General features: G+C 40.1%; 8 protein-coding genes and 2 long non-coding RNA genes across 21 annotated transcripts; 3 read left to right on the top strand and 7 right to left on the bottom strand.

Annotated features, from left to right (window-relative positions):
- Positions 1-20,868: 20,868 nt before the first annotated feature.
- Positions 20,869-54,335, bottom strand: ARFGAP3 (ADP ribosylation factor GTPase activating protein 3). Its single transcript, XM_061359460.1, has 16 exons — positions 54,179-54,335; positions 49,026-49,144; positions 47,770-47,842; positions 43,948-44,079; positions 41,924-42,007; positions 39,595-39,676; positions 39,140-39,196; positions 37,847-37,893; positions 35,543-35,688; positions 31,929-32,054; positions 31,231-31,353; positions 28,096-28,233; positions 26,840-26,963; positions 25,719-25,809; positions 22,656-22,777; positions 20,869-21,993 (listed from the first exon to the last, which is right to left on the bottom strand). Exons 1-16 carry the CDS (start codon positions 54,245-54,247, stop codon positions 21,976-21,978), a joined length of 1,551 nt encoding a protein of 516 aa, XP_061215444.1. The 5' UTR covers positions 54,248-54,335; the 3' UTR covers positions 20,869-21,975.
- An 8,850-nt stretch (positions 54,336-63,185) lies between these two features.
- Positions 63,186-119,736, bottom strand: PACSIN2 (protein kinase C and casein kinase substrate in neurons 2). 4 transcript variants are annotated; one of them, XM_061359434.1, is made up of 11 exons: positions 119,529-119,736; positions 88,680-88,791; positions 77,742-77,898; positions 76,759-76,994; positions 75,891-76,046; positions 74,621-74,796; positions 72,611-72,731; positions 70,323-70,447; positions 69,486-69,599; positions 68,384-68,580; positions 63,186-65,019 (listed from the first exon to the last, which is right to left on the bottom strand). In XM_061359434.1, exons 2-11 carry the CDS (start codon positions 88,737-88,739, stop codon positions 64,907-64,909), a joined length of 1,455 nt encoding a protein of 484 aa, XP_061215418.1. In that variant the 5' UTR covers positions 88,740-88,791; positions 119,529-119,736; the 3' UTR covers positions 63,186-64,906. The 4 variants fall into 4 exon arrangements, with proteins under 4 accessions (XP_061215418.1, XP_061215409.1, XP_061215432.1 ...); XM_061359425.1 differs by having other exon boundaries at positions 69,486-69,602; positions 119,529-119,734; XM_061359448.1 differs by lacking the exon at positions 69,486-69,599 and having other exon boundaries at positions 119,529-119,731.
- A 7,301-nt stretch (positions 119,737-127,037) lies between these two features.
- On the bottom strand, positions 127,038-147,651 carry TTLL1 (TTL family tubulin polyglutamylase complex subunit L1). Of its 3 annotated transcripts, none has more exons than XM_061359405.1 (10): positions 147,511-147,651; positions 141,940-142,072; positions 139,719-139,927; positions 137,754-137,934; positions 136,476-136,610; positions 136,240-136,348; positions 132,882-133,025; positions 131,047-131,133; positions 129,711-129,874; positions 127,038-128,219 (listed from the first exon to the last, which is right to left on the bottom strand). In XM_061359405.1, the coding sequence occupies exons 2-10, from the start codon at positions 142,050-142,052 to the stop codon at positions 128,090-128,092; spliced, it is 1,272 nt and encodes a 423-aa protein (XP_061215389.1). In that variant the 5' UTR covers positions 142,053-142,072; positions 147,511-147,651; the 3' UTR covers positions 127,038-128,089. The 3 variants fall into 3 exon arrangements, with proteins under 3 accessions (XP_061215389.1, XP_061215397.1, XP_061215378.1); XM_061359413.1 differs by having other exon boundaries at positions 141,940-142,056; positions 147,511-147,604; XM_061359394.1 differs by lacking the exon at positions 147,511-147,651 and adding an exon at positions 142,989-143,009.
- A 20,324-nt stretch (positions 147,652-167,975) lies between these two features.
- On the bottom strand, positions 167,976-170,121 carry MCAT (malonyl-CoA-acyl carrier protein transacylase). Its single transcript, XM_061359366.1, has 4 exons — positions 169,635-170,121; positions 169,377-169,464; positions 168,890-169,107; positions 167,976-168,665 (listed from the first exon to the last, which is right to left on the bottom strand). Exons 1-4 carry the CDS (start codon positions 170,079-170,081, stop codon positions 168,243-168,245), a joined length of 1,176 nt encoding a protein of 391 aa, XP_061215350.1. The 5' UTR covers positions 170,082-170,121; the 3' UTR covers positions 167,976-168,242.
- Positions 170,122-170,269: 148 nt separating this feature from the next.
- TSPO (translocator protein) lies at positions 170,270-182,540 on the top strand. Its single transcript, XM_061359373.1, has 4 exons — positions 170,270-170,405; positions 178,019-178,219; positions 181,163-181,301; positions 181,759-182,540. The coding sequence occupies exons 2-4, from the start codon at positions 178,032-178,034 to the stop codon at positions 181,933-181,935; spliced, it is 504 nt and encodes a 167-aa protein (XP_061215357.1). The 5' UTR covers positions 170,270-170,405; positions 178,019-178,031; the 3' UTR covers positions 181,936-182,540.
- Positions 182,541-184,265: 1,725 nt separating this feature from the next.
- Positions 184,266-211,411, bottom strand: TTLL12 (tubulin tyrosine ligase like 12). Its single transcript, XM_061359358.1, has 14 exons — positions 211,162-211,411; positions 205,025-205,200; positions 202,760-202,958; positions 200,845-201,004; positions 200,084-200,217; positions 196,898-196,974; positions 192,422-192,538; positions 192,118-192,312; positions 190,444-190,555; positions 189,455-189,606; positions 189,289-189,370; positions 188,770-188,838; positions 186,705-186,843; positions 184,266-184,791 (listed from the first exon to the last, which is right to left on the bottom strand). Exons 1-14 carry the CDS (start codon positions 211,279-211,281, stop codon positions 184,640-184,642), a joined length of 1,884 nt encoding a protein of 627 aa, XP_061215342.1. The 5' UTR covers positions 211,282-211,411; the 3' UTR covers positions 184,266-184,639.
- A 4,622-nt stretch (positions 211,412-216,033) lies between these two features.
- SCUBE1 (signal peptide, CUB domain and EGF like domain containing 1) lies at positions 216,034-430,781 on the bottom strand. 3 transcript variants are annotated; one of them, XM_061359341.1, is made up of 23 exons: positions 430,594-430,781; positions 427,694-427,816; positions 397,291-397,419; positions 374,315-374,449; positions 323,815-323,940; positions 315,093-315,209; positions 312,112-312,201; positions 294,760-294,876; positions 273,278-273,400; positions 247,569-247,685; positions 243,939-244,061; positions 240,552-240,671; positions 238,845-238,937; positions 237,162-237,278; positions 234,709-234,867; positions 233,464-233,667; positions 231,906-232,067; positions 228,623-228,790; positions 227,610-227,771; positions 225,943-226,140; positions 224,917-225,069; positions 223,808-223,887; positions 216,034-222,707 (listed from the first exon to the last, which is right to left on the bottom strand). In XM_061359341.1, the coding sequence occupies exons 1-23, from the start codon at positions 430,679-430,681 to the stop codon at positions 222,555-222,557; spliced, it is 3,057 nt and encodes a 1,018-aa protein (XP_061215325.1). In that variant the 5' UTR covers positions 430,682-430,781; the 3' UTR covers positions 216,034-222,554. The 3 variants fall into 3 exon arrangements, with proteins under 3 accessions (XP_061215325.1, XP_061215304.1, XP_061215314.1); XM_061359320.1 differs by lacking the exon at positions 231,906-232,067; XM_061359330.1 differs by lacking the exons at positions 231,906-232,067; positions 312,112-312,201.
- A 71-nt stretch (positions 430,782-430,852) lies between these two features.
- LOC133215339 (uncharacterized) lies at positions 430,853-451,377 on the top strand. Its single transcript, XR_009726388.1, has 3 exons — positions 430,853-430,982; positions 444,394-444,454; positions 449,372-451,377. It is a non-coding gene; the product is annotated as an uncharacterized LOC133215339 (long non-coding RNA).
- A 38,642-nt stretch (positions 451,378-490,019) lies between these two features.
- LOC133215323 (uncharacterized) lies at positions 490,020-491,163 on the bottom strand. The gene is made up of 2 exons (XR_009726385.1): positions 491,032-491,163; positions 490,020-490,378 (listed from the first exon to the last, which is right to left on the bottom strand). It is a non-coding gene; the product is annotated as an uncharacterized LOC133215323 (long non-coding RNA).
- Positions 490,376-551,940, top strand: MPPED1 (metallophosphoesterase domain containing 1). Of its 5 annotated transcripts, none has more exons than XM_061359276.1 (7): positions 491,712-491,856; positions 505,824-506,089; positions 511,216-511,401; positions 524,988-525,209; positions 543,009-543,124; positions 547,759-547,872; positions 551,473-551,940. In XM_061359276.1, the coding sequence occupies exons 2-7, from the start codon at positions 505,938-505,940 to the stop codon at positions 551,589-551,591; spliced, it is 909 nt and encodes a 302-aa protein (XP_061215260.1). In that variant the 5' UTR covers positions 491,712-491,856; positions 505,824-505,937; the 3' UTR covers positions 551,592-551,940. The 5 variants fall into 5 exon arrangements, with proteins under 5 accessions (XP_061215253.1, XP_061215260.1, XP_061215267.1 ...); XM_061359283.1 differs by lacking the exon at positions 491,712-491,856 and adding an exon at positions 492,274-492,415; XM_061359302.1 differs by lacking the exon at positions 491,712-491,856 and adding an exon at positions 492,686-492,957.
- The last annotated feature ends 10,845 nt before the right edge of the window (positions 551,941-562,785 follow it).

The following is a 562,785-nucleotide window of genomic DNA, read 5'->3' as shown; positions in this document are numbered from 1 at the left end:
AATCAGATTTGAAGATTAAATCAATTTCAAGATATTCTTGTCTGCCCCACTGAGTAGAATTTGGATTAACAAGACAGAGTTGCTACTGAAGGTGTCAATACTCACTCACTCTCTGTGGAGTAAGGGTTTGGACTATATGGCCTCCTGGTGGTCTTTCCTACCCAGTGTTTCCCAGCTGCAAGGGCAGCATCCTCAGCAGCCAGTGGCTGAGTCCAGGGATGCTGTTCCTCAGCTGATCCCTGGGTGAAAGCAGATGTTGGGCACAGGGGAAGACACAACGGGGTTTGTGAATCTGGGCTAGGTGCATTCAGGGGCAAACAGCCCCATCCTGGGAGCTGGCAGGGTGAGTGCAGAGCGAGCACAGCTCTGGTGATGCAGATACCCTGTGGGATGGTAACAATGTAGGGAAGGAGGATCAGAAACCAGAAGATGTCTCCAGAAGATTGCCTGAGCCAGGATTTAGCCCCCACGGGGCTGCTACAGCAGGGATGGTAATAGAGTCTTGATCTCTGGACATGGAGATGTACCTAAGCAGCAGAACTTGGATCATCCACATGCCTCTGGGCTACTTTATTATTAGTTCCTGAACGGCCACTGGCTTGGTCTGGATTTGCCTTATAGCACTGATGTGAGGGACCTGGTGAGTAACACAAGGATGCTAGCCTGCCCTGGTTGTAAAGCAGATCTTGAGTATGCTTGGTCTCAGGGAGCCAAGACAGGATGCAGAAGGCAAATGACCTACCGCCAGCCACCGTAAAGAACATAGCACCATGCAAGTCCTCCTCCAAAGCACCTAGCAGAACAGAGCAGCATCATCTGTGAGCTAATTTCGCAGCTGAAAAATCACTTCAGTAAACAGATTTCAAATACTTTTAGCCTGGTTTCGATTTGATGAGCAGTTTCCTACCTGCTCTGTAAGCCAGAGAGGTGGCTTCGGTTTGAAATGGGAGAGGAGAGCTGCTGGAGCTGGTTGCTATGACATTACAGGTGGCTTTCATCCTCACCCCTGTTTCAAAATAAGCCAGCAAGCAGCCAACCAAGGCTGAGACCAGCTGCTGGAAAGGTCTGTATGACAGCCACTAAGGTGCTGGTGCTGGAAAGAGCTCACGCAGAAACTGTTCCTATGAAAGAGGTGTAATCGCAGCACTGGTTTCAGCCTGGGAAATCAGTAAGTGACTTATCAAAAGTGGGTAGGGAGAAGGGTGTGGCATGGCTGTGATTAGATTATAATGTCCTACAACTTGGGCAAGGTGGGAGGAGAAGGTGGAGGAGAAAGGACATTTGTTCATTCATGCAGAGGAAGCACATACCAGAGGCTTTGGACTGCCTGCATGCAGTGCAGGAATAAGGAAGAAGGCCAGCAGCATCATTAAGCCCTTGTAGTATCGGTCTCTCAGGTATTACACACGCTTCACTGCCGTTATATGTACCTTTTCCTTGACAGGCATAACCGAGAGCACAGTCTTGCTCTTGGGGCAGTTTTAACCTGCCTGAGGGCCACCTCCTGCAAGCACTGGGACATCTGGTGCAGCGCTGCTCCTTTTTCTCGCTTTTCAACCTCAGTTGCTGGCTTCGCTCCTGCTGTCTCTCCTGGCATTGGCTTTAAGCAAACCCTCTCTTCAGAAAAGCAGGTCAAACCCTTTCAAGATTCACCCACCAGCCCTTATCCAGTCTTCTGAGAAGAGCCAGATTGGAAACTGAGGCCCTTAAACCACGTGCCATTTTTGTGCTACAGTGCCAAAGAAACAGTATTCCTGATCAGCGCCATGCCATCAGAACTGGAGCATGCTCCTGATGCCAGGTTTTCTTTATCCAATTTCTGTGAGAGGAAAGAAGAATAAAAAACCCTAAGTGGTTTTGCTAGCAGACACCCCGTGAGGTGAAGCTGCTGAGCCTCTACCAAGAGATCTTTTTTTTAAATAAAGTTGGCAGATAGGATAAATCTTTTCAGAAGCATTAGCTCAGTGCTGTTAGGACACTGCCATATGTATTGATCAGTATGCACCAACAAGGGATGCACTCTGTCTGATAAATCTGGCCAATTGAGCCAAGCATATTGATAGGTGCCATATCCAGCAAGTGGATTAGAAATGAAGGTATGATAAGAGGGGAATTGGAACAGCGTGGTACTTTCAGGCAGAAGGCAGGATGTCTGCTACATAATTCAAACCCAGAGATACGCTGCCACAGGTGTAAGAGCTTTCAGCTGCACTAAAGACCAGGAGCCATCTGCTTTGCACAAGAGCAGGCCAAGTGTGTCTCCAATGCAGCTTTCTAGCAGCCAAGCTCACTTGAGACAGGAACTGGTAAGGGTGACCCCCATGTATCTGCAGCTGGCAGCAGGGGAGCTGCAGGAAGATCTGGAAACATTGGAGTACGTGGAAATCAAGGATGTTTTTCCCTCTCTATAGGAGCCTGAGACAGCAAAAGCTTTCCCTAGCCCAAGGCCAAAGTAAAGGAGTACTGAATTAATAATCACCACCAAGCTGGGTTGGAATATAGTTAAAAGTTTTGTGCTGATTGTACTGACTAATTTTAATTTCTATTGTATTTAAAGAACTTGAAATTCAAATAATGTTTCAAAAGCAATAATCGCTTTAATTTGGAAGAAAAACATTTGCTAAGAAAGTGCCCAATTTGGAAATCTTTTGTCCCCCTTTATTTCCCCCCACCATATTTTCTTTTAATCTTGATATTCACTAAAATTTACCCCTTCCTGCCAGAAGGCCATTTGGAAAATCCCAAACTGATTCACCAATTATAGCAATGATTTCTAGGACAAATTTTGTAGCTAATAGTGAGGGCCCTAATGTGTAAAGCAGTGGTCGGTAAGAGTGCCAGTTCCCAGAAATCAAGGGATTCTGATTTGGGCACTGAGATTAAGTTACAAACAGACAGTGTCTGACTCTCCCTTGTCCCTGTGCTTACATATATTTGTTAATCAATTATCAGACTAATACTACTATCCACGAGCATAACGTGGAGTTTTCCTAACATAAGGAAAGCAAATGCCGCATTTCACAGCTCCAGTGAAGTATGCAATGAAATACTGTTTTTTAGACCTTAACCTACTTTGGGGTGTACTTGTAATTAAGACAGCAAGGATAGTCCTAAAAATAACTGACCATTGTGTTCCTACACAAATAAAGGTCATCCATAAAGTCCTCTGTTGCTGCTTGTTCAGTGAGATCTTTAAGGATATTCATTGAGTTAAATATTACATTTAAAATGAGAAACAGTCTTTACTCTGAGGCTATTTGGAAGTAAAATACGTTTAAGACTACAAACATAGGTGGACCCAGAATGTCCATTTTCAAAATATCTGCCTGGCTTGTTACTTGATCTGGGGCTGCTCTCTCAAGGTCCTGATGCACCTTCCACAATGAGGATGGTCTAGTCTGAGTGGGCATTTCCATTCAAGTAGAGGTACCATTCATATGAAGTAGATGTAGTGTTTTGGTGTGAAACTTTAAAAGCAGCATGTGAGCGTCTGAGATTTCTGAGCCACTGAAACTAACTTGTGAAACAGGCAAAAAAACCCCTCAAGTACAAGAATAGGTGTGGGTACATTCTCACTCATCATCCAGCTCACAGAGATATTGTGTAATAGAGCACACTTTCCACTTCTTTGTGTGTCGAAAAGGGTTTGACATTTGTCCGGGCCAATTTGTCTGTTTTTCCGGTTGCTGGTATCTCTCCTTGGTCCCACCTTGATCCCTGTTGATCCAGTTGAGCAGAGCTCCAGACTCCTAAGTATGAGGCCAGAACCAGAGTCCAAAGGATTAGCAGGTGCTTAAGCACTGACCTAGCCAAAAAAGCCCACTACACTTACACAAGTCACAAATTAACGGCTCCCAGTGAAATCTATCCAGCTCCAGGATGGGGTGTGACAGCAGGGTTAACAGAACCACCGAAATGCCAGGGAAAACCACAGTCACAGAGGATTTTTCACTCCCCCCAAGACAACCAATGCCAACACACTTCACTTATCAGGCCAAAGTGTTTAACTAGTGAAATAGAGTCCTTTTGTTCATACACAGAACTGCTGCTGTTTCTTGAGGGTTTCCGGATCTCCAGCAGGTTGTGGGTAGCTGGTGTTGATTACATAAGGTTTTCTGCAACTCATCCTCTCTTTCAAATTTAATGGTCTTTCAACAACCCCAGTGTCCTTCCTGGGCATTGTGTCAGGCTCAATTTTGTTTGGTTTTAATTTGAAAAGTAGAATTGCTAGCACATGCGTAATGTTTGCCATTTCCTCTTATCATTCATCCTATCCACCTCTGGATTGACAAGGAAGGAGGAGCGGGCATAAAAACCAGAGTAGCTATCTGCAGTAGTCATGCAGTCAGTAAACATGTCAGGATCACACTATTCCTCCTCCTGACTGGTGCATAACTTGTATATTCACTCATAACACCAGGTAGGTCTGCCTTAAGCCCTTGATACAACAACAGAGAGAGAAAGAGAGATTTTGCTTTCAGTGGCAGGGGTGGACTAGGTGTTAATCACACCTCCATGACTGCAGGACTCCCAGTCCTGGGAAGACAGGCTCTCCCTGCCTTGGGAAAATGTTTTCCAGGATTAAGAGCCTGGAGCAGGTGCAGCCTTGGGGTCAGCTTAGGAGACCCTTGCACGTTGGATGTCCAACAGGACACCAGGAGATTGGTGCAAACAGGAGGAGCCCACACTTTCCCCAAAGCTGCTCGTGCTCAGTGCTCGCCCACTGCAGACAGCTTGCCTGGGGAACTGCATCAGGCAGGGAAGCCTTGATAAGCAGTGCACATTTTTGCTTTCTCTGGCTTGGGAATGAAAACACCATCCAATCTGCAGCAAGTTAACTGAAATAAAATGAACCCAAAATAAAGCAAAGCTAAAACCAGCAGAGCTGAGCGCAGTGATGCTAGCAGTGCGGGGATGGTCAGCTGGAGAGGCTACGCTTGTGTGTGTCATGAGGAGGTGAGGTTCAAAGGACTCAATGAGGGGGTGTAGAAGCTCGTACCCTCCCCATGTTTTCCTCAAGAACACCTAAGGCAGAAAATGCTAGTGTCACCATGAGGCACAGCTCTAGAGATCCCCCTGGAGCCAATGTCTGCCGAGAGCATGGTCTCTGTGCCTGCCTCTTCCCAGCCCTTTTACTCCATGAGTAAAGGCACAGGCCCTAAAAAAGGCACCTTCAGCTCTTTCCAAAGTGGAACTCATTCCATGGCAATATGCCTGGTGCTCATGGCAAGCAGCTGCAGCCCAGCCAGGTCGGTCTCTCCTGCTGCATTCTTCTTATGCACTCCCTGCACCCTAAGGGCTTTCAGGGCTCCTCTTCACAGAAATGTCACAGGTACCAGGCAAAGTGTCTGTGTGTGTTTTATGCCCCTTCTGCTCTGTTCAACTCCAGGACCAATGCTGTGGCCAGGCAGTTCTTGCTGCCCATGGCCAGTGCTCCTGCCTGGGGAATGGTCACCCAACAACATCCCTGTTCCTGCAGCTGGAAATGGCCCTGCCAACCTCCCTATGACTGAGGAGCCATCCAAAACCCCTAATATTGCTGCACACAGCTAGCAGTGAGAGAGCCAGGATAAGTAATGGCACAAAGACCAGCAGCAAAGCGAGGGGTTGCTGACTGCCATTGCATGTGATCTGAGTGCTCTCTTCCTGTAGACCCAGCCCTTGCATTCATGCCACCTGCTCCTGGCCCCTGTGCTGAACAGGGACGTGCAGACCCTAGGAAGCAGCTCCCAGGAGAGCAATCTATTAAAGCAAACATGAGCTGACCCAGGGGAGCTTCTGAACATGCCAGACTGTGAATCACAATGGCTCAAAAGGGGATTCCCAATGTGCATGTCAGCTGTCCCTGAGGTGGCTGCCATCAGGTTGGGTGCAGGAGCCAGTGCTGTTAGTCATGGTCACTGAGGCCAGAGCTGCCTTCTTGTGCTCTTACATGCTCCACAAATGTGTAAAAATAACAGCCAAGACCCCTTCTAGGGCTCTGAGGATACCTACGTCATTCCAGGTGCACAGGCATCTTTGGATCCTAGCTAGCAACTTCCTATCAATAGGTCATTACTGTAAAGAAATACATGTTTGGATTCATGCAAAATACTTGGTTATTCTGCCAGGCCACCATGCTGCACTTAGTGCCCTGGGTTCCTGCAGTCAGCTCAAACCTGCTGCACACCTGTATGATGCACCTTGCTAATTCTGCTTATCCCTTCTGCTCAAGATCCTGGGTCTCCTCACCTTTCCAACTGGCTGTCCCTTCTCAGTGGGGTAACATCTACCCACTGGAGCCTGTCCACTGACCTGATCTGGTTGCTCCGAGGTCTTTCTGTGCAGGCAGACATACCTCACCGACCCCTGCAGTGCACCTCAGCAGCACCCCTGCATGCCCAATGCCATGTCCCAGGCACACTGCTCAGGGACAGGACACCCTGTTTCAGACAACTTGGTCCATCACCCCATGAAGCACATGGTTCCTTGTGTGGATGATCCTGCTCAGCGCTTCCCATGGCACCCCATTTTCCAGCTCTGCCTCTCACTCTGTCCCCACAGCCAGCCCAGCCTGCAGGGATGATGCTGAGTTCCTGGGGAAGCCAGCCAGGAGCTTCACGGCACGCTTGGGTGATCCTGCTTGTTCAACTGTGGGCGGGAGGCAGATCGCTTCATCTGAACAACTTCATGGCAGCTAATGACAGCATGGTCCGCTGGCGCTGCCTGGGCAGGATGCTCCTTCCAAAGGCCTTGAAAATACACAGTGTTTTGAACCTCTATGGTAGCTTGTAAATGCCTGCCTTGAATAGCTCTTCAAGAAACTAAAAACCCCCAAAACTCATAATAAGGAACAGCAGCAGCCATGTTTTCAGTTTCTTAATGCTCAAATCCCCCCACACCTTTAAAGAAAAGCATTTTTCTGAAGAAAAATGAAGGAAAGGGTAAGGGGAGAGGGGAAGGCAGAAGAAAGGCCACCCACTGCCTTCTGCCTAAGGGGGGTTTTTTCAGCATACGGGTTTCGACTCTTGGGTCTCAGCCAGGGGATTGTGAATTGTGTCAAAATGTGGGGAGTGGGCTCTTCCTGTTCTATCCTGAGAGCAGGGATGGACCTGAAATGATTTTTAAGTTGCTTGTGAAATGGTATGAGGGGTTTGCAGATCACATTCTTTTCCCTTTTCTAATGATGCCAGGCGATCACCTCGCCCATAAACATGAGATCATCTGGGAAATGTCATCCAGCACGTTATTCCCTGTGCCAGCGGGATATTTATAGATAAAGTAAATCATGTTGTCATGATTGAAACAAATAAGGAAAAGTTGCACAGGGGTGGAATGCCTCTGCCCCTGTTTCTGTGCATGGCTTTGCCCAACAAGGGGCTGCCAATGGCTGGTGGCCCATCCATACCAATGGGGTACCATCACCCCCCAGAAGTTGAGTGTTCCCACCACTGGTGCAGGACCAGCCAGACACGTGTGCCCAGATGCAGTGCAGAGTGCAGGGTGCAAGACCATGCACACTGAGGCACTCCTGTTGTGGGCAAGCCATAGTCCAAAAGACAAGGGAGACATTGGCTCTCCCAATGCGTCTGTGGGCGACCCAGCCTCTCGCTCCCACCTGCATCCAAAATGGGCTGACATACATCACCGGCTCATGTGCAGCCCCACCACCTGTCATGAAGGGGGCTACCAGTGGTTCCTGCACACCACCACCACCACCACCGAGTTTCCTTACCTTCAGTGATGTGTGTGCTGATAACAGAAACCCAGCAACTTCACTTGGTCTTCATCCATCCTCCAAAATCCTGTTTTGATGCAGCAAGCTGAGGAGCTGAAGGTTTAAATCTCCAGAGGTCATCAATTTTGAAGAGCAGATGGGACCGCTTGAAGTAGAATCACAGAATCATAGAGCAGTGTGGGTTGGAAGGGACCTTCAAAGCTCATCTAGTCCAACTGCCCTGCAGTGAGCAGGGACATCTTCAACTAGATCAGGTTCCCAGAACCCCGTCCGGCCTGGCCTTGAATGTCTCCAGGGATGGTGCATCCGTCACCTCTATAGGTAACCTGTGCCAGTGTTTCACCACCCTCATTGTAAGGAATTCCTTCCTCATGTCCAGCCTGAATCTCCCCTCTTTTAGTTTAACACCATCACCCCTTGTCCTATTGCAACAGGCCCTGCTAAAAAATCTCTCCACATCTTTCTTATAGGCCCCTTCAGCAGATGTGCCCTACTGTGACCAAGGTCCCCCTCAGCCCTGCATCAGCCCTCTCTGCATCAGCTGGGACGCCCATTAGTGCAACCACAAAATCCTGTACAGCTCAGAAGCATGTGTCTTTTGACGCAAAACAAGGTAATTTCAAAGGAGTTTCTCACAAGAAGTAAACCCCTTCCCCTCAGCTAAGCAGTTCGGTGTATTATTAACCATTTGAATGTAGCCCACTTAATAAAATCCTGCCTTTGCCTTCAGGAAAATACAACCCATAAAGTTCAGGCCAGGTCTCATTACAAGCTTCCTAAATTTATCAATGGACACTTAAATACTCACTTTAGATAGGCAGATATTTTTACATGCACTTCTCCAAAATGTTTTCAGGCTCTCTACTTGTAAAACTTATCAATAGCATCATTTTTGCAGCGCTATCTAGAGTGGCTCCATGATGCAATGTTATAGTCACGGAAATGACATGACAAGAGCATATGACTGACCTACCACAGCTCATGTCTGCCTTCCCAAATGCCTCTGCGTGGGGATCACCAAATGTCTCTTTTATCCTATATTTCCTTCCCATTGAAGGTTTACCTCATTATTTCCAGGAGCGTAGGAAATTGTGTGGCAACACAGCCCATACTGGCCCACAGAGCCTACGTGGGAGGGAGGACAGCACTAGTTTTTTGGGGGTTTGCCCTAGGAAAAGCTGAGTGGCAGTGCTGAAAACCTGCCACAACCCATGTACAGGCAGCAGCGAATCCATCTGTGCCAGGATGCTCCAGCCAGTGGCCTTAACTGGGCGCTTGCCATGGAAAAACTAGCAGGGAAATAAGTCTCTCTTAAAAAATCCCACGGAGATTTATCCCTGTGAGAGTCTGTACCCAACGCCACACAAACCAGCTCTAAAAATCCCAAACCACCTCCTGTGTACCCAATAGCTGCTTGTGCCCAGCATGATGCACTTTCCTTTGCCGTCCTGGCACCCATTGCAAGTGCAGGGCAGCTCCCGCAGCACATGGCACCCCAGGCTCCTTCTACAGCCAGCAATTAGCCACAAGTGATTGAGCACTTGGATCTCTTTTAGAGTAGGGACACCCTGTGTGAGGAGGCTGAAATGAGCCAGCGGTGGAACCAAGCGCTGCCAAGAAGCAGTGTCCGCCGCTGCCCTCCCGGAATGCCAAGGAAGCAGGCAGGAAGGGGTCTCCGTGGGGACATTCCAGGGGAGAGGCACACCAGCAGGTTACAACCACACACAGACACCTGGAGCTCGCTGTGGCAAGCCGGGACTCACCAAGGCAATGGCTGAGGCAGCTCATGGCACTGTCAACCGCCGCAGTGGGATGATGGCAGGAGCAAGGCCTCTGGCAAGCCGCCAACAGGATGTTAATGATTAAATGCTGGTGGGAGTGGAACCCGTGGCCCTGCAGGGGCATGGACACCCCCCACCTGCCCCCTCTCTAGGCAGAAGCATGGCCGTGCCCACCTGCAACAACACATGGGCGGCCCCAGGTCAGGTGACTTCAGCTCCCACCCACAGGGGTGATGGGGAGGTTTTAGGTCAAACCACTCCATGGCTGGGGAAAATGAAGGGGAGAGAAAACGGGGTAATTTGGCAAAGGAACCGTGGGGCACTCCAGCTAAATAGGGCTTCCATTGAACAGGTAGCCAGGCTGAGATGAAACCTGTCTGTGCTTCCACAAAAACATGGATATCTTATTTCTAAGATGTGCAAACCAGGAATATCTGGTTTTACATGAAAATTTCAACATAAAATGCGTTTGATGAGGAAAATATAGTCTTTGAGTCATGGCACTCTGCGAATTACAGAGAAACAGTGATGACCCCCATGCTGGGCAAGGAGATGTTACCCATCATTCAGCGCACAGAGATTTCCATCTGCCTGCCTGGGGAAGCTGCTGCTTTATCAAAGTGCTGAATTTTCTCTCCCCCATGACCGTGTATCACACACGCTGCCTATGCAAAGCGTCAGCAGTTTCTGGTATCAGAAAGAGGAAACAGCGCTGCAGCTGCAACACAAGTCTTTGCAGAGATGTGGTAAAACCTCGGACCCAAATGAGGAGCACAAGCCATTTTACACAGGGCACTGCAGCGGTGTTGTGCTCCTCCCAACAGACCTGCAGCTAACACAAGCAGCCCACAGACCTTCCTAAGCACGCTCCCAAAAATCAACCCCATGCAAAACCTGCCTGGGCAGACCTTGCCTGTCACTGACCACTGATTTCTGGAGCAGAGTAGGCCCCTGACCAACCCCAGCAGCCCAAAGCATGGCACTTACTCCCCAGAGACCCAGTGGTAAGGTCCCTCTGTGGCCCTGGTTAGGGGTGTGCGGCCACTCTAACCCTGCCCAGCTCCATGGACCCTTCTCCTGCAGGCACCCAGGTTCAGGCACAGCTTCCTCATCCTGCACTGCTTTGGCCATGCCACTGCCTTTTGGCTGGAGGTGCTTTCCTGTGGAGGTGTCACTCACCTCACTGCTGAGGGCAAGAGGATTCTGTCAGAAATCACACCAGGCCCACTGATGAACCTCCATGGCAGGACACCCTGCTGTTCAGGTGAGCTATGGTGGCCATGTCCCTCTGCTAGAGGCTGGAGGTCAGAGCCGGTCATCCTCTTACCTGGAGATGCTCACAGCAGGCAGGTGAGGAAGAAGCTTAAAATTGCCCTCCATCTGCCCACTCCGCTGATGGAAAGAAAGGCAAAAAAGGAAGAAACCCGACCAGGCATCTGCTGTGTCAGTGGCTGGTTGCCCCCCTCACCTCTCTTTACCATCTGGGATCCCATGGGGCATCCAGGCTCCCTGGTTACAGCCACTGCAAAAAGGGGAGCAACTCATCACCTGGACAGCGGGAAGAGCTGTGGGGAACCGGGACATTATCCTTGCTGCTGCAGGTTTTGTAGGTGCTCAGGCAGAAGTAAGACCTACTTACAAAGATCTTGAGTTATTTCCCCAGCTATGAGTGCAAGGGTAGGGGTTTTTTAATTAATTTTTAGTGAAAACTTAGATTTTGCACAATGTGAATACTCTCGTGAAAACAGGAATCCCCCTAAAGATGCTTTACTGGATGCTTCTGTTGTGTAGCTTCACCATATTCCTCGAGCCTGAATTTCTTAAGCATTAGTTTTGTTGTCAAAAAGGATGCCTTGAAATACAAAATGTAGGAGGTGAGGTTACCTTTATAACATACTCTCTCAAATCAGGTTTGTATTACCCTTCACTCTCCAAATGCCCTGCTGAATGTTCTGGCAACTCAAACATAATACACACAAAAAAAGCCTTAGGGCAGTGGTGGGCAATGCATGGAAAAGCTGCCAGTGCTGCATGAGCAGCCTTTCAGGTCGGGGTGCGGCGAGCTCTTTATATCCAGTAACACCAGCTCACCTGGGCACACTGTGGACACTGTTTGGCCTGAGCTGAAAGCAAACAGAAACTGCCAGCGCTGTTGACCGGTGCAAATAAAGGCTGGCTTTAATGTGCCAGGGAATATAGGTGTGTGCACACAGGCCAGCCGCACCTTGGCACAGGGTTCTGAGTCCTCCTGCCAAGGTCACCTCTGGGGCTGAGGACTTGCGCAGGCACTCGACCTTGCACCAGCCTGGGTTGAGATGGAGGGATGGGATTTTCTCTATCTGCTTCTGAGGGAATGGCTAAATCGGTGCATGTCTGAGGCACCCCGGTTATTTTTCTCCTTCACCCATCTCTAATGCTCTTTAATTAGGTAAAAGACTTTTTTGGAGCAGCATGTAGGCTTCCATCCTGACCCAAGAAGGCAGGAGCAGAGCATAGGAACCCAGCCTGGATGTCTTTTAGGTATGCCTCCGTGTTTCTACATGGGGATACTGGGCTTCCTTCCTTCCCTTGCTTCCCTGCTTCACTCCAGACAACCCCAGTGAGGAGATCTCTCCTCTCCTACACCAGTGGAGGAGGAGGGCTGGAAGCAATTTGGGAAATTGGCTGAGGGTTATCCCACGCACGTAGTGAGGGAGAGGCCAGGGAAAAATAACAAATTAACCAACCAACAACAAAACCCAACCCCAGCAAACCCAGAAGAAGCTTTTTGCAGCATGAAGTACAGATCTGATGCCAACAAAACATTTGGTGGATTCCAGAATCTTTATGCCAAAAAAACAAATGGAGAAATACTAGGGAACAGTCAGAGAAAAGAGAATTCCTTCCTGGCAGTTTTGATCACTCTTTTTGATTTTCATTTAAGTGATACGTCTTTCAACTGAAAGGTCTCCGACTTGAAAGAAAACATTGTCTCGCAAGCTGAACATCACATTTAGTTTAATACAAAACATATTTCTCTGCTTTGTTTTGTTGTTCTTCTTGCCTGATATTTTTTAATTGCTTTGGGTAAGAATGAAACTTTCCTTCTCTATTTTTTCCCCCCAAACTAATGATAAAATGGAATTATTCACATGGCTGCATATACACTGCTCTGCACCACGGACCCCCTCATCTCCACAAAAGCCTGTACTCACTCGTATTTATTAGCATTTCCATCACAGTTTTGATGCTTTCCCAAAGGGATGCCCCCTTTTGGTTGAAATTCCATGAGGTTTCAGAAAACTCCTCCCTTTGCCCAGTATTAAATCTACCAAAGGACAGGCTGCAGCTGGAGTAAAAACACCTGCATATGTGCCCTCATTGCAGATAGGCTTCTCGTACAGCCCGGGACCTCATTCTCTGCCTGCGGTGCAGTGGGGGCTGCAGCTCTTCTCCCACACACTCATGGCATCCCATTGACTCTTTGAAATCAGTGAGGTGGCTTTTCCTCTCTCATGGATGAAGACAGGCCAGTGTGTCCTGGGGATGAGTCAGAGCAGATAGCATTTTTTCACTGCCTGAGGTGTCTTGGATTTCATACCACCCATCTCCCTTCAGGGGAGCATAACGTGAATCAACCCAGAGAGGTGCAGAGCCAAGGCTGGGGACACCCCGGCTGCAACCCAGGCCTTACAAAGCTGAGCTGCTTTGCATTCTTGCACACTTGCTGCCTTCACTGCTGCTAAAATCCACCTCCCGGGCTGCAGAAACCCACTGCAACCTGGGGATACGTGCACAGATCCAGCCGGCTGCCAGGTCCTGCAAAAGGTGAAGCACCGCAGCTTTCACTGAGGGAAAGGGGAGGTGAAAGTCTTGAACTGTATTTCCATGGATGTTTTGAAAGCTTAGGATAAAGAGAAAGAAGCCAGAGGGTGATGTTTGAGACAAGGCAAAAAGCTAAATACCTGCTATTGATTGGCTGTGTCAGCTCTCCTCTATCAGCCACATTTGATCACAGCAGTTGTCACTCAGTTATGCATTTCCACAAGTGATGCCTTCCTTTACATTTCTGCCCACTCCCTAGTGTCTCCAGCCTTGGGTGCATGCACTCCCGCCTCGCTGGCCCATCATGTCTCATTTCAAGCAAGCACATTGTATTTGCATTTGAAGCCTGCAGACTGCGTTTGTAATAGCTTCCAGAAGCCACCATTGTTTTCCATCAAAGCCAAGGGAATGAGATCCTGAGTCTGAGTGGCTTCTTCTCTGCCCAGCTTGGCCAGGAAAGCTTTCACACTTAATGCCATGGCTCCATTCCTGCACACTGCATCGGCTGTAAAACAAAGCTCACACGGTCTCAGACAGCAGCAAGAGCCAGTGTACATACCGTAAAAGCAATTACCGGGGGGTAGAAGAAGTACGGGCAGGAAGAAGACAATAGCAGCAGAGGGATGCTGATTTTGGGAGATGGGATGCAGCAAGCAGCAGCTTATGGAGCTGCAGCATGTCCCAGCTGCACTTAGACACACACTTAGTCTCATCGTGGCCAAAACCACGTCAGTGCCAGACACCCCATTTATTAATTCCTCATGGAAATATTTGCTGTTCAAAGCAGTGCAATTTAATGGCTGTGCAAGAAGAAATAAAGGCGTGTGGGGAGTGGGACTTGGGGCAGATGTGCCCAACCTCCTTCTCCATCCACAGACATCCAGGCAACACCAACCAAAAGCTCACCAGATGCTCCCATGGGCCCAGCATTAGGGTCTCTGCCAGCTGCGAAGGGAGCTCAAACATGGACTGGAGGTGTCAATCTCAAACCAGATCCCAGCAGCAATGCCTGGTCCATGGTGCACATCACCATGAATGATTCCTACAGCCACGCTCTCCAAGAGCCTCAGCTCTCCATCCATCCCCAGCAGGTGGAGGAGCTGGAACTGGTCATCTGGGAGCATAAACTTGAATTGAACTTGAGTTGGTGCTGCTAGCAGGACTCGCACTGTAACATCAAAATAACCAGCAAAGGGCATAGGAGAGGGACGAGCTGGTGTTCTGCATCAGGTCACACCTACATCTGTGCCACCAGCTGAGGCACCAGCCTCAGCGGGATTTCACCCTACACCAGCCATGTGGGTGACAGAACACATCATATCTTTAGAACGGAGAGCAGGGGAGGGAAGGCACTATGACTAATACATGCTGGAGGTTGCCTCCTGCCGCCATGGAAACAGCCTTGAGGGTTATGAAAACCTGTGGATGACAATCTTCGTGAGGCTATTTTGCACTCATCTATTAGGTCCAGGGAAATGAAGAGAAATCGAGCACAGAACTGAAACCATGTAAGTGGTATTAATGTCATTAGAAATGGGAGAAACCAAACCACCACTCTAAGTACAAACAGTGCCTTAAAGGGTTGGGTTCATGTTGTTAAAAATAGCTGCAAAGCAAATCACTTGAGGGGAAGGAAACAAAGCAGAAAGGGATGAGTGGTAGAAGCACTGAGAACAAGAGGTCAGAGGCTACAAAAGCTAGCATTGCCTAACTGGAAAAAATGATTGCTGAGAGAAGGGCGCAGGCAGATAGCTCTAGACAGAAAAAAGACATGGGGGGAGAGGAGGAGGTGGTGATGTGGGTAAACATGACAGAGAAGGTAAAATTTCCAAGGGACACGGGACATAGTTAATACTGTCCCGCCAGGAAGGATCAAGAGCTTGCAAAGTAAAGATGGTGAGCAAGGAAGCTTGTAGAAGCCATTTTTTGCCCGTGATGGTGTTTCTGGACTTTCTGCTTCTGGAGATGAGGGTCTAGTTTGGGGGGGCTGGTGCCTGCCCCTTATTTCTGCCCATGTGTGCACCTCCCACATTTCTGCTCAGTCACCCTTTCAGCAGCTTCTGGCAGAGACTGGTTGAAGCCCAGAGGCTCTCAAGCCCCAGTCTGTGTTTCCCGGGCAAGGACGGTAAAATACTGGTCTTTCCCTGTCTTGCCACCCTGTCCTGGTTTCTAGCCACGGTCTCTCTTCTTGCTGTGACAGAAAGCCCAGGGCAGGGATGCAGGACACAGGCTCACAGTGGCTGGGTGAGAGCTGCCAGAGAGGCTGTAAATGACTGCCAGAGCACAAAGTCCTTGCCTCTGAGGTCCTCCCACTGCCTGGCATCAAGCCAGAAGCTCCTCTGGGGAGCTCCCATGACAGGCACCCCCTGCATCACCCCAGCCAGACACAGGGATGATGAGGCGCATCCTTCTAGTAGGGGTTTCTTCCCTCCAGCCCTGGCAGCCTAGAACGGCCCAGCCACCTCAGCACTGCAGGCCTCTCCCGCCAGGGCCATCACATCCCAGCACTTGCATTTAGAAAACAAGCAGCTGTCAAGAACCCAACCAAAACAAGAGAGGTTCCACAAACCTCCTCCCCTACCAGGGAAGAACACGAGGAGGATACCGGTAACGCCACGTGGTGACAGAGAAGTGTCTTGGGCAGGAAAAACATTGCACAATAGGATGAGACATTCACCAAGCAAAAGTGGGGTGCCAGAGCCCAGGCAAGCATCATGCATGCCTTTTAATCAAGTATTGTCTCACCTTGGGCAGGTGAACTGCTTGGCGGTTCGGTAGAAATGCCAGTAGGATGAATGACACAAATAAGGTGCATCTTGTACAGAGAAAAAATAAAATTAAAAATCAAACATTTGCTTTTATGTATTTTAAATCATTTTCCCCCAATGTAACTGATAATGCCTCACAAATCATAAAGCATTAAAAAATGCCCTAGGTATTTGCATGCTGCTAATATATTTTGTTTCCTTTATTTCTTCATCAGAGCAGACTGGTTTCATTTCGTGGTTTCCATGAATTTGCATGGTGTTTTTAACAACTTTTTAACCTCAAATCCTACTCCAGCAAGGGGACAAAAGTCTTAGCCCATTTCCCAGGTTCAGCGCAAACATCTCTGTAAGGCTTTAATTCACACCGTCAGCTCCGGAAAATAACCACTGGGTAACTTTGTGATTGGAAACTTCCTTTAATTTTTTAACGTGGTTGGATACATGTAGGTAATACTGCTGGGATTTAAATAATTATTTTTGGCAGCTGACTTAGTGCTTCAAACGACCACAGCAGGTTGTACCACTAACCTACAACACGGCAAACACAGGCAAGATTACCGAAGTCGACAGTTTCCAGAAAGCCTTTTAATAACCTTAGCTGTAAGAACAAAACCAACCACCACAGCACCACCTCCAATCTCTGAAGGTCATGCAGAGCAGAACCACCTGGTGCATGGTGACCCTTCCCTCCCTAAACAAGCACTCCTGCCACCCCCAGCAGTATGTGACACACAGCTCTGGTTCCAGTCAGGAACTGGGTCTGAAGGATTTAAGGCCTTTCACTCAACAAAAAGAAAAAATGAATCATTTCAACATTCTTCTATCCAGGGGTACTCAAACCCTCTTTTCTTCCCCCGCATTTTCCTTTCAGATATGCCTAACTTCACAGAGAAGCAGCATTTTCAGTATAAACTCAAGGGTAAGCAACTTTTATTTTTTTCCCCCAAAACAGGATGTTTGGGTTCATTTTATCATTATCTGCCTTAATTCTGCCCCTTTCACATCCATAATCACAGGTTTTCTTCACATTTCACACTCGCTGGAAAACATTTAAGGGTTTGGGAATACTGTGGTGGCCTGTGTAAGTCTTCATCTGGCCTTCACAAAGCAGGTAATGGTTGTGGTGCTTACCTTCAGCACTGGTCTTCAGGGATGAACTGGAGCTCTCAACATGTTTCAAGAGAGATTTCTCTCAGTGCAGAGAAATCCTGTTTTCAGTTGCATTTATAGAAGTGGTACAGCAATGTGCACATTTCCTTAGATCCACTGGACAACAGGACGTTGCTGCTTCAGGACCCCCAATCTAATCAGCCTAATAGAGAACAGACCCTGCAGGCTAGGGTATCTGAAAACTTCCCCCAGACACGATGGCGGCATTTTGTCTCCATGGCCCTAAGAGCTGCCAGCCAGCTCCTCACAAATACAGTACAGCCCATTCACTTCCAATTGGTCAAGCTTCTTGTAAACTGCATGTCTCCAAAGCACCCTATTAATCCTGCTGGATATCCCAGCATTGCTCACATTTGTAATCAAATTAATCATGAATTATTACTGCATCAAATAATTTTGATATAAACAGGAAAGAGCTGTCAGACAAATAGGAGACATTACAAGATTACATACTACCAGAAAAGAATGCAGAAATTCACATCAATATAATGAGAAAACTGAAAAAGCATGTGCTTCTTCAATGGTTGGCTGCTACACTTCAGGAATCCAGTTTTACATCAGCTTATAAAAGGGATTTCCATGTGGAGTTAGAAGTTTTATCCCATGCCCAAGCACTGTGAGCTTCACAGGCTGCCTTCCACTGGGGCCACTGCTCAGTCAGAGATTGCACAGAGTGTGGGGCATGTTTGGGTAACAAATGAAATCTTTCTCTGAGGAAAGACTGGCAATCTCTGTTCCCTTTCCATTTTATCATTTTGAGTAATGGGTCCTGGATATTTCCCTGCTTTTCTAATGGCAACTGTCTGTAAGTAGGAATTGGTTTGAACTCTCATTAGCTAAGATACAGAAATAGCTATCTTTAAGAGCAAAACATGTTCTTATGAGATAACTGAAGACAACAGAAAGGTCAGACTAACCACACAAAATTCAAAGGTACAAATGAAGGAAGTGTTACAGTGCTTCAGTTCTGCAACAATTCTCCCCATCTTCAGCTGCAAACCAAGCTGCAGGTGGGGAGAAGTTCCAAGTTCTCTGTTGCTCCTCTTTTTCTAAGATCAGGAAGACTGTTGATAAAGGTGCACCCTCAGAGGCTTGCAAACCACATACTGAACTGTTCTTGCATAGTTTGCAAACAGGACAGACACAACCCTCTACTTACACTCCAAGCACCACAAGGCTTTCTGGACTGCGTCAACAGGGCTATTCTCTATTTTCATGTCTCCTTGGGAAGAAAGCAACATTGGACATTGCTTATCACATAAATGGAAGGAAAAGGCACACAGAAATCGAAGTTCAAAAAGAACCATGAGATTGTATTGCTTTGTGTGGGAGACCACATTGACAGACTCCCTTTGAAGGTTTTACATAGTAGACACCAAGAGCAAATTTAAACTGGAAGCACTGAAATTAGAAGTAACATACTCTGACAGTTACAGCTGATCCTGCAAGAAGACACTGGCAGCGCTAGTGTTTGTTTTTCAACTTGTGAGCAGCAGAACAAAGGACAAGTGCAATTTTTTCTGCTTGGTATCACATCAGTGCTTTCCAGGTCTGTGTGACACCAGTTTGACTGTTACTGATCAAAGAGAACCCAGTCTCACAGGCATGGATGTGCAATGAGGTGTGGAAGTCTCTCAAACCCAAGTCAAGCACACACCGTTTTACGTGGTCTTCAGCTTCACCCTTGCTTTACAATGACAGCTACACTTCTTTGAGACTCAGGAGCAGGGCAAGAGCAGTGTTAAAATACATGTAGCTACAGCAACATTTACAGGCTCCTATACTAAGGAGTCGCTCGGCCCACTCTTGCACTTCTAAAACAAAAAGCTTAAATGAGCACCAGAACAGCTCTGGAATTGCTTCTCCCAGCAGTGGAACAAACTGATGTGAAGCAGGGCAGAATGACAGCACTGAACACTTTCCACTTTGCAGAAAGCTACAGGAGCAGATAGTTACAAGATCCCCTTCAGACTTTACTCAGGAAAAGAGAATACAGGTCTCTGCATTGAATTAATGCTGTTTGTGGTGTTTTAACAACTAGCTACAAACATTTTTCTAACCTTTTCAATTTAACCTGCAAAATAAACTCTCAGAAATACAAAGTATTGAATAATCCTCTTTCTCCTCCCCTGATATGCAGTGTCCTTACTGGACTTTAACAGGAAGGAAGTTTAACTTGAATGGTTCACAGTTGCTGCTGTCATCATTCAGTTCCATTTTTGAAAAAGGAAGATGTATAAGGGTAGTAAGAGAGGATTAAGGGAAGAAGAACTGCAGCAAAACACAACTGGTAACCAATGCCAAGTTTCACTTGGAAACTTGTTGCAAAACCAGATCCAACACACGGTTTTATCGCACATTCTAAAACCTGTGATGCTTGCAGCAGCATCAGCCATTTGCCCCTCTTACCAGAGACTGACAGATGTGTTAGCAGGCAAAGGATACACAAGAAAGCAGGAACAAACCTGGTTTTGAGACATGTTCTCCCTTTGATGCAGTACCATCCTGAAGAATCAGAGGTGCCATGGTATGCTGAATTCCCAGGAAACTAGAGGAGTTAAAGCTGTCTCTTCCAGCATACATGGAAAACCCTCCCTACCGTAATTTGATGAAAATCAGTGAAACCTCACGGATTTATTAAAGACACAAAAAGGTGTATGGGGAGAGGGCATTCAAGACCTATTCATCCAGATATACAGCTGTTAGACAGTTGAACATACTTTATGGCATTTAAGATAACCCCATACTTGTTTTCTCTTACAATTTCTTCTTATTTTGCACTGAAAATCTCCTTTTTTTGGTATTTTTCCATCTGTGAGTGGTTCACTCTATTGCAATGACATAAAAAATGCACACAACTATTATTCAGTGTAGGTGATCTCCCATTCACTGTAACATATGAGAAAACATGGGATGGGACAGAACTACATTTTGTTATATTTCACTGCCTTAATTTAAGCAACTGCATCCATACATAAACGTCTAAATATGCAGCCCAGTGACTGGAGGAGCAGCTCTTCTGCAAGTCACTGGATGTTGTTGGTATCTGAAAAATCAGACCACTTGTTACTTGCAATAAATTTACTTCTTTGTGTACACATAACTGAAAGAGCAGTCTGAGAATCATTACCTGTAATTGGAGAAAACTGAAGCAAGCCCTGACCAGTACATCTGCTTTTTATATTAGCAAAATCACCTCTTTAGGGTCAGAAAGGAGAAATCAAAGCAAGACTTTTACTGTAAAGCTCTACAGTTAAGCAAAAGAAATTCTTTTTTAAGAGTAATACAAAACAAGCAAGATCATTTTTGGATTAATAAATCTAAGTGTAACATCCTCAAGAGAAAGTTACCAGAACTGAGAGGCAGATGTAAAAGGCAGCTAGAAATTCAAGAGTAAATACAGCTATACAGCTATACTGTATAATGTATACTGCATTTCAACACAGTATTCATAGTATTTTAATACAGTAGCTTATTTTCTACCCCAGCCTTAGTGTTTTGATTTCTGAATCATTGTAGTAATTTAATAAGAAAGCTAATTTCACTAATTGAAATTAAAGGTTAATTCTACCAGAACATTGTATAGACAGAATACAGATGGCAGTATTTAAAAAGCTGGAGGCTCATGTCTGCACATAGAAATTTAATTTTAAAATGAGTTTATAGCTATTATTTTTATTAGACAGCAACGTTTACAAATTTGAATTAAGGAATAAAGTTACAGAATGGAATTATCTTGTGCTCATTCTTGGTTGTGATGGTTTTTTCTTTAAGGTCACAATCATTTTTATACAGAATGTCATCAGCAAAAAACTCTAGACTGTCTAAAACACAGCCCCACTATTTCCTCATTCAATATTTCATAATTTAACAAAAAATCTATGCTTGTTCTAAACATTTTAAACAAGTATTTAATTAACTACTCTACTGGGCCCTTTATATATTTAGATTTTTTAGTTCAATTTGTACACAATACAGATTTTTAAAAAGCACTTAAGGATTCTATATTGCAATGTTTTGTAACTTTCAAAAGTACGAATAAATAGCTTGCTCCCGTAACAAGATGAAATCCACTATTCAATATACCATGTCCTGTCTTCTCCATACGTCTCATCTAAGCATACAATTTTCTAGCAGGAATATTGTTTTAAAACACTTAATTCCCCATCATTTTAATGCACAACCATTTATGACTGCAAGAGCTTCTACTTCCTGGTAAGCGCAGGTTTAACTGAACCCTGTATTTTGCAACAGTCTACTAAATAACACCTCAGCATGTACTTCATTTACATTTTCTTCCCCACAGCTTGTGAGAGTCGGAAGACAAGCTACATCTGGTAAGGATAAAACTGCACTGAGGTTTCTATTAGGAACCCTCATTTTCAATTTTCATTCATCCTTCTTTCTCATTCCTGCCTCACAGCTGAAACCAGTAATAAAATAAAGCTTCCTACATCTAACATTGAGGTTGCTAACAAATGCAAGACTGTAAAGGAGGGGAAATCAAAAAAGTACATGCTACGTAACAAGTTGCCGCAAGGTTTCTCCTCTGTAGAGATTGAACAGGAGTAAGAAGAGGCTGAGCCAGAAAGCTGCATAAGGAAAAAATATGCTGGAACAAGTAAAAATATCAACAGTCTTAAGGCAACTTTTATTCCAATCAGCAGTGTGATCACTTGTGTATCTGAAGAGAAATCCTTCTTTAGGGTACTTAATCATGTTGATACAAAAGATGTCACGAACCATATCGATCCTAGAAAAGTAAAAAAATCAGACAGACATGAATATGTTTTCCATTGCAGTAAATCTGTTTTAATTAATATTTGTACATAAAGCCTAGTTTAGTTCTTAAAGACTTAAAGAAATTTGACCAGCGCTTCCAAGAACTGCAGTTTATGGCTAAACTCCAGGATAATTAGCTTGATTTTCAAACATCCAAGAGCTCCCACTGACCTCATCTAGGAAATGCAAACTGAAGCATGAAGCATGCTTTACACTATTGAAACAAGGATATCTTAATTTTCTGCACAAACATGGATCAAAGGTATTTATGTCAAGTTAATTAAAGAGCCAATATAAGAGTTGGGCCAGATGATTGCTACAGATTCCTTCCAACTAAACTATTATGTTCTGAGTTATTATTACTTTAAAAATTAAGTGACAGCAAATAACTTTGTTATGGAAATTTTGTTTCAGTTGTAAGAAAAGAAATAAAGTATATAAGGAAAAGGCAAAAAAAGTTATTCTACAGCTACAGATTTCTTTTTAGAAAGACTACTGTCTACCATGAGAGGTATACAAAGCTCAAATTCATTCTTTCCTCCCCTAAGATGATTCAATGGCAGCATCCATGATACTAAATCCTATAAAAAGACTTTAATAGATGATTAATATATTGTAAATATTTTTACTAACCTGTATAGATGTCATGACCCCATTAGCAAGTACAGAAAGTTTTCCAGCCACTGACTTTACTCCTTGTTTAAACTGAGCTATATCAGGAGCTGAAGGCAAGACATTTGTAATATTGTAGCTTCCTAAAAGGACATGCACACAAGAAGAAAAGAGAACTTTATATTAAAAGTAGCCTTTCCTCCCCTGGAAGTACAAGATACTACTAGGAGCACTAAATACCAATGTCTGGTTGACACTGTAAAAACCACTGAGCACACATCTCAAATTTCTTAAATATGTCTCAATTTTTTTCAGTTGTTCAAAATTTCACCCAGAGTTGCATCTTCTACACTCTATATTCCCAGCTAAGCAATAAAAGTTCAGATAATATATAATTTATTCTGCACTTTCAATCCACTGTGATGTTAATTTGTCTGGTATCCTAAACAGATTTATTACATTGCTATTAAAATATGAATGCACTTCTGTCATTATGTGCATGCACAGGTATGCTTTGCATGCTGTATAAACACACATTTTGCATTACTACATCTGAGGCTAGGAGAGCTCTATAGAAATTATAGCAGATGTAATTAAGTTTTAAAACTCCAAGGCAAAACTGGCAACGCGGCCTTTGTTAAAGCCAATATAGTGTGGCCACTGTTAGCTCTACTATTGTGAAAAGTATAGTCCTGAAGATAGTTTTGAAACATCTTTGATTTCTATTAACTGCATGATAAGTATTAACATGCTGACAACTACAATCACCCACTCATTTGCAAAAAGAATTACTGGCAGGCCTTAATATTAAATACCTGATACTGTAAAAAGCACAAATGTCAGTAAACCAGCATCACAGGCCATGATTTTGGGAATAAGTGGGGCTCCTGAGAAGAAGCATCCCAAAACATACCTGTATCAAAATGGAGACTGTAATCTGTAGCCTTCATTTAAGACACACAGTCAACAGATAATCATGACCAGTCAGGACACAACTAGTAACTTGCAAACAGTTACTGAACCTTGGACAAGCTCGTCCAGCCTCAGACTCCCCAACCTATACAACTATAACTGCTTTTGACAGGAGCTCCATAGTGCACGTTGATACCCATGGGCAACCCATTCTTCTCCCTGTTTTTGTTTTGAGCAGGGGTGGAGGAGGGAAAGAGAGTGAACCTGCAGCTCCTCCTTTCATGGGAAATTAAAGGCACCTGCCTCATTAGCAGGCTGATAAAACATTACTGTAGACAATGTGATTTAGCTAAGCTAATTGGCTGGTTCATCGTGGTATATGCTTCCCACTCCATTCTTTACGGCCTGCTATTAATTGTTCCTACAATGCATGGGCATACTTTTTAATAGGTTATTTTCAAAAATTCCCTGTTACTGAGAGAGCCCTATTTCTGAACTGTAATTTTGACAAACTGTTCCACTTAACAAAAATGCTGAAGCGTTTGATATTAGAGTCAGAGTCATGGAAATAAAATTTGCAGATATAAATAACCTGGGAAAAGCTCTAACCACTTCTCAGCCACATTAATTTTCTCATGTTTTCCTGGTTATGTATGGTTGTCTGAAAAACTTGTAAATGAGACAGGAAAGCAACTCCTTTTCTTGTGATTTCCTTCAAAATCAGCATCTACACTTCAGCTATCCAACATGCTATCTTTCATAAGCAACTGGTCCGAAATAATGCAAAGTAAAAGTGTTTACTTGTAGCCCTCTTTTTGGTAAATGGCTCCTACAGCTTTCTGTACAAATGAAAGCATCCCAAAACTGTTCTACCCTAAATCTCAGCAGAGCTCATAAAAACAACTTTAGATTCAAAGGACATTTTATTCTGGCAAGGACCCCAGAATTACAGCAGTGTTTTTGTTGCCAGCCTCTGGTCTCCTAATTACCTTTATTTTATGGAACTAATGATGCCCTTGGCAAGCTATCAGTAGAATTTCTCCAAGATGGACCACTGTCAAAAGATAGTCTTTGGGGTAGGAGGTGTAACAGGAATGCAGGAAAGGAAGATTTTTTTAGATTGAATATAGCGTGAATTTACAATATACAAAATAATTTCCGGTCTATCTTTTCCTCACTATTATCTTAGAGCACTTAACAACCCACAAAATCTAGCAGAAGTTTAGTCTCTGCAACATAAAACTTTAAATTTACTGTTGGGTTGCACACCAGTCACAAACAGTAACTAACCTCAAATCACAGGCAGGTATTTTCATCCCATTATTAGGAATCTCTGCATTCCTCCACAAGCCCCAAGAACCTTTCCAAGTGGCTAGTGATGAATAACAGTGTGTGCATAATTCATGTACAGCTACTAAACACTGTATAATTGCCTATCTTACCCTTCTTCAGAACAGGGTGAGAATTTTACTACCTATATATACGCATGTGTACATAAAAAGACACATTCATACATATATAAACACAGAGATATGTATTTCACATCAATTTGCCCCATCTTTAACTTTGGCATTCCAACAAACCCTTCACACAGACAAAACAACAGAAAATTGTCCTTAATAATTTGGCAAGACCAGTTTTAGAAGCAGATACTATGATGAATGGATATGATATGCCATGCAACAGATTAACATGGGAATTTCAAGGCCACTAATATTTTATTAAAGACTTTCCTTAGACTCCAATATTATTATGACAGCTATTTTCACATATATGAAACGTAAGTTGCTTAAGGTCACTTATCAAAAAACCTACCTAACAGTCAGTGTAGGTGTTACCTCATTTGGTTTTATAACAAAATATTACAATTTCCCTTCGATAAAAATTTACAACATAAAGTCTATTATTTTCAACGAGTCATGTAAAAACCAACATAATACACTGAACTCAGTGAACTGAAAACACGGAACTTGAAATTTAAGATTTATTATATTTTTTTTAATAATAAATACATTGGCTATGCTTGCTTGACCTATTAGCAATACTAACATGTACTGCACTTTGTACACTTCTGGCAGAACACAGTGACAGCTAGCTGATAGTGGAACTAGAATCAGAGTACAGGAGCGTATTCACTCCATAATACAGTTTCTCACTCTGTTCAATAGGTACCTGTTGGTTGTTTTTTCTGATCGTCAAACAAGTCAGATGAACTTATAGATGAGCTTCCAGAAAGTCTTTCTAGTCGAGCCCTTGCTTCATACTAGAAAAGAATTGAGAAGTGTTGTAACAGTGTGCTGTCATCTTCTGAGGTCATGTTAGATAATTCATGAGACAATAGGTACAGTTTTAGAACACAGAAATCCAGCTGAAGTTGACCCTTCTGCAAGTTGCTCCCATTTTGTACTTTTCACATGACTTATACAGTGTGAGTATGTCATATTCTCAACTCATTTCTGAGTTCATCAGAGTGACATTTACTACTGCAACACCAAGAGGCCTATTCACTGTTAGCTACCCTAAAATTGCTGAAAAACTACGCAACCATTAAAAGCAACTAAAAATTGTGAAATGGAGTGATTAGATAGGATAAGATAAGGAAAAAGCACTGCAGCTAGCATCATGGTAACCCTTCTAATCATACCATGCTTTTAATTCAACTTTTTCTGAGTTCCCTGGAAACATAATAATAATTGATGATGATTATTATTATAATAAATTAATTATATTTTTACATTCCTCATTACATTGCTAATTTTTCATTAAAAGTATGTTTTCAAAATGACCCCCCACCTCTAAAATGAAACATAATATTAATCTGTGTTTTATTTCTAGGCTGGATCAATTACATGTCATTTGTTGAATAATTCATCACTCAGTTGGCCTTACAATAGTAATAATGTTTCCATGCAACAAACACAGACAGGACAGCTGTTTTAACAACAGTTTGTTGGCATCAATTTGGGTATTAAGAACAAATGAAGTAAGCCTACATCCAGCATCAGGCTGTTTCTTTCAAAAATAAAGACTGCTGACTACTTCTATCAGGGAAGAATGATGTTGGAGGTAAGGTCCTATTTGCAGTGGCAACTCCTTAAAACCAGATGATAAACTATCAGAGTTATCAGAAACGCCTACATCTCTATCAGGCAAATATTCAACTGGACATAATTCTATAAGCTTACTAATTCTACCAATTTTAACTCTTTATGGCCTTCTCTGTATAAGAACACTGTGTTTATAGTCAAAGATTATTTTAATATTAAAAAATATTTACCACTGCTTCTACTTACATCAGCATGATCTTGCCTTCCAAAATACATGTCTGATGAAATTGCTTTTACATTGCCAAATTTCTTTTGTGCCTCATCTGTGTTTAAAGGTGGTTCATATTCAGGCTTACGACGAGACGCAGGCCTAAAAGAAAAATAAACTGTATTTGTGAGCCTCACTTTTATTTACGTTGCAACAAAAAATAAAATCAGTATCAACCCAGGACAAAGAAATTCAGATAACTAAGTTGACAGAGCAGCAAATAAAATTTCAGTGACAGTTTTACAAGATGGTGAACAAACAGCATTTCAAATTCCTCAATCTTGTATCTTTGTTTTCAAAGTTCATTTAAAAAGCAAGCTAAATTACGTGAACAAGGACAGAATATTTCTACAAAATGTCAGAACACACAATGTCAGTGAAATTCAGATTTAAATGTAACAGCACAAAAACGTTTAACATCCTTTAAACTGTCACTGCCTTCCACCTCAAACATACATCTTCAAAACAGTCGCTTCCCTTTTTCTCCCCTCCAACTTTTCCAAAGTAAATGTAAGCAAATAAGGAAGTAACAGTATTATGGACATAAACCCCTATTTTGTGTAATATGCATCACTGGTCCACTAGAGAGGAAGAAGCAGAACATGCTTGTGTTAAAGAAGTTGTACTTACATGCACGAACTGTACTTTACAGGTAAATGAAAAAAACAGTTTTAAGTAAGAACAGAAGGAGAAAACACCAACCAAGCACACAAAGCCCCACATTCTTACATTTCCTACTTGATTACAAAGATAAAAATGCAGTTGTCAAAGAAATATTCATTTTTTATCATCATAACAATTAGACGTGTTGTTTGTACCTGTCTTCAATACTTTCATCCTAAAAGCTGAATACCCTACAGTTTCATTCACCAGGTAACTGGGTTCTCTTTGGTTCACTAGGCAATAAACAAAGAAGTAAAGCACCTATGCTCTCAGAACAGTACAAATATTTGAGTTTCTCTCAACGTCTTTTGTCTACTCCTTTTTTGCTGAAACGCTTTGGAAATTACCTCCAGTACATACACTGTGCAGCACCCAGCAAAACAGCCAAGTGCTTAAAATATAAATAGGAAATTCAGCTTGCAAAAAAAAAATAAAAAAAAAAAAATCTCTTGACTGCTAATGAAAGTTGCAACTAAATTCTCCTTCTAGATTGAAAAAAATCCCACTACTCTGACCAGAACTCAAAGCTTTAGCTTTCTGTACAAAAATCAGTTAGGTTTTCTTGGTATACCTGTCTGAAAATCCTGGACTTTTTGAAGTTAACATTATATCAACATCTCTACTACTGTTTTCTTTCTTCCAAAAGGAATCTGAATTGTCGTCCCATTTAGAGAAAGTGCTGCTCCTCAAATCTGAAGAATCATAGTACCTAAAATAAAGGAAGTAAAAATAACTATTGAAAAAGTGGGAACTTTATATTGCTGAATAAATATTGCTATAGTGAGTGTACACTGGCAAGTTTTCAGCACAATGATAGCTGTCAATGAATAATCAGGACTTCATAATATTGGTTAGAAGCTTTGCAGAATTGAATTCAATTGATTTTTTTTGTTTTTACGCATATATCTGACTGACTAGAAAGTTCAACCTTTCTTTTGGCTGAATATGGCCATGAATTTGCAATATATCTTTGCCTGAAAGACACGGTCCCACCAAAACCAGCAAAGTTCTCATTATTTCAAAGTATTACGTCTTTCTTAGTGTCAGGCAAAGCACTGGGAAAGACACTGTCAAGATACTTGGCTGGTATCATTTCCTTAAGAAAACTTAAGGACAGACTCTGCAAGCAAGGCACCATGACGACACTAAAAAGCAGTCTGCTCATAGAGGCCTCGTGCTAAGATACCAGCTACAAAAAAAGTCACCGTACTTTCAAGGCACTTTGAACACTCAAGAGATCCAAGAACACAGAGCTAACCCATGGCATCCAGGTGTGCTCTGGTTCCACATGAGGCAGTGTTTTCACTAAGGGGCTGATAGCAGCTAATCTCACAGATCCAGACAAGTCAATCTTTAAACTATACAGGCAGAGAATCTGGCCTCATTTTCTAAGGCATCCACAAACAGTTCAGAACAGTAAAGATAGCCCTTGTCTTTGGTTCTGTGTGTTATTTAAATAAATTTTTATTTACATAATTTTTTTGTATTTTTTTAATACAAATATTAAGTACCTCTCAGTTTTGTAACGTTTTGTTAAAATAACACATAAAAACAAGTCTTAATACAATAATCTTCTCTTGCATATCAAAATTGCAGGGAAAACCCAAACAGAAAGAAAAGAGGGGAAAAGAATAAGCATGTTTTTCAGTTCTGGTTGTATGTTATCTTGACCTATTCCCCTTTGGTTAGCTACATTTACCTGAACATATATGGAGAATACTTGAAAAAAAACCCCAACCTATTAAAATACCAAAGATTAAGAATTTCTTTTTGTAGTTAAATAGACTTTTTTAAAGTTTGGATTCGACCAGGGTAAGGAGCAAAATGATCAACAAGAGGCTAGCAGAATGGAATGATTCAGTAGAACAAGCATGGGATATGAAAGTCTGCAGCTGTGTTTTTTGAAAAGCACTCTTAAAAAACCCCACCCACAACAAGGTCCTTCATGTTTGTGTTATATGAATAGTCAGGACACTTTGTTTTTGCAGTTTATGAGAAATGTGACACCTTCAGCAGCAAGGCCTCCACCTCTGCACATGGAAAATAGTAGGGACAGATCTGGAATGAACTATAAGAAGCAAGAGTCTCTAGCCTTCCCTTCTGACAGACAAAAAGAACCCACAACAATCTTTCGAAGTTTTATATGGACATGTAATAACAAGGTGTTCATATATATATATATATACACACACACACACATATATATATGTATACTTATGTGTATATGTATACACATAAGGGCTACAAGAGCTGATTTGAATAACATTGCTTACTAATCACAGGATTGGACAGGGGCTACAAGAGCTGATTTGAATAACATTACTTACTTTCTTTATCCTTCCCTCTCAGATTTTCTTAACTTTGCAAAATAGCATTCTCAGTATTCAGGGAGTGTGGGAGGGGTGTGAGTGGAAGGAGACAGAAAACCAGCATTGAACAGAAAATAAAATTTAACATTGTTATGTTAATAGATTTTATTAATTGGAGCGAAAAGAAAAATCAAAATCCAAGGATTTTGTGAAGCTTCAATTATATTTCTAAATCTTCAGATATTTAGCTTGATTAATTTACAGATATTTGTCAGAACTCTGAGTGCGATTATTTTGCTTTTGGGCCTATATGAAGATGATGTTAAATTCACCTCTATTTCAAAGCCAACCTTTGGAATTAAGGCTAATAACCACCTTACAAACCTTACCAAGACTAACAATCTGACTTTATAATTTCTTTAAAGAGAATGAATTTGTACACCAACTTGAATTAGATTCTACTGTTGCTATAACTAGAAGATGATCTGGGAGCAGCCAGGTTACAATTTATCCTCTAATTATTGAACCAAAACACATTAAAAAACCTCTTCCATAATTTATCCTTTGCCTGCTAGTAGGCTTATGAATAATTCGAGAGAGTAACAGTTCAAGGAACAAACAGAGAAGCACTGAAATGATACGTTTTATTTTACAAGACTTGGTACCATGTTTGCATTTCTGCCACTAGCGATTACACTACAAAGTAATGACAAAAGCCTTTGTGGTTTTATTTGCCTGTCTACAAGTAATTAGGTACAATTTTTCATGTTTCTGTGGCACCAATCCAATAAAGGCGGTTTATAAAAGCAACACCTGTTTCTATCTGTCAGTTCAGAAACAACTGTTTCATTGCAATTAGTACCTGCAGAACTAACTCATTTTTCCCTCCCTCCCAACAGTGGTATTTTGTAATTTGCACTGCATTCATACTTCGATCAAAAATTCATCAATTCATTTTTGCATTTTTTTTAATTTAAATATATAAAAGTCTATCAAGTAACACTGAAAGAAAGGGAAAAAAAAAAAAAGGAATAAACACAAATCATTCTGCCAAAAATAAAAAATCACTGGATTGGGTGCACAGCAATTAAAAGGTTACATGGCAACTGTCTGTGCAAACAGAGAGTAGACCCTGAACAAGACAAAACCTGTAAACACATTAATTCAGGCTATCCTCAGAAAAAGTAACTCCTCTTCTTTATAAATACATGTGTCATCAAGGTAAGGTCAACTATTCTACAACTTTTCTGATCCAGACGTCCCCTGAAAATATGCTGTGTAGACATGTCCAGTCATCTTCTGTTTTGATCTTAAGCTCCAAATATACTGTGCATATTTGAATACATAACTTGCATATATTTCTGCCCCCCACCCCAAGTAAAAAGCTTATAAATTACCTTGAACTAGCAGAGTAATATGAGTCTTCGACATCATCAGTGTATTTTTTCTTCGACTTTGCAATTACAGGTGTTTCCTGCTCTATTGTTTGCATATCTGAGGTGACTGAGTGAGAAATGCCACTGGGGACAAGAAGAAAGTAAGTATATAAGGAGATAACAAAGCTCCCACCTAAAAATAAAAAAAATTTAAGCCCAAATCTAGTTTCTGAAGCTTGTTGATAAAGCCCAAGCTATACAAACATTTAAGAAGAAAGGAGGAATTTAAAAAATAAAGGAACAAAGAAAAAGCACTGGAAAACTCAACTGCAATTATCTGAAGTAGGGACAGGACTTCTGAACACACAGACCAGTCCAACAGCTGGAAAACAGAGCAATTTCAGAGTTTTTGCTTGGAAAAGACAGAATACACTTGGGTTGGTAGTGTTCACTGAAAACATTCTACCCTCCTCACAGTCAGCTAATGGAGGCAAAAACCTTACAGACATCCTACAGTTTAGCTTAACACCTGTCTTGCAGGTTAAAACTTAATCAGAAGCAATTCTGATCCTTCCCTCGACAAATACTAGATTCTTTGATTATATTATTTAAGTTTCCATAACACACTTTAGTATGTTTTTTCATTTCCTAAGTAAAACAAAGGATAACTGCATAAAGCCACAGAGTATTTTTAATACAGTTTATAGAACTTCACATACCTCCTGTTGCTGCCGAATCCTATGCCAAGCCTCTCCAATTCAGTTTTCTTCTTACCAGACAGATTTAAATTTTCTTCTTTTGTTTTAATATCAAGATCTCTGTAGGCCAACCGTAAAGATGATACGCTAGAACAAAACATACAGTTAAAACATAACTGGAAAATGCTATACGATGTCCAACCCAATAATAATGGTAGAAAATTAGCAACATATATTGCAGCACTGTAATTTGCAGTTTACTGTGTTTACTGAAAATACTAATTGTTAATTGGATAAAATTCAAACTACAAGGATGGGAGAAAGTCAGTAGAGAAGGCTGTGGAAACAGTACCCTAGTCTGTGTATGAGCAAGTGATCTTTTTCAAAATGAATGTGAAACTTGCTGCTACTAAAGTTCAGGACAGTTTTGCATCACCTTTAAGTCAAACTGAAAGAGTTTTTTTTTCCACAGTCCTGATTCTAGGTGAAATCAAATAATTGTCAAAAAAAGCAACTCTCATGTACTACAGTACAGTGGTATTCATGATAAAATACTAGTAATATTTTCCCCTAATATCCAGCTTGGCCTTGTTATGTCTCACTCCACCCCTGCCTCATGCTGTCAGTGGTTTTAACACTTGCTATATATACACTCTTGAGACAAGTGCTCAAGGCAGACCATGATTCTTTATTGATACAGCCCTTCCTTATATGTCCAAAAGAGTATCTCAGGAGAGGGGAGGAGTCTTTGTACTCCCAAAATGGAATATATTCTGTATTATGGAAACTCTGAAGCATCCAAATATTGTAATTTGTTGCACAGCTGGCAACACATTTTGTCACTCGAAACATCCCCAGAGTTCAGACACTGTAAAATGTCATTCTGAGATACCACGAATTTCCTGTACCTCAAAGCAATTGCAACTATTTTCCAGTAATACTAGTGCAGCAGAGACAGGCTTTTAATCTTGACTACAGGATTGTAGAAACACTGCTTGCATTTAACTTGTTAGGTTAAAAGTGACAAAAATAGTAATTTTAATGAGCAATGCAGCAGTACTTTAATTCATAAGTTGTGACTGGCATAAAGTACGAATGAACACTATCAGAAGAAAGGTAAATGAGATTTAGGATGCTGCCGGTAGACATCATGCTGCAACTAGGGAGTAAGCACTTAAGCCTGAAAACCATTGTAACTTTCTATCAATTCTGTGCAGGAACAGGAATGAAACCAAGCTTTTGACCATGGAGTATTTTCTTCCAGTGTGTCTCCTAACTATTTGATTACTGAAACTTGCCAGCTCTTGCCAGCTTGATTTCTTCTGGTCCCATGCATACTGACTTAACCAAGAGTACAAGATGCCTCTACCAAAGTTCATGCCCTGCTGGTTAGCGCATCTCCTGCAAGACAGGAGCTGTGTGGCTGAATGTGTTAAAATGAAAAGGACAGAGTCTGGTCTTCTTTCAAAGACAAGGGATGTAGGTATCAGCCTGCTATAAGGTAGGGGAGGGACATCACTCCTCCACTGATGAGTCATTTCAAAAAGGAGAGCAATCTTAATCTTGGATGATTAGATATCCTTTGATTGGGGCCTTAAGAGGACTTAGAGCCATAACTAAAAAAAAAAAAATCCCTGTATCTTATGTTCAGTTGCTTATAACAATAAAAGATGATACAAAAAAGGATGCGTCTGTGGAATGACTTTTGAAACCAATAAAATCAGAAAAATATATCCTTAAAGCACAGAGTACGTTCAGGAACATTTTAAATTAATTCCTACAGTTTAGGACCTAGTGTTACACAGAAAATTAAAAATGTTCTTTAAAGTTCAACTTGAAACCACTACTGATAAAAATCTATTCAGCACTTTAAGTAGAAAGATTGGCAGCCCATCTTTATGAAATATTATTTATGAACACCAAAAATTTTATTTCCTGTTGATTAAAACAAGTAGGTTCAATTTAAAAGTAATTGCAGCTATCTAGTCTCTTGTCAGTGTACAGCAGAAAAAGGTGTATAGATTATAAAGTAACATTTTAAGTCTCAGAACTCTTTAACTTTCTAAATACTAGCCCATGAAAGAATTACTTCAGTTCCTGCCACATAACAAAACCACATCGAATTAATTTACTAAAACTCATTACTCAAGCTTTTAAAATTAAAGCTGCCACACAAATTAGTTGGAAGCAGATGCAATTTTAGAGGTATTCACCGTTGTTTAATTTAGGTATATACTGCCATCTACAGTTAAAAATAAAAAAAAGTTAATTTCAAGGGCAAAAAAGTTATCTTCGCCCTGCTCTAATCGGATCCATAAACTGAAGTGTATGTGCACCCCTCATGTTTGAAGACATTTTTAGAGGGTTCCGGCCACTGCAGAAAGATTACAGCAACCTTGTACTAAAGGTTGCCTTGAATCTATACAGATCTATGCATTTCTGACACAAAAAACAAATAGCTAAGTGAGATTTTCTTCCAAACTGAGTAATATAATTAAAGATACTATCGTTAAATAATAATAACAAATAATAATGAACAGTCATTTTTCTTGTTATTTAGTAGCCCACTCCTCCGAGTCACTCTACAGGTAGATTTTGTCAGCCACCGAGAAGCATGACTTTTGTGGTAAAAATACTTCAGGAAAAATGAATTATCCCCTTGCAATTAATGTTTTTGCAGCACACAAAATATCCATTTATGTGGAGGCTAAATAAAGTAAGCAAAATGAGCAAGGGAGGACATTATAGACCAAAGAGCTTGGTATCATGAGTTCCAAGTGATTTTTTCTACAGCTGATAAACATGATGCATCTTAGCACTCAAGAGAGGATGTTAAACTTTACAACAGTAAAAGCGTACACTAACCAAGTATTTAGCAGTCTAATTTTGATGACAACTAACAAAATGTTAAAACCAAAAAACATGTAGCAGAGAAATGCAGTGGAAGGAACCAGAATCACCACCCTCTGTCCTTTAGGTCTAAGTGTTTATTAAGTGAGATGGATTAACAGATTTCTGGCTTCAGACAAAAATATTCAAAGGGTTGAGGGGAAATGAAAGCAGCTCCAGTATAAAACAGCTGAAACTCAAGCAGACAATTCTAGTCATACTTAAACTATCCCCTGCCTTCAGCATAGAAACTCTTACCCAATAAGTACAAATAAAGCTGTGTATTTGTATGTTCCCCCTGCTCTTAGAAAGACTACTTTAAATAGTATTCAGTGCACTACCCAAAACAAACTAACGCGAGGTAAAGAAAGTTCAAGAGCCAAGAGTGTTCTCTGTAATACTTCAACATGTTTGGGGTTTATTTCACATTTTATTCATGTGTATCAGCAGAATGTCCCCTTATTTTCTCTGTTAAATAACACTAAAGTTATTTTTAAAGATAGCACTGGGCTATTTCTGGGGTAAATAATAAACTATAGAAACATACAGCAAAATGGCAGAAAAAAAGGGCAATGGGAAGACTGCCATTTGGCCCACCTCATCAACATCGGGGTTTTTTTTAAAGCAAGAACTGAAGTTTCATTTGCATGAGGTAATCTCCAGTAGTATTTAAAATGTTGGCAATTACTTCATTAACGTGAAATTAGGCTTTGTGGTTTACAACTGTATATTTAATTCATACTTACAGTGGCTCTTCCTTATCAGTTTTCTTACTGCCATGAAGATCCTCTTGTTCCTTTATTTTATCTACAGCTTGTGCTTGTTTTTCAATCTCATTAAAGCTTTGGCTGCTCACTTTTTGTGCCCCCAAACCACCTTTTTTGGCACCGAGCTTGTTTTATTGAAAAACAAAAAACAAAAGCCCCAGCATTATAAGGGAGACAATGACTTCAACTGACTTAACAGTAAGCTTGAAAGCAATATCAAACACTATACTCTGTTCAGGAGCATATGCAAACAACAATTAAAATCTGGAGCAGAGAAAATATTTTTTCATGTTTTGACCCTCTTCTACATGCTGCTCCTACTAACTCTTACAAATTTTGTTAGCTCTGCAGTCAAGCATCACAGGGTAATGAAACTATTATAGTTTTAATTGTTCAGAAGTCAGCATGTTCAAATAAATAATACATAGCACAACTTCAGTTTCTTAATAAAGAATTTTGTTGCATAGGATTAACATAGTAAAACTTGTTGCAATGGAACCATTTGGTGTTTATGCACTTAACTCAGATTTTACATTTAGAAGTGGCAAACATTCTTCAATTAGTTGTCCCTGTCCAGTGCTAGTGTGTTATCTTAAGATTAATTACTGACTTACTAATTTATGGTAGGAGAACAATACACAGGTTTTGTATATAAGTGTATGCATGATTAGCTTTTACATGTAGCAAAGCATTGTAAACTTTTTTTAAACATGTCACAGAGAGGTTCCAGTTTTGCACTCATTCTTTAAAAGAATTCTATTCCTAGCTCGTATTACTTCAATACAGCGATACACATTCTTTCATTCTGATTATTGAAGATTTAAAACCCACTAAACACTACAAATATAAATAGATACGATAACGCTGATTCAGACAGTGGCACAGCACTCAAATTGCTTTTCACAGTCCCCCATGTGTGTAATTCCTCATCTCCAACGCTGCAGCAATATTAATTTTCACAATACATTCATCCTAACATTTTGATCCTTTAATGTGTTCATATAAAAAGTTCTGGCCTCCATAAATACAGGGGTTTTTTACAGGCTCTGACACTACAGTTCACAAACTGTACACGCACCCATGAACCCAGACATGTTCTTCTTACTGTAAAGGGAACACACCCGCACATACCACTTAGAATTTCTTCTGTGTATTAGGGCCCTCTAGTGTGAACAAGAAAGAATAGGTTTCAATCTAAATATGTTCCAATAAACCTTTCAAATCTTTTTCCATAGAACAGCCCCAACTTAAAAGAAGTGACTCTCTGTAACACACTGTCATTCTAATAGCCTAACATTAGGCTATTTTCTTGGGCCTCAACAGCCATACATTCAAAACCTAGTTTTTCCTACCTGAGTTAACTTGAGCTCTCTTACTCATTTTTCAGGTTCCTTGAACACATCATTCTGAGATACTCAACTCTCCTCATGTCTTCTTGAGGGAGACCAGATGCCTAAGAAAGTGCTAAGACCCCATCCAGAAATAAGTCTGTAAACTATCTTGAAAGTATCTTAAATTGAATGCAGCTGCAAGCTGTCTATAAATACAACCAAATACCGTACTGCTGTGCGATACAAGATGAGAACTCCTCCAGAAATACAGATCTGAAGTCTCAATCTGTATTGACAGATTATGTCACACATGCATATTTAGCCACTCAAAGGTGTTACTGGAACTCCCTCTGTTTTCCAGATTTGCTACAAAAAGATCTCAATGCCCATTAACTTAGCTGAAAGCCTGAAGAAGCCCTGCAACCCAGTATCAGAAAACGAGACGAAATTTACATGGCATCAGTGGAGTTGCAGGGACAGTGGCTGGGAAAAGAACTCGGGAGAAATGGGATACAGACCTTGACATCAATATATGCTTTGTCATTTTAATTTTACATAATTTTGAAAAAATATGACCTGCTGCTCAGGCCCAGACAGCACAAGGAAAATGACACCCAGGTATGTATGTGGAAGCCTACACAGTTCAGTGAGCTACATACATGTAAACAGACTTTGAATATCTGAGGTCAGAAAACAACCCACAGATCTGAAGCACTCTACTACATGGAACAATAACCTGTTAGACAAATTCAAGTTAATAATAATCTGTTTTCAAACAGACCATTGGCTGTTTTGACACAGACATAGTTTTCAATTCCATTTTAGTTTCATCAGTTATTACTGACACAAGTATTGTTTAGTGCTAACTTACATGATTCATTTCCAAATTGCAATCTACATATTTCCAGAAATTTAGAATAGAGTTATAAATATGTATTATTTATATACTTACCCCTTTCTTAGCTTGATTTGGCTTCTTTTTTATGAAGGTGGTGTTCTCTGCAAGGATTAAACGTACATTACTTGACATGCAATTTTATTAATTCCAGAACTGCAGAAAATGGTTTGCGTAATACCAGCCTCAAAACTGAATTCCCAAAACTCTGAGAATTTATTTTAATGCCTTGAAGTATTACAATTTCTAAACTACAAGACTGAGATACTTAGCTACAGGGAACAGAGCTGTGAATATCTCCAAGAAACTGCCTCTGATTGAGGGCATGGAATCTCTTGCAAATATACAACAGGAATAAAATCACAGTCTTCAGCTGTAAATACCTGCTAGTAAACAAACAAGAATGCAGGACTTGCTATTCTGAATCTGACTAGAGGTCCACCTGATCCCTTATCACTTCCAAGATGAATTGCTTCCTGGTTAGAAAGGTATTGGCTACATTTAAGTCCACCAATGATACAGATAAAACGTGAAGTGAAAAAAAACAAATCCAAACCAACAAAAACCAAAATCAAGTGAATATACAAACAGCGACAAAGACCATACCTTCCTGAAGTACTGAGTTAGTCCCAGGCATCACTTCTTTACTACCCCTGTGCTGCTGAGAATGAGTAGTCTTGAAAACCTACCCCTGCAGAATGATCTCCGATATGACAAATCACTGATGTATTTTATTGTTTTCCTCAGCTTGTTTTTACTTGCTTACAGTATGATACGCTCTTCAGTGTTAAGTAAATTAAGATTCTGAACATTGAAGATATTCAATATTTTGAATATATCAATATTTTGAATATATTCTATATTTCGAATAAATCAATACAAATTTTTTCCACTCTGAATTTTTAACGTTCCACTTTCTGAAAAGGGAACAAAACTGTATCTAGATGGAAAGACTGAGCTATTAGTACAAGATGTGTTGGCTTAGCATTAGTAGCAGGCCATTAATCACAGCACAATGCTCTACTGCATCTGTGTGCTTTAAACACAGAACTTAAAGCAGTCTAACAGGAGGTGTAAAACATTAATGGTCACCTTTATTAGGTGTGACACCTGTAGCATTTAAATTCGTCAGGTTGCCTAAGATAAGATAGGTAAATATCAGAACAACACAGACTAAAATTTGTGTCTTAGGAGCAGTGCACGGTTTAACAGAAAAAGTTGTCATACAAAATCTGATGTTTCAACTTGTGCACATGGATATTAAAAAAAATTACGTCTCTTCCCAGTCATACATTCCCTGTACAAATGAATATATACTGGCTGCTACCTTCTTCTGCTTACACTCATTACCTAATGCAGCTTTTGGTGACGTACTGAGGCAATCAACACTTGGTCCGTGTTCTGGTCCTAAAACATAATAAATAACAAGGGTAAGAACATCAGAAGGCTCTTTAGAATACCTACAGTACCAAAATACAACTCACAGTACACAGGGTACTGTTTAATTCATATAGCATAATGTGTTATTTCTATCACAGCTTTACCGGTTACTAAAAGCAGCAGGCACCCAATGACTCACACAGTCTTTTGAATCTAATATTAGTCTGGATTTCTATTAAACATTCTTAAAGGAACGCGCAGTCCCACACATCTGAGCATAGCCCTTCTAAGTAGTCCTTCCTCTCCAAAATTCTTGCATTATTAGTAGACTAGGTTATTTTATTATTAAAGTAGGGTAAAAACCAGCATAAATAAAGAGAGTACCAAAAAAATGCAGCTTATTGTTAATGAAGAAACAGTCCTACCTTCATAGCAGTCCGGACTATTTTCTGGAGTTTTCTGTTGTAGACAAACTGGCTCTGATAACACCCGTTCTGTATGCTTTCCCTTGAAAAGAATTACAACAATCGAAAGCGTACACAAAATAGAATACAGCGAATAAATATGAGCACTGAGCTCAAAGACTGCCAAAGCATCACTGACTAGTTAATACTGGCACTGACTAGTTAATACTGGCACTGACTAGTTAATACTGGATTCTTATGATCACAGCTTCTAGGTTTAAACCTGTTCTCAGAAGGGCAGTTATTAAAGTTAGAAGAAATGCCTACTTTTATTAGAAGTGAGCTGGTTTCAAAACACTACTGAGCACCTGTATTTTCGTCTTAGCAATTTCAGTATGTTTACCATCCAAAAAAATAATATGCTTTATGTTTAATTATTGTATGTTGGCTATTAACTGTCTTAATTCATAACAGTAATACAGTACAGGAAATCTGGACCATTTATTTACATATAATCACCAACCCTTCTCCCCACACTAAGCTCTTGCACTTCCAGTTTTCTAACATTGAATTTTTGATTATGAGCAGTCCTCCCAAGTCTTCCCAGTGAGTCCTCCCACTTCCTTCAGAGACATTCTCCTTAACAGGCAGGTTTGTGACCTTGTCACAGTAATATCAACAATTATCTTTTCCATCAATGTTGAGCCACTGTTCTCAATGTTGAGAACATGCTTATTCTTCCTTAAAACCTCAATCTCAGAACTTCCCAACATCTCTGTCAAAATGTCCATACCCAAATAATCTCTTGCCCTGAGGTAAACAAATTGCTTTTCTCTACCTCTTGCCTTTGCAGCTACCTGAAAAGTCTGCTGTAAAGATTTACTTTATTCTACCCATACATCTGTATGAAGTTTCTACTTCTTGTCCTCAACCACAAAAATACAACACTTTTCTGCTTAAACTTCTTTTCTTTTAGCTTGCCTCAATTCATGCTTTTCCCACTCAACTGCAAGCATTCTTACAAGCTGCTTTTTTCAAACAGAAATACTCAGTTTCTTTTCTACTATGAAGACAGGTATCTTCTGGTGAAGACACTAGACTATAATTCATGACAACTGATTTTTTTGGGGGGGTCTTTGCAATAAGCATTTCTGAGTAAACAGCAATCCTCCCAGTGTGTAAAATATAAACACCTTTTCACGGTTATAAAGATGCTGAAATTTATTTTCAGAAGACATTCAAATATTGGCTGCAGTACGAATTCCTAAAATAAAACAAATAAATAGCAAAAAGGCTGAATTTCCCTTCAAAAACACCATTTTCAAAACCTCACAAATACAACAAAGTTACATTTTGAAATGTCACAACTGAATAACCAAAAGGAAAAATAATTCATTCAAGTTACATTTTTTTTTCCTTAAGCATCCCATATACACTAGAAAGTCACTAAAACGTCATGTCATTTTTACTGTGCTCTTCACCCAAGTGCAGATATGAGCAAATTGTACAGATTTTTATTACTTGCTGATAATGCACACGCACAACGACAATGTCATGACAAGGAAATTAACTTGCATGTGAACTGGAAAAGAGTCTCCACAATGGGCTAATTTGATATACCCAAGCCCTTTGAATTCTTCTCTATCCCAGAATATGCCTTGTGATTATACTTGTGTTTTATGTGTTACAGACTGTAACTGTACTAGAAAGCAATTGTACTAGAACACTTAATATTGTTGCAATATTTAAAGAGTACTAGGTGTAGGAATAACTTAATAGCTTTAAGTTGAAGATGACAATTGTTATCTATTTCTCAAATACCAGAGGCAAGAGAGTCTCTGGAACATTAATCTGTGAATCAAAACCAGCACCTATCACCTTAAGGACGTAGGATCAAATAAATGAAAACCAACAGGAGCAACAGTCTTCAGAAAGTTAACGTTTTCAAACAGGATGAAAAAAATTTGAGGAATAAAAAAGAATTGTTTAGCAAATGCTTTAAGAACTGTTAAACTTTACTGATTAAAAAACAAAATTATCACATAGTATATTTAAATCAAAGCACTCCCAATCAAGGAATCATAAGTCCAAATGGAATTGTATGCCTACAAAAAATATAGTTTCATTCCACATTTAGCTACTATTTGGGTCATTCTAAATTACCACCTTAGAAAGTAGTTCACATCCAGGAAGAATTTTGAAACCCACAGAAGGAAAAGCAGATAAACGTTAACTCACTGACCTACCCTTTCTCTATAACATTTTCCTTCAGGATTTAATCTTCATCATAAACACACAGTTAACCTAGTATTCAGAAAGCTAATACAAATGAAATACAGGTAATCTATACCTTGGGAGAGACATGGGATGCAAAAAAGTCTTCCTCTTTGTTTTGAGGTGACACAGGTGGCATTCCACATCCATCTGTCCACAGCTACAATTGGAAGAGAGAGAATTTTACATAAATATTACATGTATGTATTTTTTTTCCAAACACACTAATCTGAAAACTCCTTTTTTTTTTCTGGTACATAATTTTTCCTTACAAATTTATTCAAGCTTCAATACATGACATTCCTTTTTTTAAATTTCATACAACTTTGATATGTTCCTTCACATTACCCATTTCCTTCCTAACAAAATGCTCAATATAAGCTCTGTTGCAGTAATACTGTCAATATTTAATATCACTAGACCTTCATAATAAGTTTTTTCATATTCTCATATAAGGTATTTTCTTTCTAATACTCTTGTTTTGTCCAAAGCACGAAAGCCCAAACCAAAACTGAAAACATAACACTAGCAGTCACTGGAAACAGTTTTCAGAATTGTACCAATGTGGTCTTGTACTCTGATGAATTTTCCCACCTACTCTCAGAGTCCCATCACCTCTGCTAGAGTTAAAGCAGAGTTTTGCAAGATGCTACCAGCTTTGAGCAATGCCTGACCTCAGGGCAGGCTGACAGGTCCACAGTGCCACAGGTATTCTTAGCATTGTGCAAAACAGGTCTATAAGCTGTGATCTGCACTCCCACCTTACTCATAGGCAAATCACTTCTCATGATACATGACCAAAAATAATGACCACTGTTGAAAAGTTTACTGAATGTGCAACAAGCTTACCTCACCATTCAAAAATCAGTTCTATCCTTAAATTAGAGAAGAAATTTTTTACCATGTGGAAGAGGTGATGCTTGATACTACACCTAACTATCTGAATAAGTTACTTTAGCAACTTAGCACATAATCATTTCAGCTTGCATTACATAATTACAAAGTATTTTAATTAAAAAAAAAACCAAGCATAATTAATATTAAACAATTCGATGGAATCCATAATTGAAGGAAGATAAACACAGTTCTTCAAAGTGTCATTTGGGTAACTTATGATCAACTTAAATGCACATAGTGTATCTTACTTACTTGAACAGGTTTTGTATCTAAAGCTGTTTAGTAAGTAAAAAGACATATTCTCTAAAGTTAGTGATGTGAACTACTGTCTATAACATTTGTAACATAAAATTATTATAATCCATAAAATTTCATGCTATTTGATGCACAGATCAGGAAAACCCCCAAGCCTTCTTGTTTTTCTTTTAATTCCCACTCATCTGATCAACTTCAAATGAATCAGTCGCAGACTTTAACAAGCTGAAATAAACAATCAAAACATGTTTTCTGTGTATGCAGAAGAGAACTGTAGTCAAACTTGTCACTTCAGCAAACCAATTCTGCATACCTCGCTAAGAACGTATTCCTGTCAGCAACCTAACAAAGTTTTGATAGTATGCATGAACTCTTCCGGCATTTTTAATGGAAAACAGCAAGTTCAGGACATACATAGCCTCCTAAATTTTCAAATATTATTTTCGTAGGGCACAAACCCAAAACCACACATTTACCCGTTTAAATCACATCCCACTTAAATCACAAATATTCTGTAGTTACTTCTATCAACACTTTGACATTTTTACATGCTGTACTTCTCAATAAGAACTCCATTCCTGATAAGCAAAAATAAAAACATTTTTGTTATGCAATACCACTAAAATAATTTTGGAGCACACCTGCAAACAAAGAAGTTTCCATTCTGAAGGATACCTGAAGTTTCTGCCTGGAACCCACATACGTTACTGAAAATGTTAATGTTCTGAATTATCCAATTGAGCTCTAGCTCAATATTCTTTTTCCAGACAAAAAAAGGTATGCCACCAACAGTTTACTTCCCAGTTTGCCTATTCACTGTAATGTGTATCAGTACCCCCCAAAAACAGATTATCTTTTGCATTACTAATTGGAAACATAAAATTACTTCAGGGGAGAGAAGATCAAGATTTTCAGAAATCTTACAGGCACAGGATGCACACTACTCACATCAGTACCATGCTTTCTTGTTGCCTGTGTTGCAAGAGATTTAATCTTCTCCTTGTAAAGTTGAGCAACACGACTGTTGTACTTTGCATTGGTATCATTTGTTGTGCATCCGTGTTGATGGAAAAAAGCAGACTGCGAAGCAGAACACAGAAAATGCCATGAGAAATAGGTTTAAAAACTAATGCCATTTCATATAAAAATATACTGCAGAGCAGCAAAATATGCTGCTCTTCTACCTAAATCCAACCTTTTCAATTATGAAGTCTACATAGATCTCCAAAATGCAAAGAGAACTCAATTCTGGAAACCTCTTTACATATAAATAACATATAGGAAAATCAAATACATTAGTGGGATACTTCAAAAGCATCTACAAATGTAAGTTTGCCATCATATTAAAAAAAAAATCCTATTTCTGAAATTAAGTGTAGAAAGGAAGAGGGAATTGATTGCCAATACCTGTGTTTCAAAGGACATTCCTGATATTCTAAAAGGCATTGCTTGGCTTCATCTCTACAATGTATGTTCGATAGCATCAAAATGACTGTATAAAAACTGTCTTCCTTCAAAAGAAAAGTGTGCAAATGCACATATATATGTACCCATATGCATTTATATACTTGTGTATTTATATGAAAACATAGCTATATAAATGAAAAAATCTATTCCTATTTAGGCTCTTAAACCAAAAGCAAATCAGTACATTTACATTGGAGTTTCACAAGCTCTCTGGAAGATTAAAAAAGCCCACAAACAACTATTTTCTCAATATCTAGAATTGGCTAGCAAACCAAACCATATATTCCTGCACTGAAGAACAGAACAGACTGGTTTATGTTACCATAAAACATGATAAACAAGTTTCTGATAGGATCAGCAAGTCTAGATAACCTAGGGTTATTGGCCTCGCATGCTGGAACTGCAAAGCATAAATCTAGTAGTATACAAGTACCTGACTTTGTATAAAAAATAAGCAACAACCATGAAGGAGAGAGAAAAATGCCAGTCAACTGTGATTCCAACAGAAACAGCTGTAAACATCACAGATGCCAAAAAGACTGCGCATTTTTGCATTTAAATACAAAGAATCATAGAATAGGGAGGGTTGGAAAGGACCTTAGGATCATCTAGTTCCAACCCGCCTGCCATGGGCAGGGACACCTCACACTAAACCATGTCACCCAAGGCTCTGTGCAACCTGGCCTTGAATATCACCAGGGATGGAACATTCACAACTTCCTTGGGCAACCCATTCCAATGCCTCACCACCCTTACAGTAAAGAACTTCTTCCTTATATCCAACCTAAACTTCACCTGTTGAAGTTTGAACCCATTACCCCTTGTCCTATCACTACAGTCCCTAATGAAGAGTCCCTCCCCAGCATTCCTATAGCCTCCCTTCAGATACTGGAAGGCTGCTATGAGGTCTCCACACAGCCTTCTCTTCTCCAGGCTGAACAGCCCCAATTCTCTCAGCCTATCTTCATATGGGAGGTGCTCCAGTCCCCTGGTCATCCTCGTGGCCTCCTCTGGACTTGTTCCAACAGATCCATGTCCTTTTTATGTTGAGGACACCAGAACTGCAGGCAATACTCCAAGTGAGGTCTCATGAGAGCAGAGTAGAGGGGCAGCATCACCTCCTTCGACCTGCTGGTCACACTCCTTTTGATGCAGCCCAGGATACGGTTGGTTTCTGGGCTGCGAGTGCACACTGAAGCTGGCTCATGCTCAGTATCTAATCTACCAACACCCCCAAGTTGTTCTTGGCAGGGCTCCTCTGAATCACTTCTCCTCCCAGCCTGTAGCTGTAGCTGTGCCTGGAATTGCTCTAACCCATGTGCAGGACCTTGCACTTGGCTTGGTTAAACATGCACCTATGAACCTGATATTTAGAAGCTTTTTTTTTTTTTTTTTGTAAGCCCTGATTCCCATCATTGTAGAGATTTATTCTGAAAACAAAAGCAACTGAGAACACTTCAGATTTACTAGCAAACTGATACATAGCTATGAAGCACATCAGTGCTGTTCTCCAATATAAGGTATCATCAGACAATTACAGAATACAAATTATTAGTGTTAATCTGACAGTGCTTCTAAACCTCAGTTAGTAAAAACAGAATTTGCCATTTAATTTGGGACAAAAAGGGATTTTTTTTTTGGTGCAATTAGAAGAAAAAAACTAATTTTACTTTTTAAAATGTCCAAACAGTTTACTAAACCGGTCTTTAAAGTCTTGGGTATTAATCTTGCTAGGTATCCAAAACAGGCCATTGTGAATTTGAGGTATGTGAGGGGTGGCTGTAGGTATATTATACCCCTTGCTAAAATATATGATAAGAAACAGTGACATCCAAGCAGAAAGACAAAACCTCATAAAATTAAATAATAAAGGTTTACTGTTGTTCTGGTAATAAGCTTTCTAAGATTAACAAAAGTACTTTTCAAACTTTGCCATCTTCTTTCCAACTACCTTAAACTCTTTGTATTGCTAAGTTTATATAGTTGAACCAAAGCTTTTAAGCCTTTGCCTAAAATAGAAAATATTTTTCATGCAAAATCTCCCTCTTCTGATTTGTTGAAATTGTGGGGTTTATGTAGTAAGTGGCATAACAGAAACCCAATGAGTAAATTCATATAACAGCAGTATTAATATAGAAAGATGTAACTTAAGAGTAGGCAGAAGAGGGAGAAGACACCATGCAACTGTTCAGATTTGTAAGCCAGAGACAGAAACCTGAACGCCTAATACAAAGAAAAAGGTTTTATGGAAAATGCAAACGTGGGAGGTAATAATGATCCTAAAATCTTCTTCTTTTTTTTTATGGAAATACAAAAAAAAATAGCAGAGTATTAAACTGTTAGAAAGGAAAACAGATTGTTACGAAAATTGTTAAGTAAAAGCCTATGGAAAGCAAGTTTAGATGAAGTTTCTTCAAGAAACATTATGGGTAAAGCATAAATAAAGAAAGATAAGGGGAAGCTTTCAGGGAATTAGAAGAAAAGTAGAAATTTCTTAGGAAAGTTGCATGTTTCCACACTGGGTGGGTCAATTTAAGGAAGTAATCTCAGTTATTGGTGGTTGTTCTTTGAAAAAATATGGGAAAACAGGCAATATTGCAGAAGAGTTGACAAAGGAAGACATCCCCCTATGAAAATGAGATTGAGACCACTGCACCTGTCAACGTAACTTCAACTTACAAAAATATTGTATAACAAACTTATCTGTAATTACATAAAAAAATCAAACTGAAATAACAGCCAATATGAAATGGGCCACACCAAAACACTGCTATTTCCTCTCTAACATACATGTATATGTCAGTATAGCGTATCTTATCTTGGCTTCAATTGTACCTCCAGAGTAAGTCAGATCTTAACTTCAGTGTGACTTTTCACAATTACATGATTTTTGGCATGATATTTTCATAAACCATGTAAGGAAATACAGTCACAAAAAAATGACCATAAGGTAGGTTTACAAGCTGTTGGTAAGCCATCTTTCAGGAGCTGCCAATGTTTCCCTGCTAAAGTACAGTGACTTTTATTAATGATTTGTAAGAAAAAATAAAACATTTTGCAGATTATACCAAGAAGGAAAAGTTGCAAGTATGGAGGATGAAATCAGAAATCAAAGGAATTCTTAAAATACAAAAAAAAAAAAACCAACCAACCAACCAACCAACCAAAACAAAACAAAACAACAAAAAAAAAGAGGATAAATGGACTGGGAAAATAAAAATATCCCCAAGATATGAGCCAAGGGACATAGCTTCCAAGCCTAACAAGCTTCAATGTGCAAAGCAAATTCTCAGGAATACATACAGCGTTTGCATTTCCTCCAACTTGCATGCATCTCAGCTGAAACCAAGACCAATTGGAATCCAGTTCTGTAGATCTAAAAAGAAGGAAATGTTTTTTATGTTATCTCCCAAGCCATTTAAAATCTCTCTACCTTTTTTATTTGTAAAATGTTTCTCTCCCCCCTTTAAAAAAAAAAAGTGAAAACATGCATCTACACAAAAAAAATAAATCTGTGACAATACACAGTGTGCAAGAGAGGTTAATAAAGCCATGTAGAACTGACACAGTTTTACCAACTGTAAAAGCTTGGGAAAAAAAAAAAAGTACCCTCTGTCAGGCTTTCCCTTTTAGAAAGCACCAGTAAGATACATTTTCAGGGTAACATTTGAACTCCGTCAAAAGCAAATCACAATCACATGTAATGGACAAAGTAACAATTTGAATGTCATATCACAACAAAAATGAGTGACTATGAGGAGAATTATTACTGTGATCATTAGGAATGGACTCCTGAGAGGCCTTTTGTAACACTTGTATACAGTGAAAAGGCAGCAGAAGGAACATTTTAGTTGATGGAAAACAGCTACTTTTATCTGCAATCCACTCCTGGATGCATTGCTGTCATGCACTTCAAGCAGAACATTCATTACATTTCAGATATGTAATTATTTATGAGGCCAAAAAGGCCAACAGGCCATCAATTAGGATCCTCACCTGAAATGTGACAAGCTCAGGGTCCAGATTTACTGCACCAACTGATTAAGTGAGATAAACAGCTGCCGAAAGGGTTAGCCCTTTACACTACCCCAGTACTAGCACTCAGGTGACACCACCATGAACTATTTTAGGAAGTAAAGTTGGCAAAGTGCTACTTAGCTCTCTGACCTGGCTTGCTGGGGGTCAGATTATTTTTATGATCAATACACTGTAATACCTCTGATGATGGTAAATTAGTATTTGCCTCAGTCTCCATCTGAAGGAATGATAAAATACTTCAACATGCTCACATTGCTCTTCATTTTTCTTATCTTCACTGTAGAAACAGACCTGCCAACAGATGTGCACTACTAACACAAACAGTGCATGGTAAAAATTCTGTGAACCCTACCTAATTATCTAATTCCCAGCAGATGTCAGATATACCAAAGCCAATGCAAACATTAGAAAGGTCTGAATCAGTAGCCGAAAGAATGGGTTTTCCCCTCTGAGCAGGTATCTGAACAAACCGAAACATTAAAAGATGCAATGTTTACTACAAAAATATACAAGCTACTTACCGAATGAAACTCAAATGAACACCAAGTGATCGATGGGTCCCTGAACAATCAATACACAGAAAAACTCCATATGTTATGCTTGCCCAGCTAGGGTTCTTTGCTCCACAGTCAAAACATACCTTAAAGAAATAAAGATCAGTAACAGGACTTGAGCATAACCATGTGTTACAGTTGTGTTACAGGTCATGCTAACATCATTTCAGTGATCAGTTAATAAAGCATTTGTTGACATGATGACTTTTTATTATCCTAATTTTGCAATATAAAGAGGAGCTACACAATCTGCCCACACCTGTGTGTCAGGGCCCTAACTAGACAGGACTACATGCCCTCCCATTTTTCGACTACAACTAGTGTAGATGGGGACCACAGGTTGAGAAACAGGGCCGGAGAACCCACATCAGACTAGTTCACATACATGTTCAATGCAGTATTTCCAGCACTACTGACATAACAAAAGTGTTTTAAGAAATACTTCCCCAAGGGCAGGCTCTCTTTATGACATAGGACTGAGCCTCCTCTTTCCTCAGAACATACATGCAACTGCAGCTATCAGCAGAACTAATGACATGACAATCTACTTTTGTATATAGAATCCTTGATCCTTAGAGCAAGTGACTGAAACCCAGGTCTGTGAAGAAAGCATCCACTCTGCGCACTGTGTAGCTGAGCTCCCTCTGCCAGACATGACTATTTGCATGATGTATTTGCTGTATCAACCTTTTGACTGTCCATCATGAACTGGTTAAACAGCAAACATGTCCACAACTTCTGTACGGACAAAACCATGACCTTCTTATTCTCTGCCACCACAAAAGACTCCTAACAGTCAGAAATACAAAAGGTGTGTGTGTCTACATCTCATATGCCTTGCAGGTCTGCAGACCACAACTTTAAAGTCTGTTTCAGTTGTTCCGCATTTTGTGCCAAGGATAACAAGAACAAAAAATTTATCTCATGCAAATCAATTTTTCAAATGCAAGGAAGCCCTGGTCTCGCTTCTAGTGCAGGAGAGCAAAGAAGACTTCATTAGAGCAGAAGTCCTAAATCTTGTTGAAATTCCCTGGCATACAAATGAGAAATGAGAATCTTGAGTATCAGTGGGTGGTTAAAAGAACACAGGTTTAAAAAGTTCAGTTACAAACATCCCTAAGGATTCTGCTTCCCTCCCTGGTACAATTATAACTACTTCCTAGTTTCAACATCTTAGAAGTCCATTGCATCACCTTGGAAGCTAGCTGCCACAAAGCAGGATAGCTCACAATCTTCACTCATGCAGGATGCTCTATCAGCTATTTACCAGATACATGTGAAAGTTTTTCATATTAATAAAACCTGCAGCTTTTAAGATTGTGATGCAAGCAGGAGCATCTAATTGTCTTGTGGAAAGTAATGTAAGAACTGCCACTTCCAACACATTATGCAATAGAAACAGAAACAGAAGCAGGTTTCATTAACGTTTAGACTCATTTTGCTTAATTTTCTCAATTTTTAAAGTGATTCCTACCACATCAATTTTAACAAGAATTAAGAAAAAAAATCAAAAACCATTTCAGAGCCACTCTATGAAATTGTTTCCATTTTAAAAACAGATAGTGTATTTTCTGTACTGATCTAGGTGCAACTAAAATATCGAAATAATTATCTAGAAAATCTATTTGAAGGATATGCTTAAGTAATCTATTACATTTAAAATACACTTGCAATCTTTTTGCTTACTTTGTGTTAAAGCACTCAGGGCAGTAAAGGTGTAACAGTCACTTTGGGGAAAAAAAAAACAAAAAACAAAACCAGCAAAAGCCCTAATTGAGATATTTGCACAACAGCAAACACAAAGGTTTGGGTATAGCCCTCAGCAAGTAATCATTAGATCCTACAACATCCACCTTGCACAAGATGCCTATGTTAATAAATAAATATATAATATGTATTGCTATTGGACATGGAAATGTAATAATCTTTAGCCTATAGAAATGTTATTTTTGGCACTCTGAAGACGTGAGCAGGTTCAGCAAGCAAACCCTTTTATCCCTGAGGTCATGGTTAGACATTTTCAACCTCTACACAGACACTTTTAACCCCCCGTGTAGTGGGGCTGCTGCCACAGGGTAGCTCTGCATTTGCTTGTGCTTGTCACTCCAAGCATGCCAGGCCACAACACTAAACTCAGGAGCCAGTTTCACATTTGGTCAAAGGTGATCTAAATCCAAGCAGCTACTCTCTTAGTAATCAGCCACCGTACCCAGATATGCTTTCCTTCTTCTCTTGCATCAGCAGTAAGAGTCACACTTGTTGATCATACTGCACTGCACTGCTTTGACTTCGAGCAAAGGTAAGTCTAACTCACAGCACAGCCACATGACCAATAATGCCAATGTATGAGAGGGAACAGAAGTGTTTGCCCTTAGAAGACAGGACTGCCCATCTAGGAAGTGTTGTGGTCTTAAAATGACTGATGTGACGCATGATATACTACACTTCATGCTGATGCAAAAAACCTTTCACCCTCCAACACACACACAAACCACACCACAATGCACACGGTAATAACAAAATTGACAGCTGATAAACCACCACCACAACACCCATCCTTAGTCTTCAGTCAGTTCAGATCCTTGATCTAGGTGTCCAAGCAGGGACATGAATACTATCATCAACAAAAGAAAGAGCCAGAAAGAATGAAAGACTTAACAGTTTCAGAGGAGTAGAACTATGCCAGATTAAAAGTGACTATAGAGCCTCAGTATGCAAGTCTTCAAAACCAGGTGGGCTTTACAAGCACTCAAGTTAACAATATCTGGTAGCTTAAGGACTATGAACACTTGCATATGTACAAAATACACCCTATTTAATAATTTTAACATGTTTGTTGCCATCAGGCAGCTCTGTATTAAGTAATACTCAAGGACACACCAAGAACTGAAAAAGAAGCTATTTCTCATGTTATACAAAGGAAACTAAGATGAAATTACAGATGTTAATTTCAAGACAATTATTCAAATATCAGTTTAAACACACTATAAGCCACAAATTAAACTGTACATTTATTTAAGTGATAATTACCTTCCTAAACTCATGTGCACTAAGAACCACTGCAGAGCACTAGCACAGTGTAAATGTGGATGCTTGCTCGTAGCAGGCAGCCAGTAAACCCAGATGCTGCACAGAACAGACACCACTTCTTCCCAAACTGTATGTATAAACACCACAGCTAAGCAAATTATTAAGCTTTTAATACAGAACCTTTCCAGTATTTGCACTTCCCCACATTTATCTTTCCCAGCAGAAAAGCCCTACAAATAAAAGGGGCAGACTGTGTAAGAACGCAAGGGAAAGGAAACAAAACAAGATGTGCTCAAACACAAGAGGATAAACTGATGTCAGCAACTTTTACTTAAGAAGACTGGTTAGATACATGGGCATGGGGGAGTTGTGAGATCCAAGCTGTTTATTTCCCACTCCCTTTCCTCTGTCTTTACAGGTCAGAGACTGGGCTTCACTGCAGGGTAATGAGGTTTCTGTGCCTGAAGTCCTTCTTTCAAACTGACCCAGTGTGAATGGCAGCACACACTGTGCTAACACTGCTTTGTCAACATCAGCACTAACATTTCCACGTAGCACTAGGCTCGACTGCAAGGCGAGACAGATACGCCTGAGCAACCATAGGTACCACATCTACCTTATTAAGTCTAGCATGGTAACAAGGAGTTCAAAACAGGGGAACAGTTCAAGGCACTCCATCCTTAGGCTTTCCCCTCTCACTAGCTGTGGGCAATACTTTCTGATGCTCTTGTGATCTCAATTCAGAAGAAGCATCAGAATAGTATTACAGAACTACTCGTCCTCTTAAACGCAGTGCCAGTTAGCTTGTAAAAGATACTCTATTTGAGCTTCTGTTAGGACTAGGACCTTCCTTCGATGAACTTTCTATTCCATTGCAAAGGCAGGTTTTAGAAATACTTGTGTCAGAAACCAACTGGTGAGCGCTCGCCTCTGAGCTTTGCTCTCTGAGAAACCAGATGTGTTTCCATGGCCTGTACAGTCTTAATAATTGGTGTTCAAAGACTGGATGCCAGTTTTGAACCAAAGGCAGACCTCCAGATACATATTCCCAGAGAACAAAACCACAGTGTTCTTTCATAACGCTGATCCAAATTTTCTCAGTGTTATTTTTCAGGTATGTTTCCAGTGTATGTCCTAAAGCCAAGACAGTGGAGCAGATGGTACTAAAAAGCAGTGCAGGAGCACGTAACTCCTGCAGGTAGTCCCGCCTTCCAACACTTCTGCTGGGTCACCTTGCAGTCTGAGGCACCTGTCCCACTTCACAGCTAGCCACTGCACATCTTCATAGGTAACGGATACTAAAAACCAAACAGGGCTTTACAACTCTGACAAATTAAACCTGGCTCTGGATGAGGCCAGTGTGATAAGAAAACATGGAACTTTTATCACCACAGAAATGGCGGTGCCACAGCAGGCTTTATTTACTTCACAGAATCACAAAACAGTTTGGGTCAGAAGGGACCTTAGAGATCATCCAGTTCCAAACCCCAGCCATGGGCAGGGACACCTTCCACTAGACCAGCTTGCTTCAAGCCCTGTCCAACTTGGCCTTGAGCACTGCCAGGGATGGGGCAGTCACAGCTTCCCTGGGCAACCTGTGCCAGTGCCTCAGCACCCTCACAGGGAAGAACTTTTTTGGTTAAAAAAAGCGGGGAGAGAGGGTGGGTAGAAACCGACGTTCACCACTCTAAGTTGTCACTATTTTGGAACTTACTTTTTATTTTCAGCAGACTGACTCTCCTTCCAGCAATCCCTAGACACCTGGCAGCCGGAGGAGCTGCACTTCCCTAGTTAAGAGCTGAGCCCAGGACGCCCAGCAGACACCCGCCTGCCGACCGTCCGCCTGACAGCACCACTGCCAGGCCGACAGCGAAAAGGGCTTCCCCCACCTCCAGGCCGGCCGACCCCGGTGCCACCGCCCTGCCCGGCCCTTCCCTCCTCTCACCGGGTCCCCCGCCGGTGGACAGCCGGGCCGGGTCGCCGGAGTCCGGGCGGGGCGTGACGGGCCGCCGGCAGTGCGACGTGTCACAACGGCGGACGGCGGCCGCTGCGGGCTCCCCACTTCCTCCCCCCTGGCCGGGCGCCCCTACCTTGTTGGTGGGGACGGAGCGGAGCCGCTTGAAGATGGCGGCAATGTCCTGTTTGCTGGGCTCGCACATGGCGGCAGGTGGTGGCGAGGCGGGAGGGCTTCGAACCGGAGCCGCTACCGCCGGCTCGCTCGCTCGCTCGCACTGCCAGGACGCTTCGCTCCGCCCGGGAGGCGGCCACGCCACGCGCGCACCCCTTCAGCCCGGCGGGGCGCGGCCTGCGGTCGCCGGCGTGGCGCGAGGGGGCGACGCTTCGCCGCCTCCCGGTTGCCCTGGAGACGAGCGGCCCTGCTACGTCAGCTCCAACGGCCGGCGGCGAGCGGGAGAGCGGTGAGGCGGGTCCGGGAGCAGGGGATAGCACCGGCACGTCCGCCCCGCTTTCCGATGGGGAGAGAGCTGGAGGTCCGGGGAGACCACCGCAGGGACAGCACCTCCCGCTCCGTTCAGGGGGGTGGGGAAAGGGAAGCAGGCACCTTCCCCTCAAGAGAGGTAACAGCAGGTTGTTACGCTTGGGACTAGACCTGGTTTTGCTCAACAAGTGGGTTCCAAGCGCTCTGTAAAAAAGTTTAGTTAAAACCATCTTTTCCTCTTCCCTACAGCCAGGAACAAAGCCACAGAACAAAAAGCGTACAGGTTTAAATTGCTTTCGAAAGCAGCATGTTCAGATCATAGATCTGAAATCATGAATCTTCTCAGAACAGGAAACAATAATAGAAATACAATCGGGAAACGTGTAACACACTGGTAATCCGTACCTCAAAAGCCTAGAGTGCCTGAAGCATGCTGTGCTGAGTATGGTTGCACCCAGTGACCTTGTGTCAGAGCGTTCCCCCTCACACTCCACCTTACAGGAGCATTATTGCTTGAGGCACGAAGCTCAGCAAGGGCAGAGATGAACCCTCTTGCTAAAGTAGATACTTGCTGGAACACTGGCCAGGATGCTGCAGGGGTCCTACAGGAGCCACTTTAGGCCCCCTATGGCCAGCCCCATACTAAAGGTGCAAAGTCCCTAAGAGTGCCCCTCACAAAGCAGCACAAAGACAGTTTCGTGGCTGTACAGAACTCAGCTCAGCAGCGGTAAGATGATCCGTAACAAGATCTTCGAAGCTTGGCATCACAGCACTCTTTCTGAGAGATCATCAAATCTCACAAGGCTGTACTCCCTTCTCCCCTACTCTTCATAGACGCTTAAGACTTCAGTTATCCATATATGGAAAAAAACATTTTAGACCCTATTTCTGTAATTCTGTCATTTAGTTTAGAAAGTCTAGGTTGGAAGGGACCTCTGGGGATTGTCTGCTCTAGCATCCTGTTAAAAACAGGGCCACTGATTGAGGTATCTATCTGTCTAAACAGTCAAGGCGGCTACAAAGAAGGTGGAGTCACCCTTTTTACAAGGAGTTCTGTAGAAGATGAAGGGTGATGGGCACAAGTTACTCCTAAGGAGATTCCAACAGGACACGAGAGGAAAATTTTTCAGGACAGTAAGCTATTGGAATAATCTCTCCAGTGAATGGTGGATTCCAAACATTGGACACTTTTAAGATTTGGCTGGACAGGGTGCTGCAACATCTAGTCTAGGTGATGCTTTGCCTAAAAAGGTTGGACCAGGCAGTCCTTGAGGTCCCTTCCAACTGGGTATTCTATGATTCTATGAAGTTCAAAGCTTTGCATGAAAATCTAGCTTCAGCCCTTCAGCCTCAAACCTGCCTCATCCTCAGGGCCTAAAGTACAAGAGGTTCACCATCTCCCGCAGAAGCTAACAATCCCCAGTTCTTTCTGGTTGGTGGGGAAGTTATTCAGGGTGATGAGACCCATTACCACCCTGATTCTGGCCAGTTGGTGAGCACAGCCTTCTGCTGAAGCAAATTCCGTGTGCTATCCCCATGCTGGGCCCTCAGCACTTCAATTCAGAGGCATACCTTGCCCCTGCAGCACCTTGTTGATCACCAGGGGTCAGTCACTAGTTACCCTGACAGGCAGCTGAATGGCCAAACAATTTACTTTCATTTTCAGAGCATGGACATTTGCCAACAGCAGGCCAGCAACCTCTACTCTAGATTGATGCTATCACAGGCTGGGAACCTGATCGAAGTATAGGATAGGTGTCCAAAAATCTATTTATAATGCATATATCCAAGTAACACGGAGACCAGAGTTAAAACATCTGAACCTGTAGAAGCATAAATTGTTGCGTATTCCATCCAGCAATCACCCTCCTTCACAATCACTTGGGATCAAGAACGCCTATTAAGAGACCTCCCTTACAAATGAAGCTTACATTTCAGGAAAACGTTGCCCATGTCATTGTAGGTTGCTCCCTACAGTGTGATCTCCTCCAGAAACACTTTCCAGATCCCATCTGACTGCATGAGGGTTGCCATCCCAGCCTGCAGCCACTGGCCTCACAAGGAGAGAGAGTTGCCAAGGAGACATGCAACCTTGCCAGTTAATTGGAACAATTAACATCAGAAAAACAAGGTCATCCTGCAGATTCATCTGTCTGGCATGATCCTAAAAAAGTATGCTATTTGTTGTCCCATACTTCTCCCAGCTGCGCTGCTGCTTCCCCAGGCAATGACATGCAAAGGCAGCTAGCACCTGCCACTGCAGCAACCTGGGAGACCGAAAGCGCGTTTTTGGGAAGCACAGGCAAGTAACAGCACAAGGAGGCTGGTTCTTCTGTCTTATGCTGGCCTCCGATTTCAGGAGGTGGTATCTATCTGTCCCCTGAGCTGGGACATCAGAAAGTTCCTAGCTGCCCAGAGCCATCTTGTGCACACAGCCTCCATTCAGGCAGTAAGAAGTGTATCAGCCTTGATAGCGTTTAAAACCACACTGCACTGTTCCTACCTGGTCTCAAGCAGTGCCTCTATCCTAAGGCCATATTTTGCAATTCAGCTATGTGAATGTGCATACTAGACAGATTCCTGTTGCAGACTGCAAGTTCAGCTGCTCAGACATGAGTTCTAGACAAGATGGGAGAAAAACATTTAGCACATGCTTATAAACCTGAGGGAGGTAAGCAGGTGCTGTTAGAGGCAATCTTAGAGGAGCATGTAGGTTGTGGGAGAAAGGTATTATAGCGAAAGGAGATAACAGTAGAAGCAAGGGATAAGCTGATCCATCTCCATCAGGGAAAAGGCAGTACTTGTAATTTACTGGCTGTTCTGTACATTGAGTAAAATAGTAATAATAATAATAAAGAAAACCCTGCAAAAAGACAACAAAACTTACTTGCAAGGGTATTTATAGACTGAGCACTGGAGTATACTCTGCTTTGGTGAGCAGCCATTACATGCTGTGCAAGTCCTTACTCAAAGACCAGCACCATGAGCAAGACGGAGTCACGTGGCCAAACATGGCTTATGTCCTCGATCCTCAACAGATTTTCATCTTGACAAAAAAAAACCTGTCCAAGGAACATACTTTCCTTCCCTGGTTCCAATATCCACACCATGGTGTGCTGACATTTTCTTTGTCACTGAGAAAGAATGCTGATTTCTTCGAGAAATTTTGAAAGTAGCCTCCATATCCTACTCTACCCCACTAATGGTGATATTGCCTATCCCCAGAGGAGAAGCAATCTTGAATCTAAATAATGGAAACCATCATAATCAGCCCTGAAAGGTGACGGAATGTTTCCAGGAAATAGAAGCGGGCCTCTTGTTCTTCAGCACATTGGTGGTTTGAGTGGATTGCAGAAAGAGGGAAGGCATAGAAAGAGAATAGCAGCAGTGGAGACAAAGTGGACCACAACTTTGCTTTGTCAGTCATGCCTCGGTGTAGTAGTATCACACCTTACCTAGTGGTTTCTAAGAATGTCCAAAATACACATATTTGTATTCCCAGTGCACACAGAATCAGTTAAAAATTACTTCCATGACAGCTGGTCTGAAAAAGATATACACAGAAGTAGGCTGCTATAGGTGCACTCAGAAACAAGTGCCTGGCAAGTACAACATTCCCTGGAACTGCTGTGTGTTTTACAAGTTCTCTAATGAGGTGCAGATGCAGGGTGACTCACTGCCAGCATGCCAGAATATGACATTGGGTGTTGCCAATTTGCAAATAAAAAACCAAGGGATCTTACTAACAAACCAGAAGGGAGTTCCAATTTGATATGGAGGGAAGATTCTGGCAAGCACAACTACAGGCTAGGCAGAGAGTGGACTGAGAGCAGCCCTGAGGACTTGGGAATGCTGGCTGATGAGAAGCTGAACATGACCTGCTTGCAGCCTGGAAAGCCAACCATGTGCTGAGCCACATCAAAAGGAGTGTGACCAGCAGATCAAGGGACGTGATTATCCCCTTCTGCTCTGATGAGACACCCCTCCAGTTCTGCATTCAGCTCTGGGGCCCCCAACATAAAGACATGGACCTGTTCAAGCAAGTCCAGAGAAGCCCATGAAGATGCTCCAAGGCCTGGAGCACCTCTCATATGGAAACAAGCAGAGGAAGTTGGGCTTGCTCAGCCTGGAGCAGAGAAGGATCCAGGTAGACCTTAGAGCAGCTTCCAGTACCTGAAGAGGCTACAAGAAATGTGGAGAGGACTTTTTACAACAGCATATAGCGATAGGACATGGGAAAACAGCTTTAAACTGACAGAGGGTAGACTTAGATTACACATTGGGAAGAAGTTCTTCCCTGTTAGGGTGGTGAGGCACTGGAATGGGTTGCCCAGAGATGTAGCTGCCCCATCCCTGGCAGTGTTCAAGGCCAGGCTGGATGAGGCTTTGAGCAACCTGATCAAAGCCAGGCTGGATGAGGCTTTGAGCAACCTGGTCAAGGCCAGGCTGGATGAGGCTTTGAGCAACCAGGTCTAGTGGAAGGTGTCCTTGACCATGGTAAGGGCTTGAAACTGGGTGATCTTAAGGTTCCTTACAATCCAAACCATTCAGTGATTCATGAAAGCTACAGCTTCATTACCCTCCCAGTGCCAAAGGTTCCCTTAGGGCCAGAGGTATTTAAGTATAAAGTGTACTTGATGCCCTTTGCAAAACTTGGTCACACTGAACAATTTGTCGCTGCTCACAACTATATTGTGCATAATGAAAATATGTCACCTCATGACAGTTGTAGCTCAAAGTTTCAGGCCAGCCTCTCTCTGCAAATGATATCCTCAAAGACCCAACACAGTCCCAGACATGTATCATTCCAGTACAAATAATCTACACTGAAAATCTCTAGAACAGAAAGATCAAGCACCCAAATGTCTACTCCCACCATATGGAAATGAAATTTAGTAGTTACATCAAAACCTAGTTGAAACCAGTTCAACACATCAGTAATACATTTTTACTTAGTACTAACACATTGTTTGTACTGATAACATCAAGAAGCATAACCACTTCTAACAGGGGAGGTTTCTTGGAGCTTTCCATTCTTGAAAGCAGCCTACATCTCAAAAACATTGCTCAATACAAAGCCAAGAAGTTACTATGCTGGAATTTACATTCCTGCTGCACACTCAATCCTTACTGTGCTTAGGTAAGCCACTTGTATTAGCAACACAAGGCACTTGCCAAGCTACAGCTAGAAGTAGCATCCCATTGCAAACCCCACCTGTATTTGCTGCATGACAGCATTTCATTGACAGCAGGGCAATCAGATTTCAGTGTTTTCTGCACAGGGATTCTAGAAATATCTATTGTTGTAGTACTTCGCAACTGATATGGTTGTTTACCTCACAGAGTTGGAGATTTCACAGGTCATGAAGAAAGGTGATCCAGGTGAGGTGACTGGAGAGTTGGATTTTCAAAAGGTTCTTGCTGATGTCCCTCATAAAAGCTGAAGTAAACTGCTGTGAAATAACTGGTCATTTCATAAATCAGTTACTGACTACAGTAATAAAAAGTGAGAGATTACCAGTGTGTCCCCCAAAGGGATTCATGCATGGACTTGCAGATTTGAATATTTATCTACAAAACCAGTGAGTAGAAAGCTGGCAGTTTGTTGCTATTAAATAACTTATGATCACAGAAGTGGAAAATAGCTGCAAAAGGATCTGGTACAGTACTGATTGCCTAGATAAAGCAACAAGGGAATTTCAAACATCAAATGCCAAATAAAAATACAGTCTGAACTTCTCTAATGGGGTCAGAAGTAGCTGCTATTAAGAATGAACATTATTGGTTCCCTTTCTGGAATTGATCATGGGTTCTCTTTTCTGCAGTACTCATTTAGACCTGTATGAACAATAGTGTGGTGTTCAGTGAACTGAACTTCCAAAATTATGAGGAAAGAACTACATTTTTTTTTCTCATTTCATAGGACCAACACAGATTTTTTTGAAAGCTGAAAATAATATGTTTAAAATATCACTACGTGTTCTTACACTCTTCCCAAGGCACCCACTAGTCTGACCTACTATAGTCGTTCTCAGAGATGAGGTTACACCTTTTGAAATGTGGCCAGTTGTGCAGTAAAACTTTCAGACGTACGTAGGTACATGTAGCTTTCAAGCAAAGCAAGAGGGCAGTTTGGGGAGTGCGTTCAGCATCTTTGTGTCAAGGTTTCAGCCTCAGAAATAACGATCTACAGGGAATTTTAGTGTTACTTTGTATTATGCACACCTTCTCTAATAAAAACAGCCTCTTATTTTCCTGAAAAGATTCTCTTGATATTCCATCTTAACGAGATAAATTCATCAATGCTATCAATTACTGGCAAGTACCAATTTTACACTAAAAAGACAAAGCACCTAATTCATTCAGTGATCACTGCAGGTATCACTGTGGCAAATGTAGTTAACTCCAGTTGGCAGCTGGTCACAAGCGATGTGACTGGTTCTGTTTAATATCTTTATCAATGATCTGGATGAGGGGATCGAGTGCACCCTCAGCAAGTGTGCAGATGACACCAAGTTGGGCAGGAGTGTTGATGTAGGGAAGGCTCTGCAGAGGGATCTCGACAGGATAGATGGATGAGCTGAAGGTTGTGTGATGTTCAACAAGGCTTAATGCTGGGTCCTGAGAGAAAAGGGGACTTGGGGGAGACCATATTGCCCTCTACAACTACCTGCAAGGAGGTCATGGCAAGGTGGATGTACTTAATGCCTTTCTAACCTGGATGGTGGACAAAACACACTCTCAACAGCCTGCAGATGATACCAAATTATAGAGGGCCACTGCTCAGTGGGAGATCAACTCTTGAGAAACAGGATGACAAGAACCTCACGAACAAATGCAGAATGCAAAAATGAGCCTCAAAGGCAAATGCAGTGTCCTATACCTGCAGAGCTACTCCAATGCAGCAGGAAAGGCCAGATGCTGATAGGATAAAAAGAAGCTCTCCATAAAAAGACCAGAGTATCCGAGTGAACGACATGAATCAGGAGCATGTGCTTACAGTAGAGGTGGCCCACGGCACACCAGGTTGTATAAGCAAAGAGTATAGCCACCAGGTTAAAGCTACCTAATTGGAAAAGTGTGAAGATGGTATCAAACTCTGAGGTGTACAAGCTAAGTGCAAGAGGAAATGTGAGAAATTCCGATGCATGTAAGAAAAAAAATTCCTCACAATGAAAGCAAGGAACCATTAAAACAGGTTTCTTAGACAGATGGTGGACTCCTCTTCCTCAGAGATGTTCAAGACTCAGCTGGACAAGCCCTCAACAACCTGCTGTAATTGGACCTGCTTTGAGGTGCTTTGAGTGCAACCTGGCTGCACTAAGTAGCCTCCAGATGTCCCCTGCATTCCCATTCTAATTTTGGCTATGATGAGTATATTCAAACTCCATATACTACATATGAGATAACATTTATGTTCTTGAAGCAAAATTTTCAATTGAATTCAGCTGTCCATTCAAAATGAGGATGAAACTAGTTGTTTTCATTTGGCCAAGCTTAATTCTGTTTCCCAAAGTTCCCATTTAAGTGAAGTTTAGTAAGAGTATCAAAACACTTTAAATAGCCTATTGCTTATACTTTGTCAGCAGCAGTGTAAAAATACTTTACTATTTTTAAAATGTTTTATAAATTTGCCATTAGCTTCTGCTACTCAGCATTATGGAAGACTTTGTCCACTTTCAGACACCCTCCCGTCTACCCCCGCGCTCAGTACAAGAGCCTGATAAACTTGAGCAGGAGCAGTGGAGGGACGTCAGGGGATGGAGCACTTGCTCTGTGAGGAGAGGCTGAGGGAACAGGGCTTGTTCAGCCTGGAGAAGATATTAGTTTGGGGGTCCCATCAGCAGCCTTCCGGCACCTACAAGGAGGCTACCAAACACAGAGCCAGGCTCTATCCAAGCGTAGCAGAATGACACACAATAGTCATCAACTGCAATACGGCAGGTCCTAACCACAAATTAAAAGGGGAAAAATATTATCATTAAGCATTGTAAGAGTTTGAACAGAGAGGTTATGAAATCAGACTTTGGAAGTTTTCCAGACTAGCTCAAAGGCCTGAGCAAGCTGGTCTGAATGCAGAGCTGACTGTGCTTTAAATAGGAAACCAGACCAAAGACCTCCCTTGGTCCCTCCCACTTGGATTCTATGGTGTGCTGACCAAACTGGACATCCAGCATAAGGAACTGGTACTTTGTTTATATTAAAAGATGCAGAATTGATGAGAAAGACGAAATGCAACTTTCAGCTAGCCATCACAAACACTACTACATCAATCACTGCCAGTCAACAAGACAACTTGCAAAAGGAAGAAAATATTCAGATGCTATAAATAGCTTAACTGCTCACCCAAGTTCTACCAGATTTATTATACCACCAAAAGCAGCATCGTGATAGATTCTGCATACACATAAAAGATGTGGTCTCTCTTTCCATAAAGAGTTATGCTTCAGTGTCTTGCCAAGAGCCCCTTGCCCAGTGCACTGACTGCACCTCCCCTTTTTTGTTAACAATAGCACAATGCCACTGATATAATACTTCTCTTTATGGCCTGCTTAGACAATGCAGATTTTGTCACCTTGAACTGCCATAAACCGCAGAGATCATTTGATTCATAAGACCATTTCATGTACACTGAAATAGTAAAAGGTGCATTCTGTGTATTTAAGAGATAACAGATTTTATTGTTTTCTAAAATATTTTGCAATACAGAGACCCAAACCAATAATTCCTGACAATTTTAGTAACCGTCTTGTGGATGAACAATTATGTTGGTAAGTTTTCCTTGACAGACATATACATAACATCCACTTTCTAAGCTTGCACATTTTGGTTCATTGAAAAATGACGACAAAATATATCTATAAGCTCAAAAGCAAACAATAAAATCCAAGACTACCAACAGTGTTTTATAGTTACCTCAAAACAGATCTGTTAGCTTCATAACAGTGTAGCTTCCTAACATAGAATATATCTACTTACCTGATACTTGGGTTTTTGTTTTCTTTTTTTTAAACACAAATCTGCTGTAATTTTACAACCCAGTTTAAATGTAACAAATGCATACTATTTGACACAATTACAGATGGCCGAGCTGTAACTGCAAACAAATGTAGATTTTACAGTGTTCTGCTACAATAATCCATGTAAGGACTAAAGCTAGTTTATATTTTGACCCATAGATTTATCCACAAATACTGATTTTGAGTATGTTAGTGTATTTACTGTACTTCTGAAAATCTAATCACAGAATACTTTGTCTATGGTACAGTAATGAATATGGCAGGAAAGCAGATTTAAATATACCTATAATTTAAACTCTTAAAACAGTCTAAATCTTATTGACAAAAAAAGGCTTGATAACTAATAGCCATGCTCTTTATATTTTGGAATATCAAATTATATGTACATATACACAACATAGATAGGCTCTTAATAAAAAGCATTTCATATATTTTACAGTCTTCTCTGTTCAAAAAAAATTAGCCTTCACAGATTTAACATTTCAAATCACCCAAAAATCATTAGCAGTTTAAAGGAGATCATCTTTTTTCCCTGCAAACATGTGCAGGAAATACCTACTATTCTGGGGCTTACATATAATTTATCTTTTTTCTGAGTGCCATTTAAGGTCTAGATGGAAAACTCTTAGTTTAAACGTCAAACCACGTAAACAACATTCATAATAGAATCCCAACCCATGACACCTGCAGATAGCTCTGCTACAAATAACCTTCTGTAACAGATATTTATTACAATATTTTACAACTTCAAGCCATGCTGACAAGATAGAAAGATTACTATAACATGGAAGGAGTTTTCATTCAGTCAACTGGTGACTAAATCTATGTCATAATTTAAGTATTGATTGATAAATCCAAGCATACAAAAAAGGTGCTTAACTACATAGCATTTAAATAAAAAAATACTGCATCTTTCAGACATCGCTAAGAACAAATAGAAAATTAACTATAATAATCTTTAAAATTCAAGTTGCAAGTTACTGAAGGTCACTTAAAATAACTGATTAAACAAAAGTGAGCGTAAGCCACATACCTAGGGTAGGATGAGGCACAAGCATAGAAATGCAAAAATGTTTAGGATTCACAATAAGAGACCACATGGGAAGAAAAAGCTTAAAAATATATTTCCTATCATAGTATTTTTTCAACCTAACCACTCTCCTTTGCATTGTGCACAAGCTGTGAAACCAGTATCAAAGTTCAAACTTTTGTCTTTAAATCACCATGATTTCGGCATCAAGCTCTTGCCTTTTCATTAAAATATATACACTCTATACATCATTCAGCTTCCTCTTACTTTAAATATGTACTGTACAAGCCTATGAGCTTTTGTAACACTTCTGTATTAGAGCTGTCCTTTGTCACTGGATTGGTTCTACATAGTTTGCTGGGTATAAGCCAACTTGTCCGTTGTCCAGGCGTCCTTTGCACCAACCCTGCTCATCTTCATTCTCCATTTTAGTTAACTCATCCCCTGAAAAAAGAAGGAGCATTGTTAATAAACTGTAACCTTTTCAGTAATAACAGGTAGGTAATATGACAGTTATCTGCATGTCTACTGCAGACACCAAGATGCTGTATATGAGCAAATGAATGTCCACTTCAGCCAGGCAAAAGAGACCACACTTAGTAATAATTATTTCTTCATGTACAACTTATTTGTGTCAAATTTTTCCCCTAGATAAACTGATTCGTGTTTCATCTTAGTTAGCAGTAGGAAATACATGCTGAAGATATTACTAACCACAATGCAATCCCAAATGGCAATAAATATACAGTCTTGGTATCATTTAGAACAACATGAATTAGCCTAAGGACTATAAATTATTTGGTAGAAATGGACAAGCTTCACATTAAATCCTTGCAAGATATCAATCTCCCATAGCTCCTCTGTTAGATAAAAAAGTTAAAGCCTCATCTCCTCCAGTTTCTAAGTTCACCAGAGAGCTAATAGAAGAACATTAGGAAAGTGTTTGGCACTGCAGGCTGTACTTAGCTTATGGAGACATTTTACCACTATTTCTAGTGTGGCAGAACGAGAGAGTGTACAGTGCCAAGCATTCCCTCTACTTCTATGAAGTGTATGTTAATGCAGAGCAAAACCAGACTATCAAAAAGACACACTGCATTAACAGTAAGCCCCAATGCAGTTGCACATGTAGTAGCAGCTAAGGCTTGGAAGCTCACTGATCTTGGAGGTCTATGAAACTATTACCACTTTTAAGCATCTGTACAACAGTTACAGAAAACAGTCTAACAACTGCAATAAAGACGTTTACTTATTGTATAAATAAATATACAATAACACATTTTGGCAACACTGCATGGACTACATTTACTGTAGCTATTCATTCTCAAAGACAGAGACACAGTAGGGTGAGATGCACATCTAGTAGATGGTTGCATCCCATCCTGTTACATGATTATAAAAGCTCTCATAAGATAGGAATAAACAAAGTTACTCTTCCTCTTTATAAGCCTCCCACAGTCATTTGCCAAGAAAAGGAAAGAAAGGCAAAAAAAAAAAAAAAAAAGGAGGCAGAACAAATCACCAAAAGATGTATAAAGTATTCCACTAATAACAAGGAATTTCATGTATTAAAGTACATTCAATGGACACTATGCAGAATATATTTCTACAGCATGCACCCAGAAGTGATCACAAAAGCTTTGCAGGCAGATTCTTTGAATACCCAAGGAAATCCTATCTGAGAATATCCATGTACATTTAAACCAATCCCTAAAATGCATTAATCCTCTGTTGACAGCTGCTTAGGAGTCTACACGTAGTCTACATAGGAGCACAGGCATGAATACATTTTAAATTGGCTCCTGCATGACCTGGTGAGGTTTTTTTTTCCTTAGGCTTTTTAAGTTCAGTGTAAACCTAGTCACACTAATACTTCTGCCTCAAAACTAAGTTTTACTGCAGCCATTCTATAATTCAGTTTCTGTAAGTGGATTCTTAGCCTAGCATGTCATCCCTTCCCTACGAGTGATACAATCATGTAATTTGGTGTTACAACGTACTTTAATGCTCTTCCTTCAAATTAAGCTATTTTAAATTAAGCATACGTACATCTCAGAGTTCATACTCCATGTACTTCAGTTTTACAGACTTCACTCAGAGAACCACTCGGTTCAAACAGTTTGATGCAAAGTCACACAGCTGGTACTAAAGCACCAGAAAGCTAACTTTGTATTTAACCAGTACATCTCTGTGTATAAACACTGCATAATTTTGCTACTGAAAGGCTTGTTACTGTAAACCCTTGGAATGCCACCCTCTTGCTTTACAGGCACAATACATGTATTTCAAAAGGATTAGCATACTTCCATCCCCTGCTAAGGAAAAGAAGCATTAAAGGCTACAGAATGAAGAACAAACTTAGCTGCGTTCCAAAGAAAGCTCCAGATGTTTGCTTACTACTGTCGTGTCAGGGCAGAATTCAGCACAGTTAATGGACAAACCAACTCACTGCCCCTCTCTGGGAGCCTACAGTTATCTACAAAGAAGAAAAGTCAAATGGCTAGAGATTTCACTACTGAAAAAGGAGGGAGGCGAGTGGAAGGCAGGAGCACCAACACCTGAGTTGTGGGGCTTTTTAGTTTAAACCACACAAACTGCATTTATAATAGGCCCTGAAAAAACACTGCTGTGAGCACCAGCTTGCTCCATAAGCAGAATAGAAGCCTGGCAGTTCTTGATCAGGTACATCATTGGCTATTAACTTTCAGCTGTAACATCCAAGACTCATAGTAGATGGTGAAGTTCTGTTTGCTTTTGCTAAACTGCTCACATGCAATCTTGTTCTGGAATTCCTGGTCGGTAAAGTTTTAATGTGTGGTTCCGAGCAAGACAGAAGAACAACTGACTGAAATTAGAGCTTGAAGGCATAATCACGGCATAGATTTCACCTTTCATCACTAGAGGGTGCTGCATACGGGCTGGCCGGATCATGAAAAACGAAGTTTCCCACTTTGGGGGCTGAGGAAGCTGCCCGTGCACAGCAGCTGGCAGTGCTAGCCCAGGCAAACTGGAGGGCATCCAAGCATCCAGGGCATGCAGCCATCATGCCCTTGTGCCAACTTCGTATGTGTCAAATACTGTGGCATGTGTGTCTCCTGTCAGTTGCCTCTATTCTGTTCTCCTATAGCAGTAAGGTAAAAAAGGTAAAGGGTATATGGCTCAAGGGAAATACAACATCCTAAAAGGAAGATGTCTAGTAAGTGTAGCCTAATATAAGATGAAAACAGGTAAAAAGAGCTACTGAGCTTAACATTTACTGAGGGGGGTGGAAAGAAAGGAAAAAGTTATCTGTCCATGGTTAAGTATTGAACCTTAAAAAGTTGGCACTGTAGGAAGCTGGAGGCCAAAAAAGGGATGCTTCCAGTTTAAACAGAAAAAAAAAAAATCAGTTGATCAGATATTGTTTTAAAATTAACTGCTGTGTCTTTTCCTTTAAAAACAACAGCATTATAAAGTTGGGTTAACATTTCTAGACAGCTAAAAGCAGCAGCTGTTCCTGTCATCAAGAAAGAAAAGGAGAAGATAGGATTCTATTAGTTCGGCAACTCATTTTGTTTAATGTAGAACTGTAAGAATATCTCAAACAGATGCATCCAAACACATTCCAAACAGATCGGAAATCAGTGCTTCTGAATGGGGGATACTAAGCAGCACTATTGGGAGGGGGGAGGCTTAAGTAGGATATTGCAAGTTGCACATTCAGAGGACAGGTACCACTTCAGAAAATAAAAGCTGAAGAGAAAAAGTATTTATCAAAAAGGAGAAAGAGGGGGGGTGGGGATGATTTAAGTGAATGCTGTAAACTCACCAGCTTTGAAGCTGAGCTCATCTTGCTCTTGGCCCTCATAGTCATAGAGTGCACGTACTCTCACTTCCATTGCAGGAGAGGTATCTTCATCAAACGGATTAGTGTCTCCATTTGCATCAGTGGAAGAGAAGGGATTGTTGGACTCCTCATCAGACCAATCTGTAGGGTAGCCTTGGTTTTTCTCATAGCTGCTAACGCTGAAAACAGATTTTCAATTATTCTTTTTTGCTCTTAAAATAGGAGACTAGAAATACCACCAAGATACGAGTTCCCCTAGTTAAGCTTAACCTCCACTCTAAGGCAGAAAAGCAGCAGCATTCTTGCAATACATTTACAAAGTTAGAAAAAGGCAAAATTAAAAAAGGTATCAAAGACAACCTCCCCATGAACTCCAAAACCTTCTCTACCAAGCAGCCTGTGCAATCAACAGGATTATTTACTCTAGAAGGTTAAAGGTATGCAGGTACTAGATGACAGGAATAATCTATTATCTGGTTTAGGATAAGACATTTAAATTGCTTTGCAGAACCTGCCTCCCACGTCTCTATGCACCTCTACAGTAGCCTTCAACGCTTTTTGCATGTTGCAATCCACCAATAGAGAACTTCATTACACTGCAACAACTTGATCATTTAAACAAAAGTTCAGTGTTGAGCATGCACATGCCATTTAAGAGAGTGGTATGACACCCCCAGCGTGTACACTGAAGTAACAGGCAGCTGTTTGAGAAGGTCCTAAACAAAAAGAAAGCAACCGTAAAAGCAGATTTATACAGCAAGAACAGACAGAGCAGTAAAGCTCCAGAAGTAGTTGCAGTACAAAAACCTGTTGGTTTTAACAGTTTACAGGACTGGTAAAGGAAGGAAAAAAAGCAGCAGCAGTTCTGTTAGCAACTGCCATTAACCCCAGCAGTTTCAAACCATAGATCAAGGCAACAGATATGGCATCTGTTAGGAAAGACAAGTTAGGTTACAGTGTTGCTTACATAACCGCTTAAAAGGACTTCATGCACTGACCAGCAGTGTTACAGAAACCAAAACAGAAAACCCTGGATAGAGAAAGTGCAAGTGTGAAACAATTAAAAAAACAACATTTCACCAACTTTTTGATCTTATTGTCCTCCTTTTCACTGACAGTACTCCCAGTATCTTCTTCATCTTCAAAGGGATTGTAACTTGATTGTACTGACTGCACTGTGTTACTCTGGACACTAAGACTGCTAATTTGGAAAAGAAAGAGCATTATGGTGACCCTATCTGTTTTAGAGTAGAACACTGACATTGGTGTCCCACTATGCAGTTTCTTACCAGACCCCTTTCTCCAGGCAAAAACCAAAACCGTAACCAAACAGAAACCCAAATATCTATCAAGGACAGCTTAAGACTCAAGGAAGTTCACAAAATCTCACACACGATACATTTCTCCAGAATTACAATATCCTTCATGGACCATAATTTCTTTTTCCTACTGCCTGCAATAAAAGGCAGTGTGATTTTTCTAGCCAGTTACATTTCTTTCTACAGCAATTGGTATTAACAATTTTATATTAATCACATCCTAAATACTGAAGCGACTACATGTTTTGCAATCCAAGATCTTAAAGGTCTTTTCTAACGTTGTGGATTCTGTGATTCTAAGATTTCAAAGTTTAATTGTCATTTCTAGAGATGGAAAGAGAGCAACAGACTTAACTACCAGATTAGCTACAGAAAGTTCAGTTTCTCATTCAGTTTGAGCTCTTTTAATTACTCTTTGCTCTTCTTAATTAAAGAGAACTGTAAAGTGGAGAATAATTCAAAAAATGTTTTATAACCTGCAGAATCACATCACAAATAACTAACACTTGGTTGGACAGTGACTTTGATCCTATAGAGCTTAGTGTACTTGAAGATAACAATCCTTTCCAATTAGTCTTTTTAGGCATGAAAATATTAAATACCTGCTATGTTTGTTAGGCTGTGAAACTTGATCTCCTGTCTGATTAATACCAGTTAGAGTCACCCCATCAGAAGCCTTCTTTTTTTCTCTTCTACTGAGAGTGCGATTCAGATCTGCAGACCACTCCTGTCAATAAACGTAAAGCATGATTGAGAAATTTAATTGAACGATCACATTTAGTTTTCAGACTGAGTTACAGAACATAGATTTATACATATAACAGCACAATATGAAAAAGGTAAGTTACTTTAAGTGTTTCAGTTATAGTTCTCATCTAGTTCCTACCCTAGAAATGCAAAGCAGTATCTGTGCCACTCACAAAACCCCAATGTTACCTGTACTACCCTGCTTAGTATTCTGAACACCTTGAAAAGACTTAGAATACCAGACATCTGGCAGACAACTGGGGAAATAAAAGGAGTTGGCCAGTGCACCTCTTAAAAAGTTGTACTGAGAGGGCTCACTGTTTTAAATAAAGCCAAGACATGGCTTTAAAAGGTAAACCTTACATTTAATTTAAGAAGGTATTATAACCTAACTTAAAACAGGGCTTACTTCTCAAGAAGTGCTCCAAGAATGACCTATGAAGAAGCTAATTTTAAACTTCTGTATCACTTCTCCTGTCCCTAAGATTGGAGCCCTGAAGCTACTTCATTCTACATTTAGTGAAACTTACTGTCCTTAAAAGCCATCCATAAGAATTAAGGCTCAAACCAACACAACTGTTGACAACACAACTCATGATGCATTTGTAAAGTATCTCCTCCTTGATGTTCTGAGCCATTCAGATGTTTCAGAAGGCAGACAGACAGGCATGATGAAGCCTAAACACAACTTCTACCTATCAAATCAAATTAAGCTGCCTACTTATATAAAGCAGGAACCAACAGAGAACAAACTGGATTCAAGCAAATACCCTATGCTTAGACATGTTTGATCTCAGAAGCCTTGAAAATAAAAAACATACAGTCCAGAGATAGTTTGCTATACAAAAGATACCATTTAAGATACGTATTTTTAATACTTAATGGGACACTAAGGTTTTGCAAGTTGCTGTTACTATTGGTTTATTCATCTAGCATAGTCAGTCAGTCTTCAGTGATTTCTGGCTAACTTTTCAGACATACCTCATTATTTTAACTTTGTACAAATACATATTGGATTTCTGAGTTAGCATAGTTTAAAGACCACTGACCTAAGCATATTTGCAGTTTATAATGCAATTTTATATTCATTTGATCATGTTTTGTTTTTTTACTTACATCATCCTTGTAGCATGTAAATGAGAAAAACCAACTTGATTAGAAACACAGTAACAGTATTTAATCTCTTAATTATAATGTTTATAAAAAAGGATGGTAATTCCCCCACACAGAATTAACTGTTTTGGGCAAAGCAACTCTGCAGTAATATTACAAGTTTTATTTCTCAAACTTTCTAAACTGAAGTTGGTCAGTATTTTAAAAACCAACTGCTATTTTCCATTATGGTTAATAAGGGAACAGTGAACACTCCAGAACTGATGCTTCCGCTCCATTAATTTAAACCTAGAAATTATTGCAACTAAACCCATGATTCCGGTCAGACAAACTCATCTCAGTTACAGCTATGTGATACTCTGGTAACAAGTTCTGCACTGATACATTTTGGTACTTCCTTCCTGTAATAGTTAGCAGAATACTACTTAAAAAAAACCAACTCCTTTCTTTTGAAGATGGCATTCAGCAGTAAAATTACCAACTGGCTAAAGCTGTTCTAATATAACAACATCGAAAAAAATAGTTAAGATTTATAAATACCAATTTTCAGGACTGATTGAAGTATTTATTTCAAACTTTTTTACTTCAGGCTTTGCTGCCTACACTGTAATTATCTGCTAACAGCAAGGAGATTCAAACTGAAGACTGACACCCAAGGGGAGAAGTAAAACAGGGTAACGCATACAGCTGTCAGGGGTGTATCAAATAAACCATGGCATACTCATTACTTCAGTAAGTTTTTAGGTTAAAAAAAAAACAACCCAACAAAAAAAAACAAACCTCACTATAGGAATTTTCTGTTTTACCCCTTTACCTTTAAGTAGGTGTCTGATATAATTAACCTCAAAAAGCTGGGAGATAAGGAGAGCCCAACGGAAATCAAGAAATGAAAACTACTATGGCTTGTAAAAGCAACAACATTCACTGCCAGAAGCTTGAATGTAGTTGTTACACCAGAAAGAATATGACAGAGAGCAAAGAGAAAAAAAATAGACAAAACAAATCTGGGTTATAAGTACTGGGATCTTACCTCAAACTGAGGCCAGTTCATTGACATCCCTGGACCTTGATTAGCTCTAAACCACCGCAAGTCTTCAACAGCATCTGCTGTTTTGATATTCTGTTCCAATTCACGGTAGATGTTTTTGTAACTGCAAAACAAATTTGTCTTCAAAATTAGAATGACATTTAGAAACACGCCAAATCCCCTAGTCAGGTTTAAAAAAACAAGTTCGTATTTCAAAGTTCACGATAGTATTCAAAAAGCTTATAGCAAGACAGACGTTTTAAAACTAACAGACCTATCAATGACCTGCAAAAAAAGGAGTAGCCCAACCAGTAAGCTTGCTGAAAGTTCACAAAACCGTAAAACCCTTATTTGCCAGATTTTTGAATTCTGTGGACAATTCTTTAGAATTATGATTGTTGTATAAAGTAACTTCATTGGCTGTCATTAAATGTAGGATATACATAAGAATGTATTTAAATTACTGAATGCTAATCTTGAAGTTTTATGAATTTTAAAGATTGCCTACAAGACAGGAGAAACTGTTTTTGTGATAAGCCCCTAGCACTCTGAGAAAACTCCTTTTTAATCCAATGAATCCATAAAAATAAAAATCTCAAACTTGAAATTAAATGAGTTAAACAATTTTCCTTTGCAGGTATAATATCTGCTAACTGCTTTTATTATTTTAGCTACTCTCTGATTTTACTAACTGTGCTATGTCGACAAATACCAAATATTATAAAAAAGAACCTTACTACTTTTACTTATCTCTTAGTCTAATTGTTTTTCATTGAAGTTGAGTTCTCATAAGTAAAAAGTATTTTACAGAAGTCATGCTGGAGATGAAACTTTGATCCTCTGATCCTAAGCCATGCATGACACATTTGTTCTACAGACAATGACTACAAATACAATTGCATTTCATTACAACTGTATTATACAAAAAACCTCCCAGTATGCTGCAACACAGAGTTCAGAGTATAAAGAGGTTTTAACACAACAGCCCCAAAGCTTATAGTACGAGACACAGAACCGCTACCCTTTATTCAAGCTAGAGAAATCAGAGAAAATCCTTCTAGATGTATAGAACCAAGTCACTCCAAATTTAGAATTTGAATTCGTTAGTGCTACATGTCAAGGAGTCAAACTCTCTTAAAACATATTTCCGAATTTCTCAGATTCTATATATTGCTTGACTGCTTTAATATGTATACAGTATGGCTGTGCCCACCCTCCCCGTTCATGACTCTTTGAATGTATTTAAACAACAGAAAGTCTTGTATTTTTAGAGAGAGAATAAATCATTTCAAATGACTCACTCACCATCAATTAAATCAACAATAAAATGGAGATCTACATCTGTAGAAAACAGGGCAAGGCTATTTTCTGGAGTTTTGTTCTACATTTTTTTGTTTTGTTTTGGAGATTTGTCCTACGCTTTTGTTCTTTGGAAGAATAAAATACAAGATATGCTTTATACACATGACAGCATATGGAGAAGACTTTGAACTTAAGATGGAGAAGAGTTCAGCAATGGCCAACCAACAGATCTTTAACATTTATCTCCTAGTTAAGATAATTCCTTCAGACGGAGGTCTAATATTTTAACAATAAATGTGTTTATACTACAAAGGTCATGCTGTCTCGCACAAACAAATTCTAGATTGTTTTCCAATAAACATGCCAGATACATAATACTTCAAAACCCTCCTTTCCAATCTTTGATCCAACATTTTCTGATCCTAAGCTCTGAATCCTTTTGTGCAATGATTTTGGCACACGTTTGATTGTAAAAATGCAACAAGAATGAGGTCTTGGTTCATTTAATACTGTGTTAAATAAAACTAGCAAATGTTAGGGATAGATGCTAATCTGATCTTAGACAAAAGAAAGAATTATGCTCTTTCACTTACACTTCAAGCAAATTGTTGTAACACATTAGAAACAAACAGGTTCCAAACTCTACTTGAAGCATGGCTTACTTTTCATTGAAAACTATTGAGCATTAATATTGAAGTTTTGCAGTTTTACCTTGCAACATTAGACAAATCAAGATGTTTCTGCACTTCCAGTAACACTTCCCGAAAGAAACGTAAACGTTTTTCCTCAAACTGCTGACACTGTTCAAATACCTGCTCCATGTTTTCCATATACTGAGGAGTAGCATTATCTAATTCTTTCAGTGATTTTTCATACTTCTCTTTTGTCTAGGGGTGGAAAAACAAACTGTTAGCAATATATTTTATTACTATCCTACATAACAGACTTACCAGTGTAGTAATGGGTAAGATTTAGACCAGAAGTTCCCAAAGTGCATTTGCTTTTCATGACCACTGTCCCTATGCTAGGTCACAATAACAGTTATTTACCAAAAATGCAGAATAGTTACAATAAAGCTCTAAACCTCTTCTTGGCTTTTTAGGAGAAACCATGACAAATGTTAATGTAATATTAAAGATAAAAACCCAAGAATCCACAGAGCAAGTCAGCAGGCAGTCTTTCAAGTTACAGATTGCTTACTTAAAGTTCTTCAAATAACTCCCAAGTGTCATCTTTTCTCCTTCAGTATATTTACATAGTCCACTGTGAGTTGTGACAAAAACCCGAACACTGTATACATCCCTATGAACATAAATTGCATTTCTGCAAGCTCAGTTAACAGACAGAACATCGGATGCTACCTAATTTACAGAAATAAGTCAGACAGGCATTAAAAGACTCCACATGATACAACATCAGTCCTTTGGATCACAGAACAGCATCCTCAGAGGGAAAAGATGTCTTTGAAGAAAGTCACGCAAGAAAAGCCTCTCTGTACCAGCCTGCTGAGGAGAACGAATGCAATATAACAGCATGTCATAAAGTGTAGTTATTTATTTATTTAAATGGCTACCAGCTTTCCTAAAAACTAATGCATTCTGCAGTCAAGAATGGCTACAAGCTCAGATGCTGTCAGCAAATTTTAAGCAGCTATCTCCCAGCATCTCGAGTGAAATAACTCAACCCTCACTACTAAATGAGTACAATGCTGTCCCAGAAGTTCCCTGTCTTGCTCTACTTTGTTCCTTGCTGAAAGTATTAATATGAAATAGAGGCAATACACTATTAATTCTTCACAGAAGAACTTGGCAATAACATACACTTTGGAGAGAATACCATATTTTAGTAAAGAACTGTAACTGAAAGTGAGCTACACTGTAGTCCATGGCAAATTCAGGAAGGAAAAAAAAAAGGCTTAAATATGCACAAAACTATAGGTTAAAATGATTGCATACAAATGGTATGTTAGCATACAGTATACCTTTAGTACATCTTGTTTGCTTCTCTCCACTTTGTCTTGTAATTTCTTAAGTTGTTCAGGATTTAGTGCTGGATCAGCTTTGCTGTTTGTTTCCCTGGATATAGCCAGTTTCTCCTCTTTGCAGGCCGCATGGTACGCTTTCTTTGCTGCTTCCACCTACAAAGTCGATTTGATTATTTGCACCTGGGACAGTTTATACAACAACCATCAACTGAATCTTTTAGCCTTATAATCATGTTGCAATGCCTAAGTCTCAGGTTTTGTTTCAGGATGTTCTCTCTCTTTTTTTGGATACTTTTGTTTTTAATTTAGGCCAAGGAACAAACAGTACACAAGAATCAACATAAGGAAAGCACTGCAGTACTTATGAATTAGCATTCTCTCACCATAGAAAAATTGTCATTCATGCATGTTAGAGAAGTGTGGAACATTCTCAAGGAAAGGTTTACAGAGAGCCCCCACCAGAACGTTTTTCCTGATACCCATGTTCTCCTGCTTCCCTTCTTCTATAAACCTGTTATTTAAGAATAATATTATATGACACTGAAAAAAACTGAAAAAGAAAACCCAAACACAAACACTTTCCTCCTGCTCATTTCTTTGAGCAAATTTTAACTTTGAAATGCAGAAAATCAGATACTGTTAAAATGCTAACTTATATTCCACTTTTCCCAGATTTCCACTGAAGTCACCAAGATAAGGAAAGACCAACAGAAAAATACTTATTTTCAGAAGAGGACAGAAAGCAAGAGATCTTTTTAAGAAAGGAGGGTCCAGCAGAGAGAATAAGGAGTTTACTCCCTTGTAGAGATCTGAGACATGAATATACTGTAACAGAGGATATCTAATACATAATCTACTGCTGTACCTCTTTCAGCTTTTTTGCCCAAGGTTTCTGAGCTTTCCTAAATCCATCTTCTGCTTCTTTGGTTTCCTTAAATCCTCCCATCATTTGCTTATGAAAGGCTTCCTTCTGCCAGTTCTTGATTTTTTCAAAGTCTTCATTCATCAGTGAACCTTTTACTTCTAGATGTAGTTCACTCACTTTTTCAGCTTCTGACATAAAAGCACACCAAGCCCTTTCTACTGTTCCATACTGTGGGCCTAAACACAACAGAAAGTGTCATTCTCAGTAACCATCACCCACATGGAACTTATATTCCCAAGAAACTACCTGAAGCTATTGATTTATATTCACTTGTAAACAGCAATATCAATGCAAACCTAGAAAACAGAACAGTTGCTTTTGAAATAAATTCAGATACGAATTCAGGTACGAATTTTGACACCAGAACAATATTCGTTTAGCCTGGCCTCCTTCTCCCTGTACTGTGATTCTCAATATTCCACTTATTACCTCCTTAATGAGCTGCCTTCAGTTTCTCAACAAGGATAACCAGGAAAGGACAAACTATTTCAGAATATATTAAAATGCTATCAGATTAGTCTCCATTAGAGCAATGAATATGTCTTTTATTACTAGTCTTTCCCTCACAGCCACTGCCCCCTCATTATTCAGATACACTTTCAAACTATGTTCTATACCAGCAGTTACCAGTAGAAACAGCTGGCTCTCCAGCTATATTCCAGAACTGAATCTATCTGGATACCTCAACACTGGAGGCAAGATTCATCTGCTTCAGTAAGAAATAAGCAAACCAGCAAAGGAGCAGGGCTTTGTTTGTTTTAAATCAATAAAACCTTGGCCATTTGTTACATTATTAAGCCTTTTGCAAAGGCTCAATTACAGGCTAAAAAAAAGCACACAATTTATACATTGTACTTACCAAAATAAAGATATACAGAAACCACTTGAGAAAGGTTTCAGAGTTCAAAATCAGAATACATTACCTTTTTCCACAAGTTGTTTCCACCTTTTTGCCCATTCTGTAAGCTGCTGCGCATAGACCTTCTCTATTCGTGCCCGCTCATGAATACAGTTCATAAGATCATTGCAAAGTCTGTGACCGTCATCAATCCGTTTTACTGTCCGCTTGTAATTTCCAACCTATAAAGAGATAAATACTTAACAATTCCTGCTTAAAAGCTCTGAAAATAAATCTCCAACACAAACACAGTTACCTAGGAGAAGATAATCTAGTAGCAGGAATTAATCAATTAGAGCATAAGGTATTTTTTAATTAAACTTAAAACTTAACTGAAACAGTACTAGAGAGGTCACAAGTACTGTAAAAAAGTTCTTAATTTTAAAAGTTAAAACTTGTTTTATTAGTCCTGCAATGTAATTATGGGCAGTCATCACAATTGTTCTGCATTATTATTGCATGGTAATGTTTTAGATAATCAAGATAATTCAACACAAATACATTTCCCTCTTCCATCCTTATTACGAAGTACCTAATGCCTTACGTTTATGGGTTTAATCTTTCAGGGTCAATAAAACTGCAAAGACATGCAAAGGAGTACTGCAACATCTGTCAAGCATAATAATAGTTTCTGTTTTAAGAATGCAGTGTGAAAGAAGCATAACCACTCTATATACAGCAGATATTGGATATGCCCTTTGCTACAGCTGGGCTTCACTGCTGACAAACTAGATAGCAACTATTTCATAGAATCACAAAACGGTTTTTATTGGAGGAGACCTTAGAGATCATCCACTACCATGGGCAGGGACACCTTCCATTAGATCAGATTGTTCCAAGCCCTGGCCAGCCTGGCCTTGAACACTGCCAGGGATGGAGCAGCCACACCTGCTCTGGGCAACCTGTGTCAGTGTCTCATCACCCTCACAGTGAAGAATTTCTTCCTAATGTCTAATATAAGTCTACCTTTTTCAGTTGCAAATGTATACTGTAGTATTTAATGTGGGAAGATGGTCACAGCAATGACATGGAGCTCCTATACCTAGAATTAACTTGAGAAAGAGGGAAGGAGAGAGGGAAGGAGAGAAAGTTGCTCAAAGTACAAGCTACAAAGCACAAGCTACAAAGCATGAGGATATGGAGAAAAATGCACACTACATAATGAAATTTCAGTATTTAATTAACAACCCCCCTTTCATTTGTGCATACACACCAACATGGAATCGCCAACCTAGACAACTGAAGGGAAAAAAACCTGATACTGCTCCCAGAATAATATTTCTGCTCATTTCAAGGTCACTCGGGTTGACTTTGTAAACATTAAACAAGACGTAAGAACTTGGTTAACAGAATTTGCACAGCCTATTAAATATCACATTCTTATCTGCCCTAGCCACCTGACTGAAAAATAAAGATTAGCAATAAGGCCGCAGCTTAAGTGCTCAAATACTTCAAGCACGTTTGTAATTTTTACATTTGAATCATATCCCATTCACATCTTAAACACAGGAAACCACCCAACTTCAGGTCTGTATTTATTCAGAACTTTGTCAGCAGATGTAAGCTATCTGCTTGATGAAAAACTCCTCAAACTATATAGGGAAATACCTCTAAGAGGGGAAAAAGCCTGTATTAAGTGCTGGGAAAGCAAGTGACTGCTGATAAATACAGGCATATGTTAGGACACCTCATCAAAGCGAGGGGGAGGGAGGGGGGGAGGGGAAGAAATTGAAGCCTGTAATAACAGGACAAAACCAATTCCTCATTTTTTTTGAGAGTGGCCTCAAAGGATTCATTGGGGCATGTTTTTGGTTTGGGGCTAGATCCATTTCAACAAATCAAAGAAATTTAGGTAGCATCTAAGAAAAATGTTAGTTGACAGTCACTGATTTGTCTAAATATAACCCCCATTTTCAAGAAGGGGAAAATGGATGACCCGGGGAGTTACAGACCAGTCCGTCTCACCTCTGTGCCTGGCAAAATCTTGGAGCAGATGCTCCTGGAAGGCATGCTAAGGCACATGAAAAACAACAAGGTGCTTGGTGACAGCCAGCATGGCTTCACTAAGGGGAAATCCTGCCTGACCAATTTGGTGGCCTTCTATGATGGGGCTACAGAACTGATGGATAGCAGTAGAGCAGTTGATGTCATCTACCTGGACTTGTGTAAAGCATTCAACTCTGTCCCACACGACATCCTTGTCTCTAAATTGGAGAGACATCAATTTGATGGATGGACCACTTGGTGGATAAAGAACTGGCTGGATGGCCGCACACAAAGAGTTGTGGTCAATGGCTCAATGTCCAGCTGGAGACCAGTAATGAGTGGTGTCCCTCAGGGATCAGTGTTGGGACCAGTCTTGTTTAACATCTTCGTCGCTGACATGGACAGTGGGATTGAGTGCGCCCTCAGCAAGTGTGCCGATAACCCCAAGCTGTGTGGTTCAATTGATACACTGGAGGGAAGGAATGCCATCCAGAGGGACCTTGACACGTTTGTGAGGTGGGCTGATGCCAACCTCATGAAGTTTAACCATGCCAAGTGCAAGGTCCTACACCTGGGTCGGAGCAATCCCAGGCACAGTTACAGGTTGGGCAGAGAAGAGATTCAGAGCAGCCCCGCTGAGAAGGACTTGGGGGTGTTGATCGATGAGAAAATGAACATGAGTCAGCTTCAGTGTGCACTCTCAGCCCAGAAAGCCAACCGTAACCTGGGCTGCATCAAAAGGAGCGTGACCAGCAGGTCGAAGGAGGTGATCCTGCCCATCTACTCTGCTCTCAAGAGACCTCACTTGGAGTATTGTGTGCAGTTCTGGTGTCCTCAATGTAAAAAGGACATGGAACTGTTGGAACAAGTCCAGAGGAGAGCCACGAGGACGATCAGGGGACTGGAGCACCTCCCATATGAAGACAGGCTGAGAGAGTTGGGGCTGTTCAGCCTGGAGAAGAGAAGGCTGCATGGAGACCTCATAGCAGCCTTCCATTATCTGAAGGAGGGCTATAGGGATGCTGGGGATGGACTCTTCATTAGGGAGTGTAGTGATAGGACAAGGGGTAATGGGTTAAAACTTAAACAGGGGAAATTTAGATTGGATATAAGGAGGAAATTCTTTCCTGTTAGGGTGGTGAGGCACTGAATGGGCTCCCCAGGGAGGCTGTGAATGCTCCATCCCTGGCGGTGTTCAGGGCCAGGTTGGACGAGGCCTTGGGTGATATGGTTTAGTGCGAGGTGTCCTTGCCCATTGCAGGTGGGTTGGAACTTGATGATCTTAAGGTCCTTTCCAACCCTAACTATTCTATGATTCCAAATCATGTTAAGAAAAAATAAATGTACATACACAACCCCTGCTTTTAAACGTAATTCACAGTATAATTGAAGGTATACTCTGATTTTCAGGGTAAACAGAAATAAACTAGCACCATACACTAAGAAACATACATATGTAATCAAAGCATTAAGAAAATCAGGTACTTCAAAGAATACTTTCTAACCCAATCATTCATCTGCTCAAAATCACTCCAGCTGTAGGTTCACAGCCACGCAGACTGTTAAAACAGGTTATGCTAGCTTGGCACAACTACTGAAGCATAAATTTGTGTCTCCAGTTATGTGGCCAGGGATTTATGTCTGTAGCATGAACATTTCCTTTCATAAATCTCCACTATTAAATTAGCATTTTAAATAGTAATATTGAATGGGAACAGGCTGCCTCACAGTATTTTTAATGCTTTAATTTTGTGATGTCTGAGCAAATTCTAACCTCATGGTAATACCTAATAGCTGCCAAATTTCAGGCAGGTATTTTGAGAACTGAATTTAACCTACCTATCATGGCCCACTCACTATTGTCACATAAGGCCACACATAAGGCCAGGTCAAAAAGAGCTGCATGCAAACCACAGATAATTCACCCATTCTACCTCCTTCTCAGGAGAACTGAAGGAACTGGCATTACAGAACCAGTATAGAGAAGAACCAGGCCTACAATACTACAAAAATGACAACCCTGTATTCCAAACAACGCCTTTATACTAACACTTTCAAGCAGTTTCATACTGCTTTATGAAACAGTAGTTTAAAGCATGTTGGGCATCACATTCAACTTTCATGCCCTAGGAGGAACTTTGCTTGAACTCTGGAAATGCAGCATTTTCCTCTGTTTCATGACACAGAATATAGGTTATATCCTTTGCATTTAACATTTTAAAATGTTAAAATGTTAAATAAACCTAGTGGTTTATTTTAAAAATACATTTTAAAGGTATGGATGATGCACGGAGAAAAAACAAACACCAAAACCACTTTTTTTGAGGAGTGGAACGTGCAGCCTGCCACTGCAGGAGGCAGACTTGAAGGTACAAGTGCAGAAGGTATTTAGACCACAGAGCCAAGGGAAAAGAACTCAAGTGTTCATGCAGCTAAGGAACTACCAGATTAACTGTAGTTAAAAGAATTAAATTCAAAGCCTATAAACATACTAAAGATGCACTGGATTCTGAAGAAGAACATGACTTAATACATTGTTTTATTCAAGACTATTTGCTCCAATTCTTAAGGTAGACTGCAATCATTCTGTAAGACTTCCCCCTTCACAAGAAGTATGTGAGCTGAAGCAAAAATGACAGTCTTTTATTTGTAGCAAATGACCAGGAAAAATGAAAATAAGAATATCCTGTTTCAGTAAGACCCACATTCACATAATGCCTCCCAATTTCCACATTTCTCAACTAGCACTGTACATGAACATAGAATTTTGCCAGTTAGAATAACTTTCTGATCATTCTGAGCATTAGGCTATAAACAGGCAGCAGACAGCTTAAGATATAAAGTTATTAGTTTCCTTGTTCTACAAGTGAAACATTTGTTTCAGGAAGGTAAGTTGTAAGATTATAAACTTTTTTACAGTTTCAAGAATAAGAGTTATTTAAAACCTATATCCAGCTTTCATTTAGCATCAACACCTGACCCATCTGAAAGACATTTTATTACGCAGTATGACGTTCAGTTGCTGTTTATCCTTAGTTGACAGAAGCGTGTCAAAAGGAAACTGCCACAAGAGTTTATTTCTTCAAAATACCACTCTAATGGTCACTTTCATGCAATCAGGCAATTCTGTGAAAATTGTGATTCAGTTTTGTGTCAACCCCACACACACACACTTTGAGCTAATCACCAGTTTCCTCTTTTCCACTGGAAAAAAAACCAAACAACTGAGCTTTGATATTAACAAGCTTCAGTTGATCCTATTTTGCCCCATTTATTTCTCACAGACATTACAGATGCCTTCAGATCTCCATTTTGCTTAGTCAAGAAAACATCCCTTCTCATTTTGATATTTCCTCTCATGCACAAAGTGATGTCACCTCAAATCCTTTGTCAAATCTCAGATTTAGATAATCTAATAACCAGAATAAAAACACACAAGCACACTGTGATGAGGAATTCAGCATCCTTTGTGACCACCAGTGCAATACCATAACCAAGCACTGTTGCTGATACCATCTTCAGTGGGAATATTTAAGAGCTTACAACCTCGTTATTTTACAATTTCACAGCCCTAAACACAGGGGAGGGTAGTCTTAAATTATGTAGGCTCCTTTACCTCAACTAATAGACTTTTTTTTTTGGCATATGCATAGAGCAGAGTAAAAGCCTATGAAGAGTTAAACACACTTACCTGGTCTTCTGGTACACCGAATGAAAAATTACAATATTTCAATTTATTAGCAGCCCAGAAGGTGGCAAACATTCAGCTATTGCTAAGCTTCAGTCAGTTAATTCTAATATATCATGATAATCCTTATAACCACAAATATTTCAGGAGTTTCAAATGCCTGAAGAAATACATGATGGCACCTCTTTCTCCAAGCTTGTCTAGTTTATTCATAACTAATCAGTCTTTATGAACTGGAACCATGTGAAAGAAAGTCACCACAGCATACAACAGGGTTGGTTTTTTTTTTAGGGAGGCAAATATTCATAGGCAATAAACACAATAATGAGCTTTGAAGGCTCACAGACAAACCCATGAATACTGATGGCCAATATGGGGACACAGTAATTCCAGCATCCCATTTAACAATGAGCCCAATTTCTTTTGAGCTACATCAAACAAGGTTTCCAAACACTCCAACCAGCATTAACATCTGTAATACTGTGGGGTTTTTAATTAAACAGAATTATCTTCGTGCATAATTAGCCCATACACAGTCCAAGTACCTATGAGCACTATCTCTATGTACATTTTCCTCTATACATTCACCACTGATTGAAAGAAAAATCTTGAGGAAGTTCTTAAATCCACAAAATCTAAAGCCAAACATACTAGTAAGCAAACACCTGGCAATGTGAACAGAGAATACTGTTGCTCAATATTAGGAGAAAAAAAAAGCATATAGGAGATAACAGAAATCTACTATTGCAGAGTCCAAATATTTTTAACTGAAAAAGCAAAACAGAACAGTGTTTCACTAGCAAAAAGCATTTACTGACAAGTAACTGAAATTCCCCAACACAGGAATACCTTCCCAGTATTCAAGAGTGAGTTTTGGGAGCTTCTCTTTCAAATTCCCTGCATCTAATCGCACTCCCCCTGAGCAAACAGATATCCCATGTAGATACTGGCTGACAGCAGTATGCATTAAGCACTGGTAGTGGGAGTACCAAATAGGCAGGACCAAGACCATCTAAGCAGACAGCTTATAAGGCAGCCATAGGAGGCATGTCCCAGATCAGCCGCTTCTGCTATCCTGAGTTTTGGGCTTGGGCCTTGCTTTGGGGTTTGTGGGGGTGGGGGGAAGAAGAATGGGAATGCATGTGATGGCATCCATATAACTCATCCGAACTACATATGGGGCCAATTTCACCCTTCTGAATGAGATGAAAATCTTATCTTGCTAGTGAATATCTCAGCAAATACTCCAGAATTCAATGAAAGCCATGTGCTCAGCACCTCAAAATGCACACCAGGTCCTGTCCTCCAAGGGCCAAGTCACAGGCTTAAGTTCATAGAGCTAATGCCAGCTGTCAGTTTAGCAGCTATTCAGAATGGCTATTTTCATTTGAGTAAGTAGGTGTTTTCACAGGGCAGTTAAACACCCCTGCAATAAATTGAGGGCTCATGTTGTTGAAGCTAGCAGAAAATCAGGGAGAGTAAGGACGCACATCTAGGGTATGAGTGGCACGCAGCCTGTGAGGGACCTACAGCTCATTAGAAGTAAGTGCTTCCACAGGCAGGGTAGCTGCTCCTTTTGATGTCTTACTTTGCAGGATATGCATACACTTGTACTTTGATCTCTAGGAACACTTATTCTTCGTTGTTCTTACCTTCACTGGCATCTGAGTGAACAATAGCATTGGTCTCTGCTTGCTCAAGGCATTTTTTCTTTTAATATGACCATAATAGTGATCAGCAATCATAAGGCCAGAGCCAAACCAACCAAACACATCAGAAAATTGGCCTTCCATTCATTCATTAATATACCAAATTCTTTCATGTGCATTTCAAAACTACTTCAGTAGAACAAAGCCAATAGGGTTGTCTGTTTCTTGTGTTTTACCGAAGCAGTGCAATGCTGGAACCAGCAGTTCTGCCACAGTCTGTTTTCGGATGCAAGTGGCACAAATGATTATGATAAACCGACATGCATTTATGGCAGTCATGCAAATGCTTTAAGGGCCCATATGACAGATAAGAAAGAAATACAGGGGGTTTCAAATTGCATGCCAAGATCCAAATTTTCCACTTTCCCTTGGAAAAGTTGCTTCTATCCTGCTCCAGGCTACCAGCAATAATCTTTGATTACTCAGTCACCCTTGTCAGCTAAGCAACACAGATGAAGGTATTCTTTCTTGAAGTGTATCAACAAGACTACTTGGTTTTAAATTTCCACACTAAGAGAGAGCCGTAAGCTTAATCAGATACATCAAGATGCTTGGAGGCTTGTTAGGAAAATGAACAAAGAGAAAGAAATGTCCATTTTTTATGTTAAGTCATTACTACAACCCAACCAACTCCTCCACTGTTATGATGGCAATTATCTTTCAGAATGTCTTGTCTTCTTATTTTGCAATTCCTTGCTCTCTAACCAACCCTACGTGAGAACATGTTCTCTGTCTGCAAAAGTACTTTTATTTGGTAAACATTTGGACAAATTACAGGAAAATAAAATACCTGTCCTAAAAAAGATTTATCATCCTGCTAGAAGACAAAAAGCTTTTAGTAGTTGCTTGGGTTAAACTAAATACAGAAAAAATCCTCAATTTAATTGTGAAAGCTGCTTCTATTTCTGTTTCATGCTAAAGAACTACATATAATTCTGAAAGCCTGTTTTTTTCAGCTGAATCAGCTGTTCTGATCAAGATACTATTCATGCCTTGCCCTACCCATTTTTTTTGACATAGATCTACAGTAAGTCAACACCAAGAACACAAGTCCAAGGAATAACTTCTCCCATTCCCTTTCAACAAGACAACTATTTCCCAACCACAGATCTGAACCTGGTAACAGTATCTGTGCAGTAATAAAAAAATACTAGGATTTAAAGGGAACAAATTACTATTTGCATTGGATTTCAAGTTCTGATCTTCACCTCAATGCAGAACTGGAAGTTTCCACGAACAGCACTGAAAAAAAGGTGCTTCATAGATGAAGTAACCTGTATTGAACTGCTCCATGCACACTGTGAACATACGCAACCAGACAAGGTTAGAGCAGAAAGCTTAATACTACGCAACCATATAATATAGATTCACATTTGTAAGTGTAAGAAAACTGCTAGTAATTGTCTTACACTGAACCCTAGCAAAGGCAGTGATAACTTCAAAGGAAAACAAATGCTTCTAGAACTGGAAGCCTGATTAAAAACCAAGCGGTTTATTTGCTAGAGACAACATTTTATGAAATTTCTGTCAACCGCAATGGCAAAAACTTTGAAGTTGGTTCCTCAACATTTTATTAAGAACAGTTCTGATCAGCTCAACAGAACATCAACATTCAAGAAATACAAGCAGTTTAGTTTCAAAGATAAGCAGTGAGCAAGAAACAGTTTCCACAGTAAGCTCTTCATATGGTTCCGCATCCAGCCACCTCACCCTTTCCTAAATGTCTTTCAATAAAAAGATGGGGTTTGCAGCACACTCCAAAAGTAAATAAATTTGAGCTATTTTGGAGCCTTAGGGAACAAACTCAAAAAGAACACCCTGCCAGATTGTCTCTTCTGTGCCATGGCCAGGTTTAAATACATTCACTGCTTTCAGCTGTGGCAGTAAAACACAGCAAAGTGGCTTTCAAAAAACTGCAGGCTGTCTTTAAAAACAAATGAAAAACCTATTGCATCAGGCATCTTAAAAAAGATCTGGTGAAATGGTGAGAATGACAAAATCTCCGGTAACAATACAACTTCCAAATCGATTAAGAGTTCTTCATTTCCTGTCACCTGAGGCAGGAAGTACTGAGACTAGCATTCCAGAGACACCGCATCTTTTCTAATCAAGTCAGATAGAACATGTTGGTCAAAGCAGTTTAATTATCCATTATGAAAGATTAAGACTGGAATTCAAAGTTACAGTCTTCAGAAACAACATAACTTATTCAGAACCTATGGAAAAAGTACATGTTTTACACTAAAATCCAGCCCACCCAGAAAGCTGCCTCAGCATAAAACAAAACACACAGAATAGCTGAAGTTAGAAAGAACTTCTGAATATTATCTAGTCCTACCCCCTGCTCAAAGCAGGTCTGATAGGTCAGATTGCTCAGAACTATATTCAGCTGAGTCTTAGACACCCCCGTGAGCAGAGGTCCCACATCCTCTCTGCAGTCACACTAGAGTACCCCTAGAACAAAATGGGTTACAACTTAGAATTCAGTAATTTCTCAGTAATTCAGTAATATATCACTTTATAAATAGGATAGACACATTTAATACAATAGTAAATATATCTCCTCAAAAAAAGTTAGACATCTACTAAACAAGAACCTCACTGGCATTAGATCTTTTAGATAACATATCAAAAAATAACGGGAGATCTGCATCAAAACACAGTATGTCCTCACCGCCACCAACATAGGTTAGTGATCTAGGAGAGCCTTCATTTCAAAGGAAGCATAATGTAAGGTCACTAAACTCAGGTGTCTTACATCGGTCTCTGATAACAGAAATATTCAGACACTTTCCCCCTAGCCGTTTTCATGTTTGCTATAAGAGCTCAAAAGAGCTCCCAGTCACATGGCAGAAGTTTGCCCTACTGAATACAGTTCATCTGGACAGAACTGGTACTTGTCTCTAATGACAGCACTGACACTGTTACACACCTTTCTTTTTCTTGCAATAAGCTTCTTTTTTTTTGTAAAATGCTTCCTGTATTATGAAGTTTGCTCTCTTTAAAGTTTAATCAAATTATCATAACATCTGAAAGCCTTCTTCCGATTGGGGCAGCACAAGCTACTGATACTACAATGTGCTTTGTATTATCATTCTGCATGCATGCTCTTACATCGGGATAAGCATAAGATAACGCCTCTCGAAGTTTATACTTGTATCTAGACAAACAGGAGACATGCAGTACAGTCACACACTATATTTGTAATTTATGTATGCTTACAGTAGCCTTTAACAGTTAATTTAGATCTGACATTTATTAGTTAACCCTCTTGGTCATTTTAAAAACTACTTGCCCACAGCCCTCATCAACAATAAACACTGACAAAGGTTCAGTTCCGAATGGCATACCCTACCCAAACAGATGATTCTCAAGTTCGGGCCAGTTAAAAACCCTTGACAGAACTAGGCCAAAATCTAAAAGGTCGTTTCTACCCTGAAGGCTATTTCTGCAGATCACAATAACCAAAAGAGTCTTCTATTGCAGCTCTTCCCACAGTTTACAATGTATAAAAAAACATATTTTCTATAATAATAGAAAGAAGTAAAATAAAAATATTGTGATAAAATATTTGGGTTACCTCCCAGAAGCTATCACTGGAAACTTCTACTCCAACAGAATCATCATATGAGCCAGACATTTCTGTGTATGGAGAGCTTGTAAGTATTCAGATCTTAAAACACTTCCAGAATCTGTAAGGAGAAAAAAAAAAATATTTATGAGCATTATTAATGAAAAACAGTTATCAAAAGAGAAATGAAGTTAGGTAACATCCTTCAATTTCTTGATATCTAGGTATGCCAAATAAAAACAACACAGGGCACGCAGAGAAGTGCATTTTGCAACAGAACACTGTTCTACCACACAAGCTCTTGGCTCTTGCTATTGCATTTGTGGTCCAGAACGTGTTTGGTCCGTCTGCCTATACCACATTTCAAACTGATTTTATTTTGTCATAAAATTTCTTATTATAACAAAAGAAAAAAAAAAAGATTTGCAGCATGATGCTTACTCAGTAAGTATTCCACTTCAAAGCATTCCAGAAGAGGCAATCAACTGACCTTCACTACCGATACCATAGCCTGCACTGATTCCTATTCCTTTTTCAATCCTGTTCTATCATTTAACCAAATGCAAATACTTAAGGCCAAAACAACTTGCTGATTTAAATAAAGGTCCTCTTTCAGAAGGAAGATGTTTTATTTCTGTAAGAATTTTAGATTCAAACCATCCACTTGAAAGCCAAGGGCATCTACAAATACAAAACAGAGCTTCCTTCACACTGTAAAGCAAAACCAACATGAAGAGCATTGCAACTCTGTAAGTAGCAGGAGACAAGACCAGCCTCCTTCCCCAGTCTTAGTACAGTTTATGATATTCAGACAGCCTGTTATCTCACCCAGCCAGCTGTGACTAGATCTCTTACTGGGCTAGTAACCGAGCTGCTTGTCATCTTCTTGCCACAACTCTTGTGCATTTTAAAGCAGATAATGGACTGTAAATGATGGTACGATACCCTTATATACTGTTCCCACATGTGCAAGTGAAAGGTTAGCCTTTAAAGGCTGCATGACAGAAGCTCTCCTGGAAGCTGACAACTGCTTTGCCTAGAAGTTCAAACTTCCACATGCAGTTTTACTGAATTATGTAACATGTTACCATAGTATTTAATATTTATTTGAGCATTTACCTTTTAGTAAAACAAACAAATGGGGGGGGGTATCAAATCCAAATTCTGATCTTTATTAAAAGTCATTACTTTAACGATTCAGGCATTCTCACTTACACAGACACAGCTGCATGGAAGAAAAACATGATCTATCTTCACCAAAAGAGGTGACTGTTTGTAAAATACTGGGGGGGGGGGGGGGAGAAAGAAAAAATTAGGGCTCCCCTAAGCTAACATTTAAGGTAAGTATCAAACCCAGTACCAAGGCAAAAATTCAAGCATTTACATCCACAAACGTGGTTTGTGGAGTGGAGATAAAAATGTAGGAGAGGAAGGAAGCAGCTCCTTCCCACAACACACACATGCAAATCTCTGCCTCGTCTCTACAGATACTTCATCTGTAGAGTTCTCCTGTTCGGGTTTCTCTTACCAACTTTGCTACAGCTACTGCCAGGGTTAAGTAGATTTTAACACCCCTTCTAGGATGAATACCTTCAGTAGGATGTAAAGTGAAGCTCCCTCTTTTTTGCCTAATGAATTTCCTTAATGCCCCATGTGGTTTACCTTAGTGCAAAAGGAAGAGCAGAAAGCATCTACAAACCTGGCCTACCTTACAACCTAGTAGTTCTAACGCACTGCTGACAGAAACAGCAGTGAAAGCTTCCACGGCTAAAGAGAATTTAGCACTAAATTCTCATTTCTTGGACACTATGAAAATAACTGTGCCATAACTGTAGGCATACACTGCTTGTTTGTAACAAAAACTAGCTCCTGAAACAAAACAGTTGTTTGGACAGTTACAGCACAAACAGAACAAAACTGCTCAGGCTGAGAAGACAAGCTGTTTCTCCTGAACAGTTTTTCATCTAATTCATTTCCATAATGCAATTCACAGAAAGCTTAAATAACATGAACACTGCATACAGAACTGAAAACTACAACAGAAATATCAGTTGTTCTATTTTTATTTTGAAATGATAGTCAAAAATACAGGAATGCTTCTGCAAAACGGCACAACTAGAAAAGATGATCATCTATTGCGACAAGAGTTTTAAAATGCCAGTGTAACAGTCATCTGCTTGTTAGGTTGTTAGTAACTGCCAAAAAAAAACCCTTTTCCACCTGTGCTTTTATTGAACGAAGACTGTGTTAAAACACTACTCAATTGCCAGTTTCTCGGCATTACACCTTGACATGGAATGTGTTTTCCAGGTAAATGTTGGCCCTTGCAATTCTAACACCACACCAAAGTAAGCAGAGATCATGTTTGTAAGCATTTATATTTTCCAATAGCCTTCCTTTGACAGTCTTAAGCAGCACAAGGAGGAACCAAAAGCGTGATAAACTTCCAACTAGTTGGATGAACTCAAAAGAATAGTTTAACATTAAACAGCTTTTTCTAAGGGTTTGTTTATTTTAAAGTTTTCACAAAAATATAAAGTTAGGAAGTGGTATCTTTAACCATAATTTCTGGTGTTTTATCCGATCAAAGGGAGACCTCAAGTTTAAAGACAATTTGTTAGATCAATAAACACTGCTTGCTAGATTCTGTAAACTGTTTGTGTTTTCTTGCCTTTTTCCCATTAAGGCAGCACTAACACTCATACCACTCTCAAGCCAAGGAAGCTGTGGAAGCAAGTGTCTGACCAAGGCATGCCGTGCAGAACAAGGGGAGGAACGAGATGGAAGAGGTTCTCAGGAACCGTTACAGCTGCTTTTCTTTAGCACACCAAAGTGTTTACTACCCTTTGAAAGAGATCAGGCAGACAACTGTGGCATTCAGTGCCTTGAAAAAAGAAACCCTTATGCAAAAGTATAAAATTAAAGGAAAATTTCAACAAGTCACCCCATCCTCCTCCCCAAACCACACACAAAGTATTTTTGCCCCTCCAATTACAAAAACAAACTGGAGCAATAATACAGTGTCCACACACTACACCACTGCTGGAAATTTAATCTGAAAAGCTACATGGAAAAACTGGAAAAGCTGAAACAGAGGAACATTTTCTTAAGTGAGAGTACATGTTGTGGGGACTTTTTCTTAAACTTCCATTCCACCTCAACTAAAACTGCATAATACACAGAGCTATCCTTTTTTTCCATAAAAGCATGAAAATGATCAGCACTCAGGAAATTCTGATGGGTTTAAGGTTTTTAAATGCCAAATACTATGCTGTGAGAAAGTATGAGCAAGCGTATTTAGGGAAATATTATGAAGTCATAGCAACAACTGGCACAAAAAAAACACTATTTGTACAGCACTACTTAAAAATAAACTGAATACTGAGATAGGAACATTAAGCAGTATGAGTCATGCTACCCTCATGAAATAGAACTATTACAGCAGCCAGTCCTTTAGCACATTTTTTGTTAGGGCTTGGTTCTCCCATCCTTCAAGTGAATTTGTAGAGGTTTCACAATGAATGTTCCCTGCGCTTTGATTTGCAGGGTCTTCCATTTCACTGTAAGAAGTAAACCTATGAACTGAGGCTGTCAGTATAAAATCTGGGAAATTCAGACCAAGATTACAAAAGAGAAGTTCTGCACAGATTCCCTCTGCAAATGATCACCTGCATCTCACAAAGCTGGGGGCTCTTTGGTCAGCTACATTTAGGCAGAATCAAGCACTCCATTGGAAAGTACACTGCCAACACCTAGCTCCTATAGTTCCAGAGCAGTTTAGCCTCATCCACTCTGGCCTTTATGTACTCATTCCACAACTGCAGGCCCAACTCTTCAAGAGTATCTACACTGCCTTTTTGTTACCCCTCAACCACCTGGCTGAGCAAGCAGGAGCAGTGTGCTCTAGCAGTTTCCACCCACATTCACACTGACGGGTAAACCAGCTCATCAAGCAGGACAAATTATTACCAAGCCTGCATTAAGATTTACTTGAGCCAGTGTATCACTTTAGGTTTCTCTCACACAGCTGCCAATTTTCACAAAACTGGCAAGAAATGTGTACCTTTATTTCTGCTCCTCTTTAACATGTGTCTGAAACTGACCTTCTTTTCCTTAGAAGGCAGATTAAAGATCTTCAATGAACAGAAGTCGCCTCTGGATCATGCTTTGTGCCTTTTCTTCAGCATGCTCTTGGCCAACATGAATGAAATCTCGTAACTCGTACTTCTCAGGGTATTTTCTTTCCCCGTGTCAAAGAACTTTGGAATTTCCACTGAAGCCCAAATTCTCAATATTTTATTAATCATCAGGTCCAAAGGGGTTAAAACAAGTTTTTACCTGTGGCACCACAGGCACACAGTCCACCATAGGTGAAGCAGCAGAGAAAGCTTTACCAGTTCAGAGCCCTTGTTGCCTATTGTCATAGAAAGTCCCAGCACACATCAGCTAAGAGAACTTATATAGGCTAAAAATAACCATGAAGTCCAACTGGAAGAAGTAACTCTATACTAAGTGGAACATACTGTAATAGCTACAGAAACAGTGCAAACAAGCAAGGCTCAAGTTTCTTTACTTAGTGATTTTTAAGCAATTTTTGTAAATTAGGATACATTGATCTTGGACACAGGAAAATTGATCAGTAAATAAATGACAGGGTTTTTTTTTTTAATAAAGCTTCCTCTTGAGGAACATCCTAGCAATGCTATATGCTAGAGACCTTGAATTTCTTCTCTACTGCTAGGGTCCTACAGTGTGAAAAAAATTGCTATAAATATCCTGATGGCTTAACACATAAGGATTTTAAAAAAATATCAACTAATAATGAGCAAGCAGCCCTTCAGATACCAACACAAATATCTGTTTAGATCTGAATAGAATATGTTGACTCTACTCTCAAGAAGCTGGTTTTGCTGCTGTTACCTTGAAAGCAGCGTACAAAAATCCCTACTTCATTCATGTTGAACTACTTGATTTTGTTTTCACTCCCTTTTTCTTCATGTGTCAGGTGGTGGAGGTTACCACAACACACAACATGCAAAAATCTGCACAACAAATGCAGACTTTTAAAACGCTAAAATAATCCAGTGAATCCCAAAGCTTCTCTTAAAGTATTTTCCAACAGAAAGAGGAGGAAAAAACACTTAAAGAAATCCGTTTATGCTCCCCAGCTCCCAATAACAGATTAACTTGTTTGATGAACACTTACTGTGTTTGTTGAAAGACAGATTTTAAGATTCTGAACCACCCCTGGAAGATGCTTGTTTTGGTTAGATAATTCACTACAATTCAAAAAGACAGTATTAAAACTTTTAAAAATATACACCTAATTAAGGTCTCAGTTCTGCTTACTGAATCCTATGATAAGAAATAACAGATTAAAAGTCCAATATTCTAACACAAAGAATGGCTGCAGATAAAACACTACTTCAGTACTTGAAACCAGAAGACCACCACACAACTTTGACCTGCAGACCTGATCAACATTTCCCACTATGTACAACCCAGATGACAAACAGGAGGCACGATTCCTTGTTCCTTACTTCAAGAACGTCACACTTTCTAGAACAGAAAGAACTGACAGAAGTTCTCAGTGCCAATGTGACATAATACTTACCTCTTCCAATGAGTCTCTGCCGTACAATGGGCTTCATTAAAGCAAAGCAATAACTAGTACTGTGGGTCTAGGAGACAAACTGGTCTAATCACAGAATAACAGAATCATTCAAGCAGGGTCAGGCCAGGTGGCTCAGCATTTTATCCAGTCAGGCCTTGAAAACCTCCAAGGATGGGTGCTGCACAATCCCTCCGTACAACATATTTCTGTCTTTAACTGTCCTCAAGGTGAGAGACAGAAGAAAATTAATTAACCCACACTTAGAAAAATAAATGATGTCTCCAGCTATTAATATTATCCTTGTGTTGTCTCTAAGGACTCTACAAAAGCAAGATCACAGTCAGTCTACCAGCCTCTACAAGAGAAAAGCACCTGGTCACATTACCTTTTCAACTTATTTTTGTAACACCAGGACTTGTCAGTATGGATCTGACTCAGCAGAATTCCAAGTTTCACAACTAGGGAGTGAAATACTTATGCACAAGGACACCACTCAACTTGGATTAGCTGCTCATAAAAACTTTCAGCTACACTATTTTCCCTTATTACTCAATGAGGTCTCCGGTTTCGTTCCCTACAGAATAGGAAGGAAACAGGACTTCACTGTACAGAAACAAATATATCCTATGCTTTAAGTGCAAACTATTGTGGTTTGTTACAAAGTGTAGCTACCATGAATATGCTGTATCTTGTATTCCCTGTTTACATAAAGCAATTTGACACTGCTTCCGTATCTATTCTATCCACAGAACTTGCTCTATAAGAGTTCCCCGTTTCTTCATGGTTGCAATTTGTTTACCCTTTACATAGAACAAATTAAGTGACACAACTTCTTTAGCAATATTATGAAATCATGTACCAAAACCTGTTAAGAATCACAGCTATTGACACTGAGAAGTCCATAAATTAATAGAACAAATAACTATAGGAAAAAAGGTCACTTTGGTTTACACATTCACATGCCACCAAGGAATTCTAGCCCTTATGTGCACAGAACAAATGCATCAAACCATGATTATTCACCACTACTCAGTGCTGTGAACTCTTCTAATTGCAATCAGTAGACATTAGTGTATGTTATTAATAGTAGTCAGACCTTAGACTTTCAAAGGCAGAGTCTCAAACCAATTACTTTGGCCTAATTCTTACTCTCCAATCTATAAAATATGGAGAATAGCACCCTTTTTCAGAGATTTAAAAAAATCCCATAGTCTCCACCAAGAAAACAATTACAACAACAAGTACCAGAGAAAAGTCCATAAAAGGAAATTGAATCACTACTTTCTGGGGCATTCAGCCTGGATATTAAAGTTAACATATGCCAAAGGACTTTTTCAAAGCAGCTGACAGCAACCCATTTGTTGAACCCTGTATCCTGAGCACTGAAAGGAAGGAATCTAGGAAATACATGCTGTTACAAACTGTCTAAGCTTATTTCCTATTAGGCACACTCCTCTGAGAACTGCAGCAATATTTATTCTTATGCTTGCTAGTTCGAATCCTTGAGTATTTTGTCACCTGGGCATTTTTCACTTACCAAACAACATAAAATGACATTAAATAGTAATAAGCTACTAGACTGTACAAGTGATTCATAACTGTAAGGTAACTACAGATTTCTTGCACCTCTGTGACCTGGAGGCTGCAGGAAAAAGAACAAGCAGACAGAAGCTGATAGGAGGGGGGGGGGGGGGGGGGTATGAGCCACCAGGGCATAAAAACATGATGGGAGTGGGGTAGGGAAGGAATCACCTGGCTTCGACACGAGGACAGCATGCTTCTCGTGAAATCAAGCTTTCTTGATTAAATAGTTTGTGAGGTTTGTTTTTTTTTAATGACCATCACTGCACAATGTTAACTGGTTAAACTTGGAAGTTGATTCCCATGAACGTGTTCTGATACGATTTTTCCTGTGCCTTAAATGTCTGAGGAAAAATCAATTGCAAAGAAGTCTGAGGAATTATGATTCATGTCAACAAAAACGCAAATGACTCTTCAGCTTTATTCAGGCAGACTTTGAAGATTAAGTTCAGAGCCCTTAAAACTATTATTTCAGTGACAGAAGTGTGCACTATTTTCAACTCCAGCTGAACTACCACTGAGCAAATCCACAGCTTTGCAAATTTAGTTCCACAGGTGACTGGGTACTGCAGGAGATATATCAAACTACTGACTCAACAGTACAAGCATTTAAGAATAATAAAAACTTAAATTTCATTAAGCCAAAATTTTAGCATGCCAGAATTTCTTAAGTACTGTTCAGGGTTCCCCCCCCCCACCCCCCCCATATTCCCTCTTGTCTGCAGCAACCAATGAACTTTAAGTTATGGATTATTAAGTATCATACAAATGACAGAAAAAAGCCTGCAGAGATTACATGGAGTGCTACACAGAGACAATGAGTCATCTTTTGCCTTTCCAACCTAGTACCGAAGTCATGCTTGTTGCTAAAGAATATCTCCATGAATTTAAGTGTCATTAAAAGGAAAACAAGTTACTACTTCGAGTGTTTTAAAAAGGACATGCTTTTGTATGTATTCTTTACTAAAAACTGTGCACTTGCTTTCATATTTTGGGAGACAGAGATCTTCATTTAAAATACAAGATACTGTCTGAATACCATGTGATACTTACTGTGTCCTCAAGTAGTGAATAAGATCTCAAATTACTTAATACACTGCAAAGTACTTCATTCTATATCATTGTTAGGCCTATGCAGAAGGCGAAAACAGGACCTTCAACTCAAGATGAAGACAGAAATGAGGTGTATTAACCTTTTTTCTAACATGGGAGCATTTTCACCTTTGATTACAAGTTTTAAATTACAGACGGGTTAAGTAAGTTTCATCCATTTTCCACTTCTCAAAAATGGAGCCTGTTAATATTTTTGAACATCATTCTGTTTTAAAAAGGAAATGTAAACAACTTAAATGATCGTGTGTGCACACAGTTGCCACAAATGCTGTCAGAAGTATGAGAAGAATATGTAATTCAAAATAAAGGTTTTATGAAATATACCATATTCCCAGCACTTCCAGAAGCTTCAGATATTCATTTAAGATAAGCTTTGATGATCTCGCCTAACATTTGAATTCTGAAACAACACTACTCAGGTGATTCTTCTCACACAAAGGAACTCCAGTTTCAACCATTTTTAAAACACCTCAGTAGTATCAGTATTTACATCCAGAAACAGAGTAGAAGATCACCATAGTTAAGAATTCAACCATGTCTGCTAAAAAACAATCGAAATGTACCTTTTTGAAAACACACCTTTATGTTCTCAAGGGATAGCAGCAATACCATTTCAAAAGTGTAGAGGCCAGCTTTAATTTTCTGCTTTAAAAGACAAACACCAGTGCCAAGCTATGAAATGCATTTAAATTAACCTGCAAGACAGCCATTAGGGGTTCTGAGCAAATTTATCTAGAGCATCAGCAGCCAAAAAGCTTAATTTTCTTTTATAATTTCCCTCAGTAATGTATGTGATAAATACACAGTATAAAAGGAATTGTGAAATTATTACATATTAGACAATATAATTTGTTTCATAAAGAATTAACCCTTATTAAGTATTCCACATAGGTTTTTAAACTCTCACATTAACATTACTTAAAAAAAAATATCTTAAAATTAAGAGAAACCTGAACTCACTACAGAAATTAGCTAGAGCCAAAGGATCAGCTATTTCATTTTATCCAACTGGAGGATAAAAACTCCTCATCTGTTCGTATACTATGCTCTAAAAATTACTGTCTTCAATTTAGAGTAGCTTTGATAAGATACAACTCTGTATAGTGTGTTTCCTGAATCAACAGCACTTCCTGGCAAATTAATTCTCCCTACTGAAATCGTTCTTAGCAACACTTCTTTCAGTATTCTCCTGTACAAGAAAAAGGCAAACTTAGCAACACATCTGAAGCTGAAGTCAAGGTGACCTTGATACAAGAAAAGAAAGTAGTTACTAAGTCACGTGAAGAGGGCCAACCCATAACACTTATGTCTTCACTTCTGCATGTTGCAGAATATGTATCTTACCACAAACTCTTGTATATTAATCTGTAGCCACTGAAGGAAGATAACTGTTCCCCAAATTCTCTCTCCAAATTTTTCAGACTGGTTTCTATTTTAACTGTTCTTAGAAACATAAAGGAAACATTGTAAAATAATGGATTTTAAAATTAAAGTACTGTAATTAGGCTAAGGAAAAAACCAAACAACAAAACCCAAAATAAACTCAATTTTCAAAAAAGCATGTCACAAGATCACGTTATAATGAATAAGACTATTACATTGTTTTGCAAACAGACTGATCGTGGTTTCAATCAATATTTAGTTTTTCAAATAACCTTCAGAGGTGTGCTGTCCTGTTGAGTACCGAGTACTACTGCAGAGTCTTTGGGTAATAAGGAATGCAAGACAAAGTAGTTTGAATAGTATTCTTCATTGACATTAGGTACAAAATGTAACCATAAGAATTCTCCTGTTTCTGTTGAGAGGCACAGAAAAGCAGAGGCGTAAGAGAACAATTTCACAGTAGACTTGTCACAACACACTTGTGTTTTAGGTTTTAAACCTGCAACACTGGTTTGTGTTGGGTTGGGGCTTTTCATTTTTTATAAAGAAATTTCCCATTCTGAAGACATGCTGCTTGAATTTGAGATCCAGGAAAGGACCGTAAGGCCTACACATTATGTTATCTAGCATAACATTAAGTGGTTGTTCTCTAAATAATCTTTAAAATTTGTTTCTTTCAGAGCTTTAGGTCTTCCTAATCAAGGAAAAAAATCACATTAACATTTTCTTCACTGCAGAAAAAAAGGAATACCAAAATTGGCTTCAAGTAGATTTTGCCAAAGCAAACAAAAAGTCCCACCTGAAGAACTAAAAATTAAACAATTAAAATAACTTGAAAGATCAAAGAGGAGCTTTTTTTTTTTTTTAATTGGAGGTTTCCATTATTTCTATTTCAGCAATTAAAATGTAAAAGTGCAGGAAAAACTTCAGTATAATTTACTAATGTTCAGTTTCGTAGTGTTCATGACATCATCCACTAATTCACGAGTCAAGGCCTCCTAAAAGGAAACTAATCACAATATTCTGGCATCCTCCCCAAATAAATAAAATTGAGATAAATATGCCTTTAGGTTTGTTTCAAAGAAGCAGGAAGGGGACACAAGACCACATGCCTTCAATTTGCAAATTATACTCAGTAGTAAGCATTTAGTTAGCAAGTGTTGTGCAGAGGAGTAGTACTGATGTATTCTCCAGCAAACACAGAACAGCATTTACAGCTGCACTGACAGAGCAGCTGCATAGAAAAGGGACATTTATACAACTGCTCTAAAATGGCATATAATTAAGAAGTAAAATAGAATGTTAGAAGCAGCATTGCCTCAGACATCAAAACTTTCTCAAGATAAGAAGTGTCATGGTACTTATCTGTCCACAGAAGTACCACACAACATGAATGCTGGTGTACTTGAAAATAGAAAATCCCCCAAAAGTACATAAATAAAAAGTAATACAATAACCATTCTAGTAAGAAAGATGTGTTTAAACAGCAGACTGCATGAGCCCAGAAATATAATTTCAAACATGATCAAACACTCTTAAATTCAAATATCGCAAAATTCCACATTCACCTGGCCAAAAATACTCTCATATCATCTATGACATGGCATAGTAAATTTTTGGTAGGGCAAAAAAAGCAACTGCAAGAGTTCTCTGGGAAGTCACTCAATACAATGCTTGCAAAATACTTACCCTAAAAGACAGGCCTTAATTCACTGGCATTTTTTCTAAATACAGCGCTCAGCAACCTAACAGCGTGGATACCTGCACAGCTTTGCCTAACCTCAGTTTCCACAAACAGAATTCTCTCATCAGAGCATATTTCTTCATTTCCTGTAGGCTGATGAAAACCTTGTAGCTCTAGCTAAGGTCATTTATTACCCCCCACACCCACTGCAGCACTCAAACCAACACGTTTTCAGTCACACGCATCTAATGGTTCCATATAGCTGTAAAGTCAAACATTCAGATTTACTATAATCTTTAGGAAAGATCGCAGGTACTCCATATTAAGGGAAGGTATTTTTAGTCATACAGCTGGTTTGGTGAAGAACACTGTTTTTAAATACCTCAGTGAAACATGTAGGCACATTTTTGCAGATGCGTCACTTAGGAAACAGCTGTGGTGCTCCGGTGTCTCATAGTCAAAAGCTGTAATTTTCCATCTCAGGAAATATGGGGCTGTAATGTTAATTAATGAAATACTGACGTGCACTGAACAGAAGCACATCTAAACCCTTAAATTATGGTGAAACAAGACAGTCTTCCTGAATCTGAAGGTTGTACTGGGGAGCTACTGTTCTTTACTTCGAGAAAGAACCAGGCTAGAGATCTCATCTGAGCTAAACCTATCCCTGGGACTGTCTCAAACAGATATTTGTTTCCAGAGACTAAAGGACTATTACATATTGTAATATATGTATGAACAATCTCAGCATGTGTTACCTTGTATTATTATTAGCGAGATAGAGATGATTATGCTTGGCAGAAACTAGTAAGCCTGATTGGGGCAGGGGAAGCTAGTTGCACAGGTGGACCCAGACAAACCTGTGCATTTTCAAGTGTAAAGTTATTTTTTCTGTCACTTTTTTGAAATGTAAAGAAAAAACCAAAATGGGGAGTGATGGTTTTGTTACAATGGGAAAAGTAAAAGAAGGCACAAACAAAACTAGATCTTCCTATATAGTGTCTTAGATAACATTACTGAAGACAATAGAGGAAAAGACTACAAGACCTAGTAAAATAACTCAAGTTTCTCAGACCACAATGTGCTCACATTATACTTAACTTAAAACAGTGCCGAAGCATCACACTTCCACGTAGATATCTCTACAGCTGAATAAATTCCCTACTAGTCAAAACTGCCAGCTTTCTAGGATAGCTACTCAACACACATGTACAGTAAAAGAAGTAATATTAACACCAGAAATATTTTGTTAGTATAGCTTTTGTTCAAGGGACCAACCTAGGTTAGTACAGAACTATACCCTAGGACCCTTACTAAAGCGGAAATGAAATAATTGTTGGCTTAGTTCAGAGCTGTGAAACAGCTCTAAACAGTAGTTCCAATTACTACCAATTCTTTCTGCAGCCTTTATCCCCTCACTCTCCTGCCTCTGCTGACAAAAAGCAGGGCAAATCAGCGTGCAACATTGCTCAATTCTCAAAATACATCCAAGGGTAGTTTGAGTATTTGGAGAAAACACTACCAATGTAAAAACTGCTAATAAAGATACCCTTACAATTTAAAGCAAAATTTCTCTCTGTTATCACTGTCATGTAAGCCTTACACGTCAGCAGTGTCATTTCTGCAATTGATACAGAATTTATACACCTCTGCAGAATGCAATTCATAAATGCAGACGGAAAACAACAACAGGCACACTTAGCTTCAACTATCCTTCTTTCCTGTAAGTTAAACAACCAATTATTCTTTTAGGAATAAGAGAAGATCTGTTCAAGTGTTTCAAAATCAGTGGTATACTGTAACAGTACAAAAGACCATGTGACAGTATATTTCAGATTAAGTAAGATTAATTCAGATTTTAAAGCAAACTGAATCCAGCTTCTAAAGAACAGTTAGGAGCATTTAAATGGTTTGCTTGTCTTAAGGTGGAGGAGAAGGTTGCTTAATACTCAGTTTCATTAACACGGCCACTGAAAAAAGAAACTCTTAAATTCTGTTTAAACAGATTTTCAGCTCAGTGAATCTGAGGTAAACTTTAGCCAGGAATCCTCATGCCTCTAGGCAATTTAATTTTCTGGTCCTGAAATGGTAATTACTGCAACAAGGGCAGAAGACCTTTACTTACCACTTAGTAAACTACACACGAGGGGTTGCTAACCCATCAGAATTAAATATTCCCTAAAATTCATCTTAATAAATAACAAACTGACTCCTTACCATGTACTAAACTCATTGATCTAAGCTAGCTGGAAGTTTCACTTAAGTATTAAGGTCACTGATCTCATTTTATGGCCTTCCTTGTACACATAATTTGACAAGCTAAGCTAAAAGTTCTTTCTGTGTGTGTGTGGTCGGTTTGTTTTTTAAAATCACATGCAATGCAGTTAAACATATTTTAACCCTAACACAACTGAAAATCTATAAAGTTTTCAGTGTGCAAAACAAGGCGCTGCTTTAAAAAGCTCATATGAGATCGAGGTTAAGCAAAAAAGAATGTGGAAGTTTATCTTGAGAACCAAAGATTTCACTAATCTTATTAAAGGTTTAAAAAAAAAAAACCCAAACAACAACACACCCCAAAAACCCCCACACACAACAGAGTGGCCAGTCTTCCTCATGATTGTCAGAGATCTGGATACACATTATTTGACCTTACATAGCTCTCAAACACACAAATCACTCAAATGTAGAATCCCTAAATGCAATAATGTGAAGTGAATGCTTAATTTGGTCAACTAGCATCAGAAATTCTGACTGGTCTTTTCTACCCTTCTCCTGCTTTTCAAGAAAAGGAAAGCTTTTTATGCCGTTTTCAAGTAATGCTTGACTGAAGTACAAGTAGGTCAGTCATCTACTCTACAACCTAAATCAGAGTGAAGTTCAAGGAAACTGGGACAAGAGGCCCCAGTAGCTACCAGCTCTTGCACTTGCAATTACAGATGTGTTTTTTTATTTAATAAGGCTGTGCCATCACTGACTATGGAGCATTAAACAACAGCCTTTGACCTGCATCTCAGCAACAATTACAAAACAGATTTTAGCGCACTCTCAAAATTAGAGTCTGAAAAACCCTAGTGTCAAAAATTCAAACATACAAGACTACTTTTTAAAATACATACAGTCTAGATCCAAAGCAGATCACAGTGTTGAAGCCCAGTCAGTAAAAGCACGTAATACACAAATTACTTTTCTGTCATACATGCTCCTGAGCAGTTTCAGCATTTTAAATGGTTCCACAATTATTCTTAAAACCAGAATCAATTGCTACTAAATGTAGAATTATACACTTCTGCTTTATGCATTAACTTAATCAAAATTCATGTCAGTAACCTCTACACTCACAAACTAGTGGTATCCTAATAATCGTAACAGCTGAGGAAAGGCGGCACCATAGCTTCAGCATAAAGTGATCAAATTTCTCAAGCTATTTCATCTACTGCAAATCAGTCTACACACTGTAATCAAAATGAAAAACTGCATAACATTAGACTCCAGAAAGTCTGGAGTCACTACATTCAACTGCAACTTCCCATCTTCAATTAAAATAGAATTCAATTGCTATTTTTGCATGATGCATCGTAACATGAAGCAATCAAAACAGAAAAAGTTAGTATCATGGAATAAAATCATTCTGGAATTAAAATATCAAACTTGCACACACACAGAAGGAATGGCTAAGTGAAACCTCCAAAATGTACTCCATGCATAAACCATATCACTTATATGCACACACACAGAGAAAACCAGCCAGGAACGGAAAATTATTCTTCTCAGTACTACAGAGTTTTTGTGCCATTAGCCTAAAGCTACGCTTAACACATTGGATATTCACAGCAGTCTTATAAAAGGTGCCATCAGGGTCCACCTTCAACTCAAGATTTTACTAACTAGCTAGTGCTCTTGTGCTTATGAATTCATCTTGAATGTCTGAATAGATTACATACCACATTTGTCTTCCAAGATTTGAATGCACTGTAGTTTAGCCGACAGCTGGATGGTATCACCATGTTTATTTCAAAGCCTTGGGACTGGGCAGGGGGACAATGACATTCAGATAGAACTGCACCATGACACAGCAAAGGCAGGGCTCTGTGTCACTGGGCACACTAATATCACAGCTAGAGTTCTAGAATAGTTTGTGGTTACTGAAATGAGTCACCTGTCTACATATGACTACGTTTACAAAGCTGTATCTCCATATGGCTCGTCACTTAAGAGGTTGAGCAGCAAAGGAATCAAAAAAGAAAAACACTGAATGGTTAAACAGCTGAAACAGCTGCAAGTTGAAAGCTTCAATTAAGCAGAAATGCCTCAAAGGTATCACTAAAAATAAGATTTCTATTTGACCAAATATTCCCCAAGAATAAGAAAAGCAAGCTATGTGCTTACTCAATGAATAATAAATTTAACATTTAACTATCGTTACCATATGGTAGTGGGAAGAATGAAAGAGGTATATAGAATTCAAAGATACTGCAAGAAAAGTTTAGACAAGACTGTGAAGAAAGTGTGACAAGTTTATAAGCAAAATGTAATATTTACAAATAACATATAATGACCCTTTTCATAATCATACTCTTTAGTGTCACAGGTCAAGTCAAGAACTCAGCTGAGAGCACCTGTGAAACAAATACAGGCATTTTCCATTTCTGGGTCTGAAGGCTTAAAGCCTTAATATAATCATCTGATAGAAGCACCATTAGAAAAAGTAAACTTGCATCTAGAAAATGTTCCAAAACATCTTCATTTCTTACTTCTGAACACCATTTTTTTATTTTCATGACTTCAAAACACAATAGTTTTACTGGAGAGGCAGACATTCTCCCTGTAGTCCCTAGCATAAATCAGAGCAAACTGTGATCTGCCCAAATAGCAAAGCATACCAAATCCAGGAGGCTTTAGATTGACAAAAGTCCAGTTAGACCCAGAAAGCTAATGTCAGCTCTAGTAATAAACAGTATGCATGGTAACTCCTCAGTCATTCTTTGTAAGCTTTCTTAGGAAGGCCAGAAATTTCTCTAACTCACTAAAAGAATCCCTCCAGTAATTACAGCTATGAGCTCAGTAATATTTCTTTTTAAGAGAGGCAGCTCAATACCTAAAAGCCACCATCTCTAGTAACCCTGACACAGCCAAGACCACTGTTGTCTTAAAGAGCAATCAACTGTCTTGACTTCTAGAGCTTAAGGGTACAAAGCACTCAAAAGAACAAAGTAATTTCAAAAGTCTTTTTAAAAAAGACTTTGGGAGATGTATATTTTGATTTACTAAGGTTGTTTCAAAACAAGCAAAGAAGTTTTTCAGATATATGTATACTTTAAAGAATAAGAACACTATAAAGCAGATGGTGAGTCTAGCTGTAAGGTTTTTCTTGTCATTGAGTATTATTAACATCTGGTACAACAACCTGAAAGGTCCACACACACGTGCTCCCGTAGCAAAGTTTCCTTCTTTCCTTTTGCAAAATGAAGGCTGCCCTCCCAGCAGAAGCCTGAATACTAGTATTTATTTAACTTGAAATTTGGTTTATACTGAAAGAACCTGTACACTGCCCATATCTGAAAGATATGCTTCACTGAGGCAAAATATCTGTACATCTGATGCATCAGAGCCACCCAAAAAAACCCAGGTATTATACTTAATTGTATTTCACCACATCTAAAACCCCAGCATTAATAATGTGCTATACAGCACGTTTGAGATTAATAACCTTAAGCTGATTCCTTAGACAACATGCAATTATTCTGTACCTTGCAATTTATGAAACTGAAAATTAAATTATGTCCAATTCTAACATCTTAAAACAAATTGCCTACCTTTTCCCCTTGTAACTGCTAAAAAGAAGTTAAATATAAATAAATTAAATAAAAAGGTATTAGGAAGAAATTCTTCATTATGAGCATGGTGAGGCACGAACAGGTTGCCCTGAGAAATGGTAGATGTCTCATTCCAGGCAGTGTTCAAAGGCCAGGTTGAATGTGGCTCTGAGCAACCTGGTCTAGTGGAAGGTGTCCCTGTCCATGGCAGGGGGTTGGAACAAAACAGCCTTTTAAGGTTACTTCCAACCCAAACTATTCTGTGATTCTATGAACTATTCAGTCATTTCATAGGAAGAGAATGCTTTATTACCTAGTTTGCATTTGTCACACTACCTTAAAAAGCCTACAATTTCAACACAAAACAGCAATTTGAGAGAAAGGTGGCTAATGTTTATTGATCCCTTCATGGACTGGTGCCTGCTCATTTAAGCATTGGAAACACCTTGCTCCATTTGACTCAGACAATTAGTGAGCCACTTAACCATGACAGAGAACAGTCTACCAGACACTGTTTTTGAACAGGAAAGAAATCCTCTTCCTTTCAGCTTCCCAGAATATCAAGGTAAGTTATGTACACATTTTTAATGCTAGATTTTAATGGGAAGTCACTACAATAATTTAGTAGATTGGCACAAGATGAGGATTACAGTAATGGTCAGAGGGATCCTGAAAACACAACCAAATTGATGAGGCTGGACTACTCAGTATGTCAAACAGGTCTTCAAAGAGGGTTCAACAGCCACACTTCACTACAGTAATCAATTCCTGTAAGAAATACTTGAGCTGAGTCATTTGTCAATTTATAATGATCACAGAAATTACATAACAGCCCAGGTTAGAAGGAACCTCAAAAAAAAACATCCAGCCTTTCTTGGCAAATGGAGCCTAGATGAGATTGTCTAGTACCCTTCTAGTTGCATCTTGAAAATCTTGTGATGGAACTCTACAATCACCTATCAATTCACAAGACATCTTCAAACATTAGGCTTCCAAAAGACAAGAACTACATCAGTCACGAGAGCACCGTTCTCACAGCCAGTTACATTTCATTTGTTTACCTCCTGCGTACACACACAGTTGTAGCCCATTTTTCTTTTTATGCTAAAGTAGAAGGCTACACAGTTGAACCTTGCAGCCACAGCCATAGCCACAAAGCTATGAACTTTACTACTTGAAGAAAAATGGCACAGTAACTTAACATTTTGCTGGTACAACACAGAAAAATGTAAAGTATACCCAATTCATGTAATGATACAGGTTTTCCTTTATAGTCCATTTTGTATAATGTAAATTGCAAACAAACAAGTAACTAACACTTTTAAAGAACATTCATTTGGTAAATACTTATTCAACAAAACAGTTTTTGTCCTGAGCTTGTTATGTCTTGGTAGAACTGCTTCTTATCATATGAATATACTTTCATTGTAACATTCATTGGCATGAGGTTTGTTCTTTTTATTTCCCCTCTCAGTATTTGCATTGTTATTTCGTATTATTCTCACACAATTATTAGATATTCAATTATCTGATCTTGTGCCTAATCATAGGCAAACCAATATTACAATTCTCAATGCAAATCACAAGACTGCGGAGATTCCGTAATGATCAATTCCCAACTACATTCCAAAAAAAGATAAAGCTCTAAACCCCAAGTATTTCAGTTTTGGATTTCTACCACTGGTATCTAAAACTCCTTCCAAAGGAAGGCAGCTATTCTTTCAGAAATGTTTACCTGTTTATTCTGATTTTTAAACAAATTAAAGAATTCTAATGACATCAAACCAGTCTGAGCCTAGCCACTATTTTGTTACAATCCAATATCCACCCGTGGTTCAGCTTTGAGGGCCTTTTGTAAAAGAAGCTGCAGTAGTTAACACAAAAATCTTCTGTTGCTCTTCATTCTCAGGCTCCGACTAACAATGCCTGGCACTAACTGGAACAATTTTGAATTGCAACAGAAGTAGTGTTATGCGATACCAGAAAAGGGGTTTTTCTAAGTTCTCCCTGCTTGCTTGTATATAACCCTACTGTACTAATCAAATAAAGTAGTTACTAAAGATAGCCTTTTCAACCTAAAACCAGTGCAAAGAAGGCCATTCAAATGGATTTAGTGCTGACTCACAGCTTTGACTAAATCCTAGCAAAACTAGCACTGAAATTAGTTAGTAAAACGCTACATGATACCAAGTGACAGACAAAACGCAACACCACTGTCCATTTCTAGTCTCTGGAAAAGGTACAAGTCAACAGAGGTTAGCACCAATATAAGTAAAATAGGTAGAAAGGTAGAAATCGAGCACTTTTGCCTATAAAGGCACTGAAGCCCTATTCAAATTCTGAAAAACTCTACTCACCTTTTACTGTCCTCTATTTCAATAGTAATATTCCAACAATTTATTCAACAATTTCAGGATCTGGATGCAAGTTTCCATCTGAATTCATTTAGCTTAACACCATAATTCTATATCGAGTTTTAAATTCTACACAAAATCACAAAAAATTCAATAACAAATAAAGCAGATTTTCAAGTAGGTTAACTTATCACTTGCTTCAATATTTAAGTTTCAGTAGGCTAGCTTCAGACAAAATTTCACATTGTTTCATTTTCATTTCATGCATTTGACTAGGTATGCCAAATCCCTACTTGTACTCGTCTTTCACCCAAGATGGTGATTTTTCCTTCCGCCCCCCTTAAAAGAGAAAAACTTTGCTAAAGAAAGTTGTCCAACTCCAAAACAAGATTTAAAAATGTCTTTTTAAGCTTACGTAGTTAAGATTTCCCACATCCCTTTCAGTATTCACAGCTATGCAGAGCAGTTAAGCACTTGAAATTGGGTGATGGAAAAGTTAGGTGGAAGACATGACTTGCATTCCTTCCTCTTTTAGGGCAGATACTATAGCCAGATTGAGATTTTTCTCAGTACTCCAAATTTAAAACTTGCATGCTGACTCTGATGTAAATGACTAGGTGCAATATGCTATTCTTTGCATATCCCAATAATTCTCATGACCCAACACATCTGCATAACTAGAGAAAGTAGCTCAAATTTAATTCATTCTGGAAAACAGACCCATGCTTTAAAGAAGACTGCAGAGATTCCTGGAGAAACAAATTCAAGCACAAGCATCCTCTTACTTATTATATAAATATATAGGACAGACAGCAACTAACCCTCAACGAGTATGAGCTAGTGCTCCCTTGTTCAGAAATTTTAGACTATTGGTAAATAATGAATATAGCCTTGACAGTACTCACAACAGTGACAAAGCAATCAAACAACAGCCACAAGTTTTACATTGCATATTTCTGCCCATTTGCAGGGCTAAACACTGCCCAAATCAATTGCTATTGCATAATAAAGTGTTTCACAAGACTTTTATAAAAGCCTTTTTTTCTGAAATGAGAGTACAGAACTTTGCTCTCTACTTGCTGCAATAAAAATTTATTCATGTGATTTTTTTCATCAAATTCAACACACATACTTATAAAAGCATGTTTATAAGATCGTCAACTTTAAAGAGCCAATTCGTACAACAGCTTTTCAGATTATTTTTCTTACCTAATAAATTGAATTCCAAATGTAATACACTAGCCAAATCAGACACCAACACATCCCTGAAAATTAGAAATCTCATAAAAACTTTATAAACTTCACAGCTGAACTACTAACATAATTCACAACAACCTCAAAAGATATGATACTGGGAGAGCAGTATTCATTCAAAAAAAGTGGTATTTTATCCATAGGTATGAAATGACAAATAGACACTGCATATGCAAAAAAAAATGCATTAAATGTACACAATGAAAATACATTTTGATGTACTTGAAGACATCAAATCTGTTCAACTCTCTCTGTATTTCCTTGCTATGCAGTAAGATATCTTGGAAACAGCATAAAGCCTGCTAAAATTATTACTGTAAAACTAGTACTTTTGTTCAGCAATACACTGGTAAGCATTATGCACTAAATTTATCAGTTTGTCCTTAATTAAACGAAGTGTTTCTGCTATACCTAGTAACATGTAGAAGCACACGTGCTTCCTATCTAGCCTCTGATGCAAGAAAGGAGAGGAGTGAAAACGGGCAGAAAGATCACCAATCGCACTTCTAGTTTCTCTACAGGGCTAGTGAAAAACCTAAGACAATGGATGTTTTGAGAAAGCGAGACTATTTTATTATACTGATTAAAATCTAAAGCAAATAAGCTATACATTGACTTGCATAACCTAAAATAAATGCAGAATGCATGATATTTGTTTTATCTACTTGCACGTATCAGTCGCTGAACTACTTGTTACTGACGTACAATGATTAAAATTGCACAGCACAGATTTCCCTCACAATACCCACAGAACTCATGGGATTTATACTGCACCAGAAACGATGCAACAGCCTGATCTAAACCAAGTGCTAAAAATAATTAGATACAGACGAGACCCACATATTGTTCCCTGATACAGGGATACTACAAGCCAAATCAGAAGCAGCTGCTAATATGGACAATGGATTACTTAGCCAAATTCAAACCAATTTTAAGATCAAATTGAATTTCAAACCAATTTTAGGGTTCACCCTACTTTAGGTTTCACCTTTAAAACCGTACAGACTGACCTTTCATCTCCCTAAATTTGTGTTTAGGAACATAAATAACAGATTTGGTCCTACCTCAATGCACAGACAAGATATTCATGATATCCAGTGAATGACCTTTCACCTTTCCCAGTGCAGAGAACAAATTAAAAAAGCAAAGCAAAGCATAATGTGTTCTGCAATACTGCTCAGTCTGCTTCCTTGTGACACTGTTCTCTACTAGTCCATTTGCGTATCTATGCACCTCCTTCGAAAAAAAAGCCACCATCAGGTGGAACAGTGCTTTGCTGAGAATAACCAAGGCAGCAGACTGGCACTATCACAGAACAAAAGTAACAGGAAGATCCAACTAATTCTGTGCACTTACTTTTGCAGAACAAAAAAGCCAACCAAATAAAAAAAAATCACAAACAAACAAAAGGTTACAAGAAGGTATGTAAGCAGTTTCACTTGATTATTTCCACAAGACTGAGTTCATTTTGGAAATTAAATATTGAGTTGAAATTCAAAGCCAGTTCTTCAAAACCTGGTTGAACAATAGTGTTAACAGATTAAGCCTTCTGCTAGGAATTTAAAAAACATTTAGAACTTGATGATCTTAAGGTCCTTTCCAACCCTAACTATTCTATGATTCTATTTCATTACACAAGAATATATATCAGCAGTACACGTTAGAGATACACATAAAAGTTACTTACACATGAGTATTCTAGAAGCCAAAAAGCAAAGACTTGGAATCTGTTCAACTTCGAGAAGTATTTCAATTCTGTCTTTCAATTCAAGAAAGCAGCACATTTACCTTTAAATTTATTAATTGAAGATAATTTGATACTTATTACTAACCCAGCCATGCATTTAAAATTGGTAAAAATTGAGAAACGTAAGTTTAATCACATCTTCAATACCCTTAACAGTTTAAAGATAGTAAGTCTAGGCAATAAGTATTAAATCTTTCTCAGCTGTATTTCAGCAGCTCATGTAGCACAGCTTCAGCTGGTAGGATGAGCAACACTGTTCCATTTATATACACTGCATCTTCCTCACTTTATTACTTCTGACCATTTTTGGCATACATGGGATTATAAAAGCACTTATACGAAGACTTACTTATATCTGACACTCACTTTACAGCCTAACTTTATAGAAATTATTCACTGTACTGCTCATCTCAATACCTTGCCTGATCACTTTATTACAGTACAAACTTGTTCTGCCAACAAAGGTTGATCTGGTCTTCTCCCACATGCCCAGTCACTCCTCCTGACCTATGCCTTTGACTATATTCAGGAAGCCAGGTGCTAAGCTTTATCCAGCTGAAAATTACTCTGCCAAAAAATAAGAAGCTTCTAGCTGGACCAGGGAACTAACTCTGGTCACAGCACAGCCACATAAAGAGAGCCAACACACAGCATGTAGCAAGAACAAATAGCAGGGCATCAGGGAAACAACCTGACTTCCTGTTTTAGGAGAAACGCAGACAGTACTGGTTTTGAAGCTACTTGCTTCATCACCGTGAGTAGAAATGGCAACAAGCTTCAGTTTTAACAAATCACAGATGTTTTGCCAACAAAAAGAATAAGCAAGTATACATACAACACAAATTATGAGACCCTGAAAGTCAAGCAAAAATATATTTTCATTGTTTATGTGCAAGTGGCATGCACACAAGAGATAAGATGTTTGCATTTGGCAACATAAATCAAGCCCATTTAATATTACTGAAACCTCACTGTACAAGTCACATGGCTGAACAGCATGTAAGTGGTTATAATAGGTAGGTAGAGAGGATTAAGTTGTCAAGAAAGGTGTGGTGACACTCTTGCAATAATATTCATTAGTTGTTTGAGTTATTAACAACTTTAATGAATACTAACACTCCAGATATTCTAGAATATCTTTTAATAGCTCATGAACCCCATGGGAACTGATACCTACTGGAGATCACCAGAGCACACTACCTAACACAACATAGTCAGCTCCTTCTGCAGCAAGCTGATGTGTGAAGGAGAATGCAAAAAAAAACAAAACCACAACCAAAATCAAAACACTGTGGCTACAGAACTATCTATACCTGAAGCAGAAAATAGGGGAAGTTCATGGTAATAAATATAACAAAAGCTAGCTATCAGGGTTGTGGTGGACCCTACATCCATTCTTTATAAATGGGAAGTTTTCTTTGTGGCTACATCTAATTCCAACGGGGATTCATTCACAGAAATCCCATGGCTTGTCCTTTTCAGATAATGAGATCATTACAAATAGTTACTTTCTGGATTAAAATCTATTAATCATTCTTTTGCATTTGTACTGTGTACTACTAGCAACTGAATAATCAAATTACTTCAACAATAAGAGGAGCAGCAGTTTAAAAACTGTTTATATCAAATATCACTTATTTAGATGTCTATAGAACATTAAAGCGTTATCTACAGTTTAAAAAGTACCTATTCGCTAAAGTCATCCCCAAAACATGCTTCTGAGGAGCCCACACTGGAGCACATTTGCTTGCAAGACTTGCAACCCTGCGAGGGACCTATGCTGGAGCATTATGTGAAGAGCTATAGCCTGTGGGAAGGACTCACGCTGGAGAAGTTCACGGTGGACTGTCCCCTGTGGGAGGGACCCCATGCTGGAGCAGGGCAAGACTGTGAGGAGGAAGGAGCAACAGAGACTACTGCAGCCCCCATTCTCTGTCCCTTACACTGCCCCGGGAGAGGAGATAAAGAAAAATTGAAAGTGAGGTTGAGCCTGGGAAGATGAGAGGAGTGGGTGGAAGATCTTTCAAGATCTCATCACCCTACGGTGATTTGATTGGCAATAAATTAATTTCCCCAAGTCAAGTCTGTTTCACCTTTGACAGTAACTGATATGTGATCTCTCCCTGTCCTTATCTCAACCCATAAGCCTTTCATTACATTTTCTCTCCCTTGTCCAGTTGAGGACGGGAGAGCAATAGAGCAGCTTTGGTGGGCATCTAGCATCCAGCCAGGGTCAATCACCACAACCCATCAATCATACAGTAACACTATGCAACTTGTTTCACTAATCCACTTGTTTCCACCTAGGACTCTGTTCCTCAAGACAGCATGAAAATTTGCTTTGGGAGGTGGCACTATATATTGGTTGATCCATGCGTGCTGGTTCTTCCTACTTTCAAATGAACCAGCTCTGCTTTACTTAAACTGTATTTATCTCAACCCACAAGTTTTTTCACTTTTTCTCTTCCAATTCTCTCCCCATCCCACGGGGAGGAGAGTGAGTGGCTGTGCCATGCACACTTGTTGGTAGTGACCTACCATAATAGTAGAACTCATCAATGACATGGCAATACTCTCAGCTGTGGGCGTAAGAGTTTCCAAGAAATTTAATTGCCAAAAAAGAGGAACAGCTAGCCACTCAATTTATATCTCACTTTACAAATGACAAGATTGACAACATTCTTTATATGAAGCTCTCAACTAACACAAAAATTAAAGATAAGTTGTTGAAAGGAAATGGTTACCCAGTTTCAGTTCTTACACTTAAAACAGAGCTCACATTTTGGAAGGGAACCATCACCTCAACACAGCAAGAACTTGGGAAAACCACCTTCAGTTAAGTTTGCCCTTGAGATTAACCACGCTGTTCAAGATAAGCACAACTGTATGTTGACCGGATATTAGACTGGCTGTATTATTTCAGGTAAATGACATATATATATGTCATATATATAATATATATACACACATACACATATATATACACATCTGTTTGTCATCGATTTATCATTACTCCTGACAAGAAACCAGCACTATTCCACTCTGCAGTGATCCAGGTAACTGCCAGTCTGCCAAGGAAAGCTTCTTTAATGGAGACGATCAGAGGTGCAAGTTAAGCTAAAAAGATGCTCTGTTAGTCCTGTGACTCATGGCAGATCATTTATTGAAATCTGTACTTCACATTACCCCTTTTAAGAAGGGCACATTAAGCATACTCACCCTGCACCCTTTACTTGACCTATTAAGTCAGAAATTAATAAAAAAAAAACCCAAAACACATAAGCTTAAAAGAATAGTGAAGTATGCCTGCATGAAGTATGTATCTGCTACTGAGAACCAACAGACTTCTTACTCTGAGGTTCATCTACCATTACAGTGCTAAGTAAGGTTCTGTGCAAGTTGGTGTTGGAACTGAGAACCCCTGGCTACGCTCAGAAAGCCGAGTTAGAGATGCCACGTACGAGAACTCTGCTGGTTCTCTCAGAGCTCAGTCAATACACACCTTTTGTTACTACAATCACCAGCTGGCAGTGCATCAGGCTGATATATGGGGGAGATTAACATATTATCTTATATAAAAATCAGATTTATGAGTCCTATTTGTGGTACTCATATACAAAGCCACAATAATAACAAGACAGAAAGAAAGATCACACTTCTGCAAAACGACACTTCACAGTGAAAATTACAGAATACCACCATCATCCAGTTTTAATATTAGTAAACAACCTGCTACTTTATAATCAAAAGCTAAGAGCTTGCAAGTGCATCACGATTCTGCGATACATAAATCACAACAGGCATAAGAAGATATTTAAAATACATACTTGTGAACTCCTGAGTCACAGCGTCACTTAAAATTTGCATGGCACCCATTCTCAGGGCATCTCTATGTCACATCTATACATTTATGAGAAAATATTACATAAAATACAGCCTTTTTTGGCTTCAGTAAAACTGTTTGAAACAAATGTTTACCAACATGCTTTGACATGCTGTTCTTCACCATTTTTGCAGTTACATTGTACTCTGGTTTGTTATTCACTGGTATAGAGTACACAATAAAAGCCAAAGAAGCTTATTTAAAATTTCAGGTTTGTAGATGCCTTGGAATTAACTCTTACTTTAAAGCAGAGACCTACACAAGCAAAAAGTGTTAATAACATGCATTGGCCCAAAACCAAACAATGCGAGATGCAGGTTTCCAACACTATCAAAATATTTACAGTGTGTTGCATAAGCCAGAAGAGTTTTTAAACGTTTGCATATTCTAAAATGTTGAACCAGATCTCATCACTTAAAGCCTTCAGGTACTTGTTTTAGGTTTTGCTTCAAAGCTCATTACAGTGCAGCAGTACAATACCCATACTTGCTCTATCCCTATTTACCAATTAGGGCTGGGAACCTTCTCAAATATTGACACATCCTGTCCACCAAGATTCACAGGGCTCTACCAATGCATAACTGTTCACAGTGGCTCCAGCAGAATCACTCACAGCACGCATTAAAGCAGATTCTAGACCAACACCATTAAAAGAAATTTTGGCTGTTCCCTTCCCCCAAGCAAGGTACCTTGCAGGATAGCTTATAAAGGAATGACATTCAAGTCTTGTGACAAACTCAACTATGATTACAGACTGTGAACCGGCCCAGGATACAACAGCCTTTTTACTATCAACTTCAGATTATTCATTCCATCCTCAGTGAGCCAAATAGCCAAATAACATTCATATTAAGTACACCATTTTATTCAACCACAGACTCTGAATACTTAGCTCAGTTTATCTCAGCACAGTTATATCACTGTTATTTCCCACTTTCTTCCTTTTAATGCCCTGAGAACAATTCATCATTACATTAAGACAAGCCAAAAAACAGTAACTAGGTTTAGTTGAGAGGAACGACACTTCTTAAAGTTTTATGGATTCAGACAGAATTTGAATTAAATCCTATGTTACAAAAATTTGCTCATCTCACAGACTAGTCTTCAAGCATTAGAGACGTCTTTCCAGGTCTCTGTCTCAAGTCATTAGACTTTAGAATTTCTTTTATAAAGCAGAGATCCTAAGAACCAACAAAACACTACTCCAATGTATATTAGCTTACATGCATGTTTAAAGAGATGTATTGAAAGAACCCCTTCAATCTGCACTTACAATCCTCCTTGCTTATTGTATGAGAAGATGCAACTCTTTCCAGGACCTGCTACTCCCATATTGAGAAAACCATATATCATCTCACAAGAAGAAAGCTACCTTTTAGCTAATTTGTTTCACTCCCACAGATTCACAGAAGCACAGACAATTTTTGACTAGCAGCACTGCTAAGCATTTTATCCTTTGCATTCCTGTGACAAACATTTTTTGTCCCGCAGGCTACCAGTTCAAGTCACAGTAACCTTTAGGCTCATTTTAACTGTAATCAGGGAAGCACAGAATTGACATAAGGACATGTTTAACCCAGTAGTTCACTCAGCTCCAGAGAAGGAAAAGGTACCCATATGCTGGATGAACAGAGCATGAGAACAAAACTTCCCATGCCTACCACTATATCATCCAAACACGTCACCTGGTAAAAGCTGCAAGTCTACAATCCTGATTTTGAGACCAACATTCAAGTACCCTGATAGAGCAAAAGAAACCAGACATTTACCCATTAGAAATACATCTAGGCATTTTCTGAAATTATTACCTTACAAACGTTTACATATCAAGATGCTGTGCAGAATACCACCAGTCAGAAAGCCATGCTACTGCAATGGTATTGCAAATACTAAAGGAATAAAACATAAAAATTGGAACAATACAAGTAAATACACACTATAAAGTAAAATCAAGTTTTTATTACAGAGATGACTTGTGGAATACATAAAATCTCTCATAAACCTATGGCAGCTAAAGAAAAGTTTAAGAATACTTAAGACCATCACTTAAGATGTATACAGCTAACATCAAGCCCAGCAATCGTAACTGCCATCTAATTTGTCATCTTGGTATTACCTACTGCAACCACTTGCAGAGAGCACCCTCTTCAAAAGGAGAGAAAACAAACAAACAAAATCAGTAAAAAATTAATCCCAAAACAGTTTTGCCTATCAAACACTAATAAACTATTTAATCTCTAACTACAATTGTGCTATGTATCTTCCTGTTAACACTGATATTGTTGCTTGATATGTGGTATGCAGTTTAACCCCCAGGGCAGTTTTTAATGTTTATTAGACCCTGAGCCAAAGAAACCAACTCTGTAACTGTAAACTATGCACCAAGGGGAGTCTGGAGCCCTTGAACAGTGAACAGCCATGCCAAGGTTAACACTACAGAGGACAAGGTAGCACCTGCACTCCTCTCCTGCTTCCCGTGCCTAAACTGTGGTAGGGTATGATCAGAGATCTCTCAAATGAGGCTGCATTGTGCTAATTAGACATGCCCCGTGCACTAATACCCACTGCTGGTTAAGCTGATTCAGTCATAATTGGCAGAATGTAACCCTATTATCTTTGAAGGCAAATCGCAAGTTTGACAAAATATGATTTCAGGAAGGTACAGAGAAAGAGCAAGCACATTAGCCTTCGGTGCTAATAACCTTAATAGTCAAAAACACAATTAAGAAGTTTTCCTCATCCAAACTACAGCTGGCAAACTGTTTCAGTTGCGCTCACCTTAAAGCTGGAATATAAGTCTTCCCCCTGCCCAGTAAGGCAAACTGTTTTGGTTGCCTCTCACCTTAAAGCCAAAATATAAGTCTTCTCCCCACCTAACAAAGCAATGAAACAATATTTCTCTACTGGTCTTATCACAGACATATAAGAATGATCCTTTGGTTGCACTGAAAACAGGATGAAAACTCAGCCACTTACATAACACAGTCTTTGCTATGACTATTATAATAATGCACTGTTAATGGTTTTCACCCTTTCAAATAGGAGGAAAGGGTTTGTCTTTATAGAGAAGGCTAAACAAACTCTGGACTTAAATCCAAATTAGCAGAAGGAAAAAAATCCCTCCCTCCCCCATAGCAAGAGAAAACAGTCTTACGGCAACCTTTCAAGCAATCTTTTGTAAGGTCACACAGTGCAACAGAAGAAAACAGAAGTGTCTAGCACATTCAAAGGTTCAGGTTTTACCCCAGTCTGCATCACGTAGAAATGATCAAACTTACCGAAACAGGTAAAGGAAATGTGAGCAGTGGTGTACTTGTTATCCTAACTAATCTGTGGTTTTGATCAAAAACAGCTACCAAGAAAACCGAACATTTAAAACTGCAAGATTAAGTTTCATTTTCAAACGTTCAGTTTACAAAGGACAGCATATGGCACTCGCACCTTTCTGGCTTCCTTCACTGCTGGGGCACAGGGATGAAGGCTCAGAAGACCGAGCCTATCAGCTTCTGAGTCACTCTAACCCGAGACAGCTGGGCAGCTGGGAAAGATGGATGCAGCAAGCCAGGCAGACACTGTAGATACCCAGTCTTTCTCGAACCAGGTAGTCTCGACGCACATAAAGAAACTTCTGTCTATCACACAGACGTTACTCTGGGAGATGAGGAGATTCTTTCCGTGAGCCAAAAAAGGGAAAGTTAAGAAAGAAGGCGGCAATGGCAAAACCAATAAGCCTGACTTAGCTAGATCATTACTGGTTCTCGGGAGGCTGTTAGCTGCTTAAAACCTCGCTCGCCCCCATACAAACACCTCCTCCCACCAAACTAGCATAGTTACCTACCATCATCCCGGACCCCGAGATTTCAAAACTGGGAAGAAAAACCCAACCGCTCAGTTTTAGGCTTCCCTACCCTCCCGCCCCACAACCAAAGCCGTCGCCACCACCGAGTGGGTCACTGAATAGCGAGCAGCGCTCTTCCCCCCAACAGGAACCAAGCCTCCCCACAGCCCGTGTCGTCATCCCGCCGAGCCCCAGCCCTGCCCTTCCCAGCCGGCCGCCCTGCAAGGAGACCTTCACCTTCCCCGCGCTCGGGCGGCAGGAAGCCCCGACACCACCGCGGGGCGCACACATTCACCCGTCCGTCCGCTCCCGCTGCGCCTCAGCACTGTCACCGCCGAGCCCCCGCCAGCACCCAACAGGGCCTTCCCAGTACGGCACCCACCCCACGCGGCCTGACCCCGCCATGGGCAGCGCGGGCCCAGGCGCCAGGGGTGAGCCCCGTGGCGAACCCCCTTCCCCGGGCCCGCCGGTGGGACCCCGCCCGCCATGCCGCGCTCCCCCGCCAAAGCCTCTGACTGGGACCTAAACCCCAGCCTTCGCCTCAAGCCTCTCCTTTAAGGGTAGGGCCCAGGACGACGGCGCCGCCCTCACCTGAAGTGCCGGGATCTGCCCGTCTCCTGTGCCCGGCAGCAGCAGAGGAGAGGAAAGGAGGTGGCCGATGAGGCGGCGAGAGAGCGCGGAGGAACGCAACCCGAGCCCCAGCTCCCGACTCTCCTCCGCACCGACTACCGCCCGCCTCCGCCACCCCTCCGATTGGCGGACGCCCAGCCGAGAGCGAAGCTCAAGCTCCCGCCCCGCCGCCGCCCGTTGGCTCTCCGCAGCTGCCAATTAGCGCTGCTTCCTAGGCGAGGGCTGCAAGGGGCGGCGGAGGCGGCGCGGGGCTGCGTGTGCCCCCGCCTCGAGCTCCCCAACGGCGGGCGGCAGCCGTTAGCGCCGGGTGCCCCTAAGGGGGTTACTTCAAAAGGAGCACCTGACGAAGGGGCTGCGGCCGCTGTGCCCGCCGGCGGCGGCTGATGCAGCAGCGGCCAACCCCCACCTGCCCCCTCCGCCTGCCCGGCAGCTTGCCCGCCCCGACCGACCGGCCTGCCGAGAGGGCAGCCGCTGCGTACGGGTAGATAGGTGTGTACGTGGTCGGAAACCACTGGCGGTAACGCTGCGGGAAAAGGCAGGGCAAGACGTGATTGAAAACATTGTGTCTGTGTCCCGTTTACACTGCGGGGGACAAGTGAAGGGGCAGATTTTGTTTCCCGGAGCGGAATTTGACCGAGTCGATAGATCCGGAAAAGTGACGGGGAGTTTTTAAGGCCCCGAAAGTGGCGAGGGCTTTATTTTCTCTTCTTGTCCCGCGGCAGTAACGCAGTGCCCTCTCACACCCCAATGCGGCAGGGAGGGTGCTGCATTTATTACACTTCTCCCCTGGCTGCTGAATACGCGTCTTGCTGCGGGAGGGGCAGCGCGGACGTGGGGCTTTTCCGTCAGCTGCCCCGGGGACAGGGGTGTCCCAAGGACAGAGCCACCTCTAGAATAACACTGCTGCTCTGGTTAAACCTCGGTGTGCGGAGGTACGCGATAGCTGAATGCTATCACGGGCAGAACTGTTGTTCCAGCCCTTGCCTATCTTTCAAACTCTGTTTTAGAGGACTATTCCAAGTTCCAAGCAGCAGCCATCAGGGTATTTCGTCCCTTCAGCCTTTGACTTCTCCCCCACCAATTTCAGCATTTCCCTCCCATCTGCCCTTCTCATCACCGATCTGCCTCCAGCGTTGTCCCAGAGGACAGCTGGGTTTGAGGACAGCGAGAGCTTTGGGTCGTTGGGCAGGACTGCTAAAACAGTCCCGTGAGTACTTCCCTCTTGGCCGTGTTTCCTATGCAAGTCTGCATAGAAGCAGGACAGATGCCAGGTTTTCCTGTACTCTTTCACTAAGTGTGTGACTTATTAACTTAAAGAGTTTTAAATTCACTGAGAATTTAGATTAGCTCAGTAGGACTGTGAAACAATAGCACTGGAGTACATTTTACCTTCCAAAGAAACATCCCGGGGAAAAAAAATAAAAAATAAACCGATTTGGGCAGGGGTTTGGAACTAAATGATCTTTAAGGTCCTTTCCAACTCCAACCATTCTGTGATTCTGTCATTCTGTGAATTAATTGCAATTAATCTTACTGCAAAATCTGGTCAGGTTGGTAAGCTTTCTAAGCTTTAACACGGTGTCTCCCTTCCCTAATCTTCTCTCTCATGTGTTGGAAGTTAAAAGTTCACGTCCGAGAGAGGGAATCTTGGAATTATTTCTTCTCTCACTTGTGACCACAGATGTGGTTTTGTTGCCTACACAGTCTCTCTCGTTTCAATACGAAGTCAAACTTTGAATAACCCAGCTTTCTTTACAGGAGATTTTAAGTGGTACATATATATAATTGTAAATACAGTCCTTTCTGTATGGACAAGAATCAAGCTTCCGTTTTGCCTACAGCGTTGTCAAAGTTGGAAATTCTCCCTACCAGAACACTTAGACTTTCTTCAACCTCAACTTCAAAACAGTCATTCATCTCTTTGTATGGTCAAATAATGCTCAAACTTGTTCAAAGACTGAAGAAACAGAACAGGAATTCAGCATAAATCATAGTGCTCCCTGGTAGAACTAAGTTCACACCATGATGAAAGGGAATTCCATTTCTGCAGAGGACAGAAGTTCAACGTGTAACCAGTGGTAGACTGACACAAAAAACCCCGCAACTATGCCACACAGAGTTCACTGGGTACCACCTTGTGCCCCAAAAACCACGTCAGTGTGCACGTAAACAGTGCCAATATATGCTACCTCCTGTATAAAGCAGGGCTCATATTCTTGGCCAGTATTGGGACAGTGACTGGAAACAGAGCAAGAGATGTGCTCTCAGGCCTTGAGCCTGGTTGCAAAAACTATCAGATTGTATTTAGATACATATATTTACTATTATGTATATTATATATATATATATACACATATAGGTACCACAAATTTAAGTCTCATGTTGTTGTTTTGAGAGTCCTCTTCATATGAACTTGATCTGGTTCTGCATTCCAGAGGAATAGATGGTGACCAGAAATGAGTAATTTACACATTTTGTACTAACAACTGGATTCAGATTTTAGTGCAACTTGAGAAATAACAATTGTGTTTTCCAACTTTTCACTTAAGCATCTTTATAAATGCAATGAAATTATAAAGATTTTATAAATTAAAGATATTATAAAGAAATTAAAAATAAAAAGGTAAGGGAAGGAGTATTAATTGGGGAAAAAATAAAGTTCACCAAAAGCAATTTATATGAACATTTAAATTCAATATTTGGAGATTTCTCGAGGCACCACTTTAGGGAACAGTGTTTTCAAGCTGCTGAATATTCTCTTCTGGTTGCAAGATGTTTCCTATGCTTTTCATACTTAGATGCCTTTGGAGGGCAATAAGACAATAACAGTTATCAGATTTTTAAAAACACATTTTTAATTGCAAAGTTTTTGCCCCTTTTCCAAGTGTACCATTTGAAAGAATTCAGAAGCAACATTATTAAACTCATCTTGGTCTACTTTCTGTATGAACACTACTGTTCTTTCTGTGAATTACCTCTATACGTGAAAGCAGAATTTGTCTGCATTGGGGTTAATACACACCCTGGTGCAGTAATTTGACTTCATTACTTACAGTAACACAATTTAATGTATGTATAAATGTATACAGGCCTGAGGCCACATGCACTGAATAAATACATATATGCACTTGGAAACTGCTTGGGGAAATACACCTCAGTGGTTAATAAAGTGCTATTTTTTTCAATTTGAAAATGTAACTTTTATGCATATTCAAATGCTGAATTTTACTTGTAGTGAATTAAAAGACATTAATGGTCTAATTATATCTACCATCAGTCATGCAACCTCCCAGCGTGATGACACTATTATGATGCCCTAAATAATTTACTGATATAGTGAATCATACTTTAAAATATTCATCATTTTGATTTTAGTATTTTTTTCCCTAAATACTAAAATTCAGTTGGTCTCTGAACATTTTCAGTTATGTACAGGATGTGAATGAAGATTCAGAATTCCCTGATTCAGAATCCTTGGAAAGATTATCTCAATCTTTTTTTCTTAGAAGAAAGGCTACAATCCTTGCAGCCCTGTTGGTGAGCATTGGATTTAGGCTGTCAGGAACAGGACAGGAAGTTCGGGGGGGGGGGGGGGAGAAGAAATCCTCATTTTAGATAAGTATCCCACGGTTATTTTTAATTTTAATGCAGTCTATTTTTAAATATGCTTCTTGTGTCTTCTGCTGTCCTCAGAAATTCCGTGTGTCCTTTTAAGCACTAATTCTTTCTCTGTAAAGAAATTCTGTCTCTTGGCTTCTCTCAGTGTAAATTTTACTGGTGTTTCTTGACTCTTCCAATAACATTTCAGAATTCTCTTAAGAACGTTTCCCTCTAGCTAAGACAGCTCGAGTATTAAATATGTATTTATTTATTTACAATTTAAATCTAAATTTAAATCCTAAGCCATATTTTGATTGCAAATCTAATGCCATTAGTGATTATATATGCCAACCAATGACACAGAAGTTCAGAATATTAAATTTTGTTCCACTCATATCAATCAATTTCACTGTTTCACTGCCCAGCTTTCACTGGGAAAGAACTTTTTACATATAAGACATGTTCTTGTCTGAAATATCCTTTATTATTGCCTTGTTTTTCACATTAATGTTTTTAATTAATATTCCATACTGTCTAAACTTTTCTATTTCACAACAATTGTCTATGATTATCTCAGATGTGAATACCTTTTGTACTTTTTAATAGATGCAAAATTATTTCAGATTAAGGCACAGAAGTCTCTTTGTAACTGGTAAAGACATCTCTGTGTCATTGTAACAGCTGGAAAAGTTCTGGCTATGGGCTAGCTTCAAATATGGAGAGTTTCTTCAAGCTCTTCTAAGCTTTGATGGCAACTTTAGAAAAGCAGAAAAAATACAGCCTAGCACAAACAACTTCCTCCTAGTCAGTAAAACCAATCAGCTTTTCCAAGATACTAATTTATGTTCCTATTTCCTCTTAATAATCAAATTTTTAACAACATTGTGCCTAAAGTCAGCTTTTCCCAGCTATATGCATTTAATTTATTTTATGCACAGAATCCAGGAATTAAATTTTTGTATTTGTTAAGGAACCCTACAGGTTAGTATAACCAGCTACTGACACTGCTGTTACATCTGATACCTATGCACCAGCAGACATCGAGTCCTTCCCACTGACCTGAAGGCTTGAGGAATGTAATAAAGCAGGAAAAGAATGCAAGTTCCCCTCTCTTTTTTCCACCTAAGTAAACTGAACAGCAACTACTTCAGAAACAGCACTAGTTTCCAATGACAGAGTAAAGCCCTTCCTTTACTACAGGTAAATGAGCTCTGCCTGACATAGTCCTGCTTTTCAGTAGCAGAACACGTATCTTCTGTGAAATGTCTATTGTTTCGCTAAGTTTATAGCAGGAAGTGAATCAGGAGACAAGGACATTTTAGGTAGAAGTTCTATTGTGAAGCCAACAGCAACAAAGTGGCTTTAGGGATAATACTGTTTCTTTTATACTAATTAAGTTCCTAAAGCCATATAAAGAAGCTATTCTGTGAGAATCTTATTAATTCCTTCCATGTCAAAGAATTAATAGGGAGAAAGGCTAGTGCCCAGGAAGCAAGCCCCACTATTCAACTCTAGCAATAAGCTCCTTCAACACTGATGTCATTATAACAATTCCCATAGCTGTTTAGAGCTTGTCTATTTAATTCTTCATACAATACTGTCTTTATGCCAGTGATCACTTGAGCATATGAAGAACAGTATTTTAGGACTGAGATACACATTTATTTTGGCTCTGCCTGGCAAGTTACTACACTAGCTGAAGTCAGAACTTTCGAGAACTGTTATTTCTGATTTATTTTGCTCTACTGAAAGTCAAAACAGTTACTTTATCCAGAGTTAGATACATTTGGAGGATGGTTTGCCTGGGGCCACAGTTAGTTACTCAGAACTAATAGCTTGTCTGCTTGCAGTCACTCAGATTTAAGCCCACTCAGTCAAAGGTAAACCAGGTTTTAATCTTTTGGAGAATGAGGTTCCAGCAAAAAGAGCTACTACCTTACATTTGAATGAGAACACCCACACAAGGTTTAACATCTTTTATCATACATGTTAGCATCCTACCTTTAGCCAATTCCCCTTAACTCCTATAGTGTTAGGAGTTAGCCACTCCCCAAGTGGCTTACATATCCCCCTAATCATCTCACTTCCATCTGACAGCAGAACATGCCCCCAGCTGCTATCAGTTTGTACATCACTTTGTACCATTAGTTCTGCCCTACTACAGGAATAGATTTAGTTAAGGATGTAGAAATGAAAAGGAGTAAAAAGAGGTTTAATTGCATGAGCAGGCAATTTCAGTTTTCATTTCCAGTTTCTCTTCCTCCTTATCAGATTTTCACCTTTACCTTTCAAGGCCATGCACAAGCAAGCATCTCACAGGGTGATATCCACATACTACCCTCCTCCTCCCCCAGAACTATTAGCTATGACTGCCTTTTTTTTCCTCATCATCCTGCTGTTCCGGAGTCTGCAGACAAGCTGCTTCATGCACAAATGCTCATTCCAGCTAACACAGAACACGACCCTTTCCTTACTCAAATTCTTTCGGAGAACCACTGTGTTTTGCAACAGGCCTTACTCAGAAAAAGTAGCTATTATATAGCAATAGACATTCCTAATTTTGAATTTCCCAAGAACATTTCGCTTAGGTACATGAGGCCTCATGTTCTTCACAGAAAAGGAAGACTTCCTGCTTACTTACAGGATTTTTTGGGCTTGTTTGTCACTGCTAATCATAAAGTTAATCTTGCATTTCTCAATATATTCCCCATATAGTCACGCCAGTGTAGGCTGCATGAATAGGAAAGAAGTTAAAGGGAAGGAGTAATCATTCTATTGTAGCCATCCTTGCTAGCACAACTGTTATGATACAACAAGACTACAACAACATTATTTGTCAAAGCTACTAAAGAGAAGTGAGAGAAAGCTCCATTTCCAGCTATCACAGTATCCCTGTTGTGTTGCCTGTCTTGTAAGAAATGTAACTACTACAAAATACTACCTCCTACAGTCTCATAGTTCCCAAGTTTGTCACTACTTCCTACTTTACACCCAACAGGCAGCTGGGGGTAATATCTGACCACACATCTACTTAAAAGCCACTTACCTGTCAATGTTCAAATACACAAGCAAGACTCAGGAACAAAAAAAAACTAAACAAGCTCAAACACAAAACCCTAACCAAAACCTATGAGACCTGCACTAATCATCTTTTCTTAGCTTTATTTCAAAAACCAACTTGAATATGCTTCTGTAGAGGCCAGTGAGAAGTCTGATGACCAGAGAGTAAGTTATTTTAATGGAATATGCAAAATTAATCAAGATGAGGATTATACTTTGAGTGACTCATTCAGTCTACGCATTTCCTTCTGTATTGCAAGGATGAATCTCAGGTCATGTGTAAGGATACTGGTCAGCCCAGCCCACATCTGCCCTCCATCCCCAGCTCAAACTGCTCTTGCTGGATGGTGTTCAGACTGAGAGTCATCAGCACCAACTGTCCCAAAGGCAAGTTTGTGAGCAGCTGCCCTATTCTAGGAGGGACTTCAAAGGCAGAAAAAGGACCCACATGTTCTGTGGTAGAGGTGGTCTGTTTTACATGTTCAAGAAACTCAAAACTTCTGGGAGAGGTAAAGTTTATATTGCATGCACATTAGTAGCCTGCCACAAAGGAGGGCAAAGCACATGGCCTGCCCTGGCAGGGAAATTATTACTGTTCTGGTGGCTTCCAGATTAGAGTATGTTATGGTTACGTGGACATCTGCAACTCTTAGCCTCCTTCATCTTTCTCTCCACAGTGCTGCACCATCAAAAAAGAAAACCAAACCAAACAAAACCAAAAACAAGTGAGGGGGGGAAGGAGACCAAAGACGACCAGAACTGTGCCTTGGCATTTACAAATAACTGGTGGAAATGCAAGTGGAAGCAATAGCCAATCACACACCCAACTAGTTTATTTATATGCTACACTGTTAGAAGACTGAAATACCTATTTTTAAATTTTGCTCTATACATTCTGGTAGCTAATCATCACAACGTTCGTTATCATAGCTACCAGCAATACCATGTGCAACAATATTCTTGTTATAGTTCACACAAAAATATACATATATTTTACTTATATACAAGCACAATTACGCAAAGATATTCTCATGTTACTGGTGCAAATAAGGATTTCTCATCCGCTTCAAGCAATGAGATTTATTACAGCTTGTTACTGTTCTGTTTCTCTACAGGCATGCATCACCTTGAAATAAAAATTAATGGCTAGTCAAAAAGTGCATCAACATACCATTTGAAACACTCCCTCTGCCTATGAAACTTTCTACCTTTAAAGAGTTAGCAGCTCAAAACAATTAAAGGAAATTTAAAAACCAAACCAAAACCAAACCAAAAATCCTCAGCATATAAAGAATTGCTTTTCAGTTTATTACTACTAATTGTAAAGCATTAGCTGCCTTAACTGACAATAGCCTCAAGTCCAATACTCTTTTTCCTAGTTTCTCTTCTTTTACTAGCAAGAATCTAAACCCTCATGTAACAATATTAACACTCACCACACCACACTCTTACAGAATCCACAGCTCATTTATTATAGGGAGCTAGGGACAGGTTACAGAGGAAATAAATTATATTCGGAACAGCAGGGGGTTTCTTTCAGAATGCACATTTTGAGTTATCATCTTTATAAAGAAAGTTCTCAATCATTACTGGGAGAATATTAGTATATACAAAGTACGTATGTACAAAATAATCATATATACATACACACTATACATATAATTATTGGAATAATCATTAAATCAATGTATGTCTAGTACAGTTCCTGCTTTTAGATTGTTTGTTTTACTTCTTTTCAACAGCTGTACTGTCCTCTTTTAATAGTTCCCATATGCAAGGTAGCAAAGTAGACGAATCTGTTCAAAACCTGCATTTTTGTTCATGATGCCTTCCTACCACAACTGCAGCCGTTTCTCCTGTTATCACTTCCAGGTGGTCAGTACAGGCTTTCCTGAATCTCTTGCACGATTTCCTTTTACTCCAGTGGATTGCCCAGGACGACTTCGCAAGTCACGGTCAGGACCATCACTTTGTGCCATCTCTTCATCATATCTGAAAATAAGATAACCTCTTCAATGCCTTGTCCTGTTATTCACTACACAAACACGAGTGGGTCCTCTATATTTTATTTTGCTTAATATCTAGCACTAACATTTAAAACAAGCTGTTCTACACACAGCTTGCATTCTACACATGCACAGAAAGAAACACAGCTATTATTCGAGGAAATGTACTACCACATGATGTTGCAATACAGATCAACTGAAATATCTTCAGCTACTTTTTGAAAGAAACAAAACATCTGGCAGCTTTGGTTAAACTCCTGAGTCTGTGAAATTTTATACTTGTGAAATTTCCCATGTACTTCTGTATTTCTCCTCACTACACAGGTCTGTGGTTAAGCCAGAACGTCAGGCTGCTGGCAGTTTAATAAAGTCTTAAGCTATTGCTTCAAACAGGATTGTTAGCTGCCATGTTAAAAAACTCCACTGTTGCATCAGAGAGCAAGTAGGGAAAGAATGAGGTGAACAAACAACTGTGCTTAAATTAAATTTATCTGACGACATGCATTTTGTAACACTTAACCACAGTGACAAGTATCTAAGTCCACTATGGTCTCAGATAACCTCAATATATACTTACCTCTCAGCTGCCACACAAATTCCAAGCAGAAATTAGCTATAGATGTGTAATTATAATTATAAAAATACTACAATATTTTTTGAACAGTCATAATATATATTTAATCACACTATTGCATAGGTATTCACAGCTACCATGTATAAAACATCCATTCAAAGTTAAGTCATCATTCAGACATTTAACTGTCTTTACTAGAATATAAAGAGTATTTAAGATCAGTATAAAGCAGTGGATCTCCTATGTACATAACACATTCCTGACATACTGAACAACTGTACCACTAGTGCTAGAGAAACTACCCAAATATTCTCTCAAAAAATATGAGAAACTATTAAAAACATGGTATTAAATCAGTGTTTTTCTGCATAAGACCAATCAATCCTAGATAAATCCTTCACACACTCCAACATAAAGATCTGTCTCCTTAATTTCTCTCTTTGTAATCCAGATTAGGGAAATAAAAAAAGACCTGACAATGCATTACTATTACATCCATGAATTACAGGAGTCAAGAGGTGTCTTTTCTATGAAGTGAGAGAAAAATTGTATAAAATTGCTATTGTATCGATTTAACTACCATCTATATATTATACTAAATACAACTAAAGTTCTACACATGTAGAAGACAAAACAGTCTCTTAGCCTCTACCCCTCAAATCTACATGCTGAAAGTGCAGAAGGTGCAGAAAGTAACATTCTCTCTGGATAACGGGCAAGGCAGCTCTGCTTTAATGCACTCCCCCCCTCCAACATTGCTACTGCAACTCCAAAAAACCAAAGTGGTACTTTGTGTGCATTTTTCACAACAGAACGAAGTTCACCTTATCTCTACACTATACATTAAAAAAGCGAGGTGACTGGAAAACGTTTCCATTTATATAGAACATTGATAAAACTTACAGGACTTCATAATTGCCAAGAACTTCTTTTGGTGGAGATTTATTCCATTTACAGTCTGGAATTTCCCCATTAGGCACAGCAATGTTAAGTGTGTCATTAATAAGATTATACTTCAAGATTCGATCATTAGCAGTACTGGAAGTAAGAGAAGGGGAAGCATTAACCTACAAAAGGAAAAGAAAACCCAGTCAGCATCAGGTTTTGAGTGGTACATAGTTCTCCAAACAGCGTGTGTGATGACTACATGTACTATTTAGGAAATTAAGACTCAGCGTCTCAAAGCACATCTTTCAGTTCCTCAGACACTGGAAGGAATCCCCCACTGGGCATTTTTCTTTTTACTTAGAAAAAAAAAAGCCCCACACCACTAAATGTCTGCAGTGTCAGCCTGAAGATTTTTGTTGAGACTAGATGCACTAGGGTGAATCAGACAAAACACAGATTTTTGTTTAATTTTATAAGCCTACATAGATACAAACCCCATAGATTCCAGTGCTTACAGTTTGCCTGGTTCACTCCAGCAGCTGCTCTACACTTGAACCTGTGGGTTTCTTCTAGGTAAATAGCTTGTATTTATGTTCCTAATCCAAGTTCTCTCCTGTTAACTTGTGAGCTGGAGAAGCACACACATGCTCTCTATTCAAAGCACTACATTGCATCTTGTACTAATTAAAACTGGGATTCATTTTACGTATCTCTTGTGTGCCACATTTATTATGGAGAAGTGGTATCAGAACAATAAATGTTTGGAGTTTTTTTAATAAAGTTCATTCATGTTTGAACTTTCACTTTCAATCAGATTGAGAAGGAAGAGAGCTGGAAAAGATTTATGTTGAACACAGACCCAAAGTCAGTACACTAAAGAGTGTTATATGGGAGATGGTGGGGGGGAAACCCCTTCCAAATATCCCAATTACCCACCATCTACCCCTTTTCCTTCCTCACAGTCTGCAACATTAAGGCCATAACAGCATTTAAAACCTAAGTTTGATGTTATGCTCCGTTGAGCCAATGCTAATTTTCCAGCTACTGATACAGTATATAATAGGGCTGCTATCATTCAGGCTGCCACTGAATCCCAATTGCATGGACATACTGGATTTCAAAGACAAAACATAAATCCACAAACAAATAGAAACACCAAATAAACAGGAAACAAAAGCACATGCAAGCTCGGTCACTCAGACCGTTCTACTTTCCAACATTTTTCTTAGTATGCTTACCTGAGGAACAAAAGACATTGTTTCAAAAGAGGAAAGACTATATTGAAATCTAGCCAGTTTTACTTTGTGAAATGAGAAGGAAGTTTTTTTCCCTGTATTTTATGTAACTTTACCTCAATTAGCCATGGTTTAAGCTTGTCATCAATGATAATGTCATATCCATAACACTCAAAGCAGTGTTTATCATTATTCATTACAGGCTAAAAAAAGAGAAAAAGATATCAATATGTATTAAAATGAATAATTCACTATGTAACCTGAATGCATACTCTGTTTGCTATAAATCACTATGACCACTGTGACTACATTAGGAATATTCTACAAGTTTTCAGTGGTTTTACTCTAATACAAGTGTGCTAACTAGTAAGTTGAGGATTGCCTCTTTTTTTCCAAGCTGGAAGTAGTATTTCAATATTAATGATTGTATTAATGCCATTAAAATTAATACTAACATATTAATTTTCCATTATGTTATGAAAAGAAGCGTGTTTTCATATTTTGCGAAAGCAATAACAATATTTAAAGCCTGCATGCATCAGGAGACATAAGGAAGTTCTACATAACACAGCTTTGCATAATTGTGAATTATTTAAATTTCAGAAAAAGGATACTTATTCAAAGATGTTTCTTTCACTCTGCTAATATAAACATGTAGAGTAGAAATTTGAGGTCAAACAATTACCAGATACATTTAAAAACTGTAATTAGCTCAAGTCAACTATGAACCTGGAAGTCAACAGAAACCAAGGACCAAGTTGTGCTTGGATGTACATTCTCTAGAGAATCAGCAGTTCTCCAGCATCTGCTAACCATTTCTGGTGTGCATGGCAATACTTTTCTCCTATGGAAATCTCATCAGATCTTTTAAAGAAACCTTTATAACAGGTTAGTGAGATGTTTTCCCCTAGGCTAATAATGAAAGCTTTTCCATTCTTCAGGGAGTGAAAGGGACAGGAGGAACAAGCATCTCTCATTACACCTGCCATTGTCAGAAAGACAGAGGAGCAAAAGATTTCATGCTCAATAATTCTCAACACTTTTTCCTCTTCTAAGGTTCTTCTAACATTTGGATTAAACCCCTTTTCTTCTCACATCTGGTTTCAAATAGGATTACACAGCAGACAGTGAGTTGAGCCATGCCTCCTCACCTTCCAGTGACCTTAGCTTCATAACCTGTCCTTCTTTCTTGTGCTGATTCTGGTGTTCAGCTGGTCCTTCAGTGAGGCAATTTAGCTTATTACACTGGCACAATACTAACCCATCAATAAAGCAATAGAGTAATTGTCAGTTGGGCGAGTGAGCTGATTCAGCTCAAGAAGGTGCCAGAGAGATGACAGGACCATGTACTTGGGAACAGGATAGTCCTTGGCACTGGCGAGCTCTTAAATTACCCCAGCTGACTCACAGAGCAATACCTGCTCTCTACTGTAATCACAGGACATTACCCAAACACTAGAAAGTCACTTAAGCAGAGGATTGGTTTCTACTTTTTAAGTGAGAGTTCATGATAACTGTGACGCGTGAGGTGAAAGTAAGTTATGCAACTCTGCTGAACTAAAAGCCTCATGTTTGCTTTGACAGCTTGTCCTCCAGAGCTATTTTTTCTTTGACACATTTGTTATTGCTGAAATGGCATCATGTGCCTTGACAGAGCTTAATACTATTCACAAGAGCAGTATCATGTCATATTAGCTAGTTCACAGAGCCCTCAAGGAAAGGGATTCATCCACTTCTTCAGTATGCAGTCAGCTTACTCACTCACCCAAAATTCAAGTCCACTCAGAGAAGTCAGGACACAACAGAATTTTAGAAATCAGCATCAACACCATCACTCACATAGCAGGAAAAATACTTTAGGGGTTTTGATGGCAAACTCACTTCCATGGATATGAGCAGCCTGCAGCTGTAGTGCTGTCGCTGGCAGCATTCCAGGAACAACAGTACTCACCGCCACAGCCTTCAGTGACTGCACAATTATCCAGTGAATTTCATCAAATAATTTGTTTGTGACTTCCTTTCCACGTGTGCTTTCTAGATACAGGCGCAGGTTACTCACTGTCCACTTGCCTCCATGGATATGATTGTAATCATCCTGAAAAGTAAAGGAGTTAGTTTAGCCTAAGATTTTTAAGTTGTTCTGCAGTTTTGCTTCATTCACACAAAAAGCCCACTTACACTTACATACAAGTAGTGCTCTATAAAAACCTCAGCAAGTTATTTTTACTCTACAGCTTTATGAAGACTTCAGCTTTACTTTGAACTGCCCTCTATATAAACAACTGTTTTTACTATAGCTGTATATGTTTATATCACACATTGCAAATCAAGTAATAAATCTTTCTTCAGAGAAAGACACCAACCGGTACTTTGACAGCTTTATAGTAAAACATAATTTATGGTTTGGAAATACAACTTTTAAAATGTGAAAGGAAAGAATTGAACTTTTTCTTCCTCTGGGATAAGGGAGAAATAATTAAGTGAGCAACAGCTAAATTTCACTGAAGTAAGCTGTTTTAGAACAGAGCACTCGAAAGTGCTTGTTTCTGTTTATTCATTTAAAATGTGACTTGTCTGTTTCCCCAAAGGCAAACATGGTATCATCTTAATGGTAACCAACAGTTACATTCAAGAGGACAGTGAAATGACCTGATTTTTAAAGGTTAACTTTTCAAGTAATTCAGTATTTTGATATAGAAAAAAACACTAAGTGCTACTGAAACAGAACAGGGGGAAAAGGAGGTATTTGTCTTTTCAGAGGCTATGAATGCTCTGCACTACATTCTCTTTAAATGGGAACAGCAAACTGGGGGTGTTAGTACTGATGGAAAGACATGCATTAAGCCCTCATATAACTCTCAAGACACATGCTTTGCCCCTTTAAAAAGGTTCTCCTCAGAGTATTTGTAATGATTAATGATTGTATGCCTGCTAAATTATAGAACACAATGCAGAAAACAGTTCTCAAGTGAACGAAATCTGTGATCTTCTAAGATGAGGTCAGAGGAACCTCTATCTATATTTAGGCTTTTCTACAGCTCCCCCCTTAGTACATTTGTAAAACTGGGCTGTACAAGACCCTCAAACATGGTTCTCAGGACTTGCTGCACAGAAAAAATGTCTTGAGACCAGATTCCAGAGATCAAAGTTTCAACCTTCTTTGCACTGCAGAACAAGTACTCAAATCAAAACAGATTGCAACTGGGTAGAGCCTTACACAATCACAGCTGTTTAATTAAAAATATTAAAGTATTGCAGGCTATGCAGAAGATCACTAACTAAAAACAATAATGTTGAATTACTGTTGTTTTGTTTGTATTGCACATGCAGTGAATAACGACCTAGAACTATGTTTCCCAGTACCAACATTATAATGGGTATAGTGACTTAGTTTCCTTCCTGCATTTTACCATTTCCCTCTCCCAATATAGACTTGTACACTTTTCAAATTAGGGATGTTTTCCCATTACTTAGTACGATACAAACACACTGGAACACTGTGGTTCACACAGGGCTTAGAGAAGAGATTAACAGCTAGAACACAAAGAGTTTTTCTAAACTACATAATGATTTTGATAAATTACTTGACAGTTCAAATCAGGTTCATATAAAACTGTACAACCTAAGTGCCTCCAAAGTTAGACAATTTTAAAACACAAGGGCACATAGAAAGGATAGAGTGGCTTTGCATTAAACTTCTCACTTCTTTCTACAAAACAAATACTAGCGGTTCCAAAATTATATAGTTTTTCATATATTCCAGTAACGACTCTACACTTTTAAACTGCTACTTCTATACACATTTCTGTTGTCTTCTCTTCAGGTGACCTCACCACTACTGTCACATCTACTTTTATTTGGGATAGGCAACATATCACATGCCTCACCTCTTTACTACTGCAAACAGCACCATGATTTATGCTCTGAGTCATATGGGATCTACTTTCACCACAATCAATTATCAGTGAGCCCTGTCAGAACCATAATGTGTTTGAAGCACTTTACAAATCAGCACCTGGGCAAGAAAATGTTTGCAGTACTGAAAAATGCCATATTTTGACACTTACCCTAGTTTATAACTACCACCACAAATGACATGCCCCTGGAAGTGTTCAAAAACCATGTAGATGAGGCCCTTAGTAACATGGTTTAGTGGTGGACCCGGCAGTCCTGGGGTAACAGTTGGACTTGATTCTATGATTCTACAGAATGTCCAGATAAAAGCAGTTTTGCTATGCTGCACATCTTACAGAACAATAATAGACACATTTAGCATGGTTGGAATTTAAGATACATTAAATGTATCTTGTTGAGTGTTGGTGTATGCACACATGAATATATATGCATGAGTGTATATGTGTGTTTATGTACACACACATTTATTTTCCCTAAACTAAAAACTATGAAATTAGGAAGCACGGCAGTATAGTTTTAATTACTGTAACAGAGGCATAGTCTATAAATCACGGACATCCGCTAAAAATGCAAAAGGGACAGTCATCATCATCAAGTGTATTCCCTGAAGAAACAAAGCTTGGGCAGTCATAATGCATGTCCATCCGTGCATGTCCCCCCTGACCCACTGGCCTTTCCTCCCACTGGTGAATTTCAGCCTACAGTGACATAAGGAAGTCCTGTCAAAGCTATCAGGTTTCCACATGTTTTATGAACATCAATGGCAAATTACAGGACAGGACTGTTTCACAGGTAGAACTCTGTCCATTCAAAAGGAAGCCACCAGCTGGCCAGGCAGCAAACATCCATCTCCAAGCTCAGAACTGTGCATTCCCTTTCTTACCCAGGGAATGAAAGGAGGGGGGCGGAGCAGGGAAAACATGAGAAGAAGCTGGAAAGTATTGTGATGAGTAAGTGCTGAAAATAGGAAAGCTGAATTAACTTCATGGGAGAGAGAGAATGGGAAGGGAAGATCAGGAAGCTGATATTAAAATGCTATTATAAAATACAAATCTACAGGAACCAGGCTTCATTAATTCCGCTGCTCAGAGAACCAATTCCTAAATAAGCATATTAGCATTTAAATGACAGGAGACTTGGAAGGAAACCCCTGCTTTCAACTACTGCAAGTCAATACGGAAGATATCCCACTCTATTACAGAGCTGCAACTCATTATCTTGCATACTTTTGACCTGCAGTCTTCTAAAATTTATTTATTTAGAAGTTCAAGTTGAAGTATTTTGCAAGATGATGAAGAATATGACAAATAAAATCATTTTATTCCAAGGTTCTGGGACAATTTAAGAAAAAGAGTCTTGCTACAAAAGAGCACCTAAGAACTAAGTACACTTACCCCGTGTTTCTGAATGGCAACGTTTGTAAGATGTACAAACATGTTATCCAGTTCACTTGTACTTGGTGTGTATTTTACTGTGCAAAACCGGCAAAATCCAAGTTTATACCTTAAATGCAAAGTCATTAAAATGTGTTAAATCCCAACAAGAAATCAGAAAAAAAACATTATAGGATACTGATTTTGACTACATTAAATGTTCTGTCAAAGCAAAACACAAATACATACAATCTTACATGTAACATCTCAGGGGACGATATGTAGATACTAAAACATACAGACGAAGATCAAATTTCTTTCCACCAATAAGTAATGGATTGTTAATATAGAGAGAAATCACATAGGCTTCTTTGGAAGACTGAGATACAAACCTGAAAAACACAAATCATGTTTCAGAATGTAACAATTGCAATGATACGATCTGATAAATCTTTTTCTCCTTTAGTAGTCTGTACATTGTGGATTGGCTGAAATCTTTATCTTCTGCATGTACAATGTATAAAGCCATAGTGGTTAATAATACACACTTGGCATCAGGTATTACATACACAAAAAAATGTTTAAAATACTACTCAGATGACCAAGATCAATTAACCATTTAAACTCAGTTTTGAAGTTAACAGGGTAGCTGACTGCACCACGCAGAATGCAGCTCTACAAGCCAGTCTTTTCTTTGGAGAGCACTTAGAGCTTGGCACAGTTCAGACAAGCGAAGAGTACGCAGTACATAACCTTCATTAGTCAAGGTCATATAGAACATTTGTATTTATGCTTGGTGTGCATTGGCAAACCACTGTGAAAAGCTAAGATAACTTTCAGATTGTGACATTCTTCAGATTCAAAGTCAAAAAGGGGGGGAAGGCTTGAGCGATAGTCAACCAGTCACTTTAAAACAGTAAAAAAAATCAGTATTAGTTGTGTGATCAAAACCTTTACTAGTCAGAGAAAAAGGCAGATTGCTGAACTGCTTCATCCATATGGAAGTAGATCACCAACATTTTTGTGCTCCAAATGGATAATGTATTTCATAGAATCATAAGGGTTGGAAAGGACCTTAAGATCATCTAGTTCCAACCCCCCTGCCATGGGCAGGTACACCTCACACTAGACCATGTCGCAATAAATGCACTCTTCCTTTCTACTAATTGAAAGTTATTTAATATGTATTTAATAATGACTGAAATTGCTTAGGGAAAGATTTTTCTCATTTCCTGTTATTTAATGCTATGAAGCAGAACGATTTATTTTTGCACAGTTTTTGCCCCAACACCATTGAAAGCATTTTTATAAAGAATAGTTAATTGAACAGTGCTTTGTACCTCCTCATACCAAAACAAACTGCATTAAAACCTGCTTGAAGGAGGAAGCCAGATAACAACTGAGATTAAATACAAAACTAACTATATAATGACAAAGCAATAATAATGGAATACTTTTCCATGAATCAGATACTTAGCATACGGTTCACCTCATTACAGAAAGTACGCTAAAGGGTTTGGGTTTTAAGAACTTACGAAGACGTTTTGCTGTCTCGAGACCATTTTTTAATTTGGGAGAGTTTATTGATTAGAAATATTCCTTTTCCTTGAGCTTTGCCACAAGGTTTCATAATCCAAGTGCTGGAGGGATTTTTCCTGAATTCTTCAACGAAGAGATTATAATCGGCCGGAAGCATAAAAGTAACAGGAACAAAATCTGAGTGAAGGAAAAACAAAAAACCCACATAAGGTGCACAATTAAGGACACTGTGTCTGATAAAGCCATTGGCACACACAGACTAAAAAATTTCTGTATTTTCAGTTTTCCAGTCTGGCACTATCCACCTTCATTAAGACTTACGTTGCTTTTCATCTCATTTAAATTCTACATTTAGGTTTACACTTGAACAAACAATTGCAAAATATTGCTGCTAACTTCAGCTAAGTAGATTTTAATTCACATTCATTAGTTTTTGCATTCTGTTTATATGCTGTGAAATTAGAGTACTACATAGCATCCCAACTTAACTTTATCAAACTTCCTCAATTTCCTATGTCAGTTTTTACCATCCAATTAACCACCTTATCATCCTCTGTGCACCAAACGTGAATGCTGGTGTCGCTTCCCCTTTGGATGAGGTAATTTCTATTTCCATGTAACTCCCATTAGTCACTTACTTGCTCCCACAATCAGTATTACAATGCTTACTCAAATGTAAAGAAAATCATTTGTCACTTTTTGCTGTCAAATTATTTTCACTTCCATCCATACAGAACTGCTGCTCTTTTTCAGGGATGAACAGTGCTTTCCTTTCACTTTCCCAAGATGTAAATCAGTTCAACGTATCCCCACTTCTGTTTCGCTCCAATGCTTTCTGACCTCCAAAACAACTTCATTCTCCTCATTCCTGATCTACTGCTGGTTTGCCTTTTGTTTGTTTAGTTGTATTTCCTAGCAGTCATTACTTGTTTTCCAACTTCCCCCAAACTTCTCCTCTGAAGAGTTTGTTCATTCTGTTCTGCCAAGAGCCTCTCTGAAAAAGTTAATTTTAGTTTTTGCTCCAGTATAAGATATTCAGATAATGTTTTTTCACTTTTGAATTAAAGAAACTCCAGCCCCATCTCATGTGAAGTTCCAGAGGCCTTTGGTTTCATCACTAATCTTAATGCAGAGTACCTTAATCCCACAATTTTCCCTCTTCAAAATAATTTAAAACAAAGCAAAATCAACAAAAACACAACCAAACAACCCACCTCTCCCTCACCACCCCCCCAACCATAAAATGCCTAGTTACAAATCTAGTTCTATACCCTTATACTTAAAAATAGTAGTTTTATTATCATTTCATCCAATGTTGCTTCAGGTAATGCTGCACTGTTAAGTTCAGTCTTCTTTAAGGATCTTACTCCTAACAAAACATAGTCTAAATACAACTTCCATGCACACAAGCTGGATTTGTGCTCCTGTTTGAATACTGCTGAATACTGGCAAGTATACAGTGGAGGAATTGGGCCTTGGTGCTTTGGTAATACAAGAAAACAGAAATGTTCAGTCTTTTATTCCTACTTTTTCTCCAATTTCAACAAAGATCCTGAACAAGTGGCATCCCCTCTATTTCTCTCAATTTGTAAAATATTGGCTATTTTTCTTCAAAGGAAAGTTTGTGAAAAGCTTTGAAAATACAGTATTTCTTACAAAATATTCACTACAACAGTTTTTATCACTTTACCTATTCTCTGTTTCCTTCTGCTCTAGTTCAGACTTGAAGGGAGAGAAAAGGAGGAGAACACAGAGAGAAAAGGCTGTAAAGTTTGCAGAATACAGCAAACAATTTTAGGACAAAGTGCACTTCACTGACGGGGACAGAGCATTTCAAGATAGTTACTTTAATGTTCTAACACTTCAGGAGTTCGGTGCTTTATGCACAGAAAAGCTAGGTCAGTTCCAGGTTATTGACTGCACAGGAAAAAATATGAACGCTGATAATGAGAACCACATACCCAAATAAATATATTTCCCATTTTCATCCTTTTCTGCAAGAGGGCTTCCTTCTTTCTCAAGTTCTTTCCTGTATCGCTTGATATTCTTTACCATCAAATCTTTTCTGGTCAGTTCATAGTGGTTTGGGAAATGATTGACAATCTGGTCATCGGAGAGGCGGTAACCAGTTTCCACACTGAAAACATTTCTGATTGTTTGTACGCTCATCCTGCAAGCAAAGACAGATACCAAAAGACTCCACAGAATCATAGAGCAGTTAGGGTTGGAAAGGACCTTAAGATCATCTAGTTCCAATCCCCCTGTCGTGGGCAGGGACACCTCACACTAGATCATGTTGCCCAAGCCTCTGTCCAGCCTGGCCTTGAACCCTGACAGGGAAGGAGCATTTACTTCTCTGGGCAACCTGTTCCAGTGCCTCACAGTAAAGAACTTCTTCCTTATATCTAACCTGAACTTCCCCTGTTTAAGTTTAAATCCATTACCCAAGGAACACAATCCAGAAAGATAAAGTCGGTTGGGTTTTTTGGGGTGGTTTTTTTGTTACATACACTTCAACTTTTCTCCCTCATTTCTCTTTATACTCTAACACCTTGCTGCAGTGACAATGCAAGATGTGCTCACCTTCTATTAAGAAAATCCTGCCAGAGGTTTTATTGACCCCTCTACTACGACTAAAATTGGCATAAAAAGAGAGGAAAGGAAGACGACAACTTGGGCCTACTGGACTCTGCCTTGTTGATATCAGGTTAAGCCCCAGAAAGATCTAAAAATGCCCAAAACACCCCCAAGTGCTACAGAAGCAACTTCTGTTACTTCTCTTCCTGTAAACTCAGTTTCTCTCTTAAAAAAAGCCACAAAACCAACCTCCTACTGACTACCTTGCTATTCAGATTGTCAAGCATATGAATTCAAAACAGTGATTCAGAGAGCTTACTAAAATCACCCGTAAATGCCAGATCAGGGGCTGCAGTGACAATGCCATCACATATCTACTTTATTTTTCAGAGAAGATAAGAGTGGGACTGTAGATATGAAGAAAATTTTTATTGCATGTCTCATATTGGAAATTTAAGAATATTTTCTGACTGCTATCAATCTGCTACGTTATTATTTCAGGAAGAAAAAAACAAAACAAAACAACCAGTCACACAACAGTCTCTATGAGTGCCCTGTTCCACCACTTCCCCTCAACCACATTCCAAAAGCATGAGAAGATTACTAGATTCCTACCCATTTGAATAAGTGGTTCACACAGGGCACACTTGGCAGCACAAACCACCATTCTGTCATATTTGAAAGGGACAATATAAATTGTTTGGTTTACGTACAGAGTACTGTTTCTGCCAATTAATAGATTACTGCATTCTAGGACAGCATTTCATGGTCTTATATTACACAAATGCCAAAAGAGAAGCTAGATTCTTTACTCTCCTCCTTTCACCATTGTTCTGATTTAACTTCACATTCATTCTAAGTATTGAAATGCTGAATAATCAGTCTGTATATAAATCATTATCATGAAGAAGTACAGTCCTCAAAGCCCTTATAGAAGCCTGGACTCTGGTAACAGGGCAAGACTCCACCACACACATAAAAGAATATTTAATCATATATAGGAACTGTGTATTCTTGGATTATTTCATGTTGAGTTGCCAGAAAATTTGGGGAACAGATACATTCAAAGATTCCCCTCAGGCCACATATCCACTCCAACAGTAATGGAAAACTTCTGCTTACTGCATAAAAAAACCCAAAACAAACAAACCCAAAATCAAATAAAATCAGGTATCACAGTTCAAAAAACACTGAGCACAGCCTTCCCCCTGGGCTGTTCACAACTGGCATTCCCAGAAGTGATCGGTATCTTGCTAGGTCACTGACTTTCCACTCCCTGACCATCTCTTTGACAAACTGCAAAGATACATGCAATCAGTAGCATGGGAATGGATCCATGCAGATGGGACCTTCTACTCTGAGGAACCCCAATGACTTTAGCAGGCCTGCACATATACAGGAGTCTACCAGTGCAACTCTGAACAGAAGATCAGTGGTAGCCTAAGAAATTACAGAAACAATGTTATACTCTTAGGAGCACTGTGATAAATCAATGATAACTTCTGTATCTTTCACTTTTTAATATACATTTTTTTATATTATTGATGATACTAATATATTAAAATGCTTCATAAAATTAGAAATCGGTATTTTTAATGCACTTACCAGTAAAAATTCCAGTCTTCATTTTCTGCCACCTGAATCCAGCCTCTTTTTTCAAAGTTGTTTATTAGAACAGATTTTTCTATGTCAGTTACCCACTTTACTTTTCCTGCCATTATCCTAAAGCAGAATCAACCTATTAGTAAAGAAAAGTTTAAAGATGTGAACTTGAAAACAGGGGAGGACACAAACCAGGATGGTCAAAGTAGATGAAAAGTGGCACCTAGAAAGGCCAAACCAGGTTGCTCAGAGCTTTATCCAGCCATGTTCTGAAAACCTCCAAAGTGACATCTAGAAAGCATTCTAACGTAAAGATAAAAGTAGCAAATTAAATTAAAAATCAAGGAACAGGACTGCATTTGTGAACTGGACAACTGCAAACAAGGACACTAGTTACAAGGACCTTTCATGCTCCCCAGCCAATCCACCTTTTCTGAATGGGCACACAACTCACATCCCTCACTAAATACCTTAATGCCAGAAATCACTGTTGTACACTTATTGTATAATGATTACAGAACCAAACATAGAGCATAGACAGCTTTGGGGCCCACATCACAGGAGGGACATGGTTGTGCTTGAACAAGTCCAGAGGGGGCCACAAAGATGATCAGAGGCCTGCAGCACCTCTCCTATGGACACAGGCTGAGAGAGCTGGGCTTCTTCAGCCTGGAGAAGGCTTTGGGGAGACCTCAGAGCAGCTTCCAGTACCTGAAGTGGCCAACAAGAAATTTGGAGTGGGAGGATTTGTAAAGCCATGTAGGGATAGGACAAGGGTAAATGGCTTTAAACTGAAATAGGGTAGATTTAGATTTGACATAAGGAAAAAATTCTTTGCTGTGAGGGTGGTGAGGCACTGGCATAGGTTGCCCAGCGAAGTAGTACATACTCCATCCCTGGCGGTGTTCAAGGCCAGGCTGAATGGGGCTTTGAGCAACCTGGTCTAGTGGAAGGTGTCCCTGCCTGGGGCAGGGGGGTTGAAACTGGATGGGTTTCCAACTCAAACCATTCTGTGATTCTATGATTTCTAACCAAGACTTACATGCATATACCTTTTTGCTTTATTTTGAAGTAGGAGAGTTCATATGAATCACCTCATGACTGTAGAAGAAAATCCAAGAGAAAACCCTTACGTACTCTACCAAGAATCATGATTTCCTATACTGCAAGGAAGGGAACCAAAGTAACATTACCAACTTTGTATTGTCTTCTCTGTACTTCATGCAGCTCCGATTTTGCCTTCTGCTCTAGTGGGGAAGGGGGAGATGGGTAAATTGATATCATTAGCAAGGCCATAGGTGGGCACTGGGGACCCTGCCTACCTCTTGCTTTGCTTGGGAAAAGGCACCTCCCCAGGGGGCTGAAGAGGATGAAAGGTGGGAAATGTGAAATAGAGGTGAAATGTTGGAGACTGACAGACAAACTTGTTTGGAAAAGGCTGCACTGCAAGCAGGGTTTATTTCAAGGCCAGGTTGGGTGGGGCTTTGAGCAACGTGGTCTAATGGAAGGTTGCCTGCCCAAGGCAGCAGGGTTGGAACTAGATGGTCCTTAAGGTCCCTTCCAACTCCAACCATTCTATGATTAAAACACTGACAGCAGGATTTCTGCAGATTTATGGTTGCTTGGGAAGTGCTTATAAGCTGCATTTCACTTCATGACGCCTAGGTGTCACCTTCTACATTAGATCTCTCACATGTCCAGGTCAGCCTTTCCTGCTACGGCTGCAGGATTGTCTGGAAGTGACCTCAGGAGATCTCTTGTCTAGCCTCCTGCTCAATGCACGGTTAGCTATAAGGTCAAACCAGGTTGCTCAGCCACATTCTGAAAACCTCCAAAAATGGAGATAGCACAGCTTCTCTGGGCATCCTGTGTCGCTGCTTGACTGGTCTCAATGGGAAAAGGTGTTGGGTATTGTTTTTCCCTCACATATTGTCTCATATATTCTGGAACTCTTCTTTCAGCTTGTGCCTGATGTCTCTCACCTTCCCACCCTTCACCCTGCTAAAGAGCCTTGGTCTGTCTTTTTTAATAACCTCTTCACAGGCAGGCTGTGATCCCAGAGCCTATTCTTCTCCAGGTTGAAGAAACACAGCTGCTCAGCTTCACCTCACCAGACAAGTGCTTCAGCCCCCGACCATCTTGGTAAAGTCCCCGCTCAACTCACTCCAGTTTATTACTGTCTGTCTTGTTCTGAGGGCTTGCGTGACTTTGTCAATCCTCTGATATACTGTATTGCATCCTTGTCCTTTTTGTTTGAGAAAGACAGGCAAATCTAGCAAAGTAGGAATGCAGAACAAATGCACTGAAGAAGCGTGGATGAGCCCAGCACCCACGATTAGCCCCTTCTGTGAAGTGCAGGCTGAAGCTTTCTGAAAGCAGCAGGCACTCACCAGCTTACAAGGGCTGTTTGGTGAGATCACCTTTATACCGTCTTAAATTGTGCTTTAATGCAATACCAGTGAAGATGGGAGCACAGACGCATGAATTGAAGCATATCATCCTTTGCGCATACATAGTCAACAGCCAAAATTCTACAATCCAGTTGATGTGGACAGTACACTATATACCACAAAGAACTTATTTACCCCATCTCTAAGTAAGTGCTGATCCCAGGATCTATGCCTGATTGATATGTAACTTAAGCAAGCTAACATACATTCATGAGCAAATGATGATTGCTAAAGCTCTCATAAGCAGTTTCAATGCTGCTGCTTAGTCTTTCTGCAGTTCATTTCACAAATTACTTTTACAATTGCAGCCTAGTGAATCTTCATAGTTGTTTCACAGAAATCAAGTGCAGAAGAGTGCTAATTCAGAAGAAAATCTTAAGCCAAAAGCAGATTCTTTGGCATACCCTTCTTCCAGGGACAAAAACTGCCATGCAAGGGAGTGAGAGAGAGCAGATACACACACATGTAACACCCCCTACTGTTCCTTCTACATATAATTTTCCATTGAAAAGCCAATTAAAACTTCAAATCACCTTTACTAATGTAGTGGTGTAATTAATGGAAGTAATGAATGTAGTTAATACAATTTCTGCAACTAAGATACTGAGCTGGAATTCAAGGGGTCTTCAATTTTCAGGACTACATGTGGAGACATACACTTGTCAGCAAGCTAACAGCCCTACGATTTCTCTCTTCCTGGGAGGCATAGTCCCTTATATAGTGCTCCCATCTTCTCCTTCCTAGACCACTTAAATTGCCAAATTCCACAAGGCAGAAATGTTTACTATTAGACTTCAATTTTAAAGAGGTTTAGACATACTTATTTTTATTCATGATGATAAGACAAGTTGAAATCAAGCTTAAATAGACAAAAAAAGAGTGTATGAAGGCTCAGGGTCTGTCTTTTTCTGTGCTTAGACAACACCTGGTTCCACAAGGTCATGATCTTTCTGTAGGCCCTCCAGGTACTACCAAAACAAAAATAAATGAAACAAAGGGATTCATTTATTTGTACTCAAGTATGCATGATTCATCAGCAGTGACTCACTAGTATCACACACATGCTTGTTGTGGTTTTAAAAGTTCAGGGATTAGTCAGCTTGGAATAGAATTGCCCCTCCAAAAGGAAATGCTTTAAATAACACTAACCAAACACAACGTAAAATTTTCAAAAGGCCTTAAAACATGTGCTCCACATCTCCAAGCTACCCCTTAAGGTTACCAACATCCAGCCCAAACCCTATACCCATTTCTCTATTACCCAACTCCTTGATCCATCTCCCTACTTCCCCAGTGTGTCTTGCTCCAGCATCCTTAAGCTGCAACTGCCCTCAGGGCTTGTTCTTCCAGCAGTGCTGCATCAGACAAATGTAGCCACCTGGACCTCTGCCTTCATAGAAGCATGTAGCTGCTGCCTGGCAAAGATTAGGATACTGGGAGCACTGCCATAAGCAGGGCTGCTTTGCTAACACCTCTGATGCTGTAATCTCATTTTTACCCTTGGATGCAACAGCTGCTACAGCATCCTTTCTGTAGGATTCTTTATGAAGAGATTTCAACACATACTACATATCCTACAGCTAGGAACCCTGGAAGATTGCATGTGCTGATCCAGCAAGTGGATTTTGTGGTAGGTGGCAGGTGGGACTGCTCCATGACTAGTTATGCTATACAACTCCCAGAAATGGCATGGTTTGATTTCAGAAGCTAGAGACAAGTCAACAGAAGACTTGCCCACAGGAAGGTGAATAAAAATGAAACCAAAGCTAAAAATTGAAGATAACTTCTGCCACAAATATTCTTCTCCTGATTTGGAAACTTTAGGCCTTATAGGCCCATCACCTGGCAGGATGATTGAAAGGTTAGCAATACAACAGCAGACTAAAAATTAGTCCTTGGTTTATGCAGATGGTTTGACCATCTCAGATGATGCTTAACTGGCCTGTAAATAAAATCTTCTCATTTTGTGTAACCGACAAATTAGGAGTCGTATTAAGCTATATTATTGAAAATAAGAATTTTTGATACAATTTTAATACAACATAGTTTTCCACAGGAATCCTCTAATCTGCAGTTAGGTATGCCAGACAACCCGATGAGATTGCACAAGATAACAGTGTGTCCAAACTTCTGGTCAGCTGAGATCCTTAAAATGGCAAACAGCTGTATAACACAGCCCCAGCCTGCCTACTGCATATAGTAGGGTAATGGTTCATGAAGTCAAATCCTTCACAGAGCACCAGACCTCCTACTCAGGAGACAACACATGTTTAATATAGGTACAGCAGGCCTGACACTTCCCCAAAACACTGCCATTTCTGGTCCCAGGGACAGCAAGCAAACATAAGGAAGCTTTGGCAGCAGCCTAATCCCAAAGTGAGGGCCTCTTGCCCTGGCACAAATTCATGCAGTGACGGCAAGATCCAAAAGCACCCTGGTTGTCATTACTGCCACTATGGAAGCTACTCATGCTGACTGCAGAACAGCTTTTCACACTACAAAGATAAGCGTAAGCAAGTGGTGCCACAGCCTGCAGCATCTGATCTAGCAAGCTCTATTTGCTTCTAACAGTTGGAAGACGTAATTGTGTTTCATAATTATTACTGGAAACTCCAGTTCTGCTGATGCAGTTGCTCCTTTAAAGGAGACTGGGAGGGCCTGCCACAGGTATTCCCATAATGTTAGGGAAAAAAAGAAGACGAAGCCTGGAAGGGCTGCGTGGCTGAGCTGTGGGCAACGAGGACCCCGGGGAGCAGGAGGTCACCACACGCGCCAGGAGCAGACGCGCGTACACATGCTCCCGCAGGGAACCACAGTGGACTTGGGCCTTCACCAACATGTCGCGACATGTCGTGACAACCGACGAACATGCTGACTCTTGTCTAGCTTTGCCCTTGTCCCTGCCACGGACCCTCCGAGAGTGGGTCCGCAGGGTGAACCTAAGCGAGGTGATTACCTCACCCCTCCATCTCCGAGGAGGGGTCAGATCCCACAAAGATCTTCAGCTGTCGCGATAAGCCCGGTGGGGGAAGGAAGGCCGGTGATCTCCCCCAACGGCGGGTGGTTGCAGCCCGCACCGTGTGTCTGCGAGAGGGACGACACCCAGCCCGCTGCCCGCGCTCACCTGCCGGCGAGAGAGACGGCCGCGACTCCCCCTCAAACCCAGCCACACCCGCCGCTCGCCTCCATCGCCCCGGCCGGCGGCTCCACCAAACCGCGGGCCCGCCCTTCCGGCACCTTCCATAGCAACTGCGACGCGCCGGGGCGGGACTTCCGGGGCGGTGGCGGTGATGACGGCGGCAGGGAGAGCTCAGTTGCCAAGGAGATGCGCGGCGGCCGCCATCTTGTGTCTGTAGCGAGGAGAGCTGATGCTAGCAGGGGCTGTTGCGACAGGACGAGGGATGATGGTTTTAAACTAAAAGAGGGGAGATTCTGGCTGGATGTGAGGAAAAAACTACAACAAGGATAGTAAAATACTGTCACGGGTTGCCCAGAGAGGTGGTGGATGCGCTATCCTCAAAGGCCAGGCTGGATGTGGTTCTGGGCAACCCGATCTAGTTGAAGATGCCCCCGCTCATTGCAGGGGGTTGGACTAGATGAGCTTTGAAGGTCCCTTCCAACCCAAACTGCTCTATGATTCTGTGATACCTGTGATACACAGGGTCTCTCATGCCAAAGCTCAAGTCCTTGTCTGAGCACATCGGATGCAAGGAGGTTCATCACCACATGGCTGCAGAAGTATCTCCTCTTGTATTGATACTGTTCTGAGGAAACGTGAATTCTGCGTCAAATTACCACTAACTGTGTTTTGCAGTGAAAACTGGGTGAGAGAAGTAGTACCTAAGCAGTTATGCCATTAGTGCCTGTGCAAAGAAGTCCGGTTTACATACACAAAATTCCTTCCAAAAAGAGATGTACATTAAGGTTACTGACATCACGATAGGCTCAATGCAAAACGATAATAAGGTATTTAATGAACTCCAGAGATCTGAAGAGTCTCTATGGAAAAAACAAATTACTCATTCTGTAGGACAAATAGCTGATTTTAAAAAAAAATTAGATCCCTCAAGGCAGTAGCTGAATTAAGCAGTTTGCAGTGTGTTGGCATACAGCAAATAACTGATACGAACCTGTATTTCCTAAAAGCCTTAATTCCCCCAATAGTCTGAAGATAATAAATATGCTTTATGATTTACCAGATCATCCTATGGTAATAGTTTCAAGGATGCAACTACAAAGAAATAGTTAAATTTAATAATTCATATAACTGGAGCTATTGAATATTCCCTAGCTTAACTGTGAAAGAAGCCGCAAAATGCAGTGTATCTTCCTTCATTCACGTGCAGTGGAAATTTTCTGGCACCACAACACCTCTGACAGCAAAAGAGAACATGCTGCAGTATTCACAGCCTTCTTCCAACCAAGAAGGTATGTCTGCTGTGACATCCAGCAGCAAGAAAAGCAAACCTGATTCTTTTCCTTGCCATCAATCCTTTTTTTTGTCCTTGAATGCATCATACCTCAGGGGAAAGCTGAAAAAGTACCACTTTAGAAATATATTAAATAATTCATTAAGGACAGAAACAGGTTTTGTTGTTTTGGTTTTTTTTTTTTTTTAACATAAGAGTCTTTTAGCTTAGTTCAATAGTCCTTAATTGAAGTTACAGTTCCATGGCATAAAAAGCTGTTGTTTTGCCGTCTCTCTGACAATTACATTGACAGTGTTACATCAAACCTAATAATAGATGCTCTAGTTTTTAATGCATCTCCACTTTGTAACGTTATTGTTCCAACAAGGGAAGTCAGGGAGAATTTGAGAGCAGCTCAATAATGCTTATTATTTTATCAGGAAATGCTGTAGTAGCATCAATGCACTATCTTTGCAACAGAAATCACTCATATGATGACATTTGCTTGTTTTATTTTAAGCTTTAGTCAGCTCAATTAAACAAAGTTACCTGTATGTACAAAACTAAGCCTGGTGTCAGGAGGGGAACTATTACTGATGTGAAGCAAAGTAAACACTAAATCTGAAATATCAGAACTGGTAAATAGGACAAATCTTTGGCACAAAGTAATATTACCAAGGTTAATTTCCCTTTTATTGTACTCTGGAGGCAATTTTTATCTAGCCAATTGCATGTGTAAATGTAAACACCACCCTCGCAACACAGTCCTTGGCATGAATTGGAAGATAAGCACTGTCATGCTCGGAAGATGGGAGAGAAGGATGTTCCAAGGAGGATCATTATGCGTAGTGCAAAAAGAAGTGGGTTGTGTAAGTGTATGTACACACACACACTTTTCTCCATTTAGAAACTTAGCTACAAAAGTGTGTGGATATCGCAGCTTCAGTGGAGTGCTGTATGCCACCATTCTGCTCCTCCTGGTGTTTACCTTCCCTCATACTGACATGAGATCATACTATAAATAGAGGGCAAAGTCCACTCTGAAGCATTAACCAGTGATGTCTCCTGTTTGACATGACAATAAAGTGTGGAGCAACAGGGGGTTTGGGTTCTTTAAAGCTCTTCTAGGGATGCGGGTGATAGATACCAACTGAATCGCTCACAGCACTGTTATCAATAGCGAAAAAGAAAAACACTTGAAGTCCCCTGACCTCTCCAAACTTTTTTTGGCATGAGGTCAGTAGGATTTGAGTAAGTCTCAAAAAAGGTCTCTCTCTTTAACCCCTCAGGAACTCTGCTCTGGCTGCACTGCCATGGCTCCTCCTGCTTTCTGTCCCCCCCTCTCCTCCCCAAGCTCCCTGGGGACCGTTGCGGATGCCTGCTCATCGCAGTTGCTTCTGCTACACTGAATGAAGAGGAAAACCTGCTCCTCCCTGTTTAAAAGTGAACAGTACCACAGCATTCCCAACATTTTAAAGACTATCTTCAAATTATGATGTATTGAAGCCCAAAGGGATTCCTGAGCAGCACAGATCTCGCCGCTGAAACCAAAACTACCCCGAAGCCCACAACGAGGGTGGGCTCCAGTACGCTGAGGTGCTGAAAAAACGACACGGGCCCACCTACAGCCAGCCAGTTGGAAAAGGGGTCCATGGGCAAAAGGGGACGGTAGGGCCTGGTCCTGCACTTGGCATCTCCACCGGTGAGAGCACGAAGATCATTTCCCATCATCTCCCGTCACCGATGAGGGGCCACCGCACTACGGTGACTGTTGTCCCCCCGAGGGGCCTCCACCTCGGCGCCCCCAACCCCGCCGCCGCAGACGCGCCCGGCGGCGCCGGCGCGGCCCCGCTGCCTCCGAGGCCCTCCTCATCCGTCGGCAGCGGCCGGCAGCGGGTCCGGCCCCGCGGGGGTGGCGGGTTTCCCCGGCGGGGCGGAGCGGAGCGGGTCGGGGCGGGCGGACAATAGGGGCAGTCTGCGAGTGACGCCGCGGTGAGTGGCCGGCGCGGAGCGGCCGGGCCGGGGGGCGCGGGAACCCCTCTCTCCTGACGCCGGTCTGTGTGCCCGCAGGGCGGCGGTGGTAGCTTCCAGCGCGGGGCGCCGAGTGGAGCAGAGCCGAGCCGAGCCAAGGTGAGATGAGATGAGCAGCGGGTCCCGACGGGAGGAGGGACGACACGGCACGGCACGGCACGGCAGAGCCTTTGCCTGGGGAGGGAGGAGCGGGGAGGAACTAGCCGGGATCTCCCGGCAAGACCCGGCTTGTGGTGCGGGGACTGAGAGAGGCCGGCGGTCCGGACCCCGAGACTTCACCTGCGCGCCTGCCCCCAGGGTGTGGGGGTTATATACACCGGCCCTGGGGGGAATCCCGGCACGTTTTCACGGGCAGCCCGATCCCATGCACCTTTGCCGGCTCTGGCGCCGCAACATATTTTGGCCCTCGGAGGGGAGATCGGCGTCTTCTAGAGCATACGCAGTGCGGGGGGTGAACACCGTGAGCGAAGCGGGTGGCGGGAGCCGCCGGGTGCACCGGGCCTGGGGCGGGAGGCGCCGTAGCGCGAAAGCGCGCGTAGGCAACGAGCTACCTGTCCCGGCTGCTCAACCTCCGGGACGGACGTGTGTGTGTCCGTGAGCCCTTCCAAATGATGCTGTGGTGGGACGCTGCGTGCTCTGTGCTCGGCTGCTACCGTCTAAGCAAATGAGGAGCGAAGTACGTGTGCTTTCACTCTTAGCAAAGCAGGAAACAGCCCTCAAAATAAGTCTGAGGTGCACAATAGAATGTATAGCAGCATGTGCCACTGATAAACATTTTTAAATATTCCCGAATAACTCATTTTCTGTATACGTTCATAACAGTGCTACTGATAACAGGACTGATGTGCAACAGCAGAGAGGGAGAAAGAAATCTGTATGGCAGTATATGTAACGTTTAAGCAATTTCACAAGGAGTGATTACAGGCGCATCGTGAATTCCGTGATTAAAAAGATTTCTAGGTGCAGAGTGATTTCTAAATTGCAGAATATTAGCCAGAGTCTGTGCTAGGCCATATCAGAGAGACATATGTACACCAAGATGAGCGGTCTGCCATTGTAATTTTCTCTCATGGGTACATTGACAGATTTGAGTTTTGTGGTTATGATTATTTTTTTATTACTATTGAATGTATGTCAGTTGAACGGGAGTTAGGACTGAGTATAATGAAGAAGAAAATCAATGTTTATTCATTTGATCTGATGTCAGAATGTCACCTCTGTAGAGACCCTGCCTGTGAAAGAAGAAATTCAAGAAAAGTGCCTGCTTCACCTGGTCATTAGGTGTCTGGTAGCGCTTCTTAAGGATTCTTTGTATCAATAGGCCATTGACAGTAAGCCCATTTGGAGAGGAGTAATTAAAACTGAATGCGCTCAGCTTCTTCACGGTAACTGGCTGCTAGCCAAGGCCAGAGCTTGGTCCTGCCGTTACCAAAGGGAGTAATAAAACCCCTCCAAACGCAGTAAGGATCTGAAATGAAACTGGAAAGCGAAATATTGAAATCAAAATATGAGTTAGGGCTACAAATAGAAAATGAGTTCAGAACATAGCGTTTGAAGAAATACAGTGCTGCACTGGGGCAAGATGACTCCTGTGCATAAAACCTTACTTTGTTTGCTCTTTATTTGGTTTTATACATTTGCTTTATTTAACAAGACACCCTATATTTATTGTTAATTCCATTGTCTGCAAGATGTGTGGAATATACCTTACCAATGGCAACCTGGTAATTAATTCTATTATATAGTTAATATTATTTTACATTTATTATTTTAAATAGTTTTAATAGTCATTAATAGCTTTAATAGTTAATGTTAATCATTCTAGTATATTTTAATTGTAATTAATTAATTAGTATTTTACCACTAAAATATTGTAGGTGAACTATGATTATAAATCATAGTAATTTTATTGCAGTGTTTGACTGTTACTACTGTCAGTATTTTACCAATACAGGAAGCCTAAGTAAAACTGAGAACAGCATTCATTTAAATTCTTTATACAGACATACAGAACAAGAAAGACAGCATAAATAATGAGTTAAGTTTTTAGATTTAGGGTTACACTGTACCTGCGCATCAAGAGTTAATCTCATTTTCCCAATCTCACAGTAGTAGGTGGGATCGCAGAGGTGCCTGTAGGAGAAGACCACCAAAGGTCATAGAAGATGCTGAGTTTTCTGACAAGTCCAATTAGGAGTCCCTGTAGAATGGGACAGGCTGCAGGTGTGAGGTGGCACTACATGACAGCATGTGTGCTGTGCTGCGTAGTGCTGAGGGAAAATGGCAGCCCATAGCTATCTCAAACATGCCAGCTTGCTAAGAATATGAATGAGCCGGTTTAGATTAATGGTACTATTTGGTCTGTTGAAGCTAAGCATCTGCCTAAATATTTTATACATTATTACCTTGGCGATCAGCATCCTTTAATCCTGAATGAAGCATACAGGTATTAATTCTGTAATCTGCTTGCTGAGGATGCTGGCAGGCTCATTGCAGGCACTTCACCCTTCAAGTGGAGGGGATGGTAGAATGAGGTCTCTTAAGTACATCAGATTTCTGGTTTTATTTTTTTCCCAATTTGAATGAATGAATGTTAATGTCAGATTGAAGTGTTCCAATTCTATTATGTATCTGTATTAATAGTTACGAGCACTGCATGAATTTTTCTGCCTACCAGTAACAACTTTTCTATCTGCATCACTCTTTAAGAGATTTAAAACATAAAAAGTCTAAGATACAAAATGTTTGAATAAATGTGAACAAAGAAACATTTTCCATAGGTTTATGGTTCTTTCATGGATTATTAAACTATATACATAGTCGTATTTACCTCCTACAGCTTAGCCATGAAATTCAGGTAACAATTTTAAGGAAATTCTTATTTATCATAAAAGAATTTTGACCTCTTGGTGAGACAGAGAAGTACAAAGGTCAGAAGATGTTTTGAAAAGGAAATGTAAATGTTACAGCAGAAGCTTTCTGACAGAATCCAAACCTTAACTCTTTGTGAACAAGTAGAACAGAGGTGACATCCCTGAGATACGTGGTGCTGTCACAAAACAAAAATCTGAGTGTGGCAGAAAAATGTTTATTTTTTTAAATGGAAATGGTTAGTTTCAGTTTGGTATCAATAATATATTTCTCTTCAGTGTTCTTGGTTTTTCCTGTAAAACTTTGTGGAAGTTTAATGTTTTCCTGAAGACACCACCCTTACCTCCCCCCCATGTTTCTCTTGAGTATTTAGAGGTTGCTGAAATAAGCTTGGGAGCACTGAAGTAATCAATAGACTCCTCAAAGAAAATAATACTTAAACTATTTTGTAGGCTTATCAGATCACAGGTTTTTAATGTGGACATAACAGTACTATCTGCTTTCCAAGGTGGAAACCTTTTGTTTTTCTCCAGTCATATATTAAATGTCACCATGAGGACTGGTGTTTTCTGAGTGCTCCAGCAGACAACATGCAAATGTTGATGATGCATAAAAGTCTTGAGAGATTCTTGAAGTCTTGACTTAGAATTTCAGTCAGGGCCACTTAAACATTTTCAGCAGACTGAAACAGAAAATCCCTGTGCAAGATCTTTACTATAAAAGGTTTCCTCCATTTGAAGTTTGCTGTATGCATTTCTTTCTCATCTGAGGTTACAGGACTTACTTCAGGAATACATTTTTTTTTTTTTACTTTTAAATATAATCAAACGCTTCTTTCCTATCCTGTGTGAGGTAGCAAACCCTGTGTTAAGTTTCCAGTGAAGGAATTTTGACTTACTGAGCATAAAAACATAAATGAAATAAAATGCAAGAAATAGAGTGTATTTTGTAGATTTACAGAAGTGTGCCTTTAAATAGCTGTTTGAGGCAATATGAAGAAGTGTTTATGCATAAATAGTCTCCAAGGTCATTGATGTTAAGCTGACTGGAAACACAGGATGAGACAAAGAATTAATTTATCTTTGGTCCTTGACCTGATACTGCTTTAAGAGTTAATCCAGCAACCTGGGTTAACTAGCCTGCACTATCCAAAACCCAGTAACAGCAACTTAACCTTTCATCTTTGGAAGAGAAACTGCTGTTGCTGATGACTACCTTGCAGTGCTTTGCTCTCAGCTGTGGTCGTTCAGGAGGCTGGCCTGTGGAAGCCCAGGTGTCCCTACAAGAGAAGGGGCAGAGGTATCTTGTAGACATGGCTGGAGTTCCTAGTCTGTGTGCTGCCCATGGCTTACACATTGTCCTGCAAGGGAGGAGGAGAGTCAACAGGCAAGGGTCATAGGAGAGCCCAGAACTTAAAGAAAACAAACCAAAAACTTCCTGGGATTTTGGAGTGTATTTTTCCTCACTACAGCACCCTGGGAGTCCAGAATTCCTGTTTCTATGAGACCTCAACTAGCTCTTAATCTCTCAGTCATCTTATCAGACTTGTCCATGTGAAATGGCATAGAGATTTGTATTTGCAACAGGGAGGATGATGTCATGTTTTGAAGGAGTTTGCTATGGATTGGAGGTTATATATGCAAACAACCAAGCCTCTGTTTGTTTTTCATTTAAATTTAGTTTGCATGGGCAGCTGGTAGAATCTGAAACAGTCTGAGATACGCTTTGATGCCTTGAGAGGAAAAAGATGAGGGTCCTATGTGGCAATCCATATTTATGTATGTAGGTGCTTGGAATTTTGAGCCTGAACACCGACATTAGATTTCTGGTAGTTGTTCTATACTTTCAAAACCAGCTTTAAAACACACTAAATCACATACTGTAATTATTAACAGCTTTACTGTGTCGTGTCTGCATAAAATACTTAAGATTGTACATGCAGACAAAGTATACATAAATTACGCTATATGTAAGTCATAAAATACATAAAGATAATACATAAATTGTAATTAATGCATTCAGTACATTATACTTAAGTATCATTGTGTTTGTCTTAAAAAGTATTACCACAGCAAATCTAATTAAACTGACTACAAGTAAATTTCAGGACCATTTGTTTTCCCCAAATCACCTGCTGGCATCCCTGGTTTAGCAACATGCTCCTTTTTCAAGATTTCTGTTCTCTTTTGCTAGGTAAAAAAAGCCACAAATAGAAAAAACTGACACTGCAAAGTAAAGACAGCGTCAGCATACCTTTTCTACCAAAGGTACTTCATTATTCAGTCTTAATTCTGTTCATAAAAGCCATAATTTCCATCATATAATTGGGCATTTAGAGGGCTGTTTGGCTTTTGATATAAATTTGGATCTAGGCTTCTATTCAACAAAACATTAAGTAAGCATTTAGCTTGAAATACATTGTTTATTCTGCTGAAGGCATTTCATTATTGAAACTAAGCATTTAGCTTGCTTGGTCAAAGCCTTTCAGAGGAGCATAAGCTTTTTTGGTCTGGCTGGCTAATTCGGAAATGTTGTTTGTCACTCTCATAGGATTCTCCTGCCACCTCCTCAGAGGCATTGTGAGGACTCTGTTGTGATCACTTGCTTTCTAAATCACAAGCCACTATTCATGCAAATGTAAAACTTCTTGGTTTCTATAAACCAAAATCAGTTTGCCTTTCTTTCTGTATAAATGAGAGAAAGAAGGAAAGTGTGAGATGAGGGATAGAAGATCAACACATCCTGCTTTGGAGAATCAGAAGAGCCTGTGGAGTGTCACGCACACTCCTTTTGCCCAGTCCTGCATGGGTGCAGACTTGAGGAACAGAACAGGTCCATATTAATGCACCTTTTACATGCATGTCTGTATACACGTAGATTTTAAAAACAATAGCAGAAATCAGTAAATGGTCTTGATTTGTTGCTTTCTTGCCAGGAAGGCAATTGCTAAGCTTTGCTTTGAACCTAAGGCAGACCCATCTTGTACATCTCGAAGAAGTAGCTGTACCAGACTGCCTTTGCTGTATGTCTATCCTGTAAAATACATTCTAAATCCCCTCTTTGTTGGCTTGCCCTTACATCGAGACAACTTGTGGGCAAAGCCAGCATACCAGGCTGCAGCTGAATTGAGCAGAGCATGAGCTACAACAGTTCCTTTTTTAGCCTGTGGGAGAAGGTATTATCCTAACAGGTGTGAGGTAGCATATGTTGTGCTTTGGGCTTTTGTTGTGGCATTGTTTGTTTACATGTCTGAGTTCTGTAGTGCACTGACTTACTACAGGTCTTTTTCAGAAGACAGTTTTCATCTCATAGATACAGACATCTCCATTGTATGGGCCTATGAATTTGAAACTAGCATCCAGTCTAGAAATGAAATAAAAAGAAAATACCTTTTTTAGATGTTTTCTTTTCTTTACAATGCACAGTTGTAAAGGCTAAGAACAGTTAGCCTAGTTATGCAATAGACAATGGACTTTTTGTGCTGGGTTTTAATACATTTTATCCACTATAGTACTTACTTTACTAGACACCTTTAATGACTTTATAAGCTATGAAGAAAAAATGTTAATAGGTTTCCATTTGTTTGAGTCTCCCTGTGGTGCTCACAGGCTACAGGAATACATCACTTACATACTTAGATGTTTACTTTGTACGCGTGATCATACTGTTGGGTTGCTTAACCTCAAAAAATCCAACACTACATCCTTTGACTGTTTCTCTGTGCAGTCCACTGAGACTAATGTATCTAGAGAGCTGACACTTTGCATGTCCAAGTGAGTACTTTGCCCTCGCTCAGCCATTCCCAGTTTCTCATTCATGGATCTTCAAGACCCTCTGGAGCTCCTGCCTGAGTTTTGGTGGAGGTCTCAAACCAGGAGCTGCCCTGCGTGATCCAGTCTGTACTGCAATAGCATGTGTCACATCAGACCTTGCACAAAAAATGGACAGGGGCATGCTTGTGGGAATATGATTAGTCATTGACACCACTACATCCAGTAACCCAGTGGTCTAGATGATCCCCTGGGAAATAAGGAGTCAGTTCAAGTGCCTGCTCCAGTAAATACAGATGTATTTAAAGTGATAGAGCTTTACTGTGGGGTATGTTTTGAGCCTTTTCACCTGATTCAGAGCTACACAGTCTTTGGAGTGACTGGGTATCTGGGAATCAGGTATGGTGCTGGATAGCTCAAAGGCTGCCCATGGACATTACCTTCTTTTTCATGAATTTTGTTTGGACTGGGGAGAGAGACACAGAGCAAAAAAGGAAGTGTTTAAACCAGGACAGAGCGTATCTTGAATAAAATAAAGCATCTGAAACTACTCTCTTTTAAAAAATATTATCTTATTAATTAAGCATTTTAACTCACCTGTAAAACATGTTCAGTTTCTGGCACTCCTATGTACAGATCCATAGGTGCCCCCTTCAAAGAAAGCACTGTGGTATTTCTCCTCAGGAACAGATTTGGGTCATAAAACTCCCTCATAGCGGTTGCAGTAAAATACGGAGAGCCTGACCCCAGCTCATCTTTGGCACTGCTAAACTACACAGTTCTTCAGAAGTCTGGATATATTTAAAATCCTAGATTATAAAGTTCTATATGAGTAAAGCAGAAATGGTACAATTAGAAGGAAGAAAACAGAATATTAAACTACAAACTCTATGGCACATGACCGTTCCTAGCCAACAGAAATTAATCCATAGCATGCTTTTCCCCAGCCACATCAGTCATCAGTAAGAGGAACAGTTTACTTCTGTAGGACAGAGTGTGTTTTCATTTATTTAGTAACACATTTATGCATGTTTGCTTATGAAATAATGCATACACATTTATTATTTATACTTTTGGTTTGTGGAAAATGTAAATTTCATCTAAATATTGAAAGAAGATCAAGGCTCCCTCAGGGCATAAAAGCCCCAACTTCATCCCAAGTGTAAAGCTTAAGGAAAAAGAGCTTACAGGACTGCAGAAACATGGCAAACCAAATCCATGCCAAGTAGCGTTATGACAGATACCTTTTGCTTGGTTTAGCTCCATCTCTGAGAAAATTTTATGTGAGTTTTATTCATTTGACCCGCCGAGAGCGTGCTTAAAAGGAGAAAGGAATCCAGCCAGGAGGAATACAGCCAGGGGAAATCCCCTTTGTTGCTGTCCAGGATCACACCACTGACAAAGGGGGGTCAGTTCTCCAATGATGGAGCTGGAAGCAGAGATCATAAAAGAGCTGGCCAGAAACATGCCAGAGAAAAAGAGAGCATCTCCAGAAGATTGTCGTTAAATTCATTATCAGGCAGCCTTGGGACAACAGGCAGAGCCTGTCAGCACAGCAAATGCTTGAGGGGCAGGAGGAGTGTTACCTGCCCAAGGGCATGTGTGTAGTTCGAAATAACCCCTGTCTGCAGCCCTGATGTCATTTCTCTTGATAAGCCAAGTAAAACAACTGTAACAACTACGAAAACACCAGCTCCACTCCAAGCTCTGCTGCTGGTGAACTGCACCTCTGTAGTGCTGTCGGGGAAATGAGATGCGCCACCAATACTGAAACCTGTTAAGTTTTGCCATTTTTTTTCCGCTGAGAAGAGGACAACATCCTATGAAGTACTTAGGTGCTACAACCTGTATACTGGCTGTGAGTAACTTTCTCATTGTACAGGCAGGCAGCTCCACTGATTTTAGTGGTTCCTACTGTCTACTCTTCCATTTGGAAAGCTGCTCATCTGTTTAAGTCTTTATTGTAGTCTCTTTCTATGGTGAGCTATTTGTAATTTCCATGGTAGCAGCCTCTAGCTGAAGAAGCAGGATAAACCAGGAGCTAAGTTAAAGACTTACAAAAACCCATTCAAATTGTCTGTTTTCTACTTTGCTGCCCAGGGATCTTTTACTGACAGCCAGGTCATTGCAAACGGTGCCGGAAAGCGTCTTGTACTAAGTGAAACTACTGAGAAACTATACTTACCTACACTAGCTATATTTACCTAGATTTTCCAATTTCTAGGCTGTTTTGAGCCAATAGGAAGTGACAGCCATCTAAACAGTGCATGTCTGAATTGCTGTACATCTGCTGGGTCACCGAAACTTTCCTTTGACTACTCTCAAAATAGTTACCTTCGCAATGCTCGCGTTCTGACTGGGGAAGTAAAAGGGGCAACTTTAAGAGCGCATTAAACAATTTCCATCTAAACTGAAAAAAGCCCTTCTGTTACAAGAAGCCACAGGATTTTCTTTCATGACTCGTTGCAGAGTAAGATGTCTGAAACAAGGAGAGTCCCCGGGCACTTCATCCTTTCCAGCTACTCCAATGGAGCACCAGAAGAGGAAACCTACAGTAACCGCCAAACAATTCCAGACAGCACAGAGCAAATGGAGTTCAATATCAGGTATCATGCTGCATTAATACTTCTGTCCTTCCTGTCGCATATCTCTCCCCCCTTTTCCCCCCATATACAAAGCCCCAGACTTTCAAGAAGACTTTGCTAAGCCAAATAATCACAGTGTATACTACTGGAAATGGAATAGATGCAAGTGTAGATAACCTGTAGTGCTTAACACTGACCACACCAGATTATACTGCATTAAATGTCTGTAAATTTTTATCCTGCACAGGGACACAGATGTGGCTCTTCATTATAAACCCACCTGTTATAGCAAGCAGCTGAGGAAGCCATTTTTACATAATTCTCCAGGCGCCTCTCATAATGAACTGATGGTGCTGCTTTGGGTTTTTCTTAATCCCATACATATTTTCCAGTTCAAGAGCCAGGGGCTGCCTTTCACCCATCTGTGAAAATTCCTTTCTGTGTTTTGTTTGTAGTTGGACTGACCAAACCAAGCCCAAGTTTTTTTAAGCAGATCTCTAGAATTAAGCTCCTAAGCCCACTTACTATTCAGCAGATCTCATAAACAGATCTCAGCAGAAATTCAAGCTATAATAAAAATGCATAGTCATACTATTTTTTTACCAAAACAAAAAATCTGAATTAGCCAAGTCAAGTTTGAAATTTTCATCAGGAAAGTGTAGGCAGTTTTTGGCACCAGCATGTACCACAGACATTGTAGTTCAAGGTTTTACACACTCCAGGACCTTCCTGAGAGCCTTTAGGTTTTGGTCAGTTCATACCCTGGTGCCACCCATTAGCTGGAGACCCACACTGCATTGTGGAAATCACTGGTGTAAACCTGTTGGATGACGAAGCCAGTGGCTGTGTAAGATGAAATATTTTCAAAGGTCTGATGTGAAGGTTGTTTCAGTATCTTGACTTTAGGGGGACAGAAAAACAAAACAACCACCCTAAACCAGAATTCCATTGCCTTGTATAAAGAAATGAGGTGCCTAAAAAAAACAGCATGTTTTCTCAAGAGCTCCAGATACGCAGCTTTTTATGAAAACAGCAAAGCACTTCTGTATGCTTCTACATAGAGGTGTAAGATGCCTCATCAATAAACCCATAAATAACAGGGAAAGAAACCCCGAACATTTCTCTTTTACATGCCCAGTTTATTCCAGCTGCTAGGGGAGCAACTGTGTCAGATGTTTACAGAGTGCTTTTTAGAGAACTGCAGTTGCAGTATTTTCCCCTAATGTGCCCATTCCAAATGCCTTACAGCTCAGCTACCCAGGTTGGCCGTCAGCTAGCCCTGATTGGGGATGAGTTTAATAGGAGGTACCACAGGAAGTTTGAAGACACGCTGCTTCACCTGGCACATGGGTAAGTTACTTTCCAGGCACTGTCAAATCCTTTTTAAAAGCATGTGAGATAGAGAGATAGATAATTCATACAGTTTTGTTACATAAACAATACAGTTTCTGTACACAAAGTAAAAAATTTTATTGCTACTACTGCTGCTTCATACAGCAGCTAAACCACCAAAACAGGTACTGCAGCTTGTTTTTACAAGGAAGAGCTTTATAATGCAAATTGTTGCCACAGACTACAGCCATTTACAGTCAAAGGCTTAAATGTAGTTTCTGGGTATTTAAAGTTTCACAGTACCACAGTAGTTTTCTAGGTTAGACAGTGTCTTTAAGCACAACTAAGCAACGAGAGGTCTGCAGCCTAGTGTGATGCTTCAGGAACAAACATGTTACTGCATGCACTACAAGGAAATGTGGCTAGAGTAGGTTGAATTGCCTTTTATCTGCTGTGAGCTGACATGCTTGTCAGAGTCATTAACTGCCAGTTAACTGCCTTGCAGTAACATCCTAACCCAAGATACATAATCTGTGCCTGAACCCCCAAGTACTCACATGCAGTTCGACCTCTTCTTGCTTCAGAAAGATGGTGGTCACTTCTGGCAGACTTACAGAGAATGCAGTTCTCTGCTGTCTGCTGCCAGTCCTACGCCGCTGCCCCGAAGGTCAACAGCTCTCTCTGGGTTGCGCTGTCCTCGGTTTGAAACAATGGCAAAGGCACAAGGTTGCATGTTTCCTTGTCTGATGTTACTGCTTATTTAATTCTGAAACCAAATTATCTCTAGCTTTCAAAGCCCTACGAAGTTGCCAAGTCTTCTTCCTAAGTACTGAGAGAAATATACATGTACATATAGACAGGAACATACTAGAGTTTTAGATTTCTTCTTGTAGCTTTCTAAACCTTGGTGTTTTATTTGCAAATTTTTAGAATAAATTTTCTATCCCTGTGGGTTTTTGTTTTTTTTTTAATCCTCAGGGTTGCTATCAGTGTTTTCCAGACATGGAATATTGTTAGAAGTGTTATAAGAGGCTTTGGAACTCTTTTGAATAATAACTGGACAAAGAGGATCATGGATTATGGAAGCTGGGTATGCGCTCTCCGTTTTCTCCCACCTTTTGGTTGACAAGTAGGTAACAGCAATGCCTGACTTCCATGGAAGCGTCAATGAGTAAAGCGTACAGTGCTGCTCTAGTTTTGGGGTTATTCCTTAGCTTGTTAGTGTCTCCCTGTTGCCCTGGTTTTAATTTTCAGGCTGAAACTTCTCATTTATAGGCAGGACATGCCAAATGTCCGCAGACAGCTGCCCAAGTTCCACACAGCTCATGGGGCTCCCCCACCATAAGCAGCTGTAAGGGTCTCCCTAGGGGAGATCAACAGGCCTTCTGCCAGTGGTGTTTCACCATGCTTACTCCAGAAGAAAGAGGATTCTTTAGAGGCTGGATATAACCCTGCCACTGCAGTATTCACAGTAGCCACAGACCATATTCTCAATTTCACACTAACTGTGCATGGAGGCATTCTTGTTAGCTTTCCTGCACCACCTTTTTTGCTGCTTTGTTATTTCTAATTCCCTTCCCTTTTCTTTCCACAGATTTGCAGGCTTCCTTTTAGGTGCGTCTGCCAGAAGCTGGTGCCTGCAGCGTTGCTGGTTGTTGCCTTTTGGTGGGCCGTGAATTATGGACTGCAGAATTAACACAGAATTACAATAGGAGGTCATTGCTGGACTCTGACCAATATCATTAACACCCAGGTGGTGGCAGTTGGTTTGTTTTTCAAATTTACACTGATAAAAATCTCTTTTATATTTAAAACCTAGGCTAGTGCTGGGTCACTGCTGTTTCATACCTTTTTTAAGAAGAAAAACATGTAAAATAAGGAGGTTGTTGCTGGATAACTGCCTGACTTGCTAGTTTTGAAATGTGACTCCAGGCGATTAGAAAGTCTGTCTTTTTGAGTTTGTTTTACTGCAATATAAAGTGTCTATTTCCTATAAATGAGTTTCTTAAAGAGATTCTGGATGTGAGGAGGACTGAAGGCATGCTGGCCATCCTTTAAATTTTAACACTGTAAAAGCAATAGTAAAGATTAAAACCATGATACTTTTTTAAAAAAATAAATTGTTGCTTCAGATGTTTCACAGTGTTACCCTACTTTATTTTCCAAGACTGTGCTATCACACGTTACTAACAACGTCTTGTCTTGTGCATTTTGCTATCTGAGACTAAGGGACAGGCTTGATTTGATTCTTAGTAAAATTAGCATATAGTTTATTGGAAGCATCTAGCATATAGTTTATTGGAAGAAGAAAGGTTAGGATGAGCTAGCAAGCAAGTTGGTTGGGTTGGTAGTGCTTGAGAGCCACTCAAGCCAAGCTATTACCTTCAACAGAATTTGTCAGAAATCTACTAACAGCTTTTATATTCTTCTGCCTCTTTTCAAAGTAAAACTTTTGAGTTACCCAGAAAACAAAAAATCAAGAATTCGACTGAATTTGAAAAAGAGATTTTCTTGGTGACACATGTCTTTTTGGAAGGCATGTGCTTAGGGGTAAAGAGATGCCTAAGGGAAACCTGAGCACAGCCTGCAGGATCGAGATGGTGTGTCGCCCTGTGCATAGTCCATAGACAGCCATCAGGACACCTCTGAGTTCCAGCTCTCGACAATGCGCTCCAACCATACAAAGTTCCTCTCTCTATCTGGGTGCATCTTCCCTACTCTTCGCTGCTGAAGCTGTCTTTCACTGTACACACTTGCAGACTCTTTGAGAAAAAATGAAAGTGCATCTCTGTGGTTTGGGTATTCCCCTCAGTAGCGGGATACCTGCTTCCTGCCTAGGCGAGCGACCACTACAGTTAGCGCACTTTTGAAACAGGAAAATATAATATGTAATGGCCTGGTGATTTCAGCACTCACCTGAGAGGTGGGAGTTTCAAGTTCGAGTCCCTGCTTTACATAAGAGAAGCAACTGGAACCACTCTTTTCTTCAGTGGAAACAAATGCCAAACCCAGTCAAGCTTAACCAGATTAAGGAACTTGTTTCTTTCATGAATGGTACCCAAATCCCATTATGATCCCAACCACCCATCTCAAATCTTAAAAAGGCTCAACTGGAGTATTTCATTCAATCATTTCATGTTAAAAGACTCTGAAACATCTCTGATTGACTTGAAATGCAGAGCAAAACCAAATTAGGCAAAGAAGGTACATAGAGAACAATAGCTCCAGTATACCCTGGAAGCTCACGTATTCTAGTAGTCCCCTTTTTTCAAAATGCCCTCAGGCTGACTTGCCCATCAGCAGCAGACAGGCAGGTTTTTCCTAGAAAAGAATGATGAGCACACTGGAAACTTGGTCTCTCTTGGGCCAGAAGCTGGCCTGCTGAATTGCCTGTAAAACTAAACCCCAGCCTGAAAATTCATGAGCAGATTGACTGCTCTGTTCAACTCCGTAACAGCAGCATGACAGAATTTATGTTAAAGTTACTGTTATTTAGTGAAAGGTAGAAATTCCCACCAAGCAGGTCTAATAAACAATCTGTGCACATGTAACAGAAGTACCCGCTGCCAAAAAATTGATTCTGAACCGGCTGAGTCACTTAAACACTACAAAAAACCCCAGTTACTTCTAGAAAAATAGTCTTTATGCCCAGGGGAGCAATGATAAACAGGAGACTGCTGCACTGCCCATTCCCTCTGAGAGCTGTGTGGGGCAACTGCTTTTTCATACTCTCACAATGAATAACCTTAACATTTTGAATTGCAAGAGAGGGGAAGTTCAGCATCCAGCGTGTACGGAGGAAAACACAGTCTCAAGGAATACAGAAATGGAATCAAACCAATGAAGCAAGTGAAACACAAACAGCATCTGCAACAAGAATCGGTGCAAACTGGTCATTACTGAGAGGCTCCTCTTACCTGTGGAGCTGAGCAAAGAGGCTCCGCGCTGTGACTCATGAGACCCAAATTTAATTATCTTTGTTTTTTTACTGCACACTTCCTCATGTGACAGAGTTTACGGCACTTGATTTTTTTTCCTCCTACATCCTGTTTCTGCTTGTTTCTAGATGAGGGAACCGCCCTGGCTTTTCATGTCTTAAAACATTCAGTTTCCAGAAGCAGAAGGGATAGATGAGTAAGCACGTAAAAGAAATGCAGATAACAGTACTAAGATCCAGGATATTTCATTACTTCACATGCCGCTACTCTCTACCAAGCCACAGGCAAGTTTCACAACACAGCAGACACCCTCTTGCTCATCTACAGCTATACCACCAATGTGATGGCATGCTGCCAGACACTACGAGCAATCAAGTCCCAAACGCTCTCGATTCAGAAGTATATAGGCCTCCATCACACTTTTTTAGCTGATATAAATTGCCACCAACATGCCAAGCTCAGTTCCAACTATCATAAAAGCTGGCTTCAAAGTAATGGGGCATTTGGTCTTAAAAGACGTAGTCCGAAGCTTCTAACAGCACATAATTCAGCATTTAGCAATGTGAATGGGATTTAATTGAGATATTCTAACCATCTAACTAGTGATAACTCTGGTACACTTATGGAACTGTCAGCACCTCACATGGAACACGGGAGCCTTCATGTAAGTAATTTTGTTGACAGTGATGCCAGCCGTTAACTGGCAGCCGCTGATAGTCCAGCGATTAGGCCGACAAATTCCTCTGGGTTTTACTAATCGTTAATGTTTACACATGCCAAAAGTGGAATTTGTACTGTAAAGGTAGGCCCAGCTGCCAATTTCAGGTCACGAAAATAACTGCTGAATAATACACTCTACTAAGCGATCATAATTTAATTGAGGCCAATATTTTTAATTCGCTTTTCAGAAATGTGAAATTATGAAATGGTTAATACTGTAACAAAGTTATTCTGCATTTCATAATATATTACTGAAGATGTGCATGGTTATTTAAGTAATAATAACCATGTAATGATAACCAATCCTGAATTCTATCTCTTAAACATATCATCAAAATACCAAAACTAAACCAGGAAAAAGGCTAGAGTTCAGCTGGAGCTCCTGGGCACACTTCAACACGCACCACGGAACCTTTCCTTGCTTGTTTGTTCATGATTCCCTACCAAATACCACCCTCTCCTGTTTCCTAGAGCTTCCTGTGCCTCTTGCAGACTAAGCAAGCCCATGTTTTCTACACACCCTATGGGTGTCTTTGTTCAGGCAGTGCCATGCTGTAGAATGACAGGACTTCTTTTAAGAAACCAAAAGCTGGCTACAGAATCCAAACCCAATAATGTGGTGTTAATCCCATTCTAAGTGTCCCCTCAAGCACTGCAGGCACTAGAGAAGGTGCTGGAGCTAGTGTGTGCTTCCTCAGAGCCTGCCAACTCCAAAATTCACCACCAGCCCCAACCCATCCAAGGACAGGCAGTGCCCACAAGGGACCTGGAAAGCTCTTCCTAGGAAGGCTCTGGAGAACCCACTCCTCTGCAGCTCATCACCTGCTTCCAGAAAACATCTGAGCCGGCAAAACAGCCAGGAATATGGACAGAACTGAAATACCAGCATTCAAACCCTCCTCCCCAGCACTCTGTCACCACAGGGTTCACTCTGCACAAAGGTGCCTCCAACAAGATCTTTCTGCAAAGTTCCTAGCACTGCTGTTTCCTGCTTCTGTCAAAAAAAGTCACCAAAAGGCTAATTCAGCCTACGCAGCCTCTGAAGCTCACTCAGGGACAGCAGCCCTGCACTTCTGCAGGGGGGGTGGGGAGGTTTTCTTTCAGCAAAACATTTCTTGTGTAACTCAGCACAACCAACACTGGACAGCTGGAGGGAAAATCAGCTCTGTTTATGTGTGGACTATAGGCCAGTGATCATAGAATCAGACAGATTGGAAAAGACCTTTAAGATCATCAAGTCCAACCATTACCCCAGCACCGCCAAGCCCACCACTAAACCATGTCACTGAGGGCCTCATCTACACAGGTTTTTGAATGCTTCCAGGAACAGTGATTCCACCAGCTCCCTGCACAGCCCATACAATACCTGATCACTCTCCTGGTGAAGGAATTGTTTTTAATACCCAGTCTAAACCTCAAATGGTGCAGCTTGAGGCCGTTACCTCTTGTCCTATCACTTGTTACTTGGGAGAATGACGCCCTCCTCTCTCCATCCTCCTTTCAGGTAGTTGCAGAGAGAAATAATGTTCCCCAGAGCCTTCTCCAGACTAAACAATCACTTCACCCCACAACATTAAAAATACCAGGAGAAGCTCTAGTTTATTTATAGCTTAGCATGTAGAAAATTGTGTTCTTCGTAACATCTCCTGCCTGGCAAGAATTTTACAGGGATAAGAGTCCTGCAAACCAAGTGAGGTAAGAAACAGGAACATCAATATACCAAAAACTGTAACAACCAGTTGGCTCAACACACCCTCAAGCCCAGCGCAAAGCCCTCAGCAACCGGGAGCCAGCAGCCTGGCTCTCTCTACCTTGTTTCCATGTGGATACAAGATACAGTACACAGCCAAAGCTACATTCAACTTGAGTCCATTCCAGCACCATCCCCCCAACCCCCCGCCAGTTAAACAGGAAAAAGAGAGGGGAAAGCTGCTTGCAGGATTGAGGCCAAACAGGCGACTGTCTGGCATCTTTATTGGCAGTTCTGCAGTCCTGACACAGATGGAAGAGCCAGACTTAGCTCTCCCCTTCCACACCTGAGGCACACAAAGAAAGGAAAATGTTCATCTGGATTACATGCACTCTTTTCATCACAGGAAGCTACAAATGTTTAAGACTTCCGGGAGCACAGAAAGTTTATGGTTTTTAAAATTTAGGTAGAAAAAAACAAGTTGCATGGACTTTTTACTCTAAAGGCTACTTAGATCTTTGCCGCTTCCTCATCTTCCAGAGCATCTACATGGTTATATTGTTTCCAGGCCTTTAAATTACACTTTTTGAGAACAGCTCCTAGTTGCTTCCCAGGCCCCACTTCATATGTGTAAGGGAATTCTGTTCCTTGCTGTCTTTCATATACAGCATGCATGGTCTGTTCCCACATAACAGGTGAAACCACCTGCTTCACTAACAGCTTCCGAATGTGCTTTGAGTGCATGTACTTTTTGCCATCAACATTGGAATAGACACAGACCAGAGGTTTCTCAATCTTAATCGAGTTTAGGGCTTCAGCCAGTGGCTCTGCCGCTGGTTCCATAAGTCTGGTATGAAAAGCCCCACTGACCGGAAGCATTTTTGTACGTGTAAAATAATATTTTCGGGCATTCTCCTGCAAAAACTCCAAAGCCTATAAGAGAGAGAGAGAAGTGAGAGTCTTGCATGACAAAGGTTTACCCAGTTCACCCCACAAGAACCACCTCATTGTGGCAAAGGGATTTCTTTCCCTACCCGACAACTGAGGGCAAACTAAGGCCGTACATAACTTCCACGCAGATGCACAAAGTGAAAGTTTTAAGTAAGGAAAGAGAGATGTTAAACTCAGCTGAAGGGATAGTTATTCTGAAGCAATACCTGTAAGTGTCCTGCAATGACTCTGCTGTCTGGAAACAAATAGTTTGAAATCTCACACACGGGGTTTTCTATACCCAGCGACTCGCAGTGTTTACGGGCTTCCAAGCAGGCAAATTTGTAATTTGCCTCTCGCCGACCGATAACCGAGAGCATTCCGCTGGGGACGGCTTCCGACGCCTTTTGCATGGCTTCGGCGCGCACTTTGACCGCGTACAGCGCTAAGGAGAGAAAGAGAGATGCTCGGTAAACAGGAGCCCCGAGAACCCAACACCGCCTTCCATCTGCGGCGCAAGAAAGGGCGGCTGTTTACTCTTGTGAAACGTCAACGCTTTTAATGCTGTATTACACAGAGTGAACAGTGGAAGTAGAAAGTAAGATATAGCCTCTAATTAAAAACCAAAAGCGCTAGGGACACAGTGTGATGCTTTGGGAAAAGCACAGGGCAGAGGGGAGACCCTTATAGGGGTTCAGCACATTCCCCGGGCACCTTCGGCAAAACCCATGGCTCCAGCGAAGACCAGCGCCGCGAACTCCCCCACGCTGTATCCCGCCGCCGCCACGCACTTCGCCACCACCTGCACGGAGACAGACCCGAGGCCACACATCAGCCGGCTCCCGCGGGGGGCTGCCAGGCCCACTCCGCGTCCCACTGCAACTCGGGTGCCGCCGAGACCAGGCCCCGGCCTCCCCGCGATGGGGCCCGACCTCACCCCCCCCCTCCTTCTTCGCCCCATCGCTCCCTCACTTCAGGCCGCTGGTGGTTGAGCTTCTCCACGGCGGCCAGGGAGGCGACGAACACGGCGGGCTGGCAGTGCCGGGTGCGGTCCAGCTCTTCCTGCGGCCCCTCCAGGCAGAGGGAGAGCAGGTCGTAGCCCAACACCTTCTCTGCCAGGCTGTACATGTCCCGCACGCCGGGGTACTGCAGCAGCCCGCGGCCCATCCCCACCAACTGGCTGCCCTGCCCGGGGAAGAGCAGCACCGTGCCCTCCCGGGGGGAACGCCGCTCCCGCCTCGCCGCCGCCGCCGCGTCCGGCTCCTCGCCCCCCACCGAGCTCTGCAGCAGGTCGCTCAGGGTCGCCGCCCGGTCCCCACCGCCGGGGCGGGAGCTGCCCCACCGCCGCGGTACGCCGCGGAGGCCGCCGCGCCCTCTGCAGCCACCAAGCCGCCATGTCGCCGCGGCCCAGCTGCCCATGGCCTCCGCCCGCCCGCCTGCGCCGCCGCGCCCCGCGTTGCCACGGGAACCGGGCGGCCCCCGCCGGCAACCGCCCTCCCGCCGGGCGCCGGGAGGGAGCAAAGGGAGAGAGGGAGGGAGGCCGCCCCGGCGCTCGCCGCCCTAGGCCTGGCCTGGGCCGCACCACACTACACCACACTACACCGCTACTCCCGCCCTGCCCGGGAGGAGGCCGCTCCTCGAGGCGGGCTCAGTCGGTGGGAGGGGCGCGGACGGGCCGGAGGGCGGGCACCGCCGCCTCACGGCGTAGGAGGAGGGACAGGCCGTGGCAGCGCGGGAACAGAGGTAACGCCGGCTCTGACTGCGGGATTGAACGGGAAGGAAAAAGCCGGCGGAGGGACCGCTGCGGCTGCGTCAGGGGCTGGGGGGGTCGGAGGCCGGCGGGACCCCACGGGCAGGCCGGGCCGGGGCTCTGCCCGTCTCCGCTCTGCCGGCGGAGCTCGCCGGTCGCGTACCGCTGTCCAGCTGTGCAGCCGCCCGGTCAGAGGTGGTGGGTGAGCCCGCTGCCCGGGCCTTTGGGAGTCCTGCTGCTCTGCCTCACGCGGTTCACCTGCGCTCTGAGCACCCCGGCGACGATCAGTTCAGGCCGCTCTTAAACTGACGGTGTTTTCTTTCAAGGGTCTCTGATTTGCTTTTAATTTGACATCTTTTGAAGGGCGAAAGAAAGGGTTTTTTTCCTTCCGAGTTTACAAGTAATGCTTATAAATCAGCATAAAATGCACGTTACTAATTCGAGCATTCAGTGGCAAGATCACAAAAAAAATGTGAAAGTTGCCGTGCTAAAGTTGCAGTTGTGCAAGGACTTTGCATAACTTTAAGCTTATGAAACTGTCTAGCTGGGAGTCAGACCTCATGGGGCAGTTCAGTGAAAGAGACTGCAGCAGTGTAACTTGGGAGAAGGAAAATGGGTCAGAATAGCAAGAAGTTCTGTTGAGTTTTAATTCAGATCCATTCAGAAGGATCCCGGTGAGCAGATTTACTCACTTTCCTAATCTCTGTTCTGTGCTGCTTGGTAAGAGGATTCGCCTCATTTCTGTAAGCCTCCAGGTACAAGAGCTGGAAAAGCCAGTGACTTTCTTGGGTTATCTGAACTATGTGGGCAGCAATACGGAATATACATATCACCTATATCACCACATCCCACTCTGTGCCTGCCTCTACCAACAGTGCAAGCAGCAATAGCGCTTGTGCTGAGGCAAGCTGAGATGCTGGATGGCAAGTTACCACATGGGCCAGCGGAGGTGGCACCTCAGGGAGAACTGAGGGTAACGACTGCACACATTGTGTTGAGTGGGTGTGCTGGAGCTTCAGGCACCTTTACAGCCAGCTCCCTTGTAGGCCCTGGCAGCAGGGGTGCCCTTCTGCCTAGGCTGACAGGTTAGAGTTTGTGCCACTGGGTGCCCATCAGGCCCTGGGAAGAGTCACGGGGGTGACCTTCCCATCTGCTGCATTCAGAGACAAAGACCAGGGCAGAGACCAGTTCCTGCAAACCACTGGCCCCCTCTGCAGCCTGGGTGCTGTTACTGAGGGCACCTCAGTACAGCCATTTTGTGTCTGGTTCACTGTAAAGGGAGCAGACTGCTTGTAGAGCACTTGAGACTTACCAGTAGTGATGCCCCATGAACGTCCTCTTGCTACTAAAGCATGCCTTGGATGTGGTGCTTGTGATATTTTAACCTGTTAAAGCAAGCTGAAGGGAGTCAGGCCTAGGTAGCACTTAAACTGGAAATATCCAGAATATAGGAGAACCAGCCTTTTCAAAAATAGGTGTAGTGGTTGCCCAGAGAAGCTGTGACTGCCCCATCCCTGGCAGTGCTCAAGGACAGGTTGGATGGGGCTTTGAGCAACCTGGTCTAGTGGAAGGTGTCCCTGCTCCTGGAATGGAGGTTAGAACCTGATGATCTTCAGGGTCCCTTCCAGCCAACTGTTTTATGATTCTATAGTGCTTTCTAAGTGGATGGATAAATAATAATAATGATAATTATGTTAGCAATACTGATGACAGTAATAGCCTACATCAGGACACTGGGTAGCTGTCTGGAAGGGAGGTAGTCAAAGGGATGTTTTCTCTTTACATTCCCTGCAGAGGATTTTATACAAACATACACAGGGAAAGATTAGAAGAGACTGAGCAGTAATTGGCAAATCATCAGCTGGGAAGCTTTTGCTGTAGCATACATTCCAGTTCTCAGTAGGTGAATCTTCAACAAGTCATAGGTCTGTTTGTCCAACTTGTGCTATGGTGTTTTAAAAGAAGTGAAGCCTGGGCAGTGAGAGCTGTCTCTAGACCTGATGAGTGCACCTTGCATGAGATCCATAAATACCATATTCTTTATTTTTAGTTATATATTATAAACATAAACTGTATACTTGCTAGATATTTATATTTAAATTATATAATACTGTTTTAAGAGTCTCTATTACTCAAGGTCAGATGACAAAGATAAGACTGCTTTTTTTGTGGTAGACATATTCTATCTCCCAGACTGTGATGTAACTTTGGATTTAGTGTTGGGGTTCCCCTGGAGTTAAAGCCACAACACACATAAATTGTCTATTAATATACCCCTTAATTCTTCAGCCAGCAGTATCTCAGGAAGAGGCCTTTTCCCCATGGGAAAGTTGCATGCTGCCTCTCAGACCTGAGTAGAACCTCATCTGCCCTCAAAAAAAAATATACTGCAGAGAGTGAGTGGGAGAGTATCTGTCTTGCGTACACCCTCTCCTTTCAACAGTGTGCTCACAGCTTTATCAATCTACCTTAAACCAGTAGGGACTGGAAAACCCAGAACCATGTGGCTGATTTAGTGCTGCTGAGAGAATTTCCTTTGTGTTTTTAATGTGGTAGCTATAATTTAAGCTCACTGTGACTGGGGAGCTAGTACTAAGTTGCACAAGGAAGGGATTAGAGGCTTATTGGCATAGGGGTGCAAGAAAATCATAGAATAGTTAGGGTTGGAAAGGATCTTAAGATCATCTAGTTCCAACCCCCCCTGCCATGGGCAGAGACTCCCCACATTAGACCATGTCACCCAAGGCTGTGTCCAACCTGGCCTTGGACTCTGCCAGGGATGGAGCATTTACCTCTTCTTTGGGCAATCCATTCCAGTGCCTCACCATCCTTACAGTTAAGAACTTCTTCCTTATATCCAATCTAAACTTCACCTGTTTAAATTTGAACCCATTACTCTTTGTCCTATCACTGCAGTCCCTATTGAAGAGTCCACCCCAGCATCCTTATAGGCCCCCTTCAGATACTGGAAGGCTGCTACGAGGTCTCCACGCAGCCTTCTCTTCTCCAGGCTGAACAGCCCCAACTTTCTCAGCCTATCTTCATATGGGAGGTGCTCCAGTCCCCTGATCATCCTCGTGGCCCTCCTCTGGACATGTGCCAACAGTTCCATGCCCTTTCTATGTTGAGGACACCAGAACTGCACACAATACTACAAGCAAGGTCTCATGAGAGCAGAGTAGAGGGGCAGGATCACCTCCTTCGACCTGCTGGTCACGCTCCTTTTGATGCAGCCCAGGATGCAGTTGGCTTTCTGGGCTGCAAGCACACACTGCTGGCTCATGTTAACCATATGCAATTAAACTAGTTGTTATAGAATTATGAAATGGTTTGGGTTGAAAGAGACCTTAAAGATATCTAGTTCTAACCCTCTGCTATGGGCAGGGACACATCACCCTAGAGCAGGTCCTTCCTTCTTCCTGCTGACTGAGCTCTCCTTTGGGAGCACCTGGAGAAGGGCAGGGGACCCACTGCCTTTGGCACCTGCTCAAAGCCAAGAAGTGTTTCAGATCATTTTTCATCAGGCTGAAAACAAACCAGCGCCTCTGTCGTGATATATCCCCACCTATAGTAAGTACACCCCATCCTATGAAGAGGAGGGCACTGAAAGCTGCTGTTTTTCTGCATGTTACACCACCATAGAGAAATGACCTGCAAAAAAATAGAAGCCCATTGAGCAGCAAGTTGCACCACTGTTGTCCCCCACCTTCATTTCTCCTGTTCCTTTATGTAGCTGGAAACAGCTTTGGGCAAGTCGGATGTTTTTGAGTACCTAGAAAAACTGTTTTAACATCTTTGTAAAACAAACTGGCCTGCTGCAGCCCTCACTACACTGCTTAAACTGCCTGAACTCAGAGTAGGGCTAAACAGAAAATGGCCAGGATGATGAACAGAGTGTTGCAGGGCAGAGATAAGAAGTGGAAACAGAAATAAACAAGTGTGTGTGGAAGGAAAGATTTCTAACTGGTGGTTCTCGGAGGCAGTATCCGCTGGGCACACACTGCAGGTACTGCTACAGGCATGCAGGTTTCTTCAGGATGAAAATCAGGGTGCCAGAATATTGCACAAACGGATCTCGCCCTGAAGTATAGCTGAGATATGATTGGGAAAATAGCAATTATTTCTAGGTTGTGTAATTCACCTGCAGCCAGAGGGGCTGTGTTAGCAAACCTGTGCTGTGTAAGTTATCACCAAGTAATTTTGGGGTTATCAGCTGTACTCTAAAAGGATAAGGGCTGATAATTCTTTATATACTCTGTGATTGCTTTCAGAGATCCGTGCTGCATAGCTAACCAAATGCACACTGCGGCACTGGCTGAGTGCACGGGTTCTCTAGTACATCTTTGCGTTTTACTTACGCTGTTATTAAAGACCTACACCAGGTAAGCAGAGCAAGATGGGCATGGCTTCTTCAACAGTCAACTAGTGCTGCTCCCTAGTTAGCTACTACTTTTTATGGGAAATTGACATCAGTATTTAATTTCTTGTGGATTAAAATAATCAACTGCCACTGCTGATGGACAGCTGTGGTCTACCCTACAGGTATGTTCTGATCTTGCTGCATATTCTTTCTTTTCTCTGTCTCTTTGGTATTATGCAAGAGAGAGTATTTTGGAAGAAGAGAGCTTGAGAAGTAATGAGACATACTGTTGGAAAACATAGTATATAGTTACTAGTAAGAGTAGTCAAAAGACTGGGACACCAACACTCAATTCCAGCCAGTACATTCAATCTCTTTTATGCCTTTCCCTTTCCTCTTCATGCATGGCTGCACTTTCCCCAGTTCTTTGTGCCTTCCCCATTGCTGTTTCCCTGCCTGATTTTCTTTCTCTTGTTGCTTAAGAATTATTTCAGTGTTGTTCCTCTGACATGAAGACAGATTATGGTTTTTGTCCTGCAAAAATAAATAATGTAGCAACATCATTTATTCACCAGTAACTGCAGCAGAGCAGTACTTTTCCAATTTGATAGCATTTAGCACTTTCAGGTTGCAGAACACTTTCAGACTCTTCCCTAGGGAGAAGCTGACAGAACCACTGACAAAGTGCAGTTGCTTAATGCCTGCAGGAAGCCACCCTGGTATTGTTACAGGCAAATAAAGCATAAACCCCTTTGGGTCCTTGCTTATCACTTTAAAAATTATATTGGCATTTGACAAGTATGCTGGAGCTGCACAGGCGACCAGCACTTTGCAGAATGTGTAGAGAACCAAAGCTAGTGTTCCCCCTGTAAGCAAAGCAAGACCAACAGAGTTAGGAATTAATGAGATCTTAGTAACTTTAAATTTCTAACTTAACCTCCTTATCTGAAGGCAACCAAAGGGAATTATTGTGCTGGAGCTCTTTTCCCATTGCATCTTGTTGCTCCTGCACATAGCAATTCCTTCGCATCCTAGTCAAAGCAGAGCCTTTCATGCTGTCAACACAGGTGACAAGTAGTGTGTGCCACAGCTGACAGCCTGCTCCCTCAGGAGAGTAGCACTACAGATCTAGGCAAGGAGAACATTTAAGATGCTCCCTGGTAAATAGTAAGCAGAATCCATATGGCAGCAGTAACAACAGCAATGAGCTTCTTCCCTACTTAACTTTTTTTCTTGTTTGTTCTTTTGTTCTGTTTTTGACTTTGACTGTTGTCCTACTTTGTCTGCTGCCTTTTTTGTGTTCATTCCTATTCCTTGCCCTCCCACGACTCTCCCCTAAGGCATGCCCTCAGCCCAGCAGCCTACACACGCTTTCTTGCTTACCCCTTGCAAGCTTTTTAATCCTGCATGCTTTACCAGTCCCTCCATGCAGTTTTGCCTCAAAATTCTGCTTTGCTTCTATCACCAGGATTTTTCACGATCCCATGCAATAGAATTACAGAATGGGTTGGAAGGGACCTTGAAGATCATCCAGTTCCAACCCCCTGCTATGGGCAAGGACAGCTTCCACTAGACAGGTTGCTCAAAGCAACCTGGCCTTGAACACTGCCAGGCATTTTAGCCACAAGTTCTCTGGACAACCTGTTCCAGTGCCTCACTACCCTCGTAGTGAAGAATTTCTTCCTAATGTCTAATCTAAATATACCATCTAACAGGTTAAAGCCATTCCCCCTTGTCCTGTCACTACATGCCCTTGTAAAAAGTCCCTTTCTAGGTTTCTTGTTGGTGCCTTTAGGTATTGAAAGACTTGTGAGATCTCCCTGGAGCCTTCTCTCTTCCAGGCTGAACAAGCCCATCTAAAGCCCATCTGGCTTGTGGTCCCAGCCCCTGAAATCTCTTCATTAAATCTGCATAACTGGGGTAGGCCTCTGAGTACAGGGACAAAAACCAGTGCAATTGCTGGCCAAGCTTATACCTGTTCTCCAAACAGAAATCCACTGCAGCAGCAGAACTGTGACAATGCAACGTCATCTGTGAGCCATTTCCTTTTGGTTTAAGGACACCTGTTACAAGGGGGATTTCCTCTTCCCACTACCTGCCTCCTCATCCCAACAATCACACCTACAGCAATAAAACCTTTTAAATGTAGGCCAAGAGAACAGGCAGGTCAATACAGCACTTTTCTTTGATGAGCCTGTAAAATACTGGTTGTTCTAAAACTTCTGTTTTCTCTCTTGGGGCTTCCACAGTTGCCCTCTCCCCATTGCTGCAATCTCTCCCCCTCCCACAGGACACACGAACAGGAATTGAGTGTATTTGCCTACTGTATACTTGAAAAAATAACGCATTGCATTTTGGTTCTGCCCTTTTTTATCATGCCTCTAATCTGTTTATATTTTAGCAAGCTAAACACTGCTTTTCTGTAGCATTTGGCTTTTGGCCAGAAAATCTGCAGTGAAGCTTTTTCCTGTTTCCTTGCTTACTTTTTTACTGCTGCCTGTACTCTAAACCAGCATGGCCTACCAGAGCAAGGCATGATTTGGTTTTATTTCTGTGGGCAAGTTGAATCCAGCACACTTTATGGGCTTGGCAGGTAAGATTGCTACAACTGATTGTATGATTCCACCAGACATCTTCCTTGTTTAGCAAAACATCATTTAAGTACTTATCTTCTCCTTGTCTTCGCTGGTGTTTATTTTCAGCGTCAGCTTCTCAAGTGCCTGCTACTAATTCACATCACTTTTACCAGCCATTGAGCATCCTCAGCACCTTTTTGAGGCTAGAAATGAAACACACAGCAGATACAATTATTTGGGTTGAGCACAGGAAAACACACACTATTTTCTTACTGTTGACGGTACGATCTCAAAAAGTGAATGGGCTTTTTGGTGAATACAGGAATACACAGGAATTCTTAGTGTGCAATCCCCCCCCAAGTGTAGTCCATATGATATCAAACTGGGTAAAGATATTTATGCAGATAAAATTCAGTAATCATACTGCACGAAGCTGAGAGGGAAGTAAATGCCTCACTTCCCCCCCACCAAGTAATAGGTTCCTTTATGGGGGTATCGTCCAGTGGACCTGGTACAAGATCCATTCATTTCAGTTGCAGTCATTCCCAGTAACAGGCTCAGGCTGCGGCTCACATACATGTGGATGTTTTTAAATCTGCTAGAAATGGACATGTTTTGTAGTTGCATTTTAAAATCGCTCTGCCAATCCACATGTTCGTGTTTGTTCCAGATTCACCGTCTCGATGGAAGTGGTGTCAGCCTGGGCCCCGGCAGTGGGTTTCACACTCCTGCCCTCTGCAGGAGGATTCTTAGGAAGCACTCTAACCAAAAAGGAATTGCCAGTGTGGTACGAATCTCTACGGAAGCCATCCTGGTGCCCACCTAACTGGGTGTTTGCTCCTGTTTGGGGAGCTATCTATACGTCGATGGGGTATGTTTTTCACATTGTATTCAGGTATTTGCCTGATATCAAATTTGCTTATTGTATAATGCTGTACCAGAGAATTATGATTGTGTTCTTGTGGCTCAGTTCATAAGAAACTGTGTCAAGCTGCCTGTTTAACAGGTAGATACATGCTTTGGGAGTTGTGTGTGGGTTTGATAGGACATCTTGTATGCACAAGTATCCACATCAAAAGCAGGAGTTTGAAAAGCTGCCATTAACTTGCTTTCCTCATTCATCCTGAGGGGAATACCTGCCAAGCTGTCAGTGGTGGAGTAAGGCAGCACTGGGAGCTCTTCTATGCATGTCCTTCAGGAATTTCAGGAAAATGATACTAAAAAAAACAGGCGGGGGGGAGGGAGAGAATTAGGATAGAACTGTTCTAACAGAGCTCAATTAAAAGAAAACAAAATCAAAACATATGTGTTAAACTCTAAATATTTGAAACATCTACTGACTCCTTATTTAACAGCAGAGCAATTTCTGTCAAATGAACAAGGAATGACACGGCTAAATACCATCCCCAAAGGGACCTTATAATATTGTATTTTGGCAGCTGTGACTTTTAATAAGATGTGGTAAAAATATTTATAGAGGTAGGATGTCTCAGGAGACTGGGCAGTTTTGATACTCCTCACAGACTGCTTCAGAAGCTGTCCACCCAACATTGCATGCTTTTATGTTAACTCTGGTGAGCTGTGCCACAGAGGAGAGGGTGCACTCTGCTCCCAGAGCCTCAGCAGAGGTCAGTGCAGCCCCCAAGCACAAAGGGATGCTTTGTCTTCCTGAAGCTGGTAAGTAAGAACTAACTACACAGCAAGATTAATCATGCTTCTTCCTAGCTATCAAATACACCTTGTTGCTAATGCAATAGTAATAGTTTTTAGGTTGCAATATGCCTTTTATGGCTTAATCCCTCTCATTTCCCATTAATTTCATCCATCACAACAGTACATTTTAAGTGGTGTGTATATAGCACTGGCTTAACTATATGAAGTTTCAGATCTTTTCCAAGTGGACATTGCATAAGTCACCCTGCAGGTTATCTTAAATACCACACCACTTGTTGCAGAATACAGCAATGATGCAGTGTCTGAAACTGTATCTGAATGCTAAACTGGCTCTCACACATTTGCTCATTTGGTTTCATTTGCTTCTCAGAAAAGCTTTGTCATTTTTATAGCCTCATGTCCCTCCTTTCCCATCAGTATTCTCTTTGCTTCCTCTGTTTGCACTGTGTACTTCTAAAAAGTGCTGTTCTACTCTTGTATATTCCAAGAGTTATTAGCATTTGAATCCGATCATTATTGTCCTGAGAGTTAAAGAATGCCTTGATCAAAGGGACAAGAGCTGAGTGGCTTTCCTGTGAAGCCATTCCTTCAAGTTGTGACAGTTTATCGCTTACTTTGATACTATCAGAATCAGTATATTCGGAGGTGGATGGTCCCGATTATATACATCAGTGAAAAGATCATACTTACTACCACACCTTTTCTTCTGTAATCCATCATGTGCATGCATTCCTTGACTGATCAAGACATCTGGTTCCTTTAGAATCTCTTGAATATATTAAAGGCAAGAAGTAACTAAAAGCAGGATTTAATAAGCTTACATGCCTTCCTTGACATTTAACTTTAGATTTGTACATTGTAATATTGGTCTGAATTTAAGGTTGGGTTATGAACAACTCTAAGCCCACACTGTGGCTCTGTAAATCACTTAGGAACAGATTGGGGTCTTGATGCCTTTTACCTTACCCTGCTCCCCCTTTCCTTTTTTTAACTCTGCAATCAAACTGCTGGGATTTCAGAGCAGTTTGAAAATAGAGTTCAGCCCTTATGAAAGTAACGGCCAGGAAACAAGCTTGTGTCACTAACTGGGTTAAACAGGAAAAATAAGGCCTTCTTGTATGACCTACAAATGAAGACAAAACTTCTTGCTATGACTCCTATGGATGTTTGTCTGCTCCTAAAAACCGTAACGCTTAAAGTTGGTCTCCATCTTTGCTCCGCTGCCAGCATAGATACACAGGAGCCCCCTGCTGTCCAGCCTTGTGTACAGTCCGGTTCACATCCAGCCGAGATAGAATCTGTCTACACTTACTGAGACGGGTGTAATTCCAGATGTTGGCATTTTATCCAGGGCATTCTACTGTGGTCACCTGGAATGGCTATGCAGTCATCTGGATCCTGAGATCCAGAGATCCTGAGAATTCCTGTCTTTAGCAACTTACATTCTGGGATCCTCCAGCAAACCAATGTTCTGTAGCATTAAGAAGATCTGTTCAGAATGTTTGTGGAAGATCTTTCAGTAGCTGGGATACTGCAGACAGGAAGGGTGCTGGGTGCTCCTCCTGGTTGATTCTTTTCACAGAACTCCTAAAAATCTTTGTTCTCCCCATCTTCATCCCCCTTCCTTCTGAAAAGGGGCTATAGAGTTCCTCCTGCTCTAACACCATAGATCCCCACCCTCACCAGTGCTTTGGGATGCCACTCAGTTCCTATTTCATCCACTTAAACAATGGGTTGTGTTGGGTTTGGGTTTTTTTTTAATTTATTTTTAAAGCACCATCTCCCAGTACCAAAATTAGCAGTTTCTCCACTATTTAGAGACTTACCTTTTAGCCTTGCCTCTTGGACTTGCTTCCATTTCAGCATGGCGTTCTCTTTTAAGACTGGAACACAGGAGGTCATCTGCTGCTCTGCACCTAGAAATGAGTACTCTGGCAGGATAGGGAATTAATCTGTCTCTATTGTTGTCCACAGCAGGTGATCAACCCTGTGCTGTCAGTTACTCTGCCAGGTAGTGCCTGGATGTCTACTTTTTGAAATCAACCTAGACCCTAGCACTAAAGTTGCTTCATTCGATCAAGGACGTGCGGTTGCTTTCTAACTGGTGTGCTGAGTTATAGCTTCCAATTGCTTTCTCCAGATATGGCTCCTACCTGGTGTGGAAGGAAGTGGGGGGCTTCAACAAGAAGTCGGTGATTCCTCTGGGCCTGTATGCAGGGCAGCTGGCATTAAACTGGTCATGGACTCCAATATTTTTTGGAGCTCACAAAATGGGATGGGTAAGTGGAAAAGTAAGTTTCTTAATCATAGACTTCTGCAGTCACTGGCGAGGTGCAGAGTCAAAAGTTTAATGTGATAATCATTGCTCCCTGAAAATGAGCCTTCATTCACACCACATCTCATCAGGCTGCATCTGTGACATGAAAAAACTGGACACGTTTACTTAGCTAAGCGACTTGCTCAAAGTTACACTGGGTTTGTAGCGAATGTAACAAAAAAAGGTATGGGTGAGTGGGATTTTATTCTCCCTCTCTTGCTCCCAGCAGCAACACCCTTTGTTGTGACTGTTGCATTGAATTATAACTCAAATTGACTTATAATTCAGCAGACATCTCTATTTTTTTGCTGCTGGCTGGTTTTCTGAGAAGGAATTAACAAGTGCCAGAGTGAAAGAGGCACACAAGTCAAGAAAACGCATCAAGTAAACCCAATGCTGACCACCTTCCTGTGTTTCAGGGGTTGGTGATTCTCCTGCTCACGACTGGAACGGCGACAGCTGCAACTGTTTCCTGGTATAAAGTCAGCAAAACCGCAGCTTATTTGATGATTCCTTATTTAGCTTGGCTAACCCTGGCTTCTGCACTCAACTATCATGTCTGGAAAGACAATCGTGACAAGAAGCAATCAAAATAAACAGTTCTCAGCCAAAAAGATTCTCTTTTCCCCCAAAATAATTTTCTAAATAAAGTTATAGCCTTATTTTATTTTTAGCTGAATTACTTCTACTGTTACAAGCTGATAAAGCAGTACTCCTTTAAAGCAGATATGCCTTTACTAGGCAAGTCACAAAGGGCTGTATCCCTGACTGGCTTTTCAATCAGTACCACCTGTTAGTTTGCTATAAAAGCACTAGTTTTCTATATTACAGCATTATAGTTTATATGACAACAGCATTCTGTTACAAGAAATAAGCATGAACTCCAACTTTGTGATGTCCAGAGGAAGAAATCCAGCCATATATTAACACAGCTTCCAGAAACCTGCTCCTAACAGCGACAGACGCTGCTGTGGTGTGAATCAACAGTGACAGCCATGATTGTGGCCTGACTCTTTCGTGTTTACCACTAGACTCGGTGCTTTAGTGCTGTGATGTGTACCACTACAGCTGCCAGATTTCTCATCTGGTCATTGTACTCTGGATGTTTAAGACGAGATCTTTATCACAATTTGTGCCTTCTCACTTGGAAGCACTGTACAATTTAGTGTTGGCTGAATGCATTAAAGTACATGTAAGCTTACTGACCTTACTCCTGTTTTTATTGTTTTTAAATGGTTTTGAGCAGAAAAACACCTTAAAGCAACAAGATGCTCTAGCTTTAAAGACAGTCCCTTCATCACTCCTCACCCATGTGATGGGCAAGACAAAACAGGAAATTCAGAGCACCAGGGCAGAAACTGAGAGAACCCAAATATTCAGCAGACCCCTGCACACACCTCTGAGGCATCACCAGCAGTTTTGGCCCAACAGCACTAACATACTCCACCTGGACCCTCAGACAGATGCCAGTTCACTGATAGCCCCTAACAGGGGAGATAGCAGCTGGGTCACTCGTACATCTGCTGCCCAGCAGGGCAGTACTGGCACCATGGCTATTCATGTCTCCTACCAGTACCTTCTTGCTTCAGTTGCTTAGAAACAGAAACCAGGGTTTCTCCTCTTTGAGGTTATGACAGCGGACAGGAAGATCTGGGATGTTTAGTTCAACCAGTTGCTTCCTGTAAGATAAAAAGAGCTCTTCCGTCCAGGAGCACAACAGACTATTTTTGCCCACAGCTTCTGGTCCCATTACACGAATCTCACTACTTTCTAGACATCATTCTTCTCATTTACTAAGTGTAACATCACTTTCCTTTTGTGATGAGGGAAACCTCCCCCCTTAGATCCCCAGGGACTTCATGTTTTCAGGTACTTTGCAGGCAGAAAGTGCCTTCTGCTCTCCCACAAGAGCAAATGCATTCCATGAGCAGCACTGCATGCCTCCTATGTCCATTCTCCAGCAGCCGTTACTATCTATCAGAAGTAGTCACGCCATCTGTGTTAAGCACTTCATGTTTTCTTTAGTCACATTTAAGTAAGCAGTCCAAAAAAGTTCTCACTCGTGAGCTGGAGACCGATAGAGCTGTCAGCACCATTCCTGGCTGAGGAATCCCCTCTCCCTTTGCCTACCTGTGCAGGCTGAATGTTCCTAAGACAAAGATGGTTTATTTCTCCAGCCTGTGCTCCAGTCAGTAGAAAAAAGTAGTTTCTGCAGCCCATCCTGAAATAGCCTAAATTCCCCCCTCCCTTCTTGATCATGAGGGATAATGTTGCGTATTTGCAAGGCTTGAATCAATGTTCAGAACATCTGTACAATTCCATAACTGTACTTTGCTCTCAAACAGATCCTGATTGGTGCAAACTAACTTTAAAAATACTACCCAGGTAACACACACTGCATGAGGGACAGAGTATCTTTTTGCAACTTGTACATACACGCAAAGCAAGATAAATACGGCCTAAACTGCTAAATTTCAGCCACTTAACCCTGATTTGAGGGGAGAGATTAGGAATGATTCATTACAAACTGACACCCCAGTCCCAAATACCTCTATCTTAAGCCCTAAACCTTGAAGTCCAAATACTGCTGGGGCTCCTAGCAGAGTTTTCCAGACCCCTTTCATTCCTTCAGGTCGCTTCTGCATTCCTGTGCTGCTCTAGACATTACATCCTTCTCATTTCCTGCCTCACCCCCCAAAACCCTAGTTTCTTTAAGGGGCAGGCTAAGGATGACAGCCAGCAGCACAAGGCTGTCACAATGGTATGCTGTGCCCTTTTTTTTTTAATAAGAAAAATGGGAAGAGTCATCAAATCTTTAATTTCCTTAGCCTAGGAGTTCATTGCACTGAAAAGCTATTTTCCCGTCATAATATTTTAGATCTTCGTATGAGAGGGACAAATAAGAGACATACAAACTCCAACATGATCCAGTAAATTATAATTTTACTCTCAACACAGAGAACTTGTGCAACATCTCCCAGCAAGCAAGCAAGCAATCAGGCTACTGAAAACCAAGGTAAATTGCTCCAGTTATTGTGCTATTTTGAGGTCCCCCATATTCAACAAACAAGACATTTGGTCAACACAAACTGATGATTTAAAGAACTAAGCAAGACAAGGAAAATACAGACAAATGATTATGAATACAGTGTATGGTATATGCATATTCTTCTGATACAATTTTTTTCCTGGTTTACCAGTATAGGAAAATAGTTGCCTCAGCAGCTCACAGAACTGAAATATAAATCTTGCTGTTAAGCTTATCTGGGAAAGAAATTAACAGAGTGAAGCCTCCTGTGGCTAGACAATGCATGTCACATGGCAGTTGTCTGTTTCATCCAGAAATAGGGTGCTGAAGACATCATTAAAAAAAGTAGGGTGGTATTTGCAGGCTCTATCACAGTCAGGATTAAAGTTCACCTCCAAGATCTGAGGCTGCATGATTCTTTTCCCTGTGAAGGGGAACACAAACATTGCCTCTTATTACAAGCTCTACAGAATCACTACTGTCTTTAAGCCAGAGATTATACAAAGTGACTGGGAAAAGCCATCTTTTATGACCCAAGCTGGCAAACTGGAAGGGTGGGTTTATTTCAGTGGGTTTGGTTTGGGTTTTTCTGGAAGGATGGAGGTCTGTTCTACCACCATTATCCAGAGGAAAAATCATCCAACAGATTCTGCATTCACTGTGCTAATCCAATGCCTCACTCAATGAGAATTTGAAGCAATTTAATAGGATCTCCCTGAGGCAGCTATCTGCTTGACAGTCTTAAAACATCTTCCAGAAAACTGCTTCTCCTTTCATGTTTCAGTACAAACCTTCCTTTCTTAAAGCTTTTAGATATCTGCCTTTCTACTTTAAGCAGTCTTGTTCCTTTACACTCCAGCCACTCCCACCTGCCACTTCAACTCATTCCTAAGGGAAATCAAGTTAAATTTTCTCTTAAAACTTCATCAGTACAGTTCAGAATCAACTGCATTCTGTGCAAAGAGAAACAGAGGATCAGATTTCCTGTCTGGTGTTGAGCCTGTAAGAGGGTACAAGTTTCTGATGCACAGGTAACCGTACTCTGCTCTGCACAAAAACAACCAACCTATTTGTCCACAGGATCACAGCCATGACTTTGGTACCCACACCCCCATCTTAAGAAGGCCAGGGACCCATGCAGCTCACGTTCAGCCACAGAGGTAATGCGAGTTTGGTCCTTTTACTACAATAGCCTTCCTAGAGCTAGTAATAGTAGAGTTGCTTTGCCTCTCCCATTAAAGACAGCACTGAGACAGGTAAAAGGCATTCAAGGTTGATGTAGCAGATCCAGATTCAAAACCTTGCTCCACCTGAATGCCAAAGGCTCCATCTTATATCCCCTGTTTCTCAATCATTTCCCTCCATTAAAGTGATTAGTGTCTATCATATAATTAAGATTCAGCCACTCCAGCAGGAGGCTAGGGGCAACCACCCAACATGCATCACCTAGTAACTCCTCCGGCAAACCTGGGCACAAGCAATGACTTTCTCCTGTGTCCCAGTGATCAGAGTTTCAGAAGAAAAGGGTACACTTTGTTCTGTTTAATACCCCCCAGCAGTCCTTTTTGTCTTGGTGCCTCTGCTGCTTTTCTACCTATAAGAGACCCATGTCTGGGCTGGGCACACTGTAAGAACATTTTTGAGCCTCCTGGTGAAATAACAAAGAATTTGCCCTGTTTGGCAAGTTTTGCTACCAGTTCTCCACAACTGGCTGAAGGAAAGACTCTGGGTAGTCAGCTATGGTGCAGTACTGACATGAAAGAGCTTCACACACATGTTCTTGCAGAGACTTGGCAACAACTAAGTGATGGTCCTGAAGACATCAATAGCACTGCCATGGTGAACGTAGTCCCTTCCTTGTTTTAATAAGTAACCATACATTGAAGACACTGGGCCAAGTCTGGAAGTCACATTCAGTAGGCTGTTTAAGGCTTTGACAGCGAGACAGGTATTTCAGATGTTCTGTCACCATAAAAGGGAAAGAACACTTGCTGCTGGTAGAGTGACAAGATTGTTGTACAGTTATTGGGGTTTGTGTGTGTTGGTTTGTGGCTTTTTGTTTGCTTTGTTTTTAAAAGCAGGGAACAACAGTAGCAGGGGCAGAAGGGAGCAAAACCTCAGCCAAGTAGTTAACAGCTCCCCCCAGCATTCCTGTTAACCAGCAAGGCAGATGCTAATAACCCCACAGATCTGCAACTCCAGCTGTGCTTTAATGTCAGTGTGAGGCACAGAGCACACAGCTCACACTGCTTGAGAAACAGTAAGAGTTTAGACAGAAGAAATACATTTCTGAAACAGCCCACAAATACAAAAAATTCAAAGCAGTGAGCTTCTCACCATCTCTGCTGGTGTCCCATTTCAGCATCAAGTCAACAGCATATATTGCTCTTGATGATGGATAATCACAGATGCCAAGAGGTGCAGGTTTAGCTGAAGCAACTTGGAACAATTCAGCAAATGCCTTACAAATATTTGCCTAACAATAGAAAAAGGTCTCTGAATGAGAAGTGAGGTTCCACAAAAGCAAGAAACATGTTTTCAATTGCTTCATTCATACAGCTTTTTAAAGAGTGTGTATAAATTACACCAGTCAACAGCTGAAAATCTGAACACTTAGTGTCAAAATGTACATTTAGACCTGAAGACAATACAGTGGAAGTGCCAAGCAACCTGCAACATCCAGGCACTTTTCTGGAGAGCTAATCAGTACTACGGGCATTTCATATTAGAATTAAGTCCCTTCTCCCTGCCTATCAAGTTGTATTCTAGCTCTGTTTTGTTCTGCAATGAAAAACCTTCTAGCCATTTATATCACTCCAAAAAGCATGGTGGGGACATGGAGGTCTTAAGAACATACTACATTGGTATCTTGAGAAACAGTCAGATATCCACCATGAAAGTGATATAAACCAGGAAGAATATACAGGTGTGAATTTTCGCATTGAGTTTATACTGCAGTGAACCATTCCTTCTTGCAAATGAGAAGATTGTGTAATATCTCCTATTCTGTACACAGTACTCCTCTGAGGAACCTACAGTACATATTTTGACATCTCTCTTCTCACCCCTTGCAGTATCTTCTTCCAGGCTATTTTAAGCCTAATGCTGCAAAACCTGTCATTCTCCGAGTATTGTTGATTGAATATGAGGTTCTAGTTAAAACTGATGTCAATTAATTTATGGAAATCAATCCACAGTTGGGTAACTTATTCACTTTTGAAAGCAGAGGCACATAAATGCTCAGCTACCATTCATTCTGCATCTTCTAGCTCCTGATAAATATGAAAGAATGCAACAATTCAGTTTTGTGCATGTTTCTGAACCATTTCTTTACATTCAGCTTTTTCTTTCAAGCATGAATTACAAGAAAAAACTAATCAACGAGAAGCTCCTCATCCACCTTCCTGCCTGTTTTATGGAACTATAGTATTTGGAGCTGCTTCTTTGCAGGTAAAAGATGCCCTTGTATTAGGGAACTAGCTGTTTTATTGTGAGAAGTATGATCTAGTGACCAGGGACAGGGCTCTGGCCAGCTTGCTAACACAGAGCAGCTGGGCAGCAGCTGGAAATTCTGCACTGCAGTCTTAAAGGCAAGATTTAATTTAACGAACAGGGGTTCCAACTTACTAACTCAGAGATACTATGCTGTTAGTGAGCTCTAGGGCACTGCACAGCAAACTGATCTGGAAGTGTACCGGCAGATCTGCTTAGAATAGAGAAACCAAAACCTGTGATGCCATTCCCCTGAGATTACTATGTACTGTAATGTCCTATTTACTCCTGTTTCCTGCTTGTTCTGATACCTCCTTGTCTTGTGAAGCCATCTCAAACAAAGGAAGCAAAAGGCTGAATACCTCAGCGGTTCAGCCTTTCAGAATCAGAATTAATATTCTGCCTAAGAGTAGTGAAAACTTTGAAAACAACTTTTCCACAGTCATGTGAGCAAAACCTGTAGTGATTTGCACACTTTGTATTCTGGACCTCCCTGCCTTTTTGCATAAGATAATAAACCTTCACAACCATAGGCCTAGACTACAGGCGACCTTCTGCAAAAAAAGATGGAACTTGCACAAAGAAAGACTCTTGTCCCAGGCTCCTGGGGGTCGTAAGGACTGGCTTCATTACCAACTCAAATATAAAGAATTTTTATAGTGTTAACAATGAAATAAACCCCTCAAATGCTAACAACAACATTTCTGAGGGGGAATTGCACTAGGTTAAAAAAAGCTTCTGAAGTAAGGGTTAATACTTGATGTCCTTTGTGGTACTGATAGACATGAAGTGTGTTTTATGAGGAAAAAAACAACCAACCATGCAACCCAACACTTTTTGAAAAGCTAATCTGACGAGTAAAAAAAGGATTCATAAACATTAACACAAGAAAGATGAATTGCTGACTTACTTGTACTGTTGCCCAAGGATATTCAGGATATTGTTTTTCAAACAGAGGAATAAATTCTTCACAGTGTACCTAAAACAGTTTAGCAACATCAAAGACTGTTTTGGTTGGGAATGACGGAGCAATCACATGACAAGAGAATGGAACACTGAACAGATTTTTCCACTTACACAAACCTAGGTACAGAACTATAGAATTAGACAGTTCCTGCATACCTTCCTTGCTACAGTATTTCTTCTTCTGAAGATCACTTGACAACTATTACCAGCCATTTCAATGCTTCTTTTATTGGTCTATCACTGCGAGTTACATTCAGGATGTTGGTCTGTATTACCTCATATAATCACAGATGACTGGGGCAAAGTAGGGAAGAGTCTAGTGAAGTATTTGCTTTGGGTACTTCCACCACCTTGACTGCTTGTTTAAGTGAATGTCAAATAGGCTATTTGACCATAGTCACAGAAGAGGCACTGGAAGATTTTCTGACAGAAAAGGGAGGAGTGTTTTGGACTGTTTGCTTACCTGTTTTAATGTTACACCGGGAGCATAATTCATGACTGTGAAATGCTTCTCATAGTCATCCAAGTCATCAAGTGAAAATGCCCTGGTGAATAAAACAATTCCTTAGTTTCCGAGCTATCAGATTTAATTCTAAGCCCCTCCACCCTAATGGGGGGAAGGCAATTACCGATTTGAAAAGCGCAGCCAGAACACATCATAGATGTACAGCTTGAGTGGTTTGATGGACCGCAGCAACACAACGTAACGGATGTCAAATTTAACCATCCCCACATCTTCACGGTGAAACAAGACTGGGTTCTCAATATATTTGCACACTACCTACAACAAAGGAAAACCACTCACAATAAATATAACTCAACTAAAATGAAAGCCAAGAGTCGCTAGATCTTGATTAAAGGTATCCTTGTATGCATTTCAGTTTCTCTTTAGGCATGTGCATGAATACAGAATGTTGTTATCCAGACACCTTTTATCAAACTCATTGACACTGGGGTGGGGAAGTGGAGGCCAGATACACTCATAAAAAAAAAAAACAACCCCAAAACATTTAATTTTATTTATGATTTTGGTAACCTTGTTTTGCACTAGAAAGGTGAAGCCATTCTTTGTGCATTCCTGCATTCCAGAAAATACATGCAGTCCACACACCACATGAAATAAAGCTGAAGTGACACTATGAGGTATAACCACATATTGCAAACTCCTTGTAAAAACCTCCATGATTCATCTACTGCTGGCAAAGATAGTGCTTTGTGCCACTGTGCAGAGCTGTGGATCAGCAGTTAACGATCAACTAGGGGACACAAGCAATAAAGTTCCACAATTTACAACCAACATTAACTATAGCTAATATGTGTTCACCTGCCAGTCTGAGGATTAAGTGTTAAAGCTGCATCACACTGGAGGATTCATTACTGTCAGGGCAAGTTTTATTTTTCTAAATAAGAAAACACCAGGCTCCTTGAGTTCATCACTGCAGTCAATGAAGCTGACCAATTTGAATCAATCAGTTCTGAACTGATTGAAACTCTGCTTATGGTCAGCATAGGAATTCTGAAGAAGAAAAATTCCTTTCTTTGCATTTTCAGACCTCCTTTATGAAGCAGGTTTTTCAGCTCTCCCATTTAAACCACATTCAAACCCATGCTCTCTAACCTTTGGGCTGCTTTCTCTATGCCTGATGATATTGTTAAGGCTGTTGGTGATGTGGGTATCCAGGCTTCTGGCCAAGTTCCATGGTTTGCATATCCAGTGATTATCTTCTCCTCTGAGACAGAAAGAAAAGCCAACACCTGTAAGTATCCACCTCATTCATCTGTCTGAACATCCACCTGAACTGATCTGTGTACTGTCCTGAAAAAATAGTGTGAGTTACAGTGCAAGAACTAAGGACTTTTTGACTGACAGCTGGGAGCAGTAGGCCTTAGGCATAAAGAGGAGAAAAGGCAGTGGTAGCTTCCACTGATTCTTTCAGTTAGGTCCTGGCATGCTCTCACTGTTAAGTTTCCTCCTGCATTTGACTCCTTCAAAAGGGGAAAACAACCCAACAACAGTGTCATCATGAACACACTCAGGTCATGGTGTGGAAGTCATTCTGCCAGGAGTCTGAGATCATTCTGGCAGGGTACCATCCAATTTTCCAAGTTGATTTCCCAATAACGCCTTCAAATCATTCATACTAAGTAACACCATAACTCATCTCTTCGGGAAGAAATCACACAGTATCTCAACAGTTCATATTGCAAGAAAATGAAAGCACACCACCATCCTCTCACTTTCCAGTACCTAGTCACCTCAAGAGGCAAAATTCTTTGAAATGTCCTTGAGGAAAACCAGAGCATGCTGTTCTTTCAATATGTCTTTCTGAGTAAGGGCAGGGTGAAACTTGATGCCTTCCTTTCCTCATCTACTAAAGCATCCGGAGAAACTTCCTGAGCTGCATGATAAACTTATGAAGTGAGCTGAAGTTAGTAATGTTAAGAGGGTCCATTTTATTTGAAGATTCCTATCCCCTTCTCCCCATTCTCTACATGCCACTGCATCTACTGCCAATTCTTGATATTAAAAAGGAAATCGGACCACCACACACAAAGGATATGTGGAAAGAATGCTCTCTGCTGGTAATGCCAGTCAATAACAGAATACATAGAGCAAAGAACGGCCAAATGAGACTCCTGGCAGGTGGCAACATATGAAAATATCACCAAAGCAGCAACCTTTCAACCAGAATACTCCATGCTAGGCATAAGAGGTTATTCCACTAGCAGTACCCTATAGCTCTCTTTCTCTTTTACCAAAAGAAAAATCTCAGTTTCCATCCACTCGAAGGTAGTTGCAGCAGCAGAAAGAATGTGGATTTAAATCCTAAAGCTCCACAACTGCTCTAGGCTAATTCAACTAAAACTCAATTTTACTTTCACAACCTTACAGAACCCAAGTACTTTAAATATTTTCATTCTGGCTTAAATGCAAGAATGACTGCTGCTCGTCCCCTGGGGAAAAATACAATCACCAACATATGTTGCAAACATGCTCTGATCCTTTGTCTATCTGTTAAATACAAGAGGTAAGATCTTGACCAGACAAAAAGTAATAGCCTTCAGTACGCAAGTCATGGTGAAGTTTCTGTTTCAAAATGCATTGCTTAACTACTTTTACATTAAAGAAAGTACCTAAAAAACTCACATATTCCAGGTAAAATTCACCTGAACATAAATGCAGCCAGAGCAAACTCATGGTGGTGTAACTGCTGTCAAGCACCAAATGCAGGTTACTGGTGTTTTGGGAAAAGTGGGATCAAGAAAACACAAAACAAGGAAGTGGAGCCACCTTCTGTCACGTTGCTGGAAGTAGCTGATGAACTGAGGCAATTCTGTTTGGAGGTTAAAAGTACGAGGCAACCATCTCGGTCCATCTGGTCCTCCAGCTCGTCTAGAAATGGATGCCAGGCAGTCTTTGACAGTCAGGAGGTTCTCGCATGGGAACTGATTCAACATTACCTCAGGCCTTTCCTCGCTTAGCTTCCTACAAAACAGAGAAATTGTTGGGTGAAGGAGCAGGGTTGGGGATGCCTTTGGGAACACAGTTTTTATAGCAAAAAAATAATTTGTATGATCAGGGGAACAATTGCAACCTATAATCTTTGAAGTGTGAGAAGTTGTAGAGGATGTCTGCTTCTCCCTCATTGTCTGTGAACACAAACCGGGGATGTGTCAAGTTGTGGAGGACTTGCTGAATGTCTGTGAAAACCCTAGAAGAAGAAAAAGGCATATGAAGAAAAACATCAGTTTGGTTTCTGAAACTGATCAACTTGTGCCTGAACAGAAAAAAGTTTTAAGCTTGGCTTTCTACAGGAATTATGCTTTACCAATACAAGACTTTAAACTGAAGAGGGACAGACTAAAAAAAAATTGTATTTAAACATAGAAATCTCAAACACAGTTTAGCTCTACAACTTCACAAAAATAGCAATTCAGAAGACAATGATTCCCTGACAGAGAAGCACTAACATGAATTCTATACAAAAGGTCCCTAAATGAGAGAGAATCCCTCCTAAATGCCTTTGTTGCTGGAACAGCTCTAAAAATCAACCTGCTGTCATCCAGAAGAAGGAAGTTAATGGAAATCTTGTCAGGTTAACTCAGTAGCTTCAGAAGACTACTTTCATTTGTTTAGAACTTCACACACAGCCATTTCTAAACAATCAAAACATATGTAAGTATGTACATTACATAGGTGCAGGAAGTAAACATGACTTTAAGGTTTGATACAGATTCCCTCCCAGCCCCATTAAAAAAACCACACCATATCTGCATATGAACTACCAGAGACCTTGAATGCACTTAAAAGTTCAAAAAAAGGTTTTTACTGAAATTAGTGGACGTAACTCAGTAGGGAATCTTTGGGAGTCAAAACAGTATGGCTTTCTTCCCCTCCAGCTGCAGCTACTACAAATACCTTTGAAACCTTTAGCTCATCAACACATCAACTGGTTCTCAGTTTTTCCAGCTAGGTTAACGATGAGGCTGAACTATAACCTAGGGGTGTTACAGAGGATTAATCGTGCTTAAGGCCAGATGAAAACATAACCCATGTGGCAAATTCCTTTACTTCAGTAAAAAAAGAGGCAACAGTATGAAAAATACTGCTCTAACAAAGGCCTGAGGACAAGGCATTTGGCCTTACACAGCATGGAAGAACACCTGGAACGCCTGACAGCGTTTGGTAACTCCAATAAATCTTAATCTGCATCATTCCCTAGACATCCTTTGATGATTCTGTGATTCTATGTTCTGAACTGGAGAGCTGAGCATTCTTTACACAACTCAGGGATTCAGTGAGAGGTAGGTCATCTCCCCTTGCACATCCAGAAATCCATGTCTCCCTAGCGCTAATTCACTTCAGTGCTCTGCGTAAGCCCTATGCCACACAGGTAGTGACCTACATTCATACACTCCAAACAGCAGGCTTAAAGAAAGGTTCTGGTACTCTTTTTCTCCCAGTTACATATTAAAATTAGGACTCCTCTGTAAAAAATCTCCCACTAAACACTGAGCTGCCTTTATAGATACACAGAAGATACTGGTATCTTCTGTAACATATAGCTTTCAACAACTACCAGAAAGACTACCCCAGCCCCAGTAGCTTACAGCTATACATGCTATTTTAGAGGTGCTATTCGTATTAATAATAAATCACCTGCTTTCTTAATCCTGAAGTCTTGCTTCTGAATTAAGTGATTTCATGTGCCAGACCACTCTGGATTATGTATTTTAAGACCTCCTTATAGAACGCAAAAATGCAGCACAAAAGCAGCAGAGGAGCTCAATCTATCTTCACTAAGTGCAGGAAGACCACTGAAATAAACTGATGGAGGTCAAGATAAGAGGGAAAATACAGCCATTCCACTCGTCCCAGGTTTTTCAGTTACTTCATCCATTCTATAACCACTTCTCTTACCATAAAAGTTTTGGGATAGCAAAGGCTTTTGAAGGCAGATAATTTAATTTTGAGAATGAAGACTTCATAGAAACACTATATAAGCACTGATTTTGGTGGTCAGATTCCCACAGGTACTTCAGTATACCCAGTATTAATGCATACATTTGGAAAAGTCAAGACTCTGCCCTGAAGAACACGGCCAGACCTGACAACTACCGGACAATTCCTTTGTTATCTAAGGAGCATGTAGGATCTTCCATGGCATTTCTCTTGGTTTTACTTAAACTGGTAACACACATTCCAACATCTACACATCTGTACATAAAAATACAGGCAGGTAAGAAATGCACCAAGTCCCATTCAGTCTGACAAATGACATAGCCTCTACACTGCAATACTGTCGTATTTGGGACCTTTCATTCTAGTACTGATGACACACTTGAATGAATGAATAAAGCCAGCTAACCATACTTCCTGAATGATTTGCTGCCCCACTCATACTAAAATCTTGGGTAGGAATACTATAAAGTCTGGGTAAAAAAGGTATTATTCAATGGAATTCTGCAAGTAAGATAAAACATTCTAGATTTTACTTAATTTACTCAAAGTATTTAAAGCTAAGAAGCAGGTATGAGAATCAACTCCCCAAGCACAGAGCTGACAAGACCAATCAAAACAGACTTGTCATCTCAAAACCAGTAATTTTGGGCATCTTTAAAAAAAAATGACTGAGGCAGCCAAAGAGAAACATTAAAGAGAAGATCAACAGATGATCACGCCCAGCACAAACTGAAAGGACTTTTCATATGAACTTTGTCTTTGAAACATTTAGTTCTTTATCCACTTTTTTTCTCAAGCCAGCAATGAGCACAGCTGGACAAAACAATCTCCCTAAGGCAGGAGAGCTACAAGACCTACTTGAACCTGTAATTCTGCTATATCAAACTACCTGTATTTGCTTCCCTGCTTTTCAGGATTCAGGTTAAACATTTATTTCATCTTCCCATTCTCTGTTTTAGCTCTACTTTGAAACAAGATGACTAAGAATTCATCCCTGGTTCTGAACTCTGCAACCTCATGCATTTAATTTCTTAGTCTAGGTTTCATTATGTAGTTGAAATCTGTCTTTAAAACAAGATGACTAGTCATCTTTGAAACAAGATGACAGAATTCGTCCCTGGTTCTGAACTTGCAACCTCATGATTTAATTTCTTAGACATCCCTAAAACAGTGGTAATGCACAAGGTAGAGCATGCACATTGACAGGCTACCCACATCTACCCAGCTTCACACATTCCTATCTGCCCAACCATGATAGCAGCCTTAAAAACTTTAAAGCTTTTCCAGAGGTCTCTCTGTCTCTGGAAGACTGTAGCTCCCACTAGGTCATCTGGACTCTGAGATGGTATCCTGCTCCTAGAGGAACTTTAGTAGATGAAATTCAGCAAACAACAAGAAGGACCTTCTAGCCTCCTGCAGAGGTCAAGCTCTCCCCCTTTCTCCTCTTCAGACAGGAACTGGATAAAGAAGAGAGGAAAACCCCTAGGAGTACAGGGACAGGGGTGTTGATAACATTGAGAGCAGCAAAGATTTGGTATGTGTTTCCTTCCCTCCCTGAAGTGAAGGCCATTCACCTGAAATATGCAACGCAAAATAAAAATGTAGCAGTGAAAAGTAAGTCTACATTTCCCAACATCCTCACTGTTTCTTTCCATCTTTATCAGAATGCATTTACCTTTGACTCCCTTATCTGTAACAGAAGCAAGTACACTGGATGAAAAAATAGCTTTTGGTCATCCTCTGTAAAGACAGATTTCAATTACATAATGAAACCTAGACTATCAGTGAGCAACTCAACAAATGCCTCCTAACTCAGTGACTTTGATTTTCAGTAGTTCTTCTCAAGTCAATTCAATCTAGTGAATAATGAGTTCCCTCAACGAAACAGGCTGGAGTGTGAGAATACCTTCCAAATACATTTTAGCCTAATGCCACCCCTTAAGTAAATCATTGCAAGCAAGAATTTGGATCCCAGTGTCAGACTACAAACACCATGGAGTGCGACTCACAGCACATTCTATGTCACAGTATGTTATTTTGGAACAAACTAGTAATAAGGCAGTCTAGCCATGCAGTGCCACTGCTTCTGGTCACTAAAGTCTCTTGGCTTTGCAATGCTCTTCTAGATTTACTCCATTTTTGTAGTTGGGCACATATCCAACTGAAAACATCCCAGGTTTTGACAAGATTCCCGTTTGGCAATCTCATCTGAAGAAAGTGAATAGTCTGTTATATTCACACAGCACAGAGAAGCACATGTACCCTGCTGGATACACACGATGTAATGCAAAAGAGGTTTTTAGCCTCTCATACACTTCAATTATACTCGTTAGTGAAAAGTATTACAACGTTATGCAACTTCTCTTTCACCCACAAGGTGGCACTTATTTAAAAACTAAAATTCGTTTTTACTATATCTGTGACAATCCACCTACTCTGAAGAATCCAACAAGAACCAGTAAGGCAGAATCTGAAGCAGGTGGCTACATACAAACACATCTGCAAGTTGCTTCTGGTGTTCGATGCTTGAAAAGGCCGTTCAGCCTTAGCACACTGCAATCATTGCTTTTTTACCAGGGTTAAATGTATTTTGTTTGCAGATACGTACTTGAAAACTTTCTCTTTGTCATAAAGTGGTGGGTTTATCGCTACAGGCAGTTTCTCCTTGTTTTCTGCTAAAATAGCCTGAAAAAACAACAAGAAAAGAAACAGAGAATAAATGAACAGCCTCATGTCAAACTCCGCAATATTTAGCGGATATGAACAGCTGCTTTGACCAAACTGAATTTTAACATGTGCATAATCAGGTTTATAAAAGAAGTGATTAAAAAACCACAGTTTTTAAGGGGAAGATACAGGTAAAATATCCAGTATGACTCAAAGTTTTTCCAAGTGCTTTATTAGCAAGAGCCAGCTGAAGTACAGCCTGCTGAAATTTTCTCAAATTGCAAACCTTTACAGGTCATTTCCTGCAATTCCTTATCTCCATGTAAGTACTTACTACATACATGCAGGTGCATTTGTAGTCATAGTAAAAACAATAGTCCACCTGCATGTCTCATCAGCCCACTGTTTTCAATGCAAGTGAATCCCGTGAACACTGTGTAATACGCTGCTCAGAAAAAACAATCAGTACAAAAGCAGAGGCAGAAGGAAGTCAGAGGTAAGAGGCTTAATAAAAAAGTAGCAACAAATACAGCTTCAAGACCAGGGCTTATCAATACTGTCAAAAGCATGCTGAGAAATTCCTATTTCTCCTAAATATTAACAAAACACCAAATCATAGATGATCATATGCAGTAAGAGACAAAATTGGTGTATTTCCAACAAAATGGAAAATTGGCCATTTAGCCATTTTTTTTTTAATTACAGATAACTAAAAAGGTTATAGGAGGCAGAAGCATAATTCTGCTCCTGTAAAAATAGGCAAAAGGCTTGGGGAAAAGAGAAATCTCACTTCACCTTTACACCACCTCTGATTGCTGAAAGCAAATAGACATTTGGATTATTGTTGACACCCTGCCAAAGCAAGCAGCTTGCAGAAACTCTGGAATGGGAAAAGTGCATCTTGAGAAACCAGAGTAGTTAGTGTTCTGCAACAGCTCCCAAAATCCCAGCTGCTGCAGGTGGCCCTTGTGAGTTGCAGTGGTGAAATGTCTGTCCAGCCACAGACATACCTCTTTACCTTTATGGCTTTTACAGGGAATACAGTCATACAGAACTGGGAAGAATAAACAAAATCACAGTCATAATCAAATGTCTCAGACATCACTTTGTAAAACAGATTAGACAGTACAAATACAAAATAATCCCTGCAATTACCTAAGAACAGGAAGAAATGTAAGCCTTACATTTAAAAGATGACTACAATTCTCAGAACAGTACCAGGGGATTCACAGCTGTCTTTTCCACAACTTGAACACAAGGAGCTACTGCAGAACAGCAACTACTGTGGTGCCCCAAGAGATACTTCTTCCACCCCAGACACTTTATTAAAAGCTGCCTTCCCTGACACTGGTTTCTGCAATGGTTGCCCAATCCTTACCCATAGTACCATTTAAATTACAAGCTTTGTGGTCTATGCTGGAGACCAGAATTAGGTAACAAAACCAGGTAAAAGTTAAGACAATGTTGCTTAACAACTCTGAAATGCTTTTATATAGAACAGTGAAGCCTTCAGGTTTATTTAGAGCAAAATTAGAATAAGAAATGTAACATCCTTAGCTACAGTAAAAATCAACAGCCCATTTAACAACAGAAGATTATTTACCCACAGTAGTAAAGCAGCTGCAGGAACTGCACAGCAATAGCAGCAAACCATTTTGAAACTGTATGATTTGCATAAACCTTTGGAAACATTTTCACTTAATTTTATTTCCCTGCAGAACTGCTGGTTCACATATTAATGCTGTAAACAGATCTCTGAAGTAGTCTGTATATTTTTGTGCATGCAGCTCTGCTTCTGTGAAAATAGGGGAATTAGAAGTGTCAGCAACATGGTATCTCTCCCATGGCATCTCACTTTCAGTGTTTAAGGATATGCTGTGTCCTAAACTATTCTTCATTGGTCTGTCACCAGTTAAGACTTGAATCTACAGCTAAACATACTAGGGTAAAAGAAAGCTCTGTTGGTTAGTTCCAGTATTAATATTTTGCTGTCATCTCTTCTGAGCAGCTGAGCAGCAGAGACACAGTAAAACACCTTTCTTTGAGGAGATGTTTTTAAGGTAGGGTGATAAAAGAGGATCCTCTTTGCATGCATTTGCACACACAGTTCTTTAACTTGATCTGATCATCCCAAAACAGGATTAACACACATGCAAAGAATTGCCTTATCTGAAATCTAGGCACTTTTGCTAAGAGAACACCTGTAGGACATCAACTTTGGGTACATTGTTGTTTCTCATCTGTAAATGCAAAACACATCTCTCTCTCTTCCAAAAATGCAAAATCCCAACCAACCAATCTGACTTAGGTTACAGCCAGCCTATTTTGAATGTATACCTTTATTTGGCAGAAGCAGGTTAACCTCACTTCTGACTAGATGTTGTTAATAACAAGCTGGATCCAGTACTTTCTGCATATCTTCTATCATAAGAAACAGATGGGTTACAGATTCATCTTTAGATGCTGCACTGTGAATGCTGTTAGTGGCCAGCACAGCATCCTCACAGGCTTCAGGTTTCTTCATTTTTCTTAAAAAGGAATCTCAAGCAGGCTTGTTTCATGAAAAGGAGATCCCAAACAACATAAATTTCACACCCTTAAAAATATCACAAACCTTTAGCAGAAAGGAGAGCTCAAAACACAATAGATAAGAACTTTATAACAGTGCCATCAAATTAAAGATCTCTGCTCCAATATTTCATGGTTCTAAACCACAACATTAAACGAGTAGCCAGGCTGAAAAATATAACCACTCCTAAAATACTAAAGTCTTTCTGTAACTCAAGACTGACCAGAGGTGCTACAACAACAAATTCAATCAGTAAGCCTATCAGAAAACATACCAACTACATAACTGGAAGATGAGTACCTCATAACATGCTTATAAAAACATTATGCAATACTGCAGTAGCATATTTGAACTCATTTGTGTTGCTTCAGTTTTTAAACAGTTAAAAACTGTATCTAAGACACTTGTTGACTCATGACACTTTTTTATTTAATAGCTATATTCTGAATCAATATTTAAGCCTAAAAAGAAGCAAAAATCAGAACTCTTGCAATGCCTTTTAGACACTGCCTCATCTTAAGGGAGATGAAATATTAGATTTAATTCTTAAAATTATACCTGGTAATACTCATCTGATGGCTCTGGTGTAAAGCAGTCTACATCCAACACTTCAGTAGGCACCCATGGTAACAGAACACACTTCCTGATCAAGCGATCCATTTCTCCATAAGCATAATCACGAGTCACTTCATCTGCAGCAAAACAAGGAGAACGTTTATGAACTGCCTTTCATTCTCCACTGAAAATCTTCTTCATGGACTACCATATAAATGACAGCTGAACAGCTAACAATACCACAACCTTTTGTTAGTTAAATGTTCCTTAATTAATTCTAATTTTACAACATTGATAAGGGTATTATTTAGGATGCAAAAATTAGTCTGAAACCATCTGATTTATGCCAGTGTATTCAGATAACTGAACACTTACCTCAAAGACTACAGGAATAAATTGCTGGCCTGGCATTTCCTAACTTACAGTACTTGATTTTCCAACTCAAAGCTACAAACACAGACTTCAGGAAACTTTATTAAACTCTTGGATGACTGAATCAGTAGTTTCACTGAGACAGTGATGCAAGATTTAAGCTCCCTGTCAACAAAACATCAGCAAAATTTTTCAACTCAAGGGTGTCTATATCACAGAAATTATGGAAATACCAGGCAGAGAACTTTTAAATTTGATAGCATTACAAAATATGCAGTTATTTTGGTCTTGAAATATTTGTTTTACTGTGAAGTGAATAATTTGTGAGAATATGGCCTGTCTTCTATTGTGAGCATAAAAACCCCCAAATAACAAACTCAACACACACTTACCACCAGTTTCAAGGTCTCTCAAAGGCCAGAGGACAGTGTAAGCAATTTGTTGAGGCATATAAAACAGAGGTGCTGTTGCAAAACTAGGCTGATCTGAATGCTGAATGCGTGATCCAAATTCATCCATAATGTACCAGACAGGAACCTTCTCCTCTGCAGTCTGTATGATTAAAGAGAGTGAGACATCCTGCCCATATCAATTGCTAAAAAAGCACTTCAAGACAGAAGGTGCAGGCAGCAACCCCTACAACATTTCTGTTTCCTGCTCTAGCCAGGAGTGTGAGCAGGTTTTAGGTACAGAGTAACACTCTCATCCCTGCAACTCTGAGGCTAAGCCAGCCTAGCATCCAGCTGCTGCTGGGAACAGCGCTTTCTTGTATCAGCTGCACAGCCCCATCCTCTTTCTTATGGCAATGCCTACTGCTATTGCCATCTGCTTCCCCTGTACCAACCTAGCCAGTTCAGGGAGCTAAACCAGCAGAAGGCTGTTTGGTAGGATTAATTTTCTTCAGTTTCTATCAGAATAAGTGTGCTAAAAGGAGTTTGAAGTTTACAGCATAAGAGTTAAGGAGAGCAGAACTGCCTCCTGCCACAACAGCTGGTTGTGAGACTGCTGAGGCTGCATCACCAAAGCACCCCTTCCTTTAACACTTGACATGATAAAATCTGAATGGGTAAACTTTAAATTCCTTGGTAGCACTACTGTGGCCTTTTTACAGAGGCAGAAATGGAGCACAGAGATTAGACTTCAGATATTCAAGCAGGTCAGTGCCAGAAACAGGAACAGAAGACAAGTTCAACTACAGGTTGAATTAACTGTCTTCCAGGAAATCACATTTCAAATGGTAACACAGTTAATTTCACGTGGCTCACAAACCATCCACGAAACAAAGACACAGGGTAGAAAGAAAGAGATACTGCTCAGATCTCCCTTGTATTTAAAGAAAAAGCAAGTCACATCAGATATCCTTCTCAGGGACTTTTCAGACCTAATACTACTGTGAGCTAAGCTGATACCTTTAACTAGTGCAAGATGCCCACTCCAGAAACTGACCTCAAGTCCCTGAGCTAACAGGGCAGGCTGGTCGCACTCACACTGCTCGAGGTTAGCCTTGCCCATTCTGAATCAGGGCCTGGCCCAAAGGGTTCATGAACTTACAGTAGCCTAGGAGCTACTCTGCAGACCCTACAAAAAAGATTTTAACTAAACCCCGAGGGTTGTATTTCCTCTGAAATAGTATGCGTGCACTTGAAGGTGCTTGAAGGCTCAAGACATGCTGGTACAATGCTGAAGGACTACACAGGGTAGACAGATCTTATCCACACTACCTAAAAGTAGCAGCCCTTGGAGTAAGCTGTGCCCAGAAACATTTGGGCTCCATCTTGAAGCTACTCAGTTCTCACCTGAGGGTGAGCTAACACCAGTTGCCAAATACCAACCAGGAAGTTATTTGACAGTGTAGATATATTCCTGGTATGTAAAGCATTATATACAGGCAAGGAAAACCACAAGTGTAGCCGAGATGCACACTTTGGTGTGAGACAGTTGATTAACGAGAGGCTATTTCCTTCACAATGAGAAAGTTTGAGTGGAAAACACTCACATTAACATGCAGCAGATCTCATCCTTCTACCCCCCCCTCTTCTTTTGGGGCATACTCTTCCTTTCCCTATAAACCTCCCTTTAAAGTCCTCATCAGAAAGCTGGTAGCAAGCCATTGTGCATTTTAGTCCCATGTGGCATTTGCTTTCCTTCCAAATGGAAGTTTATTCTGAAATGCCTGTAAAGGACTTTTTTCTTCTTTTTTGTTTTTTCAATTGAAAATTTCTCTCTGTTAATAGCCATAGACTGGAATGTCTTCACTCAGGATTGCTCAGAACCATTTAGCATCCTAATGAGGCTTTCGAGACATACCCCTTGAGAAAGCTGGTAAGTCTGATTGTATTTCCACATTTCCTGCAACACTTGGTCGATACTGCCCTCATCTGGGATCTCTCCGTGGAAGTCGATGCCCATGAGGTTGGTCATCCTGTGCAATAAGCCAGGTATGTGCAGCAGCTGCTGGCGGGCGTGTCCAACACGGTAAGTCCAGGCATGGTCAATGAGGAAAACACTGAAAGAGAATTCTGGTAACGTTACAACGGTTCATTTTTAAAGGCACACATACAAATGTTCCATGGATAAGAGCAACACTTCTTTGTAGATGGTTCGATGACTAAGTCTTCTCTTACTCCTGAAGTCACTCCCAGAGCACACACGGTGAAATTACAGGTTAGGAAGAACTTCTCAGCAGTAACTTACACTGTTTTTGTTGTTGAAAGCTTATTGTGCATTAGTTGGTATTCTCATGAAAACAAGGAGCAAACACAGAACAGGGCACTCTATTTCTAAGCCTAGTTCCCTTTAAAGGCTGGGAAAACAAGTTTCTTCCCTTTTATTCACTATTAACTCCACTGTGTCAACTTGATATTCTTGCCTAAAGAAGGAAAACAATACATTATTTTGCAAAATTATTCAAGGACCTTGTTAGCCATGAGTGTTGTGCCATCTGTACATCTAGGTGGAGAGCTCCGGCCCTATATGTGATGTTACAAAAGGATTAAGTTTTAAGGTACTTTTGATTGTTTCTCTTTGGGGTTTTCTGGGGGGCTGTCATCCTGTCCCTCATCCCCTTCCCCCAGTCTTCTTAGAAAAAAAAAAACTTAAAAGAATTACTGATCTAACCCAAACCAAAACCATACTCCAGTTGCACAGCTTCCCTTGGCAAGTTTAACCCGTCTTTAGGCTGCACGCTTTTTACAAAAACTACAGTTATTCCAACAGAAGGGTTCTCCACATTTTGGTTATATCCTCTCAGGGAACCAAGTCAGAGAAAGATCTGAATTCTACTTGCTAAAAAACCCCAAACCAAACAGACAGAAAACCCCACAACAACTTTCCCAAACAAAACCACCCCATCACACGTATTTCAGGAAGCTGAACACATGTCAGCTGTCACGTACAGCGAGTTTCCTTGAACGATTATTGTATCTCAGGTACCACATACAGAAGAAGCCTCATTTAATTTTAAAATTAAAGACTTAAGAGAATGCTACGGTCAAGCTCTTTGGAAACGTTAGCGAACAGGGGTGTTGGTATTCTGTTCCTGCATTCACACACACATCTGAATGATACAAAGAAACCCAAGATTCTCATAGGTGCTGTTTCAAATTTCACAATTCAAGCATGTTTTCCGATTTAAAAAGGCAATGACTTACGTTAAAGCAGGCATGTAAAGGCAGATACCTGTATTTTGTGTTGTTTTTACTTATCAAGGCTAAATTCGGATTTTTAGATCTTGGGTAAATATCCAAAGTCTAAAAAAGCATAAAAGTTCTGGCAAAAGAAATTCTTTACAACTGAGCAGAATTGTATTTTGCTCTCCAGCAAAGATGACTTCACCTCACTGCTGTTTATTAATGTATGACAAATTGCCTGTTCTATGTTTGAAATCAGTAAGAACACAAAAAGCTGTGTTGCAATATTAAATTATTTCTTATGCAACTTCTTTCCTAGCTGCATACTAGTCTCATATCCATGACAGGTAAACTGATTCTGAAGAAAGGCAACATTAACTTGATATATTCAATTATGTATGCATCGTAGCATGCAATCGCATGATGACACTCCTGAATTATATTTTAGCCAGGTGGAGGAAATTTAATAGTCAATGGACCATTACTTTGAAGCTGCTTAGTACCTCCTTAACCTGAGATTTGTAAATCTCAGGTTTACATTGTAAAGGTCACAATTATATTGGGTTGGTGTGGGTTTTTTTTTTTCTTTTTTAATTCCAAGGACACGTGGTCTTGTAGGTACAAAGTTTTATTTCTGCAGAATTCATTTCAAGGTTGCCTTTTCCCTATTCTCTCCCTCAGTTCACTAAAACCAATTCTTAAGCATCTTCTTTCATGATTTGAAAAAGAAACAATGTTAAGATACTTGCACTCCTAGTACCCTTTTCAAGACGTGCCTCATGGCATACACCTTTTCTCAAACAGGCAGGTATGTCTTATACAAAAAAAAAAAAAAAGAGGATTTCTGAATAGGATCAAACAAGTTTTAAAGTAAACTGTCTATATAATTTTAGGATTTAAGGCTATTCAAAGACTGAACACTAATTCTGAAATCACTACTCACCTATTGGGATTGGAGGCTTGAAGCCCATTCTCATTTGTTACGATAACTTTGAAACAAGGTTCATTTCCAGGATTTGGTTTCTTTTTCAATTCCTCTTCCATTTCTTCATCACCTTCCTCCTCCTCATCCACCTCTTCTACTTGCATTATCCCGAAGAAGTCACCAGCATCAAATACCTGAAATGGAAAGTGCACAAAATATTAAGCAGCTGGTTGAGGCAATACCTTGATATCCATAATGCAACACTGAAAGGCACTTGTAGACACTTTTGGACTGCAGTCCTATTAAAAAAATGGCATTTTTAACTTAAGAGCTAAAATGTGAAAGAATAAATACTTCTGTTCATTTAATATAACTGTTTGTTGGGAAATTCATTTAATATTGGCAGGAAGCTTTGCTGGTTTCTTTGGTACCAAGAGGTCTACTGATGATTGTCTGTCAGCTCATAAAGCAGAAAAATCTTTGCTCAACTTTGCTAAAATCAACAACCTAAGACCCTCAAAACCCAGTATTACCCAGGCTCCACAACCATAATAAAGTATATTAAGATCCCTGAAGAAAAAGAGCTTTTACCAATTGAGCTCTGAACCAGTTAAAAAATCCCAGCATGTTTTCCTCCCCTCTCTTCTTTCCCTACAAAAGGGAGCCCATGCTCAGTGCTCACTCACCTCTGGATGAACTGGGAGATTCCTTATACTGCTGCAAGTTAGGGTCTATACAATTACCTCTATGAATGTGCTGAAAGGGAATTGCTTGCATTCTTGCCAGCACTGGACGTAACACCTTCATGTAGGTCTACTCAAGTTTCCCTTCTGCCCAAAATCTTGCCAAATGGTGGGCTTGAATATCTTTTGCAGAACTACGACTATGCTGACAACTTTCGTGATTTCAAAGTGAACATATGCTTTTCAGAAGAAAAAGAATGTGTAAAGCCTGGGAAGACTTTTCAAATCCTTTCAAAGAGAGAGTTATTTTGCTAAGTCACTCACACACTACATAATGAACCAGGAAGGAGTAGACAAAACATTCGCCCCAATCTGATCTCACTAGAACATAGCAAGGAGGGAGAAAGATCTAGAAGTGTGACCTCTGTAATTACTGGTTTAACATGCCAAGTCCAGGTACACCTAGCCTCTGACACATTATTAGAAGTCATTACTTTTAGACATCAACAACTTACTAGCAGTAAAATCCCAGCAGCAGAGACAAGCTTTTATTTGTTTATGCGAGTGTCCTGTCAGGATAACTATTTCTGCTAGGCACCAACAGAAGGGTGAGGAAATCAACCCCACATTTGCAAAGCAACGCCGCCCAGACAAAACAGATAGCTGCCCAAAGACAGCTGCAAGGGAGGAAGGCAGCAGGGAAACAACATCTACTTCATATCTTAAGCCACAACATGGTTTCAAAGACCAGATCCAAGTGGAGAAGTGCTGGAAATTCCCTTGAGGAGCAGGGGACGGTATTTTCCTTTAGGCTGGGGGGGGGGGGGAGGGGTGTGGGGTAGAAAAGAAGATGCCAACAATATGTTGGCTAATTCCACATACACATTTTTCTTAGGGTAAACAACCTCCCTGGTGGTTAAAAATACATCCATTTAAAAAAAAAAAAAAAAATCAGAAACTGCCTTCACATCTTCCAGTTCAGCAGGTATCAAACCAGCATTTCTAATTTATTCCTAGTTTTCCAGCTTTGCTAGAAGAGGGTAACAATACTCTCAACAGCAAGCAATATCACCACCTCTTGCTGTTGTAAGAGCAGCCATCAACATTTCTTTAAGTCTCTGCTCAGTTGCCTGTAAAATTTCTAGTCACTTATGTAACTGCAGACAGGTCCCAGCAAAAGGGAGAGTCCTTCCCTGGGTGGCAGTCAGTGGTGCTCACGATTTACTTTGTCAGATTAGCTCCCATCTGGATCAGCTCCCTGATCTGCCACACTGTACAAGTGTTAATCCCAGCCCACAGCAGGCAGCACAAAACCACAACAGGGGACGCAAATTCCACTCCTCCCTTGAGTGACACTTCCTGCTCCTGGATCAAGAGCTGCCCCCCTGTCAACCTCATCAGCCAGCAGAAGAAACCTCAGCTAAGTGTCTGGCAATCATTAGAAAGTAAAAGTGTGATTCACTGGAGTCCACTTGACACCTGGTACAGCATGGCACTACACATGCTTTCTGCACTTGACATTTTGTCTTGAGGAGCTTGTAAGAGCGGGGACATGAGGTGAGCCAGCTGCTGACTCAGAGATCAGCCTTCACTTCACCACAGGCTCTACCCATTTACCAAACACCCATGATGGGTGTTATTATCAAGTTCTACAACTAAAGAAGCTGTTGGCTTTACATTTTATTAAGTATCAACTAGAGACTTAAAAAGGAAGGGACTTTGAATTGCCTAAGCCATGCTTTCTTTCTTCAACACAGCATCAGCTGCATGAGCTTGTAGCAGCTGCAGTTAGGAAAAAAAAAAATAAAATCCCCACTTTTAATACCTTTTCAACAGAGTTATGCTTAACAAAAATTTTCTCCTAGAGAATTTACAAGCTTGAAATAGCGAATTAGGTGTATACCTCACCTGAAGCAATTTACACTTCTTGGAGCACAGCTCAAGACAACCTTAGTAAGAGGCTTTTGGTAAGGTTTTTGTTGGATTTTTAAATTCACCATTGGTAATGCAAACAGTGAAGTAGTGAACTGGTGGGTTTGGCAGAAGCACCTCGTGCGCAGTGTGGATACAACCTGTTGAGTAGGCTGTGGGTGACATTGCTGTCCTCCTCTCTTCCTCCCTCCCTTTGAGGGTCTGTCACACTGTGAACCCACTGATGCAGCAGCTCCGTTAAAGGAATCTTAAACTACTTAAGCAAAAGAACACTGGATAGGATCATGCTACCAATTTGAAAAGTATAACCTTTTGCTTGAAGCGGAATAGGGAGAACTTGCATGAAGTACTCCACCAGAGTAAGTAGTAACCTCTAGAAGACAGCAAAGGGGTAGCAACACATTTCAGTAGCACAACAGTTGGCAAACAAAACATGCTTGGGCAAAATTACTCCCTCTTCATATACAGGTGCTATTCCAACTCAACAAACCTAACAAACCAGAGAATGGGATAACAAAACAGGCACATGTCATGACAATTACCATGCACAAGCACCTTCAGCAAATTCCTTTTAGACTTATTGCAAACTGCTCTGAAGGCCACAGGCTGCCCTCCCCTGCTGGGGAAAATAAAGTCTAGTAGTATTGATCAGGCTGCATTCCTTCTAGTAATTAATTACAAGCCTTCATTTCTGTCTGGGATGAAATGCTAAGCAGTCCTTTGCCAGTAACAACCCAGGGCCACAAAACTCTTGCTGCAATACAGAGAAGCCTGCCATATAACTCAGCATATGGCTGAACAGTAAAAAGAGATTATGAATTAAATTAGATGCAGGCACTGTATTTGCTAGTCTTATACATGGTTTCACCAGTAACATATAAAACAACCACTACATTGGAAATAGAATTCTAGGGCTTATAGTAAACATTACACATACTTATGTTTTTCAAGTTTCTGCCAGAAACACGGAAAAGTTTGCCTCCCAACAAAAACCCAATGCTAAATGCAAGATCAATAAATAAAAGCAGGTTTGTTGATCTCACAGATATGCTGTGTTTTGAACAAGCAATCCAATTTAACTCATGGTTACATAATGCACTCACTCTGCTGAAGCACGTGTGTGCATTGGAAAACAGCGGCCTGGGCTGGGTTCTAGAGGCACTGATGTAAGAGAGATTTTTATCTGATGCAAATTTTCCAACTTCCATGCTAGAAAGTTTTAATCTTTGAGGCAGGTTAGGGCAAATGAAAAATTCCTCCCACCCTCACACATGAAACAAACTCTTGCAATGTTCCATGCTGCACTGATTTCCAACCTCCCAGTTATTTCTGTTACCTAGTCTCCCAAAACATTTTCATCCTTTGCCTTCACCTCCTTTGCTTTCTTTACTGCTGCTCCTCCAGCCACTCCACATAGCTCAGTTCTAAGGTACTGCAGTTCAGTCTCCACCCCCCCAAGAGCCCATCTCAGTCCACAACATTCCTCATAGTAATTTTCCCTGGACATCCCAGTCTTCTCCATATCCTTTTGTCCTTCTGGAGAAAACCCCAGAAGTTGCAACAGTAGAGGCAAGCACCATCAGCAGCCTAATTTATCTTCCTAAGCACGATGAAGTCATTAAATCTTTCTCTCCACGCACACTGGAACACTTAGGACAGAAGAAGCCACTACTGCAAGCAAAATGAAACAGAAGGAGCAGGCTGCCACCTTAGGGCATATGCTTTCTGGATCTGGCCTTGTGCCCTCCTAGCCTCCCTTAGAAAGATTGGGACCATGGATCTCCTCTCACTCTACTGTCTCATCTTCTAAATTTCCCACACCCCTAGAGTTGCCAGCTACCTCCAACTTCATATTACTGGCATATGGCAATGCAACAGCTTGCAATTTTGTGTTTCCTTATCAGCTTTATATGCCTTCCACTTCCAACACACCCCTTCTTGTTTAAGCAGAGGAGAAGATGCTCCCTGCTCCAAATCACTAGCATGTCTGCTTGTTAGGAGGCATAATACAACAGAAAGTTTATGACTGGGCATATGCTTCAGTTAATGTAGATTTATTTTCTCTGTAATACATACAGATTCTTGTTATTAGCAGTACCAGACACATAACAGCTACAAAGCAGCAGGAACATACTCAGATCCTTCCTGACTATAAACACTCAGGTTATCTCATGGCTTGCTGTCCTGACTTTAAAGTTGAGATAGGGAAAAGAAGCGTTCAGGTATTTACAGATTAGTTTACTTGTACATGGGTGTTAAATTATAGTCCCCTCTCCTTCCCCACTGTCCTGTACTTCCTGTTCAAACGTCTCATCCCACCTCTCTTGTTTCTCCACTGCTCATCGTGCCCTCTGGCACCCCACCGCTAGTTCCTTTCTCTCTCAATACCTTGAGGTTCCACCAGATCTTTTACCAGGCTGAAAGTTCACCTCATTCTTTTTCCTTCTCCAAGTACACTCCTCCAGACTCCCTGGAGCACTTTCAAGTCTCCAGACAATGTTTCAGGTTGTGCCTCTTCTTTGGTTCCTTGTTCCTTTACTCCAACAAATCCAAGGCAGCTTTCCTCACCACTAAGGCCAGCTGTCCATGTGCAAAGTGAAAAAGACCTTCTAGATTCAACTTACATCTTTTCAAGCTCTCTGCCCAAAATGACTCTTTTTTCCTCAGCTTATTTTTCACCTTCCTTCCTCATCACAAAGCCCCAGGGAGCAAGCAGATGGCTGCTAAAAACATGGGCAAAAAGGGATTCTCCCCCCTGGGCCCGTGCCCACCCAGACTCCTTTAGCTCAGGGCCAGATCCAGAGACTCCTGGTGCAAGCTTCAGCTGAAACATTACCAGAACAATCTTCTCACACCACCCTGTCCTCTGACAGAGCTGAACAGCTTTTACTCGGCTCCGGAATAAATGAACAAACCAACTGGCTGAAAACGCTCCCAGAAGACATGCCTGAGACAGGCAACTTGTGCCTACACAACAGGAGCTGACTGAGCTGGCTCTGCACAGTTATAAACGACTCAGAACAGGGTAGACCAGTGTGGAAATGAACTGAGAAAAAGTAAAAAACACATCAGGTAAAAGCCGACCCAAACCACAACGCATTAACACGTGACAATGTCCTGACTTTAATACTACTACTGTTGCCTTTTAAAATGCCTCTTTGGCAAAAAGGGCTGAAGGCTTTAAGACAGTCATCGCCTCCCTCCAGTATCAGATCTCCAGTTCCCCGTATCCGCAAAAGCTTTCAAGCTTTACGCTGACAACGGTAACACGAAACCAATTACACACAATACTTCCCATCTCCTTTACACTCCCCAGCTGCACCTTCGGTACCACGACCCTCTCGAAGCTTTTACCACCCTCCCCTGCTAAGCAATAACCTTTTGGCTCTCTTCCTCACCCAGCCGAAAGACGAGGACCTGGCTGAGAGAGAGCTCCGCCATCGCCTCCTCACTGAGGAAGCCCCTTCGGCAGGAAAGACCCCCGGCCCGGCGAATGAGCTTCCCTGAGCGCCATTCCCCCAGGGACCCACGGTCACCCACCTCGCCCCGCAGCTTGCGGTACAGGCTCTCCCAGTACAGCGCCGGGACCCCCGAGGCTCGAAGCGCGGCTCCATGCAGGGCGACGAAGGCCGACAGATCCTCCTCACCATCTCCCGACATGGCTAAACACCAAAGCCACCAACTCCCACTACCCACCCCGGCGCAGACCGGAACATGCCGAACAAGAACCGCCCCTCAGAGGGAGGGGAGAGGCGGTGCCAACGGCGGCTTCTCAGCGCTGAGTGGAGGGAGGGGAAGCGTTGATCAGTGTCTGCTGGCTTCAAGGGGGCGGCGGCCGCTCGTAGTCATCCCCAAGGAAAGGGGGTCTGAGGGGGCTTTAGTCTGCTAAAGAGGTGCGAGTTCTGCCTGTGCTCTGTGCTTCTCCTGCCCTTAATCTTTAATAAAATAACAGCATTCGTGGCGCCGTGCTGGCCACAACATACTTGCTTCTTAGTGTTTTATGACGATGGGACTTCTTGGGAAGGCCGCAGCCATAGCCTCTGTGAAGTGAGTTACAGGGGCATGACAGAGGCTAACTGCTGGCCGCAGCCACGGGAAATGCTCTCCTCAAGTTGTGTGTGCAGCGGAAAAACTGGCATCACGTGTGGCATGGAACAGTAACTTCTTAAATTAAAGCCTTTTTTAATCTTTTTTAAACTTTGACAAGTGAACTTTAAGGCCTCTCCCGAGTGTCAGCGTTAAGAGGGAAGTGTGTTCTTCAGAAGCACATGTAGCAGCTTCCCAATATTGTGTTCTTTAGAAGAAACTTTCTAAATTTTTAAGAAAATCCATTCCTTCTGCAATTGTGTAGGAATAGCCTAAACCAGTTTAACCTGAGGCTCCCTAAACATTACTGGTAGTTTGGTCTCAAGTATGGCTGTAAGACAACAAGAGCAAAGCTAGGCATCTGGCAGCTGCTTGGAGCTGAGGGCTCTGCTGTGCCTATCAAAGAGCTGCTGCTGACAGCGCTTGCATTGTTTTGGCTGTGGATTGTCTGCTCCAGGGACCGTGGAAGCTGGTTTTCCTACCAGCCTGTCCTCAGATTAAGGCAGCATCTGATTTAAGTGCTGCTGGCAGCATGACACAGTGCTAGGAGGGCTACGGGCAGGTTCTAGACATAAGAATTTAGGGTCAGTAGCTGGTCAGAAAGCCTCAAATTCATGGAGTGCTGGCATTGGAGGATGTACATGAGTACCATGTTGAAGAAATACGTTCTTTCTCACTGCCCTGTCTCGTCTTGCTGAACTGGGGTCCAAGTAACTATCCAGAGCGGCAGTCCCTCTCTCCACAAGGTCACAGTTACCAGGAGGGTCAAAAGCTGCAGTAGCTTGGCCAGGCGCAAGGAAAGTAGAGATTAAAAACAATGCCTACGTGCTGTAATGATACATCAGCGTTCTGCAGCTGAAGATCTAGCATGATCCTCAGGCTGGGGATCTGAATAGTAAATGTAGGCAAATCTTCCTCTGCCTGAGACTGCATCTGCCTCGCCATGTGCTGTGTTCCTTCACTCCCCGCAGCATAAAGGCTTTACTGGGTTGTCACCGAGCAGTCCTTCATGATCAAACAGCAGCAGATCAAAAAAACAGGTGTATTTCCAGTGCTTCTTGATTGGGCTTCCTGCTCTGAGCTTGAGGATGGTTTTGCTAATATCATGGTTTGGAAGAAGGGGATGCCTGTGGTGGTGATCTTGCACAGGTATTACAAAATGCGGATACTAGATCCCTTCTCAGTCCTCATGGGGACCTTACTGAAAAGGTTCCCAGAGACACCCTTCCCTTTCTGTCTTTGCCATAGACTGGTACGTGTCAGCATGTTATGTATGCGCACAACATGATATGGTTCTACACAGCCTGTATCGAGTATAGCAAGTTACACAACTTGCTTTTTTTGCATAGATTTTTTTCACCACGCAAAACATTGTCTCGACCTGGGAGTGTTGGTTACTGCTAATTTGAACTGGTTGGTTGGTTGCTTCGTTTTACCAGGTGACTTTATAAAAATGAGAGAGTTCACAGAAAATATATAATGATTCTATAGTGAAGTCAAACTTTTAATTACCTAAAGAAGTCAATCACTTTCCCTCAAGAGACCAAGTAAGAGTAGTGGGATGTATTTTCATGTCTTTGTTCTGCAGAGCCATAGTGATCATGCCCTGTCCAGAGGCAAGGGGAACGTGATCCTGCTCCAACATGAGATTTAGATAATTCTTGTTCTCACCAAGTGCAGGCAGGTGCTTTCCCACTGCTTATTTGCACTTCCACCTCACCTTGGTAGGAGTTCTGGCCACCGGCCATCTGTCTGTGGTTACAGGATGTTTGGGTGAGCTTGTAGGACTGGGGGCAAGCTGCACTGCTGCTGATAAACTCCAAGTAGTAGTAAAACAGTCAGAATCACCAGGGTTAAGAGTAGGTAAGACTCTGACACTCGGAAGCCACAGTAAGTGGCCTATTCCCTGACTTTGTCAAACAGTTACCTAATATATTCTTACTCAGCTGCTGCCCTTGGCAGCTTACCCTGCTTTTTGCTGTTTTCCCACAGCAGGAGTAATTCCAGGAGCAGAGAGTGGATCCCAGCACTCACCACTCCTGTCGGGGCTTCAACCACCAGCTACACAGTGAGGCTTTCAGGAGCAGTTATTCCTACTATGTGCTGTAGATGACCTGTGATGCTAGAACCATAGCCCAGAGATACCACTGTCAGCCTCTCATTATGAAAGCGGGTATTTGTGGATAATCTTCGTAAAGAAAAAATCACCCCAGTATATTATTCTGATTGTTTTCTGAGGAAGAGTGACTAATTTACTAGTGCCTGAACAATGCAGTCCTTACTCAGGCAAAGTGCTTGTTAAATTTAATGGGTTACTTTACATAGGTATTTGTGGAGAATGCAAAAGATTCTCAGCAAGGCTGAGCTTACTTAATGCTACCCTGGGCTATAATAAGAGGATTTACCCATCTGGCACTATCTGTAGGGGGCCAACCCATGCAGTTGTTGCACTTCTTTGTCATGGCAGTCCTGATGACTTATCCACCACGATCTCCTTTAGTTCCTGCCTTGTATCAGAAATTTATCATGAGCTAGCATATGTGAAGCTGCACTTGCCCCCACCAAACACAACTGGAGTTTTACAAAGTTTTGTGAGCCTGGCAGTTTCTCGCTTTATTCCAAATGCTTATGACGCTCTGATCCTGATAGATCTGATGAGCATTCCATACCTCATTTTCCTGTTGTTTCAAGTTAGAACCTTCCTTTTTGGCAGCATGTCACGAAAACCTTCTCCCAAAGAGAGGTTGGGATGTAAGGAGCAGGAGAAACCCTTAACCTAACAATAAAAAGGAGGCGAGGGAACATATTTCTGGTGTATTTTACAGTAAATGCTGCAATATGCTCTCAAATAAACCATTTGCTGAACCTTTAATGCCTTTTGCCCTTGTACACAGATACTTCGTTAGCAGTAATTAACTTGACTTCCAATGACCTTTAGGAACTTTTGAGGTCAGCTTTTCCCTGCCTTTGACAGGAGCTGATTTTTCCTGTTACTCCTTTAGAGCTTTGAAGTGATAAAGGCAGCTGAGTGCCATCTCACATGGCACATCTGTATTCTGATTAAAGTGATGCTGTATCTTCTTGGAGTGCAATGAGGATAACTGGCTGTATTACTTGAGTGAAGTGCTATTAGCTGGGAAAGGCAGTAATTGATTTTTTCCAGTCAGAATTTATCTGTTTCTCTCTACTTTTCAAACCTGCCAGTGACAGGTCATCGGTCATACAGACAGTATTTACATCATTTACAACATATATAAAAACAGCAGTGCATACTGTCATATGATAAATGCTTTCTGTTAATAAGATAAACTACTTACATATCAGAAGAGCACCATGCTGGTAGATGAGCTCTCCTGTCTGTTCTGCAGTAGGTGGCTGCTGTAGTCTTAACAATGCTTGACAAGCTGTGCTCACTTCTGAACAAGCACTGCTGAGTGGCAAACCTGTTACCAGGTGCTAGCAATTCCATTAACAACATCCATGATTTTTGTCTGGTCTGGCATGCTGTGTATCCTTAGTGACTTGTACTTCTTGTAGCACAAAAGATGGCTTAAATCAGATCTAATTGACCTATGATAGTCTGTTTTCTGTCAGTTTGTCATCATCCATTTTCATCATTGCCAGCATCACTTGGGCCACTGGTTGTACGATATCTGCTTGCTTTGTAATCTTGGACTGTGAAAATCTATCATTGTAAAATTCAGCAGCAAGGAAGGCCTGGGCAAATACATTTTTACTATGGCAGGGCTAGAGGGAGAAAGGACACTTTTGATCTCTCTTTAAATCATTGGTTCAAAGTGCAAGTGTAGTTTTCTTTCAATTTAGTCCTCAGTGGAACAAGCAGCAGGTGAGTTTGGAAGTCAGTGGTCTTTTCAGTGGCAGCTTGTGGTGGGAATAGCCCATCAGGCCACCAGCACAAGAAAGCTTCCTTCCTCTTTCTTTTTTCTTTGAGGCTGCTTCTCAAGAGAGGTGTGTGGGTAAGGGCACTTGCAGGAGGTACAGTTAGTAAAATCAGAGTTATTTTAAGAGATGTTAAAGGTCCTGAAGGGATGTTGGTGATGCAGGGCTTTGCTGTGGTCAGGATTTCTTCTTGCTCTGAAAAACTCTTCTTGAAGTCTGTTTGGAAGGCACTTAACTCTATGCCCCAGGACTTACAAACTCCAGTTGTTTGATGAAGAAGAGCAAGCTCTCTGTTGCCTCAAGATGAAAATCAGACTGGAGTATGTGAATGCTATCAAAAGGCGAAGTTCTCTTCTGATTTCTGTCTGCATTATACTGGTGCATGGAGCCTTTTTCATGTACACAAATAAATGTCAGGCAGGGACATCCATTCCATTTTACATTTATTATGAAAGCAGTTTTAACAAAAATTTTATTACATGCTTCATTCTTAGCTTTGACATGGAAATCAAAGCTATTAATATACAGAGGCAAAAGGAAATGTATTTTCTCATAAGGTACATTTACAACAACCTTTTCTACTACTAATCTGACAGTATTGTTAAAATATTGGTAAGGCTTAGACCCCTGTGTTTTATTTTCTAAGTATCAAATTTTGTACAGTTATTCACTATCTTTGCCCTAAACTACCATGGTACATTTCATATGGAAATAGCTGTTTGTACATAATTTACATTGGTAATAAAGCTTCCGAGTCCCAGCAGCATCTATAAGCATTTAGTTCAAAATGTCACTCTTGCCCACCGAATCACACAGAGCAAATCAGTATAGGAACCAATATTACGCTCAAGGTATTCTCCCCCCAAACCTAATCTACCAGAAATCCCTGCTTAACTGATGATGGACGTGATCATAGTGAATTTTATATAGGTGAAGCTACCACTGACCTCAGTGGCAGTTTTGCCTAAAAAAGGCTCTATGATCTGATCCAGTATGAGGTTTTAGCACTTCCACTGCTAGCTGGAAGCACAGAGATGCCCTGCTTTTGTTTGTCTTTACACTATACTTGAGCATCATCCTTTGGATTCCCTTTTATTTCTGAGTTTTGTGTTGTTTCTTATCATAACAATGGAAGAAGAACTAGTACTAACTTTAAAATGTTCGTTATATGTTATGAAAATAATAAGCACTTCAGAATGACACTTGATAGTCAGTTCTCTGAAATTCAGCAGGTTAAACTGCCCCATAAAACTCTTCCTCTGATGCCAGTGTGACTGCAGAAATACTAAGAGCAGTAACCTGGAAGGATAAATCTGGCTGCTGACTACATCCACCCCGGTCTCCTACAGTACCTTTTTCATTGTTGTGCTCAGTATCTGCTGCTGTCAATGCCAATTAATGGCCTTTCTAAGGTATAAAACATAGAAAACAATATTTACAAAATAATTTTAATTAAAAAGTAACAAAAACTCTAAAAAAGATATTTTCACAATCACTAAAATAAACTTTAATTAAGCAAAGCCACTTCTTTTTCTAGATATTGAGAAATTCAGCTAAAATTGAACTGCAGTTGTTTGTATGTCTTTAAGCTTGTTATGTCTGCTTTCTGAATACAGATGGTTTAAATTATTACATCTAAAGGTACTTCTGTACATTTTACTCTTGTATATTACATATTAATTTTATAGATTAAAAGCTTAGTGATGAAAAATAATAAATAAATGAAAGAACAAACTGTAATTGTATATATTCAGATACTTAGATAGCAAGTTTTTGACATTCGGAGTTCAACTCCCATTCTGTTTCTATTCAGATGAAAAATGTTATGGTAAAACATGAGACTTCTCTCTGAATCCAAGTCTCACATTGAGGAATAAGTTCCTACTACCTTACAGAAATTTACTTTATTATGTAAATTCTTACTGAAGACAAAAGTCTCCCCCTCCCTGCCGAGTGCTTACAACAGTCTTGCATCCTAGAAAACAGTTTCATCAAAGTCTCAAAGTACTGAGAGTCTACAGAACTTCTCCAGTTAGTACCATCCCTGTCAATCAGTGGTTTTAAACTATGACAAAAATGCAGCTACTTGAACTCATGACACAGGTACAAGTAACTGTGTGTGTTGCTCATTCCCATCACTGGAAAAGGGAAAATCCAGACCCCTGAGGTGGCTGAGAATTCACCACTGGATTCACCTGTTGAAGATTTCATTCCAGCATCTTTTTTAAGAGTGCTCAAAGGTATTTAGAGTCCAGACATGGGAACTGTCATGGAGCAGCTGGGTTTTGCTGGCAAATACCAGTCAGCAGTTCTTACGTAAGAATTAAACCACTGCTCTGCTCCTGAAGTTTGTAACTTGTTATCTGCAAGATTAAAACTGGACTGTTCATATGGATAAGATTACCCTGAGAAATCTGGATCAGTTGTGTGTGCTTACCAGCAGGGCAGGGGGTGGGGTTTGGCTTTCCTCTTTGAATGTTTAATGCATATAAGCATGTTCCTTATTCATGTGGCTGCATCTTTACATTCTGCTTACAGACACAGGGCTGCAGGTGAACAGCTGAAAACTCAGAATGCAGAATCTGAAAACTCTGTGACCAAGCCTGTATTTAAGATAGTCTAAAATGATATTAACTAAACTAAACCTAGCTTACTAGGTAAGCTAGTTTTAAGTAAGCTTACTTACTTTTAAGTATACCCTAATATGAAGCTAACATATAGGAAAGATAAGTCTAAATCTTAGTAGTTATATTGTACTGTAATTTAACTTTGTCCTATGGGGGAGGCACAATGAGAAAATACGTTTCTTTTGAAAAGTTGGTCTTCAGGTAAAAATCCAATGTTTGCTGGGGGAAGGGCGGGCAAGAAAATGAGCTGAAAGAAGACTTCAGCAGCTTTAAATCCAGTTTCGGTGAGCAAAATCATCGGGCAGAATAAATCTTGCTACTGCAAGCAAGGTGCAGGTGGCAAACCATTGAGCACTGAATGCTGATGCTTCCTTACTTAAAGGACACACACGGGCACTTTGCCACAGCAATCACACAGGACTTAGAGCTTGATTAGCAACTTCTGATTGCTGCAGTCTCCTGGACCACAGCAGGCATCCAGGCAGTGATGTGGTGGCACAGGAGAATATTTAGGGATGATTCACCACCACCTCACTGAAAGTAAGTGCAGTATTTAAAGCAGGAGGAGAGGCTTAAAATTCTAAGTGCTACAGGTGCAGCTTTTAAGCATACAGGCATTTGCAAACTGAAAATGAAAAGCTCATTTTGTGATGTGGAATTGGGCAATCACAAATGGACACTTCTCCAGCCTTCCTGTAATAACACATAAATGTGCTGTTGCACCTATCCTGCACACAACATGTAATTCTATAAGAGCAAATACAGGGCTGTATTTATTGAATATTTTTAAATGCAATATTTCATGTTTAGGTTAAAAGCCAAAATTTTCTACTCTGTGATGTGTTGATTCATTTCACAAAGCTGGTTTTCTTAAAGGCACCTATATTTCTCCTTCTATGTTTTTTTGATTCCCAAACGTGTCTAGGCCTTCTCCATTGAAGAAGACATTCCTTGTTGTATTGTTGGTTTATAGTAGCAATATGTTCTCTTCTGACAATGAAGGCACTCTATACCTACATTAACAAGTGAAGAGCTGAGCTCACCTACGTGGTGACCACCAGTTTTTGTAACTGTAAATCTAGTGTGAAAGCAAAAGCACTTTTAGAGCTCGTGTAAAAACACTGTGCTGTTGTACAGCTGAAGTCAGTTCAGGCAGTATTATAGACCACCTGTTGTTAATTTTTTCATTAGAAATTTGCACGTCCATTTCTATGCAAAGCCGCAACATTCAGACCTGACTTATTTCCTAAATATATGTGAAACCCCTGTATATTCTGAAACATTTCACTTTGATGGCTCGATTATTCTTCTTTTACTTCTTTCAGCAACAGAAAGTCTGCATTTGCTACAGAAATCCTCTAGTGCCCTGTCCTGACTATGTACTCCATGCCCTGATATGGCTCCAGGGAATATGAGCTAACACACACTCTGAGGATGTCTGTCAGGATGAACTAATGTGTTGTAAGTAAGGGCAAGTGGTACCAGAGCTAAATGTAGCTGATCCCTCCTGTGTTCACCTCTCACAGCTCTACCAAAGCCCCACTAACAGGGGCCATGACCGGGACATGTCCCTCTTGTAGTCGCTAATACTAGGTTCCAATGTAGTTAAAGAACCTGGAAAATGTTAGTGGTTTCAGGATTTGTAAGGCAATGACTTTCAGCCCCACTTCAGAGAGTAGGTTTGTTCAGCTTGGCACCAGTGTCATACTGTGGTATTATGTCCAAATATGTGGGCTGTTAAGCAAAAATTTAACAAGGATTTTACTAAACTCACTGCACAGCATCAGGTTCTAAAGTTTACTTACTAAAGTTTGAGATACTAATGATTGCTGCAAACCTTTCAGCAAAGGAGTAAGTTATTTTTCTCCGTATCTTTCCTATCTTTTCCTTCATTTGTTTCAGTAGAGTGGCTGCACTCCTGACCCATTCTGATCATTCTGAACATATCAGACATTGGAATATTGTTCAGCTGAAGTAGTTTTTTAGCTATGCACTTTTACATAACTGAGTACCTAAAAAATTTTTTTGCCTTTTTAATTATTTTCTACAAATAACTCCTGTTAAAGAAAAAAATACATACAACTTTCTTTTAATTCCAGACATGCACTGAGTCTAGGACTGCTGAGTTGTACTCCTTCAAATGTCCACCTATAGTAACCCATGATGAATACTTAATAAAAGTAGTTTCAACATCCTCATAGAAGGTTAGGTTTAATAGCCTTTAACAAAGGACTTCTGTGGAGATACTGCATTTTAAAATGAGGGTTAATATATGAATATATATATACTAAAGAGAAATTTGTCAAAGACCTAAGATCCATGAGTGGAAAAGATGAGTTGTTAGACCTCTAAGTTGAAACTGTTCAGACACGGAAATAAAAAAACTATACTCTTCAACAGGAAAGGAAAGAAGGCAAGCAAAATTACAAGATGTCTACGTAGGAAAGCTCAACAGAATACTTAAGAAATGGAATATTCAACCACTTGTAGCCAACAGAAACCAGATTTGTAAATTTAATCAGTACTTGATCAAAGGGAAATGTGTAACAAGTTAATCATAACTACCCTTAATGTATGTCTTTGAGAGCATTCAGTCGTATGTTAAACTAAAGGGTAGATAGATATGCAGAAAAAACCCTGAACCCAACAGTGAAGCAAAATGGTGTGCTAGTCTCTTTCTGAGAGTATGCTAGTGTGATATTTACTCCATGTAATAAACTCATAGGATCAAAAGGGAAAGTGATACACAAAAGGAAGGGACTTTAGAGTAAAGAGGCTGAAATAGTATTAAAAAAAGGCTACTCTCTCGTTGAAATTATCTCCTGTGCTAGAAAACATAGGATTTATCATCCTCTTAACCCACCAGTACATGTCACTCCATAAGGAAGGCCTGACCACAAGGCTAATGCTCTCCTGCAGCCCCTCTGGCTCCCGTGGTTGCAATTCTGTGACAAAAGGGAGTGCCAGGTCTCTCAAGACTGCAGGGCCTGCTTTCATCTGTGTCCTGTTCACCCCTCACCTCCACAGAGCCTGGGCCTGTGACACAGGTCTGTTCCCAGCATTTCAGAGGTGGCAGGTCCTACAGAAATTCCTCCTCAATGAAGAGTTTCACCTCTATGCGTGTCATCCTCATGGTTAACTCTGTTGGTCTGCACATGAGGGGTGCCCAAAGAAGAGACAACAGCTGACCCCTTACTGGACAGCATTTGCATCTTAACTCATTTCTCCTGGAATAATGTATGTCAGAAGAGATTGTCCCAGACTAAACCATTATCCAGTATTACAAAACGCCAAAAGGCTTCAGTTTGTTGTAAACGGAAGTGACAAGTACTGGGAGAAGTCATTTAATCATCTAAGCAAAGTTTACAAATAGATATGGGTAAATAGGGTGAGTGGGATTTAAGATTTAAGCATGAATAATATTTACAGTAACTAAAGATAACATTACCAATGTACCCACAAATAGAAGTATATATTTATATATTTATATATTGTAATTAATTAGATGCTCTATTAACAGAAAGAAAAAAAAAGACTACTACTGTTGTTGTTCATTTCTCACCTATCCTATTGTAAATGTCTTCAAAGGGACCAATTGGTGTATGGAAATCCAGAGCTAAATCTGTTTCAGTGAAGTTACTGACAATGGCAAACCTCTGAAGAAGTTTAGAAGAGGACAGACAAAAACATTAGGAGGCCAGGACAAGGAACTCAAATCTCATTGAAGTCACAAAACAAAATTATACATCTGTGGTTTTTTTCTTTTTTTTGTTTTTAATTTTTTCCCTTTTGATGTCTACCTGGACAGAGGTTCCACTCAGCCACAAAGGACAGATAGCAAAATTTAGATAGTTTTTTCTTCTAGAGATTCAAATATAAACTTCAAGTGCAATTCAAAATGCAAATTTTATATTACACACTTCTTTCTACAACAGAACTTATCTGCAGGTAGTTTAATCCAATTTGAAGAAATTCCATCTTTGCTTGATGAAAGTTATTGTTGATGAAAAAGAAAAAGCTGGAAAGAATACTTTCTATCTCATGTAATTTCAAATGGGAAGTGAAGGTACACTAGTGCAGACACAAATTTGGATTTTCTACTAGATGTGCTCAAGGATGCACATTTTTTTTCTTTTGTAATAAAAATCCCATTCAGAACATTGGCTTTGAATGCTTATAAAACATTATAGGTATTCTTCGATATACAACTGAGAACAAAGACTGCAAAAAAGAGCCTTCAAATTAGCAAATGTTTCTACTACGGAGGAAAGACAATATTTGACAGGAATGCAAAATAACCAACAATTCAATACCACTGGACTACTTGTATGGTCGTAGAAATCTGGAAACTTTTGATCGCAGTAGCTTTATAAATGATCTTGGAAACATCTCTTTTGACTCTTGTGCTGTGTACTTGAAATAGTTTTGTGGGTGTGCCAGTACATCAAAGAGAGCTTTAATCAGTTTCTTGTCCTGTGGGAGACAACATATATATTAGATAAAATTAGGGTCTGGATTTAGTGCCTGCACAGCTTTCAACATTAATGAACAGCAACCTGGGTTTTTTCAAAGCTTGATTCTGGGTACAGCGCTGTAGGGCAACTACTCCATGTTGCTGTGGTTTTATACTGATACATCTTTCTGCTGTGCTGGATAGTTTTTTTGCAATTAGCATTCCTGGAAGGCCCTGAGAGGGCAGCAGCTGGGTTAACCACAAACTGGTTGCAAAAGTTAGGCATTAGGACTACAGACTGCCTCTGGGTGCCCTTCCAGGCTGCTCCATGCTGTTGTCCCTTCCCTGCTCAAGCAAGAGAGAAGGCTGGCCTTCAAGTGATGCCCTGCTCCTCTCCCGTACCTTGGTAAAGCCTTGGTTCAGAGCCTCAGCTGAGCCTGTGCCTGACCGTTATGTATCCACTGCAGCTGGGACCTCATCAACCTCAAAGATCTAGTGAAAGAATACTGGCAGGGCTGGCCAGGGGAGCTGGCTAACACTCAGTTCCTGTCCTTCCAAGTTGGATATTTACATGGCTGAATTTTGCTACCTGAACAGCCTTTTTTCAACTTGAATTAGTTGATTGTTAGACATGGCAGCCTAGCAGCATTCCTCCACAATTCTCTCCAATACGTTGCTTGCACCTTTGGAAAACCATTTCATGGGCAGCTTACAGTGCGACATTATGGTTATGTCTTGTTGAGGCAGGTTGGCGATTTAGGCAAATACATTTTTAAAGCACAGGAAATGCCAACTTAATGACTCATTTAAGCACATGCCAGAAGGCAGGTCTTCAAACAATAGTTCCTTTATTCTTGGTTGACTAATTTTTCTAACATACAATCATATTAGCTTACCTTTACTTTAGTTCCTGATTCATCAAAGGACTTAAGCACATGCTCAGCCCAGCTGAGCTACTGAGTTTGTGTTGCTCCAAATACAGACATAAACTTCAGAAGGCAGAGAATTTAATTTGGGGTCACACTAAAGCTTTAAATATTGTGACCCTGTCAGGTATCTTGGAAAAATATTTTGTAAAGGGAATTCTTGCTTAGCCTTGGATAAAGCAGAACTTTCCCACCTTTAGAATTTCTTGATGATTTTCTGATGCATATAATCGTCCATCTCGAACAATGTCTTCTATTAGTTGTTGGTAATCCTCTGAAAAATAAAGATCAGATGAGTGACTGTTTGTGACATCCTTTGGAAGGGTAATAGCCAGACATCAGTTAGAACTTCTCTTCAAAACAAAGGGCAAAAATTTAGTATCCAGTTAATTATTCAGTGTCTCTCAAGCTGCTGTAGTCTAATCTAAACACATTGAAACTTTGCACTGCTTTAGAACACTAATTTTGAATTATCCACATAAATACTAACTTAGCCCCAGAACACTACTCCCTTCAGATAATGTTTTACTATCTACGTTCTAGAGATGAAGAAACAGGACCAGGGATATGAAATAACAGTCAGAGGTTATATGTGAAGTCAGCAGTACAGCCAGAAGCAGATCCAGATTTCTGCCCTGAAAACAGCTCTTATTTTCATTCCAGAATGACCAATTTAATCCAGGTTTTCTCATCATTCACAAAATTTCACTGGTGTTTGGAAAAGAGAACTAACAGCTGCCAAAGGTACCACAGAAAAGTCTTTGTTTCATTAAAAGAGAAATCATCCCAAAGTCCAAAATACACAGTTCAATACATAATTTATGTGACAAACCAGGGTGTTTTAAAATGTGATTTATGAAAGTGGTTACTGAAAAGATATTTCTTTTAGTATCACTGTTTTTTTTTCTTTCTCAGTTGGACTTGTGATTTTATTAATTTAGAATTTTCAAAACTGGCTGTGTTACCAATAGGATTGATGAAGAGGTGTCCCAAAATGCACAGCAAATGTTATTCTCATTATGCATATGATAAATGTCAGTTAAAAAGAGTCTTATTTAATGCTTAAAGCATTCTGTGTAATGTGCTGTCCATCCTTAAAGTATTAGAAAAAGTAACAAAAATAAAAGTAGATATTATTTCGAAGTCTTTGCAAGTAGTTTTAATGTAATTCTCTGGACTAAGAATGAGTTATATCAGGTTTTTCCTCTTCCTCTCTCCCTGTAATCAGTGTATGAGATGTTCTACAAGATGATTTTCCATAATTCGGATATAACACGAAGGTGGAAAACAATGCAATTCTCACCATCGTAAGTCACGTAGGGGACCTGAAATCCTTTGCCACTGTTTCCTTCATTTGACTTGAACTGAATCCAAAGTTTCCTTGATCTTGAGGTAAATGCAATAGGTCTCTCATAAGTCTGACATGTTTCATATGTAGTAATTGAAGTAGGAGAAGCTAGAAAGAAGGTTAAATAAATAAATGTTCTTTATAAAATAACTTTTTGCACCTTTCTTGAGAAGTGACAAATGTCAAATTGACACTATGCTTCTCAGCTGACATTGAGAGCAGAAGTTTCTTGTGATAGAACGGATAGAAGAATCTTGGAGATTCAGCAACAGATCAGCAGCAGCTGGATGCCTGAACAGGACTGAAGGAGTGCATCTCATTGGCACCTTATATTCAGAAGTTGTTGAATTAACTTCCTAAAGACACACCACATAAAATCATAGAATCATAGAATAGTTAGGGTTGGAAAGGACCTTAAGATCATCTAGTTCCAACTTCCCTACCATGGGCAGGGACACCTCCCACTAAACCATGTCACCCAAGGCTCTGTCCAACCCAGCCAGGGATGGAGCATTCACAACTTCCCCACTCCTCATAAAACTGGGAAAACTTTGGATTTCCTGTGGGTGTCAGGTGTACCAACCTGTGTCACTGCCCAGATTTAGCAGTAACTGCAGTGTACACATACTTGCAAAGGCTATGTTAAGAGTACAGCTTGTACAGATGACTGGAAATAGCTCTCCCAGTATAACTTAGCATAGCTTTGTTGACTTCAATAATGGCAGTGATTTATCCCATGTCATAATTGGGCCAGACAGAAGCCTGTTAACCGCTCTGTGATTCAGCCAAGACACTTGAATAATTAATGTAAGTCTGTTAATTGTTATTGGTACACTGTTCTGTTTTAACTTGCTGTGCCAAGTTCATTCACCAATCCTTTTAAAAACACTGGGTAAATGAAGAGAGTTCTCCCTTCAGTATGAACTTTCCACTCAGCCAGTTTGCAGTAAATATTTTTATAACCCATGTCTGGCAACTTACCACTTTTTCTCATTACTAAAACATCACCACATTCATCTTCAATTGGGAGAAATATCTCAGGTACTACGATGAGTATTCTCCTCTTTGGGGGTGGGTTTATATTCCAAATGCATTCAACATTAGCTGGGTAGTCTCCAGGATAGTTGGGTGATTCAATGTAGCCAGTATAATCACCAAGTTCTCCTCCACAGTGCTGGTCTGTGGAGAAACATGAATTAGCATTTGTGTTAGCCCATTAGCTAATTTGGGGTGTTCTTCTAGATCTGTCAAGAGCAAGTCTAAACTCCTCCTTGTGGCTTTAGAAATGCATACATTCTCCAACTGCCTCTTTGTTTAGCACGGAGAGCCTTTAAAGGAATAACTGATCTGCAGGGCTGTTCCAACTGGTTTGCAAAAACTTAATCTCCAGTGTATAGTCTGATTCAACACGTCATCCAGGCTGCTTTAACACTTGATTAAGAAACGAACACAGGTAAGTGAACATGATACCACTGTGGAGGTGCTCACAGAGTGGTTGCCACTGAGACCATCCTGAAATGCAGAAGGTATTCTGGTTTAACTTCACTTGGTTTTTAAGCTGATTTAGCTCAATGAGTGTGATGAACTTAATAGCAAACCTTATCTTAATTAAAGGTTTGCCCGGCTTCATTTTAGTTTAAAACAGTTAATAAAGAATCTTCACTGATGGGTCAGTTTCACTTTCTGAGTTTTCAAATCTCCTACTGAATTTGCCACAGAAGCCTGATTCGGTGAGTTACTTAAGCTTGATCTTTCCAGGCCTAGTTACAAAACTAGATAGATACATGTTCAAGTATTTTGCTTAATCCAAGCCTCAGAGTTCATGCAAGATCAGAAACTGACTTGCAAACAGGGAATATCTAAGACAGCAAAGTGACAAGGGTGGTTTTATTTTATAGGAAAATCATCAAACTCTTCAAATCCCTTACAAATATCTAATATATTCAAATTACATTAGAAATGATGAAGGGCTTCAAAGACACGTGGGACATAATCAGAATAAAAACTCATGACAGACTTGCACATGAACAGTTTGTTTAGATGATGCTACCTAATTATTATAGACACCTTCTCTTAAATTAGCATGGTAGAGATGAAAGAAATTGCTTGCCTAAAAGAATCAGTCATTCACAAAGATCAAACAAAATTGTACTGGAATCTTTGGGGATGTTTAAAATGGTAATTGAAGATAGGAGGCTGAGTACTGCAGAAATGCCTGCGAGAAGATTTCACTGGCATAAGCGATTAGCTGGCAGTTGCAGTATGCATGACCATCTCTCCCAGTGTTTTATAATTATTATAAAATGGCAGTTGCTTTGATAGAAGATACTGTGCTCTGCAGAGACACGGAGGAATATGCATCACTGCAAGATCCCTTACAAGATCTGGGAACCCAAAAGTTCTGTACCTTTAACTTGCTGCTGGCACTGTGCCAAATTACATTAACGCTCAACCAGTCATATGCATCAGGTGGTACTTTTCAGGCTTTTTTCTCATTGTTTTCCCAATTTTTACTATTCCTTCTGACAGGAGGTGAATGCTAACTAGGAATTAGAGAATTGAAGCCCAGCCTGACAGCTGGAACCTTCTAGCTGCTGTTCAGATCTGAAGATACGCTTCACCTCACAACTTACATAGAAGTAACTTACTTTTGCAATGCGTAACATTAGTGGAACCATCAAAATCTGTACTTGTGTTCCCAGGGCAGGTGATGCAGTAGTTTTGACCAAACTCAGGCTGGTATGTTCCCATAGGGCATCGGATACATCTGTGTGTTGTGGAGTTGTAGTAGTGCCCAGGAGAACAATGAACTGTAAGGTATGAGATGCGTTATTTTCAGAAAGTAGTGATCTTCAGTGCACAGAAAACTTTCTTCTACCCTGGATATACCTCACAGTCTCAGTTCTGCAATATACTTACTAGGCCAGAAAAGGCAGAAGAAGACAACAGCTCCCTGTGTTTTGCATTGCAAATGACCTTCTAACTAGAATTATGTTCCAAAGACTAGAGCTAAACCCTTACAAACTAGTAACACATGCTACATTTGTCTCTCACTGTATTTAATACAGTGGTTTCCAATAAGTTTGTAATAAATGGAAGCTGATACATGTCTGCCTAAGCAATAAAAATGCCTTTCACACTAGCGGGAGAGATGTTTCTGTGTCTGTTTGCCAGGGCCACCATGTCATTCCTTCTTCAGCCTTTGCACTGGAAGTTGACATTATGGAACACAAAACGTGTTGCATGCTTACAGTTTCTAGCCCGTTAATAATCAGTCCTTAACTTCATGTAACTTTTGTAGTGTTGTTTTTCTCATTTGATAAATAAAATATACAGGACGTGAAAGCTAAAGCATTATCTAATGCAAGTGTGTCTTATTTCTTGCCATTCGGTGGGGCTGATTCACTCACCAGTTGCATGCTGACCCCATACCTGCCCGTGATAATTCCAAAGAAAGCCATAAAGCCAGTTCAGTCTCTGCAACCTCGGGAAATCATTCCTAGTTGACAGATTTCCCAACCATTTATTTTACTTCCACACTGTGTTTTTACATACAGTGATTATGTTTGGTTTGGGACCTTTCAAACCCCCTTGGTATTCAAGATTACAAAGAAAAGGGCAAGCAGCAGGAATATGAATTGTGGAAAGATTTCAAATTCACCTTTGGTTTCACAGTCTTGAAAGGAAACAGCACCTTCATACTTGGTCACAAGCCCACCGCCACATGGAAAGCAGAGGGTCCTTCCTGGTTCAGGCTGGTATGTACCAAGAGGACAGACTCTACAAGGTTTAAAACCATCTGGGGAATAGTGCCCAGGAGAACACTGCCCTAGAAATTGAAAATGATTATCTGTATCAGTAAGCCAACTTTTCTGGACAAAGCAAAGCTTCCTTTAACTTAAACACATGACAGCAAGACACCTGCAGATCAAACTCTAATCTTACCTGCTGATTTGGTATTCTTCCTGTAGCTGCTTCCTAAAACCAGCACCAGTAAATACCAGTGGTAGCTCTTTGCTACCTATGTTCCTGTTTGCCTTTTTTTCTTGCTTTTTAGCAAGGGCTTTATAAAGACGTTAGAACTTTGTGCTTTCACCATGTCTCTCATCTAAGAATTTAAAAGCACTTTGTAGGAAAAAAATAAATTTTGCACCATAACTATGAAGCAAGTAATAGCTTTTTTTTTTTTTTTTTTGGTTTTTTTTTTTTTTTTTTTTTTTGTATCTCCATTTTATAGATACAGAAGCAGTAGATCATGGGATTTACCAGTCCAGCACCCTGTCTATGAGAACAGCTGACATCAGCAGCTTTCCAGCTAGCTGTGAAAACAAGTGCTTGTCAGAAGCTCTGGTCTGTGTAAAGCAAAGCACTTTGTGAATGAGTCTACTGACAGATACAACCTGATTTCCAAATTTGCTCTCCAAGCAGTTTCTGATAGGCATTTGTTTGGTTTGGTTCTTGCTAGCTTAAGTACTTTACTCCTTGACAGCCTACCTGAGAATCAGGAAGTCAAGTTTTTTAAGATTATGGCATTAATGCCTATCTTGATACCACCCCAGTCTGGGAGACCAGCACTTTGAGATGTATGGTGTTCCCTAAGGTTGGCTAATCCCAAATTTGTAATTTAGCTTCCCTGAGAACTGAACAGCAGGCGGAAACAACTGGCTTGAAAATCTGAAAGTTCTGAGAGCTATAGCTGGGGTTGGGTTCTCTTAAGAACCCCAATACTTGCTGGGAGATAAATGCTGGGGCATCTAGTAACTGGGGTAACTTGCCACTTTAGATGAACTAGAACTCTTGAACAAAAGCAAAGTTCAAGTTCTGCTCCCACAAAAAGGTCAAACTGCTATGGACACCTCTGGGATTTAGTTGCACTTCCATCGCAGCTGGCTGGAATATGACTGTACAAGCTGGCTGTTGTGACACAGATCTCTGAAAAATACTATGATATTGATTTGAAGACAGTTCTGCTATTGTTTTTGTAGCAAGACTGCTCCACCTGGTTTGGTCCAGTTTATCACTGGGCTTGTAACATGAAGGCAGTTAATGAAGTGTGGATTTGGATCTTGATTTTAGTGTGAAGATTAAGCACCTGTGAGGTGTGGCTTACAGACATCCTTTTAAAGAAGAGGTACAGTTGGGTTTTAGAACTGCTAAATACCTGATGCTTTCAACATGAAAATGTCTCGTGCTTCACCTGTATATCAGAGTGAGCTAACTTGCTCCCTTCTTGCTTTCTGTATTGAAAATGCCAAAAAAATAGATCTGAGGGGATTTCTCTGAGAAATGCACCAAATGGCTAGGTTTCCTGTTGTGTTTGGCCTTGGACCTACATGGATGCCATGTAAATTAACTACCACAGCATGTTATTCACTTGCAGCTCCAACACAGAGTTCTACACAACAGGTACTTAAAACCGTTTTCCATACTTGTCATATGTGCCTCACCTGTAAGGGTGAGGATTTCAGTCATACCTTATTTGTTGCCACATAGGCATTACTGCTCCAGAAGATATGATGCAAAAAATACTATTGCTTACATGTGGTGAGTACATTTCTAACAATATCTGCGTTCATCAAAATACACTGTTTCATCACATATGCTGACATATTTTACGGAGACATACTGATTTTGATAAAATCTTTGACAGGCAGGTTTATGAAGTGCAAAGCATATTGGACTTCTTCCCTTGCCACTTTCAGACAAAGAGAAAAGCAGAGAGTTGAGCAGAAAACCAGACTGTTGTGATCTGACAGCAAACATTTTGAGACAGATCCACTCTGCAAAAATAATCAGATGGGTTTCTTTTTGCTGTTGTGCAGAGCAGTAATTCAAACGCAAGCCTTAAAACAAACCAGTCTTTTTCCTGCAGTTGACATGCCACTTTGGTCAGTATACTATAGTCAACTTGCAGAAACTCAGATTTGATTTTGGTAATCTATTCTTGTTGGATTTTGGATAAATACAAATCAACATAACAAAGATACACTGGCATTTCAACAGTTTTCCTGTAATAGTTCCTTCATACAGCAAATCAGCAAAATCTACCATATGTTTGGACTGGAGACTCTAGAGTTATTTTTTATTCACTGGATGGGAAAAAAGTGGCAGTTTCTCAGGTGACATTCATTGTATGTTCCCTGTAGATATCCTTGAAGAAAGCATTAATGTAAATTACATGGATGAATTTTAAAGTTAGAACTTGCATGGCAGATAGGACAGATTTCTTTCAAAGTCAAATTATCTGCTGTAAATTAGATTTTGCTCATTTGTAATGAAATAAGGTAAAGAAAATAATTAACAGTTGTGTCTTAAAACCTTATCTTGATCAAGTTATAACAGAAGCACAGCTCACTTCTGAAACCAGGTATTATAATCATTATAATCTCATTTATGCATCATGAAATAGTCAGAGATACTACATCACTTGCCAAAAGCTACAGTGAATTTAAGCAGCACTGAAACTTGCAGTCATTAGCTCTGAGTCCAGGTTATAGATCCCTGCAGCATAACTATCAAAATTATGATTGCTGCTGATTAGACCAGGTAAGCTGCATCTCATGCAAAACATTAAAAATCAACAGGTTCATTAGACTCACCAATACCAGTCCAAAGTAATCCATCCCTTTGGCTCACAGTATACCTGACGAGTCCTTACAAGTCCAGGTATGGCCAGATCCCATACCTGACTTGAAGCAAAGCTTTGCTTGGCTTGCTCATTTCCATACCATAATTCACATTGCTGTAGCAGGTCCCATCTTCTTGTGAGCAATGTCAGTGGATTGAACAAGCCAAAACATTTGGCATGTTGCTTGTAAGTGCACAGAGATTTCTTCTGTTACCTTTACAAGACAGAAGTGTGGAAGGCTCTCCCCTCTTTTAGCCTCCATGCCTCACATGGTGTGTGGCAACAACTAACCCTTTTATAATCAAATGAAACTTGCCTCCACATTCTGAGACATTCCGGGCGCCTGCTACGCCCTGTCCATCATTACTTGGGCAGGGCTCACAGGTAAGTTGACCTTCTGTGTCTTGGTATGTTCCTGGTGAGCAAGGAACGCACTGATTATGTTCTCCGCTATAAAAGGTGCCCGTGCTGCAGGTAACTGAGAAAAGAAAAGGGGAATCTACATAAGGACTTTCATTTTGATCATTATTTGCCTTTATATCAAACATTTAGAGAAGATGGATCTCTTTGGCCTCAGTATTACAGTGGCATATGTTTTGCATATGTTAGTCCAGGATCCTCACCTAATGTAAACAGACCCATCTCCACTGTGGTCTATGTCAGTTTACATCAGGGCTTGGTCCTTCTATCGTTTAAGCTATTAAATGGCATTGTACTGCATTCAAGTGTTCATCAGAAATATAATGTTAATAAAGCTGATGCGGTCTAAAAATCTTGCAGTTTAATTAAAATAGCGGTGCATAACACATGGGAAGTGATGTGAATTTACATGTTGTTTTTATGGCAGATGACTACAAGAAGTCTGTCCCCTGAGGTCCAGTCTAGAAATTTCTCTGATGGCAATGTATCCCATGTAATACTTTATGTCTCTTGACACTCAAATACCCCAACTGGAAAGTGTTTTAAATACAGATATGAATACATATGCTTTTCTTGCTGCAACAGGGCACATAACTCGATTAAACATTTTTCTCTGCTGGATATAGGTAGTTAAAATGTACAGGTACCTAGACACTAATAGCAACTCTTTCAATAGCTTCTAAATCACCTCTCCTCTGTAATGAAAACAGCCTTTGAACCAACTCATTAAAGGCACCTATCAGATCTGCAGTCAACTATTTCTGTGTGCTTGTAAATAACTTAGTGTTTAAAAGCAGCTGGGAAAATAGATATGCTGATTTTGAAAAGATGATAAGGAAACTTGCCATACTGAGAGCTGCCATTAACAGGTTTGCACTAGCACCTTGCGCCTAGTTACCTTTGCACTAGCACCTTTACCTCTAGTAAAGCGCTAGAGCCTGATAATCTGGGAAAAGCTTAAAGACATTACGTATTTTACATAAAGTTAAAACAGATTTCTTTTTTTTTTTTTTTTTTTAAATTGGACCTCTTGAGTGTTAAATACAAATATATCCATGGGTCACAGATTACTTGGTGGTGAGGAGTGTGAGTGAGGTGACAATGGCATCTGGGTAAATACCATATTATTGTTCTACAGAATTGTAATTATGTTTTCATAAGGTGCTGGGAGCAACTGAGAACTAATTGCCAACACTGCCTTGTGGTAGGCCTTGATACATACCAGCTGACAGCATGGGAATGTAGCCACAGACATGTTTCTTTTCTTTTCTTGCAATCATTTCATGAACTCCCTTCAAAGTCTGATTAACTGCCAGTGGTTCATGCATATATGTTGAGTGATACTGATCTAAATAATCTGTTATCTCAAAGATTTCCTGCAGGGCTCACTAGGGACAAGCTCATTTTGGATTGCCTATTTTGGGGGATATGCTGAATAGGTTATTGGGACTTACCGCATTTTCCATCCTGCAGCACCTGCCCTGTACTGCAAGCTTCATGCCCTTCAGTAGCTTTAGCTGGCTTCTGAGCCACTTCATATTCTGTCCCAGAAAACTGAATGTAAAATTGCTGTTTATTAATAGATTTCCTCAATGTTTTGATTGCAGTTTGCAGCTTCTGCTCCATCCTTTTCCGAACACAGTCAATGTTACAGGTGTCTAGATGGGAAATGATAACAAAACTAGAAGCAATTGAGATTCATGTTTAAAACAAGGTGCTTAACAAAAAGCTGAGCCTGCAACACGCTATGACACCTCTGTTTGTTTCACTGTCTTCTCTGTATCAATTGTAGGAGCAGCCGACTGTATTAAAAATCAGGCCTTTTAAAGGGACAAGACAGTAGCTGAGGTCCATCAGAATGAGTTTCATGGCTTTATAAGCGCACACTGAGTGCTGGCATCTTATCGTTAGCATTAAAATATCTGGGTACACTGAGTGCATGCACAGGAAAAGGGCTGCAGCAAGCATCAATCTCCCTGTGTTGTACTTCCAGATAATGCCTTCAGTCTGCCACAACTACTGTTTCTGAATTTGATCTGCCCATGCTCTACTTATTTGATCAGGAATCCTTCACATTTCTCTAACAAAGAAAGGTACTTTCTGGCACAATTACTCTTTGAATCAGTTGGCTAGTGAGGTACCCCTCAGGGTTAACAAACCTGCCTTTGAGGACTGATGTGTTTATAGAATTCAGCCCACATTTTCTTTGGCTGGATTTTATAGCATAATATTACAGCTCATGAATAACTTGAAGCAATTATTTTTCTTTCTGCAGTTTGTTATGAAAACGTGAGTTTTCCAAATGTGTGATAAAAATGTTTGATTCTCAGACTGAAGTTTCAGAAACATATATTTTGGAGCCTATTTTTATCATTGTTGTTGCAGAACTTCTACCTAGTCCTTACATTCTCTGTGCATCAATTAGCACTTCTGTTTAAAGAAATCAGACTAAATTAAAGTACATGACTTAAGGCTTTGAAGGAATTTTGCTGCAGGTTCAATCTTTGTTCCTTCATCTTAATTTCATACCTGATTCCTTTCAATTAAATCTGTGAAAATTTGAGTTTGGAAAGGCTGCTGAATGAGGCTTGTGCTAAAAAGTTTGCATGAAAGATTGATGAAATAGCATCAAGGAGATTCTACCCACACACAAAGGAACTGAATTCTGATTTCTCTCCACAGACAGATATTTCACAAACCTGAAACTTCTTCTGACTTCATCTCCACTTCAAACTCTGCGGTGATATGGGATACCTCTTTTGATGGGGACTTACGGCCTCGACGTTTTTTCTTGGAGGAATCACACTTGAGATTCACAAAGGTCACCTGGCAGTTGTCTGTACAAGGGAATTGACCTCCTTTGCATAAGAGAAGCAACACAGAAAAGAAATCAAGTAGCAAAGTAGCAAGTGACAGGCTAATAAGCGATATCTCAGCAGGGTTATCATGACTGCAGTGACAAGCTTCACAGTATTTCATGCACATTGTGAGACACCTCCTTCTCTGTGCAACTTTGGGTTTGCTAGTGAATGTAGGGCATGAAAACACAGTGTGGTGGTGCTGAGCTGCACAGTGGTACCTCTAATGTCTACAATTGCCTGTCCCTTTTCTGCATAAGAATTAGAAAGTTCTTTACAGAAATTTTCTAAGATCAACAGTACTATGTATTTGATGGTTAAACAAAGCAAGACAGTCAATTTTCATAAATTCATGAGAGTGCAGGCTTAGGCCTCTAGAAAATACCAGCTGGTATTCCATCTCTTTCAGCAATCGCCAGGTATCAGAGGTTTTAAATCATTTGACTGGGAGGTTATGAAACTATATTGGAAGGCTTTATCTGAGGGGAAGTCACAGAATCATTTTGGTTGGAAAAGACCCTTAAGGTCATTTAGTCCAACCAGTAACCTAACGCTGCCAAGCCCATCACTAAACCATGTCCCTGAGTGCCACATCGATACAACTTTTAAATACCCTCAGGGATGGGGACTCCACCACTTCCCTGGGCAGCCTGTTTCAGTGCTTGAGAACCCTTTTGATGAAGGCTTTTTTCCTAATATCCAATCTAAACCTCCTCTGGCACAACTTGTGGCTGTTTCATCTTATCACAAGCCAGAGGAACTGAACGCTGTTGTCAATTACGTGGAAAAGGCCGCAATCCGCTGGGGCATAATCACATGAGCATTCTTTCCCTATACAAAGAAATCTTAGTGAAAAACATCCTTTTTCTGATAGGCAATGGACCTTCCAGGTCAGGGAGAAATTTCTAGCAGTGAGGCCACCAGGAGGATTTCATTTCAAGCGTGTGGTTGTATTATATAATCTTTCTGTTAGACTCAAAAGTTTAGATGACATAATAAAAACAAAGCAAAGCAAAGGACAAGGATATAAATCCACAAAATACATTCCCATGGTGACTGCATGACTTTAAAAATGAGTCTGAAAATCAAATCTTATTAAAAGAAGAAAATCCCTAAAGACAAGGTAAGCATCTTGACAACTGAGACTTGTTTTAAGTGGGCACTTGGAAAATTAGAGTCATAGATGTCTAGATTTCAAGGTAAAGATAAAATACGAGTCTAAATTTAAAAAATAAAATCTTTAAACCATTAGCATTTTTTTAGGATAGCTATTTTTTACTTTCCTCTATTCAGGGCTCATGTATGACTCACTCTCTAGCAAAAGTGGTGGTGAGGCAGTCACCACAATAGAAGTTTGCTGCATGCTGTTATGTTGCAGTATGAGCTGTTGCAATTACACCAATAGTGTGTATTAAAATGTGGAAAATGTTGAGTTAATATTAAATTCAAATGAATGCCAAATACTTTTAAGCTGTGGAAATGCACAGCAGTAACATCCAAACACTCTTTAACTGTCCCTATCATAGTATCAAGGGGATAGAGGACAAGAAATAAATGTCATGAAGATCTGTTCAATAGACATAACTTTTCAAGTATCTTTTTTATCCAACTTCAAAAATGATGTTAGAAAACAATAACACCACATGCCCAGTCACACTGAATTTTAAGAACATTTGATTACTTTGATTCATCCTCACATAAACATTTTTTAATTTCAGAGTTTTGGTAATTATGTCTAAATCTTTTAATTTTTTTTTCTAACATTGTAACTACTCACTCCAACATAAGAAAAGATCTAAGGCTGCGTAGCACCAGAGCTGAAATATAACTTTATCACTTAGGTTTTATCTTTGCTGCTGCAAGTAATATAGATACTAATCCACAATAAAGCAAATAAATAACATCTTTTGTTTTCTTTCATAAACCACCCTTGGGAAAACTAAACCAAAGCAAACAGGCATTGTTTCACGCAACTTCATATAGGTCACAGCTTTTTGCCTCAGGATATTTCTCCTATTACCAGTGCTAGAAAAAGGCTCAACTGAATCCCAAACTCATGTACTTGTGAACAAAGATTTTTCAAAGCACCTGGTGACATTTCAATACTGTCAGATCCAAACCGAATGCAATGTTCAGCTAGTGTGTGAACCTTGGCCTGAACTTACATTCAGATCCAAATATGACAAACGTTGTTTTTTTTTCCTGTCTGCAGTATGAAAACAAAATAGGCAAACAAGCAAGCAAGCAAATGAAAAATTAAGAGTGCTGTTTACATGTTAGAAGAAACCACATACCTAGAGAAGCTTGCTTCCCAGAATCTTTTGTTTTTTCTTTGCTGCGAGGCCGTAAATGGCATTTTGCATCCTTAATTTTAAAACGAGCTTTCTGCTTGATAGGAGGGGCTAATGAATCTGTTGATGTAAAATAAAAAAGCTATCATTTGGGATGCAGATGAAATGAAATCTGAAACTCATTTTTAAAAACAGACTCAGACGTCTTCTAGTGACAAAGAAAAGAGACAGCCCAAGGGTTACACGCTTTGTACAAGAAGATCCGTCTCTGTAAGTTAATTTTTTTTGCATAAGCACTTATTCTTGAGGCCATGAAGATCAATGAACTTGCTGGTGTCACACATGCACTGCACATAGGCTTCCCCTCCAGCAGGCCTGCACATCTTTGTGGAATTTGAGCAAATTTGTCTGTTACTACGAAAAAGAAATAATTCTTGCCTTTTTTTTTTCCGGACTCTGTCTGCGACTTCCCATGTTACTTGGCTGTAGTTCTGCTCTTGGTAATGCCAACCAGGAATAAGATTAATTTAGGGAGCTACAGTGTTGGCAGTTGAAAACCATCCAAAGGAAACATCTTTATTTGACTGTGGTCTATGGCTTGCAAGCTTTATTCTTCAGCTTTAAATCCAGGCCAGTTTCATCTTGTGACTTTAAAGGCTGTTATATAGCCACGAATCACTTAGGAAATGTGGCTGCTGGCTGACTTCCTCGCAGAGTCCATGGTGGAAAAGGCTGGACCTGGCCCATCACCTGCCAGCCGCTGTAGGCTGCCTATGGGACCTGGAGCAGGTGGAGGGGTGGCTGCAGGTAAGTGCTGCAGCGTGGGTCCCTCTTTCCTTGGGAGGGCTTTGCCAAACTAGGACTATAGAGGTAACCTGCCCCTGTGCCACAGGCAGACACATCTGTTGTCCTGTTACTGCACTCCTCAGCATCGCACCTCCTCACACATTGCAAATATATAAGAAATACATGGTTAGAGATCTGGCAAACTGGAGAGAAGTACAGCAGATAATGATACATAAAGTGAGATGACGCTTCCCACTGTTGGGTGCTGTTCAAGGTGCTTCTAATTTTGCCAGACCTCAACCATTTTGAGCTGAACCTTATTTTATGCTGAGTATCAGCTTTAAGACACATTTTGAAATGTCTGCAAACATAATCCAGCCATTTCTGAGAACAAGATAAATGAAACAATATGTGCTCATAAAAGTCTCATAACCTTTTTATTGGGAATCCCCAGTAGGAGTATCTATGTTCCTACGGAAGGGCTTTGCAGGCAAGGCCTGGAACCCGCAATAAGCCTTCTGCTCTTGCGCTACTGATGGGCCTCTCTGGCTTACTTCCAAGCATGAGAAGAAATACCATTTTGATATGCTTGCTATTGCCTTGTTGAACTATGGAAAGTAAATTATTCTATATATCTGTCACTACTGAATACATCTCAAACCTCCACCACTCCTATACTGACCTACCAACACATGCCACACTGGAATGCAACTGTGTACCCTCCGCCCCTCAAGGAGAGGATGCAGAAAAGCAAGTGTGCACGTGATGGAACACAGGATACCTTAATTCTGGTCTTGTGTAACTTCAGTGCTGTAGGTCTTGCAACTCCCAAATGGTTTGGAGGACCTCCATTCCCCACCTCCTGGACACCAAGGCCCAGGCAAGCAGGAGATCACCTACCTGCGCAGCTGGGCAGGGTTGCGTTGCGTTTCTGCTGAGCTTTGCCTTGCTGGACAGGAACGCCACAGCTCAGCGTGTAGCTGTTCTCTGAATCTGCAGGGCAGAATGCAGTGTCAGAACGTGTGGCAACAGCCTCTCAAAGCATCTGCTCTCTCGTCACCCCCCCAGCATTAATCTTTGACAAACTGATTAATACTGCTAAATAAGGAGGCATTTTAAGTGCTGAACTTGGATTTTAAATGGCTGAAATAGCTTGCCAGAGGCTATGTGTCACTGTTGACTGCAAGTTCTGTTTCTTGCAGCACTGAAATGTTACATTTTATAAACAATTTGGCATGCGGTTAGCTGCAAATAATTCCATGCTGCCCAAGTAGAAAATAGTTTCTGTTTGTCCATGGCAGAGTCCTTGTGCTTTGATCATCTCTTTAATTTAAAAAAGAAACCATGTACTTTCATAATAATTCTAACTCCTGACTCTGACAGAACTTACTGGCAGAAACAAAACCCAACATACTTAGAACCATAACAGGGTTTACATATTGCACAGATAAGACTGTGTATTGGTGCATACAAATTAGATAAATGCATGGTTCCACGAATCCCTGCTAAACTGAAAATAAAGTGTGAACAGCTCTACTTCACATAATGCCAGGACTAATAGGCCTTAGACTATCTACTAAAAGTGGAAATATTCTTGTGGAAAATAATTCTTTGTCTGTAACAGAACATGCACAAAAAAGCAGTAGCAATCCCCTTCCCCACCTGACCTGCAAAACTGTACATGAAAATTACCTGGAGCAAATGATACAAAGCAGGGAGAAGACAAAATGCATGAATTTCTATAAATAACACTCTGCTAAACTACTACCAGGAAAATGTATTAAAACTCAGCAACCACAGCAGATAATACTGAGAGATTCTTTTTGCCATATAGCCTCCTGAGACAGATTTGGTTGCATTCATTTTTTATGAGACAGTAAGACTGTTTTAAAGGTGTTGCTAGGTCAATCTTTGCTCCACAGTGCCCCTGGCTGAGCTGACAGAAGTTTTATGCCATCCCAGCTGATCTGGGAGCCTGATCATGTGCTGTGGCAGCCACAGTATTAAATTTCCCAGGGTGTCCTACTAGTCCTTTTTCTGCTCGTGCCTCAGAATGTGCTCACCAAGACAAGTTCCTCCCAGGGGTCTCTCTGCTCTGGGATGCATTTCTGCTCCTGCTCAATCACACAGTTACAGGGTATTTCAGGCCATGATGCAAAGTTCATTTTAAACAGATGCCTGGATGGGCACAGGGGACTTGACTCAAAGCTGAAAAACCTGGTACTGAAAATCAGTAGGAATCCACTGAAATCAATTGCCGATTTTTTTTTCTCCCTCTCTTTTTGACACAGCAGTTCAATGCATTAAAATTTTTCTTTCGCACCTTCCTGCCCAGGGTAGACATGTCTCAGGTTTTTGTTTGAAATTCCCCACCCCTCCAAATGACACCTCAAATTAAACAATGAAGGGCCAAAACTCTAATGTAAGTGGTAATCAGCTCTTCTATTTAGTGATGTACTTATCTGGCCCAGTTCAAGCTATAAAGATATTTTTGCTCATTTCCAATTGTCCAGAACAAAAACTGAATGTAAGAACTGCAAACACATTGGCAGAGGAATACCATCAAGTCACATTCTATACTTGGGAGCACAAACGTTTTGTACAAACCTGGAACAAAAAGAGTATTGGATGGGCATGACAGGAAGCAGCTTTCTATGCCTCCTGTCTTACTACACACTAGCTGAGCCTTGGGAGCTGGTTTGGCATTCGGGAGACATTTCACTATCTCTGAGGAGAGAAAAAAGAGAAATGAAAAAAAAATCAGACACTGCCCAACCCAGATCCTTGTGCATCCACTTGCATGCAGTGCTGAGGAAAGGAAAGTGGAAACAAAGCAAAATCACAAGCTCAGTTAGGGAGAAAGTATCTGGATCTTCAGCTTAGACTTGAAATTAAACTCCTTCGAAGTTCTTGACCTAAACTCTTGATCAATCTTTCCCTCCTATCCTTCACTTAAGGACTGTTCAGGTCCAAGATCTGCACTCTGGAAGGCAGGTATCTAAGTACAAGGACAATTCTGCATGCACATCTTGATCTCAGAAGCAACAGGTAATATTAATGACCTGAGATGTCCTTTCCTCCCTTTTGGAGGCAACAGCTCTCCGATTTAACAGGCCAACTACCAACCATGCACAGGAGTCACCCTCACAAGGATCTGTTTATTTAGGTGACTGCAAAAGTGGTATTTTCCACTTCTCTAACTCTCAACGACTTTTTACTTTTAGCTCCATGCTGTAGCCTCTGGAAGTAGAAAACTTTCCAGCCAGGCAGGGATGAGGCAGGAGATGCTGGTAGTCCCACCAGTCCTTTCAGCCACTGCTGAAATGGAGACAGTGACACACAGAGACATCAGCCATTTCTCATCAATGTCCACCACATGAGGCACGTTGCAGCTTGTGCAATGGAAATACCCAGATTCTTCTCTTGGCTTCACGGCAGGATGAAGACAGAGTATCCTGCAGGTCTCAAACTGCTCTTATTTGGGTAAGAGACTGTTTGTGTTTTAGCTGAAACTACAGAAAGCTGTAATGAATTGCTTGCTACTTCTTCTGAACATGCTCACCTTACAAGATGGATGTGGCTGACTCTTGTTTTGCTCATGCCTGACTGTGCTACTGAAAATGTCATTTTTCCTGTCAGCTCACCACTGAACCACACCAAGGGAGACCAAAGCTGCAGCAGCCAGACTGGTTTGGATCTGCCAGCATCTGGGAAAAGCCCAGTAAAGCTGGGATGAAACAGGGCAATTCAAGTGTGGGAGCTGTAATGAGCCTTGCCTGGTTTGGCTTGAGTGCAGAGGAAGGGTCGCAGCAGCCACCAGCTGGCTCGCACCCCTGGCCTCACTGGTTAAGTATAAATACATACAAGTCCCTTAAACACACCTGATGTTCACATCTTTAATACGGGAATAATCATCCTCCACTTACTTCCCTCCTAAGGTCTTTTATGTGGCTTCGGTGATGGTTTTAAAGAATTTGTTTCTTTGGACTGAGGAAACAAAGCAAGCGCAAAGTGTCATTGCTGAGCAAAAGAGGATTTTGTTACTGCAAATATCACCAAATCATGTGGCATTCAGGATCACTAAATATCATTCTACTTCTTTTTTGTGCTTTTATAACAATATAGAATGCAGTTGCCTCTAAACAATGATGGTAATAAAGGCAAGTGATCAGCAGGGAGATGACACTCATTTTAAGCCTCATTAAATTCATCAAATAAAACAGTGTATACTAATAGAGAAGTGTTCTATTTTCCATCTTCTGAGTATTACAAATAATGAAGAGAAATTTACAACTAGGAAAATATTTTCAACCAGCCCCTTACCATGGGAACAGCATTCTTAGCAGGCTGAGAGGGAATATAGCACAAAACTTTTGTCTAACTATGAGGTCTAACTATATAGCAGACCTCAAAACTGTAGTCCCTGCTGTTAATTTACAAACTCATTTCCAGAGGAGTAACTGGTACATTGCAAGAGAGACCTGTTGGATAACTAAAACCCACCAGTGTTAATCATTTCTTATGCCTACAGAACTCGATTCTGTATATAATAGGGAAAGTTAATATAGATAAAGCTAAGCAGGAAAAATGAAGTACATAGTTGTGGTTAGGAGAGAAGTCAATGGCAAAGGCTGAAACCCAACCTGAGATATTTACCCACAACCCCACCCTGGCTATATAAAAGTATATAAAAGACTGTAATGCTTTTCTTCCGTATGTGCAGAGATTCCGTTAAGTCCCTTTCTTGTTCTGTCTTCCTCCCAGTTAAGTATTAGGCCCCAAGTTTATCTATGAGAAATTACTAGTGGTTCAGCCTGGAGAAGGTTGCGTGGAGACCTTGTAGCAGCCTTCCAGTATCTGAAGGGAGGCTATAAGGATGCTGGGGAGGGACTATTCATTAGGGACTGTAGTGATAGGACAAGGGGTAACAGGTTAAAACTTAAACAGGGGAAGTTTAGATTGGATGTAAGGAAGAAGATTTTTACTGTTAGGGTGGTGAGGCACTGGAATGGGTTGCGCAGGGAAGCTGTGAATGCTCCATCCCTGGTGGTGTTCAAGGCCAGGTAGGACAGAACCTTGGGTGACACGGTTTAGCGGGAGGTGTCCCTGCCCATGGCAGGGGGTTTGGAACTGGATGATCTTAAGGTCATTTTCAACCCTAACTATTCTATGGTTCTGTGATTCTAAACCCCCCTACCCAAACAAACCCCCACAACCTAAATTTGACTATGAAAGACCTCAGGTATGCCATTCCCGTTAAAAATGTGAAAATGGAATTAAGATCTCCCAGAAAATACTTTGAATGGCTGTAGCCATGGCCAAGATGTGTTATGCTTCAAATAAGACCCCAGAAAAAAGTCATCTACTAGAAGGATACAGAAGTTCAGATCTGTCACAAAGTGGCACTAGAAGCAAGTGCCATAATTTTAATGGTCACAGGACTGTGCTCATTGCAAATAATACACAGCTAGTGTTAGTACTTTATATTAAGCAGGATACCTTTGGAGATAACTTGAAAAACTGGGGTATGGTGCTGTGAATGTAGATTTATTCATTAACATGAATACTATGTCCTACTTGTAAGCAGTTACATGTTTTGAATATTCTAAATTAGTCTTAAAGGCAAAGAGTTATAGCTGGGGCCACAGAGATGGACAAAGGACAAATTAAGGATGAAAATATAAAATACATAACATAATAATAAGATGACTTAGATATGTGTGAATCGACTCCTAAAAAACTCCCCTGTCTACACAAAAAATTCCAGCAGACTGCCCATTCTCTAATCCACCTGGAGTTACATTCTGGTTTATGGACCTCATAGGATCAGGTGTTCTTTGACTTTACAGAATTAATTTGGAGATCTACCTATATTTTCACAATATCTATACTGTGAAAATGCAGCATCCCTCAGGCAAAACCACGGGCTTTTCCACCCTCCTGGAGGACAGGAGCATCACCATAGTCACCTCCAAGTCAGCTTCCCACACTTACCAACACAGTCCTTTTTATTCCAGTGCAGTTTCTTTCCAGGTGGACAGACACATTCATAGCTCCCCATTGTATTAAGGCACCCATAGTCACAGCTACCATTGCTGATGCTGCACTCATCAATATCTGAAAGTGTAATTAAAGTTGAGAAGAGTATTAACCACATGTACACATGTATACTGTGCATTAAGGTAGTATGTGCATAAGGATATCTGTTTCTACTATATCTTTTACATTTAAGTCTATATAAACACGTATAAATGCAGACAATACTCATGCCAAACAATTTTAGTGTGTATTGCATGTATCTGTCCTTAGATAGATGTATAGCTCCTACCCTTTCAAGGATTTATGCATATGATACAATATACTTGCTAGGGGTATTGCACTGAAATTCTTGGAAGTACTTACAAGATACAAAACATGCTCAAAAGCCTCTGCAGGATCTGGACAATAATGTATATTGCATTATATGGAAAAATGTCAAAGGCATAAACTTCTGTTAGATTAGATCTCTTGCATAACAGGGAGATAAATTCTCCATAGTGATTCACAGAGTTTGCTTTTAGAAATGATTCAGATGGAGAAAGAAACTGCGTATTTGATAGGAACCTAGCAGCTGAAGTGTAGTTTATTTAGTCTTCTACTCTTCCAATGAAAATGAAAGGTAAAAGCTTGCAGGAAGGTAAAGCAATTACTGGATATATTATCACTGATATTCCACATAAAATGTTTCAACTTTTGTTACATTAGAAAAGTATTTAGTCAATGTGAGGTGCACTCTTTTAGTCTATGCAATCAGCATTTATATACTTGTGCTGACGTGGCCAATCTCCCATCTCCTCTCTTCCCACCAGCAGAAAGAACGCTTATCCATCATACTCAACAGGAGTTGTGCTGCCATGTACTTGCTTCTGGATCACGCCCAGATGGCACAGGCCAAAACTGTCTTATGGCACCAGTGGACTATCAGTTGCACATTGCTGCTCCAGAGTCCTTAATTCACTAATATAGCCATAACCTAAAAGCCCTTGTTATGAACTATAGTTCCATTATTTTAGGCACTGCACTAACCTCAATGACAAATGGTTTTTGCCCTTTGAACACAGCTATGTTCATTTGCTTGCTAAAACAGTAGCATTACTGTAATACTTTTACAAGGCACATAGGTAGTGCCATTTGACATATGCTGAAATGAGCTAGAATGACATCAAATCAATGGGAGATATACTGAATTTCTAATACTTTGGCTTAATGATAGGCCTCAAAATGTAACTACAGAGGAAAACCATCAATGTGTCTGGCCATAAATGCTCCCAGGCTGAGTATCTAACTGCTTTTACGAACCATGCGTAGAGTCCAGGCTTGACCTCTGACTGCCATGTGCTTGCCACTGTGTGAATCCATGTGGTTTGCATGAACACTGCCTGAGTTCAAGCCAGTTCTCCCCAGGCCCCAGTGTTGCATCCCAGTGACCCCATCTGATTAACAAATCATCTGGTTAACAAATGTGGACCCATACACATCAGGCAAGTTTTCCTCTGGCATCTTGGGGCACTTGATGGGAACATGGGAGTATTTACTGGGGTAGCTGCTGAAATCTAGAAATGTCTTTCTTCTTCTGATACAAGATTTTAGCCCATGTGGTTAAGTAAAAATCTGGAAAATATGGAAAATATGCAAAAAATAAATTGAGAAAGACACCCATATATGATGGGCACGTTTCTGGACAATGTTATGATTTTTGGGTCAGAGTCAGAACTTCTGCAGGTCCTCGGTCAGCAGTTCTAAAAACACACAAGGGAGATAGCCTGAGAAAAAACTTTTTTCTGGGAAATTTCATACATAGAGGTGGGGGTTATGCTGAGTCTTCTCTGCTTGTGAACCCATACTTTGAAACACACATATTACCCACAGTGCTCTTGCCACTGAACTCTGGCTGAACTGTTCAAACCCAAGCTCTTGCTGTCAGGTACCTCAGCCCAGAACCAAGCTCCTGAAAGCAGCAGCCAAATTCCCCAAGGCATTGAATAGACCTGCAGATTCTACTGACTTTCCTAAGGTCACTTAACAAGGCAATTTACACTGAAAGTAGGGCTTTACATCAACAGGTGGTATAAATGCTAGCACTGTCCTTAGTTTCCCTTAGTTTCCCACTGTCCATAAGTTTCCCTTATGACACACAACTTCTATTACAAGAGGTGCCATGAAGAAGACATCAGACTGCAACAGGATCTGTCCTTCAGCATGAAGGCCCAGAACAAGGACATTGCCACATAGTTCGTTAATTACTAACAAAGGGGAAGCGAGATGGAGAGAAAGCTTACTAAGAGGTAAGCTTGCACCAAACCTTTTTGAAGGTTCTCATTATTTCTCCCTAGTTTTGAGTTCTGCTTAGTGCTGCATTGATGGTGGCCGGGGTAAGCTATTCGTTCCACTATAAACATCACTCTGAAGGGGCTGACTAAAACTAATGATAGGCCTGAGCACCAAAGCTCAGGGTGGATTCAGAGCAGTGATTTGGATCTGCCCAATAAGGAAAAAAGCAGGCAGTTTGGATCTGGTCATGTTTTTGTCAGAGGTTCAGCACTGAGCACTTCCAGTTAGAGTTCTGGTTCTATTTCAGTCTTATTTAAAAGGCTGAAGCTGAAGTAAGGCTGAAGATTATTTAAAGCCTGATGTTGAACCCCAGACTTTGAGGCTTTTCCTAAATTAAGACATATATTAAGTCGTTAAGGAATTAACAGTGAAACTGAGAATCAGTCTCTCATACCCTGCATAGCATAGGTCCCCAAAATTTCCAGACTCTGCTTTTGCTTTCAGAACTGCCCTTAAGTGAAGTCTTTTCCCAAACTCTTTCCTCAGATGAACTCCAATTTTTCTTCCTGCCTGCCTCTACTATACAGTGAATTCATTTGTTACTTTTACTGCTCTATACAAGAGATACCAGAATACACCACCTACCCCTTTCTTCCAAAGAGGGGGCTGGCAGAGATATGATTAGCAGTGTGTCATGTTGAACTCAACACTCAGATGGCAGTGAGGGACTGGCATCTGTTTCTGCTACATGAGTTTGCATGCCAAAATTTGTAAACTTTGTAAAACCGACATCCTTCTCCTATTCTCTTTGTAGCTCATCATTTGCAGCCTTCCTTCTGTAAATATAACTGCGACTAACCTCACTCCTGTGAAAGTACCAATTAGTACTCTGTGCTCGTAAACTCTATAACGAAGCTTACCCTGTACAGTGCAATGAACCCCAGCCATGAAGCTGCTTTGCGATGGTTGTGGAAGAATGGTTGCATCCATGCATCCATGCATCCATGCAGCAGTGGATGCAAGCATCACAGCTACAGGCTTCTCACCTATACTGGTGCTGATATGTACCACCATCAAAAAGTTCCAGGACATTGGTTTTTATTTATGTTCTTCTCCTGAAAATTCTTCAGCAAGATTGAGATGCTGAAATTTCAGTCACACAAAATAAAGCTAAAATAGCATGAGCTTGCTATTTTAACTTTAACTTTATTAGTTTATCATCTCCAGTTCTAAATGCTTCAGCTGAAAGAATGCGTGGCTGAGTAAACAGTTCACAAACCAAACAAATACATAAGTAAAACTTGGTTTCCAAACCTCCGCAGTGTGTCAGTCCATACAAGGTGTAGCCTTTATGGCAAAGACATTCAAAGCTACCAGGGTAGTTGATGCAGGTGTGATCACAGGTCCTTTCAAAGGAACACTCGTCGATATCTACATTCACAGAAAAAGCATTAGGAAATTAGAATTCAGGTAAACTGAATGGCTGGAATTTCACATTGAGTTGCAACATCTTGTTACTGATAAAACATCAAACATCACCCCATGTAAACTCTGAATAAAATATCATTTTCATTCCTCTAGTGCCTTATACGGAAAGGACTTGCAGGTACATGGAGAAGGGTGAGAAAAGAGCAGAAACAAAACCATGAACACCGTATTATACATGTTCACCATTAGATGGCAACCTTTAACTTCTGATCATCGTTACCCAGCCGGGCAATGGGGTATGAAGGTTTTGGGGGGTTAGTGGCACAACGGAAAAAGTTTCGGGTTGGATCAAGTCATTCCCTCTTTCACTGACCATTCCTCTGCCATCCTGCCCACCAGGACAGGGAGCCTGCTCTGCCTGTGCAGACTGTACACACGGTAGCACATCTACAAGGGAGTAAGCACAATACCATCTGAGAACATGCCAATGTCAGGAATGGTGGGGCTAAACCTAAAACACAGGAAATCTCAGCCCAAAGTCACATTCTACCTAATTCAACAAAATTTGACCTCTTCCCCTTAAAAAAGTCAGGCATCTCTAATTATCACTGCTCACTAATGCGAAACCCTTATTTACATAGTCTCTTCTATCCAGCAGCCTATGAAGAAAGCAATTAACAGCACACTGCTTCAAAGGTAGTATAAAGGTTTCGCTAAGCAGGACGACATCAAAGGTTTACTTGACAGCTGTCATGACGTAATGGACTTGCTGTAAACCATTACATTAAAGGTACCTTAGATAGCAATGCATGCAAAATAACACTTTTGAGTGAATTTCATCCTAAAACGACTTTTTTAAAATCCTCTTCCGTGATTAATTTTTCCATTAAAAGGCTAGAGATATTAATACAATGACATTGAAAGTGATAATTTCAACAAATCTCATTCCTCCAATATTCCTGAGGTATAAATGAATGAAATAGTATTTGCCTAATAGCTTGCACACTTTCTAAAGTAGCTTATTAAGAACATAATTATGAGCAACACCATTACTATGGATAATTCATACTTTCATATTGCACATGCTTAGAAAGCTGTGGGTGCTTGAAAAAACTACAAAACTCACCAATACTTAAGGGTGTGCTACCCAACTCCTAGATCCAAGTATTATTTATACAGTTTTGATGTTTAATGAAATATTCTAGGGCTCATCCTGCTGTTACAAATGCAAATATGTAACTTCAAGAACTAGAGAAATAAGATTTTGTGTATGTGTACACAAACCCAAAATCTGTGTGAGAGTTTCTGCACAAATTTAGAATGTTGTAAACAGCTCTCATTATATGATCTCCAATTTTAAGTGTTTCAAAACATTCATGCAAAAGAGAATTCACAATGTGGAAACCAACTGTTCGGGCAAATGCATAACAGAAAATGAAATACATATCATAAACAAAAATCTATGCTATCCAGTTTTATGTATGCATCACAATCACTTGTTATGATCAAGCAGCAAAAAGAGGAAAGAGATTTTCTCTTCTTTACATCTATTTAATTTTAAATGCATTTTTCTATGCATTTAAAAATATTATTTGAGTTCTGAAAGTAATTTCTTTTTTAGGTTTCCTTTATAGCCTTGGAAATATGCAGCTTTTGAATACATATCAATGGCAAACTGTTTCAGTTTTCTCTAAATAAATACATAAAGTAAAATCATTCTGGAATGAACACTGCAGTTATGGTTTTAAAAGACTTCTAATGCCTAAGAAGCCAAATCATACAACATCGTCTCATTCATGTGTGACCTTGTGCCCTGTATGGTACTGCAGGAAATTTACAAAAGCAGTTGATTTTCTGGCCTCTGACTTACCTTGGAAGGCTCTTTTTAAAAAATAATTTAAGATTTCTCAATAGTGATCTTATCCTGTACTAGTTTAGGCAGTGGGGTTTATGCATTGCTTCCACACATACCACTTCGTGTTGTTACATATTATGGCTTATAGGTTGTTACAGGTTTGTTTTTTTTGCATTAAGAAGGATGACTCTTTGCCTGTGGAAACAATGGTCCGCCTAATAACATCACCAGTCATCTGCTTGCTACGTAACAGACACTCAGAATGGACAAATGCATTTCTACTGCACAAAATATCAGCTACTCATAAACCTATATTGCTTACACTGGCTGACAGAGACACCGAAACACTTTTATTATAATACAAAGACTGCTATTAAAAGCTTTTTCACCATTTAAGACCCTCATCCCACCTCCTGCTGCTGTTCTCATAAATTCAACCTCTGCTGAATTCAGAATCTTGCTTTGGCTGATCGAATGCGGAAAGACTCCATGCAGATTCTTCCTTGCTTAACACCAAGCCCCTTGCCTCCTCTCCTCCTTGCCTGTGGATGGTAGGGCGAGGCTCTGCCCAAGGAACAGAGCTTTCCTCGGCGCCCTATCTGCAGAATCACCAGTCCCCTGAGGAATTCAGCACTGGTGATAGAAAAGGGAAAAATATGCACCACATACCCTTCACTAGAAGAAACGGTGGTGTGATACAGGATGCTGAAATACTTTCACTTTGTTTTCTTCTCTAAACTGAAATCTGTGCTCTGGGTGCTGTTATACCCTGGCTCCCAGAAACTTTGAAGTTGGCCCTTGCACTTTTGTAGTGCTCCACAGTATTTCTGCATATTTACCCTGAAAGGATGTCCTTTTTTCAACAGGACAAGGAGTATTGGTTTTAAACTGACAGAGGGCAGATTTAGACTAGATATAAGGAAAAAATTCTTCACTATGAGGGTGGTGAAACACAAGTATGGGTTGCCCAGAGAAGCTGTGGCTGCCCCATCCCTGGCAGTGTTCAAGGACAGGTTGGACGGAGCTTGGAACAACCTGGCCTAGTGGAAGGTGTCCCTGCCCATGGTAGGGGAGTTGGAACTGGATGAGCTTTAAGGTCCCTTCCAACCCAACTATTCTATGATTCTTTTTCCCACCACCCTCAAGATACAGCTATATTGTGTAAGAGATGAAGGAGCAAGAATTTAAACCTGGTTTCACCTACACAGCACTGGGCTTCAAATCCATATTCAAGTCCAAGTACTGCTTACCACATAACTGAGAAGGAACATAGGTATTTAAATCTTGTCTCCTCTGCACAAACAACACTACACACAATCTACTACACACATATTATCTACTGAAAAAAAGCAAAAAACCCCAAACAAACTCAAAAGCAGAGATGTGGCAGGTTACAGATAGAGAACTGAGAACATGTAACTTCTCTTTCAGTTTTGTGGTCAATCCCCCACCCACCACATGCACACAAACACACACACATTTTTTATTGGGTTGCTCTGAAGTTCCCCCCTCCCAAACACCAAAATAAATACAGAGAAATTAACCTTCTGGGTCTGAGGCACTCTTAAACCAGTTTAAAGTTATTTAAATTAAGTTTTTAAAGTGTTTGACCATGAAAAGTCAAAATGTTCTGTTTTCGAGGAACTTCAGGGGAAAGCTGCAACTTGAGGTTGAAGTTTTATTCTATTTTTAGTTGAATTTGGCATGAATTCATGAATAGTCCAAGCTGTCTCAGAACATTTCAGATTTGCTAATGCACTTATTTGACATCAAACACATTCTTTTTACTTTCACTTAGTCAAAAATTCGTATCACATTCACCACTGTAATCACTGTATGTGACTGTGTCGTTTCAGCATATTAAGAGAAATCTTCACAGTTTAACTATTTGAGCTTACAAGAAGTCTGAGGTTAAATGCATCTCTGGTAGTACGTGATTAGCTTCTTACCAGAGGCAGGTTTTTTCATCATTACTAATGGTGCCATATAAATTCTAAGATAAGGACCTCTCTATATCACAGCAGATGACCCAGTGAAGTGCCTAGTTCAGGTGCTGAAGTGGATGACCTTCAGAGGTCCCTTCCAACCTCCACCACTGATTCATATGCACATTGGCAGTCCCAGCCCTCTCTAAGGGCACTCTCTTTATGGGGTCCTGTGCCGCTAAGAGCTCTCCTTCCAGTTTCTGTTTCCATGACATCAATAAAGCCCAACATTTCTTCTACCGATCTATGTTTTCATTTCTAAAGAGAATGTTTCAACAGTGGAAGCACTCCTTTATTTTTGCCTAGAAGGGATTCTACTCAAAGAGATTGTTGAACAGTTTAATAAAAGAGCAGAATTTCCTTGTGTTTTTCAGAGAAGCAATTATTGCCAGCAGTGGTCATGCTTGATAATATTTGTTTGGCTCTGTTCCTGTTATGTCAAGTCAGCATTTGGATTTTATTGTTGATTTTTCAACCATACTTAGCATTTTCTTTTTCATTTCATGCTTTCATATATTAAATGATCCCATAAAGACCTTTATTTTTCTTGAATATAATGCTTGTTAGTGGGTGTCAGATTGTCAGTACTGAGAAGTAAAATCTTCCATCTATCTCCAGAAGGGAGCTACCACTGATCAAATTTCTCCTAAGTTTCCTCAAACAGATGTCTGTCAAAGATGACCTGAGGGAGCAGGGAGAAAGCAGCTCATTTCCCTAATCATTTAAATCCCTGCCCTTTCCACTGATGCTGCCAGTAGACTCCCAATTACAGTAGCACCAATTGTTCTCGTGGTTTATGTGATGTGGACGCTGACTCATTTGTGGATATAGAGAGCAGGGCACCAAGAAGCCATCACACAGTAATGATTTTTGCTAAGTCTGAAACTGGGCTGGACTGCTACCAGCAGCTCCAAAGCAAAAGGCTCCTTTCTGTACTCTGTTCCCAGTCCTCAAATGCAGACCCCTGTATTCTTGATTGTCATTGCTTTCTTCTCTAAGATAAATTTCAGCGTAATTAAAAGAAACCAATGACCAGGAAATTAAAGTGTAATGCATTTCCAAAAAGCACTGGCCTTGCAAGCATGCAGCTCAACACTAAATATATGCAGATGAGGCTGGTAAATAATAGCACTGGATTTTGAGATATTTGATGGCTGCACAATGATGTAGACACTGCTATGATTCCCTGACAGAATGTACACATGCAAAATTCACTTGCAAAGAGGTACACCTGTGTTTTGGGGGTTGTGGTTATAGAACTGAACAATTCAATGCCCAGTTTGCCCAACCTCACATTAAAATATTACTGCAAAAGAAAGGATTTCCCCCTCTCTTTCTTCCTTAGTATCATTCTGTTTGCTAATAACAAGTGAAAAGACTGGTTAGAGAAAACTAATGGTTACCACAACAGCTTTTCTCTGAGACATACATTACTAGCTTAATTCATGAAACTGGGAGCCTCCTTCCAAAACACAGGCCACATGTTAATTGAATAAAAGCTTAGTCTTGCTGCTTGGAGTATTTTTTGTGTGGTCTGGAAATAAACATGACCAACGGGAGATCACTGTTATTTGATGGTGCTATTTATGCTACAGAGAACGTGACAGGAGAGGCTCAAAGACAATCAATAGAAGCTGTAACAGGGATGTGGGACAAAGTGCAGCCTGTAATGGTTCTGGACTCTACAAGCAAAGAACCTATCTTATACTTGATTTGTCTGTGTTCAATGAGGCAAGACATGAAGTATACACTAAAGCATTGCATATACATAAAAATATACATTAAATTTAAGTATACTATTTCAAATAGAAATAAAATAGAAAATAAATACTTTGTGCTTAGAAATACAAAGTAAAATAAAACAAAATATCTCTACTATCAATTCCTTCATCAACAGAAGTGACCCATGACACTGAATCCCTGCAAAAATTGTCACAGTATTACAGTAATACTTGGAGGTGTTATCACAGTCATGAGTCCATACATGCGCAATTCTTCCAGTTAGCTTAAGTATACCTTCATTATGGCAGCAAAGATTTGTATCTCCTAATTGCTGGCCAGGATACTGTGAAGAACATCAGCATGGAATCTCTGGTTATTGGATTCATGTGTTAGTAGTGCTTGACCCCAGGCTGGAAGCAATGGCCTGGGTATCCCACCGAACTGTGCACAGCAATGCCACTGCTCAATACAGTGGAGTTATCTCCTCATGTGGCTGCACCCTCCTAATGTACAATTCCACAATAGATAGTTCTGTTCTGTCTGTCTTGCATAACCTTGGCTTATTTTTAACCCCCAGGCCAAACGCAGACTCAGTGTGGAGTACCCCACTCAACTGATCATGCACACAAGCCAAACCCAAGGCTAGTCAGAATGTTTTGTGTTCATATTTCTCAGTTTCCAAGTTATCGGCTTCTCTGAGAGAAACAGAGCCTGTCTTTTTTCTCATTCATTAAGCACACATACATAGAAACTCTAAAGGAGTGTTACATGATGTTTTTAAAATAAACACTAATGCTTTTTTATATGTATTTTGGCTGAATGTTATTTTCTGTCTATCCCCCTCCCCTCTGATTTCTGCAGGGAACTGATACCACCCATGTAATGTTGTTCACCTTACAGCCTAGCCAGTGTGGTTCCCAAAAATATTTGACAGACATTAGGAAAACCACAGATCTTAATCTGAGTGGCTGCTGGACCATAGGGAATTCAAGCTATATTCTCCAACAAATGCCGATTTAAATTCACTATTGGGAAAGGTATTATTTTGCTACAGCAGCCATATGATGGGGTTTCCACCACATCTCATGTTTTCTCATCCACAGTGACTTACCCTTGTTCACAGTAAGTAAAAATGTATCCTCCGTCTGAAAACATAACTCAAATACACATCCAACACTGACCAGAAGGAATGGCTTACAGCTAACTTCTCCTTATGTTTCAAAGTCTACAATAATAAAACCAACAAAGAGGAAGCATGGAAAGATGTAGTAATGTACAAACCTTTTACTTCATTACCTTCCCACTGAGTGCTTCTGGAGCAGTCTAACAAAAAAAGGAGCCATAACCTCAAACCTTTAAAAGTAATTGAAAACCCATTCCCATTTAGACTTACCACTGCATTACTGACTTGCAATCAAGTCAACTTGTTACTGAGACTTAATGATTAATAACATACTAATGACCTGCAGAAAAACAGATCTGGTATTAATTGCTATACTTTTAATGTGAATGTAAGTGCCTAAATAGAACAGTCACATCTTGCATTTCAGAAATTTAAGTGGGAAACTGTCCATTATAACTAACGTTGACTCGGACCAGAGCATTTATTTATTTAAGAACTTTATTGCTCACAGTTAACTATGTGATTAGTGAAGACCAAATGTAGCACACTAATCAGGGAATGAAAGACTTCTGAAGGAAATTGATTCTGCTTGCAAGGAAATGTGGTTTTTATTAGAGATGATTTGTTCTTAGAATGCAAAGTGGTAATAAAAGAAATAAATGTATATAAACTGCAATAGAAACCTGAAAAATATACTTGAGACAGGGGCAATAAATAATTGGAAACCTGTGACTTATTATGTAAGCATCCAACAGAGGAGGTATTTTAAGGATTTAGCAATACAAAATGAAATTACTATTACTCAGCTTCAGGGACAGGCACACAGTAGCAGTTAGTCACAAATTCTGCAGAATCTTTGCTTCCTACTCATTCTAATATAGGTAACACCACTGTTCCATGCATTATTTAAACATGCTGCCACAGTTCAGCTCAGGAACAGAAATTTGCTTGTAACACATTAGAGCTAACCTAGTTTCTCCAGACCAGACAAAGCATTTATTTGTACCCTCGATTCACTCATTCCAGACAGTATGTCTCTCATCTCTAGCAACAGATTTAGGCCATAATGCTACAAGCAGGTCCATGTCTCATTCCACGTGGAATCATGGAAATCAATGAGGACCTGCAGTGGCACCAGTGTCATGCAGATGTGCCTCCAGTTGCACTCCCACTGAAGGAATTTAGGCTCAATTTTACTTCTGCTCTGCAACCCAAAGAAGGTACTTTCTGCCCTGGAGAGCAATACTTTCTAGCATAGAAGTGGCTTAACATGGACTTCAGTAATTATGGCCCATTCCTTCCCCAGGGTTCAATACACTGAAAAGCCTGCTTTCTTGCAAGCTACTTAGCAGCCTGAGCTTCTGCCACAGCAACAAGAGTCTTCATGGACCTTGCGCCTGCCAGCTCTCTTCCCATCTGGCTAAGCAAGAAGTGCTCTGCCCAACAGCCAAATGCCCTGAAAGATGCATCTGGGCCACTGATTTCTCCACTCTCTGTGTGCTCTCACACTTCTGCCACAGGTCTAAAGTTGAATTATATCTTCAAAATCTTAGAAGTGTGGATAGAAACTGGATGTTTATTTTGGTAGAATGAGTATATTTAACACCAACAAGATGACTGTACTAATTTAGTGTGACCTCCTGCAATTAAGCAGCCTTTAGCATTTTGCTTGGTAACCTCCAAAAGCATCAGTTCCAGAAAGGATTGTCTAGGGCTCTCCTTGGCCTGACCTCTAAGTCTTCTCCATTAGTTTATATTGTAGAGTTCAAATTGGTGTGATCCTTTTTAATTGCCAAATTTGGTAAAGGCTGAATAATTTCTCTTAAAAGAGTGTAATGAATATCTGATCCTTCCAGGAATCAGCAAGTACCTCTTGATATATTTCTCATTTATTTTGTTGGCTCTGAGGTTACACACAATAAAGCGGGATTCCAAGTAAGTAGTTCCCTTGGGCCGGCTGGCTGGCTTTATTAATTGCTATTGCTGGAGCAGCTCAGTTCAGAAGGCAGTAATCTTTCATTGGCCCCTTCAGTAGTTAGAAGAACTGCAGTAGTTAGACCCTTCTTCAGTGCTATGCACCAAGGGGACAACTCTTAACACAGCAAACTCATCACCCTCATTAACATCAGAGCAACTGATTCCCCACTGTTTACCTAGAAGCTACAGCAAACAGAACTGCCCTTGGGAAGAACAAGACAGTATATTTGGTAGAGGTTTTAAAGGTAAATGGCAGCTTGTTTTCCTTATCTCTGCTATCAGACATTACCAAAACAGACCAGTTGCACTTTCTGGGAACCACTGTGCTATCTCTGGGATTTGAAGACAGAAGGAAAGCAGGTTAAAAAACAAGACTTGGCAATAAAATTGTAGGCTGAAACTGTTTGCTCCCTCTCCAGAGTAAACACAATTCCTTCTTTAGGAACTCTTCCAAGAGATTTTTATGTGATCTCAAGTACCAACAGATTAATTTTCCCTTCTCTTTTCAGTTTCTTTCAAAAATTGCCTATTTAATTTTCTTCCACACAAAGTTCACAAGCTCATTCTCTTCCACAAGCTTCCCTCAGGGCTTCCTCAGAGTCTGCAGAAATGGGGCTGCAGAATGACATCTTAATGCAGTAAATACCTATTCCCTATGTGTTGCCTGTGTGTTAACAGATGTGCCAGGACAACTGACCACCATACATTCCTCTTCCTGTCAGCGCTGCAGAGTCAGTCAGTGAGTATGGTTTTGTTCTGCCTCATGCATCAGCCACAGAAGTATTTGCTTGCTTTCAGATCACCAAAAGCTTTGCCTGAGGGGCTGGGAAGATTTATGGTTTTGGATGGAAACTGGAGAATTTGGCAATGTCAGCTGTGCAAAAGTTAGCGGTTAACTTTGGGGTCTTTGGGGGTATCTTTGACTATAGTCGGTGGGTTTTGGCCCAAGGTTTTTTACATTTCTATAATGAAATACATCATCATCACCATTATTATTACCTTATTATTTCTCTGCTGTTGTGCAAAGAAAAAGGTTTCAAACATTCTTCCCTGCAGTATTATGAAGGACCCCACCACCACCTTTTTTTTTTTGTTAGCAGCACCAAACTAAAAAACAGAATAATGGAGAGAATTACCTGATAAATTCCCTTTTGGCAGGTAATAATTTCTTCTAATTTTTTAAACATGGTTGTGCAAAACTACTTGCTAAATCTCAGTACTGCAAGGAGAGCTGGAGAACAGCAGTGGCAGCTTTTGTCCATGGGACTGCTGAGGAGGAAAAGGTGCCTGGCCTCAGAAGTGCCAAGCCAAGCTTCCCTCTTCCTCCATTTCTTCAGCTGAGCTGAACTGCTCAGCATTTCTGAATTTGGTCAGCTGTCCTAGCAGAGAGAGGAATGAGAAAATCAATGCTGGGTCCAGAGGCTTTCTGAGGGGCAGGCAGCAGTACATTTCATATCAAATGGGGTAAGTTTGTTTCTTCTGTGCAGGCACTTCACTTTGTCACTCACACCAGGAAACACATTCAGGACTCTCCCTAGCCTAATGCTCCCTGATCCCTTTGAGCATATTTCAACCAACCCTGCTACGACTTCTCCCCTAGTTTGTGAAATCACTTGACAGAAAACCTTAGCCAACCTGGTGTTCAATTTAATGACCAGCAGCATCAGATGTACGAGCTTCTGGAGCTATGGAGAGGCCACAGATTTGTGCTGCAGCTGAGGGCAGATCACCTCCTGTGAGGCTGCACTCCAAGGCACCTCTGTATTTGTCTATGCAGCACCCTCTGTACATCCTTTCTCTACAGACACCCGCAGATGGAGTATCTATGTACTCCAAGAGAAGAAACCATTTGCTCTCAGATAGGGGAAGGAGGCAGAAAGGCAGAACTCTCAGCTAGGGGAGTCTCTGCAGAGGGTTTGCAGAGAGACATGCCAATCACCAGTGACAGCTCTGCAAATACTTTCAAACAGAAAAGTTAATAAAAGTAAGGAATTATTTTGCAGGTAATAAAGTTAGCTGGATCTTTTATGGAACACAACCCCCCCTACTAATAACTAGACACAATAGTATAAAATTAGTAAGTCTGCCCAAGGTCACAGACACAAAGGGAGCCAAGCGAGGTGTTCTATAAAGACACTTGGAAAAGAACATTAAAATTGTTACCTGTATTTGGTATCAAGCACATCGCTCTTAGCCTCACTATAAGTTCCTGGCAATTGCTCTCATTTTTAATCCGTATTGTTATTCTTGTGAGTAACAATCTTTACAGAATTTCTAAAGGATTTTTAATGTATTTTTCAAAGATTTAAAATGCACTGTAGGGATCTGAACCTGAGTAAAGCACCACTATCTTCTAAATACAACCAAAAACAATAGCACCAAAAAAGCCTACATACATTTAACGATATTGCTCGGTTTTAGAACCTATTACTCTTAGAATCAATAGACAATTAGTTGAGCCAAGCACTTTGTCAGATCACAGCTTTTTCCTAAGAGCTACAAAGTCTACTCACTATTGCATCAGGAAGGGCAGGAACTGCCTGGTGAAAGGCCATGTGCCAAAGAAAGTCTAAGTACATTTGCAACTTTCCAGTGCTAGCAAATCAAAGAAAGGTCAGCATAGCTGTGATAAATGAGACCGACCTAAAAATGTACCTCTGAATGCTCATCGTGGATAATGAAAGTGCAACTACAGTCAGTGGTATTCATGGTAAGTCAAATCTGTTACAAATGCTAGTACCAACAAAGTTGTGGCACTGCATGTGGGCATCTGGATGTGTAGCTCTTCTCAGTGCCCTGTATGAGCACTTCAGGTGCACACATGTGCTAACAAAGGAATTGCTGGGCAGATCTGGGGGGCCACCATCCCCAAGAGATCTCTGACATTCACTTTATTTGCTTCATAGCCTCCCCATATTATGTACAGATTGTCACAAGATTTTGAAACAAAATTATTTATGGTAGGAAAATAAAAATGATTTTGAGCCAACTTGCTTGTATGGGAACTTCTGCATGGGACAGTTGGACGCAATTGCTCAGTGGGAACAAAAGGGCCTCCAAGCTTCAAAGGCTGAATCTGCTGTGGTACAAGGTGAAAGAGAAAGATAGAGACAAGAAAGGCAAAAGGCTAAGTTTCTGAGTGATGAAGATTTTGAAATTGGAGACTGAAGTTCTGTCACTGCTTAGGCTGCCTGTAGACTTCCCAGATACTACCTTTCTCTTAGATCTATACTTACCTGCTCTAGATCTTTCCCACCCCTCTCTATTACATGAGGGCTTTGTTGTGCTCAGGTTCCTTTATTAGCCTGAGGAACCCAGTAGGAGGCAATTGGCTTTGGCTCCTATTACGTTTATCCTCTTACCATTGTTTTGCTAGGGCAATCTAAAATGCAATTAAAGTCAATACTTTCCCAACACTTTTTAAGAAAACAAAGTACTTTCATCAAAACATTGCCAAGATTGTATAAGCAAACATGTATCCTTTTCCAAAACCAATCATTTTTCAAGGCAAAGGCAAGTTGAGTTATCTAGTGCTATTATGGCAATAAACCCTGCTACTTCTTGAAGTGCTTTGCTTAGGAGAAGCATGTATCAAGAGAAGTGCCTTCAAAGAAACTTCAGGTAGGTTTGTTTGTTCTCCTACAAACATAAACGTGTTTGGTAGCCTGCACTCTGCTCGAGCCACTATTTACACAGCAAGGCTGTAAGAACAGCTTAACAGCCTGATGAGACAACATAATAAAGGTTTTTACCCTCTCTGCGTCAATCAGAGACTAGTCTCTATCCTTCAATATACTTGATTTTTAGACATATTACTGAAAGGAGGAAAATATTCTCTTTGCTAAGGTATTTGTCTCCATTACCCATTAGTGGGAGCAGCTAGTGAGACTTCTTGAAGGAACAAGGGACAAGGCTGGGTGAAAATGTGCCTAATGTTATCTGATGGTGCCGAAAGAGTACGTGCAACACAGTTTCAGTTTTCAACTGAAAACTCAAATGCAACACTTCACCTCCCATGGACCTGACCATGTATTCCCAGCTTCCTTCAATGTCTTGCTGAAGTCAGTGGCCACTGAACAGACGTAAGAATGACTTCTCTGGCTCTACTTCAAAGGCCTGCTTAAAAATTCTGCCTAGAAAGGCTGTCCTTCATGGAGTTGATGAACAGAAGGTGCCCCTCCAAAACCACCAACATAAATGTTTTGCAAATACACATCAAAAAACCTCCAGAGGATGCTCTTCCACTCCACTACCTCTTCATATTTGAGCTTAGATTTTTGTTTTCATGTCCCAAGGCCTCAACTCCAAGTTATCAAAACAAGCAGTAGCAGTTCATAACATAGCTACTGGAAGAAAATCACACCGCTTTGCTTCCACAGGAGACTTGAAAGCTTGCTTTGAATTTGTTCTTATTAGAACACAATAAACAAAACAGTGCACTTTAAAAGGCCCAGAAAAGTGCACACAAAACAGTGCACTTTAGAAGGCCAGCAGATGCAAGCACAGGAAAATGAAACTCTTCTGAACATTTGGGATAGGGTTGTCATTTTATTGCAATTCTGTATAGCCCAGTGTAAAGAATATCTGACCTTAATCAACATGATTAAATAATTGGGCACAGTAATAGGCACCTCTATGTGCACCACTGCAGTAGTGGAAAATACATACACATATAGTGTTTCTCTGATTCTCTTTAAAAACAATTCCTATTGAATTACAGCTTTCAGCACTATTTATCAACAGATTATTGTTTGTGGAAGAATGCTACCTTCCTGCTCAAACTACTCCAAAGCTGACTCATATCCTGGTAATTCATTAATACATAACATGATTCTGGTCCAGTAAAATCATTTTTGCACTATACACATCATAAATCCTGCAGCATCAACTGAAAAATATATCTCAAATTCTCTTTCTAAACACTAATGGAACATTTTGCTTGGCTTCCCACACAGATCAACAAGGGGAGAGGGCCAGACAAAGCTGTAAAAAGCAATTTGATAGCAGTATACTTTATAGAGTTTAACATACAAATATAAGAGCTACCATACTAAATGAGACCTGAGGTCGAACCAATCTACCATCTTACAACAGTAGCCCGTCTCAAAAGCTGCATGGGAAAACACAAGTGGAATAATCTCTCCCATCTGCCCTCCTCACATTAGGTCTCATCCCATTAGAAACTGATTTAAAGCCTAGATTGTGAGGTTTAATATTCTTTTCAGGGATCAGCAACCAAATAAAATTCACCTTTAACTTATGATAACACTGTGCTGCAGAAAGGAGAACTGGAGGTGGGGGTATGTATTTGTTTTCATGTTTCAGCAGACTTAATTGCTATAACCAACATGGGAGATACTATCACTTGGCAAACAAACTTGTACTGGCTAGAGCTGTTTTTACTTCATGCCTGGGGCATTTATTGTTTCTGGGTATGATCTTGCAACCCTTTTTTTCTCACAAAGGCAGCCTGTACCACTATTCACAATCTCAGTGACACCAAGAGTAAGCACCATGTGGAACAGAAAAGATTTGAGAAGTATTCATTTTATTGACAGTGTAACATGTTGCTTCCCAGCAGAGTATTTTTTAATCTGATGCTAGAAGCAATATGGTGCTTGTCATAAGCAAGATATTTTTGTAAGGCTCAGTGACAAAGAATGCCTAAGAGAAAATCTACATAGGGAATGAACATCATCAGTGACAGGGAAATCATCCTGAATTTTCTTCTTATGATCTGATTTCCACAATCAGCTCCCAATATCTCCTTCTCCAGTGCACCACCAAGTCTCACTGGTTCTTGAGCTGCACTGGGAGCTGAACCAGCAAGTGCCAACACAATTAAACATACTGGGCCAGACTCAGCTGGACTGGCTGAAAATCAGCCTATATCAAGTCAAAGCATTTTATACCCTTACATCAGCACACCTATCTGATATGGGTGAGTGTTTGAGTTCAACAAGGCAAAATCACTCTCCTTCATGTGTATCACACAAATGAGCGTCGATAAAGGAATGGCTTGAGTCCCTTCAACATGTTTTAATTAATCACTCTGCACTGACAGACTCACTCCATTCAAGTGGTATATGAGAACAAAGACCAGCAGGTTGCCTTAGTGTGATAGCACTGTAACTCTGCTGCATAAAGTAGCCTTCTCTCTGATATAAATGAAGCCCTGGGGATTTTCTCTGACTGAAGACCTTGAATGCACATGCAAACTCAGGCAGAAGTCAGTGAGAGGACTCGTAAGCCTGCTTGCACCTCACTCCAGACAGCAAACATGGTCTCTGGGACCCTTGATGCTACCTCCCTTGCAAGGACATAGGTAGCAGCACCTTAATGGTTTGCTAATGCTCTCCTTCCTGACAGTTCAGTCCTGACTATGAGGGTAGCAACGTCAGTGAGAGGTTTGTGGTGGTTCAGGTAAAAATGTATTATACATTAATGTATTTTACATTATCTGACATGGACAGTGGGATTGAGTGCACCCTCAGCAAGTTTGCTGATGATCCCAAGCTGTGCAGTTCGGTTGATATACTGGAGGGAAGTAATGCCATCCAGAGGGACCTTGACACGCATGTGAGGTGGGCTGATGCCAACCTAATGAAGTTTAACCACGCCAAGTGCAAGGTCCTACACCTGGGTCAGAGCAATCCCAGACACAGCTACAGGCTGGGCAGAGAAGAGATTCAGAGCAGCCCTGCGGAGAAGGACTTGGGGGTGCTGGTCAGTGAGAAAATGAACATGAGCTGGCAGTGTCGACAGAAAGCCAACTGTATCCTGGGCTGCATCAAAAGGAGCGTGACCAGCAGGTCGAAGGAGGTGATCCTGCCCCCCTACTCTGCTCTCGCGAGACCTCACTTGGAGTATTGTGTGCAGTTCTGGTGTCCTCAACATAAAAAGGACATGGAACTGTTGGAACAAGTCCAGAGGAGGGCCACGAGGATGATCAGGGGACTGGAGCACCTCCCATGTGAAGATAGGCTGAGAAAGTTGGGGCTGTTCAGCCTGGAGAAGAGAAGGCTGCGTGGAGACCTCATAGCAGCCTTCCAGTATCTGAAGGGGGCCTATAAAGATGCTGGGGAGGGACTCCTCATTAGGGACTGCAGTGATAGGACAAGGGGTAACGGGTTAAAACTTAAACAGGGGAAGTTTAGATTGGATATAATGAGGAAATTATTTCCTGTTAGGGTGGTGAGGCACTGGAATAGGTTGCCCAGGGAGGTTGTGAATGCTCCATCCCTGGCAGTGTTCAAGACCAGGGTGGACGAAGCCTTGGGTGAGATGATTTAGTGTGAGGTTTCCCTGCCTATGGCAGGGGGGTTGGAACTTGATGATCTTAAGGTCCTTTCCAACACCAATTATTCTATCCTATTGTAGGAAAAACCACACAAAACAGTAAAATTTCTGCTGCTGTCCTCTTTATAATGTCTTACCTGCCTGTGAAGCTGCATGTTATTGCTGCTCTAGAAGGAAGGGGAAGGCTAAATAATGTTACTTTTATTGAACATTTGGTTCTTCTATGTATTTAATCGGAGGAGAAAAGAAAGAGAGCGGTAGACCAATAACAAAACTTTCTAACGTTTTTCAGTGGAAAGTTGGCCTAACTGTAATGTTGATGATTGAATTTGAGGGGCCTGGGCCTCACCCATTGCCTTTTAAACTGACTTACATGAAGCATTAGCACTGATTAGCACATCTAGCACTGATACGGATTAGCTCAAGGGTTTAGTCAGTCTCTTCACTGCTGTATGGTGCAGCTGTACCCATTTAACATTTTTCACAGCTCACTGCCTCTAGGACTGCACTAGGCTCTACTCAGCTGTAACTCAGAGCAAGAAGAGTTAGAAAAGTAGCAGTAAGGTAAACAGATAGCTTGGCTTGGCTTGGAGAATCATGACATAAAATTCCCCTGTCCTGCTAGTCCAAGAAATTTCCTCAGCATTTTAAAACTGCAACACAGGACATGGGATTCTCCCTGTCTTCTGTTTTCAGAGTCTGTAATGACAGACAGAGGGACAGATGCTCCAGCCCTGACCTCTATCCATGCATTTAGTTAAGTAATCTAAGATGGGTGACTGTGCCCTACATGAATCAATACAAGGGGTGTATCTTCATCCTGAGACCTTCAGCAGGTAATATGACTGGGTCAAGGCCAGTTGCTTTAGAGAGTTACATGACCAAATGTGGGTGGCAGGTCACTGTCACGTAAGCCAAGGGTGCAAATCCTCTTTGTCCCCCTTTTTATTTTTTAATTTGGTTGCTCTATGTCAAAGATGTCTGGGGATTCATTGCTGCTGGTGTAGATGCACTAATTTATTTGGGATTAAACTGGTGCTGTACAGCCACATTTATCATCAATGGTTCCATACAGAAGAGTATAGTGAGATCTTTGTAGCTAATCTGTGTGGGCTTCTTTAGGCCAAAAATAATTCCCACAAACACTTTCTATCTGTCCTTCCCTGTATGATTAATCCCTCATTTCATACCCATTTTCAAAATGGAGATACCATGCTGGGAGATTCAAATCCTGCCCTTAGAAGGCTAATAGTGTGTATTTTGTACAGATAAGTGAAAAGGTGGATGTTATGAGAGAGGATTACATATCCAGTCACTATGGCAAAGTTTCAAGACCATGTCTGTAGGATCCTTGGATCATAGACAGTTACTGTATTTTTCAAGGTGCTATTTTTCTTTCTCTCATTCTGGAATGAATGAAGGCTTCTCTTGACAATTATGCATTGGGAGCCCTATGTAAAGCATCCCTTTAGCAACAAATCCATCATAAGGTCAGCTAGGTCTAATCACATCAAATTCTCTGGAATGAAGACCTATTTGGCAGTAAAGAAATGTCACTCATTTAACAGTATCACTTTAGGATTGCATGGGTTATAGTTCTGTGGTGCAGCGCGTTAACACAGCAGGCTTGAGGCTGTGTTCAAATTATATTTCAGGTCACAAGTGAAAACCAGCTGTGGATAGGAGTTGGTAGGTATATCCTGTAAGACATTAGAAAGCTATCGCAAAACCTGCTACACTCATCAAGTTTGCTCAGAGACAACCTGAGAAACAAAAATCCAGCTCAACAAGATTTGAGGTGTTTTGCAGGTCAGCACTGCAATATGCTGGCAGAGTTAGTACAAAAACCACCTCAATATCTGCTCATAGTATCCTTGGCTCTAGCTATCATTTCCAATTGCTCTACACCATGAGAACTGAGGTTTTGACGAACACTTTGGAAATGAAGATGAGAAGAAGCAGGGCTACAGTGGGGCAAATAAGAAACACAGTTGTTTTAAAAGACAGAAAGAAAAGTCCTCATACACAAATATGACAGTGGATATGCTCATGTCTTTCTCTTGAATGAGAGGAAAAAACCACCTCAAATCTGCTATATGTGGACTTCCACTGGATAGCTTTGTAGAGTTAAAAAACCCTAAACCTTTAGCAAAATGTGCTCACAGAAAATCATTACAAGGAAAATTTAATATATCATGACCCTATGGGGGCAAATTCTGTTTGGGATCTCCTGTTGTATAAACATGCATCACTGAATTTCCTTTGGACATACACTGGCATTACCAACAGCAAAGTATAAGCCCCTGTGTTCCAGTGCTTAGTTATAAAAGAGTCAATCACGTTTGTTTAAAATCTGGTAGGAAGCTAGTAAAGAATAATCAACAGTGCAACAGGTAATGAACCAAAGCAAATAAAAAATGCTGTCACATACTGTGTATGAACACATGGACTTAAAGAAGCCCCCAGAACGCCAGACAGCCCATGCAGGTATTCCACATGCCCCAGGGTTACTTTCATCTGGTGGACAATCACTCCTTTCACAGTGGCTGTATCAATTCATATGGCTGGTGAGAAAGCTAGTTTGGGCATACTTCATTATGACTGAACATCATGTCTGTAAGATCTAGCAATCACCAAGCCCCACTTAAGCCTGCATTGGAGCTGAATGATGCAAATGCCTTGAACTGCCCCTTGAAAAGGTTTTAATTCCTCAGTGTAGGATGATTTGGCTCTATTTAAGACAGAGGTGGTGAGGGGCAGAGGGTGAGAGTGTAGACTTTTATCAGGCCAAAGTTATTACGTGTTGATCACTGGATGTTCCCACTAAAAGCACTTTTTTTCCATAATGTAACTCATCTTTCCAATTCTACCATTCTCTGAAGAGATTTACCATAAATTTGTGTGCTGTCTCCCCTTGTCTTGCTTCGCAAAAGACAGTTTCTATTGCAGGAAGAGAAAATTATTTATGCTAGAGTTTCACACATTTTTCTGGGTGTTTAATGAAGCCTGAACTTGAGTGGAGCAGAGAGAGTGTTTATTGTTGAGTTTTTTTTTTTGAGATCACTGCACAACAAACAGAAACTGAATAAGCAATTAAGTTAACTGGCTTTAAAACTCATATTGGATGAGGATTAAGGTAATTATGTCTGGGCTTACACACATTCATTGCAGCTTTAAACAGTCTCGCTTGCTGTTTTGTTGCTGATGTGGTTCTAAAACTAATCTGAGTTGTTGTCCTGCTGTTAATTACCTCAAAGGTTACAAACACAAGTTCTCCTTGCTATAAATATAGCTATGTTATTTGTATTACATGCTCAAAAGAGATGCAGACCTCTTTTGCTAGGTTTATACAAACAGATCCAACCGTTTCTTCCTGTATCAAAGAATTTACAATACCTTAGACTTAAGGGATCTGTTAAAATAATACACAATAGATGACTTTGGTATTGTCATACAGTGATTTCACTGTCAAAGCAGAAAACTATTTTTAAGTTTGCGGGAAAAGAGAGACTGGGGAAGCGGTATCAGTCTCCATCCAAAGTATCACTGGCAGGGCAATGTGGATTCTTCACCTTCTGGGTTACAAATAAGTTTCCTTTTAAAAGGGTGGAATGCAGGGGAGGGGAAAGGAAGGGAAACCCCCACACTCTCCTTGTCTCACAAGGAGCCACAGCGTGAGAACCACTCCCCAGCAGAAGTAATCTGTGATTGACAATGGTTTTCTTTGCAGCCAGGGCTAAAAATGGTTTAGTTGTAAATAGACAAATACAGAACATTTTGATGCCCTTTACATATGCAAACGCTGCTTACACAAGTACTCTACATGCTGGGCAGCTATCTAGTGGCACCAAGCAGGCAGCACACTTCAGAGTTCCCCCAAACCAGTGGATTTTTGTATCAGGGTATGAGCACAAACACAGGAGAAGAAAACAAATATCTTGTAATGAGCAGACTTGCAGAGGGCAGATTCACAAAAACTGGAGGTTTATTCTCCAGGCAGTCCAGGCATTCATACGTGTGATCTTAGGCAGGCTGCTATATTTGGCTTCACCCTTTCTGCCTGAAAAACTGAAAAACTTGATTCTTCACAGAGAGGATGAATGTGTGTAAGGCACTCACTATGAAGACACTGGGAGCTCTGCAAACAACCAGGAACAAAGTCTGAGACTTTGATACAAGTTCCTTTCAATCTTAAAGTCAGCTCTGAGATCTACAATGAGAGGACATCAAGGAAATGAGGTCAGGTGGGACAACCTCTGAATTTCACAGGGAATATGAAGGAAACTTTCTACTTAAACATGTAAAATTGACTTGTGCTGAAGAAAGTTAAGCAGCAACAGTTTATGTATATTTTTCAACAGTTTGAAAAATGTTGCTTAACATGAACTGTATCTCTGTGGCTTTGCTCTTCCTCACTCTTTCTCGTGAATCAGACAGAGTCACAGACTTATCCAGGGGTTCTGCAGGTGGTAAAAGGGCAAGATTACCAGCCTTTTCCATGGCCAATTTGCCTAAGGTTAGCAGAATCTGGTCCTTGATGTTAGCGATGAGCTCATTTGGAGATAAGCTTCCTATGCACTAAGAAGGCCACCTAAACTAAATAGGATTCAGCCCCAAAACAATGTGGCCTTCTAAGGTCCTAAAAATGAGTAATTTGTAAACACGTTGATTTGCAAACAAAATAAATCTTCCTTTTAAAAATGAAAACCAGAAAAAACAAAATGTTGACAGCAAGATCGTAAGTCACAGAAACTCTATTATGAATCAAAACAACAGATGTAACACAAACAACAGCATCTTTTATAAATACAAGTTAGACTTTTCTATTTCATGCATTGGAAAAACTCATATGCCCCAAGTAAATTCCCCTGAATCCCTCAGTAGTGTCCTATGGTTAGTGTTGACACGCTGTTACCAAAAAAACCCATGGATGATTTATATTCCAGCAGTCACTAACCCCAAACCACATTTTTTTGTCAGACCTAACATTAATAACTAACTATATTACTTTTGCAGCAGAAGCAGCAAAGTGAAATTACCTGTACTTTGCTTCTTCGCAGTGAATCATTAGTGATTTCTTGATCTATATTCACTTTCCTTCTTTCCTTATTAGCAGCCCTACTGACTACATTATCACTCTAAGGACCAGAGAGGAACTAAATTATCACAGTGCTCTCTCCACAAAGCAGGCATCATACAGTGTTTGCTGTAATCAGTCTCTGGGCCCAAACACCTCAGATTTCAAACAGGAAATAACTTCGTCCTTCCCATTTCACACTCCGAAGAACCAGTGATCCTGGGACTTTAGGGACTTCTCCAGGTCAGAAATCCTCTGGATTTGCACTTATCTGTTACTGCAACAGATAAGCTACAATTGATGCGTCGGTCAAAGTACCTTGTAGAAGGAGACAGAGTGCCTTCCCTTGCTCACTGACAACAGGCAAAGTAGAACAGCCAGGTCATGTTTATATTTCCATGCCTGATCACATGAGGGAGAAGAGAAGTTCAGCTACTGCTTCATTCCTTTCATGGTATGTCCTGTTACTGGCGACTCACTCGTTTTGTGTAACCCAGGCCCATGAAGAAACAAAACTCTATTGAACAGCATTTACAGAGCTGCTTCTATTTCCCTTTATCAAGGTAGACACCTGATTATTTATAGGTAGCTTTCAAAGACTATTACTAAGACTTTGCATAATGAGCAAATAAATTTTGCACTGGCTCTAGCCTAACAAGAATGCAGGGCTTGACTTTTCTCTCGCCAGTTTTGCACTGGTGTAATTACACTTACTTCAGTGGTGAAACCTCTGATACCACAGTGACAGCATGTCACAACATGACATTCATGAACCAGAAAGTATTCCTAACTATCTCTAAATACATCATGAAGGCAATGCTTTTTTTAAACATTTTGTTCCTATTTTCAGCAGGTACGTCAAAACCTAACAACTTACTCTTGTCTGACATGATTCTACAATGTTATTTCTGCCTAGTCATGTGCACTAACTGTGCCATTCTCTGCCCTTCCCATCCTGTTCCAGCTTGAAACTAACCTGGCACTGACTCCTTTGTATCTAATCCACACTCAGGGTGGAGTAGGCTTCTCAGATGATGGAAGTCAATAGAGAGTCTGTGGGTCAGGGTTAAACGGAGAACAGCGATGGGAGACATTACTATGGGGATCTGTTACAGCCCGCCTGATCAAGAGGACTCTGAATGAAGCACTATGTAGACAGAAACAGCCTCATGCTCGCTGTTCCCTTGGAGGACTTCCTCCCATGGGGGACTTCAACCACCCTGATATCTGTTGGAGGGACCGTACAGCCCGGCACAAGCAATCCAGGAGGTTCCTTGGTTGTGTGGAAAACAACTTCCTTCTGCAAGTAATAGAGGCGCCGACAAGGAGAGGTGCCATGCTTGACCTTGTGCTCACCAACAGGGAACAGCTTGTTGGAAATGTGATGCTCCAGGGCACCCTTGGATGCAGTGATCACGAGATGTCGAATTTGAGATCCTGAGGACAGTGAGAAGAGCGTGCAGCAAGCTCACTGCCCTGGACTTCAAAAGAGCAGACTTTGGCCTCTTCAGGAACCTGCTTAGTAAGGTTCCATGGGATATAGCCCCAGAGGGCAGGGGGGGCCAAGACTTTTGGTTGATATTCAAGGATCACCTGCTACAAGCTCAGGAGTGTTGCATCCCAACTAGAAGGAAGTGCAGCAGGAGGGCCAGGAGACCTCCATGGATGGATAAGGAGCTGCTGAGGAAACTTCAAAGGAGAAAAGAGGTTTATAAAAGGTGGAAGTAAGGACAGGCGGCCTGGGAAGAGTACAGGGATGTTGTCCGGCAAGCTAGGGACCACGTTAGGAAAGCTAAGGCCCGGTTAGAATTAAGCTTGGCTAGTGATGTTAAAGATAACAGGAAGGGATTCTATAGGTACACTGCAAACAAAAGACAGACTAGGGACAACGTGGGTCCTCTCTGGGAGCTATCAGGAGAACTGGCTACCCTGGATCTGGATAAGGCTGAGGTTCTGAATGACTTCTTTGCCTTGGTCTTCACTGGCAAATGCTCTGACCACACCACCCAAGTCTTGGAAGGCAGATGCAGGGATTGTGAGAATGAAGACCTTGGGCCCGCTGTAGGAGAGGATCTGGTTCGAGACCATCTTAAGAACCTGAATGCGCACAGGACCCGATGAAATCCATCCGCGGATCCTAAAGGAGCTGGCAAATGAAGTTGCTAAGCCACTGTCCATCATATTTGAAAAAGCATGTCAGTCAGGTGAAGTTCCTGACAACTGGAAAAAGGGAAATATAACCCCCATTTTCAAGAAGGGGAAAATGGATGACCCGGGGAACTACAGATCAGTCAGTCCCACCTCTGTGCCTGGCAAAGTCTTGGAGCAGATTCTCCTAGAAGGCATGTTAAGGCACATGACAAACAACAAGGTGCTTGGTGACAGCCAGCATGGCTTCAATAAGGGGAAATCCTGCCTGACCAATTTGGTGGCATTCTATGAGGGGGCTACAGAACTGATGGACAGCGGTAGAGCAGTTGGTGTCATCTACCTGGACTTGTGCAAAGTGTTCAAACTGTCTCACACGACAATCTTGTCTCTAAATTGGAGAGACTTCAATTTGTTGGATGGACCACTGGGTGGATAAAGGGCTGGCTGGATGGTGGCACACAAAGAGTTGTGGTCAATGGCTCAATGTCCAGCTGGAGACCAGTAATGAGTGGTGTCCCTCAGGGATCGGTGTTGGGACCGGTCATGTTTAACATGTTTGTCGGTGACATGGACAGTGGGATTGAGTGCGCCCTCAGCAAGTCTGCTGATGACACCAAGCTGTGTGGTTCGGTTGACACACTGGAGGGAAGGAATGCCATCCAGAGGGACCTTGACACGCTTGTGAGGTGGGCTGATGCCAACCTCATGAAGTTTAACCACGCCAAGTGCAAGGTCCTACACCTGGGTCGGAGCAATCCAGGCACAGTTATAGGTTGTGCGAAGAAGAGATTCAGAGCAGCCCTGTGGAGAAGGACTTGGGGGTGCTGGTTGATGAGAAAATGAACATGAGCCGCCTTCAGTGTGTGCTCACAGCCCAGAAAGCCAACCGTATCCTGGGCTGCATCAAAAGGAGTGTGACCAGCAGGTGGAAGGAGGTGATCCTGCCCCCCTACTCTGCCCTCGTGAGACCACACTTGGAGAATTGTGTGCAGTTCTGGTGTCCTCAGCATAAAAAGGACATGGAAATGTTGGAACAAGTCCAGAGGAGGGCCATGAGGATGATCAGGGGACTGGAGCACCTCCCATATGAAGATAGGCTGAGAAATTTGGGGCTGTTCAGCCTGGAGAAGAGAAGGCTGCATGGAGACCTCATAGCAGCCTTCCAGTGTCTGAAGGGGGCCTATAGGGATGCTGGAGAGGGACTCTTCCTTAGGGACTGCAGTGATAGGACAAGGGGTAATGGGTTAAAACTTAATCAGGGGAAGTTTAGGTTGGATATAAGGAGGAAATTCTTTCCTGTTAGGGTGGTGAGGCACTGGAATGGGTTGCCCAGGGAGGTTGTGAATGCTCCATCCCTGGCGGTGTTCAAGGCCGGGTTGGACAGAGCCTTGGGTGACATGGTCTAATGTGGGAGGTGTCCCTGCCCATAGCAGGGGAGTTGGAACTAGATGATCTTAAGGTCCTTTCCAACCCTAACTGTTCTATGATTCCATGATTCTAAGTAGCAATGAGATGCAGTGGAATAGTTTTTTTACCTTGGTTTCTCTTTTGTTGATGGACAAAGAACTTCTAAAATACTAATGCTGTTTTGGACTACAAAACTTTTACATGTTTAAAATCCATGCAAATAATTATGTATTGATAAAGAGGCAATTCCGGAACATAATTTTAATTGAATACATCATCCTTCCTCTTCTCTCTCTGCTTATGCATGCTCATCTCTCTAGCCTTTCCTAGGAGGCTTTTAAAGAGTAAAGTTACAGAGCTCAAATGCTTAAAGTATCATTTCTCCAAAGGCACATGGTCAGAACTTAAGTTTAAAATGCTTATGCACTTAATTAGTCATAGAATATATAACATCACATGACTTAGATAACAAATCATGACACACAGAGCAAACGATATAAACCACACATCATTTGAATTCTCACAGAACACTTCCATTATCTCTCCATAAACAGATTCTGCCAGGCAAAGGTGGGCTCACAAATTAGACTCTTGGGGTTTTTTTCAGTTTAAATGTTGCAAATGCTCCATTCCAGTAAATTACTCTAAATGACTTCGGTGTAAGATAAGCCTTTGTCCCATTCAGATCATAGCAAATTAGAGGATCTGCACATAAGACTCTTTGCCTGAGGCTACTCCACTGCACCACACAGATTTTCGCGCTTCATCAGGACACTGGCATTCCTACTACTATAAACACTGAAACAAGACATTTCCAAAAATCTTCTAAACCCACCTCAGAAAATTGAAATCTAGTAGGTCTTTTCTAACTTTCCGTCCTATTAAATTACATGCATTACGTACAATTAAAACCTGTAGTACAAATGACTTAAAAAAAACCCCAAATCCACTGAAAAGAACATCCTCATTATAGAAGAGGTAAAAGAAATGAAGTATTACCTTGGCAGGTTCGTTCATCTGTGAGCAGTTTATAGCCTTTTTGGCAGCTGCACTCAAAGCTGCCAACTGTGTTTCGGCAGAAATGGTCACAGCCACCATTGTTTACCAGGCACTCATCAATATCTGCAAAGAATGAATGAGCAAAAATTGAGTTCATGACAGCAATTCAGTAGTTCAGGGCAGGAGTACAGAAATTTACTCAGATCCCCAAGAAGGCTGTTGGCCCTCTTAGGATTGAGGATGGCCAGAGGCCATCCAAGTCTTCCCAAAACTTTCTTGCAAGGTTTACCAAACAGCTATGGGCTGAATTGTTCTGGAGGCAGAGAGATTTCTCTCACAACTGGAACTGACAGATGACCCAAGTTGGCACTTTGATGTTAAAGAACATTTAAAGAAGCTTCTTTGTAGATGTAGCGGTCTGCTTAACAGAGGACTTCAGCCTGTGTAAGATGTGAATCTCTTGCCTTGTACAGGAACTATCAAAACCCAAGACACATGAAAAACTGAAATAACAACAAAGTAAAACATACATGAATTCTGGAAATACTTCCATTATCCCTATATAAACAAATGTAGGAGTATAGTTGTTTTTTTAATTAGCATTATATGCTGGTTTTTCCATTAGGAATACAAAGTCACTAAATACCCATTTTCATGTGTCTTGCTTTCTTGATTTGATATAATAGAAGAGCAACTGCAAGTGCATGTGAAATGTTGCTTTTTCAGTTGTTCTGAAGCCATATATATATATATATGTATATATATATGCATGAAGGATGAGATCAACGGCTCTTACTTTACATAATCATTATGAACAGCACTGATGAACTTGATAAGACCTCTGTTCTGAATTTCAGACTGCTGAATCTGCTTCCTCCACCTTATAACTCTTCCAAAGATGTTGAAGAACTGGAATGATCAGTCCCTTTTCCGATAAAGAAAAGCTTGCACAATAAGTATATAACAGGTCACAGAACCTCATTTAAAATATAGGGCATCTTTCCATCCTCCCTCACTTGTAAAATTATGGATCCACATTCATTTGAAAGAGAAAAAAAATGTGGTTGGCTTCTTTTATTTTTTCTTGTATGTGTGTGTTTTTTTTTCTGTTTTTTTTTTTTTTATATTACTAGTACAGTGCAAAAATAGCTCTTTTTAAGGTGTGCATACAGTGAAGAAGTAACATCATATAAAGCCTTGGCTGACCACTTCTGAAGTGAAAACAAGATCTTTCAGAAAACCAAGTGGAGAGTGTATTTCCTATTGAAAAGCCTCTTGCTGTAAGGGCTTTGAAACTTTGAGGTAACAGCTGGCCATATAAAAAGCAAAGCTTACAAAATGCAAACCTAGGTGCCAAAAGAGCTAATATGAAGAGATGGAAATTTATCAAACACAGCATGATGGTGGTGAATGAAGGGTGCATTTAAAAACGATTTGAATTTAGGATTACTTTTAGTGGATGTCATTCATTCATTTTTGAAAACATATTATTACTGACATGGGAGAGTAGTATGGCTCTTACCATGTTTCTGCATGTAAAATATAAACAGAAGCAGGAGGAGCAAGGAGGTAAATCTAGACATGCAATAGCTAAAAGGCAAATTCAGCCATCTTTTCTAAAAGGCACTTTGCTTCACTGACATTGACAGAAATATCCTCAGGAGACCATACTACTGAAATAAGCAAGAACAATGCATATTGTTACAAAGGTTTGCTTATGAGTTGCATATGTGCAAAGAGAAAGCAAATTTGCTCTGACACTCTCTGAACTAATACTACTCCTTATTACTTTTGTGTCTAGCTCTGCAGAGGAGTGGCTTTTGCACTCAGTCCTATTAAAAGCATGAGGGTAAAATGGTAGGTAGCAGCTGGGGTGGTATTATGCCTTGAGTGCTTTGCACAAAGACAGCTGAAATCTTCATGTCTCGGGTAACAAAGTTCTCAAAGTGATCTGAAACCAGCACTCGTGTTTGTTGTCTGGTCCTCAGTTTTGGTGATCAAGCTAGTCAAGAACAGATAACCTTAGCCTCTCAATCTCATAAATCTGATGAAGAGCACACTGAGGGTTGCTATACATTATACCATGAGACTTGAGGGAGCAACCTGTTTGGTTTCAGCTGTGACCACCAGCACAGATCTTGACCTGTCAGTGGCTTCAGTCACAAGCTTTGTCCAGTCCTGCAGGCTGACATTTCCTTTGGTAGAAGTGATTCCTCCCAGCCACAGTACTTGCAACCAGCACTGTGCTGCAGGTCTTGATGGATTACAACAGTCCCATGCTTTTGCACAGTGCAGGTGTGTACCTGACAAAACTGCTGGACAAATGGAATTGTCAATTAAAATTACTAATATATTATGCATCATAAACATGCAGAGCAGTCATCCATCATCAAGAAGATATCTTTTACCCATGATAAAACCAACATGACCTTTGGGCTACTCTGCTGCCTGAGACTGCTTGAAGCAGAAATTACTTGCAGCCTGTCAAACACCATTCTGAAGTAAGGACTGATGTTTTAAATGATGGCTCCTGGATTTCACACATTAAATTCAAAATTCCAGTCTAACTTTCTTTTCAGGGTGTTTGAAGACCATAAGGGACAAAAATGAAACCCTCCTGGCTTCAGAGGGTAGATTTGAAGCTGTTTATCATTGTTATTCGACTGACAAGGCAGCGCATCAGTTCTACACCAGCAGTTCTTTGGAATATTTTGAACCAGGAATATTCTGAACTGGGTAAAAGATGGGTGAGTCCACAGGAAAAGAAAGCATTCATTTCTTCTAGCTGAAAAACATGATGTGGCCTTTTGAAACCAGGACCATCAAAACAGAATAGAGGTCAAAACTGTTAGCTGCAAAAACATTATAAATAACACAAACAGTGCCAACGTCTCTCCTTTCACTGTATTTCTTTCCACGGCCATAGCGAGACTGACAAGGCATGTAAAAATTATTTCACTCTATGGAGAGCAGTGCATTGCTGCATTTCACTTGGAAGAGAGCAGTATCCAACTGTATCATGTCTAACTGGTTCACAGAAATTGCACCTATATCCCCACTATTTTTCTTTCCACAGCTATAAATAATTCTTGTTATGAGTCATGTGAAAATAAATGATTCCACTGTGTGAGGTGAGGCCTCATTTATCTTTAAACTGACTGGTACCCAACTTTGTCAAGTGCCTGTTTGAACTTCACAGAGAGTATGTATGTCTGCCTATCATATGGGGAAGAAAAACACAATGGAAACCATCATGGTATCTCTTCCAGCTTTGAATGATTTAGTCAAATATCGCTGTACTATTATTGGAACTGTCTGTGGAGGAGACGTAAACTTGGTGTCTTAAAACATAGTTCTCAAGTGGCTCCTTTTCAACTGATGATGCAAGCTGCAGAAGAATGGCTCAAACTTTCCACGCTGCTCTGCTCCCCTGTATCCCCAGGAATGCAAAAGTATATAAAGAACTGTATGTCCCCATGGGCGATTGCACATAAAATGCCCTGGTCATAAGTGTTCAGACAACGTGCAGGTCATTTCAGACTAAGAGGTCTGATAGGCTTTCAGTGCATTAGCAATGAAATCCCAAAAGATTTCTCTTAATGCAATAATCAAGATTGTTAAATGATAACTTGCTCATACAAGCTGCCTATCTGGCACAAATACCAACTGATGTGCCCAGCACAAATGGGACACATGCAGAAATGGAAAATACAGGCCAATGAAAAATCACAGAAGCATTAAAGTGTACTAGTCAAAATAGCAGGTGAGGGCAACTAAGCACTCAAGCCTCCTGTTAGCCCTGAAAATGGTTTACTCCTCGACATATAGTTGAAAAAAAAAAAGCAAAAGCAAACATAGGATTTGCACAAAAGTACCTAAACTTTCTTACATTTTTTATATTTTGTGGAACAAAACAATTGTAAATATTAGTCTGGAGATGGAACTCGGCAACACCATCACAAAAGCTGTGGGCCCGTCTGAACACCAGAAACAAACCCTGACTTGCTGTTCACAGAGTGGAGAGGTTCCACTCCAGCTTCTGTGACTCACTGTCATCTCTATATGCATTGTTAAATGTAAGTCCATAACTACTCTGGATCTACTTATGTGACCCCAGAGCCTTGTGGAATTTGCTAGTAAGTACAGTTTTGGCACAGAGATCCAAGTACTCTTTTTAAATATCCTTTCTTTGTAGTTACTTTGCAAAGCTCTCCATATTCTGACACTCAAAAGCTAATTTTTGAAGAATGGAATGGGCAATATTTTAAAAGAATGAAAGAGGAATAAATAAAATGTTTCTGAAATAAGTTATGCTGAGTTTTCTGAGCGTTTCAAAATATGAGGGAGGCAGTGGAATCAGTGTAAAATACAACCTCTCAGCTTTAAATAAAGGAACAGAAACTCAGTTGCTTTATGATATGTTGTATAGCCACAATCTCACTAAAAGAAACAGGCAGTCCATTATTTTTCTTTTCACGTCCTTGTGAATATTAATGGGAATGACTGTTCCTGTTCTACTTGTACATAATTTAAGCTCTGCTCAGAGTAATTCACATTTGGAAGGACCTGGCTCTTATCAGGGGTGTCTGACCACATATGTGTGCATGTATGCATATAAACTCACAGAGATTTGCCTTGCTGCATACAAGTCAGAAAACAAATTAAAAAGTAGGGATTTTAGGCAACTTAGAACTTAACATTTCACATAAGCTGCTTAAAGGCAGCTGCAAGGGTAATAAACCTGCAATCTTCACTTAGCTGTTGAACAATGATGGATATGCAGAATTCCAAAGCCTTATCACAGGCGGAAGTGAGGCTTCTCCTTTCAATGGCTGGACAAATATTTGAACTGATTGTGTCTGTCTAATCCTTTTCAGTTTTAAAATGCTACCTAGCTCCAGGAAAATAATATACTCCCAGATCAACCTGAAATAATTACAGGAACTTCACATCCTTCTTGTTTGTATTAATGACAGCATGTTAGTATTAATAATGCTATTACCAGCACAGGCTGGACATCGTATTTTCTACAAAGTGGGGTAGTCTGCTAGCTCTTATTCCCTTCTTTCACAGTTTTCCTTTTCTTTCCTTCTCTTTTCTCATACTTCTGCAAATCACTACTGTCCCCTAAACTTTGTAACTAGCAGTGCCTTGTTGACACAGGTATTAGTGTCCTAACGCATGCAGACTACAGAGTGCTTTATAAAGCATCCACAAAACTTTTTAACCCCATGCCAGCAATGGGGAAATTAAGGCACAGAAAAACAATGTGGATTCATCCACACTTGAATCGAGGTCCAGTGCGCAACCCAGCCAGCCACCTTGCTTAGATAGCGTGTCAGTAAGCACAGCCTTGCACGAAACACGTTATTCTACATTACCAGAGATACCAATGCTAAGACTGCAATTATTTTTTAATATTTGCCTGCTGCCTTGCACTAAATGTTGAAATATATTGAGTAACTCAGGATTCACATAAGCATAACCTACTGGGCTACACTTGCAATGCTCTAGGTAACGTTTTCTGTAGAATCTTAATGCATGAAAGGGGTAACCTATTAAGGTATAATTTCATATCCTCAGACTCAGGATTCAGTGCCACTATGAGAAAATATAAATCAAAGTAGAACTGAGGTTCTGCTGTTTCCTCCAGAAAACATCAAGCCAGCTGCTGTCTGGTAGTTTACAGGGAGTTGTAAGTCCTCGTTCCAGTTTTACAATGGGTTTACCTAGCAGGTTGGGCGAGTTGCAACATTTCTCTGCTTTACTTCATCTGCACAGTGGGATATTGGTAATTATCACTTGATATTTTCAGGAACAATGCTTTAAAATGTATTGTTATAATTAAACAAAGCATTACAAATTAAAGCCATTTACCATCAGAATTTTTCAGTTAAATTACATTTTCTTTTAATTTGTGGTCTGGGCTTCTGAATGGTTTGAGACAGAAGCACAGTCCATGCTGGTTGTATTTTGCCCTGGAAGATTTTGTGAGTATGTGCAGAACTGTACGTCTGTCTTTACTTCAGGAAGTACATCTGCTGTTCCACCCCTCTACCTGTAACTGCATAGCTCATTGCCTCCAACATGGTTTGCATGCTTCAGGGAGAAATAATTCTATTTATGCAGTGTCTTCTACTTAAGGATTTCGAAGGCCAACAGCTTATCAACTTCATTACATTAAACCTACACAACACTTTTGCAAGAGAGATATGTTTAATGAATTCTCCTTTAACAAATGTGAAACTAAGGCAGGTAGGGTAGCGTGTGACTTCCCTGCATCAGATAGCTGCAAAATGAAATAAAGCATATATTACAGCACCTCTAATTTGAGTTTTGCACTTCAGTGACATCCTCATTTTCCCTCCCACAGTGCTAATTAACTGTAATATATGATAAGCATTACTGAACTGAAGTCCCACTAAGTAGCAAATGAAGGTTCCCTGTTTAATTAGCTTTATGGCTAGGTTGTGGGGCAAGGCATTTCCCTAATTAACAGAATTAAAACTAGACTGGGCAGACAGGAATGAATGTAATTAAAAGTTAATCTCCCTCATCCTGAAAACAAGCTGCCCACAAAATAGAGCGCTTTGTGTAAATGCTCTTAGAGCATGGAAAGGTTGAGGCAGGTTTCAACACGTTTCCCTCATGTCACTTTCTCCATTTTCACCTGTTATCTTTGCAATTTCATGAAGAAACCTGTCTTCCAACACAGATGGTAATCTGTCACATATGGATTTAGGTGTCAGCTATTCTCCTCCAGGACATATCCACTCTGACATTATCCACCAACCAATCAATAAAAGAGTCTGCCAGGCTGCCAAGAGATCAATCACCTTGTAAAACAAACATTATGTCCTATTATTTTCTTATTACAGTTAATTAGATTTATAAAACACAAAAAGCTTCGAAAGTGAAAAACTTCTAAATGCTGTCAGAATAGTTTAGGCCCTGATTTCTCATTTGTGAAAGGAAAGGGATTTACTAAATCTAATGTGAAAAGAAAGGATTTTCATTTAAAATTTTTGCTGAGCACTGAATTCTTTTTAAAACTTAACAACATGTTAGTGCAATGCTATGAACCTAAACACTGCAAGCTCACTTTGGCTGTGACACTAGAATGTGAAGTGGACGGGAGACATAAAGAAATGGACTGATGAAATCTTTTGCCATCTAGGCTGAGCTAAATGCGAAACTAGTGCAATCCCTGCCCAAGTCATAGGAATCCCAGAAAATAAAGTTAGTTTTCCTCTTACTGTAACTTTTGATCAATCAAAATGCTTTTTATAAACACTGGTGAGGGAGAAATAAGTGTGCAGTTGAGACTCCCATCTGTACTCAGGGACAACAAATAATGTGTCTCTGTTTTCCAAAGCATATGGAAAGTACAGTACATCAGATGCTGGGAACCTCAGGCGGCAACAGTGACCATGTAAGTATGCACAGACCTGGATGGTGGCTGTGGTTAAAATGGTGGTACAGAACTGTGCAGATACATTGGGCTGACTACTTATCTACTTTAATTGTTCACACAGCCACTATGACCACAATAATTCTACGTTTAATGTTTCTGCATTTTATGCAGGAGGAGCTGAGACAGCATAACTACTGGGTTTGATGAAGGTTACATACATTAGCAACAGTAAAGGAGTTACAGTAAAGGAGTTCAGTGTTTCTTAAGGTATAAATCTGAGGAGCTGACATCCCAGTGCATCTTCTCTGTACAAGATCTCACTAAAAAACAAGGCCTTGCTCTTACAATATTCAAATTTTCTGTGTAATCTCAAGAAAAAGCACAGGGGCATGTACACAAGATGTAAACTACTGAATGTGCACTACCGGACTAAGATACAAGAATTCCCAGACTTGGCATATTAACTCAATTTACCTTTACTCATAGTTGCTTTCATTTCTCCCACTTGGAACTATTATCTGCTCAGGAAAGCTCTGTGCTTACTCCAAGAATCTCAGTTGGCTTTTGAATGTTTTGTTTAATTAAGTAGAAATTAAAAATAAAATTGGTATTAAGGACAGTTGAAGATACTGATGCTCCCTCTAAAATCCAATTGAAGCTATGCTACCTTTTCCTATTATAAAGCTACTCCTGTTGATAAGGAGCAATTAGCCCACGATCATTCCAATGCCTCATAGCTGATAATGAATCAAAGAAATCTGGCTGAAGATTAAAAGTTAACCCTCCAAAACTTTTTTGAGACATTGTTTCAACCAACTAGGGATCTGTTCCGTACCAGGGAAACCAAATACTTCATTGAGAGCAGCATCTAGCCATATAAAACACAAGTTGTATTTTATGATGAAAAAAAGCAATAATAAGAGAATAAAAAAATACTGTAAGCTCTGAATATTGGTAGCTGTGATTATGTGAGTAGTCAACTCCCAAATTAGAGAAAGCACGCCACACTTATATAATAAACTGTGGTTGCTGATCCTCAGGGAGCTTTATATTGTTGAATAAATGCAATGTCTTTTCAACAACTGAAATGCAAAATATGACCCTCCCAAGCATTAATTTAAAGGATTTGGCATTTTCAAAGGGGAGGTTCACAAAGACAAATAACAACTGCAAGTTTCCAGGGAACAGGGATATTGCCTAGTCATGAAAAAAAACTAACTTAGTACACATGAATTTATTTTGTGGGGATAGATGGAACCCTTGGGAGGTAATGAAATTCAGTGAGTTATATGGCAGCTGACCCAAGTCTGCAATTTTTAAATGGAAGATAATCTGTTATATTTGTCTGTCATGAACAAGTCTACAGCAGACAAATGAATTGTATGTCTTTAACCTAAAAACAAAATAAAAGGAAATTCCGACCATAATAGGGAAAGGGTAGTGAAAGTTCCACACAGATTCTGGATGAGATAAATCTGCAGCAATGGTTAGAAGGCAGATGTTATGCACAGTTTTATTTGCTGGATTCTGCTCTTCACCTTTTGTATTGTTTTATTTTCCATTCCATTTTCCTCTTTCTGACAAATTTCACCTGTGCTAGTATCTGAAATTTGCCCAATCCCATGTGTTTGTAATTTCATTTTGCCTCACTGTGGCCTGGAACTTCAATTCTTTTTTAAAAAGTCTGGATCAAATTTTGTCTGCATCTCTAAAATTTGCCATGCTGATGCTCAGTCAACATACAGACCCAGCATCGGTCAGCATCCAATTGCTTATTTTTCTCATCCGTGTAGGCTTTCTGATCGCTTGCAGCCGTGTACCACCAAGAATTTTCTACCTTTTGCTCCCCTAAATCCCACACATTTTCTGCTGGTGACCAGAATCTTTCTGTCTCTCCAATATCCCATCCACCACCTGTGGTTTTACCACCAACCCTGCTGACCCTTTTCCTCTCTCTGTGCTCTCCTCTGCTCCTCAGTCAGATGCTCTATCATCTTATCACAGGCCAGATTTGCCTCTGCACTGATGACAGTCAACTCCCTCTCTTCTTTAAGAAAGTGGGGGAAAAAAAAGACTCGTAATTCTGCTTTGCTTCCCAATTTTACTTGAAACAGTTGTTTCCAGGACAGCAGCAGTAGGACAGATGGTTATGGCCCCCTCACTGGACACAGCTTTCCACTGAGCTGCTGCAGCTGCCTGCCAGATGCTGTTACTGTTTTCCTCACATTGGGTTGATCTTATTTGTTCTTTGTCTTGAGACTGGATAACATCGATGTAAGCACATAAAATGACTGTGGTCTCAGCAGAGAGGCTATAGCAGTCAGATCTTAATGTTTGCTTCTTTAATTCACATTTAGGTAGTTATTTTGAAAATGTTTTTGTAGGTACCTGGGAGCTTGTGCTCAGGTCTGATTTCCTGGTTTTACCCATCTCCTCTAAAACATGCAGCTCTTTTGATAAACTGAACTTGACCATTGATCTTCCATCAGATACTCAGCTTTTCCTCTCTAAATCCTCATCTTTATGAGTTTTTTTAGGGACACAGATGGTCTTGCATCTTGCTTAAGCCCCATCAAAACAAAAATAAGCTCAGAACTGCCTGTGTTATTTAATATTCCCAGTTGGCTTTAGTGTTCTGTTTGTCACTCTTATCACATAAACTTAGAAAATTTCTTTTGCATCTTCTTCATTCATTAACTACAAGTCTACCTATTATCTCTGCAGCATAGTACATGGCTGATTCATATGCCAAAGAATTCCCAATAGAAGCATTTACTGGGTTGCACTAGAACATAATCTTCATGATGCTTTCCAAAGAGGTTTCAAAGTGTGTGTTCTCAGAAACTCTTGCCAGTACTGAAGCACTGAACAGGATCACTGTTTTCACGACAGAAGTCCTGACTTTCCTCTCATTTAGTGCTGGTTTTGTTACTTTTTTCTTTGGTTAGGCAGCTGGATCTATTGTTTCATAGTCCTAAATCACCCACTAGCTGCCTTTGGTTACTTCGTTGGCACAAATGCCTCTATTTTCTCAATCATATGGGTTTTGTGAGAAGAAGAGGAACATTAGGAAACAAAAGCAACATGGAGATCTTTGCTGCTGTTGCTGCAACATCTACCCAGAAAAACTGTTGGCTTCCATCAATCACTTAAGCAGTTTTGAGAGTCACACAAATCTGCATTTACAAAGAAGCTATCTGCCTGTTTCCTGAAAACAGCATGGGATCTCATGATGCTTAAGTATGCAGCAGCTTGGAAAATGGTCAGAACTTGTTGCCAGAAAGCAATTTAAAGAAAATTCAGCTATTTTAATTGATCATTTAGAATCATAGAATCATAGAATAATTAGGGTTGGAAAGGACCTTAAGATCATCAAGTTCCAATCCCTCTGCCATGGGCAGGGGCACCTCACTCTAAACCATGCCACCCAAGGCCTCGTCAGCCTGGTCTTGAACACCGCCAGGGATGGAGCATTCACAACCTCCTTGGGCAACCTATTCCAGTGCCTCACCACCCTAACAGGAAAGAATTTCCTCCTTATAACCAATCTAAACTTCACCTCTTAAAAGTTTTATCCCATTACCCCTTGTCCTATCACTACAGTCCCTAATGAAGAGTCCCTCTCCAGCTTCCCTATAGGCCCCCTTCAGATACTGGAAGGCTGCTATGAGGTCTTCATGCAGCCTTCTCTTCTCCAGGCTGAACAGCCCCAACATTCTCAGCCTATCTTCATACGGGAGGTGCTCCAGTCCCCTGATCATTCTCGTGGCCCTCCTCTGGGCTTGTTCCAACAGTTCCATGTCCTTTTTATGTTGAGGACACCAGAAGTACACACAATACTCCAAGTGAGGTCTCACGAGAGCAGAGTAGAGGGGCACAGAGGGGCATTTGGTATTATAAACATGGGACGTTCAAGTTAGATATAAGGAAGTTCTTTACTGTAAGGGTAGTGAGGCACTGGAACGGGTTGCCCAAAGAAGTGGCAAATGCTCCATCCCTGGCAGAGTCCAAGGCCAGGTTGGACAGAGCCTTGGGTGACATGGTCTAATGTGGGGAGTCTCTGTCCATGGCAGGGGGTTTGGAACTAGATGATCTTAAGGTCCTTTCCGACCCAAACCATTCTAGGATTCTATATCTGATCTCTTCTATTTTCTGATAGCTCTTTGTTTATATGTACAGTGAACCAAACTCAAATAATGTTTATATTTAAACATGCACTTATTTCTAGTTACAAGCACTAGAAGAGTAAGCTGTAGCCTGAAAGCAGAGTCATGTAAGGGGTCTGATGGAAGTACAGTTACTGTATAATGAATTATGAAAACTAGAAAACTTACCTAGATCTTGATTTGAGCATTGGGAAGTTTACTCTTGGTTTAAGTTGATGAGATAGAGGGAGAAAGCCATCAGGGAGAAAGAACGGCTCAAAACAAACCACTTCAGTAAACGCTCAAGGGTTGTTAAAAGACAACACGTAACTAATGTCTAAAATTCTATCCCGACTCCAGACAGCTTGTGGGCTGGCTCTGACAACAGGCTATAGCCTGCTGTTGATAAAAATCAAGGAAGTCTAATTCCTCTGGAGTAGGAGGTTTTTCTGAGGGAGTGACACAGAAGGTAGAAGGAAACCAGAGAGGGACTGGAATTTTGTCTTGCATTGGCTTTCACATGTGACTGGAGAACATAGGCCTCTTCGCAGCATTTTTCTTATATTTTGTTTTTATTGTTGAGATATGAAGAGTCACTTTTTTCCTCACTGGTCAGAGTGAAGAGCACTGGAATTCGTAACCCAGTTCAGAGATATTTTCAAGGCAAGTAAAGTGGATACCTTATAGGCTGGGATTAGACTATTTGGATGTGCTTATGAGCATATTACTGTGATAGGATATGAATTCAGAGGGTGCCAGCTGTTCCACGTCATTTCCCAATGCACATATCTTTAAGCTTGTGCAAATAAGAGGTAGCTAAGCCAAATGATCAGGAATTACCAAGGCTGATGTGCTTATTTTTCCTTAGGGCCACCTATTCTTCTGACCATATTCTAAAAATGGGACACTGTGGGATTCCTGAGAGAAGAAAAAGGCACAAGGTCCAAAATCAAAGTTGATGCCCACTGAGAAGTGATGAGCAGAAGAGAGGACAAACATTCTAATTCAGTATCTATAGCAGGGCAATACAGGCCTTGCGAATCAAAAGAAGAGTAACAGAAGGTTCAAGCTATACAAAGGTCTAGGGATGACAACCTCTATTTTAAAAATGAAATAGTAATTGTCAATGCCCCCCCCTTTTTTTTTCCTGAGGTTCTCGAATTGAAATTGCACGACTCAATTTCCTGAAATGTCTAATAAATTTTCCCCTAAGAAGTCTGAGGTGTATCTGGCTGATCACCTAAAAAACTTGCATCACATACCACTCCCAGGAATCATGGTTAAAATGTTCTGTCTGCTTGGGTCAGTTGCTTCACAGAGAGTTTAAGCACTCAGTGTATCTCAGTCTGTTTCCATATGCAATGTTTTGCATTTTTTTCCAGTGGAGATACCAAAATAGAAAATTAAAGCCTACTGACAGTAATCCTGTCTTTCCCTCAGTTACTTCTGACAGACTCTAAAGAACATGCATACTATTGCTCTGGGATATCCCAGAGCAGTCCAACCCAGATAGCTTTATTTATCCGCAGCAAGCAAAGAGAAGCTACTTATTAGCTCAAATGAAAAGCTGCTCTCACTACTCACCACTGTACCTTTGGCTGAGAGTAAGGCTAAGGGACCATTTTTCATGTGCTACTTTCCAAACCAAACTATGAATATAAGGCACCGTATCAGCAGAATGTTAACAGAATTTCATGCACTTTACATCAAATTATTCTGACATCCAGCAGCAATGGTATGAACCAGTATTAAAGAAGGGAGTACAATTTCTCTATTAACTACATATATTATCATACTGCACACTACATATATTGTGACACATAAGTAAATAGCTATTTCAGGTGTTGCAGTTATCAAAGGAAATGTAATCAGAAGGGAAACCAAGAAGCAGCAGGTCTCTGCCCCTTCTGGCTTTGCCAGACATCCTCTTCAAAAAAAAACCACTGCTGCTTGTAATCTTGTGACTGACATTTATGCTGGCATTTGCTGGTACCACAGCAGCCTGACTGCAGTGGAGGTGATGACTGCCAGAAAGTCGCTTCGCACCATTTGCTTTTTTTTTGGGGGGGGTGGGGGGTGGTGTGTGTGTGTGTTTGTTTTTTGGTTTTTGTTGAGGGAGAGCACTGGAAAATGTTAATGGCTTGATATGGATAATGGCTCATATTCACAGAATCACAGAATCATTAGGGTTGGAAGGGACCTTTGGAGATCATCCAGTCCAACCCCTTGCCAAGGCAGGGCCACTCAGAGTACGTTATACAAGAACACATCCAGGTGGGTTTTGAATGTTTCCAGAGAGGGAGACTCCACAAGCCCCCTGGGCAGCCCATTCAGTGCTCTGCCACCTTCAATATAAAGAAGTTCTTCCTCATGCTGAGGAAGATATGCTTATGTTCCTCAAAACCTGCATGTGTTTAATGTGCAGGAAGCTGAACTGACCTCTTCACATGTGTTAAAAAAAACTCATGTTGCTAGAGGAAGGTGAGCTGGAAAAAGCTCTTTTTGTATGACTCAGGACCTGCTCTGGTGGCAATACAATACCTATTGACTCTAATACTGTGTAATGTAGAGTAGGCACCAATATTCCTTTCACTGTAGAAAGTATCACAGATATCACACAGAAGGATAATGGTAATAGGAGATGCACAGAAAGTAGACTGCAGATCTCAAGTAGGAGTAGTCAGGCTGTTATGAACAGATTTGCCTCTATAAGTGACCTCTAGAAGTTTAAACTCTTGAGGAGATGATTTAAATTCCTTCTAATTTAAAATGCTGATGTATGTGAATGAATTCAAGAGGGAACATTATTCCAGCTTTACAGCACAGTATCTTAGTGATTCTAAATGCAATATGTTCCTCAGAGTTATGCAGAAGCTAAATATCTAAATCCTGTGGCTGTGCACCTTCAAATGGAAGTTACACACTTCAGCAGGGAACTCAGATGACCTTTCAGCAGGTTATTTTAGTGATCTCTTCTCTAATGGTTCTTGTACATTTATGAAAAAGTCATGTACACCTTTGGTAAAATGATGGTCTCAGATGCAAACCTAAGAATTTTCTGTGGCAACCTAACTGAGGGAAAATTTGTACTTGGGTGACTACCTTCAAGGAGGTCTCTTTATAGCTAAAGAAGAAAACTAAAGCAGTGCCCAAGCCAAAAAATAAAGAAATTCATTCACATGAATTCATTTCTGCCTGTCTTGAATTTGCCTCTTAGGTGAGACAAATCTTAGTTCAGAAGACCTCCTCCAAACCTACAGACTTGAACCTAAAGGCACTGAGATACCTACATGGTGTGAAAAAGTGTGGTCATATGTGCCACTACAGTTCTATCAGCCCCAGTGTAAGCTTGGCTTATACATATATTTTACAATATATTGTAAATATATTTGCAGAAGAATATATTTTACTGGGAAACTCTACTGGCATGTAAAACAAAGTCAAGTTGATCATATTAATCAGACAAAACCTGAGTTCTTTATAGGTAATTACTCCTATTGCAAAAGCTTCTCCATTTAGGCAATCAGTGAAAAAAATACACCACTCTGAAACTTATCTAATCAAACACAGTCAAAGGTAGCATCACAACTCAAGCAAGCTCATAGTTGATGTCCTAGATTAACAACCGCATCTTAGCAATAATAAACAATAAAAATAACCTGCAACTCCTTCTGGTGTTCCTTTCTAAAAAAACAGGAAACATTTTCAGTTTCATATGAATTGATCGGGACTGACAAGACGCAATTCTAAAAGCTTTAGTCAATTTAATCCAATTCAGAGAAAAAAAAAACTAAAACAAATTTTAAGTAATTTGGGCTAATGGAATGATGGAGGAAATCATAACTGTTCACAGATATTCTGTAGCCAGGAAATGAAGCCAAATTGGCCAGCTAAACTGTTCATTGTGAGCTTTTCACTTAGGATTAGTGTGTTCTGAATGAAAAGAGAGGAAAGCCTTTGACATCTGAGTTATATTCTCATACAAAACTGATGTTAAGAATTTATTTAAACATTTAATTTAATGAAAACTTTGATTTAATGTTTAACAAAACTCGACATATTTTGCTTCATTGAAACTCATTCTGTAACAAACAAAGTCCTTACAGAAACAATTCCATTTTTTAAATTTCAGTCACTTTCAGGGTTTCACTTTTTTGTATCCAAAACTAATTTAAAATGCATTTTCCTGCTAAAATAGGCTGCAATTAAGAAGGATAAAAAGAGCAATTACAATGTCAACCTAATAAAGGCAATGCAAAAATACCCTTTCATTTCAATAAACTCTGATTCAGTCCTTTGACTGAAATTGTTCATTATTCTCTATGCTCCTGTTCTTTTATGGATTGCTTAATGATAAGGAAGGTTACAGAGTTCAGATACTGGACAAACCATTCACAGCTAAGGCATTTCTGATGCTCCCACTGCAGCACAGTCAAGTATTTAAGCATGTAAGTGCCACATTTCTTTGCTACATCTGAATGCAAAAGGATGGGGGCCTGTTTCAAGGAAGTAGAGAGCACACCACATTACTGGGTAACCATGACAATGAGACAGCAGGAAGAAGAAATGTTTGCCTAAACAGCATCCAGTCACATAACCCCAGCGTAACACTGCTGTAGTTAAACAATATGCCGGAGGGACTAAGAAGGGCTTTCCTAGTGTTTCACAGTAGATAAAATGCACCATCTTTAGAGGGAGATGTGCAGGAACCATTCTGCTTCCTAATTATATGTCCATGAGATCAGCTGGGCTTGGCAAAGACCTATTTGTGCACATGAATTAATACTGCTGTATTTAACCCCAGGTGGTGGCAGATTATCAATGTAACATCATATTGCTAATAAAACCACTGTCATTCTAGTGCAGCTGAGTGCCTACCTCCCCAAGATCCCACTGTCAAGCTTACCTGTGAAAATGATGAAAAATAGGAAGTTAGCTATACAAAATAATACACACCTTGCTATTATAAAACATTTATGGGGCACTGCAAAGTTAGGTGGCACTTTACAGATGTTTATAGAAAAGCCATATTTGAGATGTGGCTTTTGCTCCATAACCCTTAGAAATCCAGTTATGCATCTCTTCTCCTGATTAAAACTGGTATTTGATCTGCCATTTGACCCCAGGTGTTCAGCAAGTGCAGCACCCTGCACAGTTCCTCTGGCTCTATGTGTACAGCGCTGGGAAGCTGTATTATTCTGGGACAGTTTCTTTGTTAAACCACTAAGGCAGAGATGGAGCACATCAGACACTTGGTTGCACATTCTGCACCATGCCAGAAGCCTGTGGCCCTTCCTCTTGCTCTAATCCACTTCTTAAGAGAACCCACAAAGAAAGCCCTGTCTCTCTCTGATGTCTTTTGCAGTTATTCCCGGTTCTTCTCCGCTCTAAGTCCCAGAAGAATGCTGCCTTGCTCAGCTTGTCTTCTATCCTTCTGTAGCTGCCCTTGGGCAGACCAGCCCTTTATTGTTTGATCCAGTTTGGCAGCTGGGTTTAAACAATTGTCAGAATCTGTTCTGAGTCTAATCTACTCTGACTTCACTCCTCTTGAGCCCCACAAGTTTTTTGCATATGAGTCTCTGGTTCATCAGCTACGTAACTTGTATTTAATTCAATTAAAATGCTGAACTGATCAAGCTTCTCACTGAGGGCAGATTACAGCTGGACTCATGAAAAGAGCACTCAGCAGGAAGGGTGCATAGAAATCAACAAGCAAGGGAGCTAGGGACCACAGAACCCCTGATATGCACAGTATATAGGATATTAAAAATCGGGTAGGAGGCAATGCGCAATAAACATCCCAGCCCACTATGTCTTTTAATCCTTTGGTTTCCCTTCTGTCTGCGCTAGCTGACTTCTGTGGGATGACTGGTTAGGTATTTAAGAAAATGAATGACACTGTTTTGTCATGTGTAGAACAACAATTGAGAGCATCAAATGAACTCAGCACCAAGCTGGGATCACCCAGTTACAATGGTGGGAGAAATTAAATAGCATTAATTAGATGGAACTCTTTCTGTCTGGGATATGTCTCATCTCTTAGCTGACAAAAGCTTCTCTGGTTTGGCTTATTCAGAGCCAAGTTGATAGGAAAGCTGAAGGGAAAAAAGGAGCATTGTCTATTGTCCGCCAACCCACCTGAAGGAAGACTTGAGTTTGAGACTGTCTTCTAAAGATCAGGAAAAGCTTGATGAATTTTTATCCCAGAAACCACTAATACATCTGAAGGTCCCCCTAACTAGACCACAGGCAGCACTTTTATGTCACTATGAGATCAGGTAAATAATACATGTAAGGGAGAAAGAATCAGAGAGAGAAAAGATTTTTTTCAGCTTCCAGAAACCAAAACAATCTTTTGCTACAGTAGACTTCCTAGTGGCTCTGCAGCTACCTGTACGTAGTCCATGCTAAAGCTTTCTCCACAATAATTTTTTTCCTATCTTATTGACATTTGATATAAACCAGAATGCGCTCCACATGAACAAAAGGACCTTGATTCTTCAAGGTCCAATAAACTCTCATTTCCCACTGAGCCTGTGAATGAGGTTGACATCCCAAACTGCTGAAGGTAGGTCCCTTGTATGACTTGGAAATTGCTTTCCTGCAACCTCTGTTCTTTGATATATTGGGAAAGGGCCAGGAGAAATACCAGAGCTTCAGTCATGACTCAGTTCTGTACGCTGTGATTTGAATCCATCCCGGCTCTTATGACAAAACTATAGAATATGAGTATCGCAAACAAAGTGTTGAACAATTAGCTACATTTAATAGGCTTTATTTGCTGTCATTTGGCAAATAAAGCATGTTTACATATATTCTTTCTTAAAAAAAAATGCCTTTCCTTTTGTACATATACCTGCCTTTTTCTATATTAAACAGTTAATGAAATTCAAACTACCAAACAAAAAACTGTGAACATTTTGGACAGTAAACTCCTTTTCCCACTATATGTCTATCCAGTGCCCAAACCAGACTAGTCCTGATTTTTTAATAGAATTTTTGTTATTTAAAAATATATTATATTTATTTCTTTGATTTTAAAAAAAAAAGTCTTTAATTTACCTGATTCCCTTCTAAAGAATAAGGAACAAAAGTAGCAATAGATTTCCACAAAATACCAGTATGATAGAATTGTGCTATTGAGGAAGTCACCTACAAGTAAACTAGAATTACATATTAATACATCACACAATGTGTACCGTGGAGTACTCAAAAGTTCAGATGTTTCTTTGAGTCATATTTAAGCCTCTTGAATCTAAGCAACTACATAATTTCAAATAGTAGCTGCACTATGTAAAATGTCTTAGAGAGGAAGATGCCAAAATGAACTGAAAAATCACAGACTTTCCAATAAAAACATTCTTTTTGGTCAACATTATTTGCTATATTCAACCTAAACATATTAATCATTTTGGTCAACCCACAATTGCATTTTTTGGTTAATATATCAATTATCTCTCAGCTTTTCTTACATGCCCTGTCTCTCTACTTTCCTTTAACAAATAATGGTATATCTTTCTTCCGTATTTAGTAATACAACCTTAAAATGATGCTTCCATAAAAAACATCACCTGGAGATCCTGTGACACTTGACGGACTTGAAAACTTTGCCCAAGAAAGTGTGACAGCTGCATGATCCCTGAAGATGCTTTAAAGGGCATCCAATAGATAAATCTAGTGCTCTTACCACACATATGTAATGTTACAGCTAGAGGCAACTGAACTATATATACAAGAAATTGTAGACCAGTCAAATCAATGACAGTAAAGAAAAGAAAAGCAATGGAGAAAACTTGAGCTGATAATTATCTTCTTTTGTTTCCTATAGAACTCAGAGCAAGGAATATGCACACACTGGATTTTCCCACCCCAGCCTTTTCCAGGCTTTACCTACAAGCAAGAGGAGCAGAGAAGGCATCAATTTCATTCCACCAAAATGCTCACTTTTTGCACCCAGAAGATGTAAATCTTAGAGAGCGGTCTGGACTAAGAGCTGCCTGTCTGTGAAAGCTACAGAAGAAGCTTCACTGGTCAGCTTAAGTGCAGGGTCCTTTGTACACAGATTTAAATGGGAAGTTACTTTAGCTTCAGGGAAGCAGAATCTAGCCCAGAAATCTCACAGAGCAATACATTAAAGAAAAATAATTAATTATAGTTGAATTAAATGCAAAACATATATTTTACCATTTTATGATGATAAGTATTTCCTAAAATGTCAATAAAGGTTAACAAGAAATGGCCTGGTTGATTTGTTAAACCATGCAAGCTAATTTCCAGTTGCTGCTTACTTTAAGAAAGTGAGAAAGACTCTGCAGTATCATAAAAGTACAGATTCTGCTTCTTCTATTTTCTTCTCATAGAAAAGAGGGAAAGAAAAAAATGTGAAAGAGCTTAGAGCTGGGGTAGTTTGAGAATCAGCTGAATATTCTTTTTGTCTGCAGCACTAATTATAGACTTGATTATTATATAAATATTGTTTCATATTAGTTCTATGGCCAAAGGTCTAAATTTAGAATCAACCTTTATTTTTAATGATGTAGTTTCTATAATAAACATTATGATCGAGTCTAGGTGTATGTTACAGTATTAAAATGCCTTCTTTTTAAGCACTCGTCAGAATCACTGTAACTGGTCTGCTATGGCTTAGCCTGTCTGTCTGTAAAAACGAAGATTTATTTTTGTGTGGCTTGAACTGAACTGACTGATTTTTGATGTGTGCTCACCCTTAGCTATTAACATTGTGTGCAATGGCAGTTTAAATGTTTTATTTTCAAATAAACAGGCAAATGGACTGTTATTTCTATAAATACTAACAGGATCATGCCCAAGCGCTGGGATTTTTCAGCCTGGAGCAGGAGGAAACCACACATTTTCTGTTTATTTTTGTGGGTTTTACTATTTTAAGCAACTTCAAACTCTGGACTGAAAATATTCTGACATTTCTGGTTAATTTGAAGGAAAAAAGTCCCAGTAGTTTCTTAGCAAGTTAGGTCAACTTAGACTAAGTCACTGAGTGATAAAAATTATTCACTGTGACAACAATGCATGCAATGTCCTCCTGGATGTCCATCACCATGTCTTTTGGGCAACGGAGCCCAAAAGAAATATATATGAAGCTGGGAAAATGGTTGATGGAGGGCCTGGTCCTACTAGCATGTATCCAAATCTACTCATGTGCCACTAAGTGTGATTCTGCAGGGTCATTTGAGAACCGTCCCTGTCTCCTTAACTGAGAACACAGGTTGACAGTGATATCAGATGCTCTTTTCTCTCTTCCTTGAACTCAGTTTTAACACACTGACAAAGGACAAAAAGCCAAGGTTTTGTGCTGTCTTTGGAACAGGAAAATCTGAGCATCAGTTTAGACCTGTGCACTAGTAAATGCTGTTCTGGTTTTCCTTTGCAGCTGGCTACTTATGTTTTGAAGGGACAGAAATGGACAACTGTCTGTGTTTTCCTGAGCAATACCTCTGCATCCTTTGCTTGACTTAACTTAATAGTAGCCAGTTGATTATCTGCAGGTAACAAAGTACTGGTTGAGAATAGTAACTTGCTTTTTGAACAGACAAATTCAGACACCATTAGATGACTGAAGTTTCACAAGGGTAGCAGACTATCCTTTGAAACTGGAGGCTTTTTGCATCCAGAGTTGTTCCTCTAAATCTCTGGTCATCTTGAAACAGCTTGACCTCTGTATCTCATTTCTTTGCAGTTATAAAACCCTCTAATAAATAGAGAGAAAAAAATGATTGAAATGGGTAAACACAGAAAAAGTAGGTAAGGAGAAAGCTAACGAACTCAATTGCAACCACTATGCCAGCACTGTCTTAACTTAAAAGTATCGATTAAATAACTGAATATTTACATCTTGTACTGGAATCACTGAAGGCAAATGATGCATTGCAAAGCAAACAGAAGCTGACCTTTGCACGTTTTCCCATCAGGCTGCAGGGTAAATCCAACTGGGCAACTGCATCGTACCCCTGTCGCAGTATCTTTGCAAGTCCGATCACAGCCTCCATTATTGACAGCACATGTTTCTGCAGAATGAAAGAGAAAGAGAGAGAGGGAGAAAGGGAGTGTAATGAAATGTTCTGGGGGAGGGGAGAGACACCGACACTTATGGGGCAATATTACAACATTATGAAAGCAATCTAAGTTTAAGCAAGCCAACTGAAGCAAGCTCTCAAGGTCATCAGGCCCCATGTACTGGTTTTGACCAGTAAATCATTTCCACAAGTCACGATTTATTTCTCCCCCCCAGCTGGTGTTTTTATTTATTATATTTAGTTAGTGCTTTTGAACTCTCTTAGACAATAGGATGGGTTATTACATATGAAACAAGTTTAAAAAGAAAAAAAAAAGTGATTCTGCCTTTAAAAGCAGAACCAAACATTCAGTCTGTTTTGTATCAATGTCTAGCTGAGGCTTTTTAAGGTTCATTTTCTTAAAATGATGTTGTAGGCATAATGAACTTTAAAAAGAAGTAGAAAGCAAAGCAGAGTGCTAGACTTCGAACTGAGAATTTAAAATCCTTAGTTAAGAAAGAGTTAATGGAAAATGAACTACATATATCACTTTGACAAGAATCTACATGCCCAATCTGTTCTTACTGAACTACAAGCAAAAGGCATCTGGGTTTTGTCCACTTAAAGCTTTTTGCAAATTGAAAGGAGTTTGGAGTGGGTGGGAGGGCATAATTGAGGTCACTGAACCCATTCCAAGCTGTGTCATTGAAATTTCCCAGTGCTTGTAGTATGTAGAAGGGTGGCTGGGCAAACACAGGCAAGAGAAAGCTGCAATACTTCTAAGCTTTTACAACAGTGGGCAATGGCTATTAGGTACCACCACATTAAAAATAATCTTCAACTTCATTACAGAAAAAGCAAAAAACCCTCCCTCATTGCCATTATTTTCTGTTACTTGTGTGTGCACATGCGTACACTGTACACATACATACCCACACATACCCACACACACATCCATAAAGTAGATAAAAGGCAAGTGAAATGATTAACTTTGCTTTGATCCAGAGAATAGAGTGGATGTAAGGATGCCAATTTAGCATGTCAGTCTGAACTGTGCATTTATCTGAGAAGTATTTACTTCAGAGAGCAAGTCCTTTTAATAGTATCTTTTTCACTTGCTCTGTCTTTGATTAAATTAAAATACTTCCCTGCCCCCCAAGACTGCCATTATTCTACTCAGCTCACCTCATTCTGGCCTTCCCTAAAGAAGCTTTGTCATTACTTGCTCAGATTTACAGACTCCTATTGCTGAATATTCACAGCCTGTGTCACAATTGTACCCTGTGGACAGGGTCTGACAATAAGCTATAGGATATGCTAATCGGGAATTGCCTTAGAACAGTACATTGATCAAAAATTATTTACACAGAACAGAAAAGGCTTTCTCTTTCAATTGACTAGTACTGAAAGATTTTATTTTAAAGTAACCTCTGCTAGTGCCCTCAAGGTGAACTCAGACTGGCTCTTTGGAGGGGCATCACTGCTTTGAAATAAGAGAATAAAAGTGTAACTGTTTTTCTTGTTTCCTTTTGCACTAGCACAGACCTCTACATCAGTTGTGGAATAAGCTGTTGGCACTTACTAACAAACCAAAAGCAAGGGGTTGGGGCACACATATATCAACAGCATGGGACAGAACTCTGCCATTCATATATATTCATACATGCTCTACTAGATAGATTTTAGTGCTTTTTTATGCCATGTGTGCTATGTAATAACATCACGTAGAAAAAGCAATCAGTTATATTTGCATATAACTGCCAGCAAGTACAGCTAACAAATGGATTGACATGTTTTCTGGATCAGCTTTCTGCAAAAGGAGCTGAGTCTGCAACTCCTTATTTTCAGGGGGAATTCTTGCTCACCTTAGGTATGACTTGCAGGACCTGAACCTAACTGTTTAAGTAATATACTTCTGATTTTCATTTACTTCCCCGTGAAGGCCTATTTCATAGACTTACAGGCTGAAACTGCTGCTTGAAGAATTCTTCTGTAAATGACAGTGTTAGCATTTCATTTGTGTGTGAATATGTGTGTCCTCACAGGCCAATGGATCAAACGATTTTATGTTTCAAAGAAGGAAAAAGGTTTCAGGTCATTTAAAACTTTTATATCAGGGTACAGTTTAATGGTAGGTTGATTTGCCATGAATAACAAGAGTTAAGGTTAAAAACCAGGAAAAAGTGCTGAAGTTTGGCATGGCACTGCAAAGAGCAGTAAATCTTACGTTAGCAGATTAACTTTGGCATATGAAGAGTCCTTTATTGCAGTTCATCAACACGAGATGAACATAAGCAGTAATATTTCTGCTTTCTGGATGACATCCAGTGAAAATGAATAGACACAACATTTTTTTTTTTCCCATGGCATGGATGACTGGATCTATAGGGTAAGGGTCATTCAGTGAACAAGAGTTATTTCTATGTATAAATAGAGAGAATCAAGCCAGCTTTTCTTATTTTCACAGAGATTTAGTAACACAAACCAAAAAGGATAAATACCCTTCAACTTTCCTGGTGACTCTAATACATGACAAACCCTAAGAGAATGAAGATCCAAGCAAGCAAGAGGACATCTGACAGTACCGCTAATGTTTTGGATAATTGGAGAGATGTATTAATGAAATTCCTTAAATTCAAGGTCATGAGAAAACACTGGTAAAAGAAAGTGAATTTGTACAGCAGAATGTGGGAAAGAGGTATTGTGAGCTACATCAAATAGAATAGCTGAGGCCTATATATAACATAAACTGAAGCATGTCACCACCTTTGTTTCTGTTAGGGATTCAACTCGTTCTTCAGCTCACCACTATCAAACTTTAGTATATATTTGAAAGACAAATATAAGTTTTAGGTCTCAAAGAGCAGAAGTAAATGACTTATTTCATGCTGGAGAACCTATACTTATATGGAAGGGAAAGAATGGATGTTCAAAATGTGATCAGATCTTCATGATGGTATTGATCCTACAGACCATCTTCCACTGTTTTGCTTGGTTTGGTTTTGTTGTTTTTTGTTTTTTTTTCTGTGAAAGGCAACCTCAGCTTATTTTTTTTTTCTTTCCTTTCACACTTTTTGCCACAACTTTTTTCTGACGAGGGAGCAGAACAAAAACTGGAAGACACAAAGCAGTGTCATGTAACTGACATTTAGATTCCTTTCAAATTATGATAAAGCTCATCACTTCAACTTATTAGACTTTATTGTGAATTTAAGGTGATGTTTGCAGCCACATTTACATCCTATTAAATTCTCACCAGAAACCTCATACAGAAGTAGGGATCTAAAAAAAGGACATCCCCCCAGTCTGGGACACCTTACATTGTGTTTCTACACTGTGAACAATTCTGAGACAATGTCTCATGAATCCGCTCCCTGGGTCTGTAGGCAAGAAGTAACGAAAATCATTACCAACATGCTATACCTATGATTTCTCAATTAGGATATTCCGAAAGCAGAATCTATACCAGGTGGCAATGGAGCTCGGTCACTTTCTTAAAAAGACTTCTGACAGCAGACAGGATGTATTTGGCTTTGAATGCTATTAAATGCCTGAAACTCTGAACATGTGCCATGGGTCAGGTATATTTCTGGAAAACTAAATTTCAGTTTCTTTTATAAAACAGGTAAACACAACTGTTCAAAAGGTAAGCTTCTATTCAAATCTAGTGGGGTTTTTTTTGAAGGTGGCAAATTATATCATAAAGCCACTGAAAAACTGCCTTGAAGACAGGTGCCTCTAAAATCTGCCTCCATTTTTTTGCGATTTCATTTGATCTCTACGATCAAAAGAACATGGTGTTATTTTAAGGGTATTAATCAAAATCAGGCAAATCTTAGAATCTTTATTATTCATTTTGGCAGCCTGGGTCAATTTGAGTAATATCCAAACCAATGTTTTAGGAACTGAGATATGGTGCAAAGCAGAATAAACTTATCCAGGTCTATGGGACTAGAAGAGATACATCTGAAGATCATACAGTAATATATGCCTCAGTGAGGTCATTCTCTATAATCTTTGGTAAGGCATGAGGACATGGTAGGGTTCCTGATGACTGGACAAGGTAAACATCAAAAACACAAGAGGAGAGGTCTGGCCAACTACTGGCCAGCCAGCCTGCCTCACATCAGACCCCCATATGTTTATGGAGCAAACTATCCTGGAAGCCATTTGAAAGCACATGAAAGACAAGGAGATGACTAGGAATGGCTAGCATCAACTTAGTGAGGGCAAATCATGCCTGATTAACCTGACTTGCTTACACTATGGGTAAGGGGAGAGCTGTGGATGCTTTTCACCTTAAGTTTAGCACGTGCTTTGATATCGTCTTCCATAATGTCCTCATGGCCACAGTGGTGAAAGATAGACTGTATAAGTGGATAATACAGGGAGTGGAAGATTAGCTGTACAGCTGACCTCAAAGGATTGAATCAGTGGTACAAAGTCCAATTGGCAGTCTGTCACCAGAGCTATCCCTCAGCCTCAGCGGGGGGTATTTAGGTCAGTACTGCCCAATTTCTCTAACAAACTGGACTATGGAACAAATGGCACTCTCTGAAAATTTGTGAATGATACCAAACTGGAAGAGTGATCAATACACCAGAGAGCCAGGCTGCTGCTCAGAGAGGCCTTAACAGGTTGGAAGAAAAGGCCTGAGGGGAACATTAATGACCTTCAGTGAAGGCAAACTCAAGTCCTGTGTATGGGATGGAATATTCCCATACAAAAGAACAGGCTTTGATCTGGCTGGCTAGAAAGCAGTGTAGAGAAAAGCCTGGAGTCATCGGTGGACAAGCTGAATGGAAATCAGAAGTATTTCCCTAAGGCAAAGAAGACCAACAGCATGCTGGCTTGCATTAGTCAAAGTACAACCGGAATATCAAGAGAAGTGACCCTACCCCTCTATTTGATGCTTGGAGTAACAATATCTGGAGTGCTGTGTCCATTTCTGGGCACTCCAGTGCAAGAAAGACATGGACATACTTTTTACAGGGATAAGAGAATTTAATCTTTTCTATCCATTCTTAAATTCCTTTAGATTAGCATAAAACACAACAAGATTTATAGAAAAAAAGCATTATATAACAGACAGGTTATGTCTCTATTTTACCTTAACCTCAGTCAGTCATTTTACATTGGCTCTAATTATGATCTACTTGAAAACTTAACCACATAAGCTCTGGAATGTTTAAATATACCTTCACTTATACACAGAACTCTCCCATTCTCAGTCAACCTGCTAAAATACTGGGTGTACTGTTCCATGTGATAAAAATATACTTAACATAAATTTTCAAATTATTATCTTAAAAGATAAAAAAAGATTAAAACCCCCTAAAGGTGTTCTACATGGGTATAAGGAAAGAAATGGACAAGTAACAAAGTGATCAATTATGTTTTTTAAGAAGGCTTAAAGAAAAATAAGCTTCTTTGGGTGGTTGGCAAGAAATTAATTTCAGAAAGATGCAAGCATCCTCTTTACACTGTAAGGGTGTAATCCTGCCAATCACACAAGAAGGCTGAGCAGGTGGCAGTCACAAAGAACCCTCAGGAAAAGATGTTGAATATAACATAGGCTTGTACTATTATTGTCTAAAGCACAAATGCCATTTTGCAGTGACTGTGCCATTGTGCAGTGTACTGCTGCTGTGTTGACCTGTGCTGGCAAGACAGATGAGTGCTATGTGGACCTCTGTATGATGGAGGGTGATCTTATCTTCGTGTTATGCCCAGAATGCATAAAAAGTATAGAAATATTACACTAGTGATCAATGTCACTTTCCTTTGTCTGATCAACACATATCCCTGTCATGAAAAGCCTTTAAGCCACAAGGCATGAAAGCAAAAGCAGACCATCTAGCATCAAGGTGCTTTGGAGATACAGAGAATTGATTCTATGATGTTTTCCGTTACCCAGCACAGCAGTCTGCAGTCAGTAGGATCCAGAAAGCCCTATTTTGTTTCCAGCTCTTGATCACAACACAATGACTGGAAAGAGCAAAGAACAACTGTAAACGAAAGAGCTATTTTTAATAATGTGTGTATAAACATGCAAAGAAGCCTTAACAGAAGACCAAAAGTGGCCAGTGGTCGTGAAAACAAAAGAATTCATATACAGCCTCAAGTGAAAATGAAGAAGGAAGCCACTTAACTCATCACCTACATTCAACTGAGTCTTGCAGCAGCTACTGTCTTGATCTCTATCTTGTAGAAAAAGCATGAGAGGAACACTTAATGGCACCTTTTCCAACAGAAAAAGTTGTTCCTGTAATAAATGAAATGAAAAAAATTCTGTATAGCTAATGTTTGCCATATCCTCTGAATCAGAGAGGAAGGTTGGACTGACCTCCTGTCTTAAGGCCTTGTGCAGAGGAAAAGGACAATAAGGGCAATAAGATTAGGTTTGGTCACATCTTCAAGTTTATGACATTAGAATCCAAAGAGTGAAATCCATACACTGCAAATGTGCAGCATGTTCCCTCTTTTCTCACTAGTTAACAATGATGAGTGATTGGTAACTGGTTTAAAGGCAATTTCTCTTGGAAACATGGAAAAGCAGGGTTGAGCTGATTCTCAAATTTAAAAGGCCATTGAGGTGTTTAATATTCTCTAAAGACACAAATCTGGGCAATGTCTGTCTCTAGGACAAAAAGGAGAAGAAATGATAGCAGTCCCCAAAACAAAGATTTTTTTCTAAGTTTGCCACATATCTGTAAACCATTTAGGTTGACATGGTAAGCAGTAAGTACAGCTGAAAGGAAGACATGAAAGGGGAAAAATGCTTTTTTGCCCTGCTTACTTCCTATGATTTGCCAAATGATAACACTGACCATAGGGCAAGTTAAAGCAAACCATCAATTCAACTGCCTTTCATTTGGAATTCATTTGCAGTACCCTAAAGCTCACTGAGGTCAGCAGAAATAGGCTGGTTGGGCTTTACTTCCAAACCTATGCCACATTAGAGAAACTTATTTTGAGCCAATTTTTATGCCAGCCAAAGAGCAATTCATGATGGAGCAGTCTGCAGCTGTGCATTTAAAGTAGCTCTCAGATGCTATCAGTAGGTCATAGCCCAAGCAAAGTTATAATACCTGTAATGAATGTAATCCTGTCTACTTTTACACTTGGTCTACATTCTGCACAAGATCTGACCACAGTATCTTATGCTCAGAGTAAGTGTCTTAAATTTAGGGCTCAGCCACATGAATGAGTCAATCTTGACGTAACTGAAAGCTAAAGATTGCAAGAATGGCAGGTTTGGAGCACTCACTGTTTTAGCCAGTGCAACTATGAGGTATATGGATTACTTTAGACCATTTTTTTCCTAATGAGGTGCCTGTGAAGTAATATTGCCAGGCAACTGGAGTGGCAAAAAGGGTTAAACTATTATTAATCTCTGTCCCTCAGCAGATGTGCTGTAACTAAAAGCTATTGTAAACTGCTATGGTGTCTGAACCAGGAGATACCTGTTTACGTATTGTGAACACATAAAAATGAGTTGCCATTCTCTCATTTGCTTTCTGTCCTGCACCAATTCCCAAGAAATTTTAGAGTACCACTCAGCAGAAATTAACTTGCAGAACCAGTCCCAGGTGATGCACACAGCATATCAGTAAGTCCTACCTTAAATTTAAACTGGATGTATTTTCTAAGATTTCAAAGGGAACAGCCACTTTAAAATGGAAAAAAGTACATACTCATGATTGGGCTTATTTTGAGAAGACCTAATCCTAAACCATTAATTGCCATCATCTGTAATGATTCTTTGCATCACTGTAGTATTTTGGAGCCCTCTTAAGGACTGGCACCAGGACTCCACCGTGCCAGCTAAAATTAAGTTACAGTTATGAAACAGTGATGATCCTAAGGTATTAAAGCAGTCCTATGTGAGGGTCAGATCCTGCTTGGCTGAGTGGCACTGGCTGCCTCAGCTTAAAGAATGTTGATTTCATTCAGTTTAATACAGAAAGTATCTGGAATCAAATTAGCCTATAACTTGTAACTCATCTCCCCTCACACCCCAAAATGCTCTTTGCTCAGTTTGGCTCAAAGGCAGCCTGTGCTGACATCTTATCTGCTGCTTTCATGCTGCTACCACAGCACAATCTCCACCAAATACAGCTCTTTCTAAACTACAGGCATACTGGGGTTGTGCATAGTACACTCCTCTTAACATTTATGCTATGTAGGAGAATCTTACAGAAATAATTCTAATCACTAGCAGCATCACTGCTGAGGGAATACACAGTATGTGTAAGAAAGTAATGAGACAGAGAACACATGGTAAGACTGCTGCTGCCATCCATAAAAAGAATTTGACTGCAGGCGGCAGTACATGCAGTATATGGCATGGGAACAGGGTACAAGGAGGGACCCAAGGGACAACAAACTCAAGGAGAAACTAAAACCACAACTAAAATATTTGAATTTTCAGTTAAGTGAGGACTATGTTATTCTCATGCAAATTATGCTCTGTGATGCTGAAAGGATAGAGAAAGAGCATTCAGAAGAGTATAAAGAAGAAACAAATAGCTGTGAACAGATGAAGGAGAAGCTGAAAGAGCTTCATATTCAGGGAATGAAAAAGGTGAGACAGAAAGGGTAACTTGCAGGATGTGGAATTCTTCCCTCCGTTATGCTTGTCTCCTCATTTCCTTGCAATTTCATGATTGGTAGAATTTTATTTGCATGAAAATAGGATGAGAATTCTGCACTACTACATATGGAATATGTGAAGAAACAACTAGGCGAATCTTGCACTGAATCATGAATCCTGCAGCTCTCATTTCAGGAAAGATCAATTCTTCTTCAGGGAGCACCACATATTTAGGGGATGTTCCTTGATTTGGTGTTTTATAAGAACTGAATGAGCCCAGACTGGTCCCATAAAAACAGCAGTATTGGTTGTATTGTGGTGCTTTTTCTAAGTAGAGAAGCTGTATTAAAGAAAAACTGAAATACTCGAAACACTGCGAAGGAGCATTATCTCCTGACCTTGGACAAATCCTTTGAATTAAAATGCAAAAGCAAATTTGTAGGAATTCTGGATAAGGTCAGACTCTTTATCATCAGCAAAGAAATGAAGAAAAGGGATTTTTACAGGAAATAGCACACCATTTCCAAACTCAATGAATAAAAGTGATGATAACTCAAGATGAAAGGATCTGCCCTTGGGAGAGACAGAATGCATGAATGACCGCAGGGATTCCTTCCCCATTTTCTGTAATTTCATACAGCAAAATAGAACTGACAGAAGGAGTTAAAGTGAGGTCTTGGTTTCACAGTTAGTAACGAAGTCAGCGATCCCCCTGGCAATACACCTGTTAATAATACGCTTTAAATTCTTTATTGATTAAAGCACAAAAAGATTGTGATGCATACAGCACAGCACACTTGGCTTTCTGACAGTAAGCATTTCTAAGTCAGACATATGCCATTCAGAGAAATAAAGACATATTTTAAGTAATCTGAAAGAGTCCTAGGAGGCAGTACAACAAAGCTAGGAACTGAAGTACACACTGAAAAGATGCTCTTGGCTTAAAGTGACCTTTAGTAGGCTGGAACCATGATAGAAGTTAATTGCTTTGGAAGAATACTTGAAAACAAACACTAGCTTGTCCATCTCCCTGCTCTTCAAAGTAGAAAACGGGATATAGGATCATTTGGAAACTCTCATTCCAATATGAAAGAGACCAAAAATGAAGTCTCCAGAATCCATTTTTAATTCACCTTGGAATAAAACAACCCAAGACTTCTGAAAATTTTCTAATAGAAAGCCAGAGCTCATAATACCCTTTATTCCAATGGCTTGGTAGTTAGGCCATTACATGCCATGTTAGAAAACAAGGTCCCATTTTCTATTCTTTTATGTTTGTTGAAAATGAAGAATCCCAAACTCTTATCATTCTATCATTTATCAATGCTGTCCCCAAAGGTAGAGTACCTTCATGAGGCAATAATGACTTAATCTGACTTTACAGCCCAACACACAAATTTACAGTGTTTCATAGAGAGGCAGAAGTAAAACAAAGAATGCATATTAGAGAAATTAGGAGGTTTCAATCTGGTATTTACATACATGTTCATAGAGGGCACAGATCCTTGCAAGTTAAGACCTGCCATTTTTTTTTTAGCTTTAAGATGACAGAGCCCCATACTATCAGTTCTTCTCAAGTCTGGAATCCCAATAATTTCCAGCTGGACTAGGAGAAAGAAGGGGAGAAGGGTGGCTGACCATATGAATGTGCATCTGGACAATGCATCTTAAGTAAGCCACCTTGCTTTCTCCTCCCATGATTAACAACATAAAGTTCACACACTGGGTGCATGCCCTCTGTAGTCCTTATTTTATACAAGCTACTTGAAGGAGAATCTTGGTTCAGCAGAAACAGGGAATGTAGAGGACTGCTCTGCTAAGAGCTACAAAATGCCCAGAAGGCTCTGTAAGGGGCAATTGCAGAAAAAAGGATGGTGCTTTAGATGGCCTTTCTGCCTTGAACTCTTGGTATGTTCAGCTCACATCTGATGTTCTACCTGTTCGTTAACAATCTGTCACTTGCAATGATAATCTGTGGTGGAAATAGCTATAATTAAGTACATTCCTACCACTCAGGCAGTTGGTGCTCCTAAAGGATCTGCTCCCAGATAAATAAAAGTCAAAGCATGCTAGATGTCCAGGGTGAATATGGTGAATAGCCTAATCCTTAGATAATTGTGGTTTAGTAAAAAATACCATTTGGCTGATTATTAAGCTCAGATAACTCAAGATATATAAAGCTGGGTACCATTCTGGGTTCAAATGGGTAAACTTAGAGTAAGGATCAGCTCTAAAGTAAGTCTCTCCTATTTGATGTCACAGACTGTAAAACATTTGCCTTTGCTGCAAATGCAGTAAGTCATGACCATAAACTTAAATACTGGTTTTGTTTTGTTTCATTTTTCTTAATATGATGGGAGCAGCTCATTAAAATTCATTGTAGGTACTGGGCTAAAAGTCTCCTGAAATGAAAACAGTTTTGGCCAGGACAGGATAAACACAGTTACTTTGTCTGATGTTTCTAAGTACCTTCAGGAGGCACAAGCCTGGGATGAAAAGCTGACCAGCACACAGGAAGGAGTACTGGCTTGTCATGAAAGTGGACAAAGCAGAAACTGCACTTGTGATCTACTAGTCTGAACCGGCTCCCGCTATCTGGTGCAACATTTGAGATCCTTGGAGTTGAACTGATAGTGGAAGTACAGTTTCTAAAGCAAGCCCACGTTAAAGCAAAAAACCAGATAATTCTGTCCCATATGACATGCAGTGATGTTTCTGTCCTAAGCTAATCCATGGCAGAAATGCCCAAATAGCAATTTCTATAGCTCACATCTCTAGTGATAGCTGTGAAGAGCAAATGGTCTTAGTGGACTGCGCACTTGTCTCTCCAGGCAGGTGGCTGGGTGGTCATTATAAATGGATGGAAGGCTACTAAAAATGGAAGAGGAGCCATCTGCAGAAGTCAAATTATTCTAGTCACAACAAGGGAAAATACAGAAGTAGTGAAAATACTATCTTAATTGCTGACTATGTGCCATGAGTATAGACAAACCAGAGCCCTGCATGTAAGCCACTTGGGAAATCAGGGATGGAATGTAATATATGTACACATATAATATAGTCCAGCCTGGCAAAGATGGTCCTTGTTGGTGTGATTTTCTAAATTACTCGAAGCACTTCCTATGTTATGCAAACAAGCCAGGCAGAGGTAAACTATAGCAGTAACAAAGTCCAGGAGAGTTTCAATGTACTTAACAGTTTACACAAGCACTTCAGTTGACAGAAAAATAATTTGTAGGGGTCCTGGGAGCCAGCTTCAAGGGAAGAGAAGAGAATTACAACCCTGTATACATCCCTGTATCTTGAGGTAGGCTGCAAACAGCCTTAATGATGACCTGAGAAGTCGGTGTCCAATGGCAAAACCTTAAGCTGTTCTGACACACACAGAGTTGACCATGTCTTGTGAAGGAGTGAATTTCAGGGTAGAGTTCGGGTTTCTGAAGATACGTGCAATGATGTCATTACTGCCATTTGCACCATTATCCTGGCTTTAAACATGCAAGAGAAATTACTGCACTTCCTTGACTTCAAATGGGCTCAATGTCCTATTGTTCTTTACTACACTGAAGAGAACTTCGTAAAACTCTTATCTTGAGACAGTAAGAAACCAACCTTTTATCTTCTAGGGCCAGAGGAAAAACATTTTATTGCCCAAGTGAGCTCTTACAAGTTTCTTCTGGAAAGAATGGAAAAAGTGGATTGAAAGTGAGGAAAATATAGCCTTTTCAGTTGTTCTGAAATCACTTGAGCTCAAGCCCAAATTAACCTCATCCATTTGACTGCTAAAGAGTACAGGGATGGAAATGAAACATGGTGAGAAATGGGTCAGCCCACCTCTTCAAAAAGTGATGATCAGAGGAGAAGAGCTAAGAAGTGCCCTGGATATAACATAATAGTTGTGTTTCTAAAGCACCTTAAGGCCTGTGATTACGACAACATAAAAAGACAATATAAAAAATATAAAATTGCTTGGCTTTAAGAGCTGATGCAAAGAGTAGCTAGACCAAAGCATTACCTTTGATTAAGAGATTAGAACTTCTTTAGTCTTAAGACCAGAAAGTTCTGCAGTTCTGGTTCCTGAAAGAGGAGGAACTGCCTCTGTAAATGGCTGACTTACTTGTAGTGAGGCAGCCCACTGGCATAACAGATGCTATAATATCTATTTTCGTGTCCACAGTATCAAGTTCTATGCAAAAGAAAGTCTCAGGATACCAAAAGACAACTGGTCTATTAAAACCCTGTAGCCTTTAGAAACAGAAGACAGCACCCAAGAAGAGAGACTTGTTCATTTACAACATGTATGATAATGTGCTAGACTACTGGAAGATGCATCATTACAGTTTGTAGACTGTGGGACTGCTGGACTTACAAATTCAGTCCAAGGCTGCAACAGCAAAAAAGAGATTTGGAAACTGGATGGATGAAAAGGACACGGAACTGTTGGAACAAGTCCAGAGGAGGGCCATGAGGATGATCAGGGAACTGGAGCACCTCCCGTATGAAGATAGGCTGAGAAAATTGGGGCTGTTCAGCCTGGAGAAGAGAAGGCTGCATGGAGACCTCACAGCAGCCTTCCAGTATCTGAAAGGGGCCTATAGGGATGCTGGAGAGGGACTCTTCATTAGGGACTGTAGTGATAGGACAAGGGATAACGGGTTAAAACTTCAAACAGGGGAAGTTTAGATTGGGTATAAGGAAGAAGTTCTTTACTATAAGGGTGGTGAGGCACTGAAATAGGTTGCCCAAGGAGGTTATGAATGCTCCATCCCTGGCAGTGTTCAAGACCAGGTTGGACAGAGCCTTGGGTGACATGGTTTAGTGTGAGGTGTCTCTGCCCATGGCAGGAGGTTGGAACTTGATGATCTTAAGGTCCATTCCATCCCTAACTATCCTATGATTCTATGATTCTATGAATAAGAGCAACTCCCATTGCTGAACATGTGATACTGGACAAAAAAAATTTGAGGATATGCGTACTGAATGGGTGGAAATTTGGTACTTCTAAAGCCAATAGAATGGTTTTTATTCAGGTATGCAGGTCACAATATACTGTGTTTCAAACTGATGCTGGATTAGCACACTCCTCTCATCCAGTGGGGCAGTCTCATGCTATGATGCTATGACAGGAAAAACAGTCCTGGCAAATAGGTTCTCAAGGAAAAGAAGGTAAAGGAAAATGAGAATGTCGTTGTGACTGCTCCTTAAGAAATACACTGAAAATATTTTCAGAAAAAAATATGATGCACCACAAAAACCAGAGACTTGAACATAATCTAAAGAGCTGAAGGCAGTGCTCAGCTAAGTGCAAGATAAACTATACCAGATGTTTAAGAAGACCTGAAGATATTGGTTGTGTCCTACTGATTTATAGTAAGTGCAAAGTGTTCTGCAACAAGAGGATGTAAACTTACCTTACAGATAATGATAAGGTTCTGGTTTTAAATTCCTGGATGTGTGCACTTCTGCAGGAAGAATGTGCACTTCCTAATCTACAGAATGCACATGGCTCAATATCCAGTTTATAATACCCACCACAGACCTCTGGCATATGGCAGAACCTGACCAGAAGCCCACCTGGAGTATAATTAAGGCTGTACTCCTTTCCACTCTACAATGGCAGTTGCCCAAGGAGTAAAGGAAATGTGAATGAGCTGTATGAACAGCAATATGGTGCAACATTGACTCCTCAGAGAAAAGTCATCCAGTGCCATTTCTTTACTAAGAGTGATCTACACTCTGAATCCAAATGTTTTTCTCTGAACAGGGGAGATAAAAGGACAGCTGGAAGCCCTCAAAGTCTTTCTGAACATTATGAAAAAGGTTGGATTCATAGGAATCATCGGATGGCTCTAAAGGAAGGTTTCTTGTAGATCATCAGAGAAGACCAATTTCTCATCTGCCCCACAAGATCTAGATAAAAAATGCATCTAATAGTATGGAAGGAAGTGTATCTTCTTTTCTATATTCAGGATTTAGCCACAAGTCACTGGCCCACACCATGACTAGTACACAGGCCCCTGTAAGAGTCAGTCTAAGCTACAGAGGTGACCAATCTTGCTGTAGCAAAATGACTGGCATAGGCAGACATGTCTGACAGCAGTCCTGTTCTCATGCAAGCTTAGTCTTAACTTGATATTAAGGGTTATACAGATAATAGACATTTTAATAGCATGCAGAAAAATAACGGGACTAGAAATTATTGTCTCAGGGCTTGCAATTGACAGCATCTTTCATCAGACTACTAAAATTACACAGTCATCTACCCTTCCCATTCTCCCAAGTCTGCTTGCAGAAGGGTCAAAAATCACAGTCCATTAACAGAAGCTGGTAACAAAGTTTCCCGAGGAGTTTTCCAGTACTTTCTAAAATAGCTGTTTAGAATGCATCTTAAGATACATGGAATTCCATGGAAATGCCACTATAATTTTGGAAGGTAATAAGACTCCATTAAGAAAATAAATTGTGGATTTTCTGAGCATCAGAAATCATTAGAAATAAACAAGTAGGAAAGCCCCTATATAATATGCCACCCACCCAGATCTCACTAATTACATTTCTTATCAGCTCAAGTTAATGTTTTTCCAAGGAATCAGTTGTACAAACACAGCATGTCCATAAACTCTTAGCTCTTGGCTGATATCTGCTAATACAGGAGGTATTGAAGAGTTAAAAAATGTATTTTGGAAACTGGATTTTTAATTATCTCCCTAAACCTATTTCTAGAGTCTATGTTTAGAGTGGAACTTACAGACCTGGTATAACTAAGAAGCTTGTTGCTAACTGTAACTTTAAAATTTGTTTGCTTGGACTCTTGTAAACAGTGTGAGCTAATTTTCAGGTTGGATAATTACTTTTATCAGAGGGTGAGGCAGTAACACATTGCACTACATTGCTCGGTCCCTCTAACCAATATCGTATATACTGTTAGTGGCTGGACAAACTCACCATTTAGACGTAGAGGACTGAATTTTCCAGTGGTCTAAAGGTCCTTTGCACATTTGTTTTCCTAATTTCCTGTGAGTCTATGTATCTTATTGAAATTACAGCTAAAAGTATTAACAGCACCTTTAGAAGCAAGATGAACTGCCTCACACCTTTTGTCATATTAATTTAAACAGTGCAACATTAAACATTAGATTGATATGTGTCACTCGCTGGGTCTGCAAACAAAGTGCAAATTAATAATTGTAGATAATGTAACAATACAGGAACATATGCCCAGGTTTTCACAAGAGGGAAAATATTTTACTTCAATGTTACCAAGTAATACCACTGTAGAGTTATAACCCTGTGCCATTTCCTACACACTAGCTGCATGCTGACCTATGATTAAGTGAATAGTTTGTAATTGGTGGCAAGATACAAGTGATATGGAAACTTTTTAAATATTGTCATTTACTGCAACTGTTAGCAATCAACTAAATATTTAAAGTGAGGCTTCTGATTTCCTAAAGGTGGCCCTTCCAGATATGTGTGGATGCTTAAAGCCAGACCTGAGCTTTCCAAGAGCTAGCAGGACAGAGTCTGCAATGGACTCAATGGGTTTAAGACATGAAATAGTGACCAGAAGGGAAGAGAGCAGAACCTTGTCCTGCCAGAATCTCATCTGTGGATGGAGAATCCCTGTCTTGTAAACATTTCATTGGGTACATTTCACCAATGCTCATTATGGTTAAAACCTAGTGGAAATAATTACATGTGGTGAGCAGGGCATCAGAATGGAAAATACAGTGTAACAAACCACCTGAAAACATCCAAACCAATGGCATAATCCACCAATCTGTGCTACCCTGTGCTCTTTGTCACACAAAAAGCGACTGGCAGAGGTCCAGCCACTCTACCCTTTCTATTCCAAAAAGTCATTTACGGCTAATGGCCACAAATGTAACATGAAGAAGACAAGCACAAGGGTGCACAGTGGGTTAACTCATAGCAACAGCTAGAGAGTCATCTTTATTGTTCAATGCACTTGCTCATCTTTTCCACTCTCAGGCTCCAGCAACACAGAGAAACAAACTATGCTTCAGTCTTGAAAGAAGAACATATGGAAGCTCACTAGTCATTAGAGAAAGATCTTTCAGTGGTTACTAACATAGCTGCACAAAGGAAAGAAATTAATTTCTAGTCACAATATTTACATTTCAATCAAAAATATAGGCATTTTTTAAGTAGGCAAACCCAGTTGTTCATTTAATACCACGTTTATAATGGAACATGGTTTTACATCATGATCATGATCATCATCATCATCATCATTCACTTTAAAGCCATTAGCCAGGTCTGCAATATGAGGTTTTTCAGGAATCCTACAGCAACACATACACACAAACACACACAAATCACATGTAAGAAGTAGCTTGCATAAGGTGAGTAAGGTTAATGGCAAAAGCTTCTTTCTATGCAGAAGAAATTGAACATTAAAGCTGCAGCGTTAGGAAAAAAAAGTTTAAAAACAAGAAATGAAGTCGTACAAAAGATGAGAACTTAATGAAATTGGTGACCTTTCCACACAGATGAAGTCAGGTTAAAAAAAAACAAACCAAACCAAACCAAAACCAAAGGGACCAAATGAGACCAAAAGAGAACCTCCCCCCAACACACATACAGACAAAAGTGAGAGCACAACAAAGGAAGTGGAAGAAAAGTGTTACCCATAAGTAGCCGCCGTTTCACCCGCTTGTCCACATCAGCTACTGACGTGGCATTGTACTCAGAACTCTCAATTGCAGCCTCATCCTTCTCTAAAACACAAGTAAGGGACAAACATGGAGCAGTTGGTTAATCACAAGCCCAATTTTCCGCTGCCTAAGACAAGTTTCTTGGCATGGCACAGCCAAAGCCAAGAAGCAAGGCATGAAAGCACTAAATCCCCGTTAGAGAGTTAATTCCCTTTGAGATCCCAGGAAAAAATTAAAGGGTGTTTAGGGAAGGGAGGAAGAAAAGAGGGGGAGAAGGAAGAATGGTCAACTATGAAGAAGTAATTAACCACATACAGGAAGCTGGATTCCTACTGGAGAACAAGACAGCTAACATGAGTGCCCCAGAGAGGTGTTAATGATGAAAATTAAAATTCAGGGATGCCAGTTAAACCAACTACCAAAGACAAACTGCAAAGTGATTCAGGCTAATGGTGGCACCAGGATCTGAAGGTGGTAGATAGAAGACAGAGAGAACTAGAAGAGTCCGGTGATGGATGGGCACGGATGCACCATGGTCTCGTACACATTGACACATTGTGAGGAGAAACCAAACAACAGCATGCAAATTAAACAAAAAACAACAACAAAAATAAACAAACAACAAACCAAACAAACACAAAAAAAGATCAATTTGGGCAGTGCTGGTTGCCTGCTTGTCTATGGAACACTACTAGCTAAACATTCAATGCTAGGAAAGATGTTGCAAGAACAGGGTTTAGTAATTTTATAAAGCATGCAGTAAGCGAGATGATGTCAGCAAAGGTGGTTTTACAAGGTAGTCTCTGATATCCTACATGTAAGAGCTTCATACAGCATATGAGGACTTTAGTTTGGTTATGCTTTGTTAGAAATACACAGAAACAGTCACAGGTGTGGGAAGAGATCATCAGTAAGTGAAATAAAAATAAAGATTTCTGACACAGGAAAGCAATGGAGAAACAGCAGCTGGGTAAATAAAATGATTTATACAGAGAGGGAAATGCTTATTAGGAAAACAAAAACCAAAAAGCAGGTGGGGACTTCCACATGCAGCAAACATAAAAGAATAAAGGGATAAGTCAAGCAAACAAAGACAAAATATGTTAGACAAAGGGTCAACAAGTATTTCTCTGGCATTGCAGAAGTTTGCATTCTTGCAGTGATGCCTGGAATATGTACACCACTGAAGACAGCAAACACTGGAATCACTGAAGTGAGGAGGAGGAGGAGGCTGGCAGGTTTTGTTTGTGGCAACACTACATGGTTGAGTGGTAGCAAGAAGTTGTTTTGTTTTGTTTTTAACAAGTTCTAGATGGGATCAGGCTGCAATAGAGGCTTTTGTTTGAGTTTTTTTATTTTGCTCTGTAAATAATTAATGAACGTCAGTTATCAGACAAGACAGGCAATCAGGAACCATCACCAGAAAGCAGGAATAAAAATGTAAAAAATAAATAAATAAAAGTTTAAAAGTATTCTAAGAGAAAGAACTACTTAGGAGAAAGAAAATCAGCAGAGGCAGTAGTATGTGACTTACACCACAAGACCAAGAAATGTAAATGGAGTTGTATGTATTACATTACAAAAATGGGAAAAAAAAAAGTAAATAACAAGTGCAGTGTACACAGCTTTTAAAATCAGTTTACATGCTGAACAAAAGAAAACATCAATCCAAGGATATCAGTGAATGCTAATAAACAGAAGATCAATTATTCATTCAATAAAACCTGCTCTCAAGGCTCTCGCTCTTGTGAATTCTCTGCATCTGGAACTGCCACAGGCTTCAAGGACAGTTATTTAAGCAGAGGGGCTGTATGACAGCTGTGTGACTAGCTAAGAGATCCTGTAAGCTGAGACAAACCTTGAAACCTTGTGTATACAGTGAGGCAGAGTCCAGTGCTGAACTTTGTTCAGCTCTACCTCTGCCAGGAGAACCCTCACCCTACCACTCAATTTGTGCACTCAGACCCATCAGAAGTGAGTGACACACTGGGCAGCCACAGAGTTTTATACCATGGATCTCACCAAGGGATCACTAAAATCTTCCATGGGTTTCAAGTGCTTTGTCATGCAGTATTGATAAAAGAGAGAAAAGATGATAAATACATGTCCATGCTTTTGTCACCTTAGGAAATTACTAGGAATTCATATCAATTTGCAATAAAAAAACCCCAACCAAACAACCAAACAAAAAAAACAACAACAACAACAACAAAAAGGAAACATGACCACAATGTTAATGAAAACCACTAGAGATTTTAGGTTCTGGTGCATGAGTAAGATTTCCCAAATTTTAATTTGCAGTATGCAAAAATATCCTGTAGGGAAAAGAAAAAAAAAAAAAAAAGAGAAAGCAGAGCAGAAAGAACTGGTGTTAAGCAAATAATGCATTTTATAATCATAAATGTTTGCATAACATCTTCCAAGATGCTCCACCTCTTTAATGCTTTTGCCCTAATGATATTCTGAGTGAAAGCTTACTCACTACATGTGCAGTAATTTTTAGAAACATAAGGTACCTAACAAGGAAGAAAGCTCATAATGATTATCCCTAGTAACAGCTTAGAAAAGAGGATCATTTTCCTCACCTTGCTTGCGCAAGGAAGTCTTGACTCATGAAAGTGAAAGGAAGAGCTGACTTTCATTCATCATTATGAATGTTCTACACCTTTTAACTTCCAAAATGGTTAGAGTTATGAAAAGAAATAAAAGTTACACAGGAGTAACAAAGGAATACCTCATTAACAAACATTTTGACAAAACATGCACAAATGCCCCTCTCTCTAGCTTGACCTTAGCTACTACAGCCAGAAACTGCTGTTGGACGCTCTTCTCAGCAATGGTGCTAAACACCCGTGAGATACAAACACACACGCGCACACATACACACATACATATGTGCACATATATATTCTATGAGGAATACAAGAGGAAATGCATGACAGAGAAGTACTCACCAATGCAGGTACGGCCATCTGAATGTAGGGCATACTTCTGATGACAACCACACACAGGACCAGTATCTGTGTCATCACAGGTGTGTTGGCAGCCTCCATTCCCATAGTTACAGGTTACTAGTTAAGCCCCAAATGAATGTGTATATATATATATATAAATAAAATGACAATGAAACCAATTAGTCTTGAGGGCCCTTCAGAATAAAGAAAAAGCAGTAACATACCAAGACATAAGGCAAGATAACATTTGTATTTGCAGTTATTTGCATTTCTTAATCTTTCTGCCTCATCTTCCCCTCATCTTAGCCATGTTCCTCTCATACCCTGCTTTCAGTCCATGCAGTGAAGAATAAAAGAGAAAGGAAAAAAAAGAGAAGCATGCTACTTTTCCCCCAGTCTATTTGTATTCATAATTTTAGTATGAGTGGTTAGCCAACTCCATCCTTTCATAAAAGCTATATGCTTTATATCCATGATGTAAATGGCATGAAGAAATGAGTGGTCTACTAATATGGATGTGTATTTTCAAGTCTATAGACAGCATTTCTCTTTTCCTTCCCCTTCATTTTCTAAGTGGAGGAAGCGGAGACCAAACAGCAAAGCCAGAACCCTGTAAGTCTTGAAATCCATTTTCATGTACTGGTCCTCTTAAAGCACAAGACTGTTTAAATATAAAACAAGGAAACGTGGTTTGGTTGGGTTTTTTTGGGGGGGGAGGGGGTTGGTTTTTGTTTGTTTGTTTGGTTTTGTTTGTTTTTTTTCTGTGAAACAAAAAATACATGGTTGTTATGGCCCTGTAGTGCACTGGCCTCAACTAGGAACACTGGAGATGTCACTTTAACTCCCAAGCATACAGTGCAAAATGGCTTAGAGCAATTAAAACGTCCTCTGGTGAAAAAATACTAAGAATAAAGTAAACATTTTTCATGACAGGTAGAGTTTTAAAGTTTACATGAACTAACACATCAGATACAATTTCCTTTGTCACATAATGGATTTAATTTCTGACTAATGAGACAAACCAGTTTTTAAATATTAAGCTGGCTAGTGACATAAACAGTGCCTCTCATTTGCCCCTGTTCCATTTGATCGTTTGTAGTTACATAGCTTAATGCCGAACAGCACAATTCTGATCTGACTGAATTCTGAACTCAACCGACTATCTTTACACACAGGTAATTTGGACCAAGTTCTTTACTGGTATATGCATACTGGCAGATACAGGAGAAATCCGATTATTCAGTTGAATCATACTCATAATTTCAGAGGACATAATTTCAAAACTTAAATATTTTTAAATGTTACAGTAATTTAAATACTGACTCCTACTAATCAGAAGGAACCTGCTCACATTGGTCTTAGCAGAATTTCCCTCCTAGATAAGAGACTATAAAAAGAGTCAGGGTAGTATACTGCAATATAGAACAAAACTAAGATGACAGTTAACAGGGCTTTAAAACCATATATTTAAATTGAGGTTCTATCTAGTCCACTAGGGCCAAGCTCATATAATTTCCCACTGACCTCAGTGTCTCTGCTTTACCACTAGCTTCTTGAAATGGGAGTGGACTGGAATTTGCAGTCACAGTAACTAGCTCTTAAATATCCCACCTCTGGTGTGAGTGTCCCACTGCTGAATAGCCATACCACTCACAGTAATCACCAAACTATTTAGCTTAAAATGGATCAGTTCTAAGGAAAGCAACTGCATACCCAACAGATTTCCCAACTAAAACCTCCTGCCAGTGTGGGAACTGCAATTTACACCCACAGTCCCTGAAGTCTGGCAGAGATCACAACAGGACTTGTTCATCTCCAAAGTGAGTACAGACCAGAGGCCAATACAGGTGCAAGCACCATTGGTCCTTCACATCGCACACTTTGAATAAAATCTTTGCATTATTCAGAGATTGAGAGGGAATAGTCTTGTGGCCTAGTGGTAAGAACATTCCCCAAGAAGAACGCCTGCCTGGATTCCCACCTCTCCTCCAACCGTTCTATCCAATTGGAAAGAATGCCAGTGAGTAAGATGGTGAGCAGCTGATACACTTTCTCCTCTCAGAGCAAGACAGCTAGGGCACTAGGCTGGAAAAGGGGAATTGAGGGTTTAGTCTCACCAGACAGAAGGAATAGAATTCATCCACCAAATCATAAGAATCCTAAACTTCCAAAGCACTAAATTAAAAAAGCCCCTTAAACAACAACCACCTTCAGACATTCTTTGTCCTTCTCTAGTTATATAACTTAAATATTAATTTGTTTTTGTGAAAAAACATAGGAAGCAAACCATTCTGCTTTGCATCAAATGGAGGCAACATTTCATTTGCTTCAGCACACAGTACTATTTTAGCTTTTTTTTTTTGATGCAAAACAAACGAATTAAAATTTTATGTCAGTTCTCCATTCTTAAACCTCCTACCCCAGGGAGGTGTTCACTCAGGCTGAAAAATAATTCTTTTGCTCAACACTAAGCCTGATCTTATTCGCTTCTTTTTTCCCAATTCTTTGTCTTGCAATTTTGGGGGTTAATCTTTTCCTTGTGGCTCTTTTTCTATACCATGTTATGTGTCCAGCAGTTACTTCTTGGTTAATCTGGAGGTAGATGAAATACTGGCTTGCAGCTCAGCTGAGAACTAAAGGAATAGACAGAGGTTGTTTGAATTGGCTGGGTGTAGCCTGATGGCAAACATGAGCAATCTTCTGCCTGCTGTGCCTGGGATGTGATCAAGCAGGGGCAGTAAGTGGTACAGAAAGCAGCTGCTTACAATATCCACAGTATTGGGCAGAGCTAATACAAGATACAGTAATTTCTGCTTACCTATCCTCCCCTACTTCTTGACCCCATGTGGCTCTTGGACTATGTGGAGGTTCATTCAATGTTTCTACCCCTGCTGGACTGCAGTGCCATCACAAATTAGCTTAAAGATGTTGTTTATGCAAGATGTTTAAATACATTTCTAGCCAACAGTATTTTTATTGTGGATTTTAAAGTGCAATCAGCAACAAAGTGAGTATTTTAAATAACTAGACTGCAGTGGTTATTTTTGGCATTCCTTGCTGAAAGCCTCTTCTGGCAGAGATGAAAATACCTTAAGACGTTCACTCCTATCCACATAATATGAGGGACATTTCCTTACAATATTTGTCTATAAAAATCACACTAGATTGATGGGGTTTATAGTAAATCCTGCAGAATCGCACACTCCTTTTACAGTTTCCCTGTACATTAAAGTTGCTGGTTCCTGTTATATACCTAGTCAATGAACACAGATGTAGGGCAGTTCCTTTTCCTGTCTCATACAAATATTAGTAAATCATGTTTTTGAAGGATTTGAATTACTGTCTAGACTACAATTTATTTATTTTAAGCAACTTGAGCCAAAATTCTGGAGCTTGACAGCTCTGCAGGTTAAATTGGTACAAAATCCAGTTGTGAAATATGTCATTTCAATCTTCTTCCAGCCTCAATTCTGTGGCAGTTACACAGTGAGTAGTTTCTCTTAGAGGAAGAAAACCAAAATTATTCAGAAGCAAAGGGACATCCAGATCTACTCCATTTTTGTCAGAAAGCATTAAAGTAATGAAAAAACTCAGAGTGTTCTTTTAAAAATTATTTCTAATATATTTGGACTCTACAGCTTTGCAGAAGGCTGTGTGCTCATTCAGAGTCTGTGACATTAAAGGGGCAAATAAAAAAGAGGCAAAATAGTAAATTCTGACACACATCACTTTCAACTATTATAATCATTTTATAATGAAGGAGATGGAAAATACTATTTTTTTTCCCCAACAAAGGAGAATATATACATATCTGTTAGAACTCAGATATACTTATCCCCAACATAGCAGACTTTAAAACAGAGTAACACTATTGCTTTTGACACTGCTTCAGCATCAGTGCATGTCTTAAGTGTAATCAAAATTCTGGGCTCTTCCCCATAGTGGGAAAAATACCACTGTACAACTGGCTAAAACCAATGTCTCATAGAGAAGGCTTTGCTTGTGGTGGCTACAAACATGAGTAGGAACAGCACATAAGCCCTTCAAAGATGCACACCAGCTGTGTAATGCTGGTGGCCAAGTTACCAATGTGTTTTCCCAGCACTGCTTCTGCTGTGAATGAAGAGCTATGGGGGGATCACCCTGAGCTGAATCCCTAACACTGGCACTTCAAAGCATCTTCAGACTGGATTAATTCTTTTCATTGACTATAATGCTGAGGCTCTTGAACTGGAGAGCTCCCTTTCAGGGCCTGCAGGCTGGCAGCATGGCATGATCTCCCTAACTGTCCACCTGCTCATCCTGTAAGCAGCAGCATCTATACAATTTCACTGGGCTGAGCTAAACACTCCTAAGAGAAAGCTTTGCATGTGGGCCAGTGCTTACATCCATAGAAATATAACGACTAATCTTGAAATGACATTTTGCTGATGAAAGACAAGAAACAACTGTCTGGAAAACAAATGACATCTCAAAGAACAAAATCAATTTTAATGCAAGTATTCCACTAAATAATTACAGTGATATTCCAGAAGATAGAAAATACCAGAATTCAGCCTCACTCTGCAGCCTAAATCCTGCTGTCAGCGTTTCTCTCAACTTTCATATAATCCTTTTTCTGTTTTCTTCCATCCCACATGCCCATGAGGAGTATATGAAAACATACGGCCAATTACTAAATCCAGTATGTAGTACCTACCAACTCAAAAATCCTCTAAAAACAATGATGTCCTGATCTTGTCTGCATGTGAACTGAAATATGTACTATGGCTAAGATGCCACAGAATTTGCAACAAGACAGATCCTTTTTCGTAGCATGGCTGTCTGCTATGGTTTAAATTAACACATTGTAATTCAGAGAAATTTAAAACTGCACCACTTTTTTAACTAAATAGGTCATTAAATATATAATTTATATAAATATATAGGCATTTGTTTCTATGTTATAAAGCTGTGCACACAATATTGATTATTCATTCTACTATGGCCTTACATTTTTAACATTCTGGAGATCTTAATTCTGAGAGCAAATAGTTGCATGAAAACACTGTCAGCAGGAGCTGAAAAGTTGCCGTTTGGCATAGGTGGGACAGAATTTTATTATAAACATACTTGTCAGGACTTTTAGAATTGCTTAGCACTAGCCCTCCTGCTCATTTGAACCATCATTACTGGAGGGGTCAGATAGAAATAATTGTAGTTAAGCTTATCTAGCATTTTGATTAAAAGATTCAGTTTATAACTCTTTTAGGTTGCAATTTGCAGGTATTTGTATCTCCTTTAGCTTTCCCCTTTTTCATTTTTCAGCTAAACTGGTCCAGCTAATACTGAGATCAACAAAAAATGTCTTGGTTTTGTCTTGGATTGTTTATGTTTGGGGAAAAAAAAAATCAGTGTATCAAAAAATTTCTAATGCAGTCATGCTCAGGGGTAGGATCTGAAAACCTTATGCAAATACAGAAAAAGAAGGTCATTTCCCCTTTTTCCACTATAATCTGGAACCAAATTCACTATGCCTAAGCCTCCTCTTTCTGCCGCCAGCAAGTATCTATAAAAATAACTGGCAAAGCATATTCTTCTAATGGCTTGTGTACACAGGAGAAGGTGGTTTGCCACGATATAAAGGATGCAGCTCTTCTCAGGAACTGTGTATGGATCTGTATGATTCTGCTTGGGGTATTTCTAGGTGACCTCTTGAGGTCCTTTCCAGTCTCAACACTTCTGTGTTTTCCTGGCATGGTGGGCCATGTGAGGGTGCATATTTAAAAATTACACTAAGAAACCTTTAAGGTTGAAAAATTAAGCACTCAAAAGCTACAAAATACCAGACTTCTAGTACGCAGACTTATGGTACCAGGATAACCATCCTTAATGACAAATGCAGAAAATACTCCTGTCCTAGTGCACAGTGGAGTTGGGGAATGTCAGGTCTGTGGAAACAGGTGGAGCATCTTGTTTCATTTGCTACAGAATGAGTAGCAAATCAGAAAGGGACTGCCAAGAATGGATGCTCATGTTCAGGCACTTAACACAGCCATAAAAACTCTTACACAATTTTGCCCTGCTATAGAATTCCTATTTAGAGCATGGCAAGTCACTTGAATCACATCTATTACAGGTTACTAATATTATAGTCCTTTCTTCATGGCATTTGCAACTACAGCTGGAGCTACTGGGAGCTTGGCTTTGATCATACTAAAGTGCTATAAATACTGAGCTGGGTTCTGAGTGTTTCTTGTTAATGATTTATCACTACCAAATGACTTTGACAGTAACATCTTTATATTCATTTTCCATTTATAAGATAGGCAAGCTAATACTTTTTAACTTGACAAGAATGTTCTGAAAATACATTACCAATGCCTACAAAACACTTTGATATTAATGAGTATCATGGGAAAATCCAGGAGGAAATTTAAACTTTTATGTTCACAATAGGGTTTAAATACTGTGCAGCAGGAAAGGCATGACACTGAATTATGGAGAGGAAGCTAATGAACAAAAAAGCCTGTTTAATGAGCACTGACCATGTTATATAGTGAAGGAAGCAAGACACGAATAGTGACTGCCTTATTATCATGCAATGATATGATTGGGTGATGTGGGATCATGTAATTAGGATGTAATCACAGAATCATAGAATAGTTCGGGTTGGAAAAGACCTTAAGACCATCGACAATCTTGTAATGCATGCATAAAAAGTAGGGAGTCTTCCTCCAATTTTTCATGCTTTCTAACTTACATTAGCATCTTTTTTTCCTTTCAGGAACACATCTTATTACTAGTGAACTTGGGCCAATACTTCTGAAAACCTCACCCAGTATTCTGATTCAGTTGCAAACTGGCTGATACAAATTCACTAGTGAGGTATTGTTTTTTTTGCCACTTGTTCACATGAGAAAACAGAAAAGCAAGCTCTGACAGACCCTGAAAGGCACAGTCTCCTGGAAAGACCATGACAGATCAGAAAAATTGAGAGGGATACTGATATATCAAACCCTACCAGTCCCTGGTATACAGGGCTACAGACCTAGTCCAGGCTGACAAAAGGCAAGTATCTCTTCTTCAGCTCTCTGGCACAGTTCTACTCAGTCTTTACAAAGCTGCAGCTCAAGATTTAAGCCAATTCCACTGAAACAGTTAGCTGTGAAAAAGCTTTTTTTAAAAAGTCAAGATTTTGTTTCAGAACTAGACCTTTCTAAATAGCCTGCTATAATCTCACAATTACCATCCCAGGCTACTTGGCTACAGCATTACACTTCTTTGCATTTGGAAGAGCTAGAAGCACAGTTATTTTAAATACGACTATGGGAACGTATTTGTGAATGTGCTGTGGGTTTAGGTGTACTTTGCAGCAAGCTCTGCAGCCTTGAAAAATTCACCATCCCTACTTACAGGTCTGCCAGCAAAAGTTCATTATACTTCCACTATAATTTAAACTCCACAGGGCACAAGATAAATTCAAGTTTTTCGTTCTATTAAACCTTGAGGCATTTAGAAACATTGTTCTAGGAAAAACTCTAATCCTTCTGTCATCATCTCATATGCAAAAGGGTCATATAATTCCTAGGGAATGTAGGAGTTTGTGGAAACAAATAATAAACAACATAAATAAACATCCTCTCCCATTTTACCAATGGAGCTGATGTTGCACTGCAATTAACAGCACACAATGTTCACTTTTAATAAACACTGGGAATGAAAATTACCATAAAGGCAATTTTTCTCTGTGCTTTTTCTTTGGCCTTGTGTAGCCTCTTAAAACTGAGGGGCAATCAGGCTATACAATATCCTGTGGCATTTCTTGATGATACTCAGAGATGACTCTTTTGACCTTGTACTTGGGAGCTAATATCAGCTAAGCGTGTTTACACAGACCTAATGAATTAAAAAACTTAAGTGGAAGAAAAACTATCACAAAAATACTGGCCCTATGGAAAGCACAAAACATGTTTCATATCATTTAATGCACTTCTTTTTTTTTTTTTTTTTTTTTTGGTCTCTCTCAAAGCTACGAAGCAGGAAAGCAAGATGCCAGGAGTCAGATCTAACACTCACTGAAGCCATGAGAAAGACCTGCTTCTTCCTTTGTAATCAGTGCTAAGTCACAGACAGTCAATTATTTTAACCTGCATAGAACAATTTCCAATTCTGTGGGCTAATGAGTACCTACAACTTCATTATCCCAGCTTTGAGTATGCATCACTCAGGGTTTTCCTTTGAAGACACAGCTGCCTGTTTTCCAAGTAGTAAAAAAAAAAAGTAGTCTGTGGGCAGCAGAATCAGGACTAGAGCAAACATTTCTATTCTTTAAAAAAGAGGAATTCGTATTCTTAATTTGATAGCTTTAGTGGGTTTATCATTAGATCCATTACTAGATTCATCAATGGATCTCTTATTGTGGACCTTCAAATTACTGCAAGCCATAATTCTCTATGCTTTATTTGTTTTGATTTTACAAGGACAGCCTGGCTCCCCTCACATTCCTGCATTCATAGGAAGGTAGAAAAGTTGCTACCATTGCCAACAGAGTCACAGCCAACATTCTATTATTCACTCCCTCTTATCCATCCCAAGTGCACTTTCTACAGCAAACCCACACTACTAAAATTACAAATCACCTTTGGCCAAAACAAAGTTGATTTCTTGTTTCTGGAAAATAACAACAATGAAGAAAATAAGGCATTTTGGGGCATTTGAAATTTAATCTTCATCTACCTACATTTGCAGTCCTTCTGGTTTTTGGCAAGTTCAAAGCCAGGCCTACATTCACAGGCAACCCCACCTTTGGGCGTCTCCCGGCAGATGTGTGCACACCCATGATCTTTATTCATACAGTTCATACCCTCTGTAAAAAAAAAAAAAGAAAGAGAAATGGAAAACATCAGTACTGAAATAAAATTATAAAATAATTATACGCATCCAGTTCTCCAGTAATTTTAATTGTAATTTTTATTTTGCCTCTGGACTCTGTTCCGCAAGCCAAAAGAATGAAGCTGAAAAGAGGTATACAATCAACAAAACAGCGTAATAAAGAACAAAACTCCTCTGGGGCAAATGCAATGAGTACTGCTGTGGAATTTAGAGTAACTGTGGTGCTTATAGGAACACAGGACTTGTGATTTTCCTATCCCATATCCATATTCTAATCTTTCACAAAAACATCATGGATTTAAAGGATACTCCATGAAGTTACCTGCCCCACAGGTAATTACCAGAGTTGAATAACTGACCTCACTGTTATTTTTACCTTGTATAAACGTAATCGTTATCGTCTGGTGCACTTTCATCTGCCTGTTAATGTGTTTTATATTTTCTAATACACAGAATTTACCAAAGATCATATGCTATCATTTTTGCTTGGATCTGTTTCTTTGCTATTTGTTATACATCTCAATTATCTGGGTCATCCACCGTTAGCGTAGCCCATCTCCAACAAACCTACTACCACTTTTCTCTTTCAGTATATTAAAAAAGTGTAAGAGCTGTTCAACAAATGTCCAAGTGCAATAGGTGGATTCCTGTTACTGTTTATGCCAAGGCATAGTATCAACCAGGTCTCTCTTAATCATCATAGGGCCGATTTTAGCTTTCCAAACCATGTAAGTGATTTAGATACTGAATGTGCCTTATGCTCTTGGACACTTACATTACTGACTTAATTCAAACCCCACATATTCACAGAAATCTTGAACACAGTCCTCATGGGTCAGCATCTAGCATTCCTTGTGTGAACGAAGGCAAGCCAGATTTGCATTACAAAGCCTTCTCAGACTTCCCCTTGGATATCTGACCTGGAAAGGAGAGACAAATTCTCCGAGAGTACACTGACAGAGAATTCACAGTGTAACTTGGTTTACCACTGTGGAAACAGTGTGTATTCTCCGAAACGCTGGTACATGCAACATCAGTATGGACTCAGCAACTCATTTGTCACTTTGGAACATGGCTACTGCTACCTATTCTGGGATAATTTCTCAAAACAGCTCTGGTGTAGAATGTTCAACTTAAACCTACAGTGACAATGAACTGTAAAGAAATGTTTTCTTCAGGGCTGTTGCAAAGGTTTTGCTTCCAAAAGTAAAAACAATCACTGCCATTCCTTTTTATTCTTACAGAAACAGGAACATACCTGCCACCCTGGCACCTACACAAACTGCCTTTAGGGTGAGGCTGGTCTCACATTGAACAGAAGTTTCTCTGGACACAAAATCATTTTTAATTGAACACAAGTTAGTGCATAAATCAGCTACTAAGAAACTTTGGGTAGAAACATCTGAAGGAGGAAATGCTACAGAAAGTCAGCCAGAGATTCCCTCAGGTTGACAGAAGCTAAAAGCTTCAGGAGTTATTTGCACTGCTCAACTTACCTCAGAAAGGTTTATATTAGCAAAGCAATGAAAAACACACATTACCAAGGTATTTTTGCTCATTTCTCCTACCAAAAATATCAGGACCTCAAATTGCACTGCCTTTGAAAACCAACATTATATTGGCTGTCTAAACACATACATGTCTGTCTTCTAAATTCTCCTCTGTATTGGCCTTGATGAGTTTAAAAATGTTGCCAAAGCACGAAATAACATTATTCTCTGTAAACTGTATCATGGACAACAGATATTATTGGAAGATACAATACATACTACACACTATAAACTATATACCATAGATCGAAGAGAGGTATGAATGTTTTGTTTGGCTGAACAGGTACAAGAAACCTGGGAATGGCCTTATTGAACATTTTGAGGTATTTTATAATCTCTTTCTCTCCACTTATCCCAACAGAGGATTTCAGACACAATGTGTTTGACAAACTGCATTCCTGCACACTACACCATGTTCAGAAAAGGATCTGGGAAAGATAACACATGGCTGATTGAGTCACACTGCTGAGGTAATGAGAAGAGAGGAATTAGATGAAAGAAGATATTTAAAGGCCCAGAAGTGTAATGAAGCAAGTGATACTGAAGATACTGAATAAATGCCATTGTCAAAATCACTTGGAAGACAGAATCTGTGCACTGCTAAAAATATCAGGAGAAATCAAAGATCTCAATTACCGCATTTTGAAGCAAAAGATAAAGAGAATATCATGCTGGTATTTGTGTGTAAGAGCACAGTATTTCAGTTACTGTATTAATCATCTTAGTTATTGTATTCATTAAGCAGTTGGAGCTGTAGAAAAAATATTTGAGTTCCATGTTTAGCTGGAGAACACCATAAAAATCTCCTACACTTGAAAACCATTTTTTCGGTAAACATCAGTTTTCTGATGAAATTAAAGACCATTATTTATCAGACAAGAGCAAGGAGCTCATCCACAAGAAAAGTTCTCGTTTTTATGTTAGTACTTTTGCAAATCCCTAAGAATTAAAAAAAAAAAAAACCTGAACAAAATTTTGTTTAAGCCTGAAAAAATATATAGATAAAAATGCAGCCAATACATATTTTGGCTTGTTTAAAAATGTTTAAAAACAAATTAGTGCTAATTTGCAAATAGTTTTAATCATTTGAAATTTTAATTTTTCAGCAAATGCAACAGTTGGCCAGACATCCCTGTATCAATCTACATATATAAAGGATTTATGAATCATATACTTTTTTTGCAAGCTGGCTCTTCAGATAATACTGAACCTTTTATGATATATATAAATAGGAGAGACAAATACTCCTAAAATTAATTTTTGCAGTAGTCTCTTTAGTAGGATACGGTCCAAAAAGGCACAATCAAAGTGAAACAGATTGATTTGTAGAAATGGCTGGAAAACGAGTAATTCAAGTGAAAAACACCATCATGGAAAATTTGTTTGGGATTCTTCTGCTCATTTAAATACGTTTGAAGTTTTTCTCTTAATTACCATAAGACCCAATTCAGCAGAGGGGCCCCAGCACCAAGAGGACTGCCCTGCGCTTCACATGTTGCTCCTTCCTAGAGCTGACCAATGTAATGCAGAACCAGGGAAGAGAGGGGAAGCACAGCCTGCACAAAATATCAGGCAAGGTATCTTCCATCTGAGCCTTAGCCAGGAAGTATTTGCAGAACTACATTTTTTACTGCACCGATGTGTGGCCCCCCACTCTCTCTCCCATCGTGAATGCAATGACATCACTCTGGTTTTGAACACAAGAATTTGCCCCTAGCTGCTTCTCTTGATTTTTGCAGTGATATGTGTGTCCCAGCTTCCAGAACTGATGGACTATGAGTCAAATGAAAACCATAGTTCCTAAATCAAGGGAAATACTAAATGTTGATAAAAGTGAAGTCGGTGCACCTAAAAATCCTTACTTTATTGTCATGACACTAAAGTGTCCAGTGTTGAAAGGTTCTAGGTTTTTTATGTTAGTTGTTAAGAAAAGTAGTATCTTAAATCTATATGATGCTACTCAAGGTAGTCTCTAAGGCCAGCACAAAAACGGGTGCATATTCTCTTTGGCAGTGCTGGCAGGCAGCAAAAGAAACTTTTCAAACACAGACGCATTCTCAGCAAATTCACCTAATAAAAAGAGAGCAAACCAGAATTCAGTGGAAAATAGAAAGAGAAATGCCACTTAAGAAAGGAAAACACTAATCTAATTAACTTAAATCCTCTCTCAGTGTTTTAGACATGACTTGAGAAACTCCTACTGCATTCCTGGATTTTCTCTTACTTTCACTTAGAAAAGACTGTTCATGGGAGAATGGCAGACATTGTTGCATGACCCACAATTCACGTTCATTTTTGTTCCTGGGCTAGGAGAGATTTGGGTGTAAGTCTACCACATTAGCCCAGTCTGCCAACCAGTTATCACAAACCTCTTAATAGTGCTGTTCTGCAAAATGTTCAGCCTGATACAATGACCTCTCCATTGTATTATGATCTAAAAAATGTTTTCAGCTCAGTGGCTCTGAAAGTGCTTAAATCAGGCTGACTGTGACAACTGATGTACTGATGAGCCTTTGTTTTTCATTAAGACTGCCTGTTCTCATCTTAATTAAGACTTCTAGCAATCATTTTACTCCGTGTTTCTTCATTTATGCTTACACTATGACACTATGTTGTCATGATTTCACTCTGTATTTATATTGCTATTTTTTATAACTTCCAAATAAAAATGATGATTGCGAATACTATCTAAAAAAGACTCTTTACATTGCACTAAAGACATAATGCAGTAATAACTTTTAGAATATTGTCAGACATATATGTGGTTGAATGTGGTAAGAAAATACAAGAATTCTTGAACTTGACACATGTATGTACACTTATGCTCAATCCTCAAAACTACATAATTGGATTTTCTTTTTTGTTGATGTTAATTTTAGCACCAGCTACACAGTGAAATCTCTTATTACAGTTGCATTCTTATTTAACAAAAAAGAGAGCTGTATAAAAATAATTTAAAAAGTTGCAAAAGTGATTTATGAAATTCATATATGGCACATTATTTGCATGATTCTGTTCCAGAAACATCCAGAAGAGTTAAAAGACATTAAATATAAGTTATATGCATGTCATTGAATTGCTGGACTTAGATAAGCCACAGTGTTTAACTGTTTATGAACTGCTTTACACACTTTTTATGAACATACCTTGTATGTAAAGTAAAGCATAAATCTTTATAAAACAAACAACAAGCAATTGCTGTGGCTAGTTTCCCTCCATCAATCTTAGTTATAGGGGATAAACAGTTGTGCTTGAGCAGGGGATCCATGTGGTGCTATGAAACTGCTACTGGTGATATTCAGGAATTTCAGGACTTTTGTCTTTTGGAAAACTACTTATTTAAGAAATGGTAGAGTTCAACTGTATCAGGATCAACTGATACAGTTAACTGTGTCAATATGTATTACATGCTATAGCAAAATACAATCATACCAAATATATTTCAATTATAATAGCTATAAAGTAAGAAACAGAATATGGGATGTGTTAAGATCACCTGATTGTCACTTACAGTCATTTTCTCAATGCCCAGTGCTAGAAAGAGGGGAATATATCTTCAGCAGCAGAGAGAGGAAAGAATAGCAGAGGAGACAAGCTTTCTCATTTTAGTTGTTTACTACACTATTAACATGGTGGGATTTTTTTCAGTTTGTTTTCTTTTTAAAAATTCATGTGAAAAACTACAGTGCTACAATAAAACACACTGCTCAATGACCAAGCAATTTAGAAGACTGACAGAGACAACTCCTCTCTGAGAGCTTTTGTTTTACTCTGTTAGGAATGGAAGCTAAACAAAACATACTAAGTGTCTGACGGAGACAGAAACATGATGTTAGCGAAAGTACAAAATGGTTATTTCAAGCCAAATGTTACATTCTGTATGTAAATTTTTGGTCATATAAATGCAGTAAGATAGTGGACTATCAAAAAACCCCCCATACTAATTAATTTTTTGGCTGGCTTGTGAAAAGCAGCTCCCCGTCTATACCTGTAAGTGTCCCTGCTCTGGCCTACTTCCACCATCTTGCGTGCTTCACAAGAGTAATAAAATTCAACATTTGGCTAAAGAACCCAGTTATAGTAAAAAAATACATATGGACAGATCTTGGCTTCATTGAAGCCAAAGGATTGTTTTACAGCATCCTGAACCTTTATGCTGCACAGTTGCATCAGCTCGTCTGGACGTTTCTGGCTTAGTATTAAGGGCCCAATTCTGGGACATGAAGAATGTGTGGGTGAGCTCTGCTCCCCAGTGAGAGCCTAAGAAGCTCTCATCTCAAAACTGAGTATGCCCTCATGTACTCTCTTCAGTAAGAAAATGAAGGATGAAACTAACTGATTGAGGCAGCTACCCTTCCTCAGCTGATCACAATGTCATGGGTACAAAGCATCCACCCAGGATCATATTTTCCTCATACCCATATTCTCATTGGGTATTCTGGAAATGTAATAATCTATGTCATGGTCCACTGCTTTTGGTATTGTTAACTGAATGAACACCAGGTTTTCTCTCCATCCTAATTCCTGAAATAAGTTGCTTGGTTCTGCATAAACCTTTAGGAAAATGCATTTTTTCTCAGTGACTACAACTCACCCCAACAGAGACTGACAAGAAAAGAAAACAAATAAAGCAGGCAAACTGACCCAAGGAAGCAGAATTCTACACTATTAGTAGGGTTGGCTGGAGAAATCCTGGACATCATACAAGGAAACAGCTGCTGGTATATTACAAAATAAACAAATTCAAGTTTGTTTAGCAATTACATGTGTTTTCAGTTTGGATATAAAATGTGCTTAGGGACAGCATCTTTAGCAGACAAGCTTACAGTCTGATCTCTGACAAGATGTTCCCCCTCTGAGTGGCAGCCAGAAAACCACGTGTCATCCAGCCCTGTAAAGGGGTTTTGTCTTTAAGATTCAGAAATAGGCATGTGTCAGAAATACAACTTCATTCTGTCAGCAGTAAAAGCAAAGATTTCCAGCTCTGCAAAGGTACTGCAATTTCAGAAATGAGGATAGAAAGACAGTGAGTGATAGCAGTGAATGGATTAATTTAGCAGAAAAACCATGCAGGTAGGGAAAGGAAATAGATTCAGAAATTTCTAGAAAATGGCAGCAACTCCTGAGGGACCAAGAATAGAGAATAAGAAAGACTGGCTGCAATCCAGTCTAGGTTGGTTGTCACTGACTTGTGATTGTGTGATGGGTTTTTGGTGGACCACATGAAAGAAGTTTGGCAATCTCAGTCTGTTTCCAACGCTGCAGAGATAACAACTGAAACCCCCTCCAAAAGTCTGTGCTACCTTCTCACACACAGATATGGTTTGTCTCAAACAAAATTCAGCAAGATAACCCAGGGAACCTGTGCTGCTGCTGCTCTGGCAAAATTTAAGGCTGTCAGTCTCTGCCAGTATCTACTTGGCACCTGACATTACCACTGATTTCACACAAAAGGAAATAAATGGCAGGGGAAGAGAAAAAGAAGGACAAGAAAGAAAATCAAACCAAAACATACCCAACTCTACAACAATTTGCTTTTATTTTTGTTTTATCTTTGAATTTCAATTCCTCAAACACTAAAGCAAAGCAAAAGAAAAGGTTGGGTTTTGGGGAGTCACTGTCACACAAAGTTCCCTGAGAGATGGAGGCGACTCTGAGGGCAGACAAGGGCATGCACGAGGCATAGATGAGCAATGAGCTTTCTCTATTTGAGTCTTCATCACTGCTGTCCTATTTCTTGGTGGCTTGGTAGGAGCCAATAAATCTTGAGTACTGACATCCTGGCCTCCAGAGATGTGGTGCTACAGCAGACCTAGCAAATGACAGCATCATCAAGGCATGCTCAAATACCCTCAGATGAGCAGGAGTTCAGTAACTATAAAGAAGTCCCAAGTTCTCATAAAAATGAGAAACTCCCAGGTTGTTTTTGAAAACACTAGGCCTCTGGGCCTCATAGCATACTCAGAGATAAGAAAACCTGGCTCGCTCTTTTCTGAAAGGTTCTCTCTAGGGATAAAAAGTACCCATTTATAACATGGGAAAATGGTAAAGCATTAGACCAGACAATAGCAAGAAAATGTTTTCCCTCCCTGTTCAGAGGAAAACTCAGTATTTAAACATTCTTCACTTCTACCAGGTGAAACTTCTCATAAAGATGTTGCGAAGTTTTTAGTCCTCCAATAAAAAGACTTAAAATAATCTCAGAAGGCAGACACTTTCCACAAATATAAATAATGTAATTGAACATATGGTGGCTTTTTTCATGAGAAGGTTTTGAACTGAGTCTAACCAGAGTTTAAATCATTACAGTATCATTTGTGTAAAGATAAGGCAGGAGATGGCATGATGGGATTAAAAAAAAGAATATTAAAATCTTGTCTTTTTTCCTTCTTCTGTAAGATGCACAGCTGACATGAGACAGCCTTGGTTTCCAGAAAGAAATATTTCTAGTGAAATATTTTAAAAATAAATATTTCTAGGGCACTTTTTCAAACACATAGAGTATATTCAAAAACAAATAGAGTAACAGTAAATATTTCAACAAGACTTTGCTTTGCAGGAACTCCTTCACATCCTAAACTCTTCCCAGGAAAATTTCATAACTTCTTGCAACATCATGTAATTAAACATAAAATGAGTATGTGCTTGATCAGCACCTTTGGAAGCAAGAACAGACATTTAGGTTTTAAGTTTTAGGATATTTAGGTTTACTTTCTGAGCTGTGTAGCAAATAAACTTTGCAAAACAGCATGATGAAACAGATTCTTCTTTTACATTCCTATAAAGCTTTAACTGAGACGCTTTGTTCCTCATGGAACCAACCAATGATGAAGGGCCCTGGATGTGTGCAAGGGTTTACTTTCAAGCTCCAAGTGGAAGAACAACCTCAGCAATGCCTATTCTGCATTGGGAATATTCTTGCAACTCTCAAATTCTTTTTCAGGGAAGTAACAGTCTCCCGTGGCCTTGAGTTATGGCACCTACCTTTCTAAGGCATAACTCCGCCCAATTCAGCTGTCTGAAGAAATCTGATACCAATTTCGCTATTCTAGTAGGATTATTTTATTACCATGAACACAACATGTAAATACATTTTTAAGTGTTTAAGTCTGGAAAAAGTTTCATACATGCAACAGACTTTTTCCTGTTTTCTTTTTGACATAAATATACTGTAATATATTTCAGTAATATACTGAAAACATACTGTAGAACTAATTAGCAAAATGATACATGATATGATATTACACATAATTGTATCTATTTTATACTGTTATAGATATTTGTATCATTAGATATGCTCTCATTTTTATATATAATGGATATTTATAATTATATACAATGCTAAATATACTGATGCATATAAGCTATTTAAACATAAAAATACATTTTGCAAGAAATGAAGGCTGGCTGCTCTTTTACAGGTAAATAAGAAGCACAGAGCAAATTATTATGTTACATCAGGCTTAGCATTTTTGTAAGGCTAAACATGACCAAGACTCAAAGCTCAGTCTCTCATTTTGTTCCTTACAAAATAAAACACTGACCAAGATGCTAAGAAATTCGTAGAGTTGCCCCTGTGCAGAAAGCACCATGTAGCATAAAGGTGGTCATGTTTCTCAGGGATATGGGACAAAGCAGTAGAGATTCTAGCCTTCTGTTCTGTTGGTTTTTTGTTGTTTTTTTTTTTTGTGTGTGTGTGTGTGTGTGTGCTTGTGGTTGTTTCAGCTTTATAAAGCTGAATGTGAAGCAACATTCATATGTAGTTGTGCTACAGGCCCCAGAGCCTCATGTTTCCATGAACATTTTGGCAGTAGAAAAGTCCAATGCTCTAAGTTATTGTCCACCAACTAAACAGCTGTGGTGACTTTCAGAAAATTCATATACAACCTGGAACCAAAATCTATCCGTGCATTTGGAGCTATTGAGTCAACTATAGTTGCTCTCAAAAAATAAGATTCTGGGTATACGTAAGTAGTATGTTTTCACACAACACAATTTCTTTTTAGGTGCAAAGCCTTCTTGTGTTCAAACCTCAAGGTTAGTACAGCCCACTTTCATGCACCACTGGTGTGCAGGAAATACTTTGTCCCTTTGGGAAGTCAAGCTGTGACGTGTAAACTTGCACGCCAGAAACAGCATGACAGAGTGCAGAGTGCAGCATGGATTTCAAACTCTTCCCAATTTCAATAGATACCATTTCCCCCCTCCCCTTTTTTTTTTTTTTGAAGAAAAACACATATATTTCACTGATGAGTATCAGAGAAATGAAGTAATCCAACTCAGAACTGCAGTGGAGTGAAAAAAGAATAAAATGATACTATGCTAGAAAATGCTATCGCTTCTAAAATATTACTCTAGCAACTGTCAGTACCTGAGGACAAAAGAAAACTGAATATGAAAGGCAAAATATATGTTTGTGAACTGCCTTGTGAATGGGCAATTCGATTTCCTATCAAAATGTTTTATGGCGTGTATAGTGGCTGGGGTAAAAGCTATGTCATCTGGAGCACCATCATAACTAAATAACTACTTTAATAAGCTCTGAGTGTTTGGCTCCTCCATTGTCTTCTGTCTCCTGATTGATTATTCAGTGGGTCGGGTGCTAGAGCTCATAAATTTCAAAATTCTTCAAAGGTTTTTTCTGCACTTCTGATCGAAGAAATGTTTGTGTATCCTTCCCATACTTTGTCTCTTTAAACCACTGGCTTTTTCAAAGTGCTTATTTTTTTTTTTTAACACCATAATGTGATGTACACAGAGAGGTAAATGATGTCAGAATCCTTTCTGCCCCAAACCAGTCTGTAAATCTTCAGAAAAGCAAAGTTCATGGGTGCATTTAAAAGGGGCACAATCTGTTTGTGCTTAAAAGACAGTCCCCCTTTTTTGTGTGTGAAGAATAACAATGCCAGAATGTGTTATTCCAAAGAACTGTTGCCATGGTGATGCCATCAATAACATCATTTTCTGCATCCTTGTCCTTTAAACACATAATGAACGCAACAAGCATTGGTAAATGTGAAAAAAGAACAATTACTTTTTCTCTCTCAATAGCAGAGGAAGCCTTTTTTTCACCTCATCAATAGAAAATTATGTAGAAAGGAATAATAAAGACTGTTACAAGAAGCACCAAGAAGCCTATTAGTGACAAAGGATTTTTTTTTTTTCCATGAATAATTACAGCTCTTCAAGAAGAAATCAGCCCAGGCTAAGGACCCTTTGCAAGCTTTAGATGGTAAAACAAACATTTGACTATACAAGGATTTCCCTTTCATGTACCTTTCGAAGGAAAAGCAACTAAAATCCAGAGTGAAATGGGAGAGAGAAAACCCAGAGAAACATCTGCTGCAATTAAAGAACCCTGCACATTCACCTAAGAGACTCATATCAAAAGCAACTAGATTAGTGACATAATCTGTATAAATTTGAAGCCAGCAGGTTAAACTTGTCTGTGGTGGGAAAGTCTGGCTTTTTAAGTAGTATAGTAACAGGAAGCTATTCTGATTCTATATGAACAGGGGAAACAGGATTTCAATACTAGATGATTACCAAAGACTTGTAAAACATTGTTAAGTTTAAAAGCTCAAAAGACCAAAGCAAAATGGTAGATACACTTACCACACAAAGTCAGTTCATAAATAATGGAACCTTTACCAAAGCAAGATTTGACTGCACGGACTTTCAAGAGTCATGTAACATGCAATTAGGGAGCCCTTATGAAACATTAGGCCTTTGTCCTGACTGATGGGTGATGTGCAAATGGGAGTTCAATGTACTGCCTGGGGTTTTCTACACAAAGTGAAGGTCAACCTGTTGTGCAATGATTTGTTTATATCTTTTGGGCCTTTCCCTACATACCTATAGTCAGAGACTGAGGATGATGATCAGAAAAAAATGCTTCCTTGTCATTGCCTATTGGTAGTAAAATGAACTTAAGAGAAAAGTGCAGAGGGAACGAAGAAAGGAGTGACAAATTTTAAAGGTGGTTGGAGTATGTGACTTGGAGATGAGTCTAGGATTTGGTAATCTCAGACACGTATGTCTTATAGTGAGACAAAAGGGCTGTTATGGTTAACGACAGCAAAGACACATAGCAGAAAACTTTAATCAGGTTTAAAGCAGTAAAATGAATTTATTAAGATGATGCAATTCCAATCTTTAGCTGAGAGTCGTCTATGAGTAAAAGATAACAACCATATGGCTGCATTTACAGTGGAAAGTCTGAGCTGAGTTAGGAAGGGGAATTCAAGATGTTTGAATACTTTTCCTGAACACGCTATTGTCTTGCATTATCCTTTGATTTCTCACCGCTTCTGTCTCTCCACCTCTAAAGTGAGAGCTAATGCTTGCTCATTTGGATAGCTCCTTCAGTTCTCCACTTGTTACTGTGGAAATCCTAAAGGAATTGTGAGCCAGTAAAGATGAACAACATATGGAGATGGCGGGAACCTATTCTTTTCCTTTCTGTTTCAGAGCCTCTGCAACATTTCAAAGTATTCACTATTCAACTCAGTTTAAATGCTAACACAGACTGGGTTCTCTTTCATGGAAAAAAACTTCCATGTTCTGCCTAGATTTCAACACATTTAAGAATTGTTTTAAAAGTTCTGTTGAAAGGCTTTAATAGGGCAGCTAACAGGCTAACTCAGCTTATCTGAGGGGCTAGTCACCAAATTCCCCACAAAACAAAAATCAGTGAAATCTGTTTCTCAGTATCCAAACATCACCCTTTATCTCTCAAGCTGAAGGATAAAAGACAAATTCTTGGAAGGCAATGTTATAATTCCTTTCCCTTCTGGTTTGCCTGAGACTTCAAAAGAAAATGTCTACTTTTGTAACTTCTTAGCTGGACTCAAGAGGCTGAAAGCTGAACGGTAATTCCCAGTTTAACGGTCCCTCAGATCAACACTTCTGCATGGCTGTCAACAAACCTAACCAATGGTTTTGATGAATTGGTGAGAGTCTCCTGAGATGCTTTAAAGGCCATTGGAAGTTTATATGCTTAATTTATGGAGTAAGTATTAAAAGTGAACTTTGTTTTGTTAAGCAACAGTTTCTTAACTCTACTGGACTCTGTGACTGGAAGGATGCTCAGTAATTTAATTGCTTATGGGTTACCTCAGAATGAGTGCAATACGTAAGGGTAACTTCAATGTGAACACATTCTTGCTCAGATCTTTTGAGAAAACAATATTTTATTTTTTTCATGAAGAGAGAAAAAGGTTTCTGAAATGAAACATTTTTAAAAACTATGCCACTACTTACAATATTATTCTCTTTCATCAGTAATAATAATTAAAAAAATCAAATTCCTAACAATTAACAGGCATTAGCTAAATCATTCTCTTTTTCTGTCTCCTGAATCCTTAGAAGGAATTTCCTCCACTTGATCATGTAAAATTATACCATTTTTCTACGGAAACACAGAAGGAATGATGACAAAATTTAAACTCCTCTATGCCAACACATTCTGAATACTAATGGTGCTTCTCAAAAGTGAATGATCTTTCTATTTTAGGGATGCTTGCAGAATGGAGCCCAGAAGTGTGTCTTTGTGGCTATTTCTAATTAATAAAATTTCTACTGTAGCAAAAGGCATACATACAAATAACAAACTGCATCATGCCATATCCCAATTAAAATTTCAGTTGTTTTCATGGCCTCCGCAAGAATGCATCCAGCTCTACATCATCACCATTTCTACTTAATGGGTGCATTTCCCCTACACTTAAATCACAAGAGTATTTTTGAAATGTTCTCAAAGATAGCACTGAAAAGCTTTAGTGACATATTTCTGGCCACAACCTGCACAACAAAAACTAGCAAGTAAATCTTACAGTTGTGCTTTTATCACCACATAGGTGACTTGTTGTGACACAGGGTAGACTTTTGTGACACGTCTTTGCTAAGAAACTTGCAGATTCTTGGCTAAGAGAAAAATGAAAGCTGTGAGTGTGTAGGCATTGCTCAGATGGAGAAAGCAAATGAGAGATGGGTTCTGTGGTAGAGGCAAAATAAGGAGATGAAGGAGGCTACAGAGCAATGAAGGGTCAGTTAGTCATTGCCACTGAGTCAGAGGATTTGGACAGAGGCCTGTAGAGGACATGAGTAATAATTCTGGCAAATAGAATATAAACAATCAGGAGAGAAGGTCTTCGGTCACAGTCCCATAATGGAGAAGGAAAGGGTAGTCCCATAAAGGGGAGGAAAGCAAAGCTAGTTTTGATGAAGTCCTGGAAGTGATCTAGTGTGGATACGCAATAGAGAAAGCAGCATGCTGAAAAGACTGGCACGTTAAATTTCTTGGACCTATAATAACAGGAAAAAAATAACATGGAAAAAGTGGAATAATGGAGAAATGAATGGAAAGGATGGCTGACAGAAGAAACTGATGACTATAGTCTTCAGGCTTACCAGTAAAAGGTGTACCACTCAGTTTTCTTCCATGTTACTCAATGACATTATATCATAATTGCTTGCATGCCACTAATGTTCTTGGCTCTAGGATATGTATGTTTTTCAGCATCTTTAGTAGAGTTTTGTGGGAAGGCTTGATTTCCTCTACTACAGTCTTTTTCACCACAGCTCTGTATAACCAGGCTGCTTGTGGGGTGACATCAGACCAAAGAAATATTATGAGCATTCCTCTCTGCCATTAGCATAAGTACCATCATTATCAATATCCAGCAAAGCGTAACAGCAGAAACTCTGTATGTTCAGAAGCAAAGTACTGGGCAAATAGTCTATGATACAAACAAGAGTTTCAGTTTCCAGGTGCTATACTGGATGAGCTTAGCATTCTTGAGTACTTATGAAGTTAAGTTTTTTGGGTGTTTATAATAGGTGTCTTATTTAAAACAAACAAACAAACAAAAACAACAACAACAACAACAAAAAAAACCCAAAAAAAACCACCCAAAAGCCCCACAACAAGAAAGCCCAACCAACCAACCAAAAAAAAAAATTATCAAAAATCTGTAATTAGTTGTGTTATTGCCATCATTTAGAATAATTTGTGGACCTGGAAAGTTGCCACAGGGTGTGAGTCGTATTCTGCTTTAATAGGTGTTGTATGTTGGTTTTGGGTATCACTGATGCATGTTTTCTACAGTTGTTGAAACAATAAAGAAAGCAAGGAACATGCACTTAGGCCTGACTTCAAATATAAAAATCTAGTCTGATGGTAATCCACATCTTTAAAAATTACAGGGTACTATAATCTGAATTAAACCCAACATATGCACAAACTCTAGCTACCTCACTTGGCCAGCCAAGGAAGGGAACACAATGCATGTTCACAGGATTGGAAGCACTACCCTCCCTTTTTGAGTAGAACTTGTTCTGCCAAAATGAATGAAGATAGGCCAAATGCTGGGTGCCAGAAAGCCAAACTCGGGCAACACCCTCTAAGCCCCTCAGAGACAATACAGGGAGCATTTCTCCTTTCCCTAATGCCTGTAATTCTTCTGTGAAGCTGCTTTTATGACTCTCCTTCACTGCTCAGACACACAAATTTATAAGTCTGGCACATCTGCTAAATAGGATTTGTACTACCCCAGTCTAACAACAGTGCGCTTCCCAGCACTAGGAAGCCATTTTACATTATTTATAATGTTGCAGCTCCACGCTGATGCTGCTGAGTTTCCCAATTCAACTTCAACTTCACAGCATTAGCAAAAGGACAGAGATTTTCCTTCCATCTACTGTTGTGAAACCCTATGGGCAGCCACTCTATTTTTTTTCTCCATGGCAATTGCCATATTTCACAAGTACTGAGAAGGTTGCTGTGTTACTTTTGACCCAGACTTTCGTCTTCCAGGTCTTCTCTCTTGCATGCAAGAGTTATTAACATCAGTGGCTTAAGAAATAATAAGGAATCAGACTAATGTTAACTAAAACTACATAATCTTATAAATAAATAGTACTTTGTAAGAGCCTTTGCACTGATGTTTTTCTAAGATGACATTTGCAGTTACAGCCCTACAAAATTGTTGCTTCTTTTTTTTAATGAAACATTGAGTAATCTAAGATAGATAATTTGGAAGAGTCATTGCTCTTTGCATGGAATTTATGATGTTGCAAGAGCTGTCAGATCCAAAAGCTATAGTACAGCACATGATCACAGGCAATTATTTTACTCAACACACAACCACCACCCTATTTTCTTATTGAAGGAATAGCTAGGAAGGGCTCTCCATTTGACCAGAAAAAACTGTCATTGACTTGGTCGCCCTAGGGCCCCAAGCCACTGATGTTAGAACAAAAATGAAACTGTTTGAAAAATGGTTTTGTGGTCATTGTTCAGAACCCATCCTGGAAGCCACTGAGGAAACTGTGTAAAAGGACTTTGAAATGGCACTGCCTGTCTGGATAGAAAATTATACAGGTTCCTTCTTCTAAGATGATGCAAACTAAACATGCTATCTGCTGGCTGAATGACTATTGCAGCTATTGCAGCTATGTGAATGATATGATGGATTAATTTCTTGTCATGCTGTATAAATTGCCATTGTTGCTGTTACTGAAAATTATTCAACAGGGATTGTGATAACCTGGCATGGCTTAGTTAGCACAAATTGTGAAAGCTAGTTTTTTCACGAACTGTGAAAGTTAGTTTTTTAATTATGACCTTTACATAGGTACCATTTCAAGAGAAACAAGTTGTGGACAGATCTGTTATAAACGGAAAGTATTATATTTAGTTTAATATCGACAACTTCTTTTGTTTCTATAACAAATATTCTGAGTTGGCAACTGAAGAAGTTTAGTAATTTCTCACCCTCTCAGACAAGGTCAAAGGCCTCAAGTGCTAAACTTAATTTTCTAGGAGTAAGGTTAAATAAATGTGCATTCCTATGCCACTCAGTGACATGAAGAATCAGTGTTATAGGAACAGTGTCAAAGAGAAAATCCAAAGTAGGAAATGTAATTTAGCCAGAGTTTTCTAGCATTACTCAGATTGTTTTGTGATAATTATTCCTGGTTTCAACACCTTCAAAAGCTTTTCAAAGATAATAAAGAAGTCTGAAGGAAATTAAACAGCACTGTTCTCATAGCATTGTTCTCATGGTAAGGCCAGTTAAGCCAACAATTTTAAATGCTACTTCTCACAGCAAAAATACTGCTTCCCAGAAATCTTTAAACCAACTGCTTCTTACATGAACAAACAATAAACCCACATTTGAGACTACTTAGATTCAGCCTCTAGATTATTGTGTTCAGCTTCAGTTAAACTATGATATTCTTGTTCTGTGAAATGTTAAGACTGAAGAAACCTGGTTTCTGAGAAAATCTGAAATGCAGTAAAGGGAACAAAGATGTCAAGACTACTTCTAATGAAAATAAAAAATTTCTAAGTGTAATATACTGGCACAGTGGAACAAAAAGCTGATTAGCAAAAGACTTAGCACCTACACCTCCAAACTACAAAACACAGCAGAAAAGCTGACAAATCTATTTCACTCAGAAAGTGCAAAAAACTATCTCTAGAGAATCTATCAATGTTTTCTCACAAGCTTTACTTTCATCCTATTATTCTCTGCCTTCCCTTCCATCAGTATCACTGATGACCATTTATGCCATGGCTGTGCCTCAGCTTTACATGTTCCCATCAGTCTATGCAAGTACCAAGAAATACAGGTACCAATCACTTCTTAAAGCTGTTGTCTTTCTTTTTGGAGGGGCATAGAACCTTCCTTCCACTTTAGCCACTGCACTTTATTACAACAAGCAAACTTAACAAAAATTGGAAATGCAGTCCTGAGGATGTCAGGTTTGCTGCTTCAACTGGCTGTTTTCCACAGGGACTGCAGTCCAGAAGCATATAATAATAGAGAAAACAAAGTGATTAAAACTACCTGCATGTTGAAGGAAGTGAAAGACAGGAAGATGGATGGCATGGAAAGTTTTTGATCCTTCCCTCAGGACTCTCCTGTGTGAGAAGTGCGCTGAGCCCTTCCTTGGGCAGCTCCAATAAGGATGCAATAGGAAACATGAGCTAAAAAATCAACAAATAGAAGAACTCCAGGAGAAAAACCGTAACAAAAAGTAACGGTAATACTTTACATGGAGAGAATGAGCACAGAGTCCTGATGTATATTTGACTTACGTGGTAACTACACCAGTAAATATCATAGGCAGGCCTTCACAATAATTACATGTCCTTGCAGCTCACCTGATAATTACTTTCAAATGGCTCCCCAAGTATTTACCATGTATTTGCACTATGGCTTAGCAGATGAGATAGTTATATAAATTCATGGTATTTTTCAGGGATAAACCCTACTATTACATGGTGCTGTACTTACCACGAGTCATCACCTGTATGGTCTACACAGATGATGGTTCACAGTATCACAGTATCACAGTATGTTAGAGATTGGAAGGGACCTCAAAAGATCATTGAGTCCAATCCCCCTGCCGGAGCAGGAACACCTAGATAAGGTTACACAGGAACGTGTCCAGGCGGGTTTTGAATGTTTTTTTTTGAATGTTCTGAGCAATACAATTCTGAGTTAGAACACAATAGATATTTTTTTCTTTTTTAATGCCCAATACATATTAGAGTTTTAAAAGAAATGCCCTCGGAACGTTGCATTCTCTTTCTAGGCATGCTTTCAATGAATTTCACACAAACAATTTGCTGGCAAAAGCATCTGCTGAAACAGTGAATTTTAAGCTGGAATTACATGTTACTTACGAAAAGAATTATTTTGAGTGTATGTGAGCAAGAATTCACACCTAAGCTCTGATTTTCAGAAATCCATCTGCCCACTCATGAAAAAGTTTTTTCTTTATGATATGTGCTTTTAATCAGAAATCCGTTTTAAATACAAAGAAATTGTGAACAGCAGCCAACAAAATAATGCTGCAGATGCAGTAGTATTCAGATAAAGTTGTGCCTTCAAAGGCTGCTCTACTGGACTGAGTACAGGACTCAGGAAGCCCAATCTCTTGTAATGCTTGAAGAAAATTCACTTAAACTCCCATGCCTCCGTTTCCCTCTTCAGTCCCTTCTTCCTACTTAGACCTTTTGATCTTTGCTTCAGATCTGTACTTGCTCGCTGCCTGAATGAATGGGGCTAGCAACACAGATGTAGGAACAGACCCACCACTGCTAGTCATCCTAATTATATAAATCATGAGGATAGGAATTCTAATGGAGCATGTGCATATGGACAGAAAAATCTGCTTTAATCTAATAGTCTGTGAATGAAGGTTCTGAGTTGTAAATACTGGAGAGACTAAGCCTCCTCTTTGGTGCTACTGCAGCACTTGAGGTCCCATAAAGTATTTCTACTAATCATTACTACTACTGGATTACAACTGGGCCACTGAATCCAATAAAGATCAACTTCATTTCAGTACCCATGATCTACAACCAGAGAAAGAATACCTGCCAGTGAGTTTAGTAAAGATGATCAGAAATATCCATCTATGATTTCTGGGGGGTGTGAGAAATACTTCCAAATGTGATCCCCTCCAAGCCCATGTGAATTTGCTTTCAGGACATGGCAGTGATTCTTTAAGTCTGGAGATAGTGTTTAGAAGCAAAAGCTTTGCACATTTGAAGGCAGCTTATTCTTTGTTTGGGCATCTAGTGCTCAACATGTACACACCAGAGTCCAGAGAGCTGCTATGAATATGATTAAGGTGTTGGAGCATTTCACATGAGGAGAAGCAAAGACGGCTGGGTTCATTGAGCCTCAAGAACAGAAGGCTCAGGGGAATCTTATCAGTGTTCATAAACACCTGACAGGGAAGTAAAGGAGACAGAGCTAGATTCTTCTCAGTGGTGCCCTGTGACAGGACAATAGGCACAAACTGAAATACAGGAAATTTCACTGAAACATAAGAAACGCCATTTTTACTGTGGGGATGATCAAACACTGTCACAGGTTACACAGACAGGATGTGGAGTCTTCATCCTCGGAGATATTCAGGACCTAACTGGACACAGCCCTGAACAACCTACTCTTGCTAATCCTGCTTTAAGCAAAGAGAGGTTGGAGTAGATGATCTCCAGAGCTGCCTTCCAACCTTAACTATTTAGTGATTCTGTGAAAATTAAGAAATTCTATTGCCAAGCAGAACTCATGGAACTTGTGCTATGCTTTACTGACATGCATGTGCAAGTCTACTGAAACAGATATTAAAAAAATAATGTAAGATGTTTGAATTACAGATCTTTGGTGCAAAAAGAAAAAAAAGATTTCTGAAGGAGGGTCTGAAATGAACACATTTAATGTAATATAGATAAAGCAAAATAACCCACTGTGCTTAACACTTCACTACAGACTATCTATATATCTCTATGCATTCTTATGTAGGAAAAATGCACAGTGCATTTTCTTCTTTCCTAATAAGCCCTTGTCATAGTATGACATGCTTGAAACATTTCAATCTTTCAGCTAAGACTGGAAGGGCTGGAAAAGGGTTATGGCCAACCCACTGCCTCTGGATTTAAAGGAGAGAGGAACTGGTTCCTGGGATGCAGTATCTAAGGTATAGGCTGTGCAGTCTTCCAAGCGAAAAGCCACCTGTGGAGAGTTTCAAAGTATGCTACTTTAGAATTTGTTTTGTAAATAAAATAAAATTATTGAAAGAGAGTGGAAAGGAGCTGCGCATGGCACCCTAGTCTGGGAATGCAAAGAAGTAAGGCGAATACATACTGAGAAATCTTACCTTCTCTCTTCATATCCTCTCCTGAACTAATACCTGATCACTGTATGTAGTGACTCCACTGTAAGAGTTTTTAAACAAATTTACCCTATTCCTGAGCAAGAAATTGAGCTTGAAGGCCACTGGGGAACAGTTTCAGTGTCATGCAGCCAGAGATGATTTTTTTCCATATTCATTCAGGGGCAATTTTAGAAGCACTTACATAGGTCCCTCCAAACAATTACAAAAAAGTTTTTTGTCATCTTTTTTTCTCCCCCAGTGCTTCTCCAAAAAGTGACAAATATGGAGAGAAAAGCACATCACATGATTCTGACTTTGTTCTACACATTCATTTTGAGCTACTCCCAGGGTTACAATTGCAACACAGATACAGAGAATACTCTTCTAGCCCAACCATTTTACACACCTCTCTTTCTACATCCTTACCATCATATCATGAGAACACCAATTATAGTAAACCCTGCAGTACTTTTGCCACCTTAGAAATATGCTTTTATTAAAAAAAAAAAAAAGTAACAAAATAAACCAAGTTATCTGCATGGAGAAGATACTGAAACAGTATCACCTGAAGAACAATTACCAGTGTGTCCTCCCCTTCTTTTTCCTCTTTTCTCCCACTGGAGGTAATGACCTTATCACCCTTTCTTCCCCTGATCACTACAGCAAATGTTTCCCTCAGTGCATCGAGTCAAACATGGAACAATTGTGCTCAGTTCATATTTAACTTTTGAACATTCCTGTTTCTATTCCAGACCTGAAGACTTTACATGCTCAAAGCTTGCCAGGGCTTCCATGTCTATAGAGTAAGTCTGAAAAAATACTCTCTGCTAACAATCCCTAACTTTCTTATGCAATTAGATGATCCTAGCTATGACTGCCTTACTATTCTAACAAGACATCTGCTTCACACTGTGAAGTCCTTTGCAGTTTGGGTAAATCCTCAGCTTTAAGACAATGTTAAAATTTGTTGAAATTTCAATATAACTAAGTTTTTACTTTTGATACTATTTTAAATCCTCCCTATATTGTGTTTAGGAAAAGGATGGAGAGATTCGACATCTGACTCAAGTCAGCTCCTGTTTCTGCAAGCTAGGACATGGCCCTCAGTTGCCTTGAAATCTGCCAAAGCAGCTGTCATCAGGGGAGAGTTCAAGTGCCCCTTGCCTATGACTAAGCTCTGCGTGTAGGGTGATGAGAGTTATAAGATCTTCTGGTGCAAAAGAAAAAATATTTTCAACTGATCATCCTAACTTAAGCATTAGATCTACACTTCTCTAACCCTGATGCTGCACTGGATTTACAGCCAGTAAAAAGTCCTATCATTCAAAACCAAAATGGTGTTCTTTGAGCCAAAATGAGGTACTTTTCTATGTTTTATGTATTTGTGGGATATTCACTTCCAATTTTTTCATTTAATCTGTTCCAAACAGTAGGTCAAATCTATGTGCATCTGACAAGACACTTCCAACAAGTGAATGTACTCTGTGGTAAGAGCTTTTTCCATCTATTGTTTATGTGGTGGAAGAATGTGTATGTATATATGTATATACGGATTTATAAAAAGACAGTGTTTCTCTGTGCATATGTGGCTAGGTATTTAGGCATGTACAGAATTGGCTTACTGGGAAACTTTTCCTTTATGACCACATAAATCTTTTTCATTAAAATCAGAGTTATTTATGCCTAGGACTACCTGTGCTTGCACCAGACCTGGTGGGCCAGGAGAAAACCCTGCCAAGACCACAGACTAACCTGGGTCTTCAGGGATTCCTTGTCTGCCATAAGGAGTGGCTTAAGAAAGCAGTTTTTTGAAGTCAGGTTATGAGTCCCTGTGGGTCCCCTGCTTATTTTATAAAGGAAAAACTCATGCTACCTCTTTACCATATAACCCAACACCCATACACAAGAGGAAATACTCTGAGAAATTCACAGAAACTTATCTTTGCAAATTGCAGAATCTTGTACACCTTACTCATGCTTCTGCATGTCTGTTAAACAAAAAGACAACTCCCTAATATTTTGTGCTGAACAGTGTCATTCTAGGAATGAAATACAACAGTAGACATTGAAAATACAACATTCATAAAACCCTGAGCAAATATTTGTGCTAATGAAGGTTAAGGAGTTGGCAGTCCTGAAAACTGTAGTCCTCTATTTATCGAGAGCCTAATTTCAATGCAGGCAGCTGGAGTGGAAGCTTCCCTACACTGGCCTGCCAATGCTTTCAAACCTGACCTAAAGAGACCCTCTCTAGAAGCAAGAAATAATTCATTCTTTATGCTTGTTTGGCCCTGGATTTATTTCAAGTAAAGGCTGCCAATTCCACTGAATCTGTACACAGTGGTTTTATAATATGGTCTACAGTCAACTGGGATCTGAACCGAGACCACCTAAGTCATTCCATTAAAACAACATACTGTAGTAGAAATAGAGAGATGGGAGCAAAAGGCCAGAGCTGTTATCCACTTCAGCTTATTTTTGTGATTGGAAGGTGGTTGCAAAGGAAGAGAAAGTAAGCTGAATCACACCTAATAGCTTTGAAAACTGTGTAATAAAAATTAGGAGGAAAGGTCAGAGAAAACTAGAAAATAGTTTGGAGCTTTTTATAGTTGCATCACTTATTCTTTTAAACACAAATATTCCCTGTTCCTTTTATGAAATGAAGTTCATTCTTCTTGATATCAGCATTCACTTGTTATAGGTGTGTTGAGTCTGATGCAGCATCCATTAGTAGTAAGCAGAAGCATTCCCACTGACTGAGACAGTGACTTATCCACTCCTTTTTTGTTTAAGCTGGCTTTCAGAAATGGGTATGTCAGTATTCAGGATCTAACTTTTGGTTTCTGCTTAAGCAGTATGATTTTCAGAAATTACTAGCCACTCTCCTGGAAATTAGCCCATTTAATGCCAGGCTGTAGCCAACCAGACTTACAGGCACACCTGTCACTTCTGAAGAGTAGAAATTCAAATGGCTCCAATCTGAAGCACCACCCTCCTTTTTTTTTTTGAAGCTGTTAGCAAAACTGCTCAGTAAAAGATAGTGCCAAAAGGCCTGCATTAGGTAAACAGTATTTGTGTCAGTCCCCAGTATAGCCTTTATTTTATTCTTCCTTAGGTATGCACAGAAACAGAAACTTTCCACTGTTCAGAAGGGTGAAGAGTTTACTTGCATTATGCCCATGCATTCTGCTTTAGGAACACACCTGCTACTCCAAAATGTCAGCTGAAAAAATAGTTCTGTTTTATGAGACTGATTCCTCCTGTAGTTAAAAGCTAATTTCACTGCTGACATGTGTGAAGCACAGGCTCATTTAATGATACAGCTAGAAGGGGAAAGAAAGAATCAGGTGGTACAAAAAAAAAGAAAAAAGAAAAAAAAAGACATTTATTTGCAAAAAATGGTTTATCGATATAAATCATAGCAAGACCTATTGCTTTCAGAAGCGTGCTCATCATAACTTATTAACTCTAACTAAATCATATGACATGATTTTGCAAAGCAAGCAAGGCAACACCCCCTTCCAGTAGAACAGCATGAAAAACTCCTTTAGTTCCCTTTAGGGGAACTAAAGTTCCCCTTTAGGGAACTAAAACCCCTCAGTGGTTATTTGTTCAATCCTGCTAAATTCAACTTAAATATGTATTGATATCAGTAGTGTTGGATTAATGCAATAACTGTTTTTACTTGTTCAGAAATATACAGGTCAGATGTCATTCTTTTAAAAAAAAAAAAAAGACAATTTTTTTTTTTGTTTTCCATATAATTTCCATAGCTCCTTTCTTCAGAACTGATTAAGTGCATAACAGAGGCCTTAATATTATCTAGAATGCAAGCTACTACTACAGTCAGAACATGGCTCCATTAATTCCCTTTTCTATGGATTTATTTCCTAGAAAGACAACAGAAAACTGTGCCAACTTTGAGCAAAGAATCACATTGATAGCACATTAAATCATCTTTATGGAGTACAAGTAAGTATGCTTCTAAAAGTCTGCAAGATTGGACCTAGAGTAATGACTTAATAAAAGGATAATAGAAATTTATTTCTGTAATTCAAAGAAAGGAGTGAACAACACCCCAACAAGGCATTTTTAACAACGTATTTCCATCTGTTTTCCCTGGTATTCAAATATCCTGACACACTTAACAAGTTCTGCTACTTGTATTTTCCACCTGGTATCAGTACAGAGCTGGAGCTTTGATACTCAGTCTAATTGCTTCCTCTTGCCTCAGCCCACACCTGTATCCACTTAATGCCTCAGGAAAGCAATAGAACTGTAGAGTACACTACAGAAAATGATGCACTTAGATTGAAAACAAAACTGTAATATCAGTTATATCAGATAGTCTGAAGCATTTGGAAGGAAGAATTACCAGCTGAAAAGCAGCAGAAAGTACCAAAGCACTATCCCTGCCTGGTTAGCTGTACTCGGGCAGAAACCAGCAATGTATCTCTTGAGAAAGTGAGAAAAAGTGACCTTTCTGTATTACCAAGTGCGACAAAAATAATCCTGCTCAATCACAAGCCACCCACATGAAACAGAACTTCATGTCAATTAGTCTGAGAAGGAAATATAGTCACAGTTTTTTTTTCAGCTACACTCAATATTTACTTTGAAACGTATTTGATGTTTTTGCTAAACAAGTCCTGTTTCAACTACTCAGAAATTTTTCTAATGCTTCATATTTTGTCTGGGTTTCCTGTAGTATTTTTTCAAATACAGTATGCCATGTAATCTTTAAGCAAGCAAACCCTTAATTATTTCTCATGGCTCTTTCATGCACACCAACATGAATCTCCATTGTTCTGGATTCATCCTAAAACAGGTGGAACCAAAATTAGAAGTATCCATTTTACTCATTATAATACATCTGGGCTGAAAGAAAACCTCAGTGGACCTCACCTTCCCTTACTTACGTGGATCCCCTACTTCAAACCCACAGCTAGTAGCAAAACCTCACTGCATTCTGATAACCAGTAAATCACTGGTTAGATATGGGGGGCAAATGGCATCACATGCAAGTAAAATAACCTCCTCTATTTCACTGTTAGCTAGATTTCCAGGTTGAGGATTAGTGAAGCTGCTAATTAATTCAGGTCAGACTAAGCTAACAGCAAAATCATGGGGTATTGTATGCTCACAAGATCATCTTCCACCAGAAGCAATCTGCTCGGTTTTGCGTGCTGGTTTGTTCATAAGAGTGACTGTACCTGAGCTAACTTCTGTGGGGCACTCGCAAATCTTTGTACTCAACTTGTAATTGCTTTGGAAAGGTTTTTGGCCTTGTGCACATCATGGTGTGAATGTACAGGGTAGCCCAAGCAGCTCACCTGAGCCTGGAGGACCTAGTAAAGCAACTTCCTTGTTATTAAAGAAAGAATAGCAGGCAAATTGGACCTGTACTTGAAACAGGCACCACTCTTCTTGCTAAGAACCTGTCCCTTAAGCATGTTCCCTATGGCCTGCTGTCCTGGGTTTAGCAGTAGCAGTCATTTTTTCTCTTTCTTGGTAGCTGGTGCAGTGCTGTGTTTTGACTTTCGGGCTGGGAACAGAGCTGATAACAATGATGTTTTGGTTTGGCCAAGGACTTTGTGAGCCTCATGCTCTGCCAGGGAGGAGGGGAAGCCGGGAGGAAGCAGAGACAGGACACCTGACCCAAACTGACCAAAGAGGTATTCCATACCACAGCATATCATGCCCAGGATGTAACTGGGGAGTTACCTGGAAGGGCTAGAGGACTGCAGGGTTGGAGGAGGTATCGGTCGGTGCCTGGTTGGGCTGGGGGGGCGAGTTATTGGTTGGCTGGTGCTGAGATGTTGTATTCTCTTCCCTTGTTATTTCCTTTATCATCATTATTATTGGTGGTAGCAGTAGTGATTTGTGTTATACCTTAGTTACTAAACTGTTCTTATCTCAACCTGTGGGAGTTGCGTTCTTTTTTATTCTCCTCTCTGTCCCTCCAGGAGCAGGGGGAGGGCAAGAAGCGGGGGAGTGAGTGAACGAGCTGTCTGTCTGGGGTTAAACCACGACACCTGCATACTCTGGGGCTTTGTTGAGTTCTTTTTTTTCCCTATTATTAACAGATCATTGCATTCCAGAGTTTTCCTGGATAACAAAGAAATTACTCATAAGGCAGATGAGGCATTTAAGAACTTTCCTTTTTAGCCGTTCTGCTGTTACTTTACAGAAGTAAACTAGCAAGTAAGCACCAGAAGACACACTTGCATATTTGACTCCCCTTTACTTTTATCGAACAGCTTTCTGAACTGAAAATGAGACCATTTCCCTAGATCATTAAGGGTGGACTAAAAATGCAGAACAAAGTTAGGTGTGTATAATGGAAAATACTGGCAAATATTTTTTTAAAGGCTAAGTTGTTAAGTTTTAAATAATTTTCAACGATTTCCTACCATATAAAATAAAATGTGGGGTGCCATGGACTTTTATTTCAGAACTTGAAGGAAAATCACTTTTCAGTTTACTCACTGGGGGTTTAATTGCCACTGAGACAAATGTTACATGCATGCTATATATTTTACACATCTAGGCATTCTGCTTATATCTGTAAAACGGGTGGGATAAATCCTGCTCCTTGCTCTCTTAGTAGACAGATACAAGGATGTAACTGGCTGCTTCTTTTTAATGTAGAAGTAGGCTCATCTTCACAGCTTTTGATATTACATTACAGGACTGAACTCTTATCAAATTCAAAGACAAAAGGATGTATTTGCACTGTTAACTTTAGGTATAGAATAGCAATGTTCCTGGTGTCCTTCTGGAGATGCTTTCTGTTTGTCCAAAGAGAGCCTCATCTCCTAAACTCAAGTGGTCTGAATCACTTCTTGGTTAGAGTTCATAGTCATCCTTACTACTCACTTTGGCTGAATGCTGAACAGTCAAAATATCCTTTTAAATCTGCAACTATTTCAGGTATTTTAGCCTTTTTCCGCCCCTAAAATCTAAATGAAATTTATGTGCATTTTATTTCAAGATATTGTTTCTCTGCCTGAATAACTTATCTGATTTCTCTGTGAATTTGCTTATCATTCTAAATTATGTAAACATGATTTTTCAGCTCATGAACAGCTTATCTGTGAAAGCTTACCCAACACCAGAAGTGAAGGCTAGAAATCTAGTGGGCTAGAAATCAGGAGGCAGCATTCTCTCCCTAGGGAGCCCAACTGAACACCATGCTTTCCTGTTTGTAAAGTAAGGATACACATCTTTTGTCTTGTCTGAATGGCAAGGGGGAGTTTCAACCTCTCAGTCTCTCTGTATAGAGTGTAGAGCAGTTGACACAATAGACCCTGACCTAAAAGCTACTGTAATTCAAATTAATATTAGTTTTCCACAAGCACTTCAGTAATGCTGCCTAAATATATTTTTTGGCCACGGTAGCATTTACAAAACAAATGCACTGCATTACAGATTTTCACCACTTGTACTGTAGTTACCACAGAGAAGTAAATCTTCTAAAAATCTTAGCGGTATAAAAAGAAAACAGCATCATCTTGCTCAATGCCAGCCCTTCTGCTGAAATATTCATCACTAAAATGATAGTTACATGCTTTTCCAAAGTGTAAAATGCATGAACTTTGCCACTGACAATGTTTTTAGTGTGTTTAAACCTGTGTAGAGCAACCATAATTATTAAGCATGGATGGCCAAGAATTACAATAAATATTAAGACAGCATATATTTGCATTCAAGTTATGTATAGAACTTTAAGGGAAGAAAATTATGAAAATCTCAGAACTGAGACATGCAAGCCTGGACATCTGAACTTTTCAAGTAACTATTACTTTAAAATAAAATGCAGCTACAATTACGAAATAAATTAACTTATATTTATTGTTATTACTTGTTACTATTGGTACAGTTGGTTATTATTAATGGACATTTTTCATTATTTTTGTTTACAAGGAAATGATACTCAGGCAACTGTGCTGTCTGTCCATCTGTCAACCCTTCCATTTAGTCACTTTTGAACGCACTGGCAATCCCAACTCGTCTAGCTAGAGGGTAGAGGTATCACAGATGATTATATTCCTACAAGTTCTGAGAAGAGATTGGTATTGCTAGCTGGGAAAAACAGCAAGGTTAGCGCAAGAGTTACCTGTTTCAGCTGGCATACCACCCGTTCAGTCAGCATGCAGCTAAAAATTAGGACTTCTTGACAAAAGCACAGCTGAGAACCCGTCACAGCACACATGGCTTCTGTCTTCACAGGAGACTTGGGACATAGGAAGGGCATGGTTGAGGTCAAGGTCATAAAGGAGACAGAAGTAACAGGGGTTCTTGCTGTAAGTAGTGTGTGATCATGGGAAGGGACAAAGTGTTCCACTGACATGAGATAACAGGTCCTAAACCACAGTTATTTCCTAACTACTGATTCATTCTTCTTGATAACAGAACCGTAATGAAGTTCCTTTTTGTACATAACCTGAGCAGTTCCACATAGGAAATCTGAGGAAAAAAATCAGCAGAGTCCTTCACTAGATGAACTCCTGGATCAAGCAAAAAGTTAAAGTAATTTCTGAAAATAAAAGTTGATGAGCAGAACTTGGGAGTGTGTGGTATTAGGTAAAAGGACTAATTTCAAACAAGGCATTGTTACATCCTCCTTGGTCATTCTGTTTCCGTAAAGGAGGTAGAATTTATCTTTGCAGAATCACCAGTCTTTTGGTATTTGTCTTTCCTGTAAAGCCTGTTACTCACTCTGCTGCTTCCAGTGATGCAGCAGTTAAGGGTTCAAGTGTCATCGGATGCCCCACACAAACCAAGGTAAAGTTAAGCTGATGAAATTAATGCGCAATTTTCCCTTGAAAGGGCACTGACTTTATACACTGCCATTTGTGCTCCTGCCAAGAAATCCTGCTCATTTCAGGCCAATGCTCTAGAGATTCATAGAGTCGAAACCTTGTAGCTTCAAGACAAGTGTTTCATGAGATCTACTGACATCCAAATGACTCTGCACCTTTCCATAAAATTGCCTTAACTCCATTCTGCTCAGGCGCTTTGTCCTGAATCCCACTATCTGTACTTACTTGGTTCTAGGAATTCTCTGAGGCATGTTATAAAACTCCTGGCTTTGCTTGGATATGTAGGAAACAGAGCTTGTGATTTGGTAAGAACATGAAGAATACTGTTTAGACTGCATAGGTTTTATTGCTGTTACAATAAATACCCAAAGCAATTGCCAATGTTTATTGGTAAACTTAATTTTTGACAATGAGCTCTAGGAACTTACTGTCAGTGGTCATTCTGGATCTACTGTCTTTTATAACTGTGCACTGTTAAAACACTAGGGTTATCTGGGAATTTCATTTAAGTTCCCCATGACTCCAAGGGTCTGAGGACCTGGCAATAGCTTGGTTTTTTTTCTTTTCCTAACTGTGGTAAATTACAGTTGTGGCTTTTGGGGTTCTACTGTAAGTTTTGAATTTATTTTGCTGACAAGCATTTTGTGGCTTGTGGTATTTAATTGCATCTGGAATAGCTGTTTTCTGAACCTTTTTGAACTACATATCTCTTGCAACTGACTTTAGCTGATGGCACTCGTAGTTCTTCCTAGACATATATTGCTATATTCCTGTTACATGTTGACTGAAGTTGCTTGGACACTACCAGCTCAATGAGGTGCCATGCTACAGAAATCCCTGGAATTAAAACCAAATAAAAATAAATGCAAAAATTACTTAAGATTGAATTTCTGCTAACAAATCCCCAAACCAGCAAATCCAGAGCCTTGATCTGAATAAAATTTTAGCTCTATGTGATTTTTATTTTATTTCAAAGTATCTTGCTCTGAGACCTACGAAAACACTCGTTTCAAGGCACAATGTTTGATATTTGCAAAGCGTATTACACAGATACATGCTTTATATTAAAAAAGCAATGATTGGCTTCAGAAAGAACCATACAAATACCTTTTTAATTGCAATCTTTCCATCTCCACTACTTCCAAGTCTCCAAAGGTACCAAGCTATGAATTTCAATGAGGGCTTTGCAAAAGAGTATTTAATTAGTGCTTTTCTGTCAGCCTTTCTCCCATCACTCACCTAACCATTCTTGCTTCTACACTGACAAGTAACAGCAATTTAATATCATACAAAAGGCACAACATTCTCTAACAGATAACAAGAGGCTGAAACATACCAATTTAACCTAGTTTCGATATAGCTATTTTTCAGACTCATATGGAATAGTGTCCGGTTTTATTATGGAAGTAGCAGATGTTAATTCATTGAAAAGCCCCCCCACTTATTTTGTACCTGAGAGAACCAAAGGCCTAAACATGGAGCTACAAAGCATAATCTGAAAAATCTGTAACTAAATCCCTTGTAGAAATGCATTGATGAGTAGTTCTCGGTAACTGAAGCAGTCTGTTCTATTGTTATTCCATTTCAGCTAGCAATCTAAAAGTATCCCTATGAAAAACTGTGACTTTCAAACGATGCAGCTGGACAAATATAGTATTTTGATTAGCTTGCAGATACTCTGCAGTCTCATTTGGTTGAATGTTAACTGGTTGATTCTATCCCTCGCTGAAGAAGCCTCCTGCATTCCTTGCCAAGAAAATCCTAACACAGCAAGGTTCACAATTAACACCTTCTATACCTTCTGGATAAAAAGGAGACTGGCCACTAATCCTGGTTTCAATAATTCATGCTGTTCTTCTCTTTCAGCAAGGTAATACACGCAGGCTCAAAACCATTAGTGCTTAGGAAATACTAGTGCTAGACTACAGAAAACTGCAGTGCATTACCTAGATTAGGCACAAAAAATGTGTCCTCCATCTTCTATACTGGCTTGCCACCAAAGCATTATCAAATTTTCGTTTCTTATCTTAAATGATTTCTGCACCTAGTTTCTCATAATCTTCAAAGATGATGAATGGCCCAGTTAAAAACTCACTTATTCATTGAGCTATAATTCTCCCTGAGAAAGGTGAAGTTGGTTTATGATAGAAAAACATCATTCCTGGAAGTGAATCAGAAAAGAGGAAATGAATTATGAGATCCTGTACATGCATCTCATGGAAAATATGAGAATACAAACAAGCAATATACAACAGAAGTAACTGCTGCTGCTGATGCAGCATAATAATGCAGTGTTTTTTATGAAGATGATTAAGATACAGCAGAATATATGGAATGGAATAGCATCACAACAGACTAATACAGCTTGATCTACACCCTGGAAATGCAAGTTCAATTTTGAAGTAAACTGTAGAAAGGGACCATTCAGGTGAGTGTTCCCATACAAAGTCTTTAATTTCAGCATGACTGATAATTTCTTGTTGAGGCAAGGGGTCAGAAATGGAGTAAAAAGGATGCTACCAACAAATAAGAATAAAGAATTTTGAAAGGTGTGATGAAAAGTAATTATTTACGCTATTCCTACCTTTGCATAATATTTCTCTTTTCAAATATATTCTAAATATTACACTAAACACATTCAGAAACCATATTAAAATATAAAATATTTTTCAACATCTGATGGTAGACAGATTTGGGAAAAGATAAGACAGTATCCAGAAATAAGACCCATGTGGAGCTGACAGTATCACATGAATTGCTCACTACAGTACACCTTTCTCTTTAAAAGAGTCCATCTGCTGCTCATTCTTTGACCCTGGTTGCTTGTTAGCATACCCACTCTATAGAACATCAAACTTAGGGGGTTTTTGCCTCCACCTGGAGGCTTTTGCAACCACCTGTCTCTATGCCCTATTACTTGACGAGTTCCAGTTGATCTTCAGGGAGATGGTGAAAGGGAAACAGTCCCTACTCCTCCTCCTGTTCACTAGATTCTAGTATTCATCCCTACTGGCAGTATTACGGTTTGCTTCCAGGAAAACCCAGAGCACACTGTGTGTCCATCCCACAATGCCCATGTCTACGAGCATCTTTGCTCAGATGTAATGGCATTTCATGGGATCACATCTGTAAAGCACCCTGTCCTTAGTCTTGGCTACAACTTGTGAGTCAATATCAAGACACAAATTTTGGTAGAAAGAGAGGAGAAAAAATGAAATTAGCAGTAAAAGCCACAAGGCACCACAGGAGGGTGCTACACACAGTCACTGTATTAATCTACCAGGAGCAGTCAAAGGCAGCATGACTTTATACTTTCCATGGAGTCTGAAAGCAGGAATAAGTCCTTTTCCCTCACAGCATCTCAGAGTGAATCCATTTATTTGTAATCAGAGACTCAATACAGCAGGTAGTGTTAGCCTGAGATCTGTGTTGGTAGTAGCAATACTGCCAACTGAGGCCTGTTGCTAATGTTATAAGGAGAATTAGCTTATCAAATGACCAAACCAATGCAGAGTTTAACAATTGTATAAATACTTCACTATGCTTACACTGTGTTAGAGAATATCTCCTCCTTAATTCAAAACATCAACAGTTATTCTTCACATGCTTAATATCAATACATCTTCAGAAAACTCTAGGATTCTTAGAATGACATTGCTGTGCGAAGGGATATACACTTATGTGAATCAGCATATAAGAATACACTGACTGTCTATAAGTACAGACGTATTTTACTGTGCACAGATATGTTTTGTTTCACACTTCCCACTTACTTTTCCAATGGATAAACAAACCTACAGCACTGTACTGTATGCTATGCAGTTACCACTACTTTTTTTTTCTGAGGCTGTTTTACAGCAATTTAAAAGACTAATTTAGAACCACTCATCCCCTTCCCAGCTCAACAGATGAAAGTCAGGTTGTACAGAAGTTAACGAATATAAGAGGGATGGAAAGGATACCACGAGATTATTTCCTAACTTTCCAGGGTGTACCTAACTCCCTTCTATATCCCAGTGAAGGTAATAGAGCTCAACAGAGTGATCGGATGCATCTTGCAAGTCCCTGGAAATACAAAAATTGCATGTACTTTCTTAAAGTATCTTCTAGCATTATGGAGGGTCTGTTGTCCAACTGCCCAAATAAGTGCAACATATCCTGGCAAGAACCTCTCTCTTTATTGCTCCATCTCAGTGGGGCTTACGTTCAGAGGCCTTGGGTACGTAAAAAAGGGTAAGGTGCACTGAAAGCCAAACTACTTGCCTCCTCTTATGAAGCAAAAGGTAAGATAATGCAAGGGAGACTTTCAAACAGGGATCTGGAATTCTTTTCCTGCTTATTCCTTTAATTATCACTCATCCTGTTCTGTCATTCTCTGACCCCAGTCTAGTTAGATCTTCCTGAGGTGTCCTCTCTCTGTTGTATGGGTTTGTCTTTTTTTTTCCTAACTCCATTAATTATAGACTTATATGTCGAGTTGAATCCATGAGGACCATTGAATCCAACTCCTAAATTGATGTAATACTGGCCAACAGCTACAGCACTGCCAGCTTTCTTCCGTCATAACATCTCTTACAAGTTACCACTTCAATTTTCCTCTCTTCACCTAGAAAGTAGCCAGACAGTAGCTACCACTTACAACTTTGCTGTCTCTATAGCAACCCTACCCCACCCTCCCTGGTCCTTATTTTTCTCTGTGTCGGAGGAGCTATCGCTCTTTAAGGAGTCCATCTACTGTTCAGTCTTTGACCCTGGTTGCTTGTTAGCATACCCACTCTATAGAACATCAAACTTAGGGGGTTTTTGCCTCCACCTGGAGGCTTTTGCATCCGCCTGTCTCTATGCCCCCTTACTTGACAAGTCCCACTTGATCTTCAGGGAAATGGTGAAGGGAGAACAATCCCTACTCCTCTTCCAGTTCACTTGGTTCTAGTGTTCATCACTACTGGTAGTATTACAGTTTGCTTCTAGTAAAGCCCAGAGCACGCTGTACTTCCATCCCACAATGCCCATGTCTTTGAGCATCTTTGCTCAGAGTAAATGGCATTTCCTAGGATCACATCTGTAAAGCACCCTGGAATACTTCAGGATGAAAGGTGCTCTATTATAAAACAGCTATCTCAGAACTAGCACTGTGAGAAAACAGTACATATCAATGCCTTAAAATTACTGCTGGTCTACTAAGGCTGCTAGTCCACACAGGAACTAAAAGTTAATGCAACCAAGCATTGGAGACGGTATCACAATGCATGAAAGAAAAAGGCCTAGCAGTCTAGGAAATAGTATTGAGATGCAAGATAAGATGCAGTCAGCAGCACTGCTTCCTGTAAGGTGGAACTCTGATGCTTTTAGCTTTATAGGGGCATGACCTTACTTTGAGAAAGCCAGCAAATATTAACCAAAAGTGGAATCCAGTACCCAACACATCTGTGACACAAAAGGGCTGGTGACTGAGAGCACATGCCATACAAAGCAAAGGAAAAAATTGACAATGAGATGCACAACTACTCTCTCAATCTCCAAGTTGGAAGCAGAGAATTAGACAAATGCTTTTAGAGAAGCTTCTGTCAGCCTGCCTTGAATACCTGTTGCCACTCTCACTCTCATTATCTGGAAGTTAAATTCTGTTTCTAACACTGTCTGGGACATACCATGAGAAAAATACGTTCATACATTGCCACTTTCTTAGAAGAAAGTATGGCAACAATGGCCACTACATACACTTTTTCTTTTGGTAACAGAGTTTGGATGGGAAGAAGAGGGGGAAGATAATGCATCTATCAGAAGCCAATGCAGAAATACTAACTACTGAGAAGACATTTTTACATAGAATTTAATAAATAAAGAAAACAGGCTGCTGGTCACCCTATATCCTACACAAATACTGGAAATGTAAACTGTCTGGAAAGAAGAAATAGAATGCTATACCCTGGTATGTGCACTAATTCATTAACTGCTCTGTGGCTCCAATCCAGCAAAACACTTAAGCACATGAATAGTTCCAACAACAAAGGCCTGAAAGCCTGCCCACACATTAAAGTAAAATGCAGTGTAGGCACAAGCCTCTCCCTCGCTTTCAGAAAAACCTACAAAATTCAAAGAACAAAATCAATGCTCCTTCCCTTGGGGATAGGAAGCAAAGAGTGGGGTCATAGTAGCCACATTCAAGGACAGCTTAGGAAATGGCATTTACAAAATGCATATGTGTTTGTATATACAAATTTTAAATACACATGCATTGGTGGTATTACATATTGTTTTCTAAGTGTTGTAAGAGTCCAGCATATCTGCAATACAAAAGGGCCATATAGCTATGAAAAAAGCTTCCAAACTTTCTACTGGGTTTGATTTTATGGGAAGACAGTTTGCCATTTCGTGGAAATTCTGCTGTTTTCCTTAAGTTTTCCTCTGAGAAGGAATCTGAATAAAATGTCAGTCAGAAACAGGCATCAGTCTTTGCTTACACAAATCAAATGTCAGGGTTCAAGCAAGCATGATGATAACATTTGGTGAGGGCACAAGGGAGAGAGATTCACAGTCTGGAAGGTGACATCACAGGGTCTAGGTCAGGGTAAAAGTGAGAGCTGCTCAGCAAGGATGGGTGTGAAATGGAGATGATGAATATATTGCTATTTGATAAAAATTACCTGCTATCAAGATTTGCCCAGCTGGCACCAAGAAGGCATTCAAAAAACATTTTCTGGTGACCTCAGGCAGAAAAATCCTTTGTTATCTGAGCAAGAATATTACCAAGAGGACCATTTGAAGCACAGTTATAATTTCTCCTCCTCCTTTCGTTAATATTTATATTCACCAAAATAATCTTGCTTTTCTGTTCAACTGCTACAACCAGCACCAAACTCAGACACACAGCTGGTATGTAGGCAAACACATTTTCCATACAGCAGCAAAATCAATTCCGTTCCTGTCACAAACAGTTAATTTTTTCCTGGGCACACAGCATCAGATTTCATGTGGACGCACCTGAAATAGCAGTCCTATGTTATTAGCCATTTAAGACTAAATGCTATCACCAACACAATAAGTGGAAGCCTAATCTGCAAGTTGCACTTCAGAAATGAATGAATGAAATGTTTATAGGGCAACAGTGGTGTGAAAGTGGAAGAACCTGCTTGTCTCAGAAGTCTATATGCTCTGATTGCACGTTCAGAGATACATCCAGTGTGTACACGAACCACTGTTACTCTCATATTATTGCTCTTTTTCTGTGGATTGAGGCTTATTTGTCATTGCAAAACAGTTTCTTCAGCTTAAAAATAGCAGGCTCTTCCGTGCCAAAGTCACCTCTCAGCACTTGTTTATTGCTCTGCTACAGTGTGTCCTGACTTCTTACCACAGCGACAATCACTAGTTGTGTCTGGGATTAGTAGACTATGTAATTGCCTTGCAAGCATATTATTCAGTACTGAGCTGGCTTTAATCCACTTATCACCTCTTGGTTTCTTTCTGGCACCTTTTTCTCAAAGTTCTGTGTAGGTTTTAGACACTTCTGTCTTATAGATCAGTGAAATGGTTTGCTACTGTCTTCCACAGGAAGTGAAATGTTTACGATGGTAGTACAGTTATTCACAGCTTTCTTTACCTGTGTAATGGTGTAACCCAAAGAAATAATCACAGTTTGCATCACCTTGTGATTCGATCTGTTGTTGACAGATGTTTACAGTCTCATGATAACAATTCAAATCCTACTGAAACTGCTGGGAGTTTGTGGACTTCTGAACTGGTTTGATCTCATCTCGAATTCAGAAAGAACACTACAGCTGAAACTAGAGTAGTCTTTAGCTTCTACAGACTTCACGAACTAACAAAGCTGTATTATTTCAACCTAGTTGCGATGTATACGTGCAACTGGTGTATACATGGCATACAAGAGCAAGGAGGTGGAAGGACAGGATGACTGAAAATGAAAATACATTGGCAGAGCTGTACATGGAAATAAGCATGACACCTGCTAGAAGCATATCTGATTTGTAGCCATCCTCAGCTACATTCTCTGTAACCATTTCAGAAAGGTGAAGAAAATCCTTTGGCAGCCATGAGCTGTTTGCAAGAGGTCAAAAAGACTTTGAGGTAGTAAAAAGTGCAGTCAGTATTACTGTGCAAAGCTTGACATGGAAAGAAGGAATTCTTCTTGAGAAGCAGCTCTATTTGATTTCTACACTTTGATGAAAAGCATCAGCTAAACACTGAATATGGATTTTAATTTGGGCAGTACTTGGTGGTGGTCAAGGTATGCAGAAAAAAATGGAAGTGTTTCTCCTGCTATCAGGTCCTACTGGAAAGCAAGGAAATCCTGTTTCTGCCTATAAATAGACTGTAATTCTGAGAGAATAAATAGTGAACAGGAAAAATCAGATGTCATCCAAAACAGCCACACTTCCAACCACAATGCTGCTTTTGAGAGCTCAGTTTATTACAGCTCAGCACAGAAGTATCTCCATGAAGTGAGTCATAATAAACGCTAAGAGAAAATAAGGCCTTTACAGGTGTGTTTAGAAGAAACAATGAAAGAAAACAACCCCATAAAATATTTAACCAAATGACACATAAATAAACTTTGAGACCCTGGAGATATATTTACATTCTGGGTTTGGGCACTCAATAGCTAATAGCAAAAAGTGAATTTGATGAACACTCAGAAGTGGCATTATTTACACTAGGTCTTGAAAGTTTCAGAGCTCAGAATAACATATCCACAGTCTAGACAACAAGAAAATTCCTTTAGCCACCTAATGTCCGCCTCACATGAAAATAATAGCAACATAAAAATTCAAAGAGGCTTCTCTACTCCCACCAAGGCTGTACTTTTAAAGGATCTAACTACTGAAAATTACCCCCCGTGTCCTTCAGTTTACTGTTTTTCTGGCATTTTGCTCTAGCACGGGGCTGTTTCATGAGGCATTTCAGTGAGCTGCTGACAAGTAATCCTCCAGATTAATTCAGAGTTCATTTGGCTGATAAGTGATCAGTTTCTCTGAGAGACAGCATGGGAATGACAGCTCATTATCTCTTTCTGTGAGTGCTTGGAAGATTGAACAGGACAAGGTATTTTCAACTAATGCCAAATGCTAAAATGTCATGTTGAGATCTACAGAAAAAGCCTTCTCAAATCTTCACGTAAGACTACAGTTCAGGATTCAAGTTTAGATTAGGCTAGGAAAGTGTTGCTCACCAAATCCTGGTTTAAAATGGCTTATTATAGGCTTTTTTTTAATGATACGGTTTTCAGACTCCAATTAGAGCAGAGTAATTAACTGTCCATTAAGGAGGCACTTAGGCCAAATGATAGCTATACCTGGAGAGCTTAGAAGGGAGTCTGAAAGCATTTTGGCTGGAGAGAGGGGGAGCAGAAACACAGTACTGGGGAAGAGCATTCAGACATGCGGTTGTTCATAAGGGCAGGGTAGGCCAGTCTCACCTCAAGCCCAGCTTGTATGCTGCCCCTTGACAGAGCTAGCAGGACCCTTTTTTAGTTCGGTTTGCCCAATTCCTGGAAAGCTCCCCAAAATCACTGACATATTTCACCTTTAAAAGGAAAGAGGCAACTCAGGAACGCTACCAGTAATACGCTCCTTCATCTGGCGAATAAGGCTTCATGTTTGAGCTGTTCTTGCAGTAAGCACCCGAGCTGTCCTCTGAGTAAGTGGGCTTCATGGATACTCATGCTTATAGAGGCAGACAAGGCTGCCTAGCCACCATTACCATAGACTGTCACGGAAAATACCTCTAGGTCTGGATGTTTCAAACTTTTAATGTTTGGTTTTATTGTTTGATTTTGGGTTTGGGTTTTTTGTTTGTTTTAGGGTTTTTTGTTTTATTTATTTCTGTAAGGTCTTTTTTCTTTGTGTAAGTATTGTTATTATTCTTCCAAGAAAAGCAGCTACTTCAGAGAACAAAATTTGGTTTAGTGAAAGAATATACTTCCTTCAAAAATAACTGGCATTTGGTTGACCTGTTCAGGTAGTTGTTCCCACCTCACTTTTCAGAACCTACAAATTCCCAGCATCAATTTCCCAGTACAAGGACATGGTGCAAAGTCATCAGGCATCATGAATTTCTATAAGAAGTCAAGCTGCCTGACACCATCTGAAATTGTTCTAGTTACAACAGCAAGCCAACAGAGAATAAACAGAATGAAAAGCGTAGGTAAGAAAGGTGAGAGGACAGGATTTGCAAAGTGCACTGTTACCCACCCAGCCCCCTGTGCTACACTTTGATCTCTGAACATGCACATGTAATTCATCAATCACTGATGTTAAAATGCACCACGGATGAAAGAAGGGAATTAAATAACAGACCAAAAGAATGGAGCTCAGGATATCTGCATTCTGTTCCTAGTAGGAGCATACACAAAAACAAATACTCAGTTTTATAAAACAAATTTGGTGAAATCCACACAGTATTAATTAAATTGCATGCTCTGTCAAATGCTTCCTTAACAGCTTTTCTGGAAGGATCTTGGGATTTCTACAGCCTTTCTGTGTAACTCTAGCAAAATTATTTTACTTTTCTGCCTCCCGTACGTGTAACTTACAGCACATGGCATAATAGCTCCTATCTCAGAGGGGGTTTAGAGTCCTGAGGTAGTTTTTGTAGACTCCTGCAACATCCTCTAGTGAATTAGTGATTAGAAAAGCAAATAACTAGAAGTTCACTTCTGAAACAGGCTGAACAAGAAATGCATGACATAAAAACAATTCACACTGCTGCTTCCCCATCTTGGCATTTGTAGTATTCCAAACAAATGTCAGTTTAAATAACCAATTCTGATTATACTAAATACTGAAATGCCAACACTGATCACGTGAATTTCTGTCAAAAAATAATATTTGAGTACAGAGGCTCTTAGTTTTGGCCTGTCTACTACTTTGCAGTTTGATATGGATTGAAGATAGCAGCTATTATATTATCCTCAGCCCATGTTAACTACAGAAAGAAAACCTGCCAACTCTGGTAAATCACCAATGCTTGCAGCACACTGTACTGGATACTATTGACTTACACTGCATGTGGAGTGATTTAGTCAGCTATAAACACAGAGAAGAACTTTTAAAGGAGGTGCTCCATATCAAAGAGAGACAAAAGTGCTGTTGCTTTTACTCAAAGGTGAATGAATGCTTTATGTTGGAACAGGAGAAAAAAATTTGCAGCTTCTCAGCACTGGTAAGTCAGGCAAAGCCTTCTGAAAGTGCTCAATTATACTACGCATCATGCACTAAAGGCAGGTAAACTGATTCACTGCACAAGCTCAGTAATTTTATCAATGGTGAACACAGTTCAGATAGTAACTCCAAACCACACACAATGCTTGTCTCTCTGTTAATGCCTCTGTTTCTGAATTTCCTGACTACTGAGAGCAGGAAGGGAGTTGAACCCTTGCAGGGGTATCATCCTGATGACCTGTGCATGATTGGAGGTTGGGTTTGAAATCTCAGCAAGACCCATTCCACACAGAAAACCATCAGTTTTCAAAGACGTTGCTGCAGTTTGATTATACTATGATTGTACTGTGGTTTATACAGGAGATGACTTAGTTAAAGGGAAAGAGAACTCTAAGGAAGAAGATACTGAGAAGAAATGGCATCAGCAAGTCTGGGAATTAAAAAGACAGAGAAGAAGTACAGATTTTGCCTTGTGCTGTTTCACACCCTTCTTTTCTTCTTTGGTCTATTGTCCTCCACTTCATCTCATTCCCACCCGGCTGGCTGTCTCTCTCCCTCCTTCTCTTTCTGTTTATGTGACATATCCTTGTCTCATTCCCTTCTTCCTTTGTGCCCCCTCTTAAAAAGATCTCATGGTGCTACTACAGTGTTTCTGCCAGGAAAGAATTCACAGTGACTATGCGTTTTGTGCTGTCCTCTGCCCTGTGTTTGCTTTGTTTACTTAAGCTGTAAATTTTCCCAGTTTGTGCAAGGTCCCTTGAAATCTGGCCCCATTCTTGACTGGTGCTTAAGCAAATTATTATTATAATACCATCAAGAATAGTAAAAATCCCAACATTTTTACTACTCAGGCATTTCTAAGATATAAAGCTTAACAGAGTGTGCAAGTAGTCTTACACTTAAAAACATACACTGCTATTAAATACAAGGATCTTCTTATTTCCATTAGCTCCTACATTTTTTCAGAATAGCTCAAAGCAGCCTCAAACATAATTACATGGAATTGAATAATTAATAGAACTCACTAAATGCATAATATGCATACCATATACACAGGAGGATAACGGTATATATAAACAGGTATTTGGCATTCTTATCTTGATTTCCTACTGGTTTCTAGCCAAAAACACATTGCGGTACCAGCCCCTAGAGAGCTCCTGCTGGACCACATCTCTGATTTGTCATGAACAGCAGGAAAGAGGAACAGTGCCTGAAACATGGGCTGTGGTTGATTTCTGTGCATAATGAAAAATATGAGACATACATGGAGAGACCCACAGTGACTACAGTAGGTATGAAAGATGCTGGGTATCTTCACACAGTATTCAGAGCAGTCCCTGAATTCAGCATTGTATTCCTGATGGCATGAGAGAGACACATCATGATAGATATGACGTATGGTATACCTAAAACACAGACCATTTGTTGTGTGCATGTGTGAATGCAAGCTTTTTTCCAGTACAGTCTGGCTTAATATTCTTCCCAGATCTTTCTCACCTGATGTTTCAGTCAACTGGATGCTAGAGGCCTTTAAAAAACATGTCAGTTCTTTTATTTAGTATAATCCTGCTATATCCAGGGCAGACAGTATGAACAGAACATTGGTTCACTTCCAATGCTATTGAATGATTGAGTGTGAAAGCCCCCTTTGCGTATTTTCTCTCTTTAACTTTTTTTTCTCAATGTACTACTTTCCAGTGTGTTTTCCCATTCGTGCGTATAACTTTCCCATCTTGTCAGCACTGCCCGTCAGTCAGTTGCTGGGCTACAGACTGTTCATTGCACTTCCTGTCACACAGGTGTGGAAAGATTTTTGATCTGACTTACAAATACCCTGCTCCCCCTGGCAAGCTGGCTGGCTCTCATGCTGCTGCAGGGTGTTTCAAACAGCTGCTCTTTCCAAGACACACTTCTTTGCATCTCCAGCTTCATTATTTCGTACACACTTTTCCCCCTTTTGTTTCATCCTTTTCATACCAAAAGGCATTGGCAATGGAGCCATGCAGAAACAACCACCATGCCATTAACTATTTCAGTTTCTGGCTCACTGAGGAATAATCTGCATGTCCTAGTTTACCATGTAGTTCGTCATGTTCAGCTGTGCATCTGCTTTTACTACTGTTTAAGCTCTATACGCAAACTACACATGTGACTTCCGGATTATTTACCAGTTGATGTTTTCTGGGGTTTACATTTTTAGTATCATTTTCTTTTTCCTTTTTAAAATACTTACATCTGTTCTGATCAGTATACGTATATCTGGGACCTGTTACAGGACAGCTTCTGCACAACAGTCTTGGAATACAGTCGCAGATTTTGGCAATGGCAATCTGCTATTGTTTCTGAGGTTTGGGAGATTTCTCCTTTGAGTTTCAACAAACTCACCACCATAGCATCCTGCTAAGCAGTTGGTTTACTGCAGCATTCAATCTCAGCTGAAGCAAAGCAGCAGAAGGTACTGATTGCTCTACAATTCTTTCTGAATTAAACCTCATTCAAAGTCACAGAAAATTCTGAAGCACAAGATTTTTTCCTTCAGAAAAGCGATAAAGCTAAGGTTGACTATGTAGAGACATCATCATATTTTATTGAGTCTAAGTTTGACATGGGTTTGAATTGGTCCCTGGGAACTCAGCAAGGGCCTGCAATCAAATTTACCTAGCTGTATTCAACTCTGCAAATTGGGATATACTGAAAATTTATCTTGATTTCATGTCCTATATAATTTCCTCACAACCTGGTTTCTGCCAGGACTGAAGCTGCTCTAATGGAGTGAATCTGTCCTGAAGTTCAAACACAGTCCCAAGAGTTTTAGAAAATATTGTACTATTTACACCTTAATTTTCTTCTTATCTATAAAAGGCAGATTGCAGCCTCAGGTTTCAGATGTGTTTAACATTTTTATAAGCCAAAAGTGACATGCTTTTGCCTCCAATTCTAATGGTCAGCACTTAAGCTGACATTTACCCAAGGCCTTAATGTGAAAAGCTGAGGGGAAAAAAACACAATAACAAAAAATACTGACTCTTTTGATACATAAAACTCTGCTTTTGCAGTTTTATTTGTATAGACCGAGTTTTATTTGGATAGCAAAGAGCAGCAACAAAGAGGATGAAGGCTTTCTTTTCACAGGAGCTACATAGAGGAGAGCAAGGGCAATGGGTACAGGTTGCACTGAGAGGTGTTTTCTTGACATAGAAAGAAATTCACTGGAACAACCTCCCCAGGGACATAGTAAAGTCCCCATCATGGACGGTTTTCAAGATACCGTTTTTTTAGGTTTTTTTCAACTAAACAGGGCACTCGATAGTCTCATCTAGGCTCCCTTTCCGACAGAAGGTTGGACCACATGATCTGTCAAGATCTCTTCCAACCCAGGCTGTTCCATGATTCTATCAGACAACTTACTGCCACATCTACTCTTAAACTTTTCATTTAATAGTTATTATGATTATATAGTTACTGCTTCCCCTCACAGCTGAACTTGAGTCAGATTAAACTAGTTTCACACCAGTGTAACTTTACTAGTCCTAATCACGATACACCAAGGATACATAAGAGAAGGGAGACCAGGCCTAACAGATTTTTCTTTTTTCACCCATACCATGTGCTTTCACCTGTTGTGTTTTCCCTTCAAATTACGAACTCGCTCCATCTGAGAGGAATAGAGAAAGTGAATGTAAGTTGCCCTTCACACAGGCTGCTGGAGCAAATAAGAATCCCAGAAACCAATTTTGATGGGTTATACACAGCTTTAAAAGGTTACACACTTCTAAAAGGGCACAATATTTAAAATGGTTTATTAAGCCTTTTTTCCTGGATACATTTGGTATCCTATATTCTGTGAAAGATAATCAATCGAGCTATTTATTCAAAATGTATCATGGGAATGTATAAACAGACAACTTTCTATTACACTTAGGTCATACTGTGTGCAGTTTTAGGAAAAAGCTTCCAAGTTCATAGTATATTTGTCTAAGTAAAACTTAATGCTGCCTGGAAGGATGTTGTACTATGTTACCTAAAAGCACATTAACTAATTTCCTTAAAACTTGCTTTACGTATATTCCTCTACTCTACAATCATATTAGGATTCCAATTCAAAAAGACAAATAGGACTGTTCTGCTCCAGTGAATGGGATGCCTGTACTGGGGATAGCTATGGCAAAGCATAGTCAAGTAATGGAGTAATTTAGCTGGTTACATCACCACGAAAGAGCTTTCACTGTGGAGATGAGAAACCTTTTACTTCATAAAGTCTGGAACAGTGCTGGCAACACTTAATTATTTAAAGTAACCCTTCCACATTAATCTAAATATGAATAGATTATTGTGCTTTCTGTAGAAAAAGCACCTCTGTCCTCTAAAGTGCTTTGCAGAAATTCTGAGTCACAGTAACCTTCTTGCCCAGAGTCCCACAAGGCATCAATACCAGAAGTGGGAATAAAGTTCAGAATCCCAACCTGCAACCTTTCCTGCACTGACTGGGGTTTGTGCTTCCTCCCAAGGATTCCTAACACATTATTCTACCACTATAAAACGCACTGAACTAAGAAAACAGGTAAGGAATAAAAGTAAATCATGGAAAGTAGGAATAAAAAAATTGAGTTGTGGTCAATGGCTCAATGTCGAGCTGGAGACCAGTAACAAGTGGTGTCCCTCAGGGATCAGTGTTGGGACTGGTCATGTTTAACATCTTCGTCGCTGACATGGACAGTGGGATTAAGTGCGCCCTCAGCAAGTTTGCCGATAACCCCAAGCTGTGTGGTTCAGCTGATACGATGGAGGGAAGGAATGCCATCCAGAGGGACCTTGACACACTTGTGAGGTGGGCTGATGCCAACCTCATGAAGTTTAACCAAGCCAAGTGCAAGGTCCTACACCTGGGTCGGAGCAATCCCAGGCACAGCTACAGGCTGGGCAGGGAAGAGATTCAGAGCAGCCCTGCGAAGAAGGACTTGGGGGTGCTGGTCGATGAGAAAATGAACATGAGCCGGCTGCAGTGTGCGCTTGCAGCCCAGAAAGCCAACTGTATCCTGGGCTGCATCAAAAGGAGCGTGACCAGCAGGTTGAAGGAGGTGATGCTGCCCCTTTACTCTGCTCTTGTGAGACCTTACTTGGAGTATTGTGTGCAGTTCCGGTGTTCTCAACATAGAAAGGACATGGAAATGTTGGAACAAGTCCAGAGGAGGGCCATGATCATGCTCAGGGGACTGGAGCACCTCCCATATGAAGACAGGCTGAGAAAGTTGGGGTGTTCAGCCTGGAGAAGAGAAGGCTGCATGGAGACCTCATAGCAGCCTTCCAGTATCTGAAAGGGGCCTATAGGGATGCTGGGGAGGGCTTCTTCATTAGGGACTGTAGTGATAGGACAAGGGGTAATGGATTAAAACTTAAACAGGGCAAGTTTAGATTGGTTATAAGGAGGAAATTCTTTCCTGTTAGGGCGGTGAGGCACTGGAATAGGTTGCCCAAGGAGATTGTGAATGCTCCATCCCTGGCAGTGTTCAAGGCCATGCTGGATGAGGCCTTGGGTGATATGGTTTGAGCGAGGTGTCCCTGCCCATGGCAGGGGGGTTGGAACTTGATGATCTTAAGGTCCTTTCCAACCCTAACTGTTCTATGATTCTATGAACAAAGGTGGCATTATAATCCTCAGAACAAGAAGAAATTTGATAGTTTGTTGTCCGTTTACCAAAGGCATCCAATGCTACTACTGCAGAATTAACAAGGACTTTAAAATATAATAAAGTTTAACAAGTTACTATGCATCAGCACAAGCATGGTAAGCCATTTTGTAATACCACTTACCCATGACAAATGCAAGACAACTTGGCTAAGCATTTCACTTTCCCCCTGGGAGTAAACTGTTACGCTCCTAGAGCAGAAAGAAACAAGCTGGTTTTGAGACTGTCTGTAACACAGTAATTTGCTAAGTTGTGGTAGCTTGACTTTATGTCAAACTTCTTAATTCTGCTAGGAACATAAGGCTAATGGGATAGGGGGAAGTGAAAAAGCCTTGCCAAATATTTTTTTTAACAGGCTTGAAAATGATAGTGACAACTGTGTAAAAAGCTTTTCCATCATTTGACAACACCATTGTCATTGCCAGTCTTCTATAGCCTGGTACTTCTCTTGTTCCACTTACAATTAGCACTCATAATTGCACCCGCCTTTTAGTTTACTTGGCATTAACTCAATAAAAACATTGACACTGAATGATTAGCAGATATAAAACCATTAATATAACTAGGTAGACATTCAGGGGATGGAATTTAAAGTGACGAAGTCTTCCTAGGCACAGAACTGAAGTATCTTGCTTGTAAGCAAACAACCTTTGTGTTTTAACAGACTTAACCCTCTGGAGGTGGGTCAGTAAGAGCTTTCCATAACGCTTCAGCTGAGAATTTTGGTGAAGCGGTCTGTAGCCAAGACTCCTGATCACAGTAACTTTTATATTTGTAATGCAAATGGGGCATACCATAGCTTTCATTCTGATCACTCTGAACTTCAGCGGAGATGCAGGTATACAGCTGAATTCTGTCTATTTTGAGCTTTTTATGCCCAACTCACATTTTTTACCAACTTTGCTATCACTAGGACTTTAAGGATGTGCCCAGACGCTTTGCTGAATTGGGGCTTTAGGCTTATCATCAAATTAAGGGAAAAAATGATGTAATCTAGTCACCTGACTCAGTCACAGCTGTAATGTACCACACTAATCTCCACATTTATTAAACACATGCTCCCTCTGGAGCTGGAGATGATACAGTAACAGCTGCTTTATTCTGGTTTCTTTTTAAGTCATGAGGAAACAAATACAAACGTGTCTGGTATAATTCACCATGTTCACACCTACTACTGCAATTAAGGTGTATTAAGATAAACAACTGTTACGTTCTCCCTATTTTTTACAATCCATCCTCCCTTCCATTCTTTCTCCCTGTTGGTGCCATCATTACTATGAGTAAACCAGTTCAAAATCTGACTCAGTGAAGGGAAATTAAGTTTTATGCAAAAAAAAAAAAATAAATGAGGTAAGTTGTACTTGGCATAGTATCTTCCCAAAAAGATACTGAGACTAAACATAAGAAACCAACAGGCCTATAATGAAGACAGTGAAATAAAGCAAATACTGGGAAACCAGGGTTTGCCCTCACTTTAGTGTCAGCCTGGCCTTCCATGGGTATAAAATTGGCATTTCTTTGTGGATCATTATTTTTTCTTGTCCACAGGAAACAAGAAGAACAATTCCAGATGGCAAGCAAGTATCATTTGGGACACAAAGATGACATTAAAAGCCCCTACCATGAACTCTGGTGTGGCTTTTTACCACAGCTTGTGGGTAGGAGCATGATGGTACAATACACCCCTGAAACACTGGCACAGGCACAATGCATCTCTCGAAGCTGAGGAAATTCACAAAGCAGCCAACAATTTTCAGGAGGGTACCTCATATGAGAAAACACCCTTGCGTAGCTGGATAGTGCAAAAAGGGAGATATCCCTTCCTCTGCTCAACCCCCCACGAGAATATGGAATGCTCTTTTCGATCTCTGAAACTACCACACCATTTGAAAGTGTTGATAAGCTTGAAGCATGTGATCAGCACCAGCCTTACTGGTGGCTGAGGCAGGTGAGCTGGGCCTGCAGACAGGGCATTGCTGAGGCTTGGTACTGCTCCCTTCATCCCAAACTCATCCCAACTCTGAGTACATCCTACTTGCACCTTGCAGTGCTTCTTCACTTTTCCCAAGGCATTTGAAAACAGAGGGGAAAAGGTGGCAGGAAAGTACAAACCTTGTGATTGTTTTAGACTAGCTGAGTCCTTGAAGAGTCTTTAGGTAATGTCAAGGACACCGAGATTATGGCACTGCACATGTATTTTTCAGACAGAAAAGTAATCCCACGGCAATTAATGGATCTTATTATGCTCAAAGTCAACAAGCTTGCTAAAGGTCTTTGGTGAGTCAGCATCTCTGTGTTTGGATTGCAGTGCTGGCTGTGTGGTGTGCTTTTGCCTACTGCAGCCTTGTTTACCAACAGAGGTATAGATACAGTCTAGCCCTAGGCACAGTTCTGCCTAAATACTTTTGCGTATTTTTGTGTTCCAACAGTTTCTGTAGAGGCACTTAGATGCGAGACAGATGAAAGTGAGTAAACACAGATAGTAAGAAAGCCATTTACTTTCTCACCATGCATATTTCCTATTTGCAGTTCAGTCACCTCTGACAACTGAAAGGGATCATTTAACCTTATTTCCTTCCTCCAGCATACTCACCCAATGTATTTCTGTGGGGGATCATGGCACTACAGTGTAATGTTTGCTATTACTGTAAACTGGCACTTTATTTTTGAAAAGCTACAAACCGTTTGTTCATAAAACACTTTGCAATCATCATTGTTCTACTTGGCAGGTTGCTTGGGGTTTTTCAGATCTAAAATAATTTGATGCTGGTTCAAATTAAGTATCCGTGTTTATATGGCATTTTCTTTGTAAACAAGTTAACACAAATATATGATTCCCATGCATATTTATTATGTGCATATAGCAGTCAACCTTCAGATCTACTCCCCCAGTCTTTCTGGCAAACTAGGAATCCTCTTTCCAATAAAAAATTACCCTCTCCCACAAGTAACCTATTCCTTAGAAGAAGCTTTTGCCTTTACAGTCTCATTTTTCATTTAGTTTATTAGTTTCCATCTCAGATAACTAAATTCTCTTTTATTAGACCTGGGAATTTTTACAATGTGCAAATTGAAATAATGATTGTATCGCAGTACTCTGCAAGTGGTTTTCATTAAGCCTCCAGCTACTATTCCTTGCTCTGTTGGATAACTTTGTGTCAGGGTTACTTTATGCTGGACAGAAATTTGAACAATTTATGTTGAAAAGAATGACTAAAAACCTATTATATAATAACCTTTAAACCACACTGGTTGATAGAGCTTAATTGTATATTCCTGTCTGAATCAAAATACCTCAATTGCTTAAAACTTAATAATCATGTTGAAGAGTGGAATGTATTTTGGAGATTCACACTTCTGAAAATTAAAATCACTACATTCTGCTTACACAGAATTCTGATTCTGTGTAAGCAGACACACAGTGCCAGAAATATATTTACATTTCTGAGATGTTACACTACGACGCTTTGCTTTCTTGTCAACAGAGTGACTAAATTCATGCTCTTGTGCTCAAGTAGGATTTTTCTGGTTAATTCTTGGGACTTAAAATAGTTCAGAACCATTTGTGTGGCTTGCTGAAATTTACGGCGTGCTTACATTGTTGATCACCAGACTCATCTTGCTACTTTGTCATTCTGTATTGCCTGTTGGTAAATGAGTTTGCTAGCATATATTCCCATTGCTGCCAGGGTCACCAGAAGTCTGAATGAATACAGAAAAGAGTCCACTTAATTGCAAAGATTTATAGCTATGCTGTTTTCTTTTCTCCCTTTCCACTCAAACTTATCTTCCATGTCTGACATGTATAGAAAAGGGAAAGCTGTTTTTTCTGGTCAAAATCAGCAGCAGACAAGGATCAGAGGTTTGCAGGGATTCCTTATTTCTACTGCTACTTGTATAGGCAACAGAGAAGCAGTTTTCTAATCCACCCTAGACAGGGTACTGAACCAAAGAAAAATATTGTGTCAATATAATATCAGCCATCATCAGTCTGCAACAAAGCAGTAAGTTATATGACTGGCAGAAAACCATAACCTGTATAACTTCCAGAAAAAACAAGCTGTGTTGATTAAAGATACCATGCTCTCTAAGGTAGAAGACAGCAGAGCTATTATACAATGAACAGATGAGAAAATTTTAAGTCTTGGAAACTCAGAAGCAGAAAGTTATCATTTGAAAATCTGCCTCTGCCTGCCCAAAGAACCTGCTGTTTGAACCAAGTACAGTTTCTATGTCAAACTAGTCTTTTCCCCCCTTTCTTACAGCTCTACTGTAGGTTTGGGTAGCAGAAGAATCAATCAATTCCAGCCAACCAGTGAAACAATCTTGGGAACTCTGGGGATAAAAAAAAAACCCAGGCAGTTTCCGCATTTCTGACTGAACACAGCTATTCTAAAAATCACGATTTACACACTGAAAACTTACCAATGGAGCGATGAATGCAGGTATGCTGGTTATCACTCAGAAAAAAGCCCTCTTTGCACTGACATTCATAGCTGCCCATAGTATTTACACAAATCTGCTGGCATCCTCCATTGTTATCCTGACATTCATCAACATCTAGAAGAGAGAAGGAAAAAGAAATGCAAGATAATGTACAGACTTGGAATATACATCTAGAAGAGCAAGGAATCCATGAAAAGGCACACTGTAAATTAAGCGAATGAAAACTACTCAAACTCCATCAGAGTTAATCCAAATTAATCCATCTAATTCTTTTTCTTGCATCCTAGGTTTAAAGTTAACATAAAAAAACAGTGGGGAGGGAAGTCCATCTAAGACTCCATGCATTCTGAGCTGCAAATTGATTTCCAATGCACAATGAATGTTAATGTCCTAAAAAGGCTGTGACCCCACCTGCCAAGTGTGGTGTTGCACTCTGTCATTCCCACTCCACTTGGAAAGACATACTTCAGGCCTACAGTAATTTCTAGCAGGGGTAGCAGGCAAACACAAAGGGCATTACTGGGTGAAAAGAGTCTTTATAGAGTTCTGGTCTTGAACAGAACAGCATGTTTCAATTACTGGAGTCATAACCCCCTACTTTGTCAGTTTGTTTAATGTTGTTTAATGAAAAGAAGGCTTCTTAAATCTAAATGTTCCATGTCCATATTGTCATTTTAATAGGCAAATATATAAAACCACAAAGGCAGCATTAGCTACTGGCTGTTTTGAGGGTCCCTTCCTACCCCCCATCGCCCCTCTTTGGCATAAAGTATAAAAAAAACTTTTTATGCTGTTGTGTTTAACAGAGACATATACTCCAGTATGGGGAAGCCACTGCCAGTGAAAGATATCTGACCCATATTCAACCTTGTAACTCTCCTGTTTTGCAATAAAAGGTATATCATACCAATTTTCTATTTTTTCTTTGGATAAAAGCAATCTGCCACCTGAAAATTCCATGCTTTCCTTTTTTACGGAGACTGCAACCAGTTAGTTATTTCACAGTATGTGCCAACAAGTCAGTAAAGGAGTTGGTAAGTGTTTTGCTTTCATTTTCTTTTTGGAGGGTGGGAAAACACAACAAAGCTAAATGATCCACAACACTCAAAACCTCAGAAGAGCTGGCACAGCTCCTGCAAAACTTAATTCCCCCAGGACTTTCCACAATACGCTAAGGTAAAACCAAGCTGCTTTTGCCAATACTCTTGCAGGCAAGGCCAGGAATCTCTGAAATACTGCAGAAACTCAGCCAGTAACCAATGAAGGAGCTGGCTAGTTCCGGCAGCTTGCTCAGCGAAGACTGCTGTTGCTATTTGTGCTGATGTGCTGCCTGCGCTTCATATGACAGAAATTGTAGCTCTTTCTCATAGAGAAATAAAGCTTGAGGGTAATTATAGAATTACCCAGGGAAACCAGGCAGCCTTCTCCTGTCTTGAACTACAAGGCAAGTGTGTAGACAATCCTGCTTTTTTATTTACAGGGAAACTAAGGATTATTGCCTCCAAATTTCTGTATCAAAAACCTCCCTGTGCTCAGTTCTTACTCTTTCCGGATTTGAACCTTTTCATAACCCATCAGAGCAGTTTGGAAGCACACTGGAAAAAGAGAAGACTTTCCTACTGCAGTATAAGAAGGAAAGCCATATAAGATGACTTTGTGAGACCCTTCCTCTGAGAGTCAGCAGGCCTCGCTGTCCTATTAGTGCCATGTTGCTCCTTCAAAACAGCACAGTGGAATATAGATACTCCTCTCTGGAAAATTATTTGAATTGAAGCAAAAAGTCTCAGTTAGTACATGTACAAACCCCAAAATTTCACCACAAAGTACACAGCCTTCTCTGTTTATAGTATCACAAAGTAACTCCAACCATTGCCTTCCAGCTCTGATGAATAATCTGAAACAAATGCAATGATTTATAAACATTATTTTTCTACTCTTGATAGCAACTGCTGGTGATTTACCACTTCCATAAAGAGCGAGCTCAATTTACCACCAAGCCCCAGATCCATATGCTGAAATAAAAGTTACTACAATTTAAACACTTTTAAAAGTTTTACTATGAGGAATTTCTTCCAATTGTTTTCAATTACTTGACTCAAAATTATTTTAACATGTATTTATGAACAGAGGGAGTTAAGAAAGGGAGCAGCTGAGATCTACAACTACTACAGCCCTATCTCCATATTGCATGCCTTCCAATAAAATTTGGCCGGGTGCTGAAGGCTTAACATTTTCTCTTCTCAGGCCTCAATCCTGGGTCAGGCTTTTCGGAGCACTCTGTGTTATGGCAGTCTTAAAAGGCAATATTGCTTATTAGCCAGCACACCAAGCAATCTATCAGGCATGGGTGCCCAGAAAATATTTACTGAATTATTTACTTGGCAAACTTTCTTTCCAATAAAGTTATTTTATAATCACCCTATTACGAACCCAGTTTAGAGGATGGGTGAAAAACTCTGCAGTTAGGAGAGAGAACTCCAATGATTCCAATGAGCTTGAGCTTTGGCAGATCTAGCAGAATAATTCCTATCTGAATTTTCTCAAAGCTCACAAACTAAATAGCTGCCAAAGGGGCTTTTTTTTTCTTTCATTGTTTGTGCAACTCTTGTTCAATGAAGCTCAAGATACACAGCTGAAAATGTAAACATCAGTAATGCCACATATGTGAGACTGCATTTTGGACCAGTTTTTCTAGAGATTAAGTTCCACATAAACACCCAAATAAGTAGCCAGGTTTTCAGTAAAGCAATTCTGGCTCCAGTTTTGGAGGCTCTACACGTCAGCTGTTAACTGTTTTGAAAAACTGAGGGTGGATCCTCAAGAGCTTTAATTGTTACTACTCCATGTGGCACCTGCTGGAGACCTGTGCTCCAGGACATAACTCTAGATATAGTCACTTAGGATGTAAAACCCCTTCAGTCAAACATCTACTGTAAGCCCCAGCTAAACCCATTTTAAAAACTTTCAAATTTATTGAGCACAAATGCAAAACTTACTTTATTTATTACTCTACTCTTTATAAAAAGCAATTTTTTCTTTTTCTAGAGCAACCAGAAGTGTCTTTGGCAATCTGTTGCACAAAATCACCTACCACTGGTCATCTTATCCAGGATCAGGGTTGCCTCCCTGAGGACAGCAGCCACAAGACAGCACATGCAGTCTCCCTTCCTTTAAACTGCTATATGGAAACTCACATCCATTTCCTAGGCTCCTTATCTGCCAAAAGTTCTTTCATCCAGGTTAGCCTCACCACCTGAAACAGTGTGCTGATTCCTAGAGTACATTATTCACTGCTTATGGGAGAACTGAGCCTCAAAATTCTCCTGATGATCCCAAGGTGGAAGCTGGAGCAAGGTTGCAGCAAACCTACACAATCCAAACTCACAAAAGGATGGAAAAAGGTTCTCACCTGAGCTGAGCTCAGATGGTTATCCCACATGGCTGCTCTAACCCTCATCCTCAAAAGAGGAGTACAAACCAGGAGAAAGCGAATATATGTCCTTAAGCCATTCTGTGTAACATTCACCAAAGTACTGTTCTGTGTTTATGTTTACCAAAGACAATCCCTGCTGGAAGCATTTAGAAATAACTCAGTTTCCACAGCTCTTAACTACTCCTTACCAGTGCAAATAAATAGCTAAGGTGATAATCAACACAAGAGCTAAATTACTTATACAGAATTTAGTACAGAGTGACAAACCTATGTTTCCAGGGAGATGAGGCCCTGGACTTCAAATTGGCCAGTCATCATCAGGGACAATAAGGAATAAGGGAAGCGCCAGCTCAGGGAGAGGCTGGGAAAGGAGAAGTATCTTTCAAAAGAGAAGGAGAGATAAAGGATGCATATATACATACATATATAGATATATCTATATATCAGAAACATTAGGCAAATTAATGCATATCTGAATTTGCGTAAGACCTCTAGCTTTTTGGCCCACTGCCTTCATATAATTAAACTTGTATTCTGCATCTTGGTAAGATGAGATCCTCTAGAGAGCAGTATTGTGGAACAGTATCAAAGGGTATGAAACATTACAGTTGGTAAAGATGGATGTTTTATTTATTAAATAAACAAATGCTTTTAGTTTATCATTTCATTTATCTGATGAACTTTCCAAACTAGCTCCACTGGAATTTCACTCTGATCTGGCTCAGAGCTTCCTGCAGTATTTGGCCTGAAGAAGATATTCTGATTGAGTCCTGTTTGGATACCACTGAGACAGAAAGGTCTGCTAAGGGTATCTGAAACCAAAGCCACAAGCAGGAAGATATAAAAGTGGAAACACCACACAGAGTCAATATCAAGAACAGTTTGTCCACCATCCACTTCCTCCCATGAGCTTCCCTTCCTTCCTTCTGACGTCAGCTTTTTCATAAGCACTTAAGCCCCTTGGAAATCTGAGTCTCATCTTAAAAATCTCCAAAACACTGGCGAGCCACAGTACAATTCACTTATCACAGCATTAAGATTCTCTGGAGACTTATAAAAACAGGACCTTGACATACGATTCAGGGAGCTGATCCTGCTAGTTTTTCTCTAAGGTAATCTTTGAATATTTTGGAAGATTTCTCTAAGATGCCTTTTGGACCAGTGCAGAACATAGTGATAAATAGATGAACTACTGATAGCAATACTGCAGACTGTCCTCAAATGGTAGCCACAATACACCACAGAGCATATCTGGTATTCATAAGAGAAATTATTAGCAACTGGAAACTCAGAGAATCTAAAAGCCTGATTCTGTAATTTTAAAATCATTATATTTTGAAAATGAGGCTGAAAGCCTCATAAAAAAAAAAAATCACATTCCTGGATTTACTAATAGTCATTCTTACACCAGGATAACATCTAGTCCAGCATCCTCTCTTTGACACTGCCCTATAGATGATACTCAGGAGAAGATGGTAGAGATAGGACAGAACCACTGCTGGCAGGTTGTTCCAGCTTTCAGCAGTCATGTACCTATTAACCTCCCTAAACCACTTGCTAGTCCATTGTCCTGCTGAATCTTTTCTGTATTGATTTGTCTAATCCCCTATACGATGGAACAGTTATTTCTGCAATTTAATTAGGAGTTACCAAAAAAAGCCATACTTCTGTTTTATTTCAAACATGCTGCTTTGTAGTCTGAATGAATTCCCCCTAATTCCATTATTGTAAGAAACAGTACATATTCATTTCCTACTTGCCTTTTCTGCATCTTTCTTGATCTTACAGATTCCCCTCATCTATTTTGAGTCCTGAAGTACAGCAATAAACAAATACGGTAACTAGAGGCAATCTGAATTACCTCAGTGTATCATGTTTAATACAGAAAGTCGTAATTTCTAGAAGTAAAACTTAATGACAGCAACATTTAGCACATATTCTTCTCACTCCTTTATTCCATTCCCTCCAAGTACCATAATGCACTATTAGAATGGGTGTCTTAGAAGATCTGATTTCAAGATACCTGTGGAAGCCCAAAGAGTAAATCTGGCATATAGGAGTGGGGCAAGTGATACCAGATTAGAGGTTGTAGGCAGGTATTCCTGCTGGAATGGTCATACAAGTAGTGACATGCTGTCAAAGTAGGGAGGGTGATACACTGCATCAGCTGAGGGGGCCATAGAAACAGGAATCATTGCTAATTGAAATAAAAGCTAAACTTTCTTAGACCAACTTTATATGCACATGCAAAAGGAAATATTAGAAGTGACACCAGTATCTATGTATACAGCATCTGTACCTCCACGAGATCTGAAATCAGACCTCACCAAGAATTTAAAGGCAGGGCCCAAATTTTCTACTATCTGCACATAAGGCTAGAATTCTGCTTTTTGTCCCCTTCTTTCAGAAATTGAAAAATCTGGTGAAGAAAGGCAAAAAGAACACCACAGCCTTGAATCCAGTAGTTAGTTCACTACCACAGCTGCAAAAATCTTCATTACAGCCCTTGCTAACAAAAGATCCACTTGCAGAAAAAGAGATCCTACAGCAGTGAATATTTACTGGAACACGTTAAACACAAAACAAAGCAACAAGAAGAGTGAAAGAATTACCTTTTCCTGAAAAATAAAGAACATTTTACAGAAGAGAAATGTTAAGTGCTAATCACAAGGATGCTACTGGGTGATGAACACTAAAATAAAATAATCAAAGCATTGACCCCCAAAACCACTCATCTCTCACATAGAAGGATATAATATCTAAAGTGATGTCCACGGTCTGTTCCTCAGAATCTGGTTTCTTAATAGGCTACAATCACCTATCACCTCCACACCCACCAACTAGACTTCTTGTCTGTCTACACAGTTATAGATGTGGGCACATTGAAAAAGAATACTTAAAGTCTTTTTTTTCTGTTGTTATTTTGTGACACACAGTGGAAGTCCTTAAATTTCACACTACACAGTGTAAATGTGGCTGCAACAGTCATCTTTGCTGTATGTAGCATAGGAAATATTCACTTAATGCAAGGGCTTAATTCTGCTGCATGTGATACCTGCCCATTTGCCGAGCTGAAGTAAACAGCCCCACAGACATTGCATGAATGTTGCAACTGAGTTCAAGTCTCTTGATGTCACTTGTTTATTCCTTTCTTAAACAACAGGGCACCACTGTCTGTCCTTTTAAGACACCAAAACCCTTTTCACAGCTTTTAGCATTTCCAAAATAAACATCCAAGCCCCTTAACGTGATGTCTTAGTTGTAGCTTCTATCCTCTCATGTTTGCTTTTTAGACAGACACATACACATGGAGGCTTCCTTACAACAGTGACTAATACAACAAATTTCACAATCCTTTTTAATACTTTATCTGTTCTTCTAACACAGGGCTTTAAAACAAATTTATATGAAGTTTATCCTGCTTTGTTTCATCTACAGTGCCACTGTCCAGGGAATGCCAGCAGCCTCCAGCTTGGCATGAGGCTCAGCCAGCCACAGCCCCATTAGCAATACGCTTGCAGTTCCTACTGATGTTTAGATGTGTGTAGGGCATACCAAACTGCAATGCTGGATTAACAATCCTCCATAAACTAAAAGGAGGGAAGTTAATTACAAATGCAAGCAAGCAGCAGTCCTGATCAATTGAAGGAAAAATCTGGGACAAGCTGAGTAAATTATCAGCTTATTATCATAATGCCCTTAACTCTGTCTTGCCCCTGGGCTTTCTCTGGAGCATCATTAACTGCTGCAGACTCAAGTGAAGCAATATTCTCTATCCTTCTTCCAGGATAACTACTGCTTACACCTGCTTCTTTTTACACCGACTTAAAAACACTGCCAGGATCAGAAAAGTCTAGTTTGGGTTAACTCAAAACTGCTCGTTTGGCTGTTTTTTTTTTTTTTCCCCTCACAAAAATTAAAAAGATTTTGCTGTTTTGTCGAGTTTTGTCAAACTAGACATACAACTTGACATGAAAAACTAAACAGTATTTTCCTCGCAAGTTGATAACATTTTCCAGGCCTATGCAACATGATGCATTTTGTTCCTCAGCTCTGGTAATAAAAGCCATGGAAATGGCTAGATTAATGATTTTCTCTGTTACCTATCAGTAACACAGTTAGGGGACTCCCTAGATTCAGGTGAGGGATTAACCCGAGCAAATTTCTCTTTAGTTAAAATGTTCTTTTGTTAAGATGGTTTGAAAAAGCTTTACCGTGGCTCTCATTTCTGCTTCTGTCTTACAGCACAATACCATGTGTCACACTGGCCTTATTCATTTAACAAAGTATATTTCAGTTGTTTCCAAACATTTTCCATGTCCCATATGGTCTTTTAATTATAAATTTTGCTTAATCCCAAACCTCCCAAATTCTCTAAATAATCATTCTTATAAAGTATGTGAAGTGTCTTTTTAATTAATATTTTAATTAACAAGTTATTGTTATTACTATTTAGATATAACCTACAGTCATCACAAAGTCATATTAAAATATGCTACTATCAAGTAGTTCATGTTCCTTCCTGCCCCTCTTTTATGCAAAAGTACATCTTGTCCTCTGATACAATTCCAGTAAGGAATGTGTACACAGGGAATATTTTGAGATACTTGAGAAAGATCTGCATTGAAGTCTGCAGAAGGCAATGGAAGGACTAAAAATAATCTTCCATTTTAGTTTTGTAGTTTGATTCAAACTTTTAAGTCTGCACATTGCACACGTAAGTTGAAAGGATGATGTCAAGATGCAGAAATTCATACAAAGTATTACCAAAAGCAGGGCACTACAGAAAGCTGAGACCCTGGAATCAATCAGGAAATTCACTAGCAAACTTTCATCTGGTACCCATCCATCCTGGAAAAGAGTTTAATTTTATTTTCTAATACAGTAAGCAACTATGCAGCAGCTATTCTTTTCAATGACTATTTGACTGTATAGATCATAATGTTCTTCATAAATCAATATTACCAAGAATCGACTGTGTTCTAAGCACAGTATGATGACAGTGACTACATTTGAAACTGGACACCTGATGACTTCGCCGCCCTCCACATTGTCTGATGTCTTTGCGTAATCCATACTAATTCAGTGGTTTAAATGGACGTATGTAATTCATAGGATAGACAAAGACATCATTCCATTAGGAAAGGTGTGAATGTCATCATATACATCTGACTGGTAAACACACCTATTATATGCTAAAATACTGCACTCTCTGGTGAATACACATTCTCTCTTGTTTTAATTAAGCACTAAACTCGGTGTGGCTCTCTATAACATTTGATGATGTTATAGTTTTTCTCTTCAGATATTCATCAAAATGGACCACACTGGCTTAGAAACTTGCTATTATGAAGAAGTTTAAATAAAGCAGTTAAGGATGCGTAATAAATAATGCAGAATAAAACACTGACCTTGCTGAACTGATATGGCTAATATCTACAGCCATATGAGACCAAATAAAAGCACCCATATGGGATTTAACTGATTTAACCTGTACATACTAACTTCACACTCTAAGCTGATTATTCTTTACTTTCCCAAGTGTTTCATGTAGAGAAATCTTTACTGTGATTGATTACCTCCTCCAGGGAGTAAGTATTAAAAAAAATAAAAAGACTCAGACAACAAGATGACTTGCAGAAACAAGAGACTGAGATTGATGCTGCTGTCACATAGCTCCCAGCTTCTTAATTTATTATGACAGACTGAGAATCTAACTTCACAGTTGACAGCAACCAAGATTTATTCTACACTCCTGATTATTTCCCCGTACCTAACAAAAAACATTAGGACTATGCTGATTTATACTCTCACTTGTTCTGGTACTTTTTAGATCACACTGGCTTAAGAAAGCAAACATATGGCAAACTAACATGTAAAGAAAGTTATATCTCTCTTGAACTCAGAAGATTAATGTGGGGTGACCAAACATTAGGGTACTTTTGAAGGGGAAAACTTTCAGATACAGAAATAGAAAAAGCAGGATAAGAAAAGCAGTGTGCTCAGAACCCAGCTTCAGAGACAGCTGGATATCAGAGGCCTTTCCATCAATCAAAATGAGAATTCCATGTTATTGTTGGATTTCCAGAGTGAAGATGGACATATTTTCAAAATCAGTCTCCAGTCTAGGCCTCCAAACTTCTGATAGAAAGTCTTATTTTCAAAGGTGTTAACTGAAGTCTATGGGACTGTACCCGTGAAAAAACAGGGAGCAGTTATCTCAGCTACAGTAAATAGATGCTTTAGGATAGTGGCAGTCACACACAAAAAAACACCTATTTCTCTCTAATGACTCCAAGGTGAATACAGATACATGGTTTATAAGCAGACATTTACACTCCATCAGCTGAAGCACAGACTACAACCTTCAAAGCGACTCTTGAGGGCTTCATAAGCTTTATAGAAATGTAGGGTCTGACTTCTTGTCTGTTAAATGTTTTTCAGATTTGTGCGCAAACACCATGATAATGATTCTCATCTGCCCATCATGGAATCTGTCATGAAAAGGGGAGGCAGCTCAGAGTCTGGAAATTTCTACAGGTGCCATAAAATTAAATCTGAAGTTTAGGAGAGGAAGATCATCTGAACTAACACATTATAATCCCATCTTGAAAGAGTGATTTAACTTATTTCTACAATTGTCTACCACTTGCACCACAAACTCACAAGATGAAGGCAACCAAGTAATAAAAGTAAACACATGTACACAGAAGTAATATGTAAACTTCTACAGAAGTCTGTAGAACATTTACTTATCATCCTAGCTATTCATGTTTCCTCAGCTCCTACTCATCAGCGGAAGGCTACAGTGAAATAGTAGTACATGTTACAAAATCTGATGCATGCCACTGGACCACAAATACTGGATAATTTAAATTGCTGCGATGAATCACAGCTGTTACCATTAACCTAATGTACAGGCCAAGCAAGACTGATAGAAGATCTGAAACCAGTAATGTAGTAAAAATCAGTCTGCTGAAGAAACCTATTGGAATGGTAAAATAGAATGATAGAATGTAACTTTCTGTTTCATTTAGGCTTGTATCTGAAAAACAAAGAACTTTAAAAAATGCACTCAAGTTTTTCATCCTGAAAGAAAGCATTCATCACTAAAATTCAGTTGTCCATGCAATTTGCAGTCTCTTTTTTTTTGTGTGTGTATGCACTCACTGCAGCTTGTCTCAGGGAGGCTCCGTAGCTTAATACATCTGTGCCCCCATTTGCAGGGTTCCTCTAATCCCAAGGTTCTTACTACACAGAAATACAGAACACATAAAAGTTTAAAACATACAGATACATCTATTGTTAAAACTTGCATTTCAACACTTTCCATCCTATCTGTAAATATGTATTAACTAGTGCCCAATTTCCTTTCTTCTGCCTTGTCCCTTCACATTTAGAGCAGATCCCTGCTACTCAACCACTGAGCCCTGATTTGGGAATCTGGCCTCCTTCTCTTAAACCAACTACCAAGTCCTGAAGTTCTGCTCAAGCAAAACTTTCACTAGAATCATTGGAAATGAGCAAGAACTTCCAAGATCTAGATTAATATTTTTTCTCTACAAAAATACCATAATTTTACATGTGTTTTAATAAAACTGAAGAATTATGAAAAGGCTATTGGGTGTTTTCAACCCTCCTCCACCTGCAAAGGACCTTAAAAATAGCAACCATGAAAATCTGGAAGAGAGTTTACGACTGATTATATTACTAGAGGCCCAGGTAATGTGCTAGAAGAGGACAATACTTCACCACTGGCTCACCTAATAGTTTCCTGGGATTAGGAAAAAAAACGGCAAGACAAACTGGAAGGCCACAAAGAAAATGGACCATTTTTCACAGCTTTACTTTCAAATATTTGTTTTTATGAAACTAAAATCAACTTTCCAGGAAATGTGTAGTTTTATATTAAAAATATTCACATTAAAAAAAAATCTATTTTAACTGTTGGGAAACATAAAGAAAAATAAACATCAGTAACAGAAGCATTTTTCTGGAGTTCAAGCAAGCAGCACATTGTGCACAGCTGTCTGGAGAAGAATTAAAATAAAGCTAAATTAAAAGGAAGACATTGGTCTTTTTAATTATACCAGTGATTATGCAATCCTAAATGCGTTATGTACCACTTCCTGACATACTACATCTGGGACCTGTAGAAATGATTTCTCACATACTTGCAACTCTCCTCCCACTTCATGTTCACAGGCAGAACAGGCCATAATCCCCCATCCTAATGTATACATTGTCACAAATAGAAGGGTAGGAATAGGTTGATTTTGGGTTCTAACTGTTCGGATTCTGTTTTGTGCTTGCTTTGAAAGAAAAACATAGAACACTGGAAAATTCACTGAAAGGGGATGAATGATAAGATGTAATACACATACACGTATGTATAAATTTGCTCATCATCTGCATCAGATTGTGGACTACTACTACCCAGTCTGGAATTAAGCCTACATGTCAGGGTTAAGACCTCTCCTCTCTTAAAATCATAGAATGGTTAAGGTTGAAAGGACCTTAAGATCATGTAGTTCCAACCCACCTGCCATAGGCAGAGATTCCTCACCCTAGACCATGTTGCCCAAGGCTCTGTCCAGCCTGGCCTTGAACACTGCCGGGGATGGAGCATTCACAACTTCCTTTGGCAACCTGCTGCACTGCCTCACCACCCTCACAGTAAAGAACTGCTTCCTTATGCCTAACCTGAACTTCCCCTGTTTTAAGTTTAAACCCTGGGATTTAAAGCCTTGGATTGCTCTGACCCAGGTGTAGGACCTTGCACTTGGCATGGTCAAACTTCATGAGGTTGGCATCAGCCCACTTCACAAGCATGTCAAGGTCCCTCTGGATGGCATTCCTTCCCTCCAGTATATCAATCAAACCATGCAGCTTACTGCCACCAGCAAACTTGCTGAGGGTGCATCAATCCCGCAGTCTATGTCACCAACAAAGATGTTGAACAGGATCAGTCCCAACACCAACCCTGAGGGCCAGCACTCATTACTGGTCTCCAGCTGGACTTTGAGCTCTCTGTGTGCAGCCATCGAGCCAATTCCTTATCCACTGAGTGGTCCATCCATCAAATTTATGTCTCTCCAGTTTAGAGACAAGGATGTCATGTGATAAAAAAAGAAAATAAACCAACAGATTTTTGAAGGAGCACTGAAAGACAGTAAATTGGGTTTATATCCTAACCTCTGACTTCAGAAGAAAAGAAATGGTGTGACTTCGAACATGAACCTCATTTTTATACTGACTTGGGATCCCAAAGCAAGTTTTATAACAGGCAGATGTTACTTCAAGGCTTGTGACCATCTGATCCTTGTTTGTCTCAGAAGCTTCTCCTTTAGTTGCAGACTCACAAATGCCTTATTGCAATTGTTGTTCTGCTCCACCTACCAGAGCCGACAGACTAGTACCACTCCTGGAGCAAGTTCAGCTGCTTCATGGAAAGTTCCATGCCTCCTTTCCCACAGGGACTTCCATGTAACTTAAGTCACTTTGTCAAGAAATGCAAAACAGCATCTGAGAACAGACAAAACAGCAATGCCCCCTTTTCAGGCTGGAAAATCAGGCCTTCAGGCCAAAGAACACCTTCAAGATTATGATATAACCAGGACTTTGCTATTCAATTCTTTGCTACAGAATTAACAGCTGACACTGTGCTCGCATTTTTATCTACTCTATTGCACATTCAGCTCTTGCAGAGAGCTCCATGGAATCTATAATGCACACCAGTAACTGCATTTCTGGCTTGATTTATAATCAGAAGTTCACTCTGCTTCCCATGACTTTCTTCAATCAGACACAGGATCAACTGCTGAAGAACCATAAACTATACTGCATCATCAAAACCTACTTCTATAGTTATTTTCAGGAGGTCTGACATACAAAAGAACTGAGATATCATATTACAGATGTCAGTGACATCAGGATAGTGAGAAGAGCGTGCAGCAAGCTCACTGCCCTGGACTTCAGGAGAGCAGACTTTGGCCTCTTCAGGAACCTGCTTAGTAAGGTTCCATGGGATATAGCCCTAGAGGGCAGGGGGGCCCAAGACTCTTGGTTGATATTGACTCTTGGTTGATATTTGGGACCAGTATTATTTAATATATTCATCAATGATATAGATGAGGGAATTGAGTGCACTATCAGCAAGTTTGCTGATGACACTAAGCTGGGAGGAGTTGCCGACACACCAGAAGGCTGTGCTGCCATCCAGAGAGACCTGGACAGGCTGGAGGGTTGGGTGGGGAATAACTTGATGAAATATAACAAGGGAAAGTGTAGAGTCCTGCATCTGGGCAGGAACAACCCCAGGTTTCAGTATAGATTGGGGAACGACCTGTTAGAGAGCAGTGTAGGGGAGAGGGACCTGGGGGTCCTGGTGGACGACAGGGTGACCATGAGCCGACACTGTGCCCTTGTGGCCAAGAAGGCCAATGGCATCCTGGGGTGTATTAGAAGGGGGGTGGTTAGTAGGTCGAGAGAGGTCCTCCTTCCCCTCTACTCTGCCTTGGTGAGACCTCATCTGGAATATTGTGTCCAGTTCTGGGCCCCTCAGTTTAAGAAGGACAGGGACCTGCTGGAGAGAGTCCAGCGCAGGGCAACTAAGATGATTAAGGGAGTGGAGCATCTCCCTTATGAGGAAAGACTGAGGGAGCTGGGTCTCTATAGTTTGGAGAAGAGGAGATTGAGGGGTGACCTTATTAGTGTATATAAATATATAAAGGGGGAGTGTCACGAGGATGGAGCCAGGCTCTTCTCAGTGGCAAACAATGAAAGGACAAGGGGAAATGGGTACAAACTGGAACACAAGAGGTTCCACTTAAACCTGAGAAGAAACTTCTTCTCAGTGAGGGTGACGGAACACTGGAACAGGCTGCCCAGGGAGGTTGTGGAATCTCCTTCTTTGGAGACATTCAAAACCCGCCTGGACACGTTCCTGTGTAACCTTATCTAGGTGTTCCTGCTCCGGCAGGGGGATTGGACTAGATGATCTTTTGAGGTCCCTTCCAATCTCTAACATACTGTGATACTGTGATATTCAAGGATCACCTGTGTATATATCACCTGTGTGTATGTCACCTGTATATAGCTCAGGAGTATTGTGTCCCAACTAGAAGGAAGGTCAGCAGGAGGGCCAGGAGACCTCCTTGGATGGATAAGGAGCTGCTGAGGAAAATTTGAAGGAAAAAAAGAGGCTTATAAAAGGTGGAAGTAAGGACAGGTGGCCTGGGAAGAGTACAGGGATGTTGTCCAGGAAACTAGGGACCACGTTAGGAAAGCTAAGGCCCAGTTAGAATTAAATTTGGCTAGGGATGTTAAAGATAACAGGAAGGGATTCTGTAGGTACACTGCAAATAAAAGACAGAGTAGGGACAACGTGGGTCCTCTCTAGAAGCTATTGGGAGAACTGGCTAAACTGGATTTGGAGAAGGCTGAGGTTCTTAATGACTTCTTTGCCTTAGTCTTCATTGGCAAATGCTCTGACCACACCACCCAGGTCCTGGAAGGCAGACACAGGGACTGTGAGAATGAAGACCTTGGGCCCACTGTAGGAGAGGATCTGGTTCGAGACCATCTTAAGAACCTGAACGTGCACAAGTCCATAGGACCTGATGAAATCCATCCACGGATCCTGAAGGAGCTGGCAAATGAAGTTGCTAAGCCACTGTTCATCATATATGAAAGATCATGGCAGTCATGTGAAGTTCCCAACAACTGGAAAAAGGGAAATATAACGCCATTTTCAAGAAGGGGAAAATGGATGACCCAGGGAATTACAGACCAGTCAGTCTCGCCTCTGTGCCTGGCAAAATCTTGGAGCAGATTCTCCTGGAAGGCATGCTAAGGCACATGAAAAACAACAAGGTGCTTGGTGACAGCCAGCATGGCTTCACTAAGGGGAAATCCTGCCTGACCAATTTGGTGGCATTCTATGATGGGGCTGTAGAACTGATGGACGGGGTAGAGCAGTTGATGTCATCTACCTGGATTTGTGCAAAGCGTTCGACACTGTCCCACACGACATGCTTGTCTCTAAACTGGAAAAACATCAATTTGATGGATGGACCACTCAGTGGATAAAGAACTGGCTGGATGGCCGCACACAGGGTTGTGGTCAATGGCTCAATGTCCAGCTGGAGACCAGTAACGAGTGGTGTCCCTCAGGGATCGGTGTTGGGACCAGTCATGTTTAACATCTTCGTCGCTGACATGGACAGTGGGATTGAGTGTGCCCTCAGCAAGTTTGACCATGACACCAAGCTGTGTGGTTCAGTTGATACGCTGGAGGGAAGGAATGCCACCCAGAGGGACCTTGACACGCTTGTGAGGTGGGAAGATGCCAACCTCATGAAGTTTAACCAAGCCCAGTGCAAGGTCCTACAGGCACAGCTACAGGTTGGGCAGGGAAGAGATTCAGAGCAGCCCTGCGAAGAAGGACTTGGGGGTGCTGGTCGATGAGAAAATGAACATGAGCCGGCTTCAGTGTGCGCTTGCAGCCCAGAAAGCCAACCGTATCCTGGGCTGCATCAAAAGGAGCGTGACCAGCAGGTCAAAGGAGGTGATCCTGCCCCTCTACTCTGCTCTTGTGAGACCTCACTTGGAGTATTGTGTGCAGGTCTGGTGTCCTCAACATAGAAAGGACATGGAACTGTTGAACAAGTCCAGAGGAGGCCACGAGGATGATCAGGTGACTGGAGCACCTCCCCTATGAAGACAGGCTGAGAAAGTTGGGGCTGTTCAGCCTGGAGAAGGCTGCGTGGAGACCTCATAGCAGCCTTTCAGTATCTGAAGGGTGCTACAGGGATGCTGGGGAGGGACTCTTCACTAGGGACTGTAGTGATAGGACAAGGGGTAATGGGTTAAAACTTAAACAGGGGAAGTTTAGATTGGATATAAGGAAGAAGTTCCTTACTGTAAGGGTGGTGAGGCACTGGAATGGGTTGCCCAGGGAAGCTGTGAATGCTCCATCCCTGGCAGTGTTCAAGGCCAGGTTGGACAGAGTCTTGGGTGGCATGGTTTAGTGTGAGGTGTCCCTGCCCATGGCAGGGGGGGTTGGATCTTAAGGTCTTTTCTAACTATTCTATGATTCTATGTCCAAATTTAGTAATTGTTATTTTTTTTTGTAAGAGAAATCAAAGTTACACTGAATATTTGAAATATGAATGTGTAAGCAGGGATTCAGAAGGGTAAGGTATTCTATTCTTGGCTATGCTGCATACATCCAGATAGTCTGTATGAAGATTGAGAAGTAACTTAATCTGTTTGCCCCAATTACTCATCTATAAACCAATGAAAATTATGCCTTGTTTCCTTACAGGAACTTACAGGACTTTTGAGGACAAATCTATTAGTATTTGCAAGGTGTTCATGTATGTTTCTATGTCACAGCAACTGATACAACAGAAAAGCCTATAAATAAAATAAATACATCTCTGAATACATTATGATAAATCTTTTGTCTGGGTTTCTTTGTATCTTTTTTGATGATTTCTAAGAAGAGTTTACAACTTTCCTGAGCACACTTTATTATTTATAGAAATTATAAAGAGCAGAGAACTTCATGAAATCCATGTGAATCTTTGGAAGAAAGAAGAGTTAAGATGAGTGCAACCTGAAAGCAAGAAGTGTTTTTGCAAAACAAAGCAATTCTTACTCTCTATTCAAAAGGGGCAATCACAAATCAGAGCTGAAAAGCAAATAAAAAGAAACCCTCAGAAAACAGAGATGAGTGGCACTTCATAGCTATTCATATTTGTATTTGAATTGATAAGCAAAAGAAAATCATCAGTCCATGCAATATCATTCTTTAACCCAAAATATTTTTCACACCAGATTTGGTTTGACAAACAAACCAATGAATTATGTACATTTTTAGAAAGAATTCCCTAACTGTATGTATACAAAAGTCTGCCTCCAGGAGAAAAAAGGATAAAAGAGCAGAATTACATGGTTTTCTCAAGTAAGAACCAATGACAGTCAGCTTTTCTTACTACATATTTTTCTTGTACACTCTTAATTCCTCTTATTTTTCACATTCTCATCAGAGATAGGTGAATTACAAAAGACCTGGAACAGCTGGAGTATCAGCTGATATGAGAGTCCTTTGGCAAGGAAATTTTGTGAAGCAGGGCACTCTGCTTTCTCATCTGAATGGTTACGGCACTCTTCCACCTTCTATTGGCGGATGCTGAATAAATTTGTTAAGACGTAGTCAGGAATACCAGCAAGAGCTGCTTTCACCAAGGTTTCTAGCAAGCTTTTCCTGGGTAGATCCCAAGGTTAGTAATCCATGATAAGCTTCAGAACTCTCTTTGCTGGTGACAATTCAGACCAACACAGCCCATAATACTCTACCAGGAAGCTTACTTTTTTATACAGTAGGAGAGAGATTAATGGACGATAATAGTACTCCACATGAGAGTCCTTCAGGAGAAGTGAAAAATAATTCAACACTCTTTCTGACTTTCCCAAGTGGAGTAAGCAAATACTGCTGCACTACCTCATTCAATTGTGCAGGGATATAAAACAAAACAGTAAAAATGTAATTCTTCACAGAAGCCTTTTTTATTATTATTATTATTATTATTTGATGAGTATTGTATCCTCTTTTTCATCTTCTCTTCCCTAGAAGAAAACTATACTTTTCTTTCATTCTTCTGGCATCAGCCATAATAGATTTTATGATCCTTTGGGTCACTTCCAATTCAAGATATTGCATTTCTATGTTTTCTAGATCACTCACTGTTCTCATTGCTCTCTTTTGACTTCATCCAAGTGCAATGCCCTGAATTGCAGTCCTCCACTAGCTGAAGACTCACTGCTGCTGAGAGAGCAGGGAGTTTCTTTCCATATGCCAATTCTTATCCCAAAGCCTATCTCCATCTTGAAGCTAAACTAAAACCGCCAGGAAATTCTCTTTTACCCTCCAGGGTACATTCTGGAGTGACCATAGGGGCAGCCATGCCAAGCTTTCCTGGAATTCTCACTGAAAAGGAAGACAAATTCTCAAGCCTTCTCTCTGGTATCCCTATCCATCACATCACATACCACTCTGCGTACACCCAGGCTTACAACTCCAGGCTCAATCTACCTTCTCTGTTCTCTGTCCTACTGAAAACCTCCAAGAGAACATGAAGACATAGTACAAGGATACCCAACTGCCAAAAAGGCATTAAATCAATAATGTACTTACACATATGCAAAAGTTCAGTCTTCTTACTTTAAATGACATGCTGGATAAGAGCAGGGAGCATGTTTTGAACGACCAGTTTTAAAGTCTTATTCAGTGACACTCTGTAGTATGGATTCACAGATTTTACCACATACCTGAGTAGATACCCTGATATACTATAAATGAGATGGGTAAAGCATTCAGCGCTAACAGGAAGCATGCCATAATCTCTCCTAAAGACAAGAGAGAATAGAAATGTATAGCATGCTTCAAAATGTGAAAGACACAAAGAAGGAAAAATCAATTTATTAGTAGTATCATGGAGAAAAAAAATGAAAACAGGAAAGAACATCTGGATCAGTGAGCTAACTGCTTATGAAAAAGAAACTCCAGACTGGTATTTTGTGTGTGAGAGAGGAAAACATATTTCATGACTGGTTTCAAATGAAGGATAAAGAAAACCTATTGCATGAGACCAAATATTAGTCTTGCAGCCACTGAGCAGAATTTAGAGCAATTTTGAAAAAGAAATAGTGCTATTTCAAGTGATTACAGTGCTAAAATATATTATTTTTAGCCAGACAAGGATCTCATAATAGTTTGAATTCCCTGTGGTATCATTTCACATTATATTTGAAGAATTCGTCAATAAAAATGTGAAATATAGAGCAAGTTGAGTTCCCCTGAGGATAGTTTTGGACATTTTCCAGTGCAAATTTTAACCAGCAATTCTTAACCAAACACCTTCTCCCAACAAATAAATAAATAACAAATTTCACCTGATTAGAAAGAAGGAAATATTGAAACAAGAACACAGGAAAAAAAACCAACCTGTCGAATGTTGCTGATCTAATTAGTCATGAATACTCAAAATTTGCTATTTATAATGAAGATTTTAATCATCTTGCTATGCTGATATTATTAGAAAGACATCCAGTGAAGATTTAAGAAGTAATATAAACCCTGACAAGATATCCCTGTTTCAGAAAGGATAGAGTTAATTTTCGTCCTAGAGATGGCTTAAGATTTTGCATAGACTACAGTCAAATGTAGATGCAACCCCAATATAACAGTCTTGTCAATTACAGCTTGTTTCCTAGATGTCCTACAGGACTACCAGTGAACTACCATGGGGTTCCATCCCTAGGCCTTCTATCTAAAATCATTAAAGGTTTCTAGTGATGTGTATGTGACAAAATGCAGTCCAAGTCACTGAGAGAGCAATTCAGCTGTCTAAACATTGGTGTCAGATGCCATTTTAGATTCCTAATATTAAGTCTATCTAGCATCCATCTCACTCCAGCTCTATTCCTGTAGTTCTCTGGACTCAGTGATCCTTACGGATCCCTTTCAACTTGAGATATTCTATGATCCCATAACCTCAGAATCACATCTACCAGCTCCAGGGTGTTCTCGGTGTCACGAGGCTCCTATGTTCAGGCAGTCAAATTGCCCCCTAAGAGTTCTTGCTCTATGGCTCTTTATGCGCTAACAAAATGGACCCAACAGTAGTGCCTGGAAGGCCAAAGGATGAGGGAGAAATAGGAATAATATAGCTTGATATTGGGCCACCCCTAGCAAGTCTTCTGTCCATGAACATACACATTCACAGTGCTATTTGAGAAGGAGGTTCAGGCAGGATTTTCAAAACCAACCTGCCCCAAGTTTTATAGGCTCATCTACAAATTTCATGGAAATGACATAATTCTATACAAGATCTACTACAGCCTTACTTAATGTGAATACAAGTTTAATTTCAGCATGCTAATAAATTACAGGCCTTTTCTAGGAGGAGCACCAACTTGATACACAGAATATATGATACGGTATCTAACTTGGCAGTCTTCATTTTGACGGTTTTGTAAAATCCTTATAAAGGTTGGGGAGACAGAGCGAGGAGGGGGAAGGGATTAAAAACCCCTGCAGTAGTAGAATGCATTGAAAGGTGAAAAACATTGCCACTAAGCTTGTGAAGTATTGTCTCCTTATAATCCATGAAAAATAAGTGGTCTCTGAAAGAGCAAGAAGACGTGGAAATCAGTGGACTCATCAAAACTTTAATTCTTTCAATGTCTAATTTCTTCATGGGGAAATAAATATTTTGAATAAACTAACCAAGTTTTACATTCTGGGACAATTTTGCAAAAGGTTCTGGAAATCCTAATTTAAGCATGTGCAAATATGAGATCTGTTTCTGATTTGAGATCTCACTGCATCCTCTTAAAACCTGCCAGCTGCATTTACACATTTCTGGTACCCTAAGTGAAAGAGAATGTAACTAGTCCAGAAGGGAAAAGACTAGAAATGTCCCCCTTTTCAAAACTGATACTGTGCTAATTGGAGCAAACAGGCTATCCCAGCAGTTAGTATAACTGATAACGCTAACAACCAGCTAGGGACCAAATGATGACAGAAAAATTAAGTTCTCTCTTTTCTAGCAATGGTGTCTCAAATCTGAGTTAGCTCACAATAGGCAGTCATAGCAGCATCTGCTTGGCCACTGTCAGGATTAAAAACTCCAGTGTGAGACCTTACAACCAGACACTAGACCTCAATAAATGCACACAAATTTTAAAGAAGGGAGAAAGAGCAACGTGCCTTGATTCTCTTTTCAGTGCCTCTGGGTAAAAGCAGTTATATTACTGAGACATACCAAAGACCATGCACTAGTCGCAAATATTCAATCTGCATTTCAGGAACAGAAACTTCCCCAGACAGTGGTCTCAAAATTAGAAAGGCAACTGTAACCTCTTTTTGTGTCCTAAAATTGTACACTGGGAGAAAGGGAGCCCTTGCTAGTACTCCCACTCATCTGTTCACTGAACCTCTTCTGGAAGCAAAATGGTTCCTAACATTTTTGGGGTAACACAAAGAGTCAGCTCACAGTAGACCATGAATATGAGCAGACACCAATTGCACAAAAGCTGAAAGATCTCTTAGCAGGCTTTGGATCAATAATTTTAACTGTAGCCACGTGCTTATATTATTATAGGCCTTTCCCCCTCCAAAAAAACCTCAAGTGGCTGAACAGTAATTAATGCAAAGAAAATAGAGATTTGGCTGTCTCTATAGATCCAGCCTGCATGTTTCATGACCACAGAGGAAAGCCACAGACCACAGGGGGCCAAAAAACCCTCACAGATCTCCTTTATCATCCTTTATCAGGTCACTCCTTTTCCTGTTCATACTTGTTAACCTACTTTTCCCCACTACCATGGGAATCATCTGGAAAGAAAGTTGAAAATAGCAAGTCGTTTTTTAACAATGTACATGCACTGTTATTTGAATTCCAAATAGTTGAACTATTTGAACTATTTGATTTGTGTTCCGTTTTATTAAGAGACACTTATGGACATTAGTACAAACAGTTTTTCTTTCTTCTTCAAAGGAATGGCAGGCTTCTCTTTGTAAAAGAAATACCTCTTGCACAATTAATCTTTTGACCACCTCAGGCTGAGGCAAATAAATCTATTCAGTCTGCTCTGTAACAAACAAAATTTGAAGTTTGAGTCAAAAGCCTGACAATGGTTCCATCTGAACAAATATTATTCAGTTTGAAAATGAATGCTGTAGGAAACACATCTACTGAAAGGCTAACCAAATCCTTGCTCAGAAATTCCAGTTCCATAGCTTCAAAAACTGCAGACTTATATTAGTGGACTTCATTATTTCTGGTTCACTACCTGATTTCTTGCCTTTTATTGCAAAGAATCTCAGTTTTTACCACAGTAAAGGTGCTGCATGTCACAGAAAAAAAAAACCACTAAAAAATAAACCTCCCACTCCACACAGTTTTATAAACATCACTTTGAAATTGATTTGGGACTGTACCAAACACTGGTCATTGCATTTATATTGGGAATACTGGGAAAGATATTCCAAATACTCCACTTGCACTTTTAACATTCTGTAACTTATGTTCAAGGAGCATATCCTAGAACTATGTTAACCTAAAAGAGAAAAAAAGGGAAAGGGCAGCTCTAAGGATATAACTGGAATTACAGAAGTTGGAAGAAACAGACAAAATATATTTAAGTGAATGTGACAGATTACTTCTCTTAAAATAGAATCCCAAACATGCAGCACATCCTTTGGGGGTGGGGGCAAAGGTTTAGCAATGTTAAAGATGGGCAAACTGATCTGAGTTAGGATTAAGAATGCCAACTTTAAGAGTCTAGTCTAAACCACACTAGAGTCAACGGATAGGTTTGAACTTACTCAGTGTGTAATCAATCTGTATCACATTTTTACTGAAAAGCAGCTGACAAAAAGCAGCAAGCAGGTGAGGCCTTCTTACCACAGCCATGAAACGAAAATTTCATGCCAGCATTCACTACTTACCAAGACAGTTGTGGCCATCATGGGCTAACATGAACCCATCATAGCATGTACACCTGTAGTTGCCTGGAATGTTGATACACTCATGGACACAACCCCCATTGTAGAAGTCATTTTCACACTCGTCAATATCTAAAACACAAGAAGAGGAAAAACAAGCTTTTTGTAAAAAGAGAATACTAAGAATGCAGAAAAGTTTTTACAAGCGTGGTCTTTGAATATATGCATATTCCTAATATTTCTGTATACTTGTATTGCATATTTCATCCAAGAGATGTCTCAGGGAGTTACATCATGACCAGAGTGATGAATACATCAGGGTCATGTGACCAAAAAGCAGCAAGTCAATGTATAGAAATCTCCTTCCCCAAATAATTGTGGTATCATCACATTAAGCAACGATATGTTGTCAAAAATTAAGAAGAAACACCTCTTTTGGATTTTTTTTTTTAATATTTAAAATGTAGGTTTGGGGGTTAGCCTTTAAAATTATCAAGCAGACAATAAGATAAACCTTTGACTTCGCTGTCACAACTTCTTGAAGTGTGCTATTCATATGGCACAAGAACAAAGTATGCCCTGTTTAATAAAAAAATTGTCTTCCCCTCAAAATAAACCTTATTATTATTTTCTGTATTAATTCATGTACAGCAACAACAACAGCAATACAAGGAAAATGCTTTATTTTTAGAAAGTATACTAGAATTATTTTTGTACATTGCTCCTTACGAAAGAGTACCACAAATTATGAGATGCGTTCCGCTTCAACTACAAACAACCCTATTATGATCGTCCCTCCTTCATACAAAGCAAAATTCACTTCTTCACTCATTCTAGAAAGTGCAAACTTTCTTCTTTTTACAGACTGTATCTTGGCTTACACATGGAATGTCAGCATCACAGTCCCTGCTGTGAATGATTCAGTGGTGTGTATCAATCAACTGAAAATGCATAAATAATTATAGACAGCCTCACAGCTTGATAACTATCAGCTCTATACCTGTGGTGTGCTAGATCAAAAACCCCACCTACTGTGCCTTTGACAGCACACAATAAAAGGAAAAGTAACCTTTTAAAAGATCACCTATTAGTACATAAGAGCTATCCTGGCAGTGCATTTCAAACATGCCTTCCATTGCACAGGGAGTTGAAGTATTTCTGAACTAGGTTCATATCCATACAGCCTTATTAATTTTTTACTTTTCCAGGAAAAGCTCTGCTACCTGGTATCACACCCAGCTGCAATCTCAAGACAACAAGGTAGTCTGGTAAAACCATATTCTTTGGAAAAGCCACTGAGACTCAGTCACTCAATGCTTTCAGTATTTTTGGCCCTTGAATGGAGTCAGGCTAGGTTTGTCCCTCCTTGCATAATCCCCTGAGAAGACTGATCTCTCAGAGCAAGCACAGGCTTCTCCCAAGTGCTTTTGCAAGCCTTTCGCCTCATAGAATCATAGAATAGTTAGGGTTGGAAAGGACCTTAAGATCATCAAGTTCCAACCCCCCTGCCATGGGCAGGGACACCTCGCTCTAAACTATATCACCTAAGGCCTTGTCCAACCTGGCCTTGAACACTGCCAGGGATGGAACATTCACAACCTCCTTGGGCAACCCATTCCAGTGCCTCACCACCCTAACAGGAAAGAATTTCCTCCTCATATCCAATCTAAACTTCCCCTGTTTAAGTTTAAACCCATTACCCCTTGTCCTATCACTACAGTCCCTAATGAAGAGTCCATCCCCAAATCACAGAATCACAGAATCACAGAATCCCAAGGGTTGGAAAGGACCTCAAAAGATCATCTAGTCCAACCACCGTGCAAGAGCAGGGTAACCTAGAGTACATTACACAGGAACTTGTTCAGGCGGGCCTTGAATATCTCCAATGTAGGAGACTCCACAACCCCCCTGGGCAACCCCTCAGGTTGGTCCCTCCCAGAAGCCTACCTTAAACTCAGAATAGCTCAGGTTCTCCGTTCACTTCCCTCAAACAGCTTTCTATAATCTCCTCAGAAACTTGAAACGGGAGCTACAAATTTGTCTGCAACACTGATTAGGTTTTTGTATTCAGCACCACAAAAATGCTGGAAATAAACAGAAGAAAGGAACTTCCTAACAAAAGTACTACTTGCTGTTTAAGATAAATTTCTTAGTATTTCAACTACTGCTCTATTTCAGAAAGTTCCCATCCTTTACTAATCCATTAGCTGTACAAGTGCCCAGTCAGGACAATCTGCTTTGTCAGGACAGATGTGCTCTAACTTATGGAGCCCAGTATGACAACTAAAAGATAAGGCTGTGATTTTTCCTGAAAACAATAACCAGCAAATCCATTACAGTGTATTGGGCTCATTCTGAACACACCCCATGGCAGTGCAAAGCCCCCAAGAACCCTCCTCCTTTATTTACAGCCCAGCACGTCTGGGTGCATACTGCCAAAGTGTTCCAGTAAGGTTTCCACTTAGCAGTTATTTGCAGCTTTCATAACCATTCATTAATCGTTCAGAAACTCCCTGTCATCTGCAGGTTACAGGGACAAAAATAGAGCTGTACAGCAACGCCACGTTTAAACAGGCCACTCATAATCAAAAAGCATGTAACGTGATTTTGATGTCAGATGCATTGGGCATTCCCTCAGGACACTCAGGAAAAATGGTAACACCATTTTAAGTTTTGCCCTTAACTTTTATCCAGCACCAAGTTTCTTCACAACAGGGAATTCAGAAGAAACTGTTATTCGTTGTGATGTTACTCAGCACTGGCTGATCAATTCATTCCCTTTTTTCAAACAATGAACCAAATCATAGAATCATAGAATAGCTAAGGTTGGAAATAGGACTATCTGTTTAAATAAGCAATGTGGGAGCCTTCAAAAGGGATGAAAATCAAAGAAACATGAAGCCTTTTGAATGTCTACCTCTTATACGTAATTCTAAAAAGCTGTACTGTGATTAGCACCTCAAGGTGCTGATGTAATACAAACACTTAAGTTCCAGAAAAGGTAATCTAACAGACACATAAACCAGAAAAATGACGAAAGGAACAGATTCTTTTCATCTCTCTCAAGAAGTTCCAGTTACATTACATTTTGCAAAAGGATTAGAAGATTATTTCTCCCTTTTGTATCCCAAGAGTTGTACAGAATTAGGAGCGGAGCCAACTATCCTATCTAATTTTGATAGCTATGTTGTAGGTTTTTTTGGTGCTTCTTTCCCTTCCAAAACCACACTGCTATTTAAGAAGACTTTGCCTGGCAGGATGGCTGGAATTTCTATCTCCAGTATTGCTAGTAAAACACGAAGTGACTAAGACTGGTAAATTTAACACTTCGTTTTTAAAAATGAAACCAAACAATCAAACCAAAAGCATACACAAAGGCTGCAATATCCAAATGTTGAACTGTTTTCAAACTCCAGCTGCATCAAGAGAAAAGCACAATATGTGCCTGCAAACACTGTGAACATTACCCCATCCTCTCTTTGCACATACCTGGAGGAGGACATTCTTTAAAGAATGCCTCAGTGAAAGTGCTGAACAACTATAATTTACATGTAGAATATTACAACTGACATGGCAGGATATGGCTTATAAAGCTTAATAGACTGATAAAAGCGAACACATGAAACCTGCAGTCTTGCTGTTCATTTTACCTATTGTAAAACTCAAAATTTGCAGAGGCCAGCTGTGTTCATTCCCTTTTGGTTAGGTTGTATCCTGCTATTCTTTTTTTTTGCCTGTATTTGGTAGAATTGGGCTCTATCAAAATCAAACAGAACCAATCTTTTGCTTCCAAACACCTCTTAACTCAGACAACTCTTCCCACTAATTTTGTAGCTTCAACCATCCATAACATTTTTACTGTTTGATCACTTAAAATAGTCTTTTGCCATGAAAGAATTACCGTAACACAAGAATGAAACAAGAGAAACAGAGAAATGCTGCCATCTGACCACAAAATTGCTGTGCTGTATGCTGGTGAATACACTGTTGAATTAGCAAGGTTTACTGCAAGCTAGCTCTCAAAAGGAAACCTAAATTTTTATCTGTCCTGGAAAACTGTTTACAAGTTTTCACTCCAGTAAAATCTGGCTGTGCAGACAGGCAAATCTTGGGTGTTTAGTCAAGAAAACACCTTAAAAAAAGTATTGCTATTTCCTGTTAAGAGGAATTCATTTCATATGATATTACAATGGCAGCAATTACAGGAGCTCTGGAAAAAAATGAAATGCATCAAAATGATTAAGAAGGTGTAGGGCCATTTATAATAGTGACAGTCTACCAAGAACCTATTTGGTCTTACTATGTTCAAATGAGACCACAACTCCCAGTGCCAGACCTGGATGTATGCAACCGCATCTCTCAGCTGCTGGCAAGATAATTTTGACCATCTCTTTCTGGAACTGGTTTGGGAAATCTCAAAAATCCACTGCTTGTTTCAAAAGTCTTAAAGGAAAAAGTTATTGGGGGAATTTAAAAAAGAGATAAAAAGAAGCTTGCTTACTTGGATATACTAGTAACTGTACCAGTTCAGCTATTAGTCAAGGTGAAAGAAGCTTGGAAATCAAATCATAATTCCTTATGGAAAGCAGAAGTTAATCTTTTGTTACAGCCTGGAAATAACTCTTTCAGTAGCCCGAGGGAACAGCACTGCCATGTTCTGCTGTTGTCTTCCTCAATAAGCAGTAGTGTTACTTAAAGATTACATACTGCATGAGACTGCAATTATTATTTAAGCATCCAATAAATTTAAAAAACCTAGACACGTATCTGAGAAAATCGAGCATTTGTTACCATGTGGAAATGCTGTAATTTACAATCACTATTTCAGTTATAGGAAAAGAATGTCAAATGTCTTAAGTGACCTAATTCTTTTTAGTCTCAGCAGACCTGTATCTACCTCATACATAACTGGGGCTGATTCTTCTTTCATTATCACAAGTAAGACTGACACTATCCCAGAGATTTATTGCATTTGTATATTCTGCAACAAAGGTATGCCACTCTCATAAGTCTCACAAGGCCACCCTGCAGAGAAGCAGCTGTTCCAGGAGCACATACAACTTGACTAAGAAATGTTCAAAATAAAACAATCCGCCTCTTCTGCTTCCAGTATCACAGCATTTCAGCTTTCTGCTTCAGCAGAGAATAGAAGACACATCAGCATGAAATAACTAACATTCAAAAGACAAACCAAACTGCAAAACAAGGTAAGGAAAATGCCAATTCCCGTTTTGTCTAAACGCTTTCAGCAGCAGAAACCCATTGCATGCTAACCATCTTTTCCAAGCACTAACAACCTTTGCTAGAAGGTGGCATAAACTATAAGCCAGGAAAGTACAAAATTTACCTCCAGCAAAAACCATCCCCACTCTTCATTATACCAGTTGCCGTTCTTGAAGTTCTTAAATGTTCCAAAATCATTACAACACATAAACCAAAATTCACTTGTCAGCACAGCTACAGATCTTCATGGGGAAAGCTACTGAAACCAAAGCAAACGTCTGCATGGTGTTGATGAATTTTGGATGAGTGTCACTGCTAAACTGTCATAGAAGCCTTATGGATTTTAACATGCAAAAGGAAGAATGGCTGAGGCCTGAAAGTCAATGAGCCAAATTCAGCTTTTAGCATTGAATTCCAAAGATTTCTAGAGAATAAGGGGAAGTGTGCATTGGCACAACCTTTATCTTGGCATCTGTCAAGGCCAAATATCCCAACACTTGCAGTGCAACAGAAAATGTTCAAAATAGGAGTAAGATTCGGTAAAATTCGTGGTAATTTTGAAGTATTTCTTGACTACTAATATAACAAAAAGATCTGGAATTAATTTACTGAACACAAATTTCAATTGACTTTGAAAGGAATAATTTATGTGCTTGGACATTTTAAAATAAATAGCCAAAGGAAGCTGTCTGCCCACATCAATTTCTTCTAATTTAGAGAACCACAAACAGAACTTAGCATAACGGTGTATTATGCAGATGTGAACTATTTCTTAAAAGAGCTGGATCCATAAAGCAGCTAGAAAAATAAATATTAAAGCCTTTGTAATTGTATCTTGACAAATAAATCCACTTATTCATTCAGTATCTGAAGAAAAATGTATTTTGGCATTCATCTTCATCTATTCATCTAGCTGCTTTAACCAAAATACTCCAAAGAGGCATTACAGAGACAGTTAATACCATTGTCCTTACAAACTTTCCAGCAAAAAAACTGTGTTTTTACCTTCCTGCTCCATGAGAGGTTGCTGCCAGCTCCCTACAGAGGACAAAGCACACCTCTTGCAGAATTCTCTCGGTTGTCTTGTGCTAAAAAAAAAAGTCACACAACAGTTCTGCTATTGCAACATGTTGCCTGCTTTTCCAGAACTGGTACGCAGTAAAAGACATTGTAAAATGCTGGAACGCGTATTTCCATGTATAATATTTTGCACTTATATGGCTTCCCTCTTGAAAGCTTTCAAAAAATTTTACTGATTGTCTACTGAGTTTTGGTCACTGTTCTCCTACGACTAATGCAATATCCTCATTTCTAAAGAAAAATAAAGAAGAGCCCTACCCTAGGTTCAAAATCCTACATAATTAAGAATAGAGCTACAGTATGAATAGAGCTGTCTTGATCACTGTATAGTTTTACGCAACTTTGATGTCAGACGCTAGGGAAAGAAGTGGCATTGTAATACCCAAAGGTGAATCCTACAAACTCCAAGAGGCATTTTTGCCACTGGCTTTATGAAGCCAGGAAGACAAGTTTCCTGGGTCTCACAGTAAGGAGATATGCCAGACAAGACAAGCATTTCAATTTCTTGTTCCCACTTCCAAATGAGAACAAGCAGCAGTGAGGCATCAACACCATTACTTTACTTTTAAGGAAACGGGCAGAAATGAAGTAACACGCATGCTGACAAGAATACAAACTCAAGTCCTGCATCATAATCAGATCAGCATTTTATTCTTTTTAATTAATGGATCTGGGGACAGTGAAAGCCATTAAAATAAATAAAACCAATATGGGAATATTTATATACACTCTGTTTCTTTGGTAGATTCTAATGTACTTTCAGCAGTTATACACACACACATTGGATAACCTGAACCTAAGGCACTTGTATTTCTAATATCAAGTTGCACTCTCCTTAAGAAGGGAACCAGATCCAGATCTAAAGGCCAGAAAAAACTCATGCATAGGTTAAGGACCGTTCTGGTTAAGTGTGGGGCAAATTGGCCAAAATTTCAGCTCTCTGGAATGCATTCAACCCCAGCAAGAACAGTAAAATTACCAGATTCTCCAGAGGAGATTAGCATGAGCACATTTCCACATGTTCAAAATTACTTGAAGCCCACTCAGTTTTGGTATGAAAATCTGCAAGAGTTCACCCAGCTAGATGTATAAAGAATCAGCTGAGAAGATGTCACCAATTCCACTCAACCTGATCTGCTAAAATGCTGCTTCCCTCTGAAAGTTTGGTGATTGCAGAATTCAGCATTTACTCCAAGTCCAAATTTTGTGAAGAAAATATTGTCATAAAGATTAATTCATTTTTTTTTCCTACTCCAAATGAAACCCTGACCTTCACCTCAGAGTCAAGTCAGTTTCCGAAAATCCCCTTCCATGAAAAGCTTCGTAAGTCACTTTTTCTATGAAAGAAAACAAATTAAAATCTATCATTTGATATACCAGTTTTTCCTAAGGTACTTTAGGATTTGACTCATAAACATTAACATCTTTTTCTTTAGATGCTATGACCTTGGAAATGTTACAATTTAACCAATCAGAGGAACACACAGGGCAGCTTTTACAGCTTGCAAGTGGTCATGATGTTTTCAAGATGCTTGTGCCCAAGAAAACTGTAAAATTTGATAGCCATTAGGACTACTCTGAAAGCCAAGGTCAAGGGTGAACAGGCTGGCAATAGGGTAAAATCAGAAAAAGCAGCCTGATGTTCCTTGGTGGAGAAAGGAAAAAAAGCAGGTACAACAGATTGTTTAGCGTAAGCGTTTATTCAGTGCAAATTTCCCAAGAGCTTTTCCACTGTGGGTACTGCCCCTCCATTAACTCATTCACAAATAAAAAACTAAAATTAAGTTTTACATCTTCCATCCAAGATGTCACAATCGCCTATTTTCCATTATTAAAACAGCAATAAAATGAAAATGCCATGCCAATTTAGCAAAGGTGATTTGGATGCAATCTGTGATATTGTTGGGGTGTTTTTCCGTTTCCTTTTCTTCTGTGATAGCTGAGCACAAAGTTCATCATGCTATAATTTATACCTTGTTGATACCATGCTTTATACTTATTTGAAAAAAGGAAAGGAGGTGTGTGTGGGGAAATGGAATACAAACCAAACTATGTAGAGGTATATCCAGCTGCTTAAACAGCAAATATGAAGTGTGAACAGCTTCATATTTAGAACTAGCATGCCTAAAAGCATTTATGATGCATTTAGAAGGCAAGTGAGTCATCATCCCACTTATCCCTGGCTGCAGAATGGGACTTCTTTACTTTCTATTTGTTTAATATATTTTGTTTGACCACAGTTATTACCTCCTAATTTTCAATAAAGCAGAGAGACCTATAGCAGATGATTATTCTGTCTTGTGTCTGAATTTCCTATTATTACACTTCTCACAACAAGCATGAATCAAATCTTCAAGTCACATAGAGTAAGAATGTCCTTGTAAGAGTCATCTTTGATGCTTGGGGAAAAAAAAAAAAAAAAGACAAACTTTCATACACACCTGTTCCAGTGTCTCTTCACTCTCGTAATAAAGAATTTCTTCCTAATGCCTAATCTATATCTCTGTCAGTTTCAGTTTAAAGCCATTCCCCCCTGTCCTGTCACTACATGTCCTTGTAAAAAGTCCCTCTCCAGATCTCTTGTAGGTCCCCTTTAGGTACTAGAAGACTTACAAGGGCTCCCCTGAGCCTTCTCTTCTCCAGGCTGAACAAGAGCAACTCTCTTGCCCTGGCAAATCTAGTCTCTGAAGACTCCCTTCCTTACATTTTTCTTAAATTCACCTTCCCATCCTCACCTCCCTGTCTATTCTTTCCTGTTCATTTTCCTCCTTGCTTAAACTCCTAGTTCAAAGACTCAGAAGAGCATTTTTAACGGCTGGACATTGATACGTCAATCAAACTGGTAACAGAAAAGAATCTAAATGTTTGATTCACTCTCAGGATGCCTGCAGTTCGAGGCAGATATTACTGCTTCAGTGTATATGCACTTTGGCAATGTACTTATCCCTGAAGTACAGGGGAATAAAAGTATGCTTAAAAATATAAAAAAAACCTACAAAACCTGAAAAGCTGAGATTCTGCATGAAGTTGGTGCAATTTTCCAGCCTCCTCATACTCTCTATGGCTGCAAACACTCCAGGAGCAGGAATGGAGAGGTGATCAAATAAATGATATGGAACACTCCTCATTTAGGACCTTAACAGAGTTTTAGACTGCTTAATTGACAATTCTTCCTATTGCCTTAACAACAGGTTTATAAAGCAGTTCTTTATAAAGAATTCTTTTTGAGGGTCTAAAATTTTGGAGCTGCAATCATTTATGGAAAAAAAAAATAACTAAGCAGAATTCTTTCCCTGTGGAACAATGTATTTTCTGTTCGTATATGTGAATATTATCACTATGTGACATTTTCCATCTCAACCAGCACAATGGAAACTCTGGGACCATGGCAGTTCCATTTATGTTTAATACAGTATTTTAAACCAAATAAAACCCAAATTACTGTTATCCTGCATTACACATCTTGAAGCCTTGATTAGAGTTTTTGTGGTCTGACATTTTTCTCAATTGATATTTAAACAGATTGGCTACAAGTTCTTTGAACTGCTAGTGAGATACCCAAATAAAGATGGATACCTGCAGAGCCCATAGCAGTTTTAGAGTCTGTCTTTATTTAGTAGCTGCCATGCCCGGCAAGCTCAAGCAGAGAGATTTCCTGTTCACAAGCTGTTATGAATGTGAAACATGACATTTGACAGCATTTTTCCCACCACTTCTAAATCACAGCTATTTTTACCACAATTCCCTCTTTTAATATAATGGGAAATGTCTGATTCCACATCTGATCTTGTGAATTCTTGGAGATCTAATAGGAGAATATTTTTGTGTGCCTTAAGGCCACAACTGGTACTCATACATCCTGATGGTCATCATTTCAGTTAGTCATGGTAGAAGGCTATTCCTAGATCTTTAAAATGAAATAATGCATCTAAAAAGTTTGAGGGAGAGGTTTAAGACAGTGAAACCAGGTCATTGATACAGACACCATTCACATACTTTTTTTCCCAACCTTCATAGGTATCTCCCTCATTCTCAGATTGTGTACCTCAAACCTTCCTTTGCATTTAGTTTTTAAATTTCTGTCCATTGACAAAACAATCCCAAGCTTCAAATCTGAAATAAATTTCCTTATTACCTGTCAGTGGATGAATATTAACTTATTTTCTGTAGCCTTTCAAGTGGGAGAACAGAAGGTGTCTATCCCTTTTTGCTCATTTCAGAATGTATCAGTGGCAAGAACACAGTATCACATACTGTAAAATGGAAGATTTCTTAATATCATACAGCACATACTTCATTAGTCCCTGGCAGACTAATACTGCTGCAGTTTCAGGCTGAGACAGCTAAGGCCACAAGCAGTATGAGAGGCTATATAGCAGCAATTTTCATCCTTCCTGGATATGAGAAACTGCTGTTTTCCAGCAGAGGTGCAAATCCTTGTATTGCAAATTTATGTCTTCTGACAGCAGGCTTACATTTTAAAACTATTTTTTCCACATGTGTTTTACCAGTAGTCCTTGGGCTACTGCAGACTCCTGGCTGAGAACTGCTCTGCTGTGCTGGTTAACCACTTGGGAAATATAATTTATATCACGTAGGATTTGTAAAATGTAGGGCTTCCTGTCATCCTGTATTACTTGGTCATACTCCCAACTCTTTACAGGACACATATCGGACATTAATTTAACCAGCCTACAGGAACTCCCTGCGAATGTTATATAATCTATCTATGAGCAGAGCAACTCTGTATTACGTATGCTATTGTGCACTGCCATGGCAGAATCATTGCGTATACTCAAAAGGCCTGTTCAGGGCTGCCTTTCATTTCATCATTTACTGAAGTCATGTGGCTCCTTCTAAACATGATACATGGGTATCCATGGATTTGTCTCCACTGACAATGCCAAACCTAATAGTTATGATGCCCAAGAAACCAACTCTGCTATTATTTTGTCACCTGTTCTCCGAATGCAGGCAAATTCATACAGTTCCCCAATAACACTGTTTATGAACAGAAGGCCTCCCAGTGTTTTGTTTTGCAGTGAACAGCAAAGAGCAGCCTGATACTTTAAGTCATTCACAAGTATGAAGACTATAGCTCCTCACCTAATAAACAGCAGCTGACTGAAGGATAACTTGGATCATCAAAGCACAGATCTGTCTGCTTCAGAATCAGTAAATAGCTTTTCCAACTAGAGAAGTGTTTACCTGGACTAGGAAGCTCCACATGATGGCATAACAGCAAAACCAAACATAGAATGTACTGAAAAATCAAAGAGAAACCCCTGTCCTACTGGTACATACTGACAATTCTAAAATTTTATTCACAAAGAATGTTCATCAGTTACGATGTAGGCTCTTAGCCTTCCAAAAAGCCACAAAGAAATTGGTCTTGGGAGCCAGAGCTCTATTTATCACCAAAGACAAATAATAATAGAGCAAATGTGAAAACCAGTGGGGTTTGACCTGTGGATGTGCAACTGTCCAGCAGAAACATAGATCTACAGATAGCAAACACCAGCATGCCACCCATCATTATGTTTTATACTTCAAAACATTGCCTGAAGTCTTTGGCCACTAGAGAAATAAACAAGAGAAGGGTCTCTCTGAAGCAGAACTGAAGAAGTTACACACACCTCTGTCTGGCACACAGGGGTAAAGGATTGATGAGGCCAGGGCAGGCTGTACAAAACACCTATTTCACAATTAAGAAAATAAAGAAAAAGAAGTGGTAAGGATGAAATTTAAAATTCAAACATGAAAAACACCACTGCTGTCTTGTGAATCATCAAATACTTTCAATTATAAACTGTGCTCACACCTGATGATTGGACAAGAAAGATAGAGCAAACAGACGTAATCTTGGATTTCCCAAGAAATTAGACTTTTCTGCTCCAGTGTTCAAATATCATACACTAGAAAGCACACAAAGCTTCCAGCACCCTTAATGCTATTCAGTGAAAAAAGAATGAAATTGCAGATATGAAAAATGTAACATGAACATTTGGTGAAATCTGGAGAGAGCTCATATTCATAGCCCGGAAGTTTTCCTTTGGTAATTTTATGTAATTGCATCTGTTTGTTACGTTCAGGAAAATGTTAGGTAGAAAGAACCAAAGAATGCCTACAACTTCTGTGCAGTATTCAAATAATATTCATCTGACAGAATTTACAACAGAAAACCAGACAGTCTAATTGTTCCACCCTCCTCCCTAGTAAAGGGGTAAAAGTGGGTAAGTTTATATAAATATTTGTTTAGTCCCGTAGAGTCATTCCCAATATTCACATTTAGATAATTTCTCATGAGATGCCTTTTGCAGCAATACTATTTCATTACGCACAGTTAAGCAAAATGCAGCAATCTCTTGACTAAAGATTTCATAAACAGATGTTTGGGGTTTTTTGTTTTCTTCAATTGGATAGTACATCCAATATAAAACTAGACATAAGAGCTAATGTTCATGATGACTTTCCATTCTTACCCTTCCTCCTTCCCATCTTTCTAGACAATCCCTTTTGTAAGGCTGTATCTTGTATATATTCATAGTATTTCTAAGATGCATGAAACAAAAGTCCAGGAGAAAACACAATACAGCGTTCTTGGTTATCCACTGAACACAGGACATCAAGGCCTGACTACTTATCTCACTCATAATTAATACACTTCACCCTCATCATAAGGCTCAAAACAAAATAACAGGGTTATGGGTGTTTATCCAGGGCACCTGATTTAACAATGTAACCATCTGAGGTTACATTAAACATCCAGGTCAAGCTTTTCAAAGTACCTATTCATTTTTTGCAACTGACTTGAGACTCTCCTTACTGAAGTCTCATTTTCAAGTGTCATGGTTTAAGCACAGCTAGTAACTCAGCACCACACAGCCACTTACTCACCACTGGCTTCTCCCCTTTCTGAGGTGGGATGGGGAGAAACAAAAGTATGTAAACCCCATTTTGGGTTGAGATAAGAACAGTTTAGTAACTAAAGTAATATCGTGATAATGATAGAAACAATACCAACAATAATAATAGGAAACAAGAGAAGAAATGCAAACTCAGAAAACACAAGTGCTGCACAATACAATTGCTCACCACCCACAGACCAATACCCAGCCTGACTCACGCAGCAACTGGTCCCTTCTGGGTGTCCTGTCTCTGCTTCCTCCTGGCTGCTTGTGTCCCTCCTCACTGGCAGAGCGTGAAAGACCAAAAAGCCCTTTATCATGGGAAGTGCTACTGAGCAACAACTAAAACATCGGTGTGTTATCAACACTGTTCTCAGACTGAAGCCAAAACACAGCACTGCACCAGCTCCTAGGAAGATAAATGTTACAGCTGAAACCAGGACATAAGGAAAGCAGAAAGGGCAGCCGTCCTGAAGATGTTGTTGGCTGCCAAGTCAAAAATTAACATCTGGTTTTGTAGTTTGGCCAAGTAGAGAAACATGATGTAACACTCATAGTAAACAACAGTAGATGGGAGGCAGGTGAATACAATCACCTATTCCTGCACAATTCCTTTACAGTCAGTATACTGAGCATGGTTAATCACCAACCTACCAGCTGTGAGTTTTGCCAAACACCTGTACAAACATACTCATTTTCCATTTCTATTTTGAAGACACCATTAAACACAGTGATTTGTATCAAACTTCCAGTTCAAGAAGTCTCTAAATCTCTTAGATTTGTACCATAAAAAAAATAATCCACCCTAGGCAATCACTGATGGCCACTGTCAGAGACTGCACATCAAGCTAAGCAGACCTTCAGTCAGACTTGACCTGACCAGTTTGCACACTAATACATCAGTATGTAGCATAGGCAGGGATCAGAGTTCTTTCAACCCATTGTAAAGAGCCCTAGGTTTACCTTCCTGTAATGGGTATAATTTAACAACCTTTGTATACTCCATCAGCACAGAACATAAAACAAACTGGACAATAAGAAGATATTTTAAAAAATGCTTAAAGGGTATTCCAAAGATCTGATAACTAAGCAAACAATACTTCAATCAAGAAGATCTGTCCAACGCCGTAACTGGCACAAATGACTTTTCAGAGAAGTTACTTCTAAGTGCATGTAAAGGTCTAGCAGGCTTAGCGTAAATGACACTTAATTTCAGTTTAGTTTATGCAAGCTGGAAACTCAGCTACTGGAATTAAAAGCAATGCAATTTAAACAAATGTATGATCACATGGCCTAGCAGGGCTTCCTGAGTAGGATGCACCAAGAAAAATCTTAAAGTTGAGTTCTAAAATAACACAATTTAAAAGTCAGCTTTTTTTCCTAAAATGAAGTTGTGGACACTTGTTTTGTTTAGGTTTTTTGTTTTGTTTTGTTTTGTGTTGTTTGGCTGTTTTTTTAATTATATGCCAGTGCTAAAGAGTGGGGCCTATTTTAATTAAAGAATAAAAATGTAAAGCTGAGACTGGAAGGATGAATTTCCTAATGACCAAATGATATCCCCTGTTCTGGTTAAATTCAAAGCACAATTAAACACAGAATATCTTCCATTAATTTCAATAAACTTTGAATGGCATTGCTGCAGGCTCTTCGGCCCAGATACACCTCATCCAACTTTATATGCCTACATTGTAGATGTCCACATGTGTGTTAGAACTGTTATTTTCAGGACATGATTGGTCTATTTTTGTCTCCATTAATACAAGGCAGACTGCACCAAGGAAATTCCTGTTTCTCTCCATCAGCTACATATGGAAAGCAAGGCAAACAGCTTAGGTTTACTGAACCGTACTACTGAAATTCATATTTGGACAGATGAAATCCACCCATTCTCCTCTTCAGATACCTCTGAAATGAACAGAAACTCTCTGAGTATACCAAATAGCCAGGGCCTCCCGCCCAAAGTAAGTCTTACTTTTACTGAAAGTTAGGCCTCAGGAAGGAGTGTAAGGTAAAGCCCATAACCAACTGTCTGAACACAGTTTAAATGTTAAACTGAGTGATAGGATGTATTATTAATGGTTGTAAGTGACTGGCAAGCGTTCACTTGAGGATAGGAAGCTAAAGTTTGGATTGATTCACATGTTAATTTTGTAACTCGTGACCCCAGAAAACTTTTAAAACAAATGGCAGCAACATGTTTTCAAATTACCACAGGAAAAGTAAAGTAATCCCACCCCCCACCAGTCAAACAATTTTACAACCAGCAGAAGGCACAAAACCACATGGAGGAGATATTTTTAATTAAGTGCAATATAAGGAGAATAATGGTTACCCATATTCAGTCTAAACAATTATTATCAAAAGTGCCTTAGCATTTTAAAATAAACCATTTAAGAAAGGCTTACTGTTTTAACCATAAGCTCTTTCCGATTATAAAGTAGAGCTATCAATTAAGATTAGTAAGGTCTAATTCAAGCTATAATTTGGTTCCTTTAGTTAGCAAATGTCTATTAAAACTGAGCAATTAAGTTTAAATGGGTTGAAGCACTTAAGCACTCCCTCCTGCTTCAAGTACTATTACAGAAAAGGCTATGTGAATGACTAATTCAGACCAGAAGACATGTATTTCCTTTAAGTTTTATACTTCCTTGGTGATCATAAAGTTTACTAAAGAAGAATCTATTGGTAAACTAGATTTTCAGTGGAATGTGACATTGTTATATGTTTGTAAGCTACAGCTTATTGTGCATAATTTAAAAACCAAAACAAAGTACAAAATTCTGTAATTTTATAAATATAGTATAAAGTTTGATCCTGTTATGGCTCTCCTCCCTTAATTGTATATAGTTTAGTAATGAAAATATATAGTAAACTTCCCAACAGCATATTTCTCCCATTTGATTGTTGGATTCATACTTGGCATAATGGTCTTAAGCAGACACACTGTGTACTTCTCACAGGTAAAGAAAGAAGTATACTACAATCTGTATTACTGACATAAACCACCTTTCAAAGCATTCCCACCTTCCCTTCTGCTTCCTATTTTCACAGCTTCTGCAAAGACTGAAATTCTGCATGCTTAGTCTCACCTTTGAGATCAAGCTATTTTAGCAAGTTCAAGCAAAAGCAGCTGAGCAAGCTTGAGGACTGTATTTCTGAGGGCAAGACACATAACTAGACATACCCTTCCCAGCGGGGCAGAGCCCTCACCCAACAGGGCCCTCTGTTAACATACCGAAACAGCAAACCTCTCATATGTTTTCTGGATTCCTTAGGACTCCCTCACGAGCACACAAATCTTGCATATATGAATCAGATACCGTGATCAAGACACCAGGCTATCCTTTTGACTAGGGACAAGACCTACAGAATACACAGTGTACAAACAGGATCATTCAGGTGACTTCACTATTACAAACAGTGGAACTTTTCCTCAATGAATGGCAACATTAGCAAAAACATGCTAGTCCTTCTGGAAAGCATCCTTTTCATGACTCCATCCCTTGAAGCCATCCTCTTGCTAACTCAGGCAATTATATCATGTAATCCTACTCAGGATAAGGACTGATATTTTCTTCCTATTGCGGACTAGGCTACAGCAACTGCCTCTTACCTTCCATACAGATTGCCAAAATACTTGTCTTAAAAATATCTAAAAAAAGCCATCAGCACTTAATCATAACATCAATATTAATGTGAATGACTAAAAGCATTCCAGGATAAGCAGTACAGGAACATATTGTAGTAACTCTGTTCTACTCTGATACAGGCTAACATGCACATTTTCAAATTGGAATTCCTCAAGATACTCAAAGATATTATGATACACTATAACAAAGGTTTTCTGAAGGACTGTGGACACACACAGGTATTCATATATACATATGCATTCACCTTGTGCAACGAAGTCCAGTGAAAGCACTCAGAAATGTGCATTGGAAACTCTGGTATTAAAGTAAATGATACCAATAAGCTGTTCTAGAAAATGGATACAATTGCTGCTCCTATCCTGAATTGTGTGTATTTTCTATTCAGAATAAATGCTAAAGCTTTTGGTTTGTTGTTGTTTTTTTTCACAAGACCACATGTGATGCAGTCAAAAGTTGTTTTTTTTTTTTCTTTTCATAATGTAGTTCTCACATTTTCCTCAAGGAAAAGAATGTTAAAAAGATTTCAAAGTAAAACAGTGAAAGGATGGAAAGTGCCAGAAGCATAAAGAATAGAAATCCTTTTTATATAGGTTTAGAAGTGACTGTTAACATAAAACTTCAGTGACAACACCTTGGATTTTATCCATACCACACAAAAAAGTTGTTTCCTAGTCAATTGTAATGGTTAATCAGACTATAAACTATTTGAAGGGGTTGTTTTAATTCTTAAAGCTTTTCAGAGAACTGTAATAGAAAAGTTCTTCCATTCTGAAGCCATAATCTTCTTAAATGTAAAACTGTTTACATACAGAATAAGCTACTTCCATTTTCACATAATGAAACAGTCTATACCTAATGAAACAGACTACACCCAACCAAATCATTTTAGTCTTCAGGGTTTTATTTTGGGAAATCAGGAAAACGGGATGAGGTTGCCTCTTCCTGCCTTTTACTTACACCCTGGCTCACTCTTAGGAGTCAGAACAGTCACAGGTGAGAGCAGTTCTGTCAAATCTCCTTCCCGCATTTATTCCGTGCACTCTGAATATGTCTACACCCTCCAGTCTGAACAGAGGTAAATTTGCTTTCCTAGGAGTTCAAGCCAAACAAAAGCCACAAGGCTCCACTCACGTCAGCCCTCTAGTAGCCCAATAGCTCACAGTTAGTCTCCCTAGTGAAGCAGCCTTGTGGCTGTGGGTCAGTCTGCAACACAGGCCAAACAAGACTGTCTTTCCTCACTGTGCCCGTGCACACAAAGCCACTATGAGAGCCACTGGGAAAAATCCTCTTGCAGTTAGAAGGAGCAATCAGTTCAGAGCACCTGCCTTCCCAGTGTGTGGTATAGTAATGCCACTATTAAGGATCAGACAAACTGTATCACTGTGCGAGCAGTAACTGGGCTAGTTAAGAGAAAAGTGGCATGTGGAGGGAAGGATGTGGAAAGAGGAACTTTGATCATATTCGTCTTTACAAAGGTTGGAATGCACCAGAAAAATTGAAATTTCTAAATAAAGTCAGACCTCAGTGCTTTGTAGTTAGATAAAATACAGACATTTCTCCAAGCCACAGTTCTAATGGAATCCTTTTCCATGGAATTTTAGCAAACAGAAAAATGCAAGAAGAATAAAGACACAACTCTACTCAATAAAGAGACTAACATCTCTAGAGGTATAAATTCAGGTAAAAAATTCCTCCTACACTCATGATGCCAAACAATTTGGATACGCATTACCTACACTCCCCATTCAGCAAAGGAACTACCCACTTACTTCAATAACTTTTTCACTGGAACAGGAAGACAACTTCCATATCTATTTTTTTCTATACCTTGGTCACTGAAGGAAGAGCTGTCATCTTCTACAGCTCCAGAGAAGAAGCTTCATAAAGTAAAATAACAGAGTATCTTCAACTTAATAAAGCACTTAAACAGAATTACTTTAAAGCATCTTAAGATTCAGCACATGCTCAGGTACTTTGATCATTCAAGGCATTTGAACAAAACAACTCTTGAAAATATAATGTAAGTGTATTCCTTTTGCTGAGCATCTTACATGTGTAAGGAAAGTCCTGAAATTTCAAGGGAGTCAGACCGTATCTTCAGTTTCTTATAACTCCGCCAAACATTTATGTATGGGCTAGAATTTTTCATGCAAGGTATCTGCTTTAAAGCAGATTTTTGGCTTGGTTTGGGTTTTTTTTTTCAGCTGAAATTTAAAACAAATACATACATACTAAAGCCAACAATAAAAAAAAAAAAAACAAAGTATTTTTTTCTAAAATGATTATAACAAAAATTCACCATTTTGCTCTGTTTAAAAAAAATTTCCCCCAAATACTTGGACAGATTTAACACTCTCAGATTTTGATTCTGTAAGGGTGCAGGGAGTTACCTTTCATACATTTCTTGGGACAGAAAGAGCTGGCTCAGAAACAGCTGAGCATTCACCAAAGAAAAAACAGCCAATGAAAAAATATTAAGAGAAAAAAATACTACAACAAAACACAAAACCACAATCAAATAAATCACAAGCTCAGCAGGCATCTGTTGACATTTAGGTAGCTAAAGTTTCCAAAATATTCTTCTTGGTTGGTGTTTTTACAACCTTAGGCTAGTGTCTCCAGAAAGTAAACCAGATTAGGAAATCTATTCACTTTGCCCACTACCACCTTCTCCTGTCATGTGTTTCAGCCTCTGTACCCCAGTTCATTGCTTTTTCGTTGTAGAACAGCTTATAGAGCCATGCTGTAATCCACTGGGTTTTTTTTCCACTTTTGGGGGGGATTTATTCCAGTGATATTCTTCACAGTATAGCCTCACATCAAGTGCCTGTGCGCAAAAAAACCCAACATGATCAAGCAAACAGGAACTTCCTAAATCAGTGCTCTGAGAGAGCATCATGCTTTTTCGGCCAGACTCTACACACATTATTCCTACAACTTCCTGCCATACATCCTCCATTCGAAGGCTAGCTGAAGCTTGGTCAAACTTGCCCTGTAGTTAGTCGCACAGGTATCCTGGTCTAGAATAGCATCTGACTAAGTACTATGGGTACAGAAACTATATGCACCATCCTCTTCCACAGGTACGGAGACTGTACCCACCATCCGTCATTCCCATTACCTTTACAGTGCCCTAACAGCATCACATTGAATGCTTCCTGCCTCAAATGCAGAGGAGACAAAAGCCACATTAGTGGAGTTTATTTGGCAAGGCTTAGGGAAGTAGCAGATCACATTCCTCAACTCTGCCATCAGCCAACCACGGGCTCCCTGACCACATAAGGGATCACCTTACATTTAGCCTCAGAATGCACAATGCGTAGAATGTTCATCTGCATACACATGAATACAGTCCCCATAATCAAATGGAAGCTAACAAATAATGGCAAACAGCCATGCAAAGATGTCTTTCCAGCCAGACACCTGAGGAAACAGGCATGGCTCTGCAGCAGTGGGAACAGCGCAAATGTGCTGAGGGACAGCTGAACTCTGAGATGGCAGTGGGGGCCAGGAAACAGGTAGGGAAAAGGAAGGAAAAGGGACAACTCTGAGATCTGGTAGGAGCTGTTCTGATTTGAAAATAGAAGTCAAGGAAGGTAAAAGGGTCCTCAGAGCTTGCACCAGTTCCAGAGGTCTTGCTGTGTGACACTGGCTTTCAGAATAATATGGCTGTAATTGCAATAAGCCACTGAGAGAGGACAAGGGAAGAAAAAAATGAATAAAATAAAAAAGAAGCAGGTGAAGATATACTAGGAGATGACAAAAGAAAGAAAAGTAGAATTTGCTGTAGGGAAATAACAATGTTTAGAGACAGCTGAGTAACAGAGCATACAAGACAACATAACGAAGACTGTAAGGAAAGGGAACTGCACCAGAAGTAAAGGTGACAAATGGGAAAATGAGGAAAATCAGACAGTGTCTGGCAGATGTAGAAAGAATGAAGGCAAAAGAAGAACAGACTCTTACATATTGAGCTTAGTATATTCTATTTGTGTTCCTTTTTTAATTACAATTTATTTTATTAGAGCTTTCCTGTCAGATAATTTACACTGTATATTTTGTGGAAAGGAGAAGTTCCTTCTAAATACCAAGTTTACATCACCACAAGAGGCCACCCTGGGTTCTGCAGCTTAGCAACTGCTAAGACTGATGAAATTTTATATATATTTATAAGTTCCCAGAGTACCCATAGACCATCCAACGGACAGGGAACTTATCAACTATTTAGAGAAGTGTCATTGGGAAAACACATATTTTTTCCAAATTGAGAATTACACGTAATGCTGCTGAAGAATGAGGCCATATTTCTAGGAGCATGGTATTTGTTTATGCAAAATACAGTGATATTTGTATCCAAGAAAAATTTCTGGAAGAAAGAAGAAAAGGGAAGGGAAGGGATTTGGAGAAAACTCCAGGAACAAAACTTTGTTGGCAAATTTGTTCCTGGAGTTTTCTTTGAATCAGAAGGGAAGAGAAAATAAAAAGGAGGGGAGGGGAGGGGAGGGGAGGGAGGGGAGGGGAGGGGAGGGGAGGGGAGGGGAGGGGAGGGGAGGGGAGGAGGGGAGGGGAGGGGAGGGGAGGGGAGGGGAGGGGAGGGGAGGGGAGGGGAGGGGAGGGGAGGGGAGGGGAGGGGAGAGGAGAGGAGAGGAGAGGAGAGGAGAGGAGAGAAAAGAGAAGTTGGAGCAACTGTTCTTTTACTACTTAAAAATGGACTATTTCCAAACTGGACCACCAGGGAAATTGGTCAGTAAAGGAACATTCTGGTCTGCCAGGAAGCAGCTCTGAGAGATAGAACAGGGTAGGGAAGAAAAGGGAGAGGAGAAAACAACAGGGTGTGTGACACATGGGGACTGATGGCACTGTGAGCAGTTAAATGTGTCATGTCATCCCAACTAAGGGATATTCTAGTTTTATTGGATAAACTGCTGAACAAAGCCAGAAAAAATAAAGCAATCAATAAGTAAAACATAAAATAAATTCAAGGCTGAGCCTTGAAGAGAAACAAAAGCCCTATCCAAGGATCAGAAGCAGCATGAAGGAGGGAAAAAAAATAGTTATTATGTTAATTCACATTGGCTGTAACAAACCCATCTTTTATTACAAAGTGTTCTCAGGAGTATTTTCTTGCTTGCTACTTTTTCATGCCCTAAGAAACTCCATTCCCTGATGTAATTCAGAAAACTGGCATGCTAGGAATCAAATATTAAATGGTACCAGACAATTAAAAATAATAATAATTAAAAAAAAAGAGCAGATATAAAAGACCTCAGAACTGGAATTTGAGAAACACTTTTATCAGCCTATACCACAAAGATGCATCAAGTTACCTAATCAGATAAGTAGGATTTACAGAGAAAGGGGAAAAAAAAAGAAAAAAAAAAAAGAAAAAAGAAAAAAAAAAGTAGTTATTAGCTCAAATCAAAGAAGCCAGTTTACATTCTCCCTCTTCCAGTTTTTGACATGTGCTGCTTCATTCTGGAAGCCATTTAGTGAAATTAGCACAATGGCTCACCCAGAGTAAAGGTATAATCTGTGTGAATAAAACTGGAAGGAAATTTGACCCTGAAATAAAAACCACCACAAAACTGGGAGTGGGAGGTGGCAGAGTATTTCTTTCTATGGTCTCCTGCAAACCAACACGTCAAAACCAGCATCACATACTTGTAGCAAAGATCCCATCCAAAACCACAGTCATTATGAGAGGGTAACATGAAGTTCAACACATGACATTAATGCCATCTGTTAAGATATTACAACTGTAAAACTAGGAGGTACAGCAGTTTCAATACCTAATATTCACTACAGACCTCGTGATTACTAGAGAACCTGTTCAAAAGTAGTAAGATTAGTGTCAAAGCCTCAAGCTCTGAACTGAGATCAAGTCACAAGATGGTTATACAAAATAACAGAATTAAAATAAGGATATCAACAAAGGATGAAACAATATTTAGGACACATATTCACATTCCATCTTCCTGCAGCTTTTCAGAACAGGCAGACAAAGGATGTAGATATTTGAGGTGTTTTCAGGGAGTCCTTAAAGGAATGAGTCCACCTTCTATTGCAATTAGAAGAATCATCAATTAGGAAGAAGTCCCTTAAGCTGCCTTGTTCAGTTATACAGCAGAGTGAGACAGACAGATAGCACAAGCCTGGCACCACTAGAATTGTGCAAGCATCAAAGATGCCCAAGTTTCAGAAACGAAAGGACACCCAACAGTTTTCATTTACTCTCACACAACACCACTGATAAAGATGGTCCACTTAAAGAACTGCTGAGACTGGATTGATGGGACACCTTGGAGCTCTTAAAAGAAATGGGGTCATTGTTCCATTAGAAAGACACCCAGAAGCCCCAGACTTACTTAGCCCTGAAGATAAGAGAAGGCCTCAGTGTGAGACACTGGACCAGGAGCTGGGAAATGTGAGCTCTGAAATGATCTGTGCTCTCTCCAGGTTGACTGATTCAGAGCAACCCTGTCACAATATTTGGATTCATTTTTGAAGAGGATGAGAAGAACACTGCAGATATTTGAAAAACCACAGCAAAATTAAAAATAAGTGAGTGACACCAGCTTCTTAAGAAAACAAAAGATAAAAAAGGTGAACAAGATTAAAATTTTGAGAAGAATATTAAGTCAAGCCTGGAGAAACAAAAAATGCTATTCAAATGAAAATGAGGAGGAGATAAATTTCCTGTATGTTTTTCCAATTGCTATGATTTGTTTAATATCCTTTAAAAAAAAATCTAACAAGTAGGTATAAGAAGAAACTTGGCCTCACATCCATAAAACTTCTGAAGATGAGACTGAGTGGTTTATCTATACCATTTCTGATTCATTGTAAATGCAATCAACTCTCATTTTAAACTTTAGTGGATTGCTGCAAACACAGTGAGTAGTTCAAAATTTGACTTAGGGACGTTACCTGCAGCATGAAGATGGATTAGACATGATAGACCCAAGCCTCAAACATTTGCCAAAGGATGAAATTCACTATCCTGTTGTTTCCACAAAATTAGAATTCCTAGTTCAGAAAAGGGCTTTTAGCTAACAATTTAGAGATGATCTGTAGAGTACTCTGTGCTTTTCTGTCTGTAGCGACAATGTCAGAGATAAAGCCAGATGTCACAGAATGAGTGGAAATAAAATCTAGGTACATCAATGACAGTATTTTTCCAGACACCATATTGAGTATTTCTATTCACTGTACACAGACATCAGGAACTATGGCAGAAGTTATGATGAACAGCATCAGCCCCAGATTAGGAGATGCCTTGGTAGCTTGTTTGGTTGTACATTTTCCAGCTAAGCAGACCTTAGATGAGCACTGGGGTTCAGAAAGGACAATTAGTCTGTTTCCAAATGGACATAGAATATAACCTGCTGTGGGTCTGAATATACCTGTGATTGAGGTTGGAATGGTTTACCTTATTTTGAAGTTGTATCATGCCTAAAACCAGTGAGGTGCTATCAAGAACAACAGCCTCCTTTACAGATGTCCATGCCCTGTTTATCTGGAATGGTTATTTACAATAGGAAAAGGTCTTCATGTACATCAACATAGGACAAATTTACAGCACTAGAACTGCACTGGCCTGCTCAACTAGCAGTCAAGCAGAACTGCTGCTGATAGAGTACAAATTTCCAAAATGAGCATAAACCTGAAAAATCACCCTCTCAAGGCAGACTCTGCTAAGATAGTTTGCCATGGTACAGGTATGTTGCCCTCAGTGAGAAATCCATCAACAACATTATGAAGCTTTGCAGCAGGAATAAAAAAAATAATAATTAAAAATACAGATGAAAGTTGTGAGCATCTGTAGAGAGTTCAAGAAACATGACAATAACTGCATGAGTCCAAGTATTAAAAGAACTCAAGAACTGCTATGCAAGTACTATGAAAGACAAAAAAACAGCACCAAGAGGGAAATACTATTCTATATGGAAAAGTACAGAGCAGAGGTTTGCAACCCAAAAGCAACAGATCCCAGCAAACATGTCTTAATTAAAAAAACATCTGTCCAGTCACATTCTCTACATGCTACAGAGAAAGACTCCTATAAGTAAGGTATCATCCAAAAGATAAAGAAACTATAGCTAGAGAAGCTCACTAAAAATACAGTTCCACTGGGGATAAAAAGTAGCCTGAGGGGAAAGAATGTTTAAATAAAGTGAACACACTAACTGGATATAAAATAGGCATGAATGAAGATCAACCAGAAATTATACAATGCATTTTAACAACAGGGTGAGGACTGTAATAGCCTGAGAAGTAGCACAGGCAAAAAAAAAAATTAACTAAGTTTGAGAGCTAAACACCTTCATAAAATGTTCAAAGCCAGAGTACCCTACAAGAGCATACACCCAACACAGGCATCAGGGACAAAGCAGGCTCTGTCAAGGCCTAGGGAACTTCAGGACTTGGAATCCTTTTGAAACCTCTGGAATTTCCATTACTTTGACAAAATTTTCCAGCTAACAATTTTACTGGACTTGTGCAAAGCGTCAGACACTGTCCTGCACGACATCCTTGTCTCTAAATTGGAGAGACATCAATCTGATGGATGGACCACTCGGTGGATAAAGAACTGGCTGGATGGCCTCATACAAAGAGTTGTGGTCAATGGCTCAATGTCCAGCTGGAGACCAGTAATGAGTGGTGTCCCTCAGGGATCAGCATTGGGACCAGTCTTGTTCAACATCTTTGTCAGTGACATGGACAGTGGGATTGAGTGCGCCCTCAGCAAGTGTGCCGATAACCCCAAGCTGTGTGGTTCAGCTGATACGATGGAGGAAAGGAATGCCATCCAGAGGGACCTTGACACACTTGTGAAGTGGGCTGATGCCAACCTCATGAAGTTTAACCATGCCAAGTGCAAGGTCGTACACCTGGGTTGGAGCAATCCCAGGCACAGTTACAGGTTGGGCAAAGAAAAGATTCAGAGCAGCCCTGTGGAGAAGGACTTGGGAGTGTTGGTTGATGAGAAAATGAACATGAGCCGGCTTCAGTGTGTGCTCACAACCCAGAAAGCCAACCGTATCCTGGGCTGCATCAAAAGGAGTGTGACCAGCAGGTCGAAGGAGGTGATCCTGCCCCTCTACTCTGCTCTTGTGAGACCTCACTTGGAGTACTGTGTGCAGTTCCGGTGTTCTCAACATAGAAAGGACATGAATCTGTTGGAACAAGTCCAGAGGAGGGCCACGAGGATGATCAGGGGACTGGAGCACCTCCCATATGAATACAGGCTGAGAAAGTTGAGGCTGTTCAGCCTGGAGAAGGCTGCGTGGAGACCTCATAACAGCCTTCCAGTATCTGAAGGGGGCCTGTAAGGATGGTAGGGATGGACTCTTCATTAGGGACTGTAGTGACAGGACAAGGGGTAATGGGTTAAAACTTAAACAGGGAAAGTTTAGGTTGGATATAAGGAAGAAGTCCTTTACTGTAAGGGTGGTGAGGCACAGGGAAGTTGTGAATGCTCCATCCCTGGCGGTTTTCAAGGGCAGGTTGGACAGAGCCTTGATGACACGATCTAATGTGGGAGGTGTCCCTGCCCATGGCAAGGAAGTTGGAACTAGATGATCTTAAGGTCCTTTCCAATCCTAACTATTCTATGATTCAGATATCAGCCTGTGAGGAGATTACCAACCTGTAGTGAGACCGAAAGTCAATACAGAGAAGGTAAAGACAAAAAGAGAAAAAACATGGGAACATGAAAGAGCTGAATGCAGGTCACTGCATTTGATACACTGACTAAAATCACAATAGGAAAGATTTCTGATGTAACAGTAGATCTGCCAGGGCAACTGAATCGGTTTTTGATTAACAGTTTTTGTATATTGAATAGAAATGGACATATGAAAATGCTACCTAGAAAATTTGTGGTCAAAGCCTACTGATATGTGTTGTTACATGGGGAAATACCATCACAGCAATGCTGACCATATGGCTTGACAAAGCATAGCAGATAGTTGGTTGAAAAAAACAAGGTGAACTGAAATCTACAGAAGGAAGCAGACAGGACACAGGAAGAACAGCTCTTCTGTCTGGATAAATAACTGTGCTCTTTGGAAAGAAACAGGTGAGTTGGTGCAGGCAAGAAGGCTACCATGGGAAAAAAAGAAAAAAAAAAAAGAAGAAGAAAAAAGATACAGTAGATCTGCGAACTGAGAATTCACCCCAAATCCTCAGAAACTCTGGAGAAACCCAATCCAAAAGATATTTTGGGAGAAAATAAAAGTTCCGAAACAAACTCCTTGCTAAAGGAATTTAAGAGGCTGTCAAGAAAATGTTTTATTTCAGTAGAATTGCTCCTAGAGCTCTCCACATGTGCTTAAACATTTCTGTCTTATGTATTTCTCCCCGCCCTTTAGGTCAGAGCAGCAAAACATGAACAAAATTCTACACGAGTGACTGGGCTCCACATTTACTACTGCACTAGCCCAAAGATCCTATTTTGCAAACAAATAATTTTCTTTGATTAAAAAGCTCTACACAAATATACAAAAGTACACAGATACCTATTCACATACTGCACTACAAATACATCCTCCACTTCTCTTATAAAACTCAAGAATCAACCAAATCATGCTGGTTCCCACACTCTATCCCATTCTCTAAAAATGGATTTTAAGTGAATGAAAGCGGTATTTAAGACTGATGTTTAAAATAAATTAACAACCACAAGCTTCTGAATCAATTCTAATACCCCAGTATAACCCAAACTGGCAGCTCACTAAAATTACTTAGAATAAATTTTATCATATAGGATCATTTCTTTAAGCTCACTGTATTAAGAAATTGCAATTCTGCTTATTTAGTGAAATCTGGCCCTATACGAGAGCTTGCATTGTAAGGGAGTTACTTATGCTTTAATAAATGTTCTTTAGACATGAAGCAATACAGGTAGAATGCTACAAACTTAAAGAGAAAAGACACAAAATGTGTACAAAAGAAGTTTTTCTCACAGGTAACTGGTTTCAGTGGTCAAAAAAGCTTATTTAGAAAAGCTCAGTTATAAAGACTGAGAATTGTTTTATGACCCAGCTTTGTTTTTGGCACAACAAAAAAAAACATTTGGTGTATTTCATGTTTGTTATTATAAGCACAGTCACTTTTATCTTAAAAGGTAATTTTTAATGGCTGATTACCATGTTGTCTTGCGACAGAACATTAAATACCAATCAATATTGCTAGTCTGTTTATTTCTGTAGGTTTTGAATACTTGACCTCAAGGTGCAAAATAAACCCACTCTATGTGAACAACAGACCTCAGGCAGATCTTAGGTCTGACTTATATGACCCTTCCTTCACCTCTCTAGTTTTCAGTTTACTCACTTACAGACAGAACATAATGATATCTGCCTGTCACTGGAAGTACATAATTTCAGTAACAAAGTTTCAAAGTACTCTGGGATCAAATTAAGAGATACTATTTAAGTAATCTAAAATAAGCTTCAGAAAGGAAGCATCTGAAAAAAAATTCAAGCTCTCTGCTCATCTCAAAGGTTGATATTAATTACAAACTTAAGGTACAGAGCTGATGCAAAATCTTTCAAACTCTTATAGTAACAGCGTAAAAAAAAAGATAAAGGATTTTTTTATCATGCATAGTAGTACCTGGTTTAGACACTTCATGTCCATTTACCTAACACTGAACAATTAACATCCGGGCAGAATGTGTTGCAGTCTGCCCCAGCTTACTTTACTTACCAAGCTTGTCGGATACTAAAATCCATTAGATACAAGTTTTACATCAACCACAGACATTCCATGATTCTGTATGTCAATCCATAGAGAAATCTACTTTTTTACTCCTTACTGAGCTCTCTTTTTTATTGAGCCAAGGTAAGTCAGGCAAAGAGGAATATGGGTATAAAATAAGCATGAGTATCAGCCAAGTCTACCATGAAATAGAGATCAACTAAAATCTGGTTAAAGCTTTCAGGAAGCTTCTGATGTGGAAACCCAATACAAGTGCCACCAATTCTGAGAATGCTGTAACACCCACAGCTGTGGCCCTGAGTATATTTTCTCCACACAGAGCTCTTTCCCTAGAAAGGATGAATAGGGGAAGAAGTGATGCTGAATGAGTATTCTGTTTGCAAGAAAAAAGATCTGGCTTGCAAATGAACAGCACCTAAGAGACACTAGAACACCAACAGATGGATAGTAGAAATTTGTCAGTTTAAGCCCAAAATGGAAAAAAATGACAACCACAAAAATGCTTTATGAAGGCACTTGAACAAACACTTTGGAAGTCCATGGAGAATAATATGCGGTTTCAAACTTTTGGAGACTTCAGCAAAGTAATTTCTAGGTATCTAATCTTTTTAACAGACTGACAATATAGGCTTTGAAAACGTTTCAGACTGCCATAGAGAAGACTTGGAAACAGAATTTTTATAGCTGCTAAGCATCTACAAGTAGGAAAAAGAAAAATAATCTTGTGTCTTTTATTTGTAAGGCCTTCTGCTGTGATTGCAGTATTTGTTCTTTTCACCAGAGAACAATCTGTCTGCTGAAGTTCAATAGCAAGATGGAGTTCATAAAATCTGAAATGAGTGTACACAGCACCCAACAACTCATGCTAGGTCTTTTTCAGTTGCAAGGACATACAGAAGTCAAACAACTTATGTCTGTGTAAGTACAGTAATTTGAAATAGTTCTTTTTAAAATAACGTTCCACAGACTAAAAGTGGATGACAATGACACATGCAAAGTGCCAAAATAAAGCAAGCTCCAGTATCCTATGTGAGTTGATACTAAAAAACATCGACTGTAAATGGCCCAGGTGTGAGGAGACTTTCACTGGGAGAGAAGAGTGATGGTAAATAACACGTTAGCCAGGCGGAGGGTGCAAGCTTCCATGTGCCTCGCTGTAATCTACGGAGAGCTAATGGCGCAGCCCACAACACCAGGCTGGGCCAGGGTGGAGAGGCCGCAGACCCCGCATTGGCAGGCGCGGCCCCACGGTGGAGGGCGGCGGCTCCGGTTCTCCGCAGCCCCTCTGGCTGGCCCGGCTGCGGGAGACGGCATGAGGCCACTCCGGGCGCCTGCAGCCGAGGAACGGCCACACACAGGGAGGCCCCGGCTACTCACGGCGGCCCGGCCCAGCCTGTGGCGAGGAGCGAGTCAGGCGCTCCACCCCAGACGGGCCGGGCCGGCCCCACCCCACGGGCGCACCCCGGCTGGGCGGAACCACGTGCTCGGCGCGACGCTTCGAGCCTCAACCGGCAACGGGCTCAGCGCCGCCCGGGACAAGCTAGTGCAGATCCACGGGTTGTCTCCTCCGTGGGGAACGTCGCGTCTTACCACACTTTAGTTTTTGGTTTTAACATCAGGCTCGCGGACGCAGCGTCTGATGCCGGACAATTAGCAAAAGCAGCAGGGGGATGCTTGCCAATAAACACCGAGATTTGAGGTCAAGCAGCTGTAAATCTGCATTAATCGTTTCAGGAATTCAGCTATTTACAAAAGCTTTTAAAGACCAAACAAATAAGAGAAGGGAGGGGAGGAGAAATAGAAGAGCCGAGCTGTACTTACCTTCACATTGTTTCCCTTCGCCTTTATAGCCCGGCTTGCAGATGCATTTGTAGGATTTCGGCGTGTTTTGGCAGATCGCATCGATGTGACAGTCATCCGTAGCTTCTGCGCACTCGTCAACATCTGGAAGTACAGAAGGAACCCCAGGGGGACAGATAAGAATGGAGATCTGAGACACACAAAACCGCCACGAATAGATAGCCCACTTGAAGAAGCTGTTTGCTTGTCTGCCTTCTGAGTGCCATCCTGGAAATGAGAACATCTGACGTTAAGTAACTGAACAAACCAGCGATATTCCTTTTAAGTCATTTATAAGCATTGCTCCGCCAAGGTAGAGGGACTTGGTCCTACGTTTTTGCATTAGGAAATCATGAGACATACTAAAAATTAGCTCCTGCTCTATAGGTCTGGTGCTGGAGACCCACATCTTAAAGAAGCAAGAAAGCGTTTAAATTACCTATAAGGGGGGAGGGGGGGAGTCCATCTTCATGTTCTAGCAAAGAGATCTTCTTAAGTTAGAAAGACAGACCCCAGTTTAAATAAACTATGCTGGCGGGGGAATGAGAAAAAGAAATATTTGAACAGCAAACCCACATTAATCCTTTTTATTAAGAGGCAAAAAAAAAAAAAAAAAAAGGAAAAAAAGTGAATACCATATTAAACTGAGGAAGTTAGCATGGAGAAAAGCAACCTGCAACAACATCCTCTCCACGAAGCAAAACTCATTTAGAAGGCAGAAGTCCGAGCAGTCCCCCCAGGCCCTGCTCGGGCGGGTGCCGCACTGGTGAGACAGACACGGGCAGCGGGGACCCAGACCGCTTTCCTTGTTTTCAGGATAGGAAGCCTTTACAAACATTTCAGTGACGGGCAGTCGTTTTCTCTCCCTGATTTAAAGACGATGGGGGAGGGCGGGGGATGAGAGAGAGTCGAGATTTGGTAGTCGTGGGAATGTTAATGAAGTGAACATAGAAGAAAAAGAAAGAAAGAAAAAAAAAAGCTCCAACCTATTGAGGGATGGGGTGTGCAGTTAACATGGGAACATTTAAAGCCCTGCCTAACCGGCCCTGCCCCCCTCGCTCCCCACAGATGGTCCCGGCCACCTCAGTCACCCGCAGCCCCCTACGCAAGGGGCTGCGGTGGGGCCGCTGCTGCCAGAGGCCGGGACTGCCTCGGGGAGTCCGGCCGGGTCGGGCCGGGCCAAGCCGCCGCTGTCAGCCGCGGCCGTCGTGTCAGTAACGCACCTCGCAATGATTTCCTCACATCTGGGGGTCGCGGGAGAGGGCAGGGAGGGGAGCGCTCTGCCCAGGAGGGGCGGGCTAGCAGCCGGTAACAACGAGCAGTGCAGCACACAGCACAGCCTCCGTTTTACTTTTAGGAAGTATTCAGGAGAGAGGGGTACTGCGGAGGGGGGAAGGAAGGAGAGCAGAGAGAAAAGGGGGCATCCATTGAGAGACGTGCAGTTGGTTTCATGCCAATTAGATTAACAGATCCTCAAAAAAGGGGCACCAAAGTGAAAACAGTTTTATTGTTAGCTTGAAATCCCAACGCTAATTGTTTCAGAAGTGCTCACTCAGCCATCTCCAGTGATAACACCCGGATCCTTCAAAGTCACCGGGGACTGGAGAAGGCTATTTAAAGAGGAAGAATAATCAGACACGGTGCCATGGCACACAGCAGAGGACTGCTCCAAGAGGTGCGGACCAGGACGGCTCCGAGGGGGGCATCTCGAGGACCCCACCAAGAGAGCTGCCTGCATTCTGTATTGTTGTTACATATATATGTATTTTTTTTTAATCTTTTTAAGCAAGAGGGGTACAGAACGCAGGGCGTCATATTTTTTTTTGGAGAAACGCAGGGCTGCTGTAATGTTTCCTCATTTCTTTTCCGTTTATTTTAACCTCTGAGCCGGTTCAGGTCTAGCTATGATTTACGCAAATTAGTTTAGGGGTCTGCGGATCTTGCCCGGATCAGACACAGATCTGGTCAAGCACAAAATGAAAAGGTTTGAGTTGGTTGGTTGGTTGTGTTTTTTTTTTTTTTATGTTTTGGTTTATACTTTTGACTCATTAAACCAGCACCCATCTCCCATCAAGATCAGCGAAAGTGACAGCTGGACTCTTTATAATGCCGTCAAAAATTCAAACTACATTGAGCCAAGGGGGACATTTCACAGCAACCAGAGGATGCCTGGGAGTCAGACGTGAATGCCAATGAGTCAAATGAAAGGGCAAAACCAAATATGAGCCCCTGCTCTGCTCCACATCTCACACTGCATTGCTTAGACTTTAAGAACTTCGACGCTGACCTTGTTCATTTTGTTGCATTTAAACTTATGTATCTGAGGGAGATTTTCCACTGCCCCCTTTTTCCCCCACCACTACTTTACCTTAAAGGATTTCTTCTAGCACAACTTCAGAGACTGCATACACATCTTTAAGAAATTACTTTAGGCTTACAAAATTCCTAGACAGATGGGGGCTTGGGGGTGTTTATGCTGGTTTGGATTTTTTTCTTAAATACCATAGCAAAGACTTAATACCATTACTGCTATGTAAGAGATAGGAGCGCGTCTGTGAAGAAACGCTAGTTCTTTGGGTTAATGCGCAGACAGGGAAAACCTGTGAAGAGAGAACAGCCAACGCTTCCCCTGCGGAGTCCCTGGGATTCAGCACACAGTACCTTCTGGGCACTCAAGGAAAGTAACTTTTCTTTCCCCGTCCTTCCCTCCAGACGTCCCTTGGCTCCGGTAGCGTCAAACACGCGAGAGAACGCCGCTCCACCGCAACTTCCAACACCCCCAGCGCTACCAGCAGCAAGAAGTAACCTCCCCCTCGGCACCTTACACCAGGGAGGGGAGAGCGGACAAACACGGTGCTCCCCGGAGAGAAGTCCCCTCTTACCTGCGCCCCCGCTGCCTCCTGCCAACCTGCCGGCCCAGGCGAGAGCAAAGAGCAAACAGCAGCGCCGCGAAAAGCAAACAGTGCCCATGATAAAGATGCGATCCCCGGCCCCCGGTGCCTGTCTGCGATAAGGGACGCGCTCGGGGCCAGCCGCGCGGAGCCGCCGGCGCTGACGCCTTGACAGCGCCCCGCTGATTCGCCGGGGCTCCCGCGGCGGAGGCGGGCCGGGGCGGGCCGAGCCGTTCCCACCGCCCCCGAGACTGCCCCTGAGCCCCGCCGCCGCCGGAGTGGGGGCGGTGGGTGAGGCGGTCGAACTCTTACCGCCCCAAGAGATGTCTGTTAGGTGCCTACCGGCGTGACACCCGCGCCCCCCTTACATCTCCCAGCAGGTAGGAAGCCTGCAGACCGGCCTCACCGGGCTCCGGCCCCGGGCGCCCTCGGCTGCTCCAGCTTTGCTCCCCTCAGGGACTGGGGCGCGCGTGCGGACCGTTATGCTCTTCCCCTACCCCGGAGGGCGCCCCCCCGCGGCCGGGAGCGGCTCTGGGAGGCAGGAGGGGGTCGCATCTCCTTCTCAGTGCCCTTCGCAGGGGGCCACCAGGAAATGGTTCCCCCACCCCTATCTGCGGGCTCTGAGGGCAGACAGTCCGGCCGACCCGGCCGCCCATCTCCTTGACAACCGTTGAGAGGGATTTCTCACCCTCACTAGGTTCAGACTAAAGGAAAACGCCCCGTCCGTCCCCCGTCCCCCCCCTTCCTCTCAGCCTTAACTAACTCCTAGGAGCGCGGCCGTCCCCACTCCCTTCGCATCATGACTAGACGCCTGGCTGCTGGAAGTGCTTGCCCTAGCCAGAGCCTTCCCCAAACCTCGCTGCACCCGAGTCTCCGCCTGTGACTGTGTCCTGGCCTGGGCCAGGCCTTCTCCCCACAATCATCAGGGAAGCTGTAAACTGCTCTTGCTGCAGATACGAATTTACGAGTGCGAAAGTCACCATCACTCGGAAGCAGAAATATCTTACTGTTTTAAACCTAAACATGAAAATTTACCCCCTCAGAGACAGTTGCATAACCCTGAAGTCCTGCACACTGATGGTTTTTAAAGCACTGACATAGCTTGCAGGTGTTCCTCATTATGACCTTGCACCCCTATTCACTTCACACTTTTCGTAGATGCCCACCCTCTGACATTGCAGGATCAACTTGGTTGGAAAAGGCCTTTAAGATCAAGTCCAACCATGACCCCAGGACTGCCAGGACCACCATTAAACCATGAGGCCCTCAGTGACATCTACATGGGTTTTGAACGCTTCCAGGGACAGCGATTCAATACCTGATCACCCTTTTGGTGAAGAAGTTTTTCCTAATACCCAGCCTAAACCTCCCCTGACACAGCTTGAGACCATTGCCTCTTGTTCTTTAGGTTATTTTAACTCCTAACTCCACAGCAAGATTGTTGATGCATGTGACATACACTTGTCTTCTGGGTAATACATCCCACCATAGCCTTAGATGTCTCCTTTTGTCAAGTTCTTCCCCAAAGTTTGCCTGTTTCAGTACAACACACTTGCCCATAGAGTAGCACTATTCATTACATTTCAGCCGGAAGGGAAGGGAAGGAAATGTAAAGGAAGTTGCTCAGCCCAGCTGCTTGGTCAGTGAAAGTACATGCCACTCTCTTTCCTTCCTAGAACTAAGGAACTAGTGCACAGCACAGAAGCTGTTTGCTTTCTGAATGTTTAGACCTCTGCTCTGAGCATTCTCGTTCTTAATCCTTCAGTGGTGGGGCAGGGGTATTATTATTTTAATTCCCGTCCCATATTTTTGTGTGACTACGCTGAGGTGCAGTGTGAATTCCACGCTCGAGTCCTCCCATGAATACACTGAGCGTTTCTCCCATGTAGGTCCCCAGAGAGATTACCTGGTACCTTAGAGCTCCACCTAGTGAGTTTTGTGGTATGCTGTAGGAGAGCGACGGTCATCCTCATAGTTGTATCCCCTGGCACGGTGATCTTTACCTTGTTAAGACCACACGCCGACCGTTCTGAAAAGGCTCTTGTTTTCAAAGGCTTTGTAAGTGTGAGGTTTTTAACTTAGGTGAAAAATAAGGCTAAGCCGCCTATTTTTTTTAAATATATATTTCATAATTTGCCTTGACATTCCATTTAATAAAATCATCCTGCAATTTACCATGGGATAAATTGTCCAAAAAGTTTATTTTCCATAAAGGAACTCATTAGAAATGTGTAAAAATGAACTATCTCAACCTTTTAAAAAAGTCACAATGTAATAAAAAGGTTTGCTGAAGCACCAAAACACTCCAACTGCCTTGGTGAGCTGCTCTCTAGCATAAACTGTGTCATGTTAATTGCATCTGTTATGTTACTCTTACAGAAATCAGTACACTTGTGCTTTTTGTCTTCCCTGATTCTATGCATTTATTATCAGCACAGTACTAACACTACCTGTATGACACTCAAGAAAAGGAGTCACCTTGATCCAAATAACACACTGTCTATATATGCCCTTGAGTACTCCAAGGGTGGCATGTAACTGAAAGCTAAAGACCCTTTACATCAGGTGCTCATCTTCTAGCAAGCTCACTTTTCTAAAACCAAGATTCTGACTGACAGAACATAAGGAAATACAGTAGTACAATGCTTTCCAAAAGAGGGCCTGAACCTGAATCAGGATCATCACACAGAAGAAGGAATATGATCTTCAGTAGCAGGCTGAATATTTCCAGAGGGTCTTTTCAACAGTTGTTCTTGCCAGGGGCCATGTCCTAGAAAAGGGATCATTGCAGACTTTCACCTTTTCTACTTGTAATTATGCTTCTGTGCTCGCTTATCATCTAACATCATTCCTACATCAATTGCACAGATGCTTCCATGGAAATTTAATATTGGAACTAATGACCAAGCAGCATCTGGTAATGTGGAAACTAAGAGCCAGAGTCATGACTGTAAACCTGCTCTGTATAACCAGGGTAAGCAAGAGCTACTTGAATTGAAGGTGGAGGAGCTGCCTGGGAACCACCGCTGTTGTTTTAGCTCTCTGCCAATGTACCTGAACTCTGCTTGAAAACCTCTGGGCATCCTGCAGCAACATCCTGCATGTTAATGGATTGCATGGGCTTTAAATGTTCTTCCATACCAGTGTCTTTAAAGCTTTCAGGAAATATTCCAATAAAATAATAATGAGTTTATTAGGACTCATCTCTTTACAGAGTAGAAAGTCCACAAACACCTACATATTGGGAAGACCAAGGACATAAGTAGAAGCATGGTTGCAGAACAGTAGCCTCACCCTCAGAACACCTCTCACAGACATGCACCATTACAAAAATACTTTGAGAAGACAGAACAGCATCTGCAGAATTACGTGGTTTTCCAGTTTGCTGTTTATGAACACCAATGATGTCTCAGGAGGCAATAAAAGCTACAGACAAGGCTAGGAGTCACAGCAATCACTGGTCAGGCTGTGCAAACTTGAGTAAAATGCTGTACCGCTGTGTTTCTGCTTCCCTTTCTTCCTTCTGTCCATCTTGGCCATGTACAGGGCAAGCCCACCAAAGCAGGCCTTGCCTATCACTGTATTAATACAACACCTTACAAAATAACATACTAAACTTATTTCATCTCTCTCTCCAATTAGGATGCTCATGAAGCCACTAAAACATATAAACCCTAACATGAGAATCCTTTTATTTAACTTAAGTTCTTCTCTTTTTCTGAAGTGTAGTATGAAAAAGTAGTGAGTGAAAGCGAGTGAAACCTGGCTCCATTGGATAGGGGACAAGGAGGCCATATGACAGAATCTGTGCAGGGAGCATATATACTTTGAACTATGTATCTCCAAACTTTATTTAAATCTTTTCTATTAAGATGAAAGAAGCAATGTAAAAACAGCTCTTCAAAACAATATAGACTATATTGAATTTCTGCACACACTTAGGGGAAGCTTTTGAAACTAGAGGCAGTGGAGATGCACAGCACCACATGCTCAATGCTATGTTACTTCTTTCCAGCATTTAAATTTCCCAGAAGTTACATATCTGCATGCAGCTGAAGAATTTAAATTATTTGTACATAGGAAAAAAAAAAAAAAAGAACAACAACAAAGTCATCTACCATAATCCATAATAGAAGCTTTGTACAAGAAAACTTGGTGTCTGGGAGGAGGAGAGTTTTTCTTTTCCCTCAGAGTGGGTGGGGAATTACATAGCAGTGGCTGTTAACAGTTAAGAAGGAATATCTATCAAATAGCTTTGGTGAAATTAGGCATGTTTTACAAGGATGAAGGTTACATCTCAAAGAGGTGAAGGAGGATTTGATGCATAGAGTTGGGTAAAACTTCATGACCTGCATTATGCAGAAGACTGGTTACAGTAGTCTGCCTTAAAATGAATAAGGGACACCTATGAAAGCTGCAAGGGAAATTGTACAAAGCAAGGTTGTATGTACTATCTGTCATGAGATTACACCACAGCAAATGGAAAAAGAGGGCAGGGACCTGAGGAAACATGCAACTGAAACACATACCTTTCTGAAAGTCCTGTTAAACTCTGTTGCCAAAATGCTTTTAGAGGTGGTGATGTGTGTTTTTGCTCACAAACAGACAAGTAACAGCATTCTGAAATGGATTGGTTTTAGGAAGTGAAGGCATAAGGAAGCCAGAAGATAAATATCAAGGCAAAAAACCCCACAAACCCCCAAACAGACAAAAGCAACAACAAAACCCCCAACCCAACCCCTCTCTCAACAAACAAACAAAACTAAAATAGGACGAATAAGCAATGGGCAACCTTCAATTTCTGTGCCAGTAGACATTATAGAGAAAGAGAATAGATGGTGAGAACATGATCCCATCTATACCAGCTGACGGAAGTTAAGCCACTGTGTATTTACCTGAACTTCACAGAAAGATGTAGGAGGTGCTAAAAATGCTGCCATTGAATTCTATCCTGACTACAAAGGGGATGAAATGAGTAGGATCTAATTACTCTTTGTTATCCACTAACTTTAGATCAGAGTATGATCAGAATCTTAACTCGGTGACTCCTCCATAGAAACCTTCAAAGCAGTGAATTTATGCTAGTACAAATTCTGGCTCCTGATCTGGTACCAAGTACTTACCATTATATTCTTATCATTGGCAGCTCAGTTACTCTCCTAATGAATTTCACTAATTATTATGATTGCAAAGAAATGTCTGTAGCTGCTGCTTAACACACTATCCTCTTGAACTCCCAAGTTTCCACAGTCTAAAAATACCAAGAAACTCCAAAGGAAGTACTGTCTTGGGTATTTTAGGTTTATGCCAGTCACTTCTAATGCTAAATCCTATACAGTCATTTACTGCTCTGACTGCACAGAACAGCAACAAGAACTGTAGCAACCCAACAGATAAGAAAGCTTTTGGGTTGTTTTGGGAGACATAATAAGCTGTTTTAAAGTGAACCTGTCCTTCAAAAATAGCTACATCTGGCTCTGATTTCTTCTTCAAAGCCCTGATTAGGGCATTCAAACAGAGGTACTTTCTGCTGTTCCCTTTCATACTGTTACCCACGAGCTGCAGTCAGTTATCTGTGTGCTTTCCCAGTCTAATCAAGGCTCTGAACATGCAAGATACACAGAAGCATGTACATACTCATCAGCAGGACCATACCCAATACAGAGACTTCTGCAAAGACTGTCTCAGCAGGCTCAGAGTCGTATACTGCAAGATAAAGAGAAGGGGCCACAGCCTCCACTCACAAGTCCCTTTATCCTTCATCTTAGCTTAAAACCAGATGTGGGGAATAACATGGCTCTAATCCACATTGGCAAAACTCTGCTCTATAGAACATACCATGACAGCAGTTCAGAGAAAAAAGCTGATTCAGCTTCACAGAGGATTTAATATTGTGGAATTTATTTTCTTTTTTTTTCCAATTCAGAGCCCTGCCTACCCCACAAATAAAACCCCACCATTCCAAGACTTCCAGAGGCTGCAAATTTCAACTGCAGCCTGGCAGACCAGCTGTAGAGGTGGGTGAGTTGGCAGGACACCTTGACAAGGCATGGTAAGATCCATTAAGACTGCTGCATCAGTTCTTTCAAACCTTTCCTAAACCCAAAATATTTCAGTTTAAACATTAACAGTAGCAAGAAGACTCTAGGAAAATTCCAACACAAGTTCTTTAATCAAAATCTTTCCTGACTCCACAAACAATACAAGTTTGTTTCTCAGGACACCTTCATACAGACAGGAAAGGAAAACATCTGTAATGCAGCCTGCTCCTGCAATTGTCCTCGCATTCCTCACCCACCTATCTTGCCACCGAGAGCTAGAGGGAGATTTCTGTACCAATTTGCAATTCTGTGTTCTTCAGAGAGGCCCACAGTGCCAAAGCTACTCTCAAGACTTTAATTTGCTGTACTACAACAAGTGTCCAATGCTGCTGAAATGACATAATTTTGTGTTGCATTATCCATTCAATATATTACAATATACTGCAGGGAGAAAAACTCTTCTATTAGAAAGATCTGGAAGGACCAAACCAGAGCATCAATTTCTTTACCAACTCGAGTCCTAGCTAGCTATGTAGTGGGGAGCTACATAATGGTGGAGACTTCCATACAGATTTTCTAAACCCAATATGCTTATATTCTGGTTCACCTTTTTCCAGTTCTCCTCCCCATCCCACAGTGAGCAGCAGTGAGTGGCTGCTTGGTACTTGGTTGGTGGCTGGGGTTAAATTACAACATCTTATTTTAGTGCAAGTGCCTATATGTAATTATCACCTTGTTTAGCTGCAATCTTTAGTACACATTATATGATCCATATCATAAAAGCCCATTGCCACAGATCAAGCCCTGACTTTATCTAGTAAGCCTGGTCTATTACCAGTAACAACTTTTATCTGAGACAAAATCTGTGTTGACCAAGTAAAGTTTTATTCCAAAGTAGGTGCCTATATTGAAATATGTGTAATTCTTTGTACTGCAATTAAAAACATTTTAATCCAGTTATTCTGTTAATCCAACACAGCTGGACTGAGATTGGCACTGATCAAGGAGCCTGCCTCTCCCCTGCTTTGACTGTAGCCTAGGCTCCTGCAGCTGTGATAAATGAATATAAAATACCCCAGCTGTCACCTGGAAAGACAAGTGTGTATCTGATAGATGGCCACGGAAAATTAGGACAATAGTCTCGTAGCATGAGAACTGTGGTGTTCACCTGATGAGGAAAGACTAGCAGAGCAGCACCGCAAGATGGTCAAAGGTTCAAAATGAGAACAGCAAGGTCTTCTACAACCCTGTAGTAAGCGACTCTGTTACCATCTCTAGCTATGCTCAGATAAGCCAAGGATTGAGAAAGATAAAAAGTTTCAACCACTTCCCAGTAAACAGAATAGTGCTTCTGAAGAGAGAAGTGCTCAAACCAGGGAGAAGATATTTCTTACTGACCTTCAAGAGAGAAGGAAAATAACACAAAAAACAGCTTTTTAATCTCACAATAGGAATTTTAAAATACTTGGATGAAGCTTTTTAAACTACCAGAATATCATTTAACTTTTAAGAAAATTGAGCAGATTCTTTTATGGAAGGACAAACTGCGTTCCCCACATTTTTAGATATTCAAACATAGGATGCTGAGAACTATTGCGACCATTACCCAGGGAAGTTGAGCATGTTTTAGTCTGAAAGACTAACCAAAGTAAACAAAAAAAGCTAGACCTAAGAATAACGAGTAAGAAGTGGTGTCCCTCAGGGATCGGTGTTGGGACCGGTCTTGTTCAACATCTTTGTCAGTGACATGGACAGTGGGACTGAGTGCACCCTCAGCAAGTTTGCTGATGACACCAAGCTGTGTGGCTCAGTTGATACGATGGAGGGAAGGAATGCCATCCAGAGGGAACTTGACACACTTGTGAGGTGGGCTGATGCCAACCTCATGGAGTTTAACCATGCCAAGTGCAAGGTCCTACACCTGGGTCAGAGCAATCCCAGGCACAGCTACAGGTTGGGCAAAGAAGAGATTCAGAGCAGCCCTGTGGAGAAGGACTTGGGGGTGTTGGTCGATGAGAAAATGAACATGAGCCGGCTTCAGTGTGTGCTCACAACCCAGAAAGCCAACCGTATCCTGGGCTGCATCAAAAGGAGCGTGACCAGCAGGTCAAAGGAGGTGATCCTGCCCCTCTACTCTGCTCTTGTGAGACCTCACTTGGAGTATTGTGTGCAGGTCTGGTGTCTTCAACATAGAAAGGACATGGAACTGTTGAACAAGTCCAGAGGAGGCCACGAGAATGATCAGGTGACTGGAGCACCTCCTGTATGAAGATAGGCTGAGAAAGTTGGGGCTGTTCAGCCTGGAGAAGAGAAAGCTGCGTGGAGACTTCATAGCAGCCTTCCAGTATCTGAAGGCAGGCTACAGGGATGCTGGGGAGGGCCTCTTCATTAGGGACTGTAGTGATAGGACAAGGGGCAACAGGTTAAAGCTTAAACAGGGGAAGTTTAGGTTGGATATAAGGAAGAAGTTCCTTACTGTGAGGGTGGTGAGGCACTGGAATGGGTTGCCCAGGGAAGCTATGAATGCTCCATCCCTGGTGGTGTTCAAGGGCAGGTTGGACAGAGCCTTGAATGACAAGGTTTAGTGTGAGGTGTCCCTGCCCATGGCAGGGGAGTTGGAACTAGATGATCTTACGGTCCTTTCCAACCATAACTATTCTATGATTCTATTCTATACCGTTGTGTGCATATGGGTACACTACAAGCAAAATTCAGCTCCCACACAACTATGCAGCAATAGGCAAAACCCATGTTTGGAGTAGAATCATCCTGTGCTTCTCAACACACCAGACAAATTGCATGGCATGCAACTAGTGGTTTAAGAGAAACTTCCAAGAGAGAAAAATGTCACAGAAAATACCCAAGCTCAAATTACTGCCTCACACTTTTAAACAACATTAAGCAATGTCTCCTCCTCCTCCTCAAAAAAAAAAAAAAAAAAAAAAGAAAGAAAAAAAGAAAAAGAAATTAGAAAAGTCTATACACCCATGGGTGATGATATTTGCAGATCTTACAGCCCGAGTTTAAAGGGAGTTTATCAAAACAAAAGGTCAGCACATTTTCATTCCTTCTATGATATTTTCCCCAAGTTCCAAGATTGTATTTCAGAGTCGTACTCTTACTGCAGGTGCAATTAGAGTTGCTGTCAGGGAGTCCAGGGCTCATGGGCCATGCTCATCAGCCCCTTTTCCCAATACTGCTGTGAAGGACACAGCAGTAATCCTTCTCCAGCATAGAAAGTGAACATCCCTCCACAAACCCTCATACTGAAAGCCTGCTGCTTCTCTATGGTAGAATTGTTATCTCACTTACATGTTTTCCCAGTAATTATCTTTATAGGAACAGGACTTATGGTCACCCAGTAGCCTACTTCATCCTTAAAGCACAGCCTGCGTGGTTACATACTTGCAGGGGCTTTTAAAATACATCATCCAATCCAAATATACAGTGACAATTCCAGAACCATTTGGAAAACCGTATTACCATTTTCTACTAAATGAGTTCTTCTCCCTAAGGGCTCTCCAGAGAAGCCAATGCTTTAGTGCACTAAGCTACCTATGAGAAAGCTGAAGCTCAAACTAACTCAATTCCTGAAAGGCAGCTGCAGTTTCAGGTGGTGTGAAATGGCAAATAAAAGAGAAGATTATGAAATAGAATTAAATGCAGCATCCTCAGGAGGCCTTGATATATAACGGGTAAAATTCCACTCACCTTAATCCAGCATATTATCCTGTTCAACTGAATGGGCCTAGCTGTATGAATAAATATGGCAGGATTTGGTCTCATATGCTTATTGCTTCTCTTTTCAAACAATATAAAATGCACAGTTTGGACCCATTAATAATGTTGTAGTTTGTTTGCATTCTTATATCATTAGAGATGGATTGGATTAACACAGGTATACTAAATTACAGTAAAAGAAGCTTACAGAAGAGAACAGGATGGTAAGTGGTTCACAAAGGTGTGCTCAGAAAGCTCATCAGGAAAACATGCATATCCTCATCAAGTGAAAATACAGGAAGCAGAAGCTACTGACTGTTTGAGAAGTCCTAGACAGACTCTCATCATATTTCAACTGATCATGCTTTAATTACACATCTAAAATCATTTTGAATTAATTTCAATAAAATACCTACAGTAGAAGCAGAAGTAAGAATCAATACTCGTCCCACCAATTACCAAGTGAATGTAAACAACCATTGGACTCCAAAAAGGGCAGATCAGGTGTATGTAAATATCTATATGGGTCAAGACCAAGACTGCAGATATCATATGTAAGACCTTGTTGATGTTCAGAACATTCTTTAAACACAGCATCTCAGGTTTCTCTCTTTACACCTAGAAGTAGATAACTTAATCTACATGTTTATTGACCTGACACTGAACATGACAATATCTACCTTCTACAGCTTTTCCTGTACATTTGGCCTTCAGCTAGCAGGTGATCAAATGTTCAAAACAAGGTCTCAATTCTCATCTGCTTTCTACCTCTGCACATCCAACCCAACAACTCAGAAAGCTGTACAACTTCCTACTGACTTCATTCAGCCCTCAGTTATACACTCAGGTTTGCATCAAGGGTGTCCAAACCCTGCCAGATCTAAGCAGCAAGATGAACAACTCTGCAGACTGCAAACCAGTAGTGTCAGTCCTGTGAGAAGCTTGCATTGCATGACCTAGTTCAAATTGCACACAATGGAGGTGTAGTAGAACCCACGAAACTGCACCTGTAGAGGAAGGATACCACAAGCAGCCAGGCAACAACTGCAAGCACTTTCAGCTGTGCCAGCCAATCATCTGTCCACCACTTCATGTTCCCATTGCTTGCCAACCACAGCTTGTCAGCCTAGGACTACCTACACTGTTTGGGAAAGAAGCACAATAGGAAATTCCTCTCTAGGCACCAAAGTCACAAAAAGTTCTATCCTGCTAGGAACTAGCAGGATACAGCTGAAGAATGGCTCATACGAAGCTATAGAAACTCCAGCAGGTTTCCAATTTGCAATTTCAAAAATTATTTATGAATAGTCCAGTACTATACAACTCTTTTCTGCACAAAGACATTGATAAACATTAATGAATTAGGTTTCATAACACAGAAAAGGGAAGTATTATGCTTCCCTAGTAAAGATAAGGGAAAGAACATACAGAGCAGTTAAACAAGAGATAAGGGAAAGAACATACGGAGCAGTTAAACAATTCTGAGGTTCATATGGGAAGTTTGGAAACTCAGAAATAGCTTCGGAGCTGAGACTTCCAAATGAATTTCAGGTGTCTCCATTATACAACTCAGAATGGCTTAAGACAGCAACTGTAAGGTCCACACATGTTTGCTATCAGGCTACTCAAAAGTATCCACAATCAGATAACTATTGCTACTAATGACCTTGGCAAAACCGAGTCCATACTCCTGACTCCTGCTCCAGTTTTCAGTGCTGCAAAACATTGTCCTACCAAGATATGGTGGGAGCTAATTGAAGACTGTAACTTCTCAGCCAGCCAAAAACTAAAGCTCTATGTTGCTTAAGGACTGGTTTGTCTTCTAATCTGTTCAAAGGAGCTTAAATAGGTTATTTTTAGACTAGAAATTTGGGATAAGTCCTGGGGTTTGTAGAATAGTTATGCTCCAAGAAATACTTTCACTCAAAAATAGATGATTACAACAGTTTCTATAAATTGTTTGACAAAGACAGACATTACAGTTTGTTCTAGTTTTCACTGAAATAAAGCCAGCAAATTTCTCATGCCAGTACTATAACAATAATCATGCTGATAGTGTTATTTCAGTTTACCAATGACAAAATCCAAAATGTTACAAATTAGATCAAGCATCAAATAAAATTAAGCAGAAGATAAGAAATGCTAAAGGAAATGAATACTAATAAAAATGAAATGTTTACATTTCTGTGTTCAGATACAAGCTTGACATATACAAGCAATCTTATGTTGAACTACAGCTCTATTTCCCCCTTTGTTGTATCCCTTTATTTTTTATTTTTTTTCCTTTTTTTTTTTAATTTAAAGGCAGACTTTGCAGACAAGAATATTATGAGAGAGCACATTTTGCTTGTAAGGATATTTATTTTAGGACAGGGGAAGGCAAACAGGGCTCAAACCAATGAAAAGCTTTAAAGAAAGGCAAATCAATTAAAAATGCCAGAGGGCAGACATTGCTTAGAAAAAGAAGAGACTTTGACAAATTTCAAATAGCTATGCCATTATGAACTACAAGGTTCCTAACAGCAAACAAAAATAAGTTGCATTCATACCCACAAATATTCATGGGAGAATAAGGCATCTGATACATCATGGATAATATAGATCTATGCTTTCACAGGCTGAATAAACAAGCCACATGACTGACTTAGTGTTTGGTGGGTACTTTGAAGATGAAAAGCAATGTATAAAATGTTAGGTGTTATTCTTAAGACACCCAAGGCAGCCAGCCTTCAAACTCAGCTGCTGACTTATTAGCCTTATTGATCTGACATTGCATTATTTTTTGCACCACAAACCCCATTAGTTTTCAGTAGAAGGCAGGCACTGAAAAAGACAATACTCACAAAAAGATTTGTAATTTGGGAGTTCAAAAAAGTATATTCCAATTTTGGCAACTCACTAGAATAAGAACAACACTGCCATTGCTGAATGTATCCTTTGACTGTAACTATAATTTAAAAGCATTGTCCGATGTAATTTCTTTTTTTTTTTTTTCACACAGTGATTCCAGGCCAATTATTTATCCCCCCTTTTCTCCCCCCCTTAAGAACAGTGTTTTGAAGTCAGCCAATGAAACATGTTTTATTTAAGGACTATATTCCTAGAGCAATGGAATGGATTCTTTGGAGACCTAAAGGTTGCAGAGCACTTCATTAGTTCCACATAATGAAAGAATGGTGCAATTGAAGGAGGTCTCTAAGGGAGAATGGTGTGAAAATTAGAGACACGTCTGATCACTTGGAAAAAAAAATATTAAAAAAATAAAAAATAAAATTGAGAACAAGGAAAAAAGAAAAAAGGGAGGAAACAAAAAAAAAAAGGAAAAAAATAAACACGTAGATTTTCTAAATAAAGCACACCATCTCCATTCAGTTCACAGAGAAAGGGTGCCTACTCAATCCTCTTACCGTTGACAATATAATAAAACCAGAGGAACTTTTTTGAAGTAGATCTGCACATTCCACATTTGGATTGAGGGGCAATGGACTGTTTAAATTGCTATTTACATTTCCAGCTGTTTTACCAGTGATTTGCCCAACTTAATAGCTCTTTAAGCTTTTAAACAAGAAAATAGCTATTCTCACGACTCGAAGAAGAAACCATGGTTATTTCAGACTGCCTCTATTGTAAAAGGCTTAGACCCCTCTGTCTTTATAGATGCCCTTTCCTTTATAGTACTTCCCTTTTCCATCTCCTCCTACTTTCTAAATCTTCTTCAATTTTTTAGTTCACTTTTTACATTATATACTTTTAGCAACATAACACATCTTTGCCAATACTCCTGATTCAGGGAAAACGTTTGCAGGCAGCCACCAAGTTTCCCCAAGAGAGACTTAAGTTAGCAAGAAAATTAGATTTGCATGTATAATCTTCTGCTAGTTATTGGAGACTTAGCCAGTGTTAAGCAAATGCTTTACAACTGCCAGAAATAATTGTATTTGTTCATCCACTTTCTTCTGGGGATGTATTAAAAAAATCCTAGAAATGTGTACAGCTATAACATAAACTGTATTTTCCGGTTATTTTTCAGGTGAAGGGGAAGAGGAGGGAAAAGGGGCAGTCCACAGATAAGAATGAGACTAAGATGAAAGGTTAAAAAGGGGAGGGGGGATATTTCATAGTCACTCTATAAACCACTGCAATTATTTTGTTATAATTTGAACCCATTAGCTTGTTTAACCTGGTGCTAATAAACTGTAAAATCATGAAGAAGAAATGGAAAACCAAACCCCACCTCCTTCTTTTTCCCTGATCAAAGCTTCAATGTTTTCCTTTTATTAACTCTAAATGTTCCGTGTTTACAGATGATTGTAACACTAGTCAGTTAGTGGGGCAAACAATCAAATCCAAACCTTGCAGGAAGTGGTAGCAGCAGCTCCAATTAAAATGCTTGAAATTAATACAGTTCACTAAAGGATATTGTATTAATGGTTGGACAAATGTAAGCTCTTTGCTCTTAAGATTGTACCCTAACTTAAGTATTTTTAGAGAAAGGAATTGCATCTGGTATAACGCTAACCAGCTGTGATTTTGTTTTAAAGGTAACACTTCATATTTAACAGTCAATATAACCTAAACTAAAATTCCCATTTTTTTGCAAGGCTTGTAAAAGGCAGTTTATTATCCCCAAATTCCCACATTGGCTGCTGCTGAGCAAATGTCTGTCCTGGTGTAATGCACTGGCACGTCACTGACAACATAAGTTTCACTAAGCAAGGTGGGACCAAGAATCAACGGATATTTGGAATACTGTTGTTATAAGACAATTGGCTTGTAACTGGAATACTTGTTCCCTTCAAAAAGGAAGGGGGAAAACCCCCACACCTGAGTCACTGAATGGTGAGAGAGTTCTAGAGAAAGCAGATTTAAGGGTAAATCGGGTGCTATTATTCCTGGCAGAGAGAAAAAAAAAAAGATTCTCAAACAGCACAAACCCCAGGGTCCAGCAGAAGCTAGAAGAAGCTAGAAAAAGATCCAAAAATTCTAAGTAAAACTAGACTTTGGGCTTTGTTAGTGAAAAGACATTGCATTGACTTCTAGCACTCTGCAGGGGGGTTGAAAACACACAGCATTTGGCAGATTTTTTTTTTTTTCTGAAAAACTGTTAACTTAGATTTTGAAAATTCTGAGGCAGCTCTGCTGTTACTACCAAAAAGAAAACGGGGGGCGATTTTGTAAACCCCTAATGTGATAAATCTAGCCCTGCTCAGGAGCACTGTCTAAATATATGGTATAAGAACACATGAAAATTCTGAAAGAATGGCTTGAAAGGAAATTCTTTAGAGCAGGCATTCATCTTGCAGCACTCGGTTCTAAGAAACTTGAAGCTTTCCTACACAAGACAGATTTTTGGTTTTACATAAAATAATTCCTGTTTCTACCATGTTTCTGTTAGCATTCTGTAGCAGTAAGAAATGAAGACTGCAAATCAGATCTTGTTCTGTGCCAAGTTGTTGCTCTATGAATTTAGAGTACATTAAGTATATTCCCTTACCTAGCCTTGTTTTCAACAACTAAAAAAAGCATCAAGATCAGGCTTCATGGAAGTTCCTAACAGAGCAAGAGGAGGAAGGCTACTGTGTACAAGGTGAAAAGAATTAGCTTATAGCCCAAAGCCTATTAAAAGCCAAACGTGTGCAGTAGCCACAGGAAGTCACACTTTGAGTAAGAAAATGTTTGAAAGTAAAACTTTCCAGCACTGGACAAGATTAGCAGCAGATGCATTCCTGTGAACAGCTCTACTAAAAACAACTGTTTACAATAATGAAAATAGGTACAATCACAGCTGCAGGACCAAGACCCATTCTGAGCCACAGGAGCCCTGTATTAGAAAATGCACTTGTATTAAATTAATCTGACTCTTTGCCATAAAGATGGAAGTTTTACTGCCAAGAGAATCATAGTAAAAGGCCAATGACTCAACCTAAGGGCTCTGCAGCATAGGAACAGTTGCACATTTTATGCAGCATTCAGCTGCCACAGGCACCAGAGCTCAGTAATGCCTCCTGGCAAATCTTATTAGGCTTCTTCCTGCTCCATTAAGATCACCAGAGCTTGAAAACAAGGATCAAATCTACCTTCTGATGCCTGGTGATGCAGATCCTTAGGTACAGTCTTTATACTTACCTTTTTACTCACACAGGTAAGACTCAGCCCAGAGATTACAGTTTCTCTAAGAATCTGCATAATACAAATAACTCTTGGTTCCCACAAGGTAGAAATAAGTCTGACACGAGCATGTTGTAAATTTGGATTAACGCATAGCTTAGATGCCTAAAAGATACAGCAGCCCTGAAAGCAAACATGAGACTGTCATGTTATCCTCACAGCTGACTTACCAGTTTCAGTCTGCCTTCACCACTCCCCAAAATAAAACAAACCCCACCAACCAAGACTCCCAAAGACAACCGGAGGCTTTACCTTCTTATTCTCCCAGCAGGGCTGCTTTGCAACCTCTTGCAGACAGCTTCTCTAAGCATTTCCAGCTGCTTGTTAATACACAGGGTGTGGCTGGTGCAACTCACCTTTGCTTCTGCAGACTCTCCCTGCTGTGACTGGGCTTACCCACCTGCAGCCCCTTTTTCAATCAGAGTCCCTGAAAGTGACTGACATGGGGGTGAAAGTGGCTATGCCTATGCAGGGTATACAAATGCAGCACCAGAGGCTGTAAGAAACTACTGATTAGTTATTGTACATATTTCCATGTTGGAATTGTCTTCCCCAAATGACGTTATGTACACAGAAAGGAATTTACAACTTCAGAAATTGTGTTGCAAACAGAAAAGTTTAGAAACAAAGGATTTACTTTAATCTTTACTGCAGGTTGTTACATTTTGAAAGCCTCACAGGTTACTGGGGGATTGTCTGGATATGAGGCATTGCTTGGTGAGATACACCCAGCAAGCCAATACTCGCAGTCTGCAAGAGATGCTCTGAGGTCTGACCACATGAGTGAACCACTTCCCCTGGGTACTGGAGAGAGGACCAGGCCATTGTGAGGTTCACCATTGAGGAGTCAGTTTCTGGGTATGGCCAATTTCCAGCGCTTGAGATGAACTAAGCAAACATGAGCCCAGAGTACATCTGGCTAATTGTATAGTGGGAGCCAAAAATCTTTCTTGACCCCAGTGGTTACCCAGCTAAACCCCTGAAGCACAAGCTTTTATTACAACCATTATCTTTATGCAAATGATGATCATGCTGAGGACCTATTCTGCCTGTTACATATGAAGGAAAAAGGTGAATGAATGATACATTCTGGACAGATTCCTTGACCAGAAGGGACCATTCAAGCCAAAGCCAGTTCGAAAGAATATATTTTAGAAAGATATCCAAACTGCCTCTTAAGACTCTGAGTGATGTCAATCATGCTGTCCCCTTCATCTATTGTTGTAATGTTCAGTTACCCTCCCTACTAAGACACTATCTGAAATCAATGTAAAATTTATCTAGCATGAGCTCTTCCCCATCCAACGAGTTTCTGCAAGCCTGAAAAGTAGTGATAAACTGCTTGGTGGCAGTGCTTTGTTAACACGCCTGCTGATGGCAGTTTTATAACGAGCTCTACTAGCCCTGAACTGCTCTATTTCAGGCTTCGGTGGGATTCATAAGGTGTCTGGGAAATTCTCTCTCAGATGCCAGAAGTTCTGCAAAGGGAACTGGGCAAAACCATGGTTTGTTTTCTTGGATGGAAAAAACAGACAGACATACCAGAAGCAAAGACGCGAAATGAAAATGACTCCAGTTTACAAGCTATGGCAAGAGCATACATAGCTGCAAGGCAAAGTCTTTTATCCCTACTCATGCCTCTGTCTATTCCAGTAATGGCCACACACAAAAGGGCTGCTTGATCTCAGCCTATCAAAACAGACCCTGGAGAAAGCACAAGCAGGGAGAGAAAAAACAATTAGTGCAACAGTAAGTGGGATCCTGAGACAGCAGAAAGTTTCGCACAGCTATTGCCACAGACTCTGATGGCTCAGAGCTCTGAGTGCTAGAAAAGCACAAAACATTAATCTAATTGCAATGGATAAAATGGGGGTCCTTGCCAGCTGGAGATACTGCAACCCAAGCATAGTAGAGTCCATCTTAGTCCATGTCTTCTTGTTCCAGAAATGTCCAAGACAACACAGAAGAGCAATCATCTGGCATTATGGAGAAAACAACTCCTTGGCAGCTCTGGGCTGTGCTCAATTAATGGTTGGAAAATACTATTTGGTTGAACATTGAGTAGTAGCAGGTGCACCTGTTATGCAGCTATTAAAATGCCTGTTCCCCCAATCGATCCCTTACACAGACACTCCTTGGCCTCCAGATGTATCAGTTTTCAAAAGCTCTGTCACTTAAGGCTTCTCTTATCTGGCTCTGTTGCTGCCACCACTGCAGTCACACAACCATGTGTACCTATGTTAGGTTAATCACCCTGCTTCCTGCAGAGCATGCTTCATTTTTGCTGGGTGGCATACACATGAATGCAGCTTCCTGGCTGTGTCTGGTGCCCTTCTGAACTCATTTGCCTGTGACCTTTACTCACTTCAGATTGAACAGGTAAATTCTTTGCTGTTCACACAGCCACCTTTCGCCTTCTGCCTTAAGGGGTGCACATCCTTTCAACTGCAAATAACAGTCCCATAGCTAACAAAGAATTGACTGAAAACTGTTTCTATTCCTGCTTTCTTGCTGGTGTCTGACTCATGTGTTGAAGTCAGACTAAGTACAGTACACAGAAGCTGAAAAATATTTTAGCCCCTGAGGTTGGGAGTGCAGTAAAATTTATTTGTGTTCCTTAACAGTAGCCCACCCAACATTACTGCTGAAAGCCCTATGCTGAGAGTCCAAAATACGAGCATATGCAGAAAGCCTCCCCTAATCCTTTTTAGGAGGCTCAGAGATGGGAAGAGTTAGTGGAATAAAGATGCCAGGCAAAGTGTGGACTTCAGACTGAACAATCCAAAGACTTCATACTGAACAGTATCACTTGGTGTGATTTTGCTGAGCTTCTTTTTTAGAGCATGAACTTCAGTCATTGAAGACACACAATGTATGTCTGCATGAACAGCTTATGCGTCTTCCAAAGCTCTATACCTTAACATACCTTGCACTGGCATGTGGAAGTCTTTCACAAGTTGATTCCTAGACTGTAAGTTCTGATAATTTGTAAATATGAAAAAATGTTCAAAAAATATGTAGACATAGAAAAATGCTCAAAACTAGAGTCCTGGGATGCTCCATTATATGCTTGAAAATATAGCCAGGACGCTGGTCCTCCTTGCAGGGACAAATCCTACATTTGCTGCATTCAGAGAACCTCAGCCTCAGAAGCCAATTTATGTAACCAAACTGTTCCACTAGCTGCACAGGGGGGGAGAAGCATGACAAGCTGTGAGATATAGGTGCAGCCTTGGGAGGCTGAGAACCAGAAGGATTGTCAGAGCTTGTGGAGCACATCTGTGTAGATGTTGCTGCATCCTGATACATGTATGCTATGGTTCTTTGGAGCAATTGGCAGGAAAGTTTGTTCTCTGCCAAAATCTCTCTTAGCAGAGTCACTACAGCACATTTCCAAGGCTGAACAGCTTCTCTGGGTCTGGTATTAACATTTTGGCAGACAGTCCTTTATGCTGTTTGTGAGCACTTCTGTTCTGAGGCTGGTATATATATGTGGTATATATGGCACTGAGACTAAATTTCTCATCACTACTTTCCCTTCTGCTGGGAAGTTAACATATGCTATTGCTCAGCAAAGGACAACATTACATTGTAGTTCCCTTATTTAAAACAATAACAACTGTCTCCTGCACAGAAAACTAATAGGCCCTGTCCCCAGATGGTGTAAATTAGCATGGCACCACTCATGTCTGATTTATAACAACTGAAGATCCAGCCTTCCCAATATACCACATGATTAAGCATGCACTTCACTAGCCTAGAAATGTCTTGAGGGCCATGTAATTGTGTGGTGATGAACTAAACTTTTAATTAAGTTCTCATTTTGAATTAGAATCAATAAGTCAATAAATAGCCTTCACTTGATTTAGATGATAAATATGCCAGCTGAGGCTGCACTCTATGTTCTCCCTACTTTTCAGGCTGTCCTTTCTTCTCCATATGTCAGAATCTAATGAAGGAGCTCTGAAGTATGGTCCTAATATATTATTGTCACACATGGTGATAATACTGGTAGAGTTAGGAGACAGCCAGGTTGCTATTATAAATACAGTTCCCAAGGTTTTATAGCATGTGTTTCAAACTGCAGTCAGCAAAGTTGTTTTTACAAGGAGCTGTCAGCCACAGCTTGAATTTTTGTCAAAATAAAATTAAAACTGGATTTGATTGATTCAATCTGTCAATTTTTCAGGAATTCTGAAGCTATTTTTGTTAACCTCCAGTATAATATGCCTTAGATTTGAAAAATGCAGTTTCATAGCAAGCTTTTAACATGACTAATTACTGATTTTTGTTGGGAGGAGAGAAAGGGCAAATGGGTTTGTATGGTGGTAATGACTCTTATATTTTAAGACTGGACAAGACCTTTCTGACCATCTAGTCTGACCCTTTGAATAGCTAGGTCACAGAATTTCACCCGGTAATTAACACATCTGTCCCAGTAACTTCCAGGTTGAATTACAGCAGATCTTTAGAAAGCTCTTACTTCTCACTGTAGGGAATGTCACAGGCAAACTATATAATCCAGTACTTGGAATGGCACAGCAGAAGTTATCACTTGAGACTTCTACTCTTCACTCTGATTCTGACTCACTGTGTGGTCTTAGGAAAGCAACTTAATTTTTCTGATTTCTCCGTTTTTCCATCTTCTGCAATGAGGAAAATAATATTTAGAAGCCTCAGAGAGGGGGTGGTGAGATGTAACAAGTTATTTGAGGAATGCTTTGAACTATTCAGATAAAAAATGCTATTCTGTAAAAGTAAAGAAAGCCAGTACGATGTATTCAAATTTGAAGAATGATTACTTTTCAGAATGTGCTCTCCCTCTGCATTTGTGTCAAGTTAGCAGCTACTGGTTAGGTGAAAGACTGAATCCCATAGTTCATTGTATGGAATACTTTAGAAAGAAATAGTTTGAAAGTTGGCTTGGATATTTTCACTCCACTTGTAATATTTTTTTGCTAATAGAACGGGTGGTTTTCATTACAACCAGATTTTGTATTCATTTCCACTGGACAAAGCACGTTTCAATAGGATTTTCTCAGGGTCACAAAAACTGTCCCTTTCTTGACTTTCCAAGCAACTGGTAGAAAACTGGATTCTGGAGAGCAGTTGTTACTTTTGTGAAATTAATAGGGCAATTTGCATTCTGGACTTTCACTGTGACTGGACACTGAAACAACAGATGGTTTCATCTTCAAGACCATGATAATACTGCTTGGCACTGGCATGAAAAAAAATTCAGACCATTATTCCTTAAAAAATATCAGTATAAACTGGAATATCCAGGACCTTTTCAAGAGACTTTTACAATTAAGTTCCAATAATAATCCTTACCATTTAGTGGCTCTATTTACCCTGCTAAACACATCTGCTTCAAAAAGCGATTCTTGGCACTTAGGTTAGTGACACAGAATGACCTGAACACACATGGTATTCTGCTGCTCCAAATTGGCACCTTTGTGTCCCTAAGAGATGATGATGATGATGATGACAGAAGGCTCAGGGGGAGTTATTGCTCTCAGAGTTGTTATTGTTCTCTACAATTACCTGAAAGGAGGATGGAGTAAGAAAGTGGTTGGTGATAGTAACAAGTGACAAGTGATAGGACAAGAGGCCTCAAGCTGTGCTAGGGAAGGTTAGGTTGGGTATTAGGAAAAATTTCTCCACCAAAAGGGTGATCGGGTATTGAACAGGCTGCATGGGGAGGTGGTGGAATCACCATTCCTGGAAGCATTAAAAAAACATGTAGATGAGGCCCTTAATGACATGGTTTAGTGGTGGATTTGGAAATCCAGAGGTAATGGTTGGACTTGATGATCTTAAAGGTCTTTTCCAACCTGGCTGATTCTATGATTATTATTATTGTTTTATATTGCAGCTTTATCATTCAAAGCATCCAAAAAACAAGGGAGAAGTAGGACAGTTAGGTGGGTAAGGTCCACACTGATTAGCCAAGCAGAACTACTTACTTGGTCCACTGAAGGAACACATCACAATGAAAACCTCAGAGGTATGTGCTGGGGACATCAGCTCTGCTCCTGGCCCTTCACTGTTCACCAGGACATTTTCTGTGCAAGAGACTACCAGCTGGAGCATAATGACTCCAGGAGCAGTGTCCCAGTGGAGAACACAGAAGAGAGATGAGGAATACACTGAAGCGGTCATTGAAGCGGTGTGGTCAATCACTACTATATACAGTGGATTTCTTCCAAGACAGAAAGCGGGAGGGAGGGGATTCTCCCAAAATAACAGTAAAACTGTAGACCTACAGAAGTGGTACATTTGCCTCAATGTAGCTATGTAGCTGATTTTGTTTTTTAACATCTGTACAGCTAGGTGCTTTAGAAATACAATGTCTATGGTAAGAACCTGTGTTCTTTGCCTCTGTGTTTTTCCAGATCAGTTGAATTAGAAATTCAACACCAGTTTAGAGTCCTCAAAGACTACGTAGGACTCAAAGAGAAATGTGTGTGATGTTTTGGGAAGCCTCTAAATCTTGGTAATGGAGAACACTAGACTGAAATCTACGTCCAGGGACATACCCTAAGCCCCCAAAGTCAAAAGTAGTGATCAGTCTCTGCCCTATCTGGGTGGGCTGAGCTAAAAAACAGTGGACCAGACTGTAGAAGTAGCCCTGGCAGCCTGATACAGCTCTACTAATGTCAGCCTTCAACAGCAGAAAGTCTGATTCTTCATCTACAAACAGAAGAGAGAAAACAGAAGAGAAAAAGGTGTTTAAATTTTACTTCAACTGGAAATTCTGTAGGAAGTACAAGAACCGTTTAGCTTTCTAATTGCATTCACTAGTGCTTCAACCCTTACAGCAGTTCCGCCTGACAACAGCTTTAGGGGAGTGGAAGGGCAGGGTGAAAGCCATTAGTAACTATTCTGAGAGTTTAAATAAGCACAAGTAGCATTACAGGGCTACTGTGATCAATATCTCCATGAAGGAGATAATGATGTACCCTGGCTCTATCTGGAATGTGCTGAACAAAATCTCTGGGCAGAAGGAGCTAGATGAGAAATGTGACTTTTTTTTTAATAGTTGAAGATCAGGTCTTCAGCAGAATCAAAATTCTTGCAGGAATGATGTGCTTGCTGCAATCATTTCCCATTTTTACCTGAAAAATCCAAAGCTGAAATCTTTTATGTAAAAGTCTAAAATAGCGGTGTTTCAATGGTATTCAGTCATTTGCTGGGTACTGACAGTGTCCACAGAAGATAAAAAAAATTAAATCAGACACTCACCATTCAGGCTGAATTTCTGTTTGCTTTCTCCCCTCCACCCCCCACCATCTCTCTTGCTCTGTCCCACTGCTGTCAAGGGCAGAGTCACAGTTTTTTAGTTTATAAGGTGCTCTGTCTGCAAAAAATATCTGGAGGACAATAGATTCTCTTATTAGGAAAAAGAAAAGATCTGCCTTCAGAAAACACTGAAAACTGAATAATCAAAGAGAACAGAATCAAACAGAGGTAGCATGAGACCTGCTACATAGGTATTTGCCACAACCCCTCCAATATCCTGTACTTTGTCACAGCACTTGCTTATTGCGTAATCTTTACTTCACTGCAATGCTTGCTTTGCATATTGAAATTATATCTGCCGGGTGAGAATAACCAGCTTCTCTGCACAGGTTCTGACCTGGCTGGAGAGGAGCATCCTCAGTTCAGAAGCTGGGCTGGAATAGCTTTGCATTCTGTGAAGTTTACATTGCCTCATGGCAAAACCTTCAGGGTGATGATTACTTCACACATGTTTGTATGAAACTCAGCAGGGCTGGTTTTGTTTGGCCTTGCTAGCTTCAACTACATAAAAATAACAGATAATATGGTTTTGTTCACACACAGATTCAATGTCTTTCTGAAGGTCAAATGTGGTTGTTATTACCAGGGACCAAAAAAAGAGTCGGGAAAGGGCTTCTAAAAAGAGCGCATTAGCAATGAAAACTTCTTCAGCTGGGGAAAGTTTAGATTCAGGACAATGTTAAACACAGGATTATACAGCCTACATACTCTGACTTCAGCAACCACTTAGATACAATATACCAAATTCTTTCCCGATTTATAGTATTACAGTGGGGTTGTACCCAGAGGTGAATTTAACATGCTGACACTGTTCAGTGCAAAATGCATACAAGCACAAGTAAGCATTGTGAAAGCACTTACAGTTTCATTTCTCAGAATGTTTTTCTGTCCCTTTGGGCATCCAGAAGTACATTGGGACAGAGCTGGTCAGCAAAGGCTACAAGGATAAAAATACAGAGGAAGAAGAAAGGAGATGTTCCTACAAGTGAGCAACACTATTCTGTCACAACTATGTTCAAATATCTAGAGTCCAGAGTAGTTCTGAGTGTAAAAATTACCAGAATCACCTTCTCTGTGAGATGAAGCTCACATTTGTCACTGATAATTCAAAAGTATAAATTGCCACGTTATACTTATTCATTGCTGGCTCACTATTAGGCCAACATCACTTCCCCTTAGAGTTGAACAGTTTGTGAATAGGGTGATACAGACTGTAATGCTGGGATAAGACTCTGAAAACCAAAAAAGAATGAGAACCAAAGAGTCGGACAGTTTCCTGATCTACCTCTTAAGTCCACAGCTGGCAGCTGCCAGATGTATGCCTCATACTTCAGAGTATGCCAAGAAAAAGCCCTTATACGTGTTCTGATACAGAGGATGATAGTGGCCTTCCTGGAGCCCCCTCTTTGCAGGGGTCCTGCAAACATCAGTTTAAGCAGCTTTTACTCCCACTGCCAGGAACTGAGGTTAGTCAATAGCTCCTGTGCAGGCAGAACCACACTATCAATCACACATTTGTCTAGGCAGCGAAGCACCATACTTACAGGTGACAGCTTGGAAAACTGATTTTTACTCTCTTCTGGGTTACAAATATGGGGTTTATTGTTACTATCCTCATTCTAGTAGCCTTCATGTTGAAACTAGTGTGGAAAGAAGACCATCCCATGTATTATACCTAAATGTGAGGTGCAAAGACATTCAGATCACATTAACCAATACACAGAAACCATATCCAAACAAATTGCTGGGTAGCAGCTACTACTGATGGAATTTTTACTTTTTTATGTATACAGGCTTCTGGGTAGGTGTCCTCCACACCTTTGCACTAATGCTAGTTCCCTTAAAATGTGAAATAGCTCGTTTTTCTCATTTACTAATGTGCAGCAGCCGGAGACCAGAAATAAGTGGGAATCTTCAGGGCAGCCATGTAGGACTAGATACAAAGAAATACAGGAAGGTGACTGGACAGATAAAAAGATGTGGTAGCACAGACAAAATTAGATTGGTACTCAACAGTATTTATTCCACTGTGACACTGCTACTAATCTCAACAGAATTAAAAGCTCCAAAGCATTTTGTCAGTGATGTATGCAAGGATTTCTTTGTACTGATAGAGTCAGCTTTCCACCAGCATAAACCACCCATGTAGACAAGCCCACTGTGAACACATAGGGTGTTTACAGCGGTTAGCCTGTCATGCAGATTAAGTCTGAGTTGGAGCAGCCAATCGTTTTGATCTCTTGGCAGCGTGCAGGGCAGATGGAATATTAATCTTCTGAAATATCATTCCATGCAATTTATAATAATCAGGGGACTGATGAGAAAAATCCAGACTGATATTATGGAAAATGGGCCATTTAATAATCTGATGTTGGCAGACTTATAAAAATGGGTAAAAGATTCCAAATATATTTGAAGATTTCGAAGGCACGAAGGAAATAATCCATTTAATTCAATGAAAGTCCAGTCTGGAATTGCCTCATTTGCAGCCAGCTTGACATTTGCTGAAATTTTTGGTGCCAGTACAACTAAATCTCAGTATAATTAAAACAGTAACATACTATTGAATGAGACATCTAGTGTCTGACTAAACTTCTTGTCTCAAAACCACTGACATAAAACATCTTAGCATAATGGGACATGAGAATTCAGTAGCGACATTTGAATGCAGAGACTAGTCAGGACTCTACCACTTAAGAGGCTCTACCATTCCAGGCTGGGTCTCCTTGTATTATAGGATGTGACTCCTGCTATGCTTTGACAATTTCAAAATTACACTTTCATAATGTCCTTGTTTCATCTTGTTTTATATTTTATCATTAGTATTATTTCCCCTACCTTTTCTGTCCTATTAAACTATCTCTATTTCAACCCCCAAGTTTTACCTTTTTCCAGTTCTCTCCCCCATCCCCCTTGGGGGCATGAGTGAGTAGCTCTGTGGTACTTTGTTGTTGGCTGGGCTTAAACAGTAACAGTCCTTTTTTTTTGGTGCTGAACATGGGTCTTGAAGGATTGAGATAATGACAGATCTAACCAGAGAGTGTTGAAACACATTTGTTATAAGCATTCACTGTATTGGTTTAATAGTTCCTGGTCATAATGTTGATTTATTTGCTCTCAGAGTTGTTGCATATGTTCTCAGAGTTGTGTTACGCAGCACCTTACTTGCTGTAAATGTTCCTTGTTATGCTGTTTACCATCTCTGGGGATTGGGTTAAGGTTATAATTTTTCTATATTGGCTTATGATATGATAAGTTACTGGTCATGAGACTAATTGGTATTTGTACTCAGCACTGCCATTATCTCTGTACTTTGGGAACCATCTACTGAAAAATGTTAATAAGGACACTCTACCTTTTCTCCTTGAAGAGCCAAAATGTGTGGGAGACAATGGAGGACACCTTTCCCTACTCCCTTACCTTTCCCTTCTCCTCCAGGTGAGTTAAAATAGCTCTTGAGAATTTTGAATACCCTTGGGATATACAAACCAGCATGTTGCTATTGCTATATATTCTGAATGTGCTTCAGGTCTTGTTTAAGGTTAAACAGCCATCTAAGAATAGCATCCAGAGATGTGTCCTGAGGCTGGACAGTTATGAGTGGCAGGGTGCATGGGATAGTATGGGCAAGTATGTAGAAGAGTGGGCACCTCCAGTGCTTTGGAACTTCACCCTGAACACGTGCAGGATCCTGAAACACTAGTAAAATATTTGGAATAAGTATTCTGACACCCTTGCAATCCTAGAGAGACACAGGTCCCTGTAATGTGTTGGGACCTGAACCATGCCTACCAGTCCTGTTCAACACTATTCAGCAGCCTCATGGGAAAGAGAAGGTCTCTGGATTTGGTGCCAAAATGACAGGCACTCTGGCTTCTCCAACCCTGGCAGCAGGCACTGCAGCTGAACCAGAGCACCAACCCATGCCAGTATCAGTTGCCCCTATAGTCAAGAAGAAATACTGGGTGTGAAAGCTTGTTTAGTAACTCCTACTAGGAAGGGGAAGAAGGAAGTGCAGAAGAATTCATTGGCCAGCGGGTTGTGAGCAAGCACATTGTGCCTCACTTGTTTTGCATATTCTTTAATAAGTATTATTATTTTCCCTTCCTTTTCTGTCCTATTAAAATGTTTTTATCTCAGCCTGTGAGTTTTACCTGTTTTCCAGTTCTCTCCCCCATGCCTCTGGTGGGAAGTGAGCAAATGGCTGTGTTGTGTTAGCTGCCTGCCATGCTAAACTACAACAAAAATTTTTCAATTTACAGTGTTAGGGTTTTTTTTGTTTTGTTCTGTTTTTTCTCATCTGGACAACTATTGACACACTGTGATGCCTCTGTCCAGAATGGAATCTTGTTAGCTACATTATAAATTACATCACCAGAGAAGCAGGTGGCCTGTGGGTGCACATCACTTTCTACATGATGCAGCTCCCTATGGAGTGGCTGACTGCAAGACTGAACTATACCACAATACTAAACCACTGAATGAACATTTATGAACTTATTTGTCTTCCTAGACAAATGGGTATAACCCAACTTCATGTTTCCACTGACGGAATGCATCCTCCAACTGGACATCTTAAAGCAATGACACAATGTCTTATTCAACAGTTAATGCTGTAAAAATCTCACTAACAGTAAGAAAGCAGTCACAGTCCATAGCTAATAAAGGTTAAGAGGTGGCCTGTGGGTGCACATGCAAGCACAAAGACAAATGGCATACTCCTCTCTTACCCGTTCAAAGCAATGGAGAAAAATATCTTGTCAATTCAGGCTGTCAGTGCTCTGCAAGAACTGCCCATGAACTGACATCCTAATAAGACTAGCTGGTGCTGTACAGAACAGTGACTGCACAGAACAATTTGCCTGGTTTTGCATCATGTAGTGCTTTCACATTAATTTCCCAGTGAAACTCACCAGTGAAATTGAAAGACAAATCAGTATCAGTAAAGAAAGTACAGAGCCTGTGAAGCATAACATCAGGGCTACTTGGTGTTTCAGGTAAAAGGAATACATTGAATAAAGATTAAAGAATAATTGACAGAAGAACAAAGATTACACGGAATAATACAGATCGCTTTGTTTGCCTAAAAGTGAAGCATTCCTGACAGAGGATGGATGGATTTACTTTTACTCAGAAACACCATCCAATTCTTGAAAAGCCAAGAGGAAAAAGCATTCAGGAAGTACAAATGTGGTCTACTGTCAAACAAAAGAAGCAATGAAATGACAGATTTCAGTGGAATGGCACATCCTTCATTTGGTCTGCAGATTGCACCACACAGCTACACAAAGCAGTCCCTAAAACTTTGTGGGTGGCAATACAAAGGAGGCATATAAAGACCCTCTGGATATATTACAACATTATGGTACAACTCTGTTTATTAAGCCAATCTTTCATTCTCTGCTTTAAAATATCTACAAATGTCTTCCTTTTCCCTCTTCCATTCCCCTCCACTTCACTTGTACAGATGGATTATTTGAACAGGTCTAACTCAGGCCATCACAGCAGCCCGGCTGAACCTCAGCTCTTTCCTGCCATAGTGAAGCAGGACATTGCATGGCTGCAGCACTTGTCCACTCCCTACCAAGAGGCAGTGTATTTCACTCCTGCTGGCTTCTGCTTCCATGCAAAGAAAACAGAGAGTTTAATGGGTGCCTTACCCATGTTTTCTCATAGTGTCTGCCCCTGGGATTGCTTCTGTCAATGGCAGGAGGCTGGCAAAGAACTCCAGAACTACTGTCTTAACAGGAAGCCACCTGAGCAAAAGACCGCCATACAGGAGCAGTTGCCCCCACTATAGGGATGACAGTGATGAGAGAGGCTGACCAGCTGCACAGGGGAACTCAAACTGTTTGTCCTACAATAACTGAAGCCCTTTAGACATACTTTGCTATGTGTAAGAGCAGTGACTCTTTTCTCTGTTTGTCCTGTCTTCTTGCATACTCCCAGGTACTAGTTGTAATATCAGTTCATATCCTAAAGCATTCCACAGAGGCATCTTTCACAACCTTTCAAAATACAGTGATTAAAGTCACTGACAATGAGATTTTTCTCTCTTGGAATGTTTCTGCTGTCACACATAGCTCATCTAAGATTTGCACAGGCTTTTTTTGGCCATAATTCTCAGAGGAAAATGAAACACTGAAACAGGATAATAGAATGACACTGCAGTTTGCTGCTGAACTCCTGCAGAGTGAGTTACTGCCCAATAATCAGAGCTCCAAAAACCATGCTATACTTTTCTGTGCTTCACTAGCATTGGTATAGTATTGCATCCTGCTCCAACACTAATGCAGAGGTGATAATTATTTGCAAGACTGCTTTCTAGCTATTCAGACAAGATGTGCTGGTTAAAAAAATACATCTCAAACATTGTCTTAGAAAGTGAGTCAAGGAATCATCAAAATGCATATCACCATCTGGACTGAGTCAGGATTATTTCTGGTTTGTATAACTTGACAGAGATATGCTGGGTTATAAATGTAATTGAACATAAATTGGCTATCCTGAGAAAGGCAAGGAAAAAAGTGAACACTTCAGACACGTGCTGCTATATTCCTGATCCTTATGCTGCCAATATAAATACAAATAATTAAAGCAGAAGCAGAGATGGCTGTAATTACCAGTCCCAGATATCTGAGATCAATAGAGAAATAAAGAATGCATAATGTAACTTCAGGTTAATTGCTCTACTTGATGTGCCCAGAAATCATGCCTTTCTCTAAGTACAGTAATTCTCTTGGTAGTTGCCTAGGCCCCAGATACCCTGGCTTGATCCATATATAATATTGATATATATATATAATGGAATTACAGAATAATACTCAAAAACCTACCTGGTGTTTTCTCATTCTGCTAACATTTGACAGCTGTGTGTCAGCCTCAGGAGACCATTAAATCCATTTGGAGTAAGGCATGGTACATCACAGTGGATTACTTGGGGCTCAGCTGCAGAGCTGTGGTATATTCCTGGTTTCAGAAAGGATACAATAGTTCCACCTGAGTTGGGGATATGACACTTTCAGGATGAAATCACATTTTGTATCTGTCTCTCTTTAGTTTTTTAGGAAAAAGTGATACTTTTGGAACAAGAGAACATAGTAAATTATGTGGAACACTCCACAAGGCAAAGGCCAAAATTATTAAGTACTTGACCAGGCCGCAGATTTTTGCTGCTGAACTTAAAGCCATGCATTGACTGCCGTATCTTTCCCTTCCATTCACCCAGAAAGAGAGTTGTTATACCAAGTTAGCAGGATAGACATTGACAGAGTAGAACGGAGGGTAGGGAGCTTAAAAAACCCAAACCTTTGTACCCCAGTAAGATAGTCTCATCCTGATCTTTAATTAGGACTGGTGGTCTCATTGAAACACTCTGGGCAATCTTAAAGTAGTCTCAAGGCAGTCTCAAGGGGGCAACATACAAAACCATATTGATCTAATAGCAGGAATTGAGAAAGACCCTTCAGGTAAGAACTGCACAAATATTTTGAATCGTCACTTCAGCTGGCTTCTTCTTAAGACTATCGATAGAGGTTCCAGTGCATGCAGCCCTGGTTCTGCAGCCAGAAGCTGGTTTACTGTCCTGGTGATGCTGCAGTCAGGACAGATTTCGCTTCTATGCTGTGTTGTCTGCATGAAGTTAAGATGTTTCTTTTTCCATGGCTATTTGAAAACCACTGTTCTTGTGAATAATGTGGTGCACTTTGTATTAATTTGACACAGTTTAAGCTACAGGTATTAAAATGCCAGGAAATTGCCTTGAACAATTAATTAATTAAGAGGTGTCATTCAGCTGAATACAAATATAGGATTGGCCTCAATCTCTGAGAGTTACCTCCAATTTCAAACTCACAAAAAATGCAGGCTAGCACAAAGAAAGCAGCAGAGCACAGCAGTAAATCTGCAAAGCTATTAGTCTTCTAGATGGCTGTTACAAATACAGCAGAACCTTATGGATCTACATAATCTCAGACGTTAGAAGTCATACCTTTCATTCAGAGGAGTGCTTTACAACTGTTAATTAAACTTCATCGTACTGCAGGGAGTCAGTAAAATGCTAATGCCAGTTTTGCAGATGTGTAAATTAGCCCATTTATCACTTAATATTTGAACGTACTTGATCACATCCAGGGGAAACTGAACTGGAACCTTTGTATTGATTTGCCTATGCTAGAAGATATGGTATCTCCAGAGACTTAGAGAAGGAACCTTCCATTATAAGATGAAATTAATTGGAATGGTAAAGACTGTTTAATCTTCTACCTTTCCCCACCAAGATTTAAAATAAATATTCTCCCTCTACTGTGTCTAATACTTCAGAAAAAAAAAAATACAAGTTTAGGAAAGTATGAAATAAGGTACTGTTTCACTGTTTTATTTGCCTACTAAATGTTTTCAGGAATCCTTTTCAAGTAGAGGTAATTAGAAATAAGTCTGGTTAAATTACCAACCCTTCTTTCATGTCAGCCCATTCCTAGATGCAAGGAAATAACACTAGTGCCCAACATACAACTGTCATTTCCAAGGATCGGATGAGAAGTGAGTTCTTGATTATTGGAGTATTTAGAAAACCTCAAGTCCATTTTTGTCTGGATGACAAATTTAACACTGGAAGCTTTCGAAAGATGAAACACATCAAAAGAATAGATGGAATAAAATATCTGGTGTTGTGCAGGCTCAGCGGCACACTGGGTAAAGGGTAACTTAAGATGTCTGGCCTCTGAAGTCAATAGAAACTTGAAAGGACCGGTGGTATCACTAGCATATGGCACTTTTCAGAAGTGTTAAGGAAGGCCAGATCTTGCAATTTAGAGGGCAGGAAAGCAGCTGAAGCTTAGCTGTCCTAAGGCTTTCAGATCTCTGCCCACTTCCCATCTGTTTCAAAAATCAGGACCGATCAGAAAATACATTGCAGAAAGATCACATAACTGATCACACAAAATTATATGGTGCCTCCCCATTGAGCTGTACCCTATTTTGGTTGTAAAACCTTTGGGAAAACAGCAGATGCTGAACAGGTAACTGAAAGGGACAATGAAAAGTGCTGGCAAAGCTGTAGAAGCCTGAATATGATTGCTACTAACATTATAGCTGTACAACTTACTGAGCCAGGGTAACCAGATCTCATGTTCCGGGCAGAAAGCTGAGTCCTGCACCACCTAAAGTGATTCTTACCTCAGTTCTCTTCAGCCTTAGTTAGTCATGCTTTGGCTAGGTAAACTTAGTCCACTTCCTTTGAAGCACCATGTCCTGACAGCTGTTAGGAACAGGATATCTGACCTGATAGTTATAGCAAATCCTAAATTCCTGGAAAGGCCTCCTTTGAGCCTACTCTTTGGTATTTCCTTTCCTATGGAAATGGGCAGAACTGTCAGCCTCCTTGGAAACTGCAATTTATCTAGGGTGAGGAGCTTATTGCCATAACAAAGATGCAGACAAAATTGTTTTTTCTTCTCAGCACACCTACTACTCAAACATTCTGGTCAAGCCACACACACAGCAGGTTCAGCTTTGAGCTTGAAGCCAGAAAGTGCTCCAAGGCTGTGCTCTTGACTCTGATGCCTACTATAAAGTGCTGCGCTAAATGAGTATCTGACACGCACCCGGGATTTACTCACTGGAAGGATCCCAAAGTGTTTTGCATGCTATGTATAGGAATCACTTCATCTGCCATCAAAATGTGATTACATCTGAAGAGAAAGGGAGGACACAGAATGGAAACACTGCAGCAATGATGTGAAAAATAAACTGGCTAATTTTGAGGGCAGATGAATTTTAACCACTTGAGCCTGAACCAGAGCCTTTAAATCCCACTTATTTAATAGAAGATGTCACAGTGTCCTACTGTCAGGTTCTTTGGCTCCCCATTACTGCTGAAACACAGTGGTCCTGAGCAGCAGTTCTGATGTGCAATTGTTCTTTAATCATAATACCATTATTTTAAATTTAATTGCGAACACCAGTAGGACTTGCACGAGGTCCAAACACTGAAGATAAGGCAGCACAGAAGGAAAGGCTGATAATAAATTACCTGACAAGAGATATCCCTGTAGTTCTGGTCCTTCACAGGCACTAATGCATTCATCCTCACAACAGTTCTGTGAAGTAAAGGTAATCAGTTACACAGAGGAGAAACCAAAGGGCCAGGAAGGCTCACATCCCCCATACCCAGCAGCTGTTCTTCAGATTAGACCACAGTGTCATAGCCCTGCCAAAGCTTCTAGGCAGAGGCTGAGGACTAGCCCCTTTCTCCTTGGGAACTGGACAAACCCCAGCAGGGTTTGGGGCTACAATTGCTCAGGTCTAAAGCACCCTCAGGATCATGCAATAGGACTGACAAAGTGCAGTTTGGTGGCCTCACTTCTGGCTGTTGCTGTGAAAATGAAGTATGTTCTAGGACATCTTCCTAACTGCTGCTAGGCTGTGCCTAATCTTTGAGTTCCCGTTTCCCATCTGTCTCAGAGCTGAAACTCTTCTTTGGCTCTTTCCTAATACCACACAGTCCATCTCACCTTGGGATACCCAACTCTTCCCTTCGGCTCAGCATAACAGCTCACATTAGGAATGAAGCATCTCCAAAGCAGCAAGAATAATGCTCATGTTGGAGAAAGAAGCCAGTGGCTCACCAGAGCTTTACACCATCAATGGCTTTGAATTGCTATCATTCATCTTCTACCTATAATCGTGTTTCACAGGCACTACACAGTTCACAGCTCTGGCAATCAGTTCTGGAGCTTTTCACCCTGAGGTTACAAGCTCCTCATCTCCCTCAGTTAAGACTGCAAACCATCCTTTGGTGCTTTCACTGACTTTGGGCTGCTCACTGCAGGTCAGTTCTCTCTCCCCATTTCACCAGGAAAAAAAAAAAAAGGTAATTTTTAATAGAACAGCATCATTTTGGTACAACAAGAGTGGGCTACTACCAAGGAACAGAACAGGAGACAACACAGGGTGAGCAGTGACCTCACCAACCAGGCACAGTGCCCCAGAGCCAAGCACAGGCAAGCAGAGAAGGATGATGACAGCAAGCACTCCTGCCCAGCAAGCATCAAGCAAGGTAACAAGGCAGGTCCAAGGTCAAGTTAGGAAATCAAACATCACATGAACATCACTACAGACAGGCAAACCAGCAGCACAGGTCAGGCTGGGACTGAAGGCCCAGCCTAAATGGGAAGAGGGTGTGGTGGGAGCTCCAGGCAAGGCCAGCCAGGGCCACTAAGGCGCTTGGTATTACCCTGGAGTGACCATGCCTATTGGCATGCTCAGGCCCCTGACAGGCATTTTGGTTGAATGCTTCCCAAAGAATTGTGGTTTTGTAGAAAAAATCTGAAAGTTTTTCACACAGATCAATTTGGGAATTGAAGTGTTCAAAGCATATAAAGAAAATATCTGCATTTGATAAAAATGAACATAATTTTTAAGGCTCTTACTTTCAATAGAATTTTATGGGGACAGAAAAATATGAAATATTCTTGTCTTTCCCAAGCAGATGGGAGTTGTGCAAAGCAAATCTAGCACTGTGTGGAATAGAAATGACCATGAAGAGAGCATGGCTTTTCTTTCCTGTCTCCAGAAGACTAGATGTTAAGTTAGCAAATGTGTGAGTATAGTCTAAAACCCCCAGTCTTACCCGGAATGTAAGATTTGCCACACTGGATCACTTAACTTACTCCTCAAGTGAGAGGAGTATTTTTGCAAATACACAGGGCTGCAACGGAGCTGAGAAAGCTGACTTGGAATTTCTCCTGTGAAATGAGCTTCAGAGGTAGACTGATCCCAGTTTCAGAACAGTATGAAAGAAATATATGCTGCTTCTAGCAATGAGATACCTCTTCTGTAGATAAAGCTAACAGTTATAAAGGATGAATTCACTTGCATTTAAAAAAAATCCAATGAAAGTGAAAATCTGTCTTTTCCTGAAGGATACATTTACAGTCAGCTGCTTCTGACTGAAGTAAATACACAGTTTAAATCTTCCTGGCTTGTGCATTCTGTTTTATTTATAGCATTCCTGACTTTTATTGATTTCCTAGCAAGCTACTCTAAGAATATGGGCAGCCCAGGAAAGTTACAGGTAGTTTTTTCACAACCCAGCTTTCATGGGCATGTGGGCATGTGAAAAATCTAAAAAAAAAAAAAAAAAAAAAGAAGTAAAAAATGCCAAAAAAGGCAAAAAACCCCCCAAAAGAAGTTAAGTCTTCAGCCCTTGTGGTTGCATAGAAACATTTTGAAAATATGGATCATAAATTCTCACAAGTCAGAAGACAAAAATAACCTTATGTTTATTGTTTTAAAAATTTCATGATTTTTAAGCCAATCATATAATTTGCGGGGTGGGCTGGGTGTCTGCTCCATGATATTTGAATGCTTAGTTCTGAAATGCTAAACTTTATAGTATTACTATTTCCTACCTATTTTATATTTATAGTATTGAGGCCTAAAATTCCAAGTTTCAGCAGAGTAGAATGTTTTCTTCTCCTCAAGGGATAAATCCCTGAAAATAATAGAAATACTGATAGAACTTTAACTGTACTGTCTCAAATGAGACACTGTGATTTTTAGTTTCTAATTAAATACATATTTCTTTCAAAATTGGCCCTTATATAACTTGTAAATCATTCTGGTGGCAGCTCAGAGGGAAATATGGAGGATGTTGATCTTGGCAAGAAACCCAGAATATTCATCTGAACTTAAAATTCTTTAAAACTCTTATCCAAACAATATATATACACCAGGTAAAAGAGTTATTTAAAAAGAAAAATCATCAGCCTGTTTAAGCTTGCAAACAAATTGACAGGTATTCTGCTGCCTCCCTGTGGAGACTGGGATGCCTTATCTACAATTCCTTGTGAAAAGTGCAAGAGCATTTTTAGTTGAAGCCAATTTGCTAGAGTATTTCTAATTACCTGTGTGGAGCAATGCAGATGAATGCTGAAGGATGCTGAAGTACTCACTGGTCAGCCCACAGGAGGAAATGCCACTAAAGGTGCACCTGTGCTGGTGGCTGCACAGTCCCTGAGCTCTGTACCTGTTGGACTAGTGGCTAGGGCTGCACTTTGGGTAAGCAAGGAACTGCTGTGACATTCTGCTACACATTCCCGCTTAGTTACTCCTAAACTAAACTTAAGAAGAAGAACAAAAAATTGTTTTCTACTGGTTTAGCCCCAAATCTGCCCTCTAGAGAGTTAGTGAAGGTAGGGAAGCAGTAAACTGGCAGACAAATAACTCTGACCCTTCATTAAGTGAGGAAGACAACACTCATTTTACAGAATACATTAGCACAAACAAGAGGCTCTGGAGAAGCCTTTTGTAGGGAGTGAAGTATGTTGTTGCACTGGAGTAACTGGGCACAGAGCAACCACAGGAGAAGATGGGGCACCAGCTGCACTTCTTGGCTAGCACCAGAGGAGATATGAGCCACTGTTGACTCAGCAAGCACTGCTTGCCAGAATAAGGTCATGTCAGCAGGTCAGCATTGCCCAGCAGTGGAAGGACTGATCAGATCTTTGTTATTCCTCATCTCATATTTCTACTTCCCAAATTTATTTAGCAACCAGCACTCTCACTGGTATGTGACCCAGATGCAATGGAGCCTTCACTGGCATTTATGCTGGGGAAGAAAGAAGAGGTGGTGATTGCATTCCACCTCATATGAGCCACCTGAGTGAGCCAACCCATCCTCTGGAGATGCACTGCTCCTTACTAAAAATTGAATTACTACCAGTGGGTATCTTCCCCTACTGATGATAAAAGAAACTCAGTGGAGCTTCTGGATTTGTGTGCCTGAAATTATAGGGGATTAATAGCAACAGGCTAAGCAAGGACTGGGAGCACTCACTAATCATACCCAGGACAACATACCACTGACTATATCAGCTTCTCCATGGTGCTTTCCCAGGAAGCATGATAAGGCAAACACATGGGAATACAGGTCCACTGGGGAGTGACACTGTAACCGCTGCAAGTGGATGGTCTGCTGTCCAGGCACAGGCCAGCACAGACTATTGAGATCACTGCATCAGACTCTTCTGTCTTCCAACAGATCTTGATGAAGCCACCAAAACTGCAGAAGGCCCCAATGTATGTTCTGCCAACAGCTAGTGAAATAACACTAAGAACAAGTATTTCCAGCAACAATTTCCCACAGAAATTTACTGTCACATCTTCCTCATAGGGTATGTTTAACATACGAGGGCACACCTAGTCCATAGAGTAGTAATGAAGAGCAGGACACCACCCAGCTTGGAAAGTGCTTAAGGAGACTATCAGAGCAATTCACCTGCAGAAGTAGCTTGATCTTCAAATATTCACAATCTGTTGTTTTATTAACATTAAATGTTGCAGCAGCCTGAAAAAATAACAACTCCTAAAAATATGAGATTGCCTTTTTGTCACAAAAAAGCCTCAATCTGTACTTAACTCTGTGTCATAGCTCAGACTGCGCCAACGTGCAAACATTAATTTTGGTTTGCTCCTCCATTTTCCTGATCTTTTTTAATTCCTGTGAGGGTGGAAGTTGTTCTGTCTAGGTTGGCCACATGTCTAGGGCTGGCCTGGACAGTTTTGGAGCAGAGGCTTTACCTTGTTCCTAATTACAGAAAGAGCAGGAAGGACATGGGATCTCATCTGATTTACATGCTACATGCTGATTATGTGAAGTTACTCATCCAGACCAGATGCCAGCTGAGCAAGAGACAGCAGCAAGGGCTCCGTTTTCCACTTCATGTAACGATGGAAGCTGGTTAGCAGGATTTTTTTTTTTCTTGCCAAATTTCTCACTGTTTTTTCTTTTCTTCTGTTGAAATCCTGAAACAAAATTCCAGTTTGCAGATTTTGACTGAAAAGTGGAACAAGTTCCACAAAACAGCAGACACTTCAGGGAAGGGGAAAGTTATTTTGGAAACCTAAGAAAAATACTGCTGTAATTCCTAGTCCTGCTTTCAAAAGAAAACACTCTTAATGTTATTTGCTATCTAGCATCTCTCTTCCTTTTTTCTTGGAGGGGATTTATTCCTGTTCTGTGCTCTCCAAACCCCTTTTCTCAAAGAAAAGGGCACAGAACTCGAAATAAGAGTGTGTGGGAAGAAATGTTCTGTCACCATTTTTCTTCTTCCATGGAATAAAAACATAACAAAGTAAGTAAAGAGCAAAAAGCACTCGCATTTACTTTCTTTTCACCCATTCTCCATCCAAAAAATTTGGAACACAAGTCTTCTCTCACATTTCAAGTAAAACAAGGAAGGCAAATCCCTTTTTCAAGGGAAAAGATAAATTACTAAGAAAAACAGGGTTTGGTGCTTTCTGTTGTTTACATGCTTTTTCACCTGCGGGTAAGGCAAAAGAACAGGAAAGCTTTAAAAAGGCGGGAATTCTGCTCCCTTTGCCAAATAAAAGAATATGTGTATTTTAAATGAGTCAAATGTTCCTGTTTTTTCAAAAGCCTCAAGCTGTCTCAAAAGCTTAAAAAACCCCAAACCCTGTGAAATATTTACTTTTTAATGCTTCACTTCTGAGGCTGTGTTAGTGATTAATGAATGACCTAGAAGATGCACAAATTGAGTGAGCAATTTATGTTTTTATCTGTCTACCTACCTACTTACTGCATATCCGAGTATCACCTGGACACAGGTGTTTCTTCTGCATGTGGCTGTGAGATCAGACCCTGAGGCCACTGTTTTTAATATTTTCCAATAACCAAATATTAAAAATAATGGGCCTAAGTATTGAGAGCTTGGTAGAGTGGTAGAGATGAACTGTGTGTGGTGTGGTCTTTAGAAGAAATACTTGACTGCATGTTTAAGGCTTCCAGCGGTGAGAATCTGAGCAGTGCCGTCCTCCCATTCACTCCTTCAAGTACTTCACATATGAAGACAGGCTAAGAAATTTGTGCGAAGACCTCACAGCAGCCTTCCAGTATCTGAAGGGGGCCTGCAAGTCTGCTGGAGAGGGACTCTTCATCAGGGACTGCAGTGACAGGACAAGGGGCAATGGGTTACAACTTAAACAGGGGAAGTTTAGGTTGGATTTAAGGAAGAAGTTCTTTCCTGTTAGGATGGTGAGGCACTGGAATGGGTTGCCCAGGGAAGTTGTGAATGCTCCATCCCTGGTGGTGCTCAAGACCAGGTTGAACAGAGCCTTGGGTGACATGGTATAGAGTGAGACGTCCCTGCCCATGGCAGGGGATTTGGAACTAGATGATCTTACGGTCCCTTCCAACCCTTCTGTGATTCCACATAGTTATCTGATGAGCACAAGCAGGCAGAGGATGCATGTATTTCCTTTCTTTGGAAGAATGGCAAGCTTCTTTTCACAAGGCCCCATTCCCACACAAGACAATCTTAGAAACTCAGTAGTAACAGTGGAGCACAGAGCCCATAGTTCAGGCAAACAGCTGGCCACACACTGATGGGAATCTGCTTGAGACAGGCAGTTTTTCCAGTCAGTCTGAAAGAAAAAGGAAGAAACATGTTTGGGTTGCAGTCTGGTGTAGTACGGTTCATTTATTCCCTTTCCTGTCTCTTGAGACGGGAGAAAATGGCTCAGTTTCTTTCTTTACCTACATGTGTGACCTACTTGGAGAACTTCTTGGCTTCAGATTTTGGCTAACCGGTGCTCCAGCAATCATAGAATCACAGAATGGCTTGTATTGGAAGGGGCCTTAAAGATCCTCCAGTTCCAACCCCCCTGCCATGGGCAGGCACACCTTCCACTAGACCAGGTTGCTCAAAGCCCCATCCAACCTGGCCTTGAGCACTGCCAGGGATGGGGCAGTCACAGCTTCTCTGGGCAACCTGTGCCAGTGCCTCAGAACCCTCAGGTGCTCTGGAGCCGGTTACCGTGAGCGGAGAATGAGAACGACTGCCCCATGGAGAAAACTTCCAAGCCAGCACCTCACTTTCCTTGGAAAACGCCTGCAGCAACTCAGCACCGTGCCTCCCTGCAGGCCTGAGAACTTCTCAAGCGAAGCTCTGGAGGGATTTACAGCAGAGCTGTGACAAATGCGGCAGTTGCAGCCAACTTGCGCTGCCTGACGCTACGGTCCGCGCGAACCCGGCACTCACTGCCAGCCCAGAAAGGGAAAAAGCAGGAACAAGGAGTCACCAGGCCCTGAAGGGAAAGACAACGCGTGCACAGATCAGCGAAACGCCTTCGTGAGAGGCGCAGGGTCCGCGGGCGGGTCAGGGCACGGCGCCTCCCGGCTCCGACCGCCGCCCGCCCTGTACCGTGGGGCCGGGGCTGCCCCGCCGCCGGGGCTGAGCCTTGCAGCGGGTCCCGTAGCCCGCCACGAGGGGGCGCCGCCGCCCGCCGCTCGCCTCCGCCCCGCGGGGAGGCCGCGGCATTGGTGCGGAAATTTACGGTGTTACCGCGGGTTCGGGGGGAGACTGGGATTTCTTCTTGCCTACATAAATCCTTACAGCGGGGCGGGAGGGGGTCTCTGCCCCTCCGGAGCCCCTCCTGCCTCGGCCCTGCATTACGCAGGGCGGGCGGTAGGTGAGGAGACCCACTGGGGTCTTACCGGCGGAATATGATTGAGCCTTGTGTGTCTTCAGGGTACTGTCACCTGCCACAGGAGATGCCAGAGGTTTTGACTCGCCCCCCTCCCCCCCGTTATAAGTCAGAGTAAACCCAGATATTTTAAGTACATCACAGGAAACGCCTTCCAATGCCCCCTCCCGACTGAGTGAAGAGCCTATTAAAAAAAGAGAAAAAAGAAATAATCACTTTGGAGGAGAAAGGTCTTAATTAAACACAAGAGTCTGGTGTAATAAACACCTGAAGAAAAGTACAAAGGTCAGTGTCTACAGAGCCATTGTATTGTCTACTCTTTTATATGGGTCTGAATCATGGGTCATCTACCATCATCACCTGCGACTCCTGGAACGCTTTCATCAGCGCTGCCTCCGTTCAATTCTAAACATCCATTGGACTGACTATGTGTCTAATGTCACTGTCCTCGAACAGGCAGGGGTCACCAGCATCGAGGCCACATTGCTGAAACTGCAGCTGCGCTGGGCAGGGCACGTCTCTAGGATGAAGGATCACCGCCTCCCCAAGATCGTGTTTTACGGTGAACTTGCCACCTGTGGCCGCAAGAGAGGTGCCCCAAAGAAGAGATATAAGGACTCCCTGAAACAATACCTTAGCCTTGGCCATATTGACTACCATCAGTGGTCCACCTTGGCCTCCAATCGGGAGACTTGGAGGCACACCATACATAATGCCGCTGACTCCTTTGAGTGCTCACGAAGAACTAGTCTCGAGGAGAAAAGACAACGCAGGAAGAATCGTGTCCCACCTGTTCCACCCAAGGAGACCTTCTGCTGTGCTTTTTGTAGCCGGATTTGCCTATCCCACATTGGCCTTCTTAGTCATCAGCGCGCTTGTAGTAAGCGTGGGTAAATGCCCTTCCCAAATCTTCATTCGCAAAGTCAAGCCATGATGATGATGATGACGATTTATGTATTTTTATTACCTTTACCTCAGCCCTAGGTATTAGGAAGAATGAACGATGCGAACACTCACTCAGTGTTCACTCAGTAAAAGACTAACTTCTACTTCAAATATGAGTAGCTATTTCTGAATTCTGATTGAAACAGCTTTTTGTTTATATTTTAATGAAAAAAAATGACATTTTGACACTTCAGTCTAAACAGGAGGATTTCTATGACTGCTACTGGCTTCTTTTGAAATAGCCTAAGATTAATACATAGAAGGCTGTTAAACAAAGCCTGTGAAGCAGGTTCCCAGTTTTGTCCCCGAAGTGAAGAATGATAATTTCACTGATTAAGTATTGATTTAAATTAGATAGATTTGAATCTAATGAACAAAATTAGATTTTTTGAAGGAGTTCTTAAATGGTAAATTTCTGGCCAGCTCTGTCAGTTTTGCTGTATCTGTGATAGTCTGCAAATTTCTCAGTTTCGGGGAATGTTCCTTTATTTCTTAACACTTTTGGAAGTCTGTTTCTCTCTACCTAAATAAGAATGCATTAATTATGGTTATGCTGAAGAGAGTGGTGGAATACAGGCTTCCACGCTTTCTCTGTTTTAGCTCTATATGTTTTCATCCATAGCTTTACACTCTACACATACAAATGTGTTCAGAGCAGTTTAGACTACATGGAGCTTCATTGAGATGAGCAGATTAAAAAGTCACAGTTCCCACTTCACCTCTCTGCTGGAATAAGTCTATGCTTTCGTCTCCACGTAGTGAAGCATGCCTGTACCCATACTTGCTCTCAGCAATGATCTCAAGCCACTTTACAAGGAGTAATCACTACATTTTACACAAAACTGTTGCGAATTTTTGTTCCAAACCTTTCCTGACATAAATGTTTCAGAGAGAAAAATGTTGCCAGAAAAAGTCATTCAACACACTGATTTTTCAGCACAGACCTAAAGAATTCTCTAAAAGGTTAAAACTACCAAACTGAATGAATTTGTCTTCCCTTACTCCTTTTTAATAAACACAAATGTAAAACAAAAGAGTATCTGCCTAAAGGAAAATATTAAAGAAAAAACCCTGGTTTTTAACTTTCCTTTGATTTTCAAACCTTTAGAATTTCTATATTCAAACGATTCTCTGCAATCACAAAGGCTGAAAACCAGACATTTTTGAAGGGGATATAATCATGGTTCCAGCAGCTGAGGCGCAAAGGAAAATGATACATGTCACGATGACTTGCAAGAGATAGCAGCCCTTGTGAAGGGATGCTCAGATGGTGGGGAATGGCAGCAAAAGCTGCAGCAGTAACGTGTTTCACTGCCAGTGGCTGAAGAGGGAAAAATCAAGGAAGAGATGATGGATACAGACTAGTTCCCACGGAGCGAATCCCTGCACAGGGTGCACCAGGCTGGCAGTGGGACAAAGCCCACACAGAAGTACGATGGGTGAGTTTGTGCATCACCAGCTATTTCACACACAGCATTCTAGTGAAGGAGGTGGCCCTAATGTCCTTTGCCTTTAGCTACATTAGCTAAAGTGCCCACAAACTTTGCAGATATTTATAAGCACCATTGTTTTCAAGAGGGGCTGGTGGCCTCTGTTCAGAAGAATGTAATACATTATTTAATTTGAAAAGTGTACTAAATTCCTTTTTTAGTTTATTACACTTCACTCCCCAGTGAAAACAACTCTGTCATTACGCATAAGACTGCTTTGATATTTACCTGAGCTCAAAGAACGCCATTTCTCAATCTTACTAAAGAAGACAAGTAATAATTAGGAGGGGGAACACTGTCTGAGAAATAAAGGATAATAACAAAGGCAGCATTGCATCTGTTGTTAAAATAGTGAAATAAAATAAGACTAGGCTTGTGCTATTCCATTTTCTTTTACAAATGGTATGGATTTAAGGATGATTAGTCTCTTGTATGGCATCACCACCAGCTTCTTTAAATGACTGTTCTTGCCAGGTCAGGTTTGGGAGATGAAAGGAGTATGTTTATTTTTAAACTTCTGTCAAAACAAAGTTAAAATAACACGTGTACCCGTGTGTACACCTTCTAGTGAATCATATATCACACTCATTCATTGCTCCTGCTGAAATCTGTGGACAGAAATGATGATACTTTTACTGGGATTGTGGGCTGTTAGGACTGTAGTTCCAGAAGAAGGCAGCATGCTTCAAAAGAGTAAGGAATAAGGGAGGCAGCACACATGAACCCAAGCACTGGGTTTGTTATGTTCTAGGTATGAAGTAAACACAGAGATACTCCTCCGTGACTGTTCACTCCTCATCATTTGCCATAACTATTTTATCATAAATTATTTGGATGCAGAGACTCTTCCTTCCCATGAGTACACAGAGTGCCTTGGATGGTGAGGTTTTAATATCAGCATAGGCTTCTGTGCTCTACTCCAATGCAAATAATAAATGAAAAGCTTATTGTGCCTTCACACTGAAGACAGTGCCTCAAACACAATCATGATAAATGCAAAACAATCTTTCTCATTTCATCCAGGTCTCTTTTTGTTCTGCCAAAACCACAAACAAAGCATGAAATAAAAAGAAGGTAAAAATAGCACATTTAGTCTTGCATTCCTGGTGGGACTTTGATGACAACCACACACAGTGGATTATATATACTTCACTTCCCAGCTAATAACACAAACCGTTCATTCCTTTCCAACAGACTATACATTCCAAAAATATTTTGTGTATGTTTAATATACTGATTATTTCCTCCATCATGTTTCTAAAGGCAAATTAAATATACCTAATAATCCCTTGAAGTTCTATAGACCCTTTCATCCAAAGGTCCCAAAGCATACTACAGTTGTTAATTTGCCATGAAAAACACCCTGCCATGGAGGTGTGTGAATAAATGATTTTGGTAGCTGAATCTAATATACTTTTTGGTTTCCATGTGACACACAGTAACACTTTTGGCTTTAGGGGAAGGGAAAACATTCCTTTTCAACTGAAAGGAAACATTCTGTTTGACCCAAAGTGTTTTATTTCTGAAAAATGAAAATTTGGAAAGAAATGCCCAGATTCATAAGGCAAGTTGTTCAAATAAAATGGAGGTTATTATTTGCTCTTGTGTGGTTCAGTGAATAGGTCTGGTTTGGAGAAAAAGGAAAAATAAGGAAAGCAATTTGAAGATGGATCTATTTCAGAAAAATATTTTCTCTTTAGATAGGGCTTCTCCAGGAAAGCAGAGAACCCATTAGCTTCCCAAGAGCCAGGCATCAGAGGTATGAACTCGAGTTTGCCTCACAGATATTTCAGGTACAAGACAAAGTTTAACAGTGCATCTGAACATTGCTCAGAAGTCCTTTGTCTTGCAACCCAAATCACTTGACTTCTCTCCTATTTAGATATTTTTTTTTTGCCAGTTCCTGCAGTTTTATTCTTCTTCCTCCTCTCCTTAGAAATGTTTCTGTAGGGAAACAAGTTCACTCTCTTCTATTCTTCATTCAGTTCCTTTTTTAGTTGGAGTAAATCATGGCATAAAAAGACTGTGTGACTTGAAAGAAGTCACTAAACTTAGTGCAAGTTTCAATGTTAACATCAGTGAAAGCTGGACAGCATCCAAAATCACTTATGGGAGGACCTTAAAGTCATCCCTCGCAGTCTTCTGCTGTGACCTTGCTATAGCACAGATGCCTTCACACAGTTGAAGAAGTAACAGGTTTAAGCTTTGTTACTCTATTTGGATAGTAATAAGTACTATTCACTTTGTAGATGTTCTTTTATGTGGTTTAACATTGTGGGAAGTAATAAAACAAAATTAAGGATAGTAATTAGGAAAAATGTAAACAACGAATTAAGAAAGCTGGAAATTATTGCCTAATATATATGCAGAAAGTAATATTAATTCTGTATACAAAGCCCCAACTTCACAAAATCTTCTGACTAAGCATGCCTTTAGAGGATTTTAGTACGTATTCAGCATGTTTAATGACATTTTCATTCAGATGCTGTTGCTTTGTGATTTGAGTATGTTAAAAATTCATTTGTCTTCTAGTTTGTCCAGATCCATAATCAGTCCTTCTATTAATCTTGGCATGGTTTAGAGAAGTGTTGTCAAAGAATCACACCCTGTCCCATGGAGCTTACATGGACACTGTAAGTCCATCTTCTCGTTTTCTTCTTCAACCCTGAATTTTAAATACTTCTCTCATTATTGCTCATATTTAGACAAAGCTAGTTCTTTAATGCATTACATTCACAGTAAAATCTAAACAACATGAAGGTTACAATGTGTGCAGAGACCTCTTATATTTTACAGTGTCCCATTACAAGTCATGCTTTCTGAGCATCATTACAATTTAGCTAAAGCCCTAACACAATCAGCTATTGGAAAGATGGTTTTATGCTGCTGTCATTTCATCTACTTTAGAGAAACAGCTCAAATCTTTTTACATGCTAAAGCTTTGGAAAGTTGCAGTGCACTGAGTTTGTGCCTCAAATAGACTTGCACAGTGAAACTAAGTGGAGATTCTTCCAACTTCCAGATCTGTTTCAACAGCTACCAGTTGACCTGTACTGCCCCACAACCGTTTTGTTTTGTGGTTTGAATAATGTCCAAATTTCCATGTCACAAGTGAGGGTTTTTTTTTAATTATTATTATTTTTAATTTTCATTTTGTTTAGTCTTGCTTTTATAACGCACCCAATATTATCTCCAAATTGATTCAAACTGCACAAGCCCTGGAGGACCTTAATAGAGTGCCCAAGTTCTGTGTTTAGATACGTTATTGAAGCACCACAATTTGCAAATTGGCCTGCCCATGTATCAATGATTATGTGTTGAGTGCTTGCCACTGTACAAAATGTAGACACAGATGTGACCTCTGCCACCAGAACTCTTTGTTATTTCAACAACAGCAATAAAACTGAGGAAAGAAGTATTCGACTTCTCCTTCTCTACACACTGATACAGAACTATTTTCAATTGCTTTGTGTGAAATTCCAAAATCTTGAAACGTACAAGCTTGTAGAACTTCTTGAATGCAGTTTACATACAAAATTTTATGTTTAAAGTATACCTACACTAGTGCCTTTGCAGTCCTGTTTTGCCATGTGATGGTCTGAACAACAGAAAAGAGAAGGAAACACCTGATGCCACTATAACCTTATACTCATGCAAAGTTAAGGAAGGGCTTGTACAAGAATACATTATGCCCAATAGAAGGTGTAGTAGGTGAGGCAACATTACCACAAATGACTGTGTAGAACAGTCAGGGAAGATAAATGAGGTCTACAACAATGAAATTGTCTGAGATGAATATCATGCCTACAAACATTAGAAGCTTCTTTCCAGGCTTTTTACCTGTGCAGTCATGTTCTCAGTGTGCCCATCCATGCACATCTGTCCCTCCTAGAGTACCTCTCCAAGTCGTTAACAGCTTTTAACCAAATTTGTCAGACAGCAAAGGTTTCAAACTGAGTAACTGAATTCTTACAACAATAGTGAATTCAAGTGACCAGAAAACCTACAATTGCCTCAACTGAGAAAAGTGCCATTTAGATATTTTTGGATGTCAGGTATCCATGCACTTGAGAGTGACCTCACAAACCACCATTAAAAAAGTTTCAGTCAGAGATTGTTCTTCCTTAGACACCATAATGGATGATAAGATGTACATCTGTATAAAGCATCAGAGTAGTTTCGATATTTAAGGAATGGATTATTTCTTTTGGACATTTAAGGCTCTTAATGGCAAAGCTCAGAAGAATGGAAAGGTTACTGCAGTGCAACTGAAAAGGACCTGAAGATAAATGAGGCTGCAGGGCACAGCATCCAGCACAATGTTGTAGGTGTATGGGTTTGGTTAAAGAAAAGATAGCAGGGAAGGAGGATAGTCCATACCAGTTTGTAAAAGTAGGGTGTTTGCTGATGGATGCGTCAACAGACAGGTGCTGAAAGGTAACAAGTATGAGCTTTTGCCTGATGTGAAAAGCAGATGCAGTGATTAAAGTGGGAAGGGGAAAAGAGACTGATTGCAAGACTAAAATTCAAGGACTGCTCCTTCTAATGTCTTAGACTGGATTAGTAAGGTTACTGTTATAAATACAAAGGAGAGCAGATTGCAGTATCTATGACAAGAGAGAGAGTATGGCAAAGACCGCTATTTTAGCAAGAGAAGAAACTCATGTCATGCTTTGAAAAAATACTTGGCAAGAGTGGGGAGAAGAAGGAATGAGGTGTCAGACCATGCTTCTCGAGTTGTGAACCCCTTGGACTAGTTTGGCTCCAGTTTACTTGTTATCCTATCTCTGCATATAATATCACCTTTCACATGATTAGCAAAAGCAGCTATGTCACCTCGGCTTGAAGGGGAGAAAGTCAAGCATATGGCACCCCTCTCAGGAACATGAAGGCACTGAAAGATTAATTAATTGTCTAGAAATACTACCAACCCTACCTTTGCTTGGGGGGGAAAGGGCTGTTACAAGATTTTCCTTGCATGGGATGACTGCTTTGCTCAAATGTAGGTACTGGGTTTTCACTACCAGCCATTTAAACAGTAGAATAGACAAAGCTACTTCGAAAGCATATAAAAAATGAGTAAAAATTATGAGACCAGTGGAATTATCTTAAGAAAAGGAAATTTGCACAGAAAAATGGAGGGGCAAAAGTTAAAAAAGATAAAGAGTATATTCTTAGCTAGATAGTCAGGGTAAAATTTCAAATAAACAACTGCTGATCTCAACCAGATTGCAGGAAAATGTCAGGGAACATAAGCACAGGAATACACAGTCACAATCTCAGTTGTTACCTGTGGTCGGGGAATGGGTATACAGGAAGAGTAACACGGAAAACACCAAAGGTGGCAAAGAGCCACCAGGTGGAGAAGAGGACATGAAAAGAGCAGCCACTTCAGTAGTACAAAGAGCACCTCAGTCGGCAGCAACTCTGAGCCCTCGAGACTCAGAGATTGCAATAAAATGTGTGAAATTAGCATAAAGACACCCACTTGGGCTCGAGCGTGTGCAGTGGTGGACAGGAATGTTGTATTGCACAAGATATACCAGACAGTGACAAGAAAGCAACTCAGTTAGAAGCAGGGGGCTGGAGAACTGAGCCCCTTGAAAGCACACAGCTGATTTGAAGTGGCCAGGGTCAAAGATAACAAAAATACAAAATACTAGGAAAGGAGCGGGGAGAGAGAGAAGCGGACAAGCAATGTCAACAGAAATAAATTAACATAAGGCAGAGACAAGAAATTCTCCCTGTAAATCAAAAAGAGTGACAGAAAAAGAAGTAAAAAATGGAGCTAAGATTGAAGTAATGCATGAAACAGAAAGGGACATGTTTCAAGGACAGCAAGGAAAGACTGATTATCTGGGGTCTCATTCCAAGATATATTTTCTGTAGGAAAGATGGACCAGTATCTGGTGGTAAAGCAGTTCAAGCGAAGTATCAAGAGCCAAACAACTTCAGTATAATTTCAACAGCACAGATAAGATTACCCCCAACCCCATCTCTTCTTTGTTGAAGCCATTCTTTCCACAGACAGTATTCTCACACCTGCCGAGTGTTGCAACTCTGAAAAATGGATGTGTGAAAATGGATGTGTGGTGTTTTCTGTTAGAAGAAATAGTTTTCAAGAGTGGAAAAGTGAATGCAGTTAGTATTCTCCCTTGTAATACTATATAAATAAGGTTAGCTTACCCACCTACACATAGTGCATTTAGCATGTTGAAGACAAATTGACTCAATAAATTCTCTTGTCATAGAAAACAGTGAGAACAACATGTTGATGACATTGAAACAGGAGAAGATTGTACTCTAACTGTTCCAACATCTTTGACACATTATTTCTGAGGTTCTAACATCACTGGCATGAGATTCCTATTTTCCAAGCTTAATAGGTTCATCATTCATCCTTTGTCTTGGCAATACGAACAAAAATGTTCCTACAGTGGCCTTTCAGATCTGTGCTTGCCTCAGTTCCTTAACTTCAGTGTGCAGGATCCACCTCTGGTGCTGGTACTTTTTTGTTTCTCTACTGCCCTTCGCAAACGATGAGATGACAGACTGGTTCCATACACTGAATGGAGGAAACCATTTTCTAAACCATCATAACTAGCAAGTAATGCATATGTGTTATAACCCCTCTTATCTGCTGAGTCACAACTGTGAACATTGCAGGTTGTTCAAGTTAGGAGGAGAAACTGGTTAGTGGGGTCAGCTATTTCCCTGATGCCATCCTGTTTGCCTGAACAGACAGACAACTCTTCAAACAGCAGTAGACTGTCTCTGCTCAAAATGCCAGTCCAGCCGCCAAACTTCTCCTTTGGCTATTTGTTAGAATTATACTCCAAATACTTGTCCATTTTGCATAATTAGCTTTCTCTTCTCTATTTTTCATGCATACAAACTGCATTCCTTTCAAAGGGATTCCCACCGAAGACTCTCTGGCCACATACTGTAAATTCCTAAACAGCTTTTCATCTTTGGATCTGGACAATGAGCTTTAGATTGAAATCTGCATCACTTCTGCAATTTCATCAGGGAGCTTTGCTAGAAGTACAAGGCAGCAATTAGGATCAGATTCAAGGCAATTCATTGCCACATCTTGCTAAACCTCATCTACTCCTCACTGCAGATCAGGACAGAAAGTTTAACACCTCTGAGTCACTTCCAAAAGAGAATAAAGATTAAAGAGTCTTTATAGAAGATTCATTACAAATTATATAATTTTAAGCAGCTCTATATTTATATTTGGATGTTTTCATGTGGTACTCCAAACCAGTTATACCTCACTGCATCTGTCTTTGGAGTTCTCCATTCCCTACCCAGATTTCTCCCAGGCTGCTTGGAGGGACCCCTTACAACAGGCTCCTGAACAGTGTCTTTTGTATGAGCAGAAATTGCTGGCTGAGGCACCCCACACAGTTTATCTGAACAGAGTGAGCTTGTTACTGAAACAGCTTTTGCAATTTCAAGATTGACAGGTATTCTCTCAACTTTTAGGATAAGAAAGGGAAGAGAATAATCTTAACACTGGAAATGCTCTCAGTTGGACAGGACAATTTATTTCCAAGACTGAACCCCAAATTATCTTCAATGACACTGCTTGTATTCACATCAGTTCTACACAGGGTTCTATCCAAGGTTTACCCAGTTTAAGGTTTCCAGTCAGATCTGGCTCAAAAGCAAGATCTGCAGTTCAATGGAAATTTGAGGGGGCTTTTCAGATTTGATTTCAGTCCAAATCAAATCTAAGTGAGATATTTTCAGGAATTCTTCTGAACTGGAAGTTCCCCAAACCATTCAGCTGCTCAGTGATTATCACAGCTAAAATGAGCACTGACTTCACAAAGCAGTGATAGGGACTCAAACTCCCAGTTCCAAGTAGTTCCATCTGTGATTTGCTCTGTGGGAAGGACATGATAGTCTCCAAAGTTTGCCAGAAACTCAGGATCTATCTTAGATCCAGTGAAACTGAACAGGGCTTGAGATGTTTCTAGCAAGTCATCTTTGTTTCAGGAATAGCACTGTTGCTGCTGAAAAAGTATCACCCATGGCACCTGATCTCTCCAATTGAGAAAGACCAAGCTTCCTTTGAATCACTCAGTGAAGATGGATATGTAAAGGGCTGATGTACTCTGGATCCTGCCCTGCACAGCACCCAGAGCCAAGACCAGGTAAGTACTTCTGACTTACAGACTAGAAGCATCAGTAGTAGATAGTCCCATTTATCAGCAGTTGCCTTAAAATATATTCCAGCAAGCACAGAACAATTAAATTTCTCCCTTTGGAATTTAAAACTTTGAATGACCTAAATAACTCTTACTCTACAGGAATGGCAGGTAGATGATTCCCAGAATTCTCCAGCCCCCACCCAAGAGTGAGGAGCACTCGCCTATTAGCTTAAAAGGAATGAAAAATGCTAATCCCTGCCTCTTGTTGATAAGGAAGCCATCTGAACTGTCATCATCTACTCTGAATTGCTTTATACTATCTCATCAGAAATTGGTGCACTAAGATCGTAGTTGATTTCCTGTAGTCTTACTATAAATTTACAGAAACTTTTGATTCAAATTTTCTTCCCTGACCTGTGTATAACCCACCTCAAAAATCCCAAATATAATCCATCCTCTCTGCTACAGCTTGCTCTAGTTCATGTCTGTAAGGGAGCAGGCAGGACAGGGCTGTTCCCTAAAGGAAGGCGGGCCAAGGGGAACACTGGGGCCACCAGGACAGGTGTCTCATTAACCAGAGCCCATCCCACAGAACTCAAAGAGAGTTAGTAGGACAAACCCAACATGATGGGCAGACTTAACAAAGAAACCAGATCTTAAGGCAACACCATAGTGATAAGGCAGGTACCAGGTCAAACTAGAAAGTCAGTCCATAGGTTCAGGTTAAGATCAGGTCCAGTGATCACCAGACAAATGCAGAGCAACAAGGCAGGTCCCAGGTCAAGCCATCTAACTTGGTCCAAAGGTTGAGATCCAGATCAAGTAGCTGCATAGCATGGGCGTGACTCACCCAGCAAAGCTCAGGGAGAGAGCAAAGAACCAAGGCTAAGCTTAAATAGAACTCCTGGGCCCGTATAGGTGTGGTTGGAGGCCTCAGGTGAGACTGGTCAGGGCTAGTAAGACTTATTAGTGCACTTGGACACTAATAAATCTTTATGCCATTTTGTGAACTAGTTAAAAAACAAAACAACCAAACAAATAATAATTACTGGTCCTTCTTCAAAAATAGCAGAAAGATCTGCCTAGCAAAATACTGCCCAACAGAGGCCTTTTCTCTTAACAGTTCCTAGCCACCTTTTCTACATCTATTTTGTAATTTTTTTTTTTTGCAAATGAAATCATACCACTTTGCAAACCCTTAAATATCCACTTTTTAAATAATGACATTACATTACAGACCTCTTTTTCATGGATCTAGAGCTAGCTAATGAAGTTTATTGCTTTCTTCCCATCTTTTCAACAGAACTTGATCTTAAACCCTGAGCCATTCCACTGTGAATAGCACTTTTACCAAGGTATACTAAGGGAGAGACTATATTCCAGAGTAACTGTTGCCAATAGCACAGTACTCTGGTATTGAGTGGGATTCACTTGGTTTCTTGGGAATCCCGGTAGCTACTGTTCCACTGGATTTGCACTTCTGCAAGGTGCAGAAAGCAGAAACAATCACCTCTTCCCAACCATGCTCATTCCCCTGAACAATCAACTCTCTTTGCTTGGTTAGACTGGCATTTGCAACCAATCCCACAATGAAGCTATCTGGACAAAACATCAATAGCAGTCATTGTTAAGCCCAAATCTAAGATTCTGGGATACTACAAAACCCATAATACCACAGTTATTCCAGTCTGTGGTTGGAGTAAGTTGTCCCTCTGCTAGAACTATTGCTGGTCCATTCTCATCACAAGCTTCTTTACAGACAAGTAGTTGTGAACATGTTCCATAGTTTTAATAACTGGCAGATTATACGACAATTTTTCCCAGGAGAGTTTAGCCACTGACTGTTAATAAACTCTCTTTGTCTCAAGTCATTTACATTTCTGTATCAATACCCAGTCGTAAACACTAGTCTTTGTACCTAATTGAAAACAAGGTCTGTAGCCCTGGTCAGCTAACAGGGAAAAAGTCAGAAGAACCTTTTCATCTCTGAATACTAAATCCCACACTGAGTGATGAAATAACATTCTTTCCCTGCCGCTTTTATGCAAGTGTTATGTAATATTGCAAAACACAGAAATAAACTTCCTTTGGTAGGATTAAAGTCCCACAAAACTGCACATCTGGGAGTCTCTGGGGAGCTGGCTGGTGTTAAAAAATCTAAAGAGTATAATTTCCCTCCTCACTGTTCTGTGCATCAGACCTAAATTCGTTCTTTTAAATACAATTCCTATTGCTTTGGGTACAGCAACCTTGAGCTGATACCAGCCTATTTGTAAATAGATCTCTAATTCTGTTCAAACATACTAGCATGTGTCTAGGGTATTATCTAAGTATAGTGAACAGGCCAATAGTAGTTCTGGACCAAAGCCTCCTCTGGTGGTCCCTCCAATGTAGCTGCCCACTATGAAAATCAAAGTCCATCACATTGAAATGCTGCAAGCCTTGCTTGCAATAAAAGCCCTTTTTCTCATTTTTAGGGCCAATTTCTATTGCCAATCTTGGCTTAATATTCGGTCTGAAAAATCAGATTAAATTTCTACAGGGTCTGGGAAATCATCTATTCATGGGCACTCAGAGAAAGCCTTTTAAAGTGTTCAAGGCAGTTTCTACACAGGGAACAAATCTGCCTTTTTTTTTTTTTTCCCAACAAGAATTATGGTGGACAGACAAGAACAGCTGAAGGCTCGGTTATGCTCTTCTGACAGATTTTTTCCATGTCCTTTGTGGTCTCTTCTTTGTTTGATGGCAAAACCAGATGAGGTAAGTGTTTGATGTGCTGTTTCTCTCTCTGATGGCCTGGAGCTGGCTTGGAACACTGCAGCCTCGATCTTTGCTGAATCAAGGAGAAAATCATGAACACTTAACCAAAAGGTCTTTTGGGCCATTTTGCAACTGCTTATTTAAAGCAACAGTAGTGTATGAGAACAAATCAAAGCAGAAACCTTCATCTCTTTTAATATTTCTCCTATACACATTTCCTTCAGTGGGTTTACATTTTTACGTTCTACACGCAACCCTTTCCTTTTTGCTGTTCGCTGCATGTTAGCCATATTATCAAACATGTAAAAAATCCACCTCTGCTCCAGATCTACTAAAAATGTAACGCACAGGTTCCTGCTGTAAGCTTTGTCTAAAAGATTATTTCAGCCAAAGATTTCTTCCTCTGGAGGACTACCATCATACTGAACTGCATTTAATATTGCAGGACAGTTTGTTCACAGTGGTAAATTACTTACTCCACACTAACAGATCTTCAGAGAATTTGGCACAGGCTGGATTTATAAGGTACCACCTGTCAGCTATCAGTCACTATTAGTCACCAAAATTGCACAGTCTCATTTAGCCAGACTGGCCTAATAATTGTCATGGTTGAATCTACATCTACTTTGGTCAGTAACCAAGTTCCTTTTCTGGTTACTCAAGGATACACCAGGGAGGGTCCTGGCTTTTCCATGCTTTCTCTGTTGAGTATGGTACTCTTTGTTCCTGTTTATTTTCTTGTGTCTGCATTTAGTCAAACTGGTTCTTTGCGTTACTGTAAATTTACTTTGTCTTATAAGCCAAAATATATTATTTTTATTGATGGCTTGAAAAATGAGACAGGCTATCATGCCAGCATGCATGCTAGCCCCAGAGCTGTTTGCAGAGCTCATGGCAGTGAGTCCTCAGCCTCCTTTTAAGGGCTTGCTTCCCATCCTAGAGCACTGCTGGAAGGAATGACAGGTTTATGGGTAAATTCCATTGCCTTTCTGAGAGCCAGCAGCTTCTTCACTCTTCTTCATCCAGAGAAACATATAAATTAATCCACTGACAATTTATCTACTTCAGAAATGTTCAGTGGTGCCTGTACATTCTATAAGCCTCCATAGTCCTCTGTAAGTGAGCTGAGGACTCTGGTGTCTTCCTGACTCTTGGCTATCCTCTAACCCCTAGAGCCTTTAAACCAAAGGCATAAAACTTCCTCAAAGATCAGGATAATGCCATCTTTTTTGTGGTGGGTAGGCTGTGCAGTACCATTTGAACTATACGTTATGACCCACAACCTTTCCGTTCCTTATCCAGCTGTCCCTTACCAGGGAGGTAACAGATCATTTGAAGGAAGAAGCTAATTATTCCTTTTAAGCTTAAACCAAAGATGCAAGAGAAGAGGAAACACTGGAGGCCTTCCACCAGGCTACATCAGTGTGGTTGCTTGTTGGCCATATTATCTTGCTGAAGGTCAAACAGTGCAGTTGCTGTAGTGCTAGGAAAGGAAGATTCTTTACTCATGTTTTTCTTTAAATTGTAGATACACACTCCCCTTACCTCTGAATTTCCTTGTCATGATGGTTTTATTTAACTGTATTGTGTGCTTCTGTGATTTAATTGTTATGTTATTAGGGTGAGTAAAATAAAGCTGCAGCTTTTCTTTTGCTGTATTAGTGCAGTTTAATTACATTTGGGAAAGGCAAAAGGGAGAGTGGGAGCTTGCCAACATTAATGCTGTCTGTCATTCACAGCCCATTGATGACAAGGAGTTGAAAGCTTGGCAGTTACTCTGGTAATCAGCAACCTGGCTGATGACGAATGGAAAAGATTATGTGAATTTTCCTGAAAGGGGGGAGAAAAAAAGAGTTCTCCAAAGAAATAAAATACAAAACAAGAACAAAGGGCAAAAAAATCACCCCAACCCGAACTTCCAAATCAAACACTAAATCTTTTTTATGTTTACATGAAAGACACCACATGAAGCAGTTACAATAAATTTTTCCCCCCAGTAAGCTATGTTTAACGTCTATAAAAGGGATCTGCATTCCTAAAATAGGAGCACAAATACATCCACTTGATTGTTTAAATGGACTTTTTCCCCGCAGATGAAGGAAATGTATCACTGTTAAAAAAAACCACCCACCTTTCACCACTATAGATGATATCTATTTTAAAATTTAGACCACAGAAAAGAAGGCCTTCTTTAGAGCTTTTCCAAACACATAACTCCAGATCTTTCAAAATACAAATACTTTTTCTTTTTTATTCACTCTACTTAATTTTCTCCTTTTAATACAGGAGAATGCAGATATTTCATCTTACTATTGGTAACATAAGCAACAGCTATTCAGGCTTTGCAGTTATTTGTAGTACTCCAGCCTCTGACATAGTTATAAACTTCAAAAAAACCCCTCCAGCTAAATGAAACTGGGAACTACATCAGTGTTTAGGAAGGAGATATTCTACTGTAGTTACGTGGTTTTGCTGTGACCTGTACAATGGATGATTTGTGACATTTCTCATTTGTCTTCATTAACAGCTGGATATAATTCCAAAGCAATTTTTGGCATCCTTAGGAAGAAACAATGCTGGCTTGTCTGAAGTTCTGTCCTGTCATTTTTCTGTAGCTGCTGGATATACCTACTCAGTTTCACAGTTCCACATAATTGTACTTTGGGATTCAACAGTATTATTATATTCCATTTGGGTATCTATAGTATTACTAGACCATAGTTTTAAGAATAAGAAAAACCTGTATAATTGGACAATGTACAATTGTTCGGTATGCAAACAATTGTGAGACTTTTGTCTCTTCTACTTTGTCAAACACAACACAATACAAGAAACAAACAAATGGCTTTTAATGATGATGTTAAGCAACTCAGTTTACCAGCAGGTAATGTTGACTATGTAGGGCTGTGAATAGGTAATTTCTCTTTCACACTGTTGAAAAGATACATTAGTATGTGGCTGCAGACTTTTTCCCCACAGGCAGAGCACTGCAGTTTTGTATTTTATGAGGAGTTGGAGGAAACACTTCACCACAGTTGAAAGAAGACCACGGAGGTTTACTGGAAATCTACAGGAGACTGATTTGATTGATAAGTTAAGAACTACCTATGTATTTATTATATTAAAAATATAATGCATGTTAGAGACTGCCTCTCCACTAAAGAAATGACAATAGGATATTAGTTGCACACCAGACAGTTTTAAATTTATGTGGAAAAGATGTAAAATTTAGAGTAAAAAAGCAGCTGTAACACATTTTTTTGTGTTAGCAGTGAAGTTCCACTGCCCAAATAACAGGTCTTTCCATTCTGGACAATGAAGAGTAAGGCTACTTTACATACAAACCTTCCTGCATACACTATTTCCCCAGTGATAATTATGGCTAGGCACAACCTGATGTTTTTCTGCATTTGTCCAGGTTTTATGGACATGCAGGAAGGCATCAGAGGTCATGTGCGCTATATATTCAAGTGTCCTGGCTAAAACTGCACTGTTACTTGCACATGTGCATTAAATCCGATCCTTCAGGAAAGCATTTTAGGAGCATAAGTCAGACAAGTTTAGGAAGAACTGACTTCAGTGCATATGGATAGACTAGCTGTGCATGTGCAGGAAGTCTGACATGTCAAAGAAGCACAGAGGATGGGAAATTGGTAACGTAAAAGAGGATGGATTACAGATTTCAGAGCTATAGGCTGTCACTCAGCAGTGGTCTACTGTTCCTCTTCTGCAGTGACGCTGTGCTGACAGAAGGCTGCAAAAACTCTTATCTGTAAAAATCAAACTGCTCGTGAAATATAAAAAATCCTGAAGTAGACTAGATCTGTTCACTTAATGGGTGTTTTTTAAAAAACAGATTTAAACAAAACTACACATAAATAGTTGTCAACCACAGAAAAGCCAAATTAAGTACAAAAATTCAGCAGAAGTGATGCACTGTTATATAGTACTGTATTTATTATCTGTTCCTGCCTTCCCCAGCGATCTGAACTTCACTTGCCCAACTACCTTTCACTTTAGATAATGGATCATTTTCTCCGCTATCACTTGAAATTCATTTTTGTCTGTTGCTATGTAAGTGAAGGTTCATGTAAGAGCACTTTCTGTCAACAAAATTAATAATTCAAAAAATATGATATAGAACCTCTTCCACCTTAAAATAATCTCTTTGGACAACCAAGGGTAAGTACTTCGGGGTTACTTGCTTCATTATCCCATGAATTGGATCAAAATCCCACTACAACTACTGTTCTAACAGGATAACGTTATTGCATAGTATTTTCCCCAAAATTCACTATTTTGAAAAATTTAACATTTTGGTATTTTATCTGCATCTCTTTTTATACTTGATATTGTTGCTAAATTTGGTTTTATACTTGCTGTTGTGTACTGATGTGAGTTAAGATAGTGAAAAAATGTTTGCTGCTTAAGTTTAGACTGATCTGACTGAAGTCATTTGCCAAGCAGATAGAGCAAGAGATAGCTGATGCAGGAAAGCAATTTTTAAGAGCTGCAGTTTCTTCTGAAGGCAGGGTGAATATCTTCTTTGTTTCAATCTATTCAAGTAGTTCAGTTAAGAACTATTTAACTCAAAGCCGAAAAATCAACCTAAGAGTGGAAAAAGTAAGACTGCCTCTTTTCCTCTGTCACTCTACAGCTAAAACTAGCTATGAGAGGATAAGACCTACCTTCTCCAAGACTGTGAAGGACATAGCTACTAGAAATTTCCCATTTAATTCCCATTCTACAGGCCGTTATTTCAGTTCTTTCATGAAATATTTTAAAATGCAAACATGCTTTTGAAATGCATCAAGCACATTTAAGGTAGTATCGATGAACAATTTAAAATGACCACATGGAAATTATAATTGAATGTCAGTTTTCATACAGAGCTTGATGCAAATCATAAACAACTAAAACATAAGACACCACTATTTATAACACTAAAGGGTGAGAAGTCAATATTCTGAATAAATGATTTTAAAGCTAAGATGATGAATTCAATGTGTATGGATACAATGTCATCTCTTAGTTGAAGGATCAAAATAGCCAGATTAGGTAATACTGGTCAGTTGCAAATTTATGTTTACATCTTCTCCAAAAAACAGAAATAAATTTATTTTAAGAAAAACTACTAAAAACTAAAAAAGGAAGATTTAAATTACCATGATCAGTTTCTTTCTTCTTGTTCTTTTAAACAGTATTTAAAATGAAGGATTTACAGCCAGCTACCTTTACCCTACCTGGAACATTTAATCAACAACTTTCAATATTAAAGATAAAAATAAATAAGAAAGATGCTTAGCACATTTGCTTTCTTTTCTTTTTTTTTTTTTTTTCTTTTTTTGGTAGGAATTTATTACTCATATTTCCCATGGGGGAACTACACAGCCTCAAGATTTCCAAAAAAAGGTGCCTGTAATTACTTTCCTAAGCTTGTATTCATGCATCTGAATAAGTGAATTGATTGTGACTATGTTCTGCAGCTTCTAATAAGTCTCAACCATTAGGCTGATCAAAAAATTTTCAAGCACATTTGTATTGTTATAAAAAACGCTGACATGCCAAAATGCAAACCTTCAAGATAAATATATGTTTGCCAGTAACAGAAAACTGTGCAGGAGGGCTCTGAAGTCCAATCTTTGGTTTCTGATACACAGCCCAGCCTCATCTCCATCTGCCCGCATAACAGATAATGGCTCAGTGGATAGATGAGGTATTTTCCACCCTGTGCGGAGGCCTGTGTTCAAGTTTGGCCTCTGTTTCGGTAACACACTGACTATGGGGCTAGGCTGAGATGCATTCCTCTGTTTCCTCCAGAAAATTTCCTATTTCATCCTGATATAGAACAAATGTCCAAACTGCAATTTTCTTTTATACAACAGGTATTTTTTGGTTCAGGATTAAACAGACAGTTCGATCAGCGATAAAGTTACCATGTGCACTAAAAGCAGATGCAACTCCACTAATTGTTCCTAGATATCCAGCATGCTTCTTTGCCTAGAAGGCAATACGGGAGCAAGAGCGCAGGAATTAAATTTATTCCTGGAAGGATTTTAAAATATTTCATTTTAGAATCGCTCAACAATTGTGCAGTAAAGCCCTTTATATGTAATTTGCCTCTCCTCGATGTGTGCATTTAACTCTCCTGCTCTCTATTCATAATATCATAGGAGTGTAATATTATATATTTATGATTCTATCATGGCCTGATTTCGAAGCGAAAGAAAGCTGTGCATGCTCAGTGCCTCTGAGAAATACAACAGGCGCCGGCAGGAAAGGGGCCTTTCCTCTCGACACCAGCGATGCTCCCCTCTGCCCTACTGCTACCTCACACCGGATAGGACCTCGGCAGCCCCCTGGCACTGCTGAAGGGACACCCAGTGGCTTCTCTGGCCCCGAGTCGCTGCCCGGGGAGGAAAACTTCAGCCGCGGCGGTGACAAGAGCTTCGGCACTGGGGGGCGGCTGGCCCTGACCCCAGCGCTTGCTCGCCCGCCCGCCCTCCTAACGGTCGCCTTCCCGCCTAACGGCCAGCGCTCCGCGGCGGGGCCTGCCCGCACGCAGAAACCCCGGGAACCCTGTAGCCAAACTTCCCCCCGCTTGCTGAGAGGAGAAGGGGGGGCGACCGGGCACGGGAGGCCGGGATGCCTCCCCTCACCCCCCGAAAGCCCGGCGCGGAGCTGCTGCCTCTCTCCCTACACACAGAAGCGCCCCCCAGGGTGCTGCCTCAACTCTGCCCCGGGTCCCTCATACAGAGGGCTGGGGGCGCAGTCTTCTCCTCCCGCCGGAGGCGGCACCGCGCCGCCCCCCGCTGACCCCCACCCGAGGCGGGAGGGCGCCAACCCGTGCCTCCGCCGCAGCGCAGGCCAGCAGCGCTTCCCGGTCCCGGTCAGGGGCTATGGAGTACGGCGGGCCCCGTACCCGGCCCGGCCGTGGCCCCGGGCAGCTCAGCTCCGGCGGCGCGGGGCACGGCCGGCCGGCGGGGCTCCCCGGCCGGCCGGGCGGGGAGGAGGGAGGGCCGGCAGTGGGGGATTCCTGGCCCCCCAAAGGAGGCGGGGGAGGGGAGGCCGGGGGGAGGGGAGGCTGGGCTCCCGGAGAAGGAGGCGATCGCTCGCACAAAATCCTGCGTCCTCAAAGCAGCCCCGGCGAGCAGGGTAAGTATTCTGGGGAAGACCTCCCTGCCCCCGGCGCTTCCCCTGCCCCTGCAGAGATTGGGATCGGGGGAAGGATGCGTGCGGCTGCCCCGGGCGGGGTCTCCCTGCCGGCTCTGGGCGGGGGGATTGTACGCAGGGCCCAGTCCCTGGTGCGGGATCGGTTCGAGACAGCGAGGTTACAGCCTCAGCGCTGCCTTCCACGGCTGGGCACTGAAGGGGGGGGACGGGGGGGATGGGTCTGCCTGTGTTGCCGTGCGAGGGTCTGAACCCCCCCCAGCTGTACCCCCCACCTACCCACCCCCGAGCGCGTCAGGGCTTTGCTTCTCCCAACCAAGCTTCCCCGTGGCTTCTCTCTGCTGCTTAAAAAAAATAAAAAATTATATATATGCCCCAAAGCTAGAGAGAGTGAGGCGGTCGGGGGGGCGGGGAAGGGCTTCTCTGAGGAGCGGGAGAGAGGCGGAGGGAGGGCCGCCGAAAGCCTCGAAGCTCCCCTCGCTCTGCTTCCGTCTGCTCTGTCGGAGGTCGCCTGCCGGCGGGCGAGACGAAGGGGTGTGTGAAGGTAAGGGCTGTCAGTGTGCTCCCGGAGAAGGGCTGAGGGTTGCCGCTGCCCTGCCAGCGCCTGCCTCTCCGGGGGCTCTTCTCCCCGGCGTGCAAGTGCGTGTCCCTGCCCCACGCGTGTCCCGCCGCCTCCCGCCGCCAAGTTACTTTGTTCGCAGAGTTCCCGCGGAGGCTGGGCAGCGACCCTCGGGCGCCCGCACCGCTCATCCTACCCCCCATCCCCGTGTTCAGGTGTCACCAGCGGCCGGCGGAGACTTTCCGGGAGGGAAGAAGTCCCCCGGGAAAATCGGTGTGCACCTTCCGCGATAGCTTCCCCTCCTCGCGTAGTCGGAGGAAGGGGTGATGGAAGTGGAAGAACTTTCCTTTGTCGTAGTAAAGGATTTAGTGACCTCTAAAGTTTTGTTCCGGGAGGAAACCGCTCGATAAGTTTGATGATGTTTTCAAGATTCGGGCTGATTTTCATGCAGTTTATCGCTCTGTTATTTGGTATCCAGCATGCTCAAAGCAGTGGAGGAGAAGGAAAAAAATATTAGGGACTTTTCGGTAAGGATTTCATTACTTTTAATACACTGCTTTCTTAACACCTGCATTTTATATTTTGCACTTTCAGATGGGTAGTGTGGAATACATTCATAAATGCGTATTCTTGTCTGTGGATTAACGGAGGGCATAAAGATGGGGAACATGCAGAAACTAGACAGATCTTAAACATTCCATTTTCTTTGACAGAAGATCAATAGTTGAAGATTTCTGCTTACACAATCTCTACCTTGACAATATCATAATTAAGAGATCCGCTGATAATGTATGGGATTGATAGCCATTTCAACTTCAGTTAAGGCTTAATGAATTTTGCACATAATTATTACTACAGTAAAGGAGCTTCGGATATTCTGGATGAATTGATAACTAGGCAAGATTATTAAACTTTGTGATTGGCTCCTGGTGAAGTGAACCCTCAGTTTTTTCAAAAGAATATCAATAGATATTTAAAATATAAGACAACATTTTAAAATGTTCATGTCTGGAATTTGGCAATCGATAAAGAGTATCTCTTTTGAGATGACAACTGAAGGGTTATATGATGGCAGTCTGTATTGCACCCATTCATAATGAACAGTTTAATGATGCCAGGCACTGTAAATTTTCGGGTAGTGTACTACAGAAATAGGGGGGAGTTAATTTCTATTTTACATTTGTATTTTTTTGAAATTATTTAATGTAGTGGTTATCTCATATACGATACAAATGTATGAACTGTTTAATACTAATAATTAACCCATGAAATTTTAATGGTGTTTAAACAGTTTTATCTTGGCATTTGGTTTGTTTCATTGTCTCAAGCCTTCTGAGACAGAAGAATCTGAAAATTTCTTCCTTGCACATTATTCCCATTCTCTTTTCTCCCTCCTCTCCTTCAGTCTAATTCAAAGCAGAGTAACCGCTAAGAATACCTGTATAAGTTTGTGTGAAGAAAAATGCCCGTTTTAAAGATGCATGAATGTACTTGGTGGATGAGAACAAACCCCTCATGCCCTGTACAAAAACCTACTGGGCTGGTGTTAACAAGATACTTGTTTTGGTATTGGTTTGTGATGCCAAACAACAAACATGAGAGAATGCAAAGATAAAGCTGGCGCTTTGATCTTTGTTTAAACAGGTCATGGTCTTATTTAATGCTGCATGCTCATTATGGGCTCTGTCATAAGGAATGTAAAGCAGAGTGGACTTCTGATTTGGCATACGTAGTCAATTCTGACATTCATGTTTCTGTTCCTTGAGTTAATGGCTCATAGAATATAGTGATGTTTGTGATCATACTTATTTAATTGATTTTATTATAAGGAATTGGAAAAAAAAGGTCTGGATTAGGGTATTTTAGGAACCAAATAACAAATCTGCTGCCTCAGGTGCAGTCCTCCTCACCTGAAGAATTACACAGGAGTGAGCTCTTCTACATAGTGAAACACCCACAAGTACATAAAAAGGTTACTGTTTTTTAAGTCAGCTAGAGTTCTGCCACTGAATTACAAGGAAGGAGACTCTAATGTCCTGAAACCATGTGTAACTGCTTAGTTAATTCTCAGATCAGTTTATTTTTTCAGACATATGGTACCAATATAATATAGTAAAGAAAAAAGTGCATTTATAATGGAGAATTTTAATATTTTGTCCATGAAAACAGTTTTCGTCTCAAATGATAATACAGTGAAAACAGATCAATGCAGTCCATTTGATTCTTGCTGAACCCTGGTTTGAAGAATTCAGGGAGGATGTATAAGATAGTCTGAAGGAAAAGCCTTTCAGCATGTTCCGTTACAGTAAGATATATTAGGATCTTACAACATGGAGTATCAGCTATCAGAGTAAGACTTCAGTGTAGTGCTGGAAACTTTAATTTATATGTTTTGGATTGTACACCAGTTTGGATTCTGTGATCATTGTCCATAAGAAAATTGGGTCTGTGTGAGAGTGTCTGAGGGAAAGGTGTTTTTGTAATTGTTATTTCTAACTTAAAATACATGCTTCTGTTTAAATCCTGGATATTCCTGGTTATGTTTCAAAATGTAAGCAAAGTTAGTAATTGAAGAGAGTCCTTAAAGGTAAGCGAGCTGGCTGTTGTCCTTTGACTTTTTTAGTCATCTTTTCAGGTAAGGTTGCAGAATGACAGTCCAGTATAAGATCTGTTGCAAAAAGGAGCAGAGCTGTTATGGTAATGGCTTCTTGCAGTGACCACCTCTGGAGGCTGAAGCAGTTCATTCTTTATGGCTGGTCCACTGCTTGACCTCATTGTTGAAACTGTCAACAGGTGTCACAGTTCTGCTGTGATTTGATAAGACAGTGGAAATTGCATTAGGATTAGCAAATAACCATCATGGTATATATGTACTAGCAGTCATAACTCATTTGGGATTCATTACACTAGCCTAAATACAAAATACTTAATGTTTTCCATTCAGTCACTGTTTAAAATGCCATTATTTACTATGGGAGTAAGATTGTGTTCACGTCATTTAAATATGCTGTATTGTGTGACTTTGGAAAGCCATACTAATATTAGTATAATAAGGACTTCTCTCTTACTCAGAGGTGTAATACAGATGTATAATATATTTCAGTTGCAAGTATTTGCACTTACTTGGTGTATATTTTTAATGTATATATTTCTGCTAAACCCAAGGTCACTATATTTAGTATGAATTACTTTGAAAGCTGTTTTTCATGTGTCATGTCCTCTCGACCTTTTAAATTCAGTTCCTCTGCCATACAGCCGGTCCAGTTTCCCTTATGGCAGGTGATGGTTTTGCCATTCAACCAAAGACTGAAGCCAGCAGAGCAGCTGTAGAAGCAGCATACAAAGGAGACTGATGGTTACTGATATTTTTGACTGTTTTTTCTCTGCCTCTTCCTAATTGGCTGTTTTGTTCAAGCTTCCTTTTTGCCAGCTCTCACAGTCACATCACTTTGCTTAACGTGCTGTATAGCTCAAACATCCTGCATGCCACTTTATTTCTTACCCCCTTTTTCCTCCTCTCACTGTCTCTGTCGTACCCCATCTTCTTGCTGCTTTTGTCTTTCGTGACGCTAATCTTGCTTATTTTTTCCTTCTCCGTAGAAGAAAATGGAAAGAACATAGTGTTCTGCCACTGCACTGACAATTTCTCTCTGTGGCTGTGTTATTTTTCTCCCATATCCTTTGTTGAGTTTCTGGAGACTAAGCTGTTTGGGGCAGACTTTCTGTTACTGTATGGTTGTACAGTGTCTAGGATTGTTTGCTGTTGGATTTCACCTGGTCTGTGGACACTTGTAATACATATTAATACTGGAATACTAGGATTATTTTGATTCTGTGGGACAACCATTATTCTTGTTCTTTGCTAAAAAATAAAAAAAAATCTTATTCATTCTTTACTGTATTGCTGTTCTGAAATGCATCTCAATTTTGCCCCTCAACACTTTGACTGTAGTAGTTTCTGGTAAAAGTTCCAGATACTTTGCAACAAGGATGGGATGGATTAGATAGTGCAAGTAGTTAATAATCTAGTACCTTGATCAAGAACCCAAACGTAAAAAATACCAGCTTCAATGCATTTCAGTAGAAACTTCAGATTTGGCAACACCAAAAAAATGTTCTGGTTTCACCATGTTCATCAAGTAAGGCGGAAAGGAAAAGCCAAAAATGCATCCTCAAATCATTTCACTACTTAAGTGTTTTCCTCTTAAGTATTTTTTCATTTCGATCTTCCTTTGCTTTTCACCCCTAAACTGTTTGGCTTTGTGTTAGCACTTTTGTGTAGCATGAACATTTGTAGTCAGTACAAATACAATTTTCAAATCAGTTTTTTAAGCAGCCAGCAAATCAGCTGATACAGCTTGGAGTCACAGTTCTGGGGCATCCAGCCCTGTCACTGTCCCCCAACTATTCCTGTCACTTGTCACAGCCTTCCCGGTGTTTTGCAGTGTGATAGCTTCCACCTGATCTAGCCTAGCTGCCATTGAGTGCCATGTGTGCGCTCTCCATGCAGCTTTTCTCCTGAACCTTGCTTCTTTTATGAGCTCTTCAGCTTCAGGGAGAGCAGTGATTTGAAGCATCCCTGTGTGAGAAGGGCACTGTGGACTGGATGCTGTGCTAATCAGTAGGATCCATTTTAGGTCTGATGAATATCCAGAGGTGTTTGACCTGAAATGCTTCCCGTCAGGATTGTGTGTTTGGGACTTCCCCCCATTCTATCTTTCCTGTCACTTTTAAGGAAAGGGTTTGGTTGCCTTTGTTTCAGTTTCATATGGACCATGTAGGGGGCTCTTTGTGGGCATGACTTTTTGGGTAAGAAAATTGAGTGGCCAAAAAGAACTGTTGAGTATTTTTTCCTTGTATTAGTCCTGGGGAAGATGCCTGGAAAAACAGACAGAACAAACCCAGAGAGTCCCTTCCTGAACATGAATCAAATGAAATGAAGAATTTCAGTGGGATGGATGCAGCTAAATAAGTGAAAAGTAAAACCAACAAAATTAATAGGACAGTGTACTTAATTTTCCAAGTTTATACTTAATTTTCCAAGAAAAAAATTGTAGCTGTTAAGAATTTGCTTGATTAACTCTATAATTTAACTCCAGGCCCTAACAGAAAAAGGCACACTGATCTCAGAAGTAGTGTCACTATAAATATATTTACGTGTAAGCTGTGTTCTGCATTCCACCTTATATATATGTTTGTGTGCTGGTACTTTGGCATTTCATTCATCTCAAACTACTGGAATAGATTCACCATTTCCATTTTCTGTTCTTTGTATTGATGTAGAGATCAGCAACATTTCAAGAGTTGTTAGTGTCAGATTTCTTTCTGAAACTTACAGGACTATTTGCAATAGAAATTCATCCACAGCCGAGAGGTGCTGCTGCACAAATAGGGAAGATCTTATGAACTGTCTTAAAAGTGTTAATATTCCTATATATGAAGCAGCAGCTCCTGGCTCTTGCTAAACTCAGAGCAGGGGAGTTGCTGTCCTTACTGCTGGCTGTTCCAGGGGTGTTGTGTGCCATTCACCTCTGCTGTATGTTGCTGATCCACACACTAATGCTGTTGGTGACCAATGCTGGTTTTGATTGCTTATATGTAAACCACAGCTGTCTACTAAATAGACGTGACATATTCTGATGCAAGTTTGGTATCAGAGTGAACACACTAAACCAGAAGGGATGTATTCTGCCCTCAGATATGCATGAATGATCAAATTGGTCAAATTCTGTGCATTTATAGACAATTTCCATTGGAGTTGGTCAGGATAAAGTATGTGGTGCAGGCAGGTGAGACTTGACCCAGCAGAGGTTGTACAGGTTAAGGCTAGGAAATGAATGTAAGGCCAGCTGTCACAAAAGGGTGAAAACAAAAAACATTCTTCAGTTAAAAATGTAACCAAACTGTTTCTTAAGTATGTAACATTTGAGTACTTACTTAGTCTTCTTCTCAGTAAATAATGTTTTGAGAGATTCAAGAGGTTAATCAGATCACATGCCCAAATTGCAGACTGAAATGTAGAATCAAATCCCCACAGCCCTACTTTAGTCCTGTTGGAATGTCCATTTTTGATAATTCCCTCCCCCCCCCCAATTTGTATTTTAGCTATTGTCCCTAATTCTGGGACGTGTAATTTGTTCTTTATGAATGTATACTCATGATTTTCAGTAACGCAATAGATTTTTAAATACTGAAGGCAAATTTGTTAGAGTGAGGAATGAGTTTTGTGGCTTTTAGATATTTATTTAAAATTTCCTTCCCCTAGAGTTAATTACTTAAATAGATTAGCTACCTCTGCAGGTATTTTGGAATAAATACGGGTAGTATTGAGCCAAAACAGTATAATTTTCAGGGAAAAGATTTGGTTTTGCATAAGAAAAATGTATGCATTTAAATATTTTATCCAAATATGATGTTTTATACATTTAGGCAACATCATATGTAAGATTACAATAATGCATTTAGCCTTGACAAATGTTCAATCTATTTGTAAATCTTAGAGTCTTGCAGTGTTTAAATCTAAAATATATTGGATATATTGTAAAGTGGAAGTTAAAGGTGAAAAAAAAGCAGTATTATTAGCTTGTGTTTATTTTTTAATTTGAATAAAAGAACAGTTATATGGATGAGAATTTGATTAGGAAATGATACTGCTGTTGAGCCAAAATAAAATTAAATCCTCATAAATAGCATATTCAGATACTGTAGTTCTGGGAACCTAGGTAGGGAAATGAGAAAAAGCAATTTTAAATCATAAAGTCATCATTCAAAATAAGACTAGCTAAGAAGGTTTCTAACCTTTAAATAAATACAGAATTGGATTTCGTAGGTATATGTATGATTTTTGTGTTTTCTGAACTCATTTATTTATCTTTTTTTCTGGATTCTTGGTAAGAACTTTGACATATAGTAGCTACAGTGCATTTTTGGAGGAAGGTGGATATTAAGGCACAGTTCAAAAAAGACAATTTCTCTCATTTTGTACTTGATGTGTCTATATAATTTTTTTTATGGCAGTTTAAGCTAACAAGTATGTTAGTGTTCTTTATAAATAAAGTTATGAGAGAAACATAGAATAATTGCGTTTGAGAGCAATGGAAGAAAACTAATTTGAAGAAAAAAAATAATTTCATTGAAAAATTTTGTCATACCGTATTTGACAGGTCATTATAATCAGCAAAGGAGAACAATGATGTGTGGTTTAGCATGGTGAGAAGTATCTTGGGGGATTTTGTTGTGGTTTTTGTGGGTTTTTTTTTTTTTTTTTTTTTGTTTTTTGTTTTTTTGTTTTTTGTAATGCAGGTTAAGGTGATTGTAAGTACAGGGAAATAAGAGGTCTTATTTAAGTCACTGATCTTTTTACACATTGCAAAACAGATTGCACAGTGCCCTGTAGATCTGCAGTTAACAAACGTGGTATATAAGATGAGGCACTGAAGCGTTCATTGGTAGGTGAAATAGGAGATTCTAAACGAAAGAGGGTAGATACACTACCTTTCTTCTCACAGAAGTATTTTTGAGGCATACCAGTAACTCAGAATTATGCCCCTTGGTTTTGGCTGTGTGAATGGAAATAGCTCTGACTTTGAGGATAAAGGCACAGTCACAGAAATGAGTATTTGACTGATAACAGTTAGCAAATTTGGATTCATTGGCATGGAGAACCATCTCAAACATGATTTAAAAAGACCATCCAAAGAGTTTCCTTAATAAATCATGGGTTTGGTATAATTTCGTTCAGCAGAAGCCACTGAAGACAGCAGAGACTGAAAAACGGGATGCTTAAAATCTTTCACTTAAAGATACACCATGGGCAGAGGTTTTTGAAAATACCATGGTGAAGCATATGTGCTCTAGTTACTAGATGAGGATTGTGAAATCCGTAGTAAAAGGCTTGGTAAAGAACCATTTGTAAAGATTTTATTCTGTATTTTGACCTTAGGACAACTTTACAGACTTGCACAGCAATATACATACACTTTATCCTCTGAGGAGCAGATGGAGCAGTGTGTATAGCCTTCTCATGGTACTCACAGAATGGACCAGTGAGTGTGTTTCAATTTTTTATTTTTTTTTTAAGAGAAATCTGCATTACAGAACCCATTTGTACATTTATTTGATGCTTAAACCAGGGGATTTCTTGGCCTATATGGATATGGAGTGCTTTGGAGGTCTCTGCAGTGAAGGCTTGAGGCGCACCAGTGGCCTGGGGAATGGCGCCAGGCCTGGTGCGGGTGCCAGCCTCTCTGCACGCTGTCTGGACTGGGGATGGAGGGCTGCAGGCTTGAAGGCTGTCACCCTGGTATGTTCACCACTGCTAAACTGGCATTTAGAAGAACTAATGCTCTCAGATGCTGTACTGCTGCTGGGGCTGAAGTAGGGTTAGGTTTCCTGGCAGGGTATCTAAATCACTCCATTTATCATGATGGACTCTGGGAGGTTTGTAAGGGTGGTAAACACCTTAAATGGCACCGCAGGTTGGGAGACTGTAATTCAGATATCCTTGAGGAACCTGCTCATTTTTTAATGATGTTGTTTGGTTCTCATTGACACAAATTGCAGGTACATAAAGCACTTGGTTTGGGAAAAGGGCTTGCAAGTGTATATTTCACTTCCACACATTGCAGTTTTGTTTATTTTAAAATGCAGCGAGAAATGTTTCTGTCTGCAATAGATCATATTCATTTAGAAAAGTAGAAAGGTGCACAATCAACCTTTAATTCTAAAAGTGTCTTAATGACATTTGATTATGCTGGCTTCACTTTAGAGTCCTAATTTTGTCAAGTAAGTCCAGTCTTCTCAAGGAAGACTTGGTGGTTTTGGTTTGCCAGGTCTTGCATTGTGTTTCAGAAAATGGAGAGTATATCTCTTTAGTAAAGCTTTCATTTGCAGATTGATTTGCCTGGCTCATCCTTTCCCACAGAATAATGATTTAGGATTATTTCAGTATTCGTTTCCAGATAGCAGAACTGAAGATAGCGCACTAGTTCCCTTGATTGTCTTCTATCTGGAATGGGTATTTTAGACAGCAAAAACCCTTTACCATTTTCAACCTGTTTCTCGTAGTGAGCAATTGCTTTACCAGTTTCATGGTGGTCAGTCTAGAGCAAGCTTTGGGGGGATGTGTTTAAGACAAAAATAGTAATTTGTGGTAATGAAGCCAATCACTAGTGGTTATAGAAATGTTACTATGACAATTGGGACCACTGCTGTGAAATACTCTGTAATGCTTTTTTTTTGGTTTAAATAAAGGGTCTACTTCCCTGTTTGAAGGATGACCTGGCAGCTTATGAAAAGCACTGCAGTGCTGCATGGGGAAGACCTGAACCCCGGGGCAAACTCATGGAAGGGTTTCTGGTTAACAGTATCCAAAATTTACTCAAGAAGCAAGTGTGTCACACTGTGTGGTCTATCACAGACTCTCATGTGCTTCTTTCAGGTATTTTACTGCTATTGTCTGTCTTTCCCTTAAAAAAAAAAAAGAAAAAAGGAAAAAAGGGCTTTGATGTTTTATAGCTGCATGAAAACGCCCGTTTTTGTTGTTTTTAGGCTTTGAGACAAAGAGCAGGTGATGAAGGGAACAGTGGGGATGATGGAGTGAGATATAGCAAGAGATTAGTGGACATGAGAGTGAACTGAAGGATGAACACAGAATAAACCAGAATCTGAGAATGAAGAAGTGAGATTATAATAAAATGTTGGCTTGAAATGGAAAAAAAAAAAAAAGGAGAGAAACAGGATGCATAAAAAGGCTGGAAAATTTATGTAAAAGAGGGAAATAACTATGCCAGCTATACAAGAAGGCTGTGAGATGAAAATACCAGAAATTTCAGGCTGAAAAAGAAAAATCTTAATACAAAGATTTCTTTGAGGACCTCATCAAAAGGTTTAGATATACATCTGGGTTCAAGGGCTTGCCTCAGGACAGATGTTGCAACTCATGTAGTTTATGGCCTGATGCAAAGCCTTCTGAAGACGGTGGAGCAGTGTCCATTGTACACAATGTGCTTTGGGTCAGAGCTCTTGAGAACATTTGACCATATGCTAGAGAAAGCAGCAGAAATATAATGTATGGAGAACATTCATGCCATCAGTAAGAAGATGGCTTAGCTGATTTAATAGCTTTTTCTCAGTCTGTGATTCTAACAGCCAGGTTTCTGATATTTATTTTCGTATTCATGTTCTTGCAGTCCTTTTTACATTTCTCTGTTTTTCCCTGGCAGACATCCCGCAGCTCCATAAGTCTGGGGGAAGAGGATGGTTAGCATGTTGTTGCTGTGGGGATTTGAGTTTTAATGCTCTGTGTTGGTAATGCTGGGCATATAATCTTAAAACTTGCATGCTATAGAAGCAGATAATTATTTCCCTGCTGCATTTTATACCCTGTTTTGGGAAAGGAAGAAAGTTCTGAATATTAAAATAAAGAAAAAGTTATGATTTGGGGACTGTTCAAAATGGAAGCAGAAAGAGGGGAGTAATGGGTGTCAGTCTGGTTATCAGTCAAGCTGCAAAGAGACAGCTTGTTCTGTCGAACACCAAGAATGTTAGTAGTCAGCCAACCACTTATGCAGGAAGAAAACCCTAGACTGAAAGGTAAGGTTCAAAGACATCTGTGTATGTTTCTGAAATGAGCTTGAATGAAGCTGGCTATTGAATTATGCTTACTGATTATGTGTGTTACATATCTGATTCTTGTTTATCACAGGCTATTCATATGATTGCTAGTTATTTAATTTTTATTGCAGGATTTGGCTCTTTCTTTTCAAGTCTTGGATGCTTTTTATGTGTGCAGGGTTGATGTTTGGTGACTGTCATTTGGCAGAAGGATTAGCAGTGCTGTGGAATTCTGGGTTTTTTTTCCTCCTTTTTTTTTCAATTTGTTTTCTTCTTTTTTTCCTTACCTCAAGTAAATATGTTGTCTTTCTGTCTCCTACATGTTTATATGGTGAACTTCTTGCTGAATGTCTGTGGCTAGCATCCTCTCAAGCTGGCCTAATGGTATGATTCACACACTCTCCCATGTGCATGGCTTGATTCCCTGCTTATGAGAACTCTTCAGCACTAAAGGGTATATTGGCGGTGTGCTGGCTGTGGTTTTGTTTCTGTTTGCAAACAAATTTGTTCTTTTGAGTTTGTGTTGGTAAGTGCTATTTTCCACTTAACCAGAATGAGGAGGCAGAGCTCAAGAGTGGATATTAGGGTACCTGCATAAATATACTGATTCTGCAGGAGATGTGATGTATAACTTGAGATAAGTCATGAAAGACAGGACCTGAAGAGGAGGCTGACAGAAGCTGTTTTCTCAGCTGCTGTGAGCTCCTGAGAACTTCCTAAGGCCAAAGGGAGATTCTAGGTCCCTAAGGCAGTGCCTTGACTCCTTTGTAACTGCAGTTGTGTGTAAAGTGGGCATAATCCCTGAATTACAAAACAAAGGCTGTGTCTTTCAGGTAGTTTGAAATCCTTATGTAGAGCTGTGGAATCATAAATTATTAATCTTACTGGAGAATATTTCTAGAGGTCACCAGTTCTAATAGTTTCTTTCAAACAGAAGTAGGTTCACTTAGAACAGTTTGCCCCCTATAAAATCTCTGACCTTGCCTATTCAAACTTCTTTACAAATGCATCATTTAATACAGAAAGCTCCTCAGGGAGGGTTCTTCACATCTGCTGTCATAATTTCTTATTTCCTAAATGCAGCAATTTGTACTTGATTATTCTTACAAGGATCATGCCTCCCTTCCCTCCTCCTGCTCTGGCACATTCCTTTGTGCTGCTGCTTGTTCCGTAGCTTGAACACGGCATCTGAGAGTGTTTAAAATCCAAAATTTTCTTTGTTGTTACTCTGCCATTTCCTTACCACTCAATTCTAGGGGAGGGCATGAAGGAATCTGCTCTTTTATTCTCAGACTGTTTTCCTGCCAGTTGTTAGTGACAGCAAGTTGTCATCATTTTATAGCCATTCAGCAACTAACAAAACTAAGCTGAATCCCTCATTTTACTTTACTAAGAACAAGAATTCCCAAAACAAAAATAACACTGCCACTTCTTGGAGCACTTAACATCTGCAGTCGTTAAGCAAAGACTGAAGCCCAGATTTTTAAAGATGCTTAGGTGCTTGACTGCCACTAGACCTGAATTGGACCTAAATACCTGCAAATAGCTTTAAAAATTCGAGTGACTGTGAAGACATCCATCACTGTTGGCAGTGGTCCCTTCAGAATGGAAGTTAGGCACAACATCAAGGTCACATAAAATACTTGTAGCTCTGCTTTCCAGAAACTGCATATATTAAGTGACTTGCTGCATTCTAGCATGGCTTCTCATGAAATACATCTTCTGAGGCAGATCACTTGTATTCCGTAGAAGAGAAGAGCCCTCACTTGCATGAAAGTAGATATTTAAGACAGACAACTTTATAAAAGGATGCAAAATTACACTGTAAAAATACCCACCTTTATATCTTATAATCCATTTTTTATTAAAACTGGGAAATAAAAGTAAAATTCACATTTAAATTACTTTCTGCTGTTTCTAGGGGATACTCTGCATTTCGGTTGATTTCACTTTGCTGTTCCTCTGCCAGTTTTCAGTGCTGCTGTTCTAGACTTGTGTAACCTTCAGGGAAAAATTTATTCCCAAGCATAAAACCTGTACGGATTTTACTTTTTTTTTTTTAGTACTTAGTAACATTTAACTGTGTGTTAGCCTCTGAATTGCTTTCTTTTCCAGTATATTCAGAATGTTGGGTTAGTGTTGACTGCAAAGAGAATGTGTTTGAAGGGGGGAGCCCTCCATATCTGTGTCACAACTTCTTTCAGTGATGCTATAAAACTAGGAGCAAGGGCACAGAAGGCTTTTTGCTCTGCTCCTTAGGATGTAAAGAGCAACCACTTGAAATGCTTCCTGGTAATAAATGGTTCAGACTTTCTGAATAATTGGTTAAACTCATTCTTGTTTAATTAACTCACCTTTTAGTTGTGCATAGCCGTGTAGTCAATGTTAGGCTTAGTAGGTTGTTTTGTTTTTTAGAAGGTGGGTGGGTAATAAATATTCAACAATGCAATAAAAAAGAAAGGAAATGATTGGGTTGAAGAAACATTATTATTTGACACACCATTCTGAGTGACTGCCATGTCTGTAAGTTTTGTATTAAATGTCTGAAATACTAGAGCAAGTTGCCCCTGTGCTCTAGCAAGTTTACTTTCTCACCCCGCTTCCCACTCGCAGCTAAAGTATGATCATCAAATTGCTGGGTTGGAAAGGTTTGTGATGAGTTCTTGGAGCTGTGTGTCTTCACCCCTCAATATCCTCCCTTCATCTCATATTAAATAAAGCAATTCCAAACATATTAACTGTCAAACAGTTATGCTCCTTCTCTTCAATCTGCTTTTAGGTTTTTTGAAGGGGAGTGTGCTGATTAGGTAAGGAGATGTCATGGTCTGCTTCCGTCGATGTAGGAAGATAGCAGTTATGATTGCCTGAAAAAGCCGAACTACGCAGTGCAAGCATGGCTTTCTCCCAGTCTCACATTATGGCAGCTAGAAGGCATCAGCACAGTAGACTCATAATTGAAGTGGATGAGTACAGCTCCAACCCCACACAGGCATTCACGTTCTACAACATTAACCAGGGACGTTTCCAGCCCCCACATGTGCAAATGTAAGTATTATAGTTTTGTTATTGCTCTAGCACAGCCTTCTGAATTGTTATGGCCTTGTCAATGTGGTATTTGATGGACCAGTCAAAAAGAATTTAAAGAACACCATTTTGCTGCCTTTCTTATAATAATTAGTGTAATGATACAAAATCAGTCCTTTTGGAAAGTATAAGTTTGCTGAAGGATGGGAGAAAGATCACTCAGCTAGCATTACTTTAATACATAATACTTACTGTATTAAAGGAAAAACAACAAACAGTGGTAATAAGATGAGAGATGCTACAAGGATATTTTCTGTGATCTTGATAATATTTGTTTGTATTGTGCACTCACTTACTGATGTAAATAGCTGTTGAAAATACCATCCTGTTTCTGTACAACACATACTGTTTGGTTAGTTATATTGCCGCTACATACAAGGGAAAAATAGCATCAATAAATAAAATAGTGTGGGCACCCATCCGACAACTTACTTTCATACCGATGGGCTGAAGATGCCAAGTACTTAAAGAGTAATTAAAATAATGTGTTTGTTTCTGACTTCTTATGTAATGACAACATCAGTAAAATTAACTACTCTAAATGATTTACTTGTAATGTAAAGTGGAGAATTATAATTACAAAATGAAACCTGCCATAAACTTTAAAGCCAGAAGGAAGAGCAAAACAGTAAAGCTATTACAAATAAATTAAATATAAAAATCCACTGTAAAATATTTTTATGGGGAATAAAAATGTCTGCACCATTTCTTTGTGTTTATTATAGAGAGAAGCAGACTTATCTTTAGATCAGAAAGCTGGTTTTTAATTTTTTTCTTGATAGAAACTTTTTTTTGCTTTAGGAAGACTGATAAAAAAATCACATTCACATTTTTGGTGTTAAATATGACCTGATAATTTACAAACACAGGCCATGATTTCTATAGCTAAAAAACTCGTCAGTGATGGCTGTTTGAATTCTGTGTCTATTTAGTGAATGCTTACGTACATTCTTTGGCACAAATGATACTTTATTAAAAAAAATAATCTTAAGACTGACATATATATCAGGGTAGTGAGCAAACAGTCAGGTTTTGGGGGCAGTGTATTAGCTTATGGTCTGTGGTGTTTTTTGTTTTTTAGATACCACTGGAATGCAAACAGTAAAATGAGTGAAGCGTTAGCACTGGGAAACATCTTTTGTTTGCAGAGCTGGCAAATGGTAGCAAAAGTACAAACAAACAAATGCGGGTTCAGAAATACTTCTACGAATGAAAATTCCAAATGCAGGTTGCTTTATTTGTTGAGGCTTCGCTATTTGTGGATATCCAGACAGTTCCTGGGCACTCATGAATTTGTTCACTGGTCTTAAAAGCTGAGTGTTTCTTACTGGGCTGAAAATAAGTTATTTATTAGTATCCACTTGGTACTCAGCGATGTACTGTTACAACTTCTAACCAGTAGCAAATCATATTACTGGAGGGCTTAGACAGTCAGCTGCATGATAGAAGTTCAGCACCTAAGCAAGTAGTTGAAAATAAGCTATCCATAGAAAATGGATCCTCAGAAGAGTTTAGCAATCTCTCATAAATGATTAATGCTATCGAAGAAGCTTGTACAACTAGAAGAACAGGCTAAATCAGTTGAAACGTTTAACCACAATCTGACCTCTTCTTCTTGGTACAGAAATTGTAAGTAATGTTTCTCAATACCAGCAGGATTGAATAGAATAATAACAAAGAAGGGAGAAGTAGACATAAAAAGTGTAACAAAAGCACCTTTTATTCACATGATTGTTATGGGTGAAATCTTAGCCCTGCTTTAGTCCATTCAAGTTTTGTCACTGACTTCAGAGAGGTGAGGGCTTTTCAGTGTCTTTGTGTATAGTTCAAAATACCACTATATAAGTGATGTTGCAGTCAATCACAAACAGATTTCACATAGACTTGTTAACATATGAACTCGTAGTAAACTACTTAAACTATATTTTTTTGTGCGTGCTCCTTTTCTTCTGAATTCAATCTTGCAGCTCTTGCTTGGTCCTTTGTGCAGTTCCACATTTCTTGTTTCACTTCTTAGCACCCATAACGTGCTGATAATCCCATTCATAGCCCCATCTTGGTCTGTCATACCCGTACTTGTGCAATGATTGGGTTGCCACTGACAAAGGTGGTAAATTCCGGCAGTGTTTTCAAGTCCATCCCTTGTTTCTGGAAAGTTCCTGTCTTGCTCCTTTGTGAAACCACTGAAACCTAATGTATAAGCTAACCTCTGGCAGTGGTTTTGGTCTGAGTTTTTTTACTTTGCTTTTCAATTTCTCTGCAAGTTTTCATACTGGCTTAAAGAAAAGCAAAAGCATTTGCACAAAAATAATCACCACATCTTTATTCCTCTGCTCATGCTGCAAGCGGTGCATTGGGTGTTGGTGTGACAGCTGCTGTGGGAATGCGTTACACAAGAATATGGGGATGGAGCCTTCAGAAATTATTTCCAGTAATATAACTTTGATGCGTTTGTGAAACTTGACATATGTTTTTACCTATATATGGCCTCAGTGTGTGCATATCACTTCCATGTGAAAAATCTGCATCTCATTTATTGGTTTTTTTCTTTTGTATTGATGCTTTTTTCCCCCTGAAAATTACCTGGTCCATTGCACAGGTTTTAAAAGTTATATATACTTCAGCAGCCAGGAACATGCTGTCCACATCTTCCCCATCCTCATTCAAACTATAAGAAAAAGCATGTATATTATGTGCTGCGTGGGTTGCCATGGTAAGTCTGTTGTTTTTTCCATTCAGCCTCAGAGGAGCAACATGTGAAATGCGTGCTACTCCCCAACACCCAACTTCCTGCTGTGCTGAGCTTTAACAGATTTCTGAAGGAGAAGCAGTACCAGCTTTAAAGACTACCCTACCATTAAAAGTCAAAAAGTGGTATTTTAGGCCAATCCATATTGTTAGGTTGTTCCAGGGTAGTAAGCATGATTTAAAGCTGGCTTACCATTATGACCCATAACTCACATGGTGGACACAAAGAATAATCAAAAATTTGTCTACTGGACTGATGTTTAATCTTTTTAGCTTAAATGGCAGCAGTGATAGCCAGGGTCAGCATCTCATCATTTTATCTAGCCATTACAGTTCATTTTGTGGAGGAACTTAGTGAACTGACTGCATTACCCTTCACACCTTCTGACAAGTCTCACTCACTAGTCTAAACCCCACCATTCACCATGTATATTCTTTTGCAACCCTGCTATTTCCACTAACCACCCATGGAACTTTCTCTATGGCAGCTCTCTTCCCTCCAAACAGAGGTGTTTTTAATACATGATGGCAGTAATGCAGCTGTATGGTTGAGGTTGTGACCTCCTATGCCTAACTCCTCCTGCATCTTAACACTTTTTTTTTCACCTGCCCTTCTACATGTGCTTGTTGTTCTCTTGGAACATGCACGCTTCCTCAACCTTACACGCAGTGTTTGCAGCTGCTCTCTCAAGTCCAAGTGTTCCACTGTTTGTAAGCCAACTTTTACAACTTGAAGTACATGCTTGCTTACATATCCCACTAGCATATATATACTGCTGGATATTCATTAGGTATGATTTGATCACAGCTGGTTTTTCTCCTTACCTCCTGTTTGGTTACTTTCTGCTCAAAACCTGAAACTTCAAAAAGGCAGCTCCAAGGTACTTGTGCTAAAAAGCTGTTTCTCCGGTGCTGCTGTAGAAAACCCAACATTTCTTCTTCCTAAAAAGGTATGGGAAAGACTGGTATGAAATAAGTTGTTCATACTCTAGTTGTGTAGTTATGTTGTGGAAAATGCTAAGAACTTTCTCCGTATTTAGTAAGGTTTAAAGGTTTTAGATTTATTCCTCACTCTCTTACTAATCTCATGGAGTTGTCAAAACCACCTCAGTTTACCAGCCTATAAATTTCGCAGAATTCTTTGACTTGGAGAAAAGATTATGTGATCATAAAGATTATTATGTCTTTCAAGTAATAAAATGCATTTTGAAAACTTACGAAGTAAACAGGTAGTATTAATAGCAAAGATCTCTAACTTTTATTCTGAGTTTATATAAAAGTAAGTTCCTGAACTGAAGCCAAACCAGCAAGGAATAAGGATATGTATTACATATCCTGCAACACTGAACCCAACTAATTTTGTCTTTTCCAAATATATTTTGAAAAGGTAAAACAATTCGTAACAGTTCTCTCTTTCAGTTTTCAGGCGACATAAATACAACTCTTTGCATCTCTCGCATTTAAATTTTCTTCCACCAGAATTCCCTAACTGGAATAGCAGATACAGTATAGCTGCATATAGATACATTTGCTTCTATATATTTAAAAAAATATGGATTGAGGGTAAAAAGACTGAGTTGAAAATAAGTATTCCTCATATAGCAGAGAAGTGCTCTCTGCTTTCGTCTTCTAAACCATAAGTCTCATCAAACTGGGTCAGATCTTTTAGTTTCCTCAGTTTTGAATATCGAGATTGGGCTCTGAACAATGCAGCCTCACCCCTCACAGCATCTGATGTCTTTTAGTATAATTAAGCCCAGAAAGTTGCCACATTTATCCTGACAATAGTCAGACTCGAATGTACATTTACAGTTGTTGTAAGGAGAGTTCTTACATTGCTTTGCGTTAACACACTGAAACATATCTCCAAAATGTGTTAATGAAATTTGCTGGAATTACATAATTCGCAGGGAAAAAAAGTTATAATTAGAAAAAATACATTTAAATGTATTTATGTATCTAAAATAAAACTTTTCCCTGTATACTGTGTAATCATATTTAAACAATGAAACGGGATAGTAAGTATTCCTTTGAAACTGGTGATGCCTTTGATTTATTTGTATTTGTGTCAGAGTGACTGCCATAGTCCAATTTTTTTTCCTTAATCTCTTTAAATTAATCCGTCTACCCAACAAATACTGAAAATGTTGTGATGTGAACATCAAGAATTTTTACACCTCCCATTAGTGTTAGGTTTGTTTTAATAAATCCCTTCCATCAGCCAGATCTAGAAGTCAGTGTAATCTTTTGTAAAGGTAAAAAGTAGTATTAGAATTGCAAAGTAGACACTAAGAAGTACAAAAGTACTTTATAACCTTGTTATGATGCATTTCCTACAGGGTTGATCCGGTGCCCCATGATGCTCCCAAACCTCCAGGATATACACGATTTGTCTGTATTTCTGATACTCACTCAAGAACTGATCCCATCCAAATGCCATATGGAGATGTGTTAATACATGCTGGTGATTTTACTGAGCTGGGACTTCCTAGTGAAGTAAAAAAATTCAACGAGTGGCTAGGTAGGTATTGAATTCTGTGGATTTGACAGTAAATTTGTTTACTGATTGTATCTACCCCTTCTGCCTCTCAGTAGAAGCCATCATGCACTCAGAAATAATGAATATTAATTAGACTGTTAAATTTCAATGGCAGTGAGGAGTCTGATTTTTTTTCTTTTTTTTTTTTTACAAATATTTTTGCATTTTTCCAACTGAGCAAGTAAGATTTGTGAGACAATTCATCTGTTCTGCCTTCACACTCTCAAGTGTACATTAAGCAACTTCTTGGTGTTAGCAACAATTTAAGTCAGAAGGCCTTTAATGATTTACATAAAACCTCTTACATACATTGTTATGGCTTTGCTTCCTTCCCAAAAAAAGTTGTTGTGACTGAAAACATTTGTCTGTTTAACCCTGGAGGCTCATAGTTGTTTTTTTTTTATCTGAGGCTCAGCTGCACCACGGTGATGAATTCCAAACAAAGCAAAACGTGTGCCGGTGGTTGCTGTCTTGGATGTAGCAGACCAGATGTAGATGCCTTCTGTAGGCAACTGTTGGCATTGGTAACTGAAATTCTGTTCCAGTGGGCAAGAGAGTGGTGATTTACATGTGCTTCTGCAACATTTTGTATATGCTAAAACAAAAATGACAGTGAAAATGGGAAAACATACCCAGACAAAACCCCTGATCTGTATTGTTCTTACAGCAGTGTGGATACCTTGATTTAGAATGAAAATGGCTTCTGGATTCTGATATTTCATTATCAAAAAAGAGTGGGAGGAAAGAAAGGAGTGGCTGAGAGAGAGGACACAATTTATGAGTAATGGGTTTCAGGGTTTAGGTTTAGTTTCTTTCCTGTAGTTGATATTTTTGCATTATTCCTGTCTTTTTCTTTTTTCTTTTTTTTTTTTTTGCTACATATTACAGCATTCTACATTGGGAAGACACGAAGCAGACAGATACATGTAGGCTGAAATGGAATATAAAAAAAGTCAGGACTTTACAATTTAATCAAATATTTACTAACAAATAATTATCACCAAGGCTGATAAATACCTGTTTTGAGCTTGGGAACCCAGTAATATGCCTCACATGGAAGAATTGCCTTGTTCTAAGAGTATTAAGGTAGAGACAGCATGTGGAAGTAATACACTCTGGTACACTGCCCTCACCTCTGTCTCTGTATCATTGAATCATAGAATGGTATTCAAACGGAACAGGTTGGTTGTAAAACAAAGCAAATTTTAATCCTATTTTGTAGGTCTCTATCATGTAGTATAATAATGTACTGAAAATAGCATATAAAGATTACACAAACCATATGGTTAGCTCTTCTAAATAATACCAATTTTATTTATCTGCTAGTGTGGGAAGAAAAGTGCTTTGGGATATTGTTAGCAAGCAAGGATGGTGGCTACACACATTACTTGCTGCACAGTTTTTGTCTCCCTTGTTCTCCATCTGCCTCCCTGCTGGTCACATCTGTACAGTGTTCTGAAGAAGTCCATAAGCTGAAAGACTCTCAGTGTGGCAGAGAGATTTCCCAAGGCATTTCTGTGATGGTCTCTTTATTATTTTTTTTTCCAAAAGAAGGTTTCATTTTCTGACTTTACAGGCATGTTCCAACTTCAGGGAGGCACATGCAGTTTGAGAAAAGGTGATCTTGGTGGTTTCAGCTGTATTTTTGCAAGATCATCTTTGAGATACGCAGATTTAACAAGTCAGAGATTTTTTTCAGTTTCTTGGCAATTTGAAGAAAGGGGAAGTTTAACTTAGTTTTTAAATTTATTCTGGAAGATGCAAGAGAAAAATAAATGATGTAGGTTTCATCAGCTAGCATTTAAAGTTTTGTTCCAGTGCAGAACTGTAAACTATTTCTTTAAATAGCATCAGAATTCAAAATGGAAGCTTTAGCTTTTTTAATTTTTTTTTAATGAACAATTTAGCAACACTAGAATACCCTGAGTGTTTGCAAAATCTATAGTAAATGGTAGTATGGTTAAAGTGTTCTCTTTAAGAAGAAGAAATTAAAAAAGTTCTTGCTAGCTGTGCATCTTGTTTTTAAAGGCATTTTTCTGCAACAGTTTTGATTATTCTAGATAGCTGCTTCCAGTACCTTCCATGGTTTTGCAACTCCCACAGCTTATCCAGCCTTTTCCTTCTTCCTTGTCTTAACATTTGACTAGTTTCGTGAGAAAGCAATTGACAGACTCTGGCACAGACTTTTACCTCCAGCATCATTCTTAACTTGCTGCCACCAAATTTCTCTGTCCCTTCATCCCATAGCACAGGGCTCAGCTTCCCACTTAATTTTGTTCTGTGTGAAATCTATGTCTTCTGCATCATTAGACTACAACTCTGTTTATGCCTTGGAATAAATGCTAGAATATTTGCTTGTTACACTTTCTCTTGATCTCAGCTTCCTCTTGGGCACTAGATTCGTATCCTACTACTCCTTTTGCTCCATATCTTTATGTGTAGCATTGATTCCTACCTTTTAGCTTTCTGTTCCGTTGGATCCTCTTGGGTCTGTGCCACTCTTATCTATCAGCCTGTTCCATCTTTTCAGTAGGCCCTTCAGCAAGTTCAGATTTTATCTTTCTGCTGTACATAAAATTTCTGTTCCTGTCTGATGCAAAGTATGTTTTACATTAACATCATTAACTTCCATGGGCCTTATGGCTATATCGACCACATGCTCAAGTGTTGTGCTAATAGAGGCATGTTGGCTTGCTGAGTCATACCCTAAAATATGTTCTCTCTTTTTTAGGCTGACTGTATGTGGGTACACAGGAAGGCCTATACCAGCTCAGATGATACATGTCTCTAGCACCGTATTGTCTTCGACTGTAGCTAGCAGCTAAGGTGCTTTGTCTGCCCCTTAGTTACTTAGTTTTGTATTTTTTATCATCTGACCCCTAAAGCCCTCCATTTAATTTCACTTTGTTCTTTTTGGTAATTTGTTCTTTTCTTTTACTTTTCTTCCCCATCCCCCCTGCTTCTCAGGGAGTAATTTGAGGTTTTACTAGGGCTAGATAGATGCCGAACTCTATGGAGGAGATTAAATGCTGGTGATAACTGGATGTGCATATTTTGTCAGCTTTCTCTAGTAGGCAGTCCAAGGACATCCTGAGCCACAGCATTACTTTGTTTTCAATATATAGATCTTTCTTCTTAGTTTTTTAATTGCCTTTTGGGTCTGTGCAAATTTTGAGTGCCGGCAGTTTAACATCAAAGTTCCATGAAAGTGTCCCTGCCCTGTGGTGGTGAAACTAGATGGTCTGGGCAGGGTGTTGAAACTAGATGGTCTTTAAGCTCCCTTCCAACCCAAACCAATCTCTGTTTGTGTGAAGTGCTATGCTTATTTTGAACCTGTCACCCACTAGTGTCATAATGTGTTTCCTGATACTGGAAAAGTGAACAATTTCATTCTTCATTCTGCTTGAGAATATAGGCTCTTCCAGTATCTGCCCTTAAGATGTTTTTTGGTCTGAAGCCTGTTTAGAAGCCCTTAAATGCCTTTGATCGTATGTGTCGCTCTTTGTACCCTTTTGTTCTGTATCCTTTTAAAAACAGTGAGACCAGAACTGCACATGAGCTGAGAACACCACAGATTTATCCCCTGGCATAATGAAATTTCCTGGTTTGTTCTCTTTTCCTCTCTAGTGTTGTGGATTATTCTGTTTTTATTTTTCACTGTGACTGAACAATGAGATGGCATTTTCATAAAATTGCCTGTTATAACTCTGTGAACTCTTTCCTGAATGGTAATATCTAGTTCAGAGCCCATCAGTGTGTATCTGTAGTTGGTATCTATTTTCCTGCACTTGAATTATTCTGCATAAATTTATGTTCAGTTTCATCTGTCATCTTATTGCCCAGTCATGCAGTATCATGATATACTTTTGCAAGTCAGTTTTCTATTTTGCTGTCCTTATTCAGAATAGCTTAGAAAAAGAGGGGAAACAGGGATGAACAGTCAGTTTACAAAGCTTGACAGTGGTGCCAACCTGATAATTTCCCTCCCTTCATTTTAGGAATTATCCTTTCTCCTCTTCTTGTATTTTACTTTTTACCTTTCTTACATACTTTCCTCTCTGACTATTTTTCTTCCAAATTTGAAAATCCAATTTTGGAGAATGAGAAAAATGAAGTATTAAATATGTATTATGGCAGGGCTGCATGGAAGGGCATGAAGCCAGTGAAACTTTCTAATGACATTATAAGGATGCATGGTATGACAGCTTTGAACACACACTAATTTTCTAGTATGTCCAGGAGATTTTAATGACATCACTTTAAACAGCCAACAATAATTCTGGGGAATTGTTTCTCAATACACAGACGTGCTAGAGCAGGTCCAGAGGAGAGCCATGAAAGTAAGCAGAGGGCTGGAACACCTCTCCTATGAAGACAAGCTGAGAGAGTTGGGCTTGTTCGGCCTGAAGAAGAGAAGGCTGGGGCGGGGGTTGGGGGGGGGGGGTATTGCAGGCTTTCATTACCTAAAGGGGGCTTATAAGAAGTCTGGAGAAGGACTTCTTACAAGGGCATGTAGTGATAGGACAATAGGCAGCAGTTTTAAACTGAAAAAGAGGAGGTTTAGATTGGCTGTAAGGAAGTAATATTTTACTATGAGGGTGGTGAGGCATTGAAACAGGTTGCCTAGAGAAGTTGTGGATGTCTTATCATTGAAAATGTTCAAGGCCAGCTTGGACAGGGCTTTGAGCAACCTGGTCTAGTGGAAGGTGTCCCTGCCCATGGCACGGGGTTGGAACTAAATCATCTTTAAAGTCCCTTCCAACCCAAATAATTGTGTGATTCTTTGTTATCAAGGTTAGATAAGGTAGATTATATGATAAGATATATCAGGCTGACTGTGCACTGTAGCTATCCTTGTGCTCAGCTTTTTCATTATTTTTGGTTTTGTTGTTTATTCCCTACCTGCATATAAATCAGTGTTGTAGGACAAATACAAAGACATGTGTCCTGCTTTAGTGCACTCATCAAATAATGACTCCAAAACCATGTCTATTTTCCATATCCTATATTGTTGGCACTGGAAATTGCCTGCTTGGCTCAGTTGCTCATGTAATTCCCCTTGCTCAAGTCTGTAATATCAGTTCCAAATTGTATATGCTCCAGGACCCACTGTCGCCTTGAGCTTCTAGGTTACTTTCCTGGAAATTTGACTAAATAACCAATCTGTGATGTAAGCTGCAACACATGCGTTTGTATTCTATCTGTGAATTCTCTTCTGTGCATGGATTGAAAAGATTATTTAAACTAATATCCATTGTTTCAGTATGTTTGCTTGAGATTTTCCAGTGTCAAAGGCAGTCTTCCTATTTGAAATTCAAGTTCAAGCTAAATTCGAAACAAAAAAAAATGGTGGCTTTGCATTGTCATGGAAAACAGTAATTAGCTCTTTAGAGTATTTTCCTGAAAATGTGAATTTTACCTGTATTATCGTACACACACAAAAAACCTAGATTAAATTATTTGACATGCACATCAGGAATTGACCTAGGCAGATTCATCTCAAAGGATATTTTTTTTTATTTCAGACTAAAAACTATTTTAGTCTGAAGATGCCATCCCAGCTGTAGTAAATAGCACTACTAGAATTACCTGTTTCTAGTATTAGGTTATAGAAGAAAATCAGCTAATTTTTGTCAATAAACATTATCCCTACTTTTAAGCTCTTGATAAAAAATAAAAGCTCTTCAGAAAAGCCTGAAATAACTAGGCTTATCTTTACATTTGCTTTACTGTTCAGTCTTGCAAAATGATGGCAGTGATTTTTCTTCCTCTTTTAACAGGTATGTTATATTTTTAGGTTCAATAATGCATTTAAAACAGATAAAAAATGTGTTGAAGAAGGAAAGAAAAATAATCTTCCAAGCAGCAAAAGAAATTAGAATTTATAAATTGTAGTCATGCCATTTTGACCATCGGTAATTACACTATTTTTATGTTAATGTGGAAACCCTTTGAAAGAAGTATTTAAGTACTAATTATCTATTTACAAAAGAATGGCTTTGGAAATGCAGTGAAAAACATTGAGCTGTGTAGGGATTTAGAACAGATGTCATTTTTAAAAGACTAGGAATACTAAAAAAGGTGTTGGCTTTTATTGCATTTCTTAAATGTGCAATGGCTCAGATCCATTTGTACGTCTTAAGATTCAGACAGTACATCACAGAAAAGTGCACTGCAACACACTCTCCAGTTCTGGGGAGTTAGTGTGTCCTGAAGACTTCTGAACACTAAACTGTCTGGGTGTCTCAGGGAATATTTAAACTACATCCCTGTATTGGCAAGATGACTCAGAACAGCTGTTCTCCAAGTATTTCTCCCATACTAGTGGTGACAAGCTGTAGGAGTGGTAGGTGCTAAAAGATTTTCTCTTAATTTCCTGCTTCCAAACACACGTATGCATTTGGGGGATTTCTTGCACTGTGCATTAATACTGAGGTTGCTTGTTTCCACTGGTGGAGTGGAAAGTAGCCAGACTTAAAGATTCCTAGTCTCACCTAAAAATGGCCTGTGATTTTCATAAATGTGGAGATCCCTGACCCTCTAAATAACATGTGAGTAAAAACACCCAGTCTTATTTCAGACTAGGAAACAAGTGTAGCTTTAAGAAAGCAGTGTGGCCCAGATGTGCAGAGATCAACCAGGGAACTGAGAGATCTGGAGTATGATTCCCTGAATTGTCATGGCCTCTGGTGGAGATATTTGAAAGAGCCTGAGGAACACAAGTGACTAAATTGTGGTTAGTTGTCTTCAGACTTGACAGCCTCTTTATTGTTCCCCTTTGTAAAATTGTGAAAATGATGCTTGATCCACCTACCACATGAATGTGTTGGAGGATTAGTTATCATCAGTGCAGCACTTTGAACATCTACTGCAAAGCACTGTACACAAACATTAAATCCTGTTATTAGTGCTGTGCACCTTGTACAGTGACATGACACAGCTCTTTGTAGTCCTCTCTTCCAGAAGGTGACGACTGGGAGGTACTAAAAGCACCTTTGTGGTATCTGAAGATCTGAATAGGAATCTGTGTCAGTGTGTGGCAAGATCCATGTAGGAAGTCTGAAATATTTTTGATTGTTACTTTTTAACACAGTTCTCCATCTTCTTTTCTTTCATTTTCCCCAGTTGCGCATGTTATAAACCAGAAATAGAATCTTCCAAAGGGCAGAAAAGCTGTTGTAAACATTTATCTCCACAGAAATGCATATTTTTTAAGATTACAACTATTCCAGGAAATAAAAAGTATTTATTAAAATGGACCCTGTGGCCTACACAGTTGGGGGTTTTCAAACCATCCATTGCCATAATGTAAGGCAATATCAAATGAAGGTTCAGTTTAGGCAAACCTTGCAGTCATGCAGTTTTCTAGGTGTCTGTTACTGACCGCTAGTGGACAGAAGGTACAGACCTACATAATCTTTTGATTTTACTCACTACAGCCACTCTAATGGCCTAGTTTGCAACATGCATTGAGTTCATTCTGCATAATTACAGGGTAATTAAATAAACCAGGATAAAAGGAAGTCCGTCTTCCTTTAGAAGTAATTTTGGCCAATTATTATACATATGCGTGTGTGCATATAAAACACAGTATATCAAAGAGCCTAAGTTGGGCCATTATCAGGTATTTTTTAGTTTGATTTGCCTTTATCTATTTATACTAAGAAATCCTGTTTTGTAAATGTGAGCAGTATTGTATGCGGTTGCTGTTTTAGTGCTTGATATAATTACTAGCTTTTACAATGCAAGAATGTCTAGAGCTAGCAGGTTACAGATGACTTAGGAGGGAGTGTTCATTTACAGTGTTATTCCAGATTACACACCATACAAAAAGTATGTTAATGTGAATTTCCCAGACATCAGCCCCAGTGTTTAAACACAGAACTGTCAAAGAGATGCTAAAAAGCAATCTGAGACAGTTATGCAGGCTTTTTACTATATCACTCACTGCTGTATTCCAAAAGGTTTAAATGAGAAGAAGCATTAAGCGGGCACTTACATGATTGTCTCTGCTTTTAATGAATACTAAAAATTCTGCTCACTACAATACCAGGAGAGAAGCAAAGCACATCTGCGTGTACAAGTTTGCATTTATCTTGGTCAAGGTGCAAGTTGATAACAACTCTAAGCTGCAAAGGAGGTTACTGTTTGATAAAGATGCCTAACCTCTTAGTACCAGACAAGCCCGAAGTATAAACATCATGCATTTGCTTTTGAACTATTTCCAGTGTTGATCTAGTTTACAGCGAAGATGACTGATAGAACAGGATGAACCTTTAAGCACACAGAATTCTTCTTTGAACAAATTCAGATGCAGAGAAATAGCAGACAGAGGTGCATTGTTCAGTGCTTCGCATGATGCAGTTTGTAGTTCAAGTAATGGTTCCCCAGCATTTCAAGTTATTTTGTAAAAATTATGTTTGCCATAAAAAGGGCCTACTGTAGTTTAGAAGTTAAGAATTGCTGTAATAATTTTGTAATTGGTGCATAAACATGCAAAAAATTAGATGTTCAGTTGATTTTCTTAATTAGCAATCTACAGTAATGAAGGGAATAAACAAAGATGTTATTAGCTGAACAATATCTATATTCTTATACATTATGTATTACCAGAACTGCTATCAGATTCTTACACTAAGCAACAAAAGCTAAGAAACTTTCTCAGGAGGGCTTGCCGTAGCTGTCAAAAAAGTAAGATAGTAAGATAATCTCAAAAAATAGTTAAATTGCATTGATTTAGGGCATTTAGGGCAGAAACTTCATCTGCTTAGTTGTTCTGGGAGGAGAACCACTGCTGCCTGACTTCATGGATTTTGTCTCCTAGACTTTCTGTGGATCCTTAGGTGTCTCATTCCTTTGAAACCTCTCCTTCAGACTGGGCATTAGTCTTCTTAGACATACTGAGGAAGCTCAAGGCAACATAAGTAACCTTTGAGGTGCTTAGTTTGCTGACTATAACAAATAACTTCTGAATCTGCTGGGCATTTTCAGAGGGATATTGAGAAACAAACATACCAAAGTCTGAAGCATCGTACTTCTGCAAGTTTTGTTTCTGTAAGAAAAAGAAAAAGCCCTTTGGTAAAAAGCTAAATTAAGTGCAAGGTAATGTCTCCAGCATTTTTCTGCATACTGGGGGAAATTACAAAAAGGAGAGGAGGGGGAAAATGCAGCAGGAAAGATAAAGAACCATATAGTGGGTAGATGGAGGAAAAGGAAGGGAGAAATCTCTCATGCTTTGCTTGTCTGCAAGCGAATGGTGGCTTGGAGCTTCACTCCAAATTGGTAGAAGGCAAAAGCTGGATGTGGCCTAAAAGCCCTGAAGCCCAGGACTAAATTTGAGCCAGTATGTTTCTGACAATTTTGATGTGTAAAGGTTCCTGTTGATTGCAAATCCAAGTAGGATGAGGTGGCTAGAGGTTGATTATGGAGGAAAATAATTTTAATTTCTTGCAAGTTAGATATTATGGGAGGGAAAACCCCCTTATTTTAGAAAAAATAAAATTGATTTTTTATTCACCCCCAGATATTTTAAACTGACATTTGGTTCATTTTCTTTCCTTGGTAATGTCAAAATCACTACATGAATTTCCAAATATATTCCATTCCATTCAAGTGGTATTTTAATAATTTTAATATAGAATGCTGTTAAGGTAAATTGTTTTCAACCAATTCTAGTTCCAGTTCCTCTCCAGCTTATAGAAATATTTTAGGAGAAGCTTCTCAGTTGCCAAGAACAGGGGATTCCCTGGTCTTCAAGCAGAAACACTTGTCTTGTTTTGACTACTCAACATAAGAAGTCAAAAAAGAAAATAACTTTCCACCAAATTCGTAACTTTGCCTTTTGTTTTTTGCTTCAAAAATACATCTGTGACTCCTGTGGCATATGTTCTTATATGTGTTTCCTGGCACTCCAGAAGGGCAGATCTATTTCTTACATGTTTGATGCCTTAATTTTACTGGGGAATGAGTTTTGTCCTGGTTATGTGTGCAGAATTCCTGTGACAACCGTAAATTTTCTATAATACCTTTGTATTTAGCTTCTCTATTTACCAAGTTTGTTAACTGCCCTCCAGTAAAGCCATATACTAGCATCAAATGTTAATTAGCTATCAGTTGAGTATTTAGTCCTACTCATGTGCAAAATGGATAGTATGCAAACTTATACCAGTTAGTAGAACGTACTCTCTAGTCTTGTTAAATTGCTTGCCTACTGTAGATTTGTTCCATTAGAATCACAGCATGAAATGAGTTTTTAATTCCTTGCAACATTGCAGGTTCTTTAAAATTACTGTTAGTTTTCCAGTGTAGACTTCCAGAAACCTGGAATCATACAGGATGGAGGGTACCTTTGGAGGTCAGAGTCCAACCTCCTGGTCAGAGCAGCCCTAGTTAGAGCAGGCCTAGTTAGAGCAGGCTACTCAGAGCCTCCGTGTCCAGTTGAGTTTTGAATATCTGCAAGAGCGGAGATTTCACAGCTGCTCTGGCACCTATTCCATGTTTTGACCATCCTCATGGTAAAATTCTTTCCTTGTACCGTATTCCCACTTGTGTCTGTTGCCTCTTGTATCTGTGTGCGCCTCTGAGAAGAACCTAGCTCTGGCTTCTCTGTATCCTGAGATCAGGTAGTTGCAGGCAGCAGTAAGGTCTTCATCTTCTCTAGGCTGAAGAGACTCACATCTCAGCCTCTTCCCATACACCACATTCCCCAGCCATCTTGGTGGCTGTCTGCTGGACTTCCTTCAGTTTGTCTGCATGTTTTCTTTTACTGAGGAGCCCAGAACTGAACACCACACTCCAGACTTGATCTCACTAGTGCTAGACAGAGGAGAAAGGTCTCCTGAAAAGTGCTGAAAGTGCACTCCATCAGATTATCCAGGCTGTTATTACAGAAGGGAAGTAGTACTGGCCCCAACATCACTAGCTGAGGGATACCTCTAGTGACTTATTTCCAGTGGACTTTGTACCACTGATTTTAGCCCTTTGAGCTCAGTATTCTACAGGCTACTTGACCCACCTTATCATCCATCCTTATCTTAGCAATCTGGATATAAGGATTCTGTGGGAGATTGTGTCAAAAGCTAAGATCAAGGCAAACAGCATCCAGTATTCCACCACAGAGCCAGTCATCTCCTCATAGAAGGCAATTGTTAGTCAGGTATGATTTAGCCGTCACTGATGGCTGTTCCCATTCACTTTCCTGACCTTCATTGCTTGGAAAATTACTTTATGAGAGATGTGTTCCATAATTTTCCCAGGTCTGGTGTCAAGCTTGATGGCCTGTAGTTTCACAGATTCCCCTTCTTGTCTTTCTTGAAGGTAGGTAGGACATTTGCCTTTTTCCAGCCAAGGGGAACTTCTACAATCCCCCTGACTTTTCAAAGGTGTGATAGGTTATAAGCCTGTGTCCATCCGTGGCATCTCTGCAGTCCGGTGAGCTGTTCCACCATGTCTCCAGTTGCTATAAGAAGCAATGAAAACATGCATGAGCAACAAAAAAAAATGTTAGATAAAAAAAAATATATATTTAAATGGTAAAGAGAGGTTGTGGAGGCAAACAGAGGGAAATGGGTTTAGCAAGGTGCCACCTGGTATGGAATGAAAGAAAAAAAAACTTGAGCTGCAAACTCATCAAAAACACAGTTGTTAATTGAAAAGCTGACAGACCTGTAACTACAGCAGCGCTTCTGGCCGCCACTATAATAAATGTAACTGTACATTTAGAGTAATTTGCTAATTTGCCTAAGTAACACCCACAGACAGCAACATGACATAAATACATTAGTGAAAGCAACAACTATAACAAGCTCGTGCAGGTTCTTGGCTGCTAGATGGATGGATCAGATGAGCTGGAAAAGATGTACAAAACAATAGAAATAGAATTGTTAACAGCACTGCAGTATTCAGGATTTTATTTTCCTTTTTTTTCCAAGAATGCTTTAGGGCATATAGATGCCCATGCATATTGTAGCATCTAAGTAACATTTTTAACTTAGGTGTATATATGTGCACACACCCAGAAAACTTGTAGAGATGGAGTGCTCATCTGCAAAATGCTAAGCATTTCAGAGACAAAAATTACAAGATGTACATCTCAGGTAGTCTTTCAAGTAAAAAAAGGATCTCCAGCATTCAGGATGTAATTATAGATACCTGAAAACAGTTTCTCTTAGTAAATATTCTAAAACCACATATGTATTGAACCCACAGGAAAGACTGGAAAATGTACAATCAATCAATTTTCCTAATACAGGTGTTCCAGGTGTCTGAAATTTACACTTCAGTTACCCAGATCGTTTAATATGGCAAATAATGAGTTCAGCCTTGTGGCATCTCCTCTGGGCTAGCACTGTTCTTTGTTTTCTATTTCTGTAACTCTGAATTACACTCTTGCATTTTATTCTTAAGTCCTATACATGCCAACTTTTGCCACTGCATATTGGGTGGTGGTTTCCCTTCTCTAAATATGCTACCTCTAGGTTATGGTTGTGGTCATTTCTATGTTATCAGCAATACATGTTAAAAATGACAAGATTGCTGCTATGCACAGTTGGTCTCATTTTCAAGAATATATTTCTTTCTGGTTCCGATCTCCTTTTCTGACTGTCTTCATCCTGATGCACAGTAACAGTGCAGAAGCAAAGCTAATGAATGCAGCTTTACACAGTTTCTGTCTTTGTTTCCTCTCAGATGTACTCAGAAGGTTTCTGTTAAGCTTCTTGAGACAGGTGATGCCTGCTCTCAAGGACAGAATCCAGGTGATAACCAAATGTGGAGTTAGGTAGAAAGTTCCTGTTACAGTGCTGCTCTCAGGGAGAACCCATATATGTGGGCATGTATATTCTTGCAGTCAGCAGGAGGTTGTAAGGTTTTTCACTAAATACAGGTTGTAAAGTATTCTTGAACATGAGTCACTTTAAATTATAGTCCATGGATCTAAGGAAGTCACTGAGAAAATGGAGCAGGAAAAAACATGGGATGGAGGCAAACTGCAAGACTTCTTTGTGGAATGTGGAGTTTTGACAGCTAAACCCCATCCCTGTCTTGGTTGAAGGCTTGATTTGAAAGGGCAAAGAGGGCAGCAGACCTCTGGCTGACCCAAGTTTTGAGTCTGTAAGACCTCCTCAATACAAGCGGATAAAGACCACAGCTCTGGGAGAAGAGCTGACATTATTTTGTGAAGCGTTATGGCTGATCTTCTTTGAACCCTAATTTCTGTCAAAGAGTTATCATCACTGTCACAGTAAGTGATACTTGCAGCACAAATGGCAATTAACTAGAAGTAAATAGTAGAGCAGAAGTCTGCAGACTGGTTTTTAAGGTTGATGAGTTGAAAGTAATTTCAACACATTAATGCTAAGTATGCTAAATCATAGTGTGCCCTGAAAAAGACAGTAATGTCATTTACCTGAAATCACCAGGAATTGCAGTAAAACATAGTAAGGGGTATGCTCTGTTGTTTTCAGTATGTGAGCATATTATAGGAATTGATAATAGTCTGTGAGTCTGTCTGTTTTCTTTTATCAGATTTTCCATAAAACACATAATTTGTTTGCTTTTCACTGTTCTAGGTAGCCTGCCCTACGAGTACAAGATTGTGATAGCAGGAAATCATGAATTGACCTTTGACCAGGAATTCATGGCTGACTTGATCAAGCAGGACTTTTACTATTTCCCCTCTGTTTCTAAGCTGAAGCCAGAGAGCTATGAAAATGTACAGTCTCTTCTGACAAACTGCATCTATCTTCAAGACTCTGAAGTGTCGGTGAGGGGATTCAGAATATATGGCTCCCCTTGGTAAGCAGGTTTTTAAACATACCTAAAAAAATATTATTGATTGCTATCACATCAGCCATTTTGTATGCATCAGCTATATTTGGATTGCTGTCTTAGGAAGAAAAGTAATACTCAGTTTGATAAAGTTTTTATATTTTCTTGTAATGAATCATTCCTGTGACAAAACAATGTACTATGGGTATTGTTAACCAAATAATGATGGGGGAAAGATAGTGTGCTCTTTAACTCTCAGCCAGTAGCAGTTCTGTAACATAGTCTGTGTAGCTTTTTTTGTGTCATAAAATATGTTTCTATACTTAGTGAGTTTATGTAATTACAGTTAATTTTATTGAAGAGGGTATATTCTTTTGACAATTTCCATCCTACAGATAATATTTAAGTTTCATTACTGTATACAGTAGTCATTTAACATAGCGAGCTTGTACAGCATTTGTTTAAGCCTCATTTTTTTTAAATATCCCTCAGAATCTTATTTTTTTAATACGGTAATAGCTTTCCTTAAGGCATAGTTGAGCTTCTAATCTGAAGTCAACAAAACAGTGGCAACCTAGTATTTCATGGATTTTGCTCTGTTGCATCGAGTGAACACTTAGAATTCCTCGACAGTACTGGAGACAGATGGGCTTTGGCTTCCTGACCTCCACCTTGGCCCTTGTATGTACTGCTTCTGTGTCTCTTACTTAAGTTACATTACTACTGTGTTACTTCCACTAACAGGACTGTAAATTGAGTCTTTTATGAGCATTCGCTATACATATAAAATAAGTAAAAATTTATTTTAAAAGGCAGATTTTTAAGGGAATCTGTTACTCTTCCTTTTAAAATCACATCAGGCTGGAATGTAGCAAACAAGTTGTCAAACCTGATGCATATACCCCAATGTGAATTTTCAGTGTGAATAAACTGTGAAATCTCTTGGTTTTTTGTTAATTTTTTTTTTTTAATGAAAATTGGCATTTTCCCACTTGGTTACTTGAGATGGGTGTTAATTTTCTCTAAGCTTATTATTCTACATTTGTCTGCATTAAATATCTTCCCTTTTAAATGCACCCTTCTCTCTATCCCTCTTAGATCTCCAGATTGTTCTGGGGGTATTTTTCAATCCACCCACCTGCTGTGTTGTAGTTGATGTTCCTCATGTGTCTACTGTGTATTCAATCAATGTACAATTTACTTCATTTTCCAAATTATTAGGGAAGATATTAGATGGTATCAGTCCCAATATTAACTTCTGAGAAATGCCACTTGGCATCTCTTCCCATTTTGATGTTCTGCTGTAAATATACTGTAATTATGCTCTGTTTACAATATGTCTGGCAACTTCATATCTTCATTGCAATATTCGTAACCAGGCACCATATTTCCAGTGTCAGTAATAATTTTCTAAGCAGTAAAGTACCAAAAGTCTCATTAAAGTCTAGATAAATTAAATTACAGCAAAACATTATCTAGAAAGTGGCACTAAGTAGAGGCTAAAGAAACCACTTGAACTCTGTGTATGATTCGATGTGCAAAAATCTGTTGAGAAAACTTTTGTCCACCCACTAACCCATAAATAATGTTTCTGTAAATTCAGATCTGCCGCATTGCATTCCCTTTGTGCGCTAATCCTGTCATTTTGCGCAAGTTGTCTGAGCTATCTGGCATGACCTATCCTGCATGAAAAAAGATTGCTTTCCATCTATGTATCTTCAGGTCATATCTAAACTTCCTCGCTACATGTTTCACAGTGTTGCTAAATCATCTCCCACCCCCTTATGGTCCTGGAAGACGAGTGTTGTAAGGTCCTTTGAAGATCTTTGCTTTCTCCATATGGGAGAAAGTCCTGATGAAAGTCTTCCAGCCAAACTGGGTTTTTTTTTATTTGCTTGTTATTGTGCAATGCCAAATGAAGTTTCCATGATAACTGATGTCATGTCCAGTAGAGTCAGAAACAGCAATAGCAGTAATTTAGGTCGCTCTTCATTAGTCTATCAGAACAGCAGATGCAGGAGTAACCAAGTCACATCAGCCAGCTCACCGTTTAGGAGAGAAGTAGCAATTTTGTGTAGGTTAAACTAGCTTACTGCTATACTGAAGGCTGTAGTACAAGTCTGTGCCTATTGATCACTACAGTTCCTTAGCAGTTCTTTTTGGCTCCATATTTCATTTCTTGTGAAAAAAAGAGGTTTGTTATAGCCTCCCTGGGAAATCAGTTTCAGGTTCTTTCCATGTCATACTAATGTAATCTCTAAAAAACTACAGAACTTTGGTGAGTGTTTCATGGTGAATCTATTTTTGCCCTTGCATCATGAAGCCAGTCCTTCAGAAAATGCTTATGAACTTAGCCAAGACTTCAGTATTCAGAATTCTTTAAGATCTTAGAACTCAGTAAGAAAGCTAAATTTCATGCAGTTGCTTGTTTAGTATCCTAAAATAATTTTCTTTTCCAGGCTTGAAAATGTACATCTAGCTTTTTGAATGGATTTGTTTAATGGTAGAACTCCCAATTACAGTACATGTTTTTGTCCATGCCTGACTCTATTTAATGAGAAGGTGAGCTGTCTAGAAATGAAAAGACTGGGGCCCTAGTCTTTTAGATCCTGCCTTTCTATTTCTGGTTACAGTCCTGACCTTAACTTCATCTTTTGTAAAAATAAGTACAAGCTAGAGATATCCCTGCTTTATAAAACAGGTTAATCAATAGGTGCAAAATACTTCAAGAATGCTGGAGTAAGGTCTGCATCAATGTCAACGAGCATTAATTTAGTGTGTTTACTCGTAGCCACCTGTGTTTTTATATGTGACTTGTACAAGATTAGATTATACTTATGCTTAAGATGTTTTAGTTGCAGAATAAACTGTGAGAACTTGATTGGTTTGCATAATATGCCAGTCTCTAAGGCCTTTTAAATACGTACCATTTGTGTGTGGTTAAATGTTTTCAATAGCACTTGGGTATTTTGACCTCTATTATTGTCTAAAATTTAGTGGTTACTTTTAATTGCATAGAAGAAATGAGACACAGTTTTGTCTCAGAAACCAATGCTTTTACTCTCCTAGGCTCCAAGGGCAAGATTTCAAGTGCCAGATTGAGCCTCTACCCACTAACGAAAATTTAACTGCCTTAAATGTTAATTACTCTAGTGTAATCATCAAGCAGGGAGCACCCATTTTGAAATCAAGTTGCAAAGCACAAAATCTGCTATTTAGGAATTGGTATTTGCAACACTTGGACTATGGATTATCAGCATAGATTGTAAGTGAGAGGAGTATAAATAAGTAAGATGCTTGACAGCGCACCATACAGTGTTGGTTGCCAGATCTGGATGAGCAGGACATCGGGAAGAATGCATCGTGCTTCATTCTAGTGTAGCCCACACACTGGGAACTGTTGTGGAATTTTTTCACAAAACGCTAGGCAAAGGAAGATGCACCCTAGTGTCATCCCAGCAAAACCAAGGGCATGGCCAGAACGTATTCACAGACCTGGAAGCAATCTTGTGTAGAGAATAGCCATAGTTGCTAGGAATGTAAACCAAAGATTTTGGTTTCTCAGCAGCATTTGTTATAAATTGTAAAGCTTCTGATTGGAAAGTACTTTTAAACACTCTTATTTATTCTGGACTGCTGTAACAAAAGTCAAACTGGCAGCCAGAATAACCCAAATAATTCTACAGAATAATTCTATAATTAACATTTAACTGCTAAGCTTTCCCAAAGATGAAAGCATCTTCCAGAAGAGTTTAATTTGTTTTTCAGTATCACATACGAAATCATAACATGTAAGTAAAAATACAGCAAGCAGGAACACCAGAGAGGAGCAGAGAATCCATCCTCAGGTGTGTTCTCAAGAGTTGGCTGGACAGTTGTGGCTGACCAGATCTAACGATGGTGAGCGGTGGTAGGCAGTGGTAGGTTGGACTAAAGATATTCAGAGGTCCCTTTTGAGCAGTGTTTCTGTGATTCTTTCCATCCCACTGTGGAGCTAGAGTTAGGTGTCAGCACTGATCCCTGAAATAAACAGGTATCAACAAAGTCCTTACAGTAAGTACTGCTGTTGATATGAAACTCTATAAGCAGTAGATGGTCCTCACAGGTGGCTTGGAAGTCAGGAAGCCAAGACTATAGTGGAAAGTTGGATTTGGATTTGAAGCAGAAGGTCTTTTCTGTGTTGTCAGACTATTATCTCTCTGATGACATCATTCACGGAACCATATTAATAAATGATTGGTGAGTATTTCAGTTACAGATTTTCAGCATTCTGTTATAGCTCATTATCCTCACAGTGTGTTACTATTTGCAGGTAAAAGTTTTAGTGTTAGCTACAGCTGGAATGAAGATAGGCTGTACAATCCACTTGCGCCTCTGCTAAAGATTTTAATTGCACAGTTACACACTGTGTTTGCACAAAAACTCCTGATGCATTCAGTGCACAAGATCTTCTGTGTTTAATGAGTTAACTACGTATTACTCCATTTTCCTATGCAAAAATAAATGCCTGTACAGGTGCATGTACTTTTTTTTTTTTTCAACATGGGAATACCTCTCTGAGATTTGTACTTGCATGTGTGATCTGAGTATTGCTATGTCTGCTTCTCTGCTGCACAAGGTTCCAACAAGGGACTCTGCCTTACTTAAATGTTTTTTCTGTTGAGTTTTTTACAAGTCAGTGGGTAAGTAACTTTGCTCTCTGTTCTCAAGTTGCATGCAGTAACTAATGATAAGACCTGAAGATTAATGAGTTGACCTGGTCAATAATCAGAAGCTGTTAGTGTCTTGCACAGTTTATACAGGCCCTTCCACCAGTGTGTAATAATGTATCCCTGCCTCAAATTTATAGAAAAAGATGTGTATCTGCAGAAGAGCTGTTATTCTTTGTGTGATCTTGTAAAAAATGGCAGGAATTCCAGTGGAATTTTCTATTAAAAATGGATTATTCTGCATTAACGGCAAGGTTAGAGTACACACTTCACACAGCGAGAGAAACGCAACTGGCTGAAGAAAAATGTATTCTTCCTAGCCACTGAATTTCCGTAATACTGATCAGCAGTACACAACTGGAGAAGAAGCTTTGGTCCTCCTGCTTTCAAACAAGCATACAAGGTGACAGGAGAGTTTTTTACCTCTTTCAGTGTTTTGCTTTTTTTTTTTTTTTTCAGTTTTCCACAGTGTGGGAAAGGAAGGGACAGTCAAAGCCCTCTCTCCAAACATATGATAATTTCATTATTCTAAATGACATACTGGCCTGAATAGCAAAAAGAAGACATTTAGGAGGAGATTGCCTCCAGATTCATTATCCAGAGAGTGGATTTTTGCTTGGCTTTGATTATCTGGAGGGATGTGTTCTGTGAAACAGAACCTCATTTTTCTTTTTGCAGAATTACATTTTTTTCTAGGGTCTATGTATTCTCATTTCCTCCTTCATTCTTTTGTTAGGCCATCTGGAACTTCAGAAACTTTCATTTCCCACTTAGGGAAAATGGGAAAGCGAAGATTAATATCAGCCTACAAAGACATTTGTGATCGTTTATCCTGAAGTGACAGATGCCTGGGCTGCACTCCTGGGTTTTTTTAGCTCCCTCCAGTGGAACACTGATTAGATGTGGCCCCTGCACGTTTACCCATGGGCCAACAGCTCTCATGCAGCATTGTTAGCCAGATTATGGGAACTGAGTGCTGAAAGTTAGGGGTGTGTATGTAGAGAGTTGTTTTTACTGAGTTTAGCATTCTGAGTCAGGGCTACGCAGTCAGGTTTTTTTAAGTGAAATACGTTAGAGAAGATGGCTGAATTCTTTCCATTCCAACTTGCAGGTTGCATTAGTGAGTATCAGTCACCAACTCAGCCCAAAGGAGCCTTGCCAGGGAGCTTGTTTTTTAATCATTATCCCTCTTCAGTGTGAGAGCTGGAAATTTGTTCCAACCTGTTGGCCCTTTTCTTGGTGCACTGCAGCTATCTGTACTGTTCCAGTATGCTGCCAACTTTACTCAAGCTGTGTTAGTCCAGTGTGATCGGTAGTACTTAGCTGTAGGTGCGTAACTGTCATCTGTTACTTTCTTATCTGATTTTTCATCTCAAATTAGCTGATTTTGTTAGATCCCTTCTCAGATGTTCTCTGTGTGTATGTGTGTGAGTGTGTGTGTATGCATGTATGCACATGCACATGTGCACTTTGGATAGAAAGACTGACAGCTTTCATGTGTATTTTGGTAGTTTGAAAGAGCATGCAGAGGGCAAAATGAGGCAGACTTATTTTTGTTCCACACAGAACTGAGGCCACCCATACCCTAGATCTCCATTTCACCGCCTTCCTCCTCCATCTTTTTAAGAACAGCTATAATAGTCTCTTTCATTCCTCGCTGAACTTAGTTTCCATCAGTAAAATAATGCAGTAAGGATTTATAGATTCATTTCATGAGAGGGACACGCTTTCATTTTACCAGTGATGAATCATCTGATGTTTACTTTCCTAGACCTTGTACAAATCTTTAGTCATTGAGGTGAACATCAATTAAAATGAAACTGTAATAAAATAAAATACTGACTTCATTTAACATAATATACCTCCCAAGTTGGGAGTGGGCTTTCCAGCAGCAGCAGTGCAAGACGTTACATTGCAGATTTCATTCTTTGTAAAATTCACAGCAAGTAGTAAGTTCTGCATCAGAGTGACCACTCTGATTCTTAGTTCTTATGCCCTCTTTCAAGTCTGCAAAAACCCTTCCTATTCAGTACCTTGCACATGCCTGAAATATATATAGAGACCAAAAATGTGTGTTACTGTACAAAACCATACTAGACTTTCTGAAGTAAAATAGCTGATCCTCCTGTGTTCTTTCTGCACCCTCACTTGGTCAAAAGATAAGAATACAGATAACTATACTGCAATTACTTCTGTACTGTTTTCTAAAGCAATAAAATACCACTTTAAAATTCGTGAAAGCCTCAGATTAGGTAGATTTTTGAGCAGGTGGCTTGTTTTCCTGTCTAGTGCTGCAGTTTTTGTATGGATGAGTGTCTAGTTTTTGTCAGTGCTGCAGTTTTGTATGGATGGGTGTGGAAATGCTGGATGTGGACATATTACTGTGATGGGATTTCGTTGCCCGTAAGTATGTTTTAAAAACAGTAGACGTTCACTGTTTTTTTAAGTTGGGAACTATGTGGAGCTTTATTAATTAGTAACATCAAGGCAGGCAAAATAAGTAAGTAATTTGGGTAGACTGATACGGTTCTTGAAGAAAATCATGAGTGAGAACAATAGGTTATACTTGTTACTTAGAATTGAGACATCTCACGTTTCAGAAAGATTGGGGAGAATGTTGGCATCTAAGCCTACCTGATGTGGCTGCATTACTGTGGTTAGAATGCTGGAGATGTTTTATTTCAGGCATTCAGTAAAAGGTAGGTAAGATGTGACAGATGTGTAAGAAATAGCAATGTGTTTAGAACAGAGAAAGCAAAATTCATCATCCTGTTAAAATATATTAATTAAGAGTCTGAGGCACATGGATACAGATTTAATTGTATTTTAATAGAATGCTAGAGTGATATTTTTATTTCCTCTTTTGTACTTATCAGAAACCATTTTGCATTTTGGAAAGTGCTGCTTCTAGAAATGCTTAAAACAACAATACGCTGTAGTTTAGTTTGCAGCATATGGAAGATCATAAGAATGGGTATTTTTCCTGGAAAATGATTTTGATCTTTTAAATTCAGCCGCTCAGGGAATGTTGTGGGGGGAAATGTAATATATTGAACTCCTGAAGTATGAAAGGCTTTTCAGTGGCAGAAAGTGAGACTTTAAGAGTTCGTTCTGGCTGTTTTAACATCAGAAACAGATCATTGGATTGTTTTTCTCCTTTTTTTTTTTTTGTCATCTTTTTTACTAGTGGCAGTTTGCTAAAATTGGTGCATTTCCTGCGGTAAAAACGTCTTGGAAAGCATTTTTTTTTAACATGATTTGAAAATACAGGAAATGTTGCATCTCGTTCAGTAGGCAGTAGGTATACAGGTGCTATTGTTCATGTGAGTAATCATACTGAATTCAGGAGAGGTTTTTTAATGAACACTGCAGTACAAATTAAATGACTGAAATGAATTAGCAAGAATCATTACATTGCTGAAAAAAAAGGTGTGTAGAACAAAATAAAAGTTTCTCAGACTCCAAGTGAATTTTCTGTAGCATGGTAAAGGAACATAGTTGCTATTAATTGAATTCTGCAATAGGTATGTGAGTGAATGAAGATGTAAGCTGAACTATGCCTATTGTAGCCCAAGTCAGACCAATACCTTAAATTCTAGCTATTACGAGCTCCTTAGAAGTTTTATTTCCTGAAAATTTTATTTTCTGTTTCCCATAAGATTTTTTTTAAGTCACAGCAGTTTAGAATATCCTTTTGCCATTAATGAACATTCCAGAAAATGTTTTCTCTCAGATAAAATTGCTTCCCAACATTGCTCAGGGTTGAGGAGTCTGGAACAGTTCAATCCTAGAATAGGCACAGTAGAGGAAAAACAGTAAGTTGAACACCTTAGCATGCTGCTTACTTTACGTGTTTACCTGTTAGGGATATGAATCATTTTTTTTTAACACATTTCACAGTGACCTCTTGCAGAGTGAGCTTAATCAGTTACTGAAGCCAAAGACGCTTTGCATCCACTTTTCAGTTGTGGTCCTCCCTTGTGTCCGTACAAGTGCACAGGACATTGCACTGCCTTTGTGTGCATGTATGCTGAATATAGTCCAGAAATTACACTGATTTCACATAACATTTTTGGGCAAGTGCTGTTTCTTGTAATGCCTGAATACATTGTGTGGCTTTGTATCTCTGTATGTGAGTGAAGATTTCATTTACTTGTTTTGTTGCAATGTTTCTAGTTTTAGTTAAATTTGAGAGCAGTTGAAAAATATATTGCTTTAGTTTAATTAGCCTGGTAGAAAAAAGTCCTTTCTTAGGCGGTAATTATTAGTCGTATATTACTAAAAGGAAGTAGTTCACATTCAGTTACTTAGCAGAAATAATTGAATCTTCTGATCCAGTAAACGAGCTCACTTTGGATTCAGCTGGTTTTTAATTTAAGACCTATAGAAGAGAAGACCTGTAATCTCACTACAGGGAATTGGCTTCACTTTCCTGCAGTTCATAAACCACAAGAGTGAAATTGCAATCCCCCACAGCAGTTTTCTCTTTATTTTTCACATTTACTTGAAAGCTTAATTTTATGTGACAAGCTGATTTTAAAGTTTAAAGTGGGTTTTCTGTTGTTGTTTTGGTGCTTTTTTCCCACCATTTTTACTTGAACAAAAGGACTACCAGCTCTATCTGTAGTCCCGGCTGTTGTCTCAGACAGCAGCAATTTCAGGATGTTTCAAAGATGTAAACACAGTTGGGTACTGAGTTGAGCCCTTTGGCAGTATTCCAAGAGAAACACAAATAGCTAACTAGTTTGGAGCGGATCTATATGGAGTTGATTCTCAGCTGGAGTAAGTTGGCAGAGCTCCACTGGCTTTTGAGCCATTTACACCTGGTGAGGATCAGCCTCCCTACTCCACAGTAGCTTGTATGTATGCATTTTTCCTAGGTTTTTACACAGTAGATGTGTTACTACATCAAGTACTAGATGGTGACTTTACATTGCGCTCTACATGAAGAACCGTAAATGGAGCCACCATCAGAGTAACTAATTGTAACACAGTTGTCTTGAGTTCTTTCTCTTTTCCCTGACCAGATTTTAAGCTGAAAAGTAATTTACCACTTGTTGTGAAGCTGTTCAACATTAGAACACTGTCTTTGGATTTGATGTTCATAGATTAATTTTATTTAATAAATTAGCATAATTTAATATGAATTAATGTGAGGATTTTCTTCTCTAGCACGAAGGTAAATTGGAACTAATATTACAACACAAGGCTGCACCTGTATGTGTCAGATATTTCTAATGATGTAATCTATATCAGATAAGCATATGACTTTTTACGTTTGTCTCATAATTCCCAGCAAGCTGAAAGAGCATCCAGGTGTTAAAACTGTACCTTTTTCATATAGAAAGTTACATTGCAGCAACTGGTTTCCACCACTGTACTGTGAGGTGAATTTAGGAGTTCAGGAAAATAGGGATTTGGAATTTACGATAACTTGGATGTTGTTCACCTCAGGTAGAAACATGGCATATGAGGTATCAGTACTTCTTTTGTATACAAGAAGTAAGCTCATCTGTTGCTAAATTAAAAATGTTAAAAATACTTATTGAGTATATGCGCATGTGCTATATTAGTTTATTAGTTTTGGAAGCATTTTCATGCTTGTTTAACTCAAAATGGCGTTGAATTTTCAACAGAAAAGGTAAAATAAAAAAAAAAGAAAAACAGAAAAGAACTGGCAGACAGTTAGTCCATATGGCCTAATTACTCCTGGTATTTTGAGAAAAGAATGTAATCCTGGAGAGTTACTAAACTGCAAAGTGGTTACTCTGAGGACCTTTCTTCTCAGTTCTTAGTGCACCTATTTCAGCCATGTTTCATCTAGGAGAGTCCCTCCAGTAGCTGAATCTTAAAAAAACCCACTAGTGTCTCAATTTGGAGGGATAGTAAATCTTCTCAGTTCGCGAACTTCTGCAAGGTCTTGGGTGGGGGACTGCAGTAAACAGTAGCTGGATGTGTGGAAGAACATCGTTTCTCTTTAGCTGTCTGGTCATCTGATAGTGAAAAACTGTAGGGATGCCATACATAGATGGGCCTAAAATTATTTTTCCTAACAGATTGGCTCATTTGTGGTAAGTTACATTTAAAATGAGATGGTGACTGTACTGTGTACAGAGGGCACGTTAACTCCTCCTCTCTCTTTACCCTTCTTCTTTCTATGGCTGTCAGCTGTCAGTATCTGAAGTACAAACTGGATAACCTGGCTGTACGTATATTTTTTACATATTAAGAATCAGAGAGACTGAGGGAACACGCTGTGAGGCATCAGGAGCTCAAGGACTTAGCTCTGTGTTAAATATGTAAGAGCGTACTGAAAGTCTGTACAGTTCTACGTCTGCATCATCATCCGTGAATCTCTTGGTTAATTATTTGTGGGGTTTATTTTATTATTTTTAAAATCTATCAGATGGGATATTATCATTTGCCTCCCAGCAAAATGACATAAACTATTTGCATTTGTTGTTGGCATATTGTAAATTCAGTCCTTCATTAATTTTTCTCCTTACCTGTTATCTTCTGTTTTCTTGTTACGAAGATAAAGTAGATTTCCTTTTATTTTTCATTGTTTTATAACAGATTAATGTTTAGAAATTATCAGTTCCTATTAGTCACAGCTTATTCCATCTTCTTTCCAGTCAGAGAAAATCCTTTACTAAACAAAAGATGAATGATTTCATGTGTAACTCAAATTGCAAGAGAAATAATTAATGACAAAGGGCCATATTCGAATTTTTATCCTTTTGTGAAAACTATAATTTAATTAGATTCAGAGTTTCAAGAAGGACAACCTTGGATGCAAAGCTAGTAAGGCAAAAAAACAAAGAATACAACAAACTTCCTCATCGAAGAAATGTTGTCTAATGCAGCCAGCAGACTGATAGAAGATCTGACTTCAGTTTGCTGCTCACTACAGTTTCCTGAACTAATACTGTGCAAGCCTCTCCATCTTAGCACCTAATTTTCCTTTCTTCTGCATTCTCCTTTACACCTGCTGAGTTGTACTTTGTGGCCTTGTGTTCTAGGAGATAATCTTCTATGACATTAACCATCATTTGCATTTATTAAAGTATAAGGCCTTAGATTTTATTAAGAAAACCCTGGTTCCAATATTATGAATGAGTGAATATGAGTTTCTTTTTTGTGCAGTTTTAATTCTCTCTGTATACTGCTTTCATACCTCTTCTCTAAAATCAAACCATCCGTTGTCTCTGTCACATGGAGGTTAACCAAAATATAAGTCTCCTCATACTCCTTAAAACTTTTGAAACCTGTCTTCCTTTAAATCTCAGCTATGCTCTTGAAATGCTTAGATGCCAAGATTTTGAATGCTATTTCAAAAGCTGTAAGCAAACAGTGCTCTGCCAGTCCTTCTTAGCATTTCGGGTCTCACGGCTAGTTTCAGCCCTGCCTCCTTTGGACCATCGTCTTGAATGTGAGGAAGAAAAGACAGAAAGATGAGTGTTATTTCACAACTCCTTTAGATGTTGAAGCAGGCAATACCCCCACCTGCAAAGGTGAACTTCTCTGCATACTTGTTAGAGAAAATTGAGTAAAAAGCAGTGGAAATATTTAGTAAACTGATTAGTTGCTTACTGAGGAAAGGCTAAAATGGCAATTATGGAGATTGGGTAAATTCAGTGAACACTGCGATTTGGGATGTAAAAATATGAATACCTGCAGGATATTAACTCCAGGCAGGTGAAGGAAGGTAGATAGTGTATTTAGTACTGTATACCCGTATTCGTAGGACAGTAGCTAGTTACAATAATAAGATTAAATCAAGACCAGGAAAAGTTAGACTTAAATAGTGAGATTATAGATCCAGTAGTGAGATTTCTTGGGCTGGGAATCAGGATGTATCAGAGTTTTGGCTGTGATTGCCACTGCTGAATCTAACTGCTTTCTGGTGCTCCATGGCTCTCGGCCAGTCGCTTTTACCAGTGTGATTCTCAGCGTGTATAGACTAATCTTCTAAATGCTGACTATGTGCAGCTCTGCAGTTGTCCGGAAGGGAAGCAGGAATGGGAAAACTGATTTGGTCTATTCTTTTCCCACTGTGCTTCTTTACAGTCACTGGCCAATAGCTGTTTATTTTCTGATAGGAGGAAAATGACAGCTGTTGTGGAGGAAAGACTGGCGCAAGTCATGTGTTTGCGAACCTTTGAAATTTATTTTGTAAGCAAAGGAATTCTAGGGAGATAACTTGCCTTTCAGCTGCAAAAAAAGGTTTCTGCAGGAAGCTTTATAGAAATGAGGAGGTACAGTGTCTGTGCATTGTGTTTTAGTTCTGTATTTCTTGCTATTAACGTGTTTGCAAGATGCTGCCCACCAGTCCCTTTGATACGCTAATGGCCATTCAGTTATGCTTCATAGGTACTGTGCTGTGGAAGGGAATTTGCCCTCGAAGTCCAAGAGAGTAATTGTGTGCCTGCTGGTGGCAAGATTTTACTCATCTGGACAACCTAGATGTGGCTGCTGCAGTAAATCTTGCAGTCTTGAAGTTCCTGTGCTAGCTGACGTCCCACAAGCACTACAGGCAGTGCTGTGGTGGGGATATTTCCTCAACTGCCCACTGGCTGCCTGCTATGTTCATTTGTAGATGATGACCAAGTGCTGTGGAGGGTCCCCTTCCGGTGTACAGAGAGGAAGGGATCCATTCTGTAAGTTTAAACATTTACATTGAATCAAAGTAATGGAGAATCAGATTTCAATCTTCACTTCTTGTAATGGAAAAATCCATTCACATCGATAGTTTTCCCCAGACAAGTGTCCCTTTTTATGTCCCCTTTTTATACAGCTGCTGAGCAGATTGAAATGGATACCAGGGGTTTGAAAATTGAAAACCTTAAATTTTCACATAAATTCCAGGTCAAATCTGTGTAGTACTTCACTACCCTTTACAGTAAATCACACATAAAGCTAAGTTATGCCTCATTTTAAATGACAGAAGAGTGCTTGGACTACATGGTAGCCCTTTCCAATAACAGCTGAATAAAAGAAGAAAAACTAATAAATAATTAAGGCAGTAATGTGTTTGCCCAAATAATTAAGGCAGTAATGTGTTTGACCACTGTTTTTTTTAGCATGACTTTTTTCTGTTATTATTGTAACAGAAATGCTCCTTTCAAAGACAACTAAAGCTCTAATGGTAGCTAAGAAGGTCATTCCTGGGAGGTTAAACTGGTTTAATTAGAATTTATGAGAAGGTTACTCTAAGAGTGCAGAAAGATGTTAAGGGGTTAACCTATAAGAGATTACATTGTAGTCAGTGTTCTGTTAAAGTTTGAATTAATTTTTCCCATGGGTTTTTCACATTCTAATTTTCAACTAAATGAGACATCTGTTTCAGAAAAGGAAAATTTGCTATGGTTGTCATAGCAACTATCATTCTGTAAGAAAATTATTCCAATGGTTACTTTAGAACAGAAAGATAGAAATTCAGTACATAAAGCAACATCCGATTGCTAGCACAAACTCTGATAATTCAGCCCTTTTTGTATGGTGGATTATTTGACCTGCAAAACCTGTTCATATGTTTTTAACATAAGGTTAATTGTGCTGTAAACAAATTCACTTCCAATGTCTTTTACCCCTAGCGTCTTACATGTTGACAATCATTATTCTAGCCATAATAATAATAACTGTTGGAATTTCAGTAGTATATGGAGAGACTCAAACTGTTCAGTGTAAGAAGACCTAAATCAAAGTACATTTCTATATATGAGCACTTCAGAGATGAAATGCATTCATACTGTATGTCTTTAATTGCCAAATACATTTGGGGTTTTTAGGGAACAGTGGGTTTTTCTCTTATGGAACATACATGACAACAGTATTGTCTTTGTAAAATGTAAAATATTATGGTATGTAATATGTAAATGTAAAACATTCAATATGTCTGAAACCAGGATATACTGAAAAATAATTAAAAAAAAAATAACACTTTTCCTGAGCAATCATTAAGTGGGGCTCCAGAAATTTGGTGCTTCATATGAAGAATTTAACTTACTTTCAGGTTCTATTGTAAATGCAAATTTTAGACAAAGTTTTCTTTGTGCGAAACCCAGGTCACACACTTGTTAATTGGGTATTTGAGAAGACTTTTTTTCCCCTAATCAGAAACTTTGCAGCAAGTTTGCAGAGAAGGGGTCTTTGGGGATTTATAAAATCCCTGCGCATACAAAGATGGTTTTGCTTTGGGGTGGGGGCACTGATATGTATGATTTGTCTTTCTTCTCTCAGATGTAAAGCATACCAACATCCTCCCCTGAATCCTTTCTTGGACTTCAGATTTTCCCTTTTTTTTCCCAGAAATATTCCAGACATTTCTTTCGATCTTGGGATTGTCACAAAAGACAGCATAATGGCAAATCACACAAGTTGTAACATCTCCCCTTCACAAAAGAACAGCTCCAGCATGCATAACTTACCAGCCCTGCGCTCAGGCGGCTACGCTGCAGTCACCACAAAGGGAGGGAGGGAGGGACGAGGGAAAGTGCTTCTTGTCTTAATAAGCAGATCATGCCTATTCATAAGGGGAAACGGGCTTTTTAAAAAGTGGCTGTGTACAGGCTAGCCCTAGTAGAGGCAGGCAGAGATTCTCGCAGCTGCATGTGCCATTTTCAGCCATTCGGATTTCAGCAGGACTAAGCTGACTTTTGTTAAGACTTGGGGCAGTCATAATTATTTCTCTTTATAAATACTTTGCACCTTAATATCATTCCATAGGTTTTTGATCTTTTCTTTTTGGACAAGTACCAGTCTTTCCCCTTGGTTTCTTTCTTGGGCCGTGGAGTGGCCATGGCCCATTGTGCTGTGTCCGGCAGACTTGTGGGGTGCAGGACAGTGCCTCACCTCACTTCCCATTGAGGACCTGGGGATAGTCCTGTCCGTGCCCAACAGCACTGGTGCCAGCAGCAGATGGGAGCAGGGGCCTGTATTCACTGAATCTGTCAGGGGCTTTAAAAGCATGATTTACTATTCTGACACTTTGTTTGCATCCTATTTGCCCTTGCAAATATTTTGCTGAGATTCTGCTCCTGGAAAACTTGCTCTGGGCCTGTAGACAATTTGCCAAACAGTTGAATATTTTTCATCTTCATGGTGCTTAGCATGTAAGTCGTGGAACGCAGTCTCAAGGCAGGAATGGATGGAGAGTTTAGAAGCAGTCTAACCTCTGTATATTTTTATAAAGCCTGCCACTTCTGTAATATTTGAGTGCCTCACAGACTTCAGTTTTATTTATTTTCATGGCATTCCTGTCAGATAAAAATACTCTCATTTGTCAATGGAGAGCTGAACGTAAAGACAGGCTGGAGTTTGGTTCTGTGTAACAGCGTTGTAGCATCATGGTAACATCATTGGTTGCCTACTGCAGAATAAGCCAGTAACTACAGTCAAGAATCATTTAGGTTGGAAAATACCTTTAAGATCATGAAGTCCAACCGTTAACCCAGCACTGCCAAGTTTCCTCACTTAAATCATGTCCCTGAGCGCCATATCTATGCATCTGATAAATATCGCCAGGGATGATGACTGCACACTTCCGTGGGCAGCCTGTTCCAATGCCTGATAACCCTTTCAGTCAAGACATTTTTCCTAATATCCAGTTTAAGCCTCTCCTGGTACAGCTTGAGGCCTTCATCTCTTGTCCTATCACTTGTTACTTGAGAGAAGAGACCAACACCCACCTAACTATAACCTCCTTTCAGGTACTTGTAGAGAGTGATAAGGTCCCTTCTGAGCCTCCTAGCTGGACTGTGAGTTACCCCCCAGAAGGTGAGAAGTCATGTACCTGTGAGCCAGGTGCTGTTATTCCTATGAGGAAAGGCTGCTAGGAGTTGAACAGGTAACCAGAAAACTGTGATTTCATATCCTTGATATAGGGATATGTGTTTCTTAGCCAGATGCCTTGGTCTGAGCAGCGTGACTCAGAGCAAGGTTTCTGCTTCATTGCTACTGCTATTAGCATCTTTTTTTCACACACCTTCACCTCCCTTATCACAGCTTTGGGAGCCTGGGATATATTTCCGGTCCCAGTGGCAGATGTAGAAAGTTTTACCTTTTATTCTTTTTCCCTGGGACACCTGTTTATCCAGACCCTGGTTATCCATGGCATGTGATGAAGAGCTACAAGATAAGCCCTTAGCTTTGGACACAGAAAGCCTTTCAGTTACCTGTCTAGAATTGTTTAGGCTGTTTGTTTGTGGAAGAAAGGCAGCCTATTTGTTGTTCTCCAAATATGGATTTGGCCAGAAGATGTCAGTCAAAAAATTATTAAAAAATTCCAACCTAAAACTAATCCTTCAATTTTATGACCTAGAATCAGAGCATAGTCAGCAAGACATAATTTACCACCGTGATATAATTGCTGTGAAATACAGTTTTTTAATCAATGGGATAGCAAGACATGGATAAATTGTGTTCCGACTGGCAGTGTTACAGTCCCACTGTTCCATGATGAGCTGCTCCATAAATATGTTTTAAAAAATGTAAATGCCCATATGATAAGAAATCCTGAATATGGAAAGTCTTACTTAAAAGGAAGTCAGCACACCAAGGACAGAAGAAAATTATGTGTAAGGATAGAAGCAGTATTCTGGTTATGATGGGATGCTTACAATTAGGGGAACAAAGCAGCATAGATGATGCCTCCGACTTTGGAGTGGGATCTGTCATTGTGCCAGGGCCTGTCCTTGCCCAGCTGGTCATAGGCTAAGGGCCAAACAAGACAGGAGCCAGTTTGAAACATAGATCCACACCTATGTATCTGAGATACGTGTTCTTTTAGATGTTGTGGGAGTGCAGCATGCTAATCCACACATGGAGATCTTGTTATCCAGCTCTTGCAAGAGTTACTTTTCAACTAGTTAGAGGAATACTGTGAATGTTTTACTGTATGCTGCTTACTGAAAGTGGTAAGGACTGCACTGATTTTCCACACAAGCTAAATAACACTGGTTGTATGGAAAGAGAGTTTTACTGTGCACACAAAGAAGACAATGAATGCTATTTGTGTCTCCAAATTCCATGCTAGTAGAGAGTCAATCTCCGTATTTTAATTAGATAACCAGTATATGGAAGTAGCACTGAAGACATTCTCCTCCTTTCTTGGCAGGCAACCTTGGTTTTATGGCTGGGGCTTTAATCTTCCACGAGGCCAAGCACTATTAGAGAAATGGAACCTTATTCCAGATGGAATAGATATTCTTATAACACATGGACCACCTCTCGGTAAGAAAATACTAGTGCTCTTAGCTGTGTATTTCAGATGATTATCTGAAATTATGTTATTATGAGTAACTGATGCCTCTCCTTAGACAAAGAGTGCAATCCTGACTTACAAGAGTCAAAAGTAACATCCATACTGATTTCAGAAGCACCAGGACTCCAGCCCAGGTTTATGTTTAATGATTACCTTTGCTCAGTGGTAGGGAATTAAATAATGGCTTAAAAATAAAGCCTTAACATATAAAGCCTTAATGAGCCTTATAAACATGAGAGATCTGATTTTCCTATGCATCTGTCCACTCTGTCACTGCTGAAATTGGTAGGTTTAAAGCATGGAGCCTGCTTGAAAGAAATGCAGGATCGGGTTCTTCTATTTTTAGCGCTGCTTTTGTCCTTCACTTTCAGTAGCATTCCCCTACCAACAAGTACCCAGAGTCTGTGTTTTTCCTCATCATGCTGACTTGGTGCATCTCCTGCCTCACAAACCCAAATGCTGTCGTTGTTTGCCTGTTCTTTGAACAGTGTGGGTGAATTGCCTATCTGTAATACAGTCTGGCAAGACAAACACACCAACAAGAAATAGTTCTGCATTTGTGTTTTACAAATATTAATATAGGTGATATAAAAGTCAGGAGAGATTTCTTGTATTCCTAGAAAAAAGTGAATGTGTGTTACAGAAATAATGTAATCTCAGAAATTTGTCCAGATTTAGTAAAGCTTTTAACATGGTTTTCAATGTATTTAAGATACAGCAGGCTACATTTAATGCAGCTGTGAATGTAGCTCTCACTAATTTAATCAGTGGACACGAAGTTGAAGCATGTACTTAAGTGGTCTGCTGAGCCTTACTGTGGAGTGCTTTGTGTGAAATGAAGGCAGCTGGTTTCTTTAAACCTTTAGATTCCCCAATTTCCGGAAGCTAAGACCCTCTTGTCTTCCACCCTTTCTTCTCCTCTTTCAGAGCTTGGAGGAGAAAGTATCTAAGGGGTTTGTGTTTTGTTGTTTTCTTTAGAAAGACATGTTTGCATTCCACTGCTCACTAATCCTGGGGGAAAGGGCTTTTTTGTGAGCACGGTTTCTCACAGTGGAGGCATGTGTTTTGATACTTCACCTAAGTGGAGCCTCATGTCATACCATTGACTGATTTTAATATGGACCTCTATTGTAAAAGTGGATGGCAGAAATTAATTATTTAGACCTTGAGATATCAGTTCCAAACGGTTATTACTGGGGATAATTCCTGTTAGGATGCAAGGCATGACACTGGGCCTTTGATATACTTTTATTTATAAGGCATATTTAAAACTTTTTCAGAAGCTTTTTCAGCATTTTTAAGCAATTTTTAAAACCAGCTGATAGCTGTAAAGTAATCCAACCTTCAGTAATATCCGTGTATCTAGCACATGAAATCTAATGTTGGAAAGTGGAGAGAGGGGTTCACGCCACCCAGCTTTAGCTGCCTTGGTAATTTAGCCACCAGGCCTCTCCAGGCAGCCTCTGGGATCAGCAGAGGCAGGAGAACCTCTAGAGCACACTGCAGAGCTGCCACTCAGTGGACATGCTTTAATAATAAATTTAATAATGAATTTAGTAATCGTAGTAATTCTGATGAAGAGCTGCCCATCTCCACTGACTGTAATGGGGAAACATTAATTCCCCCATCTCCATGTCTCAGTATTTATTCTCTTTTTGATTCTTAAGCTTCAACTGTCCTCCAAGGGTTTAGTTTTTTAAAAGTTCCCATTTCTTTGTCTTTCTTTTTGATGCATTAATAGATGGCTCAGGCACAGAACCCTCTGCATGAGGGCATCAGCTGTTGGTCTCCCTGACACCCATTGCAACAAATATATGATGCTTCAAAAGAAATTAGCACTCTGCCTAACTTACAGTACCTCCTTATGGTGTAGCTCGGTCCACAGACATTTTGGGAGACAGGATCCTCCTTGACCCTCCCAGCCAATTATTTTAACCAGAAAACTGATTACTGTTGTTCTGATCTTGGACAGCATCACCAGAGCTGTTCCTAATGATCATAAATAGCAATCAGTGCTCTTGCAAATTCCTCTTCTCTTTTTTTTTTCTCCAGCATGGCTGCCTAAATTCTGTCCATCGTCTATTTTTTGTGCTGCTTTCTCCTTCACTCACTTCAAAAGAGCACGCATCCTTCTAAACTAATTAATACTACGTTATTAGATATATTTTTAAATTGCCTGCATGATTTAGGTGCAGAAGCACCATTAAGAGTTAATGGACTTAGTGTTTCTAAATCAGTTAGGCATGTAACAAAATTCTGAGTAATTTTTCTTTTCTGAGTAGTGCTTTGGGATGAAACCGGGGGAGGGATACACAGGAGGTTCACACAGGATGAGAAAACAAAGGTTAAAACAGCTATTATTGACCATTTTATGTGACCTGTGTGTTGTTAACTATGATAAGATATATATTTCATAGCTTATGAAATACTGTATTCGTGATTATGGGATCAGTGCTAACGCTCATTTCTATATCGGCATGGTTTTGTTACATTTATATATGGTATAACTTATCAAGTCTTTTCCCTGATTCCTAAAGGTCTGCTTTTATGATTCTTTTATTCATCTTCACAAAGTTTACTTTTCTTTGTTTGTTTTTAATTTAATTTCACCTTTAAGTCTTCATTTGTAGCTGTCTGCTCGATTGTCAGTGACAAAGATTTATACTTTCCTGACAGCTGCAGAAACCTGTTTCAAGTAACCAAACATTAAAAAAACCCTAAGATGAACTCTAATTGTTAGCTAGGTGTAATCAATTATTCTTAGTTTGTGTAGTCAGGTGTACATAATAAGCTGCAAACATATGGGAAAGCTTCAGAAGGGTGATAATGCATGTAAACAAAAACATGTTCAACATAAATAATGCTTAATTTAATGGAGAAGTTAATTTTATGAATTTTTGTTTGTGAAGTTTTTGAAGTGGAAATACTTTCAGCTTTATGTTCACCACAGACATTTTGACAATTAACTATTTCAAATCACTGCAGTAATAAAGCCTATGATTATAACACTCTTGCTCTGAAAAAAAGCCTGACTGGATTCCAGGGGAGTTTCTGGCCTCATTTTGGCATCCTAAATACTTATTATTTCCTACGGTGAATTTTTGACCTGCATTGGATACCGGGGGTGACTGATAAAAATCAGTTACCAGAACCGAACATTGCTCTGCTCCCTCTATAGTTCATCAGGGCTTTTTCTTTGTACATCTTCGTGTCTGAATTAATTAGGAGTCTATGGCCATCGTGAGAACTTCCTTTTTTTTTTTGACATTTAGGATGCCTCATTCCCAACTCATTTATGAAAATTGAACTTTGCTCTTTGAGTAACTATGATAAAAGGGCAATTTTTTTTCAATTTTCATAAAACTCCACACTACACTGAGGCCAGTTTTCAAGCACTGGCATCTAGAGATGATCATCTCAATGTGTGAACCTACCCTGAAGCTCTAGCAAATCTGTGAGTTTTTCCAAAAGCTTGAATGCCGCAGTCCTGGTCTTAAGCCAGCTGGTTAGCTGCTATTTAGCCATGCTCGAGTGGACGTCAAAAGTAAACATATGAAAACTAGGTCCATGCTCTATACCTCTCTGGCTGATTCCTGTTTTCTCAGAAGCACAATATATTCCTTCTGTCGCAGCAATTTAAGAGATACAAAGCTATGACAGGTACACAGGGAAAGAAGAACTAAAGAGAGTGATTATATCTTTTAGGTTTCCAAATTTGAGACTGATGAAAATGTCAGAACAATAGAAAGATAACAAGAATGGTTATTGCAAACCCTCTAATAAAACAACATCCTTCTTATACTACTACTTTGAAGGAAACATGAGACTTCAGTTGCAGCAAGCGTACCCCTGCGGTATGTTTGTAGACATTAAAAGCAAGTTGGTGTATGTTTTTGTCTGTATATATAAAAAAAAATGAATTTTTGTACAAATGTGGTGCAACTAACTATAGCTCTTAAAAACATCTACTGCAGATGGGCTGAGTTTCTTTTCCTATTTGAGGTTCATAGATTTAGGCTAGTTGGCCTTGGTATCTCATGAGCTGCTTAAACTCATTTACTTGATAAGGTTGGGTTTAGGTATGCGCTGGGTTGCCCATGTGAATTCCACTACTGTAAGACTGAATGTGATAACAGTACAGTTTTATTACTAATAACACAGATTCCATTACGTCAGTTAAATTGTTCGATTTCAAAAACTACATCTCAGGGCTAGACTTAAATAGCCAAATGTTGATTTGAATTCTCAGGAGACTGACTTTGGACATACTGCTCTTTTGAACCTCACTCTGTTAAAGGAAGAAAACTTCGTAAAGCATTGAGTTTTCACATTAAAAATGCTTTAATTGCAGTGATTTATTTTCCCTGGAAGACACCTGGCAAAGTGCTACCATAGTCCTTTTTCTTCAGATGAGTTTTTATGGTTTTCCTCAAGTATTTTTCCTTCCTTCCTGCACTTACCAAGGCAAACACTGTTATTTCCATGTCCATTCTTCAGTGGCTGCGTATGAAAAGCCACAAACCATTAAATCTCAGAAATGCTGTATAGCAGTACAGCTTTGCAGATACCCTGTCTTCTTTTAAAGCTTTGTTTTTTTTCCAAGGTTTTCTAGACTGGGTTCCTAAGAAAATGCAACGGGTAGGATGTGTTGAGCTGCTGAACACAGTCCAGAGACGAATACAGCCAAGGCTTCATGTTTTTGGACATATCCATGAAGGTCAGAACACATTTCTTTCTCTCTCTCCATACATATATATGTGGAAACCACAAACACAGGAGTTGGCTGGTTTAACAGCATTTTCAAACTTGAATGTCTGAACTGAAGCACTTCCGGAATTCAGATACTTATTTAGCTGCATATATAGAGAGGAAATTGGCTGATAACTCTAATTTCAGTATTTGTACTATGGCTTCTTTTCTACGTCTGTAAAACAGGGTGATGCCTCCTGCACAGAGAGGATTACTGTGAATTTTAAAACAAGAACATGAGTCCAGTAGTTACAGAAAGTGACTAAATATTAGGATTGATGGATTGTATTTTCCTCTGCTGAGTCTCTGTGACCTAAGACAGATAATTCATGTAAGATCTCTGTGTCTCAGTTTTCTGTGTGTGTAAGAATACTTTGAGGGGTGCTTCTAAGGCTAAATCTTCAAGATTGCACAGTAAAGGTTGTCTCTCCTCATCAGCATGTATATGAAATTAAAATCAAGAGGGATGTCACCACTGTCTTGGGCAGAAGTTTAAGATACTTATTTGTGTATTTGTTTGCTTTGGCAAGGAAAACATTTTGTACTCAGACAAAACAAAATGGTTCCCCTGACTATTTTCATTTTTAACTGGAAACAAATGAGTTCCCTTCACATAAGTCAGTAACTGGTGACAAATATGCTCCACTGAAGTCAGTGATCAGGGGAGTTTGTTTCTAGACAAAGGGGAAGTAGGTGCTGTCTGCTGTAGAGATGTCTGTCTTATTCACATACTGTGGCAGCAAGACTTCAAGCAGTGCCCCCACCCAAAGAAACCACTGGGCTGTGCAGAAGTGTACTCACTGGCATGTAAGCATGTTATTATCAGCTGCTTAGTCCTTGGCAACATTAATTTACTGGCAGAAAAAGGTGCTCCATAACTGCCAGTTTTCTGCTTCTGGGACTGCTCCAGCCTTTGATGTAGGATTTCTGTAGGTCTCACCAGTGTAGAAATGAACAAGTGGGAACACTGGAGTAGCTGGAATGCAGATATTTCTGGTTTTGTGAAGAATCATTACCCTTCCCAAGAAATCCCACTCCAACTTGCTGCTAGGGGCTTTCACAATGCTAAGTTAGAAGTGACTTTGCTGAGAGGTGTGCTGGTGTGAAATTGATGAAGAAGACATTCAAATCATTATTTTACAGCTCAGGGATTAAGTCGATTCTCCTCATGTGTCTTGTCTGTGGTGACCTGTTAATGCCTAGCTAGTGTCCAGTGTGCTGTTAAATCACAGAGTGAACACACAATACATAGACAGTATTTTCTCTAACCCTCCACTGTTAGAGCAGTCTTTGAGATTCTGTACAAGAGGGTTGGTGAATACAGTTCAAACTCATTGTCTTTTAAGAAATAGTAAGCCAAGTGGGTTGCAGGGGATATAAGCAAACAGTTAGCAAGCCATGAAGCTTCAGGCAGATAAACAAAATCACATCTGCTAAGACCAAACCCAACTTTGGCTCCCAAGGGAAGAGAATGGCACCTCCACAGAATAGTAAATCCTGTGAATTAATACAGTTGGCACAGCAGATACCAGAGCACAGAAACAAGGTACTCGTCTTGTTAACTCTCATAATTTAGAGAAAGCAAATGGGGAACTGCATAGCCTGTTTTGCAGTGGGATGCTAAATCTCTGCAGAGGAGAATTCCCATTGCAGACAGCCTGTGCAAACGAAGCTGTTCTTTGTAGAGGGAGTGCATGATTTTGAACAGATGAGTTCTTCCCCTGACTGAGCATAGCTACATCTGCATCAGTCATTTACTGAGTATCCAGGAGGAAAAGATGCTTAGAAGAGATGTTTCTTCTTTATTCCCCTTCTGCACTGCTGTCTCTGCCAAAAAATACCTCTACACATGGGCTTGCTGCTGGTTGACCCACAGAAGTGACTAGCAGTATGGCAGGGACTCTGGCTAAAATCCTGCTTTGCCCATTGCAGCCAGTACTTGGCCAGGGTAATGGACAAGGAAACTGCTGGCAGTAGGGTGTGAGTGAGAACTGTAGCATTAGTAATCTTTCAGCAAAACGAACATATGAGCAAGCTGATTCTGTTCTCTCTAAAGATGTAGCCGAGGAGACAGAAAGTCCCAGCAGCAATGCTGACTGTCCTCTGTGCAGTTTGTGTTTTACACAGAACAATTGTTCTGTGGCAACAGCAAATGATTTAAAGAAATGTCTGTGACAGGAACCTGACAGAGTTTTCTTCCCTCCCTTGTCCCTAATTATAGCGTGGCTTTTCCATGGGGAGTCCAGGAGGCCTTGCATTATTCAGGGTGTTGTAAAGAACAAAAAAGAGAGGAATTTGGCTACTGTTTCTTTGTTTGTAAATTATGCATCTATCAATGCTTCCATAAGACATAAAATTGCACTCAGAAAAACTGTAGAAACCTAAGCACTTAGGATTTGAATAGCTGTACCTCAGTGTATGTAGCAACGAATACATTTCACTATTAACTTCAATGATAGTGGGATTGAATCTTAGTACAAATGCTTTCTATCATGTGATTTCCCCAAAATCATATATTTCTGATTTTGAATGACGATGATCATAATGTTTTAATGCAAGTTTCCAACATTAAGCTTTTAGTTTTGATGAATCAAGCTTCTGTTTTTTCCTAGTCATTCATGAAAAGGTTTCTGGCAATGGAGAGTGTGTCTACTTTTTCATAACATGAGGGCATTTAAAGGGCTGCTGCTTCACTCTCTGAAACAGCATTTCATTGTATTTCTTACAGGCATTAGAGCTGGAAGTCTGATTTTTTTTGCAGATTTAGCTCTGGAATTGTTTGGCTTGGGTGTCTAGTCAGACATGAGATGTAGTTAAAGCTCTTTTACAACTGATGAGACTTACAGAAAAGTGTTTCCTCCTGTGGAAATGCTATGGTGTCTTAAATTCACCTTGTCATAGCCATGCTTTTTCTTCGACTGGTCAGGCATTTTAGTGTCTTTCCAGCAAATTTGGTGGAACTTGGTCAACAAATTCAAGCACATAGTGACAAGAGATTCCTACTAGACAAATCCCGCCCAGGCGCACATGCACACGTACTCCCCTTAGTCAAGCAATGCTTTATCCTTATCGGTTGCTTAAAAGATACGTAACACAGGACAGGAAAAAAGGTGGAAAGATGAAAATTGTCTAGAGTTTGCTGCACTGATGACTGCAAACCTAAATGATCACAACTATGGGTTTTTTTCAATGCTGCAATTGCCTAAGCTCTATCTATCTTCTTATCCTTTCCAAAACTGAGAAGGTTTTAAGAAAAAAGCTTTGCAGAGAAAACCACCTGCCTTTCCAGGAAGGTTCGGTGAGCTGGCTACCAGAGAATATAGCCACTAGCTAGGGAGGGGGTCCATTTTGATTTTCTTACACAATTTAAAAGATGACAAAAACTTCTGCTGTAGGACAAAGATGGTGTGAATTCAGGAGACCTCTATGTTTTGCATGAAGAGAATTTTTAAATTCCTTCTGAGTAATAAATGTGGCACTTACTGCTGTGTGATAAAGGCAAATAATTAAAAAGGGAAGAAGATAGTAATGAATAATGAGAGTAACCAGAGTTTGTCTTTCTTCACAGGCTATGGTGTCATGGCTGATGGAACTACTACCTATGTGAACGCATCTGTGTGCACTGTGAATTACCAGCCACTTAATCCACCTATAGTTATTGACTTACCTACGCCAAGGAACACATGATTATAATGAGGATTTAAAGTTGTACCCAACACATTAGCGACTTTATATTGCTGGCTGAGAATCCCAATAGGGATTCATTCAACAAAAAAAAAGCAAAAATCTTCTTTTTTTCCCTGCTAGCTCTAACAGATAAATTTTGAGTGACGAAAGTGGATGAGGAACAGAGACATTTTGGTGCCAGAAACAGATTAAAGACTCTTAACATTTCACCATTAAAATATTTGTGAACACAGAAAAGTGAATGCATTCCACATATATAATATACATATACATATATATATATCAAGCAGGGATTTTTGTATATACCGTACATTATATTGGACTTATTAAAAGAACAATGTCTTTCAAAGTAATGTTTCTCTAAGAAAGTTTGCAGTTTAAACTTAAGTGTTTAGACTAGGATTTCCTCATTTCAGATGTTTCCCAGTGAGCTCTCGGTAAAAGAAGAATGATGGTAAAGATGTGTTCCCTTAATTAACAAGGCAAATATAAAAGATGGTGCACGAATGACCAGTCACAGGAGGAAAGCTGTTACTTCAAGTCCTCCAGGTCTATGTCTTTGCATCTATTCAAAACCAATGCAATAGAGGCCCTAATTCACTGTACTGAAATGAAGTTTTACTACATCTGGCGTTACAGATGGTAAGGGAAATAGTGCATATTGCCAGCATGCTGTAAACAGCTCAACGTTCAAGAAGGGCGACTGTGTTAAGTGCAGTATAAACTCAGGAATTTGTAACCTGGCCTCACCTGTGCAAAAAAAAACAGAAAAGGATGGCATTTCCCTTAAAAAAAAACCACCAAAACACACCAAAAAACAGAAAAGAAAAAACTGTAACTGTGTTTTCTTCTGGTCAGCTGATATGTGATTGTATGTTCATTAGTGGTATTTTAAATAAAATCCACTGGGACTATTTAAAACGTGTTAATGGGACATGCAGCCAATAATGAGGTTACTGATTTGAATTTGGCCCCAGTCAGAAAGTGATTAAATGTCATCATTTTGTCCTTGGGGAATGTTACAGATGTCAAGGGTAAGGGGTCTTCCCAAGGTGGAGATTGGGCATTCACTTTTGGGTAGCTATGTAGCAGTGCAAGTACACACTAGTGGGTACAGAGACTCGTAAAATCTGTCATTGGTGTTCCCTGACTTATGGACACTGCTAAAAAAGGCCCAAGACAAAATTGTCAACTCAGTTGAAACCCATCTGTTGTTTTGCATGTGACGCCAGGTAAAGCAGGGCATGTGTCAGAAGCTTACTGGGGTGGCCAGGTGCTATGGTACTGCCCATACGTCTTTCCTGCAGGTTAACAGAGGTGTTGAAGCTGCTGGGATTAAAACCTTCCTGGGCAGAAGGTTGAGAGTTGATTACAGACCTGCCAGAAAAAAAAATGTTTCAGATGTGCCCTACAAGAAATGGTTTTCTGTCTTGAGCTGACAATGGTCAGTTCATCAATAACTCTGTGTGCAGAGAGGAGCTGTTTTAATTTAACTGCTGCATCCTGAATTTGGGGCTGATGGCATCTAGACATTAATCTTGTGCACATATATTGGGCAGACCATCACGCTACCAATACAGGCTTGTTTGCAGGTCCGTGCATAGTCCACATCTGCACACATGCATTGGATAATTGTGTATGTTACTTTTCGCTTAATCTGTGGGTGTAAATGAGCTTCACGTAGCAGCTGCATGTACTTCATATGCATACACAATTTAAAATGCCTGTGTCACAAAACCAGGCTATGTCAGACTCAACTCTAAGCAAGGTGGGCAGAAACATTGTGTTTTGCTGGCTTCCCATGGACAGCAGCTCTTCCAGCTGCTGCTGGGAGCCGTGGCCTTCGAGCCCCGTAACTGACTCATGCTGTGGACCCACCAGAAACCAACAGAAAACATGAGAAGTTGCAGGTCTGTCGTTCCCTGTAAGCTTTTGGGTAATTTGGGGTCTAAACTAACGTGCTGCTTTTTCCTGAAACAAACCCCAAACCAACCAGTGATGCCCACAGCTGGTTATTGGGTGAATAGTTCACAAGTGCATGAGTAGCCTGCCATGAATTCAGATGAGTGCTGTTGTCGAAACTATTGGTATAGAAACTGCAGGATCAGCTCCTAAATCAGCACGCACTGAAATTGAGTCAGATATGAACTCCGGCCATCACTGGGAAGATGAGCAATAGCACATAGTTAGAATAAAAGTGTCTTAGCTAGTCACAATTCAAGCAATTTGCCACAAATGTGGCAGGAAATTGGCTGTATGTTAAAAGTCTGAAATGTTTACATTCGCTCACGGCACTTAAGAGACTAAAAAGTGTTAAAGTTGGGGAAGAGGTCCTTTTATTAGGCTCAACAAAATTTGTATGTTGACCATAAACTATTCTCTTAAAAATAATTTTTCCCAAGGCATCTTCAAAATACTGTGTATTTTTATGTGGAAAGGATATGAAAGCAGCTGTTCCTTCAGAATATCGTTTAAAGTACTTGAGGTATGAAAGCTTAAAGATTATTTAATCATTTTGCCATAACTTGATTGTTGTTGTACTTTTTGGTCAAGCATGTTGGACAAATAAAATCTTAAAAAACCCGAAACAAACAAAAAACAAAGCCTCTTTATGTCCACCTCATGCATTCTGTGGGAAAGGCTGCCTGTCTGCTCCAGGAGTAGGAGCCAGGCTGCAGGACATGAAAGGTGTTATCAAGAGGAGTTGAGAGGCATCTGGCAGAGGGGCTGGGGGGTGGTAGACAGAAGGTGCCCTGCTGCACCTGACAGCTTCTTCTGGCCACCACATCTGCAGAAGGCAGCAGATCGGAAGTCGGGTTTGCAGAGAGGGGAAAGCCACAGCTGCTAACCTGTAACCAATGTGTTCTGGTGGGGGAATATGCCAGATGTGTCTGTGAGGCTGGGCAAAGCTAACGTGAGGAAGTGCTGCAATGGGGCTGTGAACCAGTAAGAAACGGGGGTGCCATGCTTTGGGAATGGGCAGCAGTCAGGGGAAGGATGGTTTGTGCTCTGAGTGTAAAGACATGAAACTCACAGAGAGGGAGAACAAAGTGAGGTGACTTTAACTTTGTGGGCACAGTCAAGGCCTAGGCTTCTTGCCTCAAATCTGGTGTACCTCGGACTAGGGAGGCCGTGAAAAGGAAGGTTTCCCCAAACAGGGTTTTCATTTGTCGGCTCTTTAAATTCAGGGATGCTTTCTCAAATCATTCTCCCACACCACCTCTCCCATTGCTGACCTTCACTGATACTTATCCAGACAGCATTGCTCCCAAAAGTGAGCTGATGTGTATCGCTAGTAAGTGTATAGAATCATAGAATGGTTTGGTTTGGAAAGGATCTTAAGTTTATCTAATTCCAACCCACCTGCCACGAGCAGGGATACCTCCCACCTTCCACATTTCCAACACTGCAGAATTGTTAACCAAGTTTGATTTCAGTTCATTTTGACCATGAATAGGGGAGATAGCACTGCACGTCAATGAAAAAAACCAATGTTATTTTCACCTCCCTTAGTCACATATGGCTGAGGATGTGAAACTTTCCTTGGCTACAAGCAATGGACAAGCTGGGACTCAGTTGCCTTTTCCCAGGCAGCCCCAACCCACTACAGCTGGTAGTCCAACCTGTGGAACTGCGTTTAGGCTTCCACATGATGCTACATGGTGGCACCTACAGCCAGGCTCCAAAACTGCAGCGGTCTTCAAGGAAGTTGCTGCAGGGAGCAAGGCGGGTGGGAGCAGCTCGCCTGCCTGGCCCTGGCGGGTGCCCCACCGACCAGGTAGCTGTGGGCAGGGAAGGGAAAAAGCTCTGTTCTCTGGGTGATCACAGGAACAGAGCGGGTGTGAAGTGCTCTGGCCTTGCTGCAGGAGGGAGCCTGTGGGGATAAGAAGTGGTTTGTCTTCTCCAGTTGCTGACAGCTGCTAATAGAACCCTAGAATGTTTTGCATTGGAAGGGACCTTAAAGACCATCTAATTCTACCTCCCCTGTTATGGGCTGGGACACCTCACACTAGAAGAGGTTGTTCAAAGCTCCATCCAACCTGGCCTTGAACACTGCCAGGGATGGGGCAGCCACAGCTTCTCTGGACAGCCTGTGTCAGTGTCACCACCACCACCACGGGAAAGAATTTCTTCCTAATACCAAGTCTAAATCTACCCTCTGTTGTTTTAAAGCCATAATAGCCAATGTAAATGGTTCAGAGAAAGGAGAAACACAACATTCTGTAGAAGGCAATGTTTGAAATAATCTGCCCATGGGGATCTTTGCCCCGCTCCCATTTATTCCTGTTTGTGCAATTTCTTTCTTAAAACCCCATATTATTGCTCACTGCTGATATAACTCACACATAGTGAATATAACTCCAAATGTTCTTTTCTTTCAGGTACATTCCTGTCCCTTTTCTGCAAGTCTCTCTGCATCTGGGATTTTAATGATATTGTGGAACAGCGAGCTCCCCGGGTGATTATGCACAGCGCATTAGAACAACACTGTTTAGCTTATCCTTGTACGTGTGCTGCTGTTTGGGTTTATTGACTGTCCCTTTCTTCTCGTTTTCTGTGAAAAGTGTAAATAGGAGTACTTATATGTACCTTCTTTGTGCCATTCATTATTTTGTAAACTGCCATTATGTTGCATTTTACTCACTTTGTTTAGAAATTAAAATCATTTCAATTCTAGCTAGATTCTATTTCTAACTCTCTTAACTTTCCCAGCTCTGAAATGTTCCCCTCCTCTCTTTCTGATGTGTCCTTTGGGAATCAGTGAGAGGCAGTGATGCCAGAAGAGAACCTCCCTTCCTATACAAGCATTTGGACACAGTTCCCTGCTACTTTCTCTCCTGATCTTTATCCAACTCTGTTCTTCATTTGTTTAGGATTTCAGGGGGGTAATAGCATATATTTGCAATCCCCAGTGGACAACTATGGTGAGCTATTCATGGCGCTAGTTGGGTTTTCTGAAGAGGTGGCAGCTCCTCTGGACTGGACTTACCTGGTTTTCACAACCATCATCCCCTTCCTCTCAGGGAGCCTTTCCAGAGTGTATTCATGGGGGGAATCCTTTTCCCCTGCTCTGGCCTGGTCCCTTGGCTTTGAGGTGCCCTTGGCAATCCTTGTCTCCTATGGTCAGGCTTTACTGTCAGGGGCACCTCATCTGCCGTATGTGGTGAGCAGCCCTGGGGCTGGAGGTGCTGCTGGGTGGAGTATGGAGCCAAGTAACGTTTGCACAGTCCTCATCTTGCTTTTTGGGTTTTCCTTTCTTGGCTCGTGCCCAGCCCACAACCCCTTTTTGCCTCCCACAAATAGCTCTTTCATAAAGGTCTTTATCAAAACCTCTGCAAGTGTCCACACCAATTATATCAGCGATACCTCTTCTTGCCAGGACTTTGATGTCCCAAAAGCTTTCAAACAGATTAAAGGAGCAGGGTTGTTTTTTGGTTTTTTTTTGCACAAACCAGTTGTCTTTGTTTTCCACTCCCCTACCCAGTGAAGTGCATTCGTCCTTTAGAGCACAATGGGCTAAAACTGAGCAGAGCAATTAACCTCACTACCTGGTAGTGCACACAACATGCCCTGGCACTTCTGCCACTCATTTGCTCCAATTCAGCACAATCTGGGCCCAGTTAGTGGACAAGTCGATTCCCACCACTGGAGAAGAGGCTGTTTGCTTGCTTGGACTGATGCCAGCAGTGTGGATGCTTCTCCCCTGGTTTTGCCAGAGGGGCACAGCTGCACGGTGAGGGGGTGCTAGGGGCTTGCAGCAAGCCCTGGGGAGAGGGGCCAGCCATTAGAAACAGTGACCTGGACAGGTTTGCCCTTTCAGTTACTCTCAAACGTATTTCTTGTAATGTTTCCTGCCCTTGTGCAAGGGATGAGCAGCCTGGGGAGGGCTGGATGGGAAAACACTGGATGCAATAAACACACTACAATGGTTTACGGTAGTGTTAAGCTTCAGAATCAGGATAAGGAAAATGCTCTGCCCATCAGCTGAGCTATCCAATACCCAGCAAAGGCCCAGGAGAGTCAGAGGTGACGCTGAAGCACCATCCTGCCAGCCAAGCCCAGGCTGCCCCTTCCTTGCTGTACCTGGAGTCCAGCTGCAGGGACTGGGGCTGCCCCAGTTTCCTGAGTGCAGATTGGGAATATAAGAAGATACTGAGGTTGGTGGCACAGACCTTTCCACAGAGGCCACTGTAGCAGTGGGAAGGGGTCATAAACGGTCCTGGGATGCCTCCCTTAACAAGTGCCCACTCGTTCATGGGGAGAAAACTGGGGATGCCACAGCATGCATCCTGGCAGTGACCCTGCCTGCAGGTCTGTTGGGCCAAAGCCGATGGTGCTGGGGTAAGTGATTCCGTCTGCACCCCTGCATGGTGCAGTCAGGCAGCTCTGCTGTTGTGTGCTGTGCATTTCAGAGAAAGCCTTCCCCATGGCGGTTCAGGTTTCCATTTCAGACTGATGGTGCTGCCTCTCCACCAAGACACAAGGGACGTGGAGACGTGATGGTAGGGTTCCCAGCTGCACAGCACGGTGCCTCGCTTCCAGCGTGCTGATGGAGGGCTTTGTGCAGACAGAAATACTCTCATCTGCATGGTGTAATATCCTGCTCTGGCAGGCTGCTGCTGCTGCAGTGGGAAATTTCATAGCCTCCTGCAAACTTTGCTTCCCACCGTAATGGCTTAGGACAAATTTTCTAGAAATACTGAAGTAACAGAGGATAAAGCAATTCAAATGGAGTGAGCAATTAAAACCGTATTTATATTTCTTCTACTGTTTTATAAGGCTGTTCCATGGCACAGGCATTCTGATTGCATCTGTTACCTGATATGTTAAAATGAACAGAGAGCTGCTTCACGCAGACGTGTGTTGGCTGCAGATTGCCTTTCCTTTGTCACCGACTCCTCTGCTTCCCACAGCCGGTCCTGTCAGTCCTTGTCACCTCAATGCCACTCATGGTGGGGCCCCCCAAGCAGCTTCTCATCATGGGCACCCCATTCTAGATGCCTCTATAGCCTCCCCAAGGATGACACGCAAGCCTTAACCTTGCTCTTGCTTTTGAGCCCACAGACAAACCAGCCACCTTCCCCAGCAGCACCAGCTTGAAGCACTTGCAACAAGCCAAGAATACTGTGGGATGAGGGGGCAGGTACTTCTGGTGATCCTGGGGACACCTCTCAGCATCACCCTGAGCCTCTCTGGGTAACTACCCTCATATGGGGTAGATCCTCTCTATGAGGAGGGAAGAGCTCTGCTCTGGCAGGAGCAAATGCCAACACCACCCAGAGCAAAGGCAGCTCTTCACCAGTGTGGCCAAGCAGAAGTATGACAGGACAAGCCTCTAGAAAGAAGTGCCCAGCAGGGTCCCTCAGCAGCCCAGCATCGGAATTTGTCCCATCTGTTTGTGGTGTGCAAACATTTGACACCTCAATAACCTCATGGTCTGCCTGCAACGCAGTGACCAGGACTTCCACCCCTCATTCATGTGCCAGGTGATGCAGCACCTCATTTGCAGTCCTCTGTAGCCATGTACATAGGAAAGGAAAAGCTGCTGTGAAGCAGTCAAGAGAAGTAACTTCTTCCTAACTTGCTGCCCCACTGTTTCAGCCTGTGCCCTCTGGGTACCCATTGCTGGGGAGGGATGTTTTACCTGCACACCTTCAAAAGCACCTTGTTTCCCCACCTGTTATGCTTATAACATAGAGTGTACATCATTATGTTTATTGCTTGTTCAGAAAGAAATCATAGCTCTAAAATGTTACCTATCCACTTTGCTTCTGCGGATGCCTGTAACAATAATTAATCATATGTACTAACATGCGGTCAAGAGACTTGTCAAAATTGGAGCTCTCAAGCAGTAAGTAGAGCTCACACAATTAGCAATCCCTGCTCTGAAAAATGCTTGGATTGATTCATTGTTCCTCCCAACACCTAAGAAAGTCAAGGAAGTAATAAATCATGAAAATACAGACAAGGCATTCAGCAAACCATGATGAAGACACTTCCTCGGCTGCCTTTAGCTCCACATCAGTGTGTTACACTGGAGCTGACACTGGCTGAGCTAGCTGTGTGTCAGATGTAACCAGCCAGCACTCACTAATGCTGCGGTAAACCTGGAAATACTGTGCTCTCTTCTAAGTTAAAAGTAAAGTATGTCTTAATTGCGATTAATTCACCTGCTACTGAGCACATGCCATCCCTTAAAATGAAGGCATATGAACTTACAGAGCACAGACTTTAACCTGTACAGTAGAACTCTCTGCCAAGAGCACAGACTTTAACCTGTACAGTAGAAATCTCTGCCAAGGCCACAGGATTGGGTAGACCAAAAGGGCAAAGCGTGCAGCTGCATTTGCTGGTCAGGAAAGGGTCCTTTCACCCTTCCATGAGCTCAGGATGCTGCAGTGCGAGACACCCAGCTCTCCTGGATCCTGGGTGTGCTTTGTTAAAGCAGCTCCTTTTAACTTGCAAAGAAATCAACATTTGCTAAAGGAATAAAAGAAGAAAGGACAACAGCGGCAGAAGGGGAACGGTTCCTCCAAACTTTGAAGCTGGTGTTATCTATAAGAAACAACAAAAGAAACTCAATGCTGAGAGATGGAAAGCAACAAAACGTATGAAAGCATATGACTTCAATGGGGCTTTCAGAAGCTATGATGATGTTTTGTGCTCCCTATTGGCTTCATTTCTATTTCTGAGTGAAAAGGGAGAGTGTCCTTTAAAGAACAGTATTGAATCAGTAGTCTCCGCACTGGCGCTATCAGCAGCGGTTGTGTTTAGCAATTGTGGTGTTGGTCTAAACATCATCAGGAGCTCACAGCCCACACGTAGAGTTGAAATAGGAAGGTGGTATATGAGGGTTTTATTTTTTAATAAAGAAAAGTCTTTAAAACTTCATTATAGATGTAAAAGGCAGTTACTTCTCTTGACTCCTCAGTGGCTTCACAACAGCTTTTCCTTTCCTGTGTGCATGGCTACAGAGGATGGCAAAGTTCTTCACTCAAGATGGTGCTGATATCAGTGGGAGGGCAAAACTGAGCTGAATTTGTGCAAGACTCTCAGAAGCCCACAGTCCATTGAACCTTGAAACCAATTTACTCCCTGAAGAGTAAATGTTCCAAGTCTGGTTTCCGAGTCGCTCAGGTCGGAGCACCTCTGGTGGTACCCAGCCCAACCTCCCACTCCAAGCACATCTAGCTGGCCTCCTCCAGCTGAGTTTTGAGTATTTCCAAAGATGGAGAGCTCATCACCCTCTGGACATCTGTGTGAGGGTGTTTGACCACCCTCATGGTGTAAAATGCTCCTCCTTGTACAAGGGAAAGCTTTATGTCCTGCATTACCAATGGAAGCCGCCTGCACTGCCTGCCTGACCCAGCCGCTCCAAAACTTCATGTGTGCGAGACAGCACATCAAAATTCTGGAACTTGCTGCATTTCTTTCTTTTGCTCTGATGTCTTCAATGCAACAACTTTATTTCCTTCAGTTGTTGGAGAGCAGGAAGAAAACCTACTCTGAAGAAACGTGATGAAAAATGGTCCTGTTGGAATCAGCAGAAGTATGAGCACTGACCTCAGCAAAATGAGCATCCTCGTCTGTGACTGCACCCTAAAACGTATGCAATTTTTCACAATGTTTCAAGAGTAGTTTTATCTCTGCACTGTGCCCTTTTGTAGCTGAGCTGGAGTAGTCAAGAGGGACACCCACTATCCTGGACCTTCGCTTTGCCTGGCCACGTAAGAGCAGCCTCCTTTCCAGGAGAAACACTCTGATCATGTTTTAATGGAAGACTGTGCTCATTATGCCTGAATTTATGATCAACTTGCACTTTATTTTTGTGACTGTTTTCCAAGGGACATTTCAGCTTTTCAAGTTATTTCATCTTCAAAGTGGAATGATTCCTCCGGTGTGTGCCCTTGTGTCACCAGGGTTTTACCCCTGTAAGTCAGACGCTCGGAGTGCTGGACTATGCAGTATTTTGAAAACCATGGCAGTTTGGTTCAGGGTTTAGCTGGGATATGACAGTTCAAATGCAGGAACCTGAGTTACAGCAAGCAAAAAGATTAATTCTTTGGGGGGAAAAAAACTGCTTTAGAAGCTGTTTGACTGATGGTTGCCTTTGATAAGTAAATACAGTGCACAGCCTTTCCTATTTCCACAAGACAAGTCTAAGAAACTTTGTATACTGGGACAGTAAAATGCAGGGAGCATCCCCTCACTTCATACCTGGAAGAAGCAGAAAAGTTGGGGAGGCAGTTGATCTGCATGGAGGCAGATCAACCCCTGTGGCATGAACAAGCGGAGGAAGAAATATTCTCCAAAGGACAGGCTGGCATCAGAGTGATGAACTGACTCAAAGAGCCACAGCACAAAGGATGGCACATCATGAAATCAGAAGACACCGCTGCACTGATTCATGATGCAGTTTAATAAACATTACACTCCAAAAGATGTTGAAGGAAAGGGATGTTCTATGTATCATCATGGAAGTAAATGAAGGAAATCAGAAGATGCAAGGACCTGACAGTGAAAATGCTGCTTAAGTAGGAGATACAAGTTAAAGGATATGGGGTTCTGCAGAAGACGTGCCTGTCTGGAGCTGCAAGGAGGGGCTACAGTTAACAGAAGTGTGTGAAAAGGCGGCACCATCAAACACTCAGACTGTACGAAATCTGTGTGTTGGCAACATGTAACAGAGACAAAGACTGTGCTGTGTGGAAATTCATCAAGATTAAAAGCCCAGGTAATAAATGCAAGGAATAGAAATTGCTTGTTTAGAAACATGCATTAGAACTAGCTGATATTAATGAAACCTAATAGGATGACACATGACAGGAATGTTGATTAAGTTGTTTATAATCTCTTTAGAAAAGATCAACTTGGCAAAAGGGAAATAAAATTGACTCACAGTATAAAATGGTGATGCTGGCAATGATGAAGTCAGTCAACTGGAATATTTTTTCTTCCACTGGACCTAAGAAGTAAAGCTGGTGGTGTCCCTCCAGACGGTATGCACTTGACACTATTAAATTGAATTAAGCTTTATGCAGTCTTCCCTATAGAGGATGACCACTACTTAAACACAGATCAAAAATGGTTGCGACACTCCCCACACTAGGCATCATGAGGCGGTTTGTTCTGAATGGTGTAAAGTGGAGATTACACTCTGCCATGATTTCTACAACCTCCAGATGACAATTTT

This window comes from Neopsephotus bourkii, unplaced genomic scaffold (genome assembly GCF_033783945.1).
Source record: "Neopsephotus bourkii isolate Nb327-2 ecotype Australia unplaced genomic scaffold, CSIRO-AGI_Nbou_v1 NB_107, whole genome shotgun sequence".
Classification (NCBI taxonomy): domain Eukaryota; kingdom Metazoa; phylum Chordata; class Aves; order Psittaciformes; family Psittacidae; genus Neopsephotus; species Neopsephotus bourkii.
This window is presented reverse-complemented; position numbering and strand designations above follow the sequence as displayed.

Bases quoted from the DNA above. Each gene is read 5' to 3' on its own strand.
- TTLL1 (XM_061359405.1), bottom strand. From the start codon at position 142,052: ATGGCAGGAAAAGTAAAGTGGGTAACTGACATAGAAAAATCTGTTCTA. The intron at 139,928-141,939 runs GTAAGTGCATTA...CTTTGCTTGCAG, and splicing joins GAAGACTGGAATTTTTACTG to GATGAGCGTACAAACAATCA. The intron at 136,349-136,475 runs GTAAGATTGTAT...TTTGCATTTAAG, and splicing joins CGTCCCCTGAGATGTTACAT to GTATAAACTTGGATTTTGCC.
- MCAT (XM_061359366.1), bottom strand. From the start codon at position 170,081: ATGGGCAGCTGGGCCGCGGCGACATGGCGGCTTGGTGGCTGCAGAGGG. The intron at 169,465-169,634 runs GTGAGGGAGCGA...GTCTCCGTGCAG, and splicing joins TCAACCACCAGCGGCCTGAA to GTGGTGGCGAAGTGCGTGGC. The intron at 169,108-169,376 runs GTGCCCGGGGAA...TTCTCTCCTTAG, and splicing joins AGCCATGGGTTTTGCCGAAG to CGCTGTACGCGGTCAAAGTG.
- ARFGAP3 (XM_061359460.1), bottom strand. From the start codon at position 54,247: ATGTGCGAGCCCAGCAAACAGGACATTGCCGCCATCTTCAAGCGGCTC. The intron at 37,894-39,139 runs GTAATGAGTGTA...TAATCCTTGCAG, and splicing joins GTCACCAAAAGCTGCATTAG to AGAACACCACCTTCATAAAA. The intron at 35,689-37,846 runs GTAAGTATATAA...CAATAAAACAAG, and splicing joins CAAATCAAGCTAAGAAAGGG to CTCGGTGCCAAAAAAGGTGG.
- TTLL12 (XM_061359358.1), bottom strand. From the start codon at position 211,281: ATGTCGGGAGATGGTGAGGAGGATCTGTCGGCCTTCGTCGCCCTGCAT. The intron at 192,539-196,897 runs GTACGTATCTGC...TTCTTCTTCTAG, and splicing joins GACAAAGAGAAAGTTTTCAA to GGTTTTCACAGACATTCAGC. The intron at 184,792-186,704 runs GTGAGAAGCTCA...TCCCCTTCACAG, and splicing joins ATGGGACACCAGCAGAGATG to GGAAAAGAATCATGCAGCCT.
- MPPED1 (XM_061359269.1), top strand. From the start codon at position 490,895: ATGATTCTATCATGGCCTGATTTCGAAGCGAAAGAAAGCTGTGCATGC. The intron at 491,857-505,793 runs GTAAGTATTCTG...ACTGTCAAACAG, and splicing joins AAGCAGCCCCGGCGAGCAGG to TTATGCTCCTTCTCTTCAAT.
- TSPO (XM_061359373.1), top strand. From the start codon at position 178,032: ATGGAAGTGGTGTCAGCCTGGGCCCCGGCAGTGGGTTTCACACTCCTG. The intron at 178,220-181,162 runs GTATGTTTTTCA...TGCTTTCTCCAG, and splicing joins GCTATCTATACGTCGATGGG to ATATGGCTCCTACCTGGTGT. The intron at 181,302-181,758 runs GTAAGTGGAAAA...CCTGTGTTTCAG, and splicing joins GAGCTCACAAAATGGGATGG to GGGTTGGTGATTCTCCTGCT.
- SCUBE1 (XM_061359341.1), bottom strand. From the start codon at position 430,681: ATGGGCACTGTTTGCTTTTCGCGGCGCTGCTGTTTGCTCTTTGCTCTC. The intron at 315,210-323,814 runs GTAGGTAGATGA...GGGCTTAACTAG, and splicing joins AAACCAGAAGGACTGCAAAT to TAACCTGTAACTATGGGAAT. The intron at 312,202-315,092 runs GTGAGTACTTCT...CTTGTGTTTTAG, and splicing joins AGATGGCCGTACCTGCATTG to AGAAGGATGAGGCTGCAATT.
- PACSIN2 (XM_061359425.1), bottom strand. From the start codon at position 88,739: ATGTCTGGCTCATATGATGATTCTGTTGGAGTAGAAGTTTCCAGTGAT. The intron at 76,047-76,758 runs GTACAGCAGTAG...TCGACTTTGTAG, and splicing joins GGGCAAAAAAGCTGAAAGAG to GTGGAAGCAGCAAAGAAAGC. The intron at 70,448-72,610 runs GTAAGATCCCAG...GTTTATTGACAG, and splicing joins TGAACTGGCCTCAGTTTGAG to GAGTGGTCTGCAGATCTGAA.